The sequence below is a fragment of the Pan paniscus genome, chromosome 18 (genome assembly GCF_029289425.2).
Source record: "Pan paniscus chromosome 18, NHGRI_mPanPan1-v2.0_pri, whole genome shotgun sequence".
Classification (NCBI taxonomy): Eukaryota; Metazoa; Chordata; class Mammalia; order Primates; family Hominidae; genus Pan; species Pan paniscus.
This window is the reverse complement of record NC_073267.2, coordinates 21672327-22097713: the sequence shown is the minus strand read 5'-3', so window position 1 is coordinate 22097713 and position 425387 is coordinate 21672327. Positions and strand designations below refer to the sequence as shown.

Below are 425387 nucleotides of genomic sequence, written 5' to 3'. Positions count from 1 at the left end.
TGTAATTTAAAAAATGTTCTCTACTTTGAAGAGAAAGACTGCTTGAAATTTGAGGTCATTTTCTATTTGGGCCAATGTGGTAGTTAATGTCTCCTCCTGTGAAAGAGCAATACGCTATTCAGAAATCATGGTGAGTTAGAGGCTGGAGTCCTGGGGAAGAGATGGCCAGAGATCAGCTCGGTGAGAAGCTGCAGGCCTTGCCTATAAATAGCTCAGCAGATGACATCAGACAAACCTTGTCACCAAGCTAGTCCTTGTTCTTTAAAAATCTAGCTCTTGGGGGCCGGGTGCGGTGGCTCACTCCTGTAATCCCAGCACTTTGAGAAGCTGAGGCAGGCGGATCACCTGAGGTCAGGAGTTCAAGACTAGCCTGGCCAACATGGTGAAACGTCGTCTCTACTAAAAATACAAAAATTAGCTGGGTGTGGTGGCGGGCGCCTGCAATCCCAGCTACTCAGGAGGCTGAGGCACGAGAATTGCTTGAACCTGGGAGGTGGAGGTTGCAGTGAGCCAAGATTGTGCCACTGCACTCCAGCCTGGGTGACAACAGTGAAACTCTGTCTCAAAAAAAAAAAAAAAAATCTAGCTCTTGGGTAAGCAGTTAGGTTCAGTCCTTATCAGTGTTGGAAGATAATTACATTGAAGGTGGGGATGTAGGGAAGGTGGGTTCTGCCTTTGAGAGACTCAAGATGGGGATTTTATAGTTTTGGAGAGAAAGTGAGGAAAATACTATTAAGAACAGAACACAGGTTACATGGAAGGTTTGAGAGTAAATTGACAATTATGCTTTTGTGTAACAGTATACACATGTTTGCAAAGGGGCTAGGCATGTAAAATTCACACTAAGGCAAATGGAAGATGCTCAAAGGCTGGCTAGCAATGAGATGGACTTTCATCCTGAAAAGGCTGGGTGAGAAGGCTGATTTCTACACTCAGTAGAGTAAGGCAAAAATGCAAATAATTAAAATCACCTTGAGTTACTTAGAAAGGAACTTTCCCATCTCCCATGATAGAGATGAGAGACATGTCTCACTTGGTCCAGCACAGCCAATTTTTCCTCCAAGCAGAAACAGATGGGTTTCACTGGCTGACCACCAGATGAAGTAGTTGGCTTGATTTCATAAGCCCTATGTTGCATGGGAAACAATTAATTTTAGACATTAGAACCATCTCTGGACAGGGAAATGCCTCTACAATGAGACCAGCTGGAAGGAGAGTGGCTGAAGGAACAGCAGATTCATGTCTCTCAATTCAAGCTAGGCTGGGCTATGTGCTCACTGAATGGCCATGGGAAGGCCAGAACACCTGCCAGCATATTTACATTTCTCTGTCTCTCTTCGCCAAAGGCTTTGCTGTGGTTTGAATGTATCCCCCAAAGTTTATGTGTTAGAAAATCCCCAAGCAACAGTGTTGAGAAGTGCAACCTTTAGGAGGTGATTAGGTCAGGAGGTCACAGATAATGTTATTGCCAGAGTGGGTTTGTTATAAAAGTCAGTTCAGACCGGGCGCAGTGGCTCACTCCTGTAATCCCAGCACTGCAGGATGCCGAGGCGGGTGGATCATCTGAGGTCAGGAGTTCGAGACCAGCCTGGCCAACATAGTGAAACCCGTCTCTATTAAAAATGAAAAAAAAAAAAAAATTAGCCAAGCGTAGTGGTGGGCGCCTGTAGTCCCAGCTACTTGGGAGGCTGAGGCAGGAGAATGGCCTGAACCCGGGAGGCGGAGCTTGCAGTGAGCCGAGATCGCGCCACTGCACTCTAGCCTGGGTGACAGAACGAGACTTGTCAAAAAAAAAAAAACAACAAAACACACACACACACACACACAAAATTAGCCGAGTGTAGTGGCAGGCGCCTGTAATCCCAGCTGTTTGGGAGGCTGAGGCAGGAGAATTGCTTGAACCCAGGAGGCAGAGGTTGCAGTGAGCTGAGATCGTGCCATTGCACTCCAGCCTGGGCAGCAAGGGCAAAACTCTGTTATCAGAGGAAAAAAATAAATAAATAAAAATTAAAAAATAAAAGTTCAGCTCTCTCTCTCACTGTCTTTCACCATGTGATGACTTCTGCCATATTATGACACAGAAAGAAGGCCCTCGCCAGATGTGGGCTCCTCAAATTTGGACTTCCTGGCCTCTAGAACTGTAAGAGAGAAATCTCTGTTCTTTATAAATTACCCAGTCTCAGGTATTCTGTTACAGCAGCACGAAATGAACTAAGACAGAAAATTGGTACCAAGAAGTAGGGCAGCTGCAATAACAAGAACCTGAAAATGTGGAGGCAGCTTTGGAACTGGGTAATGGGTAGAGGCTGGAAGAATTTGGAGGAGCAGGCTAGAAAAAGCCTAGATTGCTGTGAATGGAGCATTAAGGGCAATTCTGGTGAGGGCTCAGAAGACGGGAGCTGTAGTAGGAGCCTAAATCTTTTAGAGACTACTTAAGTTGTTGTGATCAAAATGTTGGTAGAAAATTGGATAGTAAAGACCATTCTGATGAGGTCTCAGATGGAAATGAGGAACAAGGTATTAGAAACTGGAGTAAAGTCCATCTTTGTTATACAGTTGCTAATAACTTGGTGGAACCATGTCTATGTCCTAGGACTTTGTGGAAGGCAGAACTTAAGAGTGATGAACATATCTGGCAAAAAAAAAAAATATCTAAGCAGCAAAGCATTCAAGGCATTGAATGGCTTCTTTTGGTGGCTTATAGTAAAATGAGAGAAGAAAGAAATGACTTAAAGATGGAATGTGTGATGAAAAAGGAAGCAGAATAAGATTTGGAAAATTCTCAGCCTGTTGCCCAGGCTGGAATGCAGTGGCATGATCTCTGCTCACTGCAACCTCTGCCTCCTGGGTTCAAGCAATTCTCCTGCCTCAGCCTCCCAAGTATCTGGGATTACAGGCACCCGCCACCATGCCCAGCTAATTTTTGTATTTTTAGTAGAAACGGGGGGGTTTTGCCGTGTTGGCCTGATCTCAAACTCCTGATCTCAGGTGATCCACCCACCTCGGCCTCCCAAAGTGCTGGGATTACAGGCATGAGCCACTGTGCCTGGATTTAAAGAATTTTTAAAAAGCATGTTCAGTAGAGAAAATTAAGGGTTTGGTCAAGCAGCCCTTTTAAAAGAGATTAATATGAGTAGAAGGAAGCCAGGGTTTATTCATCAAGACAATGGGAAAATAACCCCAAAGGCATTTCAGAGATCTCTGAGGCAAGCTAGGACCTTGAGGGCAAGGTTTCCAGAGAGGTGCAGATAAATTCCAAGCTCAGCTGCCCCAGCCATGGCTCAAATGGGCCCACATGGGTCCTGCCACTCCAGAAAGTACAAGCTATAGATCAGTATCATTATATATATATATATATATATGTATTGAAACATCAAATTGCACCCCATAAATATATACAATTATAATGTACAATTTGTCCCATTTCTGTTTAGATACAATGTGTTAATTAAAAAGATAATTTTTTTAAAAGTACAAGCCGTGAACCTTGGCAGCATCCATGTGATGCTAATTCTACAGGTGCACAGAAAACAAGTGCTGTGGTGCCTTGGCAGGCTCCACCTCCATCTCAAAGGATGTTGCAGACAGTCTGGGGACTCAGGAAGACATTTGTCACAGGGGCAGGGCCATTTCAGAGTCCCCACTAGGGCAATGGCTAGTGGAGCCATGAGAGTGGGGCAGTTCTTGAGGCCCCAAACTGTAAGGCCACCACTGTGTAACTCCAGCCTGAGATAGCTGCAGGCATGAGATTCCAACCTATGAGAGATGCTGCACAGACCGAGTCCAGCTGCCTGAGGCCTTGGGGGGCCAATTTCCTACCCCAGTGTGCCCAGGATGTAGGACATGCAGTCAAAGATGAGTATTCTGTTATCTTCAGTTTTTTTTTGTTTGTTTGTTTTTTTGAGATGGAGTCTCGCTGTGTTGCCAGGCTGGAGTGCAGTGGCGTGATCTTGGCTCACTGCAACCTCCGCCTCCTGGGTTCAAGCAATTCTCCTGACTCAGCCTCCCGAGTAGCTGGGATTACAGGTGTGTGCCACCACACCCAGCTATTTTTTGTATTTTTAGTAAAGACAGGGTTTCATCATGTTGGCCAGGATGGTCTTGATCTCTTGACCTCGTGATCCACCCGCCTTGGCCTCCCCAAGTGCTGGGATTACAGGCGTGAGCCACCATGTCTGGCCTATCTTAAGATTTGATATTGTTTTCTATCTTGGGTTTCACACTCACTTGGGAAGTTACCCCTTTCTTCTTGCCTATTTCTTCCTTTTGGAATGGGAATGCCTATTTGATGCCTGTCCTGCAATTGTATCCTGGTAGTAGATAAAGCAGGCTCACAGCTGGAGGGAAATTGACCTCAGGATGAATTGTGCCTTGAGCCTCACCCATATCTGATTTAGATCAGTCTGGAATTTGGACTTCTGAGTTGACACTGAAACAAGTTGAAACTTCTGGGCTACTGGGATAGAATGTATTTTGCATGTGAGAATGACGTGAGTTTTGGGGGCCAGGGATAGAATGCTATGATTTAAATGTGTCGTCTGAAGTTCTTGTGTTGGAAACTTAATCACCATTGCAACAGTGTTGAGAAGTAGGGCTTTTAAGAGGGGATTAGATCATGAGAGCTCTGCCCTCATGAATGAATGTCATAATGGCAGGTGTGCGTTCATTATCACGAGACTGGGTTTGTTATAAAAGTGAGTTTGGCCCTCTCTCACTCTCTCTCACCATGTGATGCCTTCTGCCTTATAACGACACAGCAAGAAGGCCCTCACCAGGTGCAGACTCCTCAATCTTGTAGTTCCTGGCCTCCAGCACTGTTAAGACATAAATCTCTGTTTTTCATAAAGTACCTAGTGTTAGATATTCCATTATAGCAGCACAAAGTGTACTAGTTGCATTTGTGTTAAATATGCACACACTGAGGCCTGGCGTGGTGGCTCACGCCTGTAATCCCAGCACTTTGGGAGGCTGAGGCGGGCGGATCACCTGAGGTCAGGAGTTCAAGACCAGCCTGACCAACATGGAGAAACCCCGTCTCTACTAAAAATACGAAATTAGCCAGGCATGGTGGCACATGCCTGTAATCCCAGCTACTCGAGCGGCTGAGGCAGGAGAATTGCTTGAACCCGAGAGGCGGAGGTTGCGGTGAGCTGAGATTGCACCATTGCATTCCAGCCTGGGCAATGTGAGCAAAACTCCGTTTCGAAAAAAAAAAATTTTTATATATATACATATACTATTACTCCACTGATACAGCATCATATTTGTTCTCTACGTTATTGCCAAACCCTGTGATAAGTTACCTTGAGTGAGTGTGAAAACGTGTGCTCTTCCTCATAGGAGTAGGTTCCAGCTATTGCTTCTGAGGGTCAGGAGTCCATTTTGAAAAAGAATAGACAGACAAAAATTGATAGTGCTTTGTCTTTATTTCTGATGCCCATCTTCTTCAGAGGTTAAGAAGAAATGACACTGATGTACAAATGACTCACCAAGGGACTCTCACCTGACTCTACCCTTGCAGGGATGGAATAAATCCCTTCTATTTTCAAGTCTGTTTGTCCCATTTCTGTTTAAACATAATTTGAAAGCCAGCTTGGACCTTGTACTTTTCAATTATGTTAACGTAAAATACTCGTAATGAATGTAGTATGAGTTTAAAGTGAGCTTTTCAGATCCTATAAGTGCATCCTAAGTAATGACAGGCTTTAAGATAAGGAATATATGCATTTTGTTAAGGCAGAAATCTCATAAAATTTCATGAAAAACCATGGTCAATCCAATGATGCACTTTTTAAGACAAGTTTGTCTGGAAACTGGAAGGGTCAAAAGACAACAAAAAAGCACACACCAAAAAACCTCACTTTAAGCAAATCTATAACTTGAAAAAAAAAAAAAGCCTAAGAATATTCTGAGAGTGGTACATAGTTTTATAGTAGCCACAGTAACTTCCAGTGACTGGCAAATTTCTTTGCATCAGCTGGCATGTGTGGTGAATGGAATTCCCAAAACAGCTCTTACACCCTTCCACTTTCCTTCTACAGGCCTCGGTCTTGTTTCCAAAGGTGACTGCAGTGAGGATGTAAGGTCCATGACCTCTAGGGATAATGCCATCCACTCAGGAAGAAAGATGCTGAGAAACTCTAGGGATATCTAAGTGCACATCACAGGGGGAGAATCAATTGTGGAGGTTTTAAGAAGACATTTGAATTTTTGCCCCTAATCAAGAAGTGTTTTGCCATCTGGTTTACATTCAATAACTAGTTGGCTCATCATTTGCAGAAATAAACTTTCCTCTAGATTAGGAAACTTCATCATGAGATCTGAGATATACTGGTTTGGAAAGTTTCCTCAGTTTCTCTTGGCTTCGAAGTCCCCGGCCTCGGAGTGGGGTAAGGCCCATTGGAGGCAGATGAATCTGAATAAGAACAATAATATGAAGAATCATATTCATCATCATTGCAGCAGCTCATATTCACTGAGGATCTACTCAGAAAGTACCATATTCTCTGCTAAGTGCTGTATCTACATTGATTCATTAATCTTTACACAAGTTAATCCTACAACAACCTCATAAGGGATTATTATTCTAATATTTACAGATGAGGAAATGAAACCTCAGAGAAGTTAAAAAACTTGCTTAAGGTTATACATTAAGAAGGGAAGCCAGGATTTGAACCCAGATCTGTCAGATTCCAGAGCCTGTGCTCTTTGCTATATCGCCTGCATAGAGGAGAAAAAACGAGCATGGATCACATAGCAAGTTGAGAATCCAAAGAAGGGGAGAAAAGTGTGTGTATATAAAGATGTTCTGTGCATAGTAGAAAACTGGGATCAAACTAACTGCCTAGCAAGAGAGGGGCTGGTTAAATTATGGCTGGGATGGTTAATTTTTCTTTCTTTCTTTTTTTTTTTTTTTTTGAGACACAGTTTCACTCTGTCACCCAGGCTGGAGTGCAGTGGCATGATCTCAGTTCACTGCAACCTCGGCCTCCCAGGTTCAAGTGATTCTCTGTCTCAGCCTCCCGAGTAGCTGGGATTATAGGTGCTCGCCACCACGCCCGGCTAATTTTTGTATTTTTAATAGATATGGGGTTTTGCCATGTTAGCCAGGCTGGTCTCGAATTCCTGACCCCAAGTGATCCACCTGCCTTGGCCTCCCATAGTGCTGGGATTACAGGCATGAGCCACCGTGGCTGGCCTAGGATGCTTAATTTTTTGTGTCAATCTGATTGGCGATGGGTGCCCAGATTAAACATCATTTCTAGGTGTATCTGTGAGGGTGTTTCTGGATGAGATTAGCATTTGAATCAGTGGACTTAGTAAAGCACATGGCCCTCCCCAGTGTGAATGGGCATCATCCAATCCATGGAGGGCCTGAATAGAACAAACAGGCAGAAGAAGGGGAAGCGGCTCCTTTTGCTTCCTGCCTGTTTGAGCTGGGACACCTCATCTTCTCTGGGCCTCAGACTGGGGATTTCTACCATTGGCCCCTTGGGTTCTCAGGCCTGTGGACTCAAACTGAGTAATACCACCAGCTTTCTTCTGGGTCTCCAGCTTGCAGACGGCAAATCCTAGGACTTCTCAGGCTCTATAATAATCACATGCACCAATTCCTTATAATAAATCTCCTTTCAGCCGGGCACAGTGGCTCACGCCTGTAATCCCAGCACTTTGGGAAGCTGAGGTGGGCGGATCACCAAGTCAGGAGTTTGAGACCAGCCTGGCCAACATAGTGAAACCCTACATCTACTAAAAGTACAAAAAATTAGCTGGCACGGTGGCGGGGGCCTGTAATCCCAGCTACTTGGGAGGGTGAGGCAGGAGAATCGCTTGAACCCGGGAGGTGGAGGTTGCAGTGAGCCGAGATCGTGCCACTGCACTCCAGCCTGGGTGACAGTGCGAGACTCCGTCTAAAAAAAAAGAACCAAAAAAACTCCTTTCAGGCGTAACTAGATGTATCTCTGTCTAGATAAATAGAGAGCCAATTCCTCATAATAAATCTCTTCACATATACATCTAGCTGTCTCTAGATGTACATATCTTCATTCTACTGGTTCTGTTTCTTTGAAGAACCCTAACACAATGGCACATTCTTACAATAGCATACAATGCAATCATTTAAAAAAGATTGGGCTGGGCGTGGTGGCTCATACCTATAATCCCAGCACTTTGGGAGGCCAAGGCAGGCGGATCACTTGAGGCCAGGAGTTCGAGACTAGCCTGGCCAACATGGTGAAACCCTGTTACTACTAAAAATACAAAAATTAGGTGGGTGTGGTGGTGCACCTGTAATCTGTAATCCCAGCTACTCAGGAGGCTGAGGCAGGCGAATCCCTTGAACCCAGGAGGCTGCAGTGAGCCAAGATTGCGTCACTGCACTCCAGACTGGGTGACAGAGTGAGGCTCTGTCTCAAAAAAGAAAAAAAAGATTGAGGGAGAGCTACATACAAAGATGTGCAGAAGACATGAAGTAAAATAAGTATGCAGTATAACATTATATCCAGAATCCTACATATGTAAAGAAAATGTAGGTACATGAATACAGAAAAAAAGACTAAAAGGGTATACTACCAAACTAATTAGGTTGAGCCACTACAATATAAAATTGCTGTTTTTGTAGCTAAAAGAGTTGAATATTGGCAATTTTCCATTTAACAGTTAAAGTGTTCACCCTCTGCACAATGAGAAATTTTTTTTTTTTTTTTTTTTAAAGAAATTTGGGTTGGGTGCAGTGGCTTACGCCTGTCATCCTAGCACTTTTGGAGGCCACGGTGGGCAGATTGCCTAAGCTCAGGAGTTCAAGACCAGCCTGGGCAACATGGTGAAACCCTGTTTCTATTAAAATACAAAAAATTAGCTGGGTGTGGTGGTGCACGACTGTAGTTCCACCTATTCGAGAGGTTGAGGCATGAGAATCACTTGAACTGGGAAGGCAGAGGTTGTAGGGAGCAGAAATCATGCTGCACTCCAGCCTGGGCGACAGAGTAAGACTCTGTCTCCAAAAAAACGAACAAACAAAAAAGAATTCTGGCCAGGCACGGTGGCTCATGCCTGTTATCCCAGAGCTTTGGGAGGCTGAGGTGGGAGGACTGCTTGAGCCCAGGAGTTCAAGACCAGCCTGGGCAACACAGTGAGACCTCCATCTCTACAAAAAATTAAAACATTAGCTGGGCGTGGTGGCACATGCTTGTAGTCCCAGCTACTTGGGGAAGTGAGGTGGGAGAATCACTTTAGCCCGGGAGGTCAAGGCTGCAGTGGGCCGTGACTGCACCACTGTACCTAGCTTGGGTGATGGAGCGAAGACTCAGTCTCCACAAATAAATAAATAAATAAAACTTCTTTTAAATTAAATTATTGTTTTAAATTTATGGTATGAAAGAATTTAAGAAAACATAAATTTATATACATTTATTATTTTAAATTCATATAAATTTGAAATTTATTTTGTTTCTTAACTTTCTGAATGTATTGTTTATATAATTTTTTTATTTTAAATTTATATATATAAATTTAAGTTTTCTTTATTTTTTGAGACAGGGTCTCACTCTGTCACCCAGGCTGGAGCACAGTGGTGTGATCATGGGTCACTGCTGCCTCAACCTCCTGGGCTGAAGCAATTCTCCCACCTCACTTCCCCAAGTAGCTGGGAATACAGGAGTGTGTCACTATGCCTGGCTAATTTTTAAATTTTGTATAGCAATGGGGTCTCACTGTGTTGCCCAGGCTGGTCTCAAACTCCTAACCTCAAGTGATCCTCCTGCCTTGGCCTCCCAAAGTGCTAGGATTATAGGCATGAGCCGCAGTGCCTAGCCTGGATGAGAATTTTTGACCATTTTTACTTTCTACTTTATGTATTCCTTTCATGTTTGAACTTTATTCTTTTAGTAACAACAAACCTGCCTTTTATAATTAAACACATTTCCATAAAAAAGATGAAAGTGAAAAGAGAAAAAGCTCTACAGTGTGAGCTGGTTTTCCCTTCCATACGTGGAAAGCTATGTAAGCAGGATACGTCATGCATTCATTGACATTTTACTTTGTTGTGATGGGCTGGCAGCATGCAATGATAGCTTATTTCCAACATGCCTCCCTCAGCAGCTCTGGGCTTCTCAGCAAGCACTCGCCCTCTTGTTACACATTCTTGGAAATAACCAGGTTGATGAGGGTAAGTACCCAGCACTTGTTAACCGGAGTCACACTTACTGGCCTTGGGTAAGGAATCTTGTAATGCAGTCCAATTTCAATCCTGGCTGTGCATTCATCTATACACTGTTTAATTAGGTCTGTGTCCGTGAGCTATTAAAAGGGAGAAAGAAATGAGGCTGATAGTATCTTTCTAATGGTGCATAGAGTATAGGTATACATTTTCTCAAACTTTTTTAGTTCACTAGCCAGTAAATGAAATGTTACTAATTTGGAAAATCAAAAGCAATTTAATATTAAAGCTTACCATAAACTTTTAAAATCGTTAAAGTAGGTAAAAATAATTCAAATAATACAAAAGGATGTAACATAAAAACTACGTTTCCCTCTTACTCCTCTATTCCAGTTCCTCATCTCGGAGACAACAATTAGCAGTTTCTTGTGTGTTCTTGCAGGGGTATTCTATGTATATGTGAAAATGCACATGTATGTAGAAGCTGATTATTTTTCTCACACAAACAATAGCTCCCTTTGTTCTGAACCTTGCTTTTTCATGAACATAACTTGAGGTTCCTTCTATATTCCATCTATAGAGCTGCTCCCTTCTTTTTAACAGCTATATAAAATTCCAACAGAAGGCTTTATTATAATTTCACCAATCTCCTACCCATGGATAATTAAGTTATTTCCAATTTTTTGCTATTATAAATGATTCCGCTATGGATCTCTCTAAAATTACTTTGCTTACATGCATATGTATCTAAAAGATGAATTCCTAGAGAGAGAGGACTGCCAGGACAAAGGCATAGATTCATGCATTTGTAATTCTCACAGATATTCCCAGATTACTCTCTAGAGTTCACACCAATTTACATTCCTACCAACAATCTATAAATTATATTCTCACCGACACTGACTGAGAGTGCTTCTTCACACCCCCCTCATGTTGATTAAACTTTAAAGTAACCCCATGGTTTCTGCAAGTGCTGTCCTGAAACCCCCAGAGTAAGACACTGGAGAATGATCTACACCTCTTAAACTGTCAACTGCCTTGGCTCATTAGTAAGGGGAACAAAGGGCTTTTGAAATTCCAAAATAGTCAAATCATGGTAATCCACTTTCAATTAAAGGAATAAAAAGTTCATTCTGAAAAACAGCCAAGTAGGAAAAAGGGAGAAACTCTTTCATTATGAGGTAGGAAAATGAATCAAGACGTGGCTCTGCTAGGAGTTTGCAAGTGGACTTCAAAGCTGAGCTAGGATTGCATCAGCACCAGATGACACCCACGCAGCAAAGTCTGGGTCCATGTGGCTTGGAAATTTCAAGGGCGTTCCTGTCCTATGGTACCTCTTGGAGCACAGAAGAGTTCCAGGAACAGCAATGCAGAGAACCACAGCTGTGATTCCCTTGTGGCAGAGGCCCAACTTTCTGACCTCTGTGCTTCTCAGAAGCCACTGATTTGCTGTCTGTGTTGGAAAAGAGTTCCATGTTCCCATTTGCCCACTGAGATTCAGAGCAGTTCATGGGATACCTTTGGATTATTAAACTCTTAAGAGTAATCAAAGTTACAAGAAACTCATTATGTCTGCATGAGGGACTAGGAAGAAAGAAAAAGCCCTTGACAAAGATATGGTTAAGGGGGTTGGGGCTTCCGGGGCTTCAGCTGTCTATCTGAACAAGCTTGGGCTACAGTACTCCAAATTCAGTCATTCACGGGCTGGCTGCATGATTCTGCCATATCCACATACTACTTATACTAATGTTAAAATTTTTCATTAAATGGACTCTCTTAAGCAATAGCATTTGTGAAACTGTGGTCTAATATTCTCTGTCCTTTATAACACATGCTAAAGCAAGTACGTATCTTAAAATTAAGAACCCATGTACCTCTTCCGCCCAGTCCCAAATAATCTCATGTACCATCAGTGGCACATACACCTCCCTCTGGCTCACTCCTCGAGCCAATCCAAGCCGAGGCAAAGGAAGAGTTATTGCGATAACTGAAAACCGAAACTCTTGAGTAGTCTTCAGGTGAGTGAGCGTGCAAAGGTTTATTGGGCATGTACTATGATATCCCCAATACCGCAGGCTGGACAGTGCCTTCAACTATCAAAGTTATTACTTGGGCAGAACAACTCTGATACCTGAAGCTACAGAAAAGGCACAGTGGTATATAATCAATGGATGCAGTGACTGCTACAGACAGCTATAGGAATTCAGAACAGGCGGCCAGCATGGGGTTGAGGGGGAAGCAGAGAAACTGAGGAAGATTTCCTGGAGGAGGCCAGTTAAAGTATTTATAGCTGCTCATTCATTTAGTGACAACCACAAGGAGGTCCCTTGGGATATACTAGATAAGTATAAGACCGTGTCTATATGTTCAAGGAACTGATGATCTGGTTGGGAAAACCATGCCAACATAAATAAAATAAAGAAGAAAAAGGAGAATATAAACAACTATTTAGGGATCTCCAAGCCTTTTGATAATCTACTCTTTTTTTGGTTTTTTTGGTGACAGAGTCTTCCTCTGTTGCCCAGGCTGGGGTGCAGTGGCATGATCTTGGCTCACTGTAACCTCTGCCTCCTGGGTTCAAGAAATTCTCGTGCCTCAGCCTCCTGAGTAGCTGGAACTACAGGTGTGCACCACCACACCCAGCTAATTTTTGTATTTTTAGTAGACAGAGTTTCACCATGTTGGCCAGGCTTATCTTAAACTTCTGACCTCAAGTGATCCACCGGCCTCAGCCTCCCAAAGTGTAAGGATTATAGGCGTGAGCCACCACACCTGGCCAATCACCTACTCTTTTCATTGAAATATTTCTGAGCCCACAGCCCCATATATGTATTTATATTAATTTATAAATGTATTAATTAATTATATATATGTACTAACAAGTTCATTGTAACTGTGTACCAAACAGACTTTTTAGAAAGATGAAAGGATAAATAGAAATAGCAGTTGTATTTTATTTCCATTCCTTAGAGGATTGTTTAAGGACCTCATGGGGTACATATACTCTGGTTTGGCAAGCATGGTCTATGCTAAGAGCAGAAAAAGTTTGGGGAACCTGGGTTTGGAGGAAGGTCAGCAGGGTAGAGAGAAACTTCATAAGTCAGCCTTGAAAAGCTAGAGGCATCAGGGATTCAGAGAAGGGGAAGTTGCTGCAGATTAGGAGGGCTTCTGTGGTAACGCTTTTTTTTTTTTTTTTTTTTTTTTTTAAGAGACAGGGACTCGCTATGTTGCCCAGGTTTGTCTCGAACTCCTGGGCTCAACTGACCCTCCAGCCTTGGCCTCCCAAAGTGGTAGGATTACAGGCGTGAGCCACCATGTCCAGCCTTTGTAGCACTTTTCCCAACTGTAATTTTATATTTCTTTCCATCTAACTCAAATGCCTTTGACAGCTGTGTCTTGGTTTGGCTTATGTTTGTCTTCGACATCTAGTCTTGTGTTTGGCACATAGTGGGCAATCAAATATTTGTTGAGTGAGGAATGAGAACAAAGAGTTGCAGAGTGGTGACAGGAGCTGTGACACCAATGGGCCAGTGGGGAAGGGGAGGCACTCCTGTAGAAAGATGACCCTGCTTTGGACCATTAAGCCATGGTGAGGTCCTTCAGGTGGCCAGGCAGAGGCCAAAGCTGGGGATTCAGATGTGACAGCTTAAATCACAAGGTGGCTGCATGTTGCACAGGCCTCAGCACAGAGGGCTGACCTTCAGAGGACCCCTGCAGCTGGCGGGAGGGTGTGTGATGACAGGGCTGAAGAGAGACAGTCAGAGGTCAGAGAGGGAAAAGTGGTGAGAGTAGACTGTTAGGAAGTTTCATGAGGGGAGCAGTGACCGCGCTGAATCCATTAGATCAGTGAGGAGACGGAAGAGAAGTCAGGTGTGAAAGCCTTTTTCCATGCTTAGTGCCGGGCGGTCTTCCCCGGAGCTAACAGCTAACGCTTTAGGGTTTGTAGGGGGGTGGTCCAATCTGGCTCCCTGCTGTGTGTGCAGTTCCCTTAAACCAGCTAATGGAGACACTATTTTACCCAGTTCTGTGGTCCCAAAGGGCAATCTCACTCTGCTAGCCAAAGAGGCTTGAGTTCAAAGCTGTTATGAAGGAAACCCTGTGTCTTAATCCTATTCTCTTCCTTCTAAATGGGTTTATATTTAGAGGCTTTGAATAGTTTATGAATTGAAAAAAAAAAAAAAAAAACACAACAAAAAACCACTTTCCTGCACACCTCCTATGGGAGTGGCCAGCAACGGGTACAGTATGAGGACTGGCTCCTCCTCTGAAAACTCATTGGCCTGCTCATGTCACCTGGCTCATAGGGTCTTCTGAGGACACTGAGCCACTTACTGGCTGGCTTGAGACCTGGAACAAGTGAAGAGAGAAACACAGGCTTCCCAGTGGTCAGGCAAGCTAGCCAAGCTGTGCACTGGCCCCTTCCTGCCCCAAGTTCTGCCACCATGACTGTGCGGCTCAGCCCTCTTGATTAAAGACCGAAAAGAAATAAACAAATATCATAAGGAACAACTCTCCTCTGCACAATCTCCAAGTGGGGCCTACTTACATTTTTGTTTTTCCGGAACAGCGTTCTGGCTTCATTTAGTATGTACTGTTTTTCTTTGATGGTGTCTTCCATCTGCCCTGATGTCGCCTGCCATTTCCTCGCAAGCCTGAAAATGCTGCGGTAGAGGCCAAGGACTTCTTGTCGTGTTGCCGTTGTCATCTTCAGACCCACCAAAATAGAAGAGGGAAAATTTGCATAAAAATGCAACTTGACAGGAGGCACCAGGCAGATGTACAGTTTTTTTTTTTTTTTTGAGATGGAGTCTTGCTCTGTTGCCCAGGCTGTAGTGCAGTGGTGCAATCTCGGCTCACTGGAAGCTCGCCTCCCGGGTTCACGCCATTCTCCTGCCTCAGCTGCCCGAGTAGCTGGGACTACAGGCGCCCGCCACCACGCCTGGCTAATTTTTTGTATTTTTAGTAGAGACAGGGTTTCACCGTGGTCTCGATCTCCTGACCTCGTGATCTGCCCGCCTCGGCCTCCCAAAGTGCTGGGATTACAAGCGTGAGCCACCGTGCCCAGCTGATGTACAGTTTTTTAATTAAGACCTTTAATTAGTCTAGAAATAATTGCTCTTTCTCAACAAATCTGTTGGGTAGCATTGCTGAAACCATCTAATAGAAACACCGTATCTCTCAACTGGCTTTGTAATTCATCCCGAGGTTGAGGGTTGCTTAACCACATCGTTTGCCATGGTGGCCACATTTATGAACACGGCAAAACCAAAGCTCACACATATTATTCTTTAAGCCAGTCCAGTAAAATTATATTACTCACCTGAATGCCTAGGTGAAGGCATATTTTTGATAACTGAATTTTCTAGTTAAGGGAGAAATGGAATGTAATCCACTGGTTACAAACTCAAGTGCCTCTGCGGCCTGGCAGGTAATATAAATGAGAGGACTTGCTTGGATGGGGACAGTGGCCACCTGGAAAGGAAATGCCCCCTTGAAAGGGAACAGTTGCCATTCAGCTCCAGCCAGCAGCTGCCATGTAGAAAGAAGTGCCTAGGAATGCCAGATTTCCTGATAGCTTAAAAATAGGTGGCAATCCAGATTTTAAAAATATGACATCTCAAAAAAACACACTAAGTCATTATTTTTGAAAATGTGAGGCCAGGCGTGGTGGCTCACGCCTGTAATCCTAGCACTCTGGGAGGCTGAGGCAAGTGGATTGCGTGACCTCGGGAGTTCAAGACCAGCCTGGGCAACATGGTGAAACCTTGTCTCTACTAAAATACAAAAAAAAAAAAAAAAAAATTAGCCGGGTGTGGCGGCATGTGCCTGTAGTCCCAGCTACTTGGGAGGCTGAGTCAGGAGAATTGCTTGAACCCCAGAGGCGGAGGTTGCAGTGAGCCAAGATTGCACCATTGCACTCCAGCCTGGGCAACAGAGTGAAACTCCGTCTCCAAAAAGAAAAAAAAAAAAAAAAGACGACTGTACAGGCCAAACAAAATGAGTCTGTAGGCTCAGTTCCACCCAGAGGTTGTCAGGTTGCAACCTCTCTTTTAGTCTGTCATAACCTTTTTGGAAATGTTTCTCAAAATCGTTGGTCTACTTTCTTGTCCAATAAGTATAATTAAAAATCTTTCTGATGACTGGCCGGGTGCGGTGGCTCATGCCTGTTATCCCAGCACTTTGGGAGGCTGAGGTGGGCGGATCACGAGGTCAGGAGATTGAGACCATCCTGACTAACACGGTGAAACCCCGTCTCTACTAAAAATACAAAAAATTAGCCGGGCGTTGTGGTGAGTGCCTATCGTCCCAGCTACTCAGAAGGCTGAGGCAGGAGAATGGTATGAACCCGGGAGGTGGAGCTTGCAGTAAGCTGAGATCCGGCCACTGCACTCCAGCCTGGGTGACAGAGCGATACTCTGTCTCAAAAAAAAAAAAAAAACAAAAAAATCTTTCTGATGGCTGAAGATCTCAAGGCCCCTCTGGGTTTTTAGTCTCAAACATCAGTTTTAATTTCAGAAGACGTGGCCAAGAGAGAACGGACATAGGTATATTCTGTAAAGCTAATTGTATTTTTCAAAAGCATAATTCCCAGTATCTTTAAATTCTTATTACAAAATATTTCAGATACAAAAAGATATAGAGGCCAGGTACAGTGGCTCATGCCTGTAATCCCAGCAGTTTGGGAGGCCGAGGCAGGTGGATCACTTGAGGTAAGGAGTTCAAGACCAGCCTGGGCAACATGGTGAAACCCAGTCTCTACTAAAAATACAAAAATTAGCCAGGTGTGGTGGCAACCACCTGTAATCCCAGCTATTTGGAGGCTGAGGCACGAGAATCACCTGAACCCAGGAGGTGAAGGTTGCAGTGTGCCAAGATCACGCCACTGTATTCCAGCCTGGGCAACAGTGACTCTGTCTCCAAAAAAAAAAAAAAACAAAGAAAAGATATTGAGACCAATATAATAGCCATACAGTTACAACAGACCTTAAAGAATAAATTATGTATCCAGTAGAAACCCCCACTGTACCCCTTCCAAATCACATTTCCCTTCCTCTCCTAGAAGGAATCACTATGCTGAATTTGTTGTTTATTATGCATATCTTTACACATAACATTTATAGTATTGCTTTGCAAGTTTTATTTATTTAATTATTATTATTATTATTATTTTTGAGACAGAGTTTCGCTTTTGTTGCCCAGGCTGGAGTGCAATGGCGCAATCTCGGCTCACTGCAACCTCCGCCTCCCAGGTTCAAGTGATTATCCTGACTCAGCCTCCCAATTAGCTGGGATTACAGGTGCGCACCATCACGCCCGGCTAATTTCGTATTTTTAGTAGAGATGGGGTTTCACCATGTTGGTCAGGCTGGTCTCGAACTCCTGACCTCAGATGATCCACCTGCCTCAGCCTCCCAAAGTGCTGGGATTACAGGCATGAGCCACCGCACCCCGCCTGCTTTGCAAGTTTAAAAAGTTTATAGGTAAGTTCTGCAATTTGCTTTATTTGCCCATAACATTCATAAGATTCATCCATGTTGTTACACATGGCTCTGGTTCATATATTCTCAGTGCTGCAATTCAGCCTGCTGTATGAAGATATCCCAATGTACTATCTATTTTGCTGATGGATATTAGGTGTTTCCTTTTTAAAAAAAATTATTTAAGGCCGGCCGGGTGCGGTGGCTCGTGCCTGTAATCCCAGCACTTTGGGAAGCCAAGACAGGCAGATGACAAAGTCAGGAGATCAAGACCATCCTGGCTAACAAGGTGAAACCCCGTCTCTACTAAAAATACACACAAAAAATTAGCCGGGCATGGTGGTGGGCGCCTGTAGTCCCAGCTACTCGGGAGGCTGAGGCAGGAGAATGGCGTGAACCCGGGAGGCGGAGCTGGCAGTGAGCCGAGATTGCGCCACTGCACTCTAGCCTGGGTGACAGAGTGAGACTGCATCTCAAAAAAAAAACAAAAAAACCCCCAAAAATACCAAAAAAAATTTATTTAAGGCCACGTGCAGTGGCTCATGCCTGTAATCCCAGCACTTTGGGAGGCCGGGACAGGCAGGTCACTTAAGCTCTGGAGTTTGAGACCCACCTCGGTAACATGTTTTTAACAAAACATTCATTTTGTAAAAAAATACAAAAATTGGACAGGGCTGATGGCATGTGCCTGTAGTCCTAGCTACTTGGGAGGCTGAGGTGGGAGGATCGTATGAGCCCGGGAGGCTAAAGTGAGCTGAGATTGCACTACGAGCTAAGACTGAGCCCCTGCACTCCAGCCTGGGTGACAGAGTGAGACCCCATCTCAAAAACAAACAAGCAAACCCCAACAACTTATTTAAAAACTTCAGGCTGGCTCCAGTGGCTCATTCCTATAATCCCAGTACTTTGGGAGGCTGAGATGGAAGGATCATTTGAGGGCAGGAGTTCAGGACCAGCCTGGGCAATATAAAGAGACCCTATCTCTATAAAAATGAAAAAACAAAGTATTTCAGCCCACCCTCTCTTTTCATAACTATTTACATTTCTATATCTAAAATAAATTCAGGGAAGCTAGAAAAAAAAAAGTCCCACTACTGGAAGATTCTGATTAGTCAGAATTAGAACAATGAATATTGTACAGCCTTGAACCAGAAGACAGAGTGGGAAGACAAGGAGGGCAGATTTGGTGAGTAAGTAGCAAGGCCAGGCAGCTGGACACCTCATTCTGAGTTCTGGGTTTTCCTCTAACAGGCTCATCAGGATCGGGAAGTAAGCTGCTCACTGCCTGCTTTTGGGAACATGATCCATTTTCAACTTATGGAGGGAAAGGCATAAGAGGTGGAGATAATATGCTTTAGGGTAGTCCTGAAATTATAAGAATTTGAGCAGCTAAAGAATGCAGATTGGAGCTGGAAGTGGGCACGTTTACCTCAAAATTCTAAGTACTTGCAAGGAATTCACCTTACAGAGAATTTCTCTTTCCAATATGAGCACTTACTCTGACCCTGATGACGTTTCTTGAGGTTTATTCTTGAGTAAAGAATGAGCCAACTGATGAAAAGCTTCAAATACTACTTCACCTAATTCAAAGGTTAAAAGGACCAAAGTTATATTCAATACCAATTCTGAGTCTATGAGGCTGCACAGAAAAAATGCTTACAAGGAATTCATAAAAACCAAGAGAGAACATCATGCTTTGTGGCTTATTGTAATAAAAACCCAGATGAGATGATGACATTTTTCCTGGTAAGGAAACAGGTTTCTGAGTTTCTGGCTCTCCCTAAAACTCCATGGTTTCATATGAAAATACATGAGTCAGTTCCTGTGAGGTACAGGGAGTCTGTAACTAACATCTCTTAATGATTGCTTCACTTCCCTGTCATTAACAGACGGAACTTCCTTGACTGCAAGACACTTGAGAAAAGTGACCAAGGTCAGGCATATTCAATCAGCAGCAAGGTTTTTTGTTGTTGTTGTTGTTGTTGTTGTTTTTTAGAGGCAGGGTCTCGCTCTGTCACCCAGGCTGGAGTACAGTGGCATGATCATGGCTCACTGCAGCTTTGACCTCCCAGGCTCGAGTGAGCCTCCTGCCTCAGCCTCCAGAGTAGCTGGGACCTCAGGCGTGTGCCACAACAACTGGCTAAAGCAACCTTCTCTAAAAATCTAACTTTAATTAGTTTCCTTCTATGACTCTAAGAATCACTGTTTCAAACTCTAACTGATCATATACCATAATCTGATACACAAGCCCTGCAATTAGGTTAATACCCTCAAGGTAATGAGCAGTGCTAACAATTGGTACTTAATAGGACTATTTTCAAAACACTTTAATTAACGTTTAAGTGTTTTGAAAACTAATCCTGAAAGGGATTTATGTGATGTCTCACTCTGCAACATCAGGTGACCCAGAAAACCCAAGTTTCAAAGATTTCCTGAGAGAAGGGTCTAAAGCTGTATTCACCATTGTGTACTATTAAATCTGGCCTACCATTTCCTTCCAAGTCTTGAGAGAAAAGGCAAGAAAAGAAAAATGCTTCTTTTGTTCTTTTCTTACTGGGTTTGTTTCAGGTCTTTGAGGGAACCATGTTCTTTCTTGCCTTAGGGGCACATATCCATGCAGTTTTCTCTTTCTAGAAGGCTTTCCCCTGAACCCCTCCCTTTTACCTGACCAACCCTATCCATCCTGCCATTCCCAGTGAAAATATGGATGTCTCAGAAAATCTTCCTGCTTCCCTCACACCCATTGGGTTGGGGCTCTCTGTTGAACCTTCTCACAGGTCCTAATATTCTTCTTTGTATAGCACTCCTCACTTAAGTAATGGTTTGTTAAAGTCTTCCCCCAGTAAACTCTCATCTTTATGGGGGACAATGATCACATTCATCTTCTTTACTGCTGAATTCTCAGCACCTAGAAAGGTATATAATCAGTATTCAATAAATGTTTGCTGAATAATTGAGAGTATCCTGTGCTATAGAAAGTTTGTGATTCTAGAAACAGAATCAGCCATATATTTTTTAAAAAGTTTAAAAAGCTCTTTTCCTTTTTATATTTTTGTCTTTGTTCCTAGAAAGCAACTTATTTAGAAAAATCAGCTTTTCCCGAATATGGATTTAATGGCTTGAAACCAACATTTATTGCTCTAAAACTATCAATTATCTCTCACAATTAATGCAAGACTAAGGAAGCCCTTTTCCTTCTTCACTACATCAGGGGTTGATCTGATACAATGGGGTCTGCTGGGATTTTCTTACCAGCAACACATCAGGAATATTCAGTAGTTTAGAGGACCACAATTCAACTGCGGTCTCAGCTGGTCACGAAGTCTATCCATGTAGATTTTTAAAAGTTAACCTTCTATAATCTTTATTCTGAGACCGACATTTCTTCCAATTCTTTACTCCTTTTCATCTCCCTAACCCCCAAATCCCAGAATGAAGAAAGACAGAAGATATGAGGTGTGCCTGGAAAGAAATGGGACTAGAAGCTGGTCTCTTTTCTTAAAAATCACGCCCTGTTATAACACAGGGTTATACATGTATGGAGGTGAGGATCATTTTCAAGCCTCTGTGATGTGCAGGCCTGTGCCACTAAGAAAAGGCTGACAGATGTTGCTGCCAGTGTGTTGTGGCCTCTGGTCATAGTTAAGAGATGTGTCCCCTAATGCCAAGTGTCCCAAAGATTGGTTGGGGAGGTGATCTTAGATATACAATACAAACTGTATATTAGAAAAGCCCATCAAACCCATAATTTTGAGTGATTTAGATTTTATGTGATATACAGCTTCCTTTAAAGAAATGAATTAGAAAACTTTTTAAGCTAGTTTAAAATATAGGTAAACAGCAAAAACTGTGATGTGGACTCTGAAGTTTGGGAGCTACTGCTCTAAGGTGCCTTGCCATGTCATACTTCTGTCTGTCTTGGCTGAGTCTTCCTCTGCCTACAATGTCTCCTTTCTGCTAGCCACCCCACACCATCAAACAGACACCTACTTGCTATTAAGCTTTTCCAAAGCAACCTTTTCCTTGCTTCTATCATGGCCAGCAGATAGTTCTGCATTTCTTTCACTCTGTTTTTTCTTCTCTGAGTCTGAATTCCTGAAGGGCAGGGATTGTATCTTGTTCATTACAGTAAGAAAAATATTAAAAGTTACATTTGCTTTGCATTTACTGTGTGCCAGATAATTTGCTAGGTACTCTATATATGCAGATACTACCATTATCCCCATTTTACAAAGGAGGAACCTGATGCAGAGACTAAGTAACTTGTCCAAGGTCACACAGCTAACAATAGGCAGGGCCAGGATTCAAACTCAGCTGGTCTGAAGTCAGAGCCCATGCTTTTAATCACGAAATACACTGTTCAATCTCAATAAATGTTGAATGTCTGTTGATTGCTTTAAAGAGCTTAGCTAGTTGTGACAAAGGGAACTAAATAATTCTAGTCCCTTTCTATACAAAGAGCAAAGGAAGCAATTTTTTTTGCACATTGATGTGAATTCCAATAGCCTTCCCCATTTGCCACCTGCCCCTGCTCCTAACCTGCAACCGCCCTTTTTAATTATGTTACACACCAGCATGCTCTAAGCAGGCTGGGCACATGGCTGCACCGCTTTGCTCTTCCATTCCCCGTGGCAACCCTGTCCCCTCTGACTCCAATGGAGCCAACATAAAAGCCACCAGTGCAGGGGCTCACTACAGTGCTACTACCTGGTAGGCCTTACTCTTCCCTTCCAAGGATCCATCCATCCATCCACTCACTCAACATTTATTGAAGGTCCACCATGTGCCAGACACCTGCCGTTTCTGGGGATACAGTGATAAATAAGCAGCCATGGTCCCTACCCTCCTTGAGCTTATATTCTAGTGGCAGAGGCGGATGATGTACAAGAACAAGAAATTCAGACAGTCATATGTGCTCTGAAGAGTAATAAGATACAAATGACCAGAGGTGGGGGTTATTTTCTGGGTGGTCAGTGACATTTGAGCTGAGTCCTGAATGGTGTGATGGAACCTAATAACGGACCCAGGTAAGGGGAAGCTGGTGCAAGTAGAGGGAACAACAGGAGCAAAGGATGTGACGTGGGAATCGACTTCAAAGATGAACATGAGGCAGGGCATGGTGGCTCATGCCTGTAATCCCAGCACTTTGGGAGGCTGAGGTGGGAGGATTGCTTGAACCCAAGAGTTTGAGACCAGCCTGGGCAACACGGGGAGATCCCATCTCCATTGAAAAATAAAAACATTAGCCAGGCATGGTGGCTCATGCCTATAAGCCCAACACTTTCAGAGGCTGAGGTGGGAGGATCCCTTGAGCCCAGGTGATAAAGGCTGCAGTGAGCTATGATCACGCCACTGCACTCAAGCCTGGGCAACAGAGTCAGACTCTGTCTCAAAAAATGAAAATAAAAAAGATGAACATGAATGCAACAAGAGCCTTTGGGAAAGGGGCCACAGGTCCACAGAATCCAGCACAGGTTGGGGGTAGGCCTTGGAAAGGCACTTTGTTTCTGGTCTTAAGTGCAAAAGACACTGGTAGATTTTATGCAAGCTGGAGTAACACGGTCTGATTTATATCTTTTTAAATACACTGTATATCAAACTACTGTATATCATAACTACTTATAATTCCAACACTTGTACAGATGGTGAAACAAGATCTTGCCTAATGCCCCTAATTAGTTGACAGGAGTCAGGGTCAAGAGCCAAAAAAGCTGGATGATCATTTTCCTGACTGACCACAAGCTTTTCTGTTTTTATTTTGGAGTCAGTAATGGGGACTCATAATGGGCAGCGATCAGTCTAAAAAACAAAAACAAAAACCAAACACCAAACACCCACCCACTCTGCCACTCCAAAGTGCAGTGAGAGGGTCTGGGGAGGTTCCAAGAACTTACTGTACAAGGCATACCCCAGACACTTGGTGTTTCTACAGGAGGACTATGGAAAGATCTGCTGGTATGAGGGGCCTCATCCACTGTGCCCTTTTTCCCCACCTCTGGAACAGTTCCTCTGCCTTTGGAAAGACCATTGCAGCATGAACACTTAGGAATTTAAGAGCAGAGATGAAAATTCCCTTTCCCCAGCTGAGATTTATAGAAGTATGACTCTGGTCTCAGGAATGTCCAAATTCCAAATGCTGGACTCTCATGAGGCTTTGCCTTCTAAAGAAAATGTGTTGCAGTACAAATAAGAAATGGGACAAAGGCAAGAGGAATTTACCCTGATTTTCAAGCCCCAGGAAGTTAAACACCCCTTTCCATTTATTTCAGGAAAGACCTACCCCTAGGTGGAATTTTTTCCCTCATCAGAACTCATGACCGTAGTATAGTCAAATTTCTCTCCCAAGTACTTTATGATTTTTTAGCAAGGAGGGGCAATCATAAACTCCACCCAAATGAGATCATGGTCTTCTGTGCTCATTATGTGCAATGTCCCTCTTTTTGCCATAGGAAGCCTCTCTACTTCATACAACTGAAATACCCTTTCTTTGCCTATTTGCTGCTTCCACCTTTTGACTTCCATCACTTCTGGACGGGTGCCCTTTTCACACTGGGGCTGGGTCAGTGTCCCGGCTATATGCACTCCTGGCACCTCTAGCATACCCCTGTCATAATGTTCATCCTACTCTATCATAATTTTGCATGACTTACCTTTCTTTTTCCACCATGTGTGTGTTGCAGGGAGTAGGAGGTGGGGAGAGCAGGGAGAGATTTGGGACTGTCTTGTACATTACATGCCTAGGCTGGCACATAGTTGGAACATGACAAATATGTATTAGAAGAATAAATTTACACACACAGAATGGTCATTGATAACGTATGTTCTCATCCTGAGATACACACGATGGTATCTGGACAAGCTTCCCAACTGATGATCCCAGAGCATTGAAGGGTTAAATACTAATTAACCCTTACTAGGATGCTTTCAAGAGCAGTGTGTGTCAGGATAAAGAACTGGAGACTCAGTGTTACTTGGGGAGGAATCCTCATCAGTTTCATCCAGAATAGCCTAAGAGACACAGCTATGATGTAACCCTCACTCTTAAGTTTTCTTAAGGCTGGTTAGGGTTTGTCCACTGGACTGAAATACCTTATAATATTTCCATGAAGTTTAGAACCAAACATAGAAGAATGGGGTTCTGATACTTTTTTCCTGAAAAAATCCTTTTGGGGAATAAGGTCCACTATACTCAATGATCATGGGTTAAAATCAATCTAGAAAACTGTGACTTAAAACGGTCATTTGGAAAACCTCTACAGAATTGAAATGCTCTTGATAATGTCAGAGCAACCAGATGTTCTTGCCCTGTATAGCAGAGTAGGGAATGTCTGTCCCATTTGTAAGGAATAGCAGATATAATACAAAATAAATGAACATTTATTTTGGGCTCTGGGTGGACAAGGCTGGGTTTGAATCTTGACTTTACCCCATTGGGCAAATTATTAACTAACTGCCTGAGACTTGGTTTCTTAGAATGTACAATGGGGTAATAGCAGAACCCCTTTCAGAGTCGTAAGGATTATTCATGAAATAATCCATGTAACATCACTTAGCACTGAGAGTTAACAAAGGCAAATGTTACCTGAATAGGAGGAAACAGAGGAAGAACAACGAGGTCTCTTTTATCTATGCTAAGCTTTGTCTGAATAGGAGAGAAATGTGTGGCCTGTTGGTGAATTTATTGCTTTGTGGTAATAATGGATTTTCCTAAAGCTGTTTCCCTCTGATCATTAATAATCCCTGTACAGCAAAGGACTATTGTTCTTTGGTATGAGTAAATAACCCTGTTGGAAGCACCGCTTATCTTCAGACCACAGCGCATACTTCTTACTGGAAATATAATGCAGGTGCCAACACCAAAGGCATGACCAGGCTTCCCTTCCTATTTTTCTTCCTTTATCTCTTACTCCTTGTTTATCCCTCAGGGCACTTTTCTCTTAGATCTGTTATACTCCCTCCTTTTTGGTGTACACCCATATTCTTACCCCAATCCAATAACCTTTAAGTGAAATTGTTCCCCATACATTTCTGGTCCCATATCCTCCTATCAATTAAACACACACACACACACACACACACACACACACAAACCACAGACTTATTTCCTGTTTCAGATTCAGTTTTTGGTTACTAGAATCCAAAAAGGGAAGTGTAATGCCTCATATGCCACACACTGTTTTGCAAATTCCAGGATATGCTTGTGTGGTATACTTAATCATACCGCAGCTATTTTATGAAACAGCATCTTTTTACACAGAAAATGATAAGAATATGGTCTGTCAGCAATAGGGGGCAGGGAGGAGAGGGTGGATGGCATTTTTATTTTACCTAAGGGAAAATAATTTAGTTTAGGCCCTGTAATATGGGAAGTTTTTAGAACACGGGGCCAAAACAAAAAATGTCTGAAAGACTTCTAAAATGTCTATCCCAAACAAGATCACAGGAGGCAAGCACACCCATTCTAAATATATCATACCAGCACCGGAGCGCACACAAGATTATATTTGTACAGGGGAACTCCAATCAGGCTACTGTAACCAAGATAACAACCAATAGATATACAGCTATTTTTCCCATCAGGGATAGAAGTTCTAAATGAAAAGTTATGGGCCCCTCAATTCAAAAGAAATGGAAGTATGTTTCCTTATTAGCATATTTTAACAGGCAAAGAAAAGGCACGGGTCAGTCAGAGGTGGTGAAAAAGCAGTCACCAGTTACTAGTAGTAGAAGGCAGTGGAAGAGATGTGGTGGGGGGGGGCTGGAATTGAAGGCCAATGCTAAAGATCAACCATTCATTCATTCATTCATTCATTCATTCATAACTCCCCAGCCAGGATCTTTCACCCTTCATATCAAATCGAGAAGTCTGAGAACACAAGACACTGACTTAAGTTCTTGCTTTGTTATAGTTTTCTGAGGAACTGGATTAGGAAACTGACCAAAGAGCTTTGCATGCCACACTAGATACAGTTGGAGCTTTCTAGCACCTGACCCTTGATCCAACTCTCTGATAAATAACCACATTCTGTGCAGGGATCCAGGCCTTCAGGACAGCTTCCTCCACCATCAAATAACTACTGAATGCGCAACTTTCCCATCTGCAGAGGCACCAGAGCTCCTCAGTAGGCTAAGTCCCTTGAGTTTCACATGCGGAGAATGACTAGCCTACATAGTACCCTCGAGTTCCTCCAGTCCAATGCTGACCAAGATAACTTTCTGTGAAGGAAATGTTCTATCTGCTCTGTCCAATAGGACACACACCTGTCACAGGTAGCTACTGGCACTTGAAACATAATGTGTTGGAGGAACTGAATTTTTATTTAAATAGTCACATGTGGTCAGTGGCTACACAGGGATAGCACAGCCCTAGACCAAGAATTGCAAATCAGATGCCCACAGGGGTCAGCCAGGTAGCAGGAGAGGAGAGGCCTTTTTGGCAAACCCTGAGCATGAGCCACATAGACGGGAGACAGCTCTTCAGCTCTGGCTGACAGTTGCTGTGTAGGAACCTCTAGGAACTTCAGGCTGGTGTTGTCAGATTGTCGGATTTTTCAAATGAAGCCCAAAGTCTGGATTTTGATGTCCAATTTTTAAATGTTGGCAAGTAAATTTAAAAAAGAATTTAAATCACTGTGTGGGCTGAACAATATGTTTGCAGGCAATATCTGTCTTGTCAGTATGCAACTTCAAATCTAGGCCAACCCTTCAGCTCAGAGAGAAGAGCTTTATCCATGGCCACTCTGCTGGTCAGTGGCAGATCCAGGATTAAAACCCAGGCCTTCTTATTCATCTTCTGATACCCTTTACACTATATTGTGGAACTGATCGTAATTGTGGTGGGGTTGGCAGCAGTGGCAGGGACAAAAGCCCCTTTTTGTGAGAAGTTGTTGGATTGTATGGCTGATACCTTATGAACACAGTGTTCCTGCCCAGCTACAACCACCATATGGACAAGGCTCTGTACCAGGAGCCAGGAAGACACAAATAAGAAACAGTACCTGGGAGAGACAGCCATATAAATAGACAATTTATCCAAAAAGTCAGGTTTTCTATAACGGACACAAATTACCTGAGCACAAGTCCAAAAGCACTGACAGCTGGGAGAGGGAGGGAGGGAAGAGATTTGAGCCAGGACTTAGCTTCTACTTGCTGCCGGTAGAAGCTGGCAAGCGGGTGGATGAGATTCACTGATTACGGGGATGGGTCCCATTATTCCAGGATATTAAGGGGCCTCTTCCTTTGATCTCTGAGGTCTTGTCTGTGTCGTCTCCTTTGCTGGCTTCTCCTTCTCTGGGTACTCTCTAAATGGTAAGAACCCAAGGGATTTAGGGGTCTTCCTCTTTTATTTACACGCTCTTCTTAGGTGATCTGGGAGCTCCTCCCTGCCTTCCTCATTTATTATCTCCAACCATGATTTTTCCCCGACTTGTATATCTAACTTCTTGACAACTTCATTTGACTTGTTAATAGACTTATCAAACTTAATATGTTCAAAAGAGAACTTTCGATATTCCTTTCTAAACTGTTTTCCCGTAGGGAGTTAACCTTGGTTCCTCCCTCTCCTACACACTTCACATCCAATTCCCCAGCAAGTCCTGCAAGCACTACCTCCCAAATATATGCTGAATGGAATTCTCTCCATTTCCACTGTGACTGAGGGCCTTTTCTTTTTTCTTTTTTTTTAAGACGGAGTCTCACTCCGTTGCCCAGGCTGGAGTGAAGTGGCGCGATCTTGGCTCACTGCAACCTCCACCTCCCGGGTTCAAGCGATTCTCCTGAGTAGCAGAGATTACAGGCGCGTGCCACTACGCCCAGCTGATTTTTGTATTTTTAGTAGAGATGGGGTTTCACCATGTTGGCCAGGATGATCTCGATCTCCTGACCTCGTGATCCGCCCGCCTAGGCCTCCCAAAGTACTGGGTTTATAGGCGTGAGCCACCGCGCCCGGCCGGCCCTTTCAACACTATCTTCACCTCTCCTTTGTCTTACAGTGCAACAGTCTCCTAACAGGTCTAACTACTTCCACCCTTCTCTATCCAGCAGGCAGAGCGGATTTTTAAAAATGTAAATCAGGTCAGCTCACTTCCCTTCTTAAAACCCTTAAGGTACACATTAGCCAAACCCCTGCCTTGGGCTAAAAGGCGCTGCTACAGTCCTGCCACTTCCCCAATTACATCACAGGGCACTCCGGCCCTGGCTCTGTTTGCTTCAGCCACATGGCCTTCTGGCTGTTTCCAACCTAAAAGTCCTTCTCATTGGCTCTTCTCTCCACCCAGAAAACCCATTGTCTCGGATCCCCGCAAAACCGTGGCCTCCTTTGAACGACCTTACCCGATTTCGAGGGGCCCTCCCCCCATCTTCTGTCACCTCATCCGGTCTTTGGGGGGCATTTCTCACTTGCTGATACCTTCTTTATTGATTTACTTAACTCTCTCCTGCACACGAATGGAAGGTAACGGAGCAACACCCTACTCTCAGGTTTGAAGAGCAAGAGAATTACGAAGCTGGCTCTCACGGTGCTAGGGAGTCTCCGTTCCTGTACGGGACCTGGTGTGGGTCAACGTTCCCCAGCCAGAAACCTCTCGCCCCCGGACCGGCCCCTACCATCTCCCATTTACATTCGGGGGTCCAAAAGATTCACAGCCTCCGAGGGGGCCCCACGCCGGCACCTGAGCGTCCCCACACCAGGCCTCCCCTCTTGGACGCGCGAGCCACTTCCGTGAGGCAGGTCCCCGAGGCCGGTGGCGATGACACCGAGCCGCCCCCGCGAAGCTGGGGTCACACAGGCCCGTCTCCCGGCAACGCCGCAGCCCAACCTCCAAACCATCCCTGCCCGTGGGGAGCCAACCCCTTCCCCGCCAGTCTCCCGCGCCTGGAGTCGGCGCCTCCATCCCCTACACTCACTCTGCGTCAGTCCTGCCTTCCCCCACCCACAGAAGCGCGCAGCCCGCGGCGGGCTGGGAGGAGGCGGCGCCAGGAGCCCAGCAGAGCCGTGGCCGACCGAGCACAGGCTGGTCCAGCAGGCCAGGCCGGACCAAACCACCGGGCCCACCTCTGTGGGAGCACCAGTTCCAGGTCTGGGGGAGTCTCGACTGACTGACTCTACCCATCTCCCGCCGCATCCAACAATAAGCTGAGCTCCTCCTCCCCCTATTTTTCCTTTACGCTTTCATTATCCTCCCCGCTCCATTCCCGTAAAACAAGAAAAAAAAATGGTCCAGCCCAGCTCCCTCCGGGTTGCTAGGTCTTTGCCCTTACTTGGCGACGGCTTCGTACGTCTTTATGTGCGTCGTGACGCAATCTTCCACTCGTTCCCTCCTTGCCCCTCTCCCATTCTCCCTCCTGGAGCTGGCGGCCGGCGGGGTTACCGGAAGTGATGATGCAGGAGGCGATGGAGGGGGCGGGGCTTCGGGGCGGCCGCCGCCGGTGGGCCGCAGATGAAGAGGAGGCGGTGGCAGTGGTGGAAGAAGAGGCGGCGGCGGCGCGGGTAGGGAGCCTGGAAACGCGAGCGGGGATGGTAGGTGGTTTGGACCCGCCGGGCCGCCGTCGTTTCCAGAAAGGGTTTGACTGGAGGAACCTCTGGAGCAGCTGTGAGTTTTGGGGAGGGGGGGAGTTGAGGAAAAGGCGGGGGGGCATTGAGAGATGAAGGGGCGGGGGTTGGGTACCTTCGAGAAAGGGGGGTGGAAAGGGAGGAGTGGAAGTCAGCGCGTTGTCTGGACTGGTACCTCTGAAAGAAGAGGCTGTGAGGGGAGCCTGTGGCGTGTCAGCCGCAGGGCTCAGAAAACTTACCTACTGTCCCTGCCTCCCCAACGCCAGCACCCCTCAACCCAGGGCCTGGGGATATGGGGTTGGAGCTGCCCTGGAGGGGGTGCAGACTCTGGTCCTCTGTCCTGGGTGAGCGCTGTGAGGTAGGAGCCCTAGGGGGAGGTGGTGGGTGAATCTCCCAGCTCCCTCCGCCCTCATTTCCCTCCCCACCCCCATCGTTCTCTTTAATCATTAACAGCCCTGGAATTAAGGGGCTCAGACCTGAAGGCCTTTTTGTGCACCTTTGCTATAAACGATAACCATCTGTGTCCGAGGTAATGAGGCTGGAGGCTTTGCCTGTATCCTCTATAGGAAGTGGGACGGGGTGACAAATGTATTGTTTGTTCCTCCACCACCACCACCCCCCCCCCCCCCCGGCACTTCTCACCCCTCATCCTCCCCCATGCACACCCCTGGTTTCCACTTTAATTCTGTGTGGCTGAGTGGCAATAGTGGATTTTTTTTTCTTCCCCTTTCCTCCTTTATGGCACTTAGTGCCTTGGTTACCTCTTTTGAATTTGGTGTTCAGCCTCTATCCCAGATCTTAACTGTAAGCTTTGTAATACTTCATACAGGCTGTCACGTTGGGAGTACCTCTTACGCTCCGATTATAATGAGCATTTTCTTTTATGAATACTGGAATTCCAGAGCCTTTGCAAGGAATCCTGAATGGCATCATAGCCCAGGAATCAAGGTCTCTTGCTCGAAATACTTTATGTGTGAGGAATTTACATGTTGTCCGCTCTTCCCAAAATGATTTGCTAGGCTAATTCTGGATTTCTGTGTTTCTCTCCACCCACTTTTCATGATGCACTTCAGAGAACAGAAAACCCCATATTACTTTTTTGTTTCTACAATTGGACAATAGCTCTTTTATGTTTTTCTCCATTTATGTGTGACACACAAATCATCAGTGACACATTCAGCTTGTGCTGATTTTCATCTTTACGTAGCTGATTCTTTGTGTATGGGGGTCCTAAATGAGACAATGTGATCTGTTTAGTTTTGGTTTAAGGGCGAATACAAACCAATAACGGATGTGAAAAAATTATTTGAAGCAAAGAATGGAAAGAAGGCCTCTTTGTTGATATGCTGTTGGTTTAAAAAAAAAAATCAAGGAGCACTCTTCTAGCCTCTCAGACAGATATCAGAGTGAAGTGTTATGATTTTCCTTTTGGTGTTGATACATTCTTCGGAAATCTTTTGTAGAATCTGAAACTGTTTTCTGAAGAACTTTAAGAGATAGTGCCTACATTTTCGGAGTCCTTTGATTAGAAAGTGCCCGTAAGTCCTGTCCTTCTGTCACTGAGCTTGATATGCATAGCGCTAGGAAGATCTGATGCTAGGAAGTCCTATTCAGGGCTTTCGGGCCCTAAAAAACAGAATATTTAATGCTTGATTATACCAGTAACAGCGTGTTTAGATGTTTCACAAAAATACAACAGAAGAATGACTACTGTTCTCACTTTAACTGATTTAGAACCTAGTTTGCCATTGACTAAAAAGTTCACAGTTCATTAATTCAACAAACATTTATTGACTCCTAAGTGCTAGCCAGTGTTTCAGGCACTGGGTGTACACAGGTGAACACAAGCAAAAGGTTCACCCTTTCGTGGAGCTTACATCGGAGTGGGAGCTGGGGACAGAGAGAGACATAATATGTATCCCAGTAAACCAGATTTTGATCAAGCGCTGAAGAAAATAAGAGTGATGTGATTGAAAGTGTCTTAACTGTAGATGCAGTCAAAGAGGATCTTTCTGAGGAAGTGACACTTAAGTTGAGCTTTAAGTATAAAGAAGGAGCCAGCCATCCAAAGAGAAGGGGAAGATCCTTCCAGGTTCAGGGAACAGCTGGTGCAGAAACTGGCTGGAATGCGCTTGTCAAGTTCCAGGGAATGGGAAGAAAGGGTCAGGGTAGGTGGGAGGTAGTGGAAAGAGGATGGGTTGGGTGAGTAATAGCCAGAGCTTAGTGAACACGGGGGAGAGTTGGAGATAAGGTCAGAGAGGTGGATATGGGGCTCAGAATAGGTAGGCAAACAAATTGCCAGAAGGAGTAGGAAGTAGAAAATGATGCTGCTTGTTGATTAATTCTGTTGCCTTAACTAGGGTCTTATCACTTACTGTTTTTGCCGGTACTGTTGGACTATCATAATAAAGTCACTCTGCTGAGTGAGAGAGGAAGAGGCAGTGGTCACCTGGGTCTTTTCTGGCAGTTAAATTTCAAGCTGGGTGTTCAGATTTTCAGCAGGATGTTCAATTGAGGACACACCTCTTTCTTTATTTTGTCTTATATACTGCTGTTTAAAACTGCATAATAAGTTCTCTGAATGTGTTCTAGTATACGAATCCTCCTTTGTTTCCAGCTCTGTATGAATTTAAGGACTGGGCAAGTGTTAATAATATGCCCTTGTCCATCTACCAAGATGACCATCAGGATCTAAGTTTCAAGTTGTCTTTTGTAGGGAGGCAGTTTATGTTGCAATAGTTCCACTCTTGTCTGATCCTTCTGATGACTAATAACACTCAGCTGAGGTGTAGGTTGGTACTAAAAGTTCACTCAGTGGATTACATTAGATAAATGACCATTGTGGGGCTCAATTCCACTGTGTCGGCATCTTTGGGCTGGCATGTAACCAAGGGATGTAACCTACTTTTGCCTTCTGCTGAGGGCATTCATCTCTAATGGTGTGCTGCTTTTCAGCCTCACCTTGACCAGATTGTCCACTTGAGAGGCCCAATCAAGACTCCTTGATTTGGCCCTCTTGAGCCATGTCACACTGGGCTGAAACAGAATATGCTTTTTTCTTCTCTTGAACCCTACAACAGTGACTAGTGTGTTCTTTGAGTGAATTGGCTCTTTGAGCCAGGCAGTTGAGAGACTTAAATGTTGCTTGGGCTATTTGTAGTAAACTCAGTATTAGAAATGCTAAATAAAACCTTTTAGTGTTTGGGGAAAATGAATCAGAAATTGAGGACTTGTCACCTGTTTTAGGTTCTAGTATTCTCGTGGCACCTGTAGAAGGATTATCGAAAACTTGAACAGAGCTTTCTGGGCAGTTCTGGGGGCAATGAAGGGGACGAGGTAGATCCTGGTACTGAATTACTAATTCTGATTTGATTGCAAACAGAATGTCTTTTAGTTAGCAAGCAAATGACTAAAGTAAACATCTAGGAACAGGCAACTTCTACTCTTCATACTAGAGTATCTCAAAGGAATAGAGAATTGGTAGTGAGATTTGTTAATTTAATTATTTGGCTTTGGCCCAGGTTAAAGGTTTTGGACTTAACTTATATGCTGATGCTTGGCATAAAATGCTCTATCTGATGGGTTACTAAGCTCTCCACTTCATTTTCATTTCAATGGTTTATTGTAACTCAAATATGAAAATATCTTGTAGGCTGAAGTTTCATCAGCCAGTTTGGAGACTGGTGGCTCTTTTCTAAAATTTTTGAAAGGGGGCGGGTGGGTAGGAGGGGACTTGAACACAAGGAGAAGCCATTGACTTCTACATTGGCTACTAATTGTGTTTGGGGAAAGAATCCACAAATTTAAGTGGATTGGATTTTCGGAGCTGAGCTGGCCTTTTAATTTAGGGTACCAGTGGATTTATTTCTTACACTTTGCAGGCTTTTGGACAAACTCTTCTGAAAGGTGGGCAACCTAGAAAGCCAGTTGATGCCACTTGCTATTGGAGTTGTGGGTAAGTGGTTTTACATTGCATTACATGACTTAAAGGTAATCAGATTTTGCTACTGTTTTGGTGTACAGATGCTCTTTGATTTACAGTGGGGTTACCTTTTATAACCCCATCATAAGTTGAAAATATTGTTAGTAAAAAAATGCATTTAATATACCTCACCTACCGAACATCATGGCTTAGCCTAGCCTACCTTAAACATGCCAAGAACATTAACCTGCAGTTTGGCAAATGCATCTAATGAGCCTATTTTATAATAAAATATTGAATATCTCATGTAATTTATTGAATGAATACTGGAAGTGAAAAACAGAATGGTTGTGTAAGTACTTGAAGTAGTCTGGGACTGTCTCTATGTGCTGAAGTAAGGACATTTAATTGTGCAGTAGTTGCCAGTTGTTTTGAGGTGAAGAAGTGGTAACTTAGATTGAAACAATGGTAATGACGTGGTAACTCCTGTTTTCCCGGGTCTTGATAACTTAAAATTATCTCTTTGTGTCTGTTTAGACTGTTCTGGAGCTCTTTGCACAATGGACCAGGGTTAATTGAGTTAGTGTCTTTCAGTTCAAATCTAGTTTCACTAGTTCTTACGTCTGTGTTCCTAGATGATGGTGAATCCTATTCTTTTGGGTGGTGAGAAGGGATTACCACAGAACTTGACCGTTTAATCAGTGAATAATTACAAACTAGAGCGTAACGTATTTACATCCCCTTGGTATCCTGGGGGATTGGTTTTGGACCCCTTAGTTACGAAATTCACAAATGATCAAGACTTATATAAAGTGGTAGTATATGGGAAGGTGCAGGGAGTGGTGGTGATGCACATCTGTAGTCCCAGCTACTCAGGAGGCATTTCCAGATTACTTATAATGCCTAATACAGTTTGGGTGTGGTGGCTCATTCCTGTAATCCCAGCACGTTAGGAGGCTACTACAAATACCTGCCCCCTTTTTGTTTTATTATGTGGGAGGATTGCTTGGAGGCCAGGAGTTCAAGTCCAGCCTACGCAAGATAGTCAGGCCCTGTCTCTATAAAAAATTTTAAAAACTTAGCCAGGCATGGTGCTGCATGCCTGTAGTCCCAGCTACTGGGGTGGCTAAGGCAGGAGAATTGCTTGAACCCAGGAAGTTGAGGCTGTAGTGAGCCGTGATGGAGCTGCTGCACTCCAGCCTAGGTGACAGAGCAAGACCCCATCTCAAAAACAACAGCCAAATACAATGTAAGTGGTATGTAAATAGTTGCTATGCTGTATTTTAAAAAATTCATATTATTTTTTATTGTTGTATTGTTATTAGGTTTTTTTTTCCAAATATTTTTGACCCATGGTTGGTCGAATCTGCCAATGTAGAACCTATTGATACAGATGGCCAATTGCACTGAAAATGAAAGAAAAGATTGGAAGTGGCTCAAACTCTTATTCTTTGAAGTTGTGATATGTTGAAAGAAGAGAATGGCAGATAGGGAAATCATTTTCTTTAAGATGTGTGCAAATGAGACCTTCTTTAAATACCATACATCAGAACAGGGAAGCTTAGTAAATCAGTCTTGAGGTGGTGATTAGCTCTTGTGGCAAAATAAGTCACCTGTGCCCAGAGCCTGGATACCAGCCTGGTTGCATGCAAAGGCAGACATGTCAATGACTTCTTCTACCTTCCTGAGGGCTTGACCTTGTTCAAGAGTGTCCTTTGAGCTGTACTATATTGTTAGGCTTGGGATTGAATTGCCACACAGAAGCTTGGATTGCATAGTGTTGGGAAGCATCATCCCTGATCCTTTTGTGCCCTGCTCTGCTGGAGGGCTCAACCGCAGGACCTGGTTACTAGAAATAATTCTGTCACTTGGGCCTGCAGATTCATACCAGGTCTGATGACTGACTAAGGATCTCAGATAGCAGCAGTGTATAGTGTGGGACTCTTCATTTTTGAGACTGCTTAGCATCTCGGAGCCACTGCCCCTCTTTCTGCCTGTTGGTCCAAGAGAAAGTGTTGAAAAAACCTGCCCCTTTTTGATTTATTATGTATTCATTTATTTTTTGAGACAGAGTCTCAGGCTGGACTCAGTGGCCCAGGCTGGAATGCAGTGGCATGATCAAGGCTCACGGCAGCCTCGACCTCCCAGGCTCAAGCAATCCTCCTGTCTCAGCCCTCCTGAGTAGCTGGGACTACAGGCCTGCACCACCATGCACCACTAATTTATTGTATTTTTAATAGAGATGGGGTTTCGCTGTGTTGCCCAGGCTGGTCTCAGACTTCTCACCTCAAGTGATCTGCCTGCCTCGGCCTCCCAAAGTGCTGGGGTTACAGGCGTGAGCCACCACACCTGGCCTGCTCCTTTATTTTAGTAGGAGATTGTTTCCACACAAGCAGCAGAGTTGGGTTACAGCTTTTAGCTCTCTATCATTCATGATGGGTTTGAACTCTATGCAGTGTTTGCTTAAAGTGGATTAGTATGTGTCCTTTAATTTTGATTCTGAACGAGTCTCAAGTCATAGCATTACTACTTTGAATGCTGTTAATTCCCCTTCCTGAAGTTTAGGAGAAGCAGGAAAAAGTCAGACCCTTGCAGAGTCTTAGCATATCTGGTGTTTATTTCAAGCTGGGCTTTGAGGAGCCCTCTCTGCCATTGTTGAAGTATGCTTGTGGCAGGGATGAGGGGGTTTTGCTGTTTTCCTTCTGTTTCACGTTACTACTTCAGTCTGTGAAAAGTTACTGTAATATTCTGTTATATTGGGCTACCCTATTAGATTCTAGTTGAATAAAATGTTCTGAGGCTGAAAACAGGTTGAAAAGTGGTTATTTTCAGTGGGAAAACAGAAATCAAGAAAAATGAGTAGGCCAGGCATGGTAATGCACTGCATGCGTGTAATCCCAGTACTTTGGGAGGCTTAGACGGGAGAATCTCTTGAGCCCAGGAGTTTGAGACCAGTCTGGGCAACACAGTGAGACCTCATTTTACAAGAAATAAGGGAAAGGAGCTGGGTGTGGTGGTGTGCACCTGTAGTGTCACCTGCTTGGGAGGCTGAGGCAGCAGGATCACTTGAGCCCAGAAGGTCAGGCTGCAGTGAGCTGAGATCGCACCACTGCACTGTAGCCTTGGTGACAGAGTGAGACCCTGTCTCATTAAAAAAAAAAAAAAAAAGATGAGTAAATGCTTAAAGTTACAGAGCAAGCTCTAGGCAGCAGCAAGGCTAGAATCAGGCCTTCTCTGCACTAATTCTTGTTCTGTCTGTTGCACTGCATCTCTCAAACAAGTTGGTGTAGGCACCCGATAAAGTTTAATTGAATCCTTGGTGTTTGGACTCTGTGTTCTTGGGTTCTGTACTCAAACATTTTGTCACAAACTCTTCATCTTTCAAAGAAGACTCCCTATAGTGAAGCATATGTGAAGCGAAGTTATTAATGGTAGTGGGATGAGAGGCTTCTTAGTTTTAGTAGTGGTTGTGGATACTTGATAGAAAGCTGGGCTTTTTTCTTCAGAATAGTTCTGAAAGTGACCATATTACATTCACATAGGAGTTGAGGCATTATCCCTGTAAGTTTTCTTTTTTTCCCCCCAAACCAACCCCAAAATGGTCAGTGCACTGTAAGTTTTTCAGATAAGCAAGTGGGCCTGTTCTCGAACACCAGTGCAAAATGCTAAACCAGACTGCCATTTCCTGTGACCTGCCCTGGAATTTGAAGAGGAGAATCCAGGTGGATCCAGGGACAGAACAGCTTCTGAACAGCTCTGTGGAAATAACCACCATGGACATGCATTCCTTATTTTTAAAAAATATCTGTAAAGCAAATTGGTTTTCAATTAAATAGTTGCTTTATGTCTACTTAATGACTTGCCTAGTAAGTGCTCTTTAAACAGGAGGGGGAGGTGAATAATACCATTACAGTGAGGGTGCCGGGACTCTAGCAGTGTGGGTCCTACGAGACAGCATCTAGGGGCACACTGGAAGTCTCAGGCCCTCTGAGGAGGTGTTTTTCCCCGTTGTGACATTTTCTTCCTTCTCAGTAAGTGGAATTAGAGAGTGAGGAGTGATAGAGTGAATGCTCTGTGTCTACTTTTGAGAATGTTGTCAGATTCTTTTTCTCTTAGAAATTTAGTTGTTCTTTGAAATAGTCAGTTGTTCAGTCATTTACTCAAAACAGTTGGTGTATCTCATGCCCACGGTGAGGAGCATTCTGCTTGAGAGTTTCCTAACTTTTTAGGAAAGAGAAAAGCCTAAAGACTTCCAGAGCACTAAGATGGGAGGTTCAGTTGTCGGAGATGAACTTGTGTAGGGTAGCTGGCCTTTGAGAGGACATGGTGGTTGGTGGTATTGTGGACTGGGGAGAAAAGCCCATCAGTGGTCTAGCTGGGAGAGGGTGCAAAATACTAACAGTGCAGTTACTGGGGACAGAGGGTAGGGAAGGAGCAGGCCCACAAGATTGCCCAACTCCAGGGAATGCCGTTCACAAGGAGGGGACAGGGTCCTCTGGAGTTGGGCAGTGTACTGGCCCTGGCCAGGGCTCTGATCACAAGTCCTCTCCCAACTGGAAAGCATATTTCTGCCTAAGAGGGATGAGTACAGGGACACAGTGGCTGGTTTGGCCAAATTGTTCTCCAAGATGGACTAATCAGCCATAATCAGGAGTTATCCCTGGTCCCAGCTAGACCACTGATGGGCATTTCTCCCCACTCCACACCCACCACCACTGTGCCCCCTCGAAGGCCGGCTACCCTACATGTCCTCCTCTCTGACAACTTCCCATCTTGGAGACCAATCATCTTTACAGACTGCTGGCCAATTCCCCTGGCCTCCATCCCTGTCTCTTAGGGCTTTATTTTGACAAATCGGAAGTTGGTAAAGAAGGGATTGTAATTATTTGTATCCGTTAGAGCATTAGAGAACACTGGATAGTGGCTCTTGACATTTAACAATGTTTGCTATCCAAACGGAACAGTTACATGTCAATTGCTGAGGTAATTAATGATTCTTTTGTGGGAACTGTAATGTGAAAAAACTGATTAAAGAAAATCGGCCGGGTATGGTGGCTCATGCCGGTAATCCCAGCACTTTGGGAGGCCGAGGTGGGTGGATCACGAGGTCAGGAGTTCAAGACCAGCCTGGCCAAGATGGTGAAACCCCATCTCTACTAAAAATACAAAAATTAGCCGGGCATGGTGGCAGGCGCCTGTAATCCTAGCTATTCGGGAGGCTGAGGCAGGAGAATTGCTTGAACCCAGGTGGCAGAGATTGCAGTGAGCCAAGATCGCGCCGCAGCACTTCAGCCTGGGCGATAGAGTGAGACTCCATCTCAAAAAAAAAAATCATTTTTTACTTCACATTTCTACAACATCCATGTTCTCTTTGGCAGGCCAAATTAGTCTTTCTTCTTTAAAAAAAAAAAAAAAAAAATTTTGACCAGGTGCTGTGATCTGTCCATAGGACCTGATTTCCTGCTAGTGCCGACCTGCAAGCAGTGCTCTGAATTGGTGACAGGTGTAGATTTAATGATTAGATCAAGCAGGGAAGTGGCTTCTGAGCATCAGAATGGTTAGTTTTAGTGTGGACCTCTTAATGAGGTTATTAATTATATCATTCCAATAGTTCTTGGGCAGCAATTGAGTGTCCAGCAGTTTAGTTCTTTTACTGTGTGGAGTTAGCACAGACCCCACCTGTTTATTTCATTTTTTGTTTATAGAGACAGGGTCTTGCCCTGTCGCCCAGGCTAGAGTGCAGTGGTGCTATCATAGCTCACTGTCATTTCAAACTCTGGGGCTCAAGTGATCTCCCCACCTCAGCCTCCCAAGTAGCTAGGACCACAGGCACACACCTCCATGGCTGGCTAGTTAAAAAAAAATTTTTTTTGTAGAGATGGAGTCTTGCTTGTTGCCCAGGCTGGTCTCAGACTGCCTCAAGCGATCCTCTTGCCTTGGCCTCTCAAAGTGCTGGGATTACAGGTGTGGGCCCCCACACCCTCAGATCCCACATATTACTTACGCATTACCTCAAAATTGCCCCACTTCAGATGCCAGCTGCAGGTATTGGGTATTTGTACGTTACCTGAACTTCTGCCCAGCAGACTATAAATTTGGAGGTTCCCGTGACTCCCCGTCCCAGGTTTGATAATTTGCTAGCATGAGTCATAGAACTCAGGAAAGCATGATATTTAGGATTACAGTTTTGTTACAAAGGATTTATTTATAACTCAGGAACAGCTGAATGGAAGAGACGCATAGGGCAAGGTATGAGTTGGGGGTGCAGAGCTTCCATGCCCCTTCTGGTGTGCCACTCCTAGCTCATAAATGCTTTTACCAACCTGGAAGCTCTCCCAGCCTCATTGTTTCGGAGTTCTGATTGAGGTTTCATTACGTAGGCATGATCATTGACCATTGGTGATTGAACTCTGTCTCTAGCCAGCCCTCCCCTCCCCAAAGCTCAGAAAGTAGGGCTTTGAAGTCTAATCATGTGCTTGGTCTTTCTGGTTTGGCTAGCCCTTCACTGGAAACTATAAGGGCCCATGGTGAAATCACCTTGTTAGCATAAACTCTGGCATGTGGTCCAGAGGGCTCTTCATGAATAATAAAAGACAGAAAATTCCAAGGGTTTTAGGATCTCTGGCAGGAACCAGGGACAAAGACCAAATACATTTTTCTAATACTCCATTAGTACTCCAGTTTTGTATCTTGTAAGTAGTAACGGAATAAGGGTACCTAAAGTTGATTTAAATGATAATTAACAATTGTCATTTCTTGACACACCAGATACTGCAAGTTGATTAGCTTTAGATTATAAGCAGCAAATTCCTCCTTCAATTAGTATGAAATGGCATTCCCAGAATAGTCAGTATTCTTGAACTTCAAAGGTGCATTAGGTCTAGACTTCCCTAATGCAAGAAACCAGCTTACTTTATAATACAGATTTCATGTTACCTTTTTTTTTTTTCTTCACTCTGTTGCCCAGCCTGGAGTGCAGTGGCACGATCTTGGCTCACTGCAACCTCTCCCTCCCAGGTTCAAGCGATTCTCCTACCTCAGCTTCCCGAGTAGTTGGGATTACAGGCACGTGCCACCACGCCTGGCTAATTTTTTTTTTTTTTTTTTTTGAGACGGAGTCTCACTTTGTCACCTAGGCTGGAGTGCAGTGGTGCGATCTCAGCTCACTGCAACCTCCGCCTCCTGGGCTCAAGCAGTTCTGCCTCAGCCTCCCAAGTAGCTGGGACTACAGGCATGTGCCACCACGCCCGGCTAATTTTTGTGTTTTTAGTAGAGATGGGGTTTCACTATATTGGCCAGACTGGTCTCGAATTCCTGACCTCAAGTGATCTACCCACCTTGGCCTCCCAAAGTGCTGGGATTACAGATGTGAGCCACTGTGCCTGGCCCTGGCTAATTTTTGTATTTTTAGAAGAAATGGGGTTTCATTATGTTGGCCAGGCTGGTCTCGAACTCCTGACCTCAAGTGATCCACCTGCCTCGGCCTCCCAAAGTGCAGGGATTACAGGTGTGAGCCATGGCACCCGGCCCATGTTACTTTTTAATATGACTTTTAAAAAGATTTAGATATACATAGTGGGCCAGGCATGGTGGCTCATGCCTGTAGTCCTAGCATTTTAAGAGGCCTAGCCAGGGAGGATCACTTAAGCCCACCAGTTCAAGACTAGCCTGGGCAACATGGTGAAACCCTGTCTCTACAGAAAATACAAAAGTTAGCCAGGTGTGGTGGTGCCCGCCTGTGGTCCCAGCTACTTGGGAGACTGAGGAGAATCACCCTAGCCCGGAAAGTTGAGGCTGTAGTGAGCTGTGATCGTGTCACTGCACTCCATTCGGGGTGACAAAGTGAGACCCTGCTCAAAACAAACAAAAAATAGATGTACATAGTGCCTTGGTTAAGAGAACATAGTCTCTAGAGTCAGTCTGGGTTTGAGTCTGAACTTTATCACCGACTTGCCACTTGACCTTGGATGAGCCATTTCTCTCTCTAAGCCTCAGCTTCCTCATGTATGGAGTGAGGGTAATCACAGTAAATAGTTGTGAGGATTCAATAAGATAGTACATTCGAAGGACATGGCACAGTGCTAGGCATAAAAACAAACATTTAATAACATTAGCTATTATTGGCTACATGGCATCCATTGCTATGCCCACCTGGAATGGCAGCTAATTCCCAAGGAGTCAAGAATCATGTATATCATTTTACCTCCTCTTATAATCAGTTTATGGGACAGTGTATAAAAAGATTGCTAGGCACACAGTAGACACAAGTTATGTATCATTTGAAAATAAAACCTGTCCTCTGGGTATCTGGGAAATACACTAGTGACTCTGTAATGGAAACTTCCAGCATGTTTCCAAAGCTGGCCTAAAACCCAGAGATGGAAAATCTTCCTCCTGAAACCCTATGGAGCCTGTATAAGTCTAGCAGTGGGGACAAGGGCTAGCATACTGTTGGATCAAAAATTGGGAAACTGATCCAGGAGACATTTTTATCTTTGACTGTATGCCTTGAGGTTCAGTGAGTTGGGCAAAACCACATTAGACTTTGGGAAAAGAAATAGATTTATTTCAGCCAGTCTAGATAATGTTTGACAGAGTCTCAGATAAAGAGAAAAGCCCAGATCCACATGCAAAAGGGCTTCCTGACTGCTTAGAGTTTACTTGTTGGTGAACTCCTCTGAGGCCAGGTCTCTAATTCTTCCTGTAGCTCAACAACCAAGACAGTGTACTGTAGTGGGACTACCATTGGATTAAGTCCTTAGTTCTAGTCTAGACTCTGCCACCATTGCTGCTTTTCCTTGGGCAGATCACATCCCCTCTCAGTCTATTTCTTTAACTATGACATAAAGGATTTAGGACTAAATCACTGTTTCTCAAAGTGTGGCTTTGGTTACACTTGTAATTTATGTGTTGCTGAAATGAATACTCATGTGTTTTTTTACTGCTGATGGTGCATAAGATGATTTTTGGTGGCACATGATGAATACTTTTCATTTACTAGTTCTGTTTTTTATTGTATTTTCTTTTTGAGATGGAATCTCGCTCTGTCTCCCAGGCTGGAGCGCAGTGGCGCTATCTTGGCTCACTGCAACCTCTGCCTCCTGGATTCAAGCGATTCTCCTGCCTCAGCCTCCCGAGTAGCTGGGATTACAGGCACCCGCCACCACGCCCTGCTAATTTTTGTATTTTTAGTAGAGACAGGGTTGCACCATGTTGGCCAGGCTGGTCTTGAACTCCTTACCTCAGGCGATCCACCCTCCTTGGCCTCCCAAAGTGCTGGGATTACAGGTGTGAGGCACAGCGCCCAGCCTACTAGTTCTGTTTTTTAATGTGTATGAATGAAAACATAACTATCATATCACACCTATGAATTCATGGACAATAGTGCTTAGGATGATACTAAAGTCATGTCAAAGACAAAATTGCAACCAATTTAGTTTCCAGATCTCAACTGGCTGTATTGCAATTCTAGAATTGGGCAATGTTTCATTCCATAATATAGAATAAGTGTTTAGATGAGCTAAGCAGGAGTTGGCTTTATAGACAGAAGGGCTGAAGAAAGCAGAAGCAAAGAACAAAGAGTGTATCAGTCCTTTCAAAGCTGCTTTTCTTGTAAGGCAGGACAGGGAAACAGAACAATAGAGAAATGACTGAATAGTTAACATTAGATTACTTCAGACTTTTGTGTGTGTTTGTGTGTAAGGTTTAAAACTAGGGAACTTCATTATCATGCCAGTTGAAGATTTAAACATGGAGTTTGGGAAGTTGGATGTTATCTCTTTCTCCTGGTTTCTGGGAAGGTCAGATAACAAACTTAGTTTGGGCATGAATGACTCCATTTTGATTTTTAGTCTGGTCTCTTGGAGCCTAGTGCAGGAGCTTAGTCCAGAACCATGGTCTTCTATCATTTTTATTTAACAGTAGATGCAGTTTTTGAAGAAGCTTTTAAGAAAAATATTAGGTGAACAGTAGATGGGATGGTAAAAATGGGATACGAATGGCTGAAGTTTGTAGGTTCCAAGACTCAGTAACTCTAGTGCAGCGCCACACCTTATTCAATGAAGTCTTTGTGGTGATGGCCACTGCTGAGCAGGTCCCGATTTCAGGACTTAAAGACTTGCCTTCAGAAGTCTCAGGCAAAAAAATAAAGACTTGACTAACTCAAGCAAATTGACAAATTTCTTTTTTTGCATTTGTGACAAAAATACCCACAAGTAGGTTATGTAGAATTTAAAATACCATAGCCATTAGTATTGGTGGCCTTTTTTTTTTTTTTCAATGAAAAAATGAATAATATTGTTTACTCTTTCACCTTTAGCAGTTTCCCGGCTACCTGGATTGCTCCTCAGTTCCTCATTGTTTGCTGTTGGGACTCCCCATGTTAGAAGTAAAGTTAGGGTCTGACTTGTTCTGTTGGGGTGGGAGAAAAAGCCTAATTGCTTCTTGAACCCAAGCCAGTGCATGGATTCAAGGCTCTGTCCCATCTCAAGAGCTGACCTGTAGATTACTTCTTCCTGGTGACTGCTTTAAAGGGACAGTGGGACATGTGCCCTAAAATGATGTTAAACACTGAGGCAGGCAGTATTTAAAATCTCATTTCACTTTGTCATATTGCTCATAATTCAACATAGTGGGGTCTTGAGAAGGGAAACAAGTAGTAGTAGAAATGATACAGACTACTGTGGGAGGCACTTGCTTTTTCAGTAAAACCCAGAATAAAATGGAAATCTCTGTTAAGCAATAGAAGCCGAAAAAGCTGCTTTCAGATGTAGTTTATGTTTTTTGTTTTTTTTAAAAGCCTTAATTACCTGTAGTCCCTAAACATTTTCTGTGTATCTTTACACTGTCATCTTTTATTATCTACAGTTGGGTATTGGTCTGTGTTTGCAAGTGATCGTGTTCTGAGTTAACATGCTGTAAAGGGCCATGGATCTGGTATAGCTCCTTGTAATAAGTTATTTAGTGTTTCAGATTTTAGTTTTAAAAAATTGCTATAAAGATGGATCCAAGTCTGATAGGTCCCTGTGCCAAGTGTTACTAGTGAAGATTAGGTTAAAATAGAGCAAAATGCCGGGTGCAATGGCTCACACCTGTAATCCCAGCACTTTTGGGAGACTGAGGTGGGCGGAATCACGAGGTAAAGAGATGGAGACCATCCTGGCCAACATGGTGAAACCATGTCTCTACTAAAAATACAAAAATTAGCCGAGTATGGTGGCGGGTGCCCATAGTCCCAGCTACTCAGGAGGCTGAGGCAGGAGAATTGCTTGAACCCAGGAGGCAGCGGTTGCAGAGAGCCAAGATTGTGCCATTGTACTCCAGCCTGGTGACAGAGCCAGACTCTGTCTCAAAAAAAAAAAAAAAAAAAAAAAAAAAAGCAAAATGGTGGCAGTGATATAGCCCAAGATTATTCTCCTAATTTATTTTATTTATTTATTTTGAGTTGGGGTCTTACTCTCTTGCCCAGGCTGAGTGCAGTAGCCTAATCATGGTTCCCTGCAACCTCGAACTTCATTTATTTAATACAAGGTTTCTACATGACTTCATAATGAGAAACTCTCAAATGTTTCCCAACTGAGGTGGGATCTGTGCTTCAATTCCTCATACTTTGTAAATTTCGATTTTGTCATTCTTACTGTCTTGTCTCAGAGAGGTGTCGTGACCTGTGTCATTGGGCACATTGGCAAGGTGGAAAAAGCCTTTTACTGAAGGCTGTGTTTTGCAGGATTACAAGTCTGCCTTCCCACTAAGATCTAATTGATGACATGCAGCAAGCATCCTTTGAGCAGATTTTGAGTTCAAACCAAGCAACTCCTTGGATATACAATTATAAGACCACCTTACTTGTAGATGTCAGGTTTCTAGAACAGCCTATTTCCTGTGGTATGGAAGTTAGTCATTATGTGTAGGCAATGGTTGATGAGTCTGGATACATTCTGAAAGGGGAGGGGCCGAGTTGTGACATTTACCCTTGGTCTGCAGACCAGGTTTTGCAAAGTTAGAGTGGGGCTGTTTGTTTTCTTCTCTTCTTGGGAAATTGCCATTGGATCAGTTTGTCTTGGTTAAGATCTTTTGTGGGTAGCTGAGCAGTTGGGCTTTTAAAGATGAAAGCCACATGAAAGAAGACTGTTCTTTCCTAGTCATACAAATGATTATCTCCATGGTCGTATAATCTCCATAAGAAGTATGAGCATTCGAGACCACACATTTAAAAACTTAACATATAACAGAGTCAGAAGGAAAGATGTACAACATAGTGGCAGAGGTCAGTACCTTTGCAAGCCATTCTTACATGTTCCAGCACCACTTATCGTGGTCTTCTCATGGTAGAATAACCTTTTAGTTTATCCAGAATCTTTTCACTCCTAAAATAAAGCCCTTTTAGGATGTTAGAAACTTGAATATTCATGGCAACTTCAAGTAAAAAAACAAAAATGTTTAATTGAAGACTTAATCTTTAACTCTGACTTTAAAACTTTCCTAGTCAAAGAGCTGGAGTTGCTTAATTTATCAGAGCATTTGCTTTTCCAAGTTCACAGCTCTCAATCGTTGATTGGCCTAGCAGAAAGAGATAATAAAAAGTTATGCAACAGGTAAAAATCTTTCCAGTTGCCTTTTCCCCATTTGGAAGGAAACCTGTTTTTCTTTCCTTCTGAACAGTTTGGCCTAAGCTCCTCCCCTTTCTGATTTGCATATTTGCTATTTTCATACAGTACTTCAATTGATTAACTCAACAGAAAGTTCTAAAGATCTCCAGTATTTAATACTTCTCATACAACCAGCTTAAGCAAAAGAATTTTCAATTATGATAGCAGTTTAACAGAACAAAAATTTTTTTTTTTGAGGTGGAGTTGCGCTCTGTCACCCAGGCTGGAGTGCAGTGGCTCGACCTCGGCTCACTGCAAGCTCCGCCTCTCAGGTTCATGCCATTCTCCTGCCCCAGCCTCCCTAGTAGCTGGGACTACAGGTGCCCGCCACCATGCCCGGCTAAATGTTTTGTATTTTTAGTAGAGACGGGGTTTCACTGTGTTAGCCAGGATGGTCTCGATCTCCTGACCTCGTGATCCGTCCGCCTCGGCCTCCCAAAGTGCTGGGATTACAGGCGTGAGCCACCGCGTCCGGCCAGAACAAAACTTTCAAAAACACACTTTTAAAGTACTGAAGTTACTGAAACTCTGAAACCTGAAATGCTCCAAAATTTAGAACTTTTGATCCCTGACATGAGGCCCAAAGGAAATGCTCATTGAAGAATTTCAGATTTCAGATTTTCGTATTAGGGATGCTCTACTGGTAAGTACAATGTTAATATTCTAAAATCTGAAGTTCAAAATCCAGAACACTTCTGGTCTCAAGCATTTGGGATAAGGGATACTCAACCTGTACAAGATATTTTCTCCCTAAGAAGAACCAGACTGTTATTTTTAAGTTAGAAATCTATAAGCAAAAGACTGGCATTCTCAGACAGAATGTGGACCATTCATAGGGTACTTCTGAAACTAAAAACCAGTTTTGTAAGCTAAAAAATGTTGGCCTCCAAAATGTAATGCTTTCATGGTTGTATTCAAAGTGAAGCGTATGTATTCTGAATTTTTCTGAAAGACTGACTCTAGGATTGGACACATCGTGTTTCAGGAAGAAGAAATGTGTTTATATGTTGCCAGCTACTTGTTCCAATAATTTTTAGTGCCTATTGTAGATCTTGCTCTTAAGGACTTTATTGTCTGGTTGGAACATAAGATAGTGACAATTAGAAAATGTTGTAAAACCAGTGCTGTAAAAATAGCAGTGCTGGCCAGGCATGGTGGCTCACGCCTATAATCCCAGCACTTTGGGAGGCTGAGGTGGGCAGATCACCTGAGGTCAGGAGTTCGAGACCAGTCTGACCAACATGGAGATACCCCGTCTCTACTAAAAAAAAAAAAAAATATATATATATATATATATACAAAATTAGCAGAGTGTGGTGGCACATGCCTGTAATCCCAGCTACTCGGGAGGCTGAGGCAGGAGAATTGCTTGAACCCGGGAGGCGGAGGTTTTGGTGAGCTGAGATTGCACCATTGCACTCCAGCCTGGGTGACAAAAGCGAAACTCTATCTCAAAAAAAAAAAAATAGCAATGTTATAAATGAAGGTGCTCAGGGGCAGAGAGGCTCTCAGTCAGGAAGGAGTCCTGTGGGAAGTAAAATCCCAGCATAAGGCATGAAAGAGCAAGACTAGAGAAAGGAATGGGGAGGGATTCTGAGCAGTGGTAACAGTGTGTATAAGACTAGGCCGGGCACGGTGGCTCATGCCTGTAATCCCAGTACTTTGGGAGGCTGAGGCGGGCAGATCACAAGGTCAGGAGTTTGAGACCAGCCTGACCAACACGGCAAAACCCCATCTCAACTAAAAATACAAGAATTAGCTGGGCGTGATAGCATGCGCCTGTAATCCTGGCTACTTGGGAGGCTGAGGCAGGAGAATCGCTTGAACCTGGGAGGCGGAGGTTGCAGTGAGCCAAAATTGTACCACTGCATTCCAGCACGCGTGACAGAGTGAGATTCTGTCTCAAAAAATAAAAAAATAAAAAAGTAAACACATTTCCCCACCTAACTGAAAGGATGTTTGAAATTAGGGGAGCAGTTTGGTGAATTTCCTCTGTCTCTGTCACAGGCTAAGGGCTTGCATAAGCTGCTTTAGTTCTGAGCTTATTTCCTCGTCCGTAAAATAGGGATAGCCATAGGAACCTCCGAGAGCAGCTTTGGAGAGTAAATGCTATCATGACTGTAAAATGCCTAACGTTGTTTCAGGCACAATAAAGGTGATGGAGGGAACGTTTATCAAGCTTGGTTGAGATTTCCAAGCTATGGGTCATATCTCATTGGTGGGTTATAACCAACAATTAAAAACAAAATGGGAAAAAAAGAAAATAAATAGTGCAAATCAGTGCATCATAGAAGTAAGGGTAAATATTGAGTAGATTATTTATTTTTGAGACAGGATCTTGCTCTGTCACCCAGGCTGGAGTGCAGTGGCACACTCATCGGTCATTGTAACCTCAAACTCCTGGGCTCAAGCAGTTCTCTCCCCTCAGCCTCCTGAGTAGCTGGGACTAGAGGTGTACATCATCACACCCACTTAATTGTTTTAAATTTTTTTGTAGAGACAGAGTATCGCTGTGTTGCCCAGGCTTGGGTAAATATTTAAAAGGTTAAATATTCATGGAACTTTTCTTTGAGTTGTACATGGCTTTATATGTGTGCATTGGGTAAGGATATAAAATATATTTCTCACTGAAGGTTGCAGTTAAAGTTTGAAAACTACTTGTATAGTCCAAACTCTCATTTCTCAGTGACTCAAAGACTTAGCACACCAAAGCAAACAAAAAACCACTCTATCGGAGTATGCTGTTTTGAAAGAAGCAATTTAAACCTTCAGGCTTAAAAAAAAATAGCTTTGAAAAGCATCCTTAATTTAAGAGTCTGAATTTTGGCTCTGCTGCTTACTATCTCCTAGGGTATTATTATTGGAGAGTTGGATTGTTTTATTAGTTGATATGTGTAAAAATGTTTTGAGAATGATGCCTGGTACGTAGTAAACCTTGGGAAACTATTTGTGGATGTTACTATGTAAAAGTGGTAGTACTCTGCATTTAGGTAGATTTGTGCAGTGCACTAGGGACATAGTAGGTGCTTATTTTCCATTTGATTCTTTAGAAAGTATCTCTTAGATGCCAGTTAGCCATTTTCTTTTCTTTTTTCTTTTTTCTGTTTTTTTTTTTTTTTTTTTTTGAGACAGGGTCTTACTCTGTCACCCTGGCTGGAGTACCCAGGCATGATCACTGCTCACTGCAGTCTCAGCCCTCTGGGCCCAAGGGATCCTCCTATCTCAGTCTCCCAAGTAGCTGGGACCACAGACATGTACCACCAAGGCTGGCTAATTTTTTTATTTGTGGTTTTGTAGAAATTGGGTCTCCCTATGTTGCCCAAGCTGGTCTCGAACTACTGGGCTCAAGCAGTCCTCCTGCCTTGGTCTCCCAAAGTGCTGGGTCTGCAGGTGTGAGCCTTCGCATTATGCCAAGTTGACCCTTTTTTGTGTCATCATACACATTCCCTGTCTTCTTGGAGCTTGCAGTCTAAGATGCTGTCACTAAAATGACAACAGCCTTTCTCTTCTATGTACTTTTTATATTTGACTGTTTGCTTGGGAGCCATGAATGTTTTTGTCCCAAGGGAATAAATAATGTATAATGCATTTAAGCCTTGGACGCACAATAGACATAATAAAGTATATTATAATAAAATGTCATCTTAGGCACTTAAAAAATTCGGTTTAAGGACTTACTGGGAGGGAGAAATTACGGAACATTTTCTTTTCTGGTTCTTAAAATATGTTTTTGGCCTGGAAGAAACAAGTGTCAAAGTTGTTTTTAAGATTATTAGGTTGACTTCTCTTACAGTGAGTAGTTGGTGTCAGCAAATTGATTTGCAATGAGAAAGATGACTGTGCCTTTTGCTGAGCAGTGGTGGATAATGAGACTTCCACTTCAATAAGCCCATTGGCAATACCGAGTCATAACCTGGGTGAATAGGAGTTAATCTTGGCTGCCTGGCAGAAGTGGATTTGTTATATAATTTATGATACCCAGAAATCCTTTGGGGAGGTCTTTATTATCTTATTATCATGACAGTATCCATCTATGCCTGAAGATTAATTTTTGTTGTTCTCATCTAGTTCCACCAGAGCGATTCTCCTAACTGAAAGGGTAGTGACTTGTTAAATGCCTGCATTTGGCTTTTGCTTTGACACAAAGGTATGCTAATCAAGATTGGATGTTAGAAATCCAGAAATATTTCAGTTAGTGATTTATTAATAGTTTAGAGATTTTTTTTTCTCCTGTTAAACTGACTTCTGAAAAATGAGTCATATTCAGGGTTTCAAACATTTCCTCTTTGACCAGCCTCAAAAAAGGTTTATCAGTGTTTGTCTTGTAGATTGTTGCTGCAATTCATTTGTGTCAGTTCTGCCACTGCTGAAACAAACACAAGAGGGGTATCAGTTTGGTTTTCCATCATTTGACACAAGCGGACTTCTTAATTCTGTCACTGGTGGACGATCACTGTTAAACAAGCCGGTACTATTTTTTATGACTCACTGAGAAGTCATGTGGTAGTGTGATACCCTGTCTCCAGCTACCAGTGTTTAAACTTGTAATTTTCAATATATTGTGTTAAAACAGACTTCTAATTCTGGCTATTTTTCTTTTCAATTTTAGGCCTAAAATTGGAAGCTCTGTTTTTATAAAACAGCCTCCTAGAAAAGTCACCGGTGTTGCTATTCTCTTTCTACCCCAAATATCATAACTGGGCCTGGGGGCGGGCAGAGTAAGAGCTGGCTGTTTCACATGGTTAAGCAGAATGTGTGGGTATGCCAGCCAGCGGAGGTGGAATCTGCCCTTTGCTTTCTCAGCAAGTAGCTCTGGCTTTGGGGGCCCTGTTGAGGACTTTAGTTGTTGGCCTTTCTCGCAGTCATGTGAAACAAAGTTCATTGTCTCTGGTGGCTGTAAAGAGATGGAGGACCTTTATTGTCTGTATCACTTACCCTCTTTGATAAGGTATGTGCTTCAGCCCTCCAAGTTAAAAGTCACTCTGTCATCAAGTGAACAGTGGTATAACATCTCAAGAGGTGTAACACTGGCCATGAGTCCTTGTGTTTTAAGCAGTTGAATTCGTATTTAAAGCAAGTAGTATGCAGTATTCAAAAAAGCTGCTGGCTCTTGCTTCTGCATCTCTAGACACCTTAAATATGATGCCTTTATTTGTTGAGGTGGGGAAGATGCAGTTCAGACCAGCAGCCTGAGGCTTTTCACTGGAGTGTTCCCAGTTGGTGAGCCCCTTGGTCTTCCTAGAGTGCAGTGCATGGCTGTGGCTTCAGTAAACCCTTGGACATAACACCCTGACTGAAAAGAGAGGCAGAAGTGATTTCCATTAATGTGAATTTTTTCTAAGGTCCTGAGGTACAGGTCAAAAAGAGACATGACAGGTTGAACATCTCCCTATGTCAGCTTCATATTCTGGCTTTTGCTGTATTTGAGGTGAAAATTAGCTTGTGAAGTGAGGAGAGATGGAACCGTGTACTGCTGGCTGAGAAGCTGTGTTTGTATCACATTATCTGAGAAACTCATAAGGTAAAGAATAATTGGAGTAATAAGATAATCCTCTCCTCTCTTTCCTCTCTGAAGGTAGTGGGTGCTTCGAATGGGGGGAGTCCAAGAAAAAATAGACCTTAAGAATCAGGGCTGGGCCCAGTGCTCACACCCATAAACCAAGTGCTTTGGGAGACTGAGGCAGAAGGATTGCTTGAGCCCAGGAGTTCGAGACCAGCCTGGGCAACATAGCAAGACCCTGTCTGTACAAAAATAAAAATGAAAAAAGTAGCTGGGTGTGGCACCATGTGCCTGTAGTCTTAGCTGCTTTGGGAGGCTAAGGTGGGAGGATCGTTTAAGCCCAGAAGTTTGAAGTTAACAGTGAGTTATGATTGCACCACCGCACTCTGGGCTGGCAACAGAGCCAGATCCTGTCTCTAAAAAGAAAAAATCAGCTCTTGAGAACTGAATTGAGTTCTGCATTCTTAGGACTCAACTCCCTTTACTCTTTCCTGTTGAGTGTTTGTTGACATCATCCTATAATTTGAATTGGTATAAATAGCTACCATTTATTGAGTACTAATTGTGTGTGAGAAAGCGCTAAACATCTCAGATTCAGCATTTATTCAATCACGAGTTAATATATTTAAAGCAATAAAGCCTTGTACAGAGCATGTGCTCAGTATCAGTGACTATTATTCCTTCTACAGATACTTATCAATGTGCCATGTGCCACATAGCCTAGGTGCACAGGGTAAAGTGGCGAATAAGGCAGGTAAAATGCCTGCTATTAGAGGGAGCAGGCAATAAATAAGTCAGCAAATTAGAATTTCACAGAGTTGTAAGTGCCGTGAAGAAGTAAAACAGCGTTGTGCTGAATTAGAGGGAAGTGGCATTTGGATTGGTTGAACATGGAACACATGTCAGCACGTGAACTGAGACCCATCTCATATGAAGCAGCCATTTATTCTTCACCGTGACCTTTTTTGTTTTCATCGCAGAACTCAGTCTCATTTTTTTGTTAATTGATAAATAATATATGTAGTTTTGAGACATGTGATAATATGATACATTCACATTATGTGTAAAAATCAAATCAGGGTAATTGGGATATTATATCACCTTAAATATTTATCTTTTCTTTATGCCGGGATCATTTAAATTATTCTCTTCCACCTATTTTGAAATGTACATTAGATTATTGTTGACTGGAGTCACCCTACTGATTTTTCCAACGCTAGGTCTTACTTCTGTTTGTACCCACTAACCCACTTCTTTTCATCTCCCCTCCCGCTCCCCTTCCCTGCCTCTGGTAACTACCTAGAGAAGATAACTGTCTCTCTCTTCCTGAGATCCACTTTTTTAGCTCACACATGAGTGAGAACATGTGCAATTTGTCTTTCTGTGCTTGGTTTATTTCACTTAACGTAATGACCTCTAGTTCCATCCGTGTTGCCTATGACAGGGTTTCATACTTTTTTATGGCTGAATAATATTCCATTGTGTATATGTACCACATTTTCTTTATCCATTCATCCATGGATGGGCACTCAGGTGGATTCCATATTTTGGCTATTGTGAATAATGCTACAATAAACATGGGAGTGCAGATCTCTCCAGTATATTGATTTTCTTTCCTTTGCACATATACCTAGTAGTGCAATTGCTAGATCATACAGTAGTTCTATTTTCAGTTTTTTGAGGGCCCTTTATACTGTTTTCCATAGTGGCTATACTCATTAACATTTCCACCAACAGTATACGAGGGTTCCCATTTTTCCACATCCTTGCCATTCATTATTCTGTTTGTTTTTTTTTTCATAACCATTTTAACTGGGGTGAGATAATATTTTGTTGTGGCTTTTATTTACATTTCTGTGATGATTAGTGATGTTGAGCATTTTTTCGTATACCTGCTGGCTATTTTCATGTCTCCTTTTTTGAGAAACATCTATTCAGATCTTTTGCCCATTTAAAAACCAGATTAGAGTCGGGCACAGTGGCTCAAGCCTGTAATCCCAGCACTTTGGGAGGCTGAGGCAGGCGGATCACCTGAGGTCAGGAGTTTGAGACCAGCCTGGCCAACATGGTGAAACACTGTCTCTACTGAAAATACAAAAATGAGCTGGGCCTGGTGGCATGCGCCTGTAATCCCAGCTACTCGAGAGGCTAAGGCAAGAGAATCACTTGAACCTCGGAGGTGATTGGTTGCAGTGAGCCGAGATCATGCCACTGCACTCCAGCGTGGGCGACAGAGTGAGACTCTGTCTCAAAAAAAATAAATAAATAAAATAAAAATCAGATTATTATTATTATTATTTTGCTATTAAGTTGTTTGAGCTCCTTATATATTCTGGCTGTTAATCCCTCGTCAGATGGATAGTTTGCAGATTTTTTTTCCCATTCTGTGGATTGTCTCTTCACATTGTTGATTGTTTACTTTGCTGTGTAGAAGCTTTTTAGCTTGATATAACCCCATTTGTCTCTTTTTGCTTTGGTTGCCTGTGCTTTTAAGGTCTTACACAAAAAATCTTTGCCCAGACCAGTGTCCTAGATCATTTCCCCAGTGTTTTCTTCTAGTAGTTTCATAGTTTCATGTCTTATATTTAAGTCTTCAATCCACTTTGATTTGATTTTTGTATATAGTGTGAGAGAGGGGATCTAGTTTTATTCTTCTGCATTTAGTCATTTAGTTCACAGTGATTTGTTTTAGTTCCCGTTTTCAACTGAGAAAACTGAGATGGAATATGGTTAAGTGTGTGCTAGAGAGTTGGTAGAGCTGGGCTGTACAAACCTAGTCATTTTGTATCCAATGCATGTACTTTCCCTCCTGGAAGGCACATGACTATACTGGAGCAGCTGAAGGAGCTGCAATATCTGTGCAACTGGTTTTTGAGTGAGAGAATTGAATGTTGGTTGCAGAACAGTCAAGACACTGAACGCAATTCAGAAAAGTTGCATGTAATTTCACGGACCCCCTATTGTTGGATGCAACATTTGTGTGTGTGTGTGTGTGTGTGCATGAGCGCACGCAGTTTATTCTGGGGCCATAGTTGTCTTTGAGTCTTCAGACTTATTGATGACTGAAAGAACTTATGGTGCTGCTGCTTTATTTTATAATTTTTTTATGTTGTTTCTTAAAATAGGGCATAGCTGCTAGGGCAGGGTTTTAATAGACAGCATTGTGATGGCCATTAGGTGGCAGCAATTTTGGCAGGTCATGTGGGTGGGAAGTGGGCAGGAACGAATCATCAGATGTCTTACTTTGCAAAGCTTGCAGTACCACAGTGCCTTCCAACAGGTATAGAGCTCTATTTTTAATTACCTGCTTATCTTTGCACATGTTAATGTACTCTGGGGCCTCATGCCACATGAGCATTTGTGAAAATAAGTAACTTAAAAAAAAAAATCAAAGCCTAAACCTTGGGGCCTCAAGTTTCAACCTGCAGAGAATGTATTCAAATAAAGATGTGCAAACATGAGCATTTCCTGTCAGTCTTTGAAACTTAAACACTTTCTTAATAGGCTCTTCGGCACGTAAAATCAAAGAGAAATTGTCTCAGTGATAGGAATTGAAACCAAGAGGGTAGCCAAGTTCAGGTTAGATTTGGGCTTTCAGTTTCATGGGATATGGTTTAGATCAAATACCTGTTTCAGCTGGAAGGTTGATCATGTTATTGTACAGAGAAAGACTTCTGAGAGATTTTTGCTTTCAGCCTTTCACATGGTGTCTGAATGCTGGGATGGGGTTCCTCTTTGGGAACAAGATGATGACAGCAAATATGTACACAATAGAATAAAGCTCCTGAAGTATTCTGTGGCATATCTACTTGAAGGAGGTCTAACGGTGTAAAAATTGCAATTGGAAAGATTCTTGTAGCCAGTTAGTCATACCATCTTTTAAATAGCATCCTACTGGTCCACGTAGTTATAATGGAATTTGACAGCTTTCATGAACTTGGGATCATTGGTCCTGTTGTTCAGCTAAGGGTCCTATGATATATTTGACTAGAAATTGTGGCCTAGTCAGTTGGTTCTGAACCATGAATCAGAACATCTAGCTATTAGATCTTCTCTCTCTTTGCTCTCTGAATAGAAGAGATCTGAGTGACATAGCTGTGTCTTGGTAGGGACTCTTTCAGTTGTGATAGAAAACCTGATATCTAACTTATGCAAAGGAGAGTTTGTTGGCTCACACCTGTGAAGTTCAGGCTTTGATCTTGACTCTAGGAACAGTTGGATTCAGGGTGTAAATAATGCCTTCAAAATTCAGTTTCCCTTTGTCTCTTCGTACTGCTTTCCACTTGGTGATTTCATTTTTGGGTTCTACATGCATTTGAGCTGAGCCCCATGTGATAAACAGGGACCATTTAATCCTCACAGTGACCCTTGAATAGGCATTCTTATTTTCTCTGGTAGCTCTTTCTGGTAGCATCTCCAGCCTCCTGTATTTTCAGGGTTGAGATTCTGTCTGGCTGGCTTGTCATGGGCATATCCTGGGTCCAGTCATTAAAGCCAGGGGCATGTGAGGCCTTGGTGGGGCTGAGTCCCATAGTTCTTTATGAACCCCACCCAGCCATATGGCCGAGAGCGAGGGAAAAGGATCTGCTGGTGAAAATTGGGTAATCACCTGATGAAGAGCCTGGATGCTGGGAAGGCAGACACGTCTGCTACAAATCTGTCCTTTGACCCAGTCTGCAGCTTGACAGCCCATGTTAGTCTTCACACTAAATCCAGCCCATTGACCATTTCCAGGCATTCCACATTTCTCTTTTGAATGAGCCTCTTGCTCCCTGGGAATGTGAATCACTCAGTCCATGGGCCAGACCCTTCTACCCCTGATGTTAAACCTTTGATAAGGGGACTGTTACTCATTAGACCTTAAGATGGTCATCATCTTTGTCCTCTTCTTTTCCTTGGAGGGAGTGTGGGAGGAAGTTGATCTTCTTTTGAAAGAATAAATTGAGGAAATTTAGATATAAGTGAAAGATGTCTTTAGGATTAAGCTGCTTTTCTCCCCATTCCCCCATCATTTAAAAACACTTCCTTAAAATCCCTGGAGCCAGAATCACTGGATCATTGGATTGGTTAGTTTTTTTTTTTTTTTTTTTTTTTGAGACAGAGTCTCGCTCTGTAGCCCAGGCTGGAGTGCAGTGGCACAGTCTTCCTCACTGCTACCTCTGCCTCCAAGGTCCCACTTCAAGCAGTTCTCCTGCCTCAGGTTCCCAAGTAGCTGGGATTACAGGCATGTGCCACCATGCCCAGCTAATTTTTGTATTTTTAGTAGAGACAGGGTTTCACCATGTTGGCCAGGCTGGTCTTGAACTCCTGACCTTGTGATCCACCTGCCTCGGCCTCCCAAAGTGCTGGGATTGCAGGCGTAAGCCACTGCGCCTAGCCTGGTTAGCCTTTTTGATGTGATTCGCAGTGAAGCAAGACTGAAAGGATATACTCCAAAATATTAACCGTAGGTGGTGAAATTAGTGATTGGCTTTTTTTTTCTTTATGCCTCTCTGTACTTTCTAAACTTCACAAAATAATTATGTAATACTTTTGAATTTGCCAGCAGGAAAGAGAGCCTAGTGACCTCACTTTTCTGACCAGGTTACTGATGTGGTTGAAAGCAGGAATTCTTTTATTGTATGGATCTTTTCTGTCCCTCTTCCTCTTCCTGTCTGCTATGCATTAGCAGTCAACCTCCATCGTGGGGAAAAAGCTGATAAATGTGGTCTTAATGGATTTAGATTTTTTTTTTTTTTTTTAAGAATTAGCAAACATTAAGAGGTTGATTGGTTACCACGTGGTGAACCTGAGGCCTACTTAGAGGCCTTTGGCTCCCGAAACCACATATCTACATTTGTGGTCATCCAGGTGCCCTTTAAGACATTTGGATGCAGTCATTTATCATCTGTATATTGTGTTCCTTCGTTGTCTTTGGACTCATTTCATAATTTCCTTTCTTGCCTTTTACTTAGATGCAAAAATCTAACCTTATCTCCAGTTCACTAATTTTCAGTCAGTTGCTGACTCCCAAGTTCTCAGAAGGTGATTGAAAAATGAGCAGTTGATGTGGTAATTGGGTGTTTTGAGGACTAATCAGCTACAATCAGGTAAACCTCCAGGGTGGCTTATAACCATATGCTGACTGGAAGGAGGGTATTAGTGCTAATCAGTGGTTTACTTTCAGTGGGCTCTACTGAGGCTCCATCCTAAGGAATAAAACAAGCTGCAAGCTTATAACGGAGATGAAGAGTGCAGCAGGCATGCCGTTTTTATTAGAGTAAGGTTCAGTACAAATCCAGGATGGCTTTCTGGTTTTAAACAGGGAAAGTCACTGGAAAAGCTGGTGTGAAAACAAAGAATGACCTAGAAATTTGGTGCCCATTTATGATGCTCCCCCTTGCACATAAGTGGGTAGTTAGAAATGCCCAGATCAATAGTGACAGCAAAAAATATTTCAAGTATGGGTCAGTGAAATGATATAGCCCTTTTTTGGTTATTTTGAGTTATGTGGGATTAAACATGTAGCTCAGTTTGGAAGCCCAGAGACCAAAAAAATGGTTATTTGGTATTTGGAAACTTTATAGTATGTGCGTGTGTTGGCTTGGCTGTATTTGGCGAGTAGGCATTTGTTCTAGCCAGCCCACACTGGCTTCAGTCCTGAGGCCTCAACTGGACATATATTCTTAGTAGTGTATTCAAAGGGTGCAATGTGAGGGACATTGAGAACACTTTCAAAAAGAAATGACTTTATGCTAAACTGGCTGGTCTTAGTCATGTGACCTAAGATGATTTTTATAGAAATATAGCCAGTTTTCTTTTTTAAAAGTTTTCTCTGTCCTCCCTACCCCCTTTCTCCCTTCCTTCCTCCCTCTTTTCTTTTGCACTTTTGAGATTGGTTGATGTAAAAAGTCATGGGTTCCTCCCCAACCCTAACTGGAACTGCTGTTGCTTGTTGCTGCTGTACATTTTAGGACAAAAAGTCTTTTAAAAGCTGGAAAATAGAAGCAGACGGGTCTCGTTTGCTTTGGCAGAGGGATCAACTTTCCCTCCCAAGTAGCTCTGGGTAAGACCTAATCTCCAAAGGTGATCTTTGAAGTCTTAAGTTGGAAGTGGCAGCAGCAACTGTGCATTTAAAGTGTTCCCTCAGTCTTCCTTGTTATTTTTGCACATTTACTTTCTAGGAAGTAGTTTACAAATGGACACCAGCCATATTCCGTCTTTTTCTCAGGTCATTCAGAGTCTTGCTGCCAGGTGGGATCAAGGGGCTCCTGTGGTCTTGCCTTGAGACTCTCCGGAGGATGGCTGTGCCAGTACAGCCGCCTCAGCCCCTGGCAGCTGTAGAAAAGCTGTCTGAGGAATTCATGTACTTATGTTCTCTGGCCTTTGGGTATCTGGCATATGTAGGAAGAAATAAAAAGCTGCACCCAGCTAGCTCTACAAACTATTTAGATGAAAGTTGAAAAGATGGGCTTTTTATATTGCTAATATGTAGGAGCACCAGCATCTGGCAGTGGTTTCTTGCTGCTGAATAGATTCTAGATGGGAACAGAATGGAGGAGTGGAATGGATTGGTCCCTTCTGTCAAGGAAGCCTCAGAGCAGATCTCAAGTGCCTTGCTGACACTGACTTTTGGTGCCAGCATTTGCCTCCTGTTTTTTAGCTCCTCATTTCACAAGTCTGTTCCTTGGGTGACAGGCTGTCCATTAGTAGTAGCCAACATGCATTCCTCTGAGTGGGCTTCCTGACCCAGCGAGCTGCAGCAGTTTACTTGGGTCTGTTTTCCATGTCTGGGCCTGTTACTGACCCTCCAGAGATCAAACTAAGATGATTAAGGAGAGGGAAGGCTGCAAAACTGGTGTTTCCTATCCCTCGTTGTTCAGATTGGAGTAGCCCTGCTTTCCCTCTGCTTTTGGACTTCTGCTTTTTCTTTGACTCTGATAGTCTTGGGCAAGGAGTAGTGTGAGATCTGTTCACCAAGGAGGCAAAGTGCCTGTCCTTAGGAGGGTTGCACATTTAGAACTTTGGCCTCACTGAATGCCAAAAAAGGTGAAGTAGTCCCAGAATATTAGACCTTGGAAAGACTAACCCAGACCTCTCACTTTAATGTCGGTGTCACAGAAACTCAGAGAGGTTAAGTGGCTTGCTCGAGAGTGCACATTGCTCAGGAGGATTTCACACCAGAACCAAAGGCTTCCTGGGGTCGTATTCTGTTCCTATTGACTTGGTTCCTCAGGAATATACTTAGGCATTGATAGGATGTTGGACATTTTCTTCTTGGGGCACCAGGACCTCCTTAGGGGTAGGGGAATATCCTGGCACACATCATAGCAGAGAACAGTAGTGAAACCAGTGATGGAAAGTGGCGAGTTTAGAGTCAGACTGCCTGGATTTGAATCCTTCTCCTCCATTGGCTGTGTGACCTCAGGCTACCTCCCTCAAGCTCTATTCACTTCCTCCCTCTGTAAAATGAAGATTATATTGTCTCCTTATAGAGTCGTGGATTACATGTGATAATTCATGGCAATAAATATATGTAATTATTTTTACAATATTGTTATTAATATACATTAATAACATGAGCCAACCATATCAACCCTCTCCCTCCTCCTTTCCATTTCATGCTTATAGACATTTAAGGACCAGAATTAAACCTGCCTTCTCTCTGAAACTTGCCCATGGAAAGTCTGGCAGACTGGTTTTATTTTCCAGCCTTACTGCTTAGTAGTTAAGAGACCTGTTTCCTAATCTATGAAAGCTGCAACAACTCTTTTCTTGAGGTTGTTGGGAGGCTTGAAGGTGATGATGAATATGAAGCATGTAGCCCCAGGCTCCACAGATACTGATTTCACGTCCCCAGTCCCTCTCTACCTTTCTTTCCGTAATAGTAGTTCACACTTCTCTCTCCTTCTCCTGTCTGCATTTGTACAGAGTCTCAGTGTGAGTTTGTCCTCTGTGGTGGTTCTGTTCCTGAAGACACAGTTGAGAGTAAGCCCCTAGAAGACAGGGACTTGCCTGGTTGTCATTTCATGATCTGCCTAGGAGATGGGAACAACTTCCTGATCCCTCTTTGGAGCTAGAGCAACCCAGGGACTGCAGCCTCTGGGATTGCCCTTTGGGCTCAGCAGTGGCCGCTCCAGGCCTAGGACCAGGCAGCCAGCCAAGCCCATCCCCAGGAACAGCGGCCAGCGCTGGCACAGGGGAGGAAAGAGTCTGGAGGCTGATGTGCAGAGGAGGGAGGGAGAGGCAGAGCAGCTGGGCTGAGACTGAGGGAGAGAAGCTGGAGGCTGATCTTGGTCCAGCAGAAGCTGAGCAGAGCTGCTGTCTTTGGTCTTTCAGGTAAACACTCAAAGCTATAAGTAGAAAAGAAAAAAAGCCTAGAAGTTGGTTTCCCCAGTTCATGGGTTTTTTTTTTTTTTCCTTCTTTCTTCTGCCTTTTCTTTTTCCACATCCCTCCTTGTCTCTGGCTCCATTCAACCCATTTGTGTCCCTTGCTAATGCAGGAGAATGGTCACTTACTGTGAGCAGACCTGAATCGCTATGGGAGATCCGGGCTGGCTCCTGAAAAGAGCACTGTTCTAGGAGAAGGGAGACGATTCTGTCACCAACGTTGTGACAATAATTATAACTACTATAGAGGCTAACACCAACCAAATGCTTTCTGTGAGTCAGGTATTGAGCAGAGCATTTACCTGCGTTATTTATTCTACCCAATAGTGCTTTGAGGTACAACTGCCTCCTTTTAAAGTTCCATGCGGACAGTTCCCATTATTTGGTGAGATTGCCATGGCAATGGCAATGGTTTGTCTTGGTTTGTCTGAGCTCATCCTCTTCATCACTGCGCTTCTGTTTCCTCCATTCCTAAATAGACTCCTTGACCTCAGTATGTCTCTGTTTAGTTTCCTGTAAAATGGGGGTAATTGCTTCACAGAGCTACATTTATATATAGCTTTCTTAATGTATTAACAAATACCAAATGATATTCAGGACTAATAATGCTCTGTTGCTGTTGAAAATTTGGTGCTGGGATGTCCAGATTGTGCTGAGGCTGTCCACTTCAGAGGTGGCAGTGATGGGGAGGAGGACCAACTGGGAAGGCAGTTCCATTAAATTAGTAACCGAGTGGAAAGCTAGACATCCTTTCTTTTGCAGAGATCTACAGAGTTGGGACTAAGTGGAGAGGGGAAGGAGTTTGGAACTGGCTAAAAGCCTGCTCCAGGTTAGGGACTGGGCATAACCAGCAATTCATTGTCCGTTGGGCACAGCAGATACTCAGCTTGATTTTATTCAGGATCAATCACAAGGAAATCCTGTGTTGTGGAGAGTCTGATCCTCCAAGCATTACTGGGTAGTGGTGTTTTTGAGTAGGATCAGTGCTGTGGCAAGATAATCGGTTTTGGAACAAGCCCTGGGCCAGTGACTCAGTGCAGGGATAGGAAGTCCTGGCCAGCTGGGCCTGTGGAATCTGAGGCCTGGAGCCCATTGTTCAGATGGGGTAAGTTGGGGCCTCCAACAGGCTAACCAGATACTACTGAGCTACTACTACTACTGATACAGTAACAGCTGTCATATCAAGTGTTTTCTCTGAAGCCATGTACCTTTAATCTGCATTTCCTCACTGAATCCTTTCAAGAGCTCTATCAGGCAGATATCATTTTGCAGATTGAGGAAATTCAGGCTTCCATTAGGGTCAAACAATTAGCCAGTGTCGCAGTTGGGCGTCCTTTTCAGAGCTGGAGCTTTTAACTGTGCTGGTGGACAAAAACGTCACACGTTTAGGGCATCTGGACTAATTCTCGTTTCCACGTCTGGTGGGGCTGAGCCTGGGTGCATGGTGCCTGCCTGGATCATGGCAGCAGGGCTGGCCTGGGGAGAGGGCAGTGAGTAGGAGATCCTTCTTGAGCACCGAGCACAGACCATGTGTTCTCTCTCCAGTGGCTGATGGTGAGATTTGCTGCTCTGGGGTTGCTGTGGCGTCACTCCTGAACTTGGGGCCGGTCCGTCATGTGTTCTCTCTAGATGCTTTGCTGGGGGTGGGCTCAGCAATCTAGCCTAGGGGTAAATGTCATGGTATCTTGAGCCGGATGTGTGATCATGGGTAATTTACTTTCCTCAGCCTCAGTTTCCTTGTTTTTAAATGAGGCTGTGATGAGTATATGTGAGTTCATGTCCCCAAAAGTGCTTAGCATAGTGCCTGGCACCGTATCAAGTGCTCAATAATTGATGACTGCTATTATTAGCTGTTAGCCATCAGCTAGTGAGTCTAGGGGAGACCTTCAACTTTAAAACACTTGAAGTGCTGCCAGCCTGGGCCGTGGGGCTGGGCACTGTGATGGAGCCTGGGGAAAGCTCTGGGAGAGCAAAAGTATTTTCCCAGAGAAGGGGGTAGACACAGAAGAAGGTAGACCACTGGGCAGTAATCAGAGTAATCGGGGGACCATACTCACCAGATCTGGAGATATTTTCTTCTGGGTTTAGACCACCACTCGCCTCAACACTCAATGGAATGGGGGCATTTCAAAGAAAGAGACCAGAGTGGAAGAACGATCCAACCTTCTGGCATTTGCTGATTGATCATCTGTTGAAACTAATTTTCTTCTCCTTTTTTTCATCTGCTGGGCATGTTAAAAGCTTTCAGGTTTCAGCTGGTTCTGCTGTGTCAGGTAGTCAAAAGATACTCTTACATGGAGGGCTGGTTGGCTCAATGGGATTAGGGCCTCTTTGGGAGCCCCATCTGTTCTGTCCCTACCTGAAGGCCTTGGCGCCAGGATTTGGAGAAAGCTGCTAGGATGAAGCATCTGTCCAGTGGGGGCGGGGTGAGTGGCCTGGGGTAGGTGGGTCAGATGGAGGCCAGGAAATCCTCTTATCTCGCTGGGTGCCCATGCCTCACTCAGCAGCAGGAGCTGAGCAGCAAACCCTGGTGAGTCAGCGTGCCTGGGAATTAGAGTTGCCAGTCTGTGAGCATGTGGGGTTTGTGTAAGTTTGGGCCTTTTGTTTCTTTCAGCATTCTAGTCTTTAGAAACACAAATCTGGAAACCAGGCCCTCCACATGGTACAGTCCTTGTTTTGAGATAATTCAGCTCGCACAGTTGCTTCCCTTGTACCATGGTCTTCCAAGAATTAACCCCTTGCCATTTGAAATTGTAATGAGTTGTACTTATGGCTTACTAGCTGTAGTCTTAAAGCATAAAAAGTCTTTTAAAAAACTTACTTAGGATGGTTGTTTTCCATACCAAAAGCCCTTATAAGAGCTTCAGTGTATTTTTGAAGCCTAAGTAAAACTACAAGTCTTTGAGGGCATGTTTGGACATGTATTTTTGTCATTGTTCTCTTTGCGGGTGGAGAAGGGGACAGGCCTTGATATGACTAATCTCTAATAACTACAGGAATGATTGTGCTCTTCATTTTAAACTTACTGTATACTCAGAGCTTATCCTCAGAGAGAATTCCTCTTGAAGACGACCCCCAATTTATCCAGGCACTATTTGGAGGAAGCCAAGTATTTTAGGCAAAGTTTAAAGCTCCAGCCTTTCATAAAAAACACCTTCTGTCCCACTGCCGGTTTTCAAAGATCTTTTAGTTTGGATCATAGAGGTCCATGAAAGCTCCCTAGACCTGGGGAGGCCCGGGTGACTGACGCTGACTTCTGTTTAGTGTCTGTTTCCTGCTACACTTCTGGCTCCTGGTCCACACTTCATTAACAACGTAATTTCAGTGGCTGCCATTATTACAGCAGTTGGCAAAGTTTTATAAATACTAAATTGTACATGGATTTTCCAACAAACCAGTTGAAGGTAGGAATAAGAGTCCTAGGTAGCCAGAGTCATCTTAGAGAAATCACCTCGCTTCTGGCTCAGAAATGTCTAGCAATTTGTTTAAAAAACCACTTTTAAATTATATAAATAATTAATAAACCACCATGACGAGTTTGTTATGTATCAGTGCAAACTTTTCTTTTTCATCTAGCAATTATCCACCATTTAGAGATTGTATTTGGGTAAATCTGTCCTTCTTTTGTTTTTCTATTTTTTTCCCAATTTTTTCAGTTTTTTCTTTTTTTCTGAATATCCTGAGCATTTTTATTTATTTATTTTTGGTAACTTTTTTTTTTTAGCTTTTATTTTAGGTTTGGGGGTACATGTCAAGGTTTGTTACACAGGTAAACGTGTCATGGGGGTTTGTTGTACATATTATTTCATCACCCAGGTGTTAAGTCCAGAGCCCAGTAATTATCTTTTCTGCTCCTCTCCCTCCTACCACCCTCCACCCTCTACCCTCAAGTAGACCCCAGTTTCTGTTGTTTCCTTCTTTGTATTCATAAGTTCTCATCATTTAGCTCACACTTTATAAGTGAGAACATGTGGTATTTGGTTTTCTGTCCCTGCGTTAGTTTGCTGAGGATCATAGCCTCCAGCTCCATGTGTGTTCCCACAAAAGACATGATCTCGTTCTTTTTTATGGCTGCATAGCATTCCGTGGTGTATATGGACCACATTTTCTTTATCCTATCTGTCATTGATGGGCATTTAGGTTGATTCCATGTCTTTGCTATTGTGAATAGTGCTGCAGTGAACATTCGCATGCGTGTGTCTTTGTGGCAGAATGGTTTTTATTCATCTGGGTATATGCCCAGTAATGGGATTGCTAGTTTGAATGTAGTTCTGCTTTTAGCTCTTTGAGGAATCACCATACTGCTTTCCACGGTGGTCGAAGTAATTTACACTCCCACCAGCCGTGTATAAGTGTTCCCTTTTCTCTACAACCTAACCATCTCCTGTTTTTTTTTTTTTTTGACTTTTTAGTAATAGCCATTCTGACTGGTGTGAGATGGTATCTCATTGTGGTTTTGATTTGCATTTCTCTAATGATCAGTGATATTGAGCTTTTTTTCATATGCTTGTTGGCCACATGTATGTCTTCTGTTGAGAAGTGTCTATTCATGTACTTTGCCCACTTTTTAATGGGGTTATTTGTTTTTCTCCTGTAAATTTAAGTTCCTTATAGATGCTGGATATTAGACCTTTGTCAGATGCATAGTTTGCATATTTCTTCTTCCATTCTGTAGGAATCTCTTGATAGTTTCTTTTGCTATCTCTCGATAGTTTCTTTTGCTGTGCAGAAGCTCTTAAGTTTAATTATTATGGATCCCACTTGTCAATTTTTGCTTTTGTTTTGATTGCTTTTGGTGTCTTTGTTATGAAATCTTTGCCTGGTTCTATGTCCGGGATGGTATTGCCTAGGTTGCCTTCTAAGGTTTTTATAGTTTGGGGTTTTACATTTAAGTCTTTAATCCATCTTGAGTTGATTTTTGTATATGGTGTAAGGAAGGGATCCAGCCTCAGTCTTCTGCATATGGCTAGCCGGTTATCCCAGCACCATTTATTGAATAGGGAGTCTTTTCCCCATTGCTTGTTTTTGTCAGCTTTGTTGAAGATCAGATGGTTGTAGATGTGTGGCCTTATTTTTGGGCTCTCCATTCTGTTCCATTGGTCTGTGTGCCTGTTTTTGTACCAGTGATTTTTTCAATTTTTTTACACAGGGTCTTTGTCACCCAGGTTGCAGTGGAGTGGTGCTATCCCAGCTCACTGCAGCCTTGACCTGGGCTCAGTTGATCCTCCCACCTGAGCCTCCCTTGTAGCTGGGAGTACAGGTGTGCATCACCACACCCAACTAATTTTTTTCTATTTTTCGTAGAGACAGGGTCTTGCTATGTCTCCCAGGCTAGTCACAAACTGCTGCACTCAAGCTATCTGCCCACCCACCTTGGCCTCCCAAAATGTTGGGATTACAGATGTGAGCCACTGCAACCGGCCCCAGTCCTTCTTTTAAAGTGGAGACATGCTTCTTGGGAAGGCTCAGCCTATAGGCCCTATAGGACAATCACATTTATTGTGGACTTGGCTTGCATTCTAAGTACAGCCTTGCTGAGGACCTGGGGGAGAAGAAGCTCCTCAGTTGGGAAACTTGGTTTGGAGTATAGGCTTGGTGGATGGTTTCTATAGGTGGATGGAGTAGGGCAAAGCAAGGGCATTTCACCTACTGTGTGGGATAGGCCCAGAAAGGAATCTGGAGAGATCAGAGGCAAATTTCATTTTGCTGCTTGGCTTAGGCCCCTGCTTGTAGTCTTGACAACCTCATCATTAGGGCATTATGAGACTATTGTTCTGAATAGGGCCACCCCTTCTCCCTACTCATCCTACTGAAAAAGAAAATCTGAGAATGTTGGCATTAGGAATTAGAAGATGAACCCTTCCTTTGTGCCTTCTGGCTTAACCCAGGTCCAAATAACTTTTCTTATGTGATGGCAAGTTGGCAAGACAGATTTCCTCTGGAATATTTCTGTCAGTCTTTGATGCATTCTACATATGAATCGGCCTCTTTGAAATCTATGTTACCTTAAGAATTTTAGGAATTTCCCTCATTGGTTCTCCATATGTGCCCCAGCCACTGCGTCGCCAAGGTGAAGTTACAGAGCTGGCCTGTGAAGGGGATGATGAACTCAGGGTCTCTCCCATGGTTCGTTGTTGGCTCATGGAAATAGAGCGGTGAACCAGTGTGCACCCTAGAAGGTAGGGTCCATACCCCATTTCCCCCACCCAGAGGTGATGGCTTTCTAATTTCCTTCCAGGTTGGCTGGCTCCTCTGGCTGATGGCATGTTGAGGTACATGGGCCAGCGGCAGCGAGGGCATCCAATCCAGAGGGGTCCACTCTAGAGGCCAGGCCACCAGCACCATGGGCCAGTGTGTCACCAAGTGTAAGAATCCCTCATCGACCCTGGGCAGCAAAAATGGAGACCGTGACCCCAGCAACAAGTCACACAGCAGGCGGGGTGCAGGCCACCGTGAGGAGCAGGTACCACCCTGTGGCAAGCCAGGTGGAGATATCCTCGTCAACGGGACCAAGAAGGCCGAGGCTGCCACTGAGGCCTGCCAGCTGCCGACGTCCTCGGGAGATGCTGGGAGGGAGTCCAAGTCCAATGCCGAGGAGTCTTCCTTGCAAAGATTGGAAGAACTGTTCAGGCGCTACAAGGATGAGCGGGAAGATGCAATTTTGGAGGAAGGCATGGAGCGCTTTTGCAATGACCTGTGTGTTGACCCCACAGAATTTCGAGTGCTGCTCTTGGCTTGGAAGTTCCAGGCTGCAACCATGTGCAAATTCACCAGGTTAGTCACAAACACTTTATGTCGCCAGGTGAGCAGTGGAGGAAAGAGAACAGCATTGGGCAGTGGTGCCCAGCTAGGATAGGTCTGGGTTGGCTTCATAGGGTTTTGGGTAAGTTTTTATTTTTCTGATCAGGTTCTCTAAAGCTTGAATGTTTTGAGCCAAGTTGTGGTTATGATGCTGAGAAGCCCCTCTGGACTCTAAGGGTTTAAAATATATCTCCCTGGCTCTGCAGCAGACCTACTGAATAGGAATCTCAGCAGGGAAGGCCCAGGCATTTGGATTTTGATAAAGATTCATGTCTGGTTCTAATGTGTACGCTATGGTTTTTTTTTTTTCTTTTTCTTTTTTTTTTTTTTGCAGAATAACGCCTTTGCCTAATTCATAGGTCAAATTTCAGGCCTATCATAGCATTATTTGGCAGCTTCTGAGTAACTGGGCACTGCTCATCTTTGCCTTAAATGAGAAATAAGCCAGGGTGAGCCAGGTGGCCAAGTTGCTGCTCAGCCCCACTGCTGTCTTGGACCTTTCTTTTCTTTTACTCCTTTACTTGTCAGTTCACTCACTCGATATTTATTGTATGCCCAGCATGTGCCAGGCACTGTGAGTACCAATATAGTAAGTGCCTCTGGGGAGGGGATATGCCTCTCTCCCTCCATGAAGCCACTTGCCCTTTCTAGTACTTAGCATGTTGCCCGCCCTCAGCCAGGCCTGTGTATAATAAGGTCAGTTGGCCTCAGTTACTAAGCAGTAGCTGTGCATATTGTTCTGGTCATATGTCCCTATAGAATGTGGTTTGTAGAGCACGGGGTTATGAATAAGAACTGACTGTGAGGCCTAGCCATACAATTTGTAGTTTGCATGCCCCCCACCCCAGGAAGGTTACCCTCCAGACCTCAGAGGCCTCACCTCTTCAGCAGATACTACAGTCCCTGAGAAGATGATCAATGCGAGACCATGCTGTAAGCTGAAAGGGTTGTATAGATGTTAAAAATACATACATAATTTTTGTTTTTTAATAATAGAATTTTGATCTCTGGTGGTAGAATTACCCAGGTTCAGAATCCTTGGCTCCAGAAGTCTCCCTTGGCAATCACTAAAAATATACCCCAAACAAACAACCCATAGAGAATCAGAAGGGAAACAGGAAGCCTCCTCCTCTGGAAGGAGAAAGAATCCGCAGCTTAATCGCTATTGCAGAGCGGGAAACAGGGCAGGGAGCAGGATACTTGAGTTTAGCTTTGGGAAGATGAATGAATGAATAAATGAACCATTATCAGCTGCCAACCGTGTGCCAGGCACTGTTAGAAGCAGAATAGTAATTTGTTTAGTCCTCACCAAAACCCTATGAAGTAAGGTGGTATTTTTACCATTTGACAAGTAAGGAAATAGGACTAATTAGTTGGAGGAGTTAGAATTCAAATTCAGACCATCTGGCCTGAAAGCCTTGCTCTTAATCACTATGTATATTGCCTGTAAATAGTATAGTTTATAATTATTAATTGTCCTTTTCCTTTCTGTTGTAGGAAGGAGTTTTTTGATGGCTGCAAAGCAATAAGTGCAGACAGCATTGACGGAATCTGTGCACGGTTCCCTAGCCTCTTAACAGAAGCCAAACAAGAGGATAAATTCAAGGATCTCTACCGGTTTACATTTCAGTTTGGCCTGGACTCTGAAGAAGGGCAGCGGTCACTGCATCGGGAAATAGCCATTGCCCTGTGGAAACTAGTTTTTACCCAGAACAATCCTCCGGTGTTGGACCAATGGCTAAACTTCCTAACAGAGAACCCCTCGGGGATCAAGGGCATCTCCCGGGACACTTGGAACATGTTCCTTAACTTCACTCAGGTGATTGGCCCTGACCTCAGCAACTACAGTGAAGATGAGGCCTGGCCAAGTCTCTTTGACACCTTTGTGGAGTGGGAAATGGAGCGAAGGAAAAGAGAAGGGGAAGGGAGAGGTGCACTCAGCTCAGGGCCCGAGGGCTTGTGTCCCGAGGAGCAGACTTAGTGGCTCTGTCCCAGGAGCAGCAGCAAGGATCTGCCAGCTGCCCTGCAGCCAACTGAGGAATTGGACCATTTTGGAAATTACTGAAGATCCGGATATTTTCTACTTTACACCTTTCTCTGCCTTGTATCTGAAAGGGCTCTAAAATGCTGTATCATGTTTTAGGCACTTTCTTCATTTTTTTGGTTATTTTGGTTATTTCCTTTTTGGGGGAATCTCCCAGAATATTTGAACCTGGTTACATGTTGTGTATCTTTTTTTGAAGCCTTCAGATAGAATAAGCCTGCCATTTCTTGCACAAATTTAGGTTTTTTTTTTTTTTTTTTTTTTTTGGTAGGGGAGGGCATAGAGCAGGGCGGGGGGATGGGACTGTTAGGTTGAATTAACATTACAAAATGATACAGTGCCAGATCTCAGTTTCGCATATTGTTTTTCAGGGCAGGTCTGTACTGTGTGTAGTGCTGTTTACATGGTTGAATTTAGGTTGTAATAATTATTTTTAAAGATTTACACAGATTTGAATAGCAGTGTTAACTGTTAACCACATTGCATTAATTCCCAGGCAATTTAGAGCTCTTGGAGAGCCAAGGCCAGCCAAGAGCATTTGTAGTCTGGTGACAACCCCCTTTTAAGCTAATTTATCCAGAACCCTGATTTCCCTCACTTCTTGCTCATTCCTTCTTTGACCTATTGCATTTCATGTTGAGTTTTTCCGTCAACATGCTGCACCTGTCAGTCAAGTGAGCATTTTTTAAGAACACGTTGTACTGAGAACCACTTAAGCATTGAATGCGGAGAAAGCAGTGCTACCTCAGTTTTGCTGGAAGTAGACTTCTTTGATAGTTTTCTTTCTTTGATGAAGTTTCTGTATTTTCATGTTGTAAGTGGAAATACTTTTTTTTGTTTGTTTGTTTCATTTGCCTTGGAGCCAAAGTTTCTGTTCCTGGTGGTCGGGAAACTGCCTGCCGGCCAACTGACTTGAAGGAAAACTGTGGTATGGAGCTCTGCTTGAATTTTTTTTTTTTAATATTTTTATTTTTTTCTTTGAATATCATCAGCTTACTTGTCTGGCAAGGGCAGAAGCCTGGGGTTGGCCTGAACTCTGCCAAACAAATATCAAAGTGTATTTAATAGTTAAATTTGTGCCCTTTCCCTTCTTGCTGCACCCATGTTGTCACTTAACCCCCAGGAGTTATTTATTATCTTTTTGTTAAAGTCAGGCTCATTTGGGGTAATGTGATGACTGTTTAGGTTTACATGACCCTCCTCTCCTTTCCCTACCCCCAAATATGTATATATACATATATAAAATATGTATATATTTTACCTATATAAAATATATATATACACATATATGTATCTATATTCCTTTGTTTCTTTGCCTGCTTATACTGGCCATAAAAGAGGGAGCTGCCTTCAATGTATAAAGTATAAGAAGAGTGCCAGGGAATGCCATAATGGAGGCTTTTGGATCTGAATTTGGACCATTTCACTAAAGAGAACATGAGTTTGCTCAGCCCTTTCCTCACAAGAGGGAGGGCCCCGGTTCCCTAGACTTCTCCACGCGCTGGCTCCATAAAGGCCAGCTTTGGCCAGGCTGCCACAGGGGCCTGAGGAGCTCACTCTGGGCCTACCTGGTTTCAGTTAGAGGGTCCTCCTGTTATTTTTCCATTTAAAAAGTATGTCCTCAGAAAACTGTACTGGAAGGATGGGTGGCAGGAACTTGTATAGTTCAGCTTCCAACACTTTGGAACAGATTAAAAAGGGAATCTTTTAAATAAAAACTTATAAAAATATTTATACTCTTGAGGTAATGAGACTTTGTCTGTTAAACATTTGGAGGTTTCTCCCCTAACCTAATACCCCGCTGCGTCCCAGGTATGTTTCTCAGCCTGGGCAGGAATTGCATGTTTTGAGTTCCATTGTGAGCAGCCTTACAGCTCTGGGCTCCCATCTTAAGGATTATTAAAGAGTTTTGGCAGTTGGTATTTTTCTAAAACTGATATTGACCATAGGGAACATACTTGGAATTTGTTTTTTTTTTTAAATCCTAAACCTGACAGTTCCTCCTTCAGAGGGGCAAATGGGAAACTTTAAGATCATCCACGGTATAGTACTGCTAGAAAGCTGAAGGGGGTCTTGGGCCAGATGCCTGGCTTCTGTTCTAGCTAAATAAGACTCTTGAATAAGTCTCCAGGGGTCCCAGCAGGTTCTGTGAGATCAGTTGTAGCTGGGTACCCAGACTGAGGTTTTAAAAAGACCGCTTTTTCATTAAGCCAGTTTGCAACTCATTTTCCCTGGTTCTGGATTGGGTAGTGGTTGACTGAGGGAAAAGCCAGGCTGCTCTTGGCCAGATAAGGCCCTTTCCATCCCAGATCAGAGTGTATCAGAGAAAGCTGCACAAAAGAGGCAGGCAGCCCAGGACCCTGAGTACTCTGGAGAAACTAGGTTCCTTCCCCACCCTTTAAGAAGACATTCCGTGCATTAGATGTACTAGAGTGGATGTATTTTGTTGTTTTTTAAATTAACTATTTAGCCTCCTCATCCCCCACCAAAAAAGCCATTTAGTTATTTTTTGGTTATATTGATCCATTTGCAAATGAGAAGCCAGAAAAGGGAGCAGTCAGGGAGGGACTTACACGTTCCTTTCAAGTTTGAGTACTTGATGCTCAGCAAAGATTTCAAGCTTCTGCAGTAGCTCTGGGCCAATGCTTGACTCTTTCATGACCACAAGAAATGCAGTTTTTCTGCAAAGGGATCCAAGGTGAGGTGTGTGTAGGGTTTGAAGTTATACTTCTGGGAAATGAAAAGTCTTGTTCCTTTCAACCTAGAAATAGGTTTGCCACTTAATGAGTGAGCAGTAAGTCTGTGTAAGAGGCTGAATGCATGCCCCTCAGATAAGCCAGTACACTCCTTGCTTAGCAACAGAACATCAGGGTGATGTGGAGAGGAGCAGGATGTGGACGCCACTTTGGAAATCGGCAACATCTGAGGGCAACAACAAACAAGTGTGTTGGGAAATAAGAAATAACTCAGTTTTGACAACTGGCTTTGTCAGCTTTTGTGATGTTTCTTTAGCGATTTATTGGAAAGATGGTATGAGATGACGTGCTGCTTCATTGAATTGCTCTTTCCCCCATCTTTGCCAAATCTCAATGTATCGTTCTTAACCCCACCTCCTGTAAGGGGCTTTGCTATGCTTCAGCTGGTTGTCTCAGCAGCTGAAGTGCTGCCCACCTGTGTGAGTTGGGTCCAGGAACCCATGTCTGCCCTTCTGATAAGGGAAGATGAATCTAGAGCTGGGTGAAGATCTAAATTTTAACCAAACCCCTGGGCCCAGGAAAATAACAATTGAAAATGTACAAGGCAGTGTTTTCAATATTAAACTTCCCCAAGGAAAGCACAGACTAGGCTTTTTGGAAAGGGAGAAAGGATTAAGCCACACAGTATTAGTCTTTGAAGCAGTACTGGTCTCTAGGGGCTGGTGCCAAAATTTAGTCCCATAGTAGTACACTCGATGGCCTCATGTACTATATACTATGCCAAATTGTATTAAACACTGGTGGGGAGTTACTGGGATAAGAACTTGTCTAAAAGTTTACAAACCAAAACAGATCTGTTAGGTTGGTGCAAAAGTAAGTTTTTGCCATACTTAATGTATTGCCATTAAGTATGGCAAAAACCACAATTACTTTTACACCAACCTATGTATTTAAGAATGTTTGGTTTGCCAGATTCCAAATGAGGTCTTCAGTGCAGCAAAGCCCAAAAGGTGTAGACTCAGCTATGCAATTATAAGGTTAAGGCGTAGAAGAAAGCTGCTGCTAGGTTTTTGTTGCGTTTTACTTGACTGCTCTGCTGTTTTTCTTGTCTCTCATGTTTGGTTAGCTATGACTTGAGCATCTTGGTAACTGACAAAGGTCTTCCTTGGGGGACTTGAACATCTTGGTAAATGACAGGTCTTCCTTGGAGGACTCCAGCAGTATCTTGTTTAAACGACTGAAAGGACTATTAAGGTTGTTGAATTGTGTTAATTGGGACTCATTGAGGAAATGCGACATTGATCCTCCTCTTATTCCACAGTGTGTTTTCTGATCATATAAAGAAGGTTCCGAACCATCCACCCCCCTCAGAGTTTATTCCCCTGGTAAGCTGTAATTGCATATCCAGTTTAAACTGGACTGGGACTGCATGTTGGTGAGGATCGGCAGGGGTTTTCCCCCTTTTCGAAAGACGAAATAGATTCTTGAGCACTGGTTGCAGAAGCCAAAATAGTTCAAATAGCTTTGCATAACCATTGGGTTCTGCTTCTGATTCAGGTGCTGGGCATCATGTCCTCCCTATTCTTCTCTTCTTGGAAACCCAGCCTATCTCATAAATACCTACTTCCGCCACCCATCCAACCTCCCTGCTCCTTTCAACACAAATCTTGGATATTGCCAAAGGAAGCCATTCAGCAGCTGCTGGGGTTTTTCATCCCCCTGACATGCATACATTTGCTCTGGGAGAAGTGTCTTCCCTCTGACCCTGGTCCCCAGCTCCGTCTGTGCTTAATTGCTCTTACCTGTTGCACTAATGAATATGACTAGGTTTTAAAGGGGGAATGTGAAGCAATAGGCAAATGGGGCTTGGATGAATTGGTCCCACAGATATACCCTGCCTTAAGCCGCTGAGGTGATGAGTCCACTGCTCATGTGACCCTCCACCTTTGTGGATCCCTCTTGGTTTGTGACCAGTGTATCTGTTTGTTGAGGTTGTACAAACTTGACAAAAGTTAATACTTTTGTTTGTATTTTCTGCACTGTTGCACTCTCCAAATGGCCCCTTGAGTATTTTTATTGACTTGTTACACACATTTTTGTCTTTGATGTCTACATTTTTTCCTTTAATGTTTTTTATTTGGAAGGTTACCTGCTGTTGGATTTAATAAATTTGTTTACTTGAATATTGATATTTCTACAAAAAAAAAACAGTGACTTTATTCTGGGGCAAAATTTACCCACTGGGAGCTTCTACCAACATATTGAGTAACAATTTTTATTCTTTGAAAAACAATCCAGATAAGTACAGGATCCTCAGACTCCAAACATGGGTGTTGACCTCCCACATACCAAGCTTAGTAGGGTGGCTTTTGGGGGTCTCAGTGCTTAGAGGCAAAGAGCAAATAAGTCTTCACAGGGCCACTGCCTAAATAGTCTTACCTTAGCAACTGATGTGAATTCTCATGAGGAATAAAAAGTGAAGTTGAGCAGTATGTTAAATGCATGACCCCTAGATTTAACAGTATGGCAGTGCATTAAGGCAAAGGAAACAAGCTGTATCTGGCTTTAACTGTCAAATGCCACTGCTATGTGACCTTTGGCAAGTTAGTGAACCTCTAAGTTTCCTTTTACTCATCTGCAAAATTAAAAGACTCTTGGTTCCATCAGAGTGCTAGGATTTAAAAGTCTTGATAAAGTCCCAATGACACATAAGTGCTCAAACATTACAAGCTCTTTTAAGGTTCTCCAAAGGAATGCTAGGTGAGTAATGCAGGGAAACCAGAGAATAAGAGAGGGGGTTGGCATGGTCATACATGACCTTTCACAAGTCACAGCCCCTCTTAGGGGCTTAATTTCCCTCTGTGCCAAATTGGGGATGGGGGAAGAAGCTCAGACTAACGTGATCCCTGAGATTCCCATCTGCCTCAACACTCTAGATGTATGATGATTAGACCACTTACGACCCTTAGCTTCCTTCCATTGTATTTTCTGTCTAGTTATTGTTTACATTCAGGAAAGCTCTTGACTGGCCATCTTACACATTTCTTTCATGGAGGCCCTGATGGCCTCCCCAAAGATTCCCAGCCTCATGTTGGTATCTTATAAAAATAAGTAAGTATGGTGGTGGGAGTAGGTGTACTTTTTCTTTTCTGTTGCAAAGGCTCTGGAAGTCATGTCTACATTCTCTGATTAGGGAGAGGTTTCTGAGATTTCCTCAACGAACTGCAACTCTTTTTCTCTTCCTTCCTCATTACTAAGGACAGGACCAGGTGGGGGCTGGAAGGAAATCTTAAGGGATGATGTTTTCCTCACTTAAAAAGTATGCCTCTAAAACATTCCCCAGTTGGCTCTTTTGGGCTTGTTTCTTCTGTGCTTTGGCACTTCTGAGTTATGGAGCCCAGCCAGAGCCTTACAAATAGGTTTGGGGAATAAAGTGGAAGGATACTGATTTGGGGGCTTGTATAGAGCCTGGGCTATTCAAAGTGCTGTCACAGGCTGTATAGATTATATACAGCTAAAATCTAATTTTCAATTAGATGATGGACAAACAACTTCACTTAGTTACCAGATGAGCTTAACTGCACGTGGAATGCTTTGTAGCAAGAAAGGTGCACTGAAGGTAGTGCTGAGGATCTGAGGAGTACGGAAGAGTTGCAACACTGGCTTCTTCCCTCCTTTCAAATCAGTTGCTGAAGCACATGGCTGGATTGGCTCTGGAAGTCATCCTTCTAGCTCTGAGTTTTGACGTAGGTCAAAAAGGGTTAGTCTGCCTGATAAGATTAGGGAGCTTGCCTAACCTCTCCATTTCCTTTCCTTTACGTTGACTTCTGAGGATGCCCTGTCTTAAAAACATAAGGCTCCTACCTGAGTTTAACATTCTTCTGTTCAGTGTTCTGACCGTTATCCCGTCTCTTGACTCAGGGGTGCTGAAAAAGTCCTGGTGGAATGTAGCAGCACCAGTGCAGTCAGCAGTGAAGCATCTTAACTCTACAGTGTTCTGTAATCCATGCTGATGGAGACTCTCCATGGGCCCTGTGTTTATCTGGGGTGATGCTGCTAAAACTGCTAGTACATCATAGAGCTACACAATAGTGTGGTACTACTACATGACAAGACAGAAGAAAACATGAATACTGGCCCTAGTATACACATGGACTTAAATGATAAAGGAGCATCCTCCTTTATTGGGTAAGTAAAGCTAGGTAATTGGGTAAAATTATCTAAATATTTGGGAGAAAGTTATTACATGCCAAGATAAATTCCAAGAAAAATAAGGCTATGAAGTATAGACATTAAATCATTAGAAATATATAAACTTGTCATTGGATCCAGAGATCAATCAGGGCTTTCTAAGCATAAAAGCAAATAGAGGAAATCACAAAAGACTAAACATAAAATGATATACCTTAAAAAGCAAACTAAAATTTTGTAATAGTTTGTAAATGGACACTATATATAGTGAATCCATAAGGCGCTCTTAAAAATTCAGTATGGAAAAGGATCTGGCTTCCCAATAGAAAAATGGCAAAGGATATGAACAACTCACTTAGGAAAAATAATTTACCAAAAAGCTTCTGGGAAAAAAGCAGGATGCCAATCTAAAGGGTATTCAAATAAGCAGACATTAAATATACAATGAAAAATTTAAAATGGCAAAAATTTGAAAGAAATCTATGCTAGTAAACAGTAAAATCCTTTCTGGAGTTAAAAGCGTGTGTTCGTACTCTTTAACCCAATAATTTCACTTAGGCACTTTTCCTAAAAGAAATATCTCCCAAGGATGTATGTGCAAGGATATCACTGGCAGCATCATTTGGGAACAACTTCCAAGGTCAACAAAAGGGACTGTTTTAGAAATTATGGCATACATCAATGCTAGAATATTACACAGCTATTAAAACTCTGCTTTTGAATAATAGAATTTCTATCATGGAAAAAGTTGATCGATTATAAAATATTGGCAGTCATTGACCGTTGATGGTGGGATCAGTTGTGATTTAAATTTTTCTGTATTTTTCAAATTTTCATTAATAGGTTTCCTTTGTAATAGGGAAGAGGTTATTTACAAAAAGGGGGGCAAAAAGAAATGAACAACCCCCCCTATGGTCAAGGAGACCAGAAAATGGGAGTAATGTGTTCAAAGCCTAAACCATGAGTTCTGTAAAAGCCCTTGGAGTTGCTTTTCCCCCATAAGAAGCTGCTTCTCCAGCAGCTGCCTTGGCAGCTCTGCGCTGGCTGCCTAGAAGGGTGTGGGAGGAAAAATGCACAAACGCACTTATGAATGGAATGTGTGTTTTGCAAGAGGCCAAGTTGGCAGCTTTGGCTTCCAAAAGGTGGAGCATCAGGCTAAAGAACAGAGTGTGCAGACTGAAGTCTCAGAGGCCTTGTAGTGCAGGCCCATCTCTGCAGAGTTCTGGAGTTGGATCCCTGGGGAAACCTCCACCCCTACCCTTTCTCCTAAGAAAAAGATGGCCTTGGCTATTCTTGGGAGCAAGTGGAGTGCTCTTGGTACAGGGAGATGATCCTTAGTAAAATAGTATGTCATTTATTCAGCACTCAATCTTGACTTTTCCTAGTTTAATCCTCATAACCTTATGAAGTACTAATTTCCCCTATTTTAAAGGTGAGGAAACAGGCCCAGAGAGGGAAAATAATTCACACATAGTGCATTACTGTGTCATTTTCCACAAATGTCTCAATAATCAAAAGTAGTTATTTCCTCATTTTATACAGCTGTGGAAATAGCCTCAAATGAGGTTAAGTGACTTGCCCCAAAATACTCAGGTGTGTGTGGGAGGTGAAGCTCCAACCCAGGCCTCTTCATATCCGAGGCAGACACTTAATTTATCTCTCAGGACTTGAGCCTCAAGAGGTAAACAGCAGCTAAGCTCTCACAGCTTTGGAGCTCAGCTGGGCAGGAAGGAACCCAACAACACTGTCAGTTTCAAGTTGTTCTCAGGGCCTTGCAGCGGAAGTTGGCAATTCACCTAGGGAACTTTCCTCCTGATGAAGGGACTTGAATCAAGTTGCGGTGTCTGATCCCAAGTCAAGCTCTTCAGTTCTGGTTCCATATAGGGCCAGATCTTACAGAAGCTACATTTAAACTTTCATATAGGACCAGATCTTATGAAGCTACATTTATAAGATTAAACACTGCTCCAACTGCCCAACCCTAAGAGTTAATTTTAAGTAGAATTATCTTTCTCTTCTTTTCTTCTCCTGACAGCAGGTGGTAAGAATTATTTTCCAAATATAAAAGCAATGTTTGTTGAATGTTAAAAAAAATCGAGTCTACAACAGAAAAGCATTTGTTAAAACCTGATTTGTCAATGGCACTAGCCATAGATAAATACTATTAACGTTTTGGCATATAGCCTTGCAGGTTTTGTTAGAAGCCTATGTATAGCTTTGCATATTTTCTCCTACAAAAGTGTACTCAAACTACATGCTATTCTGTATCCCTCCAGACTTCATACAACAAATAATATACAGTACTGTGAATGTATAATCTCACTAATCTGTAATCCTCTGGGATACATACCATTATTATCCCAAGCACAGAAATGTTAAGCAATTTATTCAAGTTCACACAATAATTTAAAAAGCTGGGATTCAAAGTCAAGCATTCTGGATCCAGAGGTCTACTGCCTCTTCTTGAAGATCTCTTTCACCGAAGATTTTATTTACTCTGTCTCACACACACACATTAGAACTGACTACCTAGAACTCCATTTTAATAACCCTCTGATAGCTCCTTCATTACATGTTTTTGTGTAGCTATCCTAGTATCCTAGGATAATGCTGTAGAATTGCAGGGTCTCAGTGTACAGAGCAATTTACGAGGTTTTTGGGTATGATACATACTGTATGCCAGATTCATCTTTTCTGGAGGGCAGTTAATATTTCTAGTAGTTTTGGAATTGGGTGCCTATGCCCCATGTCCTTTCCAACACAGATTGTTATCAGTTTGAGAGTTGATTAAAACGGCTTTTACTGAATTTCAAGTTTCCAGTTCCTAGAGAGAGAGAGATGGTGTGATGGAGGCACCTACTGGTGAAGGGTGGCACTGCAGTCATGTTCTGAAGGGAAGGAGGATTCCTAAACGTGGAATGGAAGGCGTTTCCAGGGCTGGTTAAAAAAACTAAAAGAATCTTCCACTCCACTGCCTGGTGGACTTGCCAGATTTCTCAGTTCAGCTATCATTGTCCTTCAATTTTTTAAGAGTTGTCAATAAGAAAACAGTTTAAAGAAATTTGCTTCACAGACATTACAACTTTGACAAATTGCATAATCGGCTGGTTTTCTGAGTAATCACTCCTCTTGGTTTCCTTAGCAGTATATACCACGTAATAGGGGTGCTACATGGAATGAGCACCTTGTACCACACCTATGCACATAAACTCAATGACACAAAGAAACAATCTGTGGACACCCCCATACTATGCTTGAACTTTAGGCATTTATTGAAAACTTATACATGCCATATAAACAAACTAAACTCTTTTAGCTGCTATGCCAAGTTTCCATAAAGCTGTCTGCTGGTTGGGGAGGCTACAGCCTGACCACATTCTTTGCCATTGCCTACAAGGGGTAAGAAATGGCACATGGAAACATGGCAGGCCGACTCATGAACACAGGCCTGGGCCAGTGCTTTCTTCTTCCTCTTTTATTCCCATCAGTCCTAGGCCAGAGAGTGAACCATGAGTGCTGCAATAAATGAGAAACAAAGGTATGTTTTTATCCATAAGGTTGAATGAATGGTTATAAATGCCTAGTTAGAGGAGATATTTTTCCAAGTATGTGTGTGTGCCATGGGGCAAGGGCAGGAAGGTTTATGGAAAGCTGCCTGCTGAAGATGGTTTAATGGAAAAAGCACTGATGAGTCTCAGAGGTCTAGATTCAAATCCTGCCTTTACCAATTAAGAGATATGAGGCATATCTATAAAACTATGAAATATTTAAATTACTATCTCACAGGGATTTGGTGAAGACTATCGACAATAGCAAACATACACTGAGCACTTACTACATGCCAAGAATTGTTCTAAGCACTTGTCTCATTTAATCCTCAAAACTGCTCACTGATGTAGGTACAAGTGTTATCCTCATTTAAAAAATAAAAAAGCTCATAGACATTATATGACTTGCTGAAGTCACACAACTGTTAAGTGACAGAACCAGGATATCAATAATAGCAATCTGTCATTAGATCCCTTATAAGTTGCTGTTAAAGAGTCTTAGTCTTTGTTCATTCCATACTTTTGTAGCACCTGCTAGGTGCCAGGGGCTGTTTAAAAAAGTTACAAAACATTAACTTATTTAACAATGTTTGTTGTAAAAAACCTGGTGTGGTGCTTGGAATTTAGGAGCCTTCAATACTTGTTAGTTCCCTGCCACCTTGTAATGAATATTCATGGAACTGGGTCAGCGTTGAGGAGCTCTCTGAGGCAAAGCAGGTAGAAATGAGCAAAGACAAACACAGAATCTGTCTCCACCTGATGTATGAACTTAAACATGCAAACACTAGACTTTTGTGTATGGAGAACTAGAGCTTTGAGGGCAGGAGAGTTGCTCTGGAGTCAGACACACCATCAGGGTACAAGTCCTGACTATGCACTTACTAGCTGTGTGACCCTAGGAAAATTGGTTAATCTGAGAGTTTTTCTCCACTTGTTAAGTAAAGATTCTGACAACCTCAACCAAAAATGCATATAGAAGCATTTAGCACAGTACCTGGGTTTAATACATTACTGTTGTTTTCAATATTAATTTAAGAAGCTACCAAAAATGTAAGGATTAAGAGCTGCATCAAGACCCCAGCCTAAGGAAACCTTCTATTGTTTTTGCTATTCCTTTTTTCCCCAACGTTTCCCAAGAGTATCTGCCGCCATCACGGACACAGCTGCACAAACAAGGCCCAGAGAAGTCAGTCACACAGCAAGCTTCCACAGCCTGGGGAAATGCATGCTACTGCTGCTGAGTTTGATCAATATGTCTACAGAAATCAGAACGTGACTTTTAAAGGATAGGAGTAGTTCAGGTTTCTTCACCACAGGATTTGCTGCTTCCAGGGGGTGCTTAATTCTACTGACTTGTCAAACTTAGGACCTTTGTCTCAGTCACAGCTTAAGTGTTTTTGCTCCCTGACCCCAGCACTTCCTCCTCTGGCTTCACCCTCTGTGGAACATCCAGGAAGAACAATGATTTGGGCTACTCTTGACTTAGTTTACCTAAACAATCGTGGACTGTAATCTAAGTATTCTACGTGAGAACATGAAAACCCAGTCCACCTACCACCATACACTGCCCCTGAGGAGCAAGTCTGTCTGTTCCCCAGAGCCCACATCTTAACCAAAAAGCTTTTACTGGCAACTTGTGGTCACTTTTTAACCTGTTCCTGTTAGCTTACCCACAAGCCTGTTTAAAGTATGTTGGTCTAAGATTTTTTTTCCCCTCAATGTAAGCACCTAATACTTGTTTCTGCTTTTCAGAGAAAGCGGTTCTTTCAAAGGTGCCCAGTAGGTAGACCATATCCCTAATGGTCCTCAGATGCATGTTATAAGAACTTTATGCTAGGAAATGAATTTCTTCTGATCCACCTTCAAGGCCAGAGGTATTCATGCTCTGTCAACTCCTAGAATGTAAGAATCTTTTTTTTTTTTTTTTTTTTTTTTTTTTTTTTTTTTTTGAGATAAGAGTCTTACTCTGTAGCCCAGGCTGGAGTGCAGTGGTGCAATCTCAGCTCACTGCAACCTCTGCCCCCTGGGTTCAAGTGATTCTCGTGCCTCAGCCTCCCAAGTAGTTGGGACCACAGGCACACAACACCAAACCTGGCTGGGTTTTTTTTTTGTTTTTTTTTGTGTGTGTGTTTTTGGTAGAGACAGGGTCTTGTCATGTTGCCTAGTCTGGTCGTGAACTCCTGAGCTCAAGTGCTCCGCTCACCTTGGCCTTCTAAAGTGCTAGGATTATAGGCATGAGCCACTGCGCCTAACCAGATGTCAGAATCTCAAGGGACTTTTAAAAATTAACACAACCCAAGGTTTTCACACAGTTCAAAAAAGCCACCATCTTTCCCTCCCTTCCCCAATATACACTCATTCATTTAGCTGCCCACTCACTCATTCCAAAACTGCCCATCTTTATGCTTTAAGATTTAATATCAGTTTTTCTTTAAAGAAAGGGTTTACAGTTAAAAGGGTTTGAAAATCAACTGATTGATTCCAAATCCCTCATGTTACTAAAAGGACATTGAGACCTACAGTGGGGAAGTAGCTTGGCCACTTGTCAGAGGAGATAGGTGATAAAGCTGGAACTAGACTCAAAGTCCTGCTCCAGTATTCCTCAGGCTTAGAATCAGCAAACCAGGCCCTGTTATCTCTTAAAACATAGGTGTCAATGGGGAAAAGGGTACAGAAGGCAGGAACACATTCCTCACATGTAGAGCGGTTACACCTAAGCCTAGGGCTTGTTCTGAGACTTTACTTTTTTTACTCAAGTGGGGTTAGCAGCTACTTCTTACTCCAGAGAGCAGTAAGGACATAAGACCCCTGGTTTTAACTGGGGATAAATTATCTCCTTGAGGGACCAATAAATGTAGTTATACAAGAGCATATAAATGTGAAATGGGAATACAATGCCTATCTTTTAGAACGGTGAGAATTAAAGAGATGATTATGTAAGTCCTCACTATGTGCCTAAATATCAGCAAAAGGCTTTTTCTCTAAGAATAGCTGAAATCCAGGGGACAGAGTCCTGAAGGGATACCCTTTCTAGTCCTTACCTCTTGGTTCCTGGCAGCAGGATGAGGCAGAGAGTACCCGGGCACAAGCTGTTGTAGAGCTTTCCAATCTTCCGGCTCCAGCGCCAGGCTGCTACCTTCGGGTGGTCCAGTTTCAGAGTCTGGGATCAAAGCCATGTGTCGATACTCAGCCAGAACACTCTCTCGTTACCTTTGGAAGGGCTGCAACACTCTTCCTCTGCCTCTAAGGCTATGGGATTCCAGTAAAGTTTCCAGACAAATCCCTTTTCTAACACTGGAGCCCACACTGCAGGTTCTCTGCTGACCCAGCATCCCCAGGCCTCCAAGTTGGCTAAGGACTTCCTCAGGGGAGGACAGCTACTGTCCTTTCCTCCACATGGGTCTTCCAAGACCCCAAGCTAGGGGAGCCACATTGCTGATGAGGGGTCTAGTCTGGCTTCTGCCATTAAGTCTCTTTGTGACCTTGGGCAAGTGACTTACCAACTCTAGCCCCTACTTTTCATCTGTTAAGTATGAGAGATTAGACTAAGACAGGGTTTCCCAAGCTTCAGCCATTTACCTTCTACCTCCACTCTTCTGCTTGTATATCCCTCTAACATTTTTCCATAAAGTGAGTTAATTTCTTCCTTAGCCTTGTCTAACTAATACCATCCACAAAATCATAGGCTCAATGTAGTTATTGTATACTTTAACAAGTATTAGCAAAACAAGTCCATTCAGATGTCTTAGATATAATAAAAAGACAGACAAGTCCATAATCATAAAAGTGAAAACAAAAAAGAAAAGACCATCTATGACAACCACAATTTATCTTGTGTATATACCACACTTTGGGAAACCCTAGACTAGATCAGTGAATAATTGTCCAGCTCTCTGACTTCCTGCCTTTGTCCTTCAAAGTCCCTTGGAGATCTGGAAGACTAAAAAACTAACTTTAGCAGGTATGGTGGGGGCAAAAGTATGAGAGATCTGGGAGAAAAGGAGATGTGGCCAGGACTGGAGGAAGCCGGAGAGTGAAATAAGACTGAGGGCCAGGGTAGAAAAAAAAAAAAGATTAAAGGATTAAGTGTCACTGAGCAGGACTCTCCTGACATCTTCTCCAAGACGCCTTCACTCACTCACCTGCAAGGCCTCCTGTTCAAAGGGGGGAGGTACAACACGAAGCCCTGGGAGCCTTGTTGATTCAGGTGGTAAGCCTCTGAGCCAGGCATGGAGGTGCCTGGGGGTTAGGGCATGCCTGCCTTTCAGCTTCCAGTCCTTGCCTGTGAGAATGTTGAGGGCCTGCTGGGCACTGCCAAAACTTTTGAATTCTGAAAGCAAGAACCCCCACCTTATGTTATTAAGGGCCAAGAAAGTTGATCACCATCCAAGCTGCCTGGCCAGGGTCAAAGGAGAAGGACAGAATCAGGAACTGCTGCCCTGGTCCAGCCCAGGAGGTGAATCTTCCTTTCTCTGACCTCATGTTATCACCATCCCCAGTTTCCTTCCCCAAAGCTACATTCAGTAGCATAGACTTACTCAGGAAACAGTATTTTTTCTGCTTTCCACTTTTAAGATCTTTAGGCAAGATCACAGCTTCCAGGCCAAGAAAGAGGCGGGGCTCCTGCAATAGCTGTTCTTTGAAGGTTTCACTCACTCCAGACAGATATATAGAGCCTTGGTTTTCAGAATCTCCTTCCAGCTCATTCACGAGGGTGTCACAATCAAGCGTGAGCTCTGTCACAGGCCTCTGCACCTAACCAAGGAAAGTTGGTGTTAGTGGTAGAAAATCAATTTAATCCTCAGGCCTGTTGGATACTAGCAAGTTGTTGCCATTACTAATAACTTCATTTTTCAGTTTCCTAAAATTTTCCATTTCTTTTCTTTTCTGTAAAAGGAAACTAAAGATAATGGCCTCACAGAATTATGTTAGAGACTTAATTGATAAATACATATTTTCATGTAAACATATTCTCTTCAGTTTCCTGCCTCCCACCCTTAATGAAATTCTGTTTATGTGCACAAGAAACTTCAAAATACCACCATTTGATCTCCCTGAAAGGTGAAGAAAAGGGTAACCACAAAGAACCAACCAGAATAAACCACAGGGGACTTAAGTAGTAATAAAGAATGCAAGGAAGACCCAAATCTAGCCCAGGATGATTTTTGACACAAATGAATGCCGTTATGTCTTCAGTCACTGCCAGTAGGAGAATGTTAGACTTGGCTGAAGACTTTCCATAACAAAGTCTTGTGCGTGGGCCTCTTGAGGGTGTTTCCTATATGTCCTGGGGCACTATAAATACAGGCTGTGGTAGGCCAGACCCGAGCAAAGGGGGCTTTCTCTTGTCACCCTACCTTGATGCAGATACCATCTACCAGAATACCATCCAAGGACTCTATGGCCAGCTGGGCAGCTTCTAGGACTTCATACTGTATACAGAGATGAGGCTGCAGAAAGACCAAGATTTCCTCATCATTGCTTTCCAGCTCAAACGGCTAAAGAAGGGGTTGGGGAAAGGATTCAAACTACAGTGGCCAAAGCCACCAGAATGGATGCCTTTACTGTGCTGGGCTACACAAGTATTGATTGTAAACTGTCAACTTTAAATGGGATCATCAACGTTCAGAAACTAGCTTTCAGACAACAAATAACTTTGTCATTTAAAATGGAACTACCCAACAGGCTTTTCATAATATTTATTATGCATCACTAAAGTCATCACTGCAAGTCACGGGCAGAGATTCCCATTTGTCTTTTGGCTTAACTTTATAAGCTTGGGAAGGATAAGTTCTTCCACTGGATAGGGTACATCTTCAAATGGTCTGCTTTTCTGTTTGTTAACTCGGAGTAACTAAATCTTTGTGATTATCTGAGCCATAGCATCAATATGGAGATAAAAGCCTTCCCATAGAAAAGTTTCATGACACTGGATTTGGCAATGGTTTCTTGAATATGACATCAAAGGCAGGCAACAAAATTAAAAATAGACAAATTAGACTTCATAAAAATTAAAACCTTTTGTATATCAAAGGACACTAACAGCAGTGTCAAAAAGCAACCCACAGAATGGAGAAATAGTTGCAATCACATAGCTAATAAAAGATTAATATCCAGAATGTACAGAGAAATCCTACAATTCAACAATAAAAAAGCCAAACAACCTGATTTAAAAATGGGCAAACACTGCAGAGTAGCTGGAACTGAAAAAAATAAATAAGAAAAAAAAGGGCAAACAAGTGAATAGACTTTGCTGTAAAAGATGTACAAATTGCCTGCGACACTCAACATCACTAATCATTAGGGAAACGCAAATCAAACCCAAATGAGATACCATTTCACATCCATTAGGATGGCTACTATTAAATAAAATAGAAAACAAGTGTCAGTGAAGATGTAGATAAGTTGGAACCTTTGTTCTTTGCTGGTAGGAATGTAAAATGGTATAGCCACTGTGGAAAACAGTATAATGGTTCCTCAAAAAATTAAACATAGAATTACTATTTGATCCATCAATTCCACTTCTGGGTATACGCCCAGAAGAACTGAAAGCAGGGACTTGAACAGATATGTGTACAACCATGTTCATAGCAGCATTATTCATGATAGTCAAAGGTAGAAACAACCCAGGGTCAGGCACAGTGGCTCACGCCTGTAATCCAAGAACTTTGGGAGGCCAAGGTGGGTGGATCTCTTGAGTCCAGGAGTTCAAGATCAGCCTGGGCAACATAGAGAGACCCTGTCTTACAAAAAATTAGCCAGGCATGCATGCCTGTGGTCCCAGCAGGAGGCTGAGGTGGGAGGATTGCTCGAGCCCAGGAGGTTGAGGCTGTAGTTAGCTGTGATCACGCCACTGAACTCCAGCCTGGGTGAGCAAGACCCTATCTCAAAAAAAAAAAACCAAACAAAACAAAGGGTAGAAACAAGAAACAACCCAAATGTCCATCAACAAATGGATAAACAAAATGTGGTATATACATGAAATGGAATATTATTTTGCCTTGAAAATGAAATTCTAATACATGCTACAACATGAATGAACCTTGAAGACATGCTAAATGAAATAAACCAGACACAAAAGGACAAATATTGTATGACTCCACTTATGTGAGGTACGTACACAGAGTAGTCAAATTCATAAAGACAGAAAGTAAAACAATGATTACCAGGGGCTGGGGGGAGGGGTAATAGGAAATTATTGCTTAATAGGAAATTTCAGTTTGGGATGATGAAAAAGTTCTAGAGATGGATGGTGATGATAGCTGCACAATATCAACGTACTGAATGCCACTTGAAAATGGTTAAAAAGGTACATTTTATTTTATATGTATTTTACCCGCCATCCCCCCAACCAAAAAAAGGGGCCAAGAGAAAGACTTAGGAAGATGTTATAGTCCCTTGCTATACACTTCTCATCCCCCAATCCATCTTCTCAGGGACAATCTTTGTATTTTTATTTTTAGTCATAGAAAAGCCATTAATAAAAGATTTGGAAGCTGGGTGCAGTGGCTCATGCCTGTAATCCCAGCACTTTGGGAGGTGGATCACTTGAGGTCAGGAGTTCGCGACCAGCCTGGCCAATATGGTGAAACCCAGTCTCTACTAAAAATACAAAAATTAGCCAGGCATGGGGGCGCATACCTGTTGTCTCAGCTACTTGGGAGGCTGAGGCATGAGAAATCATTTGAACTGGGGAGGCAGCGGCTGTGGTGAGCCAAGATGGCACCACTGCACTGCAGCCTGGGCCTCTGTCTCAAAAATAAAAATAAAATAAAAATTAAATTTAAAAATTTAGAGACAGCCATTTTAAAATATGTAGGATCCTGCACTTAGATCACTTTAGAAGTGTTTTTACTTCACTTTCATACATTGTAATACACCAGTTTAATAGTTACCTAGTTCCAAATTCTAAAGGAACAATATATTTACAGTGAAGTCTTCCCCTAATCCCATTAGCTAGCTGCCTAATTCTTCCCCCTAGAGGCCTCCATTGTTACCTTTATTGTATATCATTCTACAAACATCCTACATTACACTGTTTCCATTTTTCTTTTCATGATTTCTTCCATGTCTCTATATGCTTATGATGTTATTGCTTCACATATAAACTTTATCTATTGATATGGTATTGTTATGACTGTGAAGATGGAGACATAACTTGTGAAGTCCTTTTGAACTACATAAATTTTTAAAACCATATGCAAGTATTCTTTTTGTTAAAGTAAAACTAATCTCTTTAAAGGGCTTTTATGTAAATACAAACCTACAATACCAAAAACTTACCCTAAGAGATAAGAGATAACAATAACAACAAAAGCCCTCCCATAATCTTCCTCCTGTATCTTAACCAAGCAAGCCATGAGCCTACTCTGTAATGTAAAAAAAGAAGTAACTTTCTAAGATATGAAAGTTACTTCTCTTTTTGAAAGAGTATTTTATCATTTAAAGCTGAGGTACAATCATAAGGACCACAGGTTATATTCAACCAGCAGACATATTTTTTCGTATGGCCTGGTATTTGAGAAATGGGAGCCAACATATGAAAACTGACAGATTTCTTAATTCATGTTTTTAAATTGTTTGTAGCAATGTGGTCCCACATTGCTTGAGCCCAGGCTGGTCTTGAACTCCTGGGCTCAAGCAATCCTCCCTCCTCAAACTCCCAAAGTGCTGGGATTACAGGTATAGGCCACCGCGCCCAGCCAGATTTCTCAATTCTTTAAACACACACAACAAAAGATCTCACAATACTGGGTATACATTCTTGTGGGTCAACAACTGCTCTCATTAGTGTATGTCTCACACTCCAGTTGGTAGCAATCAAGCTTACTTTACGAATATTTGCTATCTGCATGGCCCAAGCAGTCACCTGAATGTCTAACGCTAATCTAGAAAATGAAATCTGAATTTTCCGGTCTTACCTGACGGGTTTCAAGAACAAAAGTCATTGACTGGACTGGGCCAAAGCTCTTAAACAGCCTCTTCAGAGCCCTGAGATTGCAATTTTTGCTAAATGGCCCAGCATAGACAGTTGATATCTCTGTCCACTTGATCCTCATCTGTAGGAAAAACAACAGAATATAGTATGGGAATGAATATGGAAAGAGAACTGAAATCATGAGTCAATGCATGGGATTATTCACCAAAGATTTTTTTGATATAAATACTTGCCAAATGTCCAAGGATGTTCACTGAAGTATTATTTGTAATAGCAAAAATGTATAAAGCACAAATGTTAATAGGTATATCATATAGCAGAATACTATGTAGCCATTAAAAACAAGGGAAATAAGATATGTAGTGATACAGAAAGATGTATGATATACTGTTAAATGAAAAAATAAAGTTGCAAAACAGTATGCATAGTCTGATTCCCATTTTCATAAAAATATTTTTAAATGTTAATATGCAGATAGTAAAAATCTAGAGAAAAACACAACAAATTAAATAAAGCATGTATTACTTTCCTTAATGATGAGAGGTTATAATAAGTCACTAAATAAATCATTCAGCAGAACCCATTCACTTACCCTTTTGTTCATCTCCTCAGTGAGGACAGGTGAAAAGGCCTTAAAAGAGAACTGAACAATGCTGAAGGGAAACAGGGGGATTTCCACTCTGGCCTGCTCAAGAACCTGTAGAGAACAGCACAGCCTGGATAAGGTAGGAACCTCATACTCTATTGTGGCTCCTGGATATGAGCCACAATAATATAAACAGTAGTTGTCTTTTTACACATACTGAAAGGTAATATGGGGCTGACTTCCAGGTCTGCAGGAAAATGGTGAAACCACACACCTTCCCCAAAGAACCACAGAATCAATAAAAAGAATAAAAATAAAATACATATGAGCCATACCTTCGGCATTACTAAGAGACAAGGGCTATTACAAAAATTTTCAAATGACCTGTAATTAAATAAATAAGTGTAACTCCCACTATTGTAAACTGCTGCAAGCCTGTCAGTAGGGAAAGCAAGGGAGAGGAGGCTTAATAGATTTGGTTAAAAAAAAAAAAATCAAGGGGCATGGAAGAATTAGATGAAGCATAAAAAAACCCCAGAATAAAAACTCCAATTAAATGTCAAATAAGGAACATGGGTCATGATTTTGACAGTTCTCAGCACTTGACTACAAGCAAGAGGCTTGGCAGCCTCAGAGAAGCCATGCTTCTGGAGAAGAATCAGATATATAGAGAAAAGGTGGTACTCCTTGGAGACACTGCTGTGAAGAATGCCAACTCTTCTGAACAATATTATAAATTCCTCCCTTCCCTCAACACCACACCATCATTCTGGAAATGCAGAACTAGGAAGCTTCCCTTCAGCCTCTCACTCTCACAGAAACAATGAGTTAACAACAATATACGGACCAGAACACCTTTGAGAGAACTGTAGAGATTCGATGAGAAGCTATATAGCACCTAGACCAGCATGAAACCAAGAAGGGTTTCCAGTAAATGGGAAAGGAAAATTTGTGATGTTTTGTGGTCCCATCTACACCTCTCCCTATCTGACATAATATGGCTTCTTCCACACCACAGATCTTCTCTTGGGATGGAAAAAAAAGAGGGGACCATGTGTCCAATGTTCTGGGTACTGTGGGGGCTGTCTGAGGGACTATTTTCTGTTTTGCGTGACTCGGAAGGCTGACAGGACTGAAGAAGGCCTTGTTTGGAAGCCACTAAAAACAGATGTGATCACCATGGCATGTTAGAGCTGCAGTAAGAAACCAGGGGAAGAAAGAGATTATGGGCTCTGAAAAGAAGTAGGGACAAGGGGCTCAGGGAACAACTAAAGGCACATGCATAACCCCAGAGAAGACAAATCTCCAGAACAGGTTTGGGAGGTCATGAAATCTCTAACTAGGCTGATTGGTGAAGGTCTTCCCCTGCACGAAGCAGTCTGTAAAGACAACAACTGGGTATTTATTCAAATGCCCAAGCCTCAACAATACCAACAACAATAAGTCACAAGGCATACAAAGAAACATAGCCCAAGTTTCACTTCTGCAAAATAAAAAAGTTATAAGATCTCTTTCACAATAATATAAATATACCTAACATTACTGAACTATGTACATAAAAACAGTTAAGATGGTAAATTTTATGTTTTTTACTACAATAAGAAGAGAGGCAGGAGAGGAAAGGGAGAGAGAATTCCTTGATAAGTAGAGGAAAAGCACAAAAAAAGAAGAAAAAACTGCACTGAGGAAGGCAGAATAAAAGAGATGCTCTTGAATGAAAACCTTGTTCAAAAACAAATCAGTAAAATTAGAAAATAGTAGACCATATTAATCTAAACTACTATAAAAAAACAGCAACAGCTGGGCGCGGTGGCTCATGCTTGTGATCCTGGCACTTTGGGAAGCCAAGGTGGGAAGATATTTTGAGCTCAGGAGTTTTGAGACGAGCCTGGGCAACATAATGAGACCTCATCTGTATAAAAAATTTAAAAATTAGCCAGGCATGGTGGCACATGCCTGTAGTCCCAGCTACTCGGGTGGCTGAGGCAGGAGGATCGCTTGAGCCCGGAGGTCAAGGCTGCAGTGAGCTCTGCTCACGCCACTGCACTCCAGCCTGGGCAATAGAGCAAGATCCTGTCTCAAAAACAAAAACAGAAGCCAAGACATAAAGTGAGAATCGAAGCATTTCAGCTGATGAAAATTATTCCCCCAAAAAAAAATCAACCATGGGGCTAAAGGATACAGTTAACATTACGGTCTAAACTGAATTGAATATTAGCAGCCAAGCATTTGAGGATATGAAAAAGCAACTACAAGTTGTCAAGAAAGAATAGATTCAAGTGAAATTTTAATAAAGGGCATTAATGAAAAGCATGGAAAGAATTAGGAGTATACAAATGAAATCAAAAGGATCAGAGAGAAAGTAGGTGAATGAAAGATAGGCCAGCGGGGGACAACATATATGCATAAGTGAAGTCCATGAGGAAGAAAATTAAAGCAATGGAACCAAATACTTGAAAATACAATCCAAGAAAACCTTCTGGAAATAAAAGAAACTATAAACTAAATATTGAAAGGGGCCTTGGATACCAATAAAAAGTGACTTGGAATGATCAACTCTGAGACATAGCTTAGTAAAACAATTAGACTTTAAACAAAACGGGAAAAATAAATCCTCAGTAAAAGTAACTTAAAAGGCCAAGAAAATTAGATTGCCATTAAGTTTCTCAAATGCAACTTACAAGGATTTCCATCCCCAGTCAAGACTGAATAACAAAGAGTAGAGTTACCCTCTCTCCTCAAACACCTAAGAAACTATAAAAAATATACGATAAAGAGAATGAGAAGACAAGCCAGACTGGGAGAAAATATTTGCAAAAGACTTATCTGTTAAAGGACTCTTACCCAAATATACAAAGAACTATTAAAACTCACCAATAAGAAAATGAACAATCCAATTTTAAAAATGGGCAAAAGAGTTGAACAGACACTTCACCAAAGAAGAGATACATATAGCAAATAAGCATATGAAAAGATGCTTCACATTACATGTCATTAGGGGACTGCAAATTAAAACAATGAGATACTAATACATATCCATCAGAATAGCCAAAATCCAACAAGACACTGACACCATCAAATGCTGAAAAGAATGTGGAGCAACAGGAACTCTCATTCACTGCTGGTGGGAATGCAAAATCATAGACACTTCAGAAGTTCAGCAGTTTCTTACAAGACTAAACATATTCTTACTATACAATCTAGAAATTGCACTCTTTGGTATTTGCCCAAATGTGTTTGAAACTTATGTACACATGAAAACCTGCACACAGACATTTATAGCAACTTTGTCCATAATTGCCAAAACTTGGAAGCAGCCAAGATGTCTATCAGCAGGTGAATGGATAAATTGTGGTAAATCTAGGTAATGTATAGTTATTCAGTGTTAAAAAGGAAAAAAAACTATAAAGCAGTGAAAAGACATGGAGAAAACTTAAATACATATACTAAGTTAAAGAAGCCAGTCTGAAAAAGCTATATACTATATGATTCCAACTATGTGACTTTCTAAAACAGGCAAAATTATGGAGACAGTAAAAAAAAATCAGTGGTTTCCAACAGGCAGAGCACATTCATCACAGATTTTTAGGTCAATGAAACTATTCTGTATGATACTATAATGGTAGATATATGTCACTATACATTTGTCAACACCAAGACAGAACCCTAACGTAAACTATGGACTTTGGTAATTATATGTCATAGTGGGTTCATTGATTTTAACAAATGTACTACCCAGGTACAGGTTGTTGATAGTGGTGGAAGTTGTTTGTGTGGGTGGGTATGGGGGTAAATGGGAACTCTCTGTACTTTCTTTTTTTTGAGACAGGGTCTCTGTTGCCAGGCTGGAGTGCAGTAGTGCGATCATACGTCAGTCACTGCAACCTCCACCTCCTGGGCTCAAGCAATCCTCCCATCTCAGCCTCCTGAGCAGCTGGGACCACAGGCATGTGCTACGAGGCCTGGCTAATTTTTTGCAGGGACAGTGTTTCGCCATGTTGCCCAGGTCAGTCTCAAACTCCTGGACTCAAGAGATCCACCTACTTCAGCCTCCCAACGTCCTGAGATTACAGGTGTAAACTACTGCACCCAGCTTAGACTTTCCATTTAATATTGTTGTGAACCTAAAACTGCTCTAAAAATAAAAGTCTATTAAAATAACAATAATAATGCCCAAAGAGCCCTTGAGGCCCATGTAAGTGCTCAGGAAGAAAAAAAAAAAAAATTCCTAAGAACAGCAGTTCTCGGGATATTGGAAAATGAAGGACAGTGATCCTTAAAGATAGGAAACCGATAGATCTATAAATAATCCCCCTCAAATATTCAGTTGAGTAGGGATTAGTGTATCCATGTAAGTAAACTATGCGAGGTCAAGGAAAGGATGCCCAAAAGGATTAGAGGAAACAATCGCAAGGGCTAACACAAGGCCAGGAATGGTTTAGATTCCCAAAAGCTAGAGTGTAAAATCTCATAATTTATGGAGATTAAGTACTTAGTATGGTTTTGCTTCAGTAGTGGGACAAAATTTACTCTGGTTTCACCTAACAAACCTTAAAAGCAAGAATTCAAAAGGATCTGGCCAGGCATAGTGGCTCACCCCTGTAATCCCAGCACTTTGGAATGCTGAAGTGGGCAGATTACTTGAGGCCAGGAGTTTGAGACCAGCCTAGGCAACATAAGAAAGAAAAGAAAAGAAAGATAAGAAAAGAAGGAAGGAAAGAAAGAAAGAAGATCCAAAAGGACCAAAGTGTTTCCAAGTAACTTTACCACATCTCAGACCAAAGCTCACAAATATTTATAGAAATACAAAAATATATAGCACCCAACAAATTAAAATTCACTGTGTCTGGCATCCAATACAAAAAACTACCAGGCTGCAAAGAAGAATGAATATAGTCCATAATAAGGAGAAAAACCAATCAATTTCAGTTAATCTAAAAATGACACAGATTATCAAATTAATAGAGAAGGATGTTAAAATAGTTATTGTAACTATATTCTGAAATTTAAGAAGCTAGAGGAAAGTCTGAATGTTAACTAGACACATGGAAGATACAAAATAGAACAAAAGTTAACTTCTAGAGGTAAAAAATATAATGTGTGAGGTGAAAGTACACTGGATTGGATTATCAGTAGATTAGATACTGCAGCAGAATTAGAAACCTAAGACATAGCAACGGAAACAATCTAAAATAAAACAGACAGGAAAAAAAACTGGAAAAAACATGAACAGCACATCAGTGAGCTATGGGACAACTTTAAACGGCCTAATACATATGCAGTGGGAGTGCCCAAAGGAGGGGAGGGTGGTGAAAGAAAAAATAATGGGGAGAAATAATGGTCAACATTTTTTCTAATTTGATAAAAATGATAAACCCGCAAATTGCAAAAGCTCAACAAGCTCAAGCAAAAGACACATAAAAAAGGAACACTTGGCTGAGCCTAGTGGCTCACACCTGTAATCCCAGGCTGGAGTGTAGTGGTACAATCATAGTTCACTGCAGCCTCAACCTCCTGCGCTCAAGCGATACTGGCATGTTCTTAAAATATCTCCCCACATATTTATTAGAATTAAGAGAAAAAACAAGAACTCTGCAATAGAGAAAGCAGACAACACCTTGACCAGGTGATCAAAATAAACAGCACAAAAGAGGGGCAGATGAGTAATAACTGCCTCTGGATGCAACACCCCAAGAAATTTGGCTAAGAATGCATAATCTGAATTTAATCATGAGCAAACACCACACAAACCTAAAATAAGCAACTCTGCTAAAAAAGGGAGGGGGGCATGCATTACTCAAAAAGTATTAAGGTTATGAAAGACAAAGAAAGGTTGAGGAACTGTTACAGCTTTAAAGGAGACTAAAAAGATATGACAAGTAATTGTAATACATGACCCTAGAAATGATTACTGTTCTAAAGGGAAAAGACATGCTATAAAGACATTATTTGGTCAGCCAAGAAAATTAGAATACAGATGACAAGTAGATAAAGGTACCAGGACAATATTAGATTTACTAAAATTGGTAACTATGTTACGATGTGGTTATATAAAATAATATTTTTATTCTCATGAAATACACTCTGAAGTGTTTAGGGCCATGATATATGCAGCTTACTCTCAAATGGTTCAGGAAATGCCATACAGAGAGGAAGAAAGAGAGAGTGTGTACATGAGAGAGCATAAGCATGAGGGTACATATAAAATAATAAAGCAACTGGGGCAGAGTGCTAAAAAAGGTGAATCTAGACAGAAAGTATACAGGTGTTCTACCATTCATGCACGCTTTCTGTAAGGTTGAAATTATTTCCAAACAAAATGTTAAAAAAAAAACAAACACAGATCTTCTGAATATGATAACATAATAAGCTCATGTTTGATGTAGCCTCTCTGACTTAACATACAGCAATGATACATAAAATATAAAAAGAAAAAAATCGAAAGGATATAGCCAGGCTCAAAACCAAGATAAACGTTTCCATGAACCAGAAACACAACAGAAACTCAAAGATGTATGCAACGCCAAAGCCAGAGGCCTGCTGGGCTCTGGAAGCAGGCATTGGCAGCTGACAGTTCTGCCCCTATGAGGACTTAGGTACTCCATACAAGATGTGAGACACAAGCCAGGCTTGCTAACTGTAGCCAGGGTTGCTGATGAAAAAAAGCTTGACACTGGCATGGGTGCAAAGGGCTACATTCCCCTCTGCTTTGAATATAACCTGCAAAGGTTCAGCAGGCCACTCACCTCTTTATTTGAAAGACACTTAATAGTTTGACAATTTCTGGAAGATGGAAGTTCACCAGCATCTGTCTCCCGGGTCAAAAAAAGAAGCTTCTGACCCACTGAATCCAAGCATTCTAAAACACTATAAAGAAGTAGAAGAGTTAAGGTAAGAACAACAGTTTTCCAGAACCTGACAGTTATTTCTCTATACATGCATTATACAATATGGTAGCCACTAGCAATATATAGCTATTAAAATTAAAATTAAATAAAATTAAAAATTCAGTTCCTCAACTGCACTAGTCAAATGTGACTAGCAGCTACCAAACGAGATAGCACAGATGTAGAGCACTTCCGTCATCACAGAAAATTGTTTTGGACAGTGTTGCTTCAATAGAGAGAGGAAGGATAAACAAGAAATATACCCAAAGCTCTCTATCAAAAGATTAGGCAAAATTCTAAAGATCTGATACATTTGCTATAGTCTGGAGACAAAGCCCTTTTGAGTCTGTGTGTGTCTTTCATAGTCTGGGCAATACAACAAGGCTACAGATTGACTCTTCTAGCCAAAATACCAACTAGTCTATCATCTTTCCCAGTGCTACCTAGGTTCAACGTATTCCAATTCTTTTTTCTTTTTTTTTTTTTGATCAAGGATATCATTTTAGACCAGCCAGTAGATTCAGAAAATTAGAAATTAAATACTATATATTAAGGCTAGAAGGTGGTATTTTTTCCGTGGTTTTTGTGATAGATGTTATTTTTTGGTAAATAGTTTTTAATAGACTCAAAAGAGGATAAAAACATTCTCAGGTGTTGTTAAATAAGAAACTAGATACTCCATTTGTCTTTGCTCTTGTTTCAAACTGAAAATATTACCTTGTGTTTGGGTGCTGAAGTACTTCTGCTGTGTTTTTAGGCTCTTGGCCTGCTGCTTGTATTTCTTGGTGATTAGCTAGTGCTTCTAGATTTAGTTCTGCAATCTTGAAGAAAACAAAGTGGTAAAAATATAATTGCTTGCAGAGCATTTGATGCTCAAATAAATACAAAACAAAAAGCAACAACAACAAAAAGCAAAAAATCCACTTGAATAATGTTCTCTGTTCTCTTAGGCAGTGGCTTTGCCATTGCCACAGCCCTGGGATGGCTTCAATAGTTACCAGATGGTTTATGGTTGCTTAGCCAAGACCGGCAATCTGTTATCAGCTACTAACATTGTTACATGAATATGGGGAAGGGCCAAGTAGGGCTGATTGAAAAAGGATGTCAATTTTGGCTCATCACTCATCCAACAGTCAGTCACTTAAAATTTACTTCTCTGCAAACATGCAATTTTGGAAATGATAAAAGAATGGCTTTTACAGGAAAATTTTTTTAAAAGACTATTTATTAGTTTAATACAAAATCATGAGAAGTCTATTCTAGTTATTTCTTCTCCTTCCGTAAAGTGGGAGCCCACCAGGGAGTTGTGATGTAGAGAGAATAATTTTTAAAGTTACAAATTTTTAAAAATAAACTTTTTTTTAGAATCAGTTTAGATTTACAGAAAAATTATGAAAATAGTACAGAGTTCCCATATAGCATACCTCCATTTTTACCTATTAGTAATAGATTTGTATGGTGCATTTGTCACAATTAATGAACCAATAGTAATGCATTATTATTAATTAAGCCCATGCTTAATTCAGATTTGGTTAGTTTTTATCCAAGTGAGACACAATTTTCACTGGAAATCAAGCATAATTAAGTGCCCCAAGTGTGGTTTGAGAATCCTGGAGTTTCCAGACATCTTCTCACAAGGGGTGAGGTCCTTCCTTCTCCAACTATGTGACATAACAGACTGAATGTGAAAGCAGATATGAAAAGCCACTTGTTTTCTATTAAGCTAGATATTAAAAGGTTTCACAAAAATACCTAAAACAATGATGTTCTTTCCACTAATTTTTATGGAAAATTCTTTTTTCCATAAAAGTAAGTTATTTGTAGCTGGACAGAGTGGCTGTATATGCTTAAGTTCCAGCTACTCAGGAGGCTGAAGTAGGAGGATCCCTTGAGCCCAGGAGTTCCAGTCCAGCTTAGGCAACACAGTGAGACCCCGTCTCAAAAAAAAAAACAAAAAACAGAAAAAGAAAAAAAAGTGATTTGTGTTAACATATAATGGCTTTTTATTTATCTTAAACTAATATTAAAAATTTATTTAATTTCTAATATGGTAAATGTTGATAGATATTGTAACCCAGAGTCCCTGGGTCTTCAGGTGCACACTATAAAAGTGTAACCCCTGTTGCACCTTGTTGTTTCAAAAGGGTACAGGAAGACCACCAGCTACAGCAAGATAAAAACAAGCTGGAACCAGAGATGCCTGAAGTTAGAGATGAACTTGGCAAACTCTCTGCATTACCATACTAAAAATCTCACCTAGGGAGGAACTTATTCTCCATTTTCTATACATGTATGTGTCAAGGAACAAACCCTGCCTTTACATGCAATGACTCAGCCGACTAGCAAAATAAAAGCCCTGCTTTTGCCTTCATTTGGGGAGATAGTGCTTTGGGAACTATCCCTGGTGTTCTTACGTGTTGCAAAGTAATAAAATCCCCTTGTTAAATCCTCTTGGGCCAGGCACAGTGACTCATGCCTGTAATCCCAGCACTTTGGGAGGCTGAGATGGGTGGATCACCTGAGGTTAGGAGTTTGAGACCAGCCTGGCCAACATGGTGAATAAAAATACAAAAAAAAAAAAAAAAGTTAGCAAGGTGTGGTGGCAGGCACCTGTAATCCCAGCTGCTCGGGAAGCTGAGGCAGGAGAATCACTTGAACTGGGGAGGCAGAGGCTGCAGTGAAGCGAGATCGCACCACTGCACTCCAGCCTGGGAAACAGAGTGAGACTCTGTCTCAAAAAAAATAAAAATAAAAATAAATATTCCTTGGTAGTGGTCATTGGGTTAACACCCACTAAGTGACTGAACACACCACTGTGTGGGTAACAATATAAAAAGAGTCATGAGACCAAAAGGGTTTTAGAACCTATTGTAGTGATTTAGAGCAGAGATTAGCAAACACCAATACATATTTTTTTGTAAATAAATAAAGTTTTATTTCAGCTGTGCCCACCAGTGTTGACATAATGTCTATGGCTGCTCTTGCAGTACCACAGCAAGTTGAGTAGTTGCAATAAAGACAATATGATCTGCAAAGCCTACAATATTTACTAGTTGGCCTTTACAGAAAAAGTTTGCTAATCCCTGGTATACAGAAAAGACAGAATGTGACAGACCTGGGTTTCAATTCTGGTTCCACCTCTGACTGACTGTGGGACCTCAGATAAGTTATCTAACCTTTGGTAACCTCGAAAGGCTCATGTATAAAATTGGAATGATAATAGCTAACTCACAGGGCTGTTGTGAGGATTAAATAAGATAATGTATATACAGCATTTTAGAACAGTACACTTAAGACCTCAGTGAGTGGTGGCTATTATTATCTATATGCTCAAAGAAGATCTGTTAGAATGTCTTTCTACCACCTGACACAAAAGACTATTCTGGCTGTTACTTATTATTCTATGTGGAGTACAATTTATTTCATAATGGAGTCATGATGGAATGTACTATGCAATGGGACAATCTAATAGGTTAGAATGCATTATAATAAAGTTTGTCAGAGACTATGTCCTCTTCCATGTCTCCCTTATGTGTTGTTCTAACATTTACCCACTGAACTGCTGTTGAAACAATTGTATGCTCCCCCTACTCCAAGAAAACAAAAATCTATGCAGATTTTTTATAATTATTAGTATTAACTACAATAATCACTACACCACCAGTATAGTGCTTAGTATATTCAAGACACTGTGCTAAGAATTTTATACACAATCTCATTTACTCTCAACAATATCCCAGAAAAGTGTGTATTCCCATATTATAGATCCAAAAACTGATGTTGTTCAGAGAAATTGCCCTAGATTATACAGCTAGACATAGTAGAACATATATTTTAAAACAGATAAGCCCAACTTCAGAGACTATATACTTAACCACATTATGCTAGTGATATGGGTCTTAATTCGAAATACATGCTAGGCTTCAATCACACTGCCATTTTCTTTTTTTAGGCTTCAATCACACTGCCATTTTCTTTTTTTTTTTTTTTTTTTGGGGATGAAGTCTTGCTCTGTCACCTAAGCTGGAGTGCAGTGGTGCAATCTTGGCTCACTGCAACCTCTGCCTCCCCGCAACCTCTGCCTCCCTGGTTCAAGCGATTCTCCTGTCTCAGCCTCTGGAGTAGCTGGGACTACAGGCACGCGCCACCACACCTGGCTAATTTTTGTATTTTTAGTAGAGACGGGGTTTCACCATATTGGCCAGGCTGGTCTCGAACTCCTGACCTGGTGATCTGCCCACCCTGGCCTCCCAAAGTGCTGGGATTATAGGCATGAGCCACTGCACCTGGCCCACACTGCCATTTTCATAAAAATAGATAATAGGAGTTGGTAGTCTGTGATAATCTGATCTAGTCCCACTAGATCAGAAAAGGTGAACACACTGGGCAAAGATACTAACCTTTTTTGGGCCATGCTTAAGGAAATACTCAGCCAATTCAAGGATTGTTCTAGCATCTTCTGTGGCATCATGACCAAGTCTGTCTGGACACTGTATATCCTTCCTGGAAAGTCAATATAAAATTGACATACTGGAAGCACTTTTAATGATAGGCTTTTTCAACCATCTCAAGTGTTCTGATTACATATAAAATGTTAGAATTCTGATAATTAGATTTGCATCACAAAAATCAAGGTTCCTTTATTCCAGCTAATTGCCAAGCCCTGCGAGAGGAACTGGGGGTGCAAAACAATCAGGAATGGCTTTGTTCACAGCAAGCATAGCATCTGGACAAAAGGCTACCCAACAAAAAGTTTCTGGCTGACTCCCTGGCCAGGCCCTTCTCTAAGAAATGGACCAGGCCCATTTCTCAGATCTAACCATTGTTTAAAGTTGCCTTCCTGAAACTTTTTTATTTGTATATAAGTGTCTATACATACTTAAATACTTTCTTAGGTGTTTTTAAAAAGCTTAATATATGTATATATTTATAGATAGAACTAAATCTAATCTACATCATATAAATATTGAGGCATATATAGATCTTGCTCTGCATCTCTTATTCTCAGGAGTGTCTTAGAGAGGTGTCCATATCACAAACAGATTTATCATATTCTTCTGAACAACAAAATATTCAATAATACAGATAACCATAATTTACTCAACCAGACTTCTAGAATATTTGAGGTTTTCTATTTTGCTATTTTAAACCATGTTATAATGAACACCTTTGTACATATGTGTCTTAATACAATAGGACAGTATAAGTATGTTATACTATCTTGTATAGGCATATAGGTATGTTATGTTTTGAAATTTTGGTTACCTCTTCTGCCTTCATGGTTCAGTTCTGTCCATTAAGCCTCGACTGTGAATGTAAACCCCTGTCTCTATTGCTACAATTTCTTCATTTCATAAGAAATGCAAAAAAACATGTTTATAAGCAAAGAGAGCAGAAACCCTGAATTTTGCAATATGCATTAAATTAGATACTACATGCTAACTTGTATGCAGTTTGTCAGAACAATATTACAGCATATAAGCAAACCTACCCCAAAATAACTTTGGCTAAGAACTTTAGCTTAAATCTTCTGCCCTGCTCTCTGACATAAAGCAATGATGTATCAATAACATATGGATGTATCATCTGAGGAAGAAAGAGAATAAAATGAGTAGTGTCTTATGCTAAAGGAAAAAACAAGTGGGCTAGCAGGGTGGGAGAGAAGAGCCCAAGACTTTAGATTTGAGATAAATGGAACAGGCATTTATACTGAAAATGCAAAGTCCTAAATCAGATACTCACTTTCAGTGCTCTGAGATCCAAATCTAAGGAGTGGCCCACTAACACAGCATCAGGAGGAAGCAGTGCTTTTAACTGCCTCTGTACATCTTTGAGTTTGGTCGTCACTGGGTTAAGAATCTTCTTCGTGATTCCCGAAAAGCTTTCATTAAAAAAAGAGAAATGGACAGGCTAGGATATTAACAAGTTTTCCTCTCTGGAAAGTGATTTTAAAAGTAACATTTTTTAAAATTACAGTTAATATATATATGCTTAGTGTCCAAAGTGACAAATAAGAATTAAAAATTAGTCATAATCCTATCACCCAGCGATGATTGCTTTTTTACATTTTAGTAAATGTCGTTCCATACTTTTGATATAGATTCAGGTATATATTTAATTTTTATAAAAATGTAATCATAATGCATGAGCTGCTTTACAATGAATCTATCATTTATAATATGTCATAAACACATTTTCACATCAATAAATCTATTTAGCACATCCTTTTAAATGGTTACAGAGTATTCCATTATACAGATACAGCATATTTTAACTAATCCCCTACTTTCAGACATTTATATACTCACATTTTTGCAATACTGTGACAAACATGCTTGTGCATACAACTTTGCCACACGTGACTGTTCTCTAAGAATCTAATTGTCAAGTCTGCTAATAGGACAGTATTTATCACTATCATTGCCTCTCTGTCCCTAAGTCATCACGAATCTACTGGTGCCACGTCAACGGATGGGAACAGTAATGTTTCACTGGCTTCTTGCCTAGTCACTGTGTGTACATTCTGAGATTACATGCTAATCTTTGGAAAAGTAGACTAACATTTTCAGCTTCAAATTTCTGTTATGAAAAATATTTGTTTGTGTTTTGGGGGTCAAGGCAGATTAAGCTGTAACATCACTTGACTGCCAAATGATGACTTGCAGATTTTCAGATGAGGTCTTATCAGAAAGCAAAGCTCTAGCTGTTTGGCAGTTGTAGATAATGATTATAATTGGGAGATTCTGGAACAAGGAAGATAATATTCTGCTGACTTAAGGTCACAAGAAGATTGAAGATCAAGAAGGGCAAGAGCATTATACACTGACATTGTGCAATTTCAGCATTAAAATATACCTATGTGATGCCCTAACCTTTGATAATATTTAAGTAGATAAAACCTAACTAAACTGAAGCTGTGGGCCATTCTTAAGTATTATTCCATTCTAGCCCGATAGCTCTTAGAAGAGCTGCAGGCAAGGTGAAAAATACCTGGTGAGGTAGTCCAGAATCTTGTTTTCAGGTTTGACCAGTTCATCCATAACACAGCAGCCTCCTTCAGCAACCAGTGAGATGCGTGTTAGCTCTCTCCCCTTGGATGTGAGGCACTGAAAGACCAACATGTAGTCAGGCTGCTGAACTGTGGAAGTTATTGCTTCTTCTTACTATTTACACTATGTCAACTGCCATCTACTGTAATCTACCAGGGTCCCTGCAGCAATGGCACAAACTTGCTTTCTAGAGGATCTAGTGTGAGTGAAATTAAAGCTGGGCAGGCTGCTGAATGTTACACTTAAGAGGATCAACACAGTGTAGTCTGCACAAAGAAGATGAATGCAAATAATATTAATAATTGTATCTACCATTTATGGAGTGTGTACTATATCCAGTATTATGCTAAATACCACTAATAGGTAATTTTTATGAAGCCCATTCTATTATCAGCTAGTGCTGTACTAAGAATTTTATATATGCCACTCTCATAATTACCTTTTGAGGTAGGCTTTATTATTACCCCCACTTCACAGAGGGAGAAGCCGAGGCTGATAGGTTAGGGGTATTTGTCTAAGGTGACATAGCCACTAACAGGCAAGGACAGGATATACACCCTGATATGTCAGATTCTCAAATTTTAGGTCTTAGTTACTCTATTAAGAATTGAGAAACTGTTTCCTGAGTACTGAGAGGGGATGCACTGTCTTTGAAAAGAGGCTTACTACAATTAGATAAAGCAAAGCACGAGGGGAACTTAAGCAGGGAAATCCTATTTCTGATCTTCAAGGTGTAAAACTAAGCCAAACCAACAATTAAGGCAAAGTCCTCATGGCAGCAACAACAAAATACTTCTTCAAACATAAGGAATCAACTTCTAGTAATATGCAAAGACCTGATTAAACATAGTAACTAGTTGGAAAACGTGATTTTTTTTTTTTTTGAGATCGAGTCTCACTCTGTCGCCAGGCTGGAGTGCAGTGGCGCTATCTCAGCTTACTGCAACCTCTGCCTACTGGGTTCAAGCGATTCTCCTGCCTCAGCCTCCCGAGTACCTGGGACTACAAGTGCATGCTGCCATGCCCAGCTAATTTTTTGTATTTTTAGTAGAGATGGGGTTTCACCATGTTGGCCAGGATGGTCATGATCCACCCGCCTCAGCCTCCCAAAGTGCTGGGATTACAGGCGTGAGCCACTGCACCCAGCCACTTATGTGATATTTATTCTTTATCCTGGAATACAGATCTAAGTTTTCTAAAGTGTGAGTAAAAGGACCTACTTTCAGCTATTAAAACAGAATACTAGAAATGAATGTATTCGTTCATTAGTGCATTAGACTCAAGAAATCATTTTCTACTAGACCTCAGCTTGCAACACTCCAATTGAAAAATTAAAAGTAGTACGTGCCATTTCACAGTCAAGTCCAAAGAGAGGACTATTGTCTGCTATAGAACCATTACATTTGGTAAGTAAAAAGTTTTCACAATCAGGAAAACCTAGGAGAAAAAGGAAGAAAATGTTTGCCTTTAGAATAGAGATGGTAAACATCACTCTTAGATTCAAGCAGGTAAAACTAAAATACTAGATATTTTAGTCAGATATGTTGGTATGTTAGACACTTGAAATACAATGACTAAATAAGATACAATCTCTGTCCTCAAGTTTTTCTCCATCTACTCATTTTTATATTGAAAGAATAATGTAGGCTTGCTGTTAGGAGGAGATTCTGGGGCTTGAACTTCCTGGCAGTTACCAAGTAACAATTTTTCCTCCTCATGAGAAAAGAGATAACTAAATCATGGCTAAACCCAAAGTCATTAGGCGCTTTCCATGTCAGCACTAAGAAAGAATGAATAAAGTATGCAAATAACTGTATGTGGCATCTTTCTTTCCTAAATACAGGAAGAGAAAATAGGAATGAGATTCCACCATAATGGAGATCTAAAAGGATTTCATAGTAGGAAGAAAGTTTAAGTAACATTCACCATATGTGTCCCTCCACCCAACTCAACCCGTGAGATTCCTCTGAAACATCTATTCAGAGCCTTGCCTGCATTTTCTGGAATCACATATTTCCTACAGAGGCTCAGCTATAGATTTAAGGTACTCCCTCTATTTGTGAACCCTGAGTCCATAACCATGCGTATTTAGTTCAAAAACCCAAAAACATCTGAATTGTTGAAGATTTCTACCTTCAGGCAGAGGCTGGAGCAGTAAAGGTAACATCTAAATCTTGTTTGACACGGAACAAAGGGGGCTATGCAAACCTTTGACCAATTTCTGATTCCCGGTACTGTGAAATTTCCAACTAATCGCAATGAAAAGAATCAAAAGATGGTCTATCCCAGAGAAGAAAGGCAGCCTCAAATCTCACAGACACTATATTTGCTGCCTACCTTATCTATATTATCAGTGGTGTTTTATAGGTGTTAGCAGTACTGCCCTTACTACGTGCTCATGTGACAGTAGTGCAACCTCAAGAAAAAGATGGTTATAAATGTTAAAATAAATAGAGAAAAAAGCCATGTATAAAATGGAGTTAAAATTTAGTTCATATATCATAGGACTGCCAGTTAATGTACAAAAAGGCACTTAGTACGGTGCCTGGCACCTATAAAACACGCCTACATCAACTTAAAAAATTAAAAAAATAAAATTTATGCATCCAGAAAATAAGAACTCCAATAATTCCATGATAAAATACAGCCCAATTTAAAAATGGACAAAGGATCTGAATAGACAGTTCTCTGAAGCTATACAAATGACTAATAAGCATGTGAAAAGTTGCTCAAAATCATCAGCCAACAGAAACATGCAAATCAAAATCACAATGAGACACCACTTCATACCCACTAGGATGGATATATTCAGACAAGATAATAGTAAATGTTGGCAAGAATGTGCAGGAACTGGAAACCTCGTATGCTGCTGGTGGGAAAGTGAAATGGTACGGCAGCTTTCACAGCCTGACAGTTCCTCAAAAGGTTAAACACAGAGTTGTCACATGACCCAGCAATTATACTCCTAGGTATATACCCAACAGAAGTGAAAGCATGTGCCCACACAAAAAACTTGGACCTGAATATTCATAGCAGCATTATTAACTAAAAAGTGGAAACAACCCAAATGTCCATCACCTGATGAACAGTCTATCCAATGCAGTATCATTAAGCAGTGAAAATACATGTAGTACTGATACATGCTACAACATGGATGAAGCTTGAGAACATTATGCTAAGTTAAAGAAGCCAGTCACAAAGCCCACATATTGCACATCCACTTACAGGAAATACCCAGAATGGGTAAATCTATATATAGAAACTAGATTAACGGTTGTCAAAGGCTCAGGGAGTTGGAGGGAAATTATAATACAGGGTTTCTTTTGGGATGATAGAAGTGTTCTAAAATTGTGGTGATGGCTGTACAACTCTGTGAACATAGTAAAAAATACTTAATTGTAACTTTAAGTGGGTGAATTGTGTGGTATGTTAAATTATGTCTGTTTTAAAAAAAGGAAATTTAATTATCATTGCTATAATTAGGAGGTAACAAAGAAAATAAAATGAAATCAAAGTACTTTTATTAAATTCTTGCTATATAATTGACCAAGGCTCCGAGCCTAGACCTGCTCTATTTGTTAAAGAAATACGGGGGCAGCGTGGGAGGAGAATTAGAAGTATTGGAAAAGTGTTAAAATGTTAAAGACATACTGACTGTTTTTAATATATTAAGAAGAAATGAAAGAAAACTGAATGAAAAGGAAAGGGAATAACTTTCTTATTAAATATTATTTCAATGCTATTTAATGTCACATTCATGTACTACCTAAAATCATCACTTTGCCAATCACGGTATACATCACACACTTTGAGATACCACTGTGCTGAAGATATTTCCTCATTAATAGAAGATGAAATAAGAATAAGCCACTCAGAAAACAGCCAGATAAATGAATCTCAAACAGTAGTATTTAAATAAGCTGTTAGATATTCTTACATTGTTAGCAATATCAGAGTAAGCCTAAGCCAACCTTGTAATGGAAAGTGAAACGTTCTCATTTCCTCCTTTGTCAGAAGGCATCTGGTCAAGCCCACTTTCTTAGAGCCATACTTTTGAATGATGGGATCATCCTGAAGGTTGATGGCGGCTTTTGCATTAGAAGGTAAAGGCTCTGAAAGAAAAACAATTGAACGTATATTAGAATGTGTGTTTAAGAACCCTAGAAGAAATGTCTCCTAAGGTTGTATAGGCTAAGCACAAGGAAGATCAAAAGATGTATAAAACTCAGCCCCAACCATTTAGGGGCTTGCAATCTATTACAATTATAAGAACAGAGAAAGGCAGGGTGCAGTGGCTCACGCCTGTAATCCCAGCACTTTGGGAGGCCGAGGCAGGCAGATCACGAGGTCAGGAGATCGAGACCATCCATCCTGGCTATCATGGTGAAACCCTGTCTCTACTAAAAATACAAAAACAAAATTAGCCGGGTGTGGTGGTGGGTGCCTGTAGTCCCAGCTACTTGGGAGGCTGAGGTGGCAGAATGGCGTGAACCCGAGAGGCAGAGCTTGCAGTGAGCCGAGATCGCGCCACTGCACTCCAGCCTGGGCAGCAGAGCAAGACTCCGTCTCAAAACAAACAAACAAAAAAACACAGAGAAAATGAAGTCCCAAATGAGCTAAAACAATAAAGAGATAGGAGGAGGAATATACTTCACAATAGAGTGTCAGAGATCAAGAAAGGAAAAGATTGAGTCTTAAAAAAAAGACAGAATTCAGATAGTTGGTATATTCAACCTGTTCTTTACAGTGCTTGTCTCTCCCTTATGGTTCATTCTAGCTAAATATACTCCACCCTCAGCCACCTATTTAAGCAGCAAAAGCTTGTTCTTTAACCAGGGACCATTACTGATTGGATTAAGGGTATGACCTGGCTCAAGAGAGATCATCTATAGATTGACCAATGACTTGATATTCCTTATCAAGACATGCTCTCAGAGGGAAAATCTTAAGTAGTTAAGTTCATCAGACTGCCTGCTTTAAGGATTTTCACTAAAAAATATAAAGAACTGGGCTAGGTACAGTGGCTCACACCTGTAATTCCAGCACTTTGGGAGGCTGAGGTAGGTGGAACCCTTGAGGTCAGGAGTTCAAGACCAGCCTGGCCAACATGGTGAAACCCCATCTCTACTAAAAACACAAAAATTAGCCAGGTGTAGTGGCATGCACCTGTAATTCCACCTATTCAGGAGGCTGAGGCACAAGAATTGCTTGAACTCGGGAGGCAGAGGTTGCAGTGAGCAGAGATTGTGCCACTGCACTCCTGCCTGGGCAACAGAGCGAGGCTCTGTCTCAAAAAAAAAAAAAATATATATATATATAAAGAGAGAGAACTGACTAGTCAGAAGAGAAAAGAAAATACACAGATAAGTAGATGCTATGAAAGGGTTGGAGAAAATCTTTTTACTAGGGGCACTTAGGTTCCTGCTGGCTTTCTACCCACATACATCCTTCTTCAAACAATATTTGCTCAAGATGACCTAAGTGAGTAGCTGATCCTTGTAAAGAAAATAGCCAAAGTATCATAAGTAGAAGAGGGCATTCCAGGCAAGACAGAAATGTAGAGTAAACTTGGTTTGTCAGTAGACCAGTAATGAAGAAAGAAAGGTCTGTGCAAGAGATGAGCATAGGAAACAAAGTTGAGACAGGAGCATAATTAACTTTCGTCCACCATTCAATACGTAATGGGGAGCCACAAAAAGATCCTGAGAACGGAAGTGATGTAATTAAAGCAGTGTTTTAAGAAACATCAACCTCAAAGATTTGTAAAAAATGGAGTAGAGGCTGGGTGCATGGCATGCCTGTAATCCCAGCAATTTGGGAGGCCAAGGCAAGAGGATTGCTTGAGTCCAGGAGTTTGAGACCACCCTAGGCAACGGAGCAAGACCCAGTCTCTACAAAAACAAAAATTAGCCAGGCATGGTAGTGCATAACTGCAAGTCTTAGCTACTCAGGAGGCTGAGGCAGGAGGATCGCTTGAATGTAGGAGTTTGAGACTGCAGTGAGCTTAGATTGTGCCACTGCACTTTAGCCTGGGCAACAGAGGGAGATCCTGACTCTAAATTTTTTTTTTTTTTTTTTGGAGACGGAGTTTCGCTCTTGTTGCCCAGGCTGGAGTGCAATGGCGTGATCTCGGCTCACTGTAACCTCTGCCTCCCGGGTTCAGATGATTCTCCTGCCTCAGCCTCCTGAGTAGCTGGGATTACAGGCATGCACCACCACGCCCGGCTAATTTTGTATTTTTAGTAGAGATGGGATTTCTCCATGTTGGTCAGGCTGGTCTCCAACTCCTGACCTCAGGTGATCCACCTGCCTCAGCCTCCCAAAGTGCTGGGATTATAGGTGTGAGCCACTGCGCCCAGCTAAATTTAAAAAAAAAAAAAAAAAAAGGAGGAAAGAAAGAAAGAAAAGAAAGGAAGGAAAGGAAAGGAAAAGAAAGGAAAGGAAAGAAATGAAGAAAGAAAGAAAGCGAAGTAGAAAGAGGCTAGAAAGGGCTTTACAGTAATTCTGGCCAAAAAATTATGAGCATCTGCTAGGGGCAGAAATACCATTTGATCCAGCAATCATGTTACTGGGTATATTCTAAAGGAATATAAATCATTCTATTATAAAGATATGTGCAGGTGGAAAAGACATGGTATCAACCCAAATGCCCATAAATGATAGATCAGATAAAAAAAATGTGGTACATATACACCATGGAATACTATGCAGCCACAAAAAGGAACAAGACCGTGTCCTTTGCAGGGACATGGATGGAACTGGAAGCCATTATTCTCAGCAAATGCAGAAACAGAAAACCAAACAACACCATGTTCTCACTTATAAGAGGGAGCTGAATGATGAAAACACATGGACACATGACAACACACATTTGGGGTTGTCAGAGGGGTTGGTGGAGGTAAAGCATCAGGAAGAATAGTTAATGGAGGCTGAGCTTAATACCTAGGTGATTGGCTGATCTGTGTAGTAAACCACTACAGCACACATTTACCTATGTAACAAACCTACACATCCTGCACATGTACCCAGGAACTTAAAATAAATGTTGATGAAAAAAGGCCAAGTGCAGTGGCTCATGCCTGTACTTTCAGCATTTTAAGAGGCTGAGGCAGGTGGATCACTTGAGGCCAAGCGTTCAATACCAGCCTGGCCAAACATGGTGAAACTCTGTCGCTACTAAAAATACAAAAATTAGCTGGTATGGTGGTGCACGCCTGTAGTCCCAGCTACTCAGGAGGCTGAGAGGCACAAAAATCGCTTGAACCTGGGTGGCAGAGGTTGCAGTGAACTGGGATCATCCCACTGCACTCCAGCCTCAGCGACAGAGCGAGACTCTGTTTCAAAAAGAAGTTGTTACAGCATCTGAATTAAGATAGTGGAAGCTATGGAGAAAAAGGGATATATAAAACATACATGAAAAACTGGTAGAACATGGTGAAAAAATTATTCAGCCAGCAAAATATTTAAATATTTATAACTTTATTATGTACCCGGCACTGTTTTGGCCACTAGGAATTCCCCAATGCACAAAACCAACAAAATTCCTCATGACATTTAACTTATAGTTGGAAATATGGATAATAAACAAATAAATATGTAATATATCAGGTAAGATAAGGGCTTTGAAGAAAAGGAGGAGAAAAGTATAGGAAATATTGGGGCAGGAAAAGGGTTACTGTCATATATTTTGTATAGGATGAGCTGAGAAGGTCTCTGTTAAATTGACATCTGAATAGAGATTTATAGGAGCAAAGGGAATTAGGCATGCAGACAGTTTGGGGATAGGGAGCCAAAAGAAAATTGTAAAATTCAACACTGGTGTCTTAGAGAAAAATGACACCAAGAGGGAATATGAAGAGACCATTATTTGAGGATGAGAAAAATGCATTTAGCTATGTTATGACTGAGGACAGTAGAATATCCAAATAGCAATTGGAATATTCAGCAGGCAGTTGAGAATGCAGGCCTGCAATCTGGGGCATCAGACCTAGAGATAAAGATACAGGAGTCATTCAAAGAAAACTAATAGGTAAACTTGGCAAGAACAGATGAATGCTCCGAAGGAAAGACTGATTAACGAAGATCAGAGTGCGAGGGACTATGCCTTGGGGACTCTGATATTTAGCACTGGAAAATGAAGTGAAATACTTAGGAGGATGGAGAAGTTGCCCTAACCTCTCTGGCTCCTCAAGGCCTACAGAATAAAATCCAAATTCTTTTGGCATGACATTCAAAGCCTGTAGGTTGTCTCTCCGTGGCTGGTACAGAATATAAAAATAAAACATAAAATAAAAACAAAGCCTGCAGGATATGGCTTTAATCTGCCTTTCCAGCTTTGTCTCTCATCACCACCTCCTCCTATTCTTCTCAGCACGTCCAACAAGCTGTACTCTTCAAACATGTCAAATTTCTTTTTCCTGATTACATCTTTTCTTTTGCAACGTGATGCTTTTACTTGAACCTAGAATCTCATAATGATTACTCTGTGATTTAATCACAGATGTTTAAAATACAGTGCAAATCAAATCAAATACAACTGCAGATCAAAAATGGGCATCCATGAGAAGAAGAGAATAACAGAAAGATAGAAAATTAGAAGTGGGGATTAGGACAGAGGATAATGCAAGCACATTTCTAGAGGAGATAAGAAATCAAGTTACTCCTCACTACTTTTTCATGTTCCCTCAGTGCAATTATTCAATTAATTATTTCTGAACACAAAATAGAGTATCATTGAACAATACCTAACCTTACTATATGCAACTAACTCTGATAAGTCCTATACTACTCTATCACTCACCTCCCTGCAAAACCAAAAAGATTACTTATAACTTACTAATAGGACACAACCCACAGTTTGAAAAACACACTGCTATCATGAATCTTTCAGCTGGCTAGTATCTAAACCTCCTGCCTATTCTTCACTGTGAGTAGTATCAGCAGGTATCCCTTATATTAGTCAAAGGCAAGATCTTCCTTCCCACCTGTACACTGGTGGGTACAAAGACCCAGTGACAGTTTAGAAATTATTCACAGTAATTCATAAGAGTCCAATGTCAGTGATACCCAGGTATCCTTAGCTATCTAACCAGATTGTTTCTGAGGCATGAACCCTGGCTGTGGTTCCTGCTATCTAACTTCCCTGGGTACCTGCCCATTTTTCCTTAAAAAAACTGTTTTTGTGGCCCAGGTATGGTGGCTCATGCCTATAATCCCCACACTTTGGGAAGCCAAGGTGGGAAGATCACTTGAGCTCAGGAGTTTGAGACCAGCCTGGGCAGCACAGTGGAGCCCCGTTTCTCAAAACAAACAAACAAACAAACACAATTAGCTGGGGATGTGGCCTGTGCTGGTAGTTCCCCAGCTACTCAGGAGGCTGAGGTGGAAGGACTGCTTGAGTCTGGGAGGTCAAGGCTGCAGCGAGCCGTGTGATCATGCCACTGCACTCACACCTGGGTGACAAGAGTGAGACCCCCCGTTTCAAAAAAAAAAAATTGTTTTTGTGCTTAAGCTAGTTAGAATTGAGTTTTGTTGTGCTAAACCTACTTACAATCATATCCGTATCTTTTAGAGTGAGCAAAGCATCAAACCAGCATCATAGCTATACCTTCCATTGTCTTGGGCAGATCTCCAGCTCTTTGTTCAGTTTGTAGCCCAACAACATCAGCTAGAAAATCAGATGATGGTGGAGGCAAGCGGAATTTCTGAAAATATATTAACAGGTTTTACAAAAATGGTTGAAAACAGCTAAAATACTGTGAAAGGCCTGGACTTTTATTGTCACCTCAGTGCTTTGAAAGTTCTAGACAGTAATTGTTAGCATTTTAAAATAAGAACTGTTTCCTTAATATAGAAAAGTGACTAAGTAAATGAAGCCACACAACACTAACTGATCCCTATGATTATATATTGTAAAATAGACAAACTTTACAGAAATATACAACTTAGACAAGAAAAGTCCCTTTGTATTTTCAAAGTTCTTCCAAATCTATTATTTCATTGGAAAGCACGCCATTGCCATCAGAATAGATGGTATCACACGGCAAAAAGGTTGAGAGCTTCAGCTTCAGGTTCACCTGGGCTTAAATTTCAGCCCTACCACTTACTAGCTGGAACTTGGGCAAGTTACTCAGTTTCTCATGTACAAAATGGAAATTAAAAAGTATCTATTTTATAAGACTATTGTGATAATTAAAGATGATACGTGTAGCAGGTGGTCCGTGGTTAATAGAGAGCCTGATACACAGGAAGTGCTCAATAAATGAAAGCAAAAAAGCAAATGGTGACCCAGGGAGGTTAAATTAGGGCTCACCAACTCAAATGCCTTCAGGAATAAATGGATGAAATGGGTCTCTAGGAAATGGAAGAGGCTACGGGAAAATGGACAGCAGGTGCCTCTTTTTAAAGATGACAACTGCTATTCAGTTCCATATACTGTTTTAAGGGTGCCCAATCTTGCGATTTTTTTAAAGAGAGGTAGAAAACTCAGCTTGTATTATATTTTACAGTTTCTGAAAACACCATAGCCCAAATAAAATAGAACAATATCAACCTAGGAGCTACAGATTATAACCTGGGAATAAGAGTTTGCCTAGATTTCCAAAGAAAATCAGAGACAAATCTACATGAGGCCTCTAAGGTCCTTTTGCTTTCTACATCCCCTACTATTTGTTCAGTTAGGTTGCCAAGGAGCATGGTCCCTGACACATGTATTAGTCTCAGAATGGGAAAACAGACTCGGCCCCTAGTACAAAGTGTTCTTAACTTACATGTCTGAATGCTTTTCGAAGACATCCAAACTCCAAATAGAACCTGTAAAAGTGTAGCTGACTCATTCCCTGCAGAACAAAAACCACTACGTTGTTTAGGTGGTTTTGATGAAAAAGCTGGCACCAGCTGCCAAGAAATCAAACCAACACAGTTAAGACAGATGGCCTTAAGTCAGTTACAGGCATATAGAGGGGAAATAGGGGAGAAGGAGCAGGAAAAGCAGTGAGTGAGAGTTAATAGAATTTATCACCATTCACTGTCTGCCTGGAACTGGAAGACAGCCATTATTGCACAGAATTCAAATAAAGATCCCTAGAGATAAATACTTGTTGTATTCAAATCCAGTAAAATACCAAGCAAAATGCAATGCATTTAAATTCACAGTCCTATTAAGGTTTGTTTGGAATCAGAACTAAGCTCACTTTACAAAGTCATCCCTAAGATACCAACCTACTCTGCGGTCCTTCCTAAACCAGGGAATCAAATGGCTGGCTTTAAGAAATTCAGTTTTGGCTGGGCACGGTGACTCACGCCTGTAATCCCAGCACTTTGGGAGGCCGAGGCAGGTGGATGACTTGAGGTCAGGAGTTCAAGACCAACCTGGGCAACATGGCGAAACCCCATCTCTACTTAAAAAAATACAAAAAAATTAGCTGGGCCTGGTTGTATGAGCCTACAATCCTAGCTACTCTGGAGGCTGAGGCAAGAGGATCACTTGAACCTGGGAGGTGGAGGTTGCATTGAGCGGAGATCGTGCCACTGCACTCCAGCCTGGGTGACAGAGCGAGGCTCCATCCCCCACCAAAAAAATGTCAAATCCTGCTCCACCCATTTTTGTAAATAAGACTATTGAACTACAGTCATGCTTATTTGTCTATGTGTTATGTATGGCTGCTTTGGGCTACAATGGCCAAGTTGGGTAGTTGCAACAGAGACATAAAACCTACCAAAAAAAAAAACAGTTTTAGATAAACTGACAGACTGATGGCTGTAATTGTTGATGGAGAAGATAGTTCTCGAAGTAGCTAGCCAATTCATAACAACCTCCCCCAGAAAGACGTGTGTATTATTTGCATACATACAAAATATTTTTCATAAGACACTTAATAATGGCACCAACAATATCAGAACAGTAAGATTCTCTTTTTTTTTTTGTAGGGCCTGGGTCTCGCTATGTTGCCCGGGCTGGTCTCAGACTCTGGGACTCAAGTGATCCTCACACCTTGGCCTCCCAAAGTGCTGGGATTATAACTGTGAGCCACTATGCCTGGGCTCTCTTTGCCTTTTATTTGTAAAAGAAAGAAAAAAGATTAACTGGAATTCTTCACAGATCATTGTTATTTCAGCTGAGTCTGCATCACAGGAAACAAACTAAAATATCTATAGTAGCCAGACAGATACTGTAAATATGGGAAGCAGGCCAGGTAGGACATTGTAGTATACATGTGCCATATAAAGGGGGAGACCACCACTCAGCTTTGACAAATTATTGCCATGTGGGAATATAGGGATAGCTGCCATCTTTGAGTTTTTGGAAGAAGAAAATGTAGATTTTTATACAGGAATTTCCAGAATTAACACTTGGCAGCCATCATAAAAAATTCAGGACATGCTGCATAGCAAAAAAATACTGTCGATAAGCCAGTTTGAAACCTCTGGTTTGAATGATGGAGCCTTGGGAGAGGTAAAAAAAAAAAAAGAAACCGCTGGTCAATATCCACCATTTAAATTCATCTCATACCTGGGTTTTGGAACATTGGATTTGCCCAGAACTGCATACTTCAGCAATTCACACAGCTGGTCATGGGATACTTCACAGTTGTCAGTAAATAAAATGGTAGATAAGCGGGCTTTCTGCAAAGATTAATCAGGGCGTAGCAAGCCATTATTGGTTATGAAGAATACCAACAAAGCAAGTTAAATTATTCTAGCTTCTGATTACTTTAACATACAGGTATATTCTAACATAAGGAAGTGCTAATTAATTAAAAATGATGGTCTAAAATAACAATATGTGGTGGGTATGACATTATTAATAAAGTAACTATTATTGACACAAAACTGAATTATAGATACTTGGTTACATGCTAGGAATAGGATAAATAAAACATAATTCATGCTCTCAAAGAGTCCATTCTACTAGGGAGAGAAAGCAATAGCTAATTCCAACACAGTGTGGGTAAGTGCTATTACAAAGCTATGAGAACAAGGAGTCTAACTGCCTTAGGGGTTAGAGAGTTTGGGGAAGGCTACTGAGATGAAAATACTGAGGCTGAGCCTTGAAAACAATGCCATGTTGGAGGGAACATCACATTCAACATGTAGTATGGTTTGGCAAGGAGCCAGGATTGCATGTTGCATAGTAGTGGAGGTATGAGGAGAGGGAAGCAGGAGCCAGATCATAGATCAATGCGGCCTAAGCTAATGAATCAGAATTTATCCCCTGGGCAACAAGAGTTCAGCGAAGCTCCCAAACCCTTTAAAAAGGCTTTGAACTTATACTTGTTTTTTTCTTTTCTGAGACAGAGTCTCACTCTGTCACCCAGGATGGAGTACAGTGGCGCTATCTTTGCTCACTACAACCTTTGCCTCCCAGGCTCAAGCGATCCTCCTGCCTCAGTGTCCTGAGTAGCTGGGACCACAGATGTATGCCACCACACCTGGCTAATTTTTTTTTTATTTTTGGTAGAGATGAGTTTTTACCATGTTGCCCAGGCTGGTCTCGAGCTCCTGAGCTCAAGCGATCTGCTCTCCTCAGCCTCCCAAAGTGCTGGGATTACAAGCATGAGCCACCACGCCCGGCCTATAGTCACCACGCCCAGCCTATATTTGTTTAATAAAGTAATTCGTGTTTGTTACAAAAGACTTATTAACAGAGAATTGTAAAATAAATGATACAGAGAAATGAAAATAAAAGTCACCTCAGAGATAATTAAAATAAAAGTACAACTTAGAGGTAATCACCACTTTCGTTTTGGTCTCCGAGGCAGCAGAGCATAGCGGTTAGAAGCTCAAGCCCTAGAGTCATACTACCTGAGTTCAAACACCAGGCTTGGACCAGTGCCATAGCCTTGGACCATCATCATCATCTTGGACCAGTGCCATAGCCTAAGACTCAGTTTCTTCATCTAGAGAGTAATTATAATTTTATCTCATTAAATAATTGGGAGGACCAATGAAATAGTTCAAGTACAATGTACTGAGGCTAGTACCTGACATAAGTACTTAATAAACATTAGATATTATTGCTAATGTATTCCCATGGCCTTAAGCTAATGTTAAACTCTTACATTAGCGAAACACAGTTCTGATCACTTTACATGCATTAAATCATTTAATTCTCACAACTTTGTAAGTGTGTACTACTATCATCCCCATTTTACAGATAAATTGGAGAGACAGATAAATGATAGAACCAAGACTGGAATGATAGAACCAAGACTGGAATGTATAGTATCTCTATACTATACAGCCCGCAGTGGATTTTATCAATCATTCTTTTTTGAAACCAACTCCCTACTCCCGAACTTAAGCTGTATCTTTCCATATCAGTTAAAAAAAATCAATTTTAATACTTGAATAATAGTCCATTTTCTAAATTTACCTGAAAATTTATAATATATCTGAAAAAAATTCCCTATTGATAACACTGGTTTTTTAAATTACAAACAACATTATGATGAACATCCTTGTACAGACACCTTTGTACATCTATCTACTTTCTTAGGATCAATTCCTGGTTCAAATGAACTCCTGAAAGAATATGCCAGTTTGTTTTTACCAAATAAAAACATGAGATTAATAAGGTGAGACTGAGCAAGATGGAGTCTATATGGCGGTGAGTAACCCTGGTTGCCAGGCATGGGATGTCAAGAGCCTGAGTTGGGTGAGGAAGGTGTCCTGTAGAGGAGACAGTCCAGGACTAGGAGCAGAAGCTGAGGACATTCATGCAGGAGGGTGCTCTGGTGTGGGGTGTCAAAGCCTCAGCAGCACAAGGAGGTCACCCATACAGGAAGGAAGGGAGGGCAGTGAGTCCTGACATCAGATGTCAGAAACTATTTAGGGTAAGGAGGACATCAATGCTGAGGGACAGTAGTGGCCTGTTGCAGGGTTTAAAGCCTGAACAGGATGAGTGTATAAACCTGAGAGGGATGGTGGCAGCCACCTGTCATAGGATGAGGGTGCTCACAAAGGAAGATGACCTGGTACAAGGTGATGGAGCCAGTGCAGGGTGACAGAGCCTAAGCAGAGTCAAGAGGGTGTGAGGGTAGGTCAGCGGCAGCAATAAGGATTGATCAAATATACTGAAGATGTTGGGTGTCGGGTTTCTCATTGTTAGTGAAGGAAGTTACAAATGTGAAAATGGACTGGGCGCGGTGGTTCACGCCTGTAATCCCAACACTTTGCGAAGCCAAGGTGGGCAGATCACTTGAGGTCATGAATTTGAGACCAGCCAACATGGTCAAACGCCATCTCTACTAAATGTACAAAAATTAGCCAGGCGTGGTGGTGGGTGCCTGTAATCCCAGCTACTCAGGAGGCTGAGGCAGGAGAATCGCTGGGAGGGAGAGGTTGCAATGAGCAGAGATCATGCCACTGCACTCCAGCCTGGGTGACAGGGCAAGACTTTTGTCTCAAAAAAAAAAAAAAAAAGGAGAAAACTAGAATGAATAGAATGAACCCTGTATTACTGGATTTGGATTAAAGTGGAGATACTGATGTGAATTCACATAAGTAAAATACAGAAAAATATTTAAATGTAAGTATGTGTGTGTGTATACACTTTCAACTTACAAAATTTTCAATTTACGATGGATTTATTGGGACGTAATCTTATTTTAAGTGAAGAAGCATCTGTATTAACATCACCATAGCACCCAAATCTAAATATCATTCTACACTAAAAAGAACCAGGTACCCTAAGAGAAATGACTGATTCCAGGCTTGGGGCAGGGAAAGCACATATGAGCCTGGAATATCTTCTTGTGCCAGAAAGTAATGACATGCTCAAAGAATGATGCTGTCATGTCAAAAGGCCACAGAAGCTAGCTTAATGACAAAATCTTGGATATTTAAAGCATCACAATCCAGTAAAAGATAGTAACACACTGAACAAAATAGGTACCACTGAGTTCATCATACTGATAAAAAAGTAAATGCATAAGCCCAAAGTGTTTGAGGAAGCACATTACAGACAGCTGGGAGCAGTGGCTTGGGCCTGTAACCTCAGCTACACTGAGGCTGAGGTGGGAGGATTGCTTTAGCCCAGGAATTCCAGACTAGCCTGGGCAATATAGCAAGATCCTGTCTCAAAAAAATAAGAATGAAAATTACACAGAGAAAAAGATAACTTTAGAGAACTTTAGTAGAAACTATCTTAATCGAGTTATCAAGGTTAATATCACCAATAATGGGACAAATCAAATTGTGTACAATCTGCAAGGGAGCAGAGTATCACTCCTGTGATATTCCTGCTAAAGATATATAACCTGAATCTAATCAATGAAGAAACAGACAAATCTAATTTAAGGGACATTCAACAAAATAATTGGCCCAGGATTATTCAAATGCAGTAAAGTCATGAATATCAAGGGAAGACTAAGGAACTGTTTGATGGAGACATGACAATTAAATTTAACACAATTCTAGACTGGATCTTATTGCTAAAAAGGGTTATTCAAACAACTACAGAAAATTTGGATGGCATCTGAGGAGTAGATGGTCATGATATATCCATGGTAATTTTCAATTTTGATGGTTGCATTGTGATTATGTAGGTTTATAGAGAATATATAATAAAATATCTTGAGGGTGGGTAGAAAAAGACCATTGTGTCAGCAACTACTTTCAAATGTTGGTTGAGGGGAGGTTTTGATACTATTCTTACAACTTTTCTAAAAGTTTGAGATTGTTTCAACATAACAAAATATGTGATTGTCAATCTCCTTACACTAACCACATAAACATTAAATATTTTTTTGCAAATTTGATAGGCAAAAAAACTGGAATCCCACTTTAATAAAAAAAATTTTCAGCTGGGTGCAGTGGCTCACACATGTAATCCCCAGCACTATGGGAGGCTGAGGCAGGTGAATCTCCTGATCCCAGGAGTTGGAGACCCTGTCTCTCTTTAAAAAAAAACAAACGAAAAAAAACAAAAAAAAGCAGTGGCTCATGCCTGTAATCCCAGAACTTGCGGAGGCCAAGGTGGACAGATCGCTTAAGTCCAGGAGTTCAAGACCAGCCTGGGCAACATGGCAAAACCCCGTCTCTACAAAAAAAAGAAAAATTAGCTGGCGCAGTGGCACACATCTGTAGTCCCATCTAATTGGTGGAACTGAGGTGGGAGGATCACTTCAACCTGGGAGGCAAAAGTTGCAGTGAGCCAAATCCAGCCTGGGCAACAGAGGGAGACTCCACCTCAAAAAAAAAAAAAAATCACATCCCTAATCCCCCTCTCACATATTATAACTTATTTTTATCATTTGTCTCTGCCCACTAGAATATAAGACCTACTAGGGCAGTGAACTTGATTCACTGATGTACCCCAAGCACCTAGGTCAGTGCCCCAGGACATGGCAGACAATAAAAACCAATGAATAGCTGGGTGCAGTGGCTCATGCCTGTAAGAGGCAGAGACAGGAGGATCCTTGTCACACCACTGTAGTCCAGCCTGAGTCCAGCAGAGCAGAGACCCTGTCTCAAACACAAAAACAAACAAAAAAGCCCAATGAACGACTGAAGGGATGAATGAAGTATATTTAGTTCTCAATAAATGGTAAGGATGATAGGGATAATCAGCCTTTTTATTCCCCTATTGCAGCGGTCCCCAACCGTTGGCACCAGGGACCGGTTTCGTGTTAGATAATCTTTCCACCGACTGGGAGAAGGGCTGGGGGGATGGTTTCGGGGTGATTCAAGTGCATTACATTTATCATTAGAGTCTCATAAGCAGCATGCCACCTAGGACCCTCGTATGCAAAGTTCACAATAGGGCTCACAATAGGTTTGGCACATTCCTATGAGAATCTAATGCCTAGGTGGAGCTCAGGGGGTAACGTTCTATCGGCCACCGCTCACCTCCTGCTGCTTTGTGGCCCGGTTCCTAACAGGCCAGCTGTGGACAGTGGGTTGGGGACCCCATGGACAGGCAGGTACTAGTCTGTGCACAGGGGGTTGGGGACCCCCGCCCTACTGGAATGTAAACTGCACGAGGGCAAGGAATTGTATTTTTGTGCCCCAGGATATCGATGAACATTCCTATTATGTACAGGCAGTTTTGTTGTTGTTGTTGTTGTTGTTGTTTTTTAAGAGATGGGGTCCTTGCTATATTGCCCAGGCTGGTCTTGAATTCCTGGCCTCAAATGATGTTCCCGCCTTGGCCTCCCAAACTGCTGGGATTACAGGCGTGAGCCACTGCACCCGGCCCACTATCCCAGTATTTTTTCTTTTTTTTTTTTTTTTCTGAGACGTGATTTCTTTCTTGTTGTCCAGAGTGGAGTGTAATGGCGTGGTCTTGGCTCATTGCAACCTCTGGTTCCTGGGTTCTAGCGATTCTCCTGCCTCAGCCTCCCAAGTAGGTGGGATTACAGTCACCCACTACCACGCCTGGCTAATTTTGTGTGTGTGTTTTTGGTAGAGACGGGGATTTCTCCATGTTGGCAAGGCTGGTCTCGAACTCCTGACCTCGTGATCCGCCCGCCTCGGCCTCCCAAAGTGCTGGAATTACAGGCATGAGCCACCGCACTCGGCCGACTAACTATCCCAGTGACAGCCAATGACAGCCTTGTGTCAGGAAGGTGGTATTACACTCATTCCCATTTTAATGATCAGGGATCAGGTTCGGAGAGGCCAGGGCGGAGAGCCCGCCCGAATCCAGTGCCCCCGACGGCGGTTGGGCGAGGGTCCGGGAGCTCCAAACCGCCTAGGGCCGCCTGCTCGGGATCCCCGTTGCTCACCTTGGCCTCGGGCTGACTCTCCTCGAGATCCCAACCGGCTTTCATCGCCTCAGCTGCCCCGACCAGCTTATTTGGGGCCTGCCTCCTTTCCCTGACCTTCCTGGGGTGTCTCTCGGTCCCTTCCCTCTCTGGCTCCATGGCTGTGGAGAAAGATGAGGTAGAGCTGGGGAAACTCCAGCGCCCCTATTCCTCCGCGTGCCGCCTCCTAGCGGGAGAGCTACACGGGCTTGACAGCTTTCAACCTCCCTCGGATCCGCTTCTCAATTCAGTTTACCGAACTATCCCCGTTCCCCTAAAAAAGCGAAGGTGCCAACGATCTCCCCGTTCCGCGGACTGGACACCCGCGCCGCTCTAACCCAAACGGCTTTACCGTCCGCATCGGTTACCGGATTCTCAACGGTTCCCCAACGGCTACAACGGGCGTCTGCCTGGCAAAGAAGGAAGGAGGTGCTGCCGAGCGGCTTCGCCGCCTAAAACCACTCCCCACGCCCCCTAGCCCGGGAAACGCAGAAGAGAAGACGGGCGGGGAGCAGAGGTTCTCCCCTCCTTAGCCACAGCTGCCAACAACTACCGCCCCTCAGCCTCGCGGGCTTTTTGAACGGACCGGAAGTAGAAGTCGAGCGACTTCCGGCAGCTGGACTTGGAAAAGCAAGGAGTGTCGGGAATGGCGACCAAGCGGCTCGCGCGGTACTCGAGGGAGTTCGGGGTCGGGGGCGGGTAGCTCCGGGTCCAGCGCTGGCGTTGGCCGCAGAGCAGGGCACGGCAGGTGGCATCTGCGGTGAGGGCCTCTATTCCCCGCAGCCCCGGCGTCTGCGACCTGCCCTCTCTGGCACGGTTGGAAAGGCGCCTCCCTGGACCTCGGTCTTCAGCCTTGGGCCACCTTCTACCCGAAGGCGACAGGAGCCCGAGGCGGACGAACCCTGGGGCCTTGACTGTGTGGCCTTGAGCCAGTGCCTGTCTATTTTAGGCCTTGGGAAACGACTGGACGTGACAGTGCCCTGCAGACTGGTTGGAGGTCTCAGGCCACACACTGAATCCGTCAAGGTGTTCAACCTGTTTGAAATGCTCGTTCCTCGGTGCTGTAAAGAAATAGAACTTAAACTTAAATTTAATTTATTTAGTAAGGCCATTTTTACTTCCTGCAGAAAGGGTACACTCGCCAGCAGTTTTGCCAGGAGAGTACACTGAACAAAGGAGACAGGGTCATTTATAACGTGGCGCGTCCACCCTACTGCTGTGTCCGGTTTCCTTTGGCTGGAACGGGACCTCACATTCTGTATTTGTCCCGATTGACTAGCAACATAGAACTTTTTAAAAGAGGCAAAGGCAGAGGAGAACAAAGGAAGAAGGAAGTAACTTGTGGAATGCTGAGAAAGGTAAAAACACTTTTAAATAAGGAAGAGGAACAGGCTATGACCTAATGTTTGATTGGACCAGTATAAGCATGCCAGGGCAAATATTTAGGCTAAATTGTGGGAGCTAAGAACATAAAGTACATTGATTTCTTTATTATATCTAGCAGATATTTAAGAATGTTAGCACAGGTCTTTGAATAAATTTTGCTCTAAGAGAAGTTACTATTTATTCCTAATTAGACGGGGAAGGAAGTCTTTGAAGAGGAACCTCTACTTTACTTTTTACAAACCCATTTTCTAGTGATCTTTTTTTTTTTTTTTGAGACGGAGTTTTGTTGCCTAGGCTAGAGTGCAGTGGTGCGATCTCGGCTTACCATAACCTCTGCCTCCCGGGTTCAAGTCATTCTCCTGCCTCAGCCTCCCAAGTAGCTGGGATTACAGGCATGCACCACCACACCCAGCTAATTTTGTATTTTTAGTAGAAATGGGGTTTCTCTATGTTGGTCAGACTGTTCTCGAACTCCCGACCTCAGGTGATCCACCTGCCTCAACCTCCCAAAGTGCTGGGGTTACAGGTGTGAGCCACCGTGCCTGGCCTAGTGATCCTTTTAATTCACAATATGAATTATTGTGTCCTCCCTGATTCCTGGACGCGCTATGCATATTTCTGATTACTAGAAAGATGTAATATAATAGCAAATAGCATGAGCTTCAGAATTGGACAGTCTTGGGTTCACATACCAAAGCTATGTTCTTTGGCAAATTAAGAATCAGTTTTCTCATCCATAAAATATAGGTAGGAAAAGTTTCTAGCTACTACACTTGTTGAGGATTAAAGGAGGCCATCATCTTAGTTTAATTTTAGTACCTGCTATGTAGTAAGCAGTCAATAAATGATATTTATTATTCCCAAATCCTGGCACTTCCCACTCTTAGCAAACACAGAAAACTACAGGAGGTGTCTGCCTAGTTAAAACTCTACCTGCTAATACCAAGTAGTTTGTTTTACTTGCACTTAAGACCTCAGTAAGCTCTTCTCTTTTTTTCTTATTTTATTTTATTTTATTTATTTATTTTTTTGAGACAGGGTCTCGCTCTGTTGCCCATGCTGGAGTGCAGTGGCATGATCTCGGCTCACTGCAGTTTCCACCTCCCGGCCTCAAGCAATCCTCCCACCTTAGCCATTGAGTAGTTGGGACTACAGGTATGCACCATCACGCCCCAGCTAGGTTTTATAATTTTTGTAGAGACGGGGTTTCACCATGTTGCTCAGGCTGGTCTCGAACTCCGGAGCTCAAGCAATCCACCTGCCTTGGCCTCCCAAAGTGCTGGGATTACAGGCATGAGCCACTTTACCTGGCCCTATCTTTTGTTTCTTTACCCAGATTTTTAAGCTGGAAGACTGAACCATGTCCTACATTGTCTTGTCTTCTTAAAACTGCACTGTACACATAGCAAGAGCTTAAAAAATGCAGGGGGAAAAATAAGATTTTCAGTGCATTTTTACCTCTACAATCAAATGATTGTAGGAACTCAAATGAGTTACTCAGTATTACTGTAAAACAAGGGTAACATAAAATTAGTGTAAATTGGCTGGACACAGTGGCTCAGGCCTGTAATCCCAGCACTTTGAGGGGCTGAGGTGGGAGGATTGCCAGAGTTCAGGAGTTCGAGATGAGCCTGGGTAACATAGTGAGGCCCTGCCTTCAAAAAAAAAAAAAAATTAAAACTAATGGGCCGTGGTGGCACGCATCTGTAGTCTTAGTCAGGAGACTGTGGTGGGAGGATTGCTTGAGCCCAGGAGATTAAGGCTGAAGTGAGTGGTGATCATACCACTGCACTGCAACCTACGTGACAGAGCAAGACCCTGTCTCAAAAACAAAACCAACAAATTAGCCTAATTTGCAAATATGTACTTTCGAGGCCTGTGCAGGTAAAGCCAAAGTCCAGTTCGATTTCCCCTCAGTCACAATAAATAATGAGATTGTTGCCCAGTACCATTAGTTTGGTAGCCTATTCAAACAGGAGTGTGAATGAGTTCATTGATCATATTTGGATTGCTTCACATTTTTAGGCAGCTTGGATTAATTAGGAGAAAGTCAATTGCGCCAGCAAATGGAAATCTAGGAAGAAGCAAATCCAGTGAGTAGTATGCTTAGTTTCTTTGCATTTTGTAGCCTTGCATTTTCAGCACTGGTAAAGCATAAGAACAACTTGATCTTTTGCAGAGCAGTTGTTTGACTACTTAATTGTCATTGATTTTGAATCAACATGCTGGAATGATGGGAAGCACCACCATAGCCAGGAAATAAGTAAGTCTGGGCTACGAATGGCCAAAGCTGGCACTAGATGAGTCACTTTAAAGTTTATAGATCCGAATCAGCCAAAAGTTTAAGAAAACAGGATGGTCTATGCATTGGTAGTTTAATGCAAAACTTACGTTGAATAAAAAAGAGCAAAATCTCAAATACCTAAATGTGTTATTATATAAAATAGTTGTTTTATATTACATACAACACCTCAATGGCATAGAAACTGAAAAAAATACCTTTGCAAAAAAAGTAAATTTTATATTCCATATGGTTTTTATATTTATTTAATTATATTGTTTTCTTTTAAGATGACATGCTCATAACTTCAATATTTTGACTTTAGCATAACTTTATTATAACCTTTATGTCACACTGCTTTGGTCATTTTAGTATGCTTTTACTGAAAACTGGTTGTTTAATTAAAATGGTAACATGTTTAATTTAGGATGATTACAGGATTAATTTAAAAATTATTTATTCAACTGTCAATTGATTATTCTTTCATTTAGTTGAGTTTCCAGCAGTGTTGCTGAACACATCAACTGGACAGATTGACTCTGAGTTCCAGGCTTATGTTCAACCTCAGGAACATCCAATTCTTTCAGAATTTTGCATGGAATTGACAGGCATAAAGCAGGTATGATGCAAATTTTAAAATTCAGAAGTCAGTTTCAAAAAGAAAAGTTATTATACCATTTGGAATTAGATTTATTTAGTGTTAGGCATGATGGCTTATGCCTGTAATCCCAGCACTTTGCAGGCTGATGTTCGAGAATTGCTTGAGGCCAGGAGTTTGAGACCAACCTAGACAACATAGTGAGAACCCCATCTCTACAAAAAAAAAAAAAAAAATTTTAAATTAGCCTGACTTGGTGGCATGTGTCTGTAGTCCCAGCTTCTTGGGAGGCTGAGGCTGAGGTGGGAGGACCACTTGAGCCCAGGAGTTTGAGGCTGCAGGGAGGTATAATCTCAGTCTATCCTGGGCGACAGACTTTGTCTCTGAAAATAAATGAATAAATAAGTAAATAAATAAATAAGATTAGTGTTATTCTAGATTCAGGACTCGATTTATGTATTTATTTATTTATTTTTCAGACAAAGGCATGCTCTGTTGGCCAGGCTGGAGTAAGGTGGCGGGGCTCACTGCAACCTCTGCTTCCTGGGTTCAAGCGATTCTCATGCCTCAGCTTCCTGAGTAACTGGGACTATAGGTACACACCACCACATCTGGCTAATTTTTATATTTTTAGTAGAGACAGGGTTTCACTATGTTGGCCAGGCTGGTCTCGAACTCCTGACCTCAAGTGATCTGCCCACCTTGGCCTCCCGAGGTGCTGGGATTACAGGCGTGAGTCACCTCAGGACTCGATTTAAAAAGCAAAGGAACATACCTGTAATCCCAGTACTTTGGGAGGCCAAGGTGGGTGGATCATCTGAGGTCAGGAGTTCGAGACCAGCCTGGCCAACTTGGCAAAACCCCGTCTCTACTAAAAATACAAAAATTAGCCAGGCATGGTGTTACACACCTGTGATTCCCACTACTTGGGAGGCTGAGGCAGGAGACTCACTTGAACCCAGGAGGTGGAGGTTGCAGTGAGCTGAGATCGTGCCACTGCACTCCACCCTGGGCAACAAAGCAAGACCTCGTCTCAAAAAAAATAAATTTTAAAAATTAAATAAATACACAGCAAAGGAAGAATAATGTTATAAAAATGAGGATCAAATTGATTTTATGGAAATTAAGTGACTCAAATTTGTCTATGATTTATGTCAGTCTGGACTTAATGATCATATTTCTGTGTGATTTTAGTTTTTATCAACCTAATCTTTCTTACCTTGGTGGGTTCTAAATATTCTTTCTTTCCCACGTGTTTTTACCTCTTTCCACTAAATAAACTCTTTGCCAGATAGAACCACTTTGTTATGTCTTCCCACAGTACACTGTGTTTTCATGACTTGGCATTTCTGATTCTTTTAAAACCATTAATCTTTCTCCACAGTTATAAAACATGCTAAATAATAATGGAATTTGATTGTTGAATTCAGCTTTTGTGACTCTCTACTCAGGCTCAAGTTGATGAAGGAGTCCCTCTGAAGATTTGCTTATCTCAGTTCTGTAAATGGATTCATAAGATTCAGCAACAGAAGAACATTATTTTTGCTACTGGCGTTTCAGAGCCTTCTGCTTCTGAAGTAAAATTATGTGCATTTGTTACTTGGTCAGGTAAAGAATAAGTTATACCTATTAATCACAGATGGGTAGCATTACCACTATGTAATTCTTTATTTCTAGTTTTATACTTGCTAACCTAGAATTATATTTGTTAATCTTCTGGGCTAGGAAAAAAAATTTAAATGCCTAGCAGATATTAGCCAAGAAAAGTAAATTAATACATATTTTTTAAATTAACCTTTTGGGATACCTTAAAATATTAAGCCTGAACTTAAAAAAATGTTTCTAGAGTTCCACTGTTAAGAATTAAGCAAAGATGATTTAGTGAACACTCTTATGCTATTTTCTACAGTCTTCATCAGCTCAACATCCTTTGCTTTTATGCTTTGACACTTAAAAGAAAAAAAAAAATGAGCCATTTAAAGTAGGTTTTTTGTATGACTGTGTTAGAGCATTGCTGTTAATAGTCATTAATAGCAATACTGTGTCATTGATAAGATAGCATTGATAGTCATATTTGGTTTCCAGTTACTATAAAATGTTTGGTTTCTCAATAACATTAATATTTTCCTAGAATATAGAAAATATAGTCCTTGTAATTTAACATGTTACTCTTCTTTCTGAAATAAGGTTTTACTGGGTGTTTAAGAAATCATTTTGAAATTTAGTCATCAACCTAACTTGTTAATAGTAAGTTATATAAAGTGAATAATTTTTAGATATTAGCAGAGCAATGAAATCATACTGTTCTATTTTATATGATCTTCTAGCATTCTATTTGTAAATGGTGGCAGCATAAGTAAAAAATGCTGGCATCATTGACTTTGTTCTATTTTAATGTACCTAATGCAGACTGGGACTTGGGGGTTTGCCTGGAGTATGAGTGTAAAAGAAAACAGCTGTTAAAACCTGTGTTTTTAAATTCTTGGATTGATCTCAGAGCAACTTACAAGGTAATGGTAAAAAATGGGGGCATGTTTACTTTTTTCTATTGAAAAATGATTAACTTTTATCCTACACATGGGCATGGGTTTCTGCAAATAAGATACTTTCTTTTGTACTGGTCACATAAATGCATTTCTTAAAGTATTTAAAAACAACACACAAAAAATAAGCACATTCTAAATCTAATAGAACTAAAAATTATGAAAAGTGTTTAATACATAGTCTTTAAAATAGTAATCTTCTTTTAAATATATCTTTTTTTATTGGTTAGCTTTTCTATAGGAGAAAACCAAAAGGACTAAGTGGTGCCTTGCAGGAAGTAGGAATAGAATTCTCAGGACGAGAACATTCTGGTTAGTATACATTAAAAATTATGTAAGCCATTTGACTTTTAAAAAATACTTCATATGAATTTCATTTTTTGGTAATGTCATTAGTAAGGGATATCTTCAGCCTAAAAAAAAAAAAAACTCCTAATCTAAACAATTCACATTGTTTCTAAGACTTTCAAATTACCACTTTCATAAACTATTGTAAGATACACTGCCATCTAGTGGCTTTCTAGTTGCTAAGAAGAATGAAAAGAATGAGCCAAATCAAATGGAGATTAAACAAGTGCTCAAATAATAGAATGGACTAGTGAAAAAACTGAACAAGACTATTAGATTATTCACAAATCCTGGTTCCTGCAGAACGCTGGCCACATTTTGGGAAACTGTCTAATACATTTTCATATTCTCCTCTATAAATGTGGATGAGCTTGTCTTTCACTGGTAATGCTGCCATAGCCTTCCACTTCCGAGACCAGTTTATCATGATTAAAATTAGTAGATGGTCATAAAACTAAAACTGTGTTCCAATTTCTACACAAGTGGTGTTTTTCTTTTTATGTTATTTCTTTAGTACTAAGGAAATAGTACTAGTACCACTAAATTCAGTGTTTGATATCTGTATCCTCAGGGTTGGACGATTCTCGGAATACTGCCCTTCTTGCTTGGAAAATGATCAGAGATGGTTGTGTAATGAAAATTACAAGGTCGTTGAACAAGGTTAGTAGTGTCTTGCCTTTTTATTCTGTCATCTCAAACTTCATAAACAGTCATACGTTCTTTGAAACGTAGATTTAATGTGTGCAGTCATTTATAAATCAATGACATTTCTCTTTTTTGTCATAAAACTGTATACTGAAGAAATTACGAATGCACAGTTTCTAAAGCTGTTGCATTTGTCTGTGGAATCATAGGTTCCCACTAAGAAGAATTCCAGCATTCTGGCCAGAAATTTGAATACAATTCAAGTTGAAGAAATGTCTGCCTGTAACATTAGCATCCAGGGTCCCAGCATATATAATAAGGAGCCTAAAAATACAATAAATCCTCATGAAAAAGTTCAAATGAAGTCAATTTGTGCAAATTCTCCTATAAAGGCACAACAGGATCAATTACAAGTAAAAAACAATATAAAAGCAAGTCTTCATCATGTCAAAAGTTCCTTACCTCTTTTTAATACTAAGTCCTCTACTTCTGTGGGGCAGTTGCAGTCTCCTACCTTGAATTCACCTATCTATATGCAAAAGCAAGGAAAAAATGAACATCTTGCATTTAATACCAAATCTAAGGCTTCAACAGTTGGTTCAGAATTGGTACTTGTTTCTACCACCGTTCCAACTGTTCATCATGTTTCTGATTTGGAAATGAGCTCTACTCTGGACTGTTTACCTGTGTTGGCTGATTGGGAGGATGTGGTTTTACTGCCAGCATCTCAGCCTGAGGAAAACGTAGACTGTACAGTTCCCATTAGTGACTCAGACTTAGAGATTTCATTTAATTCTGGAGAAAGATTAATGGTTTTGAAAGAATTGGAAATGTCAAGTCATGAAAACTTTGGAGACATAGACGAAACTCCTCAAAAATCTGAGATTTCTAAGTCTATTGTGTACAAGAGTCCTCACACTACTATTTATAATGTAAAAGAAGCCAAAGATCCAGGTTCAGATATTTCTGCCTTTAAGTTACCTGAACACAAATCAAGTACCTTCAACAGAGTTAATGCCAATATGTCTCATCCTTTAGTTTTGGGGAAACATCCTCTTCTTTCAGGTGGTACCAAAAGGAATCCATGCAGTCCCCAAGCTTTCCCACCAGCAAAAAAACAACCCTTCACTATTCATGAAGAAAAGCCTACATCATCTGATTGCTCCCCAGTAAGCAGTTCTTCCTGGAAGCGTCTCCCATCTATATTAACTTCTACAGTTAACCTACAAGAGCCTTGGAAGAGTGGGAAAATGACACCTCCATTATGCAAGTGTGGTCGGAGATCTAAGAGACTTGTTGTTTCTAATAATGGACCGAACCACGGAAAAGTCTTCTATTGTTGCCCTATCGGGAAATACCAAGAAAACAGAAAATGTTGTGGTTATTTCAAATGGGAACAAACACTTCAAAAGGAAAGAGCCAACAGCATGGTTCCATCTCATTCCACAGGGGGTCTCACTTTTAATTATCCAGAAACAAGCCATATTTGTGACAGAAATTTAAGTATTTCCACCAAAAATTCTTTGAGACTCAGGCCTTCAATGAGGAATTGATAACCTTTCATGTATGAATCCTAATTGTTCCTTGAATTTCCAAACATGAGTATTCTGATAACATCTTACACTATTTTATTTTTATTTTATATATTCATGTTTACTGCATTTACCATACTTTCTTCAGGAACCACAAGTGTAATCTTTTGTAAACAGTATTTATTAGATTACATATAATAAGCAACAATAGTATATGATCCTTCTTTTATAGTTAGACCTTGAAACAAGTCTAAACTATTTTTAAATTATTTGCAAAAAATGTGACTAATAAAAATCCCTAGTCTATTTTCAGGTAGATTCTTGTACTTTGAGATTATCATAATCTTCTGATATTTTATATTTTTCTAAAAACTTTTATAAGTTCTTTAGTTTTATTTCATGGCTTGAACATTGGTTCTGATTTGTATATCAACATATCAGAAGAATTAGTCAACTAAAGTTTGAAAACCTATGTAGCAGAGATCTGGTTCAGAAACTGCTTCTATACTATACATTTAAAAATTAATCAGCAATTGATGGTATTATTTTTATATTAAGAAATGATAGGAACATTGACACTAATGTGGAGGAATTTGCCAAATATTTTATTTCAAAATTTAGCCTCTGATATCATAACCACAAGATATTTTAAATCAACAGTTTCTAAGCATACTACCACAGTTTTTATGACCTCTCCATCATCTTGTGGTTTCTAGAGATTGACAGATACTATGTTTGTTTTATAGATATGGTAATTAATGAAACAACTTTAAATTGTCTTCCATTCTTTCTTCCTCAGTTCATTTCTTTTTGTCTTCCCACTGATAGTCTTTGGCAGCTCTTGAATAAATTCTACCTGTTGGCATCAAGGGGAAGAAAATTAGCCTGGAAATTTTTATCTTTACATAAAGCCAATTATATAGCAGTTTGATTATGAATTCTAGGTGGAAGAATTAGAATAGTCTTTGGAATGGGTTTTGGGTAACAGCCAAAATAGGGAAAAGGGTATTGTTAGGAAACTTGTCTTGATATTAAGTATTTACTGTGAGTCCAGTAAGCCAAAGGACCAAACAAAATAGGTTCAGGGTTTCATTTTAATCTCAAAGATTCTGATTCTTACCCATATGTCATCAGTTCAGTTTGGGACATGTGGTGCAGCATGTGTGAAGAAAATATTCATTCAAATGTAAAAATAAACAGTTGAAATTGTCCACAACACTGAGCAAATATTCGTTATAATTAGGATGCCTACCTTTCTGGGATATTTGTAAGGTGCTGTAGTTTTTTTAACATGCTCCTGAATCTCCTTTATTAGTTTTTCTTGATCATGTGACTTGTAATCAGGATTTAGAACGACAAAAGCCTTTACTACCTAAAATAAATATTTGAAACACCAGGAAAATGAGTTATGCATTTGTATGTTTTAGTATGTCTTGTTTGCTTGCTCTGAGAATCTACATGCCTGGTGGGGTGGGCCAGTGTGTTTTAATAAAGTTTGATCCCAGCTCTGTGCTCTTAAGCCAGCCACTTCCTGGTCTGTACCTAATACAGGAGAGCTTCTGGGACCCCTCTAACAACCCAGCCTCATCCAGCCTAGCCCTCAGCATGGGGGATTACTTATAAACAGTAGTCACGCTGAGTTTGCCATGTCTTTGTTGAAGGGAACAGTTCACAGAGAACATGCAGTCTTTATACAAGGCTGTGAAGATTCCAGCAGCTATTTTTTTGTTGCTCTGATCCATTTCCATGGCCCTGAGGAACAAGAGTGGAAATCATGGTGGCCTTTAACTGGCAGAAGCCAAGAAAGATGTTATTACTTTATGCTTACAAATCCTGTTCTCCAAATTTTATCCTTCCTAGAAATGTTTTTGAAAACTCTGCCTAGTTTTTGGACCTGTAATGGAGAAGACAGAAAGATAGGCCATCCCTCATAGCCCCCTTTAAAAGTAAAAAAAGTAAATTTGGAGTCCTGTCATTTTCTCTCCTAGGGCACTACCAGGACTGCCATTTACTGCCTTCCCTAGAGGCATGAGTCTAGGTGCATCAACTAGTATGTACCTCCAACGCCAGATTACCAGCCCGGAGCTGGCTATGGAATGATGCTTCCCTGTAGGCACAGTTCCAGGAGAGTCCCCTGAAGCTTTTTTATGATTAAGTATCCTGCACTTAAGTGCCTGAAATCTTATTAAATTCAAGGATTCGTTTGTCCAGCTTAAAGATAAGCTGGCAACATTTCCTATCCACTTTGATCTGGGAGTAAAGATTTCATTGAAAAGGAATTATTTGAAACAACAAATTACCAGGACAGCCATTTGGTGAGAAACAAAGACTTGAAGTTATAATTTTTTCACATATTGAAAACTGTTCACCAGTGGGCAGTTTTACATTGTATGAACAATTACCCATTTTTGTCTTTACCCGAAACCCTTGTGGCCAGGCACAGTGGGTCACGCCTGTACTGCCAACATTTGGGAGGCCGAGGTGGGAGGATTGCTTGAGCCCAGGAGTTCGAGAGCAGCCTGGGCAACATAGTGAGACTTTGTCTCTAAGAAAAACAACAACAACAACACTTGAACATTTTTAATTTACATGTGCCATGGGGCAGTTGTGAACCCTTGTGTGTGTGTGTGTCTATGGATATAATTTTGTTCCATTCACTTTTTGACATTTTATAAAATGCATTTGTAGTTATGCTAGCTCTGCTGCATTAACATTTTTACAAATTAAAAAATTATGCTTGTTGTAAGTGAGTCATTCAAAGGTAAATTATTTTAAAAACTGCAATACTGGTTCACATATTGACGGTTTCTACAACTTGGATAGTCTCTTTTATCTTTTTAAACTACTGCAGAAAATGTTAAATTAACAAGGAACAACCTAACATGGGTAAGAGTATGAACTCTGAAGTCAGAACAGCTGGGTTCAAATCACAGTTTGTTGTGTAATGTTGGACAAGTTAGGTAATCTCTTTGTGCCTCAGTTTCCTTCTCTGTAAAAGAGATTATGATGATTAAATGAATTAGCATAGATGTATAATGCCTGGCACATAGTAAGTCATCAAAAACATTAGCTCTTAGTTGTAGTCTTAGAATTACAAGAAGTTTGGGTCTTATTTTTTAACCCAGAATCCATAAGTGGGCTTCAAATCTCTATGAAATTCTATGCAAAATCTTGTATTTTTCTGAGAAAAGTCTATGGCTGTGCCATTCAATATGATAGCTGCTAGCCACGTGTGTCTATTTCAATTTAAATCAATTAAAATTAAATAAGATTAAATACTGTCAGTCACACTAGCCACATTTCAAGTGATTGATAGCCATGCATGGCTATCGCATTGGATGGTGCAAATATAGAACATTTCCATCACTGCATAAGTCTTAACAGTGGCCTATGGTTGTCTTCACATTCTCAAAGAGATATGTGATCCCAAAAATTTAAGAACCTAGTGATCTAGACACATATTCCACAAGTCTTTCACATTCCAATGTTAAAATGGTATTTCAAATCCAAATATTCTTTTTAATCAATTCTGGAACTTGCTACCCAATTACCCTGCCTGGCAGGACCCAGCCTAGAGAAGGACCTAACCCAGGTAGAATAGGCCTGGCAGCAGAAAGGGAGGCATGGAGCACATGGCCGTTTTGTTCATGGATACCTCGTTTGAGATACCCACTCACATCTTCTACTAGGAAATGCTGCAGCCTACCACTGTTGGAAAACTGGCCACACTTTCCCCCTCACTCTGACTAATCCAAGCCCTATGCCAAGCCCCCGGAGCTGTGAGGGGACCACAACCCACTTATAGACCTTTCCTATATTGTACGCTAGGATATCAGGTGGCTGCCAAGCCAACCCTGTTCCGAAAGGCTCAGCTACCATCCTGTCCCTAGTAAGCACCTGTCTAGGTGGGTAAAACTGATGATGACTAATGGTAGGGGAGAAGTACAGGAAGAGCTAAGACTCGTGAAACCTTGCCGGTGATGTTCAGAGCAAAGAGACCAGCCAATAATCACTGACTGTTTTCCCTGCCCTCAGCTGCCTGGAATATACCCTTTCACAGTAAATAGCGATTGTCATCCTAGCAACTTGACAAACTACCAATTCCCAGCCACTGGGCTATATCTGGAACAACTTTGGGCCATCCAGGAGGACTTAACAGGGTATCTTCTGGCATCAAAGATCAGTTAGGGGAATCAGTCCTGGGGGGAGATCCACCCTCCACTGTAACATGCACATCTCCCATTTTTACCTTAAACTTTTTTATTTTTATTTTTATTTTTATTTTTTTGAGACGGAGTCTTGTTCTGTTAGCCAGGCTGGAGCACAGTGGCACGATCTTGGCTCACTGTAACCTCCCCGTCCCGGGACCAAGTGATTCTTCTGCCTCAGATTCCCAAGTAGCAGGGATTACAGGCGTCTGCCACCATGCCTGGCTAATTTTTGTATTTTTAGTGGAGACAGGGTTTCACCATGTTGACCAGGCTTGTCTCAAACTCCTGACCTCAGGTGACCCACCCACCTCAGCCTCCCAAAGTGCTAGGATTACAGGTGTGAGCCACCGTGCCTGGCCTGCCTTAAACTTCAGGACCTATTTCGTCCCCTGAGATTGGATACCTTCTAACTCTGCCCTGTGCCCTGTGCTTGAAGCCCTATACCTAGGATTTGAGATAAGGAGCTTGAATACATGGTACAGAAAGTTCTGGATTTGTATTGACATCAGTGTCATCTTCAAAACTTGGATTCAGTGTTAGAAGGGATATGGCTTGAAGAAATACTTGTGGGAACTTGTAACTCAGCTAGAGAAACCCTAGGGGCATGTTGTAGACACACAGGCAAAACGCAGGAGGCTGCCTGGCATGGTACTTTTAAGCCAAAATACTGTGTGGTCAGCCCCAATAGGAATGGGCTTTCAGGACACCTGTGTTATTCAGAGTTTATTTCCTGAAACCTCTACTTATTTACCTACCAAGACTGCTTATGGTTACCTCAGTTCCAGCCTCTGGTTCCCACTTCTGACATCTGATGCCAGCCCATTCTCCTTCACTACACCAGGGACCTCGTTGGTTTCCAGACCTTCTGGGTAACAATTTGATCCCATCCAGCTGACTTCTGTCACCCCATCCTGATGTGAGCCTGGGTTACTGGCATTCACACCATCTTTGCCCTAGTCCACCACAGAAGGAATTCAAATTCTTTCTAGTACATATTTTCAGCCTTATTTTGTTTGTCTGTTAGGATCAGAGCTGCAACTCATAATTCAATCTTATTTTGTAGCAGTTCTTTCTGACTAGCATATTTCTATCTGACTTGCATATTTAGTAAATGAATCATTTGGTTAATTCTGTTTCACTGAGCTACTGTTTGTAAGTATGTGTTAAATTGCCAACAAATTATAAAGTTGACATGAATCAGTTCTTTTACCTCTCCTCTGATGGGGTCTGGGCTGCTGACAACAGCTGACTCTGCAACTGAAGGGTGTTCATTCAGGGCATTTTCTACCTCAAATGGTCCAATTCGATAACTAGAAACACATATGGCAGGAATACATACAGGTGATTGGCAGGTTCACTCTAGAACACTGATGATCAGTTAACACAGACATATGCACATATGGAAAAGAAAGTTACCCAGAGGATAATATGACATCATCTGCTCTTGCAACAAACCAGAAATACCCATCTTTATCCATATATCCTCTGTCCCCAGTGATATAGAAATTGCCTCGTAGAGTTGAAGCTGTTTTTGAAGGATTATCCTGCAAAACAAATAGCATTTTGTTGTTATGGTGAATCCAACTCTTCTGGTCAATTGGAATTTTTTTTTTTTTTTTTTCTGAGACAGTCTCACTCTGTTACCCAGGCTGGAGTGCAATAGTACGATCTTGGCTTACTGCAACCTCTGCCTCCCAGGTTCAAGCGATTCTCCTGCCTCAGCCTTCCAAATAGCTGGGACTATAGACATGCACCACCACACCCGGCTAATTTTTGTATTTTTTGGTTGAGATGGAGTTTCCCCATGTTGGCCAGGCTGGTGTCGAGCTCCTTACCTCAAGTGATCCGCCCACCTTGGCCTCCCAAAGTGCTGAGATTACAGGCATAAGCCACCGCTCCTGGCCCTCAATTGGATTTTTAAATGTTCAAGGAAGCAGAAAAGTTTGGCTCCTTTGAGAAGCATTAGAGTTAGGAAGAGATAGATTGTGAAAATAAAGATGAAATTCCAGCATGGAGCTAGCCCGACAGAAGAAAGGTAAACTACAGTTACAAAGATTAGTCATGTTTCCATCTTGAGATTTTTCTTAGATAGATTACAAAATAAATATTGCAGTAGCTCAGAGGAGTAAACTAAATTAAGTCTTTTGCTAATTGATTAATAGATAATGCTGGTAGGAAAAGAGAGAAGTAAATACTCAAGAGTCAAAAGAAAGCACTGACACCTAATAAAGAGCAGACAGGTTTGTTTTGTTTTTGTGCTTTGTTTTGTAAACAATAATAGAATTGGTTCTGCAAGTCTGACATAAGAAAAAACAAGATACTGTTACATTGTATCAAATACACTGGCAAGTAGCATCTGGATCTTTTATTATATGATAGAGACTTTGCTCTAATTTGTATACTGTGATTAGAGATGAAAATATTGTTGTAAACAGTAAGGAGCTTAGAAAGCCTCTTGTGAAAGACATTTGCTTAATCCCACCACCCCCGCATCCCCTGTCCCTCTCACTCTTCCCGAAAAGAAAGAGCACTAACTGGATTTCAGGAAAATGAGTGGGTTTTGTTTGATAATTGAGAGGATCAGGGGATGTTAAGAGGCTGTCCTCTTTCTAGGGTCCCTTCCTCTTGCCTTCATGGACCTGGAACAGTGATCTGGCCTCAGGGGACCAGCATGCTTTTCTTCAGCAAGAATTTGGGTATTTCTTCAATTTCTTGTCTTTTGGATTACTATTCAGGACAACCAATCTCTCAAGAAAGGGTCAAGTACCTATCCTAGGTATGTTTTGTGGCAAACAGGGATTGTTACCAAGCACTTGAAAAATAAATAGAAAATGAGATTATTTAGTAAGTCACTTACTACGTAATGAGTAAAAAGGCCAAATGGTCGGTTGGGTAGAACTTGAATGCCAATATCTCCTTCCTGTCCAGGAGGTAGAACATTGCCATTTACATCTACAATCTAGGATAAAATAGAACAATTTATTTAAGGAAATTTTTGTTTAATGTCGCAGCTTAAATATTAACTTTGCAAGTTTTATTTTGGCTTTTGCCATTTAAAAATGAAGACTTAAAAAAAATTTTGTGTGTGTGAGACAAGGTCTCACTTTGTCACCCAGGCTGGAGTGCAGTGGTGCAATCATAGCTCATAGCTCACTGCAGCGTCAAACTTCTGGTCTCAAACAGTCCTCACACCTCAGCTTCCCAAGTAGCTGGGGCTACAAACACATGCCATTATGCTCAGCTAATGTTTATTTTTATTTTTTGTAGGGATGAGGGACTCGTTATGTTGCCCAGGCTGGTTCCTGGCTTCCAGTGATATTCCAGCCTTGGCCTCCCAAAGTGCTGGGATTATAGGCATGAGCCACTGCACCTGGCCCAAAAATATTTTAAATATACTTTAAATTCCTAAGAGAAATATATTTACTTAAATTCTTATTGCATAAAATATTAAATACAGGTTACCAACATGTGAAAGCAGGATAAAATTTTTTTAAAATTTTACCATCCAGCAATAATCACATTTTGGTAATATCCTTTGAGACAATATAGATAAATAGAAAAATAGGATTGCTGGCTGGGTGCGGTGGCTCATGCCTGTAATCCTAGCACTTTGAGAGGCCGAGGCGGGTGGAACGCCTGAGGTCAGGAGTTCAAGACCAGCCTGAGCAACATGGTGAAACCCCATCTCTACTAAAAATAGAAAAATTAGCCGGGCATGGTGGTGGGCACCTGTAATCCCAGCCACTTGGGAGGTTGAGCAGGAGAATTGCTTGAACCCGGGATGGGGAGGTTGCAGTGAGCCGAGATCACTCCAGCCTGGGCAATGAGTGAAACTCCATCTCAAAAAAAAAAAGAAAAAAGAAAAATAGAGTTGCTTTATAATATACAGTTTTGCCAACCTGCTTTTATCATTTAGCAATAGGTCTTGATTATCTTTTCCTCTTGATAAATAAATATCTTCATTACTGGTTTTCAAACTTTGTTTAGCTGTGGAACCTACAGAACCTTACTTCAGAAGCCCAATATGAGTAAACAGGAAAAGGGGAATATTCTCTGGTTGACAATGGTAAGTAAGCCACAGCCTTGCTCTCTTACCCTCTCTCCAATCCTCATCATTCCCTGAAGTGTCTACCAGTAGCTAGCATTTATTAAGTACTTACTACATGCTAAGTAATTAATGCTAAACCTTTAAGTACTTGACATGTACCTATTCCTCACTGTAGCCCTATGTGGTTAGAATTTTTATGCCCATTTGACACATGAGGAAACTGAGGTGTGGAGAGTTTAACACTGTGCATGATTGAGCTGGAATCCAAATCTCACCACTTACACTCCAGATCATATGTTTTTAATCATTACACTCCTCTGTGCAATGCCTCTAGAGAGTTTAATCCAATTTAAAAAAATCAGATTAGCATTTCTCAAGTTGATTGCTGATTTTATACATCAGATTTTGCTCTAAATGACTTTTAGCTGTTTCTAAGTATCAAAATTCTGCTTTTATATATATTCTCCAGATACCTTCAAACCTGAGGTGTGGCCTGCATGGAGAATAAGTATAATACTTATCTAGCACTTTCCAAAAGGAAAGGGGCTTATGTGCTGAATGAGAAACTTAAATGGCAAAGGAATTCTAAGCGTAAAAACTTCTCTTTAAGCTCTTGCAAATAAAAAAATATAAATTCCCACCCAGTTATCTAAAGAAATATGTGGTTCCAGGTATGAAGGAATTATTGATGGAAAGGAAGTATTTTAAAAGTTCCAGTTACTTACAGATTTTAATAGATGGGAATATAGATAAAATCTTCTGTGTCTGGGGAGAATCATGTTCCTCATTGTTCATAGGGTCTTAAAATGTTTAAACATGAAAATTATGAGTATTTAAAAGCAAACAAAGAAGATTATAAAGGTTGGGCTTTGAAGTTGTAGGAATCTGATATTCACCTGGTTGGAACACATCCCCAGATGCCAGAATGTTACTGCAGATGCCCTTAGCTAAGGAACAAGAAGCCCCATAATAATGGCCCGTGGAAAAGAGTTAAAAATGACTGGGGATGCAGGCAAAGTACTGTTTTCCTCTCAGCCTCATCATATTTGCATTCAAAGATAGCTGCTCTAGAAAACCACTGGGCTCAAATTAATGGGGAGCAGGTGGGGGTACCTTGCAGTTGGGATCACTGTGAATACAGCTGTGCCTGTAAGACCCTGATAGCCATGCATGTTGGGAATTGCTATTAAGGAAGGAAGAAAAAGAACATAGCTGTGTTACATATCAACTTCCCTGTAATGCAGACATGAGTGTGCTTAATTATCAATATTTCTTTCTTCAACCTAAGGTAGCCTGTTAACCAACAAACTATTGTTAAGCCTGTTTGGGCTCTCCTACCATTTTTTATTAGATAAGCTTTTCAAAGAGGAATGTGAAAAAATAAAAAAATAAAAAATAAATAAATAAATAAAAAGAGGAATGTGAGGGAGAAGTAAATAACAGTACCCATCTTTTGGACCTTTATTATGTACTAAGCATTCTGATATGCTCTTTAAACATATTGTCTCCTTTAATCACCACAAGAAACCTATGAAATCAGTTCTGTTATTATTTGGGTTACCAACCATCTGATACTGAAGTGGTGAGGGGTTGTCGGGGGGTGGTTCTTCAGGATGTATTTCCTTAAGTGCTAAAACCAGATAAGTCCCAGGCAAACAGACAGGTTGGTCACTCTAGTCCCAACTTTACAAATTAGGAAACTGGAACTTACAGAGCTTTAACAGTGTACCCACAGACACTCAGACAGTGAATAGCAGAGATATAGTTGAACCACTAGGCTATCCTATCTTGAGACCAGGTTTCCATAGCAAGGTTAAAGTGAGAGAAAGGACCCAGGATCTGGTTTATTCTATAAAGAGTTACAGCAGCAATCAAGCTCATCTAAACTCTCTCAAACTTACTTGATCCTAAAAACTACTTGGGGGTGCTTGTTAAAATCACAAGATTTCAAATTTCAGAGTTCCACTCCAAATCTATTGAATTGGTCTCTCCAGGGGCCTGAGAATTAGTATTTTTAACAGATATCCATATGATGTTTATGATCAAACAAGCTTGGGAAACATTTATCTAAGAGCTGTACTCTGTTAATTCATCCATATTTTTGCTGCTTTTGCTGTCTCTTAACGCACAGATCGGTCTCTGAATTAAAATGGTTCGAACTTACTATTTCCCAACTTTACAATGGGTGAAAAAGATAACCATTCAGTTGAAACCATCTTTCTCTCTAGATGCTGGGCAGCAACAGTAAGTCACAGCTCCCAGTCAGCCATGCATTTGTGACTTAGGATGTTTTCAACTTATGATGACTTATTATTTTGGGACATAACCCTATCATAAGTTGAGGAGTGTCCAAATTAGTGTTAAGTTCCTTTGGCTACACCCAGCTTTGAAGCTTGGTTGATCTGAGAACAATTTTAACCCTATATAAAGCTTGCTGATGGGGAACTGGAATTCCCCCTAGGCATCAGGTGGTAGTAGTGGCAGTGGATACAGAGAGGCTGGAAATGGCCAGGCAGGCTTAGGAGCAGAGAGGGAAAGTGCTGCAGCCACTGTAAACTGAAGCCTCTTCGGGCCTAGTTGACCTGCTCAGAAGGTCTTGACCTCCCTTGCCTGAGAGGACCAGTGTTGTGTTGTGGTTAAGAGTGCAGATATTGGAGCCAGACTGCTTGGGATTGAATCCCAACTCTAGCAGCTATTAGCTGTGTGACTTCTGGTGAGTTCTTTTACCTTTTTGTGCCTTGTTTGTAAAATGGTTCTAATATTAGTATGCTTCTCATAGGGTTTCTTCTGGAAATTCAATGGGTTAATATTTATTTATTTAGAGACAGGGTCTTGCTCTGTGGCCCAGGTTAGAGTGCAGTGGTGTGATCATGGCTCACTGCAGCCCCAAGCTCCCAGGCACAAGCAATCCTCCCATCTCAGCCTTCTGAGTAGCTGGGACCACAGGCACGTACCACCATGCCTGGCTAGTTTTTTATATTTTTTTGTAGAGACAAAGTCTCACGTTGTTGCCCAGGCTGGTCTTGAACTCCTGGGCTCAAGTGATGCTCCCGCCTTGGCCTCCCAAAGTGTTGGGATTACAGGCGTGAGCCACTGCATCCAGCCTAATGGGTTAACGTTTATTAAATGCTTAGAACTGTATGGTACAATATAGGTATTTGCAAAATAATGGAGACCAAGAAGCTAACATTTCTAATCATTTTCACATATTTATAAAAATTAAAGTATCATGGAAGTAAAATGGAATCACCACCATAACAAAGAAAGTTTATATGGGGGTAAGCGGTAGGTAGGTAGTGTACAGATTGGGTTGTTAAACATTCTCCTGGAAGGGGATGTGCAAACCTTAACATCGAAAGCAGGAGAAGGTTTTCCCATTGAGCCAGGTTTAATTTTCATTCCCTTAAAATTTCCACAGATTAGCACCTAGTTAAGAAGAAGAAAAAGTAAGATAACATTACAAGTCACTTAAAATTTATTCATCTATCATGCATTCATTCAACAAATTATTTATTGAAAACTTACTATGAACTAGGCTCAAAATGAATGCTATACTCTCATGGAATGTAGTGATAACATATAAATACATGCATATGTATAAAATATAGTTATAACAATAATTACTCATATATCCATATTTATCAAAACATGAGTATATTAACATTTGCATTTATATTAGCATACTTGTTATGCTATTTCTAGTTAATGAATTTTTCAATTTTTGATTTTTATTTTTGATATTTTCATTTTTTACCAGATGATACATTCTCATGGTTCATAAATTGAAGCATTATAAAGACACATTGTGAAAAGTTTTTTCAACTTTTCCCTTATCTATTTCATCTTACTCCTCCCTCTTCTACAAAATAACCACTGTTGTTCTTTTTTCTTATTTCATTTTTTGTTCTTATTTCATTCATTTCCTCTAGAATTTCTTATTCCTTATCTCTATGAGCTCTTTAAAAAATCCTTTTTAGAGTATGGTTGCTAAGGAGTTGTCCAGCAAACTCTTAATATTTCAGGCAGCAAGGATCTCAGCATTTTCCATTTTGAGGCAGCCCTAAATAATATACTTCCCTATCACACTGGGAGGAATTCTTTCTTTCAGTAGATCCAGTATTATTTCATTTAAAAAAATATTGTAATGCCCTTACTCTGATCCATTAACAGTGGTGTTTGTCAATGAATGGCTATTTAAACAACTATCTGTTAACAGAGCTTTTTTGCAATTAGGTTCTTGCAAGCATTGTTTTTTTAAACATTTTCTAACCACTCAACTCCTATCCCTCAAATAATCATAAGGAGACTGTGGACACTTTGGTTTTTATTCATCTGACTAAATGGAGTCCAGCTATGTCTTTTCAGTGAGGTCAGGTACCGTTTCAGTCTGTCCATATCCTTCGTAGATATCCAGGCCCGTCTTGTTTCTCCATTTTTCAGTCACGTCAGGGGTGATTGGTTCCCCAGCACTCACACAGTGCTTTAAGCTTTTAAACTTATAGCTTCTCAGAAAACCAGATAAGTTAGATTTAGGAGGAAAAATGGAGAGAAGTGAAGATTAAGGATTATTTCTTATGAACTTCAATATAAAATGTTTTAGTCGCTTTTTAATTCCTCTCCCTAGCACAAAACAAACCATTTTACCCCATAAACATATACAACTACTAAGTACCTACACAAATTAAAAATAAAAATATTAAAAAGATAAATCATTCTAATATCATAGAATGATATTAGAATACCCCAAATACTAGTTTTTCTTTACCCCCCTTTTTGTGGTGGAGGTATAATTTATTACAAAGAAGGTCATTCTGTTCTTAGGGAAGGTACCCCATAATAACATTTTATTTTGTTTTTATTTTTATGTTTTCATGGAATGCTTCAAAAATTTCCATGTCATCCTTGTGCAGGGGCCATGCTAATCTGCTCTGTATCATTCCAATTTTAGTGTATGTACTGCTGAAGTGAGCACCATAATAACACTTTAAATCAGCAATGAAAAGTACCAATTGTTTGGTTAAACTGATGGTGGGATATTTATACAATGGAATACTATACAGCTATAAAAAATGAGGAAGCTCTTGGACAGTGCTGCCCAGTAGAACTTTCTGTTATATGGAAGTACTCTGTAATCTGCTGTACCCACTACAGTATATGCTAGCCCTATATGGATATTGAACACTAGAAACAGGACTAGTATAACTGAGGAATTGAATTTTTAATTTTACTTAATATTTATATTGAAATAACTAGCTGTGGTTAGTGGCTACCATATTGCACAACACAGTGCCAGAATGTATTGTTAGAGGAAAAAAGCAAGGTGCAGAACTGTGTGAATCTTGTGATACCATTTATGTTTATAATAGAGAAGGAAAGGCCAGGTGTGGTGGCTTACACCTGTAATCCCAGCACTTTGGGAGTTAGAGGTGGGCGGATCACCTGACATCAGGAGTTCGAGACCTGCCTGGCCAACGTGGCAGAACCCCATCTCCACTAAAAATACAAAAAGTGGCAGAACCCCATCTCCACTAAAAATACAAAAAGTAGCCAGGCATGGTGGTGCACACCTGTAATCCTACATGCTCAGGAGGCTGAGGCAGGAGAATTGCTTGAACAGGAGGCGGAGGTTGCAGTGAGCCGAGATTGTGCCACTGCACTCCAGCCTGGGCAACAGAGCAAGACTCCGTCTCAAAAAAAAAAAAAAAATTGAGACGGGGAGAACACACGTGTATCAGTTTGTGTATTTTCGGGGAGAATAGACAAGAAACTGGAAACTCAGTTTGCCTCCATGGAAGAGGACTGGGTCACTGGGACAAGGTTTGAAGCAAGACTTTTCACTATGTATTTTTATATACCTTTTGAATTTTATGGCAGGTGAATTATTTCCTATTAGATAATTAAATAACATCAGTTTAAATATATTTACCTGTGATATGAGCTATAACAAGAAATACATAGATGTTGAGTATCCTTAATCTGAAAATTCAAAATCCAAAGTGCTCCAAAATCTGAAACTTTTTTAGCACCAACATGATGCTCAAAGGAAATGCTCATTGGAGGATTTCAGGTTTCATGTTTTTGGATTAGGGCAGCCCAACCAGTATAATGCAAATATTCCAAAATCCAAAACAATCTGAAATCCAAAAGACTTCTGGTCTCAAGCATTTTGGATAAGGGATACTCAACCTGTACTGGGTCTTCATCCTGGGTTCCTGGCCCAGAGCTTCTAAAACCTTTGTAATTTCCCAAGTGATGGGTGTGCTAGGAGTATCTTTTGTTCTAATATTTTGCCTTTGACTCTAGTTTCTGATACAGAGCTTCTAAATTCCATGGAATTTCCTGGGTAATAGAATTGTCTTTTGTTCTCATGAGGCGACTCTCAATGGGGCTCCCATATAGGGGTTGGTCACAAGAAAGACTAAGCCAGGAACAGAAGCTTGGCACTTTCAGCCTCACCTCCATCCTTCAGGGAAAGGAGAGGAGCTGGAGATTGACTTAATAATCAATCATGCCTACATAATGGAGCCTCCAAAAAGATCCCTGAAGTATGAGGTTTGGAGAGCACCACGTGCCGGAAAGGTAGTGCACCCCCACTCCACAGGGATAGAAGCTGCTGCACTTGGGACCTTGTGGACCTCACCCTATGTACCTCTTCATCTGGCTAGCTATTCATCTGTAACTTTTATCATATCTTTTATAATAAGCTGGGAAATGTAAGTAAGTGTTTTCTTGCACTCTGTGAGCCATCATAGCAAATTACTAAACCCAAGGAAGGGTCATGGGAACCTCTGATTTGTAGCCATTTGGTCATATGCGCAGGTGACAGCCTGGACTTGTGATTAGCATTTGAGATGGGAAAGAGTCTTGTGGGACTGAGTCATTAACCTGTGGGATATGATGCTGCCTCCACGGAGATAATGTCAGATTGAATTAAATCATAGGATACTCAACTGATGTTGGAGAATTGGTCAATTCGGGGAAAAGATCCCTTACATCTGGAGACCCAGAGTATTGAGTGTTGTGAATATAGTAAAATAGTGTTTGCTGGGAGCTGAGTTATGAGGATGCAAAAGCATAAGAATGATATAATGGACTTTGGGTACTCTGGGGAAAGGGTGGGAGGTGGGTGAGGGATAAAAGACTATACATTGAGTACAGTGTATACTGCTTGGGTGATGGGAGCACCAAAATCTCAGAAGTCACCACTAAAGAACTTATTCATGTAACCAAACACCACCTGTTTCCCAAAACCCTATTGAAACAAAACAAAACAAAACAAAAACAAAAACAAAACAAAGAGAAACGGGGGTTGTTTTTCTTTTTGGATTACCAATGAACCCTTTCAAATGGAATCAGCAATAGAATAAAAGATATGCATCCTCTTTTCTATCTGCTGGGATAAGGTTCCAAATAGAAACAAGTTCTCTACTTTCTCAGCTCAGAGAAAGCCATCATCCAAAAGATTTACCATCTTCTTACCCATAACCACTGGGCTTAGAGCTATAAACATAGCTGAACCCTCACTTTCTTCTTGTTTGGGGGATCTTGCCCTGGTCACAGTAATTATCATTTACAGAATGCAGGCAAGAAGGAGAAAGAGGAAGAGGAGAGATTGCTAAATCCTGTGTCTACTGGCTTGGAGCTATGTTTCAGGCAGAAAGATCTTTTATTTTATAGCTTCCTCTTCTCCCCTCTCCCCACTAGATGCCTATTTACTAACATTTCTTACCTGGTCATATCATTCTGTACAAGCATTCGGTATACAGTTGGTGCTGAACAGAAGACTGTGATGGGGTACTTGGAGAGTGTCTGCAATTTAGAAAAAGCAAACTCTTGGTCTTACTACAACTTAAATAAGTGCTTAAATGTCTTTGGTTGACACAGCACAATTTAAACATTGTTTATGTTAATGTAAATACATTCTTACCTTTTCTTGTAGAATCATCCCTCAGTGTCTGCAGGATTGGTTCCAGGAATGCTTAAGTCCCTTATATAAAATTGTATGGTATTTGCATATAACCTATGCATATCCTCCCGTATACTTTAAATCATCTCTAGATTATTTATACTGCCTAAAATGCTATGTATATATTTGTTACATGGTATTTTTTATTTGCATTTTTTTAATTGTTGTATTTTGTTTTTGGTTTTTCTCCCCAAATATTTTCAATATGTGCCTGGCAGAATCAGAGGCTGCAGAACCTGTGGATACAGAGGGGGCCGAGTGTATCTTTTCAGGCTTATTGACTTTCTGGATGTGACATATCTTAAATCATATTGTCTACTCTGATCTCTGCAAGTTGCTTTATTCACCAGTTCTGTCAGCCATACTGCTTAATGCATTTCTAAATATTGACCTCTTTGTGCTTTGGCTTACTTGCAAGATAGAAGTCGGCTCAAAACGGGGTAAATGGTGTGTGAATACACATGCTCCCTGGATCCACGGAGAAAAAACACTGCTCCATGCAGACTTTGCCCAGCCCGTATCTGAGGTATTCCACATCACATCTGAGGGTGTCAAATCTAGCCAGAACCTGGGAAAACAAAGAGTAGCCCTGATGTACATAGGAAAATAAATATAAAAGACCAGTACATAAGTCATCATCTTTGCAGTTTTGACACTTCAAGCTGCACTTTTGTGGAAGTATACCTTCCATTTACAGATAATCCTAAACCAAAACTGCTGTGGGTGTGTGCAGTCATTTTCGGATATCCACTTGTTCCACTGGTAAAGAATATGGCCATGATCTCATTGTGTTTTGTCTTCACACAGGTGTGGCTGTCACTGGCATGTCTGCAAAGGAAAAACTACAATGACTGCATGTTAAACACAGCATCACAGACTGTTACCACTGAAAAATTTTGAGAAGCTCTCCACTTGAACCTCTTCATGTCATGAATCAGGTGCCAGTGGCTTAGCTTGAATTACAGGGTAAAAGCCATCACTTTCTCTATCCTTTTAGGTGCTTTCTAGAATCAAAACTAAACTTTGTCATCAAAAGCCCATTTATAATAGCTGCTTTCCTAGCTTTTTATTCTATGATAAAGAAGGATTGAAGCATTTTTAAAACTTGAGATTTTTATCATACCTCCAGCAGAGTAAGGAGTCTGTGTGATCTTGCAATCATGGATAAGGAAGAATTTTCCCCTTCCCTCCCCTATGGATGCTTTAAAATGTGATTTTTTAAAAAATGAGTATGTTAATACAATACATGTTAGTAAAAGCCATGGGTACTGATGGGCCAACACACTACAGCCTACTGGCAAAATCTGACTTGCCTCTTGTTTCTGTAAATAAAATGTTATTGCCCATTCATTGAGGTATTACCTGTGGTTGCTTTCACACTACAGTGGCAGAGTTGAGTAGTTGTGATGAGACTGACTATACGGCCTGCAAGCCTTAAGTATTTATTCTCTGTCCCTTTTACAGAAAATGTTTGCTGAAGCTGGGCATGGTGGCTCACGCCTGTAATCCCAGCACTTTGGGAAGCTGAAGCGGGTGAATCACCTGAGGTCAGGAGTTCGAGACCAGCCTGGCCAACATGGCGAAACTCTCTCTCTACTGAAAATACAAAAATTAGCCAGGCACAGTGGCACATACCTGTAATCCCAGCTACTCAGGAGGCTGAGAATCACTTGAACCAGGGAGGTGGAGGTTGCAGTGAGCCAAGATCGAGCCACCGTACTCCAGCCTGGGTGACAGAGAAAGACTCTGTCTCAAAAAAAAAAAAAAAGTTTGCTGACCGTGAAAGGTTGGCTTTTCTGTTTCCCACAAGAGAGTCTACATAGTTCTGGATATAGCAGACAATAAGATTGAACAGGATCTAAGCATCCATCCAGGGAAGAAAGAGTTCCAGTTAAAGAGAAAGAAAACCTTTTAGTTCCAAAGGATAATCAGACTTCTATACAAGTCACACATTAGGGCAGCTGCACACATACATATCAAGTGTCTAAGATGCACACAGACTTATCCAGGCATGTGGGGTTGAGAATGAGTAGAAACAGTCAGGCCATTCATGAGAAATATAGAAAAGCTATTTTCTTTTCTTTCTTTTCTTTTTTTTTTTTTTTTTTTTTTTTTTGAGACAGGGTTTCTCTCTCACCCAGGCTGGAGTGCAGTGGCTCAATCATGGCTCATTGCAGCCATGACCTCCTGGGTTCAAGCCATCTTCCTACCTCAGCCTATACGAGTAGGCTGGGACTACAGGTATGCATCACCATGCCTGGCTAATTATTTTTATTTATATAGAGAAGAGGTTTCACTGTGTTTCCCAAGCTGGTCTTGAACTCCTGGACTCAAACCATCATCCCACCTCAGCCTCCTAAAGTGATGATTTACAGGCATCAGCCACTGCGCCTGGCTAAAAAGCTGTTTTCAAAATCTGACAAAGCTACACCAAGTGTTCAGTCTATGATTTCATAATTATCTTAATTAATTAAAAATACTATCTATAGGCCGGGCGCAGTGGCTCACGCCTGTAATCCCAGCACTTTGGGAGGCTGAGACGGGCGGATCGTGAAGTCAGGAGATTGAGACCATCCTGGCTAACATGACGAAACCCCATATCTGCTAAAAATACAAAAAGATTAGGTGGGCATAGTGGCACGTGCCTGTAATCCCAACTACTTGGAAGGCTGAGGCAGGAGAATCGCTTGAACTCGGGAGGCGGAGGTTGCAGTGAGCCGAGATTGCGCCACTACACTCCAGCCTGGGTGACAGAGTGAGACTCCGTCTAAAAAAAAAAAAGTATTTATAGCTGTGTTCCTATCACTTCCATCACCAATACGGTTGCCCTCAAAACCTGAGGAAGGGTTGTCGTACTGATCTCTTACTAGAGGCAGTACATACAGAAGTGAGGAGTGTAGGCTCAGCACCCATACTGCCTGGGTTTGAAACTTAGCTCTGCCAGATACTAGCATTTGACCTTATTCAGCTGTGTAATTATAGTACCTAGGTTGCTGTGAGGTTTAAATGAGGTAATATATCTGAAGTCCTTAGAATAGTTTCTGGCACATAACCGTATCAATATAAGCTATGATTGCAATTGTAACATTATTTTTATTAGAACCGTACTTGGCCTTTGGCAAGAACTCAATATTAGCAATTTTAAATGTGGTAGGAAAAGTCCATAGTTGCAAGCATGCTCCCAAATCCTTGAGTAAAGGTAGGAAGCTCATTCTAGAGAAGGACTTTGCTGCCAGCCCAATTCTAAGGCATAACCAGTACCTGGCAAGAGTTCCAAGTAACCCATGGAAGCACCCCATGCTAGGCTTCAACATCAGTGAAATTCACTTTTATAATTGCATCCATTAACATTAAGCATTTTTTCTTTTAACCTGATACCAGTGTTGCTGTCAGCAAGGGAATGGGATAGCCAACACTGAAGGACTGACTGTGATCCTTCAGTGACAGGTGCTGGGAGCACTCTCTAGAGATTGCCTTGACTGAAGACAGTGGCTTTGTTAAAGGTCTTGACTCCTAGGGACAACCCCATCCAATTACTGATCAATGTGGGTATATAAAGGCCAGGACCTCTTGCTTTAGCTGGGAACAGCTTTGAGGAGGTCCTTCAGAGGTCCCAGTGGATTGACTGAAAGCTTTGTAGGGAATACATCGCAAATAAATTTCTTTCTCTGCCCAGTCCGACATTCTTACTCATTCCTCACAGGTGTTAATCCCAAAAGAACTCCTTAATAAACTTCCTATACACCAATCTCCAATCTCAGGGGATCCCAACCTACAAAAAGCACTCCAAGCTCCTTCCTACTTCACAGTTTAGCACTATTAGTGCAGCAATAACTACCAACTGTTCCCTTTGCCTGTTGTTTTAATTTGCATTTTTCTAATCACTGCTGGGTTTAATATCTTTTTATTGTTGCCTTTCCTTTTGGGAAGCTGTTCTACAACAAGCGTGGCTACTCACTTCATCAACTCCTTGAGGTTCCCCCACCCCTCTCTGGAGTTCTCTGATACAATCAGCTTGGAGTGCAGATTTTCACATTTGGATGCAACAGCGTCTACTGCTGGGGCTAAAACATCATTGGTGATAATGCAGTTTGCTTTTGAAGATTGTAGTCTGTAGAGAATGTCTTTCTGGGTCAGCTGAGTGGTTCCTGGAATTAAAACTGTCCCTAAAGGGGCAGAAAAGAAACAGTGTTTAGAAGAAAGGTTATTCTTCATTATGTTAGAGTAGTGTAGATACCATCTATACATTCTGTATTTCTCAGAGTGAGTTAGTCAGTTTACCAGGAAGATATCTATTTATCTTGCTTTCACTTATCTGCTTTTGCCTTTCAAGGGATTTCAGAGTCTATGACCCTTTTGGCTTAACATGAAAGCATGTTAAATACTGGATAATTATTCTTTATTTGAAGACCATCCCTAACATTGAGCTTGAAGAAGGTTTTGATTGAAAAGTAATATTAACCAATATTTATTGAGTATTTGATTATATGTTTTAACTCACTCAGTCCCCACCAAAAAAACCCCAAAACATAAAAGCTATGAATAACTTGCCCAAGGTATCACTTAAGTAGTAAGTGACAGTGCAGGGATTGACCCCTGTAGCCTGACTCCAGAACTGTACACTTCACCACATCAGCTGAGTGCCTGAGTGCCTCTTAAAATGTACATGATTGCTTTATGATTTCTTTCCAAAAGGAAGTGTGGAGGCATTCATCTTTTCTGTGGTTCTATTCCTGCTGGTTATATATTACACTGTAAGATGAAGTATAATGATTAAGAGTGTCCTGGAGCCAGACACTCTTATAGCTGGGACTTGGGACAAGCCACTTCACCTCTGTGAGCTTCAGGTTCTGCATCTGTAAAGTGATACTGTAATAATACTACTTCTTTTATAGGATAATTAGGGGATTAAATGAGTTAAAACATGTAAAGAACTTAGAACAGTGCTCAGTAAGCTTTGGGTATTATTTTCTCAAAGGATAAATGGACTCTCAAAAATATATAGATCTTCCTCCTGGGCCCCACCACCCTTAAGTCCCAGACCCTTAAGACAGGGATGGAAAGCATTCACTTCACAATAGGTTTTACTCTTCCCAGGCGACACAGTAGGCAAGAAGATTGGGGAACATATGTCTGGCATTCCTGGACTCTTGACACTGGCTCATCCTTTCACTTTGGGAAGGACCAGGCCTCTCCATCAGGGTTCTTCAAGAAACCAACAACCAGGACCAGAACACAGGTTCTTTAGAATATCTTTTCTTTCTAATCAGGGCAACACAACAATTTTTGTGAGGCTGTAACTCTAAGATTATCTTTTAAAGATGTTCCACCTAGGGATAAGGAATTAGCCTACCACGGCCTAACTTTTATATAATTTAAAGGCACTCTTTGACAATAAGCCCACACCAAAATAAATGTATCATGATTACTTAGGTGTTCTGGAAAATCTCCCCTCCAGCTTAGTAATAAATATGATCGGAAAGCAAACATTACTAACCTGTTCGCAGACAGGCCACATTTGCAAGCCACCACTCTGGGACCCTGGGCAGAATCAGAATTACCCGATCTCCTCTTTGTAGGGAACAGGCTTCTGAAAGTATATTGGCAAATTTTCTGGACAGAGATCCCAGTTCCTCAAAACTCCATCGCATCTCTTCTCCATTTCTGTTGATCCACCAGAAGGCTGGATTTGAAGGTTTCTTTCCAGCCTGAGGAAAGAAAAACCAGTCATTGATTTAAAGGTTGTTATACAGCTAAATTCTGGGCCAACTGATTCAATGGAATAGATTAGCTGAAGAAAGTTCGCAAGTCATTAGTTAGAACATGGATGGAGAATTTGGAAATAACTCTGGGGGAGACATCATCAAGATGGATGACTAGAGATGCCCAGTACTCACCTCCTACCAGAAGTACCAAGACAGTAAGCAGATAACTACATGATAAATAGAGTGTCAAAGGGAGAACACTGGAATTTAGCAAGGAAGTGACAAAACTCTCTGAGACCTGAAAACTAGAGATGAAAGCATAGTGAGGGAAGAAGAGCAGCTGGCCAGGATCAGCACAGAGCCCAGAGGGACTCCCTATTTTGAGGAAAATGTAAGTGGAAGATCCTCAGCAGTACACATTCCCATCACAGATGCCTGAAGTCCCACCTACAGGAGAGCCCCTCAGCCCTCACATGCCCTGAGCCTAGTAAACGCTGTATAGTATAGTATACTAGTATAGTATAACATTGTTCCAGAGAGGAAGTTCATACTAGATCCCCCTGCAACAAACCCCAGGACCCGAGCTGCTACAGCATGGCATCATTTTAGGAACAGAGCTACTACCATACTACATCTTGCCCTGGGGCCAATTGCCCCTGCATCTCCACATCCCTGGGGCCTTGCTGACATCCCCACACGTTCCCGTAGAGGGCTGCAGCATTCCAACACCAGGTGGATCCAGTGATAGAGCCAGGCCACTGGCACCCGAGCCTACACACAGCACTCTACACCCCAGGTAACAGGGAGTCCAGCACATCAAGAGAGGCTGCCCCAGGACATAAGGCACTAAAGCACACTCCCCAGAGCCTGAGAGCTGCCTTCCTGAGCCTGCTGCCATGAACATGATCTTGCCCCCTCTAGTGGCAGAGCCGCTTTGTGCCTGCATTGCCATCTGCGGACCCAAGGACTGGCCCATTCAGGCTGCCACTACTACAAGTACCCATGTGCACTGCCAAAGGACCTGAGGTCTGACTCACTTGAGGCTTACCACTGCTACTGCCAGTGCCCATGCACACTTCCTGGGAGCCTGAGGATCAGCCTGCCTGGGACCCACTGGAGCCACTGCTGGCACCCTCATGATGAACAAAATAACACCTATCAATAACAATCTTGAATGTAAACAGTTTAAATTCCCCAGTTAAAAGATATGGACTGTATGGACTGACTGAATGGATAAAAAACAAGACCCAACTATAGGCTGCCTACAAGAAACTCACTTCACCTGTAAAGATACACATAGATAGGGCCAGGCGCAGTGGCTCATGCCTGTAATCCCAGCACTTTGGGAGGCCGAGGCGGGCGGATCACGAAGTCAAGAAATCGAGACCATCTTGGCCAACATGGGGAAACCCCGTCTCTATAAAAAATACAAACATTAGCTGGGCATGATGGCGTGCACCTGTAGTCCCAGCTACTTGGGAGGCTGAGGCAGGAGAATCGCTTGAACCCGGGAGGCGGAGGTTGCAGTGAGCTGAGATCGTGCCACTGCACTCCAGCCTGGCGACAGAGTGAGACTCTGTCTCAAAAAAAAAAAAAAAAAAAAAAAGACACAGAAAATGAAGAGATGGAAAATAATATTTCAAACAAATAGAAACCAAAAGTGTGCAGGAATAGCTATGCTTATATCACATGAAATAGACTTTAAGTCAGAAAACATAAAAAGAGGCAAAGAAGGTCATTATATAATGATAAATAGATCAATTCAGCAAGAGGATATAACAATTGTAAATATATACGCACCCAACATCAGTGCACCTGGATATATAAAGCAAATATCATTAGATGTAAACAGATAGACTCCAATACAACAATGTTCAGGACTTTAACACTCTACCCTCAGCATTAGACGGATCATCTAGACAGAAAATTAACAAAGAAACATTGGATTTATACTGCACTTTGGACCAAATGGACCTAGCAGATATTTACACAACATTTTATCCAACAGCTACAGAATACACATTCTTCTCATCAGCACATGGCACATTCTCCAGAATAGACCATATGTTAGGGCACAAAACAAATTTCAACAAATTCTTAAAAACTGAAATCATACCAGGTATGTTCTTAGACCACAATGGAATAAAACTAGAAATCAGTAACAAGAGGAACTTTGGAAAAGTGTACAAATACATGGAAATTAAACAACATGCTCCTGAATGACCAGTGAGTCAATGATGAAATTGAGAAGGAAAGCAAAAAATTTCTTGAAAATAATGAAAATGGAAGCATAATATATCAAAATCAATGAAATAAAGCAAACACAGTGTTAAGAAGGGAAGTTTATAGCCATAAACACCTATATCAAACAAGCAGAAAGATTTCAAATAAACAATCTAAGAATGCACCTCAAGGAACCAGAAAAGCAAGAACAAACTAAATCCAAAATTAGTAGAAAGAAAGAAATAATAAAGATCAGAGCAGAAATAAATGAAATTGAGGCAAAATTATAAAAGATCAACAAAACAAAATTTTTTGATGAAAAACAAAATAGACAAATCTTTAGCTAGATTAAGAAAAAAAGAGAAGACCCAAATAAATAAAATCAGAAATGAAAAAGGAGACATTACAACTGTACCACAGAAATACAAAAGATCATTAAAGACTCTTATGAACAACTATATGCCAACAAATTGGAAAACATAGAGGAAATGGATAAATTCCTGGACACACATAACCTACCAAGATTGAAAACCTGAATAGACCAATAATATGTAATGAGATTGAATCAGTAATAAAAAAAGCCCAGAATTGGATGGTTTTACTGCTGAATTCTACCATAAGAACTAACACTAAATCTTTTTTTTTTTTTTTTTTTGAGAGGGAGTCTCACTCTTGTCACCTAGGCTGGAGTGCAATGGTGTGATCTCAGTTCACTGCAACCTCCGCCTCCCAGATTAAAGTGATTCTCCTCCCTTAGCCTCCCTAGTAGCTGGGATTACAGGCATGCACCACCATGCCCGGCTAATTTTTGTATTTTTAGTAGAGACACCACACTTCCTAACTTCAAATCATACTACAGAGCTATAGTAACCAAAACAGCATGGTATTGGCATAAAAACAGATGCATAGACCAATGAAACCGAATAGAGAACCCAGAACTAAACCCACACATTTACATTCAACAGATTTTCAACAAAGGTGCCAAGAACATACACTGAGGAAAGGATATCCTCTTCAGTACATGGTCCGAGGAAAAGTGGTAATCATATGCGGTAGACTAAGACTAGAGCCCTCTCTCTCACCATATACAAAAATCAACTCGAACTGGATTATAGACTTAAATGTAAGACTCAAAACTATAAAACAACCGAAGAAAACATAGTGTAAATGCTTCAAGTCATTGATCAAGGCAAATGTTTTATTTTTTATTTTAATTTTAATTTTTAAAATTTTTTAAATTTCATAATAAATTTAATAAAATTGGGCAGATCCTGAGCCAGAGTAGGCTCTGAGCCTCCCCTAGGCAAATATTTTAGGGATAAGGATATGAAAACACAGGCAACAAAACCAAAAACAGACAAATGGGACTATACAAAGCTAAAAAGCTTCTGGACAGTAAAGGAAGCAATCAACAGAGAGAAGAGACAAGATGTAGAATGGGAGAAAATATTTGTGAACTATTCACCTGACAAGGAATTAATATCCAGAATATACAGGGAATGCAAATAACCCAACAGCAAAACAAAACAAAACAAACAAATAATTCAATTAAAAAATGGACATAGAATCTGAATAGACATTTCTCAAAAGACATACTAATTGGCAGCAAGTATATGAAAAAATGCCCAACATCATTAATCATCAGGATAATTCAAATCAAAACCATGATGAGATATGATCTTACCCCAGTTAGAATGGCTATTGTCAAAAAGACAAAAGATAACAAATGCTTGAGAGGATGTGGAGAAAAGGGAACTCTGAAACACTGTTGGTGAGAATATAAATTAGTACAGCCATTGCAGAAAACAATATAAGGGCCTCTCAAAAAACTAAAAATAAAACTACCATATGATTTAGCAATCTCACCACTGGGTATTTTTTCAAAGGAAAGGAAATCAGTCTATCGAAGAGATATCTGCACTGCCATGTTTATTGCAGCACTGTACATAATAGCCAAGATATGGAATCAACCTAAATGTCTATCAAGAGATGAATGGATAAAGAAAATGTGGTATATATACACAGTGCAAAACTATTCAGCCATAAAAAAGAATGAAATTCTGTTATTTGTGGCAACATGTATGAACTTGGAGGACATTATGTTAAGTGAAATAAGTCAGACACGGAAAGATAAATGCCACATGTTCTTACTCATATGTGGGAGCTTAAAAAAATGAGCTTCACTGAACTTCAGCCTGGGCAACAAAGTAAGACCCTGTCTCTTAAAAAAAAAAAAAAAAAAGGAGCTCGGCCTGGCGTGGTGGGTGGCTCACGCCTGTAATCCCAGTGCTTTGGGAGGCCAAGGTGGGCGGATCACTTGAGACCAGGAGTTCAAGGTCAGCCTGGCCAACATGGCAAAACCCTGTCTCTACTAAAAATACAAAAATTAGCCGGCATGGTAGCAGGTGCCTGTAGTCCCGGCTACTCGGGAGGCTGAGGCACAAGAATTGCTTGAACTCATGAGGCGGAGGTTGCAGTGGGCTGAGATCACACCACCGCACTCCAGCCTGAAAAGAGCTCATAGAAGTAGGGAGTGGAATTGTGGCTATTAGAGGCTAGGAACGGTAGTGGGGAGAGGAGCATAGAAAGAGGTTGGTTAATGGATGCAAAATTATAGCTAGATGGGTGGAATAAGTTCTAGTGTTCTATAGCACTGTAGAGTGAAAACAGTTAAGAATAATATATTGAGTATGTTCAAAAAGCTAGGAGAGAGGATTTTGAATGCTCCCAGCACAAAGAAATGATGCATGTTTGAGATGATGGGTAGCCTAATTACCCTCATTTGATCACTACACATTTTATACATGTATCAAAATTATCTCTGTACCCCATAACTATGTATAGTTATTACATAACTAAACATAACAGGAAAAATAATAACTTTGGGGTCCTTATTTCTAGACGTTGGAAGCCATGTCATTTCTTTTGGCCCAAATCATTTCCCATTTAGCCTGATCATTTTTCTTTCCAATAAGTGAGAATTCTTGCATCCTTTATATTTTCCCCAAAGATTTATCTGTGCCTCCTTTTCTACCATTTCTGACTCTTGGAATTACTTTTCACTCTTCTCCTTTTTTTTTTTTAAGTCAACCTAGAATTCTACATTTATGTAATACAGGGTCTCTCAACTAACCATGGAACTATTGACATTTCGGGTCAAATAATTCTTTGTTCTGGAGGCTGCCCTGTGCATTATGGGATATTTAGCAGAATCCCTGGCTTTTACCTGTTAGATGCCAGTAGCAACTGCCTCTGCCCCTATCATGGCAACAAAAATATTTCTAGACATTAGAGATGTTACCTAGGGGTAAAATCACTCCCAGTTGAGAAATTGTGGTCTGACTGGCCCTCCCCCCATACCTTTTCCTTATCAGTCCATTGGTCCAGGACATCTTCAGCAAAGTTGAAATACTCTGGAATCCCCAGTTTGAAGTCCTGTTTCATGGATTCATAGTTGGAGAAATTCTGAGGGGTTGCTGTTCTATTATCTTTATGCAGTGCCCTCACAGAACCAAAAATTGCTAGGCGCTGAAAACACTTGGCATGATGTAGCATCTTCATGGTGACACGAGCTAGCATCAGTCTTGTTGGAAGCTTTAGCACTCAGGATTTGAACAGAGACCAGTTCATCTAAAAGACAAGCAAAAAGGACATATATTTGTTTCTGTCCTGAAGGTAGCCATACCCCAAAGTGGCTAAGTTTTGTTATTAGTATTGATAATCATCATGATAGTACCATTTTCTGCGTACACTGTGTTCCAAACACAGTGCTCAGTGTTTTATATACACTTTCTTATTAAATCCTCAGAGAAATCCTGTGAAGTGGGTACTATTATCATCTCTGTTTACAGATTGAGAAAATGACTAGTAAGAGGCATTGGCTGGATTTGAACCCAGAACTATCAGGTCCTAGCCCATTCTCCAGAATACTGTGCACTATTGACACCCATATGCATTTCTAAAGAAGTAAAGATCTGGGTCACCCACTTAATCTCACTGAAAGCAAAGGGCTAAGCCTTCTTGTCTAATATCTTTCACCTGCAGATTTCAAAGTAGGGCAGAAATGTTAAGGAGCATTTTTCACAGTGGATAATCTGTAGATGAAGAAATCGAGAGTAGCCCAATAACAATTAGACATGAAAGCACTGTCACAGTTTATGAACTGTCTAGTTGATAGGTTGCAGTTCCCATGCTCTCAATAGGGGCCCATGCTACTTTTAAGTCCAGGCTTGGAGCTGCATTTAATAGAGATGTAATAATGGGGTTTTAACATTTAGGACTTTTGTCGGGGAGGCCCCTCTGGGCCATCGCCTGCTTCTGTGGGAAATCATTTGATCACAATGTCATTTACTTGGTTGAGGCTGTTAAAAATACAGTTCTAGGGATTATGAGTGTTTGAGATTCTCCTCATTATACTTCCTGTAATTTTCCAAATTTCCTACAATGCAATATATATTACTCTCATAATCATTAAATCATCATTCTAACTACAATTCTAGCTGTGTGCCATGTAAGGCAGTCTGGCTATGTGGAAGCATTTCTGTATTGATACATTGCCAAAACAATACATAATTGCAGATGTCAGCTAAATGGACAGTTTAGCTGACATCTACAGTTATTGCAGTTTTACCCTAAGCAGACCTGGTGTTTGGGCATCATGTTGATATAACCAATGCATCAGGAAACCTGGGTACTTCTGTCCTTCCCATTTATGTGTGTGAAGACCTGACAAGTCAGTGATCTTGAGCCCTCTGACACCATCTGGTTTCAGCTTTTTCCTTTTTCACCTGCAAAGAAAACTGGAGACCCAGAGAGGGGAAACAGCCTGCTTCATTCTGTCATACCAGAGTTAGAACTAGAACTCTGGTCTTTGGATTAAATGTTTTTACTATCATTCGACAGGATTTCAATAGAGCAGTGGTTTGCAGTCCAGCTGTACATTTGAATCACCAAGAAAGCATTAAAAAAAAAACTCTGATGCCTAGGTCTTGGATCAATTAAATCAGAATATTTTAGAGTGGGCTCTGGGCCCATTTATATTTTTTAAAATGTCCTCAGATTTTAATGTGCAGCAGCCATGGTTGAGAATCACTGATTTAGAGGCTGTGATTTGTGAACCACCATCATCATCTTTATCACCTAGAAGCTTGTTAGAAATGCACATTCTCAGGCCCCACTCTAGATCTACTGAATTGGTAGATGTTGACATCTTAACAAGATCCCAGGTGACTAGTATGTACATTCAAGTGTGAAAAGCACCAGTCTATGGCATGATGGTTAAATACACTGGCTACTGAGTCATATGGTCATGTGATATTGTCTCCCAGTTTTGCCTCTTATGAACTGCATGACCTTATTTGAATTATTAATCACTCTGAACCTCAGTTTCACATTTTACCAATGGAGCGACTAATAGAACCTCCATCAGAGATTTGTCCTGAAGACTGAATGGGATACTGTATGCAAAATGCTTATCATGGTGCCAAGCATATTACTCTCTACTAGAATAGGGGTCAGCAAACTTTTTCTGTGAAGGACCAGACACTAAATATTTGAGGCTTTGTGGGCCATATGGTCTCTGCTGCAGGTATTTAACTCTGCCATTGAGAGAGCAGCCATTGACAATACATAAATAAATTTTGGCATGGCTGTGTTCTAATAAAACCTTATTTATGGTACTGACACTAGAATTTCATTTAATTTTCATGTGTCATGAATTAGTGTTCCTCTTTTAGTTATTTTTTCAACCATTAAAAAATTTAAAAACCATTCTTAGTTCAAAGGCTATACAAAAACAGGCAGAGGGCTGGATTTGACCCATGGGCTACAGTTTGCTGATCTTTGCACTGTGATGTAAGTTCTACCAGAGCAGGGGCCTTGTCTGTTATGTTCCTGGGAAGAATTAACAAAAATTTCTTGGCAGGCTTTAGGAGAAAAGGCAGCTCTTAAGAATAGGACTAAAATCACTCTGAATCCCAGTTGCCCTGCAGGTTAAGACCTTAAGTCTAACAATGTCATTCTCTTTGGCATTGGGGATTGGGTACAGAGGGAACTACCGGTCCCTGTTTTTTGCTGCCAAGTCACAACCTATGCTTTTGGCTGCTCTCCTCTTAACAGAATTAGCATCAGGTTTCCTTCAACTGAAAGAAGTTAAGTAATCAACACTACTTGTCTCTCTCTGTTTTTAATTTTTTTTCGCATAATATCTTCAAATGGCTCAAAAAAACTGTAAAAGGTACAGAGGGAAAAAAAAATATCTGCCTCCCACCTCTAGTCTCAAAGCTGCCCACTTTGCTCTCACTCCCAGGAAACCACTATTATTATTTCTACTTATCTTTTCAGGGTTTCTTTATGTGCATTCAAGCAAATTATGAGTATAGATTCTTATTTCTCCACCAATTTTACACAACAGGTAGCCCAGAATACACACTATTCTGCCCACTAAAAACATTTTTAACAATGTACCTTTTAAGGGCTTTCCATACCAGTGCACAGAGATCTTCATTCTATTTTTTTAAATGAAGTATTTATTCATTTATTCTTTCCTTTTTTTCCCTGCCTAAAGACAGGATGGATCTCACTCTGTCACCCAGACTGGAGTGTAGTGGCACGACCACCCCTCACTGCAGCTTGAACTTCTGGGATGAAGCGATCCTCCTGCCTCAGCCTCCAGAGTACCTGGAATTACAGGTGTGTGCCACCACACCCAGCTAAGTGTTTTAAAAAATTTTTTAGAGATGGGGGTCTCACTATGTTGCCCAGGCTGGTCTCAAACTCCTGACCTCAAGCAATCCTCCTGTGCTAAGCACTTTGCAGTTATTTATTATTATTTCCATTTTACAGACAAGGAAATATACACAAACACGCACACGGCCTCCCAAAGCACTAGGATTACAGGTGGGAGCCACCACACTCAGCCCTGTTCTGATTTTTTTCTTTTAACAGTTGCATGACATTCTAGTGAAGAACTGCACTGTCATTTCTTAAACCGGTCCCCTATCAATGGTCACTTGAGTTTTTGTATAATTTTGCAATTTAGATAAAATGTTGAAACTATGTCTTCCAAAAGGAACGTCCTGATTCTTTCATTACTTGGATGTAAAAATGAATAGTATTTTAAGTGGTTGTGAAGTATTAGAAAAAATTTCTGATTCTATTAAATAAAAGGCAGGAATTTGGACAAATATCTTAAGGTCTTGAGCTTCATTCTTGGTAGGTTGGCATGATTCATTTATTTATTCAACAATTATTAATCACTTGCCATGAATTATTTCAGACATAGAGGATACAGGAGGGAATGCAAGAGACAAGGTCCTCCTTGCTGTCATAGAAAGACACATATAGTAAACAAGGGAATAAATAAATGTGATGTTACACAAGAAAACAAAGAGAGTAATGGGAGAAAAGGGACCTTTTAGGAGGTCTCTCTAGGGATGTAACATTTTTGCTGAGATCTGGCAAGTGGTTGTACTGTTAAGCATTTTGCAGTTATTTATTAGTATTTTCATTTTACAGACAAGGAAGTATACACAAACAGACACACATATTTAAATTGGACAACGCATTTATTCATTACCCGTGTATTTATCGAACACTTGGTATATGCCAGACCTGTACTAAATGCTGAAAATATAGCTGTGAACAAGACACGGCTGGTCTTGCTCCCAAGAAGCTTATAGACTATTAAGGAAGACATTAAATAATTATGTAAATATTAATATGATTGGAGATAAATATATCATACTTAGCTTGCTGATTCTGAATAGAATCAGAGTTTAGTATGATTTGTTCCCTAGCTCCCATACAATACTCCACACCACATTCAGAATCCTTCAAACGTATGTTGAAAAGAAAATTGATCAGTCATTTGGAGCTTAAAATGAACCTAACCATTCTGTTCTACCAAAAAGCAAATATCGACATCCTCTTCATCAAAACCATAAGATTGCCTTCTCCTCAACAAAGTTCTTTTCCTCCCTTTTCATCGATCTTAGCATTTTACAACTTATATTTCCCAGGTTTATAAAATTATTTGTAGGTAAAATTGCTGAGATAACTTTCCCAGGGTGACTCCAGATTTTTATACTGAGCCACAGAAACATTGGTAAGGAAAACTCTTCTAAGAAAGACAGTACCACCCCTGGTCAGATGGGCTTCTGAAAGTATTTAAGGTCTCATCTGAAATGCAAGCTCTTTGTCCCTACAGCCAAGGGGGCTTTAGCCTCCCCACAGCTCCCTAAACATCCCTCCCTCTAAGTATCCAAGTAATAACAGTAGTTTAACATATACAGCCTCAACGCAAGGTAAATTCACTGCTGTTGTCTCCAAACCCAACCAGACCCTGCCTGAAGCCCCTCCTATACAGAACTTTTGCAGCTGCCCTTGACCACCTAAAGGAGAAAACTGGCTGCTCTTAGGTTTGCATCTGTGTTTCCCAAAGTTTCCTGGAAGTAATTTACATACTTTCTGGATGATGCGGAAGATGGATTCCCATCTGTCACTGAGCAAGGTGGGGAGCTAAGCAGACAGTACAATGAAAATCTCAGCCACTACCTGGTCTTTTTTTTGAGATGGAGTCTTGTTCTGTCACCCAGGCTGGAGTACAGTGATGCAATCTCAGCTTACTGCAAACTCCACCTCCCAGGTTCAAGTGACTCTACTGCCTCAGGCTCCCAAGTAGCTGGGGTTACAGGCACCTGCCACCACACCTGGCTAATTTTTTATTTTCAGTAGAGATAGGGTTTCACCATGTTGGCCAAGCTGGTCTCGAACTCCTGGCCTCAAGTGATCTGCATCTGCCCACCATAGCCTCCTAAAGTGGTGGGATTACAGGCTTGAGCCACCGCATCTGGTTCAATTAAAATTAAAAAAAAATTTATCAACTTAATACATGTACATAGTTTTTCAAAAAATCAAATAGCACCAAAAGGCTCAACATGAAAACTCAGCTGCTACATTTATAGCCTTTTGTGTGTGCATACTCCTCATCACTTAATAGATAGTATCACACAACTGAGAAATTCTGAGAGAAACTTTAGCTGCCCAAGACTTTAATGACAGCATTTTTGATTGTTGGTTTTGTTCATCTGTTTGTTATCTTTGCTCAAAAAACAGATGTGCCAGTTCAGGAAATCTTACACAGGAGGGGAGATGAGGTACTCACTAGTTAACAGATTCCAACACAGCTGGAGATTATGGCAGACTTGTTTCTTAGAAGAGCAGCCCTGAACCTTGAGTTCTCACATCTGCTTTTTCCTCGTGGCAGTCTAAAGAAGAGGGAGGAGCAGTCTGACAATCCGGAGGAGCAAGACTGGCCCAAAACACTTTCCTTGATTGGTGGAGACATTCTGGAGGAGGAGCCAAGCTCTGGGCTAAAGTTTACAGGACTCCCAGCGGTTCCTCTTACAGGTAATGATTTACAGAAACAGCAAGCTTTTGAGGGGCGGAGAAAGCAAATTATTAACAAGAAGGAAAGTGTCCAAGGAGTTGCCGAAGTGGTTAGTTCTGTAAACGGGCAGAGAGAGCACTTCTCAGAAGGAAGAACAGATGGAGGAAGCCACAGAGGAGTTTTGAAATTGAAAGGAAAGAAGTTGAGGGGCGGTTATGGGTTGGCCTAAATCTCATCAAGCCCATTGGTGCGTTTATCTGTCGAAGTGGCAGGACTAAACATAAACGCTATCAGGTTACTCCCCTGCTCAAATCTTTCAGTGCTTCTTTTTCCACTCCAGGTAAAATCCGAGTCCTTACATGAACTGCAAGGAGTTGTATGATCTGGCACAGGGTCCTCTGATCCACAGCCCATTCTCCTTCCTCTGCCTCACTCTGCACAGCCACCAGCCTCCTTGCTTTTTCTCAAACACACTTGCCTGTTTCAGCCTCAGGCTTTCTGAATTCACAGTTTCCACTGACTGGAACTCTTTCCTCAGATATCCCCCTGGCCAAATTCCTCATTTTCTGAGGTGTCTTATTAAATAACTCTTCCCTTACCTCATTTTCTAAAGTAGCACTCTTCATTTTTTCTCTTTTACCTTTTTTTAACTTTTTACATTTCTTACTATCACCCTTGAGGGTAAGAACTCTTTTTGTTTGATGGTGTATCTATTGCCTGGAATAGCTACTGGCAAATTTTAGGCATTCAATAAATAGTTGATGGATATGTGAATAAATAAAGGACTCTTTCAATTACATGTGAGAGACCCAACTTAAATTTACTTAAAGAGGAATTTGTTAGTCACTTTTGAGGTCTAGGAGTCTTTTGTTGTTGATTCCTTGGGATTTTCTGTGTAATCACATTACCTGTAAATAAGTAAACAGATCTTACTTCTTTCTTTCAGATCTATATGCGTTTTATTTCCTTTTCTTGCCTTATTGTGCAGGCTAGAGTGTCTAGCTCTACATTGAATAAGAGTGATGAGAGCAGACATCCTTGCCTTGCTTTTGATCTTAGAGGGAAAACATTCAGTCTTTCATGGTTAGGTACAATATTAGTAGTAGGTTTTGTGTAGATGCCCTTTATCAAGTTGAGGAAATTCTCCTCTATTTCTGTTTTTTTCTGAGTGTTTTTATCATGAATAGGTGTTGAATTTTGGCAAGTGTTTTTTCTGCATCAGTTACTATAAGCATGTGGTGTTTTTCTTCTTTAGCCTGTTAATAAGATAGATTACACTGATCTTCTAATATTGAACCAGCCTTGCCTCCCTGGAATAAACCTTGCTTGGTCCTGTTGTATATTTCTTTTTCTGTATTGCTGAATTCTATAGTTATGTCTCTTGACAAATTTGAGAACTTTTCAGCTATTATTTCTTGGAGTAAATTTTTAGCCCCCATGTTAGATCTTTTATGATAGTTTCACAGGTCCCTGAGGCTCTGTTCTTTTTTTTCTTTTTTTTCCCATTCTAGTTTCTTTCTTTTGTTCAGGTTGAGTAAATTCTGGCTTCCAGTTCTTTGATTTTTTTCTTCTATTATTTCTATTCTGATGTTAAGCTCATTATTAGAGACAGGGAAAAAACAGTGTTTTTTTTTCTACTCTCACATACCATTCAACATAATGTTAGCAGTGGTGAATCCATACGGATCTACAATAACTTGATTCTTGCCTCTTCAAAGGAAAGAATTCATCCAAGAGGCATAAGGCAGAGTGAGAGAGTGAGGCAAGTTTTTGAGCAGGAGTGAGAGTTTATTAGAAAGTTTTAGAGCAGGAACCAAAGGAAGAGGGGCAAGCAGGCAACTTGAGAGATCCAGGTGCCCTGTTTGACTTTTGACTTTGCATTTTATACATTGGCATGCTTCCGAGGTTTTGTATCTCCTTTGATTTTTTCCTTGGCATGGGCTGTCTGCACGTGCAGTGGCCTGTCAGCACTTGGGAGGGGCCACATGTGCAATGTCTTTACTGAAGTTGTGCACATTCTCATTTGAGGCGTTTTTCCCTTACCAGTCAAGTGTTCCTAGAGGAAGGTTGTATACCAGTTAAAATCTGCCATTTTGCCTCTTAGTACGCATGCTTGAGCACACTTGCCCAGTTCCTGAGATCTTATTGGAAAGCTGCTGATCACCAGCTTTAGGTGTTTTCTCTCTCTTAGGAGACTGCCTTTCCCTGGCACCTACTGCAACCAATTATTTTAGAGTGACAGTTTAATAACAGCCTGACCATCACCTGATTGTCGCCTGACATTCCTGCCTTTCCTGCCTTGCCCATATCTGCCTGACTACCTACTCTAACAATAACACTTCTGACACTAGACGTGTGGGGGGTTTTCACTATACCAAGCAATTCTCCAGTGGACACCAGCTTGGGTGTCATGTCCTACTTAGTTCAACACTGTCTACCTGGAAATAGTGTCAGATCCTACAGGTTAAGGTCTCAATCTGTAAACTAAAAAGTATCTGAGACAGGTCTCAATTAATTTAGAGGTTTATTTTGCCATGGTTAAGGATCATGACCCATGACACAGCTTTAGGAGGTCCTGAGAACATGTGCCCAAGGTGATTGGGTTACAGTTTGATTTGATACATTTTAGGGACAAAGAAGTTATAGGCAAAGACATAAATCAATACATGCTGAGGAGGCTGAGGCAGAAAAATTGCTCAAACCTGGGAGGTGGAGGTTGCAGTGAGCTGAGATCATGCCACTGCACTCCAGCCTGGGCACTCCAGCCTGGGCGACAGAGTGAGACTCCGTCTCAAAAAAAAAAAAAATGTGTATACATTGGTTCAGCCTGGAAAGTTGGGACATCTCAAAGGAGGAAGAGGCTGGGCTTTCAGGTAATAGGTGGATTTAAAGATCTCCTGATTGGCAATTGGTTGAAAGGGCTAAACTCTGGCTGAAGAATTGAAATCAGCTTGAGTTAAGGTAAAGGGTGGGGGGTTGCAGAAGCCAAGGTTCTTTTCAAGTAGATGAAGCCTCCAGGTAGTAGGCCTCAAAGAGAACACTTGTGAATGTCTCTTATTAGACGTTAAAAGGTATCACACTCTCTGGAAATACATAGTAAAGATGAAGAAGGAATTAATGAAATCAACTATAACCTAATAGTAGTGGTAACAGAAATTTTTAAATCCTCTTAAAGTTGCTGCGACTTTAACTTGAGTTATACTCAAGTTAAAGAGAATATTAACAGCCTGTCTTCTCTCTGTGGTCAGTGGACCTTATCTATATTCCCCAACTCCACATTCATCAAAGTTTATTACAGGCTCAGTGAGTTCCTGCTTACCTCCCTAGCATGGCTTCAGGGTCACAAGACCGATAAGTTTAGGTTGCAAGACATGTTTTTCTCAAGATGTAAGAAATGTTGTAATGCTTGATTAACTGCCTTTGTTTCTCTCTTCCGTAACTTACTTCCTGCCTCACATGGTTCCCGCCTTAAGATGTTTAAAAGTAGGGAAAGCCTTTAGTTTGGGGCTCAGACTTTCTGGATGTATGTCTGGCTGAGCCGGTGATCACCTTAATAAACTCTCCTGAACCTTTTTCAGTCTCTCCAGTCTTTGATTGTCCCGCAACAAAGGAAGGAGATTTTCCTACAGAATGCAGCTTTTCCCCACAAGAGACAGCTTTGCAGGGCCATTTCAAAATGTGTCAAAGAAATATATTTTGGGGTAAAAGACTTTGATTTTCTTCAGGGCCTGCTATCTGTTATGTGATGCTGTACTAGAGTCATTTTAGAATTTGGATCTTATTGCTACAAAGAGTCTGTTTTGTCAGTTTTAAGATCACTGTTTCAATGTTAATGTTGGTCAGTTGTGCTTGAACTCCAAAAGGGAAGAGTATAATGAGGCATGTCTGTCCCCGCCACCCCCTGTAGCTGCCCCTGCCACCCCCTGTAGCTGCCCCTACTGGCTTTCCATCATGGCCTAATTTTTCAGATTTCCTTGGGTCCTCTTGGTCAAAAGGAGGGTCAATTCAGTCAGTTTGGGGGCTTAGAATTTTATTTTTGATTTACAAGTCCCACAAGACTGCCCCGCACTTCAAGTGTCATAAGATTCAAGGTTGTAATCTGTGCTTCTAACCCCTCTCCTTGAGTTCAATTAATTTGCTAGAACTATTCATAGAACAAAGGGCAACACTTACATCAACCCATTTATTATAAAGGATATTACAAAGGATACAGATGAACAGCCAGATTAAAGAGATGCATAGGGCGAGGTGTGGGAGAAGGGGTACAGAGCTTCCATGTCCTCACCAGATGTTCTGCCCTCCTAGAACTTCCTCATGCTCATCTACCCAGAAGCTCCCTGAACCCAGCCCTTTTTTTTTTTTTTTTTTTGAGATGGAGTCTTGCTGTGTCACCCAGGCTGGAGTGCAGTGGCGTGATCTCGGCTCACTGCAAGCTCCACCTCCCAGGTTTACACCATTCTCCTGCCTCAGCCTCCTGAGTAGCTGGGACTACAGGTGCCCACCACCACACTTGGCTAATTTTTTTGTATTTTTAGTAGAGATGGGGTTTCACCGTGTGTTAGCCAAGATGGTCTCAATCTCCTGACCTCATGATCCGCCCGCCTCAGCCTCCCAAAGTGCTGGGATTACAGGCGTGAGCCACCACACCCAGCCCCTTTTGGGTTTCTTAGAGGCTTCATTACACAGGCCTGACTGATTAAATCATTGGTCATTGGTAATTAACTCAACCTTCAGCCCTTCTTTCCTCCCATGAGGTAGGGGGATGGGAAGTGGCGTGGTGGTGGGGTGGGAGAGAAAGTTCTAACCCTCTAATCACAAGGTTGGTTCTCCTGGCAACCAGCCCCCATCCTGAACCCCTAACCCCTAGTCATCTCACTAGCATACAAAAAAGCTCTCCTCAGCAAATGTAAAAGAACAGAAATTATAACAAACTGTCTCTCAGACCACAGTGCAATCAAACTAGAACTCAGGATTAAGAAACTCACTCAAAACCGCTCAACTACATGGAAACTGAACAACCTGCTCCTGAATGACTACTGGGTACATAATGAAATGAAGGCAGAAATAAAGATGTTCTTTGAAACCAACGAGAACAAAAACACAACATACCAGAATCTCTGGGACACATTCAAAGCAGTGTGTAGAGGGAAATTTATAGCACTAAATGCCCACAAGAGAAAGCAGGAAAGATCCAAAATTGACACCCTAACATCACAATTAAAATAACTAGAAAAGCAAGAGCAAACACATTCAAAAGCTAGCAGAAGGCAAGAAATAACTAAAATCGAGCAGAACTGAAGGAAATAGAGACACAAAAGACCCTTCAAAAAATTAATGAATCCAGGAGCTGGTTTTTTGAAAGGATCAACAAAATTGATAGACCGCTAGCAAGACTAATAAAGAAAAAAAGAGAGAAGAATCAAATAGACACAATATAAAATGATAAAGGGGATATCACCACCGATCCCACAGAAATACAAACTACCATCAGGGAATACTACAAACACCTCTACGCAAATAAACTAGAAAATCTAGAAGAAATGGAGAAATTCCTCGACACATACACTCTCCAGGAAGAAGTTGAATCTCTCAATAGACCAATAACAGGATCTGAAATTGTGCAATAATCAATAGCTTACCAACCAAAAAGAGTCCAGGACCAGACGGATTCACAGCCAAATTCTACCAGAGGTACAAGGAGGAACTGGTACCATTCCTTCTGAAACTATTCCAACAATAGAAAAAGTGGGAATCCTCCCTAACTCATTTTATGAGGCCAACATCATCCTGATACCAAAGCCGGGCAGAGACACAACCAAAAAAGAGAATTTTAGACCAATATCCTTGATGAACATTGATGCAAAAATCCTCAATAAAATACTGGCAAACTGAATCCAGCAGCACATCAAAAAGCTTATCCACCATGATCAAGTGGGCTTCATCCCTGGGATGCAAGGATGGTTCAGTATATGCAAATCAATAAATATAATCCAGCATATAAACAGAACCAAAGACAAAAACCACATGATTATCTCAATAGATGCAGAAAAGGCCTTTGACAAAATTCAACAACCTTCATGCAAAAAACTCTCAATAAATTAGGTATTGATGGGACGTATCTCAAAATAATAAGAGCTATCTATGACAAACCCACAGCCAATATCATACTGAATGGGCAAAAACTGGAAGCATTCCCTTTGAAAACTGGCACAAGACAGGGATGCCCTCTCTCACCACTCCTATTCAACATAGTGTTGGAAGTTCTGGCCAGGGAAATTAGGCAGGAGAAGGAAATAAAGGGTATTCAATTAGGAAAAGAGGAAGGCAAATTGTCCCTGTTTGCAGACGACATGATTGTATATCTAGAAAACCCCACTGTCTCAGCCCAAAATCTCCTTAAGCTGATAAGCAACTTCAGCAAAGTCTCAGGATACAAAATCAATGTGCAAAAATCACAAGCATCCTTATACACCAATAATAGACAAACAGAGAGCCAAATCATGAGTGAACTCCCATTCACAATTGCTTCAAAGAGAATAAAATACTTAGGAATCCAACTTACAAGGGACGTGAAGGACCTCTTCAAGGAGAGCTACAAACCACTGCTCAAGGAAATAAAAGAGGATACAAACAAATGGAAGAACATTCCATGCTCATGGGTAGGAAGAATCAATATTGTGAAAATGGCCACACTGCCCAAGGTAATGTATAGATTCAATGCCATCCCCATCAAGCTACCAGTGACTTTCTTCACAGAATTGGAAAAAACTACTTTAAAGTTCATATGGAACCAAAAAAGAGCCCGCATCACCAAGTCAATCCTAAGCCAAAAGAACAAAGCTGGAGGCATCATGCTACCTGACTTCAAACTATACTACAAGGCTACAGTAACCAAAACAGCATGGTACTGGTACCAAAACAGAGATATAGATCAATGGAACAGAACAGAGCCCTCAGAAATAATGCCGCATATGTACAACTATCTGATCTTTGACAAACCTGAGAAAAACAAGCAATGGGGAAAGGATTCCCTATTTAATAAATGGTGCTGGGAAAACTGGCTAGCCATATGTAGAAAGCTGAAACTGGACCCCTTCCTTACACATTATACAAAAATTAATTCAAGTTGGATTAAAGACTTAAATGTTAGACCTAAACCCATAAAAACCCTAGAAGAAAACCTAGGCATTACCATTCAGGACATAGGCATGGGCAAGGATTTCATGTCTAAAACACCAAAAGCAATGGCAACAAAAGCCAACATTGACAAATGGGATCTAATTAAACTAAAGAGCTTCTGCACAGCAAAAGAAACTACCATCAGAGTGAAAAGGCAACCTACAAAATGGGAGAAAATTTTCGCAACCTACTCATCTGACAAAGGGCTAATATCCAGAATCTACAATGAACTCAAACAGATTTACAAGAAAAAAACAAACAACCCCATCAAAAAGTGGGCAAAGGATATGAACAGACACTTCTCAAAAGAAGACATTTATGCAGCCAAAAGACACATGAAAAAATGCTCATCATCACTGGCCATCAGAGAAATGCAAATCAAAACCACAATGAGATACCATCTCACACCAGTTAGAATGGCAATCATTAAAAAGTCAGGAAATAACAGGTGCTGGAGAGGATGTGGAGAAATAGGAACACTTTTACACTGTTGGTGGGACTGTAAACTAGTTCAACCATTGTGGAAGTCAGTGTGGCGATTCCTCAGGGATCTAGAACTAGAAATACCATTTGACCCAGCCATCCCATTACTGGGTATATACCCAAAGGACCATAAATCATGCTGCTATAAAGACACATGCACATGTATGTTTACTGCGGCACTATTCACAATAGCAAAGACTAGGAACCAACCCAAATGTCCAACAATGACAGACTGGATTAAGAAAATGTGGTACATATATACCATGGAATACTATGCAGCCATAAAAAATAATGAGTTCATGTCCTTTGTAGGGACATGGATGAAATTGGAAGTCATCATTCTCAGTAAACTATCACAAGGACAAAAAACCAAACACCGCATGTTCTCACTCATAGGTGGGAATTGAACAATGAGAACACATGGACACAGGAAGGGGAACATCACACTCTGGGGACTGCTGTGGGGTGGGGGGAGCGGGGAGGGGGGAGGGGGGAGGGATAGCATTAGGAGATATACCTAATGCTAAATGATGAGTTAATGGGTGCAGCACACCAGCATGGCACATGTATACATATGTAACGAACCTGCACATTGTGCACATGTACCCTAAAACTTAAAGTATAATAATAATAATTAAAAAAAGCACTTACCACTTCAGAAATTCCAAGGGTTTTAGCAGCTATGTACCAGGAAACTGGAATGAAGATGAAATATATATTTTATAGTATCATACCATCCACCAAGCTTTTGATTTCTCATTGAATTTTTTAGTTCTAATATTTATTTTCATTTAGTTGTTCTTGATATCTTCTATTTTTTGCTGATATATATATTTTTCATTTATTTCAAGCATACCTAATTGTTCACTGAAGCCTTTTTATCAAGGCTACTTTAAAATCTTTGTCAGATGATTCTAACATTTCTGTCATCTCAGTATTAGCATCTATCCATCATCTTTCTTCATTCATTTGAACTCTTCCTGGTTTTGGTATGAGGAGTGATTTTCAATTCAAACACGGACATTCTTGTAATAAGACTCTGCACCTTATTTAAACTTTATATTTTAGCTGGCTTTGACACTGCCCAGGTAGGGGACAGGGAAGGGGCACCACCTCATTATTGCCAGGTGAATATAGACATCTAGGTTCTTTACCCAGCTTTGGATGACACCTGAGTTGCAAGGAGCTTCTTCTTATTGTTGGGTGGGGACTAGAGTTCCAGCTCCCGACATGGTCTCTATGGACACTGGCCTGTTCCCTGCTTGGCCTTCTCTCACACCATCCCTAGCCTCTTAGGACCTTCGTCACAATAATTCCTCTGCCCCTCTAAAATCTTAAGTCCATTGACTTAAGCACACCTCCTTCATGCCTTCACTTATCTTCTGCCCAGCTTGGATTCTCTGTGCCATTCAGATTCTTTGTACTGCTCTCCCTCCACCATACTCATGTGGGAAAACCCAGCTCTATGCAAAACTCCAGATAATTCTACTTATTTGTGACACTTGAGAAGCTTAATATGGCTCTGGAGAATTGCACATGGTATTTGTCGGTGGTCCTAAACTCAATGGTTACACTTGTTACAAGATAGACTAAGGCACGTTAAAATTTTAAAGCATACATGTGAGCAAACCGATCCATGAATCAGGCAGCTCCAAATGGGAAGTAATTCAGGGCTCTATTGCAGGGCACAAAGGGAGGGTGTTTATAGGGTGAATGTGGAAGCTGAGCAAAGAAATTACTTGATTGGTAAAAGTTTGAACAATTGCCTTATTTGCACTGTTCTGGTGGGAAGTTCAAGACAATATACTAAAGCCCAGTTGGCTGCCTGTGACTGGCTGAGCTTATATTTCATTTTATTTTAAATTCTGAGTTAGGCTTCAGTTTGCTTATGTGGGAACTCTGAGTGTTAGAGCCACCTCAGTCTAATGGCCTCCTATTTAATTATGTTAGCACACTTTAACTTCCTGACTGCAAAATATTCATGTGGGCCGTTCTCACTCTCTGACAACCCCACTACATTTCTACACTTGGAGATAACTGTTTCACTCCTTCCCCTGTTTCTCTAAACTAGTACCTCTCCTTCTCCCCTCTTATTTCACTGAGATTTATAAGTGAGAAAAGCCAGAAGAGAATGTCCTTATTCCCCCTAACCAGTTAACCAACCAGTACTCTTACAACTCTGCCCATACTTTCTGCATTCCTTCCAATGACCATGGAAAAATTGTCCAAGGTCCTAGCGTGGGTCACCTTTTCCACTGTGGACTTGACACCATTCCCTCTCCCTTACTCCAGGATATTACTCCCTCAGTTATTCTTCCTCTCTCTTGCATCATCAATTTCTTTCTTTCTCTGTCTTTTTTTTCTTTCTTTCTTTTCTTTCTTTCTTTCTCTCTCTCTCTTTTCTTTTCTCTCTCTTTCTTCTTTTCATTTCTTTCTTAAGAGTTGTAATAGGGAAACAAAGTCAGGCACAAATACATGGTAATATTTCCCATGTGAAAATAAAATTTCTTGGGCCATTTGTCTCCCTCCACCTCTTCATTACTTGTCTCCTTTTTACAGCAAAATTTCTCAAAAATAGTTGTCTGTATCTGCAGCTTTTACTTCTTTATTCTCTGTCTGTATATCTGTACCTCTTCTCTTGGTCTCTCTTTTTCTTCCTTATTGTGGAAAATCCTTATGTATCTCTAAAAGATAAGGACTCTTTTAAAACCTAATCACAATACCATTTAATACCTGAAAAAGCCATAATAATCCTCTATTAATATAATTTTTCAAATTTCATGTTTCCAGATTCACTTTTTTTTTTTTTTTTTTTGAGACAGTCTCGTTCTGTCACCCAGGCTGGAGTGCAGTGGTGCAATCTCAGCTCATTGCAACCTCTGCCTCCCAGGTTCAAGCAATTTCTGTGCCTTAGCCTCCCAAGTAGCTGGGATTACAGGCATGTGCCACCATGCCTGGCTAATTTTTGTATTTTTAGTAGAGACGGGGTTTCACCATGTTGGCCGGGCTGGTCTCAAACTCCTGATCTCAGGTGATCTGCCCACCTCGGCTCCCAAAGTGCTGGGATTACAGGTATGAGCCACCCCACCCAGCCAGCCTTTTCCAGATTCAATTTTGTTTTACACTTGTTTTTTTTTTCAACTCAGTGTCCAAACAAGGGCAACACATTGCATTTTATTGATATATATCTTAAGTTTTTAATCTATAAATTCCATCTCTGTCTTCTTTTTCTTTGTAATTCATTGTAGAACATACGGCATTGTCCTCTAAAGTTTCCCAAATTCAGTGTTGATTTTGCTAATTCAATGTGGTTGAGTTTAACATATTTTTCTGTCCCGTGTAGTTTCTATAAACTAATAGTTAAATCTAGAGGATAGATCCATTTATAGCAAAAAGATTGCATAAATATCTTTGCAGAATTCTATTGCATCACATCTGGAGAATCATAATGTGTTGGCTCTCCTTTTGTGATGTTAAGGCATCACCTGATCCATTCATTATGTTTCCAGCAGCTTTTCACCTAATGCAGCTATTGATAATTGTTATCTATATCTATTATTTCATAGGGATCTCCATTTTCTCTAAAAATAGATCAGGTTTTCTTCTCTAGCACTCAACTGAAATCTAATCTCCCTCGACCCCTACCCAGTTTTAATCCTAGGGAGTAACCTAGTGCCACTGAGGCTTTATCTAAGAAGGATTCTGACATAAGTGATTGGAATAATTCTTATATTCAACTGTCTTAAGAAAAACTCTAATAAATAAATGTAGTTCCCAGCCAAGACCAGGCTTTTGAGAGAGTCTTCTAACATATCATTTTCCATCAACTGTTTTCTTTTATCATGAGACAACCACAAGAAAAACAATGGCAAGGAACAGCAACTAGGGTTGGGACCATTCCTTATACGGAGCAGAAGTGAATTTTTTTTTTGAGAGACAGAGTCTCACTATGTTGCCCAGGTTGGTCTTAAAACCCTGGGCTCAAGTGATCCTCTGGCCTTGGCCTCCCAAAATGCTGAGATTACAGGTGTGAGCTACCATGCCTGGCTGAGTAGAAGAGAATGACCACTTATTTATTTATTTATTTATTTTTTTGTGAGACAGAGTCTCGCTCTGTCGCCCAGGCTGGAGAGTAGTGGTGCAGTCTCGGCTAACTGCAAGCTCTGCCTCCCGGGTTCACACCATTCTCCTGCCTCAGCCTCACTTGTTGAATGTTTTCTGTATGCCAAGTGTTTTAGATAGCTCATATCATTTATTTCTCATAGCAGCTCTGTAAGCTAAGTAGTACTATATATCCATTTTTTTTAATGTGAGGAAACGAAGTCTAGTAGAGAGCAAACAACCTTGAAATAAGTCACAGCTTGAAAGTGATTCTGACAGAAGGTTAATGTCCTTTTGTTTTAATGCCAAGTTGTTTGACTATACCTAGAATCAGTTTGGCTGGAGCAAAGATTTTGACAATGAACATGTCAATATATCCCTTAAATGTGATTTTTGCCTTCTCATAAAACCCCCAAGGGAAGAAGAATGGAGAAGCCAAGGTGACATAACCGATGTGTAATGAAACCCCTTCTTTCCATTCCTTTTCTTCCCAAGAGACCCTGGCTCCCACATAGACCAGCTCTGGTACAGCTAAGCAGAGGAAGAATGGCAGGGCTTTTCAGAGCCCCACTGAGCTCTACTATCACTTGGCAGGGGGATGATGAGCAGTGTTTTATAGAATTGGCATAAGTCAGTCAAAATGGGGAAAAAAGGCACCTGGAATATTTTCCCAGTTTCTCCTGGGTTTCTATCTCTCATCAGCCAAGTTTGACTACATCTTTTCTTAAATGTAAAATAGCTTGAAGTTATGAATTTTTTTTCAAATACTTTAAACAACAATAAAAAATCCTTTAAAAAGAAAAACATTTTTATAAATAGTTCTACAGGGAAACAAGAAACAGGAAAAAGGACAAAGCTTTATAGAACTGTCAACTATTTTGTAAGTTACATACAGATAGAAGACCTTGAATTCTGTTTCATGTACATTTTGTAAGGAAGGGGGAAGAGGTTTTTCATGGTGTTCTAGCAGAAATACAGAAGGCTGGCCACTGGTTCAGGATTTTCCACTGATTCTACCAAGAAAATAACAGATCTAGGCTTTCTACCAAAATCTGACACCAACTGGGCACAGTGGCTCACGCCTGTAATCCCAGCACTTTGGGAGACTGAGGCAGACGGATTTTGAGACCAACCTGGCCACCATAGTGAAACCCTGATTCTAAAAATACAAAAATTAGCCAGGCATGGTGGTGTGAGCCTGTAATCCCAGCGACTTGGGTGGCTAATGTAGGAGAATTGCTTGAACCTGTGAGGCAGAGGTTGCAGTGAGCCAAGATTGCACCACTGCACTCCAGTCTGGGCAACAGAGTAAGACTCCGTTTCAAAAAAAAAAAAAAAAAAAACCTGACTCCAAAACTTATATTCTCTCTACTACATTATGAGGCCTCTTGCTCTCTTAATTTGTCTGAAGCACAGTGTTTATAATCTCTATGGACAATAAAGTTGTAACAAGAATAGTGAAGACATTCTGAACAAACTCTGGATTCCCAGTGTATTAGTCAAGGTGTGCTAGGCTACGCTGCAGAAATAAACAAATCTAAAGCTCAGAGGCTTAAGTCTGATGCAGAATTTTTTGCTTAATGGATTTTCCTAGGTGGCTGTCACTTTAAGTAGTAGACTCAGGATCCTTATATTCAGAGGCCCCACTCTCCCCTAAGCCTGAGTCCTGGTTGGATCCTCTGAAATCAGATAGCTGACAAGAAACGAGAGAGAGGGGGGTGTTTGGGGGAAGAGAAATGCATTTATGAAGGATCTCATGAATTTAGGCCTAGAAGTAGCATGTATCACTTCTGCCCACATTTCAATAGCCTCACCCTCACTTCCAGGGACCTGAGAAATTAGCCAATCTGAGGACCCAGAAGAAAAGAGAAATACTTTGGTAAGCATCTACATCAAGAAATAACACTATTTTAACATATAAAAATAATACACGCATATGGTTATAATAAAAGATACAGATTGATATAAAATAAAGAGTAGTCTCAAGGGAGTAAGTGGGATAGATATATGTAACTAGTTTTCCAATCAAGTCTTAACACTTTTTCCCCCAATTTTTGTTTTCCCCCTTTATTATCCCTTAATGTAATGACCTTTTGGAATGATTCCACAATTTCACAATCACTTTCAGTTTTTAAAAGTTGGTCCACTCAGAAATTTAAATCTCAAACCCAGTGTATGTTGTACCTGTTTGCCTCTCCCCAGCATAGGCTTGACCTGTACTTCTAGGGACCTGTCGTGGGCAGTTGGGTTGTCCACTCTTCTCCTCTGGCTCTGACACCTGGAATAGAGACACGTGGCCTTATTTGTCACTGACACCTTTTCCTTCTCCTTCTTTTACACTCTGGAGCCTCCATTGTTGAGGGCGAGGAAACAAGATTGGAGTTAGAGGGCTTACTATGCTGGGTGTGACTTTCATCCTCTGTCTGTTGGGTCTACCTGGTCAAGCCCAGGCACCTTCTGAAGATCCATTTGATGTACCAGATATGCACATATACTTGCAACACCCTATCTTATGCTTCAGGCCTATCCTCTGCTGTCCTCCACCCCTGCTCTACTGTCTCTGCCTTGCCATCTGTCTCTACTTCTCTTTCTGGCTCAGTTTCTCACTCAGCCAGGCAGAGGGGAATATCAACCAAGGAATGTGATGCCAGTCTCTTCTTAGAACCACCTCTCACCTTCACAGGGGATTCCCTTGGTAACCCTGACAGCAAAGGGGGTGAAAATACTCTTCTCCCCTTTCCCAGGCTTCTAACATAAGCTGAGAAGCAGGATGGTGAGGCTGGGAAATTGGTCAGAGGTAGCAGAGCCAGTAGAGTTACCTTTTCACAAACCTGGAGAGAGATGCTTCACTTAGTCCTTGTTGACAATTCTCTTTAGAATGCAAAAATCAGAGGTTTAGTGTCTCTTCATTCTTATCTTTGGGCTTTAGTTGGGAAATGTGGAAAAATAGTAGGTCTTATTAACCATCATTTTCATATATATATAGGATTAAAATATAACACACATATATATACATATGTGTATATCTATGTGCACATAGATATATAGATATTCCCCTTTAAAACATAAGTTAGTTCATATTACACATATCTCACTTTGAAAATCTTTTCTTTTTTCTTTTTTTTTGGAGACGGAGTTTCGCTCTTGTCACCCAGGCTGGAGTGCAATGGCTCATAGAGTGCGATTATGGCTCATTGAACCTCCATCTCCTGGGTTCAAATGATTCTTCTACTTCAGCCTCCCGAGTAGCTGGGGTTACAAGTGCCCACAACCACACATGGCTGATTTTTGTATTTTTAGTAGAGACGGGGTTTCACCATGTTGGCCAGGCTAGTCTCGAACTCCTGACCTCAAGTGATCTGTCTGCCTCGGCCTCCCAAAGTGCTGGGATTACATGTGTGAGCCACTGCCTCCAGCCAGAGCTTTTCATATTAACATGTTTAGATATAATAGGTTATCTCTGGGGTACTGAGAACCAGCAAGAAGTGGCTGGAAACACATCAAAGCAAACTGACCAACACAAAAAGCCTGAGTCTCAACCTCAACTTTTTTGGTAAAAATTATCTCTACCAAACCTTCCAGTTAGCAACAGCTACAACAAAACAGCAGCAGTGAACACTTATTGAATATTTGTACATGCAACTGACATGAATATTTTATTCAATACTCACAAAGACCTTTAAGATAGATGCTGTGGCTATTCTCATTTTACTGATGAGGAACATGAGGATTAGAACAATTAACTTCCCCAAGGTCACAGAACTAGCAATGTGGTGGACTCAGTATTTAAACTCAGGATGGTGTGACCTCTAAAATATATTCTTAATCAATTTGTCTTTGTTCATCTATACATTGAATGCTGTACTCTCACTGAGGATGTGGCTTCCCTTCAATTTTTCATTTAAATATAAATTATTCAACCTGAGTATTCATGTAGATAATTCTTATTTAGGCCTTATTTGTACTGAAAGAACCTCTAAACTCCAGTTACCCTAGACTCTTTGTTTATTTATTTATCTATTTATTTATTTATTTATTTTTTGAGACATTGTCTCATTTTGTCCCCCCAGGCTGGAGTACAGTGGTCAGATCATGGCTCACTGCAGCCTTGACCTCCTGGGCTCAAACGATCCTCCCACCTCAGCCCCCCAAGTAGCTGGGACCACAGGTGTGCACCACCACACCTAAGTTTTGTAGTTTTTGTAAAGATGGGGCTTCACCATGTTGCCCAGGTTGGTCTGGAACTCCTGAGCTCAAGCGATCCACCTGCCTTGGCTGCCCAAAATGCTAGGATTACAGGCGTGAGCCATCATGCCCAGCTAGAGTCTTACATGTACACTATACCTACCCTGAAATTTATATTTCTTATATCAGTGTTTTACTCAAGACTAGTGTTCTGCATTGGTGGAATATGCAGTCCATAGCATGATTTGAGTGGTAAATGGAATTATCTTTCTGTAACTTATTAAACTGAGATGCCACCATTGGTGATTCATTCTTTGGAGCATTGACTGAAGTGAAAGTAAGAAGCAGGCGGATGATCTAGAAGTGCTCAAAGAAGTAAAACTAAATAATAAAACTGTTGCAGGAATTAAGGGACAGGAGAGACCAATGGGTGGGACAGGAGGATTTTATTAGGTGAGCACCAGCCCAGCGGATTAACATCCAAAGGCTGAGCCCTGAACAAAGACAGGGCTTGACTTTTATACATGAATTTGAAAGGGGGTTGGCCAGTTTGATGGTGTGAAACCTGTAGGGTGGGTAAGCAAGCTTACAGAAGCAGAACAAAGGCAGTTTGTTAAACAGTGACAGGTTTTGCAACTGAAGCATATCTTGTGACCTTGCCATGCTGTACAGAAGGGAAAAACAGGAACTTATAAAACTTTGCAAAATAATTATGAGAATGATAAGGGGGAAGGCGGAAGCTGAAAGAGAAGAAAAACTTGTTTTTCTCATCCCTGCTCTGGGATGGCAGGGAGAGGCTCTGGAACCCATCCCTTGAGGGCCCTGGCTCTGCAGATAGTGTTATCAAAGCCCTTCCAGAGCCCTGTCTATCGCTGGGCCTTGCAGTGAGTCAGCCTCCAAGAAAACTTGTTTTTTTTTATATCTCCTGCTTCAAAACAATTACTTTGGAACATAGATTATTCAACCAAATCTCAAAGGAGTGGGAAGGAAGTACCCACAAAACACCAGGAAAAGTTTAAGAAGAAAGACTTGTACGTTTAGAGTATAAAATTGAAAGAGAAAATTGGAGGGAAAGAGATTTAATGACTTTTGCCCTTAAGAACATAGGCCCTCAAAGTGCCAGGTTTGCCATAGAGAAACATATCTGTCAAAACTGGGACCCAGGCACTGGTGGAATGAAATTAATTAGAGGTGATGGGGATCAGTATAGGACACTCAGCAGGGCTGAGTAGGTACAAAGGCCAGGCCAAATTTGACTCCTCTAGGGGCAGACTCAAGTTCACATTGGTTTAAAATTGGGTTCCAGCCTGGGAGATCAGGCTGTTGGGTGAGTTTCTCACACAGCGTCTGGGTGTAATGAAAGCACAAATGTGACAAGTGCTGCCAGTGAGGCTACAAAGCTAGTGAAAGGTGGGATGTCATTCAATCAAATGTGAGGCAGAAACCAGCTGGCAGAGGTAAGGCATGCCAGTCTTACGCATTTTATGTTATTTTACTTTACGCTATATATACTTTTAAATTCCCCTTTTCCACAGAGGAGGTCTATAGAGCAATAAAATAAAACCCCTTTTAGTCTCCTAAGTAAAAGGATTCAACAGCTTTTAGTAAACCAAAAATATAAAAGAACCATTAAATTAGAGAATAATAGACAAATAATGAGGTTAGGTGATCAGACTGAGGGATGGATACTTACATCAAAAAGAAAAAAACAGGCTTCCGTGATTCACGACTGAGTCTGAAAGCAGCTGTTTTTAAGCACATGTTGACTGAACAGTGGCTGAGAGCTAAGCACTTGTCATGCCTGATCTTACTGGATTTTCCTAATAACCCATGATGTGAGTATTATTATTTCCATTATTATTATTTTTAAATCTAACAGGGAATCTAAACCTTGGCTTGGGTAACTTACTCAGAGTTTCACAGCCAGGTCATGGCCAAAGCAGAATTTGAACTTGGTTGGCTTTAGAACCTGGGCTTTTAATCATACTTGATACCTACTCTGAAGGCAGCAGATATTGGGAATCAAGTCAGAAGGAGACTGGGATTCACAGCCAGGATATCCATTCCCTGAAGATGCTGGGTAACAAGAGACTAAGGCAGGAAGTGTGGATGGGGAGCAAGGTCAGAACACGAGGAGTGTCTAAGAGCATCTCCTACCTGGGTTCTGTACTGAACATATAAGTAGAACTTCAGGGACAGTAACTTTGAAGGTTAGGAAGAGAAACAGAAAGGGAATCTAGAATGTGTCACACCATTCCCCCCTTGCTTGGCTGTGAGGCCTTCTGAATATCTGAAGCAAATAGGTTAATTAAAACAAAAGGTAACATCCTCAGATCACCTTCATCTACTCTAGATGGTGCCACAAGGTGCCAAGTGGTCTCTATTTATTTATTTATTTATTTATTTATTTTGAGACAGAGTCTATTTTGCCCAGGCTGGAGTGCAGTGGCACGATTTCAGCTCACTGCAACCTCTGCCTCCCAGGTTCAAGCAACTCTCGTGTCTAGCCTCCCAAATAGCTGGGATTACAGGCATGCACCACCATGCCCAACTAATTTTTTTATTTTTAGTAGAGATGGGGTTTTGCCATGTTACCCAGTCTGGTCTTGAACTGGCCTCAAGTGATCTACCCTCCTTGGCCTCCCAAAGTGCTGGGATTACAAGCATGAGCCACCGTGCCTGGCCCCAAGTGGTCCCTTCTAAGAGAGGTTTTCAAGCGACAGAGTCCCTGGTGTCTAAGGATAGACACCGGGCCATTGTCCATGTCTGGGAGGTAACCTAAGGAGGTGAAAGTTCACACAGCCATGAAATAATAGATGTAGTCTAAAGAATAAGCAAAAAAGAGCAAAGAAGAATAATAAGGAATAAATGAAGGCTGAGTTATTTAGAGCTGGACAAGGGCCTGTTTCAGAAGAGGAAGTAAGTGGACGCAGCCCCGGCAGCTGCCACAGGATGAGGGTGTGATTTAGATAACTAACGTCTAGACTGACAGCTACAGGGTTGCATATTTTTCTCACTTCATTGGATATTCTCTGCACAGTCAGCAACCATGAAATACAATAAACTGTTAAAAAACTTTAGACAAATTAAATTTAACAGAATTAAATTGCACAAGGAAGGATTCTCAAATCAGGCAGGCCCCTGACCCACTAACCGGAATAGGTTTAGAGACATCCTGGTGCTGCCACATGGTCAGAGATGATTTATGGACATAAAAAGAAAAGTGGGGTGCAGGAAATGGAAGTAAGGTACAGAAACAGCCCAATAGGTTACAACTCAGTATTTGCCTTATTTAAACGTGGTTTGGCTGGGCGCAGTGGCTCATGCCTGTAATCCCAGCACTTTGGGAGGCGAAGTGGGTGATCTCTTGAGGTCAGGAGTTCAAGATCAGCCTGGCCAACATGGTGAAACCCCATATCTACTAAAAATACAAAAATTAGTTGGCCGTGGTGGCATGCACAGGTAATCCCAGCTACTTGGGAGGCTGAGGCAGGAGAATCGCTTGAACCCAGTAAGTGGACGTTGCAGTGAGCCGAGACTGCACCAGTGCACTCCATCCTGTGCGACAGCAAGACTCCGTCTCAAAAAACATAAAAATAAAAAACATGGTTTGAACAATCAGCCACCTGTGAGTGGTTGAGCATGGCTTCTGTGCTTGGCTGAGATTTGGCTACTTGTTACAACAGCAGTTACAGTCTGTTTACACATCCAATTAGGTTATAGTTCACTATGTATGGAGAAACCTGTAGGCCAGGGATGTCCAATCTTTTGGCTTCCTTGGAAGAAGAATCCTCTTGGGCCACCCATAAAATATACTAATGCTAACAATAGCAGATGAATTTTTTTTAATTGCAGAAAAATCTCAGAGTGTTTTAAGAAAGTTTATTAATTTGTGTTGGGCCGGTTGAATTTCAAAGCTGTCCTGGGCCACATGTGGACTGTGGGCCAACAGGTTGGACAAGCTTGATTTAGGCCAAACTTAAATTTAGCCTAAAGCTGCCTCCTCACATATTTTAACAAAACTGAGTTTTGGTTTTTCAAGTTTGCCTCCATATAGTACTCAAATATGCTTGGGACTTGAAATATATATATTTTAACTTGTTATCTGTATGCTAATATTTGATATCCTAAGGACAGGTGGCAGAGTGTGGGCAACTGAAACCCAGCCAGCAGAAGAGAGAGAGATTTGGGGGAAGGCCAATGCCAGTGTCATGACACTGCTCTTCACAAACAACTGAGGACTTCTAGAAATCTCTGCTGTGCAGTGTCCACCAAAGAAATTCTGAAAATTAAATGCTGTATTGAATACACAGGTAAAAGCAAACAATAAGATGATAAAATTTTTGGACATAGTGGTAGATCTGGGGTTAGAACCTAAGGTTATTGACTGTGAATTTGGTGTCCCTTTCAAAATATCAGATTACATCTTTTAGGGCTTTGTAGGAACTCAAATCTGCTAAGAGGTTTGTACCTGAAGAGTAGTATGAGAAGCACTTGTTTTTTAAACACATTCTTCAAAAGTGGCATCTTCAATGATTTTTAAAAAGACAGTAACATGATAAGTTGCCAAGACTATGGATAAAAGGCCGCAACGAAAGCAGCATGAAACAACACCAGCCAACATCCTTGGTTTTAAGTGAAATAGAAACATAGCCTGGAAAATTGAGGCTGAAATGGAATTTACTGGAAGCCTTTTGAGTAACTGTTCTATGTGGGAAATGCGCGAGGGGAAAAGACAAGACAAAATACGGCCAGGCGCGGTGGCTCACGCCTGTAATCTCAGCACTTTAGGAGGCCGAGGCGGGTGGATCACGAGGTCAGGAGATTGAGACCATCCTGACTGACACGGTAAAACCCCGTCTCTACTAAAAATAAAAAATATTAGCCGGGCGTGGTGGCGGGCGCCTGTAGTCCCAGCTACTCCGGAGGGAGGCAGGAGAATGGCGTGAACCTGAGAGGCGGAGCTTGCAGTGAGCCCACATCGCACCACTGCACTCCAGCCTGGGCGACAGAGCGAGACTCCATCTCAAAAAAAAAAAAAAAAAAAAAATAGACAAACATACAATACCTTTGGGGGTAAACAACCTTTATCCCACGTAAATGGCAATGCAGATATAATAAGCAAATGATATAGTAAGCAAATTGCAATGGGAAGGGGAGAAGGGAAAAAAAAAATATATATATATATATATATATATATTTACACGCACCAGACTATGTTGAATTCATCACCAGACCGGGAAGCAACAGCCTGGGCTCCAGAGTCAGCCACTTGTCCGTGCACAGAGGAGGAGGGGTCTCAAGAAGCTTCCGTGTGGCCTGGGACCCTGGCTCATTATTATTTTTTTTTTTTGAGACAGAGCCTCGCTTTGTTGCCAGACTGGAGTGCAATGGCAGGATCTCGGCTTACTGCAACTGCCGCTTCCCGAGTTCGAGTGATTCCCCTGCCTCAGCCTCCCGAGTAGTTGGGACTACAGGTGCGCGCCACCACGGCTGGCTAATTTTTTGCATTTTAGTAGAGATGTTGGTCAGGATGGTCTCCATCTCCTGACCTCGTGATCTGCCTGCCTTGGCCTCCCAAAGTGCTGGGATTACAGGCGTGAGCCACCGTGCCCGGCCGACCCTGGCTCTTTTTGTAATGCGTTGATTGGCATGAGGCCCAGTCACGAGGGCCCTTCTCGACTGGGCTCAAGGAACACATAAAGGTCAACTTGTTTCTGTGATTGTCTGTTTTTCAATAACTCAAGTACAGGTACAGAGTTATCTGTAACAGTGCTGGATGAATGAATGCCTCAAGGGGCTCATGCAACCTGTTACAGGACTTGACCATTGTGTCCACGTTCAATTGAGTTCAAATTTAATATTTAACTTTTCCTCCACAGTAGCTGGCAGAATTATAGGGAAGGCTGGAGGAACAGGTACCAAGGTTGGGTGGAAGAAGCTATATGGCTGGAGCCAGCTTCAAGGGCTTGGGGAGCCACCGACACGACTTCCAGAATGGCTGCTATGCTGCCTCTACTGGATTCAGGTTGCAGTCGGGAGGCGGGGCAGGAGGCGGGGCTTGGGCGGGTATCACTCCACCCCTTTGACGATTGCAGACCGGCTTTAGGACCTGGCGCAGCACGGAATGAGGCTTCGAGGCGGGCTAGGGGAGGCCGTCGCTCATATCTGACGTCACCAGCTCGCGCCGGCGATAGACGAGGACGCCAACAGCAGCGGAGAAACGTTTCTCTTTCCTCTCAGCTTGCGCACACCATGGCGGCCCCTGCCCAGCAGACTACTCAGCCTGGCGGCGGGAAGCGCAAAGGCAAGGCTCAGTATGTGCTGGCCAAGCGCGCTCGGCGCTGCGACGCTGGCGGGCCCCGTCAGCTAGAGCCCGGGCTACAGGGCATCCTCATCACCTGCAATATGAACGAGCGCAAGTGCGTGGAGGAGGCCTACAGCCTCCTCAACGAATACGGCGACGACATGTATGGGCCAGAAAAGGTACCGGTCCCGGGGTGGGCGGGCGGGCCGGCTGCCAGGCCTTGCGGGAGGAGGGAAGGGTGGAGGGATGGTTGCTGGTATGGGCATGCGCGCCTCGGGTCGTCGGCGAGAAGGCTGTAGGGGCGTGGCCTCGCCGGCGTTTCCGTCCCTAGTCCTGAGACGCTCGCAGACTTCGGTGCTATCGGTTTTGTGCTTGAAGTGCTTGCACCTTTTCTTGCCATCAGTAACCACGGTAGCTCCCATTACTTTTATTTTTATTTTTGTGAGACAGAGTCTCGCTCTGTTGCCGAGGCTGGAGTGCAGTGGCGTGATGATAGCTCAGGGAAGCCTCGACTTCTTCTGCCTCAGCCTCCAGAGTAGCTGGGACTATGGGTGCGCGCCACCACTCTCGGCTAAGTTTTGTAAATTGTAGATAAGGGGTCTCACTGTTTGGCCCAGGGTAGTCCTAAACCCTACACTCAAGCGATCCTCCCGTCTCTGCCTCTCAAGGTGCTGAGATTACAGGCGCGAGCCACTGAGCCCGGCCTACCTCCCACTTAAGGATTGCTCATTGAGGGCCAGGCGGTGTGCTGAAGCTCTTTCAGAAACACATTTCTCATGACAGCCTCGTGAAGTTGGAGTAATAATGTGTTTACCTGAAGCAGTAATATCTCTGAAATAATAGGTTTACTACTAATGCTAGTTACTGCACTTAAAATACATTTTAGAACGTAAAAACTTTTACCAATATCACCTAAAGTCTTACTGTTTGGAAGACTAATATGATTGTATTACTGGCTTAGAATCTGGACCAATACACACATGCACACTGAGGGATTAAATGAAGAAGGGTAATACAGAGGAAATTTAAATTCACGGCTCATCCTCTACTAGCTTGGGGACTCGGACATGGGCACATTATTTGATGCTGCTGAGCTAGATAAAAAAGAGAATACTTTAAGACTGGCTAGTGAGTTGCTTATGTACATAAAGTACATACTGGTATGTAATAAAGTTTCTGTAAATGTATACAATTATTATTGTGCCTGACTGGCAATTTCATTGGGCACTAGGGGGCAGAGAGCTGGGCAACAAGTACATATCCTGTCTACTCCTGTACTTTGAGCAAATTCTTTTTTTGGAAGCGGTCTTGCTCTGTCACCCAAGGTGGAGGTTGGAGTACAGTGGCATGCTCTTGCTCACTGCAACCTCCACCTCCAGGGCTGAAGCAGTCCTCCTGCCTCAGCCCCCGAGTAGCAGGGACTGCAGGCATGTGCCACCATGCCCGACTAATTTTTTGTATTTTTTGTAGAGATGGGTTCTCAGGCCATGTTGTCCAGGCTGGTGTCAAATTCCTAGGCTCAAGGGATCCGCCCACCTCTGCCCCCTAAAGTACTGGGATTACAGGCATGAGCCACCATGCTTGGCCAAAATTATTGAACAATGTATTTCTGTGCCTTGTTCCTTAATAGAACAAGAGTAAGGGTTTTTAATTCCACAGGTATTTGGTCTAATCTCACCAAAAGGACAGTGTCGTGTGAGGCACACAGATACCTGGTCAGCGTGTTAAGGTCCACCCTAAAATGATTGATCTGGTCAGCACGTTTCTCTCTGCCTCAAACTGTCAGGATGCTTTTGAAAACATTTTCAAATTGTATATTCTGTAGTCTGCGGGAATTCCCTCTTCCTCCACATTTTTTTTTTTATTTAATTTTTTTGAGACAGAGTCTTGCTCTGTCACCCAGGCTGGAGTGCAGTGGTGCAATCTCAGCTCACTGCAATATCTGCCTTCTGGGTTCAAGCGATTCTCCTGCCTCAGCCTCCTGAGTAGCTGGGATTACAGGCGTCTGCCACCACATCGGGCTAATTTTTGTATTTTTAGTAGAGACAAGGTTTCACCATGTTGGCTAGGCTGGTCTCGAACTTCTGACCTCAGGTGATCTGCTTGCCTCTGCCTCCCAGAGTGCTGGGATTACGGGCATGAGCCACCACTTCCGGCCTTGCTCCACGTTTCGAAGGGTGTGGTGTCCCAGCTTCGTAAAAAAAGCTTTATTATCAATACTGAGTCAGCTGGGCATGGTAGCTCACACCTGTAATCCCAGCACTTTGGGAGGCTGAGGCGAGTGGATCACCTGAGGAGTTTAAGACCAGCCTGACCAACATGGCAAAACCCCATCTCTACTAAAAATACAAAAATTAGCTGGGTGTAGTGGCATGCGCCTGTAATCACAGCTACTCGGGAGGCTGAGGCAGGAAAATTGGTTGAACCTAGGAGGCGGAGGTTGCAGCAAGTCAAGATCGCACCACTGCACTCCAGCCTGGGAGGCAAAGCGAGACTCCATCTTTAGAAAAAAAAAAAAAAAATCAGTACTGAGCCACCTGCCGCCAGGGACTTCACATAAATAATTACTTATAGTGTTTAAATGTGAGCTGTTGTGTCATTTCTGCTCATTAGTTTTATGCAAACAGTTTACAGACAAGGATCAGCAGCCCTCTGGAAGTGAGGGAGAGGATGATGATGCGGAGGCTGCCTTGAAGAAAGAAGTTGGTGACATTAAGGCATCTACAGAGATGAGGTTAAGAAGATTCCAGTCAGTGGAAAGTGGAGCAAATAACGTTGTCTTCATCAGGACACTTGGGATAGGTGTGACAAATACTTGCTAAGATTATCGATCTCATAACATCTGGGTATCTTCCTGTCTCAGGGAATACTGCTTACAAAATGGCTTCTTGGGCATGACTCAGTTAATCATTTGATGGCAGCTTCTGTACACTGTATTAGCAGTTGGCCTGTGGAGAGGTAGAATGGGGTGGTGGACGTAGCATTGGCTTATGAGTGGAAACCTGGCTTTGCTGCTTCCTTCGTATATAACTTAAGGCAGAACTAGAGTGCCAGTTCTGTGTAAATAAGGGGCAGCTGCTACTCAGCTCCAGCCAGTTGTTGCTCTTTGGGAATGCAGGGCCAGGTATTTGAGTTTCTCAAAAGAAGTTTGAAATCTGGAGTTTTTTTGTTTTTCAGTGTGGTCAACTAATTTACAAATTTTCGGAGCAGCCCCAAATATACTTGTATGTAGGCAAGTTGCAGCCTGAGGACCTCCCTTTCATGATCTTGTGCCCAACATGGTTCTGGGATTCCTCTTGGGTCTGAGATTTAGACTTGTGTGCTAACTTAGCTAATGGATTAATTACATCTTTTAAAGTGACTCACAGAATTTTTTTTTTTTTTTTTTGTAAGGTGTGTACTGTTTAATGTACTCTGTTGTTACAGGAAAACAACAGCATGGTGTTACGGTTGGATAACTCAGGACATCACAAAAATGTTAACAACGGTGTCTACCTAAACAGTCATTTCTAGTGCAAGCAGTAATAATGATGAAAAGTTAAAATATATTAGATACATTATAGTACGTATTAGGCACTGAAGAAATATTGGTTGGAAAGAATGACTAGGTAGATTCATTTAAAATTCATTATGAGAATTTCTTCTGTCCACTTATGTCATTGCCAGTGAAAATTCATTTTAGAGTTCGATCTTTAAGATGTCTGAGAAATTATCTTCTTAACTTTTTTTTTTCTTAAGAGCCTGAGAAATTGGTGCATCATATTCTCCAGGATATGTACAAAACCAAGAAAAAGAAGACTCGAGTTATTTTGCGAATGTTACCCATCTCAGGCACATGCAAGGCTTTTTTAGAAGATATGAAAAAATATGCAGAAACATTTTTGGAACCCTGGTTTAAAGCTCCAAACAAAGGGACATTTCAGATTGTGTACAAATCTCGAAATAACAGTCATGTGAATAGAGAAGAAGTTATCAGAGAATTGGCAGGTATGTTTCTCTTAGTGATTTTCCATAGGCATTCAATGATAAATACTTGTTTTTTAAGGATTTTTTTCTTTTTAAAGATTTAAGGCTTACATTTTTGAGTGTAGAACAAATATATTAAAATGTTCTTAAAATAGTATTAAATCAACTGATTTCAATATGTCGGATATGAGATTTTCTGGTAGTTAGATAAAAGTCTTTTTTAACTCAAAATTGAATTTTGTTTGGAAAAAAATTCTTACTAAATGTTGTAGGGTTTCATTTGTGTTTATTTATTGTAAGGGTTCAGATTATTTGAAGTCCACATAGAAGAGTGGATTACTGTATGTCTTGTTTTAACAAGAAACAGAGACAAAAGATTTTTTCTATCTATCAGATGTAATGGTATCCTCCTCAGCTATGTGTTTTTCTGTGTTTGTTACAGGAATAGTGTGCACCCTCAATTCAGAAAATAAAGTGGATCTCACCAATCCACAGTACACAGTGGTAGTAGAAATCATCAAAGCTGTCTGTTGCCTGAGTGTTGTGAAAGATTACATGTTGTTTAGAAAATATAATCTCCAGGAGGTGGTGAAGAGCCCTAAGGATCCGTCACAGCTTAACTCAAAGCAGGGAAATGGGAAAGAAGCTAAACTGGAATCTGCAGACAAATCAGACCAAAACAACACAGCAGAAGGAAAAAATAACCAGCAGGTACCAGCGAATACTGAGGAGCTGGGGCAGACAAAACCAACGTTTAATCCACAGGTGGTAAATGAGGGAGGAGCCAAACCTGAACTTGCAAGTCAAGCCACAGAAGGATCCAAGTCAAATGAAAATGACTTCTCATAGGAAGTCATTTGGTGTTGGAGGTGGGTTTCTCACCTGGGGCTCTACGAGATGTTGCTGGGGCTCCACCTTAAATTGTGACTAAAAACAGTTTTTTATTTGTGTGCTGCATTATGCTGTTCTCACAGTAGTGAGCAATGATTGCGCAGCCCTGTTAACAGTTTTGTTAGGGATCTTTCAGCCTTTATGGTATTATGTAGAGGCAGACCCATGTGCTGCTGTTGCAAAGAGGGGAGGATAGGAGGGGGATGTTGGCCTCTCCCAGGCTCCTCTTCTGCAGTGCCAGCTGACTTAAGGGAGTGAACTACCTGTGAAGTAGAAAATCAGAGGGAAGTTTTCATTCTAAGGAAGGAGTTTTTACATGCCACAGCTCAGCTGTCTGCCTGCCACTTTGTTGTAAACAGTGCAAAAATGTGGATCATGTAGGTTAGAAGTGAATTGTTTAGTGAAGTTTTTGTACTTTTGTGATTTTCTTGTTTATGTCTTTTTTTTTTTTTTTTTTTTTAACATTTGTGTGTAGTAAAGCTGACAGTCCAGTGTCGCAATTTTGGAAGGCAAAATGTGAGAGAGACGAGAACCATTTTAGGCATAGAACTACAGATATTTCTGAAAAGGTTGGTGATGAGGAACTTCAGTCTTCTGAGTATACTTCAGTATACTAGTGCAACAAGGGACACAAAGAAATTCTGTCTTTATAAAGAAAGCTACTTCTCAAGGGTATTATGTGGACTCAGTCCAAGCTCTCTTGTCCCATTGTGCATTGTCTGTGGCATGCAACTTACAAAACTAGCAATTGTAACAATAAATCACAGCCACTTGACAAGAAAGGATATTCATTATTTTCAAATGGCTTTTGGACTATCAAAAACGGTAAGGCTTTTGTTCAGAAATCACCTTTAGTCAAAAGGTTTAAGAAGCAAATTATTTAGTAGCAGAACTTATCTCAGGAAAGGAAAATATGCATGGTTGGTGAGAATCTAATAACATTAAAATGCTGGGGCAAGATGCAGTACAAAGTTGAAAAGACTTTATTCTCAATAAGTTGATTTACTGATGATATCTCATATGATGCAAAAAAGGTTTTGTGTCATTAACTGAAAAGTAGCAGCTTCTCTATCCAGGATGATGAGTCAGCAGGTTTCACTAATATTTGTCATGCTGTAGCATTTGTAAGATTTGTAAATGATGAAGTTCAAAGAAAACTTTTTCTATTGCTAGGAGCCTGCCAGAACAAAGGCCAATATATAATGTTGTGACATCATATCTGATAACCAGAGGTCTGGTATCTACACTCCTGGTGCCCCAGCAGTGGTTGTCTCCATAAGTCATTTTGCGTTATTAAAAAAAAAAAAGAAATCCTGATGTTGACATTATAGCACACTGCTTTCTCCACAGAGATGCTGATATCAAAAACTTGAAGATACAGTGAAGTTCTGAATAATGTTACAAAACTGGTTACCTGTATCAAAGACCCATTTATGCAAAAATGTTAAAAAAAAAAAAAAAAAACACCCAAAACAAAAACCTGGACAGACAGCACATAAACCTCCTGCACCATACAGACATCCAGTGGCTTCTCAGAGGAAGCGTTCTCTACAGGATATTTGAATTGAAAGGTGAATTGCCAGAGTACTTACAATAAAACAGCCAGCTTTTGCTGAGTGCTTTGGAAATGAAAAATGACTACAGAAAGTAGCCTATTTTGCAGACGTTTTTCATCACATGAACAAATGGACAAGTCTCTGAAAGGTTCTGGGGAAAAAAATTTTTCTTAAAGCGACAAGACTCTTAGATCTAAAAGGAAACTGACTTGCCACCTTGCCAGAGGAATTCTTGAAATGTTTCTGCAGCCACTTGGCCTTGAAAATAAAGGGTGCAACTCTCAAATCTTGTTCTAACCCGGCTGGAGGAACCACAAGACCCAATGAAATAGCATTTTCTCTCCTTTTCCCAGCACTAGTATATAACCTATGAGGAACCCTTGTCTCTGAATCTGCTCAGCTTGAAATTTTGTCTCTGAAGGAAGAGAATGAACTCAGCCCTAGTCTGACAGTCCTAGATTTCTGTGAAATAAGAGTATTCTTCAACTTAGTGCTCACACTCACATACCATGAGGGTTCTCTGCAGGGGTTTAGGGGTTTCCTGAATTTGAAAGTTTTTTCAAGGCCTATTTTTGGGTAAAACAATTGAAAAGGCAGACACCAACGAAGTCTGCAAAGTTAACTGTCCAGATTAAGAATATTAAGGAGCTGTAAAATTAGCTTGTAGAAATGGACTTATCCTTAAGTTTTAAAAAGTTAGGAAATCCTAAAAATGTTAGGCTTCCTGCACAAGTGGCTATGTTCATTTAATGGCTAATGAACATGGGAATGTATTTTTATCCTCCTAGCTGGTGGTTCTGTTTGGTAAACCAGACTAGAATGATTTGAGAGGGGCAAAGAGAATAGGCAGGACCTTCCTTCTATAGCTTTACATATTTAGAATGTTAATACTTAATGACATTGAAGTTACCTTGCAATGATTGATAAGAGGATTATTAATATCAGTTAGGGGAGTAGGGAGGATAGGATTTTGGTGCCTTCTTCAGCAGACTTGCTCCAAGACAAAGATTCTATTTTGATAGTGCAAGACAAAAGGACTCGGAAGAAAATTGGCCATATGCCTACAGAGCATACAACTCTGTGGAACTAAATTGTTTTTACTTTGTGAAAGCTGCTATTTTACGGAAAGATTTTGATTATACAGTTTGTTTTTAAATTGTCTTTTATATTTATTTGTATTTGGTAAGAATCGGTTGTTATACAAGCTGTTCTTTCCCAGTTACAAAATCCTGTGTTCGGTTGTAACCTGAACTCATTAAAAGACTTGTTTTCAGGTTTATCAACTGTTTATTTTCACTGACATTTGAGCATGTTATTTTATAAATGACGAGATTCCAGGGTAGGAAGTGCTTTTTATTCCCCTTTTGTTTTTTCTTTTAAAAAATTACGTCAGTTAAAAAAATAAAAAAACTGCAGTCTTATGGTTTAGAAAACTTGTTTAGCTCCATAGAGGAAAGAATGTTAAACTTTGTATTTTAAAACATGATTCTCTGAGGTTAAACTTGGTTTTCAAATGTTATTTTTACTTGTATTTTGCTTTTGGTACGGCCAGAAATCGAGCTTGTTTTTTCATAGTTCCTGATATTTTCAGAAAAATCAAAATAAATTTGTTCCCTAAAAATTGGTGTTCTAGTATTTTTTCTTTCTTTCTGACTCTTAGTAAATCTCTTGCTTTATAGTATATATATATATCATAAAATATGTTTATATGTCAAATTATAAAATGTCATGGACATGATCCTAAAAAATATTAAAAAATTATTAATTACCCTTGAATAATTAATACTTCTAAATCCAAGTTTCAGATATTTTAGTTAATTTGCTTCAAAATGAGCCACAGTAATACAGTACTTAACTTTCATTAAATTCACTTACTGATTTTTGAATTATTTATACTCATTTTAACAGTATTTTAATATATTGAAGTTTGGTCTCATAAAGTTGTTAAGTAGAAGAAATTGTCTTGAACATTTAGGATATATCTTTATTTTGAATTAATCAGGCACAAGATAGATGAAATACAGATTCATTGTGCACTTTCTTTTTCGAAGTAATCATATGACTCCTGCAATTTTAAACACTAGAAACCATCATTACCTTTGTCAGTTTGGTTATTGAAACAATTTTCATCCATATATTTTTAGACTTTTATTTACTTTTTAATTTTTTAGCTAAGTAGAAAACAAAAACTTAAACCAGGAAGGATCTTAAACATTTTAAGAGAGTAGTCACTGAATTATCAGGAACAAATCGAGAAAGCAATCATATTACTACTTAACCCTTCAGCTTTTTTATCAAGCTATGTTCGTCCCTATTCTTGGTCTCTTAAAACGTGTTTGATTCTCCCAATGATTGTCTTTGGGAGTTCTTGAACAAATTCCACCTAATTGACGGAAAAACGTTATGAGACATTTGATTCCATTTTTTCCAATTGTCAGTGCAATAGGAGAGAGCTTGCATGAAACTCTGAGACTGAATTTTAAAGTCTAGATTGTCTTAGCCTAAGCTTATTGAATCTCATAGACACCAGAAACTGTTCTGTTTGTACAGGAAGGGTGACAGTGTAGCTCCATCTTCGGGGTTTTTAGTGCAAATTCACTTAAATGCTTTGCCACAAGAAAGTAATAATCCCTTTACCCCATTGCTTTCACCTAGTTCAAACTAGTCCTAGGTCTCTACTGTTCTAGAAAGTGGAGACTTCACCTAAATGCAAAAAGAACACTTAGTTCTTGTCTTTGCAGAGCTGGACCCTGGAGATTGGAGAAGATTTTTTAGGCATAATTTGGAATATATACAGTTTTCTGCCCTGACTTGACCATAAAAATCCTCTTTTTATTCTCTTCTGTCAAAATAAGACTACTACTGTATTTTAAAATGTCCTCAAATAGCCTTTCTGAAAGTCAAAAGTTCATTAATTTAGTGAATGTAATGGAGAAATTGTTGAATAGTTCTTAGGTTGAAATTTACTACCTTTTGACTGAAATGATGCTAACTAAAATAGAAATTTCATGCAGAGGATCAGTCAGTATCAACCAATTCCATAGTTAGAAGGAAACTACAGGGCCATCGTCATGTCTTTATATAGTATTTTTCTTAAATCCTTATTTGATGAAAGTTTCAGGAAAGATTTCATGGTTTCTTTGGGTATTCTTTCTGAATATTAATGGGGTCCCTTGATAACATACAGGTATGTTCTTTGAATTTATATGGGTATTAGGGCCAAGAGTCCTAGGATAGATGAGTCAAGTGCTGTCCCTAAAAACAAGGCAGTTGGCCATTCTTGGCCACTGTGCTTTTCTTATACAGAATGGGACAAATTATTTCTAGAAAGAATCTTAGTAGTGATTCAGTATTGCAGAGTTGATTAAAGGCTCTAGTTTATAATGCATTTATACTGTTCTAACAAAACATTTTCAAGTTCTTAGGGCTAAACAAAAAAAGGTGCCCTCTACCTATATAATGAGCTACTATAAAGTCAAAATCCAGTAAAATCTACGTTTTAGCTTAGGTCTTAGTTTGGTAACATCCAAACTTAACTTTTGGACAAAATACTTACTTTCTTGGATATTTGTAAGGTGCAGTTGATTTTTTTCACATGATCCTGAAACTCAAGAGTTAATTTCTCTGGGCTGTAGGACTTACAGGATGGAGCTAAGACAACAAAAGCTTTCACCACCTGCAACAGATAATTTATCTTGCTCTGTTTTTCAGACACATCAAGGATCTGCAACCAATGCCGAACATAGGTACTTACTGTTTGTTAATAGCAGTCTGAATGATGACTGCAAATGCCAGAGATTGCTTCTGAACAAAGCTTGGATACAATTACAAAGTGAGGTTTTGAGAATAATTCCAGGTAAATGGTTTGTGAGTATGAGGAGTGCAGTGGTTCAAGAAAGCTAAGTTCTATTTACAGGTCACACATGTATTTAACATTTCAGAGTGATCCCATTTATTTCACAGGCAGTCTTTGCTTTATAGATGACCACTTACTCCTTCGAGTCTATACCACTAGAAGCATGTAGCAGGGGGACAAATGGAGCTCCCAGACAATATGTGGTTTCAAGGGAGTTTGAAGAGTCTCAATGGAGGAAGGACTGTGTATCCTGGGAGATCAAATCTCAAGGAGGGGCCGAGTGTAGTGGCTTACACCTATAATCCCACAACATTGGGAGGCCAAGGTAGAAGGATAGTTTAAGCTCAGGAGTTTGAAACCAGCCTGGTCAACATAGTGAGACCCCATCTCTATAAAGACTAAAAAGAAAAAATTAGCCAGGGCACGATAATGCACATGTGTAGTCCTAGCGACTCAGGAGGCTGAGGCGGGAGGATGCTTGAACCCAGCAGTTTGAGGTTGCAGTGAGCTATAACTGCACCACTGCACTCCTGCTTTTTGCCTGGGTGACACAGCAAGTCTCCATCTCAAAACAAAACAAAATGAAACAAAAAACTCTCAGGAAAGATTGATCTATCTCTATAAGGTCGTTTTTTTGCCTCATATTGTTTGCTTCTCTTTGTAATACTGTTTAAAACCTACCAATTAGATAATTACTGAGGTTAGTAAGCATAATTTATATTATTCATTGTTCATACATTGATTCTAATTGGTGGTTACTTCTGCTCTTCAGCTGAAATCATTTATATTGAGAGGATGAGAACATGGCAGCAGGAGGAAACTATTTCTGAGAATGGAATAAATGGGAGTGGAGGGGGTATAAGAGGTAAGAGTAGGGGACCCATAGTGTCACTGCAGAGGCTCACTGGTGTGTGAGAGGGAGGTACAGATGTGGGAGGATGCTGAGAGACAAACTTTTGAAATTTTGTCACTTGCTGTGTCTGTAGGAAACTTCCATGAGGAAAGGAAATTAGGAAAATTGGGCTTCTTCCTAGAATTAAGACTATTATTGTCATTGCCAGAGTTTCCTTCCCATTGGTCCTAAACAGGCTCATGAGACTTGTTTGGGAAACTGGCCACAATTTTCTATTTGCCTTGTTTCTGTGAGAAAATGTATTCTGAGTTCCATGACAGTTGTCCATTCAGTGAAATCTGCTGCCTATTCAGTGAAATCTGCATATGCTTATGCAGTATCTGTTCCCCCTTTTTAGTAGCTACTGTAGTTTTTCCTATAGAGTATTACCCTATCCTCTCTGGTGGGATTGACACCAACCCCTACCTCCAATGATAGACATATGATCCAAGTCTGGCCGATCAGCATATATCATTCCCTGAACCACATTGGTGAGAGATGTGATCTAAGGTAGGCAAATGCAGTCCTGAGAGTTACTTGAAATGACTGAAAACAGAGCTCTGTCCTTTCCTGGAGGGGTGGAGGATTGTTAACCTGTGTAAGTCTGGAGTTGATTGCTATCAAATAGGAAGAACTTGCTCAAATGGAGCCAGCATAAAGAACAGCAGAGCCAAAAATGGAAAGAGACTAAGACTTGCCAACCTTACATGAACCCTTGGATGTGGCTGTACTTGAATACTTGTCATTTATATGAGCCAAATGTCTTTTTTTTTTTTTTTTTAACTTAAGGCAGTTTGAGTTGAGTTTCTGTCACTTGCCTTCAAAAGAATCCTAATAGCTCCCCTTTGGGACACGACTTATTGTAAAGTTGGTTGCCTGGTTTATATTTTGGCCAAATGCATGCCTCATAGTGAGAATTAAATGACCACTTTTGGTTCAGCCTTTACCATGGTCAAATGGACAGAACTCAAAAATATAAAGTTGCTACTTTAATTAATGATATTCATCTACCTCTCCACAAATTGGATATGGACTACTGACAACAGCTGATTTGACAACTGCTGGATGCTCAGCAAGCGCACTCTCCACTTCAAATGGCCCAATACGGTACCTGAAAAGGAAAAGAAGCCTTTGACCACCACATCCTCCAGTAGGAGAGCTCCCTCCCTGTCAATCCTTGCCTCTTAAGAGTGGCAAATCTACAAACCCAGAGGAAATAATGACATCATCAGCTCTGCCAACAAACCAGAAATACCCATCACTGTCCATCATTCCTCTGTCTCCAGTGACATAAAAATCTCCCCTTACCGTGGCAGCAGTTTTCTCTGGACTGTCCTAGCAATCAAAGATGACATTTGGGGATTAGTTTGGTCAGAACAGAAATGGGTATAACACTCATTAAGTGACAAGTACATTACAAATTGTACTTCTAAAGGAAATTATTTATTTTATATTTTGAGACAGAGTCTCTTTCTGTTGCCCATGCTGGACTGCATTGGCTTGATCGTAGCTCACTGCAGCCTTGACCTCCCAGGCTGTAGCAATCCTTTCGTCTCAGCCTTCTGAGTAGCTGGGACCACAGGCATGTGCCACCACACCTGGCTAATTGTTTTATGTTTTTGTAGAGACGGGGTCTCACTATGTTTCCCAGGCTGGTCTTGAACTCTTGGGCCCAAGCCACCCTCCCACCTCAGCCTCCCAAAATGTTGCAATTACAGGCATGAGCCACTGTTCCTGGCTGGAAATTAATTTTTTAAAAAAGGTAGTTCCTAGTATAAGATATAAAAGGTCCCAAATAGTATAATAAAAAGCCCCTCTTCCACCTCTAGCACCCCCCAACTGCACCCCTATCCTACCCTGTCCAGTTTTCCTTTCTGAGGATAACCACTGCAACCAGTTTGTTACATTTGGAATTTCATCTTTATAGTACTCAGGTGATAGGTGATAGTCTCTGCATTTTCCTACTGATGAAATAGATTTTGTTGCTTGCCTGAGGTTACATAGCAAGACATGGTGGAAATGAAATTTGGACCAAAGTCTGTATTAAGACATGACTAGCACTTTCTATCTTCATATCACATATTCAGAGAAGAAACAGAAGGGCCGTGTAGACTTTAGTCTGAGGGCAATTTCCCCTTCTTTGCCGGGTGGTAGAACATTGCCATTTTCATCTATAATCTAGAATGAAAGAAACAATTGATTTTCTTAAAATTTTCTTTTCACAAAATGAAAGCAGGTTGTGAATAGTTGTACAGTGAATAGCAGAAAACTGTAAAACGTTCTTTCTGCTTTATTGAACCGGTCAGATATTTTCTCAACCTACCTGGACATCATAGTGAAGCATTCTTTCCCCATTGAGCCTGGTTTAATTTTTTGTCCTTTCTGATTGGCACAAATTATTCCCATTGAGAGGACAAACTTTGCATAAGTAGACAAAAATTCATTTTCTGAAACTATATCATGACAATGAAACTTAAGATTCAGTTTGGGTAAAGCTCTTTATTTCAACCCCAAAAGGCAAACATTACAGCAAAGTCACATCTTATGCTGTAGTCTAATGTCAGAGAATTTAATTAAAACAGAGTACTCTTGAAAAATCCCTCGAATTTCCCAAAGTCAGTATGATACCATTTCACAGCAAGACCAGCAGACCTAGTGTTTCCTCTCGTGTTGGGATTATTTGCAGTTGCTTTGAACACCATAGAAGCCTTGCATTTACAATTGTAGTAGGCCCAAGGCCCTCTCAGTCCAGGGGAAGCTCCTGAGAAACAAGAGAGACTGAGGGAACCACAGATCTTATCTGCCATCTCAAGCTCATGCTAGGGCAGAGGTACATTGATCGCAGTAATTTTATATATAATATATATATAATATGTAAATTTATATATAAGTATAATTTATATATAAGTATATATATCATATAATTATATGTATATATGACATGTAAGTATATATATTATATATGACATATAAGTATATATTTTATATATTCATGTATAATTTTATATATAAATTTTGTATATGAGATATAATATATAAATGTTTTTATATATTTATATATATGTTTTATATATATTTATATTTATATTATATATTATATATATTTATATTTATATATTATATATTACATATATATTTATATTTTTATATATTATACATATTTTGTACATAATTTATATATAAGCATAATTTGTAAGCATAAATATATATAACTTACATATGCTTACATATACATGTATATGTATATATATTTATATATACTTATATATAAATTATATACAATATATACTATATAATATATATTATATATACTTATATATAAATTATATATCCTATAATTATATTTATATATGACATGTTAGTATATATTATATATGACATAAAAGTATATATTTTATATATTTATATATAATTTTATATATAAATTTAATATATGATATATAATATATAAATATGTTTTTTATATATATATATATATATTTTTTTTTTGAGATGGAGTTTTGCTCTGTCACCCAGGCTGGAGTGTAGTGGTGTGATCTCGGCTCACTGCAAGCTCGGCCTCCCAGGTTCACAACTAATCTCCTGGCTCAGCCTCCCGAGTAGCTGGGACTATAAGCGCCCACCAGCATGCTCAACTAAATATACTTTTTTTACTCTCCCCCTTTCTCTCTTTCTCTTCCCCACCCCTCATCACCAAGGTCACAGAATTTAATTTTAAAAAACAAGCTTAGCAGTCTGGTTAAGGGCACAGACTAGGATGCAGACTGAGTTTGAATCCTGGCTCTGCCATTTGCTAGCTGTATATTACCAAGCAAATTACCTAACCTCTCTGAGTCTCAGTTTCCTTACCTGCAAAATGGGCATGATTAGAGTAGTACTCATCTCCTAGGGTTGCTCTGAGTACTGAATGGTTCATATTTGTAAATCATTGAGAGCATTGCCTGGAACATAGCAAGTGCTATTTAAATGTTCATTAAATTACTTAATGAATTCATTAAATTACTTAAGATTCATTACTTAAATTACTTAAGATTAAATTACTTAAGATTCATTGTATTTTACTAATTTTTCAAATAAAAAAATGCTGGTCCCCATGTCCGAATCACCCATCAAGTCAGTGTGATGCCTAACTCCGGGAGAGCCAGTTTTCCTCTAGTGTTGCAAACTCCCAGTTTCCTGTCCGTGCCTTATGTTTCTTTTGCATTCCCAGAAGATGAAGAAACAGCAATCATGACTTTTTTCCTTTTGTCTTGAACCCCTTTGCAGATCAGCATCCCCAGAACACACCTGTATTAAGTCAAAGACCTTGGACCCAATGGTCATCTTCTTCACCAGTGGGACCACAGGCTTCCCCAAGATGGCAAAACACTCCCATGGGTTGGCCTTACAACCCTCCTTCCCAGGAAGGTAGGAAAGAGGGCACCGACATAGAGGCTGGATCCAGATGTGGGCAAAGTTTGTGTGTGTGTGTGTCTTGGGAAAGGAACTGGAAGTAGAAGTGACTACATACTCCTTTTCCCTTCCACTTTCTTTTGTTCAGACCTCTCAGGGTCTGAGAGGTGAAGGCTGGGAATCCTAAATGTTTGCTGACAGAGGCCTGAGAGTGACAAAGGAGGCACATTTAGGTTTTACCAGAGCATCTTCATAGGAGATGTGGAGGAAATGTGGGTAGAGACAGTAGACATTCCAGAAGCCACACACATGATAAGCCTGACAGTGGTTCCATAATTTTGTAGGGAAAGACAGAATATTCTAGCAGGGTGACCTGAGATGACAGAGCCTCACCTCTCCCCTATTATGGGCAAATCAGACTTAGGGTTCCTCAATTATTCACTTCTAGGGAAGAAAATATCTGGAACCAAGCTATGCCAAGCCATCACCCCTATGAGGGCAAAGCTCTACCCTTGGGTTAATTATTTAATCACCTGCAAACCAAACCTCTCCTTCTCTACACCTTCTCATCTCCAACTAGTAATATTCAGAATGGACCAAATTCTTTATATTTTTTAATGTATTAACATATTAAACAGAATATGGAGCACAGATGTCTTTTTGTATTAAACCGAAGAGGGGCAGTGGGTATTTACACTAATGATGACAGTTGAGTAGCAAAACCCAGGGAGGAATGGAGGTGAGAGAAGGGAGAGCTTCTGTGCGGGTGGAATAATATGTGCAAAGACACAAAGATATAAAAAGTAGTATTCATAGAACTACAGAGACTTGGGAATATCTGGTGCTCAGGGTGTAGGGTGAAGGACCAATGGGAACAATTGGAAAAATGAGCAGGACTCAGACCGTGCAGGGATTTGCAGACCTTGTAGTAGATTTTGGACTTTATTAGGAAAACAACGGGGAGATATTGAAAGTTTTTTAGGGAGGAGGAGATCTGATCAAATTTGTATTTTGATAAGATCATCATGGCTGCAGGATGCAGGATGGATTGGAGAAAATTAGAATAGAGGTAGGGAAGACCAGTTAAAGGCTCCTAGTCTAATCCAGGTGCAAGCTAGTAGTGGCATGGATCAGGTACTAGACATATGATGGAAATTAACACAGTTGAGATTTCAGGAAATAGAGTGGACCAGATCTGCTGGTTAAACATGGGAGATGGGAGGAGGTCAAGGTTGATGCCAAAGTTTGGGGCTTGGACAGCTTCATGGATAGGGATGACATGTCTGGTTACAGAGAACACTGGAGGAGAATCAGTTCAAGAGAGGTAGCATGATTGAACCAGTTTCAGTTGTACGTAATTGGGAAATATTTGGCAGTACACCTTTGAGACCTGGCCTGAGGGTGGTATGGAGCCCCACACAAATCACATGAACTGAGAGTGAGAAAGGTGGGTTCGTAGCTAAAAACCAGAGTGCACAGCCCTTCATCACATCAGCCATGATCACACAGCTGAGGCCACTGCATTTTGGAGTTAGTAGGGAATTATGGAGCCTGAAGACATCTGATGTCTCCTGGTGCCTGTCGGACTCAGGATGGATTGTGGCTACCATTTGGACCCTGCTAGAACCATGGACAGGGGGTTGTACAGTCTTTATCCACCATCTGCCACAGTTTGACACCAAGGTCATCATACAGGTAAGAAGACTCACCTTCCCCTATCAGCAAAATTCCAGAAAAAATCCATGTTTTCAGGCCGAAAGCTGGACCTTGCTAAAAAAATATTTTATTAAGCAAAGAAGCCCATGAGCCTAAGATGATCCTGAGCCTGGGCTTCTCAAAGTGTGACGCACTGAATCTGAGTCACTATACCCGAGTCACATCAAAATGTGACCTTGAAGAAAATGTGTATTACTGGGCGATCCTTCAGACCTGTAGATCAGTCTTTGTAGACTTGGGACCCAGGATGTGCATTTTGAAAAATTAAAGCAAGCACAACAAGTCCAAGTCTCCCAGATCCTGGACCCTGATGCTGCCAGGGCCAAGCAGCTGGGGTGTGTGTGTGTGTGTGTGTGTGTGTGTGTGTGTGTGTGTGTGTGTGTTTTCTTACTCAGTATGATGAAATGTTTAAAAACAGCCCTTGGACTATGAAAGATCTAGCTTCTTATCCCACCTTTGAAATTAACTAGCAGGTTACATACCACTCTGAGCATCAGTTTCCTTATCTGCAAAATAGGTCTTTTAATAATTACTACCTCATAAAGTCTTAGGTAATATTAATGAGATGATAGAGGCGATATGTGTAAAGTACTTAACCCTGACATTAGCACCTAGAAAACACTCTATCAGTGGGAGCTGCTGCTATTTTTATGATGAGTACATCATGATGACAATTCAAGTCACCTGCATGAACTCTTTCTGTCTATGTCCCTTCACCCCAACATTTTCTTTATGTCTCCACTCACACCCTTGCTTTCCCTCTCAGAGGCAGACCTTGCCCTCCACCTCTCAAAATCCACCCACTCTGCACAACCACTGCAGAGTTCTGTCTCCTGGCCTTGGATAAACAGCATTTCTTTATTAATCTTTAATCTACTATGCATTTTCTCCTGTATTTTCAGTCTCTCACTTTTCGCTAGTTTTACACCCTCAGTCCATAAACATATTCAGTGTACTTATCCTAAAATGCCTTCCTTTGAACCTGCTACACACTGGGTCAACCCATCTTTTCCACCTTAATACCAAACTTCACCAAAGAACATCCTCCATTTGCTGCAGCCACCTCTGCTTCACCTAGCCTGCTCCTGAATACTGCAGTCCTCCAGTGGTCTGCCCTTACTGTTCTTCTTTCTAAGCAATTTCCTTCACCTCCATTTTTCTCAGCAAGCACATCAATGCAGGTGGCTGTCAGGACTGTACCTAGGGTCTAGTCTTCTCGGTCCAAGCTGATTCTCCCAGGCTAGCAAAACATTTCCAACCTGCTAGTTGGTAAAGCCCATCTGATCATTCCTCCAGAACATCAAACTGCACTTCCCATATCTCATTCCCTACCTCTATATCAATGCCTCCTCCTGTGTCACCATCATTATTTTCTGTACCACATTCTGCACCTGAGACTTAAAGCACCACAAACAAGACTGACCACCCTTCCCATCCTCATGCTTAATTCTTCCGCTGCTATAGAGAGTGTCCCAAAAGGTCTTTATGTATATTAAGCCTTAGTAAATGCTTAAAGTTTAAAATTCTACAAATTTACCAAAAAAGCATTTGCATTACTATTTCCCACTTACTATTTTTATGAATTATTCATAATAATTTTTAATTTATATATTGTATTAGTCCATCTTATTGAAGACTAAAACAAAAAGTCTTTTAAATTTTTGATTCAGAGTGTGCATGTGCAGATTCATTACATGAGTATATTGCATGATTCTGAGGTTTGGAGTAAGAATATTCTCATGACCCAGGTAGTGCATATAGTACCGAATAAGTTTTTCAGCCCACGACCCCCTCCCTGTCTCTCCCTTCTCATAGTGTCTATTGTTATCCCCAGCATCTATTGTTTCCAACTTTATGTCCATGTGTATTCAATGTTTAGCTCCCACTTATAAGTGAGAAAAAAATGATGTTTGGTTTTTTACTCCTGCATAAATTTACATAGGATAACAGCCTCCAGCTTCATCCATGTTGCTGCCAAAGACATGATTTCATTCTTCTTTATGGCTGTGTAGTATTGCATGGTGTATATGTAGCACATTTTCTTTATACCAGTCCACCATTGATGGACATCTAGGTCAATTCGATGTCTTTGCTATTGTGAATAGCACTGCCAATAACATATGAGCCTCTGTGTCTTCTTGGTAGAACCATTTATTTTCCTTTGGATATATACCCAGTAATGGGATTGCTGGGTCAAACGGTAGTTCTAAGTTTGTTGAGGAATTTTCAAATTGCTTTCCACAGTGGCTAAACTAATTTGCATTTCTTTTTTTTTTAATTTTTTTTATTTTTATTTATTATTTTTTTCTTTTTTTTTTATTTTTTATTATACTTTAAGTTTTAGGGTACATGTGCACATTGTGCAGGTTAGTTACATATGTATACATGTGCCATGCTGGTGCGCTGCACCCACTAACTCGTCATCTAGCATTAGGTATATCTCCCAATGCTATCCCTCCCCCCTCCCCCCTCCCCACCACAGTCCCCAGAGTATGATATTCCCCTTCCTGTGTCCATGTGATCTCATTGTTCAGTTCCCACCTATGAGTGAGAATATGCGGTGTTTGGTTTTTTGTTCTTGCGATAGTTTACTGAGAATGATGGTTTCCAATTTCATCCATGTCCCTACAAAGGATATGAACTCATCATTTTTTATGGCTGCATAGTATTCCATGGTGTATATGTGCCACATTTTCTTAATCCAGTCTATCATTGTTGGACATTTGGGTTGGTTCCAAGTCTTTGCTATTGTGAATAATGCCGCAATAAACATACGTGTGCATGTGTCTTTATAGCAGCATGATTTATAGTCATTTGGGTATATACCCAGTAATGGGATGGCTGGGTCAAATGGTATTTCTAGTTCTAGATCCCTGAGGAATCGCCACACTGACTTCCACAATGGTTGAACTAGTTTACAGTCCCACCAACAGTGTAAAAGTGTTCCTATTTCTCCACATCCTCTCCAGCACCTGTTGTTTCCTGACTTTTTAATGATTGCCATTCTAACTGGTGTGAGATGATATCTCATAGTGGTTTTGATTTGCATTTCTCTGATGGCCAGTGATGATGAGCATTTTTTCATGTGTTTTTTGGCTGCATAAATGTCTTCTTTTGAGAAGTGCCTGTTCATGTCCTTCGCCCACTTTTTGATGGGGTTGTTTGTTTTTTTCTTGTAAATTTGTTTGAGTTCACGGTAGATTCTGGATATTAGCCCTTTGTCAGATGAGTAGGTTGCGAAAATTTTCTCCCATGTTGTAGGTTGCCTGTTCACTCTGATGGTAGTTTCTTTTGCTGTGCAGAAGCTCTTTAGTTTAATTAGATCCCATTTGTCAATTTTGGCTTTTGTTGCCATTGCTTTTGGTGTTTTGGACATGAAGTCCTTGCCCACGCCTATGTCCTGAATGGTAATGCCTAGGTTTTCTTCTAGGGTTTTTATGGTTTTAGGTCTAACGTTTAAATCTTTAATCCATCTTGAATTGATTTTTGTATAAGGTGTAAGGAAGGGATCCAGTTTCAGCTTTCTACATATGGCTAGCCAGTTTTCCCAGCACCATTTATTAAATAGGGAATCCTTTCCCCATTGCTTGTTTTTCTCAGGTTTGTCAAAGATCAGATAGTTGTAGGTAAGCGGCGTTATTTCTGAGGGCTCTGTTCTGTTCCATTGATCTATATTTCTGTTTTGGTACCAGTACCATGCTGTTTTGGTTACTGTAGCCTTGTAGTATAGTTTGAAGTCAGGTAGTGTGATGCCTCCAGCTTTGTTCTTTTGGCTTAGGATTGACTTGGCGATGCGGGCTCTCTTTTGGTTCCATATGAACTTTGAAGTAGTTTTTTCCAATTCTGTGAAGAAAGTCATTGGTAGCTTGATGGGGATGGCATTGAATCTATAAATTACCTTGGGCAGTATGGCCATTTTCACGATATTGATTCTTCCTACTCATGAGCATGGAATGTTCTTCCATTTGTTTGTGTCCTCTTTTATTTTGTTGAGCAGTGGTTTGTAGTTCTCCTTGAAGAGGTCCTTCACATCCCTTGTAAGTTGGATTCCTAGGTATTTTATTCTCTTTGAAGCAATTGTGAATGGGAGTTCACTCATGATTTGGCTCTCTGTTTGTCTGTTATTGGTGTATAAGAATGCTTGTGATTTTTGCAGATTGATTTTGTATCCTGAGACTTTGCTGAAGTTGCTTATCAGCTTAAGGAGATTTTGGGTGGAGATGATGGGGTTTTCTAAATATACAATCATGTCATCTGCAAACAGGGACAATTTGGCTTCCTCTTTTCCTAATTGAATAGCCTTTATTTCTTTCTCCTGGCTGATTGCCCTGGCCAGAACTTCCAACACTATGTTGAATAGGACTGATAAGAGAGGGCATCCCTGTCTTGTGCCAGTTTTCAAAGGGAATGCTTCCAGTTTTTGCCCATTCAGTATGATATTGGCTGTGGGTTTGTCATAAATGGCTCTTATTATTTTGAGATATGTCCCATCAATACCTAATTTATTGAGAGTTTTTAACATGAGGGGCTGTTGAATTTTGTTAAAGGCCTTTTCTGCATCTATTGAGATAATCATGTGATTTTTATATTTGTTTCTGTTTATATGCTGGATTATGTTTATAGATTTGCATATGTTGAACCAGTCTTGCATCCCAGGGATGAAGCCCACTTGATCAGGGTGGATAAGCTTTTTGATGTGCTGCTGGATTCAGTTTGCCAGTATTTTCTTCAGCATTTTTACATCGATGTTCATCAGGGATATTGGTCTAAAATTCTCTTCTTTTGTTGTGTCTCTGCCAGGCTTTGGTATCAGGATGATGTTGGCCTCATAAAATGAGTTAGGGAGGATTCCCTCTTTTTCTGTTGATTGGAATAGTTTCAGAAGGAATGGTATCAGCTCCTCCTTGTACTTCTGGCAGAATTCGGCTGTGAATCTGTCTGGTCCTGGGCCTTTTTTGGTTGGTAGGCTATTATTTATTGCCTCAATTTCAGAGCCTGTTATTGGTCTATTCAGGGATTCAACTTCTTCCTGGTTTAGTCTTGGGAGGGTGTTTGTGTCCAGGAGTTTATCCATTTCTTCTAGATTTTCTAGTTTATTTGTGTAGAGGGGTTTATAGTATTCTCTGATGGTAGTTTGTATTTCTGTGGGATCAGCGGTGATATCCCCTTTATCATTTTTTAAAATATCCCTCTTTCTTGTGTAATCCCATCATTTTTATTTTAGGACAAAAATTTACCATACAAGATTCTTTCTTATATAAAATATCTTTTCTTTAAGTCTTTTTAAATTTTTTTGTCAAAAATACCTCTTTATTTTTATAACTTTCTTTATATTGCTCTCATTTCCTGGTTTACCTTGTTTCATATATAACCCTTAAATAAGGTTTTAATTAGACAAAGATATTTTACCTTAATAAGAACGTTAAAAAATTTCTTAAATTGGAAATTACCCAGAAACTTAATATCAAATAATAACCTTAAATCCCAAATTATGACAAGTGTGTTTACAAGCATTTATTCCATTACATTTACCTGATTAATTTAGTAGTTTACCTAGGTTATTTGCAAAAAAGTGATAGCCAATGTTTTAAGTTATTTTTCTATTAATGATTTTTATAGCTGTGAATTTGAGGTGTTTACTTAAGTAATAAAACTTATGGTTAGTTTTAAGGATATTTATACCAATATTTCAGTATTTAGCTGTTTTCATTTAAGCTAACAATATTTCATAAGCATATACAATCAAAGATCACTCTGTCTTGGGCTGGATTTTATAGTTTATAGCACTTACGGCAAATCTAATAGTATTCTGTGGGAATAAACATGAAACCATTTGATCAATAGATGCAAAAAAATTCTAACAATTCTAAAGACATTGCTGATATTATTTTACCAATAATTTTAAAGCTGGCTAGATCCTTACTAAAATAAAATCTTATTTAGTAAAGATTTTACTTAAGTCACATGAACTTGAAAAAGCATTTGACTAGTTTTTTTTGTTTAGTATCTGATTTAAGCACTTTTTAAAGCCAATTAATTAGAGCTCTTCACATGTGTGTTTGTGTGTGTATATATAGTATTTTATTTTATTTATTTATTTTTTTGAGACAGAGTCTTGCTCAGTCAGGCAGGCTGGAGTGGCACAATCTCAGCTCACTGCAACCTCTGTCTCCCGGGCTTAAGCAATTCTCCTGCCTCAGCCTCTGGAGTAGCTGGGATTACAGGCATGTGCCACCATGCCCGGCTAATTTTTGTACTTTTAGTAGAGATGGGGATTCACCGTGTTGACCAAGCTGGTCTTGAAGTCCTGACCTCAGGTAATGTGCCCACCTCGGCCTCCTGAAGTGCTGGGATTACAGGCATGAGCCACTGGGCCTAGCCTCTTCATATATTTTTAGTCGTGAAAATATTGTTTACATACACATAAATATATACATGTATTAGGCATGCTGGTAGAAGCACATCACATAGACTCATAAAGATCTTTTTGTTTTCGCCATTTTAAAAAATCTTACCCTAGGCAGTTGTCAGCTAAATCATCTTAAATTTGCATATTAAAGGCAACTCAGGTGAAATCAGATAGCAAAATTTACATCATAAGGTATGAAGAGAAAGTCTGGTATGCTAGAGGGAAATTAAAATGGATTCAACTGCCAATTGAACATAAAATTATAGAAGGCTTTAAATAGACACACACACGCACACACACACACAAAGTTCCCATAGCTATTACTTCAGTACTTTAGCCATGGGATAAATACAACTTTGCCAGCTTGCAAAAAGCGGTTAGATCCAAATGGTGGTTTTTATCTCAGTAGAAAAGTAACAGCAGCTTTAAAGCAGGCAGACAAGAAAATAGAAGCTATGTACTCGATAGTTTGCAGGTCGACCTTAGGAATCTTTTTCCTTAATGTAAATGTGCACAAAGACCATATTACTTCCATTTTATATAACTCTGGCAAGTGGAGGTGCCATAAAACCTACAGAGTGCCCAAAAGAGGGTCATTCTCATTCTCCTTGTTTACTCCTTATTCTTAGATTTTGTTTCCTGCTTTTTTTTTTTTTTTTTTTTTTTTTCTTAAGAGGAGGAACTGAGCTGTAGCCTAGGGCTTTTTGTGGTGGATCAGTGCATGCTGCTTGTGGGCAGGACTCCACCGTGTATCACTACAGAGTCATTCCCACCTCCTAGGTGTCTGGGTTTCTCTCTCCAGAGGTCTATGACCATTGAGAGGGCTCAAAACGCTGGGTAATCAGCCCTTATATGCACTTCCTGTATGGGCAATTTTAAATTAATTTTTGTTGGGGATTTCCCTGTAGGGCCGCTGCACGTTGTGGGGGGTCAAGCTCCCAGACACTCCCATGAGTCCCCTGATCACCCAGGGGCACCTTTTTGACTAGGAGAAGCAAATGACCTTTCTCTTTGGAGCAGAAAAACTCAGTCTCTCATTTATCTATGAAAACGACACTTCAGTTCCTCACGCAAATGTGCTGAGATGAACCAAATCAAGATAAATTTTAGGAGAAAATGCAGGAGAGAATTCCATTTAGAATGCATCTCTGAACTAGAATAAGGATCCTGAAACAACAACTACCTAGGAGAAAACCAACTCAGAATAAATCAAGGACTGTCAACCAAAGGGATGTCTGGGGTTCAGGAGGACTTACCAGTTCCACCAGAGGAGAAGCTCAAAGTCAGGTAGGCTTCAATGGGCCCTGCTGGTACCTTAGCTCCGAGTTTGGGCAACTCCTTCAGGGTCCTGAGTCTTCTCTGAGGCCCCACGTGTTTGGGCACCAAACTATTGTTGACAAAGAGTGAATCTCTGTAAAATATGTTTAAAGATTTATTCTGAGCTAAATATGAGTGACCGTGGCCTGTGACACAGCCTTCAGGAGGTCCTGAGAACACACGCCCAAGGTGGTCAGGATGCAGCTTGGTTTTATATATTTGAGGGAGGCATGAGACATTAATCAAATACATTTAAGAAATACATTGGTTTGGTTCAGAAAGGCAGGACAACTCAAAGTGGGGGCTTCTGGGCTATAGGTAAATTTAAACATTTTCTCATTGACAATTGGTTAAGTTTATCTGAAGACCTGGGATCAAAGGAAATGTTCAGGTTGAGATAAAGGTTTGTGGAGACCAAGTTTTATTGTGCAGAGGAATCTGTCAGATACCAGACATCAGAGAGAGAGAGAGAGAGAGAGAGCAGGTTGTAAAATGCTTCTTACTGGATTTAAAAGAGTGCCTGGCTCTTAGTTTATTATCTCCTGGATCTGGAAAGGAAAGATGGAAAACAAAGGGGAAAGGGGATTCTCTATAGAATGTGGACTTTTCCCACAAGGGACTTTGCAGGGCAGTTTCAAGATATGGCAGAGAAATATGTTCTGGTGTAAAATATTTTGATTTTATTCCTTGTCTCATAATGGTATGCCAGAGTCAGATTGGAAAGTAAGTCATGATATAAAGGGTTAAATAAAACCCATCTGATGAGAATTTATGGTTTGTAGGGCATGACTCCCCAGACCCTTTAGGTAGGAATTTGGGCAAGATTAAAATAAAATAAAATAAAATAAAACAGAGCTTTGTCCTCACTACCAACATTCTGTGAGGGTCATAGGCTCTTGGACCCCTAAAGGTTCACTATAAAATCACTGACATGAGCCAGATTGATTAACAGGAGAGAAAGATTGCAAATTTATTTAACATGTATACATGGGAGCCTTCAGAATGAAAACCCAACTTCTCAAGGATTTACAGAAATTTTCATACTACAAACCAATACTGAGATAAGTCTCAATAAATTTAGAGGTTATTTTGCCAAGGTTAAAGACATGCCTGTGACACAGCCTCAGCAGATCTTGAGAACATGTGCCCAAGGTGATTGCTCTACAGCTTGGTTTTATATTTTTAGGGAAACATAAGACATCAATTAATACATGTAAGGTGTATATTGGTTTGGTCCAGAAAGGTGGAACAACTCAAAGCAGAGGCTTCCAGTTCATAGAAGGATTTTCTGATTGGCAGTTGGTTGATTTTATCTAAAGACCTGGAATCAATAAAAGAGAGGGTTAGGATAAAGGATTGTGGAAATAAAAGTTTTTATTATGCAGATGAAGCTTCCAGGTGCAGGCTTCAGAGAGAATAAATTATCTTAAGGTCTCTGTTTTAATGTTAATGCTGGTTAGTTTTGCCTGAATTCCAAAGGAAGGAGGGTATAATGAGGTACATCCAACCACCCATTTCCATCATGGCCTGACCTCTTGTCTTAGGTTAACATTGGAATGCAATTGACTGAGAGGAGGGGTCCATTCTGTTAGCTGGGGCTGCTTAAAATTTCAGTTTTGGTTTACATTACCATCCTGAGGCTACAGTAAAGAATGCAGACTGAGAGCATGGCCAGAAACAGGTTATGTTGGTAAATCAGGTTGAGTGGCAAGAAAGGTTAAGAGAGAGAGAAAAGAAAAACATTAGCTAGCAAAGCTGGCCTTGTTAGGTACATGAAGACTCCTTCAGAGAGAATGGATGGTAAATGTTTCTTTTCAGACTTTTAAAGTTATCAGATTCTCAGTCTCTCCTGGATATGAGAAAGGCATAGAAATGTTGGGGTTATCAGGCCCAACACCAGGTGGTGGGGGTGATGAAGTCCGGCAGAGTCAAAGGATTGAGAAAAAGACAATTTGAGAAGTAAAGTGGGAGCAGGGGGCCATCGCGACTGTGGAGGCTGCAAAGTCCCTGAGCTCTGGGAGCCCATGCTATTTATTGGTAATCCAACAAAGAAACAGGTGGTGAGAACGAGGAGGTCAAAAGGGCAGGTGCATGATGAACAGCTGTGATGGTTTAGCATTTATAAGGAACGTGTTCTGCTACTTGTGATAATGGAAATACAATCGATCTAGGAGACTAGGAAGGCTAGAAGCAAGGAGCCAGAAAGTCTAGACACATTCCAGAGGACATTATGTCAGACATGCAAGCCCTGCCTCAGTTTTCTTCCCAATATTCAGCTTTTTCCCAACATGCCCCCTTTCTCTTTTTTGTAAAAGAGAAATGTCATTATTACTATCATTATTACTAGATATCGTTATTAGTAGCATAAAAGATGGCCTCTTTTAATTGACAAGGCAATTGCAGGCTGTGAAGGCTTTAATTGCCAGTTGGTCATCCAGCTTCATTTTTCTTAGCCCTTATTCAAACTGGAGTCACTCTGGTTTGAATGCTTCCCACATATCTCCCCTTTCCCTTTTACAAGAGGACCCTTAATCCTAGGGGTTGCAGAAGGACGAAGGTCTATCTTCTGTAACTTCATGCTGAATAGAGGTGATGATATTCCTGCCTAACTATTAGGGTCTCTTGTATTCAGGTAGAAAGGAGCTGAGTCAGGAAGCATTGGTCCATTAAGCATGCATGACTCTAGTCGGTCTTCATTCCTTCTTTGCATTCATGTTCAGCTGGCTCATGACTCATACTGGGGGAACCTGGTCCAAGGTTTTAATCCAAGGGTCCCTCCAGTCTCCCGTTCCATGGTCATACACGTCTTGAGGGCATCCACATGGTTCATTTATCTCCTGCAAAAACACAAGCATACCCTCCCCTCCATGTTAGTAAATCTACTGAAACAGAAGCAAAAACTTTTGTGTCTGTAGCCAGGAGGCCACTGATAATGAGAAACAGGCACCTTCTAACAGAAGGCAGAGGGAAAGGAAATTGAGGCTTTTCAAACCTTCAGTTTGGGTCCACTATATGCTGTGGCTCATGATAGATCTTCAGATGTTTGGTGGGCACCCACATAGGCACCTGATTGTCACCTGGAGAGACACAAGCAAATACTCTTCCCCATAAAATTATCTTTAGGCAGGAATTGGAGGAAGTATATTCAGAGGTAAGGAGAATTTTGGGGCCTAATGGCTTCCTGATGTTTGATAGATGTTCCCTCAGAAGTTAGGAATTCCCTTTCTCTCCATATTGCTGTGTGGGCATGGAGGACTAGGTAAGCATACTTAGAGTCTGTATATATATTTACCCTTTTTCCTTCTCCTAATTCTAGCGTATAATGGCCCCTGCTTTTGCTAGGATGTCTCTCCCTAACAAAGGAGTGGGGCTTTCAGGCATAATTAGAAAGACATGTGAAAAGAGTACTGTTCCCCAGTCACAACTTAGTGGCTGGGAGAAGTATCTAGTGACTGTCTGTTCTTGGACCCCTTGGATAGTGACAGATCTGGAGGACAGTTGTCTGGGACAGGAGGGTAAGACTGAGAAGGCTGTGCCAGTGTCCAGTAGACAGTTAACCTCCTGGCCCTCAATGGTCAAGCATACCTGGGGAGGGTGATGGCATGGGTTGGCATTTGCCCTGGGCACCCTCAGTCCTGCTGCTGGATCATCTGGTTAGTGGCTTCTGACTCAGATGACCTTCGTCCCATCGGGCAGTGGGCCTTCCAGTCATTCCCTTGGCATAAGGGGCATGGACAAGGGGGTGGCTTATTTCTATTCAGACAATCTTTTTAAAAGTGTCCTTGTAGACTGCACTGGAAGCAGGCCCTATTAGGCATTTGATTTGCCCAGCCTTTCCCTTTTTCAGAGCCTCCAAAGTTCACTTGCCTGAAGGCTGTGACTAAAGTGGTGTTTTTTTTTTCATTTTTAATCCTGTTTGTTCCATTCCACCTGCTACTCCTGATCTCTATTATAAAAAACTGAGGTTGCCAAGTTCAATAGGGTTTCTAAGTTTTGCTCCAGGCCTAAGGCAGACTTTTGAAGTTTTTCTAATGTCTGCAGCTGACTGAGTGATAAACTTATCCTTTAAGATTAGTTAGCCTTCAGTAGAGTCAGGTGACAGAGAGGTATGCTTCCTCAATGCCTCCCTTTGTCTCTCCAGAAGAGCAGTAGGATTTTCTTCCTTTCCTTGTATTATAGTGGACATCATTGAATAATTCATAGCCTTCTTCCTAGTTTTCCTTAGTCCTTCCAGCATGCAAGTTAGCAAATGTCTGCAGCAGCAATCTCCATGTTCTGATTCTGCATCCCAATGAGGGTCTACACTGGGAACTGCCTGCTGGCCTGTGGGGAATTGTTCTCTTTCCTCTGTTGTCATCCTGTCATTGACCTGACTGAGATACCAGAGATCACCAAACTCTCAGGCTGCAGTAATGGCGGCACTTCTCTCATTTGGAGTTAGTGTCTGATTTAGCAGTAATATTATATCTATCCATGTGAGATCAAATAATTGTCCCAACCCTCGTAAAACATCAATGTAGCCATCAGGGTTATCTGAGAATTTAGCTAGGTCTATTTTAATTTGTTTCAAGTCTGAGAGGGAAAAAGGTACATACACTCTGACTGGCCTGAATTCTCCAGAATACATCTTAGGGGTGTTTTTGCCTTGGGGGGAACGTTTCCCATCTGAAAAAAGAACATAGGGATGACAGCACCCCTAGTCATTTTCTGATGAGTATTAGTCCTAGAGCATCCTCTATAGTCCTAATACTTCTTCCTTTCCAGGGTGCATAACCACCCATGGACCTCTGCTTATCAGATTAGTTATGCTCACCAATGTAGCAGTCCTGCACCTGTTTTCCCACCTTTCTTGACCACAAAGAAAGGGGTATGGGCTGCTGGATTCTAGTGGTCCTTTACCAGCTTGCCCAACATTGCCTTTGCACTCAGAGGTGAGTTCTAGAGCTGGGCTAGGTTCCTGAGTATTTCATAACAACCCAGCTTCCCCATCAAGATGCACTCCATAAACAACTGTTCTTATGCAAATTCATTTCAGAGAGGATGTAGGCAATGTTTTGAGTCAGGATTGAGATAGAGTAATTTATTTATTTATATTTTGAAGATAACCACTTTTCCAAAGGGAACTTCCTTTATGTCTATGGACTAGACATAAGGAAGGCCACAAGACTAGAAGTTAGGATAATACATGTTACACCGTTAACTTTTAGCAAATTTTACTTTTGTTTAAACCCTTGTAAGTTTGGGATTTCCATTATCTTTTGCTGTCTATAAGACCTTGTTTAGTCTAAACTAACTTAGAATTGGTATAGATGGTTCCTTCCTGGCTTTGTACTTTAAGGCTTGGCTGAGTACAAACAGCTCGCATGTTTGAGCAGACCAATTATTAGGCAATTTTTCTAACTCTGCTTCTACAAGAGTTTCCCTATCAATTACTGAATACCCATTATGTGTGTGTGTGTGTGTGTGTGTGTGTGTGTGTGTGTGTGTGTGTTCCTCAATCACATGGGAGGAGCCATCTATTGTCCTGTCTTGAATGGAGTTCCTCCTAGGTCTTGTCGGTCCTCTGTATGTAATTAAGATTTAAATCCCTCCTTAAGAAATCTGCTGGGTTAAGGGAATTTTCAGTGGTTAATGTTAAATCACCTTTTCCTCACAGAATGGCCCCATACTTTAAGATTTTTAAGTTAGTAAGCTACGCTTTTGCTTTTCTCTTCCTTAGGATAGCTCTGAACTGGTGAGGTGTGCTCACAATTAGGTTTCTTCTAAGTTATTTTTCTACTTTCTTCTGCTAGCGAAGCAGTTGCTGCTACAGATTGAATGCATTTGGGCCATCCGTGGGTTACTTGGTTAGGATTTTTGATAGAAAGGCTGCTGGCTGTCAGTGGTCTTGAGAGGTGAAGCCAACTGTGCTTCTGGGTCAGGTGGGGACTTGGAGAACTTTTGTGTCTAGCTAAAGGATTGTAAATGCACCAATTAGTGCTCTGGGTCTAGCTAAAGGATTGTAAATGCACCAATCAGCACTCTGTAAAAAAACACCAATCAGCACTCTGTGTCTAGCTAAAAGATTGTCAAAGCACCAATCAGCACTCTGTAAAAATGCACCAATCAGTGCTCTGTGTCTAGATAAAGGATTGTAAATGCACCAATCAGCATTCTGTAAAAATGCACCAATCAGCACTTTCTGTCTAGCTAAAGGATTGTAAATGCACCAGTCAGCACTCTGTAAAATGGAGCAATCAGCAGGATGTGGGCAGGGCCAAATAAGGGAATAAAAGCTGGCCACCAGAGCAAGCAGTGGCAACCTGCTTGGGTCCCCTTCCCTGCTGTGGAAGCTTTGGGCTTTCGCTCTTCACAATAAATCTTACAGCTGCTCACTCTTTGGGTCTGCACTACCTTTATGAGCTGTAACACTCACCACGAGGGTCTGCAGCTTCATTCCTGAAGTTAGTGAGACCACGAACCCACTGGGAGGAACAAACTCTGGACACACCACTTTTAAGAGCTGTAACACTCACTGCGAAGGTCTGCGGCTTCACTCCAGAAGTCAGCGAGACCATGAACCCACCAGAAGGAAGAAACTCTGGACACTTCTGAACATCTGAAGGAAGAAACTCTGGACACACCATCTTTAAGAGCTGTAACACCCACTGCAAGGGTCCACGGCTTCATTCTTGAAGTCAGTGAGACCAAGAACCCACTGGAAGGAATAAATTCCAGACACAGTTTGGCAACCACAAAGGGACTATCACCTATCGCCAAGTTGTGAGCACCATCGGACCCATTTCACTTGCTATTCCTTCCTATTTTTCCTTAGAATTTGGGGCTAAATACCAGGCACCTGCCAGCGAGTTAAAAGCAACTAGGGCGGCTGCCAGACTAAAGACATGGGTGTCAGGCTTTCTGGAAAAGGGCTCTCTAACAACCCCCAACTCTTCAGAGTTGGGAGCATTGGTTTGCCTGGAACCAGCTTCCACTTTTCCTGTACTGGGCTGAGCCAAGGGTCAACAGAGAGGAAAGCCATTAGCTCCAGGGTTCGACAACAAGTTGGTTGACCCTGGGGCCATGAGCAGAACTCTCAAAGTGAAGTGCTTTCAGACTACGCCCTTGTTTACACTGACAACAAGGCAGTATTGAGTGTTATAGGGTCACGGAGAATACCTTCAATTATCAATTATAGGTTTTAAATTTACCCTGGTTTTAAAGGAATAGGGCACACTGCTTTTTCTTTAACTACTTGTATATCTCTTTCTTTCTCCTTTGTAGGTGGATTTTGGAAACACAGTGGAAGGATTTTTACTTGTTGCCCCCATTTGCCACTATAGGAATATGTGCCTCCCTTTAACTTACTCAATTCATTTTCATCTTGATCTATTACGTTGTCATAGACCCAGTTCCAGTTGTTAAAGTACTGGGTTATCAGTTCTAAGGCCCTGGCCAAGGAGTCAAGGCTTGGAAATTGTATTGCACGGGGGATAAGCTGGGTAGAAATTGGGGAGGAGAGCATCTTAAAAGGAAATGTGGTCCAATTAGCTATATTCTGTCCTCCCTGCTGGATTATAGTTATGGGAAATTGCCATGCTTCAAGTTCTCCCTTGGCTCTAGCCTTCTGAATAGAATTTTGTATACCACCACCAATTGCTCCAGGTTTTAAAGTTGCAACTACAGGAGCAGTAAGTTTTGTAGCTAATTCATCTTCTCACCCATTAAGAGGAGAGAGAGGATGTGGCTCTTCACTTAATTCAGCATGTGGGGCTGATGGGTTAGTAAAACATGCTTTTTTTCAGTTTCCCTTTCTTTTCTTTAATTTCCTCCCTTTCCTGTTCCTCACATTCAAAATCTGAGGTTAGTTTTTTACACTTGTCCTCCTCTTCCTCATCTAAATCTGCCTCATGATCTGTTTAAAATGGCTCAAGAGTTGCTTTTATTAGTGCCCACGTTGACCAAACCAAGACTTTAATTTTTGCTCCATCTTTATATACTTTTTTAAAATCTCTGTCAATTTCTCTCCCATTCATCCAACTCCATGGTCCCTTGTTCCAGAAACCATGGGCAAAAGTGCTTCACTGCACTAAAGAGTGATAACAAATTCTGAGTACTAACTTTCACTCCCACTCTTCGTAATACATGTCTTAGGATATTTAAATAAGCAGAATGTCTGCTTTCACTTTGTCCCATTGTTACCCTGATTCTTCCGAGCACTCCACTTTCCCACCGAGCTTCTTTTAGACGTTCTTGGGTGTCCCTTGATGATGTGTCCTCTGCTTTCACATGATCTAGCGTTCCTTCACCAGGGTCTTCATCACCCCACATTGGGCACCCAGGAATGTTGGGCTGATCAGGCCCAACACCAGGTTGTGGGGGCAATGAAGTCTGGCAGAGCCAAAGGATTGAGAAAAAGACTGTTTGAGAAGTAAAGTGGGACCAGGGGGCCATCAAGACTGTGGAGGCTGTGAAGGCCCCGAGCCCTGGGAGCCCATGCTATTTATTGGTAATCCAACAAAGAAACAGGTGGTGAGAATGAGGAGGTCAAAAGATCAGGTGCATGATGAACACCTGTGATGGTTTAGCATTTATAAGGAGCATGTTCTGCTACTTTAGATAATGGGAATACAATCAATCTAGGAGCCTAGGAAGGCTAGAAGCAAGGAGCCAGCAAGTCTAGACACATTCCAGAGGACATTACACCAGACATGCAAGCCCTGCCTCAGCTTTCTTCCCCACACTCAGCTTTTTCCCTACAAAAAGAGGGCAGGGCATGGCTGCATTAATAGATATTCTCTATAGATGTACACTTCCCCCCATAAAAGATGGCTTTGCAAGGCCACCTCTATTAGCTAGCCAAATGGCAGCCATTTCAAAATATGTCAAAGAAATATATTTTGGGGTAAAATATTTTAATTTTTCCTGTTCACATCAGCCTTTTCTGTTTTCTCTGAAATTCCTTCTGTCAGGGCTGTTCCCTGTAATGCTTCTGCCTCTCTCTTTCCCTACTCAGCTCAATCTGCTCTGATGTCCTGAGCAATTCACTTCCAATCCCTAACATGCATTCCCCATTCAGAAATACAAAAGCCCTTTAGTTAGTGTAGTGTAAGCTCCACAAAAGAATGTATAGTTCTATTATCACCCTAGCATGTCCTTAAGATCTCATCCTTTACCCCATTATGATTATAAAAATGTCCTTCTTAGCTATACAGAATGCTTCCCCAAGAGGAGTTCTGATAAACACACAGTTCTCCCTCTTGTTACACTGATATCCAAATTTAATCCAAACATTCCCAATTGAACACAATAGCCTCACCACCACCCATCCACCATCTGCCAGAATAGTTCACAGGGACTGGCAGGAAGTGAGTGACATCCACTTGGCCATGGCCAACTGTAAAATGACCAAAAGGTAAATAAGAAAGTGAGGAACTAGAAGGATGAATGATCTGGGTGACAGACTTAAGAGCTCCGAATGCACAGAGCCAGGGTGGCTCACCAATGCCTGGCACCTTGTCTTCCTCTAAGCATCAGGTTCCCTGCCCTGGAGCACTGCTGTACTGGCGGGGAGGTCGTGTTGCCCAAGGATCAGGAGGAGTGGAAAAGACGGACGGGCCTTCTGCTCTACGAGAACTATGGGCAGTCAGAAACGGTAGGTGGTGCAAACCAGAAAGTATCTGAGACAGGTCTCAATTAATTTAAAAGATTATTTTGCTAAGGTTAATGACACGCATCTGGGAAACAGGTTTGTGCCTTTCCCCAAAGATGATTTTGAGGGCTTCAATATTTAAAGGAGAAAAGGCAGATATTGGGGAAAAAGGAAGAAATTTTCTAAAGGTGGGGTAGTTACGAGGCAAATGGTTGCCTTCTTGTGAGTCTTTGATCAGCTGTTTACATGTGAGAGAAGGGTAGAGGAAGAGTCACTTGTGCATTCATCTAGATCAGCGAATCTGCATTTTTACATAAGATAAACATAAGTCAGAGAAAGAAACTAGGTACATATTTGTCTCAGGTGAGCAGAGAGATGATTTTTGAGTTCTGTTCTTTGTCCTATACCTGTGAAGATGAGCTATAAATGTCAGGGTGAAATTTAGCAGAACTGTTTGACAGTAATGATCTTGGGGCCCACAAGGAATTTCTTAGTGGGAAAATTGTGGCGGAGGCATGTAGTTTTGTTTTGTTTTTTATCTTTTTAGCTCTTGTTTAGGAATAAAATGAGAGGCAGGTTTGACTGATGCAGTTCCCAACTTGAGTTTTCCCTTTGGCTTAGTGATTTTGGGGTTGGTTTTCCTTTCAAAGTGGAAAGGTCCCTTCTGGATAGTCATGATGTGCTCAGCGATTGAGCCCAGCAGATGTGCTGAATTATGCCACATGTGTGGGACACAGCCCCATCGCATGCACAGCATTGTTTGATGCCAACCAGAGGCTCTAGAGTTCTAGGCTAATTTGTCCCAAATCTATCTGCAGAAAGAAAATGTACAACTCGTCATCTTACCAAGGGACTAATGTGCTTAAAACTCTTGGACAAAACCTTAAAAAGGGGTCTAAGGGCGTTTTCACACTGTCCCTGTTATCATCAGCTCAGAGGATCCCCAGAGGGTGGGTGGGATAGGAGACTCTCTCCAGCAACATGGAGACCACCTCCTCCAGGAAGTCCTGTCAACTCCACTAACCCTCCCTAGGGCTGCAGAGGCAGGAGGAAGCTGGCTCAAAAAGTGCATTGCTTGGGGTTTAGGAGGACAACTCGCAGGTTTGACTGTGGGATACTAGCAGGGTGGGTGAGGAGCAGGGACTTTCTGTATATGCCAAACACATGTACACACAAACAGTGTCATTCCAGAGTATCACTGAGCTGCCAGGTGAGTGGGGCATTTGGAGTATTATGCATGTCTGGAAGTTCAAGGACCTCATCAATTACAGTGTGGGTGAGCATCTCTTCCAACATATTTGCAATCCATTTCCAATGCTGGACAGAGCCACTTTCTCCCTCTGTCTCCATTATCCCTCTAGCACATAAAGGATGACTGCTATCCCAGGCCCTGTACAAAATTATTACTTTAGTGCCAACTCACATACTCAGCTGACATTATTTTGTAAAAAATATATAGCAATTCAGTTAATTTGTCTGCTTCCAGACCTGAAAAATGCTGACACTTCAGGCCTATGTTTGAATGGCTCACAGGTCATATTTGGACAAGGAGGAGGGTGGGCCAGGAAGACACACTCCACCCATGACTCCAATATTTGCAGCACTAGATGGTGCTTAATTTCTGAAAACACTTTCACATCTGTTCACTCATGTGTGCAACGTTTTTCACATGCCTACAGTGAGCAGTGATGTGGCAGTGGGCAAAGATCTTCCTATCCCAGGAGCACAGACCTGGGTCCAAGTCTCAGCTCTGCCAATTACAGCTTGAAGACCATAAGGATATTATGTATGCTTTCTCACCTCAGCTCCCCCACCTTTAAATGGAAATTATAATGCCAATCTTAACAGATTGTGATAAGGTAAGTAAAAAGAAGTATATAATGCTCTGGCTGGTGTTCCGCCTGTTGTATATGCTCACCTTGCAGCTGCTGTGGTCCTTGCTATTTTTGGTGGCTATTGTTCCAGATTTTGGAAGCTCAGGGATAAATAGGGCAGTCTCTATTCTTGGGGTGCTCATTATCTACTGAAGGAAACAGACAAACAAAAATAATTATAATGCCCTGTGGGCTGCAATGGAAGTATAGGAGAAATGCTGCAGAAAGAGAATCTTTCCCTTGACTTCTCTTGTAGCTTGAGTAATAGCCAGTAGTCATCATTCATTGAACACGTGGTGTGTGCCTTGTATTATGCAGAATTTTCCATATGCTTACAAGCACTCTGGGAGGTAAGTGTTATCATTATTGCCCTTTGATGGAGGAGATCAAGAGGGATTCATTGGCATGCATTTAGTGTGTGGTGGAGTCAAGGGTCAAACCCTCATTGGTCTGAATGTAAAGCACGCAGCTACAGAAATAAATATATTTGTGAGAACAATAAAGGAGGAATCAAGTTCATCAGGAAGAAAGATGAAGATAGGGCAGTGCTAACAGAGAGAACAGCACAAGCAATCCAGACAACCTCCACACACACTGGGGCATCCTGCAGGGTGAGATTCACAGGCCTCTTCCTACGGATCACTGATGACAAAGGCAACATTCTGCCACCCAACACAGGGGGAAAAGTTGGCATCAGGATCAGTCAAGAAATTGTGGCAGAATCCCTATCACTGCTCAACAGCCCCGAGTAAATGTTTGTTAGATAGACTAGTGGTCTTCCCCTAGCAAACTGACACATGCCTGTTCAATGGTGGGCATGCCACACCCCACATTATATGCCCACAGCCAGGGGAATACCCTGTTTCTTCTTTCTTTGTTTCCCCATTGGATTCTGTAGACTCCACTTAGTACAGAGCCAGACCACACTGGCTGCAGAAAATGACTGTGGAATAGAGTTGGGTCAACACCTTGAGCCTAGACTAAGGCCTTCCAGCTTCCCTACGAGGGCTCTTTGGGCAGCATCCATTGAGAGGAATACTACATCTCTGAGCAGAGGATGCTGTGTATGATTCTGACTGCTTTGTGATCAGCCTGGCCTCTCTGATCAACCCAAATCTTCTTTCTTTTGTGAACAGGGACTAATTTGTGCCACCTACTGGGGAATGAAGATCAAGCCGGGTTTCATGGGGAAGGCCACTCCACCCTACGACGTCCAGGTCTGGTCCTAAGGGCATTGGCAGGGAGCAGTTAGGGCTCAGCGGGGGTTGGACAATTTGACACCAGGTGACAACACCAGCCGCACTTCCCTGCTCCAGTCATCCTTCCTCCTCTCTTCTCATTTATCCCTTCAGTTTCATATGGAGGCCTCAGTTGAAAACTGCATTATTGTGAGCATGAACACCACTGACCCTGGCAGCCAGGGCATCACACACAGTAGGTAGGAAAGAATACCTAGAGGCTGCACTGGGAGTCCTCTCTAGCAAGTGGTGCTTTTCATTTTTTTTGATCAGTGTTTTCCAACTTGAAGACACATTGGTGACATCTACTAACTCATGAAACATAGACCCTTGGCTTGAGTTTCACATTTGCGTATTTTAAAGGCTTTTGACAGTTTTATTCCATTTTCTGATGTTTCCTCTGTTATTTCATCCACACTGGTGTCCCATGCATAAACCAGACAGTGCTTGGGTGGGGCAGAAGGGCTGCGGCCTCCTGCAGTGTATGATTCACAGGCCTCTTGCTACAGGTCATTGATGACAAGGGCAGCATCCTGCCACCTAACACAGAAGGAAACATTGGCATCAGAATCAAACCTGTCAGGCCTGTAAGCCTCTTCATGTGCTATGAGGTAATGACCCCCCATCTGCCCCCATCCTGGCCCCAAGGATCCCAACAGGGAGCTCTGCATCCTGAGGCTTCTTCAAGTCCTCTTTTATTTGCTCTAACTCAATGAAATGAATGAGTTTTCATTCAACTCGAAGCTCACCGTGCATTCTCCCATCCTTTCCTGTCCGAACCCACCTGGAACTTTTGGGATGATGGGGTAGAATGAAGACTGGCTTCAGAACCATCAGACTTGGGTTTCAATGATCTACTGTAGTCAAGAATATAGGCTTTGACTGGATTCAAATAATACCATCTCACTTACCAACAACAGAGTGTAAACAAATCACTTATCCTCGCTGAGCCTCCAGGGAACTCTATTATCCCATTTTACAGAGAGAAAAGCTGCAGATTAAAAGCCCTGCACATCTACTGCACATCAAATAAATGGTAGGTTTAGGATTAAAAAAAAGTAAAAACCAGAGATTATAGAAAACTGAGATGGATTGCAAGGAAACCTGCTGAAACTCCTGATCAAATAAGCAATGGCCCTCCCAGGATAGGAATGGCCACAAAGAGGAAAATCTTAGCTCCCAATATTGGCCATGGAAGGATGACCAGACCCTGAAATTGATTTCAGACTTCATCTCCTTTCTCTAAAGACACTTTCATTGGCAGCTGTCCTGGTGTCACTGCCATCCTCACACTGTGGTTTCAAGGGAGCGATGGTTCCTTTGTGATACTATTGACCAAAGGGGAACATACAGGCCTTACTTAGCATTAATTCTCAGCAACACAACTTAAAGATTGGATAAAAGAAAATTAGGCAGGGTGGGGTGGCTCACACTTGTAATCCCAGCACTTTGGGAGGCCTAGGTGGGTGGATCACGAGGTCAGGAGTTCGAAACCAGCCTGGTTGACACAGTGAAACCCCATCTCCACTAAAAATACAAAAGATTAGCTGGGCATGGTGGCATGCACCTGTAATTTCAGCTACTTGGGAAGCTGAGGCAGGAGAATCACTTAAACCCGGGAGGCGGAGGTTGCAGTGAACCAAGATCGCACCACTGCACTCCAGCCTGTGTGACAGAGCTAGACACCATCTCAAAATGAAAGAAAGAAAGAAAGAAAAAGAAAAATTAAACATGGGGTAACACATATATTTTATATAATGTCCAGGCATCTTTGAGGACCACAGATATATATCTGCATATTACAATCATTTCAGGAGATTTTTAATAATAGTAGTACTTGGATGCAACCAGAGATTTTGATTGAGCTGAAATGGGGATAATCCAAAGAAATATATTTAAAGAAAAAAACAAGGTCTTGCTCTGTCACCGAGCTGGAGTGCAGGAGCGTGATTAAAGTTCACTGTATCCTGGACCTCCTGAGCTCAAGTGATATTCCCAACTCAGCCTCCCAAGGAGCTGGGACCACGGGCAGGTACCACCATGCCCAGCTAATTTTTTGATTTTTTGTAGAGATAAGGTCTCACTATGTTGCCCAGACTACTTTCAAACTCCTGGGCACAAGTAACCCCCCTGCCTTAGCCTCCCAAAGTGCTGCGATTACAGATGTGAGCTATTGCACCCAGCTAATTTTTTTTTGATTGAGCATGACATATTTTATTTTCCAAAGAACTCCTAACATATACCCACACCTACGTATCCATGAAATGTTAGTATTCCTCCATTGAGACTTCTTTGGGTTTTTTTCCCTCCTTATTTATGTAAAAGAATTACAGAATTACCATGAGACCCAGCAATTCTACTTCTAAGGCTACTTACTACCAAGAAATGGCAGCAGGAACTTGAACAGATACTTTATTTTTTACTTTATATTTTATTTATATAAAATGTAACATAAAATTACTCTTTTCACCATTTTTGAGTGTACAATTCAGTAGTATCAAATAAAGTAACAGTGTTGTACAGCCATCACGATTACCCATCTTCAGAAAATGTTTACCATCCCAAACAGAAATTCTAATAAGCAACATCTCACCGCCCCAGTCTCCAGCACATGATAATCTCTAATCTGCTTTTTAAAATCTATGAATTTGCCTATTTTAGGTTCCTCATATAAGTGAAAATATACAACATTTGCCCTTTTGCGTTTGGCTTATTTCACTTAGCATAACGTTTTCAAGGTTGATCTATGTCTTAGCATGTAACAAAATGTCATTCCTCTGTAAGTCTGAATAAAATTCCACTGTATGTATACAACACATTTTGTGTACTCAGTTGTCTCTTAATGGACATTTTGGTTATTTCCACATTTTGCTTATTGAGAATGTTGCTCCTATGACCACTGTTGTTTAAGTATCTGTTCAAGTTCCTGCTTCCATTTCTTGGGAGTATAGACCTAGATGTGGAATTGCTGGGTTCCATGGTAATTCTATGTTGAACTTTTTGAAATAAATTACCAAACCACTTTCACAATGGCTGCACCATTTTATATACTCACCAGAATAGTTTTGATCCATTTTGAGTTAACTTTTGTATGTGTTGTAAGGTAACTTCATTATTTTGCAATTGGGCATTGAAGTTTCCCAGCACTATTTGTTGACGACTGACCTTTCTCCATGGAATGGTTTTGGCACCTATACTTAAATCAATTGACAATATATGGGAGAGTTTCTTCCAGGACTCTCTATTCTATTGCAATGATCTGTCTGTCTTTATGCCAATACCACACTGTTTCTATTACTGTAGTTTTGTAGTAAGTTTTGAGGTCAGGAAGTGTGAGTTTTCCAACTTTATTCTCCTTTTTCAAAAATTTTTATTTCCTTTTATTTTTGAGGCCAGATTGCAAGACTGGCTAATTTTTGTATTTTTAGTAGAGACAGGGTTTCTCCATATTGCCCAGGTTTGTTTTGAACTCCTGGCCTCCAGCGATCCACCTGCCTTAGGCTTCCCAAAGTGCTGGGATTATGTATGTGAGCTACCGTGCCTGGGCTTTTTAAAGATTGTTTTGGCAGTTTGGGGTCCTTTGAGATTCTATATGCATTTTAGGATAGGTATTTCTAGTTCTGCAACAACAACAAAAAAGCCATTGGGATTTTGACAGGAATTGTGTTGCATCTGTAGATAGCTTTTGGCAGTATTGTCATCTTAATATTAAGTCTCCAATAAATGAGTATCATATGTCTTTTCATTTACTTATCTCTTCTTTAATTTCTGTAGTAACGTTTTGTAGTTTTCAGTGTACAAGTCTTTTGCCTCCCTGATTAAATTTATTACGAGTACTACTGTCTTGTATTCTTTTTGATGCTATTGTAAATAGAATTGCTTTCTTAATTTCCTCTTTGGAGTTTTAATTTTTAGTGCACAGAAATGCAATTGAGTTTTTGTGTGTGTATGGATTCTGTTTTTTACAAGTTTACTGAATTTATGTATTAGCTTTAACATTTTTTTTGAGTGTGTAAAATTCTTCGGGTTTTCTATATATGGTCATGCCATCTGCATGCAGAGATAATTTTACTTCATCTTTCCAATTCAGATGCCTCTTATTTTTCTTTCTTGCCTGATTGATTTGGCTAGAGCTTCCGGGACTATGTAGAATAGAAGTGGTGAAAGCAGGCATCCTCGTGTTTTTGGTCTTAGGAGAAAATCTTTCCAACTTTCACCATTGAGAATAATATTAGCTGTTGGTTTTTTATATGTGGCCTCATCATGTTGAGGAAGTTTCCTAGTTTATTTAGTGTTTTTACCATGAAAGGGTATTGAGTTTTGTCAAGTGCTTTCTCTGCCTCAACTGAGAGAAAACCTTGTGGTTATTTTCTTTTCATCCTATTAATGTGGTTTATTATATTTGTTGACTTTTGTATGTTGAAACAGGAATAAATCCCACTTGGTCGTGATGTATAATTCTTTTAAAGTGTTTCTGGATTTGGTTTGCTAGTGTTTTGCTGAGATTTTTGCATCAATATTCCTAAGAGTTATTGGTCTGTAGTTTTCTTCTCTTGCAGTGTTTGTCTGGCTTTGGTGTCAGGGTAATGCTGGCCTCATAGATTGACTTATAAAATTTTTCCTTTTCTTTAATTTTGTAAAAAGAGTTGGAAAAGGATTGGTCTTAATTCTTCTTTAAATATTTGTCAGAACTCATCAGTGAAGCCATCTGGCCTAGGCCTTTTCTCTTTTGGAAGGTGTTGATAACAATTTTACCTCCTTATGAGTTACAGATCTATTCAGAGTTCTATTTCTTTGTGACTCATGTTTTTGGTAGATTGTGTGTTTCCAGTAGTTTTTCCATTTTATCTAGGTAATCAAACCTTTTAGCATACAATTGTTCATAGTATTCTCTTATAATTCTTTTCATTTCTGTAAAATGTTAGTAATTTTAATTTTCACTTTTTTATTAATCAATCTAGCTGAAGACTTGTCATCTCTTCAAAAGAAATAACTTTTGATTAAGTTTTCTTTGTTGTTTTTCTATTTGCCATTTTATTTATATGAACTCTAATCTTTATTTCCTGCTTCTGCTATGCTTGGGTTTAGTTTGCTCTTCTTATTCTGGTTCCCTAAAGTGTAAGGTTTTCGGCTTGAGATCTTTTTTAACGTATGTGCTAAAGACTGAATGTTTGTGTGTCCCCCAGATTCATATGTTGAAATCCTAACCCCCAATGCAATATTTGGAGATGATTATATCATGAGCATAGGGTCCTCATGAATGGTGTTAGTGCCCTTTTAATTTTTTTATTTTAGTAGTTTTGGGGGTACAGGTGGTTGTTGGCTACATGGATAAGTTCTTTAGTGGTGATTTCTGAAATTTTAGTGCATCCATCACCTGAACAGTGTGGTCTTTTAACCCTTACCCCCTGCCAACTTTGCCCTCTAGTCCCCAAAGTCCATTATATCATTCTTTGCCTTTGTGCCTTCATAGCTTAGCTCCCACTTAGAAGTGAGAACATACGCTATTTGGTTTTCCATTTCTGAGTTACTTCACTTAGAATAATGGCCTCCAGCTCCTTCCAAGTTGCCACGAAAGACTTCATAAAAAGCCATAAAAGATTTCACTGCTTTTTATGGCTTAATAGCATCCCATGGTATATATATACCACATTTTCTGTATCCACTCGTTGGTTGATGGGCACTTTGGTTGGTTCCATATCTTCGCAATTGCAAATTGTGCTATAAACACGCATGTGCATATGTCTTTTTCATATAATGACTTCTTTTTATTTGGGTAGATACGCAGTAGTGGGATTGCTGGATCGAATGGTAGTTCTACTTTTAGTTCTTGAAGGAATCTCTATACTGTTTTCCATAGCAGCTGTACTGATTTACATTCCCACCAGCAGTGTAAAAGTGTTCCCACAACCATGCCAAAATCTATTGTTTTCTGATTTTTTTAACAATGACAATTTTTGCAGGAGTAAGGTAATATCTCATTGTGGTTTTAATTTGCATTTCCTTGATGATTAGTGATATTAGTGCCCTTTAAAAAGCAACTCCAGTAGGGTTCTCCAGAAGAGTCCCATTCTCCATGTGAGGCCCCATCAAGAAGACAGCCATCTATGAAGCCTCACCAGACACCAAATTTGTTGGTGACTTGATCTTGCATTCCCAGCCTCCAGAGCTCTAAGAGATAATATCTATTGTTTATAACCCACCCAGTTTATGGCATTTTGTTACAGCAGCCTGAGTGGGCTAAGACAGTATGTGTGTAAATTACCTTCTTAGCACTGTGTTTGCTACAATCTATAAGTTTTAATATGCTGTGTTTTTTATTTCATTTGTCTCAAGATAATTTCTAAATTTCCTCGTGACTTCTTCTTTGATTCATTGGTTAGTTAAGAGTATGTTGTTTAATTTTGCAAAGATTGGGAAAATTTGTGATTTTTTAAAAGTTTTCCTTCTGTTAATTCCTTTCATGTGACTTGATAAGACGCTTTGTATAATTTCTGTCTTTTAAAGTTAATTAATACTTCTCTTCTGGCCTAATATATGGTCCATCCTTGAGAATGTTCCATGTGCACTTGAGAAAAACGTGTGTTCTTCTGCCGTTGGATGGAGTTTCCTGTATATGTCTGCTAGATCCAGTTAATTTGTGGTGGTGTTTGAGTCCTCCATTTTCTTATTGATCTTCTCTCTGGTTTTTCTACTCGTTATTGAAAGTGGTATATTAAATTCTCCAACTATTGCTGTAGAACTGTACAGTTCTTCCTTAAATTCTGACAATGTTTGCTTCATATATTTTGGGGCTCTGAGGTTTATTGCTTATATGTTTATGATTATTATATCTTCTTGGTGAATTGACCCTTCTATTAATAGATAATACCATTTTTTATCTTTTGCAATTATTTTTAACTTAAACTTTATTTTGACCAGGCATCGTGGCTCACGCCTGTAATCCCAGCAGTTTGGGAGGCCGAGGCAGGTGGATCACTTGAGGTCAGGAGTTTGAGACCAGCCTGATAAACATGGAGAAACCCCGTCTCTACTAAAAATAAAAAAGATTAGCCGGGCACGGTGGTATGCGCCTGTAATCCCAGCTACTGGAGGCGGAGGTTGTGGTGAGCTGAGATCGTGCCATTGCACTCCAGCCTGGGCAACAAGAGCGAAACTCTGACTCAAAAAAAAAAAAAAAACAAGTTTTTTCTGTCGGATATTAGTATAACAACCCACAACCCAAGCTCTCTTTTGGTTACAATTCACAGGGAATATATTTTTATCCATCCTTTAACTTTCAACATATTTGTGTCTTTTTTTTTTTTTTTTGAGTTGGAGTCTCCCTCTGTTTCCAGGCTGCAGTGCAGTGGTGCGATTTCAGCTCACTGCAATATCTGACTTCCTGGTTCAAGTGATTCTCTTGCCTCAGCCTCCCCAGTAGCTGGGATTACAGGCACGCACCACCACACCCAGCTAATTTTTGTATTTTTAGCAGAGATGGGGTTTCACCATGTTGGCCCGGATGGTCTCCATCTCCTGACCTCATGATCCACCCGCCTCAGCCTCCCAAAATGCTGGGATTACAGTTGTGAGCCACCACGCCCAGTGGAATTTGTGTCTTTAAATCTAAAATGAATCTCCTGTAGATAGTGTATATTTGGATCGTGTTTTATTATCCACTTAGCCAATTCCTTCCTTTGGATTGGAAAGCTTACTCCACCTACATTTAAAGTAATTACTGATAAGGAAGGACTTCTACCATTTTGCTATTTGTCTTCTGTGTGGCTTAATATTTTCTGGCCCTCATTTCCTTTATAACTGCCTTCTTTTACGTTTAGTTTCCTTTTTGTAGTGACACATTTTTTTCCCTTCTGATTTTCTTTTGTTTATATTCTACAGATATTTTCTTTATGATTACTATATTACATACAACATCCTAAGGTTGTAACAATCTAATTTGAATTAATACCTACTTAACTTCAATTGTGTAAAAAAAAACTGTACTCCTGTATGGTTCCATCTTCCATTTATGTTGTTGATGTCATCTTGTACCTCTCAACTCAGTCCATAAAGGCACTCACATTGATCTAATATCATGAGTGGAAAACAGTATTACTTGCCATAAACAGAAGGCATTTATAACCATAACTATAGGCTTAAAAAAAACCAATTTTCTCATAGTCTCCCTAAATCCTATTCTCATTGGAAGCTCTGATCCTGAAGCATGTCTTCCTCTTGAGACTTCCAGAGAGTTCAAAGCATATCAGCACTAAACTAAGAATCAACTTGATATACTCAGAACAATCAGAAGTGAATCCAAAAAGGGATGTAATTTGATGTTTTTAAAATGTTTGTTTCGGGTAGCTCTTAAAACCATTTCATGTTCCACAAGAGCTATTGCTTAGGGGTCAAGTGAATCGGTCATGAAGCAAGAATTAAATTCAAATATCAACCCTCTCAGCGAGCAGCTGAGTGACTTTGAGCAAGCAAATGTGCCTCCCTCAAGCCTAGGTTTTTTTCTTATTTAAAATGGGCTACAAAAAAAGTGCCAGCTTCACACAAAAACATGTATGCAAATGTACATAGCAGCTTTACTCTAAATAGTCAAAACCTGAAGACAACAACCCAGATGGCTTTCAACAGGTAAATGGTTAAACAAAAACTCAGCTACATCCATAACATGGAATACTGTTCAGCAACAAAAAGGATCAAACCATTTGTGCATGCAACTTGGATGAATCTCTGGGGGATTATGCTGAGAAAAAAAAAAACAGTCCCAAACAGTTATATGCTGTATGATTCTATTTATATAACATTCTTGAAACAACAAAATTATAAAAATAGAGAACAAATTAGTTGTTAGCAAGGGGTCAGGGAAGGTGAGAGGAGAGGAAGAGGAAATGAGAGGGAGGTGGGTGTGGTTATAAAAGAGCACCATCAGAGATCTTCCTGATGAGGTGGGGAAGCACAAACCTACATATGTGATAAAACTGCATACAACTAAATACACACACACACAAGTGAAATGGGACATCTGAAGACTGGTGGATTGTATCAAGGTCAGTATTCTGCCTAAGATACTGATCATATGGTTTTGCAAGATGGTACCACTGTGGAAAACTAGTGAAGAGTACAGGGCATCAATCCACATTATTTTTTGTAACTACATGCCATCCACATTTGTCTTAAAATGAAAAGTTAACTTAAAAACATACTAGACTCATAGGCTTTCTGTGAGGATGAAATGAGATAGTATTTAGGGAAGAAAATTCCCTCAGCAAATGTTTATTGACCCCTCTCATCTGTCCAGGCTCTATGTGAATGCTGAGCTTATAGCAGTAAGCAAGGTTCACACCATAATGGAAATGTCATTCTAGTGTAGTGTCACACAAAATGAATATATATATATATATATATACACACACACATACAGAGAGAGAGAGAGAGAGAGATGAAGTCTCACTCTGTTGCCCAAGCTGGATTGCAGTGGCGCGATCTTGGCTCACTGCAACCTCCACCTCCCAGGTTCAAGCGATTCTCCTGCCTCAGCCTCCCCAGTAGCTGGGATTACAGGCATGCACCACCATGCCCAGCTAATTTTTGTATTTTTAGTAGAGATGGGGTTTCACTATGTTGGGCAGGCTGGCCTTGAACTCCTGACCTCATGATCCACCCACCTCAGCCTCCCAAAGTGTTGGGATTACAAGCGTGAGCCACCGCACGTGGCAGAATTGATATTTTTAAACATTGTCATTGAAATTGGTTTAATCACAACCACTCATAGAGCAGTCGCATGCATCATGCGCTACATGTAATGAAAATAGACTCAGAAATGGCAAAACTTGCCCAGGTACCGAGTAGAAACAGAGGCAGAATTCAAACCCAGATTGGAACCCAAGGTTGTGGCTCATCACCTCTGAATTCACTGCCTTCAACAAAGGAGCTCTCTTCTTTTTGCAGGGTGACCCAGAGAAGACAGCTGAAGTGGAATGTGGGGACTTCTACAACACTGGGGACAGAGGAAAGATGGATGAAGAGGGCTACATTTGTTTCCTGGGGAGGAGTGATGACATCATTAATGCCTCTGGGTAGGTGTGGCTGATGCTGGGCTGGCTGTTGTTGCCGTCACATGCCTCATGGAATTTTGCTTACCTAGACATTTTTTCATGCACTGGTGAAATTTCAGCCTAAATCTGAATAGAGCCGTGTCTATGGTGCCCTGATTCCAGGCTTCAGTGCACCTCCCGAACCTTCTCTGCACACAGAAGAATCAAGCAAAATGAAATTCAAGAGGGTCTGGAAGAGGAGCCATAATAAGACACTGTGCAATTTACAGTGGGGTGGGGGGAGTGGAATTGAGAAGGGAGACTCTGTCTTGGTCTCCATAGGTTCAGGGAGCCTATTTCATGTTTGTGCCCCTCTAATGCAGCACGAAATGTCACAGGACAAACATAGTAATAATAATAGCTAAGCTTTAGCTATTGTTTATTTTTATTATTATGAATATATTTGTTATAAATCTATGAGCATAATAAATCTATTATTATAAAATTATTTATTAGTATAAATATATTATTTACTATAACTATTTAGCTAACCTAGAGTACTTACTATGTGAAAATACTGTCCTTAATGCTTTATATAACCCACCTCTCAAAGCTGGATGGGAGATGTGATTATTATCCCTATTTTACTAACGAGGAAACTGGGTCACTGACCAGCGAGGAAATTTGCCTAAAGATTCAAAGATAGCACAGGATGCAATCCAGGTTTGAACTGAGGTAGTCTGGCTCTAAGCCCCTGTCCCTAACCCCTACATGATTTTTAAAAAGGCAGATTACATTACAGCAACAATTTCCCTTGGATATTTTGGAGAAATTGATGGGATTTTTATTTTTTTATTTTATTTTATTATTTTATTTTATTTTATTTTTCTGAGACAGAGTCTCGCATTGTCACCCAGGCTGGAGTGCAGTGGCCTGATCTTGGCTCACTGCAACCTCTGCCTCCTGGCTTCAAGTGAGCATGTCCAGCTAATTTTTATACTTTTAGTAGAGATGGGGTTTCACCATCTTGGCCAGGCTGGTGTTGAACTCCTGACCTCAAGTGATCCCCCTGTTTCAGCCTCCCACAGTGCTAAAATTACAGGTGTGAGCCACCATGCCCAGCCTGGATGGGATTTTTTTTTTTTTTATTTCTAAAACATGATGTACTGGAAATTTGCACAGAGAGTAGATTTTAAATGCTCTCACCACAAAAGAAAAAAAAAGGCAATTATGTGAGACGATGGATATGCTAGTGTGCTTGAGTGTTTTAATCGCATTACTATGTATATGTACATCAAAACATCATGTTGTAAGCCTTAAATATATATAATAAAAGCCGAAAATCCTGCTGATACAATGGGAAATAGTATGCAGAATTTGCACGCATGTTTAAGACCAAGTTTGAGGCTTCCAAGAGATTTCGTGTTGGGGGAAGCTGCTTGGGCCAAGCTCTGAGGATACAAAACATTAGCCCTCCTCCATCAGTACAGGCAGTGAGACAAGAAGCCGGGAGCACCGGAGTCTTGTATTTCTCAGCCTATAATGTCCAGGTCTTTACACTTTGGGCCCATGACACAGACAAGTCAGGGGTCTCTGGCTTCCTATGACCTCCACCCTCTGTGCCAAAGGAAGCTGTGACTCCAAAGCAGGAGATCTGGGGACTTGGTTCACCCCAGCCCTGGCATCTGCCTCAGAACCCTTCATCCTCCAGGTATCGCATCGGGCCTGCAGAGGTTGAAAGCGCTTTGGTGGAGCACCCAGCGGTGGCAGAGTCAGCCGTGGTGGGCAGCCCAGACCCGATTCAAGGGGGGGTGAGGAGAACACAGAGATCATCATGTCTGTGCGTGGGCACTAGGAAAGCAGGTGCAGGGGAAGCATCCAGGCTTTACCTGTGCAGCCTTGGTGGAAGGGCATAGTGTGCATGTGCGTTTACACGGTATGGCACCAGGGGACAGTGTGGACTCTGTAGCTCTGAATAAAAGGATGCTAGATACTATGTAATGAGCACTTATATATGCCAAATCACTTAACTCTCACACAATGTAGTAATATAAGAACACTTATGCTTTTTATAGATGAGGAAAGAGAAGCAGGAGGAGGTTAAGTAATCTCTCCACATCACCCAGCTAGAGTAAGGGGTGGAGGCAGAATGGCATCTCAGCAATGTGGCTCCCGAACATACATGCATTTGTATATTGAAAAGTGTTATTAGGCCGGGCACGGTGGCTCATGCCTGTAATCCCACCTTTTGGGAGGCCGAGGTGGACCAATCACCTGAGGTCAGGAGTTCAAGACCAGGCTGGCCAAAATGGTGACACCTCGCCTCTACTAAAAATACAAAAAAAATTAGCCAGGCATGGTGGGGGCAGGTGGGCGGAATGGGGGATGGGCACCTGTAGTCCCAGCTACTTGGGAGGCTGAGGCAGGAGAATCACTTGAACCTGGGAGGCTGAGGTTGCAGTGAGCCAAGATCACACCACTGCACTCCAGTCTGGGTGACAAGAATGAAACTCTATCTCAAAAAAAAAAAAAAGTCTTTCTTGATCGCCTTCTATATGTGAGACCTTGTGCAGTAAAACTTGGATAACATTGCTAATCTAAAAATAATAAATTGCCAGTAATTATGAAATGTCCATTGGGTTTCTGGCACAGAATTACATATATAATAACAGTAAAAATGATGATGAAAATATTGATGACGGGAGTAATAATAAATGAAATCCAGCTGGATGTTTTATATGTATTATCTCATGGAAGCTTTAAAGAAACCAAACGAAGAATGGAAGGTTTATTGTCCCCATTTCACAGAAAAGAAAACTGAGGTTAAGGAGAGGTCAAATAACTTTTCAAGGCATGGAGTGGGAATTGGAAACACAGGGATTTACGCCTGGTCCTCTCCTTTTCCAAAACACTGTAGGGTTCAGTGTCACCTTGTTTTACCACTCATTCAATAAACATTGACTTTTTAAGCTATGGAGTAGGTTGGCACTCACTGTGAGCCCATGCCTTCATTCTGCAGGTGGTGAAGGCCTTTATTGTCCTGACCCCACAGTTCCTGTCCCATGACAAGGATCAGCTGACCAAGGAACTGCAGCAGCATGTCAAGTCAGTGACAGCCCCATACAAGTACCCAAGGAAGGTGAGTGAGGGCAGATGGAAGGGATCTGGTGCCCCTGAAGTGTTCCCTGCTAGGACGGGCTAGGTATCACCGTAGGTAACAAACAGCCCCAAACAATGGAGCTTTACAACACTGAAGGCTCTTTTTCTGCTCATGCCTCATGTCCTCCATGGCTCTCCTTGGCCCTGCCCTCCACATCTCATTCTGCCACCAGAATAAAGGAGCAGCCTCCATATGGGACCTGTCAGCTGCTCTAAGAGATGAAGGAGAGGGTGGTCAGTCTCAATGGCTCCCAACTCTTTTGCCTCAAGGTTACATGCTTCACTTCCACTCACATCTCCTGGGTCAAAGCAAATCCCATGGGTACATCCACCTTCTAGGGGCCAGGGGGAGAACCTGAAATACTTGGGGACTCCATTAAGGCCACCATATGGTGTCAGCCTGCATGGGAGACTGTGGAGGGGCAGAGGAGGAGAGTGGAGAATTGTTAGGAAATGGCAGCAGGACTCAATCACTGTGGATTTGCGGAAAAAGGAGACTAGTCAGATGTAATTGGCAGTGAACTCAGAACCCACTGCACACCTAAGGCAAATCCCTGGTCACTTTAGTCTCCCCAGTATGGTGAGGACGAGGGTGGGGCATTGAGAGTGTTGATTTGGGAAAGTATCAGGAGTGCCACGATTCCAATGTTTTCCTTCTTTTAAATGAAATTCAGTTGCTCTGCTTCCTCCAAGTCCTCTGTATCTTTAGAATTTCCCAGGTGAGCACTCATAACGCAAGTAATAAAATACTGATATCAACAATACCCTGTGTTGAGCATTTATTCAGGGAATTAACCTATGTTAAATGCCCTCCCTCTGTAATTCTCCCTAATCTCTAACCTGAGATAACTTGGGACCAGATTCTCCCTCCTGGCACCAGCATCTCAGGGTAGACCTAAGCACCCTTCAATAGCCAGGACACAGGGGTACAGGAGGGATGCCCCATGTGGCTCCATGGCTCCTGCCCATGGCCTGGATGAGGCCCCAGCAAGGCCAGGGCAGGACGGATGTCCAGGGTGGTCAGCCTTGGTTTGGGGACTACATTTGCCTGCCAGACCACCTCTGCCACCCCACCCAATGGGCTTCCACCCAGTGGTCTTCCACTCAATGATCTTCCACCCAATGGGCTTCTGCCTTTGTGTCCCCCAATAATGCCCATGTGCACATGCATCCCAACCTATGGTGTGTGTGAGTGAGAGCCCCGACCTCTAGGGACCCAGGACTCCTGCAGCCCTGCCATGGGCCTAGGAGCCCTGCCTTCAGCTTTCCCCTGTAGGACCCTACATATCAGATCTTCCCAGTGACCCAGGAACTCTGTCCCCCAGCCCTTGCCAGAGGACCCCACTCATTCACCCTCCCAGGGCCTAGGGTCCCTGTAGTCCAGAATTCCTTGACCACAGACAATTTTCCTTCTTTGAATGTAACCCTGTCCAGGCATCTGGAGCCCTCCTCACATCCTTGGCCTGGAATTCTGTAACCTGACCCTTTTCTCCATCCCTCCTTGGGGCCTAAGAGGGAACTTCCAGGGGGCCAATGGAGGCTCAGAAGAGCAGGGGCAGAAAGGGCCTAGCCTGGGAATGAGAGGAGCACATATTGTCCCCTTCTCACCCACAGAGGGCCCTCTGTGACTGCCAATTTCTTAGGTGTACAAACCCAGGAACTCACAGGTAAATAAACAGACACCACAAGCACAGAGACACAAAGGCACAGAACCGCCCCAGCTTCACCTGGGCACTCAGGAGTATGGCCCACAGACAGGCTTACACACACACACACACACACACACACACACACACACACACACACACACACACACCAGGAGACCACAGATACACAAGGCCATGAGACACAGCCCCACAGGGCAGACCCCACACACAATGGACACTCATGCATGCACGCACACACACACACACAGTCACAGACCTACAGGCAGGGAAACAGAGAACACAGACATTAAGAGAAACATAAACACTCAAATAGAGACACAATCAGGGACACCCAAAGGAGAGGCGAATTCACACACACACACACAACACACACACACACACAACACACACACACACACCAAACAACACACACAGATACAGAACACAGACATACACAGACACTCTCACAGGGGCATACATGCCCAGAGACACATTACACAGTCACAAACACACATATTTGTACAACAAACACACACTCATTCAGGAAGAAAGACACACAAATGCATACAAAGATAGAGAAAAACAGAGCTATCCAGAGACAGCTACACGGTGACATACTCACAGATACTCAGACGCACAGGTGCATACGTGCAGATTAACACATCCAGACATGCACACAGTCCCAGACCCCAGCCCACAGGACAACCACACGGCAATGGCACTCCACAGGGCACTCCTAAGGCAGTGGAGAGAACAGACCCAGGCATGACCTGGCCCTCCTGAGCTCTCTTGGAAGGGGATATGTTCCAGGTTCCAAACCCAGGGCTGGGTGTGTGCCCCTTCCAGGGCCTTCAGAAGGGCTGTTCCTGGGCCCTGAGATGCCAGAGAGGCCAGGGTTGGTGACTGTGGGGACAGGGGCACAGGGTTGAGCCTGGGACCCTGTGTCGGTATGTTTAGACAGGGCGGTGTTGCATGGCGCTTAGCAGATCTAGAAGTCAAGAGAGAAAGAGAGGTGTGCCCCCCAGGACCCTACCCTGGGCCAGAGTGGGCTGGCACCCAGAAATCAGAAGGTCTGCGAAGGTTCCAGAGAGGACTTGTCCTTGGGTTGGGGGTGGGGGTTCAGGTGGGGGGAGGGGACCTTGGAAGAACATGAGCTTCTTGTGGATTGTCCACTGTGAGGCACCAAGTACCGGGCCGGGGATTTGTGAAGAGGGAGTATAAAGCCTCAGGATTTGCTAAGGCAGCTTCCAGACAGGAGAAGGTTTGGCGGAAACCAGAGTCCTGCTCCTGAGCCTCCCACTCCCCTGCCCCAAGTGTCCTGCTGCTTCACTGATAGCTGATCGCCTTTCTCTCTAACCTGTAGCTGAATCTCCCACCGGTGCTTGAGGACTTAGTTTGAACCGGATCCTTTCCCAGAGCCCCTTGTCTTCCTCCTGCTCTGGGTGCCCAACAGCCCTCCCTTCCCTTCCCTCCTTTTCCCTGCCCTCCCCCTCCCTCCTCAACTGCAATCCCACCCCCATCCCTATCCCCTTCCTTCCCCCAGTCCTAAGCCACTCCCACCTCTGTCCTGGCCACCTCAGGGTGCCCTGAGAGGACCAGGACATACTTGTGTGGTGGCTGCTGTTTTGGCTCCTCCTGCAGGGGTTTTCTAGCCATCAACCCACCCATGTAAGTAGATGCTGGACCCATGGGGTTTCTTCCTTTTTGTTGGGTAGTGTCAGGCGGCATAAAACTACACAACCTGTACTCCTCGCACACTGTGGGGGCCGAGGTGGGCAGATCGCTTGTGTCCAGGAGTTCAAGACCAGCCTAAGCATCATAGCAAAATCCCGTCTCTATGAAAGATTAAAAAAAAAAAAGTTGGTCTAGCCTGGTGGGGCATGCCTGTAGTCCCAGGCTGAGGTGGGCAGATCGCTTGGACCCAGGAGGTGGAGGCTGCAGTGAGCCAAGATTGTGCCACTGCACTCCAGCCTGGGTGACAGAGTGAGACCTTGTCTCAAACAAAACAAAACAAAAAAGTGAAATGTCATTTGAGTTTTGTGTCATCTGGTTTGATGATTTGTTTAGAAACTTCGGAGTCATCCATGTGTTCTCCTCTTGGGAGCTGCCTCCAGGGAGTCTATGTCCAATCGGTGTGAAGGTAGCCTGAGAAGCCAATCAGATGGGAGAGGAAAGGCTTGCATCCTGCTGGGATGTTTGCAATGCGAGAGTCACTAGGAGTGACATGACCAGGATGTGAATGAGAACTCTACTGACCTTTGTTTTGTAAAATGTGTCTTGTGTAGATCATTGATTTACCCAAAGCAGAAAGAGTCTTAAAGTCCTATGAGTGTCCAAACATAAAGAAATGACAGGTTTTTACTTTGAAAGTTTCCACCCTCACATTATAAGCCTCACTACTACCCTCAGGAGAGGGCACCTTATAGAGATGAGAGTATTTGTTCTGACCGGCATGCACCAGATTCTTAGAGAGGGATCTGGAAAAGTCTAGTGATGGGGAGCAACCACTGCATCAAGGCAGAATCACCTCGCATGAGTACCTCCAACCAAAGAAGAATTTGTTGTTTCTTTTGAGGTTATGAAGAAGGAAATGTCTTGATAATCTTTGTTGGAATTTTTTTCCCCTTACCTGGCTGCATTTTCATAGATCAGTTAAACTCTCTTTCCCTACCTCACCTTTGAAGACTTGGATAAGTTTTCCTCATTGCATTTTCCACCTTCCCCCTTGCTCATGGCCGTCGACTGTCAGAACCTAAGCTTTCCTTGCCCCTTTGGACCTAATCTAGGTAGGAGCCCACTACTGATAAGCTGCATCCAGATAGTTGTCAGATGTGACAACAGTGCCCAAGATGGGGGATGTTTTCCTGGTCAATGAAAAGATGGCCTTTGTACTTCTCGTGCATTTGATCCACATCTTTAACCATTGTGCCCAGAGCTCCTGGTCCCTTTCAGACAGAGGCTACTCAGAAACAGTGTGTCCTTCCCAGGAGCCCAGGCCGCACTCACCTCCACTGTGAGGCTGAAGATGAAAGTGCTGCAGAGCTCAGAGGCTGCTTTTTAGAGACGTTTTGTTTGCACAAAAGTGAGTCTTGGTATGTCAGTTGGTCTGAATTACATTTCGTATTCATTTTCTCCCCCAGTACTCATAAATCTAGTGTTTGTAAAATAATATGTGTGCCTTTTGTGGCAGTGGCTATACATCCCAGAAAGTTTTTATTGCTTTCCATATGGATTTCCAAGGTTGCTACTTATTGCTTTTTGTGCAATGCTCTAAAATATGAAGGGGAACTCTTGTTATTGGTGTCTTGGTATTGTGTTTTTAACTAACTTCAATTCTCTCAGTTTGAATTATAATTCCAGGAAGACTATGTTATGCAAATCTTTATGGACTTTGAAAATCTGACATGAAGTGCAGCTGTTTCAGCAGCAAAGTGAACATTAATTTTCAAAAGTTAATGTTTTTATAAACTTGGGCTAAACAACAATCTGTGTTTATTTTGTTGAAATATAACCCAGGTATTATTATTACAGCAGCTGTCCTCTCTCAGTTTTGTGTATATATAAACATGTCTTTATGTAATATTTTCATCTATAACCGTAAGCCTTTTTTTCTTATATTTTTCCCATTCTTCCATACAGTGTGGACATATTTTTGGACATGTTACAAATAGTGTAATGCAAATTTATAAATATTTAAAAAAAGATCTTGGCTTCCTGACCATTGTGAGTTTGTATTTTTAATCTCCATTTTAATTTGAATTACAGATTTCTAGGTAAAGTTTTGTAATTATTTTAAAAAATATTTGCAATGTTTTTGTTACATAAGGGAAAGTGAATCCTGAGTAGAGCAGGGAAAGAATAAGATGCTCTGCTCCGGATCGGGAAGGAGCAGGGGGTGAAATGTTACAAATTCTAGAACTTAGAGAACTGAAGATAATTACTTCCTTTTCAAATTCTTAAACATTTTAACCTGTGGTAAAATATTCATAATAAAACATTTATAACATGACCATTGCCGTCTTAACAATGTTGAAGTGTACAGTTCAGGTGTGAGGTATTCTCACGTCATTTTTCAGTTATTTCCTAGATGTCTTTTCCCAAGTCTATCTCAAAGTCATGAAATGTAAATGACGGATCCACAGATCTGCAGCAGAGAGCTTGGAGGTCCAACAAGCATAGCCAGGAAGTTATGCTGTCTGTTGGAGTCCCCATAGTATGGAAATGAGTTTGCCCTGGAAAGGAGAAGAACAGTTTCTTGCCTTCAGGTCAATGACAAGAGTTCCAGTCCTGAGTCATGGAAACATGCTGTAGTGAACTGCAGGGTTAAGGACATCATGTCCTGGAAGGATCTCTCAAAGGCTAATTGTCTGGGTTCTGGCATCAGCCTGTAAATGAGAATCAGGTCTTCCTATGGGAGGAGTCAGATGAAGAGTGATCCCCTGCTCCATCTTGATGGAGTTAGTTGTGATGAGTTGGTGAGATCTGATTTTCCACAGTGAACTAAAATGAGCTTTCAGTGTGTCAAGCACAAGACTGACCCCAGAAGTACACATAGCACATCTCATAGAAGCTTCTAATGGTCCTTATTTACTTAAGAATAGGACTATGGAGCCACAAAGACGAGCTGGAAATTACAGGTGACTTGCTAACAGGCCAGAGTGTTGTTTTTTTTTTTAAATTCTTTCTGTCTGTCAATGGGAGGTGTCAATTCTTCCTCCCCAGTGTTGAATATCAGTTGTTTCATGTATGGGAAGGCAGTGGGGGACCTTTGAATCATGGCCTTCAGATGCCAGAATGGCAGAAAGAATCCCACATGGGCAAGTGGATCATGTGTGTGCATTTCTCTCCGTTTTCATCTCAGGAAGCTGAGAATGAAAGAATGTGAGTGAGCAGAAAAAGAGAGGCAGCTGTCAGAGGTGGAGGAAAAAGGGAAATTGGTTATGGAAAAAATTCACACCTACAAGTGAGTTCAGAAACTGAACACCAGCTACATGGGAAACTTCCATTGGAGTATTTTGTTTTTAACTTTTGTACAATGTTTAGACCCAGTTAACACAGAAATACAAACAAATGGTCAGAAGAAATATTTAGAGAAAGAGAGAATTCACACAAGAGAAAACAAAATACCTTAAGATTTATCAGTGACCAAGACATGTGAAGTAGCAAAACATCTGACCCCAATGGGGTCAGACTGTGTAGAAACTCAGTTCATTTCTGCCATTGTAGGGGTGGTATCCGTTGCCGTCATTCTTAGAAAAGCGTGTTGTAGGATCAACCACATTTTTTCAAATGGACTGTGCCCAGCCATTTCTACTCTGTGAAATATGGCAAGGATATTAATACAAGGAGACTAGAGCTTTATAATCAAAGATGCCCAATGAAGGATGAATGAGAATGGGTAAGGACAATGTGAACTCAGAACCCAGCAGGTATTAAGTAAAAGAGGAAGAATCATTATAGCAACAGTTTTGATCATACTGTACTTTGAAAACCATGTGAAATACATCTTCTGTGTATAGATAGTGTAAGGATGCAGTTGTGAGGATAACAGAAACATGGCAGATTATTTAAAATCGTACTGAAATGGTGCTTATTTGATGAAAGTGATTCTAAACCATTGGAAAATAATTCAAGACACCCAAGAGCTTTGGGGGTGAGTAGAAAGCTACTACAGATGCAAGGTAAGGAGCTTCCTCCCCACAGTTGTAGGCTCCTTCGGTGCTGATGTGGATGATGCCATGGCCGTTAGACTCTCTCAACATATAATTTCTCATGTGTTGGTTTTTTTCAGATTGTCCCTTCTATAAGAAAGGCCCTCGACAACTGGACAGTTTTTCCCCCCTTGCTTTTGGGCATAGTCTGCCAGGTCAGCACGTGGATGTATTTTTCTCCCCACAGCTCTGTGCAAAAGCCTTGTAGAGGGAGATGGCAGAGAGGAAGGCTGCCTACAAGCAGCACAGGTAGGTAATTGTGATAGACATTTTTAAGGATGTTTTTGTTTTAAGATGAAGCTTTGAGTGTCTAGTAAAGAACTTGGTGTTTTAATTCTTCTTCAAGTGAATTCTTTCTCTGTCTTCCAGATGGGAAATGATGGAAAAGCAGAGAGTCATGGAGATACACAAGAGTCAGGAGCCAGCCCAGGGACAACTGGGCCTAGAGAGCACTTTCTGGAGAGGTAGGAGCTCACTGTGAAGGTAGTCACTTCTGCTGCACAATCCACACACCCTGCTTCTCCTTTTGGGGTTGAGAGCTCAGGTGGGGTAACAATTATATTTCCTGGAAGCAATTCTAAGCACTTACTACAGAGAACATGTGTCTCGCTTGGTGGCAGGACCCTATTTTTCTCAGATGCCCTAGCTGAATGTCTTTTCGATGGTCCCCTGAGAATGGCAGAGCTCAGGATCCTCCACTGACTGTGGACGTTGCCCCACTCTGACATCTTGGTTACTTTTAACTGAGAAGAGGAGCCTAGAAAGCAAAGGGACCAGCTCCCCTTCCACCTTCAGTCAGCATCAAGGCTTTATTTTTCCTTCATTTGAGAAAAGTAATACCAATAACATTTTAGAATGGGAGCTATATGTGCTGATGAGAGCAGATGTTTTCTGGCTATGTCTTCATAGATCAATATTGCACCATGAGGTCTGCTTTAAGAAAAGAAGCATTTATTTACATTTTTTGGAGCTTCATTTTTTTGTTTAATTGTTTATTGTGGACTATATAATATAACTCCATTAGTAAATTAAATTTCCATGTGATCTTACTCTTCTAACATTCTAGGTGTAACCCTAAAACTTTTCAGTTAATTTCTGACACTCTTACCTTTTCTCAGTACTTCTCGTCATTTTATGTCCATTTCTGTTCTTACATTTTGATAGTACCTGGACAGATATGAAAGTTAAAGTAGCTATAAATGTACAGAACTTTAAATGTCCATACGATTTGAAGAAAAGGAGCAGTGCTGTTTCTTTTCAGGGTTTATTGATATTCTTCCAATCCATGGCTGTTTCTATTTTAAATTTTAGTCTCTGTTTACAGGATGAGTGATCTTTTTTCTGATGTGTACTGGGAACCCCTGATTTAGAGCTCATTTGTAGCTTCTTAGAGCCCTACCTGTCCAGAGGCGGTTGATAGTTAAGAAAACCCATGGACCAGGGCTCTGAGGTGTCTGAGCCAGCCAGCCACTCAGCCTCTAATCCGGCCACTTGGCCAGCCAGCAGCTCAGCCAGCCCAGCCTCCCAGCCCTCTTCTAGGTCAGACTCTCACCCAGCCATTCGGCCAGCCTCCCAGCTGGCCGTTAAGACAGCTAGCCTGTGGGTCTCTCTGCCAGCCTCCCAGGCAGACTGTTGGTGAGCCTTCGAGGTAACCTCTAAACCAGGGAGCCAGCCCACCTCTGGGCAAGATTCCAAGCCACCTCCTTGGCAGATCTCTCAGCCAGCCAACCTGCCAGCCAGTCTCTTAGCAAGCTTCTCAACCAGCCAGGCTCTCAGGAAGCCTCTAAGCCAGCCTCTCAACCAGGCAGCCTCTGAGCCAGTCTCTCAGGCAGCCAGCCTCTCAAACAGCCTCCCAGCCAGCCTCTCAGCCAGCCTCTCAACTACCCTCTCAAGCAGCTAGCCTCTCAGCCAGCCCACCTACTAGCTGGCCTCCAGGCAAGCCTCTAATCCAGCCAGCCTCTCAGTAACCCTCTAAGCCAGACTTGCAGGCAGGCAGCCTCTCAGCCAGCTTCCCAGGCAACCAGCCTCTCAGCCAGGCAGCCACCCAGACTGCATCTTGACCAGCCTTCCAGATAAACCCTTGCTCAGCCTGACAGCCAGCCAGCCTGACGACCATGCTCCAGGAAAGCCTTTAATACAGCCAGCTTCTCAGCAAGCCTCTAAGCCAGCCTCTCAACCAGGCAGCCTTTGAGCCAGGCTTTTAGGCAGCCAGCTTGTCAAACAGCCTCCCAGTCAGTCTCTCATCCAGGCTCTCATGCATTTAACCTCTTGCCCAGCCTCCCAGATGTCCTCTTGGCCAGCCTATATGCACCACCTTTGCCAGCCTCTCAGTCAGTCAGCCTGATAGCCAACCTCTCAGCAAGCCTCTAAGACAGCCTCTCAGCCAGGCAGCCTCTCAGCCATCCTCTCAAGCAGCCACCCTCTCAAACAGACTCTTAGAAGTCTCTCAGTCAGCCATCCTCTCAACAGGCCTCTAAACTGGCTTCTCAGCCAGGTAGATTCTCAGCCAGACTTCCGCTCAACCAGTCTCTCAAACAGCCAGACAGCCAGTCTCTCAAACAGCCAGACAGCCAGTCTCTCAAACAGCCAGACAGCCAGCCTCTCAATCAGCCTGCCTGCCGGCTTCTTGCTCAGCCTCCTCAGCCAGTCTCTCAAACAGCTTCATGGCCAGCCTCTCAGCAAGACAGTTAGCCAGCCATTGTCTCAGCAAACATCTCAGCCAGCCTCTCAGTCAGGCAGATTCTCAGCCTGGCATTTTCTCAGCCTGCTTCTCAGCCAACCAGTCAACCAGCCTCTCAGCTGGTTTCCCCAGCCAGCCTGTTAAACAGCCTCCCAGACAGCCTCTAGGCCAGACTCCCAGCCTGCCTTTTCCCCAGCCTCCCAGATAGCTTCTCAGCCAGACCCCAGCCTGCCTTTTCCCCAGCCTCCCTTGCAGCTATCCTCTGGACCAGGCTATGAGCCACTCTCTCAGCCAGCGGGACAGCCAGCCTCTGAGTCCGTCTCCCAGCTGGCCTCTTGACTGGCTTCCTAAGTGGCCTCTATACCAGCGAGCCAGCCAGCCTCTGCAAGCCTCCCAGCTGCACCATTGGCTGGCATCTCAGCCAGCCAACCGGCCAGTCAGCATCTCAGCAAGCCTCAGCCAGCCATCCGCACAGCAAGCCTCAGCCAGCCATCCACAGAGCAAGCCTCAGCCAGCCAGCCTCACAGCAAGCCTCTAAGCCAGCCTCTCAACCAGGCAGCCTCTCAGCCAGACACTAAGTTAGACACTCAGTCAGACAGACCGCCTCTCAGCCAGAGAGCCTGCCATCCAGCCTCACAATAAGCTGCTTGGCCAGCCTTTAAGATAGCCAACCAAGCAAACTCTCAGCCAGCCAGCCAGCCAGCCAGCCAGCCTGCCAGCCAGCTTCTAAGCAAGTAAACCTCTCAACCTGCCTCTCAGCTGGCCTTTAAGCGAGCCTCTCCACCAGGCAGCCTATGAGCCAGCCTGTCAAGCAGCCATCCTCTGTAACATACCACCAGGCTCTCGGAAAGCCTCTCAGCCAGTCAGCCTCTCAGCAAACCTGTAAGCCAGCCTCTCAGCCAGGCAGAAACACAGCCAGCCATCCTCTCAGCCATCCTCTCGGTCAGCCTCCAAGACACCCCATTGACCAGCGTCTCAGCCAGCTAGCCTGCTTCCCAGCCTCTTGGCAAGTCTCTCAGCAAGCCAGCCTCTCAGCAAGCCACTAAGCTGGCCTCTCAACAACGTGGTCTCTGAGCTAGCCTCTCAGGCAGCCAACCTCTCAACCTCCCAACAAGCCTCTCAGCCAGCCAGCATCTCAGCAAGCCTCTAACCCAGCCTCTCAGCCAGGCAGATGCTCAGTCAGCCATTCTCACCTCCACCCTCTCAGCTAACTACACAGCCTGCACTTGGCCAGACTCCCCAGACAGCCTCTAAAACAGCCTCTAAACAGCCTGACGTCCAGCCCCCCAGCCTGCCTTTTCTCCAGTCTCCCATGCAGCCATCCTCTGGACCAGCCTATCAGCCAGCCTCCCAACCATCAAGGGAGCCAGCCTCTCAACCAGCCTCCCAGCGAGCCTCTTGACCAGTGAGCTAGTTGGCCCTTCGACCATCCTCCAAGTCGCCCCCTTGACTTGCCTCAGCCAGTTAGCCTGCTAGTCAGGCCCTCAAAAAGCCTCTCAGCTAGCAAGCCCCTCAGCAAGCCGCTAAGCCAGTCTCTCAGCAAGGAGGTCTCAAGAGTCAGCCTCTCAGACAGCCAGCCTCTCAAACAGCCTCTAAGCCAGCTTTTCATAAAGCTTCTAAGCCAGTCTCTCAGCCATGCAGATTCAGAGCCAGCCCCCGATCTGTCCTCTCGCCCAGGCTTCCAGGCAGCCTCTCAGCCAACTTTCCAACCAGCCTCTCAGCAAGCCTCCCAGCTGGACTGTCGGCCAACCTCCCAGGCGTCCTCTAGGCCAGCATCCCAGCCCGGCATTGGCCGACCTCTCAGCCAGCCAACCAACCAGCCAACCTCTCAGCAAGCCTTTCAGCCAGCCAGCCTCTCAACAAGATTCTAACCCAGCCTGTCAGCCAGGCAGATTCTCAGCCAGCCAACCAGCCACCTCTCTGCTGGCCTTCCCAGCCAGTCTCTCAAACAGCCTCACAGCCAGCCTCCTCTGGACCAGCCTTTCAGCCTACCTCTACGCTGGCAAAGCAGCCAGCCTCTTAGCCATCCACTCGGCAAGCCACCCAGCAAGTCTCTTGGCCAGACTGTCAGCCTGCCAGCCTATCAGCCAGAAGGCCTGTCATGCAGCCTCACAACCAGCCCCTCTACCAGACCCCCAGGAAACCACACAGCCAACCTTTAATACAGCTAGTCAGCCAGACTCTCAGCGAGCAAGCCTCTCAGGCAGCCACCCTTCATCCAGCCGCTCTGCTACCCTCCCATCTGGCCTCTCGTTGGCCAGCCTCCCAGGTGGCCCCTTGGCCCGTTCCCCAGCCAGCCACCCTCCCATCCAGACTTTCTCCCAGGTTCTAAGCCAGCCATACTCTCAGCAAGCCTCTCAGCCTGGCAACCTCACAGCCAGGCTCTCAGCAAGCCATTCACTCACTTGCCACTCTGCCTCCTCCCAGCCAGCCATTTGGCCATGCAGCCAGTCTTTCATTTAGCCCTCCAGTCAACCTCTCAGCCAGCCAGACTGGCAGCCAGACTGCCAGCCTCTTGGCCAGACTCACAGCTGCCCTTTTTGCCAGCCTCTCAACCAGCCAACCTGCCAGCTGGCCTCTCAGCAAGCAAGCTTCTCAGGCAGCCTCTCAGCCGACCTTTTAGGCAGCCAGCTCTCAGCCAGGCTGTCTGCCATCCTGCCTCTCAGCAAGCCTCTCAGCCAGCCAGCCTCTCAGTAAGACTCTAACTCAGCCAGTCAGTCAGATGGCCTTTGAAACAGTCATCTTCTCACCCAGCCTCTCAAACAACCTCACAGCCAGCCTCTCAGCCAGCCAGCCTCTCAGTAAGCCTCTAATTAGCTCAGCCAGTCAGTCAGACAGCCTTTGAAACAGTCATCTTCTCACCCAGCCTCTCAAACAGCCTCCCATCCAGCCTCTCAGCCAGCCTCTCAGTCAATCTCTAAGCCAGCCTCTCAGCCAGGCAGCCTCTGAACAAGCCTCTCAGGCAGCCAGCCTCTCTCAGCCAGGCAGATTCTCAGCCAGCCATTCTCTCAGCCAGTCGCTAGCCCATTCAGCCAGCCAGCCTGTCACACAGCCTCCCATACAGCCCTCTAGGCCATCTTCCCAGCCTGCCTCTTTGGAAGCCTCTGATGCAGCCATCCTCTGGACCAGCCCATCAGCCAGCTTCTCAGTCAGCAAGACTGCTAGCCTCTCAAGGAGCCTCCCGGCTAGCCTCTCAGCCAGCCTTCCAGCTGGCTTCTCGACTAGCCTCCCAGTTGGCCTCTCAACCAGAGAGACACCTGGTCTCTCAGCAAGCCTCCCAGCCACACCCTTGGGTGGCCCCTCAGCCAGCCAACCTGCCAGCCAGCGTCTGAGCAAGCCTCTCAGCCAGCTAGCCTCTTAGCAAGCCTCTAAGCCAGCCTCTCAACCAGGCAGCTTCTGAGCCAGCCTCTCAGGCAGCAAGCTTCTCAAACAGCCTCCCAGTCAGCCTCTCGGCCAGCCTCTCAGGTGTCCTCTTGGCCATCCAGGCAGCTGGCTTCTTGGCCAGCTTCCAAGACCCCCTTGACTGGCCTCTCAGCCAGCCAGCCTTCCCGCCAACCTATCAATAAGCCTCTCAGCCAGTCACCCTCTCAGCAAGCCTCTAAGCCAGCCTCTCGGTCAGTGAGATTATCAGCTTGCCATCTTCTCAGCCAGCTTTTCTCCAAGCCTCCCCAGCCAGTCTCTCAAACAGCCTCCCAACCAGCTTCCTGGCCTGCCTTTTGGTCAGCCTCCCATGCCGCCATCCTCTGGACCAGCCTCTCAGCCAGCCTCTTTACCAAATTGCCAGCCGGCCTCTTGGCAAGCCTTTCAGCCACCCCCTTGTCCAGGCTCTCAGCCAGCCAACTTACCAGTCAGCATCTCAGCAAGCCTCTAATCCAGCCATCCTCTCAGCCTGCCTCTAAGCTAGCCTTTCAACCAGTCAACCTCTCATACAGCCTCTCAGGCAGCCTCTTGTCTGGCTCTTAATCCAGACAGCCTCTCAGCCAGTCTCTCTGAGAGGTCTGAGTGCCGGCCTCTCAGACTTCCTCTGGACCAGCCTTCTAGCTGCCCCCTTGGCCAGCCTCTCATCCAGCCAGCCTGCCAGCTCTTATTGAAGGGCTGCAGGGTGTCTTGTCTGCACATGGCTTCCATTACCATTGAAGGAACATTTACTAGGAGAATAGCAATTGTTTAGAAGATCAGTTTTACTAGCCTTTAAAATAAGCGCAATAGCACATTGAAAAATCCAAGAAATCAACACTTAAAAAATTTGTGTTTCTGGACTCAGAATTAACGTAATAACAAACAATCGGATTTAAGGGGAAAGAACTATTATCACAAATTAATAACTCATCCAATGCCTATTAGTTAAGCAACTACTATATGCTCAAAATTGTTTTACATGATCTTTGCCCTCATGGATAAAGAGAACAAAGGTAAAAAAAAAAAATACTTTTGACCAAAAGCTCTGTTGGCATCCTACTAAACAAACACAAACCTATTTAATTTTCATAATGTAAATGGCAGCTATTTTTATAATTCTTCTGCGAATAAATTATTTTTTTCTGATTTTTTTGGTAAAACCCAATATTCATAATGAAGTCCAGAACCATGAATTGTTTAAAATGATTTCTTCTTATTTATGATTACAAGTATACCTCTACAGGAAGTCAGGATACTCACACCAAGGCTAATATTCCAGAAGAAAATGGCAAATTTAATAATTCCCAGGAACACAACAACAATGTTAAGCATCCAAGGAATTCAAAAAAAGTCAGGCCCAGGATGAAGATGGCCAGGCAGAAAATTGATGACCTGGAATAATAACAGTTGAAATAATGAGAAGGGTCAATGACATTTACAATATTTCAGTCACAAAGAATTATCCTTAGAAACCCTCAACCTCCTCCAAGAAGTAAGTGCACCCTCAGATATCACCAGGGGATTCCACTGTTTCAAGAAAGATTGGAAATTACCAGTCTCATGCTTCTCGCATGGCTGGTAGTCTTCTTAGGCTTTGTGAATGTGGTGTGTCTTTTTTCTTGGTCTAAAGCAGGGATGTCCAATCTTTTGGCTTCCTTGGGCTATATTAGAAGATGGAGAATTTTCTTCAACTTGGGCCACACATAAAATACACTAACACTATCAATAGCTGATGAGCTATAAGAAACACACAAAAAACTCATAATGTTTTAAGAAAGTTTACACATTCATTTTGGGTTGCATTCAAAGCTGTCCTGGGCTGCATGTGGCCTGTCAGCTGTGGGTTAGACAAGCTAGGTATAAGGTAATTACCTTTTCTTTAAAGTTATTTACTTTTATTTACTTATTTACTTATATTTACTTATGTTTTAAATTGAATATGACATTGTATCTATTTGTCATGTACCATATGATGAAAGAATCCCTCTGAATCATACTTCTTTCTTAGAGTACATGAATTTTTGCTATTTAAAGATCAGCATAAGTAAAAAAATACAATAAAGAGATGATTTCATTCAGAAATAAGTATCAAATTTTAGTGCTTAAACATAACCAATGTAGAGGTCGTAAAAATGGCATGAATAGTATGGGGTTTCTCTAAGATTCTTGATATTAATTCCATTAGACTCTTATGTGAATTAAGACAAAGATTTCACCTGAGTAACTTCCAACACCTTCTGATAACATTCCTACATTGATTCCTTGGATTTAACTGTATATTCTTGAAAACATCTTAATTTTAAATGTTTCAAGATGGCGAATTAAAAAGAGATAGCCATTCAACAGGTTAAACTAAGAATATGCTGAGTCCAAAATGGAAATGATTGAATTAGAGATCTGTGCAACAATGGGAATGATTTCAGAAACATTGTGTTGAGCAGAATAAGGCAGACACAAAAGAGTACCTATGGCATGGCATGCATCTATATACGTGAAATTCCAGAATAAGCAAAATTAACCTACTATGAGAAAGGGATTGGCTAGGAAGAGGGAGAGTTCACTTTCTGTGGTGACATAATAGTGTAGATCTTGAAAAGGAGGTGGGTTATGCTGGTGTATGTACTTTTCAAAGTTAGTAAACTCACACTTAAGATTTGCATATTTTCTTCTATGTCACTCTTCTTTAGAAGAAAATTTTATAAAGAAATATTGAATTCTAGTTAATGTTAGTCTTGCCAAACTGTTCAGCAGGAAGTATGTTGATGCCTCCAATTCAGTTGGAAATACATGTAAAATAAGATGGGCTGAGGGATGGGTAGAGGAATGGAAAGATGGGTAGATATGTGTTGTCATGTTCATTAAAATGTTAACAAATCAATGTTGTATGTATGAGCATTTTTATAATAAAATGTTGATGGTAATTGCCAAAGGTCACTTGTCTCATGTCAGTGAGTTTTCCTTTGAACAAGAGTTCGAAAATAATTATTATTCATGTTCTATATGCTGGAACAATTTGAGACACTCTATCAATTGGATCTTTTCCCTGTCAATTGGCCATGTAGTTGCAAAAATGCAAGGATACACAGGGAAATCTTGCAGAGGTGCTGCTTTCTGGGTTTTGTTGTTTTCAGGACAAAGACCAAATGGGAAGAACAAGTCTCATATCTCTTTCCAAGGGAGAGGATTGGCAAACTATTGGCAATGGTACTAGAACATTGTAAATTGCACAGGTGGCTCACATTCTATTTCTTTTGGACGGTGCTGCCCCAGAGCTGTCTACAGCTTTGCAAGGTCAGTTCAGGATTGGCCAAAGGCTTTTTGAGGGATTGCCTTTGAAGTATTGAGCCTTGAGAAGTGGGCTCTGAGTTCTGACCTCAGACCCAGAGACCCACAAGTCAGTGAGAGGTCAAAAGGACGGACCTCGGGGTCAGAGGAGAGAAATGACCATCACACAGCAGAACTGAGACTTTCTGCTCAGAAATGTGGAGAGTTTGTTCTACAAGTCAGTAGGGACCACAGTCACCATCAGCACTGACCACAGGTTTCTCCTAACCTCTGTGTTGTCCCCAAAGCCCAGAATTTATGACAATGCCCTCTTTCCTCTCTTTGGTGACAGACAGGAGGCAACCGCATGAGACCATGGCTGAGACACCTAGTTCTCCAGGCACTGAGGAACTCCAGGGCATTCTCTGGGTCTTGTGGGCAGCCAGCACCTCTACCTGTTCCTCAGAAGATCGTGGCCACCTGGGAAGCCATCAGCCTGGGAAGGCAGCCGGTGCCTGAATACTTCAACTTTGCCCATGAAGTGCTGGATGTGTGGAGTCGGCTGGAAGAGATGAAGGCTGTTCTGTCCTAGAGTCCATCTGGGGCATCTGAGGCTGCCCTCATGTACCACAATGAGACTCAAGGCTCCAAGACATGTTGATGAGGAAATTTGGACCTGGGAATTTTGCTAGTTCTAAAATGTAAACTGTTGGCATTTGAGACTTAGGAAAAAAATTCTGAGTCAGTGTTGTGAGCCTTAGACATGCTTGTTCCTTCTCTGAAGTGTCCTGCATTCTTGAGCCCAAATCATACAGTGAGACAGTTATGTCCCTTCTGATTCCCTTCCAGTTGTTCATCGACTGAAGGAGGAAGTTTTGTTTTGCTGCTACTCTGTCTTTGATGTCTCTCTCTCACTGTCATGCCCTTCTCTTCTAAATAAGGAAAGAAGGCCGGGTGCGGTGGCTTATGCCCATAATCCCAGCACTTTGGGACACCGAGAAGGGCAGATCACCTGAGGTCAGGAGTTCAAGACCAGCCTCGCCAACATGGTGAAACTCCGTCTCTACTAAAAATACAAAAAAAAAAAAAAAAAAAAATTACCCAGGCATGGTGGTGCACACCTGTAGTCCCAGCTACTTTGGAGGCTGAAGCATGAGAATTGCTTGAACTCAGGAGGCAGAGGTTGCAGTGAGCCAAGATCATGCCACTGCACTCCAGCCTAGACAACAGAGCAAGACTCCACCTCAAAAAATAAAATAAAATACAACAAAACAATATAAAATAAGGAAAGAATAGGGCTCAGGCTCAAAGCTTTTTGCAGATCATAACAGATACATAGAATTGAATAAGATAACCCTGATTTCTTTGTGTGTCTCTGTGCCTCTGCTTTCTTCTTTATTTTCCCTTATATCTGTGTCTGTTGGGTCTCTCTATTTCATGGTTACCTTTTATTTGTGTTACATGATACTAACTTTTCATTTATAAGAGGAAGACATACTTGTAAAACTGTATTTCAACCAATGTGAAGCTTAACCAGTGAGAAAAGCCTTTTCCCTAGGGGCTTTTTGTCCAGAACAATTACAGACAAATGTTTAACTTCATTGTTGCCTAAGGTGATGGATAACAGTAGGGACAAACAATAGACTCACCAAAAAGTGAAAAAAGAAAAGCTGGAGAATACAAAACTGGAAACATAAAATTTAATTCAAAGAATTGTATTCATGTTAATTATAAGAAGAGATTGTTTAAAGAAAAAATATGAAGTAAATGGCATTGTTAGTAGATACAATAAAATTAACTGTCAGCAGATGTGGTGAAACTTATGAAGGTGGTATGAGGATGACTGAGACTTAAAAGCAGGATTTGCAGTCAGATAGACATTGTTCATCCATGTACATGAAGTGTGACCTTGGACAAGTGCCCTAAGTTCTTTAGACCTCAACTTTCTCATCTGTAAAATGGTAGTCAGACCATATGCTACTTAGAGTAATAGTGAGAATTAAATGAGAATTGCATGTAAGAGATGAAGCCAGGATGCTCCATTACTGATGGCCTACAAAAATCGAAGTTCTTTTTGCAATACTAGGGGCATCCTTAGAAGACTTCTCCTAATGATAAAAACAAGCAAGCAGGATTAGGTCAGGAAAAAAAATGGTAGAATAAGGACTTTCCAGCTATGTAGTAGCCTTGAAAAATAACAGCCCCCATTTCTGGTGCATCACGGCAACCATTAGATGGGCCAGAATGGAGTTGGAGTTTTTCAAAGCTTCACTTATGAAGAACTGTTATTATTTGAGCTGCCCATTGGTCCTTTGGAAGACCCTACTTGTAAAACTGTATTTGAATCAACTTGAAGCTCAACCAATGAGAAAAGCCTTTTCCCTGGGGGTTTTTGTCCAAAACAGTTACAGACAAATGTTTTAGCTTCATTGTTGCCTAAGGTGATGGATAACAGTAGGACAAACAATAGATTCACCAAAGAGTGAAAAAAGAAAAGCTGGAGAATCCAATGTCTATGGGAGCTTTAAAAAATTCTATTGTATTCCTGGAAATCTAGAAATCAACACACCTAAGTAAGGCTGTGTGCTTTCCCAGGGCTTTGCACATGCTTAGGAAAGATCTGAGGAAACTCTAGGCTCCCACTTCTGGCAGACTGAGAGTTGGAGCATGCAGGAAATTAAGACTAAGGCAGGATTGTTAATTGCCTGGCTGAGTGCTAAAGGTGTGCCCCAACACCCACCCAAAGGCTGGGAGATTTATTGGTTTCAGGCATTTAAAGAAATTTCTGTCTAATCATAAGATGACTACTAAGTGATGCTGAGTGAGTAAGTGATCATGCACTTATTCAGAAGGCTAGGGTTTTTAGGCTGTTATTATTATTATTGTTACCTCTTCCAGCTCATGCATTCCAACCCTCCCCAGCCCCTTCCTGCCTTCATCTCTTACCTCTATACCCAAAGCCTTCCCCGCTATCCACTCAACATCCCCTTCTGTTTTATGCCAGGGACTGTGATGATTCCAGGTGTCACTCAGCTGACGGAGAAGGACCTCAAGTACCGGCTGCAGGCGTCCAGGGCCAAGTCCATTATCACCAGTGACTCCCTAGCTCCAAGGGTGGACGCCATCAGTGCCGAATGCCCCTCCCTCCAGACCAAGCTGCTGGTGTCAGACAGCAGTCGGCCAGGCTGGCTGAACTTCAGGGAACTCCTCCAGTGAATTGGGGCTCTCCAGGAGAACAGCAGAAAAATGAAGTCATTTCCCCTTTAAGCAACAAGAGATGAAATGCATTGCTGATTCCACACATAGAGAGTGAATCAGAGAGGAACACTCCCATTGGCAGCCAGGCTGACTTGAGCGTAATCTTGGTCCCTACCTTAATGTTCAAGGTCCCTCATTCAGTCAGTGCTGGATTTGTCAGCAGCTTTTCTGTGCTTCATTTGCTTCTATAATGCGGTGGTAGTTATTAGAGCTACCATTCAGAGTACATGAAATAACCTATATGGTGCATTTGGCACATAGCAGGTGATCAGTTAATAATAAACTAGTGCCCATGTATTGGGTACTTAGTGTATTGCTAGATACTGTGCTATGTAAGCCTTCACCTTCATTCATTGACGCAGCAAAGATTTAATGAACATCTATTTCATGACAAGCATTGTGTTTGGTGTTCAGAACACCATAATGGATCAAACATCATCTTATTTAATCCCTGAAAAGGACATTGTGATGGGCCCTTTAACCCAGTTTTACAGATGAGGAAACTGAGACTTGGAAAACTAAAGTGACTTGCCCAAGGTGCTAAAAAGTAGTCAAGTCAGGAGTGGGCAGAGCCGAGACCATATTTGCCTTAGAGCAAGGGCCTGGTGGAAACCCATCTCAGAATTTGAGACTTTGTCCTGATTGGAAGCCAGAACCCAAAAGGAGCCGCTCAGGGGCCTGAACCATTGAGTCACGCATGCTCACCCCACAGACCAGCTGCATCAGATTCACCTGGGTGCTGTTTTGAATACAGATGACAAGGCCTCACATCTGACCTACTTAACCAGACATAGCTGAGCAAGAGCCCTGGGGAACTTTTTAAAAAAATCAGCCCATAGGGCCAGGCACCATGGCTCACGCCTGTAATCCCAGCACTTTTGGAGGCTGAGGCAGGCAGATCACCCGAGGTCGGGAGTTTGAGACCAGCCTGACCAACATGGAGAAACCCCGTCTCTACTAAAAATACAAAATTAGCTGGACGTGGTGGCGCATGCCTATAATCCCAGCTATTTGGGAGGCCGAGGCAGGAGAATCACTTGAACCCGGGAGGCAGAGGTTGCAGTGAGCCAAGATCACGCCATTGCACTCCAGCCTGGGCAACAAGAGCGAAACACCATCTCAAAAGAAAAAAAAAAAAATCAGCTCATATGATTTTGAGAGCTGTCAGGTGGGCCTAGATCAGTGGTTCTCAATTTTGGCTGTTACTAGAATTACTGAGAAGCATTTAAGAAAACATCAAAGATTCTGATTTTATTTTGTTCAGGGTGGATACAGACAAGTTTCTTCCAAAAATTTACCAGGGGACTTCACAGTGCAGCCAGGGATGAGAGCCCGTGGATTAGCTGATCATCCAGATCACAGAACTCTGGGAATTACCTAGATCTCAAAACCCCACATTGGGGGAAACCTTTAGAAAAGAGTTCTAAATTATTAGAAATTGGGATGGGGGTGGAAGCTGTGCCTAAATGTGCAGAATTATAGACATGGACATGTGTGTGTTCTACCAGAAAGTCTTCATACCTTGGTAAGAAAGCATGGGCTCTTTTGAGTGAGTTATGTAACCATTTTGAGCCTCAGTTTCCTGGTCTGCAAAAGGGTTATAATGATAGTACCTGCCCCTTGAAGTGGTTGCAGATTACCTAAGCCAGAGCTTTCAGCACAGCACCTCACATGTGGTATTTATGAAACGGTAGTCATATTGTTGTTATACATATTATTGGTGCTACTAACTGTTTTTACTGTGGTAGTGCCACCTAGTGTTTTTACGTTTTACAGGGAGGCATCTACAGAGCACAACTGCGTGAGGACAAAGAGTCGAGACCCACTGGCTATCTACTTCACCAGCGGAACCACCGGGGACCCCGAGATGGTCGAGCACTCCCAGAGCAGCTACGGACTGGGTTTTGTGGCCAGCAGAAGGTACCAGAGCAGCTTGTCTAGAGGATCCAAGAACAGAAAGTGGGGAGTGGTCTGGAGGGGGTGGTGTGAGGGGAAAGGTGTCAGGAGCTGAGGTCAGAGAGCCAGCAGAATTACTGAGAAGCCAATAGGAGCAGCTTAGGAAGGATCTTGATGGTTCTGGATTTTACTCTGAGCGAGGTGAAAAGCCACGGGAGGTTTCTTGTTAAATCGTGCTATATATATATACATGTGTATATATATATATATATGTGTATATATATATGTATATATATGTATATATATATGTATATATATATGTATATATATATGTGTATATATATGTATATATATATGTATATATATATGTATATATATGTGTATATATGTATATATATGTATATATATATGTATATATATATACACACATACATACACACACATATATACACATACACATATAAATATGTGTATGTATACATATATACACATACACATATAAATATGTGTATGTATACATATATACATACACATATAAATATGTGTATGTATACATATATACATACACATAAACATATATATACATATATCATAAATGTACCCTTTTAACCATTTTAAGTGTACAGTTTAATGTCATTAAATACATTCACATTGTTGTGCAACCATGATCACCATCCATTTCCAGAATTTACTTTATCTTTCCAAATGAGAACTATGCCCCCATTACCCAATAACACCCCATTACCCTCTCCCCTCACCCCTGGTAACCTCTATTTTACTTTCAATCACTGTGAATTTGATACTCTAGGTATTTCGTGTGATTGGCATCATGCAGTCTGTCCTTTTGTTTTGCAATTTGGCTTCTTTCACTTAGCATAATGTCCTCAAGGTTCATCCGTGTCATAGCATGTGTCAAAATTTCCTTCCCTTTTAAGACTGAAAAATATTCCATTGTATGGATAGACCACATTTTATTTATTTTAATTTTAATTTAATTTTTATTTTTTTGAGACAGAGTTTTGCTCTTTTACCCAGGCTGGTGTGCAGTGGTGCGATCTCCGCTCACTGCAACCTCTGCCTTCCGGTTTCAAGCAATTCTCCTGCCTCAGCCTCCCAGATAGCTGGGATTACAGGTGCCTGCCACCACAGCCGGCTAATTTTTGTATTTTTAGTAGAGATCGGGTTTCACCATGTTGGCCAGGCTGGTCTTGAACTCCTGACCTCGTAATCCTCCTGCCTCAGCCTCTCAAAGTGCTGGAATTACAGGCATGAGCCACTGCACCTGGCCATGACCACATTTTAAATAATCCATTCACCTGTTGATAGACACTTGGGTAGCTTCCACATTTTGGCTATTGTCAATAATGTTGCTATAAACAATGGCATGTGAGTATCTGTTAGAGTCTCTGCTTTCACTTCTTTTGGGTATACATGCAGAAAGGAAATTGCTGGATCATATGGTAATTCTATGTTTAATTATTTTTGAGAAGTGTTGGATATTTTGAGCAGAGGAGTGACATAATCTAATATGTTTTTTAAAGGCTCACTCAGGATGTTGGGTTGACAATGAAACTGTAGGGGAAACAGGTAAAAAAGATGACCAGTGCATTAAGAGGCAAGCATGGTAGCTTGCCCGGGGAGCAGTAGTGGGAGAAGAGATGAGATTCTGAATGTATTTTCAACCTAGACCCAATAAGACTTGCTGACAGAATCAGTGTGGAATGAGAAGGAGGAGTCAAGGAGAGCTCTAAGAGGAATGGCCTGAACAACTGGAAGCACTAAATGATGGGGGAAGAACTGTGGGATGAGCTGTCTGGTGGCAAGAAAACAGTTTGTTTATGGAGTTGTCAATTTGAGAGTCTTCTTAGACATCTCCATCCCCTTGTTAAAAGTGGAGATGTTGAGTGGGCATTTGGATACACATGTCTGAAGTTAATGAGAAAGATTCATGCTGAACTTATCAGTGTAAAGATGGTATTTAATACCATGAGATGGGATGAGATCAGCAAAGTGCAATATAAACTGAAAAGACAATGGGTCTCAGGACCAAGTGCCTGAGGCATTTCTGCACTGAAGGGGAAGACCAGGAGGACTCAGCAGAGGAGACTGAGAAGGGAACAGCCAATGAAAGGGGGAGAATGAGTAGTGCGTGTGTCCCAGGATTCAAGTGCATGACCGCTTTTCTGTCTTCCATGTTTGCAGACACTGTTTCCCATTCCTGGGATGCTCCTGCTTCTCTGCCTCACCTATATAATCCCTATATATTGTTTATGTCTAACTCAAGTGTCACCTCCTCCACCACAGCATTTCTCAGAAACCCATGTCCATCATTGCTCTGGGTTAGGTGCCTATTCTCTATAATTGCACAAGGCTTTGTGTTTAGCTCTATTAAAACATGCTCTCCAGGGGCTTCCTAGATATTTATACTTCCTAAACTATAAGGCCCTCAAAGTAAGACTAATCGTTCATTTCTAGATCCCTAGTGCTAAGTCCAGACTAAATGCTAAATAAATGTTGGCTAAATAAAGTGACCTTAGCACAGAGTATTGAGGTTAATTTTTTTCCCTTATATATCACATCCACTGGACTGTGAACTTTCTGGAAACTCTTTTTGCTTCTGTATTCTTAGCCTAGGGCATAGGTACATGGAAGATGCTCAATAAATGCTGGTTGAGACAATAGTTGACTTGAAGGTTCTTGTTCAGGTTTCACAAGTATAAGTGAGTACCCACTGAGCAGGGCTCCAAATGTGGTGATATAGATAATACAATCCTTTTTAAAGGTAGAGTCATTGCCAAGGGTACTGACATTCTCTAATTTTTGGCAGATGGTGGTTGGCCTTGACCAAATCGGACGTCTTCTGGAACACGACAGACACTGGCTGGGTGAAGGCAGCCTGGACTCTCTTCTCTGCCTGGCCTAATGGATCTTGCATTTTTGTGCATGAGCTGCCCCAAGTTGGTGCCAAAGTTATCCTGAATGTAAGAGGAAAAACCAATAATACCCCATATGTGTTGGATACAAATGAGATGAGTGGGATATAGAATTTCAGGCTGCAGGAGAAAACATATAAATCAGTGAATTTAAGGCTTCTTTGGTGTGGCTCCCTGGCCTTCCATAATCTGGTTCCTGACCACTTGGTTCCCTTCAATCATTGCCTATGCTCTAGCTAGATTCTTAGATGTAAGACTATTTCGTTGCTATTTCTCCTGCATGGGGTGCCCTTGTCTCCACCACTTTCTTCCCAATGCTCCTGCCAAAACCCTAGGTATTTGTCAAACCCTTAGGCAAAATCAGTCTACGCCTCAACTCCAAATGCTACTGTCCATGGTGCTTAACCTGAGTAGCTGGCCCAACTAGAGAGTCCTGGTGACTCCTGCTCAGCCTCCCAGGGTCTTCTCATGGGGAGGGAGGAGATTGGTGCCCCCAGTCAAGACACAGGTCACCTTTCTTCTGCCCCCCACATCCTAACTGTCATTCCTTAAAACGTCAGAGGTTCCTTCTGCTCTTATTATTTGTACTGAGATAAGCTGTATCACATGGTAGCTAACTGCACAGGCTGTGCCATCAGTCAAAGAGTCAGACCTGGACTCTGATCCTACACCTTTGATTCGCTAGCTGTGTGGCCTTGGGGAAGTTGCCTAATCTCCTGAGCTGCAGTTTCAGCCTCATCTGTAAGAAAGGGATAACATATCTCTATAGAGTTGCTGAGTGAATGAAATGATACAAGGCAAAGGGGCCAGCACATCATAGGTTCTTTTTTGAAATAATTTTTAACTTTTGTGGATACATAGTAGGTGTATATATTTATGGGGTACATGTGGTGTTTTGATGTAGGCATGCAATGCGTGAAAATCACATCATAGAGAATAGGGTATCCATACCCTCAAAGCATTTATCTTTTGTGTTACAATCTAATTACACTCTTTCAGTTATTTTAAAATGTACAATTAAGTTTTTATTGACTATAGTCACCCTGATGTGCTTTAAAATAACAGGTCTTATTCATTCATTCTATTATTTTGGTACCAACAAACCATCCCCACCTTTCTCCCAGCCCCCGACTACCCTTCCCAGCCTCTGGTAATCATCCTTCTAATCTCTATTTCCATGAGTTCAATTGTTTTGACTTTTAAATCTCACAAATAAGTGAGAATATGTGAAGTTAGTCTTTCTGTGCCTGGCTTATTTCACTTAACATGATGATATCCAGTTCCACCCATGTTATTGCAAAAAACAAGACCTCATTTTTTTTTATGGATCCATTGTGTATATGTACATTTTCTTTATCCATTCATCTGTTGATGGACACTTAGGTTGCTTCAAAACATAGTAGATTCTTTTTTTAAAAAAATTATTTTCATAGGTTATTGGGGAACAGGTGGTGTTTGGTTACATGAGTAAGTTCTTTAGTGGTGATTTGTAAGATTTTGGTGCACTCATCACCTGACGAGTATACACTGCACCCAACTTGAGGTCTTTTATCCCTCACCCCTTCCCACAATTTCCCCCAAGTCCCCAAAGTCCATTGTGTCATTCTTACACCTTTGCATCCTCATAGCTTTGCTCCCACTTATGAGGGAGAATATAAAATGTTTGGTTTTCCATTTCTGAGTTGCTTTACTTAGAATAATAGTCTACAATCTCATCCAGGTCCCTGCGAATGCCATTAATTCATTCCTTTTTATGGCCGAGTTGCATTGCATTATATATATTTATATACCACACTTTCTTTGTCCACTTGTTGATTTATGGGCATTTGGGTTGGTTCCACATTTTTGCAATTGCAAACTGTGCTGCTATAAACATGTATGTGCAAGTATCTTTTTCATATGACTTCTTTTCTTCTGGGTAGATACTCAGTAGTGGGATTGCTGGATCAAATGGTAGTTCTACTTTTAGTTCTTTAAGGAATCTCCATACTGTTTTCCACAGTGGTTGTACTAGTTTACATTCCTACCAGCAATGTAGAAGTGTTGCTTGTTCACTGCATCCATGCCAACATCTATTATTTTTTGATATTTTGATTATGGCCATTCTTGCAGGAGTAAGCTGGTATCGCATGGTGGACCAAATATAGTAGATTCTTAACCCATATTGATTATTATCATCATGATCAAACTCATCACCATCATTATCCATGTAGTGCTTGATCAGCCAATGTATGGACCTTCTCCTTGCACTGTCCCCAGCTCTGATATAGTGTTTTCATTATCTATTGCTATGTAATAAATTATACTGAAACTTAGCACTATAAAACACAAGCATTTATCTCACAGTTTCTGATGGTCAGGAAGCTGGAGGTAGCTTAATGAGGGGGTTTGGGAGCAGGGTCTCTCATGAGGTTGCAATCAAGAAGTCAGCAAGGTATGCTCATGTTCATAGCAGCATTAACAATAACTAAAAGGTGAAAGCAACGCAAGTGTCCATCCACAGATGAATGAATAAACAAAATGTGGTGTATATGTACAATGGAATATTACCTACCCTTAAAAAGGAAGGACATCTTGTTGTATGATATAACGTGGATAACCCTTGAGGACATTATGCTAAGTGAAACATGCCAGTCATACAAGAACAAATACGGTATGATTCCGCTTACATGAGATACCAAGAGTAGTCAAATTTATAGAGACAGAAAGTACAGTGGTGTTTACCAGGAGTTAGGGGAGAGAGTAATGGGAAATTATTGTGTAATGGGTACAGAGTTTAAGTTTGAGAAGATAAAAATAGTTCTGGAGGTGGATGGTAGCAATGGTTGCACAACACTCTGGAAATGTTTAATCCCACTGGACTATACACTTAAAAACCGTTCCAATGGGCAAATCCTATGTTGTGTGTATTTTGCCACAATAATTTTAAAGAAGATATTTGCTAGGACTGCAATCGTCTTAAGGATTGACTGAAGCTGGAAAATTGCTTAAAAGTTCACTGGTGGCTGGGCACAGTGGTTCATACCTGTAATCCCAGCACTTTGGGAGGCCAAGGCGGGTGAATCATGAGGTCAGGAATTAAAGACCAGCCTGGCCAGGATGGTGAAACCCCGTTTCTACTAAAAATACAAAAATTAGCCAGGCCTGGTGGTGGGCACCTGTAATCCCAGCTACTCAGGGGTCTGAGGCAGAGAATTGCTTGAACCCGGGAGGCAGAGTTTGCAGTGAGCTGAGATCTTGCCACTGCACTCCAGCCTGGGTGACAGAGTGAGACTCCATCTCAAAAAACCAAACAAAAAACAAAACAAAAACCTCACTGGTGGTTTTTAGTAGACTTCAATTTCTCACTGGGTGTTTGCTAGTCTCCAGTTTCTCACTGTGTGCACCTGTCCGTAGGATGGCTTGAGCATACTAAAAACATGGTGGCTTGCTTCTGCCAGAACAAGGGATCCAAGAAAGGGAGAGAGAAAGAACATCCAAAAAAGAAGCCATAGTCTTTGTATAACCAAATCTTGAAAGTGGTATTCATCACCTTGGCAGTATGCCATTGCTGTCACAGACCCACTTTGGTATGAGGTGAGAGGGGATCCTCCAAAGGTGCACATGCCAGGAAGTAGGGGTCACTGGACACCATGTTGGCTGCTGGATTCCACACATAGTTTTCAGCTTCTCTGCTTTGGTACTGAGACTATAAAGATGCATTTGGCTCCATCTTCATGGTCCCACCCCAGTGATTCTAAGGACATCTTTCACCCTTTGTTTTTGTTTAGACTCTCTCCACATTCCCGATAACCACCCTCTGCTGTGTTCTAACCATCTTTCGGCTGCTTGTGCAGGAGGATCTGACCAGGTACAGCCCATCTATTTCGTGCTTTGAGGGCCTAAGTATGTGAATATATAGCATGGGTATCCACACACACAACTACCCTCTCATTCCAACTCTCTTTCTTTCTCTGTCTCTCCCTCTATATATTTTTCTGCCTCTCTCTTTGTCTCTCTCTCCCACACACATTTATACACATACACATTGACAAGTCAACATACCTGTAAATCTCACAGATGCCCCTCAAGAACAAGCTTCTGGCCCCCCAAAATTTGCATCCAGATGGAACTAAATAGATTTAAGGCAGACTGAAATTTTAGCACCTGAGATAGGCTTCTCCTCACACCATACACCCATGGGCTATTCTGTCAGCAGTGTGTCTGCTACCTCTGTGAGGGAAGAGAAATGATTGGACAATTGTTAGCCACCTATGGAGTGCGGTTTGTGGCCAGGGCCCTCAGGTGTGGTGAAACTAACAAGCCCGCACCACAGTAGATGCCCCAACTCTCAGCCTCAGACTAACCCCAGCCAACTGTTCTCTGAGCACATGCTATTGGGCACCCAAGAGAAAGGGACAAGGCACTGATGATGGCTCCATCCTGGGTGAAGCCAAAGCAACATCTTCTAGCAGAACAGGGCTAGTTGCTGGGGTATATGGAGAGAGGCCCACCATCCTTCAGTATCCACCAACCCTGATCTGTTCTCCCTCTTTTGTCCTCCCCCAAGTCATGAGGAGTCGTCCTCTCATCTTTCCTAATCACATGAATCTACCCACCAAGTGTCCAAAAGAGGGAGTTCTTACATGCTTCTAAAAGTGAATTCTTCTCCAATGTAAGAAAATCATCCCATTCATTGATCTGATGTGTGCATCTCCACATGATGATTTTGGCTGAAAGCAAGCTCCAAGTACCTCGTTAAGAACAATGTCGTTGAATGCTCTTTGGTAATAATAAGTAACTTAATCAAGCCAATTTGATCTCCCCTCTCCTCCAAGATTAAAAATGTACTTGCAATCACTGATTTTTTTTTTTTATAGTTTGGATGATTTGTTGAACAGAGAGGGCATTTTGCAACATAATTAATATCTGTAGGAATTTTTGGGATTCTTAGGGGTCTAATTTTTATCTTTTCAATTTTCTTTCCTTTCTTTTCCTTTTTCTTTTATTTTTATTTATTTATTTATTTTAGAGACAGAGTCTTGCTCTGTTGCCCAGGCTGGAGTGCAGTGGCATGATCTCGGCTTACTGCAACATCCGCCTCCCAGGTTCCAGCTTTCCTCCCACCTCAACCTTCCAAGTAGCTGGGACTACAGGCATGTGCCACCATACCTGGCTAAGTTTTAGTATTTTTTGGTAGAGACGGGGTTTTACCACGTTGACCAGGGTGGTCTTCAACTCCTGAGATCATGCAATCTGCCCACCTAGGCCTCCCAAAGTGCTGGGACTACAGTTGTGAGCCATGGTGCCTGGCCTATCTTTTCAATTTCTAATTGATCTATCCTTTTCAATCAGATTACTGTCCTAACCAATTTATTATCAATCAGTTTTTTTCCAACTAAATTATTTTGGCCAAGTTACCTGGAACTCACCATATTATGCCAAGACCTATTATATGAGCTTCTGATTTTATCTCAAACTCAGATAGGATGGATCTTTTAAGAATTATCTGTCCATGAGGAGCATGGTTGCAAAGCCAGTGGGTGGACTCACTTACAGCAGATTAAAAAGCAGGGGCATCTACCCTCTAGTGCCTGTGGTGTTTGCATCTGGGCAGTGGCAACAGAGGGCGGGGTGGTATGAAGATCCTGACGTAGGTGGCCTTGTTTTCCTGCCTGAGGAAGGTACCAGTTTCAGAGCCTGAGGCACTGTCTGACCGGAGGAGAGGCCCTCAACCCTGACGTGAGGGAGAAGTGGAAACGCCAGACCGGTGTGGAGCTGTACGAAGGCTATGGCCAGTCTGAAACGGTGAGTGCTGGAGGGGCCAGGTCCCTACCCCCCAGGTCCCCACCCCCCAGGTACCCTCGAGAGCTTCCTGCCTCTCCAGCTGTCACCTCCCTGAAGCTTCTCAGGGACCACCCTTCCCCCAGGGGAGAAGCCGATAACAAAATTCCATCAGCTTTCCTTCCCTTTTGATTTCCATATGTTCTCACTTATAAGTGGGAGCTAAGCTATGAGGATGCAAAGACATACAGAGTGGTATAAAAGACTTTGGAGACTCAGAAGGAGGAAGGTGGGAGGAGGGGCGTGAGGGTAAAAAAACTACATATTGGGTATGATGTACACTACTCAGGTGACAGATGCACTAAAATCTCAGGATTCACCACTATAGAATTCATCCATGTTACAAAAAACGCTCGTACCCAAAAAGCTATTGAAATACACACACACACACACACACACACACACACACACACACACACACACACACACACACACTACTTATAAATTAAAAAAAGGTAATTTAAAGTATTTTTACAATTATACCATGACCAGCAAACCAGCCCTCACTGCTGAAGGCATTGTTTGTCTCCACCAAGACAGTCTACATCTGCCACTGTTCAGAGTCCAAGATTCTAAGCAGCGTCCTCTATAGTCATCTAGGAAGAGATCTGGGGATCAACTGAGTCTTTTGGCTTAGAGATGGGTTAAGTTCTTTAGGTTTGAGTGCCCACTGGAGTGCCCCATAATTGTTTGCTAACTATGGAAAGAAAAGAAAGACAGGCAAGAAAGAGGGAAGAAAATAGGAAGAAAATGAAGAAGGAAGGGAAAGAGGAAATAAAGGAAAGAGAAAGGAAAGGAAGGAAGAAAGGAAGAGGAAAAAGATGAATGGAAGGAAGGAAATAGGGAACAAAGAAGAAGGGAGGAGAGAGGAAAATGGAGAATGAAATATCGGGGAAAGGAATGAAGAAAAGAAGGAGGAAAGAAAATGAAGGAGGGAAGGAAGAAAACAGGAAAGGGGAAAGAAAGGAAAGAAAGAGGAAAGGAAAGAAGGAAGGGAAGGAGTGAGGGAGGAAGGAAAAAGAAAAGAAAGAAGGGAGGAAGAACGGAGAGAAATGGAGAGAGGAGAAGGGAAAGAAAGAAGAAAGTGAGGCAGGAGAAAAAAGAGGATGAGAGAAAGAGTTATCAGGCAGGGTGAGAGACAGGCATGGCCCAGGAAAGAAGCTAAGTGGAAAGGCTCTTCTTTATCTGTACTGCGTTCTCCCCAGGTTGTCATCTGTGCCAATCCAAAAGGCATGAAAATCAAGTCTGGATCCATGGGGAAGGCGTCCCCACCCTACGATGTGCAGGTAGCAGCCTCCCCCAACTTCTGACAAGGCCTGGCATGGAGAGGAGAAAGACACACAGGCCTGGCTGGCACGGGCTGCTGGGCTGCTGGAGGGGCCCAGGGTGTAGACACTCATGTATGCACCTCTGTGATGATCTCCTTACCAGATTGTGGATGATGAGGGCAACGTCCTGCCTCCTGGAGAAGAGGGGAATGTTGCCGTCCGTATCAGAACCACCCGGCCCTTCTGTTTCTTCAATTGCTATTTGGTAAGAGACGGGGAACAGCTGTTCTCATGACAGTGACTGTGTGCTAAGCATTGTGCACCACACTTTGTAAATATCTATTTGTTTAATCCTTACAATGACTGCATGAGGCAGGTTGCTACTATTATTAATAAAGTTCTGTTATTGATAAGGAAGACTATTATTGATAAGGAAGCTAGTACAAAGGGGAAGTGACTTATCCAGCATCATGCAGCTAGTACAGGCAGGACATGGGATTTAAACGTGGGTGTGTCTGAAAGCGTAAACATATGACATGAGGGCAGCACCGTTGTTTTAATGAGGAGAAAATCGAGGCGCAGTAAAGGAAAGGAGCTTCTGAAGGTCAAACTGCAGCCGGTTGCGGTGGCTCACACCTGTAATCCCAGCACTTTGGGAGGCCGAGGAAGGTGGATCACCTGAGGTCAGGAGTTCAACACCAGCCTGGTCAGCATAGTGAAACCCCGTTTCTACCAAAAATACAAAAATCAGCCAGGCATGGTGGCACATGCCTCTAGTCCCAGCTACTTGGGAGGCTGAGGCAGGAGAATCGCTTGAACCGGGGAGGAGGAGGTTGCAGTGAGCCAAGATCATGCCACCGCACTCCAGCCTGGGCAAGAGAAGGAGACTCTGTCTCAAATAATAATAATAATAATAATAAAATAAATAAATAAATACATAAAGGTCAAACTGCACTATTGTGTCAGAGCTGTCTTCAGGATTCTTTTTGTGGTTTGCTAGCAGGGCACAAACCTGGGATTTCAGTCCAAGTTTCTGGGATAATTCAGTAACTGCTTCTCTTTTGTATTCATCTTGGCTGGTGTTTATGTCGGGCTTTCTTTTCTTCACAGCTTTCTCTCAGGTTTAAGCAATTCTCTTGCCTCAGCCTCCCAAGTAGCTGAGATTACAGGCATGCACCACCACACCCAGCTAATTTTTTTATCTTTAATAGAGACAGGGTTTCACTATGTTGGCCAGCTGGTCTCAAATTCCAAACCTCAAGTGATCCACCCACCTCAGCCTCCCACAGTGCTGGGATTACAGGCATGAGCCACCACACCCGGCCTAGCCCTTCACTTTCTACCCTCAGTGATTCCTGAGCACAAAGAGTATTCATGTGTTCTCTTGTCCTAAAAAACACAGCCAGTGGCCCTGTGCCCACCCTCCTGCTTTCAACTGTGCTTTCTAGACCCCCTTCTAAGGATGGTGGTGGGTGGCTGCCCTTAACCATTGGCTGGCAGCTTGATTCCAATCGAAAGAGGGAAATCCCACAACTAAACAGGGCCATAGCTCCCTGTCCATTGGGGAACTCTGGGCAGCCGGGACTTTAGGAACTGCTGAACTTTCTGTTGAGTGGTCTCCAGCTTCCTACAGGGGGCTACTGGGGCAGTAACTGGCCTTAGCGGTTGTTCCCAGAGGGTCCTTCACGGGTTGTCTTTGTCTTTCAGGACAATCCTGAGAAGACAGCTGCATCAGAACAAGGGGGCTTTTATATCACAGGGGAGCGAGCTCGCATGGACAAGGATGGCTACTTTTGGTTTATGGGAAGAAACGACGATGTGATCAATTCTTCAAGGTCAAGCTGTCTGCACTTTCCTCCTCCCTTTGAAGTTTCATGGGGGTTGAGGGAAGCCCACTTGGAAGAGTTTGTTTTTCCCTTCCAGCTACCAGATCGGGCCTGTTGAAGTAGAAAGTGCCCTGGCAGAGCATCCTGCTGTCCTGGAGTCGGCTGTGGTCAGCAGCCCAGACCCCATCAGGGGAGAGGTAACCAGTGCACCCAAGAACATGGCCTCCTGCTTCTGTACCTATTAGCACCCAGCAGAACAAGCAGGAAGGCTCAGATTGTCCTGTATTTCACCTCCATCCATGTGCCACAAAGTTGAAATGCCACCATCAGACACACGTTGCCTTCATGTCTTTAGAGATACGATTACTCTCTAAAGGGACATAATGGGAAAACACCAACACTTTGCTTTTAAATGGACACAACTACATCCCAGAGAGGCTGGCTATGGGGCAGGAGATCTTAGGGGGAGGTGCAGGCTCTGTATCCATCCTATCTAATAAAAAGTCTTTTCTATTTGCAGATGAGGACATAGCAAGCACACCAGTAATAGTTGCTGATGGCTGTAACCTGAGAGGGATAGAATATGTATCCAAAATGACCTTGATATACTAGAAAGATGGGCCAAATTTAATAAGCTGGGCTTTCATGGGAGAAATCTTTTTATTTTTTTTGAGATGGAGTCTTGCCGTGTTGTCCAGGCCGAAATGCAGTAGCATGATCTTGGCTCACTGCAACCTCCGCCTCCCAGGTTCAAGTGATCTTCCTGCCTCAGCCCCCCTCCAGTAGCTGGGATTACAGGCACATGTCACCACACCTGGCTAATTTTTGTATTTTTAGTAGAGACAGGGTTTTGCCTTGTTGGCCAGGCTGGAGGTCTTAAACTCCTGATCTCAGGTGATCCACCCACCCCGGCCTCCCAAAGTGCTGGGATTACAGGCGTGAGTCACCGTGCCCGGCCAGGAGGTCTTTCTGTGGGTCCCAGAAGAATGCATATTATGGGAAAGATCAGGTTCCAGGCAGACTTAGGTACTTTTCACTGGCTTACATCCAACATAATCCTAAAGCACAACAGTTACCTTTTGAAAGTTAGTGCAACATCAGCCTGCATTCTCAGAAGCACCAGGACCACAGGAGAGATTCTCAAAGTCTGGTTCGTGGGCTGCTTGCAACTGTATCATCTGAGATTCTTGTTTAAAATATAGATTTGTAGACCTAAAGTCAGACTTACCAAATCATAATGACTGGGAATGCAGCCCAGAGAATCTGCATTTTAGCCAGCCATTCTTGGCCAAGTGATTCCCCTCTAAAATCCAAAGCCATTAATGTATAATAAGGGAGGTGTGGAGTCCCATTGATGTGCTGAAGAAATCTACCTCAAACATATGCCTAGTTCTGCATGCCGTGAGTTAACTGGGACAGTGACAAATGGCTGTCTGCTCAAACTTAATCCATGTATAGTGCTTAGAACTGAGTCTGGTGTGTAGAAAGTGCCCAACACATGAGCTGGACACGGTGGCTCACGTCTGTAATCACAGCACTTTGGGAGGCCGAGGCGGGTGGATCACGAGGTCAGGAGATCGAGGCCATCCTGGCTAACACGGTGAAACCCCATCTCTACTAAAAATACTAAAAATTAGCCGGGCGTGGCGGTGGGCGCCTATAGTCCCAGCTACTCAGGAGGCTGAGGCGGGAGAATGGCGTGAACCCAGGAGGCAGAGCTTGCAGTGAGCCGAGATCACCTCGCTGAGCTCCAGCCTGGGCGACAGGGTGAGACTCTGCCTTAAAAAAAAAAAAAAAAAAAAGTGTCCAACAAATGTTTCGTAGTTACAGTAGTAAGAGTAAGAGGAAGCTCTTTCTAAAAGCATATCTGTCTGAACATGAAATGATAGTGGCCTTCCTCCCTGTGGGAAGTATGCAAGGACAGTGAGCTACCCCTTTAATAGAATACTGTTAACAGATAGGAATGCTGGAATTAATAAGCATCCAAGTGACCTTCCATTCCTAACAGAAACTATGTATGTTGTGCTTGAGTCTGGGACACTTCCTCCGGCCTGGCATAAGATAGCCTGCAGGAAAGTTGTGGGCAGAGAGACCCAAGGTGCAGAATGTCCCTCGGGATGTCTGGAACAGAAGTGGTGCAGTTCAGGGTCTGCTGATTGCAAATGTTCATCCATGCAGACCCCCAAAGACCTAGTTCCCCTTGAAAGTGCCTGCATTTTCCTCAATCCCACCTGTTCAAACTCATGCCTACCTACCTTTCTCATTAGGAAAATCTGGAAGAAAATGGCCCTAGGAGTTTATGAACCTCTTTTCTCCAAAATATTTCCTTCTTAAGAGAAGCGATGTTGGCTTCAAATGGTGTCATTCCAAGTATGGGGAGTAATTTGAGAAATAGGTAGGAGTTTGAAATCATCCCAGAAAGGTCAATCCTCCTAATAGTCACACCTGGAAGGGCCAGCAAAAGAAAAATTGATGTTGTTTGTGTCACTGGCTGTGCCCAAAAAAACTAGTAGAACTTTCATGGTGCAAAGGTAAATGTAGGCACTTATTCAAGGCTCACTTAAGGAGAAAAGAGTTGTTATACGAGGCCTGATCTTTTCTGGGTATTTTGTTTTCCTGCAGGTGGTAAAGGCATTTATAGTCCTTACTCCAGCCTACTCCTCTCATGACCCAGAGGCACTAACGCGGGAACTCCAGGAACATGTGAAAAGGGTGACTGCTCCATACAAATACCCCAGGAAGGTAAACATCAGGGTTTCCAGGGCACAGTGATCTGGGAATCAGATGGGCACGCTCTGCCTAGGCTCCCACTCAGAGCCAGGCCCTGTGCCAGGCACTGGGGATATGGAGAAACTTGTAACCCTGGCAGCTGCTTCAGCATTTTTCTGTATTTCTTCACTTGGATTCTCCCCAAAGCACATTTTGTTCCTGCTCTAAGAACAGCCTGATCCCTACCACTAATCAGATACAAGAGGTAGTGCTCAAATGCTGTCAAAATGATCCTGTGCTCCAGGCTCCAGCTGTTTTGCTTCTGGCCATTTAGGGGGAAACCCTGAATCACTGACGCTTTCCAAGGACAGGCAGACAGTATTGTCTCTTTCAAAACAAAAGTCTTTTTGAGAAATGATGATTTCCAAGTGTTTTTTGTTTTATGTTTGGTCACTAGGTGGCCTTTGTTTCAGAACTGCCAAAGACGGTTTCTGGAAAGATCCAAAGGAGTAAATTGCGAAGTCAGGAGTGGGGGAAATGAGGTGCAACCCCAGGAAGGCCCCGTAGACCTCCTAAGAGTCCACGAGAAACTAATGGATCACTGGTCAGCCCCCATGGGGAGCATCATCTCTTCAACCCTAAAGATGTCAAAGGTGTGCAGCTTCCAAACGGCATCCCCAGGATCACTGGGCAATGCTGGAAAGAGCAAAAGAATATCATTGGCCCTGACCACATAGATGCTGCGCCGCCTAGCAAATGCTTGGTGGTTCGACTTCTCCCTCTGTCTGGGGGCAGGCTCAGCATCTGCCCACTGGTCTCACTAAGAGCTTTCAGATTTCCCTCCACAGGACAGGTTACCATAGACTTGGGGCACTTGTGGGTACTCATTCTCTGCCAGTGGGAATGTAAAGCTTTCATCCTTTGTATGCAACCATTTGGTAAAAATATGCAGGAACGTAAAATAAAATATCCTTTAGCTCAGAAATTCTACCTTCGGGAGTCACCACAAAAGAAAAAATCAAAATGCAGAAAATGTGTGGTGCACTAAGATGATCACACAGCATTAAAACTAAAAAAAAAAAAATTAACAATTAACATCCAAACAACAAGGAAATGATTAACAAAATTGTAGTAGATTAACTCAATAACATATGATGTGGCCACTAAAATATTTAAGAGCAGTTTAGTATGTCTTGGGAAAAGTGTAAGCTATATTAATTTTAAAAATCAGAATAAAAATATTTGCATACTGGAGAATCCCAACTCTGAAAAATAAAGGGAAAACTGTAGTTAATTGTAATCCTCCTGGAGATTGAGGAGGGAGGGAGAGAAAATAATGGATGGTAGTTTTTCTTCTTCCTTTTTCACTACATTTCTGTATTTTCCAAGTTTTGTACTAAGCACATAGAACTATTTTAATGAAAAAGTTATGTTAAAGAAAGCACATTCTGCTTCATGTCTAGTTCTTCCTCCACATACTCATACATCAACCCCAAAGACTGCTGTATTATGTCTGTATTAGTCAGCATTCTCCAGAGAAGGAGAAGCAATAGGACATATATAGACATAGGAGAGGGGATTTATGATGGGAATTGGCTCACTCGATTTTGGAGGCTGAGAAGTTCCACAATCTGCCATCTGCATGCTGGAGATCCAGGAAACCCCGTGGTATAATTCCATCTGAGTCCAAAGGCCTGAAAACCAGAAGAGCCAATGTTATAACTCCCTGTCCGAGTGCAAAGTATCGAGAACCAGGAGTTTCACCGTCTGAGGACAAGAAAACACAGATATTCTAGCCCAAAAGGAAGGAGCAAATTCCTCTTTTCTCCTTTTTCTCCTCGTCATGCCCTAATGGATTGGATGATGCCTGCCCACGTGGGTGAGGGCAGATTTTCTTAGTCTATGGCTCTATCTCTAATATCACCTGGAAACACCTCCCAGAGACACCCAGAAGTAATGTTCACAGCTATCTGGGGACTCTTAACCCAGTCAAGTTGACACCTAACATTAACCATCACAATGTCTTAACCAGGAGGGGCATAAAGACGTGCAGCCACGGCTCAGGCCTGCAAACAGGAAAGGGTGGTTCTGGGAGTAACCCTGGAGGAAAAGCAGCAGATGGAAACTGAAGCAATCCTGGTGCTGCTGACCCCACCCCCAGCACCTCCACACCCTCCAGGGAAAATTCAGTGAGCACCTACTCAGTACTGAGCTCTGAGACTGCAGTGATACACCAAAGCCAGCCTAGTCCCTACCTATGTGAGTTTTCTGGGGCTGCCATAACAAAGTACAACAGACTGGGCCATTTAAACAACAGAAATCAATGTCCTCACCGTTGTGGAGGCTGGAGGTCTAGGATCAGGGGTTGGCAAGGTTGGTTTCATTCTGAGGATGTTTCCTTGGTTTGTAGATCACCGACTTCTCCCTTTGTCTTCACGTGGTCTTTCTTCTGTGCATGTGTGTCTGGGGCCCAATCTCCTCTTCTTCTAAGGACACCTATCATGTCAGATTGGATTAGGGCCCACCCTCATGACCTCACTTTAACTTAATCACCTCTTTACAAACCTTGTCTCCAAAGACAGTCACGATCTGAGGTACTGGGAGGAACTGGGGTATCTGGGGTTAGGACTTCAACATAAGAATTTGGGGAAACACATTTCAGCCCAAATCCTTGTGGAGTTTAGTCTAGTAGGAAGGTCATTATTATTTATCACAGAATAATGCAAATAAACGTACAATTGTAATGCCATGAAGAAAAGAATACATTTAAGACATAGACTGGGGGGACTAATCAAGACTCAGGGGACTGAGGGTATCAGGGAGGCTTCTATAAGAAAGTCCCTGGACTGGGTGCAGTGGCTGATGTCTGTAATCCCAGCACTTTGGGAGGCTGAGGCGGGTGGATCACCAGAGGTCAGGAGTTCGAGACCTGCCTGGCCAACATGGTGAAACCTCGTCTCTACTAAAAATACAAAAATTAGCCGGGTGTGGTGGTGTGCACCTGTAATTCCAGCTGCTAGGGAGGCTGAGGCAAGAGAATTGCTTGAACCCGGGAGGCAGAGATTGCAGTGAGCTGAGATCACGCCACTGCACTCCAGCCTAGGTGACAGAATGAGACTTCATAAGTCGGCTCTGTCTAGGCAGTGGGCAAGGTGAACCCACTGAGCAGTTACAATTCCCTTCCATCAAGCCCACCTGCTGGCTTTATCAGCAGCCTTTTGTCATACACAGGCTGGAGGTGAGTGAAGCTCCAAAGTCAAGTTGGGATTACTTCTGAGCATGTCATGTAACACCCTCTCATTAAACGGTGGTTATCTGTTACCCTGGTCTCCACTTGGAGCTTCAGCCAAGATTCTGAGACAACAGAGGAAGTCCCATTTAACATTCTCTTTCATGGGTGTCATAGCTCATTGCTATTGCTTATTATTTTAGGTTTGTTTTGCCTGTCTTTCCTAGTAGATTGTGGACTCTTCTAGATCATAGGCTAGATGATAGTCTTGTCTGTCTTCCCAGTGCCAATATCAGGACCTGCTGCCTAGTAAATTGGCAGTAAATATCAGTAAATAGTCATTGAATGAATGACTGAATGAATGAAAAATAAGATACTAATTGAGGGGAATAGGCAGCTGAAGAGGCGTCAAGGAAGAATTACACCCGAAGACCGTTCACCTCTTTTTTCTTTCCAAATGAATATATCTGTTTATTTTCTTGAGTGCTGAAAAATTCTTAATAGAAACCTAATAGTTCTATCTTGTACACAGGCAGGTGACTTTCCCTCTCTAGGCCTCTTTTTCCACATCTCTCTATTGGGGGCTGGAGTGTAATACTAGACCTACTTTCCCCAGCCTTTCCATTGCTGTGGACTCCTTTCTATCATTGTGCCATTGTGTTTGGAAAGATTTTCTCTCAAAGTTCATACTTCTTCCAATCCACTATGTCCATCAGAATTTGAGGTGGTGTCAGCTTTTATTGGGTAGTGATGCTTTATGTTAGCTATTAATTTTATTTTATTTTTCTTGTTTCAGTTTTTATCTTGGTTTTGATAAATAATCCTTAGCTAGAAAGGGCCCAATCTCCTATTGTGCAATGTGGTAAATCACAGCAACACCTTTTTTTTTTTTTTCTTTTTAGAGGGAGTCTCACTGTGTCACTCAGGCTGGAGTGAAGTGACATGGCCTCAGCTCACTGCAACCTCTGCCTCCCGGGTTCAAGCGATTCTCCTGCCTCAGCCTCCTGAGTAGCTGGGACTACAGGCGTGCGCCACCATGCCCAGCTAATTTTTTTATTTTTAGTAGAGATGGGGTTTCACCATGTTGGCCAGGCTGGTCTCAAACTCCTGATCTCAAGTGATCCACCCACCTTGGCTTCCCAAAGTGCTGGGATTACAGGCGTGAGCCACCATGTCCAGCCTCACAAGAAACATCTTTAAGGTAAGGAGAGAATCAAGGAAGTCCAAGATATGCCAAGATGGGAGCACTGATCCTTTCATTTCAGGGTTTCTGCCTGAGAATCCACAGCTCACCTTATACACTTCCAGTAATAAAGATGAAGAGGATTATGAGGGTGGTGGTGGTGATGATGATGATAGTAAACCACTACCACTGGTTGAGCTCTTTCTTAACTGTTGAACTTCACTGTGGGCTTACTAGACATTATCTCATTTAAGCCCCGCAAAAAGCAATAAAGTAGGTATCTTTCATTCATCCCTTCATTTAGCAAAAAATGATTCTATTCCTACTCTGTACCCAGCACAGTTCTAGGCACTGAGGATGCAACAGTGAATGAAAGAGACAGAAACCCCTGACTTCTGGAAATGGCAACCTTGTGAAAAGAGAGATAACAAACAAAGAACTATTAGGTTAGTATAAAAGCAATTGCGGTTTTTGCCATTCCTTTTGATGGTAAAAACCGCAATTACTTTTGCACAAATCTAATTTTAAAAATTAGAGTATGTCGGACAGTGTCAGTGCTAAGGAGGAAAATAAAGTACAAGTAGTGAATAGGGACTACGGAATGGTGGTGCAGGATTTTAAATAGGGTAGCCAGGAAGGGGTTTGCAAAGACCATGTTTGAGCAAACTGAAAGGTGAGGGAGCGAGCTGTGCAGATGTAGGGGTTGGGGAGGACACTGTCTGAGAGACAGAAGAGCAGGTTCAAAGGCCCTGAGACAGAAACAATCGCCTGGTGATCCCCATTTTACAGAAGAGAGATCTGAGGCTCAGAAAGATGGAGTCACTCATCCAAACTTGCACAGCTGTAAGTGGCAGAGCTGGGATTCGAATGCCAGGCCCGATACCACCAAAACCTGCATTTGTTTCTCATTTTCTCATATTTTTCAATTCAGACACTGAGGATGTAGGCGTTGGAGCATCGGCAGAGTGGTTAAGAGCTAGGCATGATGTGAACCAGACCTGGGTTCAGGTTTTGTGGTGCCACTTACCTCCTTGGGTGGCTGACTTGAACTGTCTGAGCCTCAGTTTCCACATGCTGAATTGGGGATAATAATAGATAACTGCTAGGGTTATAGAGGTGGTTGAACGAAACACCTGCACAGTTTGTGGCACACTAAATGCTCTCTCAATAAATGTGTTTTTGTTGTTTGTTTTTTTTTGTTGTTTGTTTTTTTTTTTTTTTTGAGATTGAGTTTCCCTCTTGTACCCCAGGCTGGAGTGCAATGGCGCTGTCTCAGCTCACTGCAACCTCCACCTCCCAGCTTCAAGCGATTCTCCTGCCTCAGGTTCCTGAGTAACTGGGATGACAGGTGCCCACCACCACACCCAGTTAATTTTTAAATTTTTTTTAGTAGGGACGGGGTTTCACTATGTTGGCCAGGCTGGTCTCGAACTCCTGACCTCAGGTGATTCACTCACCTTGGCCTCCCAAAGTGCTGGGATTACAGGTGTGAGTCACTGCGCCCAACCAATAAATGTTATTCCTAGTTACTATTACTCAGTCTACAGCCCCATTTTCTGGAGGGGACATTAAGATTCTGCACCCCAGAAGACTGGTGAGTTTCCCATCTTCATGCAAGGGGTCTCTGGGTGAGTTGCCTCGTGAAAGCTCCCAATAACCATTGAAATAGCAGTTTCTTTCCAAACCACTAATTATGTACCTGGTATTTGTCATATGCCTCGGCTGCTCAAACTGCAGCAAACAAACTCCATGGAAGAGAAAAAAATGGGACTCCAGAGACTTGAAAGCACAGCCACTTGTCAGATGCAGCCCCCAACTCTGAAAGTGAGAAGCAGAGACAAAGTTATCTCCTGAAGCACATGGATACTTTTGCGCAGGTTTTTCAGATCAAACATAAGGCTTTGCAGAAGTCTAGCACTTTGCATTGTTCTCCACGTCTAAGAGTCTTAGGGGAGCAGCATCACATCCCTCTGGCAGCCGGACAACTGAGAAGTCTCCAGAATTGTCTTACTCAGGCTTTACCATGACCCTACCAGATAGATGCTATTTTAATCTCCATTTTGTACAGGAGGAAACTGAGGCACAGTGGGTCAGTGTGTGTATTCTTTTGGTAAGTGGTACAGCCAAGATTTAAAATGGGTCTTCTGATGGCAATTCTCAGGCATTGTCTCTTGCTCCAGGCTGCCTCCAAAACTTTGGCTCCATCCAGCCAGACCACCAAAGACTTCCTGAGACAATCAGAGGTGGAATGTGATAAAGAAAATCTGTTTTTCCCGCGATGATTCCTGACTGAAAACCCCCTGCCCTGGGAAATTACGAGCCCCCACCACGGAGTTCTGCTCCCAGCATTTCCCCAGCAACTCCAGCACTTTTTCTATTTTCCCCCAACATTGAATCCCCACTGTGGGTCAGATTCTAGGGACACAAAGGTGGCCAGCTGATTGTGCACAGCCTCCAACAGTGACCATTTCAAACCATTTTCTTTTAAAATGCCTCTTTGCCGAAACACGGTGTTCCCTATGAGAAGGACACTGGACTTTGAAGTTAGATTTGAGTCCTGTTGTAACACTTACCAGCTGCAGGAGCTTAGCCAAGTCGCTTGTCCTCTCTGAGCCTCAATTTCCTTATCTATAAAATGGGGCTCTGGATACCTCTCTTGTAGAGTTCTTGTTTAGATTACATGTGAGCACATCTATAAAACACTGCAGACATGAGCTAGCCGTTATTCACTCACACACATGAATACACACAGTTACACTTGCAGACAATCTTATGCACATGCCAAACTCATAAACAGATACATAGACATACACTTAACTACAGAGCTACATATACATGACAGTCACACACATAGTTACATACACAGTCTCACACATACATTCACACACATCCACATCTACCAACACACATGCATGCATGTAAGTATACATAAACACCTGTACACCTGCGCATACAGCTCTACACACACTTGCACACATGTACACATACACAGTCTCACATACATCCATGTACTGACACATAGGCGCACATGGGCACAAACATGCACAACCTTACACACATGTCTTTACACACAGAACCGCACACACATAACAGCTATACATACATCCCACAGTCACATGTGCACACACAAAAACATACATACCTGCACTTAGGCTATCTCACATACACAGCTACGTACTTCACACAGGCACACACATTATAACAACATGTTTTCTTTTCTTTACAGCCCTTATTCATTCTCTCAGCTATTTACTGAATATTTACTGTGTGCTAGCTACTGTTAAAAGTCCTTGAGCTAAATCATTGAACAAAATGGCAAAAATATCTGCCCTCATGAAGCTTAGATTCTAGTGGAAGGAGAGAGAGGCAAAAATAGTAAGTAGGTATGTTAGCAGGTAGTGAGTATTAGAGAAAATAGTGCCTAGTAATGAGGAGGAGGAAGAACCAACTTGGAGGTGGGTTGCCATTTTGAGAAGGTGGTCAAGGTAGGCTTCATTGAGAAGTTGACAAAAATATTTAGCAAGGAAATAAAGTAGGAGAGGGAGTTATCCATGTAGATATCTATGAAAAATCAGTCTGAGAAGAGGAAACAGCAAGTGCAGATACCCTAAGGCAGAGTGTGACTTCAAGGAACAGGAAGAAAGCCCTTGTAGTTGACGTGCAGTGAATAAGGGGGTAAAGGAACAGCACATCAAACCAGAGATGAAGAGAGTGTGTGAAAATCTTACCAGACCTTGAATAATGAGGTAAAAACTCTGAAGTTAATTTTGCATGAAACTGAGATTCACTGGTAGGTTCTGAGCAGAGGTGTGACATGATCTGACCTCTGACTTATCCTTTACAGTATATAAAATGAACTTCATTACTTTACATGTTATTATCTGTGTCACTTCCAAACAGGAATGAATCTGTCATGGTCACTTCTGTGTCTACCTGAGAGTAACACTCAGTCAATATTTTTGACTACTTGATAAGGACAGACATTTCCGAGGAGAAAAGTGTTCTGAGGTGCTCCAGTTTGGATGTTTGCTCTCAATAAACCTCATATTGAAATATGAGATGGAACCTTACAGGAGGTGTTTGAGTCGTGAGGGAGAATCCCTCATGAATAGATTAATGCCCTCCCTAGGGAGTGAGTGAGTCCTAATCCTATTATTCCCCACAAGAGCTGGTTGTTGCAAAGAGCCTGGCATCTCCCCACTATCTCTCTTACTTCCTCTCTCACCATGTCATCCATGCACACGCCAGCTCCCTTTCACCTTCTACCATGAATAGAAGCATCCCGAGGCCCTTGCCAGCTGCAGATGCCCAATCTTGAAATTTCCAGCTATCAGAATCATGGGCCTAATAAACATTTCTGAAATAAATTACCCAGCCTCAGATATTTCTTTATAGCAATGAAAAATGGACTACAACAGGAAATTGTTGCCAGGGAGTAGGGTATTGCCATAAAGATACTTGAAAATGTGAAAGCAACTTTGGAACTGAGCAATGGTAAAGGTTGGAAGAGTTTGGAGGGCTCAGAAGAAGATAAAGAGTTGAGGGAAAATTTGAAACTTCTTAGAGATTGGTTAAATGGTTGTGACCAAAATGCTGTCAACCTAAAATAATCAAAAGACTCAGCATCTAGTTAAAAGAGCTCGTTCAAGCACAAAGTATGAGTGCGACCATCTAGGGAGCACAGCTATTCCAAAGAATGGTGAGCAGTGTTGTGCTCCTGGTGTAGGGGAAAATGAGGATTGCTTATACCAGCAAAATGAAGTTGCTGAACAAAATTACAACATTTTCCATAAAAAAGGCTAACGTACAGATATAAGATTTCATTGGCTACTTTTGATTACACGCTAAAGGGATAGTTTTACATTCTATTAAAAGGAGACAGTCACAAGGGTCTCTATCTTCACTTTGTTTAGCTCAGTTTTGAATAAAGAAGAGTCCAGTTAATGTATAACATTTCAACACAAAGGTCAGAAAGCAACGGTCATGCACCAGAGTCAGGGGAAGTTGTATTACCTCAGTCAGCTTTCAGGCCTTAAGTTTTCCCTTTTGCATGATAAATTTGGAAGGTCCTAAATTTAAATTTTTATAATGCTGATAGAAATATAGACAGTACAGGCCATGCCAAAAAATCTCAGATAGAAATGAGAAACTCATTGGAAGCTGGAGCAAAATTCACCCATGTTACTCTGTAGCAAAGAACTCCGGTGCACTGTGTCCATGCCCTAAGGCTTTGTGGAAGGCTGAACTAAGAGTGATGACCTACGGTGTCAGGTGCAAGAGATATCTAAGCAGCAAAATGCTCAAGAAGTGATGTGGTTACTTTTAACAGCTTATGTTAAATTGTGACAGCAAAGGAATGACCTAAAGCCTGTCTTTATAATTAAAGGGGAAGAAGAGCATTAAAATTTGGAAAATTATCAGCCTGGACATAGTGGTAGAGAAGAAAAGAGAATTTTCAGGAGAGGAGTCCAAGAATGTGGCAGAACAACTCTGCTAAAGCATGACCAAAAGGGGGCCTGGTGCTAATAGGATAATAGGAAGAAGGTTCCAAAGTCATTTCAGAAAACTTTGGGGCTGCTCCTCCCATCACAGGCCCAGAAGACCAACAAAGACAGAATGGTATTAATTCTGCAGGCACCCAGAATGTAGGGGCCATAGATGCTTGGTGGTAAGATCCTCTACAAAGAATTCCCTCTAGGGAAATGCCTCATGAAGCCATGGGAGTGGGGCCACCCCCAAGACACAGAACTGTAGGATCACCAATTTGCAACTCCAGCCTGAGAGAGCTGAAGCATGGGCTGATACCGGCATTAAGACAATGTTGGCCATGCATGGTGGCTCATGCCTGTAATCTTTGGGAGGCCATGATGGGAGGATCACTTAAGTCCAGGAGTTCAAGACCAGCCTGGAGAACATAGTGAGACCCTGTCTCTATAAAACATTAAAAAATTAGCTGGGCATAATGGCATGTGCCTGTAATCCCAGCTGCTCAGGAGGCTGAGGTGGGATGGTTGCTTGAGCATGATAGATTGAGGTTGCAATAAGCTGTGATCAGACTACTGCACTCCAGCCTGGGCAATAAAGTGAGACACTATTTCAAAATAAAATAACTATGAAGAGATATAGAGAGTTTTTTTCCCTGTTGAGTTTTGGGCTTACTTGGACAGTGTTGGGTTGGGGTGGAACAGGGAAGAGAATGAGTCAGACTCTGAGTGTAGCCTGCAGGTGGATCTGATGGCTTTTTCACATCCATGTGAGAAAGAAAAGAGTCAGGGCAGTCTCTAAGATTTGATGTTGGAAGAACTAGAGGAATAGGGGTGTCATTTGCTGAGATGGATAAAACCATACCTGGAATGAGAGTGACCAGGGAAGGATGTGATCAACCTCTTAGCTTTGGACAAAGTATGTTTGAGATGCCTGTTAGATATCCAGGTGGAGAAGTCAGGAAGATGAGGATGCAGGAGAGAAAACCAGGTTGGATACACACGTGTGGGGGCCATTGGCAAGCCACATGGTATCCAAGCTATGACATTTGATGAGATAATGTACAGAGTGAACGTGGATAAAGATGAGGAGGAATCAGCAAAAGAGAAGGAAAGCAAGAGGACAACCAGGCAAAAGTGGTATGCTGGAACCAAGCAAAACAAAGAATTAAAGGAGTGGTCATCAAGCCTATGTGAGCTCCATTTCTCTCTCTTTGGTTGAAGCAATAATTTTCTGTCAGTCCTGGGCATAAACCTGCTTCATGTCCCTTGGATTGAAAGTGCAAGTCCAGTTGACCTCAAATGCTCTAATGTTGTAATGTCCATAAACTTGGCTAGGAGGACTGCTGTTACCCTTTGTAAGATTCCAAAGTTATCCACTGTCAATGATTAGCTGAGCTCTCTTTCCGACAGTGCAGGGATTCTGAAGCTGTCTGCTTGAGTTACTGTGCTCTCTTCCAAGGCTGTAGGAGTTCTGGAGCTGCTGGCTGGAGAGGAGGGTGGACCAAGCTCTCCCCAGAAAGACATCCTGAGAAGACTTGGCAGGTGAGCACTGTTTCAGTGAATGGGCTGATGGGGTCATAATCCATGATAACCTCACCAATCTTTTAGAGTCACAGCTGGTGAGAAGAGCAAAAACCCTCACAGAAAAGCAGAAATTCCTAGGGACCATGAAAGACAGTACCTGTCAAGTCTTAGGAGGAAACACTGGGCAGAGGAAAAGGCACCTTTATGGCAGCAACAGGGATAGACGAGGGCAGCTGGAAAAAGGTGGTAACAGGGGGCTGGTAGTTGGGTGGTGGTCAGAGAAGGATGAATCTCAGAGGAGGTGAGACCAGAAGAATGAAGAAGAGCCTATTATGGAAAAAGAGAGGGACCAGCAGGTACAAAGGCAATGTGTAGTTCTGCTCAGGAGCTGGTACAGAAATCTTCAATTCTTATTCCATAGAAAAAAAGGAGACAGAAATGTCAGACACTGTGATGGTTAATACTGAGTGTCAGTTGATTGAATTGAAGGATACAAAATGTTGATCCTGGGTGTGTCTGTGAGGGTGTTGCCAAAAGAGATTAACATTTGAGTCAGTGGGCTGGGAGAGGCAGACCCACCCTTAATCTGGGTAGGCACCACCTAATCCAGCATGACTAGAATATAAGCAGGCAGAAAAATATGAAAAGAGAGACTGGCCTAGCTTCCCAGCCTAGATCTTTCTTCCGTACTGGATGCTTCCTGCCCTTGAACATCAGACTCCAGGTTCTTCAGTTTTGGAATTCAAACTGGCTCTCCTTGCACCTCAGCCTGCAGATGGCCTATTGTGGGACCTTGTGATCATGTGAGTTAATACTGAATAAACTGTATATATATATACAGTTATGTATATATATATACACACATACATATGTTAATACTTAGTAAACTCATATATATACTTATATATATGAGTTTATATGTATTACTTATACATATGAGTTTATAAAATATATATATTCCATTAGTTCTGTTTCTCTAGAGAACCCTGACTAATACAGATTTTGGTACCAGAAGTGGTTCTAGAGGAAAAGAATATTAAGGATGGAGTTCTTTTGTTGGTTTTGGGGTTTCTGGAGTTGGCACCTTAATATGATTAGACCCCAAAATACTAAGGACTCTACTTCTAATAGTATGGAGAAGACTGATAGCCCTTGGTGTGAACTGTTTAAAGAGTTATACAAAATAAATGCATTTGACACTCCTGATTCATTGCTCATGAGAGGCAAGGAGTTTAGTGACCCTATACATCATACCTTTGACCATATGTGGAGAACCAAGGAACATAATGAAGCTGGTTGTTTGCTCCTAAGTTCAGTGGATAAAGTGATGAAAGAAAATGATGAACTCAGGGATTCTATCTCCCAGCTTCAGAAGCAGATACTGAGCCTCAAATCTGCCAAGATTGCCCTGAGTGAGAGTCTAATCTCCTGTAGAGAAAGAACTGAAATTGTGGAAAAATAGACATAAGCTCTTATCATGTGAGTGGCTGACCTGCAATGAAAGGTGCATGCACAGCCTCACCATGCACAGCCTCACCAAGTGTCTACTGTTAAAGTGAGGGCATTGATTGTGTTGCAGGAAGTCAGGGGCCCAGAATGGAGGGATCAGCCAGAGCCGAAGCAGAAGAACATAAATTGTGAAGATTTCATGGACATTTATCACTTCCCAAAATTAATACTTTTATAATTTCTTATGCCTGTCTTTACTGCAATCTCTGAACATAAATTGTGAAGATTTCATGGACATTTATCACTTCCCCAATTAACACTCTTATAATTTCTTATGCCCATCTTTACTTTAATCTCTTAATCCTGTTATCTTCATAAGCTCAGAATGTAAGTCACCTCAGGACTACTATTGCACAAATGGATTGTAAAACATGTGTGTTTGAACAATATGAAATCAGTACACCCTGAAAAAGAACAGAATATCAGTGATTTTCAGGGAACAATGGAAGATAACTATAAGGTCTGACTGCCTGCGGGGTCGGGCAGAATAGAGCCATATTTTTCTTCTTGCAGTAAGCCTATAGAAGGATGTCCAAGTAGGAGAAATATCACGGAATTCTTTTCCCAGCATGGAAGAACCCTGGGGAAGGAATGCATTCCTGGGGGTAGGTCTATAGATGGCCGCTCTGGGAGTGTTTGTCTTATGCAGTTGAAATAAGGACTGAAATACGCCCTGGTGTCCTGCAGTACCCTCATGCTTACTAGGAGTGGAAAATTCCAGCCTGCTAAATTCTAGTCAGACCAGTTCTCTGTGCTCAAACCCTGTTTCCTGTGAAGATGTTTATCAAGACAATGTGTGCACAGCAGGACATAGACCCTCATCGGTAATTCTAATTTTGCCTTTGCCTTGTGATCTTTACTGCCCTTTGAAGCATGTGATCCTTGCGACCTACTCCCTGTTTGTACACCCTCTCTTCTTTTAAAATCCCTAATAAAAACTTGCTGGTTTTGCTGCTCAGGGTCACCATCATGGTCCTACCAATATGTGATGACAGCCCCAGAGGCCCAGCTGTGAAATTTCTGTCTTTGTACTCGTTCTCTTTATTTCTCAGACCGGCCGGCACTTAGGAAAAATAGAAAGAACCTATGTTCAAATATTGTGGGCTGGTTCCCCTGATAGATTGGAAAAGAATGAGACCCTGCAACTTGGAATGGGGAGGTATGGGAAGACACTAGTGAAGCTGGGGACACTGAGTTTGTAAACTCCGATGAACTTTTTTTGCCAGAAGAAACAACTTCCTCCCAACCCAGTAGTGGCAGCATTCCCTCCCTAACCCATGCTGCCATCAGCCTTTCCACCTTTGTCTGAGGATGTAAACTCTGTGCTGCCTGAGGCAATAGTGACGGCCTCCCCTGAGGCAGTTGCCAAGCAAGATAATGAGAAATAACAATCAGTACAGTTTGGCTCTCAGAAAGCCACATCCCTAGGAAAAGGGAAAGAGTACTACATCAGGGGAACATCCCATGGGAAAAAAGAATCTGAACAGTAGCCTTGAGCCCCAGATCTTCCCTCTAACATAGCCTACCCAAATGAGAAGGAACCAGGAAAACAATTCTGGGAATATGATAAAACAAAGCTGTTTAACTCCTCCCCCCAAAAATCACACTAGCTCACCAGCAATGGATCCAAACCAAGAAGAAACTCCTAATTTACCTGAAAAAGTATTCAGAAGGGCAATTATTAAGCTAATCAAAGAGGCACCAGAAAAGGTGAAGTCCAATTTAAGGAAATAAAAAAAAAATACAAGTTATGAGGGGAGAAATCTTCAGTGAAATAGATAGCATACATAAAAACAATCATAACTTTAGGAAATAAAGAACACAGAGAAAAATGCACTGAAAAGCCTCAACAATAGAATTGAACAAGCAGAAGAAATAACTTCAGAGCTTGAAGACAAGATTTTTGACTTAGCCAAATCCAACAAAGAGAAAGAAAAAAAATTTTTAAATGAACAAAGCCTCCAAGAAGTTTGGGGTTGTGTTAAATGATCAAACCTAAGAATAATTGGCATCCTTGAGACAGAAGAGAAATCTAAAAGTTTGGGAAATGTATTCAAGGAAATAATCATGGAAAACTTTCCCGGCCTTGCTAAAGACCTAGACATCCAAATACAAGAAGCTCAAAGAACACCTGGGAAATTCATTGCAAAAAGATCATTGCCTAGGCACATTGTCATCAGGTTATCTAAAGTCAAGATGAAGGAAAGAATCTTAAGGACTGTGAGGGAAAAGCACCAGGTAATCTATAAAGGAAAACCTGTCAGATTAACAGCAGATTTCTCAGCAGAAATCCTACAAGCTAGAAGGGATTGGGGCCCTATCTTCACACTCCTTAAAAACAAATTATCAGCCAAGAATTTTGTATCCAGTGAAACTAAGCTTCATAAATGAAGGAAAGATGCAGTCTTTTTCAGACAGAGAAATACTGAGAGAATTCACCACTACAAAGCCAGCACTACAAGAACTGCTAAAAGGAGCTTTAAATCTTGAAACAAATCCTGGAAACACATCAAAATAGAACCTTTTTAAAGGATAAATCTCACATGACCTATAAAACAAAAATACAATATAAAAAAACCCCAAGCTATACAGGCAACAAATAGCACAATGAATGGAATAGTACCTGACATCTCAATACTAATGTTGAATGTAAATGGCCTAAGTACTCCATTTAAAAGATACAGAATTGCAGAATTGATAAGAATATGCCAACCAAGTATCTACTGCTTTCAAGAGACTCATCTAACACAAGAACTCACATAAACTTAAGGTAAGGGGGTGGAAAAAGACATTCCATGCAAATGGACACCAAAAACAAGCAGGAGTAGCTATATTTATAACAGACAAAACAAACTTTAAAGCCACAGCAGTTAGAAAAGACAAAGAGGGACATTATGTAATGATAAAAGGTCTTGTCCAACAGGAAGACATCACAGTTCTAAATATATATGCACCTAACACTGGAGCTCCCAAATTTATGAAACAATTACTACTAGACCTAAGAAATAATATAAACATCAACACAATAATAGTGGGGGACTTCAATACTCCACTGACAGAACAAGACAAGTCATCAAGACGTAAAGTCAACAAAGAAACAATTGATTTAAACTGTACCGTAGAACAGATGAATTTAACAGATATTTACAGAACATTCTACCCAACAACCATGGAATATACATTTTATTCATCAGTGCATGGAACTTTCTCCAAGATAGACCATATGATAGGCCACAAAACAAGTCTCAATAAATCTGAGAAAAGTGAAATTATATCAAGTACTCTCTCAGACCACCTTGGAATAAAATTGGAAATCAACTCCAAAAGGAACCTTCAAAATCATGTGAATACGTGGAAATTAAATAACCTGTTCCTGAATGATCATTGGATCAACAATGAAATCAAGATGGAAATTTAAAAATTTCTCACACTGAAGGACAATAGTGACACAATCTATCAAAACTTCTAGGATACAGCAAAGGTGGTACTAAGAGGAAAGTTCATAGCCTTAAATGCCTTCATCAACAAGTCTGAAAGAGCACAAATAGACAATCTAAGGCCACACCTCAAGGAACTAGACAAACAAGAACAAATCAAACCCAAACCCAGCATAAGAAAGGAAATAACCAAGATCAGAGAAGAACTAAATGAAATTGAGATAAAAAAATACAAAAGATAAATGAAACAAAATGTGGTTCTTTGAAAAGATAAATAAGATTGATAGACCATTAGGAAGATTAACCAAAAAAAAAGAAGAGAGAAAATCCAAATAAGCTCAATTAGAAAGGAAATGGGAGATATTACAACCGACACCACAGAAATACAAAAGATCATCCAAGGCACTACGAACAGCTTTATGCACATAAACTAAAAAACTTAGAGGAGATGGATAAATTCTTGGGAAGATACACCCCTCCTAGCTTAAATCAGGAAGAATTAGAAAGCCTGAATAGACCAATAACAAGCAGCGAGATTAAAATGGTAATACAAAAATTATCAACAACAACAACAACAACAAAAAGCCATGACCAGATGAATTCACAGCTGAATTCTACCAGACATTCAAAGAAGAATTGGTACCAATCCTATCGACGCTATTCCACAAGATAAAGAGGGAATCCTCCCTAAATCATTCTATGAAGCCAGTATTACCCTCATACCCAAACCAGAAAAGGATGTAACAAAAAAAGAAAACTGCAGACCAATATCCTTGATGAACATAGATGGAAAAATTCTTAATTAGCTGCTAGCTAACTGAATCCAACAGCATATCAAAAAGATAATCCACCATGATGAAGTGGGTTTCATACCAGGGATGCAGGAATGGTTTAACATACACAAGTCAATAAATGTGATACACCACATAAACAGAATTAAAAACAAAAATCACATTATTATCTCAATAGATGTAGAAAAAGCATTTGACAAAAATCCAGCATCCTCTTATGATTAAAACCCTCAGCAAAATCAGCATACCATGGACATACCTTAATGTAATAAAAGCCATCTATGACAAACTCACAGGCAACATAATACTGAATGGGGAAAAGTTGAAAACATTCCCTCTGAGAACTAGAACAAGACATGAATGCTTACTCTCACCACTTGTATCCAGTATAGTACTGGAAGTCCTAGCCAGATCAATCAGACAAGAGAAAGAAATAAACGTCCTCCAAATTGGTAAAGAGGAAGTCATACAGTTGCTGTTTGCTGTTAATATGATTGTATACCTAGAAGACCTTAAAGACTCCTCCAAAGAGCTCCTACAACTAATAAATGAATTCAGCAAAGTTTCAGGACACAAAATTAATGTACAAAAACCAGTAGCTCTGCTATACTTTAATAGCAACCAAGCTGAGAATTAAATCAAGAACTCAACCCCTTTTATAATAGCTGCAAAAAAAAAATACTTAGGAATATACCTAACCAAAGACCTATTCAAGGAAAACTACAAAACCCTTCTGAAAGAAATCATAGATGACACAAACAAATGGGAACACATCCTATGCTCATGGATTGGTAGAATAAATATTGTAAAAATGACTATATTGCCAAAAGCAATATACAAATTCAGTGCAATTCCCATCAAAATACCACCATCATTCTTCACAGAACTAGGAAAAAAAATCCTAAAATTCATATGGAACCAAAAAAAGAGTCCTCATAGACAAAGCAAGACTATCCAAAAAGAACAAATCTGGAGGCATCACATTACCTGATTTCAAAATATACTATAAGGCCATAGTCACCAAAACAGCATGGTCTGGTATAAAAATGGGCATGTAGAACCATGGAACAGAAGGAACAGAATAGAGAACCCAGAAATAAACCCAAATACTTACAGTCAACTGATCTTCGACAAAGCAAACAAAAACACAAAGTGGGGAAAGGACACCCTATTCAACAAATGGTTCTGGGATAATTGGCAAGCCACATGTAGGAGAATGAAACTGGATCTTCATATATCACCTTATACAAAAACCACCTCAAGATGGATCAAGGACTTAAATCTAAGACCTGAAACTATAAAAATTCTAGAAGATAACGTCAGAAAAACCCTTGTACACATTGGTTTAGGCAAAGATTTTATGACCAAGAACCCAAAAGCAAATGCCACAAAAATAAAGATAAATAGATGGGACTTAAGTAAACTAAAGAGCTTTTGTATGGTGAAAGGAACAGTCAGCAAAGTAAACAGACAACCCATAGAGTGAGAGAAAATCTTCACAATCTATTCATCTGACAAAGGACTAATATTCAGAATCTAGAAGGAACTCAAACAAATTAGCAAGTAAAAAAAGCCCAAAAAATCCCATAAAAAACATGGGCTAAGGATACGAATAGACAATTCTCAAAAGAAGATCCAGCATACATATGAAAAATGCTCAACATCACTAATGATCAGGGAAATGCAAATCAAAACCACAATGCTCTACCACCTTACTCTTGCAAGAATGGCCATAATAAAAAAACAAAAAAAAATTATAGATGTTGGTGTGGATGTGGTGAAAAGGGAACACTTCTACACTGCTAGTGGGAAAGTAAGCTAGCACAACCACTGTGGAAAACTGTGGAAATTCGTCAAAGAACGAAAAGTGGAACTACCATTTGATCCAGCAATCCCACTACTGGGTATCTACCAAGAGAAAAATAAGTCATTATACGAAAGAAGTCACTGCACATGCATGTTTATAGCAGCACAATTTGCAATTACAGGAATATGGAACCAGCCCAAATGCCTGTCAATCAACAAGTAAAGAAACTTGTATTCATATATAAAATATTTATATATTTTTATATATATACTTAAATATTTATATATAGTAGTATAGTTAATATAAATATATAATATGTGATATATATGATATGTGATATGTATTATATACATTATATAATTGTATATAATATATAATATAATATGTATAATATTACATATATAATATAATATATAGATATATATAAAATATATACATAGTATTATATATTATATACAATTATGTAATGTATATAATATATAATACTATGTATATATTTTATATATATCTATATATACTATATGTTCTATAGTGTGGCTACATATAGTATATATAAAACATATAAAATATATTTTTTACATATATTTATATTTTATATAATATATTATATATTATATATAATATATTTTGCCACACTCCTGTGCCTTTCCTCCTTCCAAGCTCATGAACGTATCACATATATATAATATGTATATATATATATCATCTTCTGTGAAGGCAGTATAGTATGGGAGAGAGACACCATGAGCTTGGAAGGAAGAAAGGCACAGGAGTGTAGCAATACATATTATGTAAAATATGAATATATGTAAAAATATGTGAATATTTTATATATAAAATATTTTTAAATATATACAAATATATAAATTTCTATATATTTAATATATACTCTATATAGCCACACTATATAATAGTATAGTATATATCTATATATAATATATAAAATATATTATATAATAGTATAGTTATATGTATCTACACATACCATACTATTATATATCATATATATTATATCTTACATATATCTGTATATACACTGTACTATTATATATATAAATTCACTCTGAGAAACAGAACAAGACATGAATGCTTACTCTCACCACTTAGATCTAGATATATATAATAGTATAGTATATATATAATAGCATAGTATATATAGATATAGATATAATATACTATATATTATATATCTTATATTATTATTTATATATTTTTATATATAATTTATATTTATATATTATATACTATTCATATAATTTATATATTATTTATATAGTTTATATATATTTTATATATTATTTATATATACTGTGATGCTATTATGTTATATAATATATAATATATGTTAATATACTATATATTATATAGTATATATTAATATACTATAAATTATATATTAATATACTATATATTATATATTATATAATATATTGTATATATAATATTATACAATATATTGTATAATATATAATATATTGTATATATAATATTATACTATATATTACATATTATATATTATACTATATATTATATATTATACTACATATTTTATATTATACTATATATTATATATTATATATTATACTATATATTTCATATATTATATACATTACACTACATATTATATATTATACTATTTATTTTATATTATATATTATACTATATATAATATATAGTATAATATATAATATAAAATATATAGTATAATATATAATATATAGTATAATATATAATATATAGTATAATATATAATATATAGTATAATATAAAATATATAATATATAGTATAATATATAATATATAATATATAGTATAATATATATTAGTATAATATATTATAATAGTATTATATATAATATATAATATTATTATACTATATATCTATATCTATATATACTATACTATTATATATACTATGATGTATATATCTAGATCTAAGGGGTGAGAGTGTGCATTCATGTCTTGTTCTGATTCTCAGGGTGAATTTATATATATAACAGTATAGTGTATACACAGATATATATAATATATAACAGTATATAATATATGATATACATGATATATAATAGTATGGTATGTATAGATATATATAACTATAATATTATATATCATGTGTATCATATATTATATATAGATATATACTATACTATTATGTAGTGTGGCTATATATAGTATATATATAAAAGATATAAAAATGTATAAAAATTTATATATTATATATTTCAAAATATTGTATCTATATATCTATATATACTATATATAGTATATATCTACTATATGTATATATATGTATTATATATTTATAGATAACATATCTCCTTATATGCTATATATAGTATATACAGTTATATAGTATATATAACATATTTGTAATATAATATATCGATATAGTATATGCATTATTATATAATATATATTACATTATATATTATATAATATGTTATATACAATATAAATGTATAATACCCATATATGATATATAATATGTCCATATATAATGTAGTATATATAATTTATATATATATATTTTTAGCCACACTCCTATGCCTTTCTTCATTCCAAGCTGATGGATATATATCTATATATCTATATATCTGTCTATGTATATATATATATCATCTTCCATGAAGGCAGTATGGTATGGGAGAGAGAGAGCATGAGCTTGGAAGGAAGAAAGGCACAGGAGTGTGGCAATGTATATTACATATATATATTATATGAACAAAAATATATATAAAAATAGAATTTTTTATATTTTTAGATATATACTATATAATACATACATAGTATATATATTATATATAGTATCATATATTAGTATACATATATGTATATAAAATGAAATACTACTCAGCCATAAAAAGGAATGACTTAATGGCATTCGCAGCAACCTGGATGGGACTGGAGACCATCGCTCAAAGTGAAGTAATTCAGGAATGGAAAACCAAACATCATATGTTCTCAGCCATAAGTGGGAGCTAAGTTATACATTGTTGCAAAGTCATGAGAATGATACAATGAACCTTGAAGCCTTGGGGGAAATGATGGGAAGGAGGTGAGGAATAAAAGGGTACAAAGTGGGTTAAGTGTATACTGTTAACTGTATACTGTAAGTGTTAAGTGTATACTCCTCGAGTGATGGGTGCACAACAATGTCACAAATCACCAATAAAGAACTTATATAGAAACAACAATTATGACAGCTGTAATTTCTAAAGTGATTGTGTTAGGTCCTGGGCACTAGATGGATAGGACCTGGGATTTAAGATGTATCAGTCCAGATTCAATTTAAAGAAAAGGATGCTACTTGTATTAGTTAGCATTTGCTATAGTATCAAATACCCTATACATCTTAGTAGCTTTTAGTCATGCATATTTTCCCCCTATGGGCCTGTGTGTTGCTAGTGGCCATGCTAGGCTCAGCTCAACTCCACATTTCTTGTTGTTCTGGGTCCCAGTCTGAAGGTACAGCATGATCTGGGTTATGCAAGTCTCATGCAGAGGGGAGAAATGTGAGAGTTTCTGATGAACCGTAGAATCCCAGACACTCACATCTCATTGACCAAAGCATATCTCATGAGCAAGCCAAAGTCAATGAGAGGTGGATACATATTCTTCCTCCTGAATACACTGGGAAGTCACTTAAAAATGAATGGGGATTTATAATCCTGGAACAGGAAGGGAGTGAATTGCTGGGAACAACTATCCCATCTATGACCGACTGTATTTTAAGCACAAGGGGATTTATTATATGGAAATGGGTATTCACAAAACTGTCAGAAGTGTTGAAGATGTAGGATCTAGGACTGGGTCTGTATCCTCTTATGCCTTTAGAAAACAGCACCCCACAAGGAGACTGAAACAGATGCTGAGTGCCAATTTACTCATAACTACAGCAAATTAATTCCTGGGAATAATCCTATAAGGTTGGGATGAATCTCCTGAAGCCGCTGATGATCAGTAGAGCAATCTGTTAAAGAAGCTCTCACCTGTGTCTCTTCTTTCTTTTACAGGCCTGAACATGCATTGGCTGCGAAAAGTTCAGGGACTTTGCACCCTGTGGGGTACTCAGATGTCCAGCCGCACTCTCTACATTAATAGTAGGCAACTGGTGTCCCTGCAGTGGGGCCACCAGGAACTGCCGGCCAAGTTTAACTTTGCTAGTGATGTGTTGGATCACTGGGCTGACATGGAAAAGGTAATGGGGTGGAAAAGAGGCACAGAGTGAGACAATTTTGTTGACTTTTAAAATTCATCCATTAATTCAGTAAATATTTGTTAAGTACTCATTACATGTAAGGCACTGTAATAAGCTATGGACAAGACACTCATCTTCCATGAAGGCAGTATGGTATGGGAGAGAGACAGCATGAGCTTGGAAGGAAGAAAGGCACAGGAGTGTGGCAACCTGGTAACTCCCAGGCAGCCAACACACAGTTTGTTTACACTGTATGTAGACTGCACATGCTCTGTTGTGACCTCCCAGGGTGAAATGAGGACTAGTGGTCTGGGGTCGTAGAAGAGGCAGGTTTGAATCTAATAATAGCAAATCAAGCCTGGGCAACACAGCGAGACTCTGTCTCTACCAAAAATGTTTAAAACAAAATTAGCCAGGCATGGTGGCACATACCTGCAGTCCTAGCTACTCAGGAGATTGAGGTGGCAAGATTGCTTGAGCCCAGGAGTTGGAGGCTGCAGTGAACTGTGATCACACCACCGCACTCCTCAGAGTGAGATTCTCTCTCAAAAAAGTTGGGGGCAAATCAGCACTGAACAAAGACTGAGTCTTCCCAGAAAGTTAGGTCACGTGTCCCTGTCAATAGAGATGTGCAAGTAAGATAGCTACGAGGTGACAGTTATCAAAAGGGCCTCAATATGAGACATCCAAGAAAGAAAAAGATGAAGAAATTTCTGAGTTTCCTTCCCAGCCCTGAGAGTCTAGAATTTTAATCCATTCACTGCTGATCCATCAATTGCCTTCACCTGAAGTCCTGTGACTCTTTCTGTAGGATGGAAGGATTCATTCTGGCTAAGGGTAGGGGAAGCGGTGGAGCTACCAGCATGAACTTAATACATTGGTGCTCAAAAAGAGTCACGATTATGACATGATGTCCTAAGTTCCCTACACTATGAAACAGTCTTAGCGTGGAGATTGCAAATGCCTTGCCTCTAGGCTGAAGACGGCCCTAGGTGTGGGTACTCTTAAAAAAAAAATAAGGTTCAACATTTTAAAATTGAAAATTTTCAAACAGAAAGTTAGATTTCTGGATTTTTTTAAAGTTATACTTCCTTTAAATATTGAGGAAGGCCCTTTAAATATTCAGGAAGGCCCTTACTACCATGACTCACCATTCTGAATCCATAAAAGTAAATTTGCTATATAAACATCAAAAAATCTCTCAATTCACAGATAACACCATTAGCAAAATAAATGACTAATGAAAACCATGGAGAAAATATTCAACTCATATAACAGCAAAAACGTTAATAATATAAAGTGAGCTTGTAGAAACCAAGAATAAAAAGGTGCAACTCATTATAAAACCAAAGTATGTGAACAGATAGTTCACAAAAAAGTGAACTCAAATGGCCATTAAATATAAAAAATTCTCACCCTCCCTCATAATAAGAGTAATGCAAGTGAGAATTTTACTGAAATAACTTTTTTGCACCTATCTTGTTAGTCAAATACAAAAGGTTGTTTTTTTATTTCAGAAAAATTAGTTTAATTATCACAAGGCATCTTAGTGGAAGGATGGGAAATATTTCTCAAATCTGCCCCCTTGAAAGCTCAGAGACTAGGGTTTTCAAAGATAATTTGGAGGGCAGGGGGCTAAGGAATGGGTGCTACTGATTCCTTGGGAATGAAATTATAGAGATGTGAGAAATGTCTTCAAGTGCTGAGTTTGTTTCTGGGTGAGGCAGACACAGGACAGGTAAAGTCAGTTCCTTGCTGTAGAATCACAGGTCTAGGTAGTGTCAGTAACTTTTCCAGAATGCAAATGTCTGGAAAATATCTCAAAGGTCAGTCTTAGATTTTACAATAGTGATGTTAACTACAGGAGCAACTGGTGACGTTACAAAGTGTGACTTCTGGTTACATGACTCCTAAGCAGTAAGCAAGCTAGGGAACAATGGCTGGTTATTGCTTAACTATGCTTATAGCTTAGCAGAATTGAGGCCCCTACCATCTACCATAATTCTAATGCTGTGGAATTGCATTAATTTCACAAAGGGATTTAGGTCCCTGAACAAGAAGGGAGTTGGTTTCAGGAAGAGACTGTTGTCATCCTTGCTTTAAAGTTAAATTATAAACTAAATTCCTCCTATAGTTAGCTTGGTCTATGCCCACGAATGAGCAAGAACAAAATACAAAGGTTTAACAACTCTATTGGCAAGGCTGTGAGGAAACAGACACTCTCATGTGTTACCAAAAAGTGGTATAACTCTGATGGAGGCAAATTTTGAAATATCTAATAAAATTGCTAACATGTTTTGTCTTTGATTTTGCATCATTACTCTCAAACTATGATCTGAGAACCCCTGAGGATACATGACACTCTTTCAGGGGATATGCGAAGGGTCTATTTTACAATAAAACAGAGAAATTAGAACTCTTGTGCATCATGATGGGTATGTAAAATGTTACAGCTATTATGGAAAGCAATATAACATTTTCTCAAAAAATTAAAAAATAGAATTGCCATTCAGCAATTCCAACTCTGGGTATACACCAAAAAAAACTTAAAATCAGGGTCTCTGAGAAATATGTGTACACTCATGTTCACAGTAACTTTATTCACAATACTTGGAAGGTCAAACAGCCCAAATATCTGTCAACAAATAGACCAAAAATAAACCATCATTCTCAGCAAGCCATGGCAAGGACAAAAAAAACCAAACACCGCATGTTCTCACTCATAGGTGGGAATTGAACAATGAGAACACATGGACACAGGAAGGGGAACATCACACACTGGGCCTGTTATGGGGTGGGGGGAGGGGTGAGGGATAGCATTAGGCGATATACCTAATGTTAAATGACGAGTTAAGCGGTGCAGCACACCAACATGGCACATGTATACATATGTGACAAACGTGCACGTTGTGCACATGTACCCTAAAACTTAAAGTATAGTAATAAAAAAAGAAATATCAGGCAAATCCAACAACAACAAAAAAAGAGATTATTGTATTTTTCAATGTGAGAAGGACATGAGAATTGGAAGGGCAGGAGCAAAGTGACATAGTTTGGATATTTGTTTTCTCCAAATCTCATGTTGAAATGTAATCCACAGAGTTGGAGGTAGGGCCTGGTGGAAGACATTTGGATCATACGGGCAGGTCCCACACGAATGACTTAGCACCATCCCCTTCCTTATGAGTGAGTTCATGGGAGATCTTGTTGTTTTAACATACATGGCACTTCCCCACGCTCTCTCTCTCGCTCCTGCTCTTGCCATGTGATGCACCTGCTCCCCCTTCACCTTCTTCCATGGCTGTAATCTTCCTGAGGCCCTCACCAGAAGCAGATGCCAGCACCATGCTTCCTGTACACCCTGCATAACTGTGAGCCAATTAAACTTTTTTCTTTATAAATTACACAGTGTCAGATATTCCTTTATAGCAATGCAAGAGCAGCCTAATATAGTACCTTATATAAATGAAATCACACAGTATTTGTTTTTTTGTGTCTGGCTAATTTCACTTAGCATGTCTTCAAGGTTTATGCATGTAACATATGTCAGAATTTCCTTCCTTTTTAAGGCTGAAATAATATTCCATTGTTATGTATATGCAACATTATCTATTCATCAAACATTCAGGTCAAATCTTGAATGCTCTGTTGCTTAAAAATTTCTTCTGTCAGATTCCCTAAGTCATTACTCTTAAGTTAAAACTTCCACAGATCACTAGGCTATGAACACAATGCAGCCAAGTTCTTTGCTGAAATATAGGAAGGAGGACCTTTGCTTCAGTTCCCTAAAAGTTCCTTATTTCCATTTGAAATCTGGTCAGCCTGCATTTCATTGTCCATAATTCTATCAGCATTTTGGTCACAACTATTTAACCAGTGCCTAAGACGTTCCAAACTTTTCCTCATCTTTCTATCTCTTCTAAGCCCTCCAAACTCTTCAATTTCTTCCCATGACCAAGTTCCAGAGTTAGTTCTACATTTTCAGGTATCTTTACAGCAATATCCCACTTCTGGTACCAATTTTCTGTATCGGACTGTTCTTGTGTTGCTGTAAAGGAATACCTGAGATTAGGTAACTTACAAAGAAAAGAGATTTAATTGGCCCAAAGTTCTGCACAGTGTACAGGAAGTGTGCTGGCATCTGCTTCTGATGGGGGCCTCAAGAAATTTACAATAATGTTGGAAGATGAAGAAAGAGCAGGCATAACAAAGGGCAAGATGAGGTGCAAAACAGAGAGTGAGAAGGTGCCACTCACTTTTAAACAACCAGATCTTATGATCTCATTTATCACCAAGGGGATGGTGCTAAGCCATTCATGAGGGTCCTACCTCCATGATCCAATCACCTCCCACCAAGCCCCACCTCTGACATTGGGGATTGCATTTCAACATGAGACTTGGAGAGGACAAATATTCAGACAATATCATGTATCTAGAATAGTCAAATTCATAGAGTCAGAAATTAGAATGGTGTTTATCAGGGCCTAATGGGAGAGGGGATGATGGGTGATTGTGTAACGGGGACAGAGTTTTTGTTTTGGATGATGAAAAACTTCGGGAGATGAATGGTGGTGATTTTTGCAGAACAATGAGAATGTACTTAATGCCACTGAACTGTACACTCAAAAATAGTTAAAACTGGAAATGTTATGTGTATTTTTACCACAAAATTAAAAAAAGTAAATAGATAGAGATAAATATATAAATAAATCTAAAGTGATATTTGCCTTTTTATTCTAATTCTTTCACGAGTATACAATAGCATTTTCCAGAAGGTACATGTTGGTACTCACAACAGAGTGAATGCAGAATCAGATGAGAGGATCCAATGTTATTCTACTAAGACATTAAAGGGAATTGCAGAATAAATAGATGCAATAAATAAAATAATGCCACTTTCCTCATTATTTTTTCATTTTGAAAAGTACACTTCATCATTATAAAAAAATTATGCATGCTAATATATAATGGGTTTATTACTGTTATTTCTAAAAGCATACATTTACAAAAATTCTGTTTTAATATCTACTATGGTAGATATTGATAGATATAACTCATATAAATAACAACTCTTTAGGGTTTTCAATACTTTTTAAGTTTGTATGGAGGTGCTGAGATAAAAAACCTTACTAAGCACCAACTTGGCAATCCCAAGACTTGGAATTTATCCTACCTGCTTGTGTACCAATGCCCCCTAATCAACAGGGTTTCTCTTTCCTCAGGCTGGCAAGCGACCCCCAAGCCCAGCCCTGTGGTGGGTGAATGGGAAGGGGAAGGAATTAAGGTGGAATTTCAGAGAACTGAGTGAAAACAGCCAGCAGGCAGCCAACGTCCTCTCGGGAGCCTGTGGCCTGCAGCGTGGGGATCGTGTGGCAGTGATGCTGCCCCGAGTGCCTGAGTGGTGGCTGGTGATCCTGGGCTGCATTCGAGCAGGTTGGTAACTGACTACCTGGACAGAGAACTGTCTTCCTTGTGAAGAAAACTGATAGCAGAGAAATGCAGCCACCTCTCTCCAAAGAAGTCTCCACCTTGGAGCATGCTGTCCTCTCTCATATGAAGAAAGACTTCTCCCTGCTTCCACTTATTTAAGCAAACTATGTGCCAAGCACTTATGCAGGGTGAACAACAACAATGACATAGTTTACATATTCATGGGACTTACAGAACTTTGGAGAAAGCTCTTAAACTATTAATTGCACATATAATATTTAATCAGAATTATGATAAGTGGTATGAGAATTCTATTAAAATCTATAAAAATAAATTTGGTAGACTGTGACCTGCAGGCCAAATCCTAGCCACAGCTTGTTTTTGTAAATAAAGTTTTATTATAACACAGCTATGCCCACTTGTTTCCATATTATATGTGGCTGCATTTGCACTACAGTGGCAACTTGAGTAGTTGGAACCAGAGAGTGTCTTATCCACAAAACCTAAAATATTTACTATTTGGCTCTTTGCAGAAAAAGTTTGCCAATGCTTTTCTAAAAAGAGACTTGAATTAACCAATATGAGGAGCAACTAAGTCTCAATGGAAGTGATATTTGAGCTGAGATCTGCAGGATGAGTAGGATTTTGCCAAGAGATAGAGAGGCTTGTGCCAAGCAAAGGGAACAGCATATGTGAAGATGTAATTATCTGATGATTTCTTCTTGTCCACTTCCCAGAAAAGCCAAACACTGAAAACACTAGGAGTTGCAGTAGAGAAGAGTTTAATAATTGCATAGACAGCCAAGTTGAAGGATGGAGGATGTTTCTTAAATCCACCTCCCCAGGAAATCAGAGACTAGAGTTTTTCAAGGATGCTTTGGCATGCAGGGGGCTAGGGAATAGGAAATGCTGATTGGTTTGGTTGGGGATGAAAACATGGGTTGAAGCTGTCTTCTTATGTTGAGTCAACTCCTCAGAGATCACAGAACTGGTTGAGTTAGTTTCTTGGTATCAGTTACTGATCTGGGTAGTGCAAGCTGGTCCATCAGAATGCAAGGTCTGAAGAACACCTCAAATACCAGTCTTAGGGTTTACCATAATGATGTCATCTATAGGAGAAACTGGGGAGGTTACAAATCTTGTGACCTCTGGCTCCATGACTCCTGAACTATAATTCTAGCCTTGTGACAAATTTGTTATTTTTCCAAAGGCAGTTTCAATCTCCAAGCACGGACACAGTTAGTTTCAGGAAGGAGCTATTATCATTTTTGTTTTAAAGTTAGACTATAAGTTAGATTTCTGCCATAGTTAGCTTGGACTATGTCCAGGGATGAGCAAAGATAGATAGCTTGTGAGGTTGGAAACAAGATGAAGTCAGCTATGTCAGATTTCCCTCAGTGTCATAATTTTTCCAAAGGCAGTTTCAAAGCCACAGGGGAGGGAAGCTTGAAAATTATAAAAGAACCTAAAGGATATCTGTGTGCCTGAAGTCCAGGCCATAAAAGAAAGTAGTGGCAATAGAATGAACATGTAGAGGTGGCCAGGTGCTATATTGGCAGTGCCTTGTGGTCCATGGTAAGAGTTGTGGACATTTATCCAGTGGTGAATGCGAAATGATTGATGGATTGTGTGACACTCAAACCATTGATACATTGAGTGACATGATCATCCTCTGTTTGGATGGTCATATTGGATGCTCAATAGGGAATGGGATGAAGAAGGCAATAGTGGAGTTGGAAATCTGAGATAAGAGGTGAATGGTTGGTGATGGCTTCAGTTTGGTTGAGGCAGTAGAGATGGAGATAAGTGGATTTAACAGGCAATTGGGGGGGAACTAATAACAGGGTTATTCAAAGGAGATGCGAGGGAGAGAGAGAGAAGTCACAGACATTTCAGCAAGTGGGTGCTGTCTTTCACTGGAGTGAAGAACACAGATATAGTAAGAGGTATGGGTATCTTAGGAAAATATGACAAGTTCAATTTGGGCATGTTGAGTCCAGGATGTCCATGTGATGTTCAAGAAGTGATAACAAGTTGGATTTAAGGCTCTAAAATTTGAGATGGAGACAGAAATTTGAGAATCATCAACTTTTATATTAAAAGGATGAGAAGTACAGTGGTATCAAAAAGAACCCCAAGAAACTCCAGCAACCTCCTTCACAAACTGCTCTTTCCACCTCTGCTTGCACACAGCCTAATCCCAACTAAAAGCTCCCACCCACCCCATATTCTGGGGACAATGGGCTGAGCATGAGTGTGGGTAAAGAGAAAGACATGAATGCAGCCAGGAATTAGAAACTATCAGAGGCAACCAAACCAATTGCAGGAACTTGGAAGCCCGTGGAAAGAGAGAACAAGCCAGAGGGAAAGGTGACATACTGAAATTATAGCCAGAAGGAAAGGAGAACCCAGAGGAAGAGATGTGTCTATTGTTCTGTGTCTGTCTCAATTGACCACCATGGTAGAGAAACATTTGAGGATATTTACAGGTGTGCAGTGAGAATCCCAAAGTGTTGAGAGTGGGAAGAAAGTGAGCTAAGGTTAAAAGCTATTTAACAGGATGGGCATGTGGTTTAAGCTTCACAAATAATGAAACCTGTGTAGTTATTCTGTTCTTTTCTTTCTTTCTTTTATTTTTTTGAGATGGAGTCTCCCTCTGTAGTCCAGGCTGGAGTGCAGTGGTGCAATTTTGGCTCACTGCAACCTTTGCCTCCCAGGTTCAAGCAATCCTCCTGCCTCAGCCTCCTGAGTAGCTGGGATTACAGGCGTGTGCCATCAAGCCCAGATAATTTTTGTATTTTTAGTAAAGCTGGGGTTTCGCCATGTTGGCCAGGCTGGTCTTGAACTCTTGACCTCTAATAATCTGCCCTCCTTGGCCTCCAAAAGTGCTAGGATTACAGGCATGAGCCACCATGCCTGGCCCTAAGTCTAGTTATTCTACAGAAGATTTTAAAAATCAAAGGAGTCTCATTAAAATAGTAAAGAAGAACAAGAATTTAGGAAAGTGATAATCATGGGATATATCTGTGCAAGGAATAAGTCAAATTTTTTAAGATAAATTGTACAGCATGCTAAACACAGCTAATAATTCAGTACTGTAAATTTCGGTATCATTAAGAGCAAAACTTTCTAATGTTCTCATCACAAAAAAATGTTAAATACTTGAGGTGATGGATATGTGAATTAGCTTAATTTAATCATCTCACATTGTCTTCAAAAATTATAATACCGCTTTGTACCCAATAAATATATACAACTATACTTTGTGTGTACATAGATATGTAAAACTGAAGGCACTCTCATCTAAGAAAAATGCATTTAATGTCCCAGGGTTGAAATAAATTGCTAGGACCTAGAGCTATTGGTGTTTCAAGACCATGGACAGTTCCAAGTGCCTTTCCTCATGATTCTTTAATTATCATATGAGAGTTTTGAATACAGCAAACTCCTGTAGAAAAATTTTTTTGAGGGGTGAGAGTGGGTGAGGAGAATTGTATGTGTCTTAGACTGTCAACAGTGCGACATTAGCAATTCAATTTCTTTTCTTTGTCTCAGTAGGGCCCTTAAGACTCTGACAACCCAGGGAATCCTAGGTTTCATTCACTCCCTAGTCCTTAGTCCCCTTTTTTATTGACGTTCTCCATTGGTCATTACTTCCCCATCCTCTCCTTCCCCACTTGCTCCCTGCTTGATGTTTATCTCAGGCTTCTCTAGGGACAAAGAAAACCATCCTTTCCAATTCTCTAAACTGTTGGCTTCTTTAGGTCTCATCTTTATGCCTGGAACCATCCAGATGAAATCCACTGACATAATGTATAGGTTGCAGATGTCTAAGGCCAAGGCTATTGTTGCTGGGGATGAAGTCATCCAAGAAGTGGACACAGTGGCATCTGAATGTCCTTCTCTGAGAATTAGGTTACTGGTGTCTGAGAAAAGCTGCGATGGGTGGCTGAACTTCAAGAAACTGCTAAAGTGAGTATCTACATGTCTCAGCCTGGGTTTTAACTAAAACTGGAAACAGAGCCAAGCACTTAGGTGCAGGTGCTTTATTGAGGAGTTGCAGGAAGAACAGCATGGGACTAGGAAGAGTGAAGCTGGGAAGAAATAAAAGCTAATACAAGGGTTTTTTTTTTCAAGTCATTGCAAGGACTAAGTGGGGCTTGATCTGCCTGGACCTTCTGAGCAGCACATAGAATGCCTCCCAGGATTGTCCTCTAAAGGATTGGAAAGCACTGAACCATTAGCATCTGACCCCCACAGGTTGAGGGTTGTCCTGGGGGTGTTATTGCCTCCACACTTCTGGGCTGCGCACTCATGCGTGAAGAGTGTCTCAGAGTTCCATGCTATGGTAAAACAGAGAAACTATGGGGCACAAAGTGAATCACTTGTGATGCACACTGGAAACAACATGGTGTTAACACCAAGTGGGTTGAAACCCACCCAGAACAATTTACTGGAACTATGACTCAAATCAGGGGTGAGGCCAAGGTCATGAGGGAAAACCCAAGAGATGGCTGATATACCAAGTTTCTAGGCTCTTTTTCCCACCTCTTGTATCTCTAAGAGAGGCTGATCAAGGTCAGAGGCCTTTCCATGTGTTGATAGCATGGAAAGACCTTGATAGTCCTTCCAAAAGCCGATAGCAACACTGGCTGGATTAATGATTTTCTCTGTCAATATGTCTGAAATCCCTCTAGCAGGGGCACATATGATAGGAAACTTGAAGGGAAAACTTCAGCTTTTCCTTCCTAATGCCATGGTCTTTAAGGTAGCTTTCATGGAAATAAATAGCATCATGCCTGCTTTTAAAGGTTCAAAATCAAGACACTGGAGATGTCCAAGAGATATGTAGGTGCTTCCAGGGAATAGAAGAGAGTGCCAAGAAAGTACTTGGAAAACTCGTATTAATTCCACCCCTCCTGTCCACTTGGTGTCATGCCAGGGCTCTTCACAACAATTAGATTAGCATTTATTGAGTTCTTGCTAAGCAAGTTGCTCATTTCTTTGGTGGCAAAGTTAACTTTCTCAATAACTCTATAAGACTTGATCTCACTTTTTTGCAGATATAAAGTGAGACACAGAGAAGTTAAATAAGTAGTTTAAGGTTGCATTGATAACAAAGTGCCAAACTTGAGTAGTTTTCAAACCCAACTCTGATTGACTCAGACTCCCATGATCTTAATCACTCAGCAGCCTCTTTTGTGAGGTGGGTCAATCAACTTGCCCTTTTCAGCACAGTGGGTGGTGGGAAAAGATGGGTCACTTTGATATCTGGTGTCCAGGCTAGATCTGAGAAAATGACAATCTGTGTCTTTGTCAGTGAGGCATCCACCACTCATCACTGTGTGGAGACTGGAAGCCAGGAAGCATCTGCCATCTACTTCACTAGTGGGAGCAGTGGTCTTCCCAAGATGGCAGAACATTCCCACTCGAGCCTGGGCCTCAAGGCCAAGATGGATGCTGGGTAAGCTGAGCTCTTTCTCTCTACAGAGAATTGCATGACCAGGCATGAAGACTTTTCTGAGTTCAAATCCAATGCTCCTGGGCTGTGTCACCACCTTGTGGTTCTGAGAAAGAAAATTCAGAAGGAAAGCTAAGGAGGACATGGCTTCACATGCTGGGTATCAAGTACCTTCAATGGGACACATATTTTAGATAACACAGGGTCTCAAAACTTCTTCCATGTGTTAAGCCATGTGCCTAGCAGGGTGAATGATTAGCAAAAGGCTTACGTGCATTTCCCCAGGCTGATCTCTATGTTGTTCTTTGGGATGCTGGCAATTTGCTTTGATACCGCCCACATTCCAAGAGGGCAGTTTTTGTCGGCAGCAAATTACTTTGCAAATTGACTGAAGTGGAAGATATAATTGGATAAATTTGTGAACAAAGATCTCAGGATTTCTGGATCACAGACCCCATAGTTGAGCATTTTTTTCCCACTGATACATTAATCCCATTTGTGGAATCAGGAAACACTGTGCCAAGGTATTGAAGCAATGATATCTATAAATCATCAGAATTGTTTTAGTATATCCCACCTTCCATGTTAATTTTATTATTAGAATGGGAAGATACATTAATGCAAAAAATGGAAAATGTAAATGTTCCATCTATGAGCCCATAGGGACAGAAAAATTAATAAGTTAGTAAAAATTATACAATAGAAGAGCTGCAGTAAAAGGCAGTTTCTAAAAGATGGGGATAAATTACTTAAATATAACTAAGATATTAAATTCCCCTTCCCCCCAAAAATTTGGTAGTGATCTCATTTTTTGCAGATATAAAGTGAGACTTAGAGAAGTCTTGTACTATGACCTAATTTCCCTACAGAGCTGAAAGTATTAATCATCTTCAGGAAAGAAGATACAGTATGGCAGTTCCCAGTCACAAGGAAGTTGTTCATGTCTAGCTTAAATCATTCTTGCTTTAAGAAAGTCCTAAACCTTTTATTCTGCCCTGAAAAGAGAAAAGTGATAAGTTCACTTAGTGCAAGACCATCAGCTTTACGGGCAATTTGCAGTACTTAAAGAAAAGAGAAGCAAAGTTCTATTCAGCCAAACTTGAACTTGGCAAGGCATCTGTTAGAATATTTGTCATGCAGATGCCTTGTGTTAGTAAAATTTTCCTGGGTGGTTACCACATGCATGCCAGAAACTGTACGGAGTTTTGGAGTTAAGAGGAGAAAGAGACCCAATTATATATTAAGTCATGTCAACTGGGGTCCCACCTTCTGAACATTCATCTCCTATCGATGCAGGATGTGTGGATAGAACAACTTTTCTTCCCCCTTCCTACTTATACTTAAACATATGCCTATAAACCTGCAGGCAGATACACACACACCTCTGCACACACACCTCCCTTTCCTCCCCTACACCTTAGTGTCCCATGCATCCTAAGCATGCACCCACCTATATGTACATGTGTTTTGTCTGTGCTTTCAGTTGGACAGGCCTGCAAGCCTCTGATATAATGTGGACCATATCAGACACAGGTTGGATACTGAACATCTTGGGCTCACTTTTGGAATCTTGGACATTAGGAGCATGCACATTTGTTCATCTCTTGCCAAAGTTTGACCCACTGGTTATTCTAAAGGTAAGAGAGGATCCAGTTTGCACCAGTTATTCAGAGTGAGCCCGAGGTTTGCACACTTCAATTTATTGTAGTTTGTTTCAATTCATCTAATTTTTGCTAAACCCCTGCTATGTGGCGAACAGTGTTCAGTAAACGAGATGGAAATGGTCCCTGACCTCACAGAGCTCATGTTCTGGGGTAGGAGACAGGCACATATATAGATAAAAGGAGTATGTTCAGGAGAAAGATATTGTAGGTTATTTGTTCACTCAACAAATGTAATGGGCTCTTCCACTGGTGTCACCTGTCAGATAGATGCTGGTGAACCACATGTAAAAGGGAAAACTGGAGTATTGGAGGGGATGCCATCTCGCTCTCATGTGTGTGTGTGTGTGTGTTTGTGAGTGCATGTTTCATTTCCTTTTTTATTTGCAGCATAACACACAAACTGAAGGTAAAGTACACAGAGTGCCACCATCCTATGTGTACAGTTTGAAAATAATTTACCTGTGTTAGATACTGTCTTAGTCAGCTTGGGCTACTATAATAAAATACCATAGTCTAGGTGGCTTAAATAACAGACGTTTACTTCTCATAGCTGTGGAGGCTGTAAGTCTGAGATCAGGGTGCCAGCATAATTGAATTCCTGGGGAAGCCCTCTCTTCCTGGCTTGTTGATGGCTCCCTTACTGCTATATTCTCACATGGTTGAGAGAGACAGTGCTGGTATATCTTCCTTTTTAAAAATAAAGACACTCATTCTATCACTGGGGCACCTGCTTCATTACCTTTCATAATTACCCCTAAAAGCCCTGCCTCCAAATACCATCAAGTTGAGGGTTAGAGCTTTAATATAGGGATTTAGGTGGGGACACAACATCCAATTCATATCAGACACCCCTGTAAACACCACCAGATAAAGACATGAAACATTCCCACCACTGCAGAAGGTGTTCATACCCCTTCTCTGACAGTATCTGCCCCCCATAAGTTAATCCTTCGTTTGATGTCTATCACCATAGATTAATTTTATCTCTTCTTGCATTTCATGTAAATGGAACAACATTATATATAACCTTTTTCATTTGACTTCTTTTACTCAAAATATTCTCTGTGAGATTAGTCCATGTGTTGCATATATCAGATGTTTGTTCTTTTAGCTGGCTGCATAGTATTCCATTACGTGAATCTGTAAAAATTTTCCCCCATCCTATTGTTAATGAACTTTGGGTTATTTCCAATTTAAGATGATTTTCTAGAAGCAATTCGGAAGAATAAGTGGAATTTTTTCCTATAGAACTTGATGGTACAGCCATTAAGTAAGACCCACAAACTGCAGCTATGCTTTATCCTGTAGCAACAAAGCAATGAAAATGACCTCATTTTGCTTATGAAGATACACCCTATGTTGGACTCTGTGATAGAGGGGTTGGGTTATTTCCCTGCTGTGCCCCCAGATCTCTAATGGCCCATCCAGACATCTATTTGGCTGCAGCAAAGGTTCAAGCTAAGGCATAGATGACGTCTTCAAAAGTCAAAAAGTCAGGTGTGGTCTGGATTTTCGTAGGAAATTATCTTCAAATAATACTGTCATTCTCTGTTTTAAGCAAATTCTTACTCTGTGTCCTTCTCAAAAGGATTTGAACTGGTTTTTAATAAGTTCCACCATTAAAAAAATGAAAACAGACATAAACTTATAAAGCCCATTAGGAAAATATAGGCTGGAGGTGTAGGGTGGAAAAGACTAAGGAAATTAAGGAGAAATATAGCAAATGAGTATGTAGTTGCAAGTTGAGCTTCTAGTAAGTCAAAGCAATAAGGAATATGGGATCATTTTCATAGCTTATATCTGTGTATCAAGCACATTTGAAGGAAATTATTGCATGATACTCACATTTGTCATTTTTTCTAGACATTTTGCTTAAACCATTGCCATGGTTTGAATATTTGTGCCCCCCAAAACTCATGATGAAACTTGTAAACCAAAAATAAAATCCTAAGGCCCCATCCCCCCAACCATCTGAATGGACTTCCTCCTCAGCCAGGGTTCTTTTAAAATTTAACCTGAGAGACTGTTTCAGGCCATGACAGGAAGTGGGAGTGGGAGATGCCTCATTATACCTTTCTGGTATTAACATCAATATAGACTTTAAGTCTGATAAAAAAAAATTAAAACCTATTCTGTCTAAAAAGCCTAGTGTCAGTACCTAAAAGCTTCCTGTGCAAATAAGAACTTGGGTCTCCACAATTCTTTATCTTAACTAAGGCATTCCTTTCTATTGATCCCAGGTCTTTAGATAAACTCAACCAATTGTCAACCAGAAAAAATTTAAATCTACCTATAAGCTGGAAGCCCCTGCTTCAAGTTGTCCCACCTTTCTGGACCAAACCAATGTGTTTTTTAAATGTGTTTGATTGATGTCTCATGTCTCCCTAAAATGTATAAAACCAAAGTGCACCCCGACCACCTTGGGCACATGTTCTCAGGACCTCCTGAGGGCTCTGTCATGGCCATGGTTACTCATGTTCGGCTCAGAATAAATCTCTTCAAATATTTTACAGAGTTTGGCTCCTTTCATCAACAAACTCAATCCCCAGTGTAACAGTAGTAAGCAGTGGGGCATTTAAGGGATGATTGGGCCTCATGAGGGATTAATGGATTAACAGTTTATCATGTTAGTGGGTTAGTTTTGGAGAGTGGGTCTGTTATACAAAAAGCCAGTTTTGCTCTACCTCATGAGCCCCTTTGCCATGTGATGCCCCGAACCTCCTTGGGACTCTGCAGAGTCCCCATCAGCAAGAAGGTTCTCACCAGATGCAGCTTCTTGACCTTGGACTTTCCAGCCCCTAGAACTGCAAGAAATAAATTTATTTTCTTCATAAATTACTCTGTCTCGGGTACTCAGTTATAGCAACAGAAAACAGATTAAGACAATACTCTATTACATTCTGCATAAAGAAAAGCATGGGATGGAGAGGGTGTTATATGACAGGAATACATGCTGCAAATAATGATCCCACTACTTGCTGACTAGGTGACCTTGGAGCAGCTACTTAAACTTGTACATCATGGGTTTCCCCTCTGTATCATGAGGATGATAGCGCACACTCCATGAGGTTATTGGAAAAATTAAATGAGGTAACACAGGACATGGCAAGTATTCAGTACTAGGTCTTTTTGTAGCACTTGTTTTGAAATGTCTATAGATGTCTTTAGCTTTTCAAAGAACTTTTATATCTAAAATATATTCCAAAAATATTTTCAGGAAAATAAGGCTGGAAACAATCTATTATAAAGCTGGCTACAGAAAGTTAAGGGACTCAACCAAGACAGCTGCTGTACTCAGGCAGCTGATCTTCCCTTGGTTGCTGGGGGGTGATATACTCCTAGGGGTGTGTTAATGAGGGCAAGTCTTAAACTGGCAGGAACAGACATCCAGGATTTGACAAAAATGTTTCAAATTAGCCTTAGACTTTTTCACTACAGTAATATGTACTCATTTCCCTGTTATTTGTGTCTTCAGGGTGCATGAGAGTTGTGGGGCTCATTTAACTTGAATCAGACATAGTAAACAAGCTAGGGTTTTCATCCAGACCTCTACAACTCCATAGCTCACAATTGTAACCACTGTGCATAGCCATAAGTTGGCATTTGACCTGGTGACCAATGTCTCACCTGGCTCTCTTCTTCCAGACACTCTCCAGCTACCCAATCAAGATTATGATGAGTGCCCCCATTGTTTACCGGATGTTGCTACAGCAGGATCTTTCCAGGTGATGGGGCTTTGAGGATTGGTAAGAGAGTCTGGCCCCATCCCCCTGACTCCCTCACATACATTCATGCCTATCTATCTGAATCTCTCGCACACAGAGAGCCCCATGAAGCCATTTGCATCATCAAAGCACCCAGAAACTAGGTCTAGGCCTGAGTGGACTTTGGTTCCAGGAAGGCTGAGGAGAAACACTTATTTCTCTTCTTCAGTTACAAGTTCCCCCATCTACAGAACTGCCTCGCTGGAGGGGAGTCCCTTCTTCCAGAAACTCTGGAGAACTGGAGGGCCCAGACAGGACTGGACATCCGAGAATTCTATGGCCAGACAGAAACGGTACCTGTTCCCAGGGGAACCATGGGCTGTGTGCACTTATTGGGCTTCAAAATTCTCTTTGACAATAAAACATGTTAGCCACCATGTATCATTCATTTATTTGAGAAATATTTATTGAGCCTCTATGAAGGGACAGGTACTGAGTATTGAAAATTCAGCGTAGAACAAAACAGGCAAAGTTCCTGTTTTCTGGGAGATTACATTCCAGTGAGATTTGGGGAGAGAGAAAATAAACTAAGAAATATCTAGCATGGCAGGTGGTGAGAAATGCACTGGAAAAAGTAAAGTAGATGACATGGGGTGAGAAGTTGGTAAATCACATATGGTAGTCAGAAAGTTCCTCTGTGATGGGGAAACATTTTAGCAGAGACCAAAGTTTATCAAACATGTCAAGCACTGTACAAAGCTGCTTAGACTGAAGTGAGGAATGGGAAGAAGGACCCACCATGGCTTTACTGCACCTCCTGAGATATCTTCTTGGAACTCTTGAGGTCTCATGTGTACAATGTGGATTTATGCTATTCTATACTATTTTACTTATCAAAACTACATGGGGAATACTTTTCCCCAACTCTTCTTCTCCTTTTTCCAGTGCCTCTTACTTGTGACTCTCAGCACTTCTTGCCTCTTCCTCTCCACTCTCTTACCCTGCATCCTTCTTTGACTAATGAGTACCCTTGGTAGAACTTTTGCAGAGTGTTGATGGCAGCTCTGTGGTATGAAAGAGCCAGGAAGAGCTCTGCAAATATGAATAAGGACAATGGAGTTGTGGCAAGCATACCCTGGCAGGGGCCTCCCACCATTCAGAGGAGGACATGTTTAGAATATGCTTATAAGGACACTCAGATTCCCATGATCTTAATCACTCAGCAGCCTCTCTTCTGAGGTGGGTCAACTTGCCCTTTCCAGCACAGTGGGTGGCGGGAAAAGATGGGTCACTGTGACATCTGGTGTCCAGGCTAGATCTGAGAAAATGACAATCTGTGTCTCTGTCAGTGAGGCATCCACCACTCATCTGTTATTCTGTTGGGAAGGTTCATTTCAGGGTTCAAGCAGAACTGGTGCTGCCTGGGAGATACTTTAAAAAGTATATTTTACCGCTTGAGGAAATGGATACCTCATTCTTCATGATGTGATTATTTCATATTGCATGCCTGTATCAAAACATCTCATATATCCCATAAATAGATACACCACAAAAATTCAAAATAAAAATAAAAGTAAGTATTTTAGGTCTTACAGATTGCATATTGGTGATTCCATATAGTTTGAAAGGGCTTTGGGTATCCATAGTGTCGTATTAAAATGTGACTCCCCCTAAAAGAGATTATAATGTGATTGTTAGGTCCTCTTCCTGGGGAGTGGTAGGTGGGTTGCTTCCTGAACAAACAATTTAGCGAAGCCCCTAGGATTGTGGTTCCAGTAATGCGGAGAGAGCCACGGAATGAGGAGCAGGGGGAGCTACCAAGTGTAGGCCAAGTTCAGGACAGTGTCAGGACCCACTCTGCAGAATTTTTTTCTTTTTCTATGACCTTGTACCTCCTCCTGAGGTTTGCTGATCTGTCTGCTTCTTTCCACAGGGATTAACTTGCATAGTTTCCAAGACAATGAAAATCAAACCAGGATACATGGGAACGGCTGCTTCCTGTTATGATGTACAGGTTTGCTTGAGACACTAAGGAGGGAGGAAGTTAGGGGAAACACTGATTTTCAGTAATTTATGTATTCCATTGTTTATTGAGTCAAAAATAATAGAAAGTACTGATATTAAGATAATATCAGAAAAAAGGGACGGAGGGAGGTTAGGGGGAAGGAGAGAGTGAGGGAAGGAAGGAGGAAAAGGGGAAATGATTTATATTCTTACCATCCTGAAGGACTCACTTTGAATATCTAGCAAATTAGCTAGACAGTATGCAAGTATATATGCTTTAAAAACAAAAATAGGGGCGAATCTTGACATAATATTTTGTAAGTAGCTTTTATCATTTAACAATATAGGTAACGATCTTTTCAGTTCAATTAATGCCAAGCTGCAGCTTGATTTTTAATGATGTAGTAAATAGTATATATCCACTGCTGTTTATGCCTTTTATTGGACCAATGGATGATGTCCCAGTTTTCACTAGTAAAAATACACTATAATGAATGTGTAGTAGCTAAAGTTTTATTGCTTTCTCTTGTTGTTTTTTGAGAACTAGAATTTGTGTTTGTGTATCTGTGTTATGTGTTTAGTTCTGTATATCTAAAGTGTAACTTAGACTCTATTCAGTGTCATATCCAGTTACTTGCCATGACATTCACTATGATAATCATTTGCTAAGCACCTTTCTTAGTATCTTATTTCATTCCTATAAAAATCCTGTGAAATAAGCTGTCAGTATCTCTGTTTTATGGGTGAAAGCACTGAAGCACAGAGTTTAAGTAGTTCAAAGTCAGCTAGTAAGGTAGCAGAGTAAATTTGAGTTTTGATCTGCCCTATTTCTAAGTCCACAGGAGAGGTAGATCTCAAAGATAAGAGGAGGCTATTATTTTATCTGAGCTCCTAGAGCCAAAAGCATCTCCCCAGGCTCATCTGGGCCAGTCTCAATAAAAGGATTCACCTAAACTACTCCAGGCAGGTGGATCAGAGATCTGAGTTTAAGACTCTCAGGTTCCCTTGGTTTCTGGTTGTCGTTTTCAGTCTTCACTAGAGCAACAGAGTCTTTCATTTGACCAACTCAGCAATCTCCTGCTGCCATTGAAGCCATCTCCTGCTCCATGCATCATTCTTCCAATATGCTTGTTTCTCCAGGTTATAGATGATAAGGGCAACATCCTGCCCCCTGGCACAGAAGGAGACATTGGCATCAGGGTCAAACCCATCAGGCCTATAGGCATCTTCTCTGGCTATGTGGTGAGAAACTGTGCTCCTCTTCCTCTGTTCCCCAGTGAGGATGGGAGCACTAAACGGGATGAGGGAGGCCAAATGTTCTGAAACTTCCAAGAGGCACTAGATGTGGAGACAAAGAGCGTCCAGTTTTCAAGAATGTATGCTTTGCCAGTGGAAGAAAAGTGGCTATTCAGCCTTGCCATCCTCAGCCTATCACTGTGATCTCATTGGAAGACTTATTTTTCTTCATTTAGCCCTTAGACTCCTCAGGAACTCTCTGTTTCATGCCCAAAATATTATTGACCCTGAACTATACACAGCACCATTCCCCCAAGGGCTGCCTTTCCCTCTCCCCTAGGTATCATCCCCGTGCTCTATGCCATTGATCTTCTTTAGAGCCATGCCAGGCACTTTACATTGAGACTTCACCATCTAGTTGGAGGAATCCCTATCTTCAGATCTTGGGAAGGTAAAGACAGATAATCCTTGAATCTGGCCACCTCACTTGACAGGTGAGGATGGTGGAGCCAGAGATTACAAGACTTGTTCAAGCTCACAACCATTAGAAAGTGGACAGAGAAGACCCCAAGGGCATGCCTTCTGATCCCTGAGATAATTGATTAATAAACTAAATAAACAATAAATCAAATAATAATAGTTTCTACCATTTATTGAATGCATACCATGAGGCAAGCATTGTCGTATAAACACATTTAATTTTTAAACTTTAAACTCATTTAAACTTTAAACTCCTTTAATCCTCCCAGCCACCCTATAAAGTTTTTGGACTCAGCTTGCTCGAGTTCAAAACCCTGCTCTACTATGTATAGTGTGATCTTAGGGAAGTTACCTATCTGTCATGTCTCAGTTTCCTCATCTGTAAGTTGTGTGTCGTGAGTGTGTTAAATAAAAGAATTGTTGTAGATCCAAATGATTATTCCTATTATACAGATGAGGAAAACTGAGCCTCAGCGATCAGGGCAGAGCCACACTGTCCCCTTCTCCAAGCATTTCCTTTGTGCGGTCCCACTCTATTCTCAAATGCCAGTGAAGTATTAAGTCATGGGCTTCTCCCCATTTGACAGAAAAGGAAACAGACTCAGAAGCGTCTGTGGGGCAGACTCCTAAGGCCACAGAGGCTCCCCGATGCCCATGAGAAAGTCAATCCAGAAGCCAAGGTTCTTGGCTTCTGGTCTCAGTTCTACCTTCTGTAATGGCTGTGTAGCTTCAGACTAACCTCTTGATGTCTCTGATCATCAGTATCCCTATATTCCCAATGATGGAGTGAGGCTAAGAATTCTTTATGCCACCATATATAATCCAGTAACTGAACCTCCAGTCTGGAGCCCATGCCCCTATACCTGAGTCAGATAGGAAGATGCACTGACAAGGGATAAAGCTCAAGCCTTTTCATTGCTTATAAGCAAGTGCCTCAGCTGAATAGACGGACCCAGCTATTGTAGAAATATGCACGTTAGCCAGGGTCCCAGGGGGCTTCCTGGCTAATGTCTCTAGAACTTTCAAATTTACAAAGAAGCTAAGAAAAGTACCTAATCAAAATGATAGCTTTGAGTGGTGCTATGGAGTGAGCAGAGATTAGGATATCTATGAAAGGGGAGATGGAATCAATTGGGGAAAATGCCCTAAGCATGGATGAATGAATACATCAATAATATCCATCAGACTGGACCTAGAGGAGTAGCTGAGAGACCCTGGGTGGAATAACTTCAATAAATGGGAAAAATCCAGTTCTGCCTGTGGCCTAGGGTTGGCTGGTTCAGGGCATGTCTGCCATGTTCACGTTATACACTGCACACCTGCGTTTTAATAAGACTCATAGCATTTGTTCATGGCAGCCCCAGGGCAGGGGATTTAGGCTTTGCAGGCACAATGACTCTGTCTTTCTGTGGTCACCAGGACAATCCTGACAAGACAGCAGCCAACATTCGAGGAGACTTTTGGCTCCTTGGAGACCGGGGAATCAAAGATGAAGATGGGTATTTCCAGTTTATGGGACGGGCAGATGATATCATTAACTCCAGCGGGTGAGCTTGGTTTCTGGGTTGGGAAGGGAAATCTGGGTCTTTACTCTGGCTGGTTCCAGACTTCTGGGATGGCCTAGAGGTTCGGTGTCCAGTGTTCTCTGAAGGACAGGTTCTTCTGCAGGTACCGGATTGGACCCTCGGAGGTAGAGAATGCACTGATGAAGCACCCTGCTGTGGTTGAGACGGCTGTGATCAGCAGCCCAGACCCCGTCCGAGGAGAGGTGATGGGGAAGCAGTAGCCTGGGGGTGAACACATATGAACACAAGGGCAGTGTAGTATGATGGTTTAAGAACAGGGACTGTGTGGCTGAACACTCTGAAACCCAATCTTGGCCCTGCCACTTACTAGCTATGTGACCTTGGGCAAGCTACTTGGCCTCTCTGTTTCTCAGTTTCCTCATCTGTAAGATGAGGGATTGTTATGAGGGTTAAATGTGCTAATATTTGTAAAGTACTTAAGTATGGTGATTTCTCAAAAAACTAAACAGAACTACCATATGATCCAGCAATCCCACTACTGGGTATTTATCCAAAGGAAAAGAAATTAGCATATCAAAAAGATGTCTACACTCCCATGTTAATTGCAGCACTATTCACAATACGAAGATATGGGATCAACCTAAGTATCCAATGGATGAAAGGATAAATAATATGTGGTATATATACACAATGGAATACTATTTGGCATTAAAAAAGAATGAAATCATGTCATCTGCAGCAACATGGAGAGAACTGGAGGTCATTATGTTAAGTGAAGTAAGCCAGGCACAGAAAGATAAATATCACGTATTTGCACTCATGAGTAAGTGCTAAAATAGCTGATCTCATGGAGATAAAGAGTAGAGTGATAGATACCAGAGGCTGGGAAGGGTGTGTGGGTGGGAAAGCGGGGGATGAAGAGAGGTTGGTGAATGGGTATAAACATACAGTTAGATAGCAGCAATAAGTTCGAATGTTCAATAGCAGAGTAGGGTGACTATAGTTAACAACCATGTATTGTATATTTCAAAATAGCTAGAAGAAAGGACTTGAAATGTTCTCAACACACACAAATTATAAATACTCAAGGTGATGGACACCCCAAGTATCCTAACTTGATAATTACAATATTTGCGCTTAGCAAAATGTCACTTGTACCCAATACATATGTACAAATATTATGAAATGATAAAAACTTTTAGAAAGTAAAGTGCTTGGTTGGGAGGCCGAGGCAGATGGATCACGAGGTCGGGAGTCCAAGACCAGCCTGGCCTACTAAAAATACAAAAATTGGCTGGGCACGGTGGCAGGCATCTGTAATCCCAGCTACTCAAGAGGCTGCAGCAGGAGAATCACATGAACCCGGGGGGCGGAGGTTGCAGTGAGCCGAGATCATGCCTCTGCACTCTAGCCTGGGTGACAGAGTAAGACTCTGCCTCAAAAAAAAAAAAAAAAGAAAAAAGAAAAAGAAAAACAAAGGAAAAAAGAAAGTGAAGTGCTTGGAACAAGGCCTAGCACATAGTAAGTACTATATAATGTCTATTTTGATGAGGCTGGAAGGATTCTATCCTGCTGTTTGATATTTGAATCAGAGTCTGATTCCTGACCAGAAGCACAGAGGAGGGATTTGAGCCAAAGGACAGAGCCCGTGTGCCACAGAGTTCACAGTGAAAATAAAGGGAAAAAGAAAGACCCCTATAAAGCCAGGGTTATAGAAATAGGCTCAGATGGGGTCTAGTGGACTTTGATGTGTGTGTAGGAAAATATTAAGGTGGGATGTGTGGATCAGTGTCCTAGCACATTCCCGCAGGGTGTAAGCCTGGCACTATCATACCTCCGGTACGTACAGAATACATCACACAGAAAATTATGGGAACCACTGAGCAGTGAGGCCAAGGGTGATCCCTGCTGAGAAAACCCTGTGTGCCCAGCTCTGAGCTACCCCTGCTGTATATGATTTCATTTTAGTTACCATAAGTTCAATTTGGCTATTTTATCCCCATTTTGCAGATGGGAACACTGAAGTTTGGAGAAGTTAACACATTTTTAGGGTTATGGTTTTCAGTCTGTTTTTCTCTTTTCTCCCCCTATATCTTCTTTCTCCTCATCTGTCTCTCTTGTCCTTGGAGCATGAGGTGAGCCTGGTCTCAATCTATTGTCCACCTGCTCCTCCAATGAACGACTTCAGAGAGAGCTGGAATCTCATTCTTGTCCCCAGTTTCTCCCTTTACCTTGACCTGGATCACCGGGGGTGCAAATGAGTAGATACAAGGGTGATGCAAGTCTTAATGCTAATTTCACATTATTCCAGGAGATGACTACACACTCTAATCCCTTCTCTCTGGCCTTCATCTATTTTGCAGGTGGTGAAGGCATTTGTGGTCCTGGCCTCGCAGTTCCTATCCCATGACCCAGAACAGCTCACCAAGGAGCTGCAGCAGCATGTGAAGTCGGTGACAGCCCCATACAAGTACCCAAGAAAGGTAAGGCCTTTGAGCTCCCAAGTCACTCAAACTTGAGAAATAGATTGTTTTCCTGTTATATTTATCTTCTTCAGGAGGAGGACAGTCCTCTAATTTTAAAAAGTCTTCCTGGGCCGGACACAGTGGCTCACGCCTGCAATCCCAGCACTTTGGAAGGCCGAGGTGGGTGGATCACCTGAGGGCAGGAGTTCAAGACCAGCCTGGCCAACATGGTGAAACCCCGTCTCTACCCAAAATGCAAAAATTAGCCCGGTGTAGTGGCATGTGCCTGTAATCCCAGCTACTCGGGAGGCTGAGGCACGAGAATCGCTTGAATCTGGGAGGTGGGGGTTACAGTGAGCCGAGATCATGCCACTGCACTCCAGCCTAAGTGACAGAGTGAGACCCTGTCTCCAAAAAAAACAAAAAAAAAAAAACAAAAAATCTCTTCCTATGCTCAAGAAAGCCCAGAAAGACAATCTAGCAACTATCTTGATGCCTGAAAAATGACCTCAGCTTTTGACTCACTCTGAATCAAAAGCCAAATGCTATCAAGGGAATAAGTTCTAGCCAGTATCTTACCTGTATTCCCATTCTCTGCACTGGGTTCTTGCTATAGTATTCAGGGTTGTGCAACGCTCAGTTGCAAGTGACAGAAATCTAGCTTACATTTATTGCTCATGCAATTGAAAAGTCCAGGGGTGAAGAAAGCTTTCATTATGGCTGGTCCCAGGCATTCCTAGGATGTGGTCAGGTGTCTCTCTTTCACCCTTTGACTCTCCTTCCTTTGTAGTGGCTTGATTTCTTGGAATGCTTGTGGCTCTATCAGGTCCAAACATATATTCTCAGCAGCTTAGAAAACTCCAGTAGAAAATGAGCATGTTTTTCTCCAAAGGCCTCAATAAAATTCTCTGGGTTGACTCTCACTGGACCAACTTGGGCCATGTTCCATTCTTAAATGAATCCCTGTAGCCAGGCCAATGTCACACTGATTAGCCAAGTCATTCTCAGAGAAAGTGCAGGGGGGATGGGGGAGAGAGAGCTGCCCTACCCCATGACATGGACTGAGACGGAGGGGTGGCTCCCTACAGGAAAATGGAAGTGTTCTTACGAGAAAAGACAAAAGCATAGTTTTCAGCTTCTTTCATTCTGGGACAGAGAACTGAGGCACAGAGGTTGACATGGCAGGAGAACCCAGTTATTGGATTTGGGTCCCAGATAGGAGCTTGTCCCAGAGAAAGAAAAAAAATTGAGTCTAGGGTAGAAGGTGAGAGCAACTATGCTGAGCTTAGAGTCCCTTAGATTCTTATGTAGCCCAGATGCCACCTGCCTTTCCTCAGCACAGGCTAATTGTCATAGGTCTTCTGAGAAGCAGGCCATGGGGAAAGAGGTTACCACGCAAGAGGCTTATTAGGGAGTGTTTTGGAATCAACCCCTGGGGGAAGTGAGAGGAAGGGAAAGAAAGGAGCAGAATTGAGCAGACGGTGAGGTTGCACTGTGACTTAGTCTCAATGGGAACTCCAGCCAATCCCATGGGAGTTCTGGAGCTAGTATAACCTTTCAGTGTTGTCCTAAGGCAAGGTGAGGAAGGGAAGGGGGTCTTTACGGTCACAGATGGATCAGGTATGGATGTAGGCTGCCCTGGGAAGGAGTGTGACCTTGGACAAGACAGCTGTCTTTGGCTGAGGCAATCCCCACAGGGGTCTGGCGGTGGAGTGGGACTTCTTTGTCCCTGGAGGAGGATCTCAGCTGCATATCAGAGTCCACCACATGGACTTGCAGCCTCTGAGAGTGAGGCAGCATAGCACAGTCTCAGGAATCAGACTGTTGGGTTCAACGTTCACCTCCACCACTTACTCGATAACCTCTGCGTTCCTCAGTTTCCTTATTTGCAAAATGAGAATAATGCTGAACGTTTAAGTATAACTGAATATTGTAGAATGCTGAGTCAAGGAGTCCTATCACACAGTGTGCAGTGTCTTACTCAAATATCTCAATAGATGTGTCTCTTTCTGCAAGTCTCTCCTCTAGAATTCTCAAGGCAGCAGATTATTTGCACCTTCCCCCTCCTTTCACCAACTACATCGAGTCCTTTCTACTTCTCTCTTCATGACAAACAGAGTAGCTTCCTTCTTAGCATTAAATCTGGATACCTCCTGTGGCTTTCATCCACTCTCTATCTACCCTTTGGGGCCCAAATAGTAAATATTTTAGGCTATGTGGTCTATGTTGCAACTACTCAACTTTGCCCAGGCAATGCTAAAGGTTGACAGTTTCTAAATGCATGGGTATGACTGTTTCAATTAAACTTTATTGACAAAAACAGGAAGTGGGCTCTATTTTGCCTGCGGGCCATAGTTTGCTGAACTCTGCTCCATTTCATTGTGTTTTGAACAAACTCTTCTCAACAAAGTCAGTCTTGACTTATAGAAGAATTCTTATATCAGCCACTAAGAAGATACTTTTTCCATCTCAGTATCCCTATTATTAAATTAAAGTTAATAAAGGGTTAATTTTTATTAAATTCGAGACCATCTGAAGCTTAAATCAATGCCATGGCAACTGAGCCACATCACTGGAATCCTCAATGAGGCGTCTTTATCGTCCATATCTTTGGATTTGGGAATATTAGAGATAGAGGATCCTCAACTTCAAACATTCCTTTTAACAAGAGCAAATAGTGAAATTGGAGAGATTTTATAATTTTGCTTAGGGTACATTGATAGGAAATGATTGATGTGGAATTCAAAATGAGGTATCCTAATTCTTAAATGTCTTACATGTCTGAAGACCTCAGATTAATCCAGATTAATAACCACAGCTATTATTTTTCAGTGGTTATTCCATACCAATAACTTAGCCTGCATAATCTCCTTTGGTCCATGTAATCACCCAATGAAGTTGCTATTATCCTCCATCTTACTCAGTGGGGAAACTGAGTCTTAGCAAAGCCAAGGACCTGGCGAAAGCCAGATGATTGGCAGAGGAGGAGCTGGGGTCCAGAGAGTCTGATGTCAAGGCTCAGCTGGCTGACTGTTGTGCCATGTGTGTCTGTTATGCTGCTCCTCTTCTGTCTGAAAATATGTCAAAGACCTTTATGCCCAATTCTAGCCATCCTCTTATTGTCCTCATCCCAGAGCACCTTCTGAAGCTTCTTATTGCACAGGGCGGCTACCCTGAAGTGGCTCCAGCCTGAAGAACTTCCCCTCACTCTACAGCAGTTCTGAAAAATGCAACCCACTGTCGTCACAGATCACCCACCCTGGACTGATTTGTTTTTCAACAGATAGAGTTTGTCTTGAACCTGCCCAAGACTGTCACAGGGAAAATTCAACGAACCAAACTTCGAGACAAGGAGTGGAAGATGTCCGGAAAAGCCCGTGCGCAGTGAGACGTCTAGGAGACGTTCATTTGGATTCCCCTCTTCTTTCTCTTTCTTTTCCCTTTGGGCCCTTGGCCTTCCTATGATGATATGAGATTCTTTATGAAAGAACATGAATGTAAGTTTTGTCTTGCCCTGGTTATTAGCACAAAACATTACTATGTTAGATATTGAAAGAAGAAAGGGAAGGAATGAGAGAGAGTGAAAAGGAGAGGGTAACAGAAAAAGAGGAAAGAAAAGTAAGTCAGGGAAATATTAAAAACTGCAAGAGAAAGCAATTGAAAAAGAAATAAAGTAGGGAGGGAAGGCGAGAGGAAGCAAGGGAAGGAGGAAGAAAGGAAAGAGGAGATGAAAGGTGGAGAAAAGATGGAAGAAAAATAATTGAAGGGAGAATCAGAAAAATAAAGAGAAGAAAGGAAAGAAATAAAGAGAGAAAGAGAAAGAAGAAAGAGCAAAAGAACACAAGAAAGAAATAGAGGGAGAAAGAGAGGGAGAAAGGGAGAGAAAAAAATTTTAAAAATAAAAATAGTAAAAGAAACTGATAAAGAAAAGTAATGGAAGACAGGAAGAAAGGAAGAGAGGGAAGTAAAGAGGAAAACCTATAAATATTCCCACAGATAGACAAAGTCAAGCATAAAACTGGAGCTTGAGAAGGAAATGAAAGGAAAAGAAGTGGTACCTTCTTTTACCCTAGGAGAAGACCTCCATACAGGAAGACTTGTGTGTGGGGTTGGGACGTTAGAATCATCCGCAAGTCACTCCAAACCTTGAAACTGTCAGGGTCAGAGGGGAACCACCATTTATTAAGCATTTGCCATGTGCCAGGCACTGACCCAGACACATTATAAATACCACGTTGTTTCACCTGTGTGTGGCATCTACAGACCTTAGATCATAGCTGTGAGAACAACGTAAGCACTGCCAAAATTATCAGCTACCCATACCTCATGTTTTTGGTGTTATCTACTCTTCCTAGAATCAAATATTAAAATAATTTTAAAACCAAGATCCTGACAATAGTCTTTGGGAAAAACAAAAAAAGACAGGGATGAGGTAAGTGTATGTTTGCAACAGCTTGTGAGTTGGGGAATCCATAGAGAGAGATTGGGGAGGTGGTTTTGTTGAAAGAACAACCAGCACGTCAATTCCTGGGGCTTCTGGGACACCAGATCTATGGTCCAGGAGATGGAGAGAGGTGAGCACTATGAGGACTTCACCTACAACCCAGAGATGGAGGATGAATGTTCCTAGCAATTTCAAGTAAGTAGGAGAAGAAAGCAAAGGTTCTCTGAGAGCCCATGACTCTTCTTAGGAAGACTTAGTAATAATAACAACAATAGTAATAATAATATTGATCGTTCATCAAGCACTTGCCAAGAGTCAGGCACTATCCTAAGCAAATGCACATATTAATCCTACTTAAGGTTCACAATTACCCTTTGGTTCAGGCACTATTATTTTTTCCATTTTACAAAGGAGTAAATTAAGACTCAGAGATATTAAATGACAGAGCCAGGTTCTAACACAGGCCGAGCTGCATGCAACACCTATGCTTTCAATTTCTATACTCACTCCATCAATTTGCTTTTCTTGGCTTCTGGACCTTGACAAAGCCGCTCTCACAGTCTGTACTTGTTAGAGTCCTCCAGAGAAATAGAACCAATATATACATATATGTACTCCACAACATAGGATGGGGTTACATCCCGATAAATGTATCATAATATCAACAAAATTGTAAGTTGAACCATTGTAAGTCAAGAATCCTCTGTACACACACACACACACACACAGAGAATGAGAGAGAGAGAGACTGGCTCAAACAATTATGTAGTTTGAGAATTCCCAAGATCTACAGCTTGGAAGCTGAAGACCCAGGAAAGCCAATGTGTATATCCAGTCTTAGTCTGAAGACCTGAGAACCAGAAAAACCAATGGTGTAAGTCCCGGTCTGAGGGCAGCAGAAGACCAATGTTCCAGCTCAAGAAGTCAGGCAAGAGGACTTCCCTTTTACTCAGCCTTTCTGTTCTATCTAGGTCTCTAATTGCTTGGATGAGCACCCCACCCCCACATTAGGGAGGGCAATATTCTTTTTTTTAATTATTATTATTATACTTTAAGTTTTAGCATACATGTGCACAATGTGCAGGTTAGCTACATATGTATACTTGTGCCATGCTGGTGTGCTGCACCCGTTAACTCGTCATTTAGCATTAGGCATATCTCCTAATTCTATCCCTCCCCCCTCCCCCCACCCCACAACAGTCCGCAGAGTGTGATGTTCCCCTTCCTGTGTCCATGTGTCCTCATTGTTCAATTCCCACCTAAGAGTGAGAATATGCGGTGTTTGGTTTTTTATTCTTGCGATAGTTTACTGAGAATGATGGTTTCCAATTTCATCCATGTCCCTACAATATTCTTTATACAATCTGATTCAAATGTTAATCTCATCCAGAAATACAGACATACCGAGAATAATGTTTGGCCAAAAGTCTGAGATCCCCGTGGCCCAGTCAACTTGACACATAAAGTTAACCATCACACAGTCGTCTTACAAAATATACACTAGAAGGCAGATATACTGTAATATGCTCCCCCTATAGTTCACTGAAATACAGCAGATATTTGTTGCCCATAGCAGAGAAATGCAATCTGCTAATCAAATACAAAACTTTGTTTTTCTCAATCTGAATTTATCAGTGTTTGAGGGAGTCTTATTTAACTGAAAGCTTCCAAGAATTTAAAATGAGGTGGATTGGTCATTCTGACACTTGGATTCGTGTTTAGTTTTCTCTGTCCACTGCATGCTTGCATAGGCAGCAAGAGGTCTCACCATCACTCTTCATGCTGGATGATGATCTGCTGATAAGGCCTCACATTTCATCCCCATTTTCCCAGTGTCAATAGCCCCTCAATCTCCCAACCTTAAGAGATGTGAAAAAGAATTATACTTTATAGATGCCTCTGTGGACAGCAAGGAAGAAAGGGGTATACCCAGCTGGGAGATCTTGGTGCTGCCTTAGAAACACCTGATGTGGCTTCATGAGGTGACTTCTGTTTTGGAGGTGGAGTGGAAGACAGCAGCAGTGGAAAATGATGATGGGTAGAGATATGTAGGGCCAATGAGTTGGAGACATTTTAGAGTATGCCATAACTGAGAAACTTTGGATATAGAGGGAAACTAACCAATTTTTAAAGGAAGATTTCCAATTAAAATCAGTGTGAACCCCCAATCCATTACCATGTTGTCTAAATAAACTTCACTGGTTTCTGTTTTAGCAAACATTATTGAGTTTTGAGGATTTGAACTCTAGTTTCTACGACTGCCAAATTATGCAAAGACTAGACTACATAGGCTCCTAGTATTTATTGGGATTATACATTGGTTAGCATATCATGTGAGGATCACATAAAGGTGTCGTTAGTAAGAATGGAAACTTTTAAGTAAGCAAGTGAGATCTGGGAGTAAATCCTGGCCCATCGTCTGTCATAAATGTTGTCTTAAATAAGCTTCATTAAGTTGCAAGATGTATAAACCTATTCAGACTAGCAAAAAGTATTCTATTTCAAGGACCCATTGATAATTTCACAGGATTGAGGAATATGGGAATCAACCAGCTCTCATAAGGGCATAACCAGCTACTTGTTAGAAAACCAAAAAAAAAAAAAAAAAAAAAAAAAAGCAAAAACAAACAAACAAAAAGCCATCAGGAGCCCAGGAAGCCACTCTATCCAGCTCTGTGGGAACAGATTACAATATATCTATCTCTTTTTCCCCCTCAACTATGTGTATCCTTTTTTTTCCTTGTAAGTATTGAGACTAATGTCATAAAGTGGCTTCTCCCACCCTCTGGCTTCATCACCCTCCAGCTTCAGTGCCACTACCTAAATTCCAGAGAGAATGAATCTGATTGATCCAGCTCATGTGAGTTGCCCACATGTACTCTGATTATCACAGAGTACAAATACGGCTACAGGGGCCCAATTTCTTTGGACTGGGAAGAACTTTCAGAGAAAAGGGACAAAGGGTGGCATGAGACACCTCCTAATTTGACTACCCATTTAGACACAAACTAGCAAGTTTTTGCAAAGATTGAGCCTACCTTCCAACATTACTCAATGCCTCTTTCCTCCTTCTTGCTAAAAGCCTTTCTCTCCATATATAGACCTTCTGCCCATTCAGTCTCATTGAAATCTTGATAAAGGCTGAGACTTCACCTGATTGTTCCCAGGACCCTGTCTAATGAGACCCCAGTTGCTAGAGAAAATATCTGTCTAGTCAGGCTCTCTCTCACTGTGAAAGGCACTGAGAGGATTTAATTCGTAGAGTGATTAGAATCTGATTTCCTAGATACTAATTATCTGTGTGCCATGCCCCTTTAAGGAGGTTTCCTGCTAACTCTGGCTGTCTTTCCTTTTAACCTATGGCCTGCTATTTTTATTCTGTACTGAGAATATATTTTTGATCACATCTCCTTACTCACCACCCAATCCATGAGTTCATTAACTTCTCCAGGCTCAGGGATGATTGATGATGGAAACACATCACTTTTAAAGGAAAGCTATACCCTACCCACAGTATAAAATCTGCCTCCCTTCCCTCCTCACCCCCAACTTTAATCTCCTTCTGCCTATGACTTTGACAAAGCAATCATAATATTCAACCTGTATCTTTCACAAAGACTGGTTTGCTATGACTACTGTGAAATCACCAACTCGCCTTTCTCAGGATGAGGCAAAGCTAGACCACTTTATCCTTTCTGCTCATTTTCTGATCTTTACTTACAAACAATATCTTTTGAGTCGCTCTGAAAACATAGACTCATCCACACCTACATACACACATATATCCACCTATTCTGATTACACAGTGCTCTACAACAAGTTACACTAAAATATGGCAGTTTAAAATAACCACTTCCTTATGTTCACAAATTCTGTGGGTAAAGAATATGGAAGGGGAATAGTGGAAATGGTTTCATTCTGCTCCAAGGTCTAGGGCCCCTGCTGGGAGGACTTGAAACCTGTGGTGACTTGATGGCCTAAGGCAGTGCCTTTCCCTCAAATTCATATGTTGAAGCCCTGACCTCCAGTGTGATGAAATTTGGGGATGGGGCCTTTGGAAGGTGGGATAGAATGAGGTCATGAGGCTAGGTCCCTCATGATGGCATTGTGGCTTTATAAGAAGGAGAGAGAGAAAGAGATGATCCTCTCTTCACCATGTGACTGATGGCAGCAGCAGGCGGTCTGGAGCGGCTGCGGCTACTACTGCACCGGCTGCAGTGGGGAGGTGCCAGCAGTGGTGGCAGGGGCAGCTGCGGGAGCAGCCGTGGCAGCAGGGGGACCCTTGTACCTCATGTCTCCTGTGCCACGTCCCCAAGGCAGCAGACTGCACTGCCCTCACCCTTGCATGGCTGGGCAAGACCCACCCTAGGCCTGGAGCCTACACAGCTCCGGACCCTGGCCCCGTGTCGCCTTTCTCGCCTTTTGCCACTGCAGGGAGGGTGTGCGGAGGAGGCAGACAGTCCCCGAGCGGACCCTTTGGAGCTCCCCAGAGCTTGTAGCCCTGGGGGCTGCTGCAATGGGTCCGAGTCGAGTTGGAGGGGGAGCAGAGAACTCGGGCAGAGAGGGGCCCCAAGGCGGAGCTGCGACCGGGGTGGTGCCACGCTTGCACATGGGGCCTGGGCGCTGGGCCAGGGGCCTAGGGCTGGGGTCATGCTTCAGGGGCCCAGGGCAGGAAATGGGAGTGGTGCCCGCTTCGGGGACTTAGCCAGCAGTGCGGCCGCCCCGCCCACCCCACCAAGGGCCCCAGGTTCCTGAACCTAGGGAGGAGCCTGTAAGTGGGGCCACCAGGGGCAGTGTCCCTGGGGTCAACCGTGCATCAGGGGGACCGCCAAGCCTGACACTCCCAACGGCCAGGCCTGAGAACCAGCGATCCACTCCCAGAGGTGTCCCCGCAGGCAGGGCTGCTTAATGGGGAACCACGGGCAATCCCTGAGCACTGGGGCCACTGGAGGGGCTCACGGCGACATCACCCCTGCCCTGGACACCAGCCCAGGCCCAGCAAGAACCTGGAGCCCCGGCCCCAGGCTGCGAGGAGGCACGACCCAGGCTAGACGATCCACGGAGCTGGTGGAAGCCAGGGACAAGCAGGAGCCCTGTCCCTTCTCAGTTGGTGGGGTGGGAGCCACCTCCCCATCTGGTGCAACTGCAGCTGACCTGCCGGGGCTTCTAGCCAGAAGTCTCTGCACTCCGCACCCTCGGGGGTCTGGGAAGATCTCCCTTCCTCCACAGGCTTGGGGGTGTCTGCCCTCGTTGCCTGGCCTCTCCCCATCCCAGTGCCCACAAGGTTGGGGCTGAGCCTGGGCACTGTTTTCGCACGCTTGGGGCAGCACTGACACTCCAGTCCCCTACCACCTCAGCCCCCTGTGGCCTTTGGGCCCCAACGAACTCGGTGGGGGGAAGACCGAGACTGGGGCTGAGGGCAGCTTGCCACTGGTCTGCAGGTGCCCCTTGGTGCTAGACAAGGTGCCCATTCGAGCCTGGGGCCCATGCCAGCACCTGGAGCTGTCCGCCCTGCTGCAGCAGGGGCACAAAAGATTCCTGCCAGAATAGCAACACCCCCAAGATCTTGTAACATTTTGGGGGCTTGTCTGGAATCCGCAGAAGGGTGAGTAAAAATGGATCTGTTCTTTCCATCCTTTCTTGGAGTCCCTAAATGCCACAATAATGAAGATGAAAGAAAAATACTGGGTCTCAGTCAGTTAAAAGTGCCTAGTGTGGCTGCCAGACTTACAACACGGAGGATAGGCTTGCTGGGGAGGATGCTGTCAATCCCCCATCATCCTCAGATGTTGGGAATGTTGGCTTTGTTCCAATCCAGTTTCCCTTCATGGAGGTCTAGCCCTCAGGTGGGACCGGAAGGAGGTCCTGGGGCAACTGAGGGTATCTGGCCGAGGCTACACCTGTGTTATCCAAAGGCCCATGGACCTGGTCCCTGATCACCTGTTAAGGTGTCCAGTCTTTTCTATCGTTTTTTCTTTCATGATTGTCATAGTTCCTATCTCTTCTTTATGTACAATGTTAAATGTTAAGCATGTTGCAAACCACAGAGATAATATTACTGGGTAGAATGAGCATTTGGCTTAGTGGTCAAATGTATAAAATTGAAGGCTAAGGTTAGCACAGATGAAACAAAATGTGCCTTAGTATCTGTACGTAAATTTGTGGCAGAAATGTTCTTGTCATTTCCTTCATTGCCAACTTAGTGCCAAGCACCTGAGGCACAGAAAAGAAGAATGGCCTCACGAGGGAAGCATTAATTTCAATACCTGCTACAGCTGGTCCTTTTCTTTAAACACAGGGACAAATGTTCTGAGATCCCATATATGCAGGCCTTCTTTGCTTTGCAGGGTAATCTGGACCTTGGCCAACATTGTAGTATTGATTCAACTCTCCTAGTGGCCACCTTGGGAGAGGCTGGAAGGGTCAATCCCAGGGAACTAGGAAAGCAAACCTCAGAGGTACCTCCTGCAGGGGAATCAATTCCCTTTGCTCCTCCCTATCTGGGTTGTCTCTCAAGCTTGACTTAGCCTAGAAATTTTGGTTTTAGGCAAGATCCAGTCTCAACTGTCCCCATAACACATGCCTGGTGAATATGGCCCCATTAAGTTCCAGGTCCCCTTTTCTTTTCAGGACTTAGGGCAAATTAAAAGGGATCTTGACAAGTATTCAGAAGGCCCTGACAGGTATATAGAGACTTTCCAAGTATTTGAACTCTTCTGGAAGGATGTCATATTACTTTTGAATCAAACCCTGACTACCGTTGAAAAGCAGGCCACCCTGCAAGCAGCAGGCAATTTGGGGGATGAGCTTTCTATCTCATATTGGACCAGGGAAGGGAATGAGACTTATCTGATTGGAAGAATAGCAATATCATTGGAGGACTCTAAATGGGACCCCAATGATGAAATAGGAGAGTGGAAGAGGAAACATTTTCAGATGTGGATACTGGAGAGCTTATGAAGGACTAGGACTAAGCCTCTCAATTACACCAAGCTATCCATGGTGGATATCCAGGGATTAGATGAGAATCCCACTGCCATCATGGAAAGGCTAAGAAGGGGCTTGGTAAAATACACCTCTCTATCTCCCAATTTAGTAGAGGGACAGCTGGTCCCAGGGGATGAATTTATTACACAGGTGGCCTCTGATGTCAGGACGGGGCTGCAGAAATGGCCTGCGCGACCAGATGGTACTTTTGAGGGCCTCCTGGGAGTGGCCACCTCCAGCTTTTGCAGTAGGAATTGGGAGGAAGTCCAGAAAAGAGAGGAGAGTTACAGGAAAAAGGCAGAGGCTCTAGGAGCTGTCTTGTTGGCTCATGGACTCCAGAGTCCCTGAGATGCACCTGCTGACTGCTGCAAACATGGTAGCCTAGGGCACTTTAGGACAGCAGGGGGAAGCCACTTTGACCCTGTCAAGTTTGCAGTGAGGACCATTGGAAAGCAAACTGTCCCCAGAGATGTGGGTCACTGGGTCCAGGGCCAGTATTCCAAATGGTGCAATAGTACTGATGGGTCCCAGGGTTCCTCTCCCCAGCTCTGGTAGTTCAGAAGGCCAGTGCCATCCAGGAGCCCCAGGTGATTCTAGGGGTCAAAGGAAAGAGGGCGGACCTCCTCCTGGACTCTGGAGTGGGCCTTTCAGTTCTCCTCTCCAATCTAGGACCCCCTCCTTTCTTGGCACAATCATGAGGGGCATCAGGTCTCCTTCCTCCACCATGTCCAGAGTCAACATAGTCCTGTAAATACATGGAGCTTTTCTATGCAAGGGATTAGCTGTTTTTCCTTTTGGGAGGAACCTTATTAGGCCAGGTGCCCAATTCTTGGGACTCCCTTTCTCTCCCTTGTTTGAGGAGGACCTGGTCCCACAGCTCCACCTGCTTATGATAGGGAAGCAACAGAGGAGCCGCCCCCTCCAGTTCCTAGCTGCAATTTGGTGAGGGCCACCTGGGACTAACTTAATGGGTCCATACACCCTCCTGAGGCACGTTTTGTTCCAAAGCTTTGGTTTGAAGTCCTGGAATGGAACACTAGACCAAAGGTTACTGACAGTGGGAATCAAGGGGCACAGCACAGGTGAGCATGACTATTGCTGTTGATTAGGCCCTCTCACTCCGTGGATGGAGGTCATGCTCACATCCATGACATAGATAAGATCTAGGAAACTCAAAGCTTACTGACAGTGGGAGGCTTAGGCACCGCCCAGGTAAGTGTGAATATTTCTGCCAGCTATGCTTCCCTATTTCGTGGGTGAAGGTCTTCTTGCCCCCAGGGTCGGCACCTTCACAGGTCACTGGGACTCAGGGATATAAGGTCAAAAGAAAGAAAGGAATGCCTTCTTTTCCCTCCCTTATGTACCCTGGGTGTTAGTTAGAAAGAAAAAGGAACAAAGGGATGCCTTTTTCCCCTCTTTCCAGATGAGTAACCAATCATCTTCAGCCTGAACTGCACTCCTCATGAGTGCATCCTAAATCACGGAAACTCCTTTGGACCTCAGACTCTGGAGAAAGGAAAAAAAGCTTTTCTTTTCTTCCTCTGTCCTCTTTTCACGATGGTTAATCATGTCTCTGTACCACAGGACACTCCCCTTGGATGCATCCTGGGAAGAGTTTAATTTTCTCAAATCTTAAACTGCTTGGCAATCTCTTGAGGAGAGACAACTGTTCTTTGTCTGTTCCCCTGCACAGGACTCCATGGCTCAGGGGAAGGGAACCCAGGAGCCTGACATGCAGGCAAAGGGTAAAAGTTCCTACCAGTCAGATTTCTGGCCTCTCTCTCTGTCTCTGTACAAAGTGGTTGCAAGAATGGTGAAAAATGACTGTATTCTCTGCCTCTCTATGAGTTCAAAAGCCAGAAGTATTGGCCATTTGGCATGGCTAAGGTTAGGTAATAAGAGATTTAAAAGGACTTCTTAAAAAGGAGAGCTATGGTTAAAAGTCAGCTTAATTAAAATGGATATCCAAGCTATAGGTATATTTAACAGGACTTGATGTCTCTTTGTGGATCTTGTTTTTCTGGAAAAAAAGGATTTTCTTCTCAGTTGACTGAATTATTTTCCCCCATTTTGTCTTGCCACTCTTACTGCACACATGAGAGGCCCCAAGATAACTTCTGATGGCCTGGGACTCCTTGGGAAAATGGAGGAGGCACCACTGACCCTGTTTTGGGAAAAACCTGTTACCCTCACAAAACCCCAGGAATCTCTCTCAAAATCTGTGCCTGTCTATTAGGCCTTAGGAACTGCATGTTTTCCTAGTTCTGTTTCTTGAAGGGCTCAACCCTGAGGCCAGTAATCCAATTAAGAGATTAGCACGTGAAAAATCTGACAACTCCTGGATTTCCTTCTGTCTGTCTTTGTAGTTATATATGTGTTATGTGTGTGATGTTTATATAAAAGAGCTCTAATTGATTGGCTGAGGGAAAATAAGTGCTTATATCAAATATTCTTAACAAAAAATAGAAGCTGTAATACCTTTTAGTTGACATGACTTTAATCTTTGAGAAATAAAAAGAGTTTTAAAGATTATTCATAAAATGAAAATGTCTTCAAAATGTACACATGTGATCCAAATTATGTAGACATGCAGTTCATATCTGAAATAATTCAGATATTAGGCTTGCTAAATGCTTTAAGGTCATAAACTGCTTCTTTGGCTTTTGAAAACTGTTCAACTTGCCTGCTTTACAGTTGGTAAGGCCTGGGGACATATGGAGTTAACCACGCCACTAACTATGCTGGAAAAAGTCAGATCTTATCCACACCTAATACATAATTAAAATAACTTACCAGGTTTTAAACCAAAATTAAAATGGCTGAGAGTTAACTTTGTAATATGTAATTGAGACTACTGAAAATGGATTTACATGCAAAGTTTGTAAGGAGAGTAAAATGTGGTTTTGGTAAAAGATTATAAGAAGGCATGGGAATATAAATTTCTGCATAAGTTTAGAGGGTTAAAGAATTCCTGGAAAGTTAAAGGTTTGAACAAATTGTGGAAGGTGTAAAGGGTTATAAAAGGTTTATAAGAATCTCACTTCATGGTCAAACTCAGATTGGATGGATTTTTCTGTGAGGTTTCATTACCAAAAAATGAGGTTGACATAAATAGTTGACTAATGCAAGGGTGAAATTTGGCTTTCTCTTGCTTGAACAAGATTTTAGTGTAATGGATGATTTTTGTTTGCCTTGTGAATAAACTTCCAAAAAAAGAAGGGAAGGACAAAAGTTAGATTGCTTGGAAAACTTGGTCTTCTCTCTTAATGAGTAAAGGTTTTTGTTTTTCAAAATTTAAATTATCTATTTTAGCTAAATGGATGACTTATGGTAATCTGAAATTCTATTAAGTGTTTTAAGCTTTCAACATATTTGGTAGGCTTCCCAATATCAAGTTTCAGCTTTGAAATCATCTTTTCTAACCCTTAAATTTGGATGCTACAGAGGGCCCCTGGAGCATCCAAAGGAGAAGTAAACAGGATTATTAGACACATTTAGTTATGCAGGATTGTCCAAATAAGGTGGTGTTTAATTTTCAGGTTATATTTTAGTGAATAATGTTAATATGTGTTCTAAAATAGTATGGGATTGCTAAAATTCTGATGTCTGAGTATGTGTTATTAATCATAATTAGGGTTATTTTGTTGGGTTATTGTAGACCACAGAGGTGACTAAATTTCTTTGTCAATCGTGTTTTTGACTGTAACTACCCTAGGACATTTTGACATTCACAGACAATTGTCTTATTTTGATCCTCTTCAAAAGATGGATTATAGTCCTCAAGGGCAGGTTTTTGATAACTTTAGAGACTGCGAACAAGAGTTGACTGGGTGGACTGAACTAATGGAAGACTGAAGTAATATTTTTGACCTCTTGCTTAGAACATTGCTAATCCTTTGTTTTGCTTTTCAGAGTCAAAGAAGCTGTTCTTTTGAGTTATTTGCAGCTTTTGACAATTGAGTAAAGTATATTCTTGTGAACCAACCAGTGATTTATGACTGCAGCTGAGAAGAGACAAGAGGGATGGCCCATCAAACTCCAAGCGGTAATGCAACTGGAGCCTCACACAATAGCTCCCTTTTTACCAGGGATCCTTAGATAGGTCTCTGAGAGAGATCCAACTGCTGTTTTCCTCAAAACAACACCCCATGTCAGCATGAAGCAGTTAAGAGTGGTCATCATCCCTATCCTTACAGCAGTTAGATGTACATCTTCAGAGGGGGGATTGATGGCAGTGGTGGGCCATCTGGAGTGGCCACTGCCACTTTGCCAGCCATAGTGGGGAGGTGCAAGCAGTGGTGGCAGAAGCAACTGTGAGAGCAGCAGTGGCAGTGGGGAGACCCCTGTGCCCCGCATCCCCAAGGCAGCCAACTGCACCAACCCCAGCTTTGTGTGGCCAGGCAAGACCTGCCCCCAGGACCAGAGCCTCCACCACTCCAGACCCTGACCCCGCATCACCACTCTTGCTCTCTGCCACTGCAAGAAGGGCATGGACAAGAGGTAGACAGGCCCTGAGCCTGCCCCTGGGAGCCCTGGGAGCCCTGGAAGCCCTTAAAGCTGCTGCGATGGGTCCAGGATGAGTTGCCTGCTGGCGGGGGAGCAGTGAGGTCTGGCAGAAGGGGGCCCCAAGGTGGAACTGGGCCCAGGGTGGTGCAGTGCTTGCACATGGAACATGGGTGCCAGGCCTGGGGCATGGAGCTTTGGCAGCACTTCAGGAGCCCAGAGCAAGAGGTTGGAGCAGCATCCACTTCGGGGCCCTGGCCAGCAGTATGGCCACCATACCCACTTGTTGAAGGCACCAGGTTCCTGCACTTCAGGAAGAGGCTCTGCTTGGGGCCACCCAGGGCCACATCCCCAGGTTCCACCCCACATCAGGGTGACTACTAAGCCTGACACTCCTGATGGCCAGTCCTGGAACCTGCAATTCACTCCTGGAGGTGTCCCCACAAGGCAGGGCCATGAGCCAGGCAAGGTGGAGCCCCAGGCCAGCCCTGAGCACCAGGGCCATGGAGGGGAGCTCATGGCAACGTCGCCCCTGCCCCAGACACCAGCCCAGGGCCAGCAAGGACCTGGATTCCCCACCCCAGGCTGTGAGGAGGCACAGCTGAAGCTGCATGCTCCATGGAGCCAGTGGGAGCCAGGGACAAACAGGAGCCCCACCCCTTCTAAGTTGGTGAGGTGAGAGCCCCTTGGATGCAGCTGCAGCTGCCCTGCCATGGCTCTACGCTGGAGCGTGTCTGCACTCTGTCCCCTCAGGGGCCCAGGAAGGTGTCTCCTGTCCCCACAGGTTTGGGGATGTCTACTCCTGCTGCCTGGCCTCTCCCCACTCCTGGTGCTCACTTTGATATCCAAGCATGGTTGGGGCTGAACCCTGGCACTGTCACAGCCTGGCTAGGTGTGGACAGGCTGGGGCACTGCTGACACACCAGCCCCCTGCCACCTTGGCCCCCTCTGGACAGGAGGGAATCCAAAGGGTATGCTGAGGACAGCTCACAGTGTGAAGGCAGATGTTTGCATGCCAGGAAGAGAACCCTCACCGGGAAATTAATCAGCCAGCACCTTAATTTTGCACTTCCCAGCCTCCAGAACTGTGAGAAATACATGTCTGGGGTTGAAGTCTTCCAATCTATGATATTTTGTTATAGTAACTCAAGCTGAAGTATTCTATCTGGGATGAGTGGAAGGAAGCTTCACTCATGGGGTTTCAGCTGGGGCTGTTGGCTGGAACACCTACAAGAGGCACCTGCGTGTGGCCAGGACTTCCTCACAGCACAGTGGCCTCAGACTTTTACTAGGTGATTTGAACCTACAAATACAATTAAGGTTAAATCACCTATGAAGATTTAGTCTCAGAAATTACCTAATCAATGAGCTGCTAATGTCAATTCAGATTCCAGGAGAAGGGACAGATACCAGCTCTGGATGTGAGGTATGTCAAAGAATTAGTGGATGTGATGTAAAACTACCACAATACTTCCTCAATGTAATCATGTACTGAGGCAACACGTTCAAAATCCACATTTAGGATCCACCTCACTAATTCATCGACGGCATGGTCCTGTTGAGGAGGTATCCAATTTACACTAATAATGGAGCAATGACCATCTCAGTCTAAGGCAAGGTTTGTATGTTCAGAGGGCTGCATAGAAACTGCTATAGCAGCTTCCCAAAACATTAGAGAAAATCCATCCTGTAAGATCTTTAAGACAAAGGAGGCCACATGTTCCAATAACCCCCAAACCCAAGAGGTAATTATTACAAGCTCTGTGATACAGAATGGTATGTTCTTGACATCCCCAATCAATCATTAGCTCTGGAGGATTCCCAGGCTCCAACCGGGAAAGTGCATTTGTAAATGTGTTGATGGCATGAGGTGCCCCAGACTTCACGCTATTATCTGTAGATAGAAGAGGAACTTGTACATAAATAACTTGGAGGGGAGGAGCCAGCTCATTTACATTCAGTCTTATTTCAGTATCAGGTCCAACTTTACAGAAATGACAGAGGCAGTGGTCACTGTATTGCATGATATTGAGTTTGGACTTTATTTGGAAAGTAAGGTGACTCATGAAAGTATATTAAGCAGACCAATGAACTCAGTCAACTATGCATTTTTTGAGGGCATTTATTGTTCTACTAGCTTGGAATTTGACTTGGCTACAAGGGTGATGTGCTAAAGGATCAGTCCCTGAATCAGACGCATCTGTAACTTGGTGCATTATGTACATATTTGGTTTAGATTACTCAAGCAAGGTGTACTTTTCTTTTCTTTTTAGAACCAGCATCTTCCTCTGTCACCCAGGTTGGAATGCAGTTTTGATTTTGATTCTAGAATCAACATGTCAGAATTCCAGGAAGTGAAAATGCTCTGAGGCAGAATACAACTTAGCTTGAATCTCGAATACTGATTCCAATCCAAAATGCTCTCCTACATTGTCCTGGGAACTCTTAATATGTCTTATTAAAGACAAAAAAAGAAGAGGCATATAAAAGACATATTAAGAGTTCCCAAGACAATGTAGGAGAGTATAAAAGTATAGCCAAGTTATAAAACAGGATGTCTTCATAAAAGAGGATGATTTTGGAGTATAAAAGTATAGAGTATGAAAGTACAGCCAACTAAAGCCAAGTTATCATAAAAGTATAGACAAGTTATCATAAAAGAGGATGATTTGGGAGTTGATTTCTCTAGGTAAGCTAAAATTCATGTGGATGTGGTGTGGATGAGTCTATGTTTTCAGAGCGACTCAAAAGATATTGTTTGTAAGTAAAGATCAGAAAATGAGCAGAAAGGATAAAGTGGTCTAGCTTTGCCTCATCCTGAGAAAGGCGAGTTGGTGATTTCACAGTAGTCATAGCAAACCAGTCTTTGTGAAAGATACAGGTTGAATATTATGATTGCTTTGTCAAAGTCATAGGCAGAAGGAGATTAAAGTTGGGGGTGAGGAGGGAAGGGAGGCAGATTTTATACTGTGGGTAGGGTATAGCTTTCCTTTAAAAGTGATGTGTTTCCATCATCAATCATCCCTGAGCCTGGAGAAGTTAATGAACTCATGGATTGGGTGGTGAGTAAGGAGATGTGATCAAAAATATATTCTCAGTACAGAATAAAAATAGCAGGCCATAGGTTAAAAGGAAAGACAGCCAGAGTTAGCAGGAAACCTCCTTAAAGGGGCATGGCACACAGATAATTAGTATCTAGGAAATCAGATTCTAATCACTCTACGAATTAAATCCTCTCAGTGCCTTTCACAGTGAGAGAGAGCCTGACTAGACAGATATTTTCTCTAGCAACTGGGGTCTCATTAGACAGGGTCCTGGGAACAATCAGGTGAAGTCTCAGCCTTTATCAAGATTTCAATGAGACTGAATGGGCAGAAGGTCTATATATGGAGAGAAAGGCTTTTAGCAAGAAGGAGGAAAGAGGCATTGAGTAATGTTGGAAGGTAGGCTCAATCTTTGCAAAAACTTGCTAGTTTGTGTCTAAATGGGTAGTCAAATTAGGAGGTGTCTCATGCCACCCTTTGTCCCTTTTCTCTGAAAGTTTTTCCCAGTCCAAAGAAATTGGGCCCCTGTAGCCGTATTTGTACTCTGTGATAATCAGAGTACATGTGGGCAACTCACATGAGCTGGATCAATCAGATTCATTCTCTCTGGAATTTAGGTAGTGGCACTGAAGCTGGAGGGTGATGAAGCCAGAGGGTGGGAGAAGCCACTTTATGACATTAGTCTCAATACTTACAAGGAAAAAAAAGGATACACATAGTTGAGGGGGAAAAAGAGATAGATATATTGTAATCTGTTCCCACAGAGCTGGATAGAGTGGCTTCCTGGGCTCCTGATGGCTTTTTGTTTGTTTGTTTTTGCTTTTTTTTTTTTTTTTTTTTTGGTTTTCTAACAAGTAGCTGGTTATGCCCTTATGAGAGCTGGTTGATTCCCATATTCCTCAATCCTGTGAAATTATCAATGGGTCCTTGAAATAGAATACTTTTTGCTAGTCTGAATAGGTTTATACATCTTGCAACTTAATGAAGCTTATTTAAGACAACATTTATGACAGACGATGGGCCAGGATTTACTCCCAGATCTCACTTGCTTACTTAAAAGTTTCCATTCTTACTAACGACACCTTTATGTGATCCTCACATGATATGCTAACCAATGTATAATCCCAATAAATACTAGGAGCCTATGTAGTCTAGTCTTTGCATAATTTGGCAGTCGTAGAAACTAGAGTTCAAATCCTCAAAACTCAATAATGTTTGCTAAAACAGAAACCAGTGAAGTTTATTTAGACAACATGGTAATGGGTTGGGTGTTCACACTGATTTTAATTGGAAATCTTCCTTTAAAAATTGGTTAGTTTCCCTCTATATCCAAAGTTTCTCAGTTATGGCATACTCTAAAATGTCTCCAACTCATTGGCCCTACATATTGGCCATACATCATCATTTTCCACTGCTGCTGTCTTCCACTCCACCTCCAAAACAGAAGTCACCTCATGAAGCCACATCAGGTGTTTCTAAGGCAGCACCAAGATCTCCCAGCTGGGTATACCCCTTTCTTCCTTGCTGTCCACAGAGGCATCTATAAAGTATAATTCTTTTTCACATCTCTTAAGGTTGGGAGATTGAGGGGCTATTGACACTGGGAAAATGGGGATGAAATGTGAGGCCTTATCAGCAGATCATCATCCAGCACGAAGAGTGATGGTGAGACCTCTTGCTGCCTATGCAAGCATGCAGTGGACAGAGAAAACTAAACATGAATCCAAGTGTCAGAATGAGCAATCTGCCTCATTTTAAATTCTTGGAAGCTTTCAGTTAAATGAGACTCCCTCAAACACTGATAAATTCAGATTGAGAAAAACAAAGTTTTGTATTTGATTAGCAGGTTGCATTTCTCTACTATGGGCAACAAATATCTGCTGTATTTCAGTGAACTATAGGGGGAGCATATTACAGTATATCTGCCTTCTAGTGTATATTTTGTAAGACGACTGTGTGATGGTTAACTTTATGTGTCAAGTTGACTGGGCCACGGGGATCTCAGACTTTTGGCCAAACATTATTCTGGGTATGTCTGTATTTCTGGATGAGATTAATATTTGTATCAGATTGTATAAAGAATATTGTAGGGACATGGATGAAATTGGAAATCATCATTCTCAGTAAACTATCGCAAGAACAAAAAACCAAACACCGCATATTCTCACTCATAGGTGGGAATTGAACAATGAGGACACGTGGACACAGGAAGGGGAACATCACACTCTGCGGACTGTTGTGGGGTTGGGGGAGGGTGGAGGGATAGCATTAGGGGATATGCCTAATGCTAAATTATGAGTTAATGGGTGCAGCACACCAGCATGGCAGAAGTATACATAGGTAACTAATCTGCACATTGTGCACATGTACCCTAAAACTTAAAGTATAATAATAATAATTTAAAAAAAAGAATATTGCCCTCCCTAGTGTGGGGGTGGGGCACTCATCCAAGCAATTAGAGACCTAGGTAGAACAGAAAGGCTGAGTAAAAGAGAAGTCCTCCTGCCTGACTTCTTGAGCTGGAACATTGGTCTTCTGCTGCCCTCAGACTGGGACTTACACCATTGGTTCTTCTGGTTCTCAGGTCTTCAGACTAAGACTGGATATACACATTGGCTTTCCTGGGTCTTCAGCTTCCAAGGTGTAGATCTTGGGAATTCTCAAACTACACAATTCTTTGAGCCAATCTCTCTCTCTCTCTCTCTCTCTCTCATTCTCTCTCTCTGTGTGTGTGTGTGTGTGTGTGTACAGAGGATTCTTGACTTACAATTTTTTTGACATTATGATACATTTATTAGGATGTAACCCCATCCTAAGTTGCGGAGTACATATATGTATATATTGGTTCTATTTCTCTGGAGGACCCTAACAAGTACAGACTGAGAGAGTGGCTTTGTCAAGGTCCAGAAGCCAAGAAAAGCAAATTGATGGAGTTTAGAAATTGAAAGCATAGGTGTTGCATGCAGCTTGGCCTGTGTTAGAACCCGGCTCTGTCATTTAATATCTCTGAGTCTTAATTTGCTCCTTTGTAAAATGGAAAAAATAATAGTGCCTGAACCAAAGGGTAATTGTGAACCTTAAGTAGGATTAATATGTGTGTTTGCTTAGTCAGTTGCTCAGCACCTGACTCTTGGCAAGTGCTTGATGAACGATCAATATTATTATTACTATTGTTGTTGTTATTACTAAGTCTTCTTAAGAAGAGTCATGGGCTCTCAGAGAACCTTTGCTTTCTTCTCTTACTTACTTGAAATTGCTAGGAACATTCATCCTCCATCTCTGGGTTGTAGGTGAAGTCCTCATAGTGCTCACCTCTCTCCATCTCCTGGACCATAGATCTGGTGTCCCAGAAGCCCCAGGAATTGACGTGCTGGTTGTTCTTTCAACAAAACCACCTCCCCAATCTCTCTCCATGGATTCCCCAACTCACAAGCTGTTGGAAGCGTACATTTACCTCATCCCTGCCTTTCTTTGTTTTTCCCAAAGACTATTGTCAGGATCTTGGTTTTAAAATTATTTTAATATTTGATTCTAGGAAGAGTAGATAACATGAAAAACATGAGACATGGGTAGCTGATAACTTTGGCAGTGCTTACGTTGTTCTCACAGCTATGATCTAAGGTCTGCAGATGCCACACACAGGTGAAACAACGTGGTATTTATAATGTGTCTGGGTCAGTGCCTGGCTCATGGCAAATGCTTAATAAATGGTGGTTCCCCTCTGACCCTGACAGTTTCAAGGTTTGGGGTGACTTGCGGATGATTCTAATGTCCCAACCCCACACACAAGTCTTCCTGTATGGAGGTCTTCTCCTAGGGTAAAAGAAGGTGCCACGGCCTTTCATTTTCTTCTCAAGCTCCAGTTTTATGCTTGACTTTGTCTATCTGTGGGAATATTTATAAGTTTTCCTCTTTACTTCCCTCTCTTCCTTTCTTCCTGTCTTCCATTACTTTTCTTTATCAGTTTCTTTTACTATTTTTATTTTTAAAATCTTTTTCCTCTCCCTTTCTCCCTCTCTTTCTCCCTCTATTTCTTTCTTGTGTTCTTTTGCTCTTTCTTCTTTCTCTTTCTCTCTTTATTTCTTTCCTTTCTTCTCTTTATTTTTCTGATTCTCCCTTCAATTATTTTTCTTCCATCTTTTCTCCACCTTTCATCTCCTCTTTCCTTCCTTCCTCCTTCCCTTGCTTCCTCTCTCCTTCCTTCCCTACTTTATTTCTTTTTCAATTGTTTTCCCTTGCAGTTTTAATATTTCCCTGACTTACTTTTCTTTCCTCTTTTTCTGTTACCCTCTCCTTTTCACTCTCTCTCAATCCTTCCCTTTCTTCTTTCAACATCTAACATGGTAAAGTTTTGTGCTAATAACCAAGGCAAGACAAAAATTACTTTCATGTTCTTTCATAAAGAATCTCATATCATCATAGGAAGGCCAAGGGCCCAAAGGGAAAAGAAAGAGAAAGAAGAGGGGAATCCAAATGAATGTCTCCTAGACGCCTCACTGCGCACGGGCTTTTCCGGACATCTTCCACTCCTTGTCTCGAAGCTTGGCTCGTTGAATTTTCCCTGTGACAGTCTTGGGCAGGTTCAAGACAAACTCTATCTGTTGAAAGACAAATTGGTCCAGGGTGGGTAATCTGGGATGACAGTGGGTTGCATTTTTCAGAACTGCTGTAGAGTGAGGGGAAGTTCTTCAGGCTGGAGCCACTTCAGGGCAGCCGCCCTGTGCAATAAGAAGCTTCAGAAAGTGCTCTGGGATGAGGACAATAAGAGGATGGCTAGAATTGGGCATAAAGGTCTTTGACATATTCTCAGACAGAGAAGGAACAGCATAACAGACACAACATGGCACAGCAGTCAGCCAGCTAAGCCTTGACATCAGTCTCTTTGGACCCCAGCTCCTCCTCTACCAATCATCTGGCTTTCGCCAGGTCCTTGGCTTTGCTAAGACTCAGTTTCCCCACTGAGTAAGATGGAGGATAATAGTAACTTCATTGGGTGATTATGTGGACAAAAGGAGATTATGCAGGCTAAGTTACTGGCATGGAGCAACCACTGAAAAATATTAGCTGTGGTTATTAATCTGGTTTAATCTGAGGTCTTTAGACATCTAAGAATTAGGATACCTCATTTTGAATTCCACATCAATCATTTCCTATCAATGTACCCTAAGGAAAACTATAAAATCTCTCCAATTTCACTATTTGCTCTTGTTAAAAGGAATGTTTGAAGTTGAGGATCCTCTATCTCTAATATTCCCAAATACAAAAACATGGATGGTGAAGATGCCTCATTGAGGCTTCCAATGATGTGGCTCAGTTGCCATGCCATTGGTTTAAGTGTTAGATGGTCTTGAATTTAATAAAAATTAACACTTTATTAACTTTAATTTAATAATAGGGATACTGAGATAGAAAAAGTATCTTCTTAGTGGCTGATATAAGAATTCTTCTATAAGTCAAGACTCACTTTGTTGAGAAGAGTTTGTTCAAAACACAATGAAATGGAGGAGAGGTCAGCAAACTATGGCCCGCAGGCAAAATACAGCCCACTTCCTGTTTTTATCAATAAAGTTTCATTGAAACAGTCATACCCATGCATTTAGAAACTGTCAACCTTTAGCATTGCATGGGCAAAGTTGAGTAGTTGCAACATAGACCACATAGCCTAAAATATTTACTATTTGGGCCCCAAAGGGTAGATAGAGAGTGGATGAAAGCCACAGGAGGTATCCATATTTAATGCTAAGAAGGAAGCTACTCTGTTTGTCATGAAGAGAGAAGCAGAAGGGATGGGATGTAGTTGGTGGAAGGAGGGGGAAGGTGGGAATAATCTGCTGCCTTGAGAATTCTAGAGGAGAGACTTGCAGAAAGAGACACATCTATTGAGATATTTGAGTAAGACACTGCACACTGTGTGGTAGGATTCCTTGACTCAGCCTTCTACAATATTCAGTTATACTTAAACGTTCGTAATATCTTTGGTGTGCCTGGATTTCTAACCTCCTTTGTAAATACTTATTAAATGCTTATTATGTGCCAGTCACTCTTCTAAGTGTCTGATGCCTTCTGAAATGAACTCATCCTTAACAATCTGTGGAGGGGTAACAGGATTATTCTCATTTTGCAAATAAGGAAACTGAGGATCACAGAGGTTATTGAGTAGGTGGTGGAGGTGAACGTTGAACCCAACAGTCTGATTCCTGAGACTGTGCTATGCTGCCTCACTCTCAGAGGCTGCAAGTCCATGTGGTGGACTCTGATATGCAGCTGAGATCCTCCTCCAGGGACAAAGAAGTCCCGCCCCACTGCCAGACCAATATGAGGATTGCCTCAGCCAAAGACAGCTGTCTTGTCCCAGGTCACACTCCTTCTCAGGGCAGCCTACACATCTATACCTGATCCACCTGTGACTGTAAAGACCCCCTTCCCTTCCTCACCTTGCCTTAGGACAACACTGAAAGGTTATACTAGCTTCAGAACTCCCATGGGATTGGCTGGAGTTCCCATTGAGACTAAGTCACAGTGCAACTTCACCCTCTGCTCAGTTCTGATCCTTTCTTTCCCTTCCTCTCACTTCCCCCAGGGGTTGATTCCAAAACACTCCCTAATAAGCCTCTTGCGTGGTAACTTCTTTCCCCATGGCCTGCTTCTCAGAAGACCTATGACAATTAGCCTGTGCTGAGGAAAGGCAGGTGGCATCTGGGCTACATAAGAATCTAAGGGACTCTAAGCTCAGCATAGTTGCTCTCACCTTCTACCCTAGACTCAGTTTTTTTCTCTCTCTCTGGGACAAACTCCTATCTGGGACCCAAATCCAATAACTGGGTTCTCCTGCCATGTCAACCTCTGTGCCTCAGTTCTCTGTCCCAGAATGAAAGAAGCTGAAAACTATGCTTTTGTCTTGTCTCGTAAGAACACTTCCCTTTTCCTGTGGGGAGCCACCCCTCCCTCTCAGTCCATGTCATGGGGTAGGGCAGCTCTCTCTCCCCCATCCCCCCTGCACTTTCTCTAAGGATAACATGGCTAATCAGTGTGACATTGGCCTGGCTACAGGGATTCATTTAGCAATGGACACATGGCCCAAGTTGGTCCAGTGAGAGTCAACCCAGAGAATTTTGTTGAGGCCTTTGGAGAAAAACATGCTCATTTTCTACTGGAGTTTTCTAAGCTGCTGAGAATATATGTTTGGAGCTGATAGAGCCACAAAGAAAAAGCATTCCAAGAAATCAAGCCACTACAAAGGAAAGAGAGTCAAAGGGTGAAAGAGATACATCTGACCACATCCTAGGAATGCCTGGGACTAGCCATAATGAAAGCTTTCCCCACCCCTGGACTTTTCAATTGCATGAGCAATAAATGTCAAGCTAGATTTCTGTCACTTGCAACTGAGTGTTGCACAACCCTGAATACTATAGCAAGAACCCAGTGCAGAGAATGGGAATACAGGTAAGATACTGGCTAGAACTTATTCCCTTGATAGCATTTGGCTTTTGATTCAGAGTGAGTCAAAAGCTGAGGTCATTTTTCAGGCATCAAGATAGTTGCTAGATTGTCTTTCTGGGCTTTCTTGAGCATAGGAAGAGTTTTTTTTTTTTTTTTGGAGACAGGGTCTCACTCTGTCACTTAGGCTGGAGTGCAGTGGCATGATCTCGGCTCACTGTAACCCCCACCTCCCAGATTCAAGCGATTCTCGTGCCTCAGCCTCCCGAGTAGCTGGGATTACAGGCACATGCCACTACACCGGGCTAATTTTTGCATTTTGGGTAGAGACGGGGTTTCACCATGTTGGCCAGGCTGATCTTGAACTCCTGACCTCAGGTGATCCACCCGCCTCACCCCCCCAAAGTGCTGGGATTACAGGCGTGAGCTGCCGCGCACAGCCCAGAAAGACTTTTTAAAATTAGAGGACTGTCCTCCTCCTGAAGAAGATAAATATAACAGGAAAACAATCTATTTCTCAAGTTTGAGTGACTTGGGAGCTCAAAGGCCTTACCTTTCTTGGGTACTTGTATGGGGCTGTCACCAACTTCACATGCTGCTGCAGCTCCTTGGTGAGCTGTTCTGGGTCATGGGACAGGAACTGCGAGGCCAGGACCACAAATGCCTTCACCACCTGCAAAAAAGATGAAGGCAAGAGAGAAGGGATTAGAGTGTGTAGTCATCTCCTGGAATAATGTGAAATTGGCATTAAGACTTCCATCACCCTTGTATCTCCTCATTTGCACCCCCAGTGATCCAGGTCAAGGGAAAAGGAGAAAACTGGGGACATGAATGAGGTTACAGCTCTCTCTGAAGTCATTTATTGGAGGAGCAGGTGGACAAAAGATTGAGACTAGGCTCACCTCATACTCCAATAACAATAGAGACAGATAAGGAGAAAGAAGATACAGGGGGAGAAAAGAGAAAAATAGACTGAAAACCATAACCCTAAACAATGTGTTAACTTCTCCAAACTTCAGTGTTCCCATCTGTAAAGTGGGGATAAAATAGCCAAATTGAACTTACGGTAAATAAAATGATATCATATACAGCAGGGCTAGCTCAGAGCTGGGCACACAGGATTTTCTCAGCAGGGGATCCCCCTTGGCCTCACTGCTCAGTGGTTCCCATAATTTTCTGTATGATGTATTCTGTACATACCAGAGGTATGATAGTGCCAGGCTTACACCCTGCGGGAATGTGCTAGGACACTGATCCACACATCCCACCTTAATATTTTCCTACACACACATCAAAGTCCACTAGACCCCATCTGAGCCTATTTCTATAACCCTGGCTTTATAGGGGTCTTTCTTTTTCCCTTTATTTTCACTGCGGACTCTGTGGCACACGGGCTCTGTCCTTTGGCTCAAATCCCTCCTCTGTGCTTCTGGTCAGGAATCAGACTCTGATTCAAATACCAAACAGCAGGATAGAATCCTTCCAGCCTCATCAAAATAGACATTATATAGTACTTACTATGTGCTAGGCCTTGTTCCAAGCACTTCACTTTCTTTTTTTCTTTTTCTTTCTTTCTTTCTTTCTTTCTTTTTTTTTTTTTTTTTGAGACAGAGTCTCACTCTGTCACCCAGGCTAGAGTGCAGGGGCACGATCTCGGCTCACTGCAAACTCCGCCCCCCGGGTTCATGTGATTCTCCTGCCGCAGCCTCTTGAGTAGCTGGGATTACAGATGCCTGCCACCATGCCTGGCCAATTTTTGTATTTTTAGTAGAGATGGGGTTTCACCATCTTGGCCACGCTGGTCTTGGACTCCTGACCTCGTGATCCATCTGCCTCAGCCTCCCAACCAAGCACTTTACTTTCTAAAATTTTTTATTGATTCATAATATTTGTACATATGTATTGGGTATGAGTATATTTTGTTACATGCAAATATTGTAATTATCAAGTTAGGATACTTGGGGTGTCCATCACCTTGAGTATTTATAATTTGTGTGTGTTGAGAACATTTCAAGTCCTCTCTTCTAGCTATTTTGAAATATACAATACATGGTTGTTAACTATAGTCACCCTACTCTGCTATTGAACATTCGAATTTATTGCTTTTATCTAATTGTATGCTTATACCCATTCACCAACCTCTCTTCATCCCCCACTTCCCCACCCACACACCCTTCCCAGCCTCTGGTATCTATCACTCTACTCTTTATCTCCATGAGATCAACTATTTTAGCTCTTACTTATGAGTGCAAACATGTGATATTTATCTTTCTGTGCCTGGCTTACTTCACTTAACATAATGACCTCCAGTTCTCTCCATGTTGCTGCAGATGACATGATTTCATTCTTTTTTAACACCAAATAGTATTCCATTGTGTATATATACCACATATTATTTATCCTTTCATCCATTGGGTACTTAGGTTGATCCCATATCTTCATATTGTGAATAGTGCTGCAATTACCATGGGAGTGTGGACATCTTCTTGATATGCTGATTTCTTTTCCTTTGGATAAATACCCAGTAGTGGGATTGCTGGATCATATGGCAGTTCTGTTTAGTTTTTTGAGAAATCACCATACTTAAGTACTTTACAAATATTAGCACATTTAACCCTCATAACAATCCCTCATCTTACAGATGGGGAAACTGAGAAACAGAGAGGCCAAGTAGCTTGCCCAAGGTCACATAGCTAGTAAGTGGCAGGGCCAAGATTGGGTCTCAGAGTGTTCAGCCACACAGTCCCTATTCTTAAATCAACATACTACACTGCCCTTGTGTTCATATGTGTTCACCCCCAGGCTACTGCTTCCCCATCACCTCTCCTCGGACGGGGTCTGGACTGCTGATCACAGCCGTCTCAACCACAGCAGGGTGCTCCATCAGTGCATTCTCTACCTCCGAGGGTCCAATCCGGTACCTGCAGAAGAACCTGTCCTTCAGAGAACACTGGACACCGAACCTCTAGGCCATTCCAGAAGTCTGGAACCAGCCAGAGTAAAGACCCAGATTTCCCTTCCCAACCCAGAAACCAAGCTCACCCGCTGGAGTTAATGATATCATCTGCCCGTCCCATAAACTGGAAATACCCATCTTCATCTTTGATTCCCCGGTCTCCAAGGAGCCAAAAGTCTCCTCGAATGTTGGCTGCTGTCTTCTCGGGATTGTCCTGGTGACCACAGAAAGACAGAGTCATTGTGCCTGCAAAGCCTAAATCCCCTGCCCTGGGGCTGCCATGAACAAATGCTATGAGTCTTATTAAAACTGCAGGTGTGCAGTGTATAACGTGAACATGGCAGACATGCCCTGAACCAGCCAACCCTAGGGCACAGGCAGAACTGGATCTTTCCCATTTATTGAAGTTATTCCACCCAGGGTCTCTCAGCTACTCCTCTAGGTCCAGTCTGATGGATATTATTGATGTATTCATTCATCCATGCTTAGGGCATTTTCCCCAATTGATTCCATCTCCCCTTTCATAGATATCCTAATCTCTGCTCACTCCATAGCACCACTCAAAGCTATCATTTTGATTAGGTACTTTTCTTAGCTTCTTTGTAAATTTGAAAGTTCTAGAGACATTAGCCAGGAAGCCCCCTGGGACCCTGGCTAACGTGCATATTTCTACAATAGCTGGGTCCGTCTATTCAGCTGAGGCACTTGCTTATAAGCAATGAAAAGGCTTGAGCTTTATCCCTTGTCAGTGCATCTTCCTATCTGACTCAGGTATAGGGGCATGGGCTCCAGACTGGAGGTTCAGTTACTGGATTATATATGGTGGCATAAAGAATTCTTAGCCTCACTCCATCATTGGGAATATAGGGATACTGATGACCAGAAACATCAAGAGGTTAGTCTGAAGCTACACAGCCATTACAGAAAGTAGAACTGAGACCAGAAGCCAGGTTTCTTGGCCACTGGATTGACTTTCTCATGGGCATCATGGAGCCTCTGTGGCCTTAGGATTCTCCCCCACAGACGCTTCTGAGTCTGTTTCCTTTTCTATCAAATGGGGAGAAGCCCATGACATAGTGCTTCACTGGCATTTGAGAATAGAGTGGGACCACACAAAGGAAATGCTTGGAGAAGGGGACAGTGTGGCTCTGCCCTGATCGCTGAGGCTCAGTTTTCCTCATCTGTATAATAGGAATAATCATTCGGATCTACAACAATTCTTTTATTTAACACACTCACGACACACAACTTACAGATGAGGAAACTGAGACATGACAGATAGGTAACTTCCCTAAGATCACACTATACATAGTAGAGCAGGGTTTTGAACTCGAGCAAGCTGAGTCCAAAAACTTTATAGGGTGGCTGGGAGGATTAAAGGAGTTTAAAGTTTAAATGAGTTTAAAGTTTAAAAATTAAATGTGTTTATAGGACAATGCTTGCCTCATGGTATGCATTCAATAAATGGTAGAAACTATTATTATTTGATTTATTGTTTATTTAGTTTATTAATCAATTATCTCAGGGATCAGAAGGCATGCCCTTGGGGTCTTCTCTGTCCACTTTCTAATGGTTGTGAGCTTGAACAAGTCTTGTAATCTCTGGCTCCACCATCCTCACCTGTCAAGTGAGGTGGCCAGATTCAAGGATTATCTGTCTTTACCTTCCCAAGATCTGAAGATAGGGATTCCTCCAACTAGATGGTGAAGTCTCAATGTAAAGTGCCTGGCATGGCTCTAAAGAAGATCAATGGCATAGAGCACGGGGATGATACCTAGGGGAGAGGGAAAGGCAGCCCTTGGGGGAATGGTGCTGTGTATAGTTCAGGGTCAATAATATTTTGGGCATGAAACAGAGAGTTCCTGAGGAGTCTAAGGGCTAAATGAAGAAAAATAAGTCTTCCAATGAGATCACAGTGATAGGCTGAGGATGGCAAGGCTGAATAGCCACTTTTCTTCCACTGGCAAAGCATACATTCTTGAAAACTGGACGCTCTTTGTCTCCACATCTAGTGCCTCTTGGAAGTTTCAGAACATTTGGCCTCCCTCATCCCGTTTAGTGCTCCCATCCTCACTGGGGAACAGAGGAGGAGGAGCACAGTTTCTCACCACATAGCCAGAGAAGATGCCTATAGGCCTGATGGGTTTGACCCTGATGCCAATGTCTCCTTCTGTGCCAGGGGGCAGGACGTTGCCCTTATCATCTATGATCTGGAGAAAGAAGCAGATTGGAAGAATGATGCACACAGCAGGAGATGGCTTCAATGGCATCATGAGATTGCTGAGTTGGTCAAATGAAAGACTCTCTTGCTCTAGTGGAGACTGAAAACAACAACCAGAAGCCAGGGGAACCCAAGAGTCTTAAACTCAGATCTCTGATCTATCTGCCTGGAATAGTATAGGTGAATCCTTTTATTGAGACTGGCCCAGATGAGCCTGGGGAGATGCTTTTGGCTCTAGGAGCTCAGATAAAGTAATAGCCTCCTCTTATCTTTGAGACCTGCCTCACCTGTGGACTTAGAAATCGGGCAGATCAAAACTCAAATTTACTCTGCTACCTTACTAGCTGACTTTGAACTACTTAAACTCTGTGCTTCAGTGCTTTCACCCATAAAACAGAGATACTGACAGCTTATTTCACAGGATTTTTATAGGAATGAAATAAGATACTAAGAAAGGGGCTTAGCAAATGGTTATCATAGTGAATGGCATGGCAAGTAACTGGATATGACACTGAATAGAGTCTAAGTTACACTTTAGATATACAGAACTATACACATAACACAGATACACAAACACAAATTCTAGTTCTCAAAAAACAACAAGAGAAAGCAATAAAACTTTAGCTACTACACATTCATTATAGTGTATTTTTACTAGTGAAAACTGGGACATCATCCATTGGTCCAATAAAAGGCATAAACAGCAGTGGATATATACTATTTACTACATCATTAAAAATCATGCTGCAGCTTGGCATTAATTGAACTGAAAAGATCCTTACCTAAATTGTTAAATGATAAAAGCTAGTTACAAAATATTATGTCAAGATTCACCCCATTTCTGTTTTTAAAGCATATATACTTGTGTACTGTCTAGCTAATTTGCTAGATATTCAAAGTGGATCCTTCTGGATGGTAAGAATATAAATCATTTCCCCTTTTCCTCCTTCCTTCCCTCACTCTTTCCTTCCCCCAACCTCCCTACCTCCCTTTTTTCTTATGTTATCTTAATATCAGTACTTTCTATTATTTTTGACTCAATAAACAATGGAAAACATAAATCACTGAAAGTCAGTGTTTCCCCTAACTTCCTCCCTCCTCAGTGTCCCGAGCAAACCTGTACATCATAACAGGAAGCAGCCGTTCCCATGTATCCTGGTTTGATTTTCATTGTCTTGGAAACCATGCAAGTTAATCCCTGTGGAAAGAAGCAGACAGATCAGCAAACCTCAGGAGGAGGTACAAGGTCACAGAAAAAGAAAAAATTTCTGCAGAGCAGGTCCTGACACTGTCCTGAACTTGGCCTGCACTTGGTGGCTCCCCCTGCTCCTCATTCCCTGGCTCTCTCCCCATTACTGGAACCACAATCCTAGGGGCTTCGCTAAATTGTTTGTTCAGGAAGCAACCCACCTACCACTCCCCAGGAAGAGGACCTAACAATCACATTATAATCTCTTTTAGGGGGAACCACATTTTAATACGACACTATGGATACCCAAAGCCCTTTCAAACTATATGGAATCACCAATATGCAATCTGTAAGGCCTAAAATACACTACCTTTTTTTTATTTTGAATTTTTGTGGGTACATAGGTGTATCTATTTATGGGATATATGAGATGTTTTGATACAGGCATGCAATATGAAATAATCACATCATGAAGAATGAAGTATCCATTTCCTCAAGCAGTAAAATATACTTTTTAAAGTATCTCCCATGGCAGCACCAGTTCTGCTTGAACCCTGAAATGAACCTTCCCAACAGAATAACAGATGAGTGGTGGATGCCTCACTGACAGAGACATAGATTGTCATTTTCTCAGATCTAGCCTGGACAAAAGATATCACAATGACCCATCTTTTCCCGCCACCCACTGTGCTGGAAAGGGCAAGTTGATCCACCCACCTCAGAAGAGAGGCTGCTGAGTGATTAAGATCATGGGAACCTGAGTGTCCTTGTAAGCATATCCTAAACATGTCCTCCTCTGAATGGTGGGAGGCCCCTGCCAGGGTATGCTTGCCACAACTCCATTGTCCTTATTCATATTTGCAGAGCTCTTCCTGGCTCTTTCATACCACAGAGCTGCCATCAACACTCTGCAAAAGTTCTACCAAGGGTACTCATTAGCCAAAGAAGGATGCAGGGTAAGAGAGTGGAGAGGAAGAGGCAAGAAGTGCTGAGAGTCACAAGTAAGAGGCACTGGAAAAAGGAGAAGAAGAGTTGGGGAAAAGTATCCCCCATGTAATTTTGATAAGTAAAATAGTATAGAATAGCATAAATCCACATCGTGCACATGAGACCTCAAGAGTTCCAAGGAGATATCTCAGGAGGTGCAGTAAAGCCATGGTGGGTCCTTCTTCCCATTCCTCACTTCAGTCTAAGCAGCTTTGTACAGTGCTTGACATGTTTGATAAACTTTGGTCTCTGCTAAAATGTTTCCCCATCACAGAGGAATTTTCTGACTACCATATGTGATTTACCAACTTCTCACCCCATGTCATCTACTTTACTTTTTCCAGTGCATTTCTCACCACCTGCCATGCTAGATATTTCTTAGTTTATTTTCTCTCTCCCCAAATCTCACTGGAATGTAATCTCCCAGAAAACAGGAACTTTGCCTTTTTTGTTCTGTGCCGAATTTTCAATACTCAGTACCTGTCCCTTCATAGAGGCTCAATAAATACTTCTCGAATAGATGAATGATACATGGTGGCTAACATGTTTTATTGTCAAAGAGAATTTTGAAGCCCAATAAGTGCACACAGCCCATGGTTCCCCTGGGAACAGGTACCGTTTCTGTCTGGCCATAGGATTCTCGGATGTCCAGTCCTGTCTGGGCCCTCCAGTTCTCCAGAGTTTCTGGAAGAAGGGACTCCCCTACAGTGACGCAGTTCTGTAGATGGGGGAACTTGTAACTGAAGAAGAGAAATAAATGTTAGCCCTCAGTCTCCCTGGAACCAAAGTCCACTCAGGCCTAGACTTGGTTTCTGGGTGCTTTGATGATGCAAATGGCTTCATGGGGCTCTCTGTGTGCGAGAGATTCAGATAGATAGGCATGAATGTATGTGAGGGAGTCAGGGGGATGGGGGCAGACTCTCTTACCAATCCTCAAAGCCCCATCACCTGGAAAGATCCTGCTGTAGCAACATCCGGTAAACAATGGGGGCACCCATCATACTCTTGATTGGATAACTGGAGAGTGTCTGGAAGAAGAGAGCCAGGTGAGACATTGGTCACCAGGTCAAATGCCAACTTATGGCTATGCACAGTGGTTACAGTTGTGAGCTATGGAGTTGTAGAGGTCTGGATGAAAACCCTAGCTTGTTTACTATGTCTGATTCAAGTTAAATGAGCCCCACAACTCTCATGCACCCTGAAGACACAAATAACAGGGAAATGAACACATATTATGGTAGTGAAAAAGTCTAAGGCTAATTTGAAACATTTTTGTCAAATCCTGGAATGTCTGTCCCTGCCAGTTTAAGACTTGCCCTCATTAACACACCCCTAGGAGTAGATCACCCCCCAGCAACCAAGGAAAGATCAGCTGCCTGAGCACAGCAGCTGTCTTGGTTAAGTTCCTTAACTTTCTGTAGCCAGCTTTATAATAGATTGTTTCCAGCCTTATTTTCCTGAAAATATTTTTGGAATATATTTTAGATATAAAAGTTCTTTGAAAAGCTAAAGACATCTATAGACATTTCAAAACAAGTGCTGCAAAAAGACCTAGTACTGAATACTTGCCATGTCCTGTGTTATCTCATTTAATTTTTACAATAACATCACGGAGTGTGTGCTATCATCCTCATGATACAGAGGGGAAACCCATGATGTACAAGGTTAAGTAGCTGCTCCAAGGTCACCTAGTCAGCAAGTAGTGGGATCATTATTTGCAGCATGTATTCCTGTCGTATAACACCATCTCCATCCCATGCTTTTCTTCATGCAGAATGTAATAGAGTATTGTCTTAATCTGTTTTCTTTTGCTGTAACTGAGTACCGGAGACTGAGTAATTTATGAAGAAAAGAAATTTATTTCTTGCAGTTCTGGGGGCTGGAAAGTCCAAGGTCAAGAAACTGCATCTGGTGAGAGCCTTCTTGCTGTTGGGGACTCCGCAGAGTCCCAAGGAGGGTCGGGGCATCACATTGTAAAGGGGCTCACGAGGTAGAGCAAAACTGGCTTTTTATATAACAGACCCACTCTCCAAAACTAACCCACTAACATGATAACCCATTAATCCATTAATCCCTCATGAGGCCCAATCATCTCTTAAATGCCCCACCGCTTACTACTGTTACACTGGGGATTGAGTTTGTTGATGAAAGGAGCCAAACTCTGTAAAACATTTGAAGAGATTTATTCTGAGCCAAACATGAGTGACCATGGCCATGACAGAGCCCTCAGGAGGTCCTGAGAACACGTGCCCAAATTGGTCAGGGTGCACCTTGGTTTTATACATTTTAGGGAGACATGAGACTTCAATCAAACACATTTAAAAAATACATTGGTTTGGTGCTGAAAGGTGGGGCAACTTGAAGCAGGGGCTTCCAGCTTATAGGTAGATTAAAATTTTTCTGGTTGACAATTGGTTGAGTTTATCTAAAGACCTGGGATCAATAGAAAGGAATGCCTTGGTTAAGATAAAGAATTATGGAGACCCAAGTTCTTATTTGCACAGGAAGCTTTTAGGTACTGGCACTAGGCTTTAGACAGAATAGGTTGTAATCTTTTTTTTTTTTTTATCAGACTTAAAGTCTGTATTGATGTTAATACCAGAGAGGTATAATGAGGCATGTCCCACTCCCACTTCCTGTCATGGCCTGAAACAGTCTCTCAGGTTAAATTTTAAAAGAACCCTGGCTAAGGAGGAAGTCCATTCAGATGGCTGGCGGGATGGGGCCTCAGGATTTTATTTTTGGTTTACAAGTTTCATCATGAGTTTTGGGGGGCACAAATATTCAAACCATGGCAATGGTTTAAGCAAAATGTCTAGAAAAAATGACAAATGTGAGTATCATGCAATAATTTCCTTCAAGTGTGCTTGATACACAGATATAAGCTATGAAAATGATCCCATATTCCTTATTGCTTTGCCTTACTAGAAGCTCAGCTTGTAACTACATACTCATTTGCTATATTTCTCCTTAATTTCCTTAGTCTTTTCCACCCTACACCTCCAACCTATATTTTCCCAATGGGCTTTATAATTTTATGTCTGTTTTCATTTTTTTAATGGTGGAACTTACTAAAAATCAGTTCAAATCCTTTTGAGAAGGACACAGAGTAAGAATTTGCTTAAAACAGAGAATGACAGTATTATTTGAAGATAATTTCCTATGAAAATCCAGATCACACCTGACTTTTTAACTTTTGAAGATGTCATCTATGCCTTAGCTTGAACCTTTGCTGCAGCCAAATAGATGTCTGGATGGGCCATTAGAGATCTGGGGGCACATCAGGGAAATAACCCAATCCCTCTATCATAGAGTCCAACATAGGGTGTATCTTCATAAGCAAAATGAGGTCATTTTCATTGCTTTGTTGCTACAGGATAATGCATAGCTGCAGTTTGTGGATCTTACTTAATGGCTGTACCATCAAGTTCTATAGGAAAAAATTCCATTTATTCTTCTGAATTACTTCTAGAAAACCATCTTAAATTGGAAATAACCCAAAGTTCATTAACAATAGGATGGGGGAAAATTTTTACAGATTCACGTAATGGAATACTTTGCAGCCAGCTAAAACAACAAACATCTGATACATGCAACATGTGGACTAATCTCACAGAGAATATTTTGAGTAAAAGAAGCCAAATGCAAAAGATTATATATACTTTGGCTCCATTTACATGAAATGCCAAGAAGAGATAAAATTAATCTATGGTGATAGGTATCAAATGAATGATTAACTTATGGGGGGCAGATGCTGTCAGAGAAGGGGTATGAACACCTTCTGCAGTGGTGGGAATGTTTCATGTCTTTATCTGGTGGTGTTTACAGGGGTGTCTGATGTGAATTGGATGTTGTGTCCCCACATAAATCCCTATATTAAAGCTCTAACCCTCAACTTGATGGTATTTGGAGGCAGGGCTTTTAGGGGTAATTATGCAAGGTAATGAAGCAGGTGCCCCAGTGATAGCATGAGTGTCTTTATTTGTAAAAAGGAAGATATACCAGCACTGTCTCTCTCGACCATGTGAGAATATAGCAGTAAAGGAGCCATCAGAAAGCCAGGAAGAGAGGGCTTCCCCAGGAATTCAATTATGCTGGCACCCTGATCTCAGGCTTACAGCCTCCAGAGCTATGAGAAGTAAACGTCTGTTATTTAAGCCACCTAGACTATGGTATTTTATTATAGTAGCCCAAGCTGACTAAGACAGTATCTAACACAGGTAAATTATTTTCAAACTGTACACATAGGATGGTGGCACTCTGTGTACTTTACCTTCAGTTTGTGTGTTATGCTGCAAATAAAAAAGGAAATGAAATGTGCACTCAGAAACACACGCACACACAAGAGGGATATGGCATCCCCTCCGATACTCCAGCTTTCCCTTTTACACGTGGTTCACCAGCATCTATCTGATAGGTGACACCAGCGGAAGAGCCCATCACATTTGTTGAGTGAACAAATGACCTACAATATCTTTCTCCTGAACATACTCCTTTTATCTATATATGTGTCTGTCTCCTACCCCAGAACATGAGCTCTGTGAGGTCAGGGACCATTTCCATCTCGTTTACTGAACACTGTTCCCCACATGGCAGGGGTTTAGCAAAAATTAGATGAATTGAAACAAACTACAATAAATTGAAGTGTGCAAACCTCGGGCTCACTCTGAATAACTGCTGCAAACTGGATCCTCTCTTACCTTTAGAATAACCAGTGGGTCAAACTTTGGCAAGAGATGAACAAATGTGCATGCTCCTAATGCCCAAGGTTCCATAAGTGAGCACAAGATGTTCAGTATCCAACCTGTGTCTGATATGGTCCACATTATATCAGAGGCTTGCAGGCCTGTCCAACTGAAAGCACAGACAAAACACATGTACATATAGGTGGGTGCATGCTTAGGATGCATGGGACACTAAGGTGTAGGGGAGGAAAGGGAGGTGTGTGTGCACAGGTGTGTGTGTATCTGCCTGCAGGTTTATAGGCATATGTCTAAGTATAAGTAGGAAGGGGGAAGAAAAGTTGTTCTATCCACACATCCTGTATCAACAGGAGATGAATGTTCAGAAGGTGGGACCCCGGTTGACATGACTTAATATATAATTGGGTCTCATTCTCCTTCTAACTCCAAAACTCATGCAATTCTCTGTAGAGAGAAAGAGCTCAGCTTACCTAGCATCCATCTTGGCCTTGAGGCCCAGGCTTGAGTGGGAATGTTCTGCCATCTTGGGAAGACCACTGGTCCCACTAGTGAAGTAGATGGCAGATGCTTCCTGGCTTCCAGTCTCCACACAGTGATGAGTGGTGGATGCCTCACTGACAGAGACACAGATTGTCATTTTCTCAGATCTAGCCTGGACACCAGATATCAAAGTAACCCATCTTTTCCCACCACCCACTGTGCTGAAAAGGGCAAGTTGATGGACCCACCTCAGAAGAGAGGCTGTTGAGTGATTAAGATCATGGGAGTCTGAGTCAATCAGAGTTGGGTTTGAAAACTACTCAAGTTTCGCACTTTGTTATCAATGCAACCTTAAACTACTTATTTAACTTCTCTGTGTCTCACTTTATATCTGCAAAAAAAGTGAGATCAAGTCCTATAGAGTTATCTCTGCCACCAAAGAAATGAGCAAATTGCTTAGTAAGAACTCAATAAATGCTAATCTAATTGTTGTGAAGAGCTCTGGCATGACACCAAGTGGACAGGAGGGGTGGAATTAATACGAGTTTTCCAAGTACTTTCTTGGCACTCTCTTCTATTCCCTGGAAGCACCTACATATCTCTTGGACAACTCCAGTGTCCTGATTTTGAGCCTTTAAAAGCAGGCATGATGGTGTTTATTTCCATGACAGCTACCTTAAAGACCATGGCATTAGAAAGGAAGAGCTGAAGTTATCCCTTCAAGTTTCCTATCATATGTGCCCCTGCTAGAGGGATTTCAGACATGTTGACAGAGAAAATCATTAATCCAGCCAGTGTTGCTATCGGCTTTTGGAAGGACTATCAAGGTCTTTCCATGCTATCAACACATGGAAAGACCTCTGCCCTTGATCAGCCTCTCTTAGAGATACAAGAGGTGGAAAGAAGAGCCCAGAAACTTGGTATATCAGCCATCTCTTGGGTTTTCCCTCATGACCTTGGCCTCATCCCTGATGTGAGTCATAGTTCCAGTAAGTTGTTCTGGGTGGGTTTCAACCCACTTGGTGTTAACATCATGTTGTTTCCAGTGTGCATCACAAGTGATTCACTTTGTGACCCATAGTTTCTCTGTTTTACTATAGCTTGGAACTCTGAGCCACTTTTCACGCATGAGTCTGCAGCCCAGAAGTGTGGAGGCAACAACACCCCCAGGACAACCCTGAACCTGTGGGGACCAGATGCTAATGGATCAGTGCTTTCCAATCCTTTAGAGGACAATCCTGGGAGGCATTCTATATGCTGCTCAGAAGGTCCAGGCAGATCAAGCCCCATTTAGTCCTTGCAATGTCTTGAAAAAAAAAAAAAAACCCTTGTATTAGCTTTTATTTCTTCCCAGATTCATTCTTCCTAGTCCCATGCTGTTCTTCCTGCACCTCCTCAATAAAGCACCTGCACCTAAGTGCTTGGCTCTGTTTCCAGTTTTAGTTAAAACCCAGGCTGAGACATGTAGATACTCACTTTAGTAGTTTCTTGAAGTTCAGCCACCCATCGCAGCTTTTCTCAGACACCAGTAGCTTAATTCTCAGAGAAGGACATTCAGATGCCACTGTGTCCACTTCTTGGATGACTTCATCCCCAGCAACAATAGCCTTGGCCTTAGACATCTGCAACCTATACAGTATGTCAGTGGATTTCATTTGGATGGTTCCAGGCATAAAGATGAGACCTAAAGAAGCCAACAGTTTAGAGAATTGGAAAGGATGGTTTTCTTTGTCCCTAGAGAAGCCTGAGATAAACATCAAGCAGGGAGCAAGTGGGGAAGGAGAGGATGGGGAAGTAATGACCAATAGAGAGTGTCAATAAAAAAGGGGACTAAGGACTAGGGAGTGAATGAAACCTAGGATTCCCTGGGTTGTGAGAGTCTTAAGGGCCCTCGTGAGACAAAGAAAAGAAATTGAATTGCTAATGTCACACTGTTGATAGTCTAAGACACATACAATTCTCCTCACCCACTCTCACCCCTCAAAAAAATTTTTCTACAGGAGTTTGCTGTATTCAAAACTCTCATATGATAATTAAAGAATCATGAGGAAAGGCACTTGGAACTGTCCATGGTCTTGAAACACCAATAGCTCTAGGTCCTGGCAATTTATTTCATCCCTGGGACATTAAATGCATTTTTCTTAGATGAGAGTGCCTTCAGTTTTACATATCTATGTACACACAAAGTATAGTTGTATATATTTATTGGGTACAAAGTGGTTTTATAATTTTTGAAGACAATGTGAGATTATTAAACTAAGCTAATTCACATATCCATCACCTCAAGTATTTAACATTTTTTTGTGATGAGAACATTAGAAATTTTTGCTCTTAATGACACTGAAATTTACAGTACTGAGTTATTAGCTGTGTTTAGCATGCTGTACAATTTATCTTAAAAAATTAGACTTATTCCTCGCACATAACTGAGGTTTTATACCCCATGATTATCACTTTCCTAAATTCTTGTTCTTGTTTACTATTTTAATGAGACTCCTTTGATTTTTAAAATCTTCTGTAGAATAACTAGACTTAGGGCCAGGTATGGTGGCTCATGCCTGTAATCCTAGCACTTTTGGAGGCCAAGGAGGGCAGATTATTAGCGGTCAAGGGTTCAAGACCAGCCTGGCCAACATGGCAAAACCCCAGCTTTACTAAAATTATAAAAATTATCTGGGCTTGATGGCACATGCCTGTAATCCCAGCTACTCGGGAGGCTGAGGCAGGAGGATTGCTTGAACCTGGGAGGCAAAGGTTGCAGTGAGCCAAAATTGCACCACTGAACTCCAGCCTGGACTACAGAGGGAGACTCCATCTCAAAAAAATAAAAGAAAGAAAGAAAAGAACAGAATAACTACACAGGTTTCATTTTTTGTGAAGCTTAAACCACATGCCTGTCCTGTTAAATAGCTTTTAACCTTAGCTCACTTTCTTTCCACTCTCAACACTTTGGGATTCTCACTGCACACCTGTAAATATCCTCAAATGTTTCTCTACCATGGTGGCCAATTGAGTCAGACACAGAACAATAGACACATCTCTTCCTCTGGGTTCTCCTTTCCTTCTGGCTATAATTTCAGTATGTCACCTTTCTCTCTGGCTTGTTCTCTCTTTCCACAGGCTTCCAAGTTCCTGCAATTGGTTTGGTTGCCTCTGATAGTTTCTAATTCCTGGCTGCATTCATGTCTTTCTCTTTACCCATTGCTTTCTCATGCTCAGCCCATTGTCCCCAGAATATGGGGTGGGTGGGAGCTTTTAGTTGGGATTAGGCTGTGTGCAAGCAGAGGTGGAAAGGGCAGTTTGTGAAGGAGGTTGCTGGAGTTTCTTTGGGTTCTTTTTGATACCACTGTACTTCTCATCCTTTTAATATAAAAGTTGATGATTCTCAAATTTCTGTCTCCATCTCAAACTTTAGAGCCTTAAATCCAACTTGTTATCACTTCTTGAACATCACATGGACATCCTGGACTCAACATGCCCAAATTGAACTTGTGAAATTTTCCTAACACACCGATACCTCTTTCTATATCTGTGTTCTTCACTCCAGTGAAAGAAAGCACCATACACCCACTTGCTGAAATGTCTGTGACTTCTCTCTCTCTCCCTCGCATCTCCTTTGAATAACCCTGTTATTAGTTCACCCCCCAATTGCCTGTTAAATCCACTTATCTCCATCTTTACTACCTCAACCAAACTGAAGCCATCACCAACCGTTCACCTCTTATCTGAGATTTCCAACCCCACTATTGTCTTCTTCATCCCATTCCCTATTGAGCATCCAATATGACCATCCAAACAGAGGATGATCATGTCACTCAATGCATCAATGGTTTGAGTGTCACTCAATCCATCAATCATTTCCCATTCACCACTGGATAAATGTCCACAACTCTTACCGTGGACCACAAGGCACTGCCAATTTAGCACCTGGCCACCTCTACATGTTCATTCTATTGCCTCTACTTTCTTTTATGGCCTGGACTTCAGGCACACAGATATCCTTTTAGGTTCTTTTATAATTTTCAAGCTTCCCTCCACTGTGGCTTTGAAACTGCCTTTGGAAAAAGTATGACACTGAGGGAAATCTGACATAGCTGACTTCATCTTCTTTCCAACCTCACAAGCTATCTGTCTTTGCTCATCCCTGGACATAGTCCAAGCTAACTATGGGAGAAATCTAACTTATAGTCTAACTTTAAAATAAAAATGATAATAGCTCTTTCCTGAAACTAACTGTGTCCGTGCTTGGAGATTGAAACTGCCTTTGGAAAAATAACAAATTTGTCACAAGGTTAGAATTACAGTTCAGGAGTCATGGAGCCAGAGGTCACAAGATTTGTAACCTCCCCAATTTCTCCTATAGATTACATCATTATGGTAAACCCTAAGTCTGGTATTTGAAGTGTTCTTCAGACCTTGCATTCTGATGGGCCAGCTTGCACTACCCAGATCAGTAACGGATACCAAGAAACTAACTCAACTAGTTCTGTGATCTCTGAGGAGTTGACTCAACACAAGAAGACAGCTTCAACCCATGTTTTCATCCCCAGCCAAACCAATCAGCATTTCCTATTCCCTAGCCCCCTGCATGCCAAAGCATCCTTGAAAAACTCTAGTCTCTGATTTCCTGGGGAGGTGGATTTAAGAAACATCCTCCATCCTTCAACTTGGCTGTCTATGCAATTATTAAACTCTTCTCTTCTGCAACTCCTACTGTTTTCAGTGTTTGACTTTGCTGGGAAGTGGGTAAGAAGAAATCATCAGATAATTACATCTTCACATATGCTGTTCCCTTTGCTTGGCACAAGCCTCTCTATCTCTTGGCAAAATCCTACTCATCCTGCAGATCTCAGCTCAAATATCACTTCCATTGAGACTTAGTTGCTCCTCATATTGGTTAATTCAAGTCTTCTTTTAGAAAAGCATTGGCAAACTTTTTCTGCAAAGGGCCAAATAGTAAATATTTTAGGTTTTGTGGATAAGACACTCTCTTGTTCCAACTGCTCAAGTTGCCACTGTAGTGCAAATGCAGCCACATATAATATGGAAACAAGTGGGCATAGCTGTGTTATAATAAAACTTTATTTACAAAAACAAGCTTTGGGCAGGATTTGGCCTGTAGGTCACGGTCTGCCAAATTTATTTTTATAGATTTTAATAGAATTCTCATACCAATTATCATAATTCTGATTAAATACTTACGTGTGCAATTAATAGTTTAAGAGCTTTCTCCAAAGGTCTGTAAGTCCCATGAATATGTAAACTATGTAATTGTTGTTGTTCACCCTGCATAAGTGCTTGGCACATAGTTTGCTTAAATAAGTGGAAGTAGGGAGATGTCTTTCTTCATATGAGAGAGGACAGCATGCTCCAAGGAGGAGACTTCTTTTGAGAGAGGTGGCTGCGTTTCTCTGCTATCAGTTTTCTTCACAAGGAAGACAGTTCTCTGTCCAGGTAGTCAGTTACCAACCTGCTCGAATGCAGCCCAGGATCACCAGCCACCACTCAGGCACTCGGGGCAGCACCACTGCCACACGATCCCCACGCTGCAGGCCACAGGCTCCCGAGAGGACGTTGGCTGCCTGCTGGCTGTTTTCACTCAGTTCTCTGAAATTCCACATTAATTCCTTCCCCTTCCCATTCACCCACCACAGGGCTGGGCTTGGGGGTCGCTTGCCAGCCTGAGGAAAGAGAAGCCCTGTTGATTAGGGGGCATTGGCACACAAGCAGGTAGGATAAATTCCAAGTCTTGGGATTGCCAAGTTGGTGCTTAGTAAGGTTTTTTATCTCAGCACCTCCATACAATCTTAAAAAGTATTGAAAACCCTAAAGAGTTGTTATTTATATGAGTTATATCTGTCAATATCTACCATAGTAGATATTAAAACAGAATTTTTGTAAATGTATGCTTTTAGAAATAACAGTAATAAACCCATTATATATTAACATGCATAATTTTTTTATAATGATAAAGTATACTTTTCAAAATGAAAAAATAATGAGGAAAGTGGCATTATTTAATTTATTTATTGCATCTATTTATTCTGCAATTCCCTTTAATGTCTTAGTAGAAAAACATTGGATCCTCTCATCTGATTCTGCATTCACTCTGTTGTGAGTACCAACATGTACCTTCTGGAAAATGCTATTGTATACTCGTGAAAGAATTAGAATAAAAAGGCAAATATCGCTTTAGATTTATTTATATATGTATCTCTATCTACTTACTTTTTTTAATTTTGTGGTAAAAACACACATAACATTTCCAATTTTAACTATTTTTGAGTGTACAGTTCAGTGGCATTAAGTACATTCTCATTGTTCTGCAAAAATCACCACCATCCATCTCCCGAACTTTTTCATCATCCAAAATGAAAACTCGGTCCCCGTTACACAATCACCCGTCATCCCCTCTCCCTTTAGGCCCTGATAAACACCATTCTACTTTCTGACTCTATGAATTTGACTATTCTAGATACATGATATTGTCTGAATATTTGTCCTCTCCAAGTCTCATGTTGAAATGCAATCCCCAATGTCAGAGGTGGGGCTTGGGGGCAGGCGATTGGATCATGGAGGCAGGTCCCTCATGAATGGCTTAGCACCATCCCCTTGGTGATAAATGAGATCATAAGATCTGGTTGTTTAAAAGTGAGTGGCACCTTCTCACTCTCTGTCTTGCTCCTCTTCTTGCCCTTTGTTGTGCCTGCTGTTTCTTCATCTTGCACAATTACTGTAAATTTCTTGAGGCCCTCATCAGAAGCAGATGCCAGCACCACACTTCCTGTACACTGTGCAGAACTTTGGGCCAATTAAATCTCTTTTCTTTGTAAGTTACCTACTCTCAGGTATTCCTTTACAGCAACACAAGAACAGTCCGATACAGAAAATTGGTACCAGAAGTGGGATATTGCTGTAAAGATACCTGAAAATGTAGAACTAACTCTGGAACTTGGTCATGGGAAGAAATTGAAGAGTTTGGAGGGCTTAGAAGAGATAGAAAGATGAGGAAAAGTTCGGAAAATCTTAGGCACTGGTTAAATAGTTGTGACCAAAATGCTGATAGAATTATGGACAATGAAATGCAGGCTGACCAGATTTCAAATGGAAATAAGGAACTTTTAGGGAACTGAAGCAAAGGTCCTCCTTCCTATATTTTAGCAAAGAACTTGGCTGCATTGTGTTCATAGCCTAGTGATCTGTGGAAGTTTTAACTTAAGAGTAATGACTTAGGGAATCTGACAGAAGAAATTTTTAAGCAACAGAGCATTCAAGATTTGACCTGAATGTTTGATGAATAGATAATGTTGCATATACATAACAATGGCATATTATTTCAGCCTTAAAAAGGAAGGAAATTCTGACATATGTTACATGGATAAACCTTGAAGACATGCTAAGTGAAATTAGCCAGACACAAAAAACCAAATACTGTGTGATTTCATTTATATAAGGTACTATATTAGGCTGCTCTTGCATTGCTATAAAGGAATATCTGACACTGGGTAATTTATAAAGAAAAAAGTTTAATTGGCTCACAGTTATGCAGGGTGTACAGGAAGCACGGTGCTGGCATCTGCTTCTGGTGAGGGCCTCAGGAAGATTGCAGCCATGGAAGAAGGTGAAGGGAGAGCAGGTGCATCACATGGCAAAAGCAGGAGCAAGAGAGAGAGAGCGTGGGGAAGTGCCACGTATGTTAAAACAGCAAGATCTCCCATGAACTCACTCATAAGGAAGGGGATGGTGCTAAGTCATTCGTGTGGGACCTGCCCGTATGATCCAAATGTCTTCCACCAGGCCCTACCTCCAACTCTGTGGATTACATTTCAACATGAGATTTGGAGAAAACAAATATCCAAACTATGTCACTTTGCTCCTGCCCTTCCAATTCTCATGTCCTTCTCACATTGAAAAATACAATAATCTCTTTTTTTTTTGGTTGGATTTGCCTGATATTTCTTTTTTTATTATTATACTTTAAGTTTTAGGGTACATGTGCACAACGTGCACGTTTGTCACATATGTATACATGTGCCATGTTGGTGTGCTGCACCGCTTAACTCGTCATTTAACATTAGGTATATCGCCTAATGCTATCCCTCACCCCTCCCCCCACCCCATAACAGGCCCAGTGTGTGATGTTCCCCTTCCTGTGTCCATGTGTTCTCATTGTTCAATTCCCACCCATCAGTGAGAACATGCTGTGTTTGGTTTTTTTGTCCTTGCGATAGTTTGCTGAGAATGATGGTTTATTTTTTGTCTATTTGTTGATAGATATTTGGGCTGTTTGACCTTCCAACTACCATGAATAAAGCTACTGTGAACATGAGTGTACACATATTCCTCAGAAACCCTGATTTTAAGTTTTTTTTGGTGTATACCCAGAGTTGGAATTGCTGGATGGCAATTCTATTTTTTAATTTTTTGAGAAAATGTTATATTGCTTTCCATATTAGCTGTAACATTTTACATACCCATCATGATGCACAAGGGTTCTAATTTCTCTGTTTTATTGTAAAATAGACCCTTCGCATATCCCCTGAAAGAGTCTCATGTATCCTCAGGGGTTCTCAGATCATAGTTTGAGAGTAATGACGCAAAATCAAAGACAAAACATGTTAGCAATTTTATTAGATATTTCAAAATTTGCCTCCATCAGAGTTATACCACTTTTGGTAACACATGAGAGTGTCTGTTTCCTCACAGGCTTGCCAATAGAGTTGTTAAACCTTTGTATTTTGTTCTTGCTCATTCCTGGGCATACACCAAGCTAACTATGGGAGGAATTTAGTTTATAATTTAACTGTAAAGCAAGGATGACAACAGTCTCTTCCTGAAACCAACTCCCTTCTTGTTCAGGGACCTAAATCCCTTTGTGAAATTAATGCAATTCCACAGCATTAGAATTATGGTAGATGGTAGGGGCCTCAATTCTGCTAAGCTATAAGCATAGTTAAGCAATAACCAGCCATTGTTCCCTAGCTTGCTTACTGCTTAGGAGTCATGTAACCAGAAGTCACACTTTGTAACGTCACCAGTTGCTCCTGTAGTTAACATCACTATTGTAAAATCTAAGACTGACCTTTGAGATATTTTCCAGACATTTGCATTCTGGAAAAGTTACTGACACTACCTAGACCTGTGATTCTACAGCAAGGAACTGACTTTACCTGTCCTGTGTCTGCCTCACCCAGAAACAAACTCAGCACTTGAAGACATTTCTCACATCTCTATAATTTCATTCCCAAGCAATCAGTAGCACCCATTCCTTAGCCCCCTGCCCTCCAAATTATCTTTGAAAACCCTAGTCTCTGAGCTTTCAAGGGGGCAGATTTGAGAAATATTTCCCATCCTTCCACTAAGATGCCTTGTGATAATTAAACTATTTTTTCTGAAATAAAAAAACAACCTTTTGTATTTGACTAACAAGACAGGTGCATAAAAGTTATTTCAGTAAAATTCTCACTTGCATTACTCTTATTATGAGGGAGGGTGAGAATTTTTTATATTTAATGGCCATTTGAGTTCACTTTTTTGTGAAGTATCTGTTCATATATTTTGCCTGGTTTTATAATGAGTTGCACCTTTTTATTCTTGGTTTCTACAAGCTCACTTTATATTATTAACTTTTTTGCTGTTATATGAGTTGAATATTTTCCCCATGGTTTTCATTAGTCATTTATTTTGCTAATGGTGTTATTTGTGAATGGAAAGATTTTTTGATGTTTATATAGCAAATTTACTTTTATGGATTCAGAATGGTGAGTCATGGTAGTAAGGGCCTTCCTGAATATTTAAAGGGCCTTCCTCAATATTTAAAGGAAGTATAACTTAAAAAAAATCCAGAAATCTAACTTTCTGTTGGAAAATTTTCAATTTTAAAATGTTGAACCTTATTTTTTTTTAAGAGTACCCACACCTAGGGCCGTCTTCAGCCTAGAGGCAAGGCATTTGCAATCTCCACGCTAAGACTGTTTCATAGTGTAGGGAACTTAGGACATCATGTCATAATCATGACTGTTTTTGAGCACCAATGTATTAAGTCCATGCTGGTAGCTCCACCCCTTCCCCTACCCCTAGCCAGAATGAATCCTTCCATCCTACAGAAAGAGTCATAGGACTTCAGGTGAAGGCAATTGATGGATCAGCAGTGAATGGATTAAAATTCTAGACGCTCAGGGCTGGGAAGGAAACTCAGAAATTTCTTCATCTTTTTCTTTCTTGGATGTCTCATATTGAAGCCCTTTTGATAACTGTCACCTCGTATCTATCTTACTTGCACACCTCTATTGACAGGGACACGTGACCTAACTTTCTGGGAAGACTCAGTCTTCGGTCAGTGCTGATTTGCCCCCCACTTTTTTGAGAGAGAATCTCACTCTGAGGAGTGCGGTGGTGTGATCACAGTTCACTGCAGCCTCCGACTCCTGGGCTCAAGCAATCTTGCCACCTCAATCTCCTGAGTAGCTAGGACTGCAGGTATGTGCCACCATGCCTGGCTAATTTTGTTTTAAACATTTTTGGTAGAGACAGAGTCTCGCTGTGTTGCCCAGGCTTGATTTGCTATTATTAGATTCAAACCTGCCTCTTCTACGACCCCAGACCAAAAGTCCTCATTTCACCCTGGGAGGTCACAACAGAGCATGTGCAGTCTACATACAGTGTAAACAAACTGTGTTGGCTGCCTGGGAGTTACCAGGTTGCCACATTCCTTTGCCTTTCTTCCTTCCAAGCTCATGCTGTCTCTCTCCCATACCATACTGCCTTCATGGAAGATGAGTGTCTTGTCCATAGCTTATTACAGTGCCTTACATGTAATAAGTACTTAACAAATATTTACTGAATTAATGGATGAATTTTAAAAGTCAACGAAATTGTCTCACTCTGTGCCTCTTTTCCACCCCATTACCTTCTCCATGTCAGCCCAGTGATCCAACACATCACTAGCAAAGTTAAACTTGGCCGGCAGTTCCTGGTGGCCCCACTGCAGGGACACCAGTTGCCTACTATTAATGTAGAGAGTGCGGCTGGACATCTGAGTACCCCACAGGGTGCAAAGTCCCTGAACTTTTCGCAGCCAATGCATATTCAGGCCTGTAAAAGAAAGAAGAGACACAGGTGAAAGCTTCTTTAACAGATTGCTCTACTGATCATCAGCAGCTTCAGGAGATTCATCCCAACCTTATAAGATTCTTCCCAGGAATTAATTTGCTGTGGTTATGAGTAAATTGGCACTCAGCATCTGTTTCAGTTTCCTTGTGGGGTGCTGTTTTCTAAAGGCATAAGAGGATACAGACCCAGTCCTAGATCCCACATCTTCAACACTTCTGACAGTTTTGTGAACACCCATTTCCATATAATAAATCCCCTTGTGCTTAAAATACAGTGGGTCATAGATTGGAATGTTGTTCCCAGCAATTCACTCCCTTCCTGTTCTAGGATTATAAATCCCCATTCATTTTTAAGTGACTTCCCAGTGCATTTAGGAGGAAGAATATGTATCCACCTCTCATTGACTTTGGCTTGCTCATGAGACATGCTTTGGTCAACGAGATGTGAGTGTCTGGGATTCTACGGTTCATCAGAAATTCTCACATTTCTCCCCTCTGCATGAGACTTGCATAACCCAGATCATGCTGTACCTTCAGACTGGGACCCAGAACAACAAGAAATGTGGAGTTGAGCTGATCCTAGCATGGCCACTAGCAACACACAGACCCATAGGGGGAAAATATGCATGACTAAAAGCTACTAAGATGTATAGGGTGTGTGTTACTGTAGCAAATGTTAACTAACACAAGTAGCATACTTTTCTTTAAAGTGAATCTGGACTGATAAATCCTAAATCCCAGGTCCTATCCATCTAGTGCCCAGGACCTAACACAATCACTTTAGAAATTACAGCTGTCATAATTGTTGTTTCTATATAAGTTCTTTATTGGTGATTTGTGACATTGTTGTGCACCCATCACCCAAGGAGTATACACTTAACACTTACAGTATACACTTAACCCACTTTGTACCCTTTTATTCCTCACCTCCTTCCCATCATTTCCCCCAAGTCCTCAAAGTTTATTGTATCATTCTCATGCCTTTGCAACAATGTATACCCTAGCTCCCACTTATGGCTGAGAACATATGATGTTTGGTTTTCCATTCCTGAATTACTTCACTTTGAACGATGGTCTCCAATCCCATCCAGGTTGCTGCGAATGCCATTAAGTCATTCTTTTTCATGGCTGAGTAGTATTTCATTATATATATATATATATATATATAATATATACTATGTATGTATTATATAGTATATACCTAAAAAATATAAAAAATTCTTTTTTATATATATTTATGTTTATATAATATATATATTATATATATGTAATATACATTGCCACACTCCTGTGCCTTTCTTCCTTCCAAGCTCATGCTGTCTCCCTCCCATACCATACGGCCTTCATGGAAGATGATATATATATATATATATATATATATATATATATATATATAGACAGATATAGAGATATATAGATATATTATATATCCATGAGCTTGGAATGAAGAAAGGCACAGGAGTGTGGCAAAAAATACATAGATTATATATATATATAAAATATATATACTATATTATATGGATATATTATATATAATATATGGGTATTATACATTTATATTGTATATAACACGTTATAAAATATATAATGTAATGTTATGTATTATATAATAATACATATGCTATATCCATATATTATATTATAAATATGTTATATATACTACATAACTGTATATACTATATATAGTATATATGGAGATATGCTATCCATAAATATATAATATATATATATCTAGATATATTAGATATATAATATATAGTATATATAGATATATAGATACAATATTTTTGGATTTTTTTTCTAGTTCTGTGAAGAATGATGGTGGTATTTTGATGGGAATTGCACTGAATTTGTATATTGCTTTTGGCAATATAGTCATTTTTACAATATTTATTCTACCCATCCATGAGCATAGGATGTGTTTCCATTTGTTTGTGTCATCTATGATTTCTTTCAGCAGGGTTTTGTAGTTTTCCTTGAATAGGTCTTTGGTTAGGTATATTCCTAAGTATTTTTTTTTTTTTTTGCAGCTATTATAAAAGGGGTTGAGTTCTTGATTTAATTCTCAGCTTGGTTGCTATTAAAGTATAGCAGAGCTACTGGTTTTTGTACATTAATTTTGTGTCCTGAAACTTTGCTGAATTCATTTATTAGTTGTAGGAGCTCTTTGGAGGAGTCTTTAAGGTCTTCTAGGTATACAATCATATTAACAGCAAACAGCTACTGTATGACTTCCTCTTTACCAATTTGGAGGACATTTATTTCTTTCTCTTGTCTGATTGATCTGGCTGGGACTTCCAGTACTATACTGGATACAAGTGGTGAGAGTAAGCATTCATGTCTTGTTCTAGTTCTCAGAGGGAATGCTTTCAACTTTTCCCCATTCACTATTATGTTGCCTGTGGGTTTGTCATAGATGGCTTTTATTACATTAAGGTATATCCATGGTATGCTGATTTGGCTGAGGGTTTTAATCATAAGAGGATGCTGGATTTTTGTCAAATGCTTTTTCTACATCTATTGAGATAATAATGTGATTTTTGTTTTTAATTCAGTTTATGTGGTGTATCACATTTATTGACTTGTGTATGTTAAACCATTCCTGCATCCCTGGTATGAAACCCACTTCATCATGGTGGATTATCTTTTTGATATGCTGTTGGATTCAGTTAGCTAGCAGCTAATTAAGAATTTTTGCATCTATGTTCATCAAGGATATTGGTCTGTAGTTTTGTTTTTTTGTTACATCCTTTTCTGGTTTGGGTATGAGGGTAATACTGGCTTCATAGAATGATTTAAGGAGGATTCCCTCTTTATCTTGTGTAATAGCGTCGATAGGATTGGTACCAATTCTTCTTTGAATGTCTGGTAGAATTCAGCTGTGAATTCATCTGGTCATGGCTTTTTTGTTGTTGTTGTTGTTGCTGATGATTTTTGTATTACCATTTTAATCTTGCTGCTTGTTATTGGTCTGTTCAGGCTTTCTAATTCTTCCTGACTTAAGCTAGGAGGGTTGTATCTTCCCAAGAATTTATCCATCTCCTCTAAGTTTTTAGCTTATGTGCATAAAGCTGTTTGTAGTGCCTTGAATGATCTTTTGTATTTCTGTGGTGTCGGTTGTAATATCTCCCATTTCCTTTCTAATTGAGCTTATTTGGATTTTCTCTGTTCTTTTTTTTTTTTTTTTTTTGGTTAATCTTCCTAATGGTCTACCAATCTTATTTATCTTTTCAAAGAACCAGATTTTGTTTCATTTATCTTTTGTATTTTTTTATCTCAATTTCATTTAGTTCTGCTCTGATCTTGGTTATTTCCTTTCTTATGCTGGGTTTGGGTTTGATTTGCTCTTGTTTGTCTAGTTCCTTGAGGTGTGGCCTTAGATTGTCTATTTGTGCTCTTTCGGACTTGTTGATGAAGGCATTTAAGGCTATGAACTTTCCTCTTAATACCACCTTTGCTGTATCCTAGAAGTTTTGATAGATTGTGTCACTATTATCCTTCAGTGTGAGAAATTTTTAAATTTCCATCTTGATTTCATTGTTGAACCAATGATCATTCAGGAACAGGTTATTTAATTTCCACGTATTCACATGATTTTGAAGGTTCCTTTTGGAGTTGATTTCCAATTTTATTCCAAGGTGGTCTGAGAGAGTACTTGATATAATTTCACTTTTCTCAAATTTATTGAGACTTGTTTTGTGGCCTATCATATGGTCTATCTTGGAGAAAGTTCCATGCACTGATGAATAAAATGTATATTCCATGGTTGTTGGGTAGAATGTTCTGTAAATATCTGTTAAATTCATCTGCTTTATGGTACAGTTTAAATCAGTTCTTTCTTTGTTGACTTTATGTCTTGATGACCTGTTTAGTTCTGTCAGTGGAGTATTGAAGTCCCCCACTATTATTGTGTTGATGTTTATATTATTTCTTAGGTCTAGTAGTAATTGTTTCATAAATTTGGGAGCTCCAGTGTTAGGTGCATAATATTTAGAATTGTGATATCTTCCTGTTGGACAAGACCTTTTATCATTACATAATGTCCCTCTGTCTTTTCTAACTGCTGTGGCTATAAAGTTTGTTTTGCCTGTTATAAATGTAGCTACTCCTGCTTGTTTTTGGTGTCTGTTTGCATGGAATGTCTTTTTCCACCCCCTTACCTTAAGTTTATGTGAGTTCTTGTGTTAGATGAGTCTCTTGAAAGCAGTAGATACTTGGCTGGCATATTCTTATCAATTCTGCAATTCTGTATCTTTTAAATGGAGTACTTAGGCCATTTACATTCAACGTTAGTATTGAGATGTGAGTTACTATTCCATTCATTGTGCTATTTGTTGCCTGTATAGCTTGGGTTTTTTTTTTAATTGTATTTTTGTTTTATAGGTCATGTGAGATTTATGCTTTAAAAAGGTTCTATTTTGATATGTTTCCAGAATTTGTTTCAAGATTTAAAGCTCCTTTTAGCAGTTCTTGTAGTGCTGGCTCTGTAGTGGTGAATTCTCTCAGTATTTATTTGCCTGAAAAAGACTGCATCTTTCCTTCATTTATGAAGCTTAGTTTCACTGGATACAAAATTCTTGGCTGATAATTTGTTTTTAAAGAGTGTGAAGATAGGGCCCCAATACTTTCTAGCTTGTAGGATTTCTGCTGAGAAATCTGCTATTAATCTGACAGGTTTTCCTTTATAGATTACCTGGTGCTTTTGCCTCTTAAGATTCTTTCCTTCATCTTGACTTTAGATAACCTGATGACAATGTGCCTAGGCAATGATCTTTTTGCAATGAATTTCCCAGGTGTTCTTTGAGCTTCTTGTATTTGGATGTCTAGGTCTCTAGCAAGGCCGGGAAAGTTTTCCTCGATTATTTCCTTGAATACATTTTCCAAACTTTTAGATTTCTCTTATATCTCAAGGATGCCAATTATTCTTAGGTTTGATCGTTTAACACAACCCCAAACTTCTTGGAGGCTTTGTTCATTTAAAATTTTTTTTTCTTTGTCTTTGTTGGATTTGGCTAAGTCAAAAATCTTGTCTTCAAGCTCTGAAGTTATTTCTTCTGCTTGTTCAATTCTATTGTTGAGGTTTTTCAGTGCATTTTTCTCTGTGTTCTTTATTTCCTAAAGTTATGATTGTTTTTATGTATGCTATCTATTTCACTGAAGATTTCTCCCCTCATAACTTGTATTTTTTTTTATTTCCTTAAATTGGACTTCACCTTTTCTGGTGCCTCTTTGATTAGCTGAATAATTGCCCTTCTGAATACTTTTTCAGGTAAATTAGGAGTTTCTTCTTAGTTTGGATCCATTGCTGGTGAGCTAGTGTGATTTTTGGAGGGAGGTGTTAAACAGCCTTGTTTTATCATATTCCCAGAATCATTTTCCTGGTTCCTTCTCATTTGGGTAGGCTATGTTAGAGGGAAGATCTGGGGCTCAAGGCTATTGTTCAGATTCTTTTTTCCCATGGGATGTTCCCCTTATGTAGTACTCTTTCCCTTTTCCTAGGGATGTGGCTTTCTGAGAGCCAAACTGTACTGATTGTTATTTCTCATTATCTTGCTTGGCAACTGCCTCAGGGGAGGCCATCACTATTGCCTCAAGCAGCACAGAGTTTACCTCCTCAGACAAAGGTGGAAAGGCTGATAGCGGCATGGGTTAGGGAGGGAATGCTGCCACTACTGGGTTGGGAGGAAGTTGTTTCTTCTGGCAAAAAAGTTCATCGGAGTTTACAAACTCAGCATCCCCAGCTTCACCAGTGTCCTCCCATACCTCCCCATTCCAAGTTGCAGGGTCTCATTCTTTTCCAGTCTATCAGGGGAACCCGCCCACAATATTTGAACATAGGTTCTTTCTATTTTTCCTAAGTGTCGGCCGGTCTGAGAAATAAAGAGAAAGAGTACAAAGAGAGAAATTTTACAGCTGGGCCTCTGGGGCTGTCATCACATATTGGTAGGACCATGATGGTGACCCCGAGCAGCAAAACCAGCAAGTTTTTATTAGGGATTTTAAAAGAGGAGGGTGTGTATGAACAGGGAGTACGTCACAAGGATCACATGCTTCAAAGGGCAGTAAAGATCACAAGGCAAAGGCAAAATTAGAATTACTGATGAGGGTCTATGTCCTGCTGTACACACATTGTCTTGATAAACATCTTAACAGGAAACAGGGTTTGAGAACAGAGAACCACTCTGACTAGAATTTACCAGGCTGGAATTTCCCAAACATAGTAAGCCTGAGGGTACTGCAGGACACCAGGACATATTTCCATCCTTATCTCAACCGCATAAGGCAAACACTCCCAGAGCGGCCATCTATAGACCTACCCCCAGGAATGCATTCCTTCCCCAGGGTTCTTCCATGCTGGGAAAAGAATTCCGTGATATTTCTCCTACTTGGACATCCTTCTATAGGCTTTCTGCAAGAAGAAAAATATGGCTCTATTCTGCCCAACCCCACAGGCAGTGAGACCTTATAGTTATCTTCCCTTGTTCCCTGAAAATCACTGATATTCTGTTCTTTTTCAGGGTGTACTGATTTCATATTGTTCAAACACACATGTTTTACAATCCATTTGTGCAATAGTAGTCCTGAGGTGACTTACATTCTGAGTTTATGAAGATAACAGGATTAAGGGATTAAAGTAAAGATAGGCATAAGAAATTATAAGAGTGTTAATTGGGGAAGTGATAAATGTCCATGAAATCTTCACAATTTATGTTCAGAGATTGCAGTAACGACAGGCATAAGAAATTATAAAAGTATTAATTTTGGGAAGTGATAAATGTCCATGAAATCTTCACAATTTATGTTCTTCTGCCTCGGCTCTGGCCGATCCCTCCATTCGGGGTTCCTGACTTCCTGCACCACAATCAATGCCCTCACTTTAACAGTAGACACTTGGTGAGGCTGTGCATGGTGAGGCTGTGCATGCACCTTTCATTGCAGGTCAACCACTCACATGATAAGAGCTTATGTCTATTTCTCCACAATTTCAGTTCTTTCTCTACAGGAGATTAGACTCTCACTCAGGGCAATCTTGGCAGATTTGAGGCTCAGTATCTGCTCCTGAAGGTGGGAGATAGAATCCCTGAGTTTATCATTTTCTTTCATCACTTTATCCACTGAACTTAGGAGCAAACAACCAGCTTCATTATGTTCCTTGGTTCTCCACATATGGTCAAAGGTATGATGTATAGGGTCACTAAACTCCTTGCCTCTCATGAGCAATGAATCAGGAGTGTCAAATGCATTTACTTTGTATAACTCTTTAAACAGTTCACACCACGGGCTATCAGTCTTCTCCATACTATTAGAAGTAGAGACCTTGGTATTTTGGGGTCTAGTCATATTAAGACGCCAACTCCAGAAACCCCAAAACCAACAAAAGAACTCCATCCTTAATATTCTTTTCCTCTAGAACCACTACTGGCACCAAAATCTGTATTAGTCAGGGTTCTCTAGAGAAACAGAACTAATGGGATATATATATTTTATAAACTCATATGTATAAGTAATACTTATAAACTAATATGTATAAGTAATACATATAAACTCATATATATAAGTATATATGTGAGTTTACTAAGTGTTAACATATGCGTGTGTGTGTGTGTATATATATATATATATATATATATATATATACACACACAGTTTATTCAGTATTAACTCACATGATCACAAGGTCCCACAATAGGCCATCTGCAGGCTGAGGTGCAAGGAGAGCCAGTTTGAGTTCCAAAACTGAAGAACCTGGAGTCTGATGTTCAAGGGCAGGAAGCATCCAGTACGGAAGAAAGATGTAGGCTGGGAAGCTAGGCCAGTCTCTCTTTTCATATTTTTCTGCCTGCTTATATTCTAGTCATGCTGGCAGCTGATTAGGTGGTGCCTACCCAGATTAAGGCTGGGTCTGCTTCTCCCAGCCCACCGACTCAAATGTTAATCTCTTTTGGCAACACCCTCACAGACACATCCAGGATCAATACTTTGTATCCTTCAATTCAATCAGTTGACACTCAGTATTAACCATCACAGTGTCTGACGTTTCTGTCTCCTTTTTTCCTATAGAATAAGAATTGAAGATTTCTGTACCAGCTCCTGAGCAGAACTACACATTGCCTTTGTACCTGCTGGTCCCTCTCTTTTTCCATAATAGGCTCTTCTTCATTCTTCTGGTCTCACCTCCTCTGAGATTCATCCTTCTCTGACCACCACCCAACTACCAGCCCCCTGTTACCACCTTTTTCCAGCTGCCCTCGTCTATCCCTGTTGCTGCCATAAAGGTGCCTTTTCCTCTGCCCAGTGTTTCCTCCTCACTAAGACTTGACAGGTACTGTCTTTCATGGTCCCTAGGAATTTCTGCTTTTCTGTGAGGATTTTTGCTCTTCTCACCAGCTGTGACTCTAAAAGATTGGTGAGGTTATCATGGATTATGACCCCATCAGCCCATTCATTGAAACAGTGCTCACCTGCCAAGTCCTCTCAGGATGTCTTTCTGGGGAGAGCTTGGTCCACCCTCCTCTCCAGCCAGCAGCTCCAGAACTCCTACAGCCTTGGAAGAGAGCACAGTAACTCAAGCAGACAGCTTCAGAATCCCTGCATTCTTGGAAAGAGAGCTCAGCTAATCATTGACAATGGATAACTTTGGAGTCTTACAAAGGGTAACAGCAGTCCTCCTAGCCAAGTTTATGGACATTACAACATTAGAGCATTTGAGGTCGACTGGACTTGCACTTTCAATCCAAGGGACATGAAGCAGGTTTATGCCCAGGACTGACAGAAAATTATTGCTTCAACCAAAGAGAGAGAAATGGAGCTCACATAGGCTTGATGACCACTCCTTTAATTCTTTGTTTTGCTTGGTTCCAGCATACCACTTTTGCCTGGTTGTCCTCTTGCTTTCCTTCTCTTTTGCTGATTCCTCCTCATCTTTATCCACGTTCACTCTGTACATTATCTCACCAAATGTCATAGCTTGGATACCATGTGGCTTGCCAATGGCCCCCACACGTGTGTATCCAACCTGGTTTTCTCTCCTGCATCCTCATCTTCCTGACTTCTCCACCTGGATATCTAACAGGCATCTCAAACATACTTTGTCCAAAGCTAAGAGGTTGATCACATCCTTCCCTGGCCACTCTCATTCCAGGTATGGTTTTATCCATCTCAGCAAATGTCACCCCTATTCCTCTAGTTCTTCCAACATCAAATCTTAGAGACTGCCCTGACTCTTTTCTTTCTCACATGGATGTGAAAAAGCCATCAGATCCACCTGCAGGCTACACTCGGAGTCTGATCCCTTCTCTTCCCTGTTCCACCCCAACTCAACACTGTCCAAGTAAGCCCAAAACTCAACAGGGAAAAAAACTCTTTATATCTCTTCATATTTATTTTATTTTAAAATAGTGTCTCACTTTGTTGCCCAGGCTGGAGTACAGTAGTCTGATCACAGCTTATTGCAACCTCAATCTATCATGCTCAAGCAACCATCCCACCTCAGCCTCCTGAGCAGCTGGGATTACAGGCACATGCCATTATGCCCAGCTAATTTTTTAATGTTTTATAGAGACAGGGTCTCACTGTGTTCTCCAGGCTGGTCTTGAACTCCTGAACTTAAGTGATCCTCCCATCATGGCCTTCCAAAGATTACAGGCATGAGCCACCGTGCATGGCCAACATTGTCTTATAGCTGGTATCAGCCCATGCTTCAGCTCTTCAGGCTGGAGTTGCAAATTGGTGATCCTACAGTTCTGTGTCTTGGGGGTGGCCCCACTTCCACGGCTTCATGAGGCATTTCCCTAGTGGGAATTCTTTGTAGAGGATCTTACCACCAAGCATCTACAGCTCCTACATTCTGGGTGCCTGCAGAATTAATACCATTCTGTCTTTCTTGGTCTTCTGGGCCTGTGATGAGAGGAGCAGCCCCAAAGTTTTCTGAAATGCCTTTGGAACCTTCTTCCTATTATCCTATTAGCACCAGGCCCCCTTTTAGTCATGCTTTAGCAAAGGGTTGTTCTGACACTTTCTTGGACTCCTCTCCTGAAAATTCTCTTTTCTTCTCTACCACTATGTCCAGGCTGATAATTTTCCAAATTTTAATGCTCTTCTTCCCCTTTAATTATAAACACAGGCTTTAGGTCTTTCCTTTGCTGTCACAATTTAGCATAAGCTGTTAAAAGTAACCACACCACTTCTTGAGCACTTTGCTGCTTAGATATCTCTTGCACCTGACACCGTAGGTCATCACTCTTAGTTCAGCCTTCCACAAAGCCTTAGGGCATGGACACAGTGCACCCGAGTTCTTTGCTACAGAGTAACATGGGTGAATTTTGCTCCAGCTTCCAATAAGTTTCTCATTTCTATCTGAGACTTTTCAGCATGGCCTGTACTGTCTATATTTCTATCAGCATTGTAAAAAATTTAAATTTAGGACCTTCCAAATTTATCATGCAAAAGGGAAAACTTAAGGCCTGAAAGCTGACTGAGGTAACACAACTTCCCCTGATTCTGGTGCATGACCGTTGCTTTCTGACCTTTGTGTTGAGATGTTATACATTAACTAGACTCTTCTTTATTCAAAACTGAGCTAAACAAAGTGAAGATAGAGACCCTTGTGACTGTCTCCTTTTAATAGAATGTTAAACTATCCCTTTAGCGTGTAATCAAAAGTAGCCAATGAAATCTTATATCTGTACGTTAACCTTTTTATGGAAAATGTTGTAATTTTGTTCAGCAACTTCATTTTGCTGGTATAAGCAATCCTCATTTTCCCCTACACCAGGAGCACAACACTGCTCACCATTCTTTGGAATAGCTGTGCTCCCTGGATGGCCGCACTCATACTTTGTGCTTGAATGAGCTCTTTTAACTAGATGCTGACTCTTTTGACTATTTTACGTTGACAGCATTTTGGTCACAACCATTTAACCAATCTCTAAGAAGTTTCAAACTTTCCCTCAACTCTTTGTCTTCTTCTGAGCCCTCCAAACTCTTCCAACCTTTTCCATTGCCCAGTTCCAAAGCTGCTGTCATATTTTCAAGTATCTTTATAGCAATACCCTACTCCCTGGCAACAATTTCCTGTTGTAGTCCATTTTTCATTGCTATAAAGAAATATCTGAGGCTGGGTAATTTATTTCAGAAATGTTTATTAGGCCCATGATTCTGATAGCTGGAAATTTCAAGATTGGGCATCTGCAGCTGGCAAGGGCCTCGGGATGCTTCTATTCATGGTAGAAGGTAAAAGGCAGTTGACATGTGCATGGATGACATGGTGAGAGAGGAAGCAAGAGAGATAGTGGGGAGATGCCAGGCTCTTTGCAACAACCAGCTCTTGTGGGGAATAATAGGATTAGGACTCACTCACTCCCTAGGGAGGGCATTAATTTATTCATGAGGGATTCTCCCTCATGACTCAAATACCTCCTGTAAGGTTCCATCTCAAATTTCAATATGAGTTTTATTGAGAGCAAACATCCAAACTGGAGCACCTCAGAACACTTTTCTCCTTGGAAATGTCTGTCCTTATCAAGTAGTCAACAAATATTGACTGAGTGTTACTCTCAGGTAGACACAGAGGTGACCATGACAGATTCATTCCTGTTCAGAAGTGACACAGATAATAACATGTAAAGTAATTAAGTTCATTTTATGTACTGTAAAGGATAAGTCAGAGGTCAGATCATGTCACACCTCTGCTCACAACCTACCGGTGAATCTCAGTTTCATGCAAAATTAACTTCAGAGTTTTTACCTCATTATTCAAGGTCTGGTAAGATTTTCACACACTCTCTTCATCTCTGGTTTGATGTCCTGTTCCTTTACCCCCTTATTCACTGCATGTCAACTACAAGGGCTTTCTTCCTGTTCCTTGAAGTCACACTCTGTCTTTAGGGTATCTGCACTTGCTGTTTCCTCTTCTCAGACTGATTTTTCATAGATATCTACATGGATAACTCCCTCTCCTACTTTATTTTCTTGCTAAATATTTTTGTCAACTTCTCAATGAAGCTTACCTTGACCACCTTCTCAAAACGGCAACCCACCTCCAAGTTGGTTCTTCCTCCTCCTCATTACTAGGCACTATTTTCTCTAATACTCACTACCTGCTAACATACCTACTTACTATTTTTGCCTCTCTCTCCTTCCATTAGAATCTAAGCTTCATGAGGGCAGATATTTTTGCCCATTTTGTTCAATGATTTAGCTCAAGGACTTTTAACGGTAGCTAGCACACAGTAAATATTCAGTAAATAGCTGAGAGAATGAATAAGGGCTGTAAAGAGAAGAAAACATGTTGTTATAATGTGTGTGCCTGTGTGAAGTACGTAGCTGTGTATGTGAGATAGCCTAAGTGCATGTATGTATGTTTTTGTGTGTGCACATGTGACTGTGGGATGTATGTATAGCTGTTATGTGTGTGTGGTTCTGTGTGTAAAGACATGTGTGTAAGGTTGTGCATGTTTGTGCCCATGTGTGCCTATATGTCAGTACATGGATGTATGTGAGACTGTGTATGTGTACATGTGTGCAAGTGTGTGTAGAGCTGTATGCGCAGGTGTACAGGTGTTTATGTATACTTACATGCATGCATGTGTGTTGGTAGATGTGGATGTGTGTGAATGTATGTGTGAGACTGTGTATGTAACTATGTGTGTGACTGTCATGTATATGTAGCTCTGTAGTTAAGTGTATGTCTATGTATCTGTTTATGAGTTTGGCATGTGCATAAGATTGTCTGCAAGTGTAACTGTGTGTATTCATGTGTGTGAGTGTCTAGAAGTGTGACTAGATATTTGTGTGTGCTTGCATGTGTGTCTATGTGTGGCAGTGAAACTGCAGATGTGTGTGGCTGTATCTGTATTTGTGTGTGTGTGCATGTGTCTGAGTGTGTGTAAGTCCTAAATAGCACTCACACTATTTACAGTGGTCTGAAAACACCTCTCTGGGTGCTCCTTTGCACCTGGCCACTGGGGACACTGCCAAGTCATGAAGCTGGACTTTGCTGACTTTCTTTTCCATTCTTTCTGTTTTTCAAATTTTGACCTTTAGACACATTTCAGGACAGCACATTCCTGTGGGAAATCTGTGAGGTGGAAAATCAAAATTCTCCTGATGACTGTTTATAAAGAATAACGGCTAGCTCATGTCTTCAGTGTTTTATAGATGTGCTCACATGTAATCTAAACAAGAACTCTACAAGAGAGGTATCCAGAGCCCCATTTTATAGATAAGGAAATTGAGGCTCAGAGAGGGCAAGAAATTTGGCTAAGCTCCTGCAGCTGGTAAGTGCTACAACAGGACTCAAATCTAACTTCAAAGTCCAGTGTCCTTCTCATAGGGAACACCGTGTTTCGGCAAAGAGGCATTTTAAAAGAAAATGGTTTGAAATGGTCACTGTTGGAGGCTGTGCACAATCAGCTGGCCACCTTTGTGTCCCTAGAATCTGACCCACAGTGGGGATTCAATGTTGGGGGAAAATAGAAAAAGTGCTGGAGTTGCTGGGGAAATGCTGGGAGCAGAACTCCGTGGTGGGGGCTCAGAATTTCCCAGGGCAGGGGTTTTTCAGTCAGGAATCATCGCGGGAAAAACAGATTTTCTTTATCACATTCCACCTCTGATTGTCTCAGGAAGTCTTTGGTGGTCTGGTTGGATGGAGCCAAAGTTTTGGAGGCAGCCTGGAGCAAGAGACAATGCCTGAGAATTGCCATCAGAAGACCCATTTTAAATCTCGGCTGTACCACTTACCAAAAGAATACACACACTGACCCACTGTGCCTCAGTTTCCTCCTGTACAAAATGGAGATTAAAATAGCATCTATCTGGTAGGGTCATGGTAAAGCCTGAGTAAGACAATTCTGGAGACTTCTCAGTTGTCCGGCTGCCAGAGGGGTGTGATGCTGCTCCCCTAAGACTCTTAGACGTGGAGAACAATGCAAAGTGCTAGACTTCTGCAAAGCCTTATGTTTGATCTGAAAAACCTGCTCAAAAGTATCCATGTGCTTCAGGAGATAACTTTGTCTCTGCTTCTCACTTTCAGAGTTGGGGGCTGCATCTGACAAGTGGCTGTGCTTTCAAGTCTCTGGAGTCCCATTTTTTTCTCTTCCATGGAGTTTGTTTGCTGCAGTTTGAGGAGCCAAGGCATATGATAAATACCAGGTACATAATTAGTGGTTTGGAAAGAAACTGCTATTTCAATGGTTATTGGGAGCTTTCACGAAGCAACTCACCCAGAGACCCCTTGCATGAAGGTGGGAAACTCACCAGTCTTCTAGGGTGCAGAATCTTAATGTCCCCTCCAGAAAATGGGGCTGTAGACTGAGTAATAGTAACTAGGAATAACATTTATTGGTTGGGCGCAGTGACTCACACCTGTAATCCCAGCACTTTGGGAGGCCAAGGTGAGTGAATCACCTGAGGTCAGGAGTTCGAGACCAGCCTGGCCAACATAGTGAAACCCCATCTCTACTAAAAAAAATTTAAAAATTAACTGGGTGTGGTGGTGGGCACCTGTCATCCCAGTTACTCAGGAACCTGAGGCAGGAGAATCGCTTGAAGCTGGGAGGTGGAGGTTGCAGTGAGCTGAGACAGCGCCATTGCACTCCAGCCTGGGGGACAAGAGGGAAACTCAATCTCAGAAAAAAAAACAAACAACAACAAAAAAACAAACAACAACAAAAACACATTTATTGAGAGAGCATTTAGTGTGCCACAAACTGTGCAGGTGTTTCGTTCAACCACCTCTATAACCCTAGCAGTTATCTATTATTATCCCCAATTCAGCATGTGGAAACTGAGGCTCAGACAGTTCAAGTCAGCCACCCAAGGAGGTAAGTGGCACCACAAAACCTGAACCCAGGTCTGGTTCACATCATGCCTAGCTCTTAACCACTCTGCCGATGCTCCAACACCTACATCCTCAGTGTCTGAATTGAAAAATATGAGAAAATGAGAAACAAATGCAGGTTTTGGTAGTGTTGGGCCTGGCATTCAAATCCCAGCTCTGCCACTTACAGCTGTGCAAGTTTGGATGAGTGACTCCATCTTTCTGAGCTTCAGATCTCTCTTCTGTAAAATGGGGATCACCAGGCGATTGTTTCTGTCTCAGGGCCTTTGAACCTGCTCTTCTGTCTCTGGGACAGTGTCCTCCCTGACCCCCACATCTGCACAGCTCGCTCCCTCACTTTCGGTTTGCTCAAACGTGGTCTTCGCAAACCCCTTCCTGGCTACCCTATTTAAAATCCTGCACCACCATTCCGTAGTCCCTATTCACTACTTGTACTTTATTTTCCTCCTTAGCACTGACACTGTCCGACATACTCTAATTTTTAAAATTAGATTTGTGCAAAAGTAATTGCGGTTTTTACCATCAAAAGGAATGGCAAAAACTGCAATTGCTTTTGTACCAACCTAATAGTTCTTTGTTTGTTATCTCTCTTTTCACTAGGTTGCCATTTCCAGAAGTCAGGGGTTTCTGTCTCTTTCATTCACTGCTGTATCCTCAGTGCCTAGAACTGTGCTGAGTACAGAGTAGGAATAGAATCATTTTTTGCTAAATGAAGGGATGAATGAAAGATACCTACTTTATTGCTTTTTGCGGGGCTTAAATGAGATAATGTCTAGTAAGCCCACAGTGAAGTTCAACAGTTAAGAAAGAGCTCAACCAGTGGTAGTGGTTTACTATCACCACCACCACCCTCATAATCCTCTTCATCTTTATTACTGGAAGTGTATAAGGTGAGCTGTGGATTCTCAGGCAGAAACCCTGAAATGAAAGGATCAGTGCTCCCATCTTGGCATGTCCTAGACTTCCTTGATTCTCTCCTTACATTAAAGATGTTTCTTGTGAGGCTGGACATGGTGGCTCACGCCTGTAATCCCAGCACTTTGGGAAGCCCAGGTGGGTGGATCACTTGAGATCAGGAGTTTGAGACCAGTCTGGCCAACATGGTGAAACCCCATCTCTACTAAAAATAAAAAAATTAGCTGGGCATGGTGGCGCATGCCTGTAGTCCCAGCTACTCGGGAGGCTGAGGCAGGAGAATCGCTTGAACCCGGGAGGCGGAGGTTGCAGTGAGCCCAGACCATGTCACTTCACTCCAACCTGAGTGACAGAGTGAGACTCCCTCTAAAAAGAAAAAACCAAAAGTTGTTGCTGTGATTTACCACATTGCACAATCGGAGGTTGGGCCCTTTCTAGCTAAGGATTATTTATCAAAACCAAGATAAAAACTGAAACAAGAAAAATAAAATAAAATTAATAGCTAACATACAAGCATCATTACCCAATAAAAGCTGACACCACCTCAAATTCTGATGGACATAGTGGATTGGAAGAAGTATGAACTTTGAGAGAAAATCTTTCCAAACATGATGGCAGAATGATAGAAAGAAGTCCACAGCAATGGAAAGGCTGGGGAAAGTAGGTCTAGTATTACACTCCAGTCCCCAATAGAGAGATGTGGAAAAAGAGGCCTAGAGAGGGAAAGTCACCTGCCTGTGTACAAGATAGAACTGTTAGGTTTCTATTAAGAATTTTTCAGCACTCAAGAAAATAAACAGATATATTCATTTGGAAAGAAAAAAGAGGTGAACGGTCTTCGGGTGTAATTCTTCCTTGACGCCTCTTCAGCTGCCTATTCCCCTCAATTAGTATCTTATTTTTCATTCATTCAGTCATTCATTCAATGACTATTTACTGATATTTACTGCCAATTTACTAGGCAGCAGGTCCTGATATTGGCACTGGGAAGACGGACAAGACTATCATCTAGCCTATGATCTAGAAGAGTCCACAATCTACTAGGAAAGACAGGCAAAACAAACCTAAAATAATAAGCAATAGCAATGAGCTATGACACCCATGAAAGAGAATGTTAAATGGGACTTCCTCTGTTGTCTCAGAATCTTGGCTGAAGCTCCAAGTGGAGACCAGGGTAACAGATAACCACCGTTTAATGAGAGGGTGTTACATGACATGCTCAGAAGTAATCCCAACTTGACTTTGGAGCTTCACTCACCTCCAGCCTGTGTATGACAAAAGGCTGCTGATAAAGCCAGCAGGTGGGCTTGAGGGAAGGGAATTGTAACTGCTCAGTGGGTTCACCTTGCCCACTGCCTAGACAGAGCCGATTTATGAAGTCTCATTCTGTCACCTAGGCTGGAGTGCAGTGGCATGATCTCAGCTCACTTCAATCTCTGCCTCCCGGGTTCAAGCAATTCTCTTGCCTCAGCCTCCCGAGCAGCTGGAATTACAGGTGCACACCACCACACCCGGCTAATTTTTGTATTTTTAGTAGAGACGAGGTTTCACCATGTTGGCCAGGCAGGTCTCGAACTCCTGACCTCTGGTGATCCACCCGCCTCAGCCTCCCAAAGTGCTGGGATTACAGACATCAGCCACTGCACCCAGTCCAGGGACTTTCTTATAGAAGCCTCCCTGATACCCTCAGTCCCCTGAGTCTTGATCAGTTTCTCCAGTCTGTGTCTTAAATGTATTCTTTTCTTCATGGCATTACAATTGTACATTTACTTGCATTATTCTGTGATAAATAATAATGACCTTCCTACTAGACTAAACTCCACAAGGGTTTGGGCTGAAATGTGTTTCCCCAAATTCTTATGTTGAAGTCCTAACCCCAGATACCCCAGTTCCTCCCAGTACCTCAGATTGTGACTGTCTTTGGAGACAAGGTTTTTAAAGAGGTGATTAAGTTAAAGTGAGGTCATGAGGGTGGGCCCTAATCCAATCTGACATGATAGGTGTCCTTAGAAGAAGAGGAGATTGGGCCCCAGACACACATGCACAGAAGAAAGACCACGTGAAGACAGAGGGAGAAGTCGGCGATCTACAAACCAAGGAAACATCCTCAGAATGAAACCAACCTTGCCAACCCCTGATCCTAGGCCTCCAGCCTCCACAACGGTGAGGACATTAATTTCTGTTGTTTAAATGGCCCAGTCTGTTGTACTTTGTTATGGCAGCCCCAGAAAACTCACATAGGTAGGGACTAGGCTGGCTTTGGTGTATCACTGCAGTCTCAGAGCTCAGTACTGAGTAGGTGCTCACTGAATTTTCCCTGGAGGGTGTGGAGGTGCTGGGGGTGGGGTCCGCAGCACAGGGATTGCTTCAGTTTCCATCTGCTGCTTTTCCTCCAGGGTTGCTCCCAGAACCACCCTTTCCTGTTTGCAGGCCTGAGCCGTGGCTGCACGTCTTTATGCCCCTCCTGGTTAAGACATTGTGATGGTTAATGTTAGGTGTCAACTTGACTGGGTTAAGAGTCCCCAGATAGCTGTGAACATTACTTCTGGGTGTCTCTGGGAGGTGTTTCCAGGTGATATTAGAGATAGAGCCATAGACTAAGAAAATCTGCCCTCACCCACGTGGGCAGGCATCATCCAATCCATTAGGGCATGAAGAGGAAAAAAAGGAGAAAAGAGGAATTTGCTCCTTCCTTTTGGGCTAGAATATCTGTGTTTTCTTGTCCTCAGACGGTGAAGCTCCTGGTTCTCGATCCTTTGCACTCGGACAGGGAGTTATACCATTGGCTCTTCTGGTTTTCAGGCCTTTGGACTCAGATGGAATTATACCACGGGGTTTCCTGGGTCTCCAGCATGCAGATGGCAGATTGTGGAACTTCTCAGCCTCCAAAATCGAGTGAGCCAATTCCCATCATAAATCCCCTCTCCTGTGTCTAAATATGTCCTATTGCTTCTCTTTCTCTGGAGAATGCTGACTAATACAGACATAATACAGCAGTCTTTGGGGTTGATGTATGAGTATGTGGAGGAAGAACTAGACATGAAGCAGAGTGTGCTTTCTTTAACATGACTTCTTCATTAAAATAGTTGTATGTGCTTAGTACAAAACTTGGACAATACAGAAATGTAGTGAAAAAGGAAGAAGAAAAACTACCATCCATTATTTTCTCTCCCTCCCTCCTCAATCTCCAGGAGGATTACAATTAACTACAGTTTTCCCTTTATTTTTCAGAGTTGGGATTCTCCAGTATGAATATTTTTGCTCTGATTTTTAAAATTAATATAGCTTACACTTTTCCCAAGACATACTAAACTGCTCTTAAATATTTTAGTGGCTACATCATATGTTATTGAGTTAATCTACTACAATTTTGTTAATCATTTCCTTGTTGTTTGGATGTTAATTGTTAATTTTTTCTTTTTTTTTTTTTAGTTTTAATGCTGTGTGATCATCTTAGTGCACCACACATTTTCTGCATTTTGATTTTTTCTTTTGTGGTGACTCCCGAAGATAGAATTTCTGAGCTAAAGGATATTTTATTTTACGTTCCTGCATACTTTTGCCAAATGGTTGCATACAAAGGATGAAGCCTTTACATTCCCACTGGCAGAGAATGAGTACCCACAAGTGCCCCAAGTCTATGGTAACCTGTCCTGTGGAGGGAAATCTGAAAGCTCTTAGTGAGACCAGTGGGCAGATGCTGAGCCTGCCCCCAGACAGAGGGAGAAGTCGAACCACCAAGCATTTGCTAGGCGGCGCAGCATCTATGTGGTCAGGGCCAATGATATTCTTTTGCTCTTTCCAGCATTGCCCAGTGATCCTGGGGATGCCGTTTGGAAGCTGCACACCTTTGACATCTTTAGGGTTGAAGAGATGATGCTCCCCATGGGGGCTGACCAGTGATCCATTAGTTTCTCGTGGAGTCTTCGGAGGTCTACGGGGCCTTCCTGGGGTTGCACCTCATTTCCCCCACTCCTGACTTCGCAATTTACTCCTTTGGATTTTTCCAGAAACCGTCTTTGGCAGTTCTGAAACAAAGGCCACCTAGTGACCAAACACAAAACAAAAAACACTTGGAAATCATCATTTCTCAAAAAGACTTTTGTTTTGAAAGAGACAATACTGTCTGCCTGTCCTTGGAAAGCGTCCCTGATTCAGGGTTTCCCCCTAAATGGCCAGAAGCAAAACACCTGGAGCCTGGAGCACAGGATCATTTTGACAGCATTTGAGCACTACCTCTTGTATCTGATTTGTGGTAGGGATCAGGCTGTTCTTAGAGCAGGAACAAAATGTGCTTTGGGGAGAACCCAAGTGAAGAAATACAGAAAAAAGCTGAAGCAGCAGCCAGGGTTACAAGTTTCTCCATATCCCCAGTGCCTGGCACAGGGCCTGGCTCTGAGTGGGAGCCCAGGCAGAGTGTGCCCATCTGATTCCCAGATCACTGTGCCCTGGAAACCCTGATGTTTACCTTCCTGGGGTATTTGTATGGAGCAGTCACCCTTTTCACATGTTCCTGGAGTTCCCGCGTTAGTGCCTCTGGGTCATGAGAGGAGTAGGCTGGAGTAAGGACTATAAATGCCTTTACCACCTGCAGGAAAACAAAATACCCAGAAAAGATCAGGCCTCGTATAACAACTCTTTTCTCCTTAAGTGAGCCTTGAATAAGTGCCTACATTTACCTTTGCACCATGAAAGTTCTACTAGTTTTTTTTGGGCACAGCCAGTGACACAAAAAACATCAATTTTTCTTTTACTGGCCCTCCAGGTGTGACTATTAGGAGGATTGACCTTTCTGGGATGATTTCAAACTCCTACCTATTTCTCAAATTACTCCCCATACTTGGAATGACACCATTTGAAGCCAACATCGCTTCTCTTAAGAAGGAAATATTTTGGAGAAAAGAGGTTCATAAACTCCTAGGGCCATTTTCTTCCAGATTTTCCTAATGAGAAAGGTAGGTAGGCATGAGTTTGAACAGGTGGGATTGAGGAAAATGCAGGCACTTTCAAGGGGAACTAGGTCTTTGGGGGTCTGCATGGATGAACATTTGCAATCAGCAGACCCTGAACTGCACCACTTCTGTTCCAGACATCCCGAGGGACATTCTGCACCTTGGGTCTCTCTGCCCACAACTTTCCTGCAGGCTATCTTATGCCAGGCCGGAGGAAGTGTCCCAGACTCAAGCACAACATACATAGTTTCTGTTAGGAATGGAAGGTCACTTGGATGCTTATTAATTCCAGCATTCCTATCTGTTAACAGTATTCTATTAAAGGGGTAGCTCACTGTCCTTGCATACTTCCCACAGGGAGGAAGGCCACTATCATTTCATGTTCAGACAGATATGCTTTTAGAAAGAGCTTCCTCTTACTCTTACTACTGTAACTACGAAACATTTGTTGGACACTTTTTTTTTTTTTTTTTAGAACAGAGTCTCACCCTGTCGCCCAGGCTGGAGCTCAGCGAGGTGATCTCGGCTCACTGCAAGCTCTGCCTCCTGGGTTCACGCCATTCTCCTGCGTCAGCATCCCGAGTAGCTGGGATTATAGGCGCCCACCGCCACGCCCAGCTAATTTTTAGTATTTTTAGTAGAGATGGGGTTTCACTGTGTTAGCCAGGATGGTCTCGATCTCCTGACCTCGTGATCCACCCGCCTCGGCCTCCCAAAGTGCTGGGATTACAGACGTGAGCCACCGTGTCCGGCTTATGTGTTGGGCACTTTCTACACACCAGACTCAGTTCTAAGCACCATATATGGATTAAGTTTGAGCACACAGCCATTTGTCACAGTCCCAGTTAACTCACAGCATGCAGAACTAGGCATACGTTTGAGGTATGATTTCTTCAGCACATCAATGGGACTCCACACATCCCTTATTATACATTAATGGCTTTGGATTTTAGAGGGGAATCACTTGGCCAAGAATGGCTGGCTAAAATGCAGATTCTCTGGGCTGCATTCCCAGTCATTATGATTTGGTAAGTCTGACTTTAGGTCTACAAATCTATATTTTAAACAAGAATCTCAGATGATACAGTTGCAAGCAGTCCATGAACCAGGCTTTGAGAATCTCTCCTGTGGTCCTGATGCTTCTGAGAATGCAGGCTGATGTTGCACTAACTTTCAAAAGGTAACTGTTGTGCTTTAGGATTATGTTGGATGTAAGCCAGTGAAAAGTACCTAAGTCTGCCTGTTAGCTGATCTTTCCCATAATATGCATTCCTCTGGGACCCACAGAAAGATTTCTCCTGGCCGGGCACGGTGACTCACACCTGTAATCCCAGCACTTTGGGAGCCGGGGTGGGTGGATCACCTGAGGTCAGGAGTTTAAGACCTCCAGCCTGGCCAACAAGGCAAAACCCTGTCTCTACTAAGAATACAAAAATTAGCCAGGTGTGGTGACATGTGCCTGTAATCCCAGCTACTGGGGGGTGCTGGGGCAGGAAGATCACTTGAACCTGGGAGGCGGAGGTTGCAGTGAGCCAAGATCATGCCACTGCACTTCAGCCTGGACAACACAGCAAGACTCCATCTCAAAAAAAAAAAAAAGGATTTCTCCTATGAAAGCCCAGCTTATTAAATTTGGCCCATCTTTCTGGTATATCTAGGTCATTTTGGATACATATTCTATCCCTCTTAGGTTACAGCCATCAGCAACTATTACTGGTGTGCTTGCTATGTCCTCATCTGCAAATAGAAAAGACTTTTTATTAGACAGGATGGATAACAGAGCCTGCACCTCCCCATAAGAACTCCTGCCCCATAGCCAGCCTCTTTGGGATGCAAATGTGTCCATTTAAAAGCAAAGTGTTGGTGTTTTCCCATTATGTCCCTTTAGAGAGTAATTGTATCTCTAAAGACATGAAGGCAACGTGTGTCTGATGGTGGCATTTCAACTTTGTGGCACAAGGATGGAGGTGAAATACAGGACAATCTGAGTCTTCCTGCTTGTTCTGCTGGGTGCTAATAGGTACAGAAGCAGGAGGCCATGTTCTTGGGTGCACTGGTTACCTCTCCCCTGATGGGGTCTGGGCTGCTGACCACAGCCGACTCCAGGACAGCAGGATGCTCTGCCAGGGCACTTTCCACTTCAACAGGCCCGATCCGGTAGCTGGAAGGGAAAAACAAACTCTTCCAAGTGGGCTTCCCTCAACCCCATGAAATTTCAAAGAGAGGAGGAAAGTGCAGACAGCTTGACCTTGAAGAATTGATCACATCGTCGTTTCTTCCCATGAACCAAAAGTAGCCATCCTTGTCCATGCGAGCTCGGTCCCCTGTGATGTAAAAGTCCCCTTGTTCTGACGCAGCTGTCTTCTCAGGATTGTCCTGAAAGACAAATACAACCCGTGAAGGACCCTCTGGGAACAACCACTAAGGCCAGTTACTGCCCCAGTAGCCCCCTGTAGGAAGCTGGAGACCACTCAACAGAAAGTTCAGCAGTTCCTAAAGTCCCGGCTGCCCAGAGTTCCCCAATGGACAGGGAGTTATGGCCCTGTTTAGTTGTGGGATTTCCCTCTTTCGATTGGAATCAAGCTGCCAGCAAATGGTTAAGGGCAGTCACCCACCACCATCCTTAGAAGGGGGTCTAGAAAGCATAGTTGAAAGCAGGAGGGTGGGCACAGGGCCACTGGCTGTGGTTTTTAGGACAAGAGAACACATGAATACTCTTTGTGCTCAGGAATCACTGAGGGTAGAAAGTGAAGGGCTAGGCCGGGTGTAATCCCAGCACTGTGGGAGGCTGAGGTGGGTGGATCACTTGAGGTCTGTAATTCGAGACCAGCTGGCCAACATAGTGTAAACCTGTCTCTATTAAAGATAAAAAAATTAGCTTGGTGTGGTGGTGCATGCCTGTAATCCCAGCTACTCGGGAGGCTGAGGCAGGCGAATTGCTTAAACCTGGGAGGCAGAGGTTGCAGTGAGCTGAGTTTGTGCCACTGCACTCCAGCCTGGGCTATAGGGCGAGGCTGTGAGATTGTACCACTGCACTCAAGCCTGGGCTACAGGACGAGATTGCAAGATTGTTCCACTGCACTCCAGCCTGGGCTACAGGGCAAGACTTCAAGTAGGAAACAAAGGAAAGGAAGGGGAGGGGAGGGGACGGGAGGGGAGGGGAGAGGAGAGTGGGGAGGGAATGGAAGGGAAGAGAAGGGAAGAGAAGGAAGAAAAGAAAGAGAGAAGAAAAGGGAGGGAGGAAAGGAGGAAGGGAGGGAGGGAGGGAAGAAGGAAAAGAAAGGAAGGAAGGAAAGAAAGAGAGAAAGAAAAAGAAAAAAGGAAGGAAGGAAGAAACGAAGAAACGAAGGAAAAGAAAGAAAGAAAGAGAAAGAAAGAAAAAGAAAGAAAGAATGAAGAGAAAAGAAAGAGATAGAAAAGAAAGAAAGAAAAAAGGAAGGAAGAAAGAAGGAAAGAAGCAAGGAAGGAAGGAAGGAAAGAAAAGAAAGAAAGAAAGAAAGGGAGGGAGGGAGAAGGGCTCACCAAAAAGCTCATTGGTGTGGGGCAAGAGTAGAGGAAAGAGAAAAACAATCAAACTCTGATTCTCAAAGTTTCAAAGAAAAAGCTACTACTCAGCAATAAAAATACATGAAACCACACAGATGACTTGCAGAAACATCATACTGAGTAAAAGAACCCGGACAGATAAACTGGAATAGTTTGTGATTCCATTTACATGAAGTTCTTTTTTAAAAATGCAAAATTATTATATACTGACGACAAACAATGTATCAATTGCTGGGTCTGGAGTGGAGAGGATTGCCTGTCAAGGGAGTGAAAAATGTTCCCTATTCGACTGTGGTGGCAGTTACACAGGGGCGGACATGTGTTAAAAGTCATCGACTTACACACTTAACATGGGTGAATTTTACTGTAGGTAAATTATATCTCAATTCAACAAGGACCTTCTGAGAAAAAAGAAAAAATATAAGCTACCCTAAAAATACATCTAACACAAAATCTCTGAGATGTGTATGGAGAAAACTTAAAACTCTACACAACATTAAAGAAGATATAAATAAAGTGAAAGAAAGACTTAATCGGCCTGGTGCAGTGGCTCATGCCTGTAATCCCAGCACTTCGGGAGGCCAAGGCGGGTGGATCACCTGAGGTCAGAAGTTCAAGACCAGCCTGGCCAACATGGAGAAACCCCATCTCTACTAAAAATACAAAAACTAGCCAGGTGTGGCGGCAGGCGCCTGTAATCCCAGCTACTTGGGAGGTTGAGGCAGGAGAATCACTTGAACCCGAGAGGCGGAGGCTGCAGTGAGCCAAGATCACACCACTGCACTCCAGCCTGGGTGACAGAGCAAGACTCTGCGTCAAAACAAAACAAAACAAAAAAGACTTAATTAATAGAGATGTCAATTATCCCTAAGTTGTTTTATAGGCAATACAATTCTAATCAAAATGCTAGCAAACATTTTCCAAGGAACTTGACAAGTTGATTCTAAAATACAAATGAATGAGCAAAGGGCTAAGAATAGGTAAAACACTTCTAAATAAGTTGAATAACAAGGTTAGAGTTGTTCTCCCACATGTGAAGACTTATGGTAATGCTTTTGTGGATAAGACTTTATGGTATCAGTACAGAGACAGAGTAAGTGATCAAGGAAATACAAGAAAGTGCCAAAGCCTATGTATGACTATATCAAACTTTTAAAAAATGATATATTTATTTGAGATGGAGACCCACTCTATTGCCCAGGCTGGAGTGCAGTGGTGTGATCTCAGCTCACTGCAACCTCTGCCTCCCGGGTTCAAGCAATTCTCCTGTCTCAGCCTCCCAAGTAGCTGGGACTACAGGTGCCCGCCACCACACCCAGCTAATTTTTGTATTTTTAATAGAGAGGGTGTTTCACCATATTGGTCAGGCTGGTCTTGAACTCCTGACCTCAGGTGATCCACCAGCCTTGGCCTCCCAAAGTGCTAGGATTACAGTCGTGAGCAACCACACCTGGCCTATATTAAACTTTTATATCTGACAAAATTAGCATGACAGATAACTGGGAAAAGGAGGATTTATTCAACAAATTGGCTTTTCATATAGAAAAAAATAAAATAGACCCCTATCTCATATCATGCATACATCAACCACAGATGGATTATAAACTTAAATGTCAAAAGCAGAATTATAAAACTATTGGAAGAAACTATTGAATATGTGTATTTTCTACCCCAGAGTTGAAAATGATTTTATAAGACACAAAAAGCACTATCCATAACATTTAAAAACTTAATGATTTGATGACATGGAAATAAACGCTTCTGTTCAACAAAAATAGCTTAAAGAAAGTGAAAGAAAGTGAAAAGATAAGCTACAACCAAGGAGGAAGATGTTAGCAACTTTTAAAACAAACAAAGGACCGATATCAAGAATATATTAAGAACTCCTATAGGCTGGGAGTGGTGGCTCATGCCTGTAATCATAGCATTTTGGTGGGCTGAGGCAGGTGGATCACTTGAGCACAGGAATTCAAAACCAGCCTAGGCAACATGGTGAAACCCCATCTTTACAAAAAAAAAAATTAGCCAGGTGTGGTGGCATGTGCCTGTAGTTCCAGCTACTCAGGAGGCTGAGGTGGGAGGATCACCTGAGCCCAGGAAGTCAAAGCTGCAGTGGCCATGATTGTGCCACTGCACTCCAGCCTTGGTGGCAGAAGGAGACCCTGCTTCCAAAAAAATTGTATTAAATAGTTGCATAATATTTCTCTGTGGCAGTGATATTATGCATTTGAACAAATTCCTGGATTCTTTTTTAAAAATTTTTTCTCTCTTCTTTTTCTCCTTTTCTTTTTTTTTTTTGCTTTTGTTCACAATGCTATAATATAATCCTTTACATAACTAATTTCTGATATTAGAAATTTAGATAGTCCCTCCACCTTTTTTATCTGTTATAAACAGCCAGCACTATAACAAATATTTGTGCATTTGACAATTTGTTTCCCTAGGAAAATGAGCACATTCCTTATATGGGATATACAGTTGACATGGGCATATTCATTTAACTGACGTGCAATTTCAGCTAAATGGGAATGGCCAACGTGAATTTGAAATGTTTATGTTTATTGTAGGGGGAGAATGAGCTTAGCTTATCAAAACTCACAGAACAATTTTGGTCTGAGATCCTCTATAATAATTTTCACATGTTTCCTGATTCTCACGAAGAGATTTAATATTTTTCTCTTAATTAAGAATGAGCTGGGCAGGGCACTGTGGCTGATGCGTGTAATCCCAGCACTTTGGGAGTTGCCCAAGGCGGGCAGATCACTTGAGGCCAGAAATTCCAGACCAGTCTGGCCAAGGTGGCAAAACCCTGTCTCTACTAAAAATGCCAAAATTACCCCGGTGAAGTGGTGTGCACCTGTAGTCCCAGTTACTCGGGAGACTGGAGCGCGAGAGTTGCTTGAGCCCAGGAGGTGGAAGTGCAGTGAGCCAAGATCGCACCACTGTACTCCAGCCTGGGCAACAGAGTGAGAAGACACTGTCACAAAAAAAAAAAAAAAAAAAAAAAAAGAATGATCTGGAAAGAAAACTAACTGTTGGTACAGGTGACGGAAAGAAACAGTCAAAAAAACTAAAGATTCTTGTCTAGCAAATAACTTTTCAAATTACTTTAGTACACTCAGTGGAACAATCTCACAACCAGAAAGAAAGTGTGCAAGTGCAGTAAGTACCAGAGTCCTGCTCCACACTAAGTACCAGAGTCCTGCTCCACACCGAGCGGCACGAAGTCGACAATGAATAATGAATGAATGCATTTTTTCAGTGGGGTCAAAGATTTACTATTGCTTCCAAGACTGATTAGCAGAAAATACATTAAATGTTAACATGATCTCAGCTTGGCATGATTACTATGTTGTGGGTTTTTGTAAGTTTCTGTGATTTTAAACAAAATAAAGTAGAAGATTATTTCTCTTGTAGTGACAGAAAAACCACTAAAATGCAACATTTTGAAAAGAAATGGACTGATTTATTTCTGCTCCTTCTAATTCTGTAGCTGATTGACAGCTTAGTAGACACATGAGATGGCATTTCTATTAAGCAGTGGCTCTCAGGCTTGACATTCGAATCGCCTGGGAAACTGATCCACACCATCAGAAATGTTGATTTTAATTAAGCTGAGGTGGGGCTCAAGCATCAGCAATAACTGAGGCTTGCCAGGTGTTTCTAATGCACAGCCAGGTCTGAGAGTTTTATAGAGAAAGCTGTGAAGAAAAGAAAGCCCGACATAAACACCAGCCAAGATGAATACAAAAGAGAAGCAGTTACTGAATTATCCCAGAAACTTGGACTGAAATCCCAGGTTTGTGCCCTGCTAGCAAACCACAAAGAGAATCCTGAAGACAGCTCTGACACAATAGTGCAGTTTGACCTTTATGTATTTATTTATTTTATTATTATTATTATTATTATTATTATTATTATTATTATTTGAAACGGAGTCTCGTTCCCTCGCCCAGGCTGGAGGGCAGTGGCATGATCTTGGCTCACTGCAACCTCCCTGGTTCAAGCAATTCTCCTGTCTCAGCCTCCCAAGTAGCTGGGAATAGAGGCGTGCGCCACCATGCCTGGCTGATTTTTGTATTTTTGGTAGAAACGGGGTTTCACTATGCTGACCAGGCTGGTGTTGAACTCCTGACCTCAGGTGATCCACCTTCCTCGGCCTCCGAAAGTGCTGAGATTACAGGTGTGAGCCACCGCACCCGGCTGCAGTTTGACCTTCAGAAGCTCCTTTCCTTTACTGTACCTCGATTTTCACCTCATTAAAACAACGGTGCTGCCCTCATGTCATGTTTACGCTTTCAGACACACCCACGTTTAAATCCCATGTCCTGCCTGTACTAGCTGCATGATGCTGGATAAGTCACTTCCCCTTTGTACTAGCTTCCTTATCAATAATAGTCTTCCTTATCAATAACAGAACTTTATTAATAATAGTAGCAACCTACCTCATGCAGTCATTGTAAGGATTAAACAAATAGATACTTACAAAGTGTGGTGCACAATGCTTAGCACACAGTCACTGTCATGAGAACAGCTGTTCCCCGTCTCTTACCAAATAGCAATTGAAGAAACAGAAGGGCCGGGTGGGTCTGATACGGATGGCAACATTCCCCTCTTCTCCAGGAGGCAGGACGTTGCCCTCATCATCCACAATCTGGTAAGGAGATCATCACAGAGGTGCATACATGAGTGTCTACACCCTGGGCCCCTCCAGCAGCCCAGCAGCCCGTGCCAGCCAGGCCTGTGTGTCTTTCTCCTCTCCATGCCAGGCCTTGCCAGAAGTTGGGGGAGGCTGCTACCTGCACATCGTAGGGTGGGGACGCCTTCCCCATGGATCCAGACTTGATTTTCATGCCTTTTGGATTGGCACAGATGACAACCTGGGGAGAATGCAGTACAGATAAAGAAGAGCCTTTCCACTTAGCTTCTTTCCTGGGCCATGCCTGTCTCTCACCCTGCCTGATAACTCTTTCTCTCATCCTCTTTTTTCTCCTCCCTCACTTTCTTCTTTCTTTCCCTTCTCCTCTCTCCATTTCTCTCCGTTCTTCCTCCCTTCTTTCTTTTCTTTTTTCTTCCTCCCTCACTCCTTCTCTTCCTTCTTTCCTTTCCTCTTTCTTTCCTTTCTTTCCCCTTTCCTGTTTTCTTCCTTCCCTCCTTCATTTTCTTTCCTCCTTCTTTTTTCATTCCTTTCCCCGATATTTCATTCTTCATTTTCCTCTCTCCTCCCTTCTTCTTTGTTCCCTATTTCCTTCCTTCCATTCATCTTTTTCCCTTCCTTTCTTCCTTCCTTTCCTTTCTCTTTCCTTTATTTCCTCTTTCCCTTCCTTCTTCATTTTCTTCCTATTTTCTTCCCTCTTTCTTGCCTGTCTTTCTTTTCTTTCCATAGTTAGCAAACAATTATGGGGCACTCCAGTGGGCACTCAAACCTAAAGAACTTAACCCATCTCTAAGCCAAAAGACTCAATTGATCCCCAGATCTCTTCCTAGATGACTATAGAGGACGCTGCTTAGAATCTTGGACTCTGAACAGTGGCAGATGTAGACTGTCTTGGTGGAGACAAACAATGCCTTCAGCAGTGAGGGCTGGTTTGCTGGCATGGTATAATTGTAAAAGTACTTTAAATTACCTTTTTTTAATTTTTAAGAAGTATGTGTGTGTGTGTGTGTGTGTGTGTGTGTGTATTTCAATAGCTTTTTGGGTACGAGCGTTTTTTTGTAACATGGATGAATTCTATAGTGGTGAATCCTCAGATTTTAGTGCATCTGTCACCTGAGTAGTGTACATGATACCCAATACGTAGTTTTTTTACCCTCACGCCCCTCCTCTCACCTTCTTCCTTCTGAGTCTCCAAAGTCTTTTATACCACTCTGTATGTCTTTGCATCCTCATAGCTTAGCTCCCACTTATAAGTGAGAACATATGGAAATCAAAAGGGAAGGAAAGCTGATGGAATTTTGTTATCAGCTTCTCCCCTGGGGGCAGGGTGGTCCCTGAGAAGCCGGAGAGGCAGGAAGCTCTCGAGGGGACCTGGGGGGTGGGGACCTGGGGGGTGGGGACCTGGCCCCTCCAGCACTCACCGTTTCAGACTGGCCATAGCCTTCATACAGCTCCACACCGGTCTGGCGTTTCCACTTCTCTCTCACATCAGGGTTGAGGGCCTCTCCTCCGGTCAGACAGTGCCTCAGGCTCTGAAACTGGTACCTTTCTCAGGCAGGAAAACAAGGCCACCTATGTCAGGATCTTCATACCACCCCGCCCTCTGGTGCCACTGCCCAGATGCAAACACCACAGGCACTAGAGGGTAGATGCCCCTGCTTTTTAATCTTCTCTAAGTGAGTCCAGCCACTGGCTTTGCAACCATGCTCCTCATGGACAGATAATTCTTAAAAGATCCATCCTATCTGAGTTTGAGATAAAATCAGAAGCTCATATAATAGGTCTTGGCATAATATGGTGAGTTCCAGGTAACTTGGCCAAAATAATTTAGTTGGAAAAAAACTGATTGATAATAAATTGGTTAGGACAATAATCTGATTGAAAAGGATAGATCAATTAGAAATTGAAAAGATAGGCCAGGCACCATGGCTCACACCTGTAGTCCCAGCACTTTGGGAGGCCAAGGTGGTCAGATTGCATGATCTTAAGAGTTGAAGACCAGCCTGGTCAACGTGGTAAAACCCCGTCTCTACCAAAAAATACTAAAACTTAGCCAGGTGTGGTGGCACATGCCTGTAGTCCCAGCTACTTGGAATGTTGAGGTGGGAGGAAAGCTGGAACCTGGGAGGCGGATGTTGCAGTAAGCCGAGATCATGCCACTGCACTCCAGCCTGGGCAACAGAGCAAGACTCTGTCTCTAAAATAAATAAATAAATAAAAACAAAAGAAAAAGGAAAAGAAAGGAAAGAAAAGAAAATTGAAAAGATAAAAATTAGCCCCCTAAGAATCCCAAAAATTCCTACAGATATTAATTATGTTGCAAAATGCCCTCTCTGTTCAACAAATCATCCAAATTATAAAAAAAATCAGGGATTGCAAGTACATTTTTAATCTTGGAGGAGAGGGGAGATCAAATTGGCTTAAGTTACTTATTATTACCAAAGAGCATTCAACGACATTGTTCTTAACAAGGTACTTGGAGCTTGCTTTCAGCCAAAATCATCATGTGGAGATGCACACATCAGATCAATGAATGGGATGATTTTCTTACATTGGAGAAGAATTCACTTTTAGAAGCATGTAAGAACTCCCTCTTTTGGACACTTGGTGGGTAGATTCGTGTGATTAGGAAAGATGAGAGGACGACTCCTCATGACTTACGGGAGGACAAAAGAGGGAGAACAGGTCAGGGTTCGTGGATACTGAAGGATGGTGGGCCTCTCTCCATATACCCCAGCAACTAGCCCTGTTCTGCTAGAAGATGTTGCTTTGGCTTCACCCAGGATGGAGCCATCATCAGTGCCTTGTCCCTTTCTCTTGGGTGCCCAATAGCATGTGCTCAGAGAACAGTTGGCTGGGGTTAGTCTGAGGCTGAGAGTTGGGGCATCTACTGCGGTGTGGGCTTGTTAGTTTCACCACACCTGAGGGCCCTGGCCACAAACCGCACTCCATAGGTGGCTAACAATTGTCCAATCATTTCTCTCGCCTCACAGAAGTAGCAGACACACTGCTGACAGAATAGCCCATGGGTGTATGGTGTGAGGAGAAGCCTATCTCAGGTGCTAAAATTTCAGTCTGCCTTAAATCTATTTAGTTCCATCTGGATGCAAATTTTGGGGGGCCAGAAGCTTGTTCTTGAGGGGCATCTGTGAGATTTACAGGTATGTTGACTTGTCAATGTGTATGTGTATAAATGTGTGTGTGTGAGAGAGACAAAGAGAGAGGCAGAAAAATATATAGAGGGAGAGACAGAGAAAGAAAGAGAGTTGGAATGAGAGGGTAGTTGTGTGTGTGGATACCCATGCTATGTATTCACATACTTAGGCCCTCAAAGCACGAAATAGATGGGGTGTACCTGGTCAGATCCTCCTGCACAAGCAGCCGAAAGATGGTTGGGACACAGCAGAGGGTGGTTATCGGGAATTTGGAGAGAGTCTAAACCAAAACAAAGGGTGAAAGATGTCCTTAGAATCACTGGGGTGGGACCATGAAGATGGAGCCAAATGCATCTTTATAGTCTCAGTACCAAAGCAGAGAAGCTGAAAACTATGTGTGGAATCCAGCAGCCAACATGGTGTCCAGTGACTCCTACTTCCTGGCATGTGCACCTTTGGAGGATCCCCTCTCACCTCATACCAAAGTGGGTCTGTGACAGCAATGGCATACTGCCAAGGTGATGAATACCACTTTCAAGATTCGGTAATACAAAGACTATGGCTTCTGTCTTGGATATTCTTTCTCTCTCCCTTTCTTGGATCCCTTGTTCTGGGGGAAGCAAGCCACCATGTTTTTAGTATGCTCAAGCCATCCTATGGACAGTTGCACACAGTGAGAAACTGGAGACTAGCAAACACCCAGTGAGAAATTGAAGTCTACTAAAAACCACCAGTGAGGTTTTTGTTTGGTTTTTTGAGATGGAGTCTCACTCTGTCACCCAGGCTGGAGTGCAGTGGCAAGATCTCAGCTCACTGCAAACTCTGCCTCCCGGGTTCAAGCAATTCTCTGCCTCAGACCCCTGAGTAGCTGGGATTACAGGTGCCCACCACCAGGCCCGGCTAATTTTTGTATTTTTAGTAGAAACGGGGTTTCACCATCCTGGCCAGGCTGGTCTTTAACTCCTGACCTCATGATTCACCCGCCTTGGCCTCCCAAAGTGCTGGGATTACAGGTATGAACCACTGTGCCCGGCCACCAGTGAATTTTTAAGCAATTTTCCAGCTTCAGTCAATCCTTAAGATGATTGCAGTCCTAGCAAATATCTTCTTTAAAATTATTGTGGCAAAATACACACAACATAGAATTTGCCCATTGGAACGGTTTTTAAGTGTATAGTCCAGTGGGATTAAACATTTCCAGAGTGTTGTGCAACCATTGCTACCATCCACCTCCAGAACTATTTTTATCTTCTCAGACTTAAACTCTGTACCCATTACACAATAATTTCCCATTAATCTCTCCCCTAACTCCTGGTAAACACCATTGTACTTTCTGTCTCTATGAATTTGACTACTCTTGGAATCTCATGTAAGTGGAATCATACAGTATTTGTTCTTGTATGACTGGCATGTTTCACTTAGCATAATGTCCTCAAGGGTTATCCACGTTATATCATACAACAAGATGTCCTTCCTTTTTAAGGCTGGGTAATATTCCATTGTACATATACACCACATTTTGCTTATTCATTCATCTGTGGATGGACACTTGTGTTGCTTTCACCTTTTAGTTATTGTTAATGCTGCTATGAACATTTGCATACCTTGCTGACCTCTTGATTGCAACCTCATGAGAGACCCTGCTCCCAAAACCCCTCATTAAGCTACCTCCAGCTTCCTGACCATCAGATACTGTGAGATAAATGCTTGTGTTTTAAAGTGCTAAGTTTCGGTATAATTTATTACATAGCAATAGATAATGAAAACACTATATCAGAGCTGGGGACAGTGCAAGGAGAAGGTCCATACATTGGCTGATCAAGCACTACATGGATAATGATGGTGATGAGTTTGATCATGATGATAACAATCAATATGGGTTAAGAATCTACTATATTTGGTCCACCATGCAATACCAGCTTACTCCTGCAAGAATGGCCATAATCAAAGTATCAAAAAATAATAGATGTTGGCATGGATGCAGTGAACAAGGAACACTTCTACATTGCTGGTAGGAATGTAAACTAGTACAACCACTGTGGAAAACAGTGTGGAGATTCCTTAAAGAACTAAAAGTAGAACTACCATTTGATCCAGCAATCCCACTTCTGGGTATCTATCCAGAAGAAAAGAAGTCATATGAAAAAGATACTTGCACATACATGTTTATAGCAGCACAGTTTGCAATTGCAAAAATGTGGAACCAACCCAAATGCCCATAAATCAACAAGTGGACAAAGAAAGTGTGGTATATAAATATATATAATGGAATACAACTCAGCCATAAAAAGGAATGAATTAATGGCATTCGCAGGGACCTGGATGAGATTGTAGACTATTATTCTAAGTAAAGTAACTCAGAAATGGAAAACCAAATATTTTATGTTCTCCCTCATAAGTGGGAGCTAAGCTATGAGGATGCAAAGGTGTAAGAATGGCACAATGGACTTTGGGGACTTGGGGGAAAGGGTGGGAAGGGGGTGAAGGATAAAAGACTACAAATTGGGTGCAGTGTATACTGCTCAGGTGATGGGTGCACCAAAATCTTACAATCACCACTAAAGAACTTACTCATGTAACCAAACACCACCTGTTCCCCAATAACCTATGAAAATAATTTTTTTTAAAAAAAGAATCTACTATGTTTTGAAGCAACCTAAGTGTCCATCAACAGATGAATGGATAAAGAAAATGTACATATACACAATGGATCCATAAAAAAGAATGAGGTCCTGTCATTTGCTGCAACATGGATGGAACTGGAGATCATTATGTTAAGTGAAATAAGCCAGGCACATAAAGACTAACTTCACATATTCTCACTTATTTGTGAGATTTAAAAGTCAAAACAATTGAACTCATGGAAATAGAGATTAGAAGGATGATTACCAGAGGCTGGGAAGGGTAGTCGGGGGCTGGGAGAAAGGTGGGGATGGTTAGTTGGTACCAAAATAATAGAATGAATGAATAAGACCTGTTATTTTAAAGCACATCAGGGTGACTATAGTCAATAAAAACTTAATTGTACATTTTAAAATAACTGAAAGAGTATAATTAGATTGTAACACAAAAGATAAATGCTTTGAGGGTATGGATACCCCATTCTCTATGATGTGATTTTCACGCATTGCATGCCTACATCAAAACACCTCATGTACCCCATAAATATATACACCTACTATGTATCCACAAAAATTAAAAATTATTTCAAAAAAGAACCTATGATGTGCTGGCCCCTTTGCCTTGTATCATTTCATTCTCGCAGCAAATCTATAGAGATATGCTATCCCTTTCTTACAGATGAGGCTGAAACTGCAGCTCAGGAGATTAGGCAACTTCCCCAAGGCCACACAGCTAGCGAATCAAAGGTGTAGGATCAGAGTCCAGGTCTGACTCTTTGACTGATGGCACAGCCTATGCAGTTAGCTACCATGTGATACAGCTTATTTCAGTACAAATAATATGAGAAGAAGTGTCCTCTGACATTTTAAGGAATGACAGTTAGGATGTGGGGGGCGGAAGAAAGGTGACCTGTGTCTTGACTAGGGCCACCAATCTCCTCCCTCCCCATGAGAAGACCCTGGGAGGCTGAGCAGGAGTCACCAGGACTCTCTAGTTGGGCCAACTACTCATGTTAAGCACCATGGACAGTAGCATTTGGAGTTGAGGCATAGACTGATTTTGCCTAAGGGTTTGACAAATACCTAGGGTTTTGGCAGGAGCATAGGGAAGAAAGTGGTGGAGACAAGGGCACCCCATGCAAAAGAAATAGCAACAAAATGGTCTTACATCTAGGAATGTAGCTAGAGCACAGGCAATGATTGAAGGGAACCAGGTGGTCAGGAACCAGATTATGGAAGGCCGGGGAGCCACACAAAAGAAGCCTTAAATTCACTGATTTATGTATTTTCTCCTGCAGTCTGAAATCTATATCCCACTCATCTCATTTGTACCCAACACATATGGGGTATTGTTGGTTTTTCCTCTTACATTCAGGATAACTTTGGCATCAACTCGGGGCAGCTCATGCACAAAAATGCAAGATCCATTAGGCCAGGCAGAGAAGAGAGTCCAGGCTGCCTTCACCCAGCCAGTGTCAGTCGTGTTCCAGAAGATGTCCGATTCGGTCAAGGCCACCCACCGTCTGCCAAAAATTAGAGAACGTCAGTAACCTTGGCAATGACTCTACCTTTAAAAAGGATTGTATTATCTATATCACCACATTTGGAGCCCTGCTCAGTGGGTACTCACTTATACTTGTGAAACCTGAACAAGACCATCAAGTTAACTATTGTCTCAACCAGCATCTTCCATGTACCTATGCCCTAGGCTAAGAATACAGAAGCAAAAAGAGTTTCCAGAAAGTTCACAGTCCAGTGGATGTGATATATAAGGGAAAAAAATTAACCTCAATACTCTGTGCTAAGGTCACTTTATTTAGCCAACATTTATTTAGCATTTAGTCTGGACTTAGCACTAGGGATCTAGAAGTGAACGATTAGTCTTGCTTTGAGGGCCTTATAGGAAGCCCCTGGAGAGCATGTTTTAATAGAGCTAAACACAAAGCCTTGTGCAATTATAGAGAATAGGCACCTAAACCAGAGCAATGATGGACATGGGTTTCTGAGAAATGCTCTGGTAGAGGAAGTGACACTTGAGTTAGACATAAAGAATAAATAGGGATTATATAGGTGAGGCAGAGAAGCAAGAGCATCCCAGGAATGGGAAACAGTGTCTGCAAACATGGAAGACATAAAAAGCGGTCATGCACTTGAATCCTGGGACACACGCACTCCTGGTTCTCCCCATTTCATTGGCTGTTCCCTTCTCAGTCTCCTCTGCTGAGTCCTCCTGGTCTTCCCCTTCAGTGCAGAAATGCCTCAGGCACTCAGTCCTGAGACCCATTCTCTTTTCAGTTTATATTACACTTTGCTGATCTAATCCCATCTCATGGTATTAAATACCATCTTTACACTGATAAGTTCAGCATGAATCTTTCTCATTAACTTCAGACATGTGTATCCAAATGCCCACTCAACATCTCCACTTTTAACAAGGGGATGGAGATGTCTAAGAAGACTCTCAAATTGACAACTCCATAAACAAACTGTTTTCTTGCCACCAGACAGCTCATCCCACAGTTCTTCCCCCATCATTTAGTGCTTCCAGTTGTTCAGGCCATTCCTCTTAGAGCTCTCCTTGACTCCTCCTTCTCATTCCACACTGATTCTGTCAGCAAGTCTTATTGGGTCTAGGTTGAAAATACATTCAGAATCTCATCTCTTCTCCCACTACTGCTCCCCGGGCAAGCTACCATGCTTGCCTCTTAATGCACCGGTCATCTTCTTTACCTGTTTCCCTTACAGTTACATTGTCAACCCAACATCCTGAGTGAGCCTTTAAAAAACATATTAGATTATGTTACTCCTCTGCTCAAAATACCCAACGCTTCTCAAAAAACATTCAACATAGAATTACCATATGATCCAGCAATTTCATTTCTGCGTGTATATCCAAAAGAAGTAAAAGCAGAGACTCTAACAGATACTCACATGCCAGTGTTTATAGCAACATTATTGACAATAGCCAAAATGTGGAAGCTACCCAAGTGTCTATCGACAGGTAAATGGATTATTTAAAATGTGGTCGAGGCCAGGCGCAGTGGCCTGTAATCCCAGCACTTTGAGAGGCCAAGGTGGGAGGATCATGAGGTCAGGAGTTCGAGACCAGCCTGGCCAACATGGTGAAACCCGATCTCTACTAAAAATACAAAAATTAGCTGGGTGTGGTGGCGGGCACCTGTAATCCCAGCTACCTGGGAGGCTGAGGCAGGAGAATTGCTTGAAACCGGAAGGCAGAGGTTGCAGTGAGCGGAGATCGCACCACTGCATACCAGCCTGGGCAAAAGAGCAAAACTCTGTCTCAAAAAAATAAAAATAAAATAAAAAATAAAAATAAATAAAATGTGGTCTATCCATACAATGGAATATTTTTCAGTCTTAAAAGGGAAGGAAATTTTGACACATGCTATGACGTGGATGAACCTTGAGGACATTATGCTAAGTGAAAGAAGCCAAATTGCAAAACAAAAGGACAGACTGCATGATGCCAGTTACACGAAATACCTAGAGTATCAAATTCACAGAGATGAAAAGTAAAATAGAGGTTACCAGGGGTGAGGGGAGAGGGTAATGTGGTGTTATTGGGTAATGGGAGCACAGTTCTCCTTTGGAAAGATAAAGTAAATTCTGGAAATGGATGGTGATTGTGGTTGCACAACAATGTGAATGTATTTAATGACATTAAACTGTACACTTAAAATGGTTAAAAGGGTACATTTATGATATATGTATATATATGTTTATATGTGTATGTGTGTATATATATGTGTGTGTGTGTATATATATATGTGTGTGTATATATATATATAGCCACGATTTAACAAGAAACCTCCCGTGGCTTTTCACCTCGCTCAGAGTAAAATCCAGAACCATCAAGATCCTTCCTAAGCTGCTCCTATTGGCTTCTCAGTAATTCTGCTGGCTCTCTGACCTCAGCTCCTGACACCTTTCCCCTCACACCACCCCCTCCAGACCACTCCCCACTTTCTGTTCTTGGATCCTCTAGACAAGCTGCTCTGGTACCTTCCGCTGGCCACAAAACCCAGTCCGTAGCTGCTCTGGGAGTGCTCGACCATCTTGGGGGCCCCGGTGGTTCCGCTGGTGAAGTAGATGGCCAGCGGGTCTCGACTCTTTGTCCTCACGCAGTTGTGCTCTGTAGATGCCTCCCTGTAAAACGTAAAAACACTAGGTGGCACTACCACAGTAAAAACAGTTAGTAGCACCAATAATATGCATAACAACAATATGACTACCGTTTCATAAATACCACATGTGAGGTGCTGTGCTGAAAGCTCTGGCTTGGGTAATCTGCAACTACCTCATGGGGTAGGTACTATCATTATAACCCTTTTGCAGACAGGAAACTGAGGCTCAAAATGGATAAATAACTCACGCAAAAGAGCCCATGCTTTCTTACCAAGGTATGAGGACTTTCTGGTAGAACACACACATGTCCATGTCTATAATTCTGCACATTTAGGCACAGCTTCCACCCCCATCCCAATTTCTAATAATTTAGAACTCTTTTCTAAAGGTTTCCCCCAATATGGGGTTTTGAGATCTAGGTAATTCCCAAAGTTCTGTGATCTGGATGATCAGCTAACCCACGGGCTCTCATCCCTGGCTGCACTGTGGAGTCCCCTGGTAAATTTTTGGAAGAAACTTGTCTGTATCCACCCTGAATAAAATAAAATCAGAATCTTTGATGTTTTCTTAAATGCTTCTCAGTAATTCTAGTAACAGCCAAAATTGAGAACCACTGATCTAGGCCCACCTGACAGCTCATCAAAATCATATGAGCCGATTTTTTTTTTTTTTTTTGAGATGGTGTTTCGCTCTTATTGCCCAGGCTGGAGTGCAATGGCGTGATCTTGGCTCCCTGCAACCTCTGCCTCCCGGGTTCAAGTGATTCTCCTGCCTCAGCCTCCCGAATAGCTGGGATTATAGGCGTGCGCCACCACGTCCAGCTAATTTTGTATTTTTAGTAGAGACGGGGTTTCTCCATGTTGGTCAGGCTGGTCTCAAACTCCCGATCTCGGGTGATCTGCCTGCCTCAGCCTCCAAAAGTGCTGGGATTACAGGCATGAGCCATGGCGCCCCGCCCTATAGGCTGATTTTTTAAAAAAAGATCCCCAGGGCTCTTGCTCAGCTATGTCTAGTAAACTAGGTCAGATGTGAGGCCTTGTCATCTGTATTCAAAACAGCACCCAGGTGAATCTGATGCAGCTGGTCTGTGGGGTGAGCATTCGTGACTCAACGGTTCAGGCCCCTGAGAGGCTCCTTTTGGGTTCTGGCTTCCAATCAGGACAAAGTCTCAAATTCTGTGATGGGTTTCCACCAGGCCCTTGCTCCAAGGCACATCTGCTCTCAGCTCTGCCCACTCCTGACTTGACTACTTTTTAGCACCTTGGGCAAGTCACTTTAGTTTTCCAAGTCTCAGTTTCCTCATCTGTAAAACTGGGTTAAAGGGCCCATCACAATGTCCTGTTCAGGGATTAAATAAGATGATGTTTGATCCATTATGGTGTTCTGAACACCAAACACAATGCTTGTCGTGAAATAGATGTTCATTAAATCTTTGCTGCATGAATGAATGAAGGTGAAGGCTTACATAGCACAGTATCTAGCAATACACTAAGTACCCAATACATGGGCACTAGTTTATTATTAACTGACCACCTGCTATGTGCTAAATGCACCATATAGGTTATTTCATGTACTCTGAATGGTAGCTCTAATAACTACCACCGCATTATAGAAGCAAATGAAGCACAGAAAAGCTGCTGACAAATCCAGCACTGACTGAATGAGGGACCTTGAACATTAAGGTAGGGACCAGGATTATGCTCAGGTCAGCCTGGCTGCCAATGGGAGTGTTCCTCTCTGATTCGCTCTCTATGTATGGAATCAGCAATGCATTTCATCTCTTGTTGCTTAAAGGGGAAATGACTTCATTTTTCTGCTGTTCTCCTGGAGAGCCCCAATTCACCGGAGGAGTTCCCTGAAGTTCAACCAGCCTGGCCGACTGCTGTCTGACACCAGCAGCTTGGTCTGGAGGGAGGGGCATTCGGCACTGATGGCATCCACCCTTGGAGCTAGGGAGTCACTGGTGATAATGGACTTGGCCCTGGACGCCTGCAGCCGGTACTTGAGGTCCTTCTCCGTCAGCTGAGTGACACCCGGAATCATCACAGTCCCTGGCATAAAACAGAAGGGGATGTTGAGTGGATAGCGGGGAAGGCCTTGGGTACAGAGGTAAGAGATGAAGGCAGGAAGGGGCTGGGGAGGGTTGGAATGCATGAGCTGGAAGAGGTAACAATAATAATAATAACAGCCTAAAAACCCTAGCCGTCTGAATAAGTGCATGATCACTTATTCACTCAGCATCAGCGGAGGCTTGCTAGGCTCACTGTGGCCTCTTTCCTCCTCTGTTTCTCTGCTGAAGGAACCATTCTAAGAAGATAATGTTTCACTGCCCTGGACATTCATGACAACAGGAGGACCTGTCCCCCTAACCTCCTGCAAGGGATAATATCACTGGTTCTTTTATTTCATCTTTATCTTCCTTCCTTTGGGAGCTGGATGATGCTGTGATAATGAGAATCGTGAAGTCTAAGAGTGAAACTAACATAGATTGGTTATAAGGGTCCCTCATCTATAACTGCATCGTTCGGGTAAAATTCTAGCAACTAAAGCAAGGCTCCCAAACCACAACCAGCAGAAAATATGCTTGATTTGTCCCAGTCAGGACTTTTAAAAATGATAGATGCCAACATTAAAAGATAGGGGGATTTTTCATAAAAATCCAGAGTTTTCAATTACAAATCAGAAGTTCTGATAACACTGGTATTCATTCTGTCGTGGGAACATTTGGTTCGAGTTGAGAAGCAGCGACCCCATTTGATAAAGCATGTGATCTCCAGTTTGCCGCAGTCCTCACCCCTCCCTACTGCCTTGCACTGGCCTGCTTTTATCAATTACATCATTGTCTGGCCCCTACTATACAATCAAGTCTGTGATTGTTAGGCAAATAGGAAGTAAACACAACTCCACATACGGTTTATTTTTGCTCCATCTTCAAGACCCTGTGGATACTGCAAAACTCTGGCAAGTTGTGTCTGCCCCCAACTAAAATTCCCAGCCCTGCTTACTGACCTGTCCGCATGCAAGCCACACTGACCAGCCACCACTCCGGGAGCCGTGGGAGTACCAGCATCATTCTGTCCCCAGGCTGCAGGCCGCATGCACCCCCCAGCACATTGGCTGCCTTCCTGGACTGCTTCCCCAGCTCCTCAAAGCTCCACTTGATCTCTGCTCCTGTGCCATTGACCCACCAGAAGGCAGGATTTGGGGGGCGGTGTCCAGCCTAGATGGTGGTACAGGCAGAAAAAAAAAGAAGCAATTTATTGAGAATTTTTGTTTGCTTGTTGCTGTTTAATGTTTTATAATAGTTAATATAAAATTCACAGGGTTCAAAAAGCAAAGCAATATGGAAAGACATGCATTGAAAAGGCTTGCTCCCCTCCTTAAACCTACCTGCTCTGTTTTCCACTTCCTCTGCCTCATAAGTAACCAATTTTATTAGTTTTTTGCATATCCTTCCATAGTTTCTTTAGGCAAACACAAGCATATATTTTTTCTACTATCTTTTTAATGCAAAAGGTAGCACATGATTAACACTGTTTTCTGTTTTTCCCTTTTTTATTGAAATATAATTCAGGTACCATAAAAATCACCATTTTAAAGTGCACAACTCACTGGTTCTTAGTATGTTCACAAGGTTGTGTAACCATCACCATTCTCTAATTCCAAAACATTTTTATTGCCCTAAAAAGAAACACTGTACAAATTAGCTGTCCCTTCCCATTCCCTCCTCCTCCAGCTCCTGGTTATCACTTATCTGCTTTCTGTCTCTATGGATTTGCATCTTCTGGATATTTCATATGAATGGAATCATATGATATGTAGCTTTATGTTTGGTTTCTTTCACTTTGTACAATGCTTTCAAGATTTATCTATGTCATAGCATGAATTGGCATTGCATTATTTTGATGGCTGAATAATATTCCACTGTATGGATAGACCACATTTTGTTTATCCATTCACCAGTTCATAGACATTAGGGTTGGTTCCACTTTTTGGCTATTATAAATAACACTGCTATGAGGATTTATGTACAAGTTTTTCTGTGAGCACATGTTTTCTATTGTCTTGGATATATACTTAGGAGTACAATTCCTGGGTCAGTATTATAATAACTCTATGTTAACTTTCGGAGGAACTGCCAAACTGTTTTCCACAGCACTGCACCATTTTACATTTCCATCCAGCCATGTCAGAGGGTTCTAATTCTCTGCATCATCTCCAACGTTTGTTATTGTACCTTTTTTTTTTTTTTTGCCATGCCACTGGTTATGAAGTGGTATCTCCTTGTGGCTAGGATTTGCATTTCCCTAATGAATTAAAGATGTTAAGCATCTTTTCATGTGTCTATTGGCCATTTGTTTATATTCCTTGAAGAAATGTCTCTTCAGATTCTTAGCCCATACTTCAATTGGGTTATTTGTCTTTTTCACTGTCTAGTTTGAGTTCTTTATGCATGATAGATACTAGACCCTTAACCAATATGTGATTTTTCAGATATTTTCTCCTATTCTGTGAGCTTTTTACTTTGATATATAAATACTATTAATTTTCATGAAGTCCAATTAATCTATTTTTTATTTTGTTGCTTTTGCTTTAGAAACCATTGCCCAATCAGAGGTCACAAAAATATACTCCTATGTTTTCTTCTAAAAATTTTCTTATACTTTTTGTTTCTTCATTTAGGTCTTTGATACATTTTGAGTTAATTTTTGTATTTAGGGTCAGGTAGGAGACTCAATTAATTATTTTGCATGTGAACACACAGTTGTGCCAGCATCATTAGTTGGAAAGACAATTATTTCACCCATTTAATTGTCTGGGTACCCTTGTTGAAAATCAATTGATGATAGATTTGTGGATTTATTTCTAGACTCTGAATTCATACCTATTTATCCAAGTCTATCCTTATGCTAGTGCCACACTGTCTTGGTTACTGTAACTTTGCAGTAGACTTGAAATAGAAAAGTGTGAGTCTTCTTTTTTTTTTTTTTTCAAGGCTGTTTTGGTCCCTGTGGGTCCCTTGCATTTCCATAGGAGTTTTTGAATCAGGTTGTCTATTTCTGTAAACAAGTCTCCTAGGATTTTGATAAAGTTTGCATTAAATGTGCAGCTCAATTTGGGGTGTATTTTCATCTTAACAATATTAATTCTTTTAATCCATGAGCATGGGGTGTATTTCTATTTGTTTACATCTTTTCCAGTTTATTTCAGTAATGTTTTGTCATTTTCCATGTACAACCCTTATACTTCTTTGGTTAAATTTATTTATATGTATTTCATTCTTTTTGACGCTATTAGTAAATGAAATCATTTCTTAACTTCATTTTTTATTGCTCCTTACTCGAGTGTTGAGTATTAAGTTATCTGCTCTTAAAATACAATGATGAAGTAGGGATACCATAATAGTCAGAGACATATCCATTCAAACAATGAATTAAAATAAAAGGAAAACAATGAGTCACCAAACCCAAGCAACTCTGAATCCAACTGAGAAAACTCTATTATGTTTCAAAGCCCTTAATCCTCTGTGATTGTGGCTTTGCTTTCTAGTTGCTCAGCTCCACCCTCTGGGCTCCCAATTCCACATTCTTGACTAACAACTCTGCCCTAAATCATCTCTTCTTTTACAAGAAGGGTAACACATGTTTGTAGCTAAGTAGATTTAACCACCTGTTTCCTGCCTGTAGAATTTGGGGAGTCCAACAGCCTTCTTTTATATTTTCCTCTCTCTGTCCAGTACAAGATGGCAGTATTTCTGCTGATAAAACATTCTCAAGAAACTAGTGGTTCTCTCGTGTATGTCTCAGTGATTCACCCCATTAGGGAAGTGGCTCTTCCACAGATCTTTTCCAGATAATCCCATCTCTATTGCTGGTTTCTGCCTCCATGGCTGAAGGAACTGAGGAACTTTGTCTAATCTCTTCAAAAAGCTCTCTGTGACTTTTTGATACTTGAATTGCTAGCAAAAGATTGTCCAACCACACTCTTGGATTTCCCTTTGCAGCATACTTTTCTGACAGTGAATATCCTAACTTTAATGTCTTTTATAATATAGGAAGGCTGAGAACTGTTCAAACCACCAGGTTCTGGCTCTATTTTTGCTTAACAATTCTTTCCTCTGTCTATTTCTTTCCTTCAGCATTGTAATATAACCAGCAAGAAGAAATCAGTCCACATCTTCAACACTTGGCTGGGAAATCTCCTTAGCTAAATATCCAAGCTTATCCCTTATAAGTTATTCTATCCATATAGCTCTAGGACACCATTCAGCCAAAATTTCTGCCACTATATAATAAGGATCCACTTTTCTTCAGTTTCTGATATTACATTTTTCATTTCCTTCTGAGTTTTTATCATCTGTGTCTTTAATGTTCATATTTCTACTAACAGTCTTCATGATTCTTTAAAACAATACAGTCTCATCTATCATACTCCTCCTTTCTTTTTGAGGTGTCGCTAGCAAAATCATTAATATCTACATTTCCATTAACAGTCTGCTCAAGGCAATCTAGGCTTTTTTCCGTGCTCCTCAAAATTCTTCCAGCCTCTACCCATCACCTAATTCCAAACCTACTTTCACATCCTTTGGTATTTATTACAGCTCTCATTACTACTCTTGGTGCCAAAATCTGTATTGGTTTTGAATAATCCCATCTATTGCTGCTGTAATAAATTATCACAAACTTAATTGCATAAAACAACACAAATATACAGCCTTATAGTTCTGGAGATAAACAGTTCAAAATCAGTCTTAGTGGAGTAACATCAAGGTGTCAGAAGAATTGTTTTCCTACTGGATGCTTTAGTGGAGAACCTGTGTCCTTGCATTTTCTAGTTTTCAGAGGCAATTCACATTCCTTGGATCGTGGCCCCACATCACTCCCACCTCTGTTTTCATTGTCACATCTCCTTCTCTGACTCTGACCCTCCTGCCTTCTCATAGGGTACCTTATGATTATATTAGGCTCATCCAGATAATCCAGAATAATCTCTTCATATGAATATCTTTAGTATAATCATGTTTGCAAAGTCTCTTGCCATGTAAGATAACATACTCACAGGTTTCAGGGATTAAGGTATAAAAATCTTGGGGAAGGGGTGCATTATTTTGATAATCATTGCCATGCTCTTTCTAGTTTCTTTGCGTATCTTGTAAATTTTTGTTGAAAACTATACATTTAAAATTACATCATGTGATTACTCAGGAAATCAGATCCACCCCCACCCATTCCCCACAACTCCCCAGAGTTTGGTTTGCTGTTGCTGCTTGTTGTCATTTGTTTAGTGATTTTTGTGAACCATTTCTGTGAAGTCTGCATTATTTGTTCTGTGTGGCCACTGAGATATCTACTTGGTTAGCTTAGTAGTCATCTTATGATTAGACAAAAATATCTTTAAATGCCTGAAACCAATAAATCTCCCAGTCTTTGGGTGGGTGTTGGGGCACACCTTTAGCACTCAGCCAGGCAATTAACAATCCTGCCTTAGTGTTAATTTCCTGCATGCTCCAACTCTCAGTCTGCCAGAAGTGCGAGCTTAGAGTTTCCTCAGATCTTTCCTAAGCATGTGCAAAGCCCTAGGAAAGCACACAGCCTTACTTAGGTGTGTTGATTTCTAGATTTCCAGGAATACAATAGAATTTTTTAAAGCTCCCATAGACATTGGATTCTCCAGCTTTTCTTTTTTCACTCTTTGGTGAATCTATTGTTTGTCCCACTGTTATCCATCACCTTAGGCAACAATGAAGCTAAAACATTTGTCTGTGATTGTTTTGGACAAAAACCCCCAGGGAAAAGGCTTTTCTCATTGGTTGAGCTTCAAGTTGATTCAAATACAGTTTTACAAGTAGGGTCTTCCAAAGAACCAATGAGCAGCTCAAATAACAACAGTTCTTCATAAGTGAAGCTTTGAAAAAACTCCAACTCCATTCTGGCCCCTCTAATGGTTGCCATGATGCACCAGAAATGGGGGCTGTTATTTTTCAAGGCTACCACATAGCTGGAAAGTCCTTATTCTACCATTTTTTTTCCTGACTTAATCCTGCTTGCTTGTTTTTATCATTAGGAGAAGTCTTCTAAGGATACCCCTAGTATTGCAAAAAGAACTTAGATTTTTTTGCAGGCCATCAGGAATGGAGCATCCTAGCTTCATGTCTTACATGAAATTCTCATTTAATTCTCACTATTACTCTAAGTAGCATATGGTCTGACTACCATTTTACAGATGAGAAAGTTGAGATCTAAAGAACTTAGGGCACTTGTCCAAGGTCACACTTCAAGTACATGGATGAACAATGTCTATCTGACTGCAAATCCTGCTTTTAAGTCTCAGTCATCCTCATACCACCTTCATAAGTTTCACTACATCTGCTGACAGTTAATTTTATTGTATCTGCTAACAATGCCATTTACTTCATATTTTTTCTTTAAACAATCTCTTCTTATAATTAACATGAATACAATTCTTTGAATTAAATTTTATATTTCCAGTTTTGTATTCTCCAGCTTTTCTTTTTTCACTTTTTGGCGAATCTATTGTTTGTCCCTACTGTTATCCACCACCTTAGGCAACAATGAAGTTAAACATTTGTCCGTAATTGTTTTGGACAAAAACCCCTAGGGAAAAGGCTTTTCTCATTGGTTAAGCTTCACATTGGTTGAAATACAGTTTTACAAGTATGTCTTCCTCTTATAAATGAAAAGTTAGTATCATGTAACACAAATAAAAGGTAACCATGAAATAGAGAGACCCAACAGACACAGATATAAGGGAAAATAAAGAAGAAAGCAGATGCACAGAGACACACAAAGAAATCAGGGTTATCTTATTCTATGTATCTGTTATGATCTGCAAAAAGCTTTGAGCCTGAGCCCTATTCTTTCCTTATTTTATTTTGTTTTGTTGTATTTTATTTTATTTTTTGAGGTGGAGTCTCACTCTGTTGTCTAGGCTGGAGTGCAGTGGCATGATCTTGGCTCACTGCAACCTCTGCCTCCCGAGTTCAAGCAATTCTCATGCTTCAGCCTCCAAAGTAGCTGGGACTACAGGTGTGCGCCACCATGCCTGGGTAATTTTTTTTAATTTTGTTTTTAGTAGAGACGGAGTTTCACCATGTTGGTGAGGCTGGTCTCGAACTCCTGACCTCAGGTGATCTGCCCTTCTCGGTGTCCCAAAGTGCTGGGATTATGGGCATGAGCCACCGCGCCCGGCCTTCTTTCCTTATTTAGAAGACAAGGGCGTGACAGTGAGAGAAAAACATCAAAGACAGAGTAGCAGCAAAACAAAACTTCCTCCTTCAGTTGATGAACAACTGGAAGGGAATCGGAAGGGACATAACTGTCTCACTGTATGATTTGGGCTCAAGAATGCAGGACACTTCAGAGAAGGAACAAGCATGTCTAAGGCTCACAACACTGACTCAGAATTTTTTCCTAAGTCTCAAATGCCAACAGTTTACATTTTAGAACTAGCAAAATTCCCAGGTCCAAATTTCCTCATCAACATGCTTGGAGCCTTGAGTCTCATTGTGGTACATGAGGGCAGCCTCAGATGCCCCAGATGGATTCTAGGACAGAACAGGCTTCACCTCTTCCAGCCGACTCCACACATCCAGCACATCATGGGCGAAGTTGAAGTACTCAGGCACCAGCTGCCTTCCCAGGCTGATGGCTTCCCAGGTGGCCACGATCTTCTGAGGAACAGGTAGAGGTGCTGGTTGCCCATGAGACCCACAGAATGCCCTGGAGTTCCTCAGTGCCTGGAGGACTAGGTGTCTCAGCCATGGTCTCATGCGGTCGCCTCCTGTCTGTCACCAAAGAGAGGAAAGAGGGCATTGTCATAAATTCTGGGCTTTGGGGACAACACAGAGGTTAGGAGAAACCTGTGGTCAGCGCTGATGGTGACTGTGATCCCTACTGACTTGTAGAATAAACTCTCCACCTTCAGTCTCAGTTCTGCTGTGTGATGGTCATTTCTCTCCTCTGACCCCGAGGTCTGTCCTTTTGACCTCTCACTGACTTGTGGGTATCTGGGTCTGAGGTCAGAACTCAGATCCCACTTCTCAAACCTCAATACTTCAAAAGGAATCCCTCAAAAAGGCTTTGGCCAATCCTGAACTGACCTTGCAAAGCTGAAGACAGCTCTAGGGCAGCACTGTCCAATAGAAATAGAACGTGAGCCACCTGTGCAATTTACAATGTTCTAGTACTTCCATTAAGAAAAGTAGAAACAGGTGAGATTTATTATAATAAAACATTTTATTTAACCAGATAGAGCCAAAGTATGACCATTTCAATTCCTAGTCAATAGAAGAATAAATTGTTAAAGAGATATTTTACATACTTTTATTTATTTTTTGTTTTTTTGGTACTAAGTCCTCACAATCTGAAATAGACTTTACCCTTACAAACACATGTCAATTTGGACTAGCCACACTTCAAGTGCTCAAAAGCCACAAGTGGCTGCTGTATGGCATGATGGGCTTTTAGTATCTTTTTAATTTTTTTATTTAATTTTATTATTTTTAAAATTTTTATTATTGTTGTTTTTGAGACAGAGTCTCACTCTGTTGCCCAGGGTAGAGTACGGTGGTGCCATCATAGCTCACTGCAGCCTCAAACTCAAGCAGTCCTTCCACCCCAGGCTTCCTAGTAGCTGGGACTACAGGCACTAGCCACCATGTGTGGCTAACTTTTAAAAAGTTTTTTTGTAGAAACAGGATCTCACTATGTTGCCCAGGCAGGGCTTGAACCCCTGGCCTCAACTGATCCTCCCAACTCGGCCTCCCAAGTGCTGGGATTACAGATGTGAGCCACTGTGCCCAGCACAGTTTTAGTGTCTTGCTACTCAAAGTGTGATCTTGGGACCAGCAGATGGGACCCCACCCTACATATGTAGAATTAGAATCTGCAAGTTAACGGGATCTTCAGATGAGTCATATGCATGTTAAAGTTTGAGAGGCACTGGCCCGGGAGCTGCGTGTGACCTCAGTTTCAGTTTCCTTGCATTAAATTCCTCTTAGTAATAATAATAACAAAATATGGTAATAACAACCAACAATAATAACGTGGCACAACAAGAAAAACCATAACAGCTTCAGTCTATTGAAGGCCTACTGTGTACCAAGCATTTTAAGAGTGCTTAGAGGCATTATTTCATGAAATCTTTATAACAACTCTACGCTGTAAATGTTATTTTCTCCATTTAAAGATAAAGAAAATGAGGCTTAAAGGGGAAAAATGACTTTCAGGTTTCACTTCCTGGAAAAACATAGGCCCCAGCCTCTGCAGTGGCCACCAGGCCTAGGCCTGCAGCCTCAGAGACTTCCTTTCTCTGACCCACCTCTCCCGCCCCTCACCTCTCCTGAACTGAGCTCTGCCCCAGTCCTTTTCCTCAGACTCCCACCCCTGGATTCCTCAGCCACCTAAACAGCTGATAATTTAGAATCCCCAGGCCTCCTTCCCATTCCCCGACACCATTTCAGATGTCACTTCTTGGTTTAATCAGCAAAGGCCTCAGAGGCAGCTGATACCTTCGTCTGAAAAATTTCTTTCCAAATTACCTTGCTCTTGAACCAAAGTAATGCAAAAGGTCTCTGTTTTCTGCTTCAGCTGAGCGGAGCAGGGCTGAGTGGCTGTAAACACTCAGCTCCCTCAGAAAACAGCCTCCCACAGGGAACTTCAGCCCCAAATGCAGCCAAGAGTGGGCAGAGCCAGAACCCAGCAGCTGACACAGTGGCTTCAAGTGGTCAGGGTGCATTGAGCCAGTGAGAGTGGCCCCCTGCCAAGTTTTCTCAGTACTCACAGTGGCTGGAAGATCAGACCTCAACTGTGGTGCCTGGTGGGTGTGCCCAAACTGGTGGATGTATTCCCTAAAAATTCAAGTCGCCATCTAATCGGAAAAAGCAACAGGAAGATTATGATGGGTCTTTTTGTTTGTTTGTTTGTTTGTTTTGAGACGGAGTCTCCCTCTGTGGCCCAGGCTGGAGTGCAGTGGCGCGATCTTGGCTCACCCCAAGGTCTACCTCCCGGGTTCGCGCCATTCTCCTGCCTCAGGCTCCCAAGTAGCTGGGACTACAGGCGCCCACCACCATGCCCGGCTAATTTTTTGTATTTTTTAGCAGAGACGGGGTTTCACCGTGTTAGCCAGGACGGTCTCGATCTCCTGACCTCGTGATCCGCTCACCTCGGCCTCCCAAAGTGCTGGGATTATGATGTTTTAACAGAAAAGGTGCAATAGTGATAATAATATAAGTCAGACTTTGTTTCTTTTCTGCTTAGAACCCTCCAGTAGATACAGAGAGAACAGAGGAGTGGTTCCAGGGAACGGCTCTAAGGCATCCCTTTGAAGTCATAGAATTGTTCTAAATTTGGATTGTGGTCATGACTGCAGATCTCTGTAAATTTACTACAAAAAATAGTAATAATAATTGTACACTGCCAAAAGAAGTTTTTTGGGTTTTTTTGTTTGTTTTTGGAGACAGGCTCTCACTCTGTCGCCCAGGCTGGAGTGCAGTGGCGCAATCTTGACTCACTGCAACCTCCACCTCCCGGGTTCAAGCGATCCTCCCACCTCAGCCTCCCGAGTAGCGGGGAATATAGGCATGCACCACCATGCCTGGCTAATTTTTGTATTTTTTTGGTAGAGATGGGGTTTCAACATGTTGGCCAGGTTGGTCTCAAATTCCTGACCTTAAGTGATCTGCCTGCTTTGGCCTCCCAAAGTGCTGGGATTATAGGTGGGAGCCACTGCACCTGGCCCAAAGGTGGTTTTTTTGAAAAAGCTTCCTACAACTCCCTATCTCACTCACAGTCCAAGCCAAAGTCCTGACAATTGCCAGGTGGGATGGCTCATGCCTGTAATCCCAGCACTTTGGGAGGCCAAGGCGGGCGGATCACGAGGTCTGAAGATTGAGACCATCCTGACTAACACGGCGAAACCCTGTCTCTACTAAAAATACAAAAATTAGTCAGGCGTGGTGGCGCCTGTAGTCCCAGCTACTCTGGTGGGCGCCTGTAGTCCCAGCTACTCGGGAGGCTGAGGCAGGAGAATGGCATGAACCTGGGAGGCAGAGGTTGCAGTGAGCCGAGATCGTGCCACTGCACTCCAGCCTGGGAGACAGAGTGAGACTCCGTCTCAAAAAAAAATAAAAAAGTCCTGGCAATTGCCTACAGGGCCCCACAGGAATTCCTGTGAGCCTTTCGCCTCAAACCTCCTGTCTCAGTCTGCTCCAGCCATACCAGTCTTTTTGTTGTTTGTTCTCTGAAGTTCTTTTAAAATTATTTTTAATTTTTGTGGGTACATAGTAGGTATATACATTTATGGGTTACATGAGATATTTTCATACAGGCATGCAATGCGTTAGAATCACATCAGGGTAAATGGGGTGTCCATCACCTCAAACATTTATCCTTTGTGTTACAAACAATCCATTTATACTATTGTAGTTATTTTAGGTGTATGGTTACATTATTTTTGACGATAGTCATCCTATTGTGCTAGCAAATACTAGGCCTTATTCATTCACTCTTACTACTTTTTTGTACCCATTAACCATCCCCACTTCTCCTCCAACTCCCTGCAACACTTTCCAGCCTCTGGTAACCGTCCTTCTTTTTTTTTTTTTTTTTTTTTTTTTATTTTATTTTATTTATTTTTTATTATACTTTAAGTTTTAGGGTACATGTGCACATTGTGCAGGTTAGTTACATATGTATACATGTGCCATGCTGGTGCGCTGCACCCACTAACTCGTCATCTAGCATTAGGTATATCTCCCAATGCTAT

At 41.7% G+C, this 425387-nt stretch overlaps 11 protein-coding genes and 1 non-coding gene across 54 annotated transcripts; 6 read left to right on the top strand and 6 right to left on the bottom strand.

Annotated features, from left to right (window-relative positions):
* Positions 1-5407: 5407 nt before the first annotated feature.
* Positions 5408-30094, bottom strand: LYRM1 (LYR motif containing 1). 16 transcript variants are annotated; one of them, XM_057300035.1, is made up of 6 exons: positions 29893-30015; positions 27704-27935; positions 19133-19214; positions 14703-14861; positions 10204-10296; positions 5408-6415 (listed from the first exon to the last, which is right to left on the bottom strand). In XM_057300035.1, the coding sequence occupies exons 4-6, from the start codon at positions 14859-14861 to the stop codon at positions 6299-6301; spliced, it is 369 nt and encodes a 122-aa protein (XP_057156018.1). In that variant the 5' UTR covers positions 19133-19214; positions 27704-27935; positions 29893-30015; the 3' UTR covers positions 5408-6298. The 16 variants fall into 16 exon arrangements, with proteins under 16 accessions (XP_057156018.1, XP_054956116.1, XP_034795814.1 ...); XM_055100141.2 differs by lacking the exon at positions 29893-30015 and adding an exon at positions 29539-29667; XM_034939923.3 differs by lacking the exon at positions 29893-30015 and adding an exon at positions 29239-29386.
* On the top strand, positions 29395-72197 carry DCUN1D3 (defective in cullin neddylation 1 domain containing 3). Of its 7 annotated transcripts, none has more exons than XM_014341697.4 (4): positions 30073-30151; positions 34066-34139; positions 67861-68396; positions 69921-72197. In XM_014341697.4, exons 3-4 carry the CDS (start codon positions 67966-67968, stop codon positions 70402-70404), a joined length of 915 nt encoding a protein of 304 aa, XP_014197183.1. In that variant the 5' UTR covers positions 30073-30151; positions 34066-34139; positions 67861-67965; the 3' UTR covers positions 70405-72197. The 7 variants fall into 7 exon arrangements, with proteins under 7 accessions (XP_054956114.1, XP_014197186.1, XP_054956113.1 ...); XM_014341696.4 differs by having other exon boundaries at positions 30090-30224; XM_063598479.1 differs by lacking the exon at positions 30073-30151 and adding an exon at positions 30346-30542.
* On the bottom strand, positions 70700-124276 carry REXO5 (RNA exonuclease 5). Of its 4 annotated transcripts, none has more exons than XM_055100129.2 (20): positions 123695-124276; positions 123091-123230; positions 116874-116986; positions 115132-115258; positions 113970-114066; positions 108334-108474; positions 105711-105799; positions 104304-104419; positions 103056-103194; positions 102805-102899; positions 101714-101816; positions 98031-98134; positions 97173-97293; positions 90433-90537; positions 89824-89961; positions 86260-86352; positions 85441-85657; positions 85045-85232; positions 83944-84062; positions 70700-80870 (listed from the first exon to the last, which is right to left on the bottom strand). In XM_055100129.2, exons 1-20 carry the CDS (start codon positions 123861-123863, stop codon positions 80789-80791), a joined length of 2496 nt encoding a protein of 831 aa, XP_054956104.1. In that variant the 5' UTR covers positions 123864-124276; the 3' UTR covers positions 70700-80788. The 4 variants fall into 4 exon arrangements, with proteins under 4 accessions (XP_054956104.1, XP_054956105.1, XP_008962711.1 ...); XM_008964463.5 differs by lacking the exon at positions 123695-124276 and adding an exon at positions 123461-123542 and having other exon boundaries at positions 80593-80870; XM_055100130.2 differs by lacking the exon at positions 86260-86352 and having other exon boundaries at positions 80592-80870; positions 123695-123908.
* ERI2 (ERI1 exoribonuclease family member 2) lies at positions 123238-150166 on the top strand. 14 transcript variants are annotated; one of them, XM_034939917.4, is made up of 11 exons: positions 123238-123777; positions 126520-126587; positions 126674-126757; positions 127267-127394; positions 128825-128981; positions 129783-129883; positions 130147-130228; positions 130836-130924; positions 139266-139428; positions 140640-140718; positions 149474-150166. In XM_034939917.4, exons 1-10 carry the CDS (start codon positions 123755-123757, stop codon positions 140678-140680), a joined length of 936 nt encoding a protein of 311 aa, XP_034795808.1. In that variant the 5' UTR covers positions 123238-123754; the 3' UTR covers positions 140681-140718; positions 149474-150166. The 14 variants fall into 14 exon arrangements, with proteins under 14 accessions (XP_034795808.1, XP_034795807.1, XP_054956107.1 ...); XM_034939916.4 differs by having other exon boundaries at positions 139266-139348; positions 149474-150164; XM_055100132.2 differs by lacking the exons at positions 139266-139428; positions 140640-140718; positions 149474-150166 and adding exons at positions 125533-125649; positions 131119-133843 and having other exon boundaries at positions 123241-123777.
* On the bottom strand, positions 132937-180023 carry ACSM3 (acyl-CoA synthetase medium chain family member 3). Of its 2 annotated transcripts, XM_055100136.2 has the most exons (15): positions 179930-180023; positions 174296-174339; positions 159955-160224; positions 154164-154374; positions 152625-152832; positions 149351-149494; positions 149078-149234; positions 148430-148509; positions 145079-145202; positions 144046-144126; positions 139510-139611; positions 138069-138196; positions 137863-137962; positions 133694-133813; positions 132937-133297 (listed from the first exon to the last, which is right to left on the bottom strand). In XM_055100136.2, exons 3-15 carry the CDS (start codon positions 160171-160173, stop codon positions 133211-133213), a joined length of 1761 nt encoding a protein of 586 aa, XP_054956111.1. In that variant the 5' UTR covers positions 160174-160224; positions 174296-174339; positions 179930-180023; the 3' UTR covers positions 132937-133210. The 2 variants fall into 2 exon arrangements, with proteins under 2 accessions (XP_054956111.1, XP_003812118.2); XM_003812070.7 differs by lacking the exons at positions 174296-174339; positions 179930-180023 and adding an exon at positions 165758-165898.
* LOC112437508 (U6 spliceosomal RNA) lies at positions 145566-145672 on the bottom strand. Its single transcript, XR_003026105.1, has one exon. It is a non-coding gene; the product is annotated as a U6 spliceosomal RNA (small nuclear RNA).
* Positions 180024-188042: 8019 nt separating the features above from the next.
* Positions 188043-196271, top strand: THUMPD1 (THUMP domain containing 1). The gene is made up of 4 exons (XM_063598478.1): positions 188043-188416; positions 190865-191039; positions 191976-192224; positions 192646-196271. The coding sequence occupies exons 1-4, from the start codon at positions 188186-188188 to the stop codon at positions 193050-193052; spliced, it is 1062 nt and encodes a 353-aa protein (XP_063454548.1). The 5' UTR covers positions 188043-188185; the 3' UTR covers positions 193053-196271.
* LOC100972336 (acyl-CoA synthetase medium chain family member 1) lies at positions 192933-257861 on the top strand. The gene is made up of 15 exons (XM_063598071.1): positions 192933-193072; positions 198362-198482; positions 203665-203805; positions 205326-205534; positions 219025-219078; positions 220047-220170; positions 222743-222866; positions 225874-225954; positions 226485-226586; positions 235918-236045; positions 237715-237814; positions 239023-239142; positions 246600-246768; positions 246889-246983; positions 256215-257861. The coding sequence occupies exons 2-14, from the start codon at positions 198439-198441 to the stop codon at positions 246897-246899; spliced, it is 1407 nt and encodes a 468-aa protein (XP_063454141.1). The 5' UTR covers positions 192933-193072; positions 198362-198438; the 3' UTR covers positions 246900-246983; positions 256215-257861.
* Positions 256238-277055, top strand: LOC100973540 (acyl-coenzyme A synthetase ACSM5, mitochondrial-like). The gene is given in 13 exon segments (XM_063598069.1): positions 256238-256373; positions 258867-259074; positions 260897-261040; positions 263844-263997; positions 267720-267799; positions 269613-269736; positions 270978-271058; positions 271204-271305; positions 272748-272875; positions 272964-273063; positions 275489-275608; positions 276033-276048; positions 276051-277055. Coding segments are annotated over 13 exon segments (1431 nt in total). The 3' UTR covers positions 276089-277055.
* A 9799-nt stretch (positions 277056-286854) lies between these two features.
* Positions 286855-327129, top strand: LOC100994985 (acyl-coenzyme A synthetase ACSM2B, mitochondrial). 2 transcript variants are annotated; one of them, XM_034939925.4, is made up of 14 exons: positions 286855-287015; positions 298555-298739; positions 303962-304172; positions 307934-308141; positions 309490-309633; positions 311114-311267; positions 314940-315019; positions 315228-315351; positions 316932-317012; positions 318143-318244; positions 320138-320265; positions 320387-320486; positions 322608-322727; positions 325993-327129. In XM_034939925.4, exons 2-14 carry the CDS (start codon positions 298563-298565, stop codon positions 326095-326097), a joined length of 1734 nt encoding a protein of 577 aa, XP_034795816.3. In that variant the 5' UTR covers positions 286855-287015; positions 298555-298562; the 3' UTR covers positions 326098-327129. The 2 variants fall into 2 exon arrangements, with proteins under 2 accessions (XP_034795816.3, XP_054956112.2); XM_055100137.3 differs by lacking the exon at positions 286855-287015 and having other exon boundaries at positions 298416-298739.
* Positions 327130-345188: 18059 nt separating this feature from the next.
* On the bottom strand, positions 345189-381394 carry LOC100994660 (acyl-coenzyme A synthetase ACSM2A, mitochondrial). Of its 2 annotated transcripts, XM_057300034.2 has the most exons (15): positions 381234-381394; positions 380439-380826; positions 372570-372754; positions 367131-367341; positions 363137-363344; positions 361651-361794; positions 361178-361331; positions 357426-357505; positions 357094-357217; positions 355419-355499; positions 354189-354290; positions 352167-352294; positions 351946-352045; positions 349678-349797; positions 345189-346285 (listed from the first exon to the last, which is right to left on the bottom strand). In XM_057300034.2, the coding sequence occupies exons 3-15, from the start codon at positions 372744-372746 to the stop codon at positions 346181-346183; spliced, it is 1734 nt and encodes a 577-aa protein (XP_057156017.1). In that variant the 5' UTR covers positions 372747-372754; positions 380439-380826; positions 381234-381394; the 3' UTR covers positions 345189-346180. The 2 variants fall into 2 exon arrangements, with proteins under 2 accessions (XP_057156017.1, XP_034795818.1); XM_034939927.4 differs by lacking the exon at positions 380439-380826.
* Positions 381395-387427: 6033 nt separating this feature from the next.
* ACSM5 (acyl-CoA synthetase medium chain family member 5) lies at positions 387428-423302 on the bottom strand. Of its 3 annotated transcripts, none has more exons than XM_034939930.4 (14): positions 423163-423302; positions 421189-421407; positions 414612-414822; positions 413446-413653; positions 411480-411623; positions 408826-408979; positions 405036-405115; positions 403102-403225; positions 401823-401903; positions 401576-401677; positions 395726-395853; positions 395539-395638; positions 392994-393113; positions 387428-392569 (listed from the first exon to the last, which is right to left on the bottom strand). In XM_034939930.4, exons 2-14 carry the CDS (start codon positions 421390-421392, stop codon positions 392486-392488), a joined length of 1740 nt encoding a protein of 579 aa, XP_034795821.4. In that variant the 5' UTR covers positions 421393-421407; positions 423163-423302; the 3' UTR covers positions 387428-392485. The 3 variants fall into 3 exon arrangements, with proteins under 3 accessions (XP_034795821.4, XP_057155975.2, XP_057155974.2); XM_057299992.2 differs by having other exon boundaries at positions 387428-392553; XM_057299991.2 differs by having other exon boundaries at positions 421189-421403.
* Positions 423303-425387: the final 2085 nt, after the last annotated feature.

Excerpts from the sequence above, each read along its gene's own strand:
- LYRM1 (XM_034939920.3), bottom strand. The coding sequence starts at position 14,861 with ATGACAACGGCAACACGACAAGAAGTCCTTGGCCTCTACCGCAGCATT. Across the intron at positions 10,297-14,702 it reads TGTTCCGGAAAAACAAAAAT|CTCACGGACACAGACCTAAT; the intron begins GTAAGTAGGCCC and ends CCCTTTTAATAG. Across the intron at positions 6,416-10,203 it reads AGATTCCTTACCCAAGGCCA|ATTCATCTGCCTCCAATGGG; the intron begins GTAAGTGTGACT and ends GTTCTTATTCAG.
- DCUN1D3 (XM_055100139.2), top strand. The coding sequence starts at position 67,966 with ATGGGCCAGTGTGTCACCAAGTGTAAGAATCCCTCATCGACCCTGGGC. Across the intron at positions 68,397-69,920 it reads ACCATGTGCAAATTCACCAG|GAAGGAGTTTTTTGATGGCT; the intron begins GTTAGTCACAAA and ends TTTCTGTTGTAG.
- ERI2 (XM_008964464.4), top strand. The coding sequence starts at position 123,755 with ATGGCGACCAAGCGGCTCGCGCG. Across the intron at positions 126,588-126,673 it reads TCTAGGAAGAAGCAAATCCA|AGCAGTTGTTTGACTACTTA; the intron begins GTGAGTAGTATG and ends GATCTTTTGCAG. Across the intron at positions 128,982-129,782 it reads TGCATTTGTTACTTGGTCAG|ACTGGGACTTGGGGGTTTGC; the intron begins GTAAAGAATAAG and ends TACCTAATGCAG.
- REXO5 (XM_055100129.2), bottom strand. The coding sequence starts at position 123,863 with ATGCCACCTGCCGTGCCCTGCTCTGCGGCCAACGCCAGCGCTGGACCC. Across the intron at positions 85,233-85,440 it reads GAAAAAATACTGTTTCCTGA|AATTCAAAAGTTTTGGCAGT; the intron begins GTAAGTCTATGC and ends TCTTGCTTTCAG. Across the intron at positions 80,871-83,943 it reads CTGCTGCCAGGAACCAAGAG|CACTCATGGTTCACTCTCTG; the intron begins GTAAGGACTAGA and ends CATTTATTGCAG.
- ACSM3 (XM_055100136.2), bottom strand. The coding sequence starts at position 160,173 with ATGCTAGCTCGTGTCACCATGAAGATGCTACATCATGCCAAGTGTTTT. Across the intron at positions 152,833-154,163 it reads TGTGGCCTGTCTGCGAACAG|GGACAGTTTTAATTCCAGGA; the intron begins GTTAGTAATGTT and ends CTGCCCCTTTAG. Across the intron at positions 144,127-145,078 it reads GATATGGACAGACTGAAACG|GTGCTAATCTGTGGAAATTT; the intron begins GTACCTGACCTC and ends CTTCTTAACTAG.
- THUMPD1 (XM_063598478.1), top strand. The coding sequence starts at position 188,186 with ATGGCGGCCCCTGCCCAGCAGACTACTCAGCCTGGCGGCGGGAAGCGC. Across the intron at positions 191,040-191,975 it reads CATCAGGACACTTGGGATAG|AGCCTGAGAAATTGGTGCAT; the intron begins GTGTGACAAATA and ends TTTTTTCTTAAG. Across the intron at positions 192,225-192,645 it reads AGTTATCAGAGAATTGGCAG|GAATAGTGTGCACCCTCAAT; the intron begins GTATGTTTCTCT and ends TGTTTGTTACAG.
- LOC100972336 (XM_063598071.1), top strand. The coding sequence starts at position 198,439 with ATGCCAGAGATTGCTTCTGAACAAAGCTTGGATACAATTACAAA. Across the intron at positions 222,867-225,873 it reads ACTATGGGCAGTCAGAAACG|GGACTAATTTGTGCCACCTA; the intron begins GTAGGTGGTGCA and ends TTTTGTGAACAG. Across the intron at positions 236,046-237,714 it reads GACATCATTAATGCCTCTGG|GTATCGCATCGGGCCTGCAG; the intron begins GTAGGTGTGGCT and ends TTCATCCTCCAG.
- LOC100994985 (XM_034939925.4), top strand. The coding sequence starts at position 298,563 with ATGCATTGGCTGCGAAAAGTTCAGGGACTTTGCACCCTGTGGGGTACT. Across the intron at positions 315,020-315,227 it reads CTACAGCAGGATCTTTCCAG|TTACAAGTTCCCCCATCTAC; the intron begins GTGATGGGGCTT and ends TCTCTTCTTCAG. Across the intron at positions 318,245-320,137 it reads GCATCTTCTCTGGCTATGTG|GACAATCCTGACAAGACAGC; the intron begins GTGAGAAACTGT and ends TGTGGTCACCAG.
- LOC100994660 (XM_057300034.2), bottom strand. The coding sequence starts at position 372,746 with ATGCATTGGCTGCGAAAAGTTCAGGGACTTTGCACCCTGTGGGGTACT. Across the intron at positions 367,342-372,569 it reads ACTGGGCTGACATGGAGAAG|GCTGGCAAGCGACCCCCAAG; the intron begins GTAATGGGGTGG and ends CTCTTTCCTCAG. Across the intron at positions 349,798-351,945 it reads CAGACCCCGTCCGAGGAGAG|GTGGTGAAGGCATTTGTGGT; the intron begins GTGATGGGGAAG and ends TCTTTTTTGCAG.
- ACSM5 (XM_057299992.2), bottom strand. The coding sequence starts at position 421,392 with ATGAGACCATGGCTGAGACACCTAGTCCTCCAGGCACTGAGGAACTCC. Across the intron at positions 411,624-413,445 it reads AACTTCAGGGAACTCCTCCG|GGAGGCATCTACAGAGCACA; the intron begins GTGAATTGGGGC and ends TACGTTTTACAG. Across the intron at positions 395,854-401,575 it reads GTTTCTTCAATTGCTATTTG|GACAATCCTGAGAAGACAGC; the intron begins GTAAGAGACGGG and ends TTTGTCTTTCAG.